The sequence below is a fragment of the Sarcophilus harrisii genome, chromosome 3 (assembly GCF_902635505.1).
Source record: "Sarcophilus harrisii chromosome 3, mSarHar1.11, whole genome shotgun sequence".
NCBI classification, from domain to species: Eukaryota; Metazoa; Chordata; class Mammalia; order Dasyuromorphia; family Dasyuridae; genus Sarcophilus; species Sarcophilus harrisii.
This window is the reverse complement of record NC_045428.1, coordinates 496,152,922-496,660,195: the sequence shown is the minus strand read 5'-3', so window position 1 is coordinate 496,660,195 and position 507,274 is coordinate 496,152,922. Positions and strand designations below refer to the sequence as shown.

The 507,274-nt window shown below is 38.3% G+C and overlaps 4 protein-coding genes and 2 long non-coding RNA genes across 17 annotated transcripts; 4 read left to right on the top strand and 2 right to left on the bottom strand.

Annotated features, from left to right (window-relative positions):
- The first annotated feature begins 48,039 nt into the window (after positions 1 to 48,039).
- CAPN5 (calpain 5) lies at positions 48,040 to 193,358 on the top strand. The gene is made up of 13 exons (XM_003764627.4): positions 48,040 to 48,301; positions 89,490 to 89,667; positions 128,323 to 128,454; positions 164,100 to 164,308; positions 165,216 to 165,408; positions 166,025 to 166,218; positions 170,425 to 170,502; positions 171,861 to 172,056; positions 174,261 to 174,383; positions 178,386 to 178,582; positions 181,586 to 181,704; positions 188,849 to 188,985; positions 191,677 to 193,358. Exons 2-13 carry the CDS (start codon positions 89,503 to 89,505, stop codon positions 191,857 to 191,859), a joined length of 1,926 nt encoding a protein of 641 aa, XP_003764675.1. The 5' UTR covers positions 48,040 to 48,301; positions 89,490 to 89,502; the 3' UTR covers positions 191,860 to 193,358.
- Positions 69,974 to 89,790, bottom strand: LOC105749904. Of its 2 annotated transcripts, XR_002769807.2 has the most exons (4): positions 89,634 to 89,790; positions 85,252 to 85,384; positions 83,448 to 83,537; positions 69,974 to 70,337 (listed from the first exon to the last, which is right to left on the bottom strand). It is a non-coding gene; the product is annotated as an uncharacterized LOC105749904 (long non-coding RNA). The 2 variants fall into 2 exon arrangements; XR_002769806.2 differs by lacking the exon at positions 85,252 to 85,384.
- OMP (olfactory marker protein) lies at positions 149,456 to 154,944 on the top strand. Its single transcript, XM_031961344.1, has one exon. It carries the CDS (start codon positions 150,493 to 150,495, stop codon positions 150,982 to 150,984), a length of 492 nt encoding a protein of 163 aa, XP_031817204.1. The 5' UTR covers positions 149,456 to 150,492; the 3' UTR covers positions 150,985 to 154,944.
- Positions 193,359 to 233,424: 40,066 nt separating the features above from the next.
- Positions 233,425 to 387,661, top strand: MYO7A (myosin VIIA). The gene is made up of 49 exons (XM_031961342.1): positions 233,425 to 233,864; positions 241,849 to 241,962; positions 249,084 to 249,236; positions 264,646 to 264,830; positions 267,381 to 267,502; positions 268,323 to 268,465; positions 270,158 to 270,271; positions 271,533 to 271,686; positions 274,765 to 274,841; positions 276,266 to 276,385; positions 280,432 to 280,574; positions 281,477 to 281,687; positions 283,067 to 283,202; positions 284,928 to 285,034; positions 288,371 to 288,427; positions 294,431 to 294,568; positions 300,204 to 300,362; positions 302,861 to 302,953; positions 308,564 to 308,658; positions 309,613 to 309,697; positions 310,423 to 310,641; positions 310,809 to 310,916; positions 315,124 to 315,333; positions 317,270 to 317,473; positions 320,502 to 320,678; positions 321,656 to 321,745; positions 323,423 to 323,550; positions 326,045 to 326,171; positions 328,822 to 328,941; positions 330,831 to 331,004; positions 332,866 to 333,093; positions 336,065 to 336,235; positions 346,150 to 346,267; positions 352,608 to 352,734; positions 354,433 to 354,602; positions 355,705 to 355,895; positions 358,707 to 358,831; positions 359,412 to 359,569; positions 361,636 to 361,789; positions 362,736 to 362,891; positions 364,024 to 364,129; positions 365,953 to 366,066; positions 368,724 to 368,811; positions 370,366 to 370,472; positions 373,735 to 373,920; positions 375,035 to 375,151; positions 381,540 to 381,623; positions 384,056 to 384,175; positions 385,946 to 387,661. The coding sequence occupies exons 1-49, from the start codon at positions 233,730 to 233,732 to the stop codon at positions 386,033 to 386,035; spliced, it is 6,708 nt and encodes a 2,235-aa protein (XP_031817202.1). The 5' UTR covers positions 233,425 to 233,729; the 3' UTR covers positions 386,036 to 387,661.
- Positions 387,662 to 389,322: 1,661 nt separating this feature from the next.
- On the bottom strand, positions 389,323 to 473,778 carry GDPD4 (glycerophosphodiester phosphodiesterase domain containing 4). Of its 11 annotated transcripts, XM_031961341.1 has the most exons (22): positions 464,825 to 464,894; positions 463,396 to 463,604; positions 458,876 to 458,979; positions 455,209 to 455,302; positions 453,084 to 453,143; positions 448,364 to 448,462; positions 448,192 to 448,285; positions 446,960 to 447,037; positions 438,148 to 438,293; positions 429,170 to 429,252; positions 427,241 to 427,391; positions 420,949 to 421,173; positions 419,109 to 419,266; positions 415,414 to 415,561; positions 414,150 to 414,232; positions 406,129 to 406,178; positions 402,153 to 402,245; positions 401,554 to 401,619; positions 400,135 to 400,203; positions 397,773 to 397,838; positions 394,056 to 394,106; positions 389,323 to 390,219 (listed from the first exon to the last, which is right to left on the bottom strand). In XM_031961341.1, exons 1-21 carry the CDS (start codon positions 464,868 to 464,870, stop codon positions 394,099 to 394,101), a joined length of 2,130 nt encoding a protein of 709 aa, XP_031817201.1. In that variant the 5' UTR covers positions 464,871 to 464,894; the 3' UTR covers positions 389,323 to 390,219; positions 394,056 to 394,098. The 11 variants fall into 11 exon arrangements, 3 of the variants coding, with proteins under 3 accessions (XP_031817201.1, XP_031817199.1, XP_031817200.1); XM_031961339.1 differs by lacking the exons at positions 389,323 to 390,219; positions 394,056 to 394,106; positions 397,773 to 397,838; ... (2 more) ...; positions 402,153 to 402,245; positions 406,129 to 406,178 and adding exons at positions 465,755 to 465,846; positions 473,726 to 473,768 and having other exon boundaries at positions 414,129 to 414,232; XM_031961340.1 differs by lacking the exons at positions 389,323 to 390,219; positions 394,056 to 394,106; positions 397,773 to 397,838; ... (2 more) ...; positions 402,153 to 402,245; positions 406,129 to 406,178 and adding an exon at positions 473,726 to 473,778 and having other exon boundaries at positions 414,129 to 414,232.
- Positions 473,779 to 473,785: 7 nt separating this feature from the next.
- LOC116422576 lies at positions 473,786 to 475,563 on the top strand. The gene is made up of 2 exons (XR_004233237.1): positions 473,786 to 474,071; positions 475,283 to 475,563. It is a non-coding gene; the product is annotated as an uncharacterized LOC116422576 (long non-coding RNA).
- The last annotated feature ends 31,711 nt before the right edge of the window (positions 475,564 to 507,274 follow it).

Sequence of the window (507,274 nt, the reverse complement as noted above, 5' to 3'; positions counted from 1 at the left end):
AATCATAGATTTAGAACTGAAAGGGACTTTAGGGATTGGGGATCTAATCCAGTGGTTGTCAAAAAAAAATTTTTTTTGTTCATAGCACGGCATTTTATTCTTTGAAGAACATAGCACCCTAGAGTCAGGAAAATTTATATTACTGATTTAGAACTGAAAGGGACCTTAGGGATTGGGGATCTAATCCAGTAGCTGTCAAAAAAAAAGTTTTTGTTCACAGCATGGCATTTTATTCTTTAAAAAACCATAGCACCCCAGAGTCAGGAAAATTCATATTATTGTAAATGTGAGTTTCCTACAATTTGAGAGAATCTAGCTGAACACACTCCCATGCTGTGCTGTGGTGCACTTTCTGAGTATCATTGGCTGACTTTGTTCCACTTCCTTGGTTTATGGAGGAGGAAATTGAGGCCCTGAGAAATGATTTACCCAAGATCCTATGGTGAGAATGAGCAGAACTGGCATCCAAGCCCGTTTTTTAAATTCCAAATCCAGGCTTTTTCCACAGCATCCAAAGGCTGTGTAGTGAACAGGGATGGGATGTGAATAGAACTGGGACAGGGACTGGTCCTGGGGTTTCCATTTAGGAAATGGCCCTCTACTAGGGCAGTCCTGTCCCTTCTCTGCAACTAATCTTGGAGAGTTGCCTAAGAGTACTGAGAAGTTATGTCATTTAACCCAGAGTCACCAGCCAATATGTGACACAAACGGATCTTGGTTTTGAAGCCTCTCCAATAAATCAGGCTTATGCCAAACACTAAGCAGCCCTGGAAAACTGGTGCAACAAATCACTCTGGGCTTAGGGTTTCAAACATTCTCTTTAATAAAAACATATTCAAATGTCCTCTGATTGTGGAAAAAAGCAGTTCATAGGAAAATAAAAGCAAGAGCTTTAAGGGAGGTTTAAAGCAACAAGCCAGGAATTCTCTGAGGTCTTGAGAGATCTCTGACAGTCTGACAGTGAAAAAATATTCCTTTTGTCCATAACTGGATCCCAAATCAATAGGGAAAGTGGAGAAGAGGAGACAGCAGAGTTAACTCAGAATATCCTGGTTCGATTTCATAACTTGTTCACAACAGTCTCAGCTCATGTTGTGGGAGTCTGGGGGTTAACTCAAGCCTTCCCAGTTCTACCCACACCTTGGCCCTCTCTACAGGCTCCTCTTGGTGTTCTGATCTAAGATATTAATCCACATGGAAGCGATAAGAGAAGGCTCCAGTTCCATTAGCAGTTAGGAGGTGACATGGTACCTCCCTTTTTTTCCAACTTCCTTCCGAAGCACATGCAATTCATACAAAGTTTGCAGTAACGGGGAACAAACAGATCATTCCTGTAAAGACAGAATATATCTACCAATTTGAATAAGAAGTTTTCATTTTATAAACTCGGGAGGCCTTTGTTTACCTTTAAAGGGAGAGGTGGGGATAAAGAGCACATGCACAAATACAAGGTACACAGATGCAATGGAGTAGTGGAAAGAATATTGGACTTGGAATCTGGAGTAATGTGATGTACAAGCTGTGTGAACATGGTCAAATCACAACCCCTCTGTTACTGTTTTCCCATCTGTTAAATAATGATGAAGATATCTCGTTAGGGGACTTAAGGAAAGAAAGAAACAGGTGGTTATAAAGTGCCTTCTGTATGCTAGGTACTGTGCTCAGGGCTTATTTGATCTATACCATGCCCCTGGGAAGTAGGTGCTATTATTTCTTTTGTCTGTTTTTTCATTCTCATAAGAGATGGTTTGGTGAGAAGGATTGAGAAGGGAAGTGTTGGTTTTTGTCCATGTGCTTAGTGTCAATAAAATCCCAGTTCCTTCAAAGGTCTCAAGGTCAGTTCTCCTTCCAGCTGCCCTCCTCTGGACAGTTCCCATCTGGCATGCCTTCCCTCTGTGCCTCTCTGACCAACCAAAGCTGGCATCAGATTTAGGCCAAGTCTCATCTCCTGCTAGAAGTCTTTCAGCCTCCTTCTCCTCCATAAAGACTACTCTCCAAACCCACACAAGTCAGCATTTCATTGCTATGTGAAGTGTTTCAGGTTTTCCACCTTGGACACTGAGATCCCTGGGGACAGAAGCTCTTTATCTCTAGGCAGCTAATACTGTATAGGATATGGCATATAGGGATCAATTACTGTTTAGTCAGTTAGCAAAAAGAAAAATAAAGAAGTTTAGGCAAAGCCACAGAGATGGAATCCACGGTCCCTCAATGAACTGTGTAAATAGGACAGGGTAGAATATTGGCTAACAATTATATAGCACTCTAAGAAAGGAGTGGTCAAAACCATTTAAAAGTTTGATTCTCACAGCAACCTATGAATTAGGTGCTAATATTTCTCCCATTTTACAGATGAGGAAACTGAGACAAATATAGAGCAAGTTACATGACAGGGTAGGATAATGGCTAACATTTATATAGCACTCTAAGGAAGGACTGATCAAAACCATTTAAAAGTTTGATTTTTACAGCAACCAACAAATTAGGTGCTACTATTTCCCCCATTTTATAGATGAGGAAACTGAGACTAAGATAAACTAAGTTATGTGAAAAGGGTAGGATAATGGTTAACATTTATATAGTACTTTAAGAAAGGATTGATCAAATTCATTTAAAAGTTTGATCCTCTGGGGCAGCTAGGTGGCATAGTGGATAGAGTACCAGCCCTGAATTCAGGAGGATCTGAGTTCAAATCTGGTTTCAGACCCTTAACACTTCCTAGCTGTGAAACCCTGGGCAAGTCACTTAATCCCAACTGCCTCAGCAGCAACAACAACAACAACAAAAACCCACCACCAACAACAAAAAGTTTGATCCTCACAACAACCTATGAATTAGGTGCTAATATTTCCTCCATTTTACAGGTGAGAAAACTGAGATAGACTAAAATAAATTAAGTGACTTGCCCAGGCTCACCTAGCAAGTAAATATGTCTGAAGTAAGATTTGAAGTAAGGCTTTCCTGACTTCATGTCCATAGCCCCTAGTTTCTTCTAAAGAACGAGTTCTGCACTAATACATTGTTGGTGGAGTTGTGAACTAATACAACCAATCTGGAGAGCAATTTGGAACTATGTCCAAGGGCTATTAAACTGTGTATATGTTTTGATCCAGATGTGTTTCTACTGGATTTATATCCCAAAGAGATCTTAAAGGAGGAAAAGGGAACAACATGTACAGAAATTTTGTGTAGTGTGGCCCTTTGTGTAGTGGCCACAAACTGGAGACTGAATAGATGCCCATCAACAGGAGAATGGCCGAGAGATTGATGGTAATGAATATTATGGAATATTATTGTTCTACAAGAAATGACCAGCAGGATGATTTCAGAGAGACCTGGAGAGACTGACATGAACTAATACTGAATGAAATGATCAGAACCAGGATATTATTGTACATGGCAACAAAATTATACGATGATCAATCGTGACTCTTCTCAACAATGAGATAATTCAGCCAGTTCCAATGATCTTATATGAAGAGAGCCATCTACACCCAGGGAGAGGATGATGGGAAGTGAGTGTGGATCACAACATAGCATTTTTACTTTTTGTTGTTTCTTGCATTTTGTTTTTTTTTTTTTCTCCTTTTTTGATCTGATTTTTTTATGCTGCATGATAATTGTGGAAATGTTTAGAAGAATTGCATATGCTTAACATATATTAGATCACTTGCCATCTAAGAGAGGGGGTGGGGGAAGGGAAGGAAAAAATTTGGAACACAAGATTTTCCATGAGTGAAAGTTGAAAATTATCTATGCATATGTTTTGAAAATAAATAGTTTAAATAAGAAAGAAAAAGAGAGAGAAAAATAAAGAGAGAGAGAGAGAGAGAAAGATGAGAGTGAGAGAGAAAGACGAGAGGAAGAGAGAGAGAAAGAGAGAGAGACGAGAGGGAGAGAGAGACAGAGACAGAGACAGAGAGAGAGAGACGAGAGAGAGAGAGAGAATAATCCTGGCTAAGAGGACGAAAACCTTGGTTTTTATGCCATGAATTCATTGTGCACTTTCAGTTAGTTAGGTCATGTCATCTTTCTGAACCTCAATTTCTTCTTCTGTAAAATTACATGGTTGAAGTGGCTGATCTTTAAAGTCCTTTAGAGCTTTAATATTCCTATGACATCACAGTCCCCCCAAACCGCAACACGCCGGCACGCCGGCATAGCACCTGCAAAGGGAAAGAGACTTTCCGCCCTCCCGCCGCCTGCCTCCCTGCACTGTGCGGTGGATGCCCCGGGCTTTGCGAACGAAAAGCCATGTTAGAGCGTTGCTGCCACCTCCAGACAAATCTGGGAAGTGCGCCTGGGGCCCCGGAGAAAGGGGGACTCCAGCATTCGCTGAACGTTGCTCATGATTTCATTCAGCTCAACACGCGTGATTGTCGCGGCCCAGGGGTCGCGGACACGGCGCTAGTTGCCGGGGAACTCATGGGTCAGTGGGGTGTCCTTCGTTCTCCCAGAGGAGCAAAACGTCATCTCTCTGTTAGAGTCCAGTTACAATGTATCCACTTGTGGCAGATCAGACCAACAGGCGCTGGGAGCGCCCGGGCCCAAAGAGTCCCTGGGAGCATCTGGGATAAATCAGTCCTCTAACTACATCTCACGCTTCTTCTGAGCTACGTCGCTGCTGCTGCTCACAGAGCCCAGCCCTTCTCGGATGAGGGCGCGCCACGCTGCCCGTCCGGGGCCAGCGCCCCGTGTCATACAGTTAATTCTAAAGTTCTTAAGAGAGACCTTGAGGGTGTCCTTGTAGCGCCGTTTCTGGCCCCCTCGTGAGCGAGCACTTGCCCTGTGTGAGTTCTCCATAAAATATATTTTTCTTGGCAAGTCCACATTTGGCATTCAGACACCATGGCCAGCCCAATGGAGTTGTGCTCTGTGCAGTAGTTTAGTTCCAGAAAGGACCTCAGTGTCCAGTATTTTATCGCGCCAGGTGGTGGTGGCTCGGTGGGTAGAGGGCTGGACTCGGAATGCAGAAGACTCAAGTTCAAATGGTACCCCCAGACACTGTGTGCCCCTGGTAAGTCGTTTCACCTTTGTCTACCTGAGTTTCCTCATCTGTAAAATGGGGGTAATAGTAGTACCTACTTTCCAGAGTTTTTGTGAGGATTAAATGAGATCATATTTGAAAAACTTAGAACACTAAGCTAATTTCTGTTATTGTTTTTGAGTTCCTGAACCTCCCTAGGCTATCAAGACTGGCAAATACACATGGGCAGTTTTCTCCTCCCGTTCCTCTTGTTAGTTTGTTTAAAGCCTTCTTTATCTGATATAGAAGAGAGGTAAGTGAATAATCCAAGGTCACGTGGCTATTATATGACAATTCAGAACTGTATTAGAATATTACCATACCATAAAAAAAGGAGAAATGTGATATCTGCAGAGAAACCCAGAAAAATCTACCTAAAGTGTTACAGAATGGAGTAAAGCTAAGGAAACAACAAGTACAAAAAAGAATAATCATATGGACCCCTCCCCCCAAAAAAACTTGTGAAATTATAAAGAAAAAATATGATTCAAAAAAGAGATATGAGCAAACTCTCACTCACCCTATCCTTTTTCAGATATGGGAAGTTCAAAAATATCATACATGTTTTCAGATCTTTAAAAGATAATAATATTCTATTTTCTCCAAATAGCATATAAAACCAATTTTTTATAATTTTTTAAAGTTTTCAGTTCCAAATTTTATCCTACTCTCCTTTTTCTTCTCTAAAATGGTAGACAGTATAATATGGGTTATACATGTGCAATCATTTAAAACGTTTTCATATTAGTCATTTTAAGGAAAACAACAAAGAAACAAGCAGAGAAGAAGAAAGGAAGGAGAGGGAGGGAAGGAGGGAATAAGAAAGGAAGAGAGGGAAAGAGGGAAGGAAAAAGGGAGGGAAGGAGGGAGAGAGGGAAAGAGGAAAGGAGGAAGCTGTATTTTGGTCTGAAATACCATCAGTTCTTCCTTTGGAGGCAGGTAGCATTTTTCATCATGAGTCCTTTGAGTTTCTCTGGGATCATAGTATTGCTAAGAATAGCTGTCATTCACAGTTGTTTATTAGATAATGTTGCTGTCACTGTGTGCAGTGTTCTCCTGGTTCTGCTCGCTTCACTCTATATCACTCCATGTAAGTCTTTCCATGTTTTTTCTGAAAACATCCTGTTCATCATTTCTTTCAGCACAATAATATTCCATTATAATCATGCACAACATCTGTCCACCCATTTCCCAATTGGTGTGCATCCTCTTGATTTCTAATTCTTGGTCACTACAAAAAGAACTGCCACAAGTATTTTTGTACATGTGCGTCATTTCCCACTTTTTCAATCTCTTTGGTATATAGACCTAGTGGTGATATTGCTGAATCAGTTTCATAACCCTTTGGGCATAGTTCCAAATTGCTTCTAGAAGGATTGGATCAGTTCAAACATGTTTTCAGATCTTTATGTTGTACCAATTAGTTACACTGATTTTTTCCACCCCATCCCCCCTTTTTTTGGTTTAAAAGTACTATTTGTTATATGGAATAGCTCTCTGGGAGGTGGACAGGAAGGGAAGAGATACTGGAGGAAAGTTTGATAATATAAAAAAAACAAAAGTTATCAGTAACTTGTTTAAAGTAAATTATCTAACACCTCTGAATGAGGCCAGTTAGTCTGAAAACAAGAGGTTCATTAGGACAGGATAAGGATTTTATAGCAGACTTGTGAGATTTTTCCTAACAATAATTTTTAGCATATTCCAGGTTATATTCCCAGATTTCTATAGAATGGAGTTCAGATACTATGAATCCACAAGCAAGGGAAAGTTTGGGAGTGATGAGAAAGGAAAATAATCTTAAGAGTTTTCAATGTCACAGAGTTAAGATGGAGGATTAGAGGCAGCAACCCAGCTGGACTCTTTTGATATTCCCCTCCAAACAACTTTAAAATACTGCCTCAAATCAAATTTGGGAGTGGCAGAGCCAATAAAAGGTTAAAGTGAGATATTCTTCTGAGCTAAGAAAATGCAAATGGTAGATCCAAAGAACTGTATCATTATTGTGACAATTAAAAGGAATTATATAGTCAGAGGGCATGGGTGTGATCTAAAATGTTGGGATGATCTAAAAAAAATGAAAGGGTGAGAAAGAGGGATGCCCTGGGAGAAAAGAGAAGGAAAAATGGAATGGGGAAAATTGTCTTACATAAAAGACATGCAAGGAAGAGTTTTTACAATGCAGGAGGAAATGGGGGGTATGTTTGAACCTCTCATCAGAATTGGAGAGAGAGAGAGCGGAAAGAGAAAGGAGAGAGAGAGAAGAAAGAGAGGGGGGGGGGGAAGAGAGGGGAGAGGGAGAGAGAGAGGAGAGAGTGAAGGAGGGAGAGAGAGAGGAAAGAGGAGAGGGAGAGAGAGAGAGAGAGAGAGAGAGAGAGAGAGAGAGAGAGAGAGAATAGGAGAGGTTTTTTTTCTCACTTTTATGAAAGAGGCCTCATTCTTAGTATTCCAGAACCATTCAGCAGTTAAGTCTTTCAAAATAGTTTGTGTTTGAGATTTTGTTATTATTGTATAAATCAGTGTCAGATTTTATATTTTTGGACAAGCAAGCAAGACCACTGCAGACAGCAACTGTAGCCATGAAATGAAAGGACACTTTCACCTGGGAAGACAGGTGGCCTGGCCACAGTGGGATGAGATAAAAGTTTGCAGCTCATTGGAGGGTGTGGGAAAGGAGGTGTGGTCAAAAGTTGGAGTAAGGTGTTACAAAAGGCCAAGGAAAGCCCTCAGGTGTGTGGTGGGATGGGAGGAACAGGCTAAATTATTTGGGGTAGAGGTTTTCATTCTATGTTCTAAGGCAACTTGAGGTAAAAAGAGATCAGGGAGGGAGAGTCCAGGTTAAACACCAAACTATCCTAAATCTGGAGCTATTTGAACTACTCTGAAGCCTTAGAGAGAGGGATGCAAGAGTTCCAGCCAGACTTAGTCTACCGGATGCACAAGAAGGACTATCACTTCTGGGGTGAGTCCTTGTCAAACCCTTTTCAGATCTGCTCATCTACCTTTGGTGTTCACTTTCACCTGTGGCTCCAAGAAATTGTAGCATGTGTAGCATCTAGACCTGGTAAAACAGGTTGAGGGTAACTGACAGACCTCAAATCCTTTGGTGAGTTAGGGGAATGTCTACTCCAAGCTCACGAAGACTTTCTCTAGTAGAATGGGTAGATGGGAACACTTTGTTCCAAGGGCCACGAAGGCAGCTGAAGCAGGCATTGTGGAGTGTGTAGAGCTCGGACAAACATTGGAGGTCATTCACTGCATCCCAAGCCATCACCAAGTGGGTACTCCTGGACTGGATAACTCAGGAAGACAGAGTGGGGTTGATGATTCCACCCGTAATGACACTGGTCCTCTGAAAATGAAGGATGAACAACAGTGTTATTATACAAGCATTCTAAGTCCAAAGAGCAATATCTCCCATAATCACCTTATATTTTTCCTACGATGGTTCAGCTCTTCCTCCATTGCAATATCATAGGAAGCTGGGATCAGTGTACATGCACAAGGGTATTTCCAACTCACCACGTACTACACACTGACTGTATACCACTCTTACAAGTGGCTGACTTGGCAAGGAGAAAATTCAAGCAAGCAAGCAAACATTTATAAACTGCCCACTATTAAGTGGGGGGGGGTGCAGTTTACATGATCAATCTATGTTTTAGGAGAATCACTTTAGTGACTAAATGGAGAATGGATTGGAATACAGAGAGACTTGAGGTAGACACATCCACCAACAGGCTATTGCAATAATCCATGCATGAGGTGGTGGCAGTATGAGAAAAGGGGCCCATTCAAGAGAGATGGCAAAGGTGAAATCAAAAGGACTTGACAAAAAATTATATTTGGGAGATGAGAGGAATCCAGGTTGACTCCTAGATTCTGAGCCCTGGGAAACTGGAAGGATTGCCTTCTAAAGTAATACCTTATCCTCTGGGGAGCATTTGAAACTTATTTTGTGACTGATGGCATAGCCTTTCCCTTTTCCTAAGGGAGAATAAAGAAGTCTCTGTGGATCTGAAGGCAAACTAAAGAGACAGAGATAGAGACAGAGACAGAGAAAGACACAGAGACAGAGAGAGAAAAATTAATTTTATAACTGCTGGGATTCTTCCTGGCATGGGGGATTCAAAGTTGAACAAAAAAAATTAATTGATAATTGAGACACATTTTATAACTTTCCAAAGCAGTGAAAAAGAAAAGATAGATCCTAGGCAACAAGAATAGCTGCCTTTGAGAGAGGCAAGATTATGAGTTAAGTGGTGGATATTGCATTATCTTGCTATTTTAAAGGGAAAACCATTCCCCACAAGGCCAAAGCTGAGGGACTTGATTACAAAGAGTCACACAATCCTAAGAGAGGGGCTGGGGAAAAGTATTAACACCCACATTTATGTAAGAGGCATAAGAAATCAGAACATAAGAAAACCCATCTACCACCTCTTAAGTCCATTACACTTTGGAACAATTAGGAAATTGTTAGGAAGTATTTTCTGTTGTCCAGCTTAAATTCACCCTTTTCTAACTTCTGTTACATTAGCACAATAGCACCTACCCAACATCAACTGCTGGTAAATGGTCATTTTATAAGTCTTAGCCATTTCAACACAAGGTGTTAATCCCTGAAGTAATGGTAGTTTCTCTAATGTGTTTAATAAACTGTCTGTGAAAGCATTTTTCAAAGAGAAAGTTCCAGAATTGTTTTAAACTCTGGTAACATAACTGGAATAGGAAGGCAAATAACTTCCCAGGATAAATACTGTGTACGTTATTCCTTTAAGTTCTGGCATTGGTTGCTTTTGTTTTAAACTCATTACTTTATGTTCATATTTTGTAGTACTAAAAAATAATAATAGAAGCAATATTTTTATGTACAAAAATCATCCTAGAACCCAGGAGTCCAACAAGTAGAAGGTTATAGAAGCTAGAATTGTAATCTAAATTTCACTGTACTTATAGTTTTAAGACAATTTTCTGTGATTATTTTTCTATATGTATGAGAAATGGAGAGGGAAAGAAACTAAGAGAGAGACAGCATGAAGATGGACAAACTATCGAGCATCTTGATACCCAAGATAACTTCAAGTTTTGAGATTCTCAAGTTGTAGAGCAGGAGCAGGGAAGAAAGGCTAAGACACAGCAAAAGGAACAGAGATACTTATGTCAGCAGACAGGAAAGTGGTGGGAAGACTGCTGGTAAGAAAACATATTCTATGGTCCCACGGAGTCAAGAATTTCTTTTTTTAGTTCCTTCCTTCTTAGAACCCATTTAATCCCTTCTCCCTAGACTCACCTAGATTTCTGATGACTGGATCTCTGCATCTGTGTGAGATTTGGAGGACGGCAGCGAAAGGAGGTGATGGACCTTAGAGCCTGGGCTAACATTCAGCTTCTAGAACCCCAGGTGGGGAGCTACTGGGAGATGGGGTGACAATGCAACACACACACACACATACACACACACACACACACACACACACACACACACTCTTTCCTAAATAAAAATTCCAGATGGAAAATGCAGGTGTAGTTACTATTATGGCCACAAGGTAGAGCTGCTTCTCTCATTCTCTCCAATCCAGACAGAGCCTGGCCCATCCATATTTGCTGAAATCCTAGCCCAGACAGGCTGGACGCCAAATGTTTGGGCTGAAATTAGGAATTAGGAGTATAAGAGGAGTGTTTGTACCTTTCTGAGTGTTTCTGTGAGGTTTCCCCGTGCAGGAATCCCAGTATATGCTCCTCTCTTAGGTTTGTGCTTAATTATAGTAGGTGCTTAATAAATGCTTATTAACTAACTAACTAAATAATGAATAAATGTTTATTAATTGTGCATGCTTGGGAGTTATGCCTTTGCTGTGTGTCCGTTCCTTCGAGTTATATATCCTTGTGAGTGTGTGTCTGCATGTCTGTGGAGTATGGGTGCCCTCCTAAGCCACTAGGTACATCTATACCATGTTACATGGAAAGGACCCAGTAATTAGAGTTGTCAAGTGTCCTGACTCCATCAAGTAGTACTTCTATGACCTTTAAGAACCTATGTAGGCTCTCTGAGCCTCAGTTCCCCCCCCTCTCCCTCATGTAAATGGCAATCATTTCTGCACTTCTATCCTGGTGAAATGTCTTTGTAAACCTCAAAGTTATAGAAATGTATGTTAGCTTTTTTTTTTCTTTTGCTGTGAAGATCTGTGTATCTCCATGTGTCTGTAAAGATGTGGTCAGTTTGTCCTTGGGACTTCAGTAGGGCAAGAGAAGAAAATAAAGGTCTTTCCCTTGGCTTCTCTGCCTGACCCTTCCTGTGTAGCCCAGGGAAAATCAGAAAAAGGCCCCTGTGTCTGTCTGCAGGCCCCAGCCAGGCCTCCACCACAGCTGTTGGTGCTACCCAAGGCAGAGTCCCTCAGGAAGCAGAGAAGTAGTCTGCTTAGCCCCCTAAGCTGCTAATAGAATCATGCTAAGGACAGCTGGCTATGTCCCTCCCTCCTCTCTTTCCCTTTAGACCTCCCAACAACCAATCCTGATGAGATCAACCCCCTAACTTGGGGCCTCCAGAAGCCACAGCCTTGGCCCATCACCTTCCTGTCACTGCCCTCCCCCACCTCCCTCCTAACAATACACACACAGCTGCCGAATCAGAAATCGGAGAGCAAGGGATGCTTGGCCACTTCAGAATGCGGCCTTCTCCCCTTCCCCCAAATCTTGTCCATCTACACTGGAACCTTGGTCAATTTCCTTTTTTTGACCCAACTTTTTGCTTGTATTCAATTTAGTTGAGCAGCCACATCAAGCTTTAACTATAGAAAAGGCTTGGGAGAGACACAAAGGTAGGTAGGATCCTTCCGTCGGGAAGCTTGCAGTCTAGAAGGGTAGGACTTGCTATAATACTAGGAATGAGCCCAAGGATTCTCAGAGGCCTTCTAGTACCATCTATCTGAAGAAAAATCCCCAGTGTAACAGTTATGTGCTAGTGCTTAGAGACTTCTAGTTAAGGGAACCCATCTACCACCTCTTAAGTCCATTCCACTTTGGAACAATTAGGAAATTGTTAGGAAGTATTTTCTGTTGTCCAGCTTAAATTCACCCTTTTCTAACTTCTGCCCACTGCTCCTAGATCTACAGCCCGAGCCAGCTCACCCACAGTCTAGCCAAACAAATCTAATCCCTCTTCCATGGGACAGACTTTCAAATACTCGACAGCTCTCATAATTGGCATTCCCAATTCCTTCAATGGATCGCCATATGGCATGGCATCTCTGCTCCAAATACTCATCTGGACTATTTGTACCTGACCTGTAGCAGAGTCTTTCAATATGATATTGGTCTGATCAGCCATACTCAGGGACACTGTACCTTGATCCCAACATAATGATGTCATTATAGTGATGTCATTTTTGTTCCTCTTGGAGCATGAGGAACAACAACCAATGAATATGGCATGAACTTGAGACCCTTTACCAGCTGGATTTCCCTCCTGATGTTCTTACCCACATTTATTGCAGGTAAACGGTGTTAGTAATAGTAGTAGCTAGAATTTTTATTGAGAAGCAACTAGCTGCAGTGGTTAGAACAATGGGCCTGGAGTCAGGAAGAACAGAGTTCACATCCAGCCTCAGTACTGAGACATTGGGTAAGTCATTGTGGTATGTATTAGTCTCAGTTTTATCATCTATGAAATACTAAAAGCTTTTGGTGAAGATCAAATGAAATAAAATTCGTAGAGCACTTAGTATATCTGGCACATACTAGGTACTATATAAATGCTAGCTATTATTATTTTAAAAATTTAAGATTTGCAAGACATTTTACAAATATCACATTTGATCGTATTATTTTTATCAACACTAGGCAAATGGATCTTAAGAAGTGTTGCATGACTTGCTAGGGTCACATAGCTAATAAATGTCAGAGGTGTGGTGTGAACCCAAATGTTCCTCACTTCAGGTCCAACACTCTAATTCAGAGGATTTTTCCCAATGGAAACCCAAATGAAGCAAGAACAAAGAGTAATTTTTGAGAAACCCCCATGATCCATATGATCTCAGAGGTTATGGTTCTGGGCCATAGTGTGAAAGTTCTTTCTAAAATGTGCTCAGATCCTCCTCCACTCCATAGTCCGGATGTGGTCTGACCAGGGCTGATTACAGTAGAACTGTTATCTCCCTCATTATGAACATTATGAACCATATGATTATATTAGCTTCCTAGAATGGCTGCCATATTCACTGTTAATAAAAAGAAAGGAAAAAAAAGTCAGTTTCTTCCCCCCAAAAATGCCTTTTTCAATAGAGAAAAAAATGGTGAACCACTCCAGTAACATACTAAGCAGGAATAATTAGTTAAAATAGGAAGCCACCTTTCCAATCTCCCCAACTTTATACTCATGATGTCTTGAGACTGTCCACAGGAGCTGGAGGTTTGGATTCTCTCTCTATGTAGTGATATATCAGTCATATTCATTCCTTTTTGATTCTCTGTGACCCCATTTGAGGTTTTCTTATCAAAGACACTGGAGTGGTTTATCATTTTCTTCTCCAGATCACTTTACAGATGAGGAAACTGAGGCAAACAGGGTGAAGTGATTTGCCCAAGGCCACACAGCTGGCAAGGTTCTGAGGCAAGATTTGAACTCAGGAAGGTGAACTGATGCTCTATACACTGTACCATCTAGTTGCCCCAGCAATAACTACAACAAAATAATTATTGTTGTTAATTAAGATCTCAATGCCAATTCTCCCTGCCTCGTCCCCCTGCCACTGGAAGCTCTCTAAGTTGCAGATGAAACCCTGATTTATTGGAGGAGTTTTGTCTTTGGGAGTTCCCTAGATCAGCTAAGTCCCAAGGCCATCTAAAAACAAGAATTAGCGGTAAGAAATGACCAGCAGGATGATTTCAGAAAGTCCTGGAGAGACTTACATGAACTGATGCTGAGTGAAATGAGCAGGACCAGGAGATCATTATATACTTCAACAACAATACTATATGAGGATAAATTCTTATGTGTTGGAATCTTTCCAAACTGTTAAGCCATTAGAGTTGATAGAGACAATAATTAACTAATTTGGCATGGTTCAATATGATTGATCTGATCTTGGAAGGAGATGTTTTGAGCCAGAACTTGAAACAAGGTACTAAGTACAATTGATAGACAATAATGCTTGTGTTCACACCTCCCTTGAAGTTCTTAGGGCCAGAGAGCACTCTGGGAGATAACCCAGAATCCCATTCTCTCCAGAAGGAGGAGTTAACCTTTGGGAGATCATATATATGGAGGAAGCTCTTAGAACTAAAAAGAATTTCTCTGGAACATTGACTGGGGTAGGAGAGGAGCATTCTGGGAGGAAGCCCACAAGCCCTCTCTCTTTGAGGCAAGAAAGATTCATTGCATCTTCCATCTTGGTGCTGGCTGGAGTCTGAAGGACAAACCTTTGGATTTGGAGACATTCGGAGGGAGCTCTTGGAACCAAGCAGAGAGATAGGCCTGAGTTAACGGGGCTATATTGAAGGACACTGAACTTTTATCAGCTGGCTGCGATTTTGAGTGATTGTAACTGAAACTAAAACTGCCTCCAGAAAACCTCCCCAAGAAATCTGCTTTCTCCCAGAGAGAACCATTATATTTTAAAGAAGAAAAACACCAACACTGATGGACCTGGCCATCCTCAACAATGAGATGAACCAAATCAGTTCCAATGGAGCAGTAATGAACTGAACCAGCTAGACCCAGGGAAAGAATTCTGGGAGATGACTAAGAGCCATTACATAGAATTCCCAATCCCTATATTTATGCACACCTGCATTTTTGATTTCCTTCACAGGCTAATAGTTTGAAATAAACTCCGATTCTTTTTGTACAGCAAAATAACTGTTAGGACATATATGCTTTAACATACTTAACATATATTGGTCAACCTGCCATTGTGAGGGAGGAAGGGAAAAATTGGAACAAAAGGTTTGGCAATTGTCAGTGCTGTAAAATTACCTATGCATATAACTTGTAAATAAAAAAGCTATAATTAATTTTTAAAAAATTTTAATAAAAAAATAAAAAAAAATAAAAACAAGAACTAGTCAGTTCTTGGGTTTCTGTAGAATTTAAGTACAGTCTGTCCCCTCTAAATGTCAGTGCCATTTGTTGACTCTTTTTTTCTTTGTATCCTATGGTTTAACACAGTGTCTTGCAAATAGATACTTTTTGCTCAATAAATGACTTATCAAAAGCTTATGTTTGCCTCCTAGCATGTTTCTTCCTTCTCCCTCTCTTTGATCTTCTCCTTCCCCTTGAACGCATTTGGAAAGGACTCCGGTCACTCTGGGAAGGCTCTCCCTCCACCTCTCCACCAGCTGAAATACTGTACCTCTCTTCCTTTAGGGCCCAGAGTAGTTTCCACTGAGTTCCATCCCTGATCAGTCTTTAATTTTTTTGTTTTTTTTTTTTTCAGTCCTTTCCAAATCCTTGTGAATCTGTATGGGGTTTTCTTGGCAAAGATACTGGAGTGATAGACCATTTCCCGCTCTTGCTCATTTTTCAGATGAAGAAACCAAGGCACACAAGTTTAAGTGACTTGTCCAGGGTCATACAGCTAGTAAGTGTCTGAGGCCAAATTTGAATTCATATCTTCCTAACTCCAGCCCTGGTGCTCTTTCCATTGTGCCAACTAGCTGTTCAAGATAACATTATATTCCTAAGTCAATACACAGGTGGCAATGGGTACTTATTTATGAATTAGTGGTCCTGCTTGAGACCATAGGTCTGTTACAACATTCACAAATAAGGAGTTATTCCACCTCTACTTGAAAGCCATCAATGAAAGAGGTAACATATTCTATTTGGGAATGTCCTTAATTATTAAAATTTGTTCATAATAATAATAACTAGGGTAATAAGCAATTAAAATATCTGCAGACTAGCAAGATAGTTATATAAATACGTATGACTATATTGGATTTACATATATTTTTTATCATATATTGGATTACTTGCCATGTAGGAAAGGAGATGGGGGAAGGGAAGGGAAATTGGAACACAAGGTTTTGTCAATGGTCAATGGTGAAAAATTATTCCTGCACATGTTTTGAAAATAAAGAGCTTCAATTAAATAAAATATATAATAAAATTTTAAAATATCTGAAGATTGTTATAAGAACCTCTTCTCATTGTCAAGAACAATGCCGCAGCCACGTTTGGTCTCTAACAACACAGGACCAAATGTACTTATGGAGAACATGGAAATGACTCTTGAGACAATGGGGAGGCAAAAAACAATGGGAATAGGCCAAATTGAAACAGAAGACAAGCATATCTGTGGCAGAGGCGCCAACACAATTGTGGCAGGATTGAGGAATGGATTCATAAGATGTTCAAAGGAAAAAAAAGATACTCAAAGTATGGACAAAATGCTAAACATTCTTATCAAAAAAACAAAAAACTAAGACTATCAATAAATAAAAATCCATACAGCGACTTTTCCTTCTACATAAAACTATTAGAAGAATCTACAAATACATACAAGGGCATCTTTGATGATGGTATTTGGAAGAAGCAAAGTTCTTTACCAATGATAATCTACAACAGAAAAGATCTCTATTCTCATAGCAGTGCCTTAAAATATGTAGAAAGTATATGATATTGCTGTACTTATTGTTTATTGGTTATGTTTAAAAGAATTTGATTCTGTAGAGTAAAATTCCACCTTAAAGGCTATGCTATAGAGGCAGCAAGCTGGTTTGTGTAGTGCCTAGTACCCTGGACTCAGGAAGACCTGAGTTCAAATCCAACATAATGAAAAAAGAATGCTAATCCTGTCCCTCTGTTGATTATCTCTGATTTGTCCTATCTTTAGCTTGTTTGTATATGGTTCTTTGCTTGTTGTCCCCCTTGTTAGACTGGGAGCTCCATGAGTGCAGGGATTATCTTTCACTTCTTTTTGTATCTTCAGCATTTAGCACAGTCTGGCACATAGTGGGAACTTAATAAATGGTTATTGAATGACTGACTAAAGGTCACATAGAGTGAGGAGAACAGATGGACTCTTGCAATGTCAAGAGAAATCAAGGAACACCCTTATTATTTTGATAGACTTCCCGTTGGGAACTCATGTGAAGATATGGATGTGAAGAATTCCATAGGAAAAAATAATTAGGATAGGATGCCTCTCCTGGAGGTAATAATGGGAACACAGAACTATTTTCCATTTCATTTATTTACTTATTTGTAATTATGTATCACTTTCCTTTATATCATTTATTATTAACATTATTATTTTATTATCTAGCATTGTTATTCTTTCAATATGATTATTTATTTGTCATTGTATTTGAGAATAAAAATAATAATAATAGATGATGTTTATCTAGTGCTTTAGAACCTGAAAAGCCCTTCACATTTTATCTCATTTGATTCTGTGATCAATCCTTTGAAACCGATGCTATTATTAGCCTCATTTTACACACACAAAAAAAACTGAGTAATGGTAAATGAATTGCCCAGAGTCAAATAACTACTAAGTTTCCGAGTCAGGATCTGAAACCCAAGTGTTCCTGATTTCAAGCCCAGAACTCTATCCTTATGTAAAAAAATAAAAAAAAATAATAGAAATCAGCCCTCCAGTGATATTCTCATTTGCTGAGTTCTATACTCTGTTGCCAAATGGAATGAATATAATCCCTTTCTTACATTATAGTCCTTCAAACACTTAAAGACACCCATCATGTCTCTTCTGAGTTTTTTACTTTCTAGAACAAACATTTCCATTTCCTTCAACATTCCTTATAGAATATAATTTCAAGTTCCCTCATTATCCTGGTTGCCTTCCTGGAGACACACTTGTGATTCTCTGTTCAGGTGTACATCCAAACCAGCTCTAGCAGGAGCCAGAGAGAAGCTTGTTAAACTTTCAGTGGGTGTACTTATTTACACCTTGGAAAGAGGTAAATACTTCAAAATGGGACTTGATATATTGTTTTGTTGATTATCTAACCTAAGAAAATGATGGGGAAAATAAGAATAATGTAGATAAAACTTAAAAGTGTGTTATGGGTACATTTTTCAAAAGCCGCTATTAAACACTTAATAGCACAGGACTGTGAATGTGCCTTCTCAAATGTGATTCTAGAATTGTTTACAGTATTCCCATGCAATCTGACCAGAGCAATGAATAACAGTTATGATAATCATGACTTGACATTTATAGAATACACAGACCTTCCTATTACCAAAAATGGTGGCCACAATAACATTAACAACTACTGACCTTATATGCTTTCTTTTATATGTAAAGATTTTATGTGGTTTATAAAGTATTTTACATACTGACTAGAGCCTTATAGTAACAATCTTACCATGAAGGTCTGCAAATACTATTGTCTCCATTTGTATAGATGAAGACAATGAAGTTCATTAGTGTGGCTTGCCCATAGTCACATAGCTCTTAATTGGCAGAGGCAGATTTTAAATTCAGAGCTTTGGGACTATGGGTTCAACGATTTATACTGTTACTTACTGCCTTTGTTTTGGCTACTTTGCTTATAAGCTAATCGCCCTAGATTGTCTTTTTAAAAAATTAGCTTCATTACGCTGTTAATTCCTGTTGAATTTCTAATCCATTAGAATTCTTAACTAGAACTAATCTAACCATAGCTTCTCCTCTTTTTGTTTGTATGATTGGCTTTTTAAAAATTCAAATATAGATTTTTACATTTTAAAAAATTTTTAATTTATGGAATAAAACAAAAATTTCCATAACAGTACAATAAAAAAGATGATTGCATATGAAACTGTAAATCAACAATCTATAATTATACAACAAAATTATGAGATAAATTTCATCCCATATAGACTAACCTTAGTTCCTTTTTGGGGGAAGATGATACCTAGTAAATGAGAAGAATTCTATATGCATTCCTAGGATTCAGGAGGCAACTGATAGTCTTTCAAGGTGTCCTTAAGGACAAGACTGAGGCTTAAGATCTAAATGACAAATTGATTCAGCTGGAGACGACTACTATTAAACATACTGACACACATATACACAGTTGTAAAATTGTTCCAAACATACTTTTTTAATCAGTTCTTTCTCTGGATGCAGATAGCATTTTTCTTCACATGTTCTTTATAGTTAATTTGGGCATTTATAATAGTCAAAATAACTTATTCCCTCAAAGTCCTTCTTAAAAAAATATTGCTGTGACTATATATAATGGTCTCTTGGTTCTGCTAATGTCACTCTTTGTTATTTTGGACAAGTCTTTCCATGTTTTTACATTTATTCATGTTAAATTCCATCTTGTTATATTTGTTCCCTCATCCTAACTCATCAAGAGTTTTTTGAATTCCAGATCACTTGCTTAATGTATTAGTTATTCCTTACATCTTTGAGTCATCTGCAAATTTATAAGTGTCTTCTATGCCTGCAACCAGGTCATTGATAAAAAATATTGAATCACACAAAAGCCAAAAACAGTTCCCTGAAGTGTTTCACTATCCAGTTTCACATTAATCTACTAGTCACTAATTCTCTACATCTCATTATTCAACCAGTTCTGAATCAATTTGTCATTTAGATCTTAAGCCTCAGTCTTGTCCCTAAGGACACCTTGAAAGACTTTATCAGTTGCCTACTGAATCCCAGGAATGCATATAAAATTCTTCTCATTTACCAGTCATCATCTTGCCCCAAAAAGGAACTAAGGTTAGTCTATCTGGTGTGATCTTTTCTTGATGAAATGGTGCTGGATCCTGGTTTCATTTTATAAACTAGCCTTTCAATAATCCTTTCTTTATCATTGTCAGAAATCAAAACCATGCTATCTGGCAAAGAGATTAAAAGAGTCTATATTCTTCCCTATTTTGGTAACCAAAGCATTTGCCTCTCTGTAGTCCTGCGGTTCATGGCTTTCCAAAGATCAATGACGGGATCTGACGGGACAATGGAAGAAGCAGAAAAATTGCTGAGCTTCTATGTTCCTTGCAGGAAGATTTTGTCTTTTCTTTCACATCAATAGTTTTTCTTGTACTCCATTCTTCTGGGTCGCAAATTAATAAAAGAAATGGGGAGAGGGCTGTGGGAAAGGGGACAGGCCAGCAATATTCTTACTCTGTCTCTTATACACACACATTCACACACGCACACACATATGCATGAACACGCTTCAGAAAAGTCCTTTTGAGGCAGCCAGGTGTAGAGAATTAGTCCTGGTGACCTAAAGCAGGAAGGAGGAAGACGCCCAATCTCAAAAACCATTTAGAGGGAGGTGGAGCTTCAAAGAAGTGGAAAGAAATGGAGGGAGGGGAAGCTTCTGTGTATGTTTGTGTATGGGAGTGTTGTCTGTGTATAGAGTCTCTCTATGTATGTGTCTGACCCTGTGTATACCTGTTAGTCTGTGTCTGTGTCTATGTCTTTATGTATGTCTGTGTGTATTCACAAATGTAACCCTACACAAGTAGCTCAAGGAGGGAATGGTCAGTTAAGCCAGAGTGGTCTGTGAGTGTGTCTTTGGGTGTATACCTCGTCTCTTTGGAGGGATGGATGGAATTGTAAGTCTGTCCACACATGTATGTGTCTGTATCTTTGTGTGTGTGTGTGTGTGTGTGTGTGTGTGTGTGTGTGTTCACCAACAGCATTTCATGGGCAATTCAGGGAATAGTCAGCCAAGCCAAGGTGGTCTGAGAAGAGGCCGTGTAGGGTGGGAAGAAACTAAAACGAGTCTCCGTTTATGAAAGGAAAGGTTTGTGAGGTGGCTGCCTCGGACTAACGCCAGGCCTTCCAGGTCAGCTCCTTAAGCATCCCCTGGTTGGGAAAAGAATGTGCAAATTGTTTGTAACTCAATCCTCTCTCTCCCTGCTCCCGCCCCAACCCCCTCTCACAAATGGTCCTTCTGTGGAAGAAAATCTCCTCCCCAGGGTTAATGACTACTTCAGGCCCCATGAAAAATTGTTCACGGGCAGCCCAAATAGGGAATGGGAACACCCAGGCAGCTCTCGCCTGTTGCCCAGCTATAATTCAACAAGCTAGTTGAAAAATTCTTTGCTTATCTTTAGTTTTTTCATCACTTTCACTTCCAAATGTATCTCTCCTCCTCTCCTACCCAGCTTTCAATTCTTTGTAACAAAAATTTTAAAAGGAAAGGGGAAAAATTTCAGTAAAAGCAACCAACATGTTCCACCTTTGACAGTAGAAGCAATATTCTACTTCCAAAGCTCTGCATCTGTGCAAAGAGGGAAAGGAGCTGCCTTCTCTGGGTACTTTTGGGGGCCAAGCTTAGTTATTACTGTTACAGTGACGCAGTTTTTGTTCTACTTGCATTCTTTTATCTGTAACAACAAGTACACTGACTTCTTCATCCCAAAGGCAAAGCATGTTACTGTTCATTCCTTCCCCAGGGCTCTCTGGTACCCTCAAGGAGGAGCTTGGGATATCTGGTCTCTCTGCCATTGACTCAAACACACACCAACTGTGTTCACTCAATATTAGGGTCTCTTGCCCCTCAGTTCCACTTAACCATTCAGCAGTCAGATAAGCATTTACGAAGGAAAATTAACTTCAAACTTATGTCCAACATACCACCATCCTCACTTTCTGAGAAGGTAGAGAATAAATCATTTGACTCTGTCTCAGTTTCCTCATCTGTAAAAATGATCTAGAGAAAGGGCAAACCACTCCAGTATAAATTCCAAGAAAATTCCAAATAGGATCATGAAAAGAGATGAACAAGACTGAAACTGAAGAAAATACAACACATCCCATAATCCCATCAAGTTCTGAATCCAAAGCCCCTCTGACTTGTTTCCTGATAAGCTGGTTTTTCAGAACTTCCTCAATGAGCTGAAAGCAACATCTGGTCTTGACTCCTCCTTCCAAGGTCACCATGATTTGCGCTCCCTGGTCCAAGGACTCTACTGTCTAATCCCGAAACCAAAAATGACAACAACAAAAAACTAACCAACAAACCAAAACAAAACCCCAGGGCCACAGAGCCTGAGAAGGAGAGAGGGAAGGTAGTTCTTCACATCACCTTCTTACCTCTTGCTTAATTCAAGGTATCCAAGCTGTGGAGGAAGCGTTCAAGCATTCCAGTTGGGTAGTTTTAAAGACACAGCTAATGAAGGGGAAGAGGCTGTTCCCACCCCCAGGTAGCACAGATTATTTTCTCCCAGAAGCAACTCCTAGCCATCTCCCACATGGATGCCCCCATTTTAGGTGACTTAGAAACGCACAACAGCTGGTTATATATGTATTATATATGTGTGTGTGTGTGTGTGTGTGTGTGTAATGTATCTATTGTTTCTTGGATGAGCTTTGCGTCATTCTATATTAGTTCAAATAAATTTTCCCATGTTTTTTTTTTAATTTCTTAAGGCAAAGAAACACTGTATTACATTCACATATCATAATTTCTTTATTACTATAGTCCTATTCTTTTTTCTTAATCTTCTTATTTTCAAAATACATGTACAGATAGTTTTAACACTCACCTTTACAAAATCTTGTGTTCTAAAATTTCCCCCCTTTCCTTCTTCACACATACTCCCCTAGATGGCAAGCAATCCAATATATGTTAAACATGTGCAATTCTTCTTTACATATTTCCACACTTATCTTGCTGCACAAGAAAAATCAGATCAAAAAGGAAAAAAAAAAATGAGAAAGAAAAAAAAAGCAAGCAAACAACAACAAAAAAGGTGAAAATACTATGTTGTGATCCACACCCAGTCCCCAAATCCTCTTTCTAGATGCAGGTTAGCCCTATTCTTTTCAAAAAGTTTTGAAAATCTACTTTTATGACTATGACAGGTTGGGAATATATTGACAAAAACCAAACCATTCATGCCGTCAAGAGAGAGAGAGAGATGACTTCCTGCCAAGATGATTCTAAGCAGGAGGCAGACTGGCCAACTCCCAGCACCTACTCCCTTTGAACCAGATAGAATGGTCAAGAAATCCAATAAGTAACTATAGTAAATAACCTCTTGCATCTCTAGTTTGCACAAAAAGTCATCCAGAAGCCTATGGGAAATAGAACAGGGGGCCCTCAAGCAAAAAGAGCATTAGTGTAACCAGAAAGAGGATATGTGTAACTTGTAAGTTTGTCCCATGGACAGAAATAGCAGAAAGCACCACAGAGAAAGCCCTGGTAGGGACCTCAGAAGTCATCCTAGGGGCTCAGCACATAAGCTCAGACTAGTACTGCTGGGACTCAGGACCTTTAAGGCTCTAATACTCTATCCTAAGGTCTCAGAGAAGGCCCTAAAGCTCCCTTTCTTTGATTATTAAAGAGTCATAGGGGTCCCAATCTCAGGAGATAGAGAATAGAGAAAGAACTCAGGAGATTCAAGGGTAACTAGGACAAATCTGGCCTGGACTCAAAGCCCCAATTTGTATACTAAAACTGGAGAGATAAGTGAATCAAAGAAAACACCAGCCAGTATCATCATTATTGCAAATCTAACTCCAAAGACTCAAAGAGAAAATGTATTTTCCACAAGGATTACATGAATACCTAGAAGAAATGAAGCAAGAGTTTGTTTGTTTTTGAAATGAAATAAAATCTCTTGAGGAAAGACCTAGAAGGAGAATAAGGATGTCAGAAGAGGAAGTGGTAAACTTTACCCAAGAAATGAAATCCCTGAAAACTAAAATAGACCAAATAGAAACCAATGACTTCATGAGACAACAAGAAATATTAGATCAAAATAAAAATATTTTACATTGAAAACAGGTGACTTGTAAAATAAGTCAAGGAGAAAAAAAAATGAAAACCTCTCTGTGTTTGAACAAATTATGTTTGAAACTGTCCTTGCCTCCTTCCCTGAACTCTTGGTTTTATTTTTGACTGCAAACAGCTCAGCAGTGGCTGGCTCTGGGCCTGATGAGCTGAAACTTGAAAACATCAGTTAAAATCCTAGTACCCACTTATGAGTCCAATTAATTTCCAAAAAGACCCAGAATGACATCCCCACTCCCTTCACCTCCAGAAAAGATGTGAGCTACCTTAACAAATGTGCCTCTGTTTTATTAGATGTTGTCTGATATCCAACCATTCTGGAGAATAATTTGAAACTATGCCCAAAGGGCTTTCAAACTGTGCATACCCTTTGATCAGTAGTGTCTCTACTGGGCCTGTATTCTGAAGACGTAAAAAAGGTAAAAGGACCTATGTGTGCAAAAATGTTTGTGGCAGCCCTGTTTGTAGTGGCTAGAAACTTGAAACTGAGTGGATGCCCATCAGTTGGAGAATGGCTGAATAAATTGTGGTATATGAATGTTATGGAACATTATTATTCTGTAAGAAACAACCAGCAGGATGAATACAGAGAGGCCTGGAGAGACTTACATGAACTGAGGTGAGATGAACAGAACTAGGAGATCATTGTACACGGCAACAAGATTATATGATGATCAATTCTGACGGATGTGGATCTCTTCAACAATGAGAAGATTGAGGCAGTTCCAATGATCTTGTGATGATAAGAGCCATCTGCACCCAGAGAGAGGACTGTGGAACTAAGTGTGGTTCACAACATAACATTGTCACTTTCTTTATTGTTGTTGTTTGCTTGCATTTTGTTTTCTTTCTCTTTTTGATCTGATTTTTCTTGTGCAGCAAGATAATTATGGAAATATGTATAGAAGAATAGCATGTTTACTATATATTGAACTACTTATTGTCTAGGGGAGGGGGTGAGGGGAAGAGAGGAAGAAAAAAATTGGAACAATTTTGCAAGGGTGAATGTGAAAACTATCTATGTATGTGTTTGAAAATAAAAAATTTTATTAAAAAAGATATTGGCTGATACATGTAAGCACTTAATAAATTATCTATCTATCTAGATATCCATCCATCCATTTACCTATTTACTTATCTAATTAATTGTCTATATACACAAGGACAAAAGAACTTAAATTACATATATGTATACTATATATGTGTGTATATACATACAAAGTATATATGTATACATATATAAACATACAAATTTACGTGTATATATACATATATATATGTATACCTATAAGCATGTGTATATACATATATACACATAAATATATTTATATATACAGGTGTATAAATATAATAATAGAGACATATACATATATGCACATAAATACACATAAGAACACACTATTAGGAGCAGTTAAGTGGAATGGATAGTCTTGGACTTGGAGTCAGGAAGACTTCTCTTCCTGAATTCAATTCTGGCCTTGGATACTTACTATCTGGGCAAGTCACTTATCTTGCTTGCTTTAGTTCCTCATCTGTAAAAATGAGCTGAAAAAGAAAATGACAAAACACTTCAATATCTTTGCCAAGAAAACCCCAAGAGGGGTACACAAAAAGTTGAATATGATTGAAAAATGACATAGCTACATTTGTATTTCCATTCCTCAACACTGTGCCTGGTGCTTACTAAGTGCTTAATAAATGCTTTGTTGACTTATGCTGCACTTCGGATGAATCTTATGAGTTGAAGAGTAAGTTCTGAGCTGCATTGGATTATACCAAGTGTGTGTCTACACTAAGTTCAGCATCAGTAAGGTAAGTCCTAGGGGATGTGGGACTTGGATACCTACTAAGGTAGGGTGAACTGGTCTAGATTAGAAATAGAGCAGCTCAAAGTTTCTGTGATGATCACTAGTGAGATTGGGCCATGAGAAGCTCCTCATCTACTCACATGGGTAAGAAAGGGAGATCTGGTCTGTAAAAAATTCTTCTATAAAATAAAAAAAAAATAAATCCATCAACATATTAAAGATAATATTAGGTTATTTAACTTGCGTGTCATGTTATTGAGTTTATAGCTATTTGTAAGGGGAATTCTCTGCTTATGTTCAGATTGCCTAATGTGGAGGCACCCAGTTTTACCAGCATATGTTAAGCCCCACTTTTTGAGTAGAGATAGTCTCCTTTGATTGGCTGAATGGCCAGAACAGACTGCATCTTTAAAAATGGTCAGATTGAGAAAGTCTTTGTCTTTCTTACTACCTCTAGAAAGTGAAGATCCACCACATCCTGGGTGCCATGAACTGAACTGGGAAGCCCAGGATGATATCTTCCCTCCCTTCTCTTCTACCCATGCTTGAAAATATGGGCCTGGGGATGTTTGTTTCTGTTCTGTTTGTCCTAGTTTTAGATGCTAGCTATTAAAAACAACAACAAAAAAAAAAACAAGGTCTCTTTTAAGGAGCTCACATTCTCTTGAAGGAAAATAATGCCTACCCAGAGAAAATTAAATACAAAATATATAAAAAGTAACTTCTGAGATTAGGACATTAGAAAATGGGTCAAAGGAGTCAGGAGAGATTTCCCAGAAGGTGGCACTTGAGATAAGCTTTGAAAAACAAACAAGAAATCAAGGACTTTTATGGGGTAACCATCAGGAAGAAATGTATCTTGGTCTGTACAAAGTCACAGAGCTAGAAGAGAGAATGTTGGAGATGGAGACAGCAAACAGGCCCAGTTTGAATCTGTGAAAATCTAGACCAAAGAACAGTAATGTGAAATAAATGTAGAAAAGCAAAGTGTAATTACTTTGTGACAGGATTTAAAAGCTAAAACTTGCATGTTATGTTAGAAGTAAAAGGCATTTGTTTATGAATTGGTGAAGACGGCCTAGATTAGGTCAGTGACTAGATGAATGGAGAGAAAGGGGTGAGTGCAAGTGGAGATGAAATCAAGGAGATTTAAAAACTGAAGATGAAGGAAAAGAAGAGTCAAATAACTGGAAAGATGATAGTGCCCTCAACAGAAAAAAGGAAAACAGAAAGAGGGAAGGATTTAGTAGGGGAAAGACATTGAGATCTGTTTAGGACACATTAAATTTTATATGGCTATGGCACATTCAATTAGAGATTACCAGTAAGCAATGACTTGACTAAGATCACACAGGTTGCAAATAATAGCTCCTCTGACTCTGTATTTAAATACTTGATTTCTTGAACCCAACCATAACACTTTACATTGAGTCCCATTATATTTTATCTTATTAGTTTTGGCACATCATTCTAGCTTTTCTGAACCCTTGTTCAGAGATTGTTTTCTGAGATAGTATCATTTCTATCAGTTTTGTAAAATTGACAAATTTGATTAGTATGCCTTCTATACCTTCATTCAGATCACTGACTGATAATTGTTTATATATGTGGGCATTGACTTTACAAAAGACGAATATAACATAACATTAATTTATGTATGCACTGTGTACCTATATACATTTGTGTGAATAAAGAAAGGGGAGAAAAAAGGGGAGAAAAGAGAAAAAGAATGAGAAAAAAAGTGGAAGAGAAAGAGAGAAAGAGGGAAATATTTTGATCTGACTCTTCTTGTGTAGCAAGATAATTGTATAAATACACATGCCTATATTGGATTTACATATATTTTTACCATGTTTAACATATATTGGATTACTTGCCATCTAGGAGAGGGCGTGAAGAGAAGGGGGAAAATTGGAACACAAGGTTTTGCAAGGGTCAGTGTGAAAAATGATCCTTGCATATGTTTTGAAAATAAAAAGCTTCAATTAAAAAAAAAAGAAAGAGGGAGAGAGAGAGAGAGACACACAGAGAGAGAAGGAGAGAGGGATTGGGGGAGAGAGAGCGAGAGAGACAGAGCGAGACAGAGAGAGAGGGTCACTTTTGCTTCCTCTTACCTAATCTCCACCCCCTCCACAGGGAAGCAGGCCTCTCTAATTTCTCTGGCTCTCTCAGTTCTTTTCTTCCCATTCCAACCTACTTTCAAAGTGACTAATGACTAATAGCTAAGCCCTTTGACTGTATGACCCAGCTCAAGGAACTGAAGCCAAGTAGAGTGGGTCTCATCTATCCTGTAACTTCAGGAGGTGATTAGATTCCTGCTTTTTTTGTTCAAGGGTCCAAGGCACAGTCTTATTTTCTAGAAACCTTCAAAGGACCCTTTGACAAATAATAAGTCTGGGATTTTAGTCCACTGTTCATTTAGCCCACTCTTTTTAAAAATTTTTAAATTTTTTTTATTTTTTGCAATCCAAGATCTCCCCACCCCCATCTCTTTGCCTGCTTTGTGTTTGTTTTTCTGTCCATCTCTCAACCATTGCTTCTTTTCAACCTTTCCTGTCATTTTCTCCACCCTCTGTGTCCTCTTCTTTCTTTTCTCCCTTCTTTCCAGAGAACTATTAGAACAGCATAACCTCAGAAAACCTGTGAAGGACCTAAGGATCAATGGAGAGAGCTTTGGTGGGTGGACATAAGCTGTGGCTATTAAATGTGACTTGAAAGTTAGGAATTCCTTCTTTCCCCCACCCTATCCCCCTCTGTCTCCTCTGTCTCTTGCTTTCTCCCTTCCTCCTACTCTCCCTTTTGATCTCTCCATATCTTCCTCAATCTATTTCTTTCTCCTCATTGGTTTTTCCCCTCACTCTCCCCTTCACTTTATCTATCCCTCATCTTTCCAATCTATTTTGTACAAACCACTAGTTTGATATGTATAAAAAAAATCACTGTAACTTCTCCAATAAAAATTCAGACACAAACAAATATGCCTATGTGTATATATAAATGCCACTCCTTGGGAAGTAGATGCCATAATTACATTATTGTCCCCATCTTATAGATGAGGAAACTGAGACTGAGAAAAGTTAAAGGACTTGTAAATGTCTGAGACAGGATTTAAAATGAGGTTTTCCTGACTCTAGGTCAGGAATCAGCCCTATCACCCTAGCCTCTGAACCACCTCACCTCATTGCCTAATAAAAATAAGCAATCAACCAAACAAATAAATCTCAGAATCTAGAATTTTCAAGTTGAAAGAGACCATACAGAACATCTAGTCTAATCTAATCTCTTCATTTTACCAAGGGGAGAAGATCAATACCTTTCCCAGTATCAGTTCCTAGGAAGCAGCTGGGACTCTAGTCCAGTTTTCCCAACCTTCAATGTCACTGGGTGCACTTTCCATTATATTACATTGCCTAGATAACATGACCAGTACTCCCTTACCTAGAAGATTATTTAAATTTCCCTTTAATCTCAATTTCTTCATCTTCTATGTGACCCCTCTTCCTCTTTGCTGAGGACACGGCCTATTATTTCTTCTTCTTCTTCTTCTTCTTCTTCTTCTTCTTCTTCTTCTTCTTCTTCTTCTTCTTCTTCTTCTTCTTCCTCTTCTTCTTCTTCTTCCTCTTCTTCTTCTTCTCCTTCCTCTTCTCCTTCTCCTTCTCCTCCTCCTCCTCTTCCTCCTCCTCCTTCTCCTCCTCCTCCTTCTCCTTCTTCTTCTTCTTCTTCTTCCTCTTCTTCTTCTCTCTCTGTCTCTCTCTGTCTCTCTCTCTGTTTCTCTCTCTCTCTCTCTCTCTCTCTCTCTCTCTCTCCCCATTCCTTTGCAGAGTGACTGACATTTTTTAATTTTATTTTTTTATGTTATATATGTGTACATTAATTTTTTTTAACATTTCCATGTGAGTCATTCTGGGAGAGGGGGAAAAAAACAGAACATAAGGAGAAAATCATGAAAAAGAAAAAAAGAAAAGGAAAAAAAGGTGAAAATAGTATACTTTGATCCACATTCAATTTCTATATTTCTCTCTCTGGATGTGGATGGCATTTTCCATCCAAAGTTTATTGGAATTGCCTTGGATTATTGAATTGCTGAGGACAGCTAAGTCTATCGTGGTTGATAATCACACAATCTTGCTGTTACTGTGTATGGTACTATGTACAGTGTTCTCCTGGTTCTACTCATTTTACTCAGCATCAGTCCTGGTAAGTCTTTCCAGGATTTTCTAAAATCAGCCTGCTCATCATTTCTTATAGAACAATAATATTTCATTACTTTCATATACCATAACTTATTCAGGCATTCCCCAGTTCCTTGCCTCTCTGCAAAAAGAGCTGCTTCAAACATTTTTGCACATGTGGGTCCTTTTCCCACTTTGGGATATAGACTCTGTAGTGAGGCTTCTAGATCATAATGAAATAAAATAAAACAAATCCTATAATCCCATAGTCCTCTGCATTTGTGACTCTCTGAAGTCTGTTTCTACCCTTTCTAGACAAACTAGATTCCTAAACATCCTGTGTATTTACCCTGATCTCTGATGAAAATGTCTTCACTGTCCCTGACATTCACTTTGCAGATTCCAGCTTTTGTTTATAGCGTTCCCCCTTCTCGGAATTCTCCTTTCTTTCCTTTACAACTCTCCAATTCTTTTAATGCCCAGCTCAAATTCCACCTCCACCAGGGAGGCCCCCTGAGTACTCTCACCTTCAATGACTTCTCTCTTCCCTGAACTTCTCTATGTCTAAAATGCACTGCAACTCATACTTATATTCTATCTTGTACTCTTCACTGAATTGCTTGAGTGATAATTAATCTAAGCCTGAATTATCTTTCTCTTTTTATTAGCAGATAATAGAAGAAGTGGGCTGCAAATGTTTGCTCTTGCTGAATGCTTTTATATGTGTCAAAACAACTGATGGAAACTATAAATGTGGTCAGGATAGGGGTGACAACAACCAAACAGCATGGCATGGTGGAGAGACTGCTAACCTGGTGTTTGGGAAATTTAGGTGCAAATCCTGTATCTAATATTGTTTATCTGCATAACCATAGGTAAATCACTCAACCTGTCTGTGCCTCAGACAGCTCTCTCAGATATATTTATTAAGTTAGTGTCACATTAATGGAAGGAATTCCCAATTAATGAAATCACTGATTCTTGACATATAATTATGATGTAGGATAATGCAGGGGGGGATAACCTGAGTTCTAATCCTAATTAGATCCTAATCTAAAATGCTATCTTTTGAGACTCATGTCCTCATTTATATAAAGGAATATCAGCATGGGGTTTTTTTAAGCATTAAAAGGAAAATACTTCTGGAAAATTTAAAAGCAAAACATAATTACTATAAAATGCTAATTACTACAAAATATAATAGCAATATTATCATAACTGAAATTTATATAGTAATTAAGAGTTTATATAATACTTTACATATGTAAAGGGGGAGAATGAAGGGACAGACAGATGAGGTGCCAGGCCTAAATTTATGCTCCAGAAAGGAAATCTTACCCTCTTCATCGTAACTTATCAGGAAAGTCCACAAGTATGCTCATCCTAGGTGTATGTTCCAAGGATTGGGTCCTCATCAGCCAGTTCCCTGTTTAACAAGTATCTTACTTGATCTACACAGTAGATCTATGAGACAGGTAGTCAACAAAAAAATTACTACTTTTTTTTTTAAGTTACTAACTTCTTAGAGATAACTTGTGGCACAATGGAGAGAACATAGGCTTGGGATCGGGAAGAGGAGTTTAATTTCAGCCTTCGTCACGCTACTATATGATCATAAGTCTCGTATGACTCTGTTTGCCTCAATTTCCTCAACTGCAAAATAGGTACAATAATAGTACCTACCTAGCAAAATTGTTGTAAAGATTAAATAAAATTATATTTAAAAAAGAAAAGAAAAAAAGAATTTTTTTTTTAGCATAATGCCTGACATAAATATAGCCCCTTCCCTTTTCCATAAAGACCTGGATTAGTATCAGTGATTCAAAGAAACACAAAGACAGTTACTGTCTTCAAGGAACTCCTAAGATAATACAAGTCTCTTCCCCCATTTTATGGAGACACTGACTCGGCAATGAATGTGTCAGTGACAGAAACAGGGTTAGAGTCTTCCCTTCCTGCTTCCCCCCTGTGTCTAGCTTGAGAGCTGGTATACAGGAGATGCCCAATCAATACTTAAGGAAATAGATGAAATTTCTTGTGTCACCTCTTCCTCTTGACTGGGAAACAAGTCTGTAGTTCCTGGAGTCTCTCTCCTACATGTCCAGGTGAATCATGGCAGGACGAATCCTTTCATGCTTCTCTCAGGCTTATAAAACAGCTCCAGCTCCAACTCTTGCCCAGGTGCCCACAACCCTTGGTTATTTAGCATTTTCCACGCACATCTACAATGGCTTCCCAGATCTTGCCCTGTCCAGAACTCCAGGACAGAATGCCCTTTACTCTCTTCTTCTTGTTCAAGATTTGGAACTTAAGGTATCTTGGTCTGGAAGTCAGGGTTCACCTATGATCTTGCTGGATGAACATGGGTGGGTCTCTTATCTTCACTGAATCTCAGATTCTTCCTCTGGCAAATAAAAAGGTTAAAAAGATTCTCCCGTTCTATGATTTTTTTTTATTGCAAAGCTGTTTTCTTCTGAAGAGCATTAGGCTGTGGGTGAACTAAGATGAAAATTTGAGTGGAAAAAAGCCCTAGACCTAAGATTTTTTTTATCCCACTCACTTGTACTCCATTGGGCATAACCACCATGCCCCCAGGAGCTTCATCATCCTGCAAGATCAAATCAGCTTTGATATTCCGAGGGCATCAATACTTTCTGTCCCTCTGATTGGAGAGCAGAGGCATGAACTCCAAGAATCTCCATTTCAGAAGGCCACTGAGAGTCATCTCTATGCTTTTAAGCTGGATAACGCCCTCCCCCCAACTTTTTGATTGCTTTTGTTTCTTCTCTCCCCCCATACCAATAGATTTTAAGCTCCTTGAGGGCAGGAATTGTCTTTTTAAAAATTCCCATCCTTAGTGCTTGACACATAGTAGCTGCTAATTAAATGTTTAAGAAATCTGGGTCCTAATCCTGACTCCACTCTTTACTGTGTCAAGATACTCTTAATCTGTGGATTGCCTCCACTGTAAAATTAGGGGATTTGGATTAATCAAAGAATCTCAGAGTTAGACCTCAGAGTCCATCAATTCTCACATGAGGCTGAAGAAGAATTCTCTCTAAATATACTCTTAAAGGGGTCTTATAGCCTAAGAACTTGGTGATCCTTAGTGGTGGGGCACCATAACAGTCTGAGGAAGCCCATTCTGCATTTGAGTCTCTCTTGTTGTTAAGTAAGCTCTTATTGCAGCTAAGAGGCAGAGTGGATAGAGTACAAAGCCTGGATTCAGGAAGACTCTGCTTCCTAAATTCAAATCCATCTTCAGACATTTACTAGCTGTGTGATCCTGTGTGATCACTTAACCCTATTTACCTCAATTCCTTCATCTGTAAAATGAGTTGGAGAAAACACTCCAGTATCTTGGCCAAGAAAAGCAGAAATAGGTCAAACATGACTAAAATGATTGAATGATAACAGCACTGTTAAAAATTTCTTTTTCATCTAGACTCCAATCATTTCTCTGCAATCTCTGGTTATTGACCCTATTCTGTCCTCTGGGGCCAAGGAGAATATGTCTAGCTCTTTTTTCTGTGTAACCCCTTCATGAATTTGACAATTGTTAACATGTCTCTTCCCACCATCATACTTATATATGACATGAAGTCAAAGCCCCTCATGTCTCTGGTTACCCTCATTACCCAGTTTATTAATGTTCTTCCTAAACTGTGATGCCCAGAACTGGAAATCTTATTTTAGATAATATCTGACCAAAAGAGAGCACAAGTAGATTATTACCAATTTGGTTTTGGATGCCAAACCTTATTTGTAAAAATTAACTTGTATTTATTTAATAAATTGATAATTTACTATTTTTTTACAATTTATTAAATTTTCTCTTGTATCCTTCTCTGTCCTCCTCCCAGAAAGCCAACCTCATAAGAAAAAGAAATATTTTAAAAAAGAAAGAAGAAAGAAAGAAGGAAAGAAAAAAATTCTGCAAAGCCATTTACAGGAAAAAAAAAAACAGTAGTCTCAGACCTGTAGACCCCTACATTCTACAAAGGATCAGGAGGATCAATTCATTCTTACTCTAACTTAAAATGTTGGTGTTTTATTACACTGTGAATTCATATTGAGTCAAATATACTTACTTCCCTTCCTACCTACTTCATATCTTTCTGAACTAGGTTTTAGGATGTCTCCCTTATCTTGTACTTGTAAAGTTGAAGTTTTGAACTAATGGCAAGGCTTTATATTATTTAAAGAGATTTCATCTTATTAGATTTATCACTATATTTTCATTCATCAAGTTCCCCTTTGGCTCCTGAACCACAACCCTGGGTTAGCCATCCCTCCTAATTTTGGATTATGTTCAAATTTGATAGGCATTTAATTTATGAGTTCTTGTATCATAGAAGGAATTTCATAGGACTCCTTTACCTTTATTTTCCAAATAATTTATATAGTATAGGGCATTAATTGTTCTTTAAGTATTTGTAAATACATCTGGTACCGAGAATTTTTTCTTAGGAAGCTCATTGGTGACTTATCTAATTTTTTCCTTCTTTTTCTCCCCCCAAATAGTGTCAAGTATTCTATTTCCTCTACTGCCAATTTAGGATACACATAGACACACAAAGACATACATTCACACACAATTTTATATATATATATATACATACATGTCTATATAAGATTATACTGTATGTTAGACATGGATATGGATATATTAGATATCTATCCACTTCACATAGATTGTCAGTTTTATTGGCATGTAATTGAGCAAAATAGCTCCTAATAATTATTCTAATTTCATCTTCATTGGTGGCTCATTCATTCTTTTCATTTTTGTTACTTGCAACTTTTATAACATAACTTTTTTTTTTAATCAAATTAATCTATGGTTTATCTATTTTACCATATAAAACCAGCTCCTAGTTTCATTTATTAGCTGAATGGTTTTCTACTAACTCCTTGGATTTTCAGAATATAATGTTTAATCGAGGATTTTTAATTTATTCATTTTCTAGTTTTTTAAATTGCATGCCCAATTCATTGATCTTCCTCCCTCCTTTCTTCCCTCCTTTCCTCTCTCTTTCTCTCAATATGAGAATTTAGAAATATAAAATTTCTTCTAAGTGCTGCCTTGGCTGCATATCATTCAATTTTCAGTATATTGTCTCATTGTTGTCATTATCTTTAATGGAATTATTGATTATTTCTATGATTTAGTCTTTGACCCACTCAATTTTTTTAGGATTAGATTACTGAGTTTCTCATTGTTTCTTTAAATATTCATTTGTTTATAATTTAAATACAAATTAGAAAAAGAAAAAATACATTGTCAGGTATACAGCAGAACATGAGAGAACTCAAAATTTAAAACAATAAATTTTCTTTTCAACAATGCTTATATGATAAATACTACACATTCATTTTCTTTTTGAAGATCATTACAACATAATCAACTCTTCCAAATCCTCTTTCTATATAGACTCTAACTATCCTAATAATAAGATAGTTCTTAAGAGTTACATGTCATCTCCCTATATAGAAATGTAACTAATTTAGCTTTATTAATTTCTTATTTATGTTTATATTTTTATACTTCTCTTTAATATTATTTTTGAACATTAAATATTCTATTCAGCTTTGCTCTTTTCATCAGAAATTCTTGAAAGAAATGTTGCCATATATTTTTACCAAGTTCAAAATAAATTAGATTACATGTCATCTAGGGGAGGAGGTGGAAGGAAGGGGAGGAAATTGGAACACAGAGCTTTTCAAGAATCAGTGTTAAAAAATTATCCTTGCATATGTTCTGAAAATTAAAAATAAAACTTCAATAAAATTTTAAAATGAACTTTCAACAAATTTTTTTTAAAAAATAAAACACTAAAAAGAAAAACATGTTTCCATTCCATTAAATATTAAATTTCTCCCCCCCCCTTAAAGAATTATATTTAGTTTTTCTGGATAGATGATTCTTTGCTGTAATCTTAGCTCCTTTGACTCCTGGAATATTTTATTCCAAGCTCTAACACTTTTATGTGGAAGCTGCTAAATCTTGTATGATCCTGACTATGGCTCCATGATATCTGACTTGTTTCTTTCTGGGTGCTTGCAATATTTTTCTCATTGACCTGGGGGTTCTGAAATTTGACTGTTAAATTACTGGCAGTTTTCATACTGAAATCTCTTTCAGGAGATGACTGATGTATTCTTTCAATTTCTATTTTATCTTCTGGTTCTAAGATATTGGGGCAGTTTTCCTTTATAATTTCTTGAAATATGATGTCTGGCACATAGTAGCTGCTTCATAATTGCTTAATGAATGACTGACCAAATCTTGCCCCTAAACCTAGTGTCTAGATTTTTGCTGACACAGTGCAAAAAAAAGTATGTTTGGAATTGGAAAGTCTAGGTTTGGCTTCTGGCTCTGAACTCTGCTAGCTCTATCACAATGGGTCAATCACTTTTCTTCTTAGAATGTTAGTTTCTTCTTTAGTAAAAGAGAAATCAAAATCCTTGCCCAGGGTTGCAAGGTGCAATTCTTTCTCCCAGGGATATTGGAAAAGCAAGTGTATTCTGTAAACCATAAGGTGCTTTACAAATGTCAAAGTTAGTGTGGGATTTTGTGATTGAGATTTGTGATTTCATCCCTGAAGGAAAATCTTGATGGAGGGAAAAAGTCTCTCTATGAATGTAAATCCAAATGTGCTTTATGGTTTAGAGTCTTATGGTGTTGTCAGACATGTCAGAGGCAGGACTTGAACCTTTGACTTCCTGACTTATAGTGACTTGTATTTCTCTATCCATGATGTCATGATGCCTTTTCAAACACATATAAATAAATAAATACAATTTTTAAAATTTTGGTTTCTTATATTCAGGCTAGAGATATATGTGCTACCATCCCCCAAGACATAAATTCTTTTAAAAAGTGTCTTAATGCAGACATATTGTAAGAGGCTTTATATTTTCTGTACTAGAAAGAGAACTCCCAGAGAGGAAATTCCTTCTACCAATGCTTGTCATCATCTTCTGATGTAATTTATAATCTTAGAGCATTGAGGGGGCCACTAAGACATTAAGCAACTTGCCCAGATTGGCAATAGTATATGTTAGGGCACAACTAGTCCCTGGTCTTCCTGATTTCAAGGCCATCTTCCTATCCACTCCCTACCCATGGTTGTCTTACTTAGAAATGTAACTTATTATTATTTGTTATCGTTATTACCATTGTAATAGCTTTATATGGAATAAGAGGTAGAGAGACAGTATGTCAGGATACAAAGAACACTGACGTTAGAGTGAGAGGGCCTCCCCTCCTTACTTGTGTAATCTTTACTCTTTCTAGTCTCAAGTTTATCATCTTTCAAAGAGGGGATTGGAACTAATGCATTATGGTCCTCTGACTGAGGCAGCTGGGTAACACAGTGAATAGGTAATGAACCTGGAATCAGGAAGAACTGAGTTCAAATCTGGACTTAGACTAGAAGTGTGACTTCTGTCTCAGTTTCCTCATCTGGAAATGAAAGTAATAATAGCACTTACCTTCCCAGATTGTTGTAAGTATAAAATGAGATCTTTCTAAAGCATTTTACAAACTTTCAAGTACATATAAATACTATTACTGTTCTTATCATTCCTATGATATGCTCTAAGGTCTCTTTTAGCTCTAAACCTGTAATTCTGATTCTATTCCAATCAAACTGGACCATTGACTGTTCCCTTCCTCCTCCTATCCCCACTTTGTCTCTGCTCCAACTCCCATCCTACAGGCCTGGGTCTGCATGCCCTGATCTTCCCTGAGATCCTTAAAATATTACAGGACCATTCTCCTATTAGATTAAGAGCTCCCAAATAAAAGAAATAGTTGTTTTGTCTATCTCTATGTGCTCAGCCTCAAGACCAGGGCCAAATATATAATCATTCCTTCAGAAAATGTTACTTTTTCTTAATGTGTATCCCCCTACATCAATCAAATAGAAAGAATCACAGAAGCTCTACTCCCACTCCCTCATTTCACACATAAGGAAACTTAAGCCTGGAGAGTATTATTTGCATGTGCATTCACAACCAAGTTTTAATGCAACTTCTGACTCTTAAATCCACATATCTAGCTAGTTGTCAAATCTCCTTAATTTTTTCTCTTCAAAGTCTCTCTCAAACAGTCAGCTGAAGACCTAAAATTCAAATTTTAGTCCTCAGATGCCAGGGCTTGGGCTCTCCCTATTAAACAGTTGGATGACCTAGCCTTTGGTTCGCCTGAGAAGGCTGAGATCATGAAGAGAAAGCTCTCCCACATTCTCTCATTTAGGGAGTGTGCTAGAGCCAACTCAGACCAGGTCCCAGAGGACCTGATTATTAAATGTCCCTATGAGCAGTTATTTATACTTTAGAAATTGATAAAAGAGTGATAGAGCAAATATTAATTAATTTAACTTAAAGGTACGCCATGTCAACATTTCTCCCCCCAAAAGTTAGTTGTTAACCATTTATCAGACCTATCTTATTTTCCACCTCTCCACAGGTCTTTACACATCATTCTCTCCACTCACTAATCTGACTAATGTCAGATCACTAGATTATAGTTTATGAACTGAAAGGATTTTGGAGGTGATGGAACCCATGTCTCTCATTATTTAACAACCCAGTAAGCTTAAATGACTAGCCTAAATCACATATATAGTAAGTGACAGAGATAAGGTTTGAATTCAAGCCCCCTGATACTATAATCAGTGCTATTTCCACTGTATCGTGGATATAAATCCCCCCTTTTCTTCAAAATTAACCTTTTCATCTGCTCCATTGGCTAATTTTAGATAGATATCTATTCTATCTTCCCCAGCAAGTTTCTTAAAGAAATGTAACTGTGTTCCACCTCACTCCAGTTCTTTACCTAGTTCAAATTTCAAACTCTGCTGTTGCTTAAGACATCATGTAAAAGGCTAGACTTTTCTAGATAATTTCTAGCATTTAACTTCCTAGGGGGGGCTCTGCAATCAACTCTGGGTTTGTTTTACCTTCATTAGCAAAAGGGAAAATAATTCCTGCAAAGTACATTTAAAAAGTGGCTTCAAAATCCTTCAGAGGCTGCAGAAGCTGGAGTAATCTGGGGAAGCTAGAGTAGTGGGGGAAGGGACCAGAGAGAAGAATCAAAGGATAATATGGCTTAGAACTGGAAAGGACTCAACATGTCCAGAACAGAACTCAATCTCTTCTCCCTGCACGCTTCCTCCAAATTTCCTTATTTCTATTGAAAGCAACCTCTAGATTCACAACCATGATGTCATCCAACTTCTTACTCTTCCTCAAATCCACATATTCAGCCAGTTGTCAAATCTTCCCAATTTTTTCTCCACAAAGTTTCTCACATTTGTCATCTTTTCTCCAACCTCACCTTTTACAAGCTCCCTGCCTTGTCTCTCCTTTCTCTGAAACATTCTCCAGACAGCTGCCAAAGTGATATTCCTTAAGTAAATGGGTCTGATCTATCACTCCTCTGCTCAATTAGCTATAGTGCTCCCTATCACCTCTGAGATCAAATATAAATTTCTCTGATGATATTTCAAGAGCTTCACAATCTGGCTCCCATCTACCTTTCTATATAAAAATAGTTTTCCCTTTCACACATTCTTTGAGCTTGCCACAGAACTTTGGCATTACTTATACCTGAAATTCCATCATTTCCCATCTCTATGTCTTTGCAAAGATTGTCCCATACTTGGATTATACTTCTGCCCATCTTAAAATTCTTCATTTTCTTCAAAGCTCAGCTCAAGCATCACAACCTACTTGAAGTTTTCCTGATCTTTCCAGTGCTAGATTATTAATAATTTCTAATTTATTTTATATTTTATAATCTATACAATAATTTTATATAGCATTTTAAGATTTTCAAAGTGTTTTACAAATATTATCTCTTTTGAACTCAGGTTTTCCTAAGTATATATTTGCATATATGTGCATTCCACACACATGTAAGCTCCCTGGGGACAGAGCCTTTAATTTATATCTTTACCCAGAACAATATCTAGCACACAGTAAATAAAGTCTTAACTTATGGATTGATTGATGAATTAGAGATAATCTAGTACAATTCCATTTGTTGTAATGATGGGGAAACTGATAGGTCAAATAAGCAAGTAACTTGCCCATGATCACATAGGAAATAAGAAGCTAAGGTAGGATTCAAAACTGAGATGAGATGACTTCAAATTCAATCAGGAGAAACATGCTCTATTCTGTTTCTGTCTCTGACTTTGCTAGGGATGCTTCTCATCTTTGGGTCTTAGTTTCTTCATCTAAAAAATGAAAGGATTAGACTAGGTAATTTCTAAGGTCTCTTCCTCCTTGGTGGTTCTGATTCGATGGCTCTTTGTCTTTTTTGGTTTCATTTTCCTCTTCTGTGAAATAAGATTATTGGTAACACTTAATGAATGAAGACTATGAGAGCTATTGCCTCGAATTACCCTAGTTTGGCCACAACTACACACACTTACAAAGCTGGTTCTGGGTGATCCAGGCAGCCCCAGGGTGCTTCATAAATGCTTTGCTTGTTGCTAGTCAAACACTGTGGGCAGAAATTTGGTGCTAATGAGGCTTCAGCACTTTTATTGGTACATATAAAAATGTAAATAACCAGGGGAAGAGGTGTGGCCGGAACGGTTTCTAACTACAGTGGACAGCCTAGTCCTGGAAGCCAAAGACTTTGCTTTACCAGTGGTGCATGACCTTTGCCACCTGTGTAATTCAACTTTGAGTTAGGTCTATTCCTTTGCTTGGACCTACAATTTCTTCTTCATGAAATGAAAGGATTGAATCAGAGATCACTAGCTATCTTTGATCTCACACAGTTTGTGATTTGCTAGCCTACCACTCAGAATTGAGAGGGACAGGAGTGGGGGCAGAGATAAGGAAAAGGATGAAAGAGAGAGAAGTGAGGGAAGGGTAAGAAGGAAAGGCCTGAGGAAGGACAGGGAGGGAGACAGGAATAGGAAGGGCAGAAGCAAAGGAAACAGGGTCAGGGCACAGAAAGAGAGAGGAGGGAAGAGAAAAGGGAAGAGACAAAGGAGAGGAGCTGAAAGAGAAGGAAAAGAAATAGAGCACAAGCTGAAGAGTTCAGGGGAGGAAAAAAATGAGGAGATGGGGTATATTGGGCCCTCTACAAATGGAATAGCTAGTTGGATTCTATTGTGTGAGAAAGACTGACAGAAAAAGAGGTCTACTCATCTTTTAGGTAGAGAGATAGGAGTATTGGTTGAGAGATTGTCAAGTCACAGTACCATGGGAAAGAATGGCATGTAGAAGGGAGAAGGGAGAGAAACAAGAGAGAGAAAAAGAGGGGAAGAGAGAGAGAGATGGAAAGAAAGGGCTAGAAGGGGAGGGGTGAGAGGAAAGGAGGAGAGAAGAGAGACAAATGGAGAGAAGAAAAAGGGAGAGAAAAGAAAGGAGGGAAGGAGAGAGAGAGAGAGCAAGAGAGGTGACAAAGAGAAAGAAGGAAAGACCTGACTTTTACTGTCACAGGCATATGGAGGAAGCAGGCTATTCAATGTATCCCTTGATTTCCAGCAGTATCTTCATCCCCCATAAATCTTTAAGACAGGACTTCTCAGATGAAATAATTTTCTTGTTGATTCAGCTAAGATTTCATCTTGTTCCCATGTTGCATAGTCCTTTAACTCTATATGACCTATTACTTAATCTAATTGGCATAATTTACTCATTACTTTTTATTACTCGATAAATATGTTTGCTCATTTATTCATGATTGTCTTTTGTGTAATATCTGTTTGGGCTGAGGCTAAGTAACCCTTCTGATTTGGGACAGGACTATTTCCTATCAGGAATGCCCAGGAGAATAGATATTATTTTGAACCATTTCCGCTGTTCAATAAAGCATCCTAGTTTGCAACTATCTGATCTATAGAAGAAGGATACAATTGTTATCTAATACTCCTTTTGGAAATTGGGAGTTTGAAAGAGTCTATGTCTAGCCATGGAATTCCTACTCCCCACAAAAATGGTAATCAGTCTTCTTGGCTTCAGGGTGGGCTAGATCACAGATATCTAAATAAATCCCTGAAGCATAGGCCACCCAGGGAGCCCGTGGCCTCTTACAAGTGAGCCTAGCAGGACTGTGTTACCCAGTCTGTTGCCAGGTCCATATGTCACACAGGTGCATGACATTAATATCCCATGACACTGCTCTAAATTAGGCATGTGAAGTGCTTTACCCAATAACTGCGTTTTAGCCGTTATTTGTTCTATTGCCGCTACCTCATCTCTATGCTTATTTTGTCTCCTTAAATTCCTAGAACATAGCCTGTCAGAACTGGTCAGGTGCGATGTCCTTATTTGTCAAAGCAGAAATAGACAGTGGATTGCAGAGCTGGCATTCGAGCAGAGACCTCTGAGCTTCTGGGAGAGGCTCTCCTCACTAAACAGTTCTACTGGCCTGTGTGTCTGATCTATTTTCCTCTGACTACACAGCTCCATACAGGGTTTTTTGAGGCTTTTCATTGCTAGCAAATACAGAGAAACAGACAGGAAGGGGAAACATCAACAGAGATGGGAAAGTTACAAATTTCAGGAAGTCTTTATATCTTGATGTCATCCTTGGTCTATATAGGAATATGTATGGAACTGGATCTGATCTTTCTTAGTACTTATCTCTATTCATTTCCACTTAATTTTGTTCAGTTCAGTTCAGCTTAGTATACACTGTGGGGGTAGGAAGGGGGAGCAGAGGAAAAAGATTCTTGATTTTAAGTCATGAGAAAACCTTTCAATCCTGTGGGAAATGAGCTCAGCGATTCCCCACGTGATGGTTATCTTCTTGGTCTCTAGTTCTTTGCTCTGATCAAAAAAAGAGCTATTATAAATATTTTGCATATTTATGGGTCATTCCCTCACTCTTTGATTTCTTTGGGAGGTATTGGCTTAGTAGTACTGCTGGGTCAAAGGCTACATATACACGGAGAGAGTTTAATAATTTTTTTTGCACATAGTTTCAAATTACTTTTTTTAATGGTTGAATCAGTTCCTTATTCCATCATTTTGTATGCCTATTATAGCCCTCCAATAATTAATTTCCTTTCTTGCCACTCTGAGGAGAGTCAGATCTTCACAGGATGATTTTAAAGAAAATGTTTTACAAACTTTAGAGCTTCATAGAAATGTTTGCTCTTTCTATAGGAAATCCAAATCTAAGTTCAGTGACTCCAAATTCATCTTGTTTTCTACTACCATTTGACAATGAAATGTACTGAATTGGTATCATGGGCCCCTTTAAGTTTCTTCCTCTTCAGGGTAAATATTGATAGCTCCTTCAATTAGATTTTGTAAGATATGGTTCCCTTTTCATTTGTATTCTCTCCCCCAGATAAGGCCCTTCCTCAACCAACAATAATAATTATTGTTACTATTATTGCTTGACCTAATATTTTAAAAACATTTTACACAAATTATATCTTCTTGTCCTCAAAATAACTCTCCAAAGGAGGAAGAGCAAATATGCTGATTTTATAGAGGAAGAAATCAATGGTCTGAGTGGGTAGCAACTTGGACGAGGTCACCCAGTGATAAGGAGCAGAGCCTTGCCCTGTCTACTACTTCCTGGCAGGCTTCTCTATCAAACACAATAGAATTAGCTAAAGGGAGAGCAACCTTGTCTCTGCTCTGGCCCAGGAGCTATAACCTAATAATGATTTATTGTTGTTTTCATCAATTAGTTGTGTCTGACTTTGTAACCCTATTTGGAGTTTTCTTTGTAGAGATACTGCAGTAGTTTGTAATTTTCTTCTCCAGCTCATTTTATAGGTGAAGAAACTGAGACAAGCAAGGCTAAATGACTTGCCCAGAGTCATATAACTAAGTGTTTAAAGTCAAATTTGAATTCAGATCCTCCTGCCTCCAGGTCTGGTGATCTATCCATGCTCCATCCTGCTGCCCCTGCAATAAGGATAGTTTACCTTTATGTCTTTTTTTTTTTTTTAATAATAATAACCTCAAAGGGAAGATATTATTAACTGTATTCTATGACTAAGGAAAGAGAAGGCCCAAGAAAGGGAAGTCATTTCCCTTTCATAAGGCTAGTTGGCAAGCATCAGAAGGAGGACTCCATATCCAGGTCAGCTGACTTCAACTGCAATCATGTCTTGAGGCTGAGGAAGAAAACCAGCAAGGACCTGATCTAGAGAAGTAAGGAACTTCTAGAGAAATGTCTGTCTTCTCAGTCAGACTGGCTGTCTCCTTCAAAAGCAGTGTGGGCCCTCAAAGGGAGACTTCTGGTCCCAGAGCCCAGAAGGCTGCTTCTGTTGCATATTGGGACCATTAGGTCTCTCTGAGATTCAATTTTCCTGTCAATAATAATAAGGATATTCTCAAAGGGAGAAGGATAAAGCTGAGATTTCTTAGTAAATCCCACAGGGTTCCTGGCCCAAAGAATAGAATATATGCGTAGGAAAACACTGAACTACCTTAATTGTCCAAGATAAAATTGTTTACTGGAGCTGGTGGGACTAAGACTGTGGTGATGCTTTGGACTTTGTCAAACAGACCTAGCCCTGTTCTCTCTGCTCTTCCCCATTTTCAGGGTAAGATATTTGAAGCCAAGGACATTTATGTTTATTTTTTGCTTTGGATCCCTAGTGCCTACAGAACTGTCCAGTAATAAAGGCAATATAGTATAGTGGAAAGAGCACTTTGGAGTCTGAGGAATGAGGTTCAAATCTTGCCTCTGAAGCTTACTACCTGTGGAATCCTAAGCAAGTCACTTAAGCTGTCTGAGGCTGTTTCCTCCTTTGTAAAAATGGACTTGGATTTGATGACTTCTGAGATCCCTTCCAGCTCTAGAACTATGATCCTATGAGATAATATATATAAAGTATTTGGCAAATATCAGGTTTATAAGTTACAACAGCATGGTGTAATGTCTAAGATAGACTTGGAACCTGTAGTTAATGGGTCAATAAGCCTGGCATAAAAGCCTATGCACCAAGCACTGTGCTAAGCACTGAGGACATAAAGAAAAGCAAGAAGCAGTCTGTGCCCTCAAGGAACTTACAATCTAATGGGGGACTATGTGGAAACAAGCTCTATACAGAATAAATTGGAGAGAATCGACAAAGGGAAGGCACTAGCATTAAAAGGGATCAAGAAAGTCTTTCTGCTAAAGGTGGGATTTTAGCTGGGACTTGAAGAAAGCCAGGAAGGAGGCAGAGACAAGGAGGAAGTCTTTTCCAAGTATTTGAGACAGTTAATGAAAATTCCCAGAGTTGGGAAATGGAGTGCCATGTGTAAAGAACATTATTGTATTATAGGGGAGATGGTCAAGAATAAGGAGTAATAAAAGTGGAAAGGTAGGAAAAAGCCATATAATGACTGGCTCTAGGCATCCAGCAAAGGATTTTATATTTGATCCAGTGAACCATTGGAGTTCATTGAATAGGGGGGTAATTTGGTCACATCAAGTCCAATGTTTTTACTTTATCACATGGCAGCCATCAGACAAGAACCCAGCAAGTATCCAAGCATGGGTCTGTCCTCAAAGTACCCTCCAATCCCTTCGTCCTTCAGTTCTTTTCTAAACTATAACCTCTATACTAGCTTACTTTCCATATTTTGACCCCTTAGTGAACTGCATTGTCCAAAACTGAACACACTATCTTTCTCCTAGGATCCTCCTCCTTTCCAAAGTTCTGTAGCACTACCATTCTCCCCAAGGCTCCCAACCAAGGGATCATCCTTGACTCCTCACTAGCTCTCACCCCTATGCCCAATCTGCTGCCATGTCCATTATTTTCACCTTTGCAACATCTCTCTACTGCCCCCACTAGTGGGGGCATTTCATGCCCTGACAATGACAATAGCCTCATGGTATGCTTATCTCAATATTTTCCTCACTCCGATCCATCTTTCAATCAGTTTCTAATGTAATTTTTCTAAAGCACAGGTCCTCCTCCTGCTCCTTTACTCTATAAGATCCTGTGGATTTCTGTTACCTTCAGGATCAAATATAAAATCCTGTTTGGAATTCAAAGCCTTTCATGACCTAAGCATTTATTATGTGTCAGGTATGTTATCTCATCTGATATTGACAATAATCCTAGGAGATAAGTATTATTGTTTTGTACACTTTATAGCTGAGGAAACTGAATCTAACATAGGTAAAGGGACTTTCCCAGGGTTACATAGCCAGAAAGGAAGTGTCTGGGGGCAGATTTAAACTCTGAGCTTTCTGTCTTTAGGCCTAGCACTCTATCCACTGAGGCACCTGTAAGGTGTCTAAAAAACATCTTGTCCAGCTTCCTTATTTTATTTCTGAAGAAGCTCCAGACCAAAAAGGTAAAAAGGACTGCCTAAAGTCACACAGGTAGAATGGGGACTCAAGTTTGAACCCAGATCCTCTGGTTCCCAGCCCAATACTTTTTGCAAAAGATGATGCTGTTCTGCCCACACTAGAGATCTTCAGGCAGACCAGATGACTATTTCTGAGGCATATTGCAGAATGGATTTTCTTTTTGTGGTAATGGTAGACTAAATCTCTCTGACAGGTCATCTTCTAAGTGTGAAACTATGGATCTATGACCCAAATGTTCCTTCCTGTGATCCTCCCTTTGCTTTTAAAGTAGTGTGTGGATAAAGCCATTCTCCAATTGATAAATGGTCAAAGGATATGAACATACAATTTTCAGATGATGAAATTGAAACTATTACCACTCATATGAAAGAGTGCTCCAAATCATTATTAATCAGAGAAATGCAAATTAAGACAACTCTGAGATACCACTACACACCTGTCAGATTGGCTAAGATGACAGGAGAAAATAGTGATGAATGTTGGAGGGGATGCAGGAAAACTGGGACCCTGATACATTGTTGGTGGAGCTGTGAACGAATCCAACCATTCTGGAGAGCAATCTGGAATTATGCCCCAAAAGTTATCAAACTGTGCATACCCTTTGACCCAGCAGTATTACTACTTGGCTTATACCCTAAGGAGATACTAAAGAAAGGAAAGGGACCTGTATGTGCCAGACTGTTTGTGGCAGCCCTGTTTGTAGTGGCCAGAAACTGGAAACTGAGTGGATGCCCATCAATTGGAGAATGGTTGAGTAAATTGTGGTATATGAATGTTATGGAATATTATTGTTCTGTAAGAAATGACCAGCAGGATGAATACAGAGAGGCTTGGAGAGACTTACATGAACTGATGCTAAGTGAAATGAGCAGAACCAGGAGATCATTATATATTTCAACAATGATACTGTATGAAAATGTATTCTGATGGAAGTGGATTTCTTTGACAAAGAGACCTAATTCAATTTTAATTAATCAATGATGGACAGAAGCAGCTACACCCAGAGAAGGAACACTGGGAAATGAATGTAAACTGTTTGCATTTTTGTTTTTCTTCCCGGGTTATTTCTACCTTCTGAATCCAATTCTCCCTGTGCAACAAGAGAACTGTTTGGTTCTGCACACATATATTGTATCTAGGATATACTGCGACATATTATAGGACTGCTTGCCATCTGGGGAAGGGGGTGGAGGGAGGGAAGGGAAAAATCGGAACAGAAGTGAGTGCAAGGGATAATTTTGTAAAAAATTACCCTGGCATGGGTTCTGTCAATAAAAAGTCATGATAATAAAAATAAATAAATAAATAAATAAATAAATAAAGTGGTGTGTGGATATTGGGAAGAAAGGCATGCTAGTGAGATAAGAAAGCCTGGGAAAATCAGAAATAGGGAGTGGTGGAAAGAGAAAGGTAAGGAGAGAAGGTGTTAGGGAATCAAGGAAGTGAGGTGAGGGAAAGGAAGGCGGAGATGGATTTGGGGAAGAAAGAAGAGCAAAGGTAAATGGAGGAGACAGGGAGAGGATCAGGAAGCCCCAGAAAGAAAGATAAAAAAGAGAGGGAGATGAGTGAAGCGGACTTGAAGAGGAGGGCCTGGGATGGAAGATGAGCTGAGAAGTGGAAGGGATATAGGAAGTGAGGATGAGAGAGCAAAAAGAGAATGGGGGTGAAGGTGGGAGAAGGGAGAGGGAAGACTGGGAGAGGGAGGATAGAGCCCCGCGTTAAGGAAAGGTTTAAGAGAGAAAGAATAAGACGGAAACTTGAGGGAAAAGGAAAACGTGAAAGTACGAAATGGGGAGAGAAAGGCGGGCAGAGAGGGAAGAAGAGCTTCGATCGCAAAGTTTCCCTTTCTAACTCACTCCCTGACCCTTCCCGCCCCTTTCCAACTTCTCTTGCTCCAACCCGGGAGGCCCCTTCAGTCCCCTAGAAGCCTCTCTTTTGGAACAGTCCGCATGCGCGGCTTCCCTCTTCTCCTCCCCTCTTTCGTCCCTCTGAGGCTCCTCCCCTTGTCCTGATTGGGCTTCAGGGCTGGGGCCCGGAGAGCCAGAACCCTGCGGGGCTCGTAAGCGGAGGAGTTGCCGCTGCAGCCTCCGAGCCTCTCTGCCTCCGCGGCGGGAGCACCTGGCTGGCGAGCCGCCTCCCCCTGCCCGCGCGCTGCCATCTCCAGCACTGCCGGCGCCCGGGCGCGAGCCCCGCGTCTGCGACAGCCGCCCCTTCGGCTCCTCCTGCCCGGGATCCTGCCGCCTCCGACTGCCGGGCTCGCGCGCCTCAGGTAGCAGGCTCCGCGTCGGGCGGTGGGCACTGGTGGGCGTCGCGGGGTCCGTGCGTGACCTGTGCACGTGCTTGTGTAGTTTTGTGGGGTTTGTGTGGTGTGGGGAGCGTACCTGTGTGCGTGGTGCCCCTGTGCGCGCTTTACAGAGGGGCTGAGTGGGGGGTTTGTAGCGGGAGGCTAGAGGGATGTATACATGTACCTGTAGGGGTGTGTCGCACGCAGGCGTCTGAGAGGGGCTGTGCGCTCTGTATGTAGTCTGTGGTCTCTAGCAGGAACATATATAGATTTGGGGGCGTGTCTGAGAAACAGTGGGGTGTCATTGTGAGCGTGCCCTGTAATGGGGGGGAGTGTCTCAGAGAGACCGAGATTGTGTGTGAGAGAGGCTGCGAGAGGAGCCCTGCGTGGTGTTTGTTAAGCACCTACTATATGCTTGGCAAAAGGGATACAAAGTTAAAAGGAAACAATTCTCTAAAGTGCACGGTGTGAGTCTGGTTGGTTGGTGTGTGGAGGAGGGCGAGAGCGGCGGGGAGAGTGCGGTGTGTGTATAATTGTGAAGTTGTGTGGGGTGAGAGTGTGTGCCGTCTGTGAGACTGAGGGATGCTAGGTGTGAGTGTGCGGTCTCGGTGTGAGACTCAGGATTATTTAGCGTGGGTGCGGTGTGAGATTGTGAAAGTGTAACTGAGCTCGTAGAGATGGAGCGACAGTGTATCATTCAGAGACGGAAACCAAAAATAAGGACTCCTTAGTCCGGGATGTGTCCCCCCATGTTAGGGGGCCTCCTCGCGTGGTGTGGGGGAGGGAGGCCGAAGGAAGGAATCTATTTGTTTGGTTATGAACTACGTGACCGTGACCGCAGTCCCCCTCCTCCCCCCTTCTCTGCCTCTGCAGAGACCCCAGGGAGCTCTGTGAGCTGAGCCTGGATGGTGGTATTCCTTTTCTTCCCTCCCCACTCCCTCTTGTTTTTTTTTTTTTTTTCCTTTCTCTGACCTCGTTTTGAGTTATGGAGGAAAAGTCCCACCTCCCTGCCCCCTCCTTCTTCCATGCACTGACGATTTGCAGCTGGAAGGAGCCTCAGAGATCCTGGAGCCCAGCCCCCTCATCTTATGGAGGCTGTCAGAAATCGAGTCCCACTGAACTAAAGTCACTTGTGGCGATTTAGTGGAAGGCCTGTTGCATTGTTCGCTGGAGTCCTGGGATAAGATCCCTGCCCTGAAGCTGCATAACCCTGGGAAAGTGAATTCCTGAGCTTCAGTTGCTTGCTCTGTAAAGTAGAGGTAAAAATAGTACTTTGCACTATCCCTGGATTGAGGTAAAGGGAAGCTTCACTAATGAAACACCTACTTACTATGTTCAGACACTTTGCTAAGCACTTTTTCCAAATATTTTCTCATTTGCTCCTCACAACAACCCTGTGAAATATTTTTTATCCTACTCCTCATTTCATAATCGTGTCCGAGAGAAGCTAAATCATTTGTCCAGGGTCTTGCAGCTAGTAAGTGTCTGAGTCTGCATTTGAACTCCAGTCTTCCTCACTCCAGGACCACTAGGAGAGCCACTTAGCAATCTCCAGAAGAAAAACTTGAATTATTCATCCATTATATTCATCCAAAATCACACAGTTAGTGGTGGATTATTGTTGGGGAGAAGAGGAGGAAGAAGGGGAGAGAATTTAAAATACATTGGCTTTTTCTAGGATTCCATGCTCACAACTTCTCCCTGAGCCAACCAGCCTTCTTTTTTTTCCTAATCTTAATACTTCCTCAAGTGTCCTGCAGTGTTGTTGCCTCCCCTTTCTAAAGACTTCACTTCCTGGTGACCTTTGGATGCGAAATAGGACTGACAGTTAAGCTTGGTCCATCAGTCACTTTTGTTTAGTTGGAGGATTTTTTAAAGGAGAATATTAAGACTATCTTGGCAAGAGGGAAGCCGTGAAGAAGTGATTTGTATGCTAAAGCAAATTGTAATAAACTTTTAAAAATACCCTTAAAAAGACTTAATTTCCTTTGCCCCACATGCTCCCTGGTTCCCCATCTTTAGAGATTTGATTCCCTAAGGAAGGGCAAAACTTCTTTCCCTTCTCTGGCTAGAAGCCAAGTCTCTATAAATCCCTAATACTAGAGGGAAAAGAATTAAGTCTCCAGCAAAAAGCCTATCCTTTCTATAGCCTTGTTTCTTCTTCATTTGTAAATGGGGATAAAGCCAGTACCTATAATAGCTACTTCAGAGGGTAGTTGTGAGCCTCCAGCTCACAAATAGCTAACATGAAGTCATTTGTAAAGTACTGGGTAATTACTGTACTCTATGATTATTTCCATCCAATGACTGATAAGGAGGAGAAGAGTTGAGGGGACTATTAGGAAAGAGAATCTCCAATAACTTAGGCTATGCTGGCAATCTGGGAACACTGGATTTGGAATCAGGGAGTCCAGTTTCAAATCCTACAACTTGTATGATATTGGTCAAATCATTGACTTTCTCTGTCCCCCCAGTAAAGGAAGGAGTTGAAGTAGAGTCTTTCAGGTTTCTTCCAGCTTCTAACATTTTTTGACCAAGATCATTTCTCTGTAATTCTGTGTTACTGCTATGACATTTTATGTTCTGAGATTCATTTCAGCTATGACCCTCTATGTTCTTATATTTTACTGCTATCATTCAGTTCTGTGATCCTTTCTAGCTTTGAAACTTATAATTCTAAAGCAATAAACTATTTCTGAACAACTCTGAGAAATCTTTTTTTTTAAAGGTGGGGGTAAACTTTGCTAAATTTGCCTCTCTTCACCTGTTCCACTGCATGCTCCTATGTTTGAATCACTTCTACTTCCAGCCAGGGACCCTCTTTAACATTTCTATCAACCATAAGTAAATATGAAATAGGGAAGAAAAAGAAGAATAAAATATGGTACTAGGATATATGTGGTCCTGACTTCAAAAAGTTCATACATCTGGTCCTACACGGTTTTGGACCTGTAGTTAGGAAGGTCTCAGTTCAAATTCTGAGGCAGACACTTAGTAGCTGTGTGCCTGTTTTCTCCTCCGTAAAATGAGTCCTGCCTTCTAGGACTGTTAATAAAGATTAAATAAAATAACACATAAAATATCTTGCAAACTTCAAACTGCTGCACAAACATTAATTATTATAATCATAATTAATTAATAATTTTCATGAACAGTGATTCGTTATTAATGTTAATTTTATTATTAAACAATAAATTATATTAAATAAATTATAATGATATTGTAATAAATTAACATTAATTATGACTAGAGGAAACTCAATTGGCTGCTTGATGTGTGCTAAAATGTGTCATATAGTCTCAAATGCTTTAGGAAATTGAGAGGGGAAAAAGATGTGGGAAGGCTTCATGGAGGAGGGAGTCCTTGAAGAATGATTGGGATTTTATCTTACTCCTACTCCATATTGTGCTTTGCATCTAGAAAGAGCCAGTGAGGATTATGAACATTCTCTATCTTTTAGCAAACATTTGTAAAGTACTTATTATGTACAAAGCCCTGTGTTCTGATCCTTGGGATGAGAGGGATGAGATTACAAGTACAGCTAATTAAATTCTCGTCTTTGTGTGGTTTATAATCTAATAGTGTATTTCAATATTTCTAGGAACTGTGATTTCATCAGTGTGGATAGAGATCTCAACTCCTTAGTGGATGATTTTATGGACTGCTTTAGGAAGAAAAATCCATTCCCTGGTGTCAGCCAATGTTCTTATGATAAACTTTCCCATGATATATCTCTCTCCATGTTTTGTTATCCTGGTTGTCAAATGAAAGAGATGCATAATCTCTACCTGAGATTATTTCCCATTATCATATATGAAATATTTGTAATTAATTATTTATATTATATATAGATATAGATATATCTGTATATATATACTTGTTTGCATGTTCTTTCCTTCATTGGAACATGACCTTTTTGAAGGCAGAGATTGTCTTTTTGTTTTTCTTGCTATCTGTGGAACCTAGGACAGTGCCTCCCATGTAAAGTGCTTAATAAATGCTTGTTGAGAGCCTGACTAAATTGCTAGACCTGTACTGGAAGATTTCCTAGCTTCATAGAACCTGCCAAAGCTTTTCATCTCTGGGGCAAAAAATTTGAAATCCTCAGGATCACCTCCATGGTACAGTGAGACATTGGACAAGCACTTTTAAGGAAAGGACAGAAAAATAAGACAGAAATTGATAAGGGCCTTACAGGAATATGGAATGCTATGGAAAAAATAATATTGAAGGGTACAGGGTAGAATACTGGGGAAGGCTTCACAGAAGAAAGAGCCTTTGATCTTGGGCCTTGAGGGATAAGGAGCAAGCTGACAAGCAGCAGAGTTTGGGACAATGGTGACATGAGCAGACATAGAAACTGGCTGTGGTTGGAGGAGAAGATGAGGAGAAGCAGCAGTGAGCTATCCAGATTGACTAAAATAAAGAGTCCATGGAATTGGAAGGGGAAAGTAGTGGAAGATATGCTTGCTGGAGGAGACTGGAACCCAATTTTAGAGGGAAAAGGATTAGGGCATTCCAAAGGAGGCATCCTCTATGCACCTGGGGAGAAAAAACAGCTGTCCCTAAGAGCTCATCTTGAATTGGATAGTTAATTTGGAGAAGTTCCTTTATGTCTGGGGTTCATGTCTACTTAATTTTTAAGAATTTTGGTAACTGTTTCAATATTAATTAGTTTCCTTTGTATTCTATGCAGTTAATAACATTATTCTGAGAAGGGGCTCCACCAGATTGCCAAATGAGTCTATGACTCACAGAAAATGTTAAGAATGGAGCTAATCTTTTTATTAGTAGTGAGTCCTACTAGTGTAGGATAGACTGGATTGTCCTCAGGAGGTTCACATTCCTGGTATAAACAGATATGCACACTCCTTAGTTCAAATTCTCCCTAGTAGAATTGTAATCTATGCTTCTTCCTCTTTCTTCCCATCCTTGCCTCATTGGAGCTGATCTGAAATGGGTGGAAAAACTTGGGAATATAACCGAGATTGGGTTCAAGTGCTAACTCCCTATGTGACTGAGGGCACCCTCCAAGTTGGAAGGATCCTTGGAGGCACTGCTCTGGCTTGGAGTCAGAAAGATCTGAATTTGAATCTAGCCTCTGATACTTGTTTGCTATATAATCTTAGGCAAGTCACTTAATCCTATTTGACTCAGTTTTGTAATCTATAAAATGAGTTGGAGAAGGAAATGGAAAACCACTCCAGTATCTCTGCAATACAATTTGGTGAAAATACCAAATGGGATTATGAAGAGTCAGACATGACTAAAATGACTAAACAGTAGTGATAACAAAGCCTGTTCTAACTAAGGTGTTCTTTGATGCTGATTCTTTCAAATACATTATTCTCGCTGTATGAAGAAAGACATCTCAATTGGAAGCAGAAGCCTAAGTCTTTTTTTAGTCTCTTTGTGGAAGTTGACCTGAAACAATAGAATATCATTTTCTCGAAAAAAGTTTGTTTTGCAGTTTGTTTCTACTTTGTATTTAGTAGGCACTGAATAATATTTATTAAATTCTATTGATTTAAAAGAGAAATTGAGATCTGTATGTATGTGTGTGTGTGTGTGTGGTGTGTATATATACATTCATTTATATATATATATATATATATATATATACACACACACACACACACATACACATATATGTATATATATATATATATATGTGAATGCATGGAGAGTCCTTTGTAAAACAAAGTCCTTCTGCTTAAATGAATGGCTAAGTTTTTTTTCTGACCTGGAAGTTTCAATGAATATAAGCATCCTTGAGGTCAAAGTGACCTTAGAACACAGAATGGTAGAACAAAAGATTCAGAATGTCTGAACTATAAGGGATTTTAGAGCATTGAATGTTAAAGGCTGTAAAACTCTATATAGAATCATAGTCTCAAAGGCTAGAGGCAGAGGCGCCTAACGAGCCACCTAAATCTAGGCCAACCCTCCCCAATTTATAGATGAGGAAACCGAGGCCCAAAGATACTTACCTAAAGTCACAAGCAGTATGCAGCAGAGATAGTATTTGAACCTGGGTCCTTTGATTCAGAGTCAGTACTTTTTCTGTTGTATCATACTGCTCATAATAACAAGAATTAAAAACCATATTTCTCATTTTATGGAAGAGGAAACTTAAGCTCAGAAAAGCAAAGTGGCTTGCCTAAGGTCACTAAACTAGTGAAAATTTCACCTTTCCCTCTACTTACCTTCAATCCCTTTCTAATAAACAACTGAGTTCTAATAAGCATTGACTTCCCCCTCTGATAGATACTCTGTGTGTGTGTGTATGTGTGTGTGTGTGTCTGTCTGGACTAGATGATCCCTGGGAGTCCCTTTCATCTCTCAAGCTCTAAAAGAATTCTATGACCCCTTGTCCCTTTCATATTGCCTATAGGATAAATGACAAGCTCAAATGGCCCAATGTGGAAAGCCCTTGTCCTTCTGGTTCCAATCTCTCTTCCTAGACTTATTTATTATCCCTTACATACTTTATACTCCAAACTATATTCCCTACTAGACCTGTTATTCTATTCCTCTCCTGTCTTTGAATATATTTCTTATGTCTGGGATATTCCTTTTTTCTCACCTCTTTATTCTTTTTTTTTCCAACTAAACAGTTATTTTTGGGTAATTTTTTTTATTATTATAGCTTTTTATTTACAAGATATATGCATGGGTAATTTTTCAGCATCGACAATTGCAAAACCTTTTGTTCCAATTTTCCCCCTCCTTCCCCCCCACCCCCCACCTCCCCTGGATGGCAGGTTGACCAATATATGTTAAATATGTTAAAGTATATGTTAAATACAATATATGTATATATGCCATACAGTTATTTTGCTGTACAAAAAGAATCAGACTTTGAAATACTGTACAATTAACCTGTAAAGGAAATCAAAAATGCAGGCAGACAAAAATAGAAGGACTAGGAATTCTATTCTCAACTCTCTTTTCTAGAATCCTTTCTTAGTTCAGAATTCAGCTCAGTCATGGCCTCCAACATAAATAAGGCTGTTACTGATAAGGCCTTCACTGACAAATCCTTTTACATTTACCTTGTATATATTTTGTATCCGCTTCTCTATGTCCATGTATTCCCACAGAAGGGAGTAAGCAGTTTGAGGTCAGAGACTGTTTCATTTTTTGATTTTGTATCTCCAGAACCAAGGACAGTTCCTGGCACACAGTAGGCACTTCATAAATTTTAGCTGAACTGAATTAAATTGAATAATGATTTCTCATCCCTTTGGCATTGACTGAATTCTTTCTGGCTATTCAGCTCTTCTCTCAGAAAGGTCTCTTTGTCCCGGGCCATAATTTAATTCACTTTAACTACTGAGTTCTCCTGCTAGGCTAGGAATACAAAGGAATACAAAGATTGATGCTTCACAGACACTGCCCTCCCAACTATAGTCATAGAATGTTAGACTGGCAACGTGGAAAGGAGCTGTTGTCACAGAGCTCAGCCAAGTCCCTGTCTCATCCTCCCCTCCAATTTTCATCACCTCTGCTTATTTGATAGGTGATGATCTCAGGGCCCAGGGAGGCTTCATAGTCAGTGAATGGTAGAGCAGGGACTCAAAACTTGATCCTCTGACTCCCAGGCCAGCTTTTTCCACTGGGTTGTACCATGTAAACTTCCTTTTTATTCTTTTCCAAAGGATTCTGTTGTTTCCTGTGCCATTCTGGGCCCAGGGCCTGATGCTGTGGTATGAACCATTTGCTGCCTAACATTCTTCCCATGGATACTTGTGTTTTTCTTTGGCCAAAAGAATTTATCTCTAATGGTAGAATTTCAGGCATCAATAATAGGCTGGGAGTAGATTCTAGGGGAATGAGGAGGGAATATGATAGAGATTACTGGTGCCTCTAGAATTGTATTATAAAAATAATTGTCTCATTCAAGCTGTTGGAATGTGGCCAAAGATGATGTAGATTCAGTGGAAGGGAAAAGGAGGATGTTGGAGAAATGACTTCTTTTCCGAATATTATAATGATAACACATTTATAAAAAGACAGTTCAGTCGAACATTTATTAAGCATCACACCTTGTGGTTTTAGATTGAAATCGAGGTAGGCCGTACAAGTGTAATAATCTCCATTTTACTGATGAGACAGTTGGCAAGTGATTTTGCCATAGCTTATGCTTATTCATTTGTTTCATTAGTATCTCATTTTTCATGACCCCATTGGGTTTTTTTGGCAGAGAGTAGAGTGGTTTGCCATTTCCTTCTCCAGCTCATTGTACAGATGAGGAAAGTGAGACAAACAGGGTTAAATGACTTGCCCAGGGTCACACAGCTAATACATGAAGCTAGATTCAATTTAAGGTCTTCCTGATTCCAGGCTTGGTGCTTTACCCACTGCACTATCTATCTCCTTTCCTATAGCTACACTGGAGAAGTATCTCAGAGAATCTTGGACTCTCAAAACTGGATGGCACCCCAGAGTTCATCTGCTCCAATTTGTACTTGAATAGGAAATCTCTCTGACATTTCTGCCAAGGAATGAACCTGTTTCTGTCAGAAGATCTTCAGTGGTGGGGACTTCAATTTGCATGCCTTGTGGAGGGCCTTGAATACTATTTGACAGCCGGTGATGAGAATGTAATTATATGATAACAGGAACTTTCTCTACTGTACTGCCTTACAGTACTAAAATTTACATAGAAACAGGGCCCACCAAACTACACATAAGGATCTCTGCTGGTGTCATATTGACATTAAAAAAAAATTGCATTTTTATATCTTTATTCTATTATAAATTTCATTAAATATGATCTTGGTGTAACTGATGATGATGATGGCGAAAATGAGATAATTGTAATAAATTGTTGTGAGGCAACCTGACAGATTGGATACCGTTTTAGCTTTTCAATCAGGAAGACCTATGTTCAAGTCTCACCTCTGAAGCATATTGGTTGTGAGACTATGGGCAATTTTGTCACTTAATTTCTCAATACCCTCAGCATCTCTTTAAGATTGCAAGTGATTCAGTTGTTCTTCTGCAATTATAGAGAGAATTCCACACTAATGAAATTAAATCATAGATCCAACCTGCTTCCCTAACCTCCCCCCACCCCCCCCCAAAACCACACAGGACTTTACATGCATCAGCCTTTGAAGCAGAGAGGGTGAGAATTATTGGCCCCATTTTATAGATATAGAAACAGATTCAGAGACTTAATGTCACATGGTTAGGAGTTGTTAGTACCCAGACTCAAGAGATGTTCAGAGAGCCCAGTGAGCCTCTAGGCTGAAAGCTGTGTTCCTTCCAATTTATGTCTTTGTTCAGGTTCTGGCACCAAGGCAGGAATAATGATGTTGGAAAATCCTTACATGTGTTTGGTCATCAAGGCTCTGTGAAGTAAGAAGAGCAAGGGGCAGATAGTTGGTGTAGTAGATAGAGCACCAGCCCTGAAGACCGGAGGACCTGAGTTCAAATCTGATCTCAGACACGTAATACTTCCTAGCTGTGTGACCCTGAGCAAGTCACTTAACCCCAATTGCCTCAGTTAAAAAAAAAAAAAAGAAGAGGAAAAAGAAAAAAAAGAAATAAGAAGAGCAGGATTAATATTAACATGAGAGCTCAACACTGTATAATGGAATGAATAATGATCAGCCTGGGAATCAGGAAATTTGTGTTCTACTTCTGCCTTTGCCACTAACTTGTCTTCTTTTGGGGGGGGGCATTGAGGCAATTGGGGTTAAGCGACTTGTCCAGGGTCACATAACTAGTAAGTGTCAAGTGTCTAAGGCTGGACTTGAACTCAAATCCTCCTGACTTCAGGGCCAATACCCTATTCACTGTGCCACCTAGCTGGCCCCCAGAATAATGTGCTTAAATATTTGAAAGAAATGTTGCAGTCAGAGGTCAATCAAGTTTATAGATATTTATTTTTTAATTTAATAATATTTTCCCCATTTACTATTAAATTAAAATAAAAATAATTTTCAACATTCATTTTTTGAAAAGATTTTTGAATTCTAAATTTTTCTTTCTCCCTCCTTTCTCCCCCACTCCCTCAAGACAGTAAGCAGTCTGATATAGATTATACATGTGCAATCATGTAAAACATTTCCACATTAGTCATGTTGTGAAAGAAAAACAAAAGCAAAGGAAAAAAAACATAAAAAAAATGAAAATAGTATGTTTTGATCTGCCTTCAGACTCCACTCTTCCTCTGAATGTGGAAAGCATTTTCCATTATGAGTCTTTTTGAATTGTCTTGAATCACTGTCTTGCTGAGAAGAGCTAAATACAGAGCTAAAAATAAAGAGCTAAATAAACTTTCTGTCATAGTTGATCTTCACACAATTTTTATGCTCATTTCACTAAGCATCAGTTCATGTAAGTCTTTCTAGGTTTTTCTGTAATCTATCTGCTCATCATTTCTTATAACCCGATAGCAGTAGATATATAGTAAGCATCTACTTTGTACCAGGAACAATGTTAAATGTTAGCAGTACAAAGAAAGCCAAAAGATAGTCCCTATTCTTGAAAAGCTCATAGTCTAATGGGAAAAACAGCAAGCAAATGACTTTTTGCAAATAAGCTGTGTATGCAAATATATTGTATCTATATATAGCTACATATATAACCCTATAATATTTTTATGTGTATATGCATACACACAAATATGTACATAAACACACACAGGTACTCAAGGTACATTGGAGATAAATAATAGAGGGAAGGCAGTAGCATTTTTTTAATAACTTTTTATTGACAGAACCCATGCCAGAGTAATTTTTTACAACATTATCCCTTGCACTCACTTCTGTTCCGATTTTTCCCCTCCCTTACTCCACCCCCTCCCCCAGATGGCAAGCAGTCCTATACATGTTAAATAGGTTACAGTAGATCTTAGATACACTATATGTGTGCAGAACCAAACAGTTCTCTTGTTGCACAGGGAGAATTGGATTCAGAAGGTATAAATAACCTGGGAAGAAAAACAAAAATGCAAGCAGTTTACATTCATTCCTAGTGTTCTTTCTTTGGGTGTAGCTGCTTCTGTCCATCTTTGATCAATTGAAACTGATTAGATCTTCTCTTTGTCGAAGAAATCCACTTCCATCAGAAAACATCCTCATACGCTATCGTTGTTGAGGTATATAATGATATCCTGGTTCTGCTCATTTCACTCAGCATCAGTTCATGTAAGTCTCTCCAAGCCTCTTTGTAGTCATCCTGCTGGTCATTTCTTACAGAATAATAATATTCCATAACATTCATACCACAATTTACTCAACCATTCTCCAATTGATGGGCATCCATTCATTTTCCAGTTTCTAGCCACTACAAACAGGGCTGCCACAAACATTTTGGCACATACAGGTCCTTTTCCCTTCTTTAGTATCTCCTTAGGGTATAAACCCAGCAGAAACACTGGTGGATCAAAGGGTATGCACAGTTTGATAACTTTTTGGGCATAATTCCAGATTGTTCTCCAGAATGGTTGGATTCATTCACAACTCCACCAACAATGTATCAGTGTCCCAGTTTTCCTGCATCCTCTCCAACATTCATCATTATTTTTTCCTGTCATCTTAGCCAATCTGACAGGTGTGTAGTGGTATCTCAGAGTTGTCTTAATTTGCATTTCTCTGATTAAAAATGATTTGGAGCATATTTTCATATGGCTAGAGATAGTTTTAATTTCTTCGTCTGAGAATTGTCTGTTCATATCCTTTGACCATTTATCAATTGGAGAATAGCTTGATTTCTTATAAATTAGAGTCAATTCTCTATATATTTTGGAAATGAGGCCTTTATCAGAATCTTTGACTGTAAAAATGTTTTCCTAGTTTATTGTTTCCCTTCTAATCTTGCCTGCATTAGTTTGTACAAAAACTTTTCAATTGGATATAATCAAAATTTTCTATTTTGTAGTTAATAGTGATCTCTAGTTCTTCTTTGGTCATAAATTCAAAAAGCAGCAGCATTAAGGAGGATGGGGAAAAACTTCCTGTAGGAAATGAGATTTGACTTGGCACCTAAAGCTAGCCAAGGGAGTTCAGAAGGTGGAGATGATGAGTGAGAGAATTCCAGGCATTGGGGACATGCAAGAAAATGAAGTTATGGTTTTTTTCAGTCCCTTCCTCCCTCCCCCCCAAAAAAAACTGATGGGCATCTGTGGACACTAGGTTAAGAACTCTTGGCTTAGGTATTCTGACTTGCATTTTTGTATTTTTTCCATTGAACTAAGAGTATGTATAGCCACCATCCATATCCTGAGATATACATATGAGCATACACAATTCTCATGATAAAACTATACAGACATATGCTCCTCCCTCCCTCCTCCCTCTTACATAGACACACACACAGACACACATACCTCTTCAAGTCTGGAGGTAACCTGTGATTCCATTTATCCTTATAAGATGGGATTAAGCTTGTTCTCATTTTCCTTTTTCTTCTGTATGAGCCTGTTCTTATTATCAGTTGGATGTTCTGTTTCATGAAATCTCACTCCAGCCTTTTACTGCTGTCACTTATATGACGGACATCTATATGATGAAAGCTTTTTTGGTCTTAAAAAAAAATCTTGTTGTCCTAATATACTGAGAAGCAATAAGATAAGACAAGAAAGTGATATACTTGGCGTGCAGTGTCACCCACTTAAACCTACACTCCAGTACCTTTCATGCCCTAAACTCTTCTATATTATTTGTCCATGCTCCCCATACATCTACATGCTCATACATCTGCTCATTGATGCACACCTGCTCACCCATATATATACTGCCTCCAGATATGTTCATAGTGGCAGTGGGGCACAGAAGAAGGAACACAGGATTTAGAGTGAGAGGGTCTGGTTTCTGATCTTTATTGTGCCACCTTTGTGATGTTGGGCAAGTCATTTAATTCATTTTGACCTTAGTTTCTTTAACTGTAAAATGATTTGATTGGATGACCTAGAATGATCCTTTCATGTATGAGTCTGTGACATTGGCCTTCTTCCAGATCTATACATATCTATAAGTGCTCCTATTCTTCCCTTCCTCCTTCCCTCCATAGACTCACTGAATATAGGAATATAAAATATTCCTGTGCACTTACTTAAGCCTCCTTACACTCATGGACAAATATCCCCACAAGACTCCAGTACCTAAACATATACATTTACTTGTACATACACACATGTATTCATGTATACATATGCACATATGTGTGAACATGTAAAGCATACATTTATAAAAACACATACAACCACAAAAAAGTCTGCACCATCTAAGATGGCTTCAGATCTTCACTCCCTCTCTAGAGCTAGACTTTGTCTTGGCCATAGGAGAGCAGTTAAGAATGGGCAAGTTATCTTGCTCAAGATAATAGTATCATCAGCTTGCAGCTTTTTGTGAGCAAAGGAGTTTCAGCAGTATCCTGTCCTTCCAGAAGAAGAAAGACAACCTATGACAACCATCTCTTCACAGGGCTTCATCTTGGCCCCAGTCTTCTTAGCCATTGCCGTCCAAAATGAAACTTCAGACTTCCCCACAATTCTTCCTTTTGTCTTGCCTTCTTCCTTCTGCAGTAGACGTCTCAGAGGCTAAGTAGAGTGACTTGCCCAGAGTCATGGGGCTAGAAATTGGAGCCTCATCCTGGAACTAAACCTGAATCTCCTATTCCCCAGAAACAGTTCTCTTTCCATTAGGCTGTGCAATCTCTGCCAAGAGTCACATTAAAAATAGGGAACATCAACAAGTCCTCAACAAATTGAGTACTAGAAGTATTGCCAGCCAAGGAATAGATGCTTTAGCTGGAGAGACAATCGTTCTCAAAAGGAACAATGAGTGAACAGTGCAAGATAATATATAATCCAGCTGGAGCACAGGCATATATTAGCATTTATTAGCTATGTGATCATGGGGAAGCTACTACCTCTAAACTTCATTTTTTTCCTTTTTTTTTACATAGACAGAACTCAGATATCCCTTGTGTTCAGATCTTGAAGATACAACTCCCATAGAGCTCTGCAATTCACAAATCACAAAAACAGCCCAGGGCACCAAGACCAGAGAGAGAAAAAAGGGAAGGCAGTTCCTAATTTTGTTAACTCAAATACTGAAATGGATTTGTTTTTGAGTTGGAAGTTTCCTGTAGCCAAACCTATTCATGCCAGCCTATCCCTACTAACTTTTATGCAGATCCTCCTATGAGATTGACATAGGCAAGTTCATTTACTATGCTGGATGTCTCCCTCAGTTTCTCCTGACATTGAGAGAATTCTGGCAGAGCCTTCTGGCAACTTTCCATCCCTTCCTTTTGCTATATGATCAGCCCAGCTTTTCATTCTGTCATTTAATTCTTCAACAAGTTCCATCAGATCAGATCTTTCTTATTTTATTTTTTGTACCCTTTTGGCAGTCAGTGGAGTGGATTACAAAGGAAACCAATTATTTATAGAGGAAATTGGTAATTCAATGGATAGAGCTCTGGGCCTGAAGTCAGAAAGACCAAGTTAAAATCCAGCTTCAGATACTTGCTAGCTATGTGATCATGGTAAAACATTTAATCTCTATCTGCCTCAGTTTCCTCAACTGTAAAATGGGGTTAATAATAGCACCTATCTCCCTGTGAGGATAGAATGAAATAATATTTATAAAAAGTGCTTAGCAAAGTGCCTGGCACACAGTAGGCATTATATTATCCCCTTCTCTCACTTCCTTAGAGTAATATAAAAATTTAACTGTTTTCCCATACAAGTTCAGGGACTCCCTGAAACAGATTTCAGCCTTGGGGTCTTTGGGAGTTGAGAACTGCAGATCTAAAACCTCTGCATTTAAGTTATAAGTCCATTGAGAGCAGGGATTTTATCACATCTACCTTCTCAGCCCAAGGTCTAACATAATAGATACCTAAATATATTCAGTTTCTCACAATTAGGGCCAGAGCTGGCACTTGAACCCACTTTTCCTGATTCTTATTCTAGTGATCTCTCATGATATCTTGTGACTTTTCAATGGGCTGCATTTGAAATTCTGAACCTTTAGTTCCTTGTTACCTTTCCTGAATAACAACCCAATCATGCTTACTTGCTCTGTATCTCTCTTTTTGTCTTGATCTCTTCCTTCTATGTATCTTTTCCCTTTCTCTCTCTACCTCTTTCCACCCTTCTCTTTCTTTCTTTATATCTCTCCTGTCTTTCCTATCTCTCTCCTCTTTTCTGTCTTTTTCATCCCTTCTGTTTCCTTTCCCTTTCCCCTTCTTTCTGTCCCTCTATGATTTTCTGTTTCTCTCTGTCCCTCTTTATCTTTCTGTCTCTATCTCTTTCCTTCATCTGATAGTACCATCAAGCTCATGAAGTTGTTGTGGGGCTATCATCATCATCATAGTTATCAATTACAGTATATGGTGCTTACTATATGACAGGCACTGTGCCAAATTCTCTATAACTATTATCTCATCATAAAATTCTTTGCAGCTCTTTAAGCATTATAAATTGCTTACTATGAAATGAAACAATATGTATAAAGTGCTTTGTAAACCTGAAAACCTTAAAAGCCATTATTGTTATTAGTGACCTAAGCAGAAGATGAATTTGGGGTCAATGGTTCACTTCTCTATTAAGGAGGAGGAAAAGACTACTCCTAGTCTGGGAAAAATCCCTAGGGACAAAGTTGGCCACTCTTCCTTTGGAGACAAGGGGTTGATGGAGTGGTACCAAATAACTTTACTCTGAATGACTTGAAAACAGAGATTTTGTTGAGGTGTATGGGTGTGTCTGTGTGTAAGTGTGGATATGGATGTGTATGTATATGTGTATGTGTGTGTGTATATATATAATGTATGTATAATATATATAAATATAGATATAACACATGGGGTATGTATATACAAATATACACACACACATATATATGTATAGTAGACAATGACAAACCACATAGTATACATACATTTGTATGTAAATATATATATGTGTGTGTGTATGTGTGTGTGTGTGTATATATATATATATATATATATATAAAATAGACAACTGCAAACCATATGTGGGTTTACATATGTGGTATACATACATACATAGACACACATATACACAAATGTGTATATTGTATGACATTATGGACTGATGCTGCCTATGTTAATATATGATCATACTCTTCAACTCTTATTCTCTGTAAGGACCCAAGGAAGAGATTCTAGGATCATATTTTGGGTGTTCTATATTTTCTACTCCACATCTTGGAATCCCTGACTCTCTAGAAACCTGAACTCATAGACTATTTTTTACAACAAGGATTCTTTGCCTTTTGGGATCTCAAGGACCCTGTCAGTTGTCTGGTGAAATCTTGGGACCCCTTCTCTCAATAATCTCCTTAAATACATAAAATAAAATAAACACATTTATAAAGTAAACTAAATAAATTTAGATAACAGGTTTTTCCCCCATCCAAGTTTCCTGCAGTATATTAATATTTCCACCCTCCTCAAAATGACCTTGTTTTTACTTTGTATATATATTTTTTGTATTTACTAAATATTGTGCATATTTTCTCCCAGTAGAATGTAAACTATTTGATCTGAAGGACTTTTTTTTTTTTTTTTTTGGTTTTGTGTCTTCAGTGCTTTTCATTGTGCTTTCCTGGCACATGATAATCACTTTAATAAATGCTGGGTGGATTGAATGGAACTGAAGTCAGAAGGGCTGGATAAGGACCTGACTCCAGCCCTTATTAAAGGGGAGAAGAGACTTTCCACTTCTTTCTTCATATGTAAAGAATATTTTCCCTCTTTGTCTCCCAGAGCTGTTCTGAGAAAAAATGCTTTGTAAGATTAAGAGAATTATAGTGTCATGGGCAGTTGTTACAAATATAAATTATCTGCCACATCATTAAGAAGCAGAGCTACTCTGAAAAGCTGATCAACTCTGGTCAGTTTTAAAGGAAATCCCCTTAAACCTGGAAACAGGAGAAAGAAAAATTTTTTTCCCAGGGGATGATGACTCATTAGGTCTAAAACAGGTTTGTCTGCTTTCCTGTCTCAGGTGATCTAACTGGTTTCTGAGCTAATATGTCCCATCTCCAATTCCCTATAGCTTTGCAGGGATAGTTATCCCCACTCACTAACCTTTTCTGGCTATCTAAGCTAGCAAATTTTGGCCTTTGTCTACTACTTGGGAAAGCCAGCTCATTTTAGTGAGTGATGCTGACTGATCCAAAAATTAAACTTTATTTATGAATCTTTAAGGAACTGTGCTGAGTGCCTGTGGCACATACTACATAGACAAATCACTCAGTGTCTTGTGGGAGCTAAATAACTGTATATATACAACATATCTATAGTAGATTGTAAATCCTCTGAAAGGAGAAAGCACTAGCAGCTTGGGTAAATGGGAAAGGCCACTTGCAAAAGATGAGATTTAAACTCTGCCTTAAAAGAATCCAGGGGAAGCCAGGAGGCAGAGGTTATGAGACAAAGCATTCATGGAATAAGGAGAGAACCCATGTAAAGGTAAAAAGGCATCATATTTGAGGAGCTACAAGTAGGCTAGTATAGCTAGTATGGAGGGGAGTAGAATGAAAGAAGATAGGAAAAGTAGAAATGGGCCATGTTATGAAGATTAAATTTTTTTTTTTGTTTTGTTTTAATCAGTAAGTACCTGGAAGTCAGGTATTTCATTGAAGATCCATTTTCTCCCTTGTAACATTATGCACAGTTTTTCTGGTTATGTTGTTCTTGGCTATATTCCCAAATTCTTTGCCTCATGGAATATTGTATCCAAATTCTCTACTCCTTTATGGGGGTGGCTGCTAAATCTTGTATGATCCTGTTTGTGGTTTCTCAGTAGTTGAATTCTTGCAGTATTTTTACTTTGATGTGGAAATTCTAGATTTTGGCTACGGTGTCCTCAGGAGTTTTCTTTTTAGGGTTTCTTTCAGGAAGAGACTGGTGAATTTTTTTCTGTTTCATTTTGTTCTCTTATTCTTTCCCTCTAAAATAATAGGTATAATTTATTAATCCAATAAAAAGTATAATAGAGGCAGCTAGGCAGCACAGTGAATAAAGGACCTGAATTCAAATCTAGCCTCAGACACTTACCACTTCCTAGCTGTGTGACCCTGGGCAAGTCACTTAACCCCAATTGTCTCAGAAAAAAAAAAGAAAGAAATGTACAATAAAGCTTCCCTAGCCTATCTTCAGAAGCATTGTAAAAGTACCTTCAAATTTCATTTCAAGAAGAAATGTATGTTGTTACATAGAATCAAATCTTCTTGCAAAGGATTCATGTTGAAAAATTCATATACATGTTAAAATTGCTTTTACATGTAATTGGTAGAAAATAAAATATTATTTTAAAGAAAGAAAAAGAAAAATTCATATAACCTTGTAGAAACAAAAATAGGTTTTCACCATCTCAGAACTCTTTAAACCATAAATTAAATAAATAGATGGGCTTGTATGAAAATTCCATCCCAGGCCCCACTAAACCTAAAAGGCACATTACAATTGCACAGTTGTTCAACAAACAAAAGCCCAAATGCATAGATGATTTCACAGGGAAAAAAAATTCCTGCCTGCAAGCAGATATGCCAAATTTTGTCTCTTCCGGCATTACTTAAGCCTACCATTGTCTTTCTTGAAAACACAATTTTCTTTCGAATCCATATAATTAATTATATCTAAAAGAAACCAAACATGTCCAATTGCTAATACACTTTGTATGAGTAATCAGTCATTATTTCATGGGGAGTTCAGATGAGGCTCAAAATGTTGTTGTTTGGTAAGAAGCAAGTTCTTTATCCTCACAATACAATTAGAAATCATTAGAATTTTTTGACGCATGCAGCATATCAAAGTATATTGCAACATACTGAATGGTCACAGAAAGCAGACATCCCACAAATCCTATTGCTTTGGAGCTGAGACATTGTTTACAAAGAAAGGAAAACTTGGTTTGCAAGTGTCCTGTAACATTCAAATTCACATTAATTGTCTACATTGAATCTTTGTGAGAAATGCTGAAATAGAGGGAAAAAAAACCCACCCAGGTTCAAAGCATCCTTGTGGCTTTTTTTTAAATTGAAAAATTGACAACAGATTTTGCTCTTATGATTTTCTGTATTTGAAAAGCAGGAAGTTTCTTACAGATCTCCAAAGCAAATGTTACACTGTTCTGTCCTCTTTAGTAACATTCACTGGAAATCTGCCCTTTTTGTCTTCTAAATTTCTTCTCACTTCCCTTCAATCCTTTTGCAGTTTCTTATTGATAAAATTTGTATATGCCACGGATCATCAGTGTTAAAACCATCCATGTTAAAATTACCTTTAGGTCATGTAAGAAAACGTTATGAACAGTAAATTGCAGGTAAACCGTTTAGAGTAACATCTTGTCTCCATTTTCTCATTTTGGAACAGCCAAAGCTGTAGTATCTTTATATTTTCTTGATTGAGATTCCTTTTTGGGAAAGGTTTGGTGTCTTTAGCCCAGATATCCTGATCAGGTGCAGTGTCGAGGGGGGCAGAGAACTAAGACAGAAAGGGGCAGAATAATGACAGCCACCTCACTGGAACCTTGCTCTGAAAGATGTCACTTTGAGATTTTTCAGCAGATTAAATATGTGGGTGAGAGTGAAGATAAGACGTAGGTTTCAAACCTGGGTGATTGGGAAGTTTGTAGAGCCCTTAACAGTCATAGGAAAGTTCAGAAAGAAGGAAGGTTTGGGGGGCAAAGATAATAAGTTATGTTTTAGGTGTGTGTACTTGTGGGGTACAGTTTGAGATGTCCAAGTGTCAGTTGGATGGGTGAAACTATAGCTCCAGAGAGACACTAATGCTAGATAGATCTAGGATGATCTGTATAGTAATGGTAAAGTCCTTAGAAGCTGATGAGATCATCAAGAGAAATACAGGAGAAAGAGATGATGGCCCAGGGCAGGATTCTAGGAGACATCCATAGTGAATGGACATGATATGGATGGAAAACCAGCAAAGGAGACTGGGAAGGAATGGTCAGACACAAAGGAATGAGAGTGACACTAGTCACAAAATCTCGAGAGGAGAGAATATCCAAGAGAAGAGGGTGGTCTATAGTGTCATAGGTTGCAGAGATTAAGGCAGATATTGAGTAAAGGCTAATAGTTAGATTTAGCAATTAAAAGATCATGGACATGTTTGGGAGAGAATTTTTTTCAGTTGACTGCTGAGGTCAGAAGTGGATTGCAGAAGGGTTTAGAAAGGAATGAGGGAAAGAAGGTGGAGTCACTAAGATCCCTTTCTGAAGGAGTTTAATCATGATGGAGAGGAAAGGTATAGGAAGATAGTCAATGGCGATGGTAAGAATGAGGGCCATATGGGCATGCTTGTAATATCAAGGAAGAAGCCACTAATTAGGGAGTGATTGAAGATAAAAGTTTAGGAATGAGAGAGAAGTCTGGAGGAGAGGAAATCAAGGTCCCATGTAGAGGAGTTTGCCTTGGTATTCAGAAGGATCACTTCTTCATCTAAGACTAGAATGAAAGCAGTAGTGGAGGAAAATGTCTGAATGATGTCAGAATAGGGAGGAGAATTGAAAGATGAATTTTTTCCCCAGTGGTTTCAGTCTTAGTTTGACTCTGAGCAGGCTTCAGCTCAGAGGATGAGTGGAGTGAGTTTTTCCTATGAGAGCCTTGATGAAAAAAGCGAAAGTTTGGAATAGCTGCTGAGAATAGGTTAGGAAACAAATTAGGGAGGCTTGTGATTTTTACCTTGCTTTAGCGAGGGCCTAGTTGAGATTAGATAATGTAAATTTGTAGTGAGCCCAGTTGAGATGATGTCATGATTTTCTCCAGCTCTGTTGGGCAACATGTGAATAGGAATACTTGGAAGTGGATGTGGAAGTAATCACAGACTCCAAGTTAAGAACTCCTGGTCTAGTGCTTTCAGGTTTAGAAAAGGCTTTTTTACAACAAAACTGTGTGGTTCCTAGGGCAAGGATTATCATTCCTGTTTCACAGATAATGAAATTGGGCCTCAGTAAGTTCAAGTGCCTTGTGCAAGGACATACAGCTAATAAGTAGGACTTGCAAGGATTCTTGACTCAAGTCTAGTGCTTTATCCAATAAAACAATTATTAAGTGCCTTTCAACAAGATAAGATATAAAGTTTAGCGAAGACAACCCTTGCCTTCATGGATCTTGGGATCTAGGGGAATAAGACATAAGTTGAGATAATCATGATAATAAAAATAGCTAGAATTTATATACTTAAATATTTTATATATAAAATTTAAAGTTTGCAGGATATCTTACAACCATTATTTCTTTTTACTTTTTTATTTTTTTCTGCTTTCTTTTTTTTATTATGGCTTTTTATTTTTTCAAATATATGCGAAGATAGTTTTCAACATTCATCTTTGCAAAACCTTGTGTATTGTTTCATTTTATCCTTATTACAACCCTGGGAGGTAAGTGTTACTATTTCCTCAGTTTACAGCTAAAAAAAATTGAGACAAGCAGAGACAAAATAACTTGTCTAGAATCACACAGGTAGTAAGTATCTGAGTCAGGATTTGAATTCATATCTTTCTTCAGGTTCACTATTCTACTGCACCACCTTTCTCAGATCATGTTTTTAAATATATAGAATAAATATATAGAGGGTTTAAAAGGAAAATAATTATATTGAAATAATTTACAAAATATCAATTTAAAAAATATTGATAGGTCCCAGTTTAAGAAACCCTATTTTAGATTTATTTCATTTTACAGAGAAGAAAAATGAATCTCAGAGAAGGAAATTGGCCTGTCTGTGGCCACACAGTGAGTTAACATCAGGATTGGGACTGCTATTGTAACCCCGGACTTTAGTTATCAAGCCCAAGCTGCATGAGTAAACATTATTCCAGTCCTGATTTCAACCTCCCACAGAGTGTACATCCCCTCCTCCTCCCCACAAGTGGTTTCTCTACATTGATGAGTTTTATCCTTTCCATTAGGCAGGAGGCAGGATGTCCCAGGAACTGATTTTCATGGGCTGGAAGGTGTAAATCCATATTAGGTCGCGCCTGGGAGAGGAGCTCCAGGGTTTGCTCCTAGATGAAGAATAAAAAGAAGGGGAAAAAAAGGAGTTATGATTGGTCTTTGAAGACCCTTCGTCAGATAAGTTTTTGAAGCACCTGTTCTGTGCAAGAACCTTTGAGGGATGCAAAAATGAGTCTGACACAGGCTATATCATCATGTCATCAATTCACACATCATTACTATAGAGCTTATATAAAGACAAAAAAGTTAGAGGAGAATAGTGGAAGTGGGGAAGAAATCAGGAAAGGTTTCCTGCAGAGGATGGGTTGTATCTTAAAGGGAGAGGGAGATACACTCTTTGAAGTTGAGGGAGGGATATCGAGACAACTGAGATCACTGGCATAAAGGTCTAGAGATAGCATGCTGTGTGTGAGGAAGCAGGGAGAAGGCCAGTTTGACTCAGTCCTAGAGCATGGGGAGGGATTAATGCCTAGTGGATCTGGAAAGATAGCATGGGTCTAGGTTAGAAAGAAGGAAGTTAAGTAGGAAGTGCCTACTATGTGCCAGACACTGTGCTAAGCCCTTCACCAATTTTACCATATGTGATCCTCACAACAACTTTGGGTTGTTGCTATTATCTGTAGTCTTATTATAACTCCCATTTTGTAATTGAAGAAACTGAGGCAAACCGATTAAGTAACTTGCCCAGAGTCACATAGCTAATAAGTGCCTGAGGCAGGATTTGAATTCAGGTCTTCCTGACTCTAGATCCAGTATTCTAATCACTTTTCCCCAGGAGCTTAAAAAGCTAAACAAAGCATTTTATGGAGCTTATTAAATAGAGGAATGATATAGTTGAATATTTGCTTAAAGGAAGTCACTTTGGAAACCCTGCTGTCATGGAGTTCTGGGTATGATATAGTGGAAAGGACACTGGTTTTAGAATCCTTGTGAGAAAAAGATGTGAAGGTTTTCTGGCATTATCAGTACCCCGAGTTGCCCTTTTCAACATAGTACCTTATGTTTAAAAAATATTAATAATTCATATTCCTTTAGCATTAGTCTCACATGGGAATATATCCCTCCTCTACCTATTAAACTATCTCTTTTAACAAAAAAAAAAAAAAAAATGTAAAAAGAATGGAAAGGAAAAAATAATAGTTCAGCCAAATCAAGAAGTACATCAACTAAGTCTGCAGGATAATCAGTGTTCCATAGTCTGAGCTCTCTTTAGTACAGGGAGGGAGGGTAGTGAACATTCTCACTTCCAGGATAAGCCTTTGCACCCTATTCCTGAGACCTCTTGCCTGCTCTTCAGCTCAGAATTTCTTTTCAGATGGGGCATTTGGGGCTCTCCTGATGTACAGGAGACATCGAACTTCTGTTTTCATATTTCGGAGCTTCATTTCTTTTCACTCTTTCAGAGGAGCATGCACTACCCCATGCTCTTTGTACTGATGTGGATAGGATGTTTAAGTAACCTGTCATGACGTAAGCTGCCGTAGAAGAGGTTACTGTAAGCTCTGAGTGAACAGAGGGGGCATTTTTCCTGTCTTACTCCTCTGGTCTCCATCTTCCCAACACTGTCTCCTTTGGGGCCAGCAGTTCTGGTTGTGATTATCAAGCACCAATCATTTACAGGAACTCCCAGTCCACGTGGGTCTAGCTTCACAATTTACTTGCACAAAATGTTTTTTTTTTTTTTAAAGTGAGCCTGGAGCTCTCCAAGTAATAAGAGAAGGATTGGGGGAGGGGTATTGTCTGAGTTCAGAAAGATAGTGAGATAGATGGATGAAATCTTTCCCAAGATTATTATAGTAGAGAGGGGAATAAACAGAAATCAAGTTCTGATCCTGATAGCCACTGACGGACTGGGTGGCCCTGGGCACCTAACTTCTCAGGGTCTCAGTTTTCTTCCCTGTAAAATAAAGGAATTGGGTGAGGTGATCTTTGGTTTTCATTCTAATTATGAAAGTTTATGATTCTGGCTTTGGGAATTAGGCAATCTAGGTTGCTGACCCATCCCTGCTGCTGTTTTGCTATGTGACCTGGAATAGTTGTCTTCATCCCTCTGTGTCATTTATCCTTGTGGAGACTTGGTCTAGTTTTGTAGTCTGCACTGCACTTAGTAGGCATTTAATAAGTATTTGATGAATAAACAGATGGTCAAAATTGCAGGCAGACACAGTACCAGGTTTGCAGCCCTGACTGTGTTCGTAACCATCTATGTAAACTGTAACTGGAAATGTCATCTCTCAGGAACTCTGAAAAGTTTCTTCTGGAAAATGAAGGTTTTGGACCACATGATTTCTTAAGTACCTTTCTAAATAATGTCATTCTTTTTACATGTTCTAAAGTCCTTTCCACAATTAACCTTATGGTCTGGGATTCCTCCCAGCTCTGACATTTGGTGTTTTCAGGTCCCTTCCAGGTCTGAAAACTTCTGTCCTATGGCCTCCTTGTTCTGTTCTCTATTCCAAGGTTCAGGAATTCAGCCTGAATTCCAATTCAGGCAATCAGTTCATCAGTAGATATTTATTAAGTACCTGGTATAGACATATACTGTGTTAAGTGCTGGGGACACAAAAAGAATGCAAAAGACAATCCCTGTCTTAGTGGCGCTCACAAGTCTAAGGTGGAGGTGATAAGCAGACAAATCTGTACAGACCAGCTGATGATGGGATAAAAAGGAAATAATTAGCTGAGGAAAGGAAGTAGAGTTAAAAGGCATTGATAAAGATTTCTGATAAAAGTTGGGATTTTAGTTTGGATGCAAAGAAAGCCAGGGAAGTCAATAGGTAATGAGGAGGAGGGAGTGCATCCGAGGTATAGAGGTCAGTCAGAGCAAATGCCTGAAGTTTTAGCATTTAAACTTAGCATTCTAAGGTTCCCCTCTAGCTCAAAGTTTCTTCTAGCACTGTCATCCTCTGTTCTGTGTTCCAAGGTTCTACTTTGTGCTTGCCTTCTTATGTCCCAGGAGATAACATTAGTATTCATAGTGCGTTTGGGGAGAATTTGATTCTGATTCTTTCTTGATTGGAAAAAGGATGAGGTAATAGGCTGCAGTGGATAGGAAATGAAATGGCTGAGGAGTATCAATGTCTGTGTTTGGAGAAACTAACAGCATCAGACCATGCAAACCAGGTGGGCACAGCCCACTCACTGAAGAAGGCAGAAGTGACTCATCAGTGTCCCAAGAATAAGTTGTGCTCTGTAAGGGACCTACCTGATGCTTTTAGCTAGCTTGTAACTAGCTGTTAGAGGAATATGGACACCAGGAGAGGGGCTGAAATCACCCTGGAGACCATACCAAGATACTCTTTTTTTTTTTTTTTTTTTTTAAAGCTTTTTATTTTCAAAACATATGCATGGATAATTTTTCAACATTGATCCTTGCATAGCCTCGTGTTCCAAATTTTCCCCTCCTTCTCCCAAACCCCTCCCCTAGGTGGCAAGCAATCCAATATATGTTATACATGTTAAAATATGTTAAATCCAATATATGTAAACATATTTATACAATTATTTTGCTGCACAAGAAAGATCAGATCAAAAAGGAAAGAAAAGGAATAAGAAAACAAAATGCAAATGAACAACAGCAAAAAGAGTGAGAATATTATATTGTGAGCTACACTCAGTTCCCACAGTCCTCTCTCTGGATGTAGATGGCTGTCTTTATCACAAGATCATTGGGACTGGCCTGAATTATCTCATTGTTGGAAAGAGCCACATCCATCAGAATTGATTGTTGTGTAAAATTGTTGTTGCCGTGTATAATCTCCTGGTTCTGCTCACTTCACTTAGCATCAATTCTTGTAGGTCTCTCCTTTGAAATCATCCTCCTAATTGTTTCTTACAGAACAATAATATTCCATAACATTCATACACCACAATTTATTCAGCCATTCTCCAACTGATGGGGATCCACTCAGTTTCCAGTTTCTGGCCACTACAAAAAGGGCTACCACAAACATTTTTGCCCATGTGAGTTCTTTTCCCTCCTTTAAGATCTCTTTGGGATATAGACCCAGTAGAAACACCAATACACTCTTCATAGGAATTGCCTAGAAATCACCTCACAAAGTACTGTATAGAATATTTTAATCCTTCCTTTTCTTGGCTGGTTTCTTGTTTCTGTTTCTAATTCTAATTTCTAGTTTTTTTGTATCTCCCTCAATTCTTTGTGCTCAATAGGTTCTATTTGTTGAATAAATGAATGAATTGTAGAATTTTAAAAGACATTTGAATAGAATTCGTCTATTCTAAGTCTATCCTTCCAGAAAGATTTCCTTTAAAGAAAGATTAAAAAAGAAAAAGAAAAAAGCTAAATAAAACCAGTTAATACATTGCCTTCATCTAGCACTAGATGCTATATTCTACACCGAAGGACCTTTATCTCTCCAGTAAGGGAAGGGGGTGGGGTTCATTTTCTCAGCTCTTCTCCTGGGGCCAGTTTGGAGATTAAAAAGAGGATTATCAGATCCATGCACTGAAGCTAGGAGGGACCTTTGAGGTCATCTAGTCCAGCCTTTCACTTTACAAATGAGGATACAGGCCTGGAGAAGGGTCATGATTCCCCAAGTCCACAACATGATTATCAGAGGTCTGTTGAGACCTCATGCTCCCTGACTATTTCAGTGTGTGCCTGTTATCTGCTGCTGCTCCATCTTGTATTATTCACCTTTCTCAGAATAGACAGACCCTCAGCTTTCAAACTTTGGAGACTTTGTTCACATTTTCCCCTGTACCTCCAATACTTTTGCCATTCCAGCTTGTCAAAACCCCACCTCTCTTTCAAGACCAGTTTAAACGCCACTTCCTCCATGAAGCTTTCCTTGATCCCTGCTCCTACTACTTCAGACAGAGGGAGCTCCTCTTGTCACCTCTGGTGTATCTCTCTCTATGCTTTCATATTCTTGAGTAAAAAGACAATAAAGTAGAGTGAAAAGAGGGCCAGAACTAAAGTTGGGAAGAACTAGGTTCAAATCCTAGTTCTGATGCTTTCATTCAACATTTCTTGAATGCCTACTATGTGCTAGCCACTAAGGATAGAAAGACAAAATAAACACAAGAATTACCAACATTTGAACTTGTAAAGCATCCAATTATCTTGGAGAGCAATTGGGAACTATACCCAAAGAGCAACCAAACTGTGCCGACCCTTTGATCCAGCATTACCATGACTAAGTGTATCCCAAAGAGATCCTAAACAAGGGGAAAGTACCTACATGTACAAAAATTTCATAGCAGCCCTTTCTGTGGTGGTAAAATGTCAGAGATTGAGGGGATGTCCATCAACTGGAGAATGGCTGAACAAGATGTGATATATGAATGTAATGGAGCAATAAGAAATAAACAGGCTGATCTCAGAAAAAAAAAAAAAAAAAAACCCTGCATTAACTGATACAAAATGAAATGAACAGAACCAAGAAAATATTGTACACAGTATGTGATGATCAACTACAAGTGATTGAGCTCTTCTCAGCAACAAGTGTTCCAAAACAAGTAGAAAGTACTAATGAGGGAAAATGCTATCCACATCCAGATCAAGAAGCGATGCACTCTGAGTGCGAATTTAAGCAATCCTTTTTCACTTTATTCTTTTTCTTCTTGATCCACTTTTTCTTTCACAGATGTGACTAATGTGGAAACATCGTTTTATGTGATAGCACATGTATAACATATCAAATTGCCATATTAGGAAGAGAGGAGGGAAAGGAAAAAGGGAGAGAAAAAAGTTCATAATCTGGAAAAATAGAATGCTAAAAATTGTCTTGACATGTAACTGAGACAAAAATAAAATACTATTAAAAGAATAGGTATCAGGACAGGTAGGTGGTACAGTGGAGAGAACACCTGCCCTGAAGTCAGGAGGACCTGAGTTCAAATTTGCTCTCGAGAAGGGTTAAATAAGGATTCTGCAAGGTAGAGTGTGAGGAGGCAAGGAGAACCAGATCACCTGTTGCAAAAATAGTTTTTAAAAGGAGAAATGTTTAGTTCTGGATTTTCTACTTATATGATGTGTGACTTTGGGCAAACTTTTTCCTTTTATTGGAAACTGTAAAATGAGCAAGTTGGATTAGATTTCTAAGGTGCCTTCTTACTCTACATCTTGTGAACCATAGAAAGGAAGCCAAGCCTGTTTAGAACATTTCATCAAAAAAAATCTTAAACAAATAAGTACCAAAAAAAAAGTGTAGAAAAAGATGTTATTAGACTGTTTTTGTGGGTTTTTTATGCTCTTCTTCTTTTTTTTAATGGAGGGTGGGGAATGAGAAGATCAGCTCAGAGGCAGTTCATAGGAGAGTTTGGTATTAGTTATTAGGAGAGTTGAATTCTAGTCCTGGTTCTTTCTCTGCCTTACAGTGTTACTTTTGGCATGGCATTGAGACTCAGTTTCACTATCTGTAGAATGAATCAAAGACTCAGTAAAGGAAGCTGAAGCAGGGAGCGTGGGTGGGGCTCAGGAGCTTGTGGTGACTCAAGTTGGATTTAAAAATGTAGCGAGATAAAGGCTGGTCATGTTGATTTTGGAGGCTGGCACTAAAGCTAGGAAATCCTGTATTTCTTCTCTCTTGCTTCTGTCATATAACAACACCCACACAATTTCCCAGTTTATTGTTCTGGGAAAGGACCACTCTGGGATATATGGAAATTTTTCCCCTTCTCCTGGAGCTCAGAATGGGAAAAAGTAAGAAGGGCAGTACGAGGAAGGGGCTCAGTGCCCAACTTTCTTAGGTACCTCTTCCTTTGCCTCAAGGCCACATTCGCTTTCCCAACTCAATTGCCCTCACCTCTTCCCTCAGATTTCTCTAATCTGGCCAAGCAGGACTGTCTCTCCACTTTTCTGTTCTCTCCTTTCTCTTTCCTGTTCCTGTCCCCCTGTCCCAAGACAACTTTCTCCCTTCCTTGAATCATGTTACCTCATCTTATTCTATCCAAATTTGAATTATCCTTCAAGGACCAGCTCTAACTATAGTCTCCTACTTCATCATTAACTATGTGTGTAACACTGAACAACTCAATTCCTTGTCTCTAGACTTTAATTTCTTCCTTTGTAATTGTAGGAAATTGTACTAGAACATCACTAAGGTTCTTTCCAGCCCTTTGCAGGCTAGATTCTGTGCTAGGAGGATGAGGAAGAATCTGAACATGGTATTTCATTGAAATAAAATGTGAAATTCTTCATGCGGGTAAAAAAAGTACTTTTAAAGTAAGAAGACATCTTAGAAATCTAGTTCAACTTCCTCATTTTACAGAGTTTCCAGTGAAAAGAAAGGGCTTGCCCAAAGTCCTATATCATCTTTCCAAGTAAAAGATGGGAGAATGTAGGCTGGGCAGATATTATGTGAGAAAATCCAGGGAAGTTTCATGAACTACAAGCTTGATATGAATCACAGGAACTTGAATTAGAAGGACCACAAAGGCTATTGTGACATCTGAACATAGTCATCTAGCTTTCATTTGTAGGTCTTTAGTGAGAGGAAATCCACTACTTTCTAAGGCAGGGCATTCATCTAGCTTTCATTTGTAGGTCTTTAGTGAGAGGAAATCCACTACTTTCTAAGGCAGGGCATTCTACTTTTGAATGGTTCTAATTGCTAGGAAGTTTTTCCTTATAAGGAGCCCAAAATAGCCCCTCAGCAACATGTCTCTTATGTATCCTATGGCTAAACAGAGCAGATCTTATATCAGGTAATGAACAGAATTCCAGATTTGGAGTCAGGAAGACCTGAGTTCAAATATGACTTCAGACACTTACTAGTTGTGTGAAGCTGGACAAGTCACAATCTCTAAAATCCATAGCTTCAATATCCTTTACTGAGATCTTGATTCATTCTACAGATAGTGAAACTGAGACCTAAAGACTCCCAATACCTTGTCTCAAGTAACACAGTGAGTTAAACAAAAAATAGGACTAAAACTCTAATTTCCTTAATTGTAAAATGGAGGTAATAATAATATAGGTAGACCTCCTAGGGTTGTAATTGTATAGTGCCTGGCACAGTGCGTAGGACATAGTAGGTGCTACATAAATGCTAGTTATTTATTTCAATCCTAATTTCACATATTAATCCTCCTTGGTATTTTTCTTTGCCCTGAAGTTTTTCTCTTCTCTTCTCTTTTCTTTCTCCATCTTCAGTTCTTTCAACTGAACATTTTAGGACAGTCTCCAATACACTTGACACTTTAGTCTCTTTATTTGAAGTTTTTCATTTTATTATCCTTAAAAGACGGTAGTCAGAATGGAGTACATTTTTCCTGATCTGGATTGACTAGAATTTAGTGTAGAGGGATTTTCGTCTCCCTAGTCCTGGATACTATGTCTCTTTTAATGCATTCTAAGATCTCAATGCTTTTTTGGCTTCCCCATCACATTGTTTACCCTTATTGAGATTCTACTTTTTGAAATTATCATATCTTTTTGGGACAAATTGCCTCCTGGCCACATCTACTCCATCTTGTATGTAAAGTTGATTTTTTAAAAACCCAAATGTAATACTTTACATTTATTTATTAAACTTATTTTATTTTTAATTATTATTAATTATTAAATTAGTCTTGTTTCTTTACCTTTCTGAGAACTTTCTGGATGCTAATTCTGCATGCCATTAGGTTAACTCTGCTTTCTAACCTTGTGTTATCAGCAAAACCGATCAGCATATAATTTATGCATTTATCCATTTCATTGATAAAAGTATAAAAGATTACAGGGCCAACCACAGATTATTTGGGTGGTACATTAGATCTCTTTTTGAGTTGACATGATACCATTAATGACTACTCTTTGGGCTGAGCTCTTTCGAATATTTCTTAATCTGTCTAACTGTACTAGCATCTAATTCATGTCTTCTCTACCATGAGTATAGTAATAAGTAAAATGACACAGCTAAGCTAATGTAATTTGTGTCTGTATGAAGAGAGGTATAGGGTTCAGTTCCAGGGAGATGCTGCTAAAGCTGACATGATTTTGCGTTGTATTCAGAGAAATATAGGACCCAGATCCAGGGAGGTGAAAGGCACACTGTGTGTTGTATTAAGAGAAATAAAGAATCCAGATCCTGTGGGATGAAAGTTCCACTGAATTGCTGCCCTGATAAGGCCATACTTGCTAAGGCCATTTAGTTTTCTGGTCCTACATTTTAGGAAGAATATCTTCAGGATAAATTCAGGTTCTAAAAAGATCTGGATACTAGCATATGAAAGTTCATTTAGGAAACTGAGGATCATTAGCTCCCAAAAGAGAAGAGATAGCTTATTTCAAGTATTTCAACAACTGATATCAGAAACAGAGATTAGACTTATTTGTTGCCCCCAAGATGGCAGAAGTAGGAAACAATAAGTTGTTGAGAAGGAAATTTTGAATCTATATAAGGAAAACATTCCTAATAGATCTGTCTAGAAGCAGAGTGGGCTATTTCAGGAAGAAGCAAGTTCTTTATCACTAGAAGTCATGTAGTGTGGGAAAGAAGGGGTTTGATATGTATGGGAGGAAAGGATAAATTTCTGATTAGATCCAGATTGGATTAGATGACCTCTAAAAAAAGTCTCTTCCATCTCTAAATATGAGATTCTGTGGTTTCTACTTTGCTTAATTTGTTATGTAAATTTGTAATTTAATTACAATAATTTGTAAATTAATTAACTGTTGGCATTTATAGCTACCAAAGTACATACTGAGGACTTGGGTAACTTTTTTTACAAGGGAGATAGGTGTTGTAATGTTTTTGTTTTTTTTTTAATTTGACTTGAAAAGATATTCAAAACTTTTTGGAGTCACAAGGGTGGGCAGGTTATTGAGATGAAATCTAGGCCTTGTAATTTTTCCATAGTTGGCAGCATGTAAGCTGAAGAGGATTGGTCCTAGTGTGCTCTTCAGGAAAAAGAATACCTGAGAACACGTGGTCCCTTTGTCCTATATCTGTTATCATATGATCTGTTCTAATTCTATGAAGCCTTCAATCAATCAATAAATGATTAAATGCTTAATATACTTGCCTGGCATTGTGGTAGACTTCAAGGCTCTGAAAAGAAAAAGGGAAAAAGTTCTGCCCTCAGGGAGCTTACCTCCTGTATAAGGAAAATCATGTATACATAGATACATATAGTTACAAAATCAATACAATGTAAAATCAAGGGAAAGGGAAGGTTTCCTCTAGGAAATGGCACTTGACCTGAGCTTTGAAGGAAGCTTGGGATTTGAAGAGGCAAACTTTCAGACTGATTTGTGACTTGTACTCATTAGGGAGTTTGCTGTCATTTGTGGTATTCACATATGTTTGATCCTCTTTCAGGATTTCTAGAAAGGGGATTCCTGCATTAGGTCAAATACTTGGAATCTTTAATTGTTCTAATTTTCAGTGCTCCAACATTCTGTGTTCTTCACTCAAACATTCTATATTTTGAGATTTTTTCAAGCACTGACATTCTAGGTTCCACATCTGTTGTGTTAAGCATACCAAAGTGTTAATGCTTTTACTTTTATTGTTGACTTTTTCTTCTGCTAGGAAATTTAGAAGGAGGAACTTTTGACTCTGTTTTTCCAGGTCCCTTATGATCTTTTCAAGTACACAGTGGACTTCTTGGGAACAAAGAATCTCCTTTCAAAGTTTCTTAAATTGTGTTGCAACCCCATGTAGGATCACATAGCTGAATGTGAGGGTCATAAAATTTTTATTATCAACAATGTTTGATATGTGTGACTGTTTTATATACCTATATCCAGGGAATCATGCAAAAATTTCTCAGGCAAAAAGAGGTGTCGAGTGGAAAAAGTTGATCTATCTGGAGGCCACAGAGTATCTCTAGACATTTGTGGTACAGGAAAGAGCACTGGCTTGGGAGTTAGGACTTGGATCTGCCCCAGATAACATATTCTGTGATTTGGGGCATATTCTTTCCATTTGATGAGCTAAGTTTTCCTCCTTTGTGAAAAGGGTGGATAGTATATTCTGCTTACTCATCTGGCAGTTAGCAGGGAGAACTGAAGGATTTGTAGATTCGAAACTACTATAGACATATCAACTGGTGTATAAATAGGAGCTGAAAGCTATGGAAATAAAGGTGCTCCCCATTCTCTTTCTAACCTGTCCTAGATCCCTTTATTTCTAAGAATGACTTGCCAACAGGAATCCAGTGACTTGTGGAATCTACTAGGGAAAGTTTCTTTATTCTTTATTCTTATTACCAACCTTTGTTCTCTTCCTACATATACTTTCAAGGTGTGGACTACTGTCCTCCTCTGCCTCCATCACAGGCAGATGTTTGCTCACCTTTTTTCCAATACTGAGATTTTTTGTACCTAAGAGGTAGAGAATAGTCACCTGTTATCAATCAAATGGGGCTGGGAGGAAGGCAAGGATTACAGTAGGTGTCCAATAAGGGTTTCAATGGGAAGGGTTTTCCCCCTTTTTCTTTAGTAAGCTTATTTATAGTCTTGGAAAGTGTCCCTGCCTGGGATATCTGCCTTATGGCCTGCCTGAGGATGTGAGGGAGGTGGAGGAAGGGAGGGAGGGACAAGGCTGATAGGATCCAGTTTCTGAGATCAATCCAGATGCCCTCAAGGGCAGGCAATGGCTCTGAGTTATCAGTTATTAAGCCCTAGCACCCACCCCTATTACTTAAATGCAATAGGACTATTCCCCTACTGGCCTTTCTTCTTCCTTCCTGGTCTTGTTTCTCTTCACTGAGTTTTCAGTCATGGGGTCAATATTTGTTCTTTCTGTCACCACCTTTTTTTTTTTCTTCCCAGACAAGCTTTGTTTTTCCTTCTTAGGAACAGCCCATCCTATCCTTGTCTGGGTATCTGTCATCTCTCATCTCTCTGGCTCAGTTTCCTTCTTAAGAGAAGTGTCCCATCTCCATTCCAGACTGTGAGCCCCCTAATAGGAAACACCATGTCTTGTTCAAATATTGAATTGTCCCCAGGGTTCATCATAATGCCCTATGTATAATAAGTACTAAATCAGTACTTATAGAACTATAGAATTCAAAGAAGTAACTACAAAATTAAATCAACAAGAAGTATTTATAAATCACCTATTATGTGCTTGGCACTGTGCTGCATGATTAAATCCAGGATTTTAGAACTTGGAGATGCATAGGGTCTTAGATATCATCTGGTCCCAAATTCTCATTTTACAGAGAAGGAAGCAGAGACCCAAGTTTCTTCCCAAGGTGATTCAGTTAGCTGGTACAGCTAGCATTTAACCCAATTCATTTGAAGCTAGATCCATTATTAATAGCTGACATGACCTGTTAGCCAAGAAAACTTGGGTGCAAATTCTGTATCTCCTATGTTCTGTGGCTCCAGGCAAGTCACTTAATATCTTAGTATTCTAGGCATCTCTTTAAGATTTAAGCTTCAAGGAAGGTTCTAATCTGCATTAGTGAAGGGAATAAGGGAGTTTCCTCTTCAAGGAGTTCCCTATAGCAGTGAAATCATGGGGCCAATTCTTACTCCCTCTTGATAAAATTCTTTTAAGATTGCACAAAGGTTTTCATATATTATTTGATCTGATTCCCCCAACAATCCTATGATACAGGTGCTCCTATTGTTTTCATTTTTTCAGATTTAGAAAATGAGTGTCTCTAAGTCATGTAGTTATTGGATTTCAGGGGGAGGATCTGAATCCAAGTCTGATTGATTCCAAGTTCCATGTAGTATCCATTTTTTTTTTTTTTTTTACCAAGATGCCTGTAGCTGCCTACCAGCAACTTGATGACAGCTTACCCTTAGTATAAGGGAAAAAACAACAACTTGGCATTTTGAGGTCTATGTAGGCATTGACTATCCATTAGCACTGAGCTGTTGTTTGAGAATTCTCTGCCAGTGAGGTTCAGTCAATGTTTGTCGAATCAATGATGAGAGGGATGACCAGATGCCTGCAGTACAGTGGCTGAAAAGCTGTGACTCTTACCTTAAGAACCTCCTGGATCCTCAATATTTATGACTCAGTGTTTGTTCTGTTGGAAGAGGGCCAGGGGAAGAGTAATGGGGCCCTGCCCAGGTAGATACCACTGAAAGGTCAGGCCTTACCTGGGGAGGCATTGAACTTTTCCCCGTATTGATTCTGAAGTTCAGAAAGGTTACTGATCAGGCTGAGGCTGGTACTTTCAGAATGGCTTGCCAAATTCCAGACCCCGGCCTCCCAAGCTGACTGACATCCATCATTGCTTACCTTTGTGCAGCCAAGGTATGGCCTGTTTACAGACATGATCCCAGCAGGTGCAGTGGTGCAAAAGACTTCCAAATGTGAGTCAGCATAAGTCTGCAATAGAAGAATTAATCACATTTCTGTAAGATATTTCTAGGTTGCCACAGAATATAGAGAGAGTTCTGTTTTCAAGGGCTTTTTCCATTTATGTAATTCCTTATTCTAAGGTCTCTTCCATGTGTCACATTCTATCTTCTAAGTGTTTTACCAGTCCTAATAGTCTGAGTTTTAAAGTTCTTCCCAGACGTCCTATTTAGTGTTCCAAACTTTCTGGACCTGTACTAGGCTTATAAGATATTTTTTTTCACTTGAATAGAAATATAATTATTATTATATAATTATATACATATAATTATTATCCCCAAAGAATGAAAAGTGAGGTTTGAATGAGTGAAGCAACTTATCAGAGGATCATAGGTTCAGAGCTAAAAGGGATTTTTTTTTTTAGGTTTAATACCCTCATTTTTATAGATGAGGACATATATCTATATGTAGATATATACAGATGAGGATATAAAATAACTTGTTGAAACTTAAACAGCCAGTAAGTGTTGGAGGCTAGATTTGAATCTAAGTCCATTGCCCCATCAGGAGTACATAATCTTTGTTGTGTTGTGTTGTGTTGTGGGCCCTTTGGTGGTCTGATGCAGCCTATAACCCCTTTCTTAGAATCTTGGTTTTAAATGCTTCAAATAAAATTCAGAGGATCACAAAGAAAATCAATGACACTGAAGCAGTTATCAAAATAATCTTTAAAAAACAAATTCACAGATTCCACCTTGAGAACCCCTATATTACATAGATAATAAACATCAGAATGGAGATTTGGACCTAGGTTTTCTCACTCCCTAGGCAAAAACTCTTCTATATATACATACATAACACATACATACACATAACATACATATACATGGATATATGTCTATACACACGTGTGTGTATATAGATGTAGATATAAAATATGTTGTTCAATCTTTTTCATTTGTTTCTGACTCTTCCTGACTCCATTTGGGTTTTTTATAGCAAAGTTACTGAAGTGCTTTGTCATTTCCTTCTCCAGCTCATTTTACAGATGAGGAAACTGAGGCAAACAGGATTAAGTGACTTGCCTAGGGTCACACAACTAGGAAGTATCTGAGGCCAGATTTGAACTTGGAAAGATAAGTATTCCTAATTCCAGGCCAGGCATTATCTACTGTATCACTTAGCTTCTACTTGTACATATATATATATACATATATATGTGTGTGTGTGGTGTGGGGGATTATATATGTACACACACACACACACACACACACGATGGAGAGCCAGGTTTAAGCTGACACTCCTCTGGCACTGGACAATTCAGTCCAATTCAAGAATATGTATTCCTGCTCTGTATCAAGCCAAGCATTGTTAGGGTTGGGGCTACAAAGACAAATGTGAAACAGTTTCTGCCTTTTAGGAGATTACAGATTGGTGGAAATAACACCAATAGTAAATACAGTCTGTGTACAAAGTAATTTCCCAGGGTGAGAGCGTTCTTACAGAAGGGCTAAGCTGCTTCCCTTCTGTAGGATTCATGTATAAGTGCAGGAAGTTGGGTTAGATGATCTACAGGAAAATATTGTGGTTGTAAGAAGCCATTGGGGGAAATGGATTCTGGAAAGTAGAGATTAAAGTGGGGCATTGGTGGGAAAACTCCTCAGAATATGAGTGACCAAAATAATGTAGCCAGAAAAAGGCTGGATAATAGTAACGTTTTGAGGATTTGGACTGACTTACTCACCAGAACCAAATTCCTGTAGTCAGGAAGACTTGAATTCACTTCAGAGACTTACTGGCTGTATGAACCTCAAATGTGTTCCATCGAATCAGAGGATCTCAGTCATTTTCTGTGTTCTGGACCCCTTTATCAGTCACTACATAGAATTACAAAAGATATCAATCATATAGAGAGGCAGTTGATGGTACAATGGATAGAGCTTGGCCAGGAGTCAGGAAGACCTGAGTTCAAATTCAGCCTCAGAGATTTACTTACTAGCTGTGTGACACTGGGCAAGTCAGTTAATTTCTGTTTGCCTCAGTTTCCTCTCCTGTAAAATGGGATAATAATAGCATTTACTTCCTTGGGTTGTTGTGAGAATCAAAGGAGATAATATTTGCAAAGCACAATATAAATGCTATCATTATTATTATCATTATACCATTAATGTTGATGAATGTCAATTTGGAAGGAGATCTCAAGGGACATAGAGGGTTTTGTTACTTTTTTCACCATGCTGCATGTAGTCATATATTATATACATCCATATAAACAGACACCATAATTGAGAGCTCTAAACTCACTGTTTGTCAAAGCTAGTGAGGATGGTGAGGAGCTGTCTCTTCTGCCATCACCTCCTCATGATGCTGCTACTCAGAGGTGTCTCTCACTCTCTCACCACCATGGACATGAAAGAGATCCTTGGATATGATAAAGGACTTTGCCTGGCTCCCACTTGACCCATTCAGGGGCATGATGGGGAAGTCAAGTTTGATATCATCCAAATTAAAAAATTCCTGGAAGAGATACCAGGACCACCCATTAATATTCCGAGATGAGCTCCAGTTTATCCTGTGTCTGCTCTGTTTGAATGACATGGTTGTTTACATATTCTTTCCCTGGATGTGAGCTGCTGGGGTCAAGAACTGTTTTCTATATTTCTAGCACTTTGCTAGTTCCCCAGCACATGATTTTTGTTGTTTGTCCTTCCTTCCAGAACCAAAGACATTAGGAGGGTGATGTTTTGAGTTGCAAATGAATTGGATTTAAGTGAGTGCAGAATCATCAGCCTCACCACTACATGACTTGTGTTTAACAAAGACTCATTGACTTGACTGTCACTAAGAAATTTTTCTTCTAATTATGTTATAAAGTACCTCTTAATACTGATATTCTCAGGATAGAAAATGTTAGAATGAGAGGTAATTTTAGTGACCACTTATGAAGGAAATGATTATTAACAATCCATGGCTTGGAGAGATATTCAGAGCTCTATAAATGTATTCGTTGGTCAGAAAAAAGAAAGGGAAAAAGAAAAGAATGTATTTTTTTGTTTTTTTTTTTGGAAGGACTTTACTGATAATGAAATTGAATTAACTCTCCTTACTTTGGTCAGACCCCACCCAAACTTTACCTAAGCTCACTGTGTTTCACTCAAGTTTGGGTGGAGACAGATTCTTTTGTTTTAAAAAGAATTCTTAAACTTTTCCAGTTGCAACCCCTTTTAATTCAGAAATAATTACCTCATTCCAGGTATATATATGTATACACACACACACACACACACACACATATATGGTGTGTGTATATATATATATATATATATATATGGTGTGTATATATATATATATATATATATATATATATAAATAAAATAGGTATACAAATCAAATATTTACTGATAATTAATTTTAACTTTGCAACCCCCACATTCAGTTACAGAACTCCATATGAGATCATGTCCCATAGTTTAAAAAGGTGGGATCTAGATAGCCTAAGACTATAGGTGTCTGAGTAGAGCACCTATAGTATAGGTCTGACTAGAGATAATTTTTCTCTTCAAGGGTAACATGATGTCACTAGCATTCCTTCATTGTTTTGAAGAGTATATAAACTGTGAGCCCACTCCATAATTGTCTTTGGACTAAGAGAGACAGCCAAATGACCATTCTTTTATTAATAATCTTCTGGTTTAATTAATAAAATATTAAATTATGTAGAAACTATGTCTCTTGAACCTTTTTAATCATTACACTTGAAACACCATATTTTACCCATAAGATTTTTCTTCATTTGTGATAATGAGTAGATATTATAGGCATCCTTGGACTCTACATATCTTTTTATAAACTATGACTCCTTGAGAATAGGAAATCTTTTGCCTTATTGTTTTCTGTCTCTAACTTAACCCTGATACAGGACTTAGGTCTTAACTGTACCCTGGACTTAATGAATTCTGAAAGGAGAATTGGTTGAGCTCAAAACTCCTCCAAAAGAAAAATTTTCATGCTAACTTTATTATATTTAAAAGGAATAGCAAGTTGTATGTAATAGATTTTCAGGTTCATTGTGCAATTAAAAAAAATACTGTATTATAGAAATGCTTGTTTTATTTAATAAATTAACAGTAAATTAAATTTTTAAAAAATTAATAAAAGATCCCCTCCTCCCCAAAAAAAGACTGGGAAATATCAGTGCATTCCTGTCTCCCATAGTAGTGTTTATTTCATAAGAAGTCTCTCTACCTTTAGGTTGTTTAGGAAGGAAGTGTCGTACAATGCAGAGAACATCACTGACTGTAATATAATCAGAACTGACTTAACATCCCCTCTCCAACAGTTATTACCTGTGTGACTTAGGGTAAGTCCCTCAAACCTCATTTTCCTCATCTGAAAAATGAAGATGTTAGACTCATGCTTCCTAAGTTTTTGTCAAGATCTAGATACCAGGTTCCATTTATTGAAGAAGGTTTGGTTATGTCACTTGATTTAGAATGCACTCTTCATCAATTATCCAAACCATGTCTGACCTTACAGGGTTGGGTCAAGGTCTTCCTCCTTTATAAAATCTTTCCATATGCATTTGAATCCAAAGGTATCTCACCTTTCTCTGAGCTTATGATATAATAGAGTCTGTTCTGTGATTCATATACTGAGTATATGTTCTGAAGAGGTATCCTTCTGTTGTGCAGAGGAGGGGAAGAAGAGGGAGAAGGATAAATAAGATAGACTTCTTCCATTTTGGGAAGTCAAGGTCCAGCAAGGAAAAGCAAGGTCTATCTAAATAACTGGGATACTTAAGAGGATTTAATAAGAAAAGGACAGATACAATATTGTTGGGACATCTGAGGAGTGAGGCACATTTAAGATCCCTTCCAGCTGTAAAGTTTAATCATCCTATCACTGGGGCTCCAGTCCCAGTTCTATTAATTATGAGATCATAATTGTGATCGTGGGCAAATGACCTTAGCTTTATGAGTCTCAGTTTTCTCATCTGTATAATGGTGAACAGCATGATGAAAGACAAAGAGTTCTGGGTTTGGGCCAAAGACTGACTCTGATCTTAGAACTTGTGTAACCTCAGGCCAGAGTTCCTACTCTGCAGACCTCTTATTGTGCTTTCTCTGCTAATGGAAGGAGTTGGACCATTCAGCCTCTCTTCATCCCTCTTAACTTTTCCTATCTATAAAAGAAAGGGCTTGGAATACATGACTTCTAATGTCTCTTCCAGCTCTAAGCTATATGATCCTGTCTGCTAAGGGATGGAGGTATTGGAACCACTATTACTAGAAATATCTATACTCTTTAAGTCATGTATTAGTATTGTTATCATTTTTAATCACAACAATAACAGCTGTGTAAGAAAAGTTAAATTTAAATGCTGTGTGAACAGTATAATATAGCCAGTACTATGGGAGGGAGAGAGATCCTGGTGGGAGCCAAGACTGGATGTGGGAATGATTTGGGTACATCAGTGTAGTGGTCCAGGGAGTAGTCAGGCTTAATAGGAGTGGTGAGGAGTCTATGTTGGGGAGTCATGGGAAAAAAGATAAGAGAGGTAAAATCACAGAATATTAGAGTTGCAGGGCATCTTAGAAGTTATATAGTTCTACTATGTCATTTTATAGAGAAGGAAATTGAGGAACAGAGAAGCAAAACAACTTGCCCATGGTCCCACAAAGAAATGATAGATGATACTTGCACGTCAACATCTTTTGATTCTAGATTCTGGACTCTGTCTACTCTATCACGGTACCATTATGGTTTGAAAACTGGGCTCCAGAATCATATTCATAGCTTCAGAAATAACCCATAGATAGAGGCTAGTTCACGCAGTGGGAACTAGTGTTAGGCTAGAGAAGAAATGTTATAGGAGGATGGGTACTATGAGAGATCCTTTTTAATGGTACTTTTAAGAAATGCACCTGTTTTTCTTTTGGGTTCATCTCAAAGTCTTTTTTCCCTCTCTTATCTTTCCCTAAGGCTGATCTAAACGATGTTTTCTTCTGTGAGACCCTATGAGAACCAAAAATATTGGGCTCTGAAGAAGGATTGTCTGAAGAGGAAGGTGCTCTTTGAGGACCCTACATTCCCAGCCAATGATGAATCCCTGTATTACTCAGGTACCCAGCGGCAAGATGTCCAGTGGAGACGGCCTAAGGTTGGTTGAAGAACCAGAGTAGGGTGGAGTGGGAAACTTTGATGGGCGTACTAATACAGGGATGGTGCCCCTTGTTGAACTCCATTCTTGCTCTGCCTTGCTGGGATCAGAATTCTGCTTGGTTAGTCTCTGTGATTAAAAAAAAAAACCTTAAATTAATCTAATTAATAATTAGTAATTAAATGAATAATTTAAACAATCTAATTAATAATTTTTAAATGAGATACTTGTATCTCAGAGATAAGGCCTAGGAGTCATTCTAATGACTTTAAGAGAAGAATGGAAAGACAAGGAAAAAGGAATAGGTTAGGGGGAAAAAGGAAGGTTAGGGGAAATTATCTAATATAATTAGGATGTGTAAGTAGGTGTTATTCAAGTCATTTCAGTCATGTCTAACTCTTCATGACTCAGTTTGGAGTTTTCTTGGCAAAGATAATGGAGTGGTTTGCCATTCCTTCTCCAGCTCATTTTATAGATGGGGAAACTGAGGCAAACAAGATTATATAACTTGCCCAGACTCATCTAGCTAGTAAATGTCTGAGGCCAAATTTAAACTCAGGCCCAGCACTGTTTTACCACTTAGCCACTCTTTGAGTAGAAGCTGTTCAAACAAGGGGGAGAGAGAGACCATCTGAATTTATCAAAGAGAGGAAGAATACCCACACATAAGACACGCAGAGAGACATACATGCAGACAGACAGACACACACACACACACACAGATTTAGGTACAGAAATATATTTTATTCAACATAGAAATAAGAAGGAAAGAGGAAGGGGAATTAAAAGAAAAGTAGATTATGGAAGGGACTGATTCTAAGCATATAAGTTCTTTGTTGAGATGACAGAGAATTGAGGCTCTGGTGGGGTACCCATAAATTGGGAAGTTGATGAACAAGTTATTGTACATAAAGGTGATGGAATACTATGTAGTATAAGAAGTGAAACCCATAAAGATTTTTGTGAACTGAGCAGAATGAAGTGAACAGAACCAGGAAAATGTTACTTATGCCTTTGAATGAATTAAGAACTCTTCTGAGTATAATGACCAAGCATGATTCCAGAAGGCTAATGATGAAACTTTCCAACAACTCTAGATTGAAAGATGAAGGACTCAGATTGCAGAATGAGACATATTGTTTTTAGATATGTCTAATGTAGAAATTTGTTTTGATTCATCATATATGTTTGAGATGGATTTTGTTGTTGTTCTTAATTGGAGATGGGAACTGGGGTTTCAGGGTAGAAAAGTGGATTTTTGTTTATAGAAACCAAAAGTAATTAAATGAATTTTTTAAAAGTTTACATAGAAAAGGTTAGTGCTAAGTCTTACAGGTGATAGAATTATTAAAGGTATATAAGGATAGATTCTAAAGATTATCAAAAAGAGGGAGAGAGATACCGTAGGTATGAAATTGAAAAAATAAATTTTTTTTAATAAGACAACAAGAAGAACACTAATAACTATTGATTTATGTACTCCCTTCCCATCTACATAAAGTTTTTATGAGAATACTCTATACTCATCAACATCAACTTTGATGATGCTGTCATAAGGGAACATAGAGTCCTTCATGAGACATATTCCATAGAAGCTTATATCCTAATATTGAAAGGTGAAAACAATACAAGATTCTGTCTCATTCCCTACACCCTTAGCTGACTATTAAAAAAATTTTACTTCAGGAGAGCAAAACTGTGTCTTAAGGGTTCTTGCCTAACAAGATGTCTCCTATGCTTATGCCAAAAATTAAAATAGATTATTTGAAAGCAATAAGCAAAATAACTATTCAGTAATTCAACTTGAGTCAAGTATAAAACAGGAAGATTCTTGCTGATCATGGACATGGAAGAGCTAGAGTGAAGAATCCAGGTTGAAAAAAGATTTCATGTGAAGCAAGGGTTCCTGACTTTTTTGTATCTTGGATGCTTGTCTTTGGCATTCAGTCTAGTGAAGCCCATGGACCCCTTCTGAGAAGAATATTTTTAAATGCATGAAGTGAAATATATGGGATTATAAAGGAAACCAATTATATTGAAAAAAAATATATATATACATATATATATGTGTGTGTATATATATATATTTATTTAAAACCAATCAGGTTCATGGATTCTAAATCAAGAATTTCGGTTATAATTGATGATCTCTTCCAGATGACTCCTGTTTAATGGATCCTGACTTCTCCTTGAAACTAAAGTCCATTATATCGATGTTTTACTAGTGCTGTTTTATAACTGCATAATATAGAACACCCTTAGTTAAACAATAAATGAAAATTAATATTGCAATTAAGAAGGGCATGGCGACTATGAGTAGGCTGAAATCCATCATAAATGAGGCATTGTACAGAAGTAAAATGTTATATGGCAAGAGGGAATAAAGGTAAATGAATAGCTTTATGTACCCTATCTTATCATGATGATGTTAGGAGAATGTAAGGAAGGACACCAGAACTTTTGGCAGAATATAAAATAAGATATAATAAGTGGGCTTAAATATATTAGGATCTGCATCATTTGTGTGGGAAACATCCACACTGTTGAGATCATAACTCCATTTGAATATTTGAGAGTCTTCACAACACCCTTGGAAGATAGGTTGTGCAAGTATAATTCTTTTTGGTTTATGGGTGAGTCAACTGAGAAACAAAGATGAATGACTTTTCCTTTGAATGTTCATAGGGAATCTATATAGGTATCATCTCCTCATATTTGATTTTAAGTACTTTTATCTTTGTTTAGTCCTGTTAATGTTGTTTATTCATATTTTTTATTTTTTAATGATTTTCTTCACTCCTGTGTTTGGATTTCAGAATTTCCTGTTAATGTTGTTTATTCATATTTATTTATTTTTTTTAATGATTTTCTTCACTCCTGTGTTTGGATTTCAGAATTTTGATACAACTCTGGTCTTTTAATTAGGAATACTTGGAAGTCCTCTATTTCCTTTAATATTCATTCCTTATCCCTATGTCTTGTAGCATTATACTCAGTTTGGCTTGATAAATTGTTCTTGACTATGAGCCCATATCTTGCCATAAAAATATTATATTCCAACCTCTCCTTTCCTTTACCATTGTGGGTGCAAAATTATGTGTGATCCTTACTGTGGTTCCTTGGTACTTGAATTCTTTCTTTCTTTCTGATTGCTTATAGTATGTAAATTTTGATCTTGAAACTCTAGATTTTGATTATGCTTTTCATAGGAGTTTTCATTTTGGGGTTTGTTTTAGGAGGTAACAGGAAATGCAGGTAACAGGTAACAGGAATCTTGACAGTTTTAAGATTTCTTGAACTAGAATCTCCAAGCTTTTTTTTTTGGGGGGGGGTATGTCATTCCAATGTTTAATTATTCTTAGTTTTCTCTTTCTCAGTCTATTAATTTTATTTTATGATTTTTTTTCCTATTATTCTCATTTAATTTACAATTTTTTTTTTTTTTTTTTAGCTCTTGCATCATATATTCTAGGAATTCTAGTTGAGTTTGTGCCCAAGCTATGTTTCCCTCTGAAATTTTGCTTGTTGATGTTTTGGAGTAATTTTTCATTCTTGTGTATTGAATGTTCCTGTGCCACTTTTTAGTGGAATTCTTTTTCGGTATTTCTGATGACCGCGTATTTTAAAATCAGCCGGAGTCAGGAATTCAGGTTAGGGGAAAATCATCAATTTTTATTCTCAGTGAAGAAAGATCGGAGGTGGAAGAGAATGGGCGATAGCAATGTGTGCAGCTGAGTCAAGAAGCTAGCTAGACCAGCAGCCACACGACCAGCAGCTAGGAGTATGGAACCCAGGCCAATCTCTCCTAGCCTCTCTTCCTGTCTCTCTGCCTCCACCCACCAAAATCGTCATTTCCTATACAACACATCAGGACTTGCACAGAGAGTGGGCGGGGCCATTCTTTATCCAAGCATGTATATTAATAGAGTATAGTCCAATTACTATTTAGCCTCATGTGCTTGGGACCTCAGTGCATCAACTCAAGCCTCAGCCCATTACAGGTATTCTTATTTTTCCAGGCTACTTCTTGATTTGAGTTACGGTTAGATTGCTACAGTTCTGGAGGAAAGAATTGGACTGACCTTTTTGTATCTTTTTTGTGGTACTGAGTGTTGTGTTATTCCAGGATCTCAGGGGCAGACTAGGGCCCTGACAACTTTTATTACTCCCAAAGTGGTCTGATACAGGTAAAATCTGATTTTTGCTTCCATAGTCTGAGTTCTGCAAGTTGCTGACTTATATTTTGATCTGTGTAAAAATAAATTGCTACTGGACTCTTCACCCATTAACCAGCTGGAAAACTAAGTTGGTTCAGCATGTCAGTTATATACTTCACTTTATTTTAAGATTCTTGCCCTGGCTATTCCTATGAAATCTGGGCTAGAAGCTAGAACTGAGAACTCAATCTATGTGTGGGAAGTCTGAGCCATACTAATGTTTCTGCTTTCTTCTGAACTTCCTTCTTTCTTGGTATATGGCCTAGATCTCCTTACCTGTGAATGTCATTCTTCTGCATAGGTCCTTTTCTCAGTCTTCTCTGGACTTGTGACCCAGTTCTAGAGAAGTGGGCAATAAATCTGTCAGTAAACTGATGTTCCTGCTGTAGTGCCTTAGTATGGGTCTGGTGTTGTTTTAGTGTGGGTCTGGAACTTCCTGGGGTCTTGGAGTGCGTTCTTTAATGTGCTTCTGGTGTGACCCTATCCCCAGTATTCTTCTGAACTGAGATGAAGAAATGACTCACAGTAACTTTTTCTGGATTTCACCATCAAGATCTGGTCTGTGCAATTGCTAGATTTGTTTGGAGAAATTTTGTGGAGGGAAGCTTAGCAATATTACTCTGCCATTTTGACTTTTCTCTGTATAGTTGATCTATCTAGTCTTGCTATTTTTGCCCTATTTTTCTTCCTTCTGTATCATTTCTACCCCTTCTGTAAGCACAGTATTCTACAGTAAAGTTATATTCCAAGTATGGAGCCTCTAATATCCTCATAAGTGAAAAACAATTGTTTAAAAATCTTTTTGAACCTTTATTATCTTTCAAGCACTATTCCTTTTTCAGGTTCATTCTTTAGTGTCCTCATAAAAGCTGCTTTCTTGGGCTTCTTGCCAAGCTTTCTTTTAAGTGGTTTAAGCAAAACCTCTCTTATTTCTCTCTGTTTTGTGAAATGATACTGCTTATAATCTCCAACCTTCCTTCTTTCTAGGATGTAATAGATGAGTATTGTATTCCAAACCTGTGGTGGCCTTGTCTGTTTTAGCTTTCCAACTGGCAAGTAAAGAAAGTTTTTATTGACTAAAGAATTTTTTAGGCTCCTTTGATATTCTTGCTATGACACTTGATTTCAGGTGATTAAAATTCTATTTGAAGTGATTGAAATTGGTCTTGATATCCTATTCATATTTCATTTTCCAGCATCAATAATTCATTTAAACAGATAAAAGTTACAATTATTTCAATTTCTCCTTTTTATTCTTTTGGCTGTGTACTGATTTTTTATCTTTGTTCTAACAATATGGAAATATCACTGTAATAGCTGATTCAGGACTAATTCTCACATTAACAATGAGTCATTTTTGGTGAAGTAAAAACAATTTTCTTTTTATAATGTTATTATGTGTTTGTTATGTTCAATGTTTTTCAATTCGTAAAAGTAGTCAGGATGTTTGTTTTTGTTTGGAATAAGACATTCTAACTAACAAAAATTTTTTTTTATGATCCTCAACTACTTTTACATGAAGTTATTGAGTATTAAATAATATGTTGATTTGAGGATTTTATCATGTTTCGTAGAATTTTTCTATCTCTTCTACAACAGAAGTGGTACATAAGCTGCAGTTATTTTCATGGCAGTCCTTTTTATAGATGCTTCATAAGTACTGTAACACTAGATGATGGTCCATGATATGATGTCTCTTGCAGTCTTGGGACAGAAGACTAAACTGGCTACCAATTTCTTTTTTCACCTTTCCAAAGAGAATTTGTGAGTCATTTAGTTACAGCTGCTTCTATATTAAAGCAAGAATATCAAGACTGATCGGATTGAGTTTATCTAGCAATATGTTGGTCATCAATGATCTCCTATTTAGGGTACTAACTGTAGTTTAACAAGCCAGGTGGTTCTTGGCTCTTTCCTGCCACTTCTACTGGCACTATCACTACAAGTGCAGAATGGGACCTAACTACATAGGACTGAGAACTTTTCAATTTTCTTGGTTTCATGGGCTTCCAGGGTCAAAGAATTCATCACTAGATGGATAGCCTACTAGTGAGCAATCTCCCTAGACTTAACAAGGCATGAAAAATAAGCACAATCTTTTTCTGTGGGACCCTAATTGAATTTTTTTTTGGAAGTAGAAGTATCCCCAGCATGTGCTTCAATAGGATAGTCTTTTAAAATTCAATCTCCTTCATTAAAGTCAACAGGATAGGGTGTTGAGTTGTGAGGACAGAGCTTTGTAAATCAGAAGGGGCTCTAAAAATTTGTCCAGTTATTACTGTATTATTCCCAAATAAAACACTCCCAACATATTCTCTTGGGACAATAACTGCAACAACAACAACTTACAATTCTATACAACTTTAAGATTTATAAAACACTGTCTTTATCCCAACTAGGGAGGTTAAAAGAACAAGAATTCCCTCAGTTTTACACAGTAGAAAACTAATGCTCAGAGAAATTTAGGGTCTGGCATTTGGACCCAAGTTTTCTAATTACAATGCTAGTGTTCTTTTCATGTCATCACACTATATCTGTAAAAATTTATTCTGATTACAGCCCATGGGATTTATGGAACCTAATTTTGAAGAAACTATTCAGTATTTATTTTGACCAATGTGATAGTCAGGAGACAGTTGCTTTTTGGGGGACAGGTTTAAGGAGCTTAGGATAATTCATTAGGGAACGGGTTGTTTTTCCCAGAATTGAATTTTATACCTTCAATTAGTGCAGGAGTATAGATGGAATGTGCATTTGAAATTCCATTAAAGAAATTCTCATTTTCCCTCCCTCTAAAGTATTTCAGGTCTTTTGTCTGGCCTCACCATGGTAGTATAGTGGAAAGATCTGGAATCATTTAGTAAACCTGGGTTCAAGTCCTAGCTGAGCCACTTACTGACAAAGATTGCTTTGGGCAGATTTTTTTCTCTGGGTCTCAACTTTTTTCATCTGTAAAAGGTAAAATAATATTTTGCTATGGACTTCACAAGAGTTGTGTTTACCAGTGTCTTCACTCCAAATTTTCATATGGACTTTTAAGTTAGTATTGTTCTGATCATCCACAGTTGGACACACTTGCCTTGATCCCAACATAGTGATGTCATTTTGCTCTTCTTTGTATATTAAGGACAATATCCATCCACTAGTGTTGGAAGGAAAGATTTTTTTTTTGTGAGTGGGAGGCACAAGGAGGTCACTTTCAGATCAACATTTAGAAGAAATAAATATCTAAGAATTAGAGCTGACTAGGAATGGAATATGCCATCTACAAGTAAGTGGTGAGATCTCCATCACTGAAGGTCTTTAAGTGAAGGCTAATTGACCATTTATTGGGAACATGGTGGAGAGAGTCCTTCTTTAGGTTCAGGTTGGACTCGATTGGTTTTTTGAAATCTCTTCTAACTGAGACTCTACAGAATGTCCACCATTATTATTTTTCTGTCTCTCATTGCCCTCTCTCACATCTAGACGTGTTTTAAGAGGCTAGTAAGAATGAGTTACCATTATAATCCATTTTATCTTCCTGATACTTATTTGATTTTTAAAAATTTAACTTTGTAATATAATACTTCATTTCTTTACCATACTTAAATCAAACATCTTAACTTCTGTTGACTAATTAATAGTGTCATTATATCCAGAAACTGTGATCTTTGGTGGATGGAAGTGTGGAAATTTCCTCTTGATGCAGACATAACTATTTTTTAAAATTTAATGGCATTTTATTTCTTTCCAGTTATATGTAAAGATAGTTTTTTTTTTAAACATTCATCTTTGTAAGATTTTGAACTCCAAATTTTTCTCCCTTTCTTCCTTTCCTTCTCTCCCCAAGACAATCTGATACAGGCTATATATATATACAATCATGTTAAACATATTTCCACATTACACAAACACAGCTATCAATGGCTTTTATTGCTTGAGACTCAAATGGGTTCAGTGACTTAATATGGATTATTTTTAATCCATATCACTTATCATAATTAAGTATTGGAGAACTATTAGAACTCAGGTTTTCTTGACTCCAAGTCAAACATTGTATTGACTATTCCCCCTGTTTTTCATTGGTAATAGTTTCTATAAGTGTCTGTCATCTGAAAAATTTTGGCAGCAGTAGCTCTTTGTCCAAATCTCTGACTCTATGCCACATGATCCTGGGCCACAACTTCCCTCAGCACCATAGGCTGCTCCCTGTGTCCTCTCAAGTGAGTGGAAGCGCTGATGTAAAAGGGGGCTTTGTGAGAGCAGATGCTGGGAGGAGGGCTGCTGAGGACACAGACCTTCTTTCTGTTCTGAGAGAAGAATTATGGGGGAGGACTAGATGACCCATTTCCATGATGAAGATCTGTCTTCTAAGGATGATAGAGTTTCCTTTATTGTCTCTGCACAATGACCCTTTCTTGTTTTTGGCCTCAAAGCTAGTTGACATTTTAGAACCCCTAGAATCATAGGATATGAGATTTGGAAGGAACCCTAAGAACGGAATACTAGAACACAGAACACTGAACATTAGAGTAAGATGAGAACTTAGAACATAGAAATAGAATGACAGAATTGGGGGAATTCTCAGAACATACAAAATCAGAATTAGATATAATCTTAAAATTACATATCTTAAAATGCTAAGAGGTAGAAAAATTAGAAAGGATTTTAAAAATAATGTAGTCCAACCTTTTCATTTTACATGAGAGGAAACTGAGACTCAGTCAGGAACAAGACTAGAATCTAAGAGATCACCTGACTTTCACTGAACCACACACTGCTGTTAGCTTTTCACTTGGTTCTAAATTAGAGGAGACACTGTGTGTTCATCTAGTTCAACCATTTACCTTTAGCACACATGTCCACTTAACTCATGTCTCCTTCCTCAACTTTGGTGATAAATCAGTTTTTAACTCCTTACGTTCTCTTACTTTGTTAAATTATTTAAATTTTCAAAGACACTTTACATTCAATCTCTCATCAATATATTCACAATAAATCTATAAGGAATTAGATAAGAATAATTTGGAGAAGTTTATAGATAATTAGAATTGAAAGGGATCTTGTAACACAAACTGTAGCATGTTAGAAAGCCTTTAGGCTGAATATAGTGTGTCTGATCATGAGATGGGAAGTACTTGATATTTTTAGTTAAAAAAAAAAAAAAATAAGAGAAAAAGAGCACATTTTCTTTGGAAAAATGTTGGATTTCAAGTCATAAGATCTGGCTTCAAATCCCAGCTCCAGACTTATTAGTTATATGATCTTGGATGAGTCACTTGTCTCTCTAAGCCTGTTTCCTCTTCTATGGAAGAGGAATAGCAATTAATTAGACTGCTTCATGAAGAAGGGCATATGGCATTGTGAGAAAAGTGCCTTTTAGCCTTGAAGTTAATAAGAATTTGAACTTTTAGTTATCATATTTTAAGCAAGTAGACCCTAACCACTGGCTAATTACTAGCATTTAATTACTGACAAGTTTCATATTAGCAGGTTTGGTACTTTATTTTTTTTTCCTGTTCTTTATTTTTAACACTCATTAATTTTTTTTTTTAATTTCTAAATTCTTAGAACATTAGAACAGCAAAGGATAATTTATCTGTCAGATCTTTCAAGAAGAGAAGAATTTGTGGCCAAAGAAAAACTAGAAAACATTATGAAATGTAAAATGGGACAGCTTTGATTCCATTAAATTAAAAAGTTTTTGCACAGATAGAACCAACACAGCCAAGATTAGAAGGGAAGCACAAAGCTGGGAAAAGATTTTTATAGCCAGTGTTTCTGATAAAGATCTCATTTCTAAAATATATATTATATGTATATATAATATGTTATATATATAATACAAATATAGATTATATATAATATATAAAATTTCTAAATATATAAAGAACTATGCCGAATTTATAAAAGTACAAGTCACAAGATATTAAAGTCATCTAATAGTCATATAAAAAAATGCTCTAAATCACAGTTGATTAGAGAAATGCAAATTAAAACAACTCTGAAGTACCATCTCACACCTCTCAGATTGGCTAAGAAGACAGGAAAAGATCATTATCTTGATAAATGTTGGAGAGGATGTGGGAAAACTGGGACATTAATACATTGTTGGTAAAATTGTGAAATGATCCAACCATTCTGAAGAGCAATTTGAAACTATAGGCTATAGGGGCTACAAAATTGTGTATACCCTTTGAACCAGCAGTACTATGACTGGGTCTGTAAGGCCCAAAAAATCACAAAGATGGGAAAAGGATCCACATGTGCAAAATTGTTTGTTTCAGCTCTTCTTGTAGTAGCAAAGAAATGGAGAATGAGTAAGATGCCCATCCATTGAGCAAAGGCTGAGTAAATTATGGTATATGAAATAATAGAACATTGTTGATCTATAAAAAATGATGAACAAACTGATTTTAGAAAGTCCTGGAAAAATTTACATGAACTGATCATGAGCAAAACAAGCAGAACCAGGAATACATGGTACATAATAACAGCAAAATTGTGGATCAGCTGTGAAAGACTTGGTTATTCTCAGCAGTTCAGTAATCCAAAGCAATTCTATCTGCATTCAGAGGGAGAACTATGGAGATTGAATGTAAATCAACACATGCAATGTTCACTTTTTTTCCTTTTTCTTCTGTTTTCTTTTTCTCTTTTGTTCTCATTTTTCTCTTCCAATGTGATTAATAAGGAAATATGTTTTTAAAAAATGAATTTACTTGTATAACCAAAAAAAATTTAAAAAGAATAAATCTGGAAGTTCTCTCACTTGCTTATGTTTCCTCCCTCCTCTTCATTGAGAAGGCACACAACATGATAGCAATTACACATAGAAAGGCTTCCAAAACATATTTCTATATTAATTGTGTTGAAATAAAAAGAAAAAGAAAGTTAAAAAAAAAAAAAAGCTTTAATCTGCAGAGTCCATCAGTTTTCTTTCTGTAGGTAGAGTAGAATTTTTTATTATAAGTCCTTTGTAATTGTCTTTTATCATTGTATTGTCAAAGTAGCTATGTCTTACAAAGTGAATCATTGTTATGATATTGCTATTACAGTATACAATGTTCTCCTGGTTCTGCTCACTTTACTTTGCATCAGTTCATAGAGTCTTCTCAGGTTTTTCGACAACCATCCTAAGGCCTAAACTAAAAATCAACAACAGCCTTTTATTGATGTCTTTTTTTATCACTGTGGTCATTTCTGGAAAAAGGATCCCTTCACCTGCCCTCCAGACTGAACAGTTCCTTTTAACTAGGAAAAGAAGATGAAGCAAAAATGCTCAGTACAATGTTTGAATGTGAGAATCTATAGAGCATACTACCTGATTGTCTTCTTCCTCTTTGGGTGACCCATCCTTGAAAAACCTCAGATGTCCCTGATCTAGCAAATTTATAATTTTATAGATGGAGAAAGCAAAGTTCAGAGAAGGAAAGGGACTTACCCAAATTCACATAGATAATAGGGAGCAGAAACCAAATTAAAATGTGGTCTCCCACCCTGAAGCTTTTTGAATCATCCTGTATTATACTGCCTCCTAACATCTCCTTTTATATATCTTAGGGTATTAAGCAATTTATCATATAAAGCTCAGTCTTTTCATCTATAAAATGGGGAAGAGTTTGAACCAAATATAAGCCTTCAATATGAGAGATGTTTTTAATTTTTGAGCAATGCAAGAGAACCAAGAGGATGGAGGGTAGGTCTAGAAAAGTAATGCAATATGACCCAAGGAGTTATCCTGAAATAATTAATCACTAGTCAATAATGACTAGTGGGAGAGCTGTAGAGTAGAAGAGATGATCCCAGGAATCTTTCAGGATTGGTAATCTAACATTCTGTGTTCTAATCCAGCTCTTAGTTACATGTTTTATGATCATTTTCCATTTATGATCATTTTATTCCTTAAGTATTCTACACTTTTCTTATTGTTTTCATCTCTTACAGTCTACATTTGTTAACTTAGCTATCACACTTAAAGCTAGCTGCAAATGTTTACCAAGTACCATATTATTCAGGTTAGTATGATTATTAATTTTAAAATGTGTATACAAAAATAGTTCTGATCATGAAGCCAAGCTTAAAGAAAAGCAAAACCCTTTATTGATGCCTTTTTTAAAACACTGTAGTCATTCTAGAGAAAGAATATTTGTAAAGAGCTTAGCTATGCTAGTAAGCACTAACACTTATTTCCTCCACAGGAAAGCCCCTTTCAGCTCTGACATCTTGCATTCTAGACTATATGGTTCCGTCCCCTCCTATTTGATGCTGTTTGATTGTTTCTCCCAACATCTCTATGGTAGAATTGAAATCTAGCACTCTGGGAATTTAATGACGAGAACCTGATGATACCTGTTTTCATGGCCTACAGTCCGTCTTCCTACCAGATTAATGCCTTTTCTCTCTTTGCCTGGAGCAGTCAACCAGGCTGCTAGAATTGGGCCACTTCTATAACCTGGTGACTGTACTCTGTCCTCCCTTCGCTGGGGTCGTGAACGGGTAAACTGAATGCCTTCTATCTGCCACCTACTTCTAGACCTCTACACCCTTCTGCCACCCGATGTCATGTCCTGGATAAGTAGGAAATAAACTGTATCAATGCTGCATTATGACAAGCTGCTGCTAGTCCTCCCTTTGCCCTTCCTTGCAAGTGCTTCTTCTTCTCTTTTTAATTTTTAAATTTAGTTCACCTTCAACAATATTTTTGTCTGAAAGCCTGTTAGTAATTCATTTCAGCAATCACTTGGAAATTTGGTCCTTTGTGACATTGACTATGGGAGAAGTAAGAAAAACACATAGAATCTCAAAATATTAGACCCAAGAGATCTTTTCTAGATAGAAAAGTTTACTTCCCTTAGAGGACAAATGACTTATCTGAGGTCACAAAGTTCTAGTGGCAAAGCCAGGGATAAAAGCCAGGTATCTTGATCCTGACTATTATTTTTTCTTTCTTTTTAAAAAAATATTTTATTTCAATCAGCTGAAATCTGCCTTTACAACCTCTCTCTTCAACCTTGCCCCATCCTTCCATCCATGCATACAATTGGGAATATAGAAATAAAACCCATCACAAATATATATATATATATATATATATATATATATATATATATATATGTAATCAAAACAAATTTGCACATTGACCATGTCCAAAAAATTTTTTTTTTCTCATTCTGTATTCTGAGTCCCTTATGTTACATCATTACTCTTCTGGACTAGTGCTGATAAAAGTTTAATGCAATAGTCTTCATCATCACATTTATATACTATAACTTGTTCATTGGTTCTATAATTTGTGGGTACCTTTCTGAATTCTCGTTCTTTGCCACCTCAAAAAGAGCCAAAAACCATTTTTGTACATTCTTAGAGTTTGTTTTACAGAGGATCAATCTCTCCCTTAATCTGCCCTCCTTCTAATTGCCCCTCTCACCCCTCCTTCGTGCTCTTTCTCTTCTATTTCCTCATTGAGTAAATTGTATTTCTATATCCAGCTCTGTGTGTATGTATTCTTTTGCTAGTTCAGATTAGAATAAGGTTGAAGTGTCAGCTACACTCACTTCCTCCTCCTCGTTTGTATTGTTGTGTCCTAGCTTACCTGATTATGTGAAATTATCTTCCAAATGTTTTTCCTTTTATTTCTCCATATAATCCTCTTTCCCTCTCTTTTCAGTCTTTTTTCAGTCTTTTCTTATGAACATCAAGACATAAGAGAGTTACTCCCTGGATTTGTCTAATTGGATGCTCTCTGTGGCCCTTGGTGATTACAGAGCTCAAAGGGGTCATAGAGATCATCCTCCCATATTTGCATGTAAGTGCTGTATCCTTGGTTAGTCCTTTATTGTTGTTCGTTTGTGTTTCTCTTTTTATGTTTTTCTTCCACTCCTGTGTTTGAACTTTAAAGTTTTACCATAATGCTAGTCGTTTCATCAAGAATACTTCTTGTTCAGTCCTTTTTTACTTGTGTCCAATTCGTTGTGACCCCATTTGGGGTTTTCTCAGCAAAGATGCTAGTGCGATTTGCCATTTCTTTCTCCAGCTCATTTTATACATGAGGAAACTGAGGCAAATAGAGGTAAGTTACATGTTTAGGTAAGCGTCTGAGGTTGGATCTGAATTCAGAGCATGACTCTGGGCCTGATGCTCTATCTACTGTACCAGCTAGTTGTTCCCTATGAATGCTTGTAAATCCTCTGTTTCATTAAAGATCTATTTTTTTTTTTTTTTTTTTAATTTGTAGTATTGCACTTGGTTTTGCTGGGTAAGTTATTCTTGATTGTAAGTCCATGTCTTTTATCTCCTAGAATATTGTATTCCAAGTTTTTTGCCTCTTTATAATGGTAATTACTAAATCATGTGTGATCTGATTGTTGCTCTTTAGTATTATTTCTTGGAAATTCTTTCTTTTTGGCTCCTTAGTCTTTTTTCTTTGATGTGGAAAAGCTAGATTTGGTTCCTGGGAATTTTCAATTTAGTGTTTCTTTTAGAATGTAACAATGGACTCTTTCTTTTTCTAAGAGATCTTGGCAATTTTCTTTTAAGATTTCTTGAATGAAGACGCCTAGGTTCTTTTTTTGAAGGAGTAGGGAGGGATAGGAAGGACAGGAGTGAGGATAAGGAAGTAGTCATGATCTTTAAATAGTCTTAAAGATTCTTAATTTTTATTGCTCTGTTTTCCAGATCAATTGTTTTTGCTATGAGATACTTTACATCTTTTTTTTTTCCTGGCCATCTGATTTTGTTATATTATTTCTTGTTTCCTTAAGGATTTCTATTTAACTCAATCTAATTGTTGCTTGGGCACTGTGCTGTTTATTTAATTTTTAATCCTTTCTTCCATAGTTTCTCATTTCTTTTTCACTTTTTTCTTCAAATGCGCTCATTCTACTCACAAACTTTTAAAAACTTCTGCTTTATCTGTTCCAGGAATTCTAGTTGAGTTTGTATCCAAGCTGTGTTTTTCCCTGAAGCTTTGCTTGTAGATATTTTAAAGTTATCGCCTTTTGGATTTGTGTCTTGAACTTCCTTGCCACAATAGTTCTCTATATTGGGATTCTTTTTTCCTTGCACATTCTTTCATTTTCTTGACTTTGGACTTGATGTTAGGTCTAGGCTCTGCTATACTTCCACAGGGAAGGATTGGACTGATCGTGTTGCTACTTTCTTGGGAATATTGAGTGTTATATTATTCCAGGATCTCACTCGATTACTTACCTCCACCCACTATTTGAATTCTGCTAATTCCTGACTTGGGTTTGGATCAAGAAGACTGCTGCTAAATTTCTCTCCTATCAGCTATCTGCTCTGTTGTTTCGGAGTGATGGAATTGTAGACTTGCCTTGGGTCTGTGATTCCTACCATGGTAATCCTTCACTATTTGGGGCAGAAGCTAGAATTGAGATCCCATCTACTCTTTTCCTGGAAATCTGAACCACACAATTGTTGCTTCTTTCTTTTCAACTTTTTTCTTTAAAGCACTTAGCACAATGAGTGGCACATACTACATGCTGTGTAAATATTTATCTTCTTCTTCCCTCCCCTATCCCAGTCCTGCAATGGGACTTACTGAGTGGTTTCTTAATAGGTAGTGTATTTTAAAAAATCAATAAATGAATGAGTAATATGATCATATTGATGTACCATTAGTAGCTTTGTGTGCATTGAGTAGTGTATATGGTTGTTTTGGGGAGTTATAAACACTCACTCATCTCATTCTCCCCACCCTTATGACTAAGAAAAATTGGCTATCTAATATGGATAAGGAATGAGTTCAGGGCCGGAGTCAGAGCTCATTTTGCAGCTGAAGTTCACACTAATTTTGTGGTCAGAATTAAGATCGAGGTCTCAGTCTGTGGTCAGGGATTAGACTCAGCAGTCTATGGCTGCTGAACTGATCTACATTGACTGGTCAACCCAAGGAAACAATCAAATTTATCCTTGTTAGATCTGAGTTCTAGTCATTGTGCCAACAGATCAGTCAGTGAATATTAAGTACCTATTTCATGCCAAGCACTTGGGATATGAAGACAGGCAAAGGAGCTTATGGTCTAATGGTAGAGACAGCATGCAAGCAATTATTTACAAATAAGCTATGTACAGGATAAACTGGAAATAATCAGTAGAGGGAATGCACTAGAGTTATGAGAAATTGGGAAAGGCTTCCTATAGAAGGTGGAATTTTAGCTGGGACTTTAAGCCTAGGAAACCAGAAGGCAGAGATTTGAGGAAAAAGAGCATTCCAGTTATGGGGGATAGCCAGTGAAAATATCCAAAGTCAGGAGATGGAGTGTTTTGTAGGAAGAACAAAAAGAAGTCCAGTCCTTTGGTCTAAGAAATGAAAGGAGGGGAAATAAAGACTCTAGAATTTATTTTTACATTTTAGTAACTGTGGGCAGGATCTTCCCCAAGTCCTTCAGGGAAAAGTTAATATACACAGGCATATGGAAAAAAACAAAACAAAACCTTAAGTAACAGAAAAATCCAGCTTTTATAAGGACTTTGGAGATGCCCTTGTCCACTGGCAGCCAAAGGCAATGACCTGAGACCTTAACATTCTCAGTGTGGGAGGAGACCTGCCAATCACCAAGCTTGGCATCTGATCCCACTCATGGCTTCAGATACAAGGGCTAGATTTATAGGTCATAAAACTGACCACCTGTCAGGGACATTCCAAAAAAAAAAAAAAAAAAAAAACAACCCAAGCTTTTGGCTGCTTCCCAGTGAATTTCTCTAGATCTGATTAGAGGATTGGACTATGTAGATAATCGCTAAGGTTCCCAGTTCTAAATTTATGTTTTTATGGTCACCCAGAGACATTGCTGAACTGTTATTCCTGGTTTTTAGGCCTTTCCTCTGGGGATTGACTTAGACTTGTGACCCACTAGTGTAGTTCTAGAGAACTGAGTTCTAGAGTTGAATAGCAGAAGTTCCTGCTGGTAGGCCCACCAAGAATACAACTTTGTTTCTTTTCTGAATCTTCCTGCAGTGGTGGATAAAATCAGGGAGAGTCAAGTCTCTGGTGTGATAGTCAATAAACTGGCCCTTATGTTCTGATGAAGTCGTTTGAGGGAAGACCTTCTTGTGTGTAGCAGCAGGTGGAGAGAGGGATGTCAAAGGATGGTCCACTGTCTTGTACATAGCAGATACTTTATGTATTTGTGCACTTTGGGTGACTGGTTCCCTGCCAAGACACGGAGAGAGCTGCTTGAGGTGTAGCAAGAGGCTGGCGAGAAATGTTTGTTTTTCCAAGATCAGTTAGAATTATGTCCTTGAGAGGAGGTTTTGCATTCTTCCTGAATCTCCCAGATGGGCTTACATCAGAAGTTGTAGGACCTTGACACTCACATGCTTTCTTTTAGAAAAAAAAAAAATCAGTGGGTACTATGGAAAGAGTTCTGGGATTTGAGGCTGAGAAGTAGGATTTGAGTCCTTCCTCTTTACATAGATGATACAGAGCACCCTTAGGTAAGAGCACAGAGGGATACATACAACTGATTCCAGGTCAGCTGCTTTGGGTATTACAGCAGGAGAAGAAAGAGATGGCTACCATGTTCTTTAGAGATCCTCTTAGGAATCAGCACAAATAATTAGTAGTCTCTCATCAATATTCCTAATGTGGGATGACTTAGTTAAAATCCCTTTCATATCAGGACACCTCATTGAGGCGGCTGAAAGTCATGGAGATACTAGGTATTGGCAGATCAGACTAAGCCAGGATGAATCAATACTGGTTGTACCAGCATGGAATGTGGAAGAAATTTGAAGAAATGGACAGAAAGGAAGAGTTTTATGTAGAAAAAGGATTTTCTTAATTTTTTAAAAATTTTTTATTATAGCTTTTTATTTACAAGTTATATGCATGGGTAATTTTTCAGCATTGACAGTTGCAAATCCTTTTGTTCCAACTTTTTCCCTCCTTTCCCCCACCCCTTCCCCCAGATGGCAGGTTGACCAATACATGTTAAATTTGTTAAAGTATAAGTTAAATACAATATATGTATACATGTCCAAACCATTATTTTGCTGTACAAAAATAATCGGACTTTGAAATAGTGTACAATTAGCCTGTGAAGGAAATAAAAAATGCAGGTGGACAAAAATAGAGGGATTGAGAATTCTATGTAGTGGTTCTTAGTCATCTCCCAGAATTCTTTGGCTTGGTTCAGTTCATTACTGCTCCACTGGAACTGATTTGATTCATCTCATTGCTGAAGATGGCCAGGTCCATCAGAATTGATCCTCATACAGTATCATTGTTGAAGTATATAATGATCTCCTGGTCCTGCTCCTTTCACTCAGCATCAGTTCATGTAAGTCTCTCCAGGCCTTTCTGAAATCATCCTGCTGGTCATTTCTTACAGAACAATAATATTCCATAATATTCATATACCGCAATTTATTCAGCCATTCTCCAATTGATGGGCGTTTGCTCAGTTTCCAGTTTCTGGCCACTAAAAAGAAGCTGCCACAAACATCCTTGAACATACAGGTCCCTTTCCCTTCTTTAAAATCTCTTTGGGATATAAGCCCAATAGTAACACTGCTGGGTCAAAGAGTATGTAGTTTTATAACTTTTTAAGCATAGTTCCAAACTGCTCTCCAGAATGGTTGGATCCGTTCACAGTTCTACCAACAATGTATCAGTGTCCCAGTTTTTTCACATCCTCTCTAACATTCACTATTATCTTTCCCTATCATTCTAGCCAATCTGACAGGTGTGTAGTGGTATCTCAGAGTTGTCTTAATTTGCATTTCTCTGATCAATAGTGATTTAGAGCTCCTTTTCATATGACTACAAATAGTTTCAATTTCTTCATCTGAAAATTGTCTGTTCATGTCTTTGACCATTTATCAATTGGAGAATGGTTTGAACTATTAGAAATGAGGCCTTTATCAGAACCTTTGGATATAAAAATGTTTTCCCAGTTTATTGCTTCCCTTTTAATCTTGACTGCATTAGTTTTATTTGTATAAAAACTTTTTAACTTAATATAATCAAAATTATCTATTTTGTGATCAATAATGATCTCTAGATTTTCTTTGGTCAAAAATTTCTTCCTTCTCCAGAGATCTGGGAGGTAAACTATCCTATGTTCTTCTAATTTGTTTATAATACCATTCTTTATCTCTAGATCATGAACCCATTTCAACCTTATCTTGGTATATCGTGTTAAGTGTGGGTCAATGTCTAGTTTCTGCCATACTAGTTAACAATTTTCCCAGAAGTTTTGTCAAATAGTGAATTCTTATCCCAAAAGCTGGGGTCTTTGGGTTTGTCAAATACTAGATTGCTATAGTCACTGGATGTTTTGTTCTGTGAACCTAACCTATTCCACTGATCAACTTCTCTATTTCTTAGCCAATACCAAATGGTTTTGAGGGCTTCTGCTTTATAATAATAGTTTTAGATCTGATATAGTTAGGCCACCTTCATTTGCTTTTTCTTTCTTTTTTTTTTTTTTTATTAATTCCCTTGAAATTCTTGACCATTTGTTCTTCCAGATGAATTTTGTTGTTATTTTTTCTAGGTCCAACCCAGAAGTTTTTTTGTTTTTTTTTTTAAACAAGGGGCCCATGAAAATGATTTCTTTTTTTATTTTTATATGACCTTATCTCACCCAAGTTAGAAGTGTTGTAAGTCACTCCCAGCTAGTCCCACTACTCCTCTGCATGGAAGCTTTGACCAACTTTCTTTCCAGTCTAGAACCATTCAACCCTTCTTAGACAGTCTAGTAGCATTCTCCTTCCCTAGAGTTTTAAAGGAACAAGCATTTATTAAGTACCTGTCAGACACTGTGCTAAGCTTTTTAAAAATTTTGGTTTTTTTAAATAATTGCCTTTTATTTTCAAAACACGTGCAAAGATAGTTTTCACTATTCACCCTTGCAAAACCTTGTGTTCCAAATTTTTCTCCCTCTTTCTCCATCCTCTCCCTTAGTCAACAAGTAATCCAATATAAGTTAAACACATGCAGTTCTTCTACAAAATTTCCATATTTATCAGACCGCACAAGAATAATCAGATCAAAAAGAAAAAATTTGAAAGAAAAATAGCAAGCAAACAACAACAAAGTACTATGTTTTCGATTCACACTTAGTCCCCACAGTCCTCTCTCTGGGTGCAGACCTCTCTCTCCATCACAAGTCTATTGGAATTGGTCTGAATTACCTCATTGTTCAAAAGAGCAAGTCCATCACAGTTGATAATCACATAATTATGTGATAATCTTGTCACTGCTGTGTAAAATATTCTCTTGGTTACACTCACTTCACTTAGCATCAGTTCATGTAAGTCTCTCCAGGCCTTTCTGAAATCAGCCTGCTCATCATTTCTTATAGAACAAACATATTTCATGACATTCATATACCATAATTTATTCAGCCATTCCCCAACTGATGGGCATCCCCTCAGTTTCCAGTTCTTTGTGATTACAAAAAGTGCTGCTATAAACATTTTTGTGCAGCTCTTCATAAATATTTTATTTGATCTTCACCTCAACTCTGGGAGATAGGCCCATTTTGTAATTGAGGAAATTGAGGCAAATAGGTTAAGTTGTTTGTCGAGGATCATGCAATTGGTAAGTGTTTGAGGCTGGATTTGAGTTGGATTTTCCTGACTTCAGGACCACTAACCATTCCAGATTTCAGGACCACTATTGAAGCTTAGAATTCTTGAGCTCAAGCTGTCTGCCAGCCTCAGCCTCTCTAGAAGCAGGGATCACAGGTATGAACCACCATAACCAAATTTGTTAGTTATATTTCAATATAATTGATTTTTGTTATCATCCTAAATATCTTATTTGATGCATTTTTTAAAAATTCTAAGAACAGAATCTGTAAATTTTATCAAACTGCCAAAAGGGTTAAAAAAAAAAAAGTTAATATATACTATTACTAACCTCTTTTAAAAAATACTTTTATGTTTACTTCCATCCCTCCCAACAAAGAATTTTAGAGAGAGAGAGAGAGCACACAAACTCAAACTAAGAAACCAAAATCCTCTAATTATTGTCTCCCACCTGAAAATGTAGACATATATGCATACTATAAGAGAAAATATACCTAAAGAGTAAAAAAAGGATGTAGCCAAGGGAAATAGAAAAGGGAGTTGGAGAGCAGGAAAGACTTCTTAGAGGTAGTAGCATTTGACCTGGGCCTTAAAGGAAGAGAATTCTAGCTAGAAAGATTTTAGGAGTTATAAAGTCCAATTCATTCACTTTACAGTTGAATAAACTTTGATCTAAGGAAGTTAAATAACTTGCCTGACATAGTAAGGTTCAGAAGTGAGAGCTGATCAGCCTTGTCTTCTGATCTCAGATCCAGTGCTCTTGGGACCACATTACATCTCAGCACAGTCAAGGAAAGAGACATCTAGGTATAGGCGATGGCCCTTGATGGGGCCAAGAAATAGGAGAAGACCCTTCAAGGTCGAAGGAACAGCATGTAGACCATTTTGGGAATAGTGAATACTAGTTCAGTATGGCTGGAACTTAGATTATAGGAAAGGTAGTAAGTTCTCTGGAATAAGGCTCACTGCTGCTCCATATGTGTTTCATAAAATAGTATATAAGTTCCTTAGAGAGCTGTAAACCTGGTGCCGAGAGGGGGGTGGATCTGGAAGCTGGTCTGTTTGGGGAGTGGTGAGGACCAGGTGGCTGCTGGCAGATAAAGGCTTTCCACAGCCTTACGGGAAGTTGGGCCAGTAATATTGCAATATGCCTTTTTGCCTGATTCCATATATACAGGGCATTTCAACCACAGGCTCCCTGAGCTTCCTCTCCAGATGACTCTCCAATCACCCAGTGCTTTCAAAGACTCTTCACAGCTAATAAACATTCATTTCTCCATAGACCAGGCTGCTGTAGGAACCAGATATGAAAAGGGCAAGGGAATCCTAGGTGAAAATAGACCTTTTTTTTTTAAAGTTTCCTTTTCTTTTTGCCTTTCTCCTTCTATCAAGTGCTGTAGTATCTTAGCACAGAGAAAAAGGGAGTGTGTAAAACAGAATTCAAAGTGTCATTAAATGAAATACATTATGGTAGAAAGAAGACTGCACTGGGTCTCAGGAAACCTTAAAGTATTCACTTTATGATGCAAATACCTTCCCTTCTCCAAGTCTTAGAGATCCCTGTCTATAAAATGTAAGGGATTAATCTCTGGCCTCTCAGAGTCTTTTGCACCATGCCATTCTATGTGGTTTTTCTTTTGTTTTATTTTTGAACTAAAACACCTTGAGACTAACAGCAAGAGAGATTGTTGTTTGGGGTCTTTGAGTAAAATTCAAGAAATCCTTCAGCTTCTGAGGAAGACTCCATCATGAAAATGGTTGCCTATTCTCTATCTTGATACCAGTTCTGACATTCTGTGTTCTAAGGTCCCTTCCATTTCTAATATTCTTTTCCCTTCCAGTTAGGACATTCCACATTTTAAGGTCCCTTCCAGCTCAAAAATTCTTTGTTCTAAGTTCCTTTCCATTTCTGACATTTCTCTGTTTTCTGTTTCTTTCCAATTACAATATTCTGTCTTCTAAAATCTCTTCTAGCTCTCACATTCTGTGTTCTAAATTCCTTCTCACTTCCCATTTCATATTCTAAATTTCTTTCTAATTATAATATCCCACATTCTAAGGTCTCTTCCACCTTTTCCATTTCTTTCCAACTCTCTAACATTCTGATTCTCTTTTCTTAGAGAAGTAGCTCTGAAGTCATAATCACTTGTTGGACTGTTAGGAACATTGCTACACAACCTTGCCAAAGGTTTTAAGCAACTGAGAATTTGGGCTTCTCAGATACATTGCATTTTATCTTCTTATATAAGACTTAAGTTTATGAAGGGTGATAGAAGCCAGTGCCCTCAATTCCTTTCTAGATAAAGCTAGATCCAATGCTGGTTGGCAGGGGCCCAGCAACAGAGCAGAGATGGAACGAACTGGGGCTTTCCAGTAAACACTCAAATGCTGTAAAGATGACTTAAGCAGGTATTGGGTCCTATCAGGGCACAAGGATGATATGGAAAGAGCACTAGGTGCATTAGATGTGTAGAAGGGAATGGTCATGAGAACAATATTCTGTAAACACTAAAGCTGGAAAGAAATGTTAATTACCTTGTTCTGCAATACCAGTTTTTCCTCTAGTACCACATTATGGTAAAGCTGGCGTCCTGCCAAGTTGGAAGGGCTTCCTATTGTCTGCTTCCTTAATACCAGTCTACATATAAAAAGATTAGTTACTTAGCTACAACACTTCTTGGAACCGCCTTTATTATGCAGTGGATATGAAGGGGGAAAGGCTAGACTGTACAAATAAAATCACAGACCCTGAAAAGAATTAAAGGAATGAATTTGATCCAGTTCATTTCAGGTCCTCTAAAGTCTCTTCTATTTTTAAATTGATGATCCTATGAATAAATCTTTATTAAGCATCTGTTCTGTGCCAGGAACTCTGTTAGACACACAGAATAGTACAAAGATAAAAATGAAGCATCCCTGGGCTTCAGGGAGATTATTTTTTTACTGGGAGGGTAAGAGAGGGGGCAGGCACAAAGTGCAGCACACACAGTAATACTCTCCTAGTCCCTGACAAGCTGGTCTTCTTATGCTCCTCCAAATGCCTCTGGCTTTGACCAGGTGCATCCCTTGTCCAGTTTCGTTTACCTCTCTCATCCCTGTTGAGCGAAGGTGGGAAAAGCTACAGTGCTGTTCTCCAAGCTGACCAAAACTCCTTGCTCCACCATCCCCGTATCCTCCAGGCCACTGCCTTTTCCTGTGGGATCCCACCCTGGGATGTGGAGTATCTAATACTTTGGGGTCTTAAATGCTCACTCCCATACAAATAGAGGCACATGCCTATGTTGCATATACATACACACACATATAGATGCATTGTATAAACCATCCCTGGGGATGTCTTGTTGTCACAAAGCTATTATTTCTTGTTGCTGCCACTAGAAAGAGAACCATAGAACTGTCGTGTTATTGATGTGACCCAGATACTATGGTTGGATAAGCATTTAATACAGAAGTAATGAGCAGAAAGTCTACTCTAGACCTGATAAGGGGTGGGGGGTGAAGAAAGACCTCATAGCCTGAATGTTCTTTCTCCCTTTCTTGTTAGATCTGAGATAGCCACGAATGTGGAGAGGCAGCCCATCTTAGTGTGGATCTCCACTCTCTACCTCCACCCCCCTGATCTCCATAGCCTGCTGATTTCTGAAATTCCCATATGAGAACTAGAATATAGAAGAAATTTTTCAGTTCCATTCAGTAAACATTTATTTAGCACCTAAGTCCACTGAAAAGGAAAGTTTTAACAATACTTGTCCTTAGAAGGTTATTTTAATTGGAAAAAAATCCTTTTTGTTCCTGTTGTTACAGAATGTTATTGGCTAGTCAGTTTTCCTTTGTGATTCAGGCCAGTTTTTTTTTTTTTTTGAGTTGTTTTATTTGGTTAAATGATTAACTATTAATATCCTTAGCATCCTGGTCTGGTGCCTACCATTTTGCCTAGGGTGTATTATGGAAGCTCATTTATGTTCATTTCAAAACAAAACAAAACAAAAAAACTTCTAAATTGACCTAGACTGTTTTCCTTAAAATGACATGAGACCATTTGAGATCCTTATATTCTTTAGGTCCACAGGACTTATTTTACATATACTTATTTACTTATACTTTTCTCAAGTAACCAAATCCAAATGCTTAATGTGTTTTGAGAAGCCCACACTTCTTTGAGAGAATTTCTTAGTTTGTTTGATTTCTTTTAATGTTGTCTGTTTGTGCTGGTGAGATGTGAGTTTTAGAATTATCCATTGGGGAAATTTTAAGTGCTGTACCTTTTGTAGGGTCCTATAAGAAAATTTTGATTGGACCCTTCTCTTGGCTTGTCCTATGCCTGATCCTTGGAAAAATTTCTACTGTCTTATGTGTTGCAGAGAATTTGCTACTAGGACAGTTTGCTTTCTTATTTGGTGGTGAGGGAGTGACTTCTAGCCAACTCCTGGTCTGTGATCCTCTGGGGTGAGTCCTCTAGGTTGGGGAAGATCTGTAGGACTACGTTATTTTTCTGAAAAAGGGTACTTGATTTTCTTTTTTACTCATTTTCTTTATTGATTTTGAACACTATGTTAGAGCAGTTAAGGGACGGTTGTAGAAACTAGTATTTCAACCTAGAAGGCATGTGTCAAAGGACACTTCATCTAATTTTCATTCTATAGGTGAGAAAACCAAGGCCATAAGAGATCTAGCAACTGGTTCAAAGTCATAATAATAAGCAGTAAAGCCAGAAGCAGTAATCTCCTAATTTTCTAGATTTCATTTATGTATTGTCCAAACAATTGCTATTTATATGTCATTTGGGGCTGAAATAATGATCTATGGGGCTTGACCTGATCCAACCGAGACTTGTTGAAGACCTTAGCTTAAAAAGGCCAAAGTTTTTACTGCCTCCAGGGCAATCTCCAGTCATCCTGATCTATATCTGGCCACGGGACCCAGATGACTGTGGAGGAATAAGTGAGGCAAGTGACCTAGAACAGCCCTTCCTTCCTTAAATCCAATTCATTTACATGTCATAGCATCACCTCCCTAATGTCATGATAACTCTTCAAGGACAAACAGTAACAACAACAATGTATTGTTAAATATAGGGTCCTATATTTCAAAGTCTGATTCTTTTTGTACAGCAAAATAACGGTTTGGTCATGTATACTTATTGTGTATCTAATTTATATTTTAATATATTTAACATCTACTGGTCATCCTGCCATCTGGAGGAGGGTGTGGGGAGAAGGAGGGGAAAAATTGGAACAAGAGGTTTGGCAATTGTTAATGCTGTAAAGTTACCCATGCATATAACCTGTAAATAAAAGGCTATTAAATAAAAAAAAATAAATAAATATAGGGTCCTTCATACCAGGCATTCTTGTCTTTGTGATCTCAGTCCTTAGCATAGTGCTTGGTATGTTGTAAGTGCTTAATTCATTATCTTGTCTGTCTGTCTGTCTGTCTCATCCTACTGCTACTTGTTTGGGAGGTGCAGGATCAGGAGGTCAGGAAGGACAGAGGAATTGGTATTGAATTGGGTTTTAAAAGACCACATGAATATTCATTGGATAGACAGTAGAGGGGACACTCTGGACTTGGGGAGCAGTATCATCAAAGGCAGAGGGTTTATAGATGGGGAGAGGCAGAGCCATGTAGACTTTAGAGAAGGCTAAAGAAGGAACTTAAGAAGGGGAGCACATATATACTTATAAAAAGATGCAAAGTGTTCTCTTTGTGAAGAAAGAGAAGAATGAACCTTTTCAGGAAGCTAAGAGTCAGCCAGAGCCAAGTGACCAGGCAGAGAGAATGGCCAGGTAAATGACTCATGGCCATCTGGGGTGCTTAGGGAACAACTTCTTTTCATATTCTTGGAAGCCACTTCCTTCTGGCAGCAGAAACTAAACATTCAATTTGGATCAGATCCAGACCAGGTTCCCCCACCCCAAGGTCAAAAGTCTTATCTCTTGGCCTAAAGATGAACCTTTCAAAAGAATAGATTTGGAGGCTGCTCTAGTGTAGGGGGAAAGAATGTTCTGACTTGGGGATCAGGCTGCCTGACTGGAAGCCCTGACTCTGAGCATTATCAGCTGGGTGATCGCTCAAGTCCCTTCCTTTCTTTGGACCCCATTTTCCTTGTTTGTAACAGACTAATTCTCTCCTGCCAAATCATAGAATTGTCAGCATTAAATGAGGTAATGGATATGAAAGCACTTTGTAAAAATCTAGGCAGGCTATTTCCCAAAAGTGGATGGAAGTTGTAGAGGGCAGATTTTACCTTCACAACAGGGAAAACTTCTTAATAACCAGAGCTGTACAAAAGCAGACTGGATTGCCTCAGGGCTTATGGGTGCCCCATTATTGAAGATCTTAAAACAGAAGTCAACATTTGTTGAGGAAGTTGTAGAGAGAAATTCTCAATAGTTGACCTGGATCAAGGTTCTTTGACCCTTTTAAAAAAATCAAAGATTTTTATTTTCAAAATATATGCAAAGATAGTTTTTAGCATTCATCCTTGCAAAACCTTGTGTTCCAAATTTTTTCTCCCTTCTTTCTTCCCACCCCTCCCATACACAACAAATAAACAAAACAAATTATGTTAAATGTGTGCAGTTCTTCTATACATATTTCCACAATTATCATGTTGCACAAGAAAAATCAGATCAAAAAGGGGAAAAAAGCATGATAAAGAAAACAAAATGCAAGCAACCAACAAAAAGATGAAAATATTATGTTGTGATCCACTTTCACTCCTCATAGTCCTCTCTCTAGGTGCAGATGGCTCTCTCCATCACAAGTTTATTGGAATTGTCCTGAATCATATCATTGTTGAAAAGAGCCATGTCATAAACCCTTTGACAGATTGGTGATGCTGTGTACACCTTTCTTAGAAGAATGCTTTTAAAAGCTTAAAATAAGAGATAGAAAGACAAGGAAAACTAATTATAGTGAAGTAATTTTTAAAATATCCCCAAATAAATCCATGAACCACAAATTAAGAAGCCCTGGATTATCTCTAATCCCAAGAGTGTCTGATTCTATAAATTTCCATGTAAATATGAGTTATTAATTTTATTATACTTTTCTGAAAATATGGTTTGCGGGGAAGCAAAGACAAAGGAAGAGAAAATGCACAAATATCAGAAGGACATTAAGAACAGAGACTGAAGACCCCATAGCCTTTTTCACTTATGACTGGCCTTTGTATACTTTGTACATGGAACAAGTGTTCTAGGCATTCTAGTGAGATAAAGAAGGGAGTATTCCCAGTCCTGGTACAGTGATGGCATAGTAAGAAAGTAAGTAAATGAGAGCTGAGAAAAGGAGACGTGAATCAGAACAGAAATTGTGTAGGCATTTGTCATAGAAGGTATAGAGGAGATTTCTATTCAAAGGGGTTTAGGACTGAATAAAGTTTCTTCAAGCCCCAAATTTATAGGATTCTGAAATTATGCTCTATTTATTTGTGGTAGTTGGTATACATTTAGGGACCGGATCTGTGATTCCATGGATATTGGGAATTCCTAGATTGGGAGGCAGCTCCCTTTACCAATGCAGATGGATAATTTCTTTGCAACTAAAAATATTTGCCTAGAGTACCAAATCAAATCCCATAATCATTTGTAAAATATCTGCTGTGTGTCACGCTCTGTGATATAAAGATGAAAAACAATACAGTCCCTTCCCTCAAGGAATTTATAATTAAGCACTGTGTCTACCACATCCTAGCGTCTTTCCATTCCAGATGCAGATCTGAGGCTTATGGAAAGGGTAGAGGCTGAATATAGAGATTGAGAGTCATCTATATAGAGATTGCAGTTGTAGCCATGGAAACTGATGAGATGATCAAGGGAGAGATTATGGGGAAATAGAAGAAAATTGGACTCAATACAGAGTTTTGGGGAACATACCAAGGGAGAAGAGAGTATTCAGAAGGTTAGACTCTCTGATAGTGTTGAATACTGTAGAAAGGCCAAGGAGGATGACTGAGAGAAGGCTGCTGAATTTAGTAATGAAGAGGTCACTGGTGACCTAATAGAGGGATGGGATTAGAAGCTAGATTGCTAGAATTTGAATAGTGAGAGAGTGGTACAGACATGGTAAGAGCACATGACTTTCCTGAATTCCTTGAGTTCTAAATATATTTTGAATTGACCTTTAAAAGATTGGCAGGAATTCAACAGGTGGAGGATGATACTGCTCAGTGGGGAGGGGACTACTCATTCTAGGCATGAGCCAAAGCACTGTTAACTTTGGGATGGTTCACATGGTCACTCTCTGTTAGCCAGAATGCCTATTCCCCAGTTCTGTTGGATCAAAAGGGACTTACTTTCTTTCAGTCATATCTTTATCAGTCACCTACTATGTGCAAAGGTCTGGAGCAAAATAAAAAGAGTCTGGGATCAGAATATCAGCTCATTTGGAAAATCACTCACCCCTTCTGTGCACAGTTCCTTCATCTATAAAGTGAAAATGGGACCCAATGGCCTCCGAGGTACTTTATATATCCAGCTGGATACTCAGAGGCATTGAGGCTGGAGATGAACAAAATTCATGGGTTTTCCTTGAATTCATCTGTGGTTTAGGGGCAGATCATAGTGGGCTTCTTCTATATCTCTGGTTTCTTCCTAACCTCCACACTTTACCCTCACCCCATTCCTGCCCAATCTCAAGATTTGTCCAAGAACGACCAGCAAATCCTTTATTTAAGCTCTTTCACACATGTTCATGGCTATCCTGACCTGGGGCACACAGCGTGTCAGTGGCAAAGTTTCTCCTAGAACCCATGTCTTTTGGGCTTCCAGGACAGGGTTTTTACAGCCCCACTAGGTATTCCTTTCCTAGAAGCCGACTCAGCCCCCAAGTGTATCTGGGCAGACCCCAAGTGTGTCTGGGCAGTTGAAGGAGAGCCTTAGATTAGGTTACTCCATAACACTGTTCCCACGGCCACAGTGCGATTCAGGAAGGGTGAAATGGAAGCATTTGTCAGGGTTGGCTTGAGCTGACCTGGGTGTGGCCAGCTGGATGGAGGGAGAGGGAGACTTCCCTCCACTCTGGCTCAGATTCTTTTAGCAGAAAGAGTGACTCATTCAATTCGACATCCATCCAGCTGGCCCGGCCTCTCTGTGCGGCTCAGTTTCACTTATAAGGAGCCTACTGTAAATAGTCACCAGGCCAGAGAGTGTGCATGTGGAGCCTCACTCCCTGTTTTAGACCTTCCCCTCTCGGCCCCTTTCTCCTGAACTGCCATGAGCACCACAAGAGAGCCAGGCCTTTCCCCTCCTTTGTCCACTCTCAAGTTTTCTTAGTTTTGTGTTTCTTATCTTTGTTCCTCTCTCTCCTTTCAATTTGGAGAAGTTCAGATGCTGTTCCCTGTTACCACTTTCTCTTCCCCTTTCTTTTCATTCTTCCTTCTTTCCTCCTTTTCTTTCCTCATTCCCTCTCTTGACTTTTTTGCCTTTTGAAGAATGGAATGATCCTAATTCAGAGCCCTTTGTTTCTCTCTTCTTCCCTTTGTCTATTTCTTTCACGTCTCCAACTCTTACCCAGAAGGTGTAAATCAGAGTTGTGAAATTTCTGTCTATCTATCTTCCTATCTATCTATCCATCAATCTGCCTGTCTGTCTTTCTATCTAACAATCATGTATGTATGTATCTACTTATCTACTTGTATGTGTATTATGCATACACACATATATGTTTCTTGATAGGAGGTAGAGATGAAGGAACCTGGAGATATTCTGTTCTAGCCCTCTCACTGGGGGAATGAAGAGAACCCTAGGGATCTAGTGACATATCAAAGTCACATAGGCAATAGGTAGCATTGCAAAAAGTTACAACCTAGAACTTTTGACTCCAGGACAAATTTTTTTCACTATAACACACTCCTTTACATATTGTGCTGTTTACTTTCCATGATCGTGCAAAGAACACTAGAATGGAATAAAAAGAGGTGGGTTACCATCTCTGAGGCAGTTAGGATAGAGAGTGTGATCCTGGAGCCAGGGAGACTTGAGTTAATACTCAGCCTCAGACACTCCCTAGCTGTGTGATCCTGGGCAAGTCACTTAACCATTGTTTGCCTCAGCTTCCTCAACTGTCGAATTGAGATAACAATAGCACCTTTTTCCCTGGGTTGTTGTGAGGATTGAATTAGAAAATATTTGTAAAAAAAAAAAAAACAAAAACAAACACTTAGCACAGTACCTGGCACATAGTAAGTGTTATGTAAATGCTTATTCTTTTTTCCTTCCCTCTGTCCCAGCCCCCCAGTATGGTGTGTCTCTCTGGTTGGCATAGGGAGACGCATAGAACAAGGCCGAGTCTGGGACACCACAAATAGCTATGAAAGTTTAGCATTTACAAAATACTTAGCGAGACAGGCCCCAGTGACTAGAAATATACATCAGGAGCTGCTTGTGGTCTTTCATAACTAACAGATGACAAATCCCCATACCACAAATATAGATCCCCAAATATCTTTGAGATGTCAATAAATAAACTGGATTGTAACTGGATCATTCTATATCACATAACAACTAGTGGATAATTGTCCAGACATAACGTTGATCCTTAAATATTTTTTTTAATTTAACTTATTTTTTTCAACTAATAAGCATTTATATTCTTTCTCCCATTTGTCCCTTTAATGGAAAGGAAAACCCTTGTGGCACATATGTATAGATAACCAAAACAAACTTTTGCATTGGCCCAGGTCTAGTTAGTCAGTTAGTCACTAGCATCAATTCAGGGATTGCTTTATGCCAGGTAGTTAGGTAGCACAGTGACTAGAATTCTGGGCCTGGAGTCAGAAAACTCATTCCTGTGAGCTCAAATCTGGCCTCAGGCACTTACTTGACCCTGCCAAGTCACTTAACCTTGTTTGCCTCAGTTTCCTCATCTGTAAAATGAACTAGAGAAGGAAATGGCAAACCAGTATTTTTGCCAAGAAAACTCTAAATGAAGTCATGAAGAGTCAGACACGACTGAAAGGACTTAACAACAAATGTACCAGGTACTGTGCTAAGTTCTGAGAATATAACCAAAAGTAAAAGGCAGAACTTGGTCTCAAGGCACTCACAATCTTATGGGAAATCAACATGCAAAACCCCCTATATACAAATGAATTATATATAGGATGATGAACTGGAGATACTCTACTGAGGGAACACATTAGCTAGCATTAAGGGGGATTGTGAAAGGATTCTTGCACAAGATGGAACTTTATTTGGGGTTTGAAACAAGCCACAGAATCCAAGAGACGGAGTTGAGGTGGGGAGAGCATTCTGGGCCTGTATGGTAACAAGGGAAAATGTCTAGCATTTCTAGGGTCAGACTCCATGGGAGGATAAGGTGTAATAAGACTAGAAAATGTAAAGGTCCAGTTTGTGGAGAGTTTTAAAAACCAAACAGGATTTTCTGTTTGATTCTAGAGATTCTAGAAAATAGGGAAATTCTGGAATGTATTGAATAGAGCAGTGACCTAGTCAAACTTGCTAAGATCAGCAAGATCAGATTGACAGCTGAGTAGACGATAGATTGGAGTGGGGAGAGACTTGAGGCAGACCACCAGCAGGCTACTGCATTAATTTAGACATGAGGATCTGACTGACAGTGATAGCAGTACTAGAGAAGAGGAAGGGCATGTCAGGAAGATAGAATCAATAGGACTTGGTGAATGATTGGATATGAGGATTTCAACAGAGTAAGAAGTCAAGGTTGATACTTAAATTTTGAGGCCTGGTGACTGCTTGAATGGAAATACCCTCATTTCCTTTCTTTAGTATCTCCTTGGGATATAAGCCCAGTAGAAACACTGCTGGATCAAAGGGTATGCACAGTTTGATAACTTTTGGGCATAATTCCAGATTGTTCTCCAGAATGGTTGGATTTGTTCACAGCTCCACCAACAATGCATCAGTGTCCCAGTTTTCCCACATCCCCTCCAATACTCATCATTATTTTTTCCTGTCATCTTAGCCAATCTGACAGGTGTGTAGTGGTATCTCAGAGTTGTCTTAATTTGCATTTCTCTGATCAGTAGTGATTTGGAATACTCTTTCATATGAGTGGTAATAATTTCAATTTCATCATCTGAAAATTGTCTGTTCATATCCTTTGACCATTTATCAATTGGAGAATGGCTTGGTTTCTTATAAATTAGAGTCACTTCTCTATATATGAATGGCAATACCCTCAACAATTATAGGGAAATTTTAAAAAGAGAGAGTTTGGTAGGGAAAGATAATGAATTCAGTTTGGGGGATATTGAGTTTAAGATATCCAGTTTGATATATCTAGCAGGCAGTTGCAAATGCAAGACTGGAGGTCAGGAGAATAGTTAGGACTTTTGTTCTCTTCTTTGAGTCTGTTCTGTCACGATTGGAGTAGAAGGCTCCATTATATGATCTCTAGAATTGTGGCTATTCATTCTGTTGAAGAGAGTTTCTAAGTCTTCCAAAGCTACTTGACTTTACAGTTTTGTTAGTGAATAGATTATTTTCCAAGCTCTGCTCACTTCAATTTGCATCAGTTTATATAAGTCTGGCCAGATTTCTCTGAAACTACCTTTTATCTTAATTGGCATTTAATAAATGTTTATTGGGTTGCATATCTATTCAGTTGTTAACTTTTTGATTCAAACTCATATTTCTTTTTACATTCATTTCTTTTCCTCCTTTCACACAGTCATTCTTCAGGTCCTCACATTGCTGACCTGGGCAAACTCCTCCTCCTCCTCCTCTTCCTCCTTCTCCTTTCTAGCCACTACAAAAAGGGCTGTCACAAACATTTTTGCACATATGAGTCCCTTTCTTCTTAAATATCTCTTTGGGGTATAAGCTGGGCAACCTTCTCAAATGGACTTTCTGGAAGGAGCTATCTAGTCAGAGGGAGATGTCACAAGTTCAAATAGTATTTCCAGTGTATGAAATTCAGGGTTAAAGGAGAGACTATTATCTTCTCTTAAATCCTGATGGAGACAATCCGAGACCCTGAATCCAGGAGCCTTGGGAATACTGTACTTCCTAAAGTACCAGACCTGCCCTTTGTCCATTGATATAACCGTCAATGAGGGGAGAAATCATTGTGGAGAAGGGACCTATCTTCTTGATTATCTACAGATGCTGCTTCTAAGCAGATAAGCCCAAGGGCTCTGGGAGTGGTAGCCTACTTCCATATCACTGGTCCCCTTCCAGCCCAGTTCTCAGCCATCATCCAGAAAAGCAACTATTATCCAAAAGGGGTCAGTCATCCTCACCTGCTGCTACCCTAAGGGCAGGCAAGCTACTCTAGTTGAAAGATAGAAAACAGCATGTGTGAGGAAAGAAAGGTCAAACTATCATCACTACTTCAATTACTTTTCCCTATAAACCCTGATGGAAATAGCCTCATCAGGCTCTTGGAACCCAAAAATGAATAATGATACCTCAAGCCCACTACCTGATGCCGTTAGCCTGAATAGCAGCCCCTATGAGATGTAGCCTTGCAACTGCTCCTGTAGATACTGCAGTCTCAGGGAACTATATTCCCAGGGGGAAAAGTTCTTACCTTCTAAGTCCTTGGCACTGTCAAATGGCTCAACGTTAGAAACTGATATGATTTTATTAGTTGAAGTGGCACTTTACTGTTACACCCAAAGAATCATGGGACTTTTCCATTTGACTGGCAACTGAAACTTTCCATATATATTGTCTCTCTTATTAGAATTTAAGCCCCATGAGAATTTTTCTTATTTTTCTATTTACTTTACTTTTTTTTAAAACTTACATTTTACTTGGCACATAATAGGTGCTTAATAAAAACTTTAAAAATTTCATTCAAGAACAAGATAATAATTAATATTTCTGTTGTGCTTTGAGGTTCACGAGACTCTCTCACTATCATCTGGGTAGATAGACAGATATAATTATCCTTATTTTCCAGAGAAGGAAATTGAAGCTTACAGAGTTTGAGGTCCCATCTCAGGATCATAAATCAACACATAGAGAAGATGAAAATGGAAGAAACTCATGTCATGACCTTATCATTAAGTTTGTCATCATAGTTTACTTGGAGATTGAAGAGATGGTTTTGACCAGACCCTGATGCAGTTTGAGGTTCATGTAGACATCTTAAAGGACAGATTTCTTTTTTTCTTTTCTTTTCTTTCTTTTTCTTTTTCTTTTTCTTTTTTTTTTTCAGGACACAGATTTCTTTTTCTTTTTTTTTTTTTTTTTAATAGCCTTTTATTTACAGGATATATGCATGGGTAACTTTACAGCATTAACAATTGCCAAACCTCTTGTTCCAATTTTTCACCTCTTATCCCCCCCACCCCCTCCCCCAGATGGCAGGATGACCAGTATATGTTAAATATATTAAAATATAAATTAGATACACAATAAGTATACATGACCAAAACGTTATTTTGCTGTACAAAAAGAATCAGACTCTGAAATATTGTACAATTAGCTTGTGAAGGAAATCAAAAATGCAGGTGTGCATAAATATAGGGATTGGGAATTCAATGTAATGGTTTTTAGTCATCTCCCAGAGTTCTTTCTCTGGGCGTAGCTGGTTCAGTTCATTACTGCTCCATTGGAAATGATTTGGTTGATCTCGTTGCTGAGGATGGCCTGGTCCATCAGAACTGGTCATCATATAGTATTGTTGTTGAAGTATATAATGATCTCCTGGTCCTGCTCATTTCACTCCGCATCAGTTCGTGTAAGTCTCTCCAGGCCTTTCTGAAATTATCCTGTTGATCATTTCTTACAGAACAATAATATTCCATAATATTCATATACCACAATTTATTCAGCCATTCTCCAACTGATGGACATCCATTCAGTTTCCAGTTTTTAGCCACTACAAAAAGGGCTGCCACAAACATTCGTGCACATACAGAGGACACAGATTTCTAAGGGACATCAGCAGCCATACAGTCTAGATCTTATCAAGAATTTCCTCTATAATCTTACCTAATGAGTAGTTTTCCAGTCTTTGTTCAAAAAAAGACCCCAAATAAAAAGGGGCCACTGTCCTCCAAGGTCGCCCATTCTACTTTTGGCCGGCTCTAACTGTAAGGAAGTTTTCCCTGATATGAAGCCTAAATTTGTCTCCTTGGCATTTTTACCATCTGTTGCTTCTAATTCTAATCTTAGTTTAGAGCTAAATAAGACTGATCCTCTTTCTACATCATGGTCCAAATACTTGATGAAAAGTATCTGGACTTCTCTAAGTCTTTTCAATCCCAGACTAAACACAAATAGTTCCTTTAATCAATCAGCCACAATTTATTAAGCATTTGCTATGTGCTAAGCACTGTGTTAAACTCTGATAATAGAGGAAAAAAATAAACTTAGATTCTCATGGAGGACATAACCGCTATAAATCAGAACAGAAAAAATCAGTTAAAACAGTTGAAGACAACTTCCTTGACCTCTCTTAAGTTTTTCTTATCTCTAGGCTAAACATTTTCAGTTCCTTATATAGTCAACCAGAATTGATTAAGCACTTAGTGTACTCCAGACATTGCTCAGATCCAGGGATACAAGTTAAAAATCAGAGTTTACATCCTAATGAGGGAAACATCTTTGAATCAGAACAGATAAGATAAATATAGAGTACATGGAAAGTAACTTTGGAGAGGAAGGCCAGGAAAAGCCTCCTGTGAGGTAACACTTGAACTGAGACTTAAAGGCAGCCAGAGAGTGTTTTTTTTTTTCTTTTATAATTCATATTTTTCCAATTTTAAAACCATCTTTATTTAAAGTTTTGCTTTCCAGATCTTACCTCTTCCTCTGTCCTTCCCCGACCCTATCCCCAAGACAGCAAGCAATCAGATATTGATTAATAAAGTTTTGTAAAACACTTCCATATTAGTCATTTTGTTCAAGAAGATTCAAATAAAAGAAAAAAAAAAGAAAGTGAAAAATAACATGCTTCAGTCTGTATTCTTTTTCTGGAGATGGGTAGTATGTTCCCCCTTTAGTCTTTTGAGATTGTCTTAGATCATTACATTACTGAGAATAGCTAAGACATTCACAGTTCTTCATCCAACAATATTGCTATTATTGTGTATAGTATTCTCCTGATTCTGGTCACTTCACTTTGTATCAATTAATGGTAAGTATAAATTTTTCTGAAATCATCCTGCTTATTATTTTACAGTACAGTAATATTCTGTCACAATAATATACCACAGCTTATTTAGCCATTCCCCAATTGATGAACATCCCTTTGATTTCCACTTCTTAGCCACCACAAAAAGAGCTGGCATAAATATTTTTGTACAAATAGGTCCTTTTCCCTTTTGGGGGGTTATAGATGAAGTAGTGATATTTCTGGATCAAAGAGTGTGCCCAGTTTTATAGCCCTTTGGGCATAATTCCAAATTTCTCTCCAGAGTGAACTTTACCAACAATGCATTAATGTCCTAGTTTTCTCACATTTCCTTCAGCATCCAACATTTTGCTTTTTTTGTCATATTTACCACTCAGATGGATATGAAGTAATACCTCACAGTAGCTGAATCTTTCACAGTTGACCATTGTTATAATATTGCTGTTATGGTGTACAATGTTCTCTAAGTTCTGCTCATTTCACTTTGTATCAAATTGTATAAGTCTTCCTAGAAAAGGGAGGGAGATTCATTTTTACAACTGTAATTTGGGACAAAGCTCAGTAATTCTTATTATTCAGCATTGAGTTTCCAAGTTTGCTGTTGTTGTTATTTCCATTTGTATTATTTTAGTAATTGTGTACAATATTCTTAGTTTTGATTCTTTCTTTTTTGCACTTGCCATCATTTCCAGTGTTCTTCATGTTCATTATTTCTTATTTTTACATACGATATTCTATTTAGTCAGTCCACAACTAATAAATATATTTATCTTGTTTCCATTTCTTTTCTATCACAAGCTTTTAGAAGACAACAAAATAGTAGAATTAGAATCCTAATTTGCTGATTCTAGCTAGGTTATAAGTTAAATGAGGGTGAGAACTATATCTTATTTAAATTTTATTCTCCTCCTTAACGAACATACAACAGATACTTAATAAAGTTATGTTGTTGAAGTGAATTATTTTAGTGATTTCATCAATCCATTAGTATATAATTAATTGTAATTATTGTTAAATCACTTGTCAGTTTAGAGTATCTAAACTGTTTGGAGAGTGGTCAAAAAGAACCACATAGTGTGCATTAAGGAGAATGAAGGAAGATAAAGTCTAGAAAGCTATGTTGGATCCTGATTGTGGCTGACCTTTTAATTCCTGCCTATGAAGTTTGTATTTCATCCTGCAGCAGTATGGAGACGATAAAATTTCTTAAACAGAGAAGTGACAAGGTCATACCTATTTCTTCGGAAGATGATTCAGGCATATGTGAAGGATGGATTAAGAAAATGTAGAGACTGGAGGCAAGGACATACTTTAGGTATGGGATGATGAAGATCTGACATGGGGAAGTGGAAGCAGTAAACAGGAGGCTGGAATGACATTGTAGAAAAAGTCACAAGATTAGTGATTGACTGTGAGAGGAAAGGAAAGAGAAGAGCCAAAGATAATTGCAGGGTTTTAAGCCAGGGTGACTGGAAGAATGATGGTACCCATAATTCAAATGGCAATGTCAGGACAATGAATATATTTTGAGGGAAAGATGACTTCAATTTTGGACAGTTGTGGGATGGTGACAGAATATGCAGATGGAATTAAGCCAGAACTAATAGGAAATAAACAATTAAAACTTGGGAGAGACATCAAGACCTAAGATTTTGAGGAGTTAGCCTCAGTGCTGCTGAGGGTCACAGATTCTGTTTTCCATACTTCTATTTTTCACATGAGCATTCTGGAGATGGGACTTTGCAATTTTTTAATAGGTTGGTCACAGCAATTCTTTTTCTTTCTCTCACATTATTTACTTTTATCTTGTTTCTTATAGGACATCTGTGAGAACCCTCGCCTCTTTGTAGATGGCATCAGTTCTCATGACTTGCACCAGGGCCAAGTGGGAAACTGCTGGTTTGTGGCTGCCTGCTCAGCTTTGGCTTCACGGGAGTCCTTGTGGCAGAAGGTAAGGTGGTTTGCTGAGACTGACTGGACTTGGGCTTATTTCTTGAAGAAATCTTAGTGTATATCTAAGCTGTGAAGGAAGGCAGGAAGGAGGGAAGTAAGAAAGGAAGGAAGGAAGGAAGGAAGGAATGAAGGAAGAAAGGAAGGAAAGGAGAGAAGGGGGGAAAGGAAATTATCATTTATATAGCACAGAAGTAATTTAATAATCATCTGGATTACTTACATGGGGGCTATCTGTGGCAGTTGCCAGACTATTCAGTGCATCCTCCCAAAGACCCCCCATAAGTCCCATGGCAATTATAGAAATCACAGAGGGAGGAGGAATTAGAGAGTGTCATATGTACATTAATGTGGTTGAGCTAATGTTTTGATTTATTGCTTGGGAATTGGACTTGATTCCCAGGACTGCAAGGTCAATGCAGGTGGTTAGATGTTCAGATGCTCAAGGCTATGTGCTGGTCAGTTTGAGTTCCTAGACACAAGGTTATTTGCTGGAAATTATGTTCTTGTAATGGCTTGTACTCCTTTGTTATGACTTTCACCTTTTTTTGTTATGGTTTTCATCCTCCTTGCAATGGTTTCATCAATTGGGACCCCATATTCCATCCCTGAAGCGCTTGGTATGACTTTCACCAATCAGGGCCCTAGGCTTTCATCCTGTTGGTATGGCTAGATAGACAGATCATTCAATGAGCCATTACAATGGACCAAGCTTTGGGAGAGAGGTAGGGCTGATTCAAAAACAAGGAAATAAAACAATTCCTACTCTCAAAGAGCTCACACATTAACAAAGGAAGACAAAACAAAAAGGGGGAATTAGAAGGCACAGGAGTAGATGAATCATGAAATTCAGAAAGAAGGTATTCAGGAGGGGAAAAGGCAGCTGGTATGGAGGCTGAGCAGACAAATGAATGAGCAGAAACTAAAGTGAGCAACCCAATAAATCTTGCCTAGGCTTGACTTTCATTGCTTGTATGACCATACAGAATGAGTGGATGCAGAGATAAGATATTTGAGAGACAGCTTGATACATGGAAAAACTTATAATCCCATACTAGGAGAGCAAGGGATAGTTTACCTGTCAGATCTTTGGAGAAGTAAGGAATTTATGACCAAAAAAGACCTAGAAAACATTATGAAATGCAAAATGGATTATTTTGATTATGTTAAATTAAAAAGGTTTTGCATAGACAAAATCAATGCAGTCAAGATTAGAAGGGAAGCAGAAAGTTGGAGAAAAAATTTTACAGCTAGTGTTTCTGTTAAAGTCTTCATTTCTAAAATATATAGAGAACTAAGTCAAATATATGAGAATACAAGTCATTCCCAATTGATAATGGTTAAAGGATAGGAAGAGACAATTTTTAGATGAAGAAATAAAAGCCATTTCTAGGCATATGAAAAAAATGCTCTAACACGTTATTGATAGAGAAATACAAATTGAAGCAACTCTAAGGTACCACCTCACACATATCAGATTGACTGACAGGAAAAGATAACAATAAATGTTGGAGGAGATGTGGGAAATTCATTGTTGGTGGAGTTGTGAACTGATTTAGTCACTCTGGAGAGCAATTTGGAACTATGCCCAAAGGTCCCAAAGGAACTGTTCATACCCTTGGATCCAGTGGTGTCATTACTACATCTGTATCTCAAAGAGATCATAAAAAAGGGGAAAGGATGTACATGTACAAAAATGTTTGTAACAGCAATTTTTGTGGTGGCAAGAGATTAGAAATTGAATGGATGCCCATTAACTGGGGAATGGCTGAATAAGTTATGGTATATGAATGTAATAGGATATTATTCTTTTATAAGAAATGATGAGCAGGCTGATTTCAGAAAAGCCTGGATTTACCTGAACTGATGCTGAGTGAAATGAGCAGAACCAGGAGATCATTATACACAGTAACAGTAAAATTGTGTGATGATCAGCTCTGATAGACTTCATTCTTCTCACCAATGCAATCAAACAAGACAATTTCAATAGATTTGGGATAGAAAATACCATCCTCATCCAGAGAGAAAACTGTGGAAATTGAATATAGATCAAATATAATGTTTTCTTTTTTTTGGGGGGGGGGTGATGAGGAGTTTTGATATTTATTTCTCAGAATTTTTCCCTTTTGTTCTGATTTTTCTTTCCCAACATGACTAATAGGGAAATGCATTCAAAATGATTGTATATACATAATCCATATCAGATTGCTTGCTTGTCCTGGGAGTAGAAGGAAAAATAAAATTTGGAACTCAAAAATCTTACAAAAATAAATGTTGAAAATTTTCTTTACATGTAATTGGAAAAATATTATTATTGAATTGAATTGAATATTATTGAATTTAAAAAAAAAATTCTAATCCTGGCTTTTTTGTCAGGGCAAGTCTCTTAAACTCTTTGGTCCAGACTTGTAAGGATAAAATAAGTTCATGTTTCTAAAGCAAAATGAATCTGCCTGTTAAATAGTATGGAAATATTCTAAGGAAAAGCAGCTTGATAGAATGAACATTGGGATCAGTTGGTCAATAAACATTTATTAAATACCTGCCGTATGCCATGTGCTGTGCTGTGCTGGGTCATACCCAAAGAGACAAAAGACAGTCTTTCCTTGTTTTCAAGGAGCTTACCATCTAATGGGAATGATAATAAGCAAACAATTATATATAAATAAACTTTATTACAAGTTAATTAGGAAATAGCCTTAGGACTTGGCCATTGAGTTTCCTAGCTATGGAATCCAAAGTTTACTTTTTCTGAATCACAGTTTTATCTTCCATAAAATAAAGATTATAATACTTGCATGTGAGAGCTATCATGGAGTAGTTAATATGTGGGTTCAAGTTCTATCCCCAGCATATACTGACTCTGTCACCCTAAACAAATTATTTAACTTTCTTAACCTCAGTTCCCTCCCCTGGAATATAAAGATTGTAATAGTTACACTAACTGCCTTAGGGTTATTGTAAACAAAGAGCCTCGAGCTGCTATTATTATTCAAAATAGAGAAGAATTGGAATTTCACTTGTGTTGTGTGATGAAACTACAAGATAACATTAATCATTGTCACAGATTTTAGACTTTCAAGATCATGTAGTCCAAGCTTCTCATTTTATAGATGGAAAATCTGAGATGTTGAGAAGTGAAGTAATGAAGCTTCATAAATATAATAATTGTAATTTGGGGGGGGGGAAAGTTGAAATTCAGAATGACAGAGGGTTGATTATCTCCTAGTGTTAAGTGGATTTTAGGCTATTTCTGGAAAATGGCAAAGGCTCATGGGGTTCAAGGACTTGGAGGATATGAATTTTGGATAGAACTGTTCTGCCCACAAGTACCCATTTCAGGATTCCATGACCCTGATTTTATCTGGCGTCTCATTTACATAGGAGAAATATAGATTGAAGAAAAAATATAGATAAGAACTTAGGAACATATTGATCATTCTGTGAGGTGAAGAGTGAATATTCCAAACATTTGGAGCTTTTCCCTTTGTTTGGCAATGCAATGGACTATCATGATAAGAGCTACTTACTGGCTTGTGTGACTTTGTGCAAAGGACTTAAAATCTCTGATCTCAGTGTTCCTTTTTGCAATACTGGGATTAGGGGTAGACTAAATGATCTCTGAGATCACAATCTACCTACCATCCTAAGTTAACAAACATTTAAGTGTTTACTATGTGTAGAGCATTGTTTCCTTACTCTGGCTTCTAAGACTGAAAGATGGGGAAAAAAAGATAATCAAGAATTTCATGTTAGGAAATAGAGATAATTTAGGTGACTCCCTCCCCACCTTTTGTTTCTTATGTTCTCTCCTCTCTCTTTTTCTTCTTTTTTTTTTTTTTTCCTTGTGGCCTTTATTCCCAGAATGATTATGGGAAGAGACCTTCCCCCAGAGAAGAGAGCTGGAATCTTTAAGTACGTGCTTTGTTGTGAGCAGAGAATTCCATAAGAGAATGATACTAGAGCAAGAAACTGCCAAGATTGGAGAGCATTTTTACTCCTAGCAGACAGAGATTACCAGAAGTTCATTCACCATCTAGAAGCCATGTCTTCTCCCTAAGAAGGGATTGTTGGAATAAGTTAAAGGGAACATTCCACTTCAGATGTGTGAAAAACAAGGCGAAAGTAAATGGTGATCGATAAGAGTTATAGAATCGTGAGGAGGGTACCCATTTGTACCCAGGTTTTTATGTGTCCTTTAATTTTCCTCTACAATTATGCACTAATCCAGTAAATTATAGCAATTAGTTGTGCCGGTTAATATTTAGGCTCCGGCATTTTTAGTAAAAGATAAGCAAGTAGTCAAACATGTCCAGCTCCTCCTCTTACCCACCTGGCTTTTCACCTGGTAGTACCATTGTCCACTTGATGGCAGTAGAGTTTAATCAAAAGCAAAGTTCTTAATCAGAAATAATTAGAAAATGTAAAGCCACTTGAAATGTGGCTTTGCAAATGGAAATCCATTTCAGAAGTATTTATTAAGCACCTACTAAGTGCAGAATACTGTCCCTAGCACTTAGGACTTCATGATGTGTGTGTACATATATGTGTATGTTTGTACATATGTATGTATGCATATAGTGAGTATAGGCAGTACAGTGCCGATATGCAGGGGTCTTAGAGTTTCATGGGAGATTCTCACACATGTACACACACACACACACGTGACTATTATACACAGTAGTTCTCAAACTTTTGTTCTCAGTAACTTCACGTTGTTAAAAAAAAAACTATCGAGGATCTGTTCAAAGAGTTTTTGTTCACATGGATTATATTTATAGCTATTTACTATATTAGAAATAAAAAATTATTTTGAATTTGTAGACCCTCTGAAAGAGCTTCAGAGACCCCAACAATTCTTTGGACTACACTTTGAGGACCACTGAGTTAGAATGTAAGTCCTTGGGCAGAGAGGGATCACTTGTAAGTACGGAGAACAGATAGGACTTTGTGAAGGAGCTAATACCTGATTGGACCTGGAAGGAAAAGGAATTTAATGGGTAGACTTCAGTCTGTTGCAGGCATGGGATTGGAATGTGCAGAGGTACAGAGGAGAAAAGGGCAGGACAAGTAGCCATTCAGTGTGAGAAGTACCATAGTGAAAAGATACTAGGGCTTGGTCATGAAATCTGAGTTTTAATCCTGGCTGTAACCTGCATTAAATTATTTGAGTCCTGACAGTCTCAGTTTCCTCATCTGAAAATATTGTCATAATATTAGTGCAATCTATACCGAGAGGGACTTTGAAAAAAAGCACTTTGGAAGAAGATTTGATGAAAATGTTAGCATTGGTCATGAAAGGGAGTGATATGCAAAAAATTGTATGTCAGGGAGATTGATTTGGTGACAATTAGTAAGATGTATTACATTTTAGAATCTCAGAATAGAAAGACTTCAACTGTTAGTTGAATGGGAATTTACTTTATATGTCGGCATGGTCATCCATTCTCCCTCTGAAAACTTTCAGTAATGGGGAATTCACTATCCCCCATGGCTTTTTATTCCCCCTTTTAAAAAAATTTCCTTTAAAAAAAATTACAAGCTTGACAAACATAAAAATTTTCTTATACAAAAAAGAATATAAAAAGTATTTATATGAAATTATAAATCTCTTCTTTGCCACTTAAGCTTTAAATAAACACACACACACACACACACACACACACACACACACACATATATATATATTATATTTAAAACCCAATACTTCTCTGCTTGTCCATGCACCCTTTTGAAATTCCTTGTTTTCTTCTGTGTTTTTTTTTTTTTAAACATGTCCCAGTGGACCTTCTTTTTTCTCCTCTTTGTCTCTCAAATACTTTTCCCCTTCCCCTAATAAAAACCTTCTCTTGTAGGTTAACCCATTTTAAGGTACCTCTAATAATTAGGAACTTTTTCCTTCATTTTCCTTTAAAATCACTCTTCTGTAGTATCTACTCCATTGCTTCTAACTCTGGGGCCAAATTGAATTAAATCTAATTTCTCTTCCATAGAACGGCCTTTTAAATACTTGGAGAAAGAATTATAGTTAGAGCTGAAAGGAGCCTTTAAGATTATCTAGTTCAACCCTTTAATTTTATTATTGATGAAAAAGGCAAATGAGTGGTTTCCTGTCACATGTTTTACTACGTGGCAAAGCTGGGATTTGATCTCATGTCTTCCAACTCCAAGCGTAACATTCTTTCTGCCAATAGAATGAGACTGGATGGAGGTGGAATAGAGATCAGTTAGCTTACTCAGTTTTCACATAAAAATGCCTTTGGGTACACTATAGAATTGATTAATTCATCGCTTAATGGACAAGTAATTATGTCAGTTGCTGAGGGTGACACAAAGGAAAAACATAAGTCCTACCCTCAAGGAACTTACAATACTGTAAGAAAGAGAAGACATGGATACAAATAGTATGGTAGAATGTTTTATGGCACTTTAGAGAAGAACAAACAAAACCTTGTGAGGATTAATGGATGGCGAGATTGTTTATAGCCGAGGGGTTGGTGGGATCAGGGAGTGCTTGGTGGAGGAGGAATCATCTGAGCTGGGCCTTGATGGATGCTTTTGAAGTCCATCAGCCAAAGATTGGGGGAATAAGGCGATGTTAAACAGGGACAGTACATGTCAAAGGCCATGAGAAGAAATCACTGGGGTGAGGGAGATAGGATGTGGGATGGATATGGGCTAATGCAATTGAGTGTGAGTGTAAAATGAATGAAAGGAAGTAATGGGAGAAATGTTGGGTCCAAAGTTAGGCTTCGGATTCCAGTTTAGAGAATTTGAACTTTTCATTCGGGCAGCCAAGAGCCATTAAAGGAGCAGATGGGTGTATAATTGGAATAGGAATTCAGGAAGATCATTCTGCAGTATGGGCAGAAGGCATTGAGGAGTGTGACAACTATACTTTTTTGTGGCTGATTGGTGCCTTGTCTTGTGTTCTTGCAAAACTGCTGGTCTAGAAGAGGGATTTGGATTGTAGCCATCAGAATTGGGCAAAACTGATCAATGAACCAGGCATTTCCTGTGTATGTTTTTCTTCTGAAGTCTGACCAGAATGTATGGGGATTTGGAATATTTATAGGCTTCGTAACCAATAGGAGCTGTAATCAAGGGATAAGGACACAGGAGAAATTGTGTGTGGAGGAGAGTTAGGTGGACTTTCTTTAGAAGCATTGGCCATAAGCCCAGATTTCAGCTAGTTCAGTTTAGTGAAAGTTGTTTTGAACTAAGTAGTTTTCCCCCCTGGGCCTCAGTTTTAAACATCTTTTTCTATGTCCTTCTCTATTCTAAAATCCCTTCCAGTTTTAACATTCTGGTGTTTTGAGGTCCTTCCCTACTCTGATATTCTATGGTTTCTCAGCTCTTTTAGGACCCATATCTAATCAGGCCATCCCAGAGCAACAGTTTCTTCTTTCCTGAGCCCAATAATCTTAGAAAGATCTTCCTTCTTTTCTTTTTTTTTCTCTTTATTTCTTTCCCTCCCTCCTTTTTTCCTTTCTTTCTTTCCTTCCCTCCTCCCTCCCTCCCTTTTTCCTTCCCTCCCTTCCTTCCTTCCTTTCTTCCCTCCCTTTCCTCCCCTTCTTCCCTCCTTCCCTTCCTTCCCTCCTTTCCTCCCTTTTTTCTTTTCCTTCCTTCCCTCCTTTCCTCCCTCCCTTCCTTCCTCCTTTGCTCCCTTTTTCCCTTCCTTCTCTCCTTCCCTTCTTCCCTCCCTTCCTCTCTCCTTCCTTCCCTCCTCCCTCCCTCTCTCTTTCCTACCCTCCTTTCTTCCCTCCCTCTTTCCCTCCCTCTCTTCCTTTGTGTCCTGTCTAGAAACCTTCTACAACATACATATCTCTGGGGGTCCAGAGAAACTTGTCTGGCTCCTATGCAAGACAGCATGGTATAATAGAAAAAACCTTGAACTTGGACCTAGAAGAGAGTTATGTTCAAATCTCTCCATTAATGATAGTTGTGTGAGTTTGGGCAACTCACCTGACCTCACTCAGTCTAAATTTTCTAACCCAGAAATAGAAGAATAATAGTATCGATGGTAGCTCTTTTAGGATTGTTGTGAGTTGCCATAAGAAATCAGTCACATCAAGTACTTTGCCAGCCTTAAAGTGCTATATAAATATAATTATTTGGTGATCTAAACATTCTGGATATCCAGTTCTGTCTTTACTTTTTGCTCTATGACTGATTTTAGGCAAGTAGTTTTCCCTCTTTGTGCCTCACTTTACCTGTTGTGAGGCATTGTTCTTGATGTAATAGGACTCTGTGTCCCCCTGATCTTTTTGGGGGAGAAACGCTGAATCTCAACCCCTCCCAGCCTTTTGGAGCATCCCCACCCTCCTACTTGATTTACATGGGAAACTCCCACAATAATTCTCACCTACAATTCATTTGGAGGCATAATTACCATCCTGGTCATTATTGATCTGGAAATTAGTCCCTCATTTTATCTGGAGATGGCTCCCTAGTCCTGGACCATAGAAACCTAAATATAATCAAGACTCTGTATCCCAACCTTTGCTAATTTCCTAAGGAGGAACTAGCCCATTGAGACTTCTCAGTGAAAATAAACCCATTTTGCCAAAAACCTCACTTGGAGATTGGGACTGCGAATTCTTTCCCAAAACCTGCTGCAAAAACAGCACCTATTGCTGTTAGAATATCTCACTTCTCAATATTATGACTGTCCTAGTCAGGATGCTTGGGGATTTTTAGCTTTTTGGTAAGTGGTTTTAACACTTACCAAAACTCTAGGTCACCCGGGAGAGGAAGACCCACATTGACAGAACAAACATTGTAGCCTTCACACTAATCCTAGAGGATTAGGGCTATGCTGCAAAAAGGATCAGGGTCTTTAGAGAGAAACTGTAATTCCTAGACTGTCTTTTGAGAAGGTGGCGATGGATGGGACAAGGAAGACTTCATATGTGCTCATTGCTGTCTTTCCAGTGTCCAGAAGAGGGCATGATGATGTAAAGAAAGAGAACACTGACCTCTCAGTCAGAAGTATAATTTTGCCACTTACTTTCCCTGGTGATTTTGAACTAGTTTCTTCATCTAAAAATGAAGAAAGTACTACTTGCACAACCTTATAGGAATTTTCTCAGGAAAATGGACTTCTGTAAATTACCAAGTGCTGTAAAGATGGGAGTTATCACTGGTGCCCTATTGCCCACAGAAGAAAGCATAGGTTCCTCTGCTTGGCATCTAAGGACTATTACAAATTACTATTACACCCCAAACTATTATTACTCCATCTCACCTCACACAACTTTCATGTGTTTCATGATCCAATTAAACTGACTTATTCCTTGCTTCTGAATTGCCCCCATAGTTTTTGGTCCCAATATTCTCTCTGTTTGAAATACCCTACTTCTTCCTTTTTGTTTAATGACATCCTAGTTATGCTTTGATGTTATTATTGCTGTTTAGTCTTTCAAATGTATCTCTCTCTGACCCCATTTGGAGTTTTCTTAGCAAAAATACCAGAGCAATTTGCTATTTGCTTCTCCAGCTTGTAACTGAGGCAAACAGGCTGAAATGACTTGCCCAGGATCACACAGCTAGTAAATATCTGAGGCTGGATTTGATCTCCTATCTTCCTGATAGCAGGCCTGGCACTTCATCCACTGTGCCACCGAGCTATCCTCATGCTTTGATGCTCCCACTCCACTCCCACCTCCTTTAGGAAGCTTTTCCTGAGTTCCATTAGAAAAACTTTTTAATGGACGGATGCCTCACATTACACGTTGATTGTCCTTCTCTAAAGTACTTGAATAATGTGCATTATATAGTTTGTGTCATGTCCTATCCCTCTGCTGCAATGGACTGTTTTATCTGAGTTCAAATCTTGTCTCAAACACTTACTAACTGAATGCCTTTGGGCAAGCAAGCTATTTAAGTTCTGTGAGAGAGTTGCACTCAATGGCCTGTAAGCTTCCTTCTAACTAAAACTGCGATCCAGCTCAGTGCCCTGTAGACTATATAAACTGTTTGTCAAATTCAATGGAGCTGAATTTTCCAGCCATCATCTTCCTGTTTCTGGCCGGGTAATTTCCTCTGTCTTTTTGGCAGCCATCCAGGTTTTACTCTTCCATGAAGTCTTTCCCAATATCACTAATTATTCCTGTAAAAGACTGGGATGGATAAAGCATGGGGAGGGAGTGGGGGGGTTGGAGAAGAGGAGAAGGGGAGAAGGAATGTTTCTTTGTGAGTCAGAAGTTCTAGATATTCAATTTATCTTTTCCATAATTTGTTTGAATGTAACTATATATTCTCTCTCTCTCTCTCTCTCTCTCTCTCTCTCTCTCTCTCTCTCTCTCTCTCTTTCTTCCCCCCCACCCTGCTCCTGCTCCCACTCTTTGAACAAGGGACTCTCTATGAGCAAGGGGTATTATTTTCCCACCGGATGGAAAGTTTTGGGGACAGGAAGACTGTCCCAGAAGAAAGACTAGGGTCTGTGGTTTTTAATGCCTTTGTAAGTGGTGCCCTCCAGTGGTATATTATAGAAGCAAAACTTTTTATTTTGCTAACTACCAACTTATAGAAAGCCTGTTATCATGAACTTCTACAGCTGGAAAGAGACTAAGGGTCAATATAGCAGGCTGCCTCTAAGTAGGGATTTAATAAATGGTTGCTTATTGGTTTATTGCTTATCTTGGAGGAGCTCAATCTTCCTGGAGCAAAAACACAACTTTCTAGGGATCTATGCTTGGTGGGATCCAGGGATCCAGATCATTTCATACCAAGCCACTGTTAAATTTTTAACATGAACATTTTTTACTTCTTGGAAATTATAAAATGCTCCAAAACAGGGCAATTGATTTATTGTTTTGTTGAATGTCTGGGCTTAAGAAGGTGATGGAGAAAATGTTAATAGTGGAGATAAAGCTTAAAAGTGTATATCATATGTGTATTCCCTCCTTTCTCTCTTTCCCCCTCCCCTCCACAAGTTGTTAATTATTTACTACCACACTGATGAATCCATGGTATCATTCTTGTGGGAGCACCCTTCACTGAGGCAGATCATAGTTCTTCCAGACTGTAATAGGCAGTCTATGAGTTATTGTGACTTTCGCTCTAATATACTTATCCTCACTTTTCTTTCTGATTTTTAGCATCTTTGAAAATCACTAGATTAGCCTATGACAAAACACAGAATCCATTAGCAGGCTTCTCTCTGTATGAACAATACTTCAGGAAGCTGAAAAGGATTGGGACCAGCACCAAAGAGAACTTGCTGACATGATAATGATGGTGAAACTGAAGCCAAACCACAGCAGTTGATGTTAAATAAAGAGATAGTGGGATTTTGAGCTCTCCACAAAGGGAGACTATGAGAGGACTTTTTTCCCATTGTCCTCTAGCCCTCCAATCAGAGGAGCAGAAGCAACTGAGGGTACTGGTGAGGTTTGAGTACCAAAGCTGAAGCAGCTTCCTTGATGATGACCTTCTTAGTGATGAGCTGGTCCTGGGGGTGGGAGGATGGTGATGATGATAATGATGATGATGTCAATGTTGATGGTGACGTGGAGAGAAGGAGGAGACAAACTAAGCAGAGCTGCTGGGAGTAAATGAAGAGAGGAAAAAATTGGGGTGGGTGGAAGGAAGACAACACATAAAAGGAACTTGAAAAGGTGGGAAAGGGCTTCTGGAGAGCCAGGAGTATAACCTGAAGAGGAATGAAGACATGACTGGCCTGGACATCTTTGTTAAAGTAGAGGTTCTTGGAGGAAGCAGCCAATTAGAGAGAAGCCAAAGGAGTAAAGGTTATTTCCAATGGGTGAAGTCTAGGATTGTGTAGGGTATGTAGGGTGAAGAGGTTCTGATGACTCTAGAAAGGAATACAATCTAGAGATGAATAAAGACCTAGATTAATTAGGAATTGATGGACCTGTAATGTTGATATTAACTTCATGTGGGATCTTTGGCTCTTGGGTCTATACTGAGAATGGTGACAAGTCAGGTCTCAGTTGGAGACAACATCAGGATCTGGGGTCAAGGTCAGAACCTACTGTCAAGGTCATGCTTAATCGGTGGCCGATATCAGGATTCTTTCTGTTTGAGATAATTGTCAGAGTTCAATATACAGCTGTGATAGAGCCTTGTTTGAGACCAAAGTCCCAGAGCTCAGTGTGAGAATGAATTTGGAGTTGAAATTAAGTCTGAATTCAGAGCACATTCAGTGTAAGATTAGCATTACAGAGGCATATTTTCGAGAAAATAACAGAGAAAGGCAAAGATGCCCATTTTATAGATGAGATAACTAAAACCCAGAGGCATTAAGTGACCAAAAATGGAAATCAGTTCTTTGGCCTTGACCCTATTCTTTTGTGTGTGTGTGTGTGTGTGTGTGTGTGAGATAAATTTTTCTATTTATTTCCTTTTGATGATTCTTTTTTTTTTAATATTCATAGCTGTAATAAATATTTATTTTTAAATTTTTTTATTATAGCTTTTTATATACAAAGCATGCATGGGTAATTTTTTTTTCAACATTGACCCTTGCAAAAACTTCTGTTTCAACTTTTCCCCTCCTTCCCTCCATCCCCTCCCCTAGATGCCTTGGCCCTATTCTGAAGGGCTTCTAGTTCCAGTTCCAGAAAAACATACCCATAAGTCTATTGGTACCAGATACAGACAGCAGTGACCCTGGACTCTCATTAGCATGCACAGAGCAGAAGACAAAGTAGAGGGGCCGTAGGAATCTGTTCAAAGGCAGGCATGACAGTATCCCCTTGGTTCCCATCTGCATAATTTGATTGTTTCTCTTCTGCTAAGTGATTCTTGGCTCCCCCCTCCACAGCTGCTGATGTCATAGAGTGGGAGCTTTGGGGCTGGGGAGGGGGGCAGGCAGGGTGTCTGGTGGACCCAAAGCAGATGTGTATGACATCATCTTCAGGGCTCCTCAATTCTTTTTGGCTCCTGCAGCTACAGCTGGGAAGGCCCTGGGAAGGTCTCTCATTCTGCTCCTTCATTTTATAAAGTAACTGGGACCCAGGGAGATTGGGGTCTGTCCAAAGTTACACAGGTGACATTTGAACCCAAGTAGTCTGACTCCAGAGATATTAGATTTTCTTCCTTCCTAAGCTATATTCTTGATCCTCCCAAGTCATTATTCTTCCCCCTCCCCCAATTTTTCAACTTTCTTTTATCTGTTATGTTCCCCATTAGAAAGTAATATCCTGGGAAGGAGGGACTATCCTCTGCCTGTATTTGTATCCCCAACCCTTAATGCAGGCCCAGACTCATAGGAAGCCTTAACAATACTGGATGACTTGCCTGGACTTGACCAGACTCGTCCTGCTCGGCTTCAGAGACCCGGAAGCAAAAACTAGGAACAATGGGAGGAAGTTGCAAAGTGACAGATTTAGGTTCCATAGAAAGAAACAGTCCTGATAACTAGAGCTTGGTATCAGCACCATGGGACCAGCATCATGGTACCAGCGGTCCTGTTTGGCATTTTAAAAGCCTTTTACAATCTAGCTTTAAATGAACCTTTCCAACCTTATTTCACATCCCTCTCTTTCTCACAGTTTCAGGATCTGCCAGACTGACCTTTTTGCTATTCCTCATACACACAAGATGCTGCCATCTTTTCTCTCCATGACATTGCACAGTATTCTGCACCCAAAGTCCCTCTACTCCCTACCATCTTTTTCCATTCTTTTCATTAAGCTAATCAGCCTTGCTCTGCCTTTGGACTTGTTCTTTGGTTGTTTTAGCCATGTCTGATTCTTCATGACCCTGTTTGGGGTTTTCTTGGCAAAGACACAGAAATGATTTGCCATTTCTTTTCCAGGTCATTTTACAAATGAGGGAACTGAGGCAAACTGGATTAAGTGACTTGCTCAGAGTCACCCAGGTAGTGTCTAAGGCCAGATTTGAACTCGGGTTTTCCTGGTTCCAGGCTCTATCCATATCACTATCCAGCTGCCTACCTTTGGGCCACTCAGCTTAATCAAAAGAGTAAAGAGGTTGGGATTGGGAGTTGTAGGTTTTCCTCCTGCTCCTGCATGAACTTGAAGAAGAGGAACTGTTTCCTCATTGATAAGAAGACTGGATCGCTCTCTAAGGAGCCTCTAGCTCCGACATTCTCTGTCCTAGGGTCTGAGGCAGCCTCCAGCTCTGACATTCTCTGTCCTGGGTCCAAGGCGGCCTCCAGCTGCCTCTGGTCTCGTGTTTTCCTGCTTTGATGGCCTATGTCCTGTGTAGGCTGGGATGTCTTCCAGCTCTGACAGTCTGTATCCTATTGCCTTAAGATGTCTTCTGTTTCTGAGGCTTGGTGGTCTGGATCTGATGTTCTCTGCTCCCTGATCACACAGGGTTTTTAGGATTTTCTGTGTAGGGCCTTGAAGATATAAAGTTGACTAATTGCTCTGTTTCTCCCTAGACTCTATTACCACACCCACCCCAGCTGAGTGGGGGCCTGGCAGAACTTGGGAACCTTCAGGGAGCTCATTATCCCCAACTCCAACCTGCCCTGTTCATTCTCCTCTCCCCTGATGACTTGAGGGTGTTTGTTGCCACCCAACATTTTCCAATCTGTTTCCCCTCCTTAGGGAAAACCTTTTGAAATCCTTTATTATCCACAGAAGAGGGCGCGGGTTCCAAAGCACACATCTTCCCTGCCAGTTGGGGCCCCTGTCATCATCATCTACTCTAGCACATGTGTCTGTGTAGTTGATGTGATTCATCGAGTTCAGTGTGTTATCAAATCTGACACAACATAAAATACCAATTCTTCCAGGAAGCCTGCCCCGACAACTCTCTCCTATCAATCCTCTTTTTCCTTGACCTCTTACTGCCCTCACTGCTTCTCTCACTTGTTTAGCAAATTACCTGGCTCTGGTTTGTATATAGCTTTGTAGATACTATAGCCAGAGGTGAAAGGGACCCTTGTACATGAATGTTAGCTATGGGACAGACCTTAAAATAAGGAATGTCAGAATTCAGACTTTCAGCTAGAAGTGGATCATAGAACACAAAAGGTAGAACTAGGAAGGATTTAAAGCAGAATGTGGATCTTAGAATACTGTGTTAGAGCAGGAAGGAAAGCAATTTCAAGGACATCTCATTCCTTCACTTTATAAATGAAGAAATTGAAGGCAAGATAAGAGAAATTATTTATCTCTAACAGCTTCATAAATATCAGGATTCTTTCCCCTTATAGATCATAAGTTGATTGAAGAATAAGAAACTTGGTATATACAGTCCAAAGTCTGGTAAGTCTCTGACCCCCTTCTCAAGATAATGTTTTTAAATGAATATACTAACCAGCATAGGTTTACAAAGAAAAGCAATTATATTGTAATATAGTTGTCAGATGTTTTAAAAAAAAAATCTGGAAGATAAAGAAACTCTGCTATGTACATGTGATCTTCATGATTTTCCATGGCCAAAAACTTCAGCCTCCTGTGGACAACCTTGGGGTGAACCTCTCTCAACTTAGCCAGGCTGGTCTTCAGACAAGAGACATCCAGTTGATCACTGGATTTGCATTTGAAACCTTTCCAACTTGGTAAAATTTCATAGAGTGTTTCCCTGGCGTGGCTTCAGAGAACCCAAGGGTACAGCTCCATGATGAGGACCTCAGTGGAAACTATAAACATGAATATTATGAAGAGTTTGAGATGCTGTTCAGTTACAATCTTTCTATCTCTTCTCTTTCCACCTTCTAATTAGAGATTGAGAGTTGCCTACCCTCTCTGTTTTAGGTTCAGTCTTTCTATAAGTCTCTCTCCCTCTCCTATTCCTACCCATCATCTGTTCTCTCTGTCTCTATGTATATCCTTTCTTCTCTCTGTTTTTCTCTCTGTGTCTTTCTCTCTCCCTGACTCTTTCCCCTTTCCCACCTTTCTTTGTCTCTCTCTTTCTACCTCCTCATTCTTCTTCCTTTTTTCTACTTTCTTCTTTCCTCATCTCTCATTTTTCTCTCCTGTTTTTCTTATCTCTTCCTTCTCCCCTCTTCTCCATCTTCTTTCTCTTATTTCCTTTCTCTCTGCTTCTTCTTTCCTTCCTTCTTTTTTTCACTTTTCCCCCCTCCTTTTTTTTCACCTTCCTCCCTCTCTGTTCTTATCTTTGCTCCCTCCTTCTTTCCTTCCTTTCTCTTTCCCTCAATCCTGCTATTCTCTTCCTCTCCTTTCTCTCTTTCCTCTTATCTTTCTCCATCCTTCTCTTTCCCTTTATTGCTTCCTCTTCCATTCTTTCCCTCTCCCTTTCTTGCTTTGGCCTAACTCCCTACACTATTCATCTATTTACTATTTCCTCTTCTCTGGGGATACCTTGAAAGGATGTTGTTTGGGAAGTTGTTTCCGCTCAGAAGTGACCTACCTGCTGTTCTGTCTGTCAGTGTACAACACAGATACACACATACACACTCCTCTCCCTCCCTGGGGTGTAGGACAAAGCTCATATCTCTAGGTGACAGTCTTTGCTGACACTTTCCTCTTAGTGTTGAGATTTTCTCTGAGGATTTAATCAAACACAGAAGACAGTAACAATCTACCATTTGGAACACTGTGGAGGAAATTAAGGCTCTGAGTTTTAGGCATTTTCCCCAATGTCTTACAACAGGTTATAGCAGAACTAGGTCTAAAACTCATGGTCTCTGACCTTCTTCCTATCATTTCCTCTATTCCATCCCTTCTTAGAGTCCTCATACTTTACTATAATTTTCTCATGCTTGCTAAATCATCTGTGTATCACAGTGGCCATAGAAGAAAGGGAGATGTATCCATCCAGATAAGGAGAAGAGAATTAAGGACAAGTTAGGACCCTGGGAAATCAATTTTTCCTTTCTATCTCCATTGGGTATGGATAGGAAAGATGGCTTCTAAGCTTTCTCAGGTGTAATACTCCAGGGGCCAGGGAAGTCAGGAACTTTGGTTTTGCCAGTAATTTGTATATGAGCACAACCAAAGATGATTTCTAAAATATTTGCAAATAGTTCTTATTTTATGGTTCTATATTCTATTCAGGAACAGATCTATAACCTGACTTGCTTCACCACAGTACCCAGGCCATTAGAAAAAGAGGCCTGAGTCTCACAAAGCCTGGGATAAAGAACTGGATTGTCTGTTTCCTGAAAAAATTTCTATTCAGGTCTTCAGTAACATCCTTTGCAGGGGTCCTCAAACTTTTTAAATAGGGAGCCAGTTCACTGTCCCTCAGACTGTTGGAGGGCCAGACTATAGTAAAAACAAAAACTTTGTTTTGTGGGCCTTTAAATAAAGAAACTTCATAGCCCTGGATGAGGGGGATAAACATCCTCAGCTGCCACTCTGGCCCACAGGCTGTAGTTTGAGGACCCCTACTTTAGAAATTAGTGTTAATACCTCTTATATTATCTGCCTTCCAGGAGAGGAATTTGTAAAGTTAAAGGGCTATAGAAATGGACATCATTTATATTTTCATCATCATTATTATAAAATTATAAAATTTCATCAACATTATTAAATGTTTCCCAGGATCAAGTCCATGTCCCTAACAGCTCAGGATGCAATCACTGATGAGAGATATTCTATAGCAGAGCCTGAGGTAAAGTGATGGCTTTACTCCACATGACTTCACTCTAAAAAAATCCAGAAGGGGATTTGAAGAGTTTTGCACAAAATTATTAATGGAGCAACCATCTCTGAACCTGCTAAGAATGGCATGGTGGTGCGACATTTGGATTTGGAGTAATCTGGATTCACAATTCTGATTCTACTCCTTATTGCTTTTGATTAAATTTAACAAATATTCCTTCAATGCCTACTACGTGCAAGGTAATGTGCCAAAAGTTGAAGGCAAAGAGACAGAAATGAAATAGTTCTTACCTTCAAGAACCTTATAATCTACTAAGGGGCTACAGTACAAATAAGTATTTTGTTGTTGTTCAATCCTTTCAGTTGCATCGACGCTTTGTGACCTCATTTGGTTTTTCTTGGCAGAAATACAGTAATGCTTTGCCATTTTTTTCCTCTAGGTCATTTTACATGTGAAGAAATTGAGACAAACAGGGTGATGTGATTTTCCCAGGGTCATGCAGCTAATAAGTAGCTGCGGCCACATTTAAATTCAGGAAGTTGATTCTTCCTGATTGCAAGTCTGGTGCTCTATCCACTGTACCATCTGTCCCCACAAATAAATATAGTCCAAAGTAAATTATGGAAGGAGAAGGCATTAACAGCTAAAAAAAAGTCAGTGAAAGCTTCAGAAATGGAGTGCTGTCAGAACTGAGCTTTGAAGGAAGACAAGAATTCTGAAAGGTGGTGATGAAGAGGGAGTAATTTCTGGGCACTGGAAATGGAATAGTAAGGTCAAGAAACAACAGGAACACAAGAGTTTTGCTGAAGAATGGAGCACAATAAAGGAAATAATATGAAATAAGTTTCTGGAAGTGAGTCTTGTACACCAAACTTACATGCTAAGCTGAGGAATCTATATTCTATTTCATATACAGTAAAAAAATTTTAGGGGCAGCTAGGTGGTACAGTGGACAGAGCACAAGCTCAGGTCAGGAGGACCTGAGTTCAAATCTGACCTCAGACATTTAACACTTCCTAGCTGTGTGACCCCTGGGCAAGTCACTTAACTTCAATTGCTTCAGCGGAAGGAAGGAAGGATTAGAGTAGATGACTAGAGTAGAGTAGATGACTTTTTGTTAAAAATCCTGAATCTTCAAAATTTTTATTCCCTGGGGCAGAGGCCTAGCTGATCCATTATGACTTTGGTTAGCAAAGCTTGTGTACCTCCTGTGATGGGAAGCTTCCTACTGCTTGAGATGAATAACACAGGTAAGTTCTTTATACCAATTCAAAATTGTCTTTCAGTGACATCCCCAATTGCTTCTAGTTCTTTCCACTTAATCTGACTTGATAGCATTTCAGGTACTTGAAAACAACTGCCTAAACATCCTCAGTTCTTTTAGTGGATACTCACATGACTTATATGATCTTGAGGACTCTCTCTATCCTTAGATACTTGTCTTCAGATATGTTCCAACTTGTCAGTGGCTTTTCTAAAACATGTGCTAGACATGATTTATAGGACTCTACAGCTGGTTTGATCACAGCAGGGAGACAAAGGTCACCCATGTCTCTGTTGCCAAAGCTAACATCGTGTTCATTCTTCTGGCTACTTCATCACATTAGGATGTCACACAAATTCATATTGAACTTGTGGTTGACTTAAACTCCCATACCTTTTTCATGTGCATGAGGTATGTATGCTTCCTTAAATGGGTATGTCTTCAGATGGGTACCATGGCATACTAGAAGAATATAAGTGGGATGTAATTCCAGCACTGCAACCCTTATAGTCTTAGACAAGCTGAAGCAAAGGAGTACAGTGGAAAGAGATCGGGCTTTGTAGTCAGAGGTCAGAGGTTCAAATCCTTCCTCTGTGATTTACTACATGTGTGGCTTTGGACAAGTCCATTTACCTCCCTGGGACTTAGCTTGCTTATCTTCAAAATGAGAAGATTTGATTAAACCTGAAGTTCTTAGTCTTGGCTTCATGGAGTTCCAAGGAGGCCATGGATAGATTTCAGAGAACTGGGGAAAAAGACATCTTTGTTTTTATTAATCATAATTAAAATGTCTCTACTGGGTCTGTATGTCAAAGAGATTATAAAAAAGGGAAAAAGACCCATGTGTACAAAAATGTTTGTAGCAGCCCTTTTTGTAGTGGCAAGGAACTAGAAATTGAGTGGAACCCTATCAGCAGGAAATGGCTGAATAAGTTACAGTAGATGAATGTCATGGAATATTATTGTTCTATAAGAAATGATGAGCAGGGTGATTTCAGAAACCCCTGGAAAGATTTATATCACCTGATGTAAAGTGAAGTGAATTGAACCAAGAGAACATTGTACAATAACAAGATTATGTGATGATCAACTGTGATAACCTTGACTCTTTTCACCAGTGAGGTAATTCAGGTCAGTTCCAATAGGCTTGTGATGGAGAGAACCATCTGCATCCAGAAAGAGAACTATGAGGATCATAAAATAGTATTTTTACCTTTTTTGCTATTATTTCTTTTCTTCCTCATTTTCTCCTCTTTTGATCAGATCTTTCTTGTGCAGCCTGATAAATGTGGAAATATGTTTAACCTATACTAAATGGCTTGCTGTCTAAGGGATAAGGGAGGTGGGGAGGGAAGGAGAAAAATTTGGGACACAAAGTTTTACAAGAGTAGATGTATTTTTTATTAAAGCTTTTTAATTTTTAAAAAATATACATGGATAATTTTTCAATATTAATCCTTGCAAAATCCCATGTTCCAATTCCCCCCTCCCTCCCTAGATAGCAAGCAATCCAGTATATGTTAAACATGGTAAAAATGCATGTTAAGTCCAATATATGCATACATATTTATACAATTATCTTGCTGCACAAGAAAAATCAAATCAAAAAGGTAAAAAATGAGAAAGAAAATAAAATTCAAGCAAACAACAACAAAAAGAGTTAGAATGCTATGATGGTTCATACTCAGTTCCCATAGTCCTCTCTCTGGGCGCAGATGATTTTCTTCATCACAAACCATTGGAACTGGCCTGAACGATCTCATTATTGGAAAGAGCCACACCCATCAGAATTCATCATTGTGTGGGTGTATGGATGTATGTATATTTTTGCTGAGACAATTGGGGTTAAGTGACTTGTCCAGAGTCACACAGCTAGGAAGTGTTAAGTGTCTGAGGCCACATTTGAACTCGGGTCCTTCTGACTTCAGGGCTGGTGTTCTAACCACTATCACTTAGCTGCCCCAAATCATCGTATGATATTGATGTTGCTATGTACAATGATCTCTTGGTTCTACTCACTTCAGTTAGCATAAGTTCATGTAGGTCTGTTCAGACCTCTGAAGTCATCCTGCTGATCATTTCTTATAGAACAATAATATTCCATAACATTCAAATACCATAACTTATTCAGCCATTCTCTAATTGTTGGGATCTACTCAGTTTTCAGTTCCTTGCCACTACAAAAAAGGCAGCCACAAAGATTTTTGCACATGTGGTTTCCTTTCCCTCCCTTAAGATCTCTTTGGGATATAAATCCAGTAGAAATACTTCTGGATCAGAGAGTATTTGCATGTATTTTGGGGAAAAACAACTATTATCATAAAAATTATGATTCTAGAAGGAATCTATAGATTTCATCAAACTACCAGAAGTATCTATGATGCCCCAAATTCTTAGAATCTCCAGACTAGGTAATCTCTGTGGTCCCTTGCAACTCTAAATCTATGACCCTAAGTCATTGGCCCTAAAATTATAAGTTGAATTTAAGCTTCACAATTTGTGAGTCTGTGAAAACATTTCATATGATGTTTTCCCCACTAGAATGTTCTCCCCCCATCCCATTTCCCAGCTGTTATGAAGGGCCTTAGGACACTTGTCTCAATAATTATGATGATGATAACAATATCTTTTACACAAATGATTTTAAATATATAATTTTACTTGATTCTCCCAATGACCTTGTGAGGGAGATAGTTTATTCAACATTTAGATCAAGTATCATTATTATTATTCCTATTTTATAAACGAGAAAACAGATTCAGATAGATTATGTGATTTGCCCAAGATTGCCTTCTTGGTAAATGTCATGAATAGGATTAAAACTCAGGTCTCCAGACTGCAAGTTCAGGACTCTGCTAGTTTACGTTGCCTTGTTTTAAACATAAACAAGCCCCATATCTTGATTGTCTCTATGTTGGTTGTCAGAACAGTTTCCTGGCAACTGACATCAGCATCTTCTTCCCTGTGGGTTACCCTGCCTGCTCGTCCTGCAAATAAGAACCAAGAAAGCTTTTCTTTGGCCTCTGGGGAGGCTCTGCATCAGGCCCTGGGAGTCCCTGACTTGTACTGGTAGGGAAAGTTGGAAGGAGGAGCTAGAGCTGGGGAAAGGGGCGGGAACAAGTAGGTTGGATGAAAACAGGTGAGGGAGGGAGGAGGTGGAATCGGCAGAAGTATAGGTTGGATGCCTCCTTCTTGCAGCCCCAGTAACTCCAAGACACTCATCAGGGTAGCAGGTCTTGTGTGAGGAGCTGAGCAGGGGCCATGGCTGCTGAGGAGGCCGACAAGCCACAGCTGGAAATGCCACTGGTCCTTGATGAGAACTTGACCAAGCAGATGAGGATACGTGTGGACACTCTGAAGAAGAATAACGAGAAGCGCCAGGATGGGGAGAAGCTGCTGCGACCAGCAGAGTATGTGTACCGCCTGGATTTCATCCAGCAGCAGAAACTACAGTTTGAGCGCTGGAACATTATGCTGGACAAGGCCGGCAAGGTGACCATCACGGGCACATCCCAGCATTGGACACCCGATCTCACCAACCTCATGACCCGGCAGCTTCTGGACCCAGCGGCCATCTTCTGGAGAAAGGAAGACTCTGATGCTATGGATTGGAACGAGGCAGATGCCCAGGAGTTTGGGGAGAGGCTGTCCGAGCTGGCCAAGATCCGAAAAGTGATGTACTTCCTGATCACTTTTGGCGAGGGCCTTGAGCCTGCCAACCTTAAGTCTTCAGTGATTTTTAATCAGCTTTGATATTGAACCTGGTTGCCCACTTCAACCTTTGCCCCCATCCTTATCAAGGATCAGGGTGTCTTTTCTCCATTCACCCCTCTATTATTTTCTTCTGGGACTTGCTTTTTCTCTCCTCTTCCCTCTCCCCCTCTTTAAAAAAATCTAAACACTCCACAAATTTTCCTGGATGAAAACATCTTCCCTTCCCCTCCTCTAGGCTTTCATTTTTCTTTCCTAATATTTGCTTGTCTCACCTTTGTACCTCCTAAGTTTTAAAACTGTATCTTTCTTTCCATTTTATTGTCTTAATCTTGATCAGGAAAACTATTCCATTTCCAGCTGTAGCATTGATTTCTCTTACCATCCGTTCCTTTTTTTACCCAACTCCCTGGACTTTTAGACCTGAGTGTTCCTAGCAATCCCCCAGCCTTTTTGATCTGATCAAGCCTCTTTCCTTCAGTCCTACTTCCCTGAATTTTGGGGAAAAGATTATTTATCCTCACATACACTGTCATATTCTTTTGCCTAGTGTTTGTTTCCATCATACCCTCCCCACTATCATCCTTTTCCTTCCCTACACGGCCCTTTTCATGCAGCATCAGTGTATCTCACCCCTGCCTTCTGTTTTTTGGTGTCTGCCCTCTTTCTCCACTATTTCCCTCCCAGTAATATTGCTGGTTACTGAATACCCTGTTTCTGGGGGGCAATGACAACATAGTTGCTGTGTCTGGTCTGAGCTTGTGGGTGTGTCCAGCAGCTTTGGAGAAACAATTCACTTTTCTTTCTGACTTCTTCTCTACTCTGGAACAGAAACCATAACTGACATTTTTGGCTATGCAAGGTGGGGACAACTTTCTGCTAGCCTAGGGTATAGTATTGCACACACACTATTTGCAGGATCAATGAATTAGGGATGGATGCAGTTAAATGTTGGGCCAGCAAGAACTTTGAAAGGTTGGCTGGGGGTGGGGGGGGGAGACAATGAGAGAGATCAACTTATGCTGAGCATATTGTGATGGCTGAAGACCTGCCATTCCTTCTTCATGTAGGATAAGAGAGAGCTATCCCGAAGAAGGAGACATTTAAATCTCTTATTTTTTATCTAGCGTTTTTACATAAAATTATAAGTGAATCTGAAGACAGATTTCTTTTAGTGAATATCCAACTTTTTGCATTGCTAAGGGATCTTAATTCCTCTCTTTGGGCTGTCCTAAGGTCCCTAGCCTCACAGTACATGAGCTGACATATGGGCTGTCCCTGACAGCAAGGCATGAAAGGAAAATATTCACTTGAGACATGTCCCTTTCATCTAAAAATTTCCCTTAGAGAGAACCTAGCTCTTTCAGGCTAAATACAGTAGCTTAGGGGAAGAAGGCATGGAGCATTTAATGTTGGAGCTGAACCCAAGAGTAGAGATTACAAGGGAAAGCAATCTAGTTCCGTTAGGTTCTTTTAAAAAAAGAAAGAAAGAAATGAACATATATATTCAAAAAAAGAAAGAAAGAAATGAACATATATATTCATATAGATATAATTCTCTATATACTACAAAACATTGAATCTGCATATATATATATATAAAATGTATATTTTGCATAGCAAAAATGTATACATAGCTTGAGTGATCTTTTAAGAGACAAGGTACTTCTATAGACAACTTTAGGAATTTGCTTCTCAGATGCAAGATATGATGATTCTCAGTAGATTTCTGATTCTGCAAAGTTCATATAAAAAGACTTGCTCATCATTTCCAGCAGAAGGAGAGGACAAGGTGTTTGATGAAGATTTCTATCCTCAAGAAAGCTCAAAGATGGGAATGGGGAGGGCTGAAGGGTCCAGTTGTTTGGGGGCAAGAGGAGTAGCACTAGCAGAATTCCAGCAGAGGACAATGTGGATTCTTTGGACTTTCCCTATAAGTGACATTTATTGTAGAGATAGCCTTTTCCAGGACTCTAGTCCTTGAGGATGGCTGTTTTGGACTGATCACTCTGGAGTGCTCACCACCCATATCCATTTGGCTATTTAACACTTAAAGAAGTTTTATTGATATCTTTTGTCTTTACCTCATATTCATTTCCTACCTGCTCCCCTTTTCCCCTCAGATTGAACCCTTCCTTTCAGCAAAGAGAACAATATCTGATACAATGACTGTATCTGTATCTGATCATGTATTCAATGTTTTCTTCTAGTTGTGTCTCTTTGTCTTTGCTGGAATGGGAGAGCTGTAGTTAATTATCTGTTCTCTGGGACTTTGGTTTTTTGGTTACTCAGAGTTTAACTTTCTTTTTGTGATGTCTTCATTACATATATTGTTTTTTGGGTTCTGGTTATTTTACTTTGCCTTTGTGGCAAAAAGTTTTTCTATATTTCTCCAAATTCTGTCCTGGAATTAGAAGGAGACAAATGTTGTCTGGTTAATAGGATATGTGTTACACAACTGCAAGTATATATATGAGGCAGCAACATGGTTTAGTGTGGAAAATGTCCTGAACTGAGGGAATCGGGATATTGAAATGATAGTGTCATTTTTGCCATCAGCTCACTGTATGACTTTGGGAAGAGTCATTTTCCCTTTCATGATTTTGATTTCCACTTTTGAAAAATGAGGGTGTTAGAGTAGATGTCTCTGTGAATTTTTCTAATTTAACATCACTTTATGATTCCATTATTTGATTGTATGATTATATGTCTGCGGGCTAGTACTGATCACAGTTTAACAGAACTAAATATTTAGTATTTTCTACATAAATCTTGGCCTTAGCTCTGGACAGACAAAAATGAAAAATTGACATGTTCACTGACCCTAAGGAACTTACTAAGGAGTTTAGTAGACAAATGTTAGAATCGAATGGTTCTCCTAGTTCAGCCTCCTCATTTTACAGGATTAGGAAACTGGGCTTCAGAGAGGTAGATTTATTTTCTCTAACTCACACAGCAAATGCATGGTAGAGCTATGATTATAATCCCACATTCCCTGACTTCTAGTCTAATGCTCTTTTTTACTATACCATGTCATTAGGCAGCAAATAAACTAAAATCTATATACATCTATCTACCTGGAGTACATTTAATTTCATGCTTCCTTTTCTGAGTCATCATGGAAAGTAAACTGTTATTGTTACCTGGATCTCAAAGCTAACTATAAAAATCTCCCTTTCATTAGAGGGAAGGTATTTTATTTCTTAGATATATTTTTAAAAATAAAAGCAACAATAGAAGCAACAAACCAAATCAGAGGTCTAATTGTGACTTCCAGGGTTCAATAACAGACAAATAAGAGTTTCTCTATGCTGTAGTTTACTTTGACCTAAGTAATGTCAACCATTAGCTCTATCATTGTTAAGACTGATATTATTTTCCAAATTGTGTCTTATTATCACAGTGCTTGCCATGCAGCAGGAATTTATAATCAATACTTTATTTATCTTTTGATCCTCACTACAAACCTGTAAGATAGGGAAAGGCAATGATTTTTTTTCCCCTACTCATTATAAATGAGGAAAAACAGATGGGAACCCTAGATAGAAAGTGATTTGCTCCAACTCCTACAACGTTAGTGGCACAATTGGGACCATAACCCCCATCTCCCAATCCCTCTATTAAATTGCCTTAGGGCTAATTAGTTCTCTCAAAATGGGCAAGTCACTCAACCCTTGAACCTCACTGTTGGCATCTATATAATGCATTACCTTCCTTCAAGAAGTGTTGTACAATGGGATAAGTAATGTTTTTTAAATAGAAATCACCCCCAAAATATGAATTGTTATCATTATTATGAGCTTCGTGTGAATAATTTAAGTAAGACTCTTTGGTTTTGGAACCTCCACTAAGATTAGCAAGGTGTAGATGTGGTGTGGGGTGTCACTGTGGCTGACAACTACTTCATCTTTATACTTCTGCCTATCTAACCTCTCTCAGTTTGAAGTCCCTCTGAACTTGTATTCAGTATATGTATTCAATAAAAATCTATATTCTCTTGTACTCTAAGGTGTGCATTTTCTTCCTGTCTGGTATTTACTTCAGGGCCATTTTCTTACTCCCTTCTGCATTTGCAGTCAATGGATCAGTCTGCATTTATGTAAATACCAGGCATTTGTCCTGGAGATACAAAGATAAAAATTATATAGTTCCTGATTTCAAGGAGCTTATATTTTATTAGGGAAACATAAACATGTAAAACAAGACATAGACAAAGTACAAATGTAATTGGGGGAAGGATCAGGGAAGCTCAGTGTAAATGACATTTTCCATTGTTTGGAAGAGTATCAGGGATTCTGAGATCTTTCTGAGGTCATGGGGTTCCACAATTCTCACCCATATCATATAAGCATTTGGGATATACTGGAATAGAATATTGATATTGAAAGCATGGGCTTTGGGGGAGAAGTGTTGAGACTCTGAAAAGCTCTGAACGATTTCCCAGGGGAGTCCTATCCCATCGCTTCCAGTTGATGATTCCTTCAAGCTCTTCTTCCTAACAAGATTATTCAGATTGGGCATTCGCTATTACTAGGGACTGAATGACATTATGTAGGGTTGAAGAGGGGTTTCCTGTTCGTGTGTGCATTAGAATCAATGGTTCATGGATATATTCTGTGAGTCTGCAAGGGATAATCAATATATGCTATTAACAATAATATTTACCATTTATGTCACTCTTTCAGATTTGCAAAGAGTTTTACATATTATCTCATTTAATCCTCACAAAACAACTTAGTGAAATTGTTATTGTTACCATTTTATAGATACTGAGGGCATTTGAGGCATACTGGGGGAAACTGAGGTAACTGTCCGAAACAAGATTTAAATTCAAGTCTACTTGACTCTAAGTCTAACACTATACACTGTGAAATCTAATTTATTTATTTATAGACACTATAAACCTCCCACCACAATCCTTACAACAATGCATGTTATAGGACAACTAGATGGCATAGTAGATAAAGCACTGGTTCTGAAGTCAAGAGAACTGGTGTTCAAATCTGGCCCCAGACACTCAACATTTTAAACATTTACCAGCTGTGTGACCCTGGGTAAATTACTTAACCCCAAATGCTTTGCCAAAAAAAAAATGCATATTATATTATTGTGTACTGTAAAAAGAGCCTACATAGCAGGTAAAAGATCCCTGAAGACCTGTCCAACCACTATTAATGGAAATTGAAACAGAAAGCAGAGTTGTGAAGAAGTGATCTTTATCTTTGGAGATAACTTACCTATAGTTTCCTTCTGAGCATTTGTATACCTTTTCCCATCTGTTTGTAGGCCAGATGTTATATCTGAGCCTGATTGAATTGCTAACCCTATGACTAATTTCTAAATATTTTCCACCATTACCCCTCATTTTACAGCTGAGAAAATTGAAGCCAGAAACAAAGTGATTTACTCCAGATCTCACAGATAGTGCTAAATTAGTTGCAGAAGTTAAGCTTTGGACCCAGACCCCCCCTCTGACTCCAAATTAAATTCTTTTTTCACTCCATATTTATAGGGCACAGTAGGGTTTATATTATCCTTTCCTTACAATATTCCTGTGGGATGTGTAGAATAAATCTTGACTTCATTTTACAAATGAAGAGTAAATGAATTTAAGATCCCTTCTAGTCAGACCAGGGGTATGCTGATAAAGGTTTAAAAATTGACTCTTGGAGGGGATTCACACATGACACACTCAGGTTTAATCTGTATTATTAACATTTTTTCCATCACTTTCTTAAGTCTAGACAATCAAAAAAAAACCAAACAAACAATAAATCAGCCCCTGATTTGTAGCTTTTGTCAATTTCCTGAGGTGTAAATGCTCATACTGAAAATTTAATAGTTAGCTCTCTAGAACTGGTTCTGATTCATTCCAACATTGCTTCTATCTCTAAATACGGTGACCTCTTAAGGAAATTAGTTGTGAGTTTTCAAAATGGACCGTGTAGAAGGGATTCTAGTAGTCATTTGGTCCTTCCTTCTAATTTTATGGCAGATGAAACTGAGAGTCAGTTAAGGCAATAGATTGGCTCAAGGTCTCATGGCAAGTACAAGGAAATAGTATTAGAATTTGCCTTTGCTGTGCAAAGTTCAGAACCCTTTTCCCATGGAATTATAGACTCTAGAAATGAAAGGATCCTGGCTGGTGGAGGGACCACTATCTAGTTTGCCCTTATTGCCCTTATTTTTCAGACATAGAAACTGAGGCCTAGATAGATTAAGTGATTTTCTTAAACTCTCATAGATAGAAAACAGCAGAGGTAGGAATTTGAATACAACTACTATCCTCCAGTGATCTACCCCCCCCCCATATTGTATGGCTTCCTCTAAGAGAACTGACCCATATTTCTTTTTCTTGCTCCCACCCTCCAACATGGTAACAGGCAAAGGTGGGCACCCCAACCTGAAAACTCTCTTGTTTTTTGCCTGGGAAGGCTCTGGAATCTGGCCATGTCTGGGTTCTGAGGCCAGAGTAAACAGAAATCCCCAAAGCTTCTTCCTGTGGATTGCATCAGCCTTAGTTGTGCTTCTGGGTCCTTCTCACTCCCTCTTGCCCAGAATTAAAGAACATTCAAGATTTTAAGGGCATATCCATTTCACTAAGATGCTGAATAGAGAAAGCTAGATCCCCAAACACATGCCACTAAGGACATAAGATGCTGGAGAGAACCTGAGAATCTTATACTCAAACTATCCTACTGCTAGAATCTTAGAATTTTAGGATCCCAATAAAGGAAAAAGTTCTTTTCTAAAAGCCCAGTATCTTAAGGACAAAGTCTACGGCCCTTTTGGAAGGGGGATGAGCACAGTGTCTGAAATGTAGGAAGTGCCTCCTCACATGGATGCATAGATGCTATACCACTCATTTTTTAACATTTAATTTTTATTTTACTAAAAATTAGGGGCATCTAGATGATGCAGTAGACAGAGCTCTGTTCCTGGAGTCAGGAGGACCTGAGTTCAGATCCAGCCTCAGACACTTAACATTTACTAATTGTGTGATCCTGAGCAAGTCACACAGTCTCAATTGCCTCATATAAAGATTAGCTAATTTTTTTTCTAATTTTTCTCCCTCACCCAAAGAAAAAGGAAAAGGAGAAAAACAAAATATTTGGAACAAAAACTCATAAGTCAGACAAAACAAATCTCATGTTGTTCTTGTCCACATTTTGAATCCTTCTTCTCCCTATCAGGAGATGAACAGGCTGTTTCATTATTGATACTCTTTGGAATTTTGATGGGTCATTACTGAACTGCTCATTGTCAAAGACTTCCACACTCACTGTGTTTCCTCATCATTTCTATGGATTCAGTCCTGTTATATACAGTGTACAATGTTTAGCTCTCATTTGAAAGTTCTTTCCCTTTACAGTGTTACAATCATTGTGTAAATAATTCTGCTTCTGCTTGCATCAGTTTATACAAATCTTCCCAGTTTTCTCTGAATAAGTCATATTTGCCATTTCTTACATGATCCAGTACATAATTTGTTCAACCCTTCTCCCAAACAATATATATCCCATCATTTTGCCAGTTTTTTATGTTCATCTTTGAATATTTTGGTGTAATGAGACATTTTTCTCAGATTTCTTCAAAGTATAAGCTTTGCAATGGAGTTTCTGGGTCAAAAGGGAAACAGTTCTAAGTTGTTGTTGCTATTTTTTTTAATAAGGGAAAGATGATCCAGACCTTTAATATAATTGGTGTAAAGGAAGTAGATTTCTTCTTTTTCTTTTAAGTAACTGCCAGATGGACCAATTGGTCAGATATGTTATAAAGGGGATTTTTATTAAGGTACAAGTTGAACTAAAGACCACTGGGGTCTCTCCCAATTCTGAGAAACCTGTGATTCAGTAACTAATTAGAAAAAAAAAATTCTTAATAGTACTTGAGATGACTGATCTTATGATTCTAGTTAATGTTTTTGTGATTTGTACACATGCTTATCAACATAGACATCCACACAAAGAAATATATATGACATACTCTATTATTAATCTTTTGCTCATAAAATCAACCATAGCTTATTGCCTCCTAAACAAAGGGTAGTCTACTTAATCTGTCATTTACTGCTCTATCCAGTCTGTCCTTTCAGCTCTAGCTAGCTCTGCTTGTAGTCTGTATCCAAATTAGATTATCATAGCCTTCCTAATTTCATCCTTCCCTTAGCTCCTTAAAAATAGAGATTGTTTTATTCTTTATGCCAATGCTGGGCAAATAGTAGGCACCTAATAAATCTGTTGGTTGATTGATTTAGATAGGCTTAAAATGCATTCCATTCACATCTCCACCTATCAAAAGTCCCCCAGAGTTAGATCATATGTCACTTCATTCATGAAGTCTTTCCTGATTTCCCCAGTTAAAAATGAGCTCTTTCTCAGATTATTTTATAAAACTATCTCTCTTCTTATACACTGATTTTATTCACATTTATAGCATGATTCTATGTTCGTGTGCTTTTCCTACTAAACTGTGAAGGTGGGAAGTATTGTGTCAAACTTCAGATCTTTACCCACTCATTGCATGAGACTCTGCACAGTTGGTGCTAAATAAATGTTTGTTATATGAACACATAGACTCATACCTATCTAAAAGGCAGCTTGATATGGTAGATAGCACTGTGGATTTATTTAGAAGATCTGTATTTAGATATTCTAGATATTTCCCAATTGAAATCACAAATTAGGGCTGAAAAGGGATTTTCAAGGCTATTTAATCCATTTTTTGTTTTGTTTTACAAAGGAGGAAACTAAAGTTCAAAGAGGTTAAGGAACATTCCCCAAAGTCATGCAGGGAATAAAATCAGAGGCAGGATTTGAATCTAGATCTTGTGACTTCAGAGTCAATGTCCTTCCACTACATCAGGCTGTGTCTTAACAAGTCAGTGGCTCTCAGAATCCCAATTTCTAAACCTGCAAAATGGGGGGAAATGTTTATTCTTTATATCTCACAGTTGTTTAGTAAGGGAAACACTTTGTAAGTCTAAAGTACAGTATTGCTATAGAATATGGAGAAACAGCATGACTTAGTAGGAGGACTAGATTTAGAGTCTGCATCCAACCTTGGATACTAGGTATGGGACTCTGGGCTAGTCACTTTGTCCTTTCTGCAATGACTGAATTACAGATGGGTCTCTATTTGAATTGGGGATGGTAGTTCCCACACTAATCAAAAACAGTTCCTGGATATATTTGATGTATTATTATTACATACATTCTATACGTGCATATCTAGTATGTTGTCTTTTAACACATACACAAACAAGTTTATAACCACAGACCCATAAATATACAGGAATGAATAAACAGACATGCATATAACCACACATAGACACATACAAGTACAAAAACAGATACACACACACATACACATACATATTCACCAATCAGTACTCCTAAAAAAAAGGTTTATCAATGCCTTTTGGGATTTTTTTTGTTTTTTGTTTTTATATCCCAATCATTTTCAAATATGACACTCTCCTTTGAGCTTTACCCTATAACAAAGATGAAAAAATGTTTAAACAAAAACCTGTAGTTCACAAGTCTGATAGTGTCTGCAGCGTTCCACATCATTGTCTCCCACCAATACTACCTCTTGTGATTGCATTTCCTTCCTTCTAAGTGCATATTCCTGGTTATATCTTGATTAAAGGGAAGGTACATGAAGCTCAAAGGAACCTGAAGATACCTCCATGTAGTTTTGAGAAGTCTAATAGTAATAATAAAATCACTAAGATTTATGTAGTGTCTATTATATGCCAGGCAGCTAGTTGGTACAGTGGATAGAGTGTCAAACTGGAGTCAGGAAAAATTTAAATTTGGCCTCAGACATTTACCCTGGACAAATCACATAACCTCGGCTGCCTCAGTTTCCTCAACTGTCAAATGAGCTAGAGAAGGAAATGGCAAACCATGCCAGTTATCTTGACAAGAAAACTCCAAATGGAGACAGAGTTGGACACGACTGAAATGATTGAACAACGATTATTACAATGTTTCAGACACTGTGCTAAGGCCTTTACAAATATTATTTTCTTTGATCCTCACAACCACCCTGGGAATTAGGTATTAGTATTATCATCCTGATTTCACAGTTGAGGAAACTGAATTAAACAGAGGTAAAATGACTTCCTAGAAAATATCTGAGGTCAGATTTGAACTCAGGTCCTCTGAATCTGGACCCACTATACCATTTAGCTCCCTGGGAAACAATAAGCTGGTGAGGAGAACTTGGCCAGGATTCTCTTCTCTTCTGCCTCCCCACAGCTCCAGTCCTCTTCCCTTAGGATCTTCTCTGTACTGATTTGGTGAGTCTTGGTAGATTCATGAGCCCAAGTGAGAATTGGGACAAGCAGAATTCCCCTGGCTCTCTCTTCACCCCTCTCATCACGATGCCCTGGGGACTCATTAATCGGCTTCTCTGCTACTCACCAGGCTTTGTGCAGAACCTTGTTAGCCACTAATGACCCTCACCTGGTCCTGAAGGAAGTCTCAGAACTAGAGAATGACAGTAACTCTGAGGCTGTCTGGCAATTGGGAAAAGCCCTGGATTTGGAGTCAGGGCCTGCATCCACAGCATTGCTCTACTCCTGCCTAGTGATGGGCCCATGGCACAGTCTTAAAGCCATAGTCAGAGGACTTGGGTTTATCCCCCAATTCTGCTACTTCACTACCTGTGTGACTTAGAGTAAGTTATCTGCCTTCCCAGGGACTGAATGGCTTCATCTCTAAAATGTCTAAGAAGACATTTCTCTATCTACCACAACATTGTACTGCCTTTCATACCCATTCTACAGAGGAAAAGACTGAGGTCTGAGGAGATGAAGGCATTTTCCATTGTTTACATAACCAGTAATGAGTCGAAGCAGGATTCAGCTCACATGTCCTTCCTCAACTCTCTACAATTACAGTTACTTTTTTTTAGATAAGTAATATTTTATTTTTTAAAGTAATCAATATTCATTTTTAAAATAAGATTTTGAGTTCCAAATTTTTCTTCTTCTTTCCCTCTCTTACCTTTCCCAAGACAGTAAACAATATGATATAACTTATACATGTACAATCATAGTAATTTTTCTTAAATTAACTGGTTTTGATTTGTTTATTGACATCACTAACATTTCTCCCAATATCGTTCATATCTCATATAACCAAAAAATATTTCTAAAGAGGAAAAAAAATCAGCAAAATTCATTAATACAGTGAAAAAGTATGAAAATAAAAATAGAAGTCCATATTTGTGGACTCCATCCCAGCAGAGAAATGAGGTGAGTGGGTCTTCTTGCATCTTTTTGGCCACATTTATTTCTTGTAATTTCATGACATTTCTTTTTGACTGTTTTGTATTTGGTGTTCTTTTGCTTTGTGTGATTATAATATGTCGGTGTGTGTGTGTGTGTGTGTGTGTGTGTGTGTGTGAGCTTTTATATAGTACTTAATCTGTGTCCGACACTATTCTAAGTACTTTACAAATATTATTTTATTTGATCCTCACAAAAACCCTGGGAAATAGGTATTATTATTATCCTTATTTTACAGATAAGGAAATTGAGGCAAACAGGGTAAGTGACTTGCCCAGAATCACACAGATAGTAAAAGAATGGGGTCAAGTTTAAAATCAAGTCTCCTGATTCTAAGTGCAGCGCCCTGTGCACTCTGGAGCCACCTAGCAACCTGTTGCATGTATTGTTTTCTTGTCTGCTTCACTTTGTATCAGCTCATGTAAATCTTTCCATGAGTCTCTGTTTCATTGTGTCCATTATTTCTTTCCGCACAGCAGTACTTAATCACATACAAGAGTTTGCTTAGCTACTTAATTTATAGACACTGACTTTGCAATTTTTTGCTACTCCTAGATTGTTATTATCATAATTAAAGAAATTTCTCTCTTTGTCTTGAGAGATTGTCTGGAGGGTCATCGGATCATAGATTTAATATTTAAAGATGGGGAAATGGAGGCAAACAGGGTTAAATGACTTGCCCAGGATCATATAGCTAATGAGGGTCTAAAGCCAGGTTTGAACTTGGATCTTCCTGATTCCAGGTGAGGCACCTAGCCACCTAGCTGGCTAACATATAGTAAGTCTAACCATCTGGTTTTAGAGTTGAAGATCCTGAGACCTAGAGAAGTTGGGTTATTAGCCCAGTGTCACACAGTAAGTTCTGGAACCAGGATTCAAACCAAGTTCTTTGACCTCAAATTTCACACTCTTTCTACTGTATCATGGATTGCTGTGCACATAGACTGGTAGACAAGATTACTATTGGCTTTTTAATGGGTTCCTTCCCTTCTGGCATAGTCATATCCCAGATTCCCATTGCTATCCTCCCAGTCATTCCAGCTCCTCCCTGAAACCATAGGTACCAGGCTTGAGGAAAGGAAGCAGAGTCTTCTGTTGTACCAATGGTTTCAAACCGAAATAAAAATGGATCCTTCCACGCTGCATATTGACTTAGAAAATCTCAACTTAACATTATATTATATTGTATTTTTATTTATTTTGTTAAATAGTTCCCAATTACATTTAATCTGATTTACTTTACATGAGGAGTTTTGGGGGTCAAATATGGCAGCTCTAATATACAAACTTCTGACATACAAGGTATGTCCCATTCATAGAATCTGAGAGGTGGAAGGTGAATCATCTGGTCTAATTCCTACCTTAACAGCCAGTCTTGTCCACTCTGTCATCTGCAGTCAGAGGTCATCCAGGATCTACCTGAAGACTTCTGCCAGTAGAATGTAAACTCCTTGAGAGAAGTGATTTTTTTTCTGTTGTCTTTGTATTCTCAGCACTTAGCACAATGTCTTGGACATGATGAACACTTAAGAAATGCGTGTTAGATTGGATTGGACTAACAATTATGGGAGATTCACTGCCTGATTATGCAATTCATTCCCTTCTTTGTTAAGGGCTGAAATCTGCTGAAATCTGCCTCCTTATAACCTTCCTCTCATGGAGTTAAAGGACCTGAATTTGGACCCTACCTTTGTCATTAACTTACTTCATGACTTTGAACAAGTTATTTATATGGGTAATCAATCTTGCTCCTTTTAGGACTGTGTTGAAGAAAGTTCTTTGTAAACTTCCAACTTCTGTAGACATTTTTATTTTATAATGATTATTTCTAAGAGGATTGTCTCTTGTCTGTCCCTAGGTCATCCCCAACTGGAAGGAGCAGGAATGGAACCCTGAAGACCCTTCGAGCTATACGGGCATGTTCCATTTCCATTTTTGGCGCTTTGGAGAATGGGTTGATGTGGTCATTGATGACCGACTGCCTACGATCTATAACCAGCTCATCTACTGCCATTCAAATGTTAAGAATGAATTTTGGTGTGCTCTGATTGAAAAGGCTTATGCCAAGTATGTTCCCTTGTGCTGGGGCAGCTGTAGGGAATGGGGGTGGGCAAGGGATCATTGTAGCAGGGAAGAGGGATTTGGGTCCCAATACATTAGTGCATTGTCACATAGTTAAGATAAGTCACATAGTTAAGAAGTCAGAAATTTAAAATCCAATCCAAATTTTCACTCAGAATCCAGTATTCTTTTCATTACATTCCGTTTCCTCCATTGAAATGAAAATCTACTCCCCTAACCTCGGCTTCTGAGAGCAGACATTAGAGATGCGCACCATCACCCCTGGATCAGAGACTTTTCTGAGAGAACCTAGTGCTTTCATCCCACTGATGGTGGATGTGGTCTCCCCTCCCTATCCCCTAGACATCTTCCTCTAGACATGTCCCACTTTGTCCATTTGTCCAATGTTTCTCTCTCCCTCCTTCTTTCCTTCCTCCCTTCCCTCCTTCACACCCTTTTTCCCTTCCTTCTTCCCTCCCTTCTTCCCTTCCTTTCTTCTTTCCTTCTTCCCTTCCTTCCTCCCTCTCTCACTCCTTCCCCCTCATTTTCTTTCCTTCCTCCTTTCTCCTTCATTCCCTACCTCCCTTTTTCCCTTCCTCTCCACTTCCTTCTTTCCATTCTTCCTTCCTCCTTCTCTCCCTCCGAGAGGCAGATCAATAACTCATCTACAGCTTAATAGTCTTAAAGAGTCACCTGGAATCCTGGAGAGGTTAAATGACTTTCCTGTCTCTCTGCCTTGGTGAGATTTCAGTGGATTCTCACAACAAATCTGCAAGAAAGAGAAGCTGGGATTAACATCCCTATTTTATAGATGAGGAGAGTAAAACATGATAAAACTAAGGATCCACACTTTATAGACCTTGTAAATAATGACCATAGCTCTTTCTCTCCTTATTTCCTGTCTCCCTATTAGGTTGGTAGGATGTTATGAAGCTTTAGATGGAGGCAATACTGCAGATGCCCTAGTAGATTTCACAGGGGGTATCACAGAGCCCATTGATCTGACAATTGAGGATTATGCCAATGATGAAACGTTGCGGAACCAGCTATTTGAGCGAGTATTGAAGGTCCACTCACGTGGGGGGCTCATCAGTGCATCTATTAAGGTGAGAGGACTTGGGCCAAAACAGACTCCAGGCCTGAATTCTGAACCTACCACTAACCCCTTAAGGCCTGAGTCAGTGTCTGCCAGGGATAGCTTCCACATAGTTTTTCATGAGGAGTTTATGATGTATGATCTCAACTCTTTCATTTACTAGTTGTGTGAACTTGGGGAAGAAATTTCTTCCTCTCTTTGATCCTCAGTATTTTTATCTGTAAAATGAGAATAATATCTGTAGTACTATTTCATAAAACTTGTATGAGGATCATATAAGATAATGAAAAGCCTTTGAAAGCCTTAAAGAGGGATCCAAGTATCAATTGTTATTTTTTGCTCAAGACATTACTGAGGGATATTATAGGCATCAGAGCTAAAAGTAAGTAGGGGTCATCTAGTCCAACCTTCTAATATTACAAATGGGTAAACTGAGGTTCAGAGAGAAAATGACTTGCCCAAAATAACAGTCCATAGTAAGTAATGGAACCTAGATTCAATTCCAGGAGACTTGACTCCAAATTTAGGACTTCCTCCACCCCCTCATCTTTGGTGGTTGAAGGGAGAGAATGGTTTGCCCTCCTGATGATTTCTCCCTTCCTTCTGATACTTTCCATGTCATTTAGGCAATGACAGAATCTGACATGGAGACCCGGCTGGATTGTGGACTGGTGAAGGGTCATGCCTACGCCATTACGGATGTGAGAAAGATTCGTCTGGGCCATGGCCTGATGGCCTATTTCAAGTCAGAGAAGCTAGATATGATCCGGTTGCGAAATCCTTGGGGGGAGAAGGAATGGAATGGTCCCTGGAGTGACACGTGAGTCCTTGACATTGGTTAAGGGCAGTGATTAACCCCAGAAATGGAAGAGCACTTTTCTGAGGTCAGGCACTGTTGTTTTTGTTGGAAGAAAGAAATTGGAGGATTTCTCTAAATACTTTTAAGCCATGTACACAGTCTAGATTGGGGCCAGTTTGACCATGATCCTAAGTTGGTGTTTATTAGGCTAAAGGACAGACCAGCATCAGCTCCTTGATCCTAACCCTAGAATTGAGTCCTAATCCTAGAATAAGCTTTGAATTTACAATGAGTCTTGACTCTGATTGATCTCAAGAGCCATGACCTTCATCTTGGCCCTAACTTGATCCCTTTCTACAAAACAGTTAAGTTTTTAAAATTTTAGACTTTTAAAAAAAGGGTTATTTTAAGGTGATTGTCATTTAATAAAATGCAAGTGTTAGATTATACTATAGCTGTAGGGGAAAATCTTTTAATGAGATTTGATAAATATTTGATAAATAACATAGACAATTATGTTGTATAAATTACCCTTCTGCTTTGATTTTGTTTTGGAAATTAGTTATTTGTGTAAGATGTATATCAATGTCAGTCTGACCTGAGGTTTTGGAATGGGGCTGTTCAAATAAATAGATATTTTTGTTCTATCTTCTTTTTGAAGATGGCAGTATATTCATTAAATACTCAGGAAATATTTATTGGTTGATTGAATGAATGAATGATGATGTTAAATAATGTCTAAAGATATACATTTCACTTTTTCACATTGTCCTTGTGAGGTGGAGAAGAACAATGATTATTCCAATATTACCAGTGAGGCTCAGAGACCAACTCCACATGCCTAGTAACTTGCGGAGCTTAGACTTGAGCCTAGATAGCTTTCTTTAGATACAAGTGTTCTTTCCAGTACATTTACTTGGATGAGTAAATGAATAAACTATGTGATGTTCAACCACATAGCAAGCCTATATACTGTTGGACCCACAGACCAGGGAGAGAGAGATCACAGCACTCAGAATGTTAGAAGCTGAAGGGTGTGAACCACATCAACCATGGAATGTCAGAGCTGGAAAGGATCTTAGAATATGAATGTTAGAAAAAAGAAGTGACTTTGGAACATAGGGTTGAAACATGGAACATGGGAAAACTGAGAAGGACCTTGTTTTTATTTAGTTGTTTTTCAGTCATGACTGATTCACCATGATCCCGTCTGGGATTTTCTTGGCAAAGACCCTGGAATGGCTTGCCATTCCTTCTCCAGCTCGCTTTATAGATGAGGAAACTGAGGCAAACAGAATTAAGGGACTTACTCAGTGTCATATAGCTAGGAAGTTTCTGAGGCCAGATTTGAATGGAGCTTCTCCTGAGTATAGGTAGGTTCAGTATTCTATCCAGTATGTTACCTAGCTACCTCAGAAAGGACCTTCTAATCCAACTTTCTTATTTTATGAAGAAGAAACTGAGGCTTACTTTTTCAAACTTTTTAGCAGCTTAAGATTTAAAGAAAACTGCAAATATTAATACATAGAACTATACATGTGCAAAATAAAACTAAGTTTACACAGAGGATTAGGATTACACATGAGACCACATAGTGAATGTTTGATGGCTTCAGAAGTAATTACTCTGGAAGGAGTAGATCAGGAAAAACTTCATGGAAAAGGTAGAACTTGAGAAAGAGATTAGATCTGGCTGAGTGAAGGGGAAGATTTAAACAAGACTGCCCTAAAAGGTTAAGCAGGGACTGTCTTTTCCCTTTTTTGGTATCTCCAGGGCTTAACACAATACCTGGCACATAGTTGGTTCTTAATAAATGTTGACTGATTGTTTGAATTTAGGTAAGAGAGAAGGTAAGAGAGAATTTAGGTAAGAGAGAAGAGAGAAGGAAGGTAAGAGAGAAAAGTACAGAACATTCCAGTGTGGCAAAATTAAATGAACAAAAACATGAAGGTAGGAAAGAGCCAGTTCTACAGTGGGACAGTAAGAAGAATGGCTTAATGAATGAATGCTTCAGTCATTCATACACCTGTAGCAAATATGAATTTATACATACATATAAATACATACATGTATACATTTGGTTACATATATGTTATATCATATACACATATGTATCTATCAATGAGTCATTGATTGACCACCAATAGGTCCCCAGCCAAGCTCCACTTGGTCATTGTTTGAGTCCTGATTGACTCATATTGAATGTAAATAGCAGTCATTTCTGCTTTGGCTAGAAACCCTCAGAGTCTTCCCTTCCCAGATTTATTTATTTAGGTTTGTTGTTTTTTTTTTTTTTTTGACCAGGTGAAATAAGAGATTTATTGCCTCAATTGCCATTTAGCTTTAACTGAATGGATATGGTCTCAGTCAAATTGATTCTTTAAAAGACCAAAGTCTCTCATTGCATCCAGGACCATCTCCACTCACCTAATATATATCTTGCCACTGGACCCAGATGACTCTGGAAGGGAGAATAAAGCACTTAACCTTGCACAATGCTTCCTCATTTAAATCTAATTCACCTCTCTGATGTCATGATCCTCTTCGAGAATGAAGGACCAACAACAAAAAAATGCGCGTGTGTGTGTGTGTGTCTGTCTGTCTGTCTATTTGTGTGAGAGATAATAAAGAAATCAAAAACGATCTTGCCTTCAAAGTTCTTAAAATTTCTACACCTAAAATGGCCTCCCTTTTAATTCAGCCTTGCAGATGTGTTTTTATATCTACCAGCTCATATCAGCTTACCACATGGTTCAAGTGAATTCATGTTAAAGGTAGAATTTAGATCAAATGATCTCTGAAGTTTCTTCTAGTATTGAAATTCTATGATTCTAAAGTTCTACAGTTCTATGATTCTAGGTTCTGTGATGCCAAAATTCTATCAAATTTAGAATTTTTAAGATGCTGTGATTCTAAAACTATATACTGATGTTCTAGAATTGCAGAATGATATAGATTTATAATATTCTATCATTAAATATGCTCTTTTAAGATCTTATAATTTAAAAATATCTTATCGATTTTTTTTTGTTTGTTTTTTAATAGTTCTTTCCAATAAAAACACCAAATATACATAGAATCCTCTCTGGTAATAAAGGAAAAAGTCAAGCCAAATTTAATGAAATTAAATTTAAATGTAATTCTAAGTCTAAAATTCTGAGGTTCTACACTCCTAAAATTTATGGTTTTAGATTATTAAGTCTATCTTCTTTGCAACAGTGGTCATGGTAATAGATAAAATAATTAGGCTAATGTTTTCCTTGGCTTGCATAGAATAAATGATTACTCATCTTACCTCAGGAGACAGGTGGTATTATGCAAGACTGATTTGTACCAGATACTGCTTTTACTACTGTATACACTGTTGCCTTGACACCCCATCTATGTAATTGATCTTTACTGTTCCTGTTATGAGAGGCTCTGTACAGGGAAGTGCTGGGAAATGTTTGCAACTAGCTCTTGGGGGGAGAATTTACACACATTCTTTTAAGTCTAATCTGCATTATCAATGTTTTCTCCATCACTCTTTAAAATCTCAACAATAATTTTAACAAAACAGCAAAAATAAATCAGGCCTTGATAGCAAATTTCAGAGGTGTAAATATTATGCTGAAAATTTAACAATCAGCTTTCTCAGCTGGGTTTAAGTTGATTACAGCACACTCCTGTGTGTATATGGTTATTTACCTGTTGTCTCCACTATCAGACTATGAATTTCTCAAGAGCAGTGATTTTTTTTAACCCATCTTTGTTGCCTCTGCACTTAACACAATGCTGGCACATAGTAAGTGCTTAATAAAAGCTTATTGACTTTAACAGATGCTTATTGACTTGACTGTCAGTTGAAGAGTATATAATATACTCTTCTACACTGGTAGAATTTCCTCTCTGGAGCACTCTCTATCAATGAAATCTTAGGTCCAGTTAAAACAACAAAGCCAAAGAACTCATCATCTTTTGTCGTATATAATTCATTCACTCATGCATCCATTATCTATAAGTGCCAGCAGTATGCAGAGCCTGTGCTAAGAGCTAGAGTGTATCTAAATTGAGGTAGGGCATCAGCGTTTCCCCCTGGTAGAGCTGATAATCTAGCAAAGGGAGAGGACACACACAGGTGAGGGCAATACCCAACAATGTCTGATCAGGTAATTTGAGGGGTGTGAAATCTATTGTCTCTCTAATTGATTTTCTCCATCCCATCCCTATTTCCTCCATATCCCACAGTTCAGAGGAATGGCAGAAAGTAAGCAAAAGCGAGCGGGAGAAGCTGGGTGTGACCGTGAAGGATGATGGAGAATTCTGGTAAGTCTCATGCATAGGGAGACATGGCTGGAGAAGGGGTGAGGGAGTGGAGTCCAGGAGAGTCTTTGATGTTGAGATCTGAGCACAGGGAGAGACTTATCTAAGGCCATGTGAGTCATAGAAAGTCAAGATGACCCTGGATACTGGAAACACCATGGAATGGGAGGGGGGAGATCAGAAAAGACCTCACTTGTAGATCTGTGTCTTCCATAAGCTCATTGTATGAACTTCCAGGAGTCCCTTCCCTTCTCTATGACGGAGTTTCTCTATCGAGGTATTCATGTATTTCAAGTGCTAGATAAATGGGAGGCCTCCCTCAAGAGGATAATTATCTTTCTACTCATAAAACTTTTCTTGGATGTTTCCACATCCATTAAGTTATAATTACAACAGCATCTCCATTTCTGAAGCACTTTGAAATTTATATAAAGCACTTTGCATATATTACCTTTCTTTGTATCCCTAGGACTGCTTAGCACAATGCCTGCCTGGCGACAGCTTATTCATGGTTAGGTTGATTGATTCCCTCAGGGAAGGTACTGTCCTCATTTGAGCAAGGCCTTCCTTATTCAAGGTCACCCAACTTATAAGTGGCAAAGCTACATCGAAATCTGTTTCCTGACTCCAAGGCCATATACCACATAATTAGTCAATAAACAGTCAATCAATCAATAAATTAGTCAATAAACATTAAGTACATGCTCTATGTCTGGCACTGTGCTAGGCAACCTGCTAGATAGATTCTGGGAATATAGAGATAAAAACAAAACATGTCTTGACCTCAAAGAATTTCCATTCTATTAGACCAGAAATATAAATATATATAGATATTATAATATAAATAGATATGTAAATATATAGCTAGATATCAATAGATAGAGAATGTATATAAAGAAAATACAGAGTCATTCGATGATGGGAATGGTGGGAGAGATCCTAATGTCTGCAGAGATCAGAAGAGGTCTCAGGGAGGAGATGGTTCTTCAATTGGGTTTTGAAGGAAAATCTGGGATTCCCAAGAGATGTGAGCAAGAAGTATGCTTTAGGAAGGCATGAGTGACAACCTGGGCAATGACTGAGGTTTTCTTTTCTCTCAGTTTTTTCTCTCCTTATAAGTAACTCAAAAAACTGAGACCCAGGCAAGGAAAGTGATTTATCCTAAGTTCCACCCTGATAGCACTAGGATTACCAGAACTGGTATCCTCATGAATCTCAGACTGGAGTTCCTTCTCCCATATTCCATTAAATCCCTGGTTTTAATGCCAATGGGACTAAAAGAATCTTTCCAGATTGGGTGTTTCACTTTCCTTCTTGGGCATGCTGGCAGCCACATCTCTCACTCTAAACTCATTGCCCAGGATGACATTTGAAGACCTCTGCAGAAATTTCACGGACCTGATCAAGTGTCTCATCATCAACACATCCTACCTGAGCATCCACAAAACCTGGGAGGAGGCGAAGATCAAAGGAGAGTGGAAGTATCATGAGAATCCTTTGAAGAACCGCACTGGGGGCTGTACCAACCACAAGGAGACTTTCTTCCAGAATCCCCAGGTGAGATAAGAGTGAGGATCCACTATCTCTCTATTCTCTCTCTTCCCTTTCCAAGCACTCTTTATTTCCTGTCCCAAATATATGGGATGTCCCAGACTTAGTGCACTTAGAACCTAGTGCAGTTCTAAGCTCATATTTTTGGGATACCCTATATATATAAATCATACCCCCCAAACTATACCTTGAGAGAGGGGGTGGGAAGGGCAAGAAAAAGGGTAAAGAGGCAACATGGTATAAGCAATAAAGCAATACTCAATGAAGAATGAAGAGATCTGAGTTTAGATTCCATGATTATCATCTAAATTGCTGTATGATCTTAGGCAAACTGTCTATTTGTTTCCTTTGTGAAATGTAGGAAGCATGACCAAGTGCAAAGAATTCAGAATATTTGAGTCAGAAGTCCCAGCATTAGTGTTTATTGACTATGTGATTTCTCATCTCAGGCCTGCTTCTTCATCTCTAAAATGGGGATTCTAGTAGTTATCACTATCCATCTCATAGGATTCTAGTGAAGAAAATACTCAGCATTCCAAAAGACTCTTACTTTCCTTTAGGACTTGAGGAATCTAATTTCATAAATTGAAACACTCCACAAACAATAATGTCTTTTTATAATTTTATAGATTATTGTTGATAATTACTATAGTCCCCAAATATGTCCTTCTGCAGATCAATTTGGCGAAATGCTACTTTAAACTAATGTAGGCTCTTTCCTGGACAATAACCATCCATCATACTAATACTTAAAACCTTTTCAGCTTTGTAGATAGATAGGTCTACTTCCTGGTTCCATGGTGAGGGCTGAACGAGATTTAAATGTAATTAGGAAATGTTCAACAAAATAAATAAATTAAAATATCTGTGTTGTGCTATATTTTTGTGGTTTTCTAGGTCAATTTGTAGTATGACATCCCTTCTTTATGACACCAGGATTATCTTCTTTTCCTGATGGGGGGTATAAGATGACAAAATCCCTGGAGGGTATTCATTATTGTCTATAAAATGAGGGTGGAGCTAGTAGATATCATTCTGATTATAATTTAACACCTACAGCTCAGTTCTTGCTACACAAGCCACTTCTCTCCACCAACTTTGAATTTCCTAACTCTATCATACTGAAACCCTTCTGTATACTCTTCCCTACTACTCTGGAACTCACATACTCTTATGTTCTCATATTTTTCTCTCTCTCCTTCTTCCTCCATTTCTATCTTTCTGCATCTCTCTCCCCTTCATTCTGTTTCTCTGTCTCTCCCCTATCTCTTTTGTCTCTATATCTTTTTTCTCTTCATCTTTCTCACTTCTCTCCTTCCCTCCCTCTCTCCTCCCCCTCTCTCTTTCTCCCGCCCTCTCTCCTTCTCCCTTCTCTTCCCTCTCTTCCTCCAAACCTCCTCCCCCATCTCAAGAGATATATCTCCTTTATGGAATCACAGACTGAACTCTAAACAGGAACTGCTACTATAAGGTACCTGATAAATGGTCATCTACTTTCTGCCTGAGTACTGGAACAAGGAGATTGGAGTTTTGTAGTTTTTAAGGTGCTTTACAGCTCCCATATTTTAAGAATCTATGAACTACTGTATCAGGACATTTCTCACTTTACCTTTCCAACTGTCTGACTATGGACAAACTCCTTGTGGTCCCTCAGTCTCAACTTCCTCATAATTGCACCTACCTTACAAGGTTGTTATGAGACTCAAATGAAATGATGTTTGGAAATTGCTTGCAAACTTCTTAAGGGCTGTTAAATATCAGTTACTGTCATTGTTGCCATCATCATCATCATCATTTCTGCATGATTCTAATCAGATGTTCTGGCCAGTTCTCTAAGAGTGTAAGTTACAGACAAGGTAATAACTGATATTAGTGGATGGGGTTTTCTAATCTGGGATTTTGGTACATTAATGAAATCACAGATCTGGTGCTGAGCTATTATTATTACTATTATCATTACCTATTTACTATTTGTCCTTCTAGAAATACCATTTTGGGTCCTCAGATAATATGATTTTGACACTAAAATGGTGGGAAAAAACTTGAATTCAGAATGTGATGGCCCATTGAACCCTGGCTCTGTTAATACCCCAGTGAAGTCACTTCCCTTCTTAAAGTTGGACTAGATGATCTCTGTGGTGCTAGCTATTAAGTGCTCTGCTACTTTCCCCATGATCCTGAAGTCCTGTTTGTCTTCCCTTTATCCCCAGTATGTATTCAACGTGAAGAAACCAGGGGATGAAGTGCTTATTTGTCTGCAGCAGAAAACAAAGCGGACCACACGCAGACAGGGCAAAGCTGAGAACCTGGCCATTGGCTTTGACATCTACAAGGTAATCAGGGGCTCCAGAGGCAGACCCTGTTCTCCTAGTGGGATGGCTCCCCTTTCACCTATGAATAAAGATTTTTAGTGAAGGTGAAATGGTGACCAGGGGCAGTCTGAAGTTCAGGCTGTTGAGCTGTGCTTAAATCCCATAGAATGGGATGCCAGCTCACTCCTGGCTATTGGGGTGCCCACCATGGCTTATTTCTAGGTTTGCATTGAGCTGGCTTGAATGGTAAGAGCACAGAATTTGGGTTCTGAGGATCCAGGTTTAAGTCCATGCCATGGAACTGACTGACTGTGTGATCTTGGGCGATATTAACTTCACTTCTCTGGTCTTCAGTTTCTTCCTTTGTAAAATGAGCAGGCTGAACTATATAAGCTCTAATGTCTTCCTTCTCTGAATCTTGTGATCATAAGAATGAGGCCCTATTTCTCTGTAGCAGAGGTTTGTCAGCTGGCAGCTATCTCCTTTGTGAAATGCTTTGACAGCAACTTCCATGATAATTTCCTGGTCTTCCCCAAGGAAATTGGTGAGATGCAAGTTTCTGAGCCCTGAGCATCAGGATGCTCCTGGGACTGAGCTCTACCCTGGAGGCTGGGGGAGAAAATCTCATGCAAGCACAAGGTCTTGCTGTTCCCATGTTTCCCAGAACTCATAGCCAAGTGTGGGTCTGTCTTTAGGGATTTCTACCTCTTGTCTTTTGATCTAACAAGTCAAGCTGCTTTTGATGACTTCTCATCTGATTGTCTCAGGGTGGTGAAATGGAAACCTGGCTTAGAACAAGAAGATCCATGTTTCCCAGAACTCATAGCCAAGTGTGGGTCTGTCTTTAGGGATTTCTACCTCTTGTCTTTTGGTCTAACAAGTCAAGCTGCTTTTGATGACTTCTCATCTGATTGTCTCAGGGTGGTGAAATGGAAACCTGGCTTAGAACAAGAAGATCTGGCAAGACATATTTTATCTCTCAGTGCCTCAATTTTTCTTATCTATAAAATGAGAGAGAATGCTTTTACTACCTCCTTCTCAGGGTTGTTGTAAAGATCAAATGAGATGTCAGTAAGACCTTTAAAGATCTTAAAGTGCTATATAGATGTCATCATCATCATTATTAGTACATATTAGGCAGTATATACATCACTGCCCATGGACTCAATAAAGACCTGTGTTCAAATTCTGCAAGCAACTAAGTAAAATTATTATTTTTATCTTATATTAATAACCATTTACTATAAGGGAGAACCAAGATTTTTTCCCTTCCTCATTCTCTACTAGGTCAAATAGCCCCTGAAGAAATGGTAAGATTGAATTAACTTTCTCCTCAATCTTGTTCAGTCCCCACCCAACTGGGAAAGTTTAGATCTGATAAAAAGGTAAAGAGATTTTAGTCTAGGTAGGTGAATTGGAGAAAGGGAGCCCACTGAACATCCATTTTTTGAAGGGCATGCAAGTGTCAATAGACTGCCATGATCCATTTTTGGTACAAGAGAGATAGCCAAATGATCAGTCTTTTTATTAAATATTCGCTAGCCATAATTAATAAAATGATTACCCAGAAACCAAGTCTCCTGTATTTTTTATACAGCCTTTCTTAGCTATGCAATCCAACCTTTATTGTCTTCATTTGTAAAAGGAATATAACATAAGGTTGTTCCCAAATTCTTAGTGTGATTTTCATTCCAATCTGCACTAAGACTTTTGGGACAGCCTGTACAATCTGTATCATGCCTTCCCAGTATCATTGTGAGGATCAGTGAGATAATGAACATTAAACACTTTGCTTAGCTTGACCATATTATCACTCCAAGGATGATTTTTTTCCTACTGTTGCTCCTATCTCCTCACCTTCCCACTCCCCCCAAACTTGCATCTTTTCCAAGTCTCCTTATTTATATTGAGGGCACCACAAACCTCTCAGTCACTCAGAACCGTAGCCATCTGATAGCATGACCACAGGTTAGATATCCAGAGACTCTTTCCCTTTCTTGTGTAATTGCCTACTTTGATAGTCAGTCTGGTGAAATACATGTAACCCTTCTCAAATACACGGCTTTAAATGCATAGACTACATAGCCAGGAAGTGCATTGAATAGAACATGGGGGCCTAAAGTCAGGAAGCCTTGGGTGCAAATGTGGCTTTAGACACTAGGTATATGACTCTGCGCAAGTCACTTAGCTTTGTACCTCAGTTTCCTCCTCTGTAAAATGGGGATGATAATAATAGCACTTACTTCTCAGGATTGTTGTGAGGACAAAGGAACTAATAATAAAATGCTTAGTATAGTGCTTGGTACATTGTGGGTGCTTAATAAATTGTGATAATGACAAGTATCATTTATATAGCACTTACTATTATTTAGCATTTAGTACAGTTATTTAGTATCTTATGGGTACTTAATAATTTCTAATATATAAAAATAATAACATTTAAATAACCCTTATTATAGCATTTAGTGTACTGCCAGTTGCCTTGTAGGTGCTTAATAAATTTGAATAATCACAACAATAATAACTAGCATATATGTAGCACTTCTTAGGTGCCAAACACTGTGCTAAGTGATGAGTAGACAAAGAAAGACCCTTCAAAAAAACAAACAATAATTACTAAAATGTTTTTTAAGAAACAAAGCTCAAACACCCTAAGTTAAGAACCTCTGGCCTAATTACTTAGCCTTCAGCAAGTGCAATTTCCTCATCTGTAAGAGAGCAGTCACTGCCCTACCTGCCTTCCTTACAGATTTGTTGTGGGGAAAACATATTGCTAAACATAAATAGCTTTATATAAATGTGATTTGTTATATTTTTCTCACCTTCAAATATTTCCTATCTCTTACTCCTTCCATCCAGTCAATTACCAAATCCTATTGGTTTTCCTTGAGTTGTATCTCTTATAGCCATCCCTTCTGATCTTTATCATCCAACAAAAAAACCCTTGAGTCATGGTGTAGGTAAATTAATGTATCAGAACAGGATCCCTGAACTAGGAATCAGGAAGCATAGCATAAACTTGTGTCATGTTCTATCCATCTGGCCTTTTTTTCCCTCATCTGTCAGATGCCTTCTGAAGCCCCTTCCAGCTTGGATCTTTGGAGGGTTAAATTCCCTTTTACATCAAATGTTCTATTTCTAAAATCCTTTCCATCTCTGACATATTGTATTCTGTGTTCAAATAGTCCTTCCCAGTCCTCATCCTTGATATTGTAAACAGGGGTGTACTGGGGCTAGTTCATAGTGACTCTATTGAGTTAGGAAATTTAAGGGGAGTATTTACACCTCAAAAATCAGCAAACTGCAAATCAGGGCTTGACTATTTTGTTGATTGTCTAGACTTAAGAAAATAATAGAGAAAAATCTTAATAATGCAGATTAAACAATTAAATTAAACTTAAAAGTGGGTTATTCATATACTTTCTTTCTCTTTACTCACCTTCCCCCAGAGAAATGGTTGTTAAAATATTTACCAGCATTCCTTTGGTTGTAAGGAATTTCATATTCCATGTTTAAAAGGCCTATCTTAGTTTAGATATTCTATTTTTGCAGTTGCTTTCAGCTCGTACATTCTAAAAAAATTGTTACTTTTGATATTAGAACAAGTTGAGTGGATGTGGAAAAGGCTACGATTTTTTTGATATCATTTTGTGTGATAGCACAGATAGCGGTGAATAAGGTTTTGATACTCTCTAAGCAGAGTATGATGGTTAAGGCTGTTTGGTTGTTTTGAATAACAGGGTTGAATCGGATCAGAAGGAAGATACCTGCAACAACTATGGTGCTAGAGTGGAGTAATGCTGAGATATAGGGGTGGGGCGTTCTATGGCTGAAGGTAGTCATGGGTACTACCAGTTAGAAAGTTGTAGGATCCTAAGATCTCCAAATAAATAAAAATCCAAATTCTATTCTATTAGGCCACCTCAGGGAGGAATGTAGGAGCAGAAGTTGATGATGTGGACAAATTAGCATGTGGGGAGATCTGGGAGTTGGAAAGAGTTTCACACACAATTGTCTCTACAGGTCGAGTCGAACCGAAAGTACCGCATGCATACTATACAGGAAAGGGCAGCTGGTTCCATCTATATCAATTCACGCAGTGTCTTCCTGAGGACTGAACAGAAAGAAGGTCGATACGTCATCATCCCCACCACCTTTGAACCAGGCCAGACAAGTGAATTCCTCCTCAGGATTTTCACAGATGTGCGTGCCTCCTGCCAGTAAGTTCTTGGAGTTGGGGGAAAAGGGAAGTGGATAAGGGGAGAATTAGGAAGAATAGAACTTGATTTATTCCCTGCCCAGTAACTCCCGGTTATCCAATTATCATAGATTGAGTACAATGTATAAGTTTTAACTTTGTCCAAAATGTCTTATTTAGTAAATGCAATAGGAAAGGTAATAATTCCCGTTTTATGGATCAGGAAGTCAAGTCCCAGAGAAAAGAAAAGTATTTTCCCTGGGTCACAAAATGAGATAATGGTAGACCTGGGGCTGTAATCTTATTTATATTGTTTTCTTGGTTCAGCTTACTTTGCTCTGCTTTAGTTCATGGAGAACTTGTTATGCTTTTCTATTCATCATACACATTTTCTTGCAGCACAGTAATATTCATTACATGCAAAGCCCTTCATAATTCAGCCCCCTCCTACCTTTCCATTATATTATATGTTCCCCTGTACATAATCTTCTGTGTAGTCACATTGGCTTCCTGGCTTATCCACAAAATATTCCATTTCTTAGCCCACAGCATTTTTTCTGTCTCCCATACCTGGAATGTTCTACTTCTTCCACTTCAACTACTGATTTCCTTTGTTTCCTTTAAGTTCAAATAAAATCCCACTATTTACAGGAAACCAACTCTTCTTAATTCTAGTTTTTTCCTTCTTTTCATTATTTTTTCTTATACCTAGATTATTTTGTTTGTTTGCATGTTGCATTTCCTATTAGATTGTAAGTTCCTTGCGAGTAGGGACTGTCTTTTGCCTCTTTTTGTAACCTCAGCACTCTGCACAGTGCCTGGCACGTAGTAGGCACTTAATGTTTCTTGAATAAATGAACATCCACATAGCACGATTTATTTAACTATTCCTTAACAATATATATCTAATGTCTCCAACTTTTTACTAACACAAAAAGTAGTTATCAATATCTAATATTTATGGTGACTTTCTTCTTGTCATTGGCTTCGCTAGGGTTCAAGTACAGTAATAGAGTTTACAATTCAAAGATTATGAACATTTTTGTCACTTTATATCAAATTTCTTTACAAAACATTTGTGTCATTTCACAGCTCCACCAATGATGTATTAGTATGCCTATCATTCTACAACTTCCCCCAAAATGGACTTAAATTTTTTTCAAATAAGTTTTTTATTTTCAAAATATATGCAAAACCTTGTGTTCCAAATTTTTTCTTCCCCCTACTCCCACCCCTAGACAACAAGTGATACAATATATATTAAATATATGTAATTATTCTATACATATTTACACATTTATCAGGCCTCATGAGAAAAATCAGATCAAAAAGAGAAAAAAATGAGAAGGAAAACAAAAAGCAAGCAAACAACAACAAAAAAATTGAAAATATTATGTTGTAATCCACATTCAGTCCCATAGTCCTGCTTCTGGATGCAGAGGGATCTCTCCAATGCACTATTTTTTAAAATAAATTTTTGTTTATATTTTCAGTTTCTTACATCACCATAGTTATTTCAAGTGTCCCTCCCTCATTCTCTCTCTCCTAGAAAGCCATTGCACTGACAAATATTTTTTTGAAAGAGAAAAAAATCACGATAGATTATTGAAAAGGTTCAAAAGCAAAGTATTAGCATTGTAATTTTTTGACATTTATGCCAACTTGCCCAAGGTGTGAGGTAAATCTCACATTATTTAAAATTTGAATTTCTTATTACTATTTATAGAAGCTTTTCATGTGGTTGTGAATAAAGTTCTTTTGAGAAATGTGCTCATATCCTTTGATTACTTATCTACTGAAATATATGGCTATGTATATGTATACAAAATTATTATTATTGTCTTTATATTTTGGATACCAAAACCATATCAAAGAAATTTGATGCAAAGATTTTTCACTCATTCTACTGCTTTCTTTTTTATCTTTGATATTTTAATGTTGTCTGTGCGGAATTTTTTCAATTTCATATAATCAGAGTTATCTATTTTACCTTTGGGGGTTGATTCGTCTCTTTTTGATTAACAATATATCTCCTACCCATAGCTATATGAGGTATATGAAAAAAATAATTTAAAAAATGATTTTAATTTTAATAATGATTTTAAATAATTTTAATTATAGTCTGCTTTTTAATATTAAGGTTGCATTTCCATTTAGAATGTATTATGGGATCTAAGACATTTGTCTAAACCTAATTTCTGCCAAATTGCTTTCTGTTATAATGAGCAGGCCTTTTTTTCCTGTGTAATTTATTTTCTACTTTATCAAACACTCCATAGACTGTATAATAGAATTTAGAATTGGAAGGAACCAATGAAATTATCTAGCCTAAATCCCTCATTTTACAGATATCACATGGGAAGTAGGGATGACTGATCAAGAAAATGAAGCTTACATTTGGGTAGTACAGTTAGGTCAAATGCTAACCCTGGAATCAGGAAGACCTAAACACTAATCTGGCATCAGACATGTACTAGCTCCATGATCTTGGGCAAGTCATTTAACCTGTTTGCCTCAGTTTATACAACTGTCAAACGAGGATATATAGCATCTACCTTTCTAGTTTGTTTTGTGCCTTATATGTGATACTGTTTATAAAGTATTTTGCAGAATGTACAGAGTACAAAGGTTTTTTTTTTCTATAAATGCTACTATTATTTCCCATGATGTCACAAAAATCTTAGTGCAGTTTTATGATATTAAATCTTAAAACTACATTAAGAATTTTAGAGTACTCTGTATATATCTGCCAAAACTACAATTGATATAAAATACCTATTTCTGGAAGACTAGCAGTAGGTAAGTACAGTAATTCACAAAAGGTGATATAAGAATGGAGCTATCCAATGAAGAATTCTTCATGGAAGGATTTAAATTCTCTTTTTATCCCCCCTTTACTCTCCTGGTTTATGTTTGCCTTCCTTCCCTTAAGCCTCCAAATTGATTCCTTTCTCCTTCATCTTTTCCCTCTCCTTTTCACCTCCTATTCCCTCTTCTCATTTTCTGTTTTTTCTCCTCCTTTCAGAGAATTGTGCTTGGATCAGCCCCGACACTGGTGGTGGAATAGAATATTCGGTTACCCTCAGGTTGTATCCCAGGTCCATATCATCAAAGCTGAGGGGCTAAGAGAGCCCCCTTCAGAAGGTAGGTAGTTTTTTTTTTTCCCTTTTTGTCTTCCATCCTCTCCACCTCTTCCTTGAGTTATCGTAATTTATGCCATTCCCATTGAGTTCAAGGCCTCTAGTTTGGTCTAAGTTAGAATAGTATGGGCAGGCTGAGTGTTGGAGGTTGAGGCTGTTGGATCACTTGAATTTAGGATTTCTGAGCTGCCATAGCATCAAATTCTGACATTAGCCTTTGGGATCCTAGGCTGCCTAAAAAGGAGCAATTCCCCATCCCCACCACAGCGTAAACTCTCCAAGTCAGGGCAAGATGAGGAGTTTCAAAATTAAAAACAAAAAATGCTAGGTAGACACTAGGGATGATATACCTAAGAATAAGACCCCTAAACCAATCCTCCAGGTTCCCCAGAGGAGACATAGGAGAGAAGGATATCACTAGAAGAATGTGAAACATCATTGATGCCCTCCTTGGCTGGCCCAGCCAGCCTGGAATGATTTAAGATAGGGCTGAGGATAGACAATGTATTTCCGTCCCAGAGGAGTTTAGAGAATTTCCTCACTGGCAGGCTGGACACCAGGAGATGAAATTTTAGGTCAAAGCAGCACTTGGAGACAGTCTTCTATGTCCAGTAGGGAGGGATTTGTGATCTCAGTCAGGGAAGAGTCTCAGAATACAGGAAGCCATGGAGCTTTGGAAGAACTGGCACGTGCATGATCTCTGCTCTGGAGGAGGGGTACCAAATAATGCAGAAGGGAGATTCGGCTTATACATAAATAACTATATACAAATTAGGAGGAGGAACACAACAGAGAACAGTCACTAGGAAGAATCCCTTTTAGCTGAGGAGACCAGAGGATGCTTCCTGGAGCTTGACAGAAGAAGAGAAGATATTTACATGAGGCAGCGGGCAAGCGCTGAACCTGACGTCAGGAAGACATGAGTTCAAACAGAGTTTTAGGCACACGCTTGCCATGCATCTGGGCAAGTCACAATGTCTGCCTGCCTCAGTTTGCTCAGCAGCACTTACCTTCCAGGGTGGTTGTGAGGATCCCATTAGATAATAATTGTAAAGTGCTTAGCACAGCGCCTGACCCACAGTGAGCGTTATATAAATGTTAGGTCTCAGAATCATTCCTGTTATGTAGCCTCAGACACATACCGGCTGTGTGACTCTGGGCAAATCACTTAATGGCTGCCTGCCTCAGTTTCCTTATCTGTAAAATGGATGTGATAATAATAATAGCGCCTATCCCCAAGGCTGTGAGGATCAAATGAGGTCATAATTATAAAGTGCCATGTAAATTTGAGCTGTTACTATTGTGGGTCTAGGCATGGAAACCCTGCTCTGCCTAGAAAACCAAAGAGGGACAGGGAGATGATGGGGTGGGGAGCAGTGTGTTTGGGCTGGTTTATTTATTGGAAGATTGGCCTGGGGATGTGTGTGCAGAAGTGGTTGGATCCTCCTTAAGGGGCTTTGAAGCCCTCCTCATTTTCCAGATGACAAAAGGAGAAAAGCTGGGTCAGGGAGACCTGCTGGAAAGTGGTTCCCGAGCCCTGAGCGTCCGCCCCTCTCCCTCAGACTGAGACCGCACTAATGTTCCCCCACCATGGCCAGCTGGAATGGGAGGGGCGTTGTGAGGTGGGGTCACCTGGGGCCTCACTGGCAGCACCAAGTCTCTCTGCTTTATGCAACTGGAGAGAGGTATCAAGAAAGGAGAAAGTGAAGGTGGTATCATGGCAATCCGTCCTGTCATGTGACCTCCCACTTTTGCCTTGTTGCTTCTGGTCACATGCCCTGGCCATATTCCCAGCAGGCCCTGGAAGGAGATGATGGCGCTAGGAGCTCGCACCGCTGCCCCTCCGAGCCCTGGTCAGGCACCTTACGCAAAGCTGGCCAGCAGGGTAACTTACTCAGAAGTTTGACTGATTGTAAAGAAGGTGCAACCTAAGAAGCAGAATGGAGGCCCTGTATCTCGTGGCAGAAAGGATAGCTTGGGCATCCGATGGCAGAGACGGGTTTACAATCAGCCGTGTGTATGTGGCAGTTAAATGCCAGAAAATCACTCTGGAAGGAAAAGCTAAAATCCAGCCTAAGCTGGTCCTTCGTGTGGGAGACACAAGCAGCATCTTATTTTCCCAGTAAAAGCGCAGCTGTCAAGGAGCCAGAAGCAGTGAAAAACCATCTTCAGAAATGTCTACCCAAATTCAAGGGGAAAGCCAATAAAGAACTGGGAGCAAAGCTGCAAGAAGAGCCTGTTTTGTTTCAGCTTATAAAGGCCTGGTTGTGAGACAGATGATTGGGCTGAGGAATTCTGGCCAATCCTTTAAGTCTGAATGCCGGGGCTTGTCCTGCAGCATCCAGTCACTTGGTGGATGTGGGCATTTCTGCAGCCAAACAGATGGTTGTAATGGCCCAACCTGTGGCTTAACTTCTGATATCATGGAGTCCATATTTGGAGCATCTACCAGTAAAAATGAACTATGCAGAAAAAGTTCCATGTGACAGAGAAAAGGTTCTGGAAACTTTTTTCAATCCCAGAGGGATCGGCTTAACACAAGGTCAAAAGATCTCTTTGCCCACATATGTGAAAATGTAGTGGCCCTTTTTGTAGTTTGCCAGAAACTGGAAACTGAGTGGATGTCCATCAGTTGGGGAATGGCTGAATAAAATGTGGCATATGAATGTTATGGAATATTATTGTTCAGTAAGAAACAATCAGCAGGATGATTTCAGAAAGGCCTGGAGAGACTTACATGAACTGGTGCTGAGTGAAATGAGCAGGACCAGGAGAACACTGTACACTTCAACAATAATACTGTATGATGATCAATTCTGATAGCAGTGACTCTTTCTGACAATGAGATGATTAAGGCCAGTTTCAGTGATCTTGTAATGAAGAGTCAGCTATATCCAGAGAGGGGACTGTGGGAACTGAGTGTGGATCACATTCTCACCCTTTTTATTGTTCACTTGCATTTAGTTTTCTTACTCATTTTCTTTCCTTTTTGATTTGATTTTTCTTATACAGCAACATAATTATATAAATATGTTTACATATATTGAATTTAACATATATTTTAACATGTATAACATATTGGATTGCTTTCCATCTAGGGAAAGGGGTGGGGAGAAGGAGAGGAAAATTTGCAACACAAGGCTCTGCAAGGGTCAATGTTGAAAAATTATCTATCCATATGTTTCAAAAATAAAAAGCTTTAATTAAAATAAAAAAAGATCTCTTTGCAGAATATGCCCAAGTGGAAAAAAAAGGGTTTAAAAACATTGAAGTGAAAAACCCTTTACTAGATTGAAAGCACTGGAGGATAATGAGGGTTATGGAGTTTCCCTTGTGACATGTACTGATCCTGGCAGTGGGTCTCAAGAAATAAAGCACAAAATGATCACAACAGTGAAGACAACAGCACAGATGAGAATTCTCAGGATTCAGACTAATTTCAGCCACCAGTCAAAAGGGTGAAGTGACAGGAATCCGTTGCATATGAAGACTTCAGAGGAAATAGTAGCACAAAAACAATTGCATTAAGTTTGAAGAAATCAGATAGGTATAAATCTTGGTTCAACTCCAGTTCAGTCTCTTGAATATGCAACAAGTGAAGATGTTATCAATTCTTTTCAGAGTTTTAAGCAAGAGGTGGAACTTATACACCCAAACTAACTCAAGCTCTTTCATGTGGTGCTGCAAGTATCATTACAACCCTCTACTCTGGAGGAGCATTTAATCAGGGAGGACTAACTCATAAACCAATAGTGCCACATGATACTCAGTCAGAAATTAAACACTAGCTATGGGGGAGCTGCTGAGGCATTTCTGGTCCTGTTTTCCAGTTGACATCCATTCCTGGAAGAAAAAAATAGTGAGGATGAAGAGTGATTTAGAGCAGTTCCAAACTACTAAGACTTACCCATTCCAAGAAAAAATTTAGAGACAGTATTTAAGCACAAATTTGATAAGTTACATAGAAGAAATGCTGCAGACAATCTCCAATCAATTCCACACATGGCAGACTGCATCTGCTGAAGAAGACTAAGGAGTCCTAGGTGTTGGCTTTGGTCTGTGGGATGCTCTCTGCTGTAGTGGTAAGAATACCCCCTGAGCAGTTCATGTAGCATCCAGATAATGCTTTGGGGACATCTGCAGCCACTGGACTTGGAAGCTGACATCATTGCACTTGCACATACTGAAGGTAAAGGAGATGTGATTAAACTTCAAAACTGGGAGGTAATAGAGAGACTTACATGAACTGATGCTGAATGAAATGAGTAGAACCAGGATATCATTATACACTTCAACAACAATACTATATGATGATCAACTCTGATGTACGAGGCTCTCTTCAACAATGAGGTGAACCAAATCAGTTCCAATTGTTCAATAATGAAGAGAACCAGCTACACCCAGCGAAAAAACTCTGGGAAATGAGTATGAATGAGAATGAATCAACTCCTTCTGTTTTAGTCCGCTTGCATTTTTGACTTCCTTCTCAGGTTATTTTTATCTTATTTCTAAGTCTGATTTTTCTTGTGCAGCAAAATAACTGTATGGATATGTATACATATATTGTGTTTAACATGTACTTTAACATATTTAACATGTATTGGTCTACCTGCCATCTGGGGGAGAGGGGAAGGGTAAGGAGGGGAAAAGTTGGAACAGAAGGTTTTGCAAGGGTCAATGCTGAAAAATTGCCCATGTGTGTATCTTGTAAATAAAAAGCTATAATAAAAAATTAAAAAAAAAGAAAACTGGGAGGTAAATTAAAGAAGCTAAATTCCAAAAAATAAATATATTTTTAAAAGACACTGTTTACTGAAGTTACCCAGGAACTACTTTTGATATGCATTGAACTGTTTTTAGAAATAAAAAGTAACTTTTAAAAGGATGAATTGATAAAATCTGAATTTTTTTTTTTTACTTTTTATTTAAGTATATAGCATAGCATAGAAATTAAATGTTGGTTTAGTTTTTTTTTTTTCTCCACTGGATTCTCACATTTTACCGTATTCTGTTTTTACTGAAACAAGTTGAAAAAAGAGTATTTTATTTTTTCCAACTTTTGAATATATTTAATATTTTTTCTATTATATTTTAAATTATTCTCTTACATTTGTTTTTAAAATTTTTGAATTGCAGATTTCTCCCTTTTCTACATCTTTAAAAAACACATGTAAAATTATGTAAAACATTTCCATAAAAGTCATATTGTGAAAGAAAACATTGATCTCCCACCCTAAGAAAGAAAAAAACCCTCAAGAAAAATAGAGATTAAGAGACACAGAGACATACACACAGAGAAAGAGAGAGTATACTTCAGTCTATATCCAGACACAATCAGTTCCTTCTCTGAGTATGATTAGGATTTTTCAGCATAAGTCCTTCAAAATAATCATGGATCATTCTGCTTATAAGAATAGCAAATTGATTTTACAGCTGATCATCCCAGAACATTTATTTCTTTCTATACAGTACATTTCACTTTGCTTGAGTTTATGAGTTTTTTTCTGAGAGCATCCTACTCATCATTTCCTATAGAACAGTAATATTCCATCATAATCACATACTATGATTTAGTCAGCCATTCTTCAATTGCTATTTCCTGAACATCTCCTGAATTTCCAATTTTTTACTCTGAAAATAGAGCTGCTATACATATTTTTTGTACATATAAGTCTTTTTCCCTTTTTTTTTTTAAAGCTCTTTTGGGATTCATGCTTAGTAGTGGTATTGTTAGGTCAAAGGATATTCATAAATTTAAATTTATAGCAAAAGCAAAGAGAAGCTATCACAGTAATCATTAGGAAACATTTGTGGTCAGAGCCTACTCTGTATTTCCTACAGAAATGAGAAGCAATAGAGTTGCCCTGAATGCTTATTTGTGGTTTAGAGTCCTGGAATAACACAAGGGGAACAGTTTTACAGAGAGTTGAATTTTTATGCAAAGTTTTCTGGAGACAATGGACCTTCATGCTTTACTTTAAGTGTACATATGTACTGCTGAGATTTTTTTTCTTCCTAAGGCAATTGGGATATATTAGGAAGTGTTAAGTATCTGAGACCAGATTTGAACTCATGCCCTCCTGATTTCAGGGCTGGTGCTCTATCCACTGTGCCACCTAGGTGCCCCTGAGATTTTTTTTAAAAAGATAGTATGTGCTTTGAGGAAACTGCTTTTGAAGAGCTTATAAATGAAAAGAACTGTAAGAATTATTTACTTATTTTCACCTCTTTTAAGAGAAGTAAAGCATTTTTCAAGTCTGTTTTTCACTATTTTCTACCTAACAAACTGTTTTTGGTGAATCAGTAATCATTGCATTGAGTGGAAAGTGTGTGAATACAAAAAAAAAAAAAAAAAAAAGGTATGATATTATGTCTGGAATCTGCCATATTTTGTTCCTAATATGTTCAGCTCACTGTTTATATAAGACTTAGCTATCTTGTATTAAAAATTTTACAAAAAAGTAGAGATTGCACTAGTTAAGGCAAGAGGTACTTTACAGAGGTGGTTATGTGAGTGAAGAGAAAGGGATGGATATGAGACATGTGAAGGTGGGATTGACAAGGTTTTGTAAATGATCACAGAGTCATAGTTCTTAGTCAGAGTTCAGAGTCAGAGTTCTTAGGATCATGGCTTTAGAGCTAGAAAGGGACCTTGAGGGCCATCAAATCCAACCCCCAGTTTTACAGATGAGAAATTGGGTCTAGAGAGGTTAAGTGTTCTGCCTATCTAGGAAGCATCTTACTAGGCAAAAAGTCATATCTTGGAATTAGATCTGATTCTAAATCCGGTGTTCTAGCCACAATACTATGATGCTTGAGTAAGGACCTGAATAAACTCCACTATGAGTTTCCAGACCTAAATGACTGGGAGAATAAAGGTTCCATCAATAGAATCAAATCAGTTTGGGACATTGTGGACTTTGGATATCCATGAACTGCTAATGGAACTACCTTATTTTTAGGAAGCATTGGAAATAACAGTTCTAGACCTCAGGGAGAGAGGGGGGTGATTCTGAGACTAGGTGTGTCTCTTCAATAATCCTAAATTATTTTCTCAGGGTGGCCTTGTTCATTAAACATACAATAACCTTTCTTCCCTACCTCTTTCCCTTCCAAATTCTCTCCATGTTCCATTTCTCTTCCTACAGGAACTAACTCCTATGTGATCATCAAATGTGAAGGGGAGACAGTCCGATCGGATGTTCACAAGCATACTGGCATCCCAGAGTATGATGTGAAAGGCATTTTCTATCGTAAGAAGCCGGAGCAGCCCATCATAGTCCAGGTGAGTCTGTCTGGACCTTTGAGTCACAGGCTAGAACTACCTAATCCCTAGACATTACCTTCCAAGAGAAGAAGCCTGATAAGTTAAAACGAACACAGAGAATAGAATAAAATTCTATCCTAGTCCTGTCCTAGTCTCATCATATCTTAGCAAAACAATGAAAACTCACCTTTCATATACAGGATGTCCAAAAGTCTTGTACTGCATTCCTCATATGAAAACCATGAGTAGCTGCTGCGAATAGAATTAGCCCATTTTACAAATGAGAGAACAGTTTTGAATGATATAGCTTTGACCAGTGTTTTTAAAAAGTTAATAAGCCTGAAAGCTTGAACTTAACATCCTCTAGCTCCAAACCTGAGCATTCCTTTATTTGTATAAAGCATACCATGATATTGCAGGCACCTCTTTATTTCACCACACCTTAGTTTCCCATTTGATCACAGAAGGTCAGAGTTGGAAGAGACTGCAGTGGTCCTTTAGTTCCAACCCCTATTTAAACACAATTCCTCTCTAAAACATAGACTTCCACTAAAAGAGAAAACCCACCACTTCCCAAAGTAGCTCTTTCCACTTTGGATGGCTCTAATTATTAGGGGAATTTTTCTTGACATCAAGCCTAAACTGGCCTTTTTGCACCTTTCACTCATTCCTCCTAATTCATTCTCTAGGGCCAAATAGAAAAAAAAATCTAACCCAATTTACACAGGGCAGTCCTTGAAATATTTGGACCTATCTATACTGGTGCCCCTTAGTCTTCTCTTCTCCAGACTAAATCTTCCCAATGCCTTTAACTGTTCTTCAATCTTTTTTCACTGACCTCATTTCCTTCCTTGGCATACTTTCCAGTTTATTAATTCATTTCCTAAAATGTGATACCACAATTAAACGCAAAATTCTTCAGTTACTCCCGTGTTAGAGGTGGAGTGGAGAGAGTCCCACATGAAGGACTTGACCTAAATAAATTAGAAGGCCCCTTTCAGTTAATTGATATAAAACCCCAGCTCATAGAGAATAGTATTAGAGCTTTGACATTTATCTTGATCTTCAAAAAAATTTAACTGCTGTTCTAGACTAGGAATTCTTAATGGTTTTATATGACATTCAGGCAGTCTGACCATTGTGGCAGTTTGGTAAAACCAATGGACCACTTCTTAGAGTAATATATTTTCTTTAATTCATAATGTAAGGAAATGCTGAATTTCAATTAGAGATTAGTGAAAATAAAGATATAATTTGTTTTCCTATTTAAGTCATAGACTTCCTAAAATCTATCCATAGACCCCCTTGAAGGCCCATGAAGCTTCTAATTAACCCTTGCTTTAGATTCAGAACTTTTGAGATATATAGCCTAGGCTCAAATCTCCCTCCTCTCTCCTCCAATTTTCTGTTAGGAACCATAGAATCTTAGATTGGGAGGGGTATCAGAGTCAACTAGTTCAGCTCTTCCATAAATAAGAATCTACTCTGTAACATTTCTAGGCAGTCCCTTCCATTTTTGCATAGATTTAATTGGTTGAAAGTTTTTCCTTATATTGAATTATTTAGTTTCCAGTTATTTTTAATCTTTGCTTTTTTGAATATATTTTTATTTTATTGTTTTTGATAAAAGATGCACTTAATATTTGTTTGTGAGATTTTTATGTCCTAAAATGTGGTCAGTTTTAATGATGACATGCCTTAGAAATAAGTGTACTCCTTTCTATTCCCATTTAGTATTCTTCATAGGTCTTATCATTTCTAAATTTTAAAAAATTTTCTTCAGGTCCTCACTTTCTATTATATTTTTTGTTTAGGTTTATTGAGGTTTGAGAAGAGTCATTTGAGGTTTCCCACATTTATATTTTTACGATTTCCTCCTGTTACTCATTTTCCTTTTTAAGAATTTAGATGCTATGTCATTTGTGCATATATATTTAGTATTGATATTGATTATTTATGGTACCTTTTAACAAAAAGCAACTTCATCTTCTGTTTTTTTTGCCATACCTTTGTTTGAGATCTATTGCTTTCCCAGTTCTTTCTGCTTTATCTGAAACATAAATTTCTGCTCTAGTCTTTTCTTTTAACTTTGTATATTTAAAATTCCTTACACTAAGCAAAAATCTTTGAAGATCTCAGTTTCCCCGAAGCTGACCTCACAGATGCCACCTTCTTCACAGTTCTTTTCCTGATTCTCCAAGTTATTAGTCTTGAAATTATTTGGTATTACTTTGTATTTTCAATACACACACACACACACACACACACACACACACACGCATGTCATATTGCCTGGTAGAATATAAGGTCCTTGAGGAAGTATTATCTCTGTGTCTCTGATATCTTAAAATAGAATAGGTACTTAATAATATTCATATTATTTGCTTTAATTGAACTGGCCTTAGTAATGATAATCATAATAGTTGGTATTTATAAAGAACTTCCAGGTTTGCAAAGTGCTTTACTATGTTTTCTCATTTGAACTGGGAAAAGATACTTTGATCATCCCTATTTTACAGATGACAAAACCAAGGCAGTCAGAGGTTACATGATTTGTCTAGGGTCTCACGGCTTGTAAGTGTTTGAGACTAGATTTGAATTCAGGTCTTCCTAAGTCTTCCTGTGCCCATATGACTGCTCTAGAGCCACACAGAACAAATTTGTTACCTCCATCCTATGACATCTACTATGTGTGTCCTTTTTTCCTAGATTTGGAACCACAAATTCTTTTTGGATCAGTTCCTGGGGCAGGTGGCCCTGAAGGGGGATCCAGATGACCTTCAGACATCCCACGCCCTGCACCTACAAGACAGGGGCAACGGGAATACCAACGACCTTCCTGGCACCATATCCCTCCAGGTCTTCAGCAGCAGCAACCTCACACACATCTAGGGCATCCCCCAGCCCTGGAGAACCCATGGTCTGTGGGAGGCATGGCTGGACCTGCTCCTGGGTGGCTCCAGCTTTCTCCTGGAGCCCTTTACACAATGAGATTTCTTTATTTCCCAAGGACAGATTCACTACGTAGAAGAATGATGCATGTATCTTCTGGAATATGGTGTCTGAGGGTACCAGAGGCCTTCTGGACCCTCGGCACCTTTTAGCCAGTGGAGGGGTGTGAGACCAAGAGCACTCCAGGACAGGGCACCATTCAGAGTCACCTGTTTATAAGCTAGTGGCCCTGTAGATTTTGCTCTTGCCCCTAACCCATTCTCTGTTAGCCAGTATCCCCACGTTCCTTTCCTCCCCCTCCCCTCACTGCCCTTCCCCTCCTCCTGTGTTCTCAGTTACCCACCACCCACTGTAATGATAGTTTGCCCTCCCTAGGGTCCCTTTTGTTCAGAGAGAGTAGCAACACCTTTGTGTACTGGAGAGAGCACTGAACCAGGAGTCAGAAAGGCTCAGCTTTCATTGGCTGGCCGACCAGTTATACCAGGGGACGATTCCATCAGTGTAAAGGTATCCAGTGGCTGGGTGGGACATAGAGAAAATCTGGTGGGTTTTTGGCCAGGCCAGAAGCTCTCCCCAAACTGCCCATCCCAAAGTCAGACTCCTTGTTAGTGGGAAGACTTGCCAGGATTGTTTATCCTGACAAGGATGGACATCTTCACATCAGAATGGTTTCTTTTGTCAGTTCTGTTAGCATTTCCTCTAAGAGAGCCAAAGCCAGGTTGCTTTGAAAGCGTTCCATTAGATCATTAGGGCCCATTTTAGATGTGAAAGGACTTCACGTGGGCACGTGCATGCAGCCAGGCTCTCTACCGGCCATCAGTGCCGTAGCTTTTCTCACAAGTTGAACTAACTGCTATATGTTGAATGATCCCAATTCCATGGACCATCTCATCCAGGTCAGACCAACTGTTATCACTGGTTCTCCTCCCAGAGAGGGTCAGTTCCTGTCTAGCTGGACATCTGCACATCAGTCTGGATGACAGCTGGCACTTGTGGGCAATGGGATGATGTGTCAGAGAGCAGTGCCAAGGCAGCCCCTGCACTAATGAGAGACAGAACTCTTAGCCATGCCAAAGCCGGGGTCCGGGGGAAAGGGTGCACCAAAAGGCCACCCTTCCTCCTCCAAACAGAATGGATTTTCTTCAGCAAAACAGGCCCAAGAAGCCAAAGACTGTTCCTGTCATCTCAGTATTAAGACTAAAGTGTCTTAATGGGTTTCTTCCTCGCTTCCTTGTGGTTTTTCTTATTTCACATTTTAGAGGCTAGGCGTTTTCAGTTGATTAAGAGAAACAGAGGAACAGAACCTACCCCTTTTTTTAACCCTAATTTTATGGGATCTTTTGAACACATAATTCCAGGTGGAAGGAATTAGTGATAGGATAAGTGGGACTCTGCATACCTTTGCAACTTCCCCCCCCATAACTGGGATTTGGCATTGGATAAAGATCAGGGCATTTTATGTAATTATTGACGGATTTTATTGGGTTTCCCTGGCACATTCACGAAATATGGACAGTTTAATATTTCCTGCCAAACATCTGTCATTCCAAGAGGTCCTTTCAGTTGTTAGAAACACCTAAGTCTTCCCAGAGATCCTAATGACTCAGTTGTTTCTGAGCCCTTTCATTCTCCACATCAACATCAGGAAAAAAGATCCCATAATTTCTTGAGGGTTGAAAGCCATCCCCCTTGTAGTTAGAAAGCCAGAATTTTCATTGAAGCTTACAAATCTAGGTCTAGTTAAGGAGTAATTGCTCTGTAAGGGAGAGCCCTTTTCTTTGCTCTCCTGTGGATCAAGTGAGGAAGGAAATGCTGTTTCGCTGTCACTCTTCTTTTTAAGACACCTGGGAACTTTTCATCCCTAGGACTTTTGCCACTAGGACCAAGGTTTACTGAACTGGACATAGTTCCAGTTCTTGACTTTTCACCATGACTTTTCACATCCTTTTTCCCTATCTCTGCCATATGCCAATGGGACACCTCTCTCCCTAGGTTGTCTTCATTCAGATAATCTGAGGAGTTTATACTCCTATTTAGGTTCATGAGGTATGAAGAGTAGAAGTAAACGATCAGGAAGGGGTAGAATGTAAAAGAAAAAGGAAAGAGGGAAGAAGGAAAGAAGGAAGAAAGGAGGGAGGGAAGTAAGAAGAGGAAGAAAGAGCAAAGAAGAAAGATTAAAAAGAAGGAAGGAAGGAAGGAAGAAAGAAAAAGAAAGAAAGGAAAGGAGGGAAGGAAGGAAAGTCAGTTTTTTTTCTCATTCTAAAATTTATCTGTGAGACCCAAGGTGATTGATCCACATGGGTCTAGAATTGAAACTATGTGTGACAATGAGCAAAGTCACTTAAACCTCTCTGTGCCTCGATTTTCCCCATTTTTGAGATGGGGCCAAAGATACTTGTTTGTCAAGCTTTTCATGATGAGTTCAATTCTAAAGACAAGAATATAGGCATACGTGCACACACATACTTTGTGTGTTTGTATATACACAAATATACATATATGTAAATACATAGTATACCATATTTACATATATAGTACTTATATGTGTAAATGTCTCAGTTACAGAATGTTAGACCAGAGACCTTAGAGGTCATCTCCAGTCTTATAGCATCCTACAGTAATAATCAATCTACCTTCTGTTGGGGGTAGTTCATTCCACCCCTTTGTTTGGGAGTTTTCCCTTCCGTGAAGCAGAAATTGCCCTCTTCATAACTCACACCCATTTTTCCTGGTTCTTACAGCAAAGTCTAAGCAAAGCAATCCTTATCCCCCTTCCACATGAATATCCTTCAGATATTTGAATATGGAAGCCTGTTTTTAGTCTCCACCCCTCTTTCCTTAAAGCTAAAGATTTTTTGTTCTTTTCACATGATTTCCAGACCCCGTCTTAGCCTAGTTGCCTTTCTCTGGGTGTGCTCCAGTTTGTGAACTTCTTCCTAAAATGTGGTGCCTAGAACTGGACACGATATCTCAGAAGGGCCTGACCAAGGCAAAGGACTGTGGGGCTTTTGCCTTTCTCCCTAGGGATCGTACACCTCTTTTTATGTAGCTCAGATTCGTATTTGCTTTTGGGGTTGTTGTCTCACATCAATGACTTAAATTGATTCTTAACCTTCTAATTTCTGAGGCCCAGAATTCCAGATGAGATTTATATTCATTATAGGGACAGGAGCTGGGCCAGTCAGAAATAATAGCTTCTCTTCTTTGGAGCTGGGGTCCTGCCTGGGTACCTACAGTCCCGTGGGGGACGGCCTCCTTCCCCTCACTCACTGTTTCTCAGGCAGACCTTCACTGTGCTCCCCACTTGCTCCCCTCTGCGTGGCCCTCTTTTCTCTTACTAGCCTTGCCAGCAAGCTTGCCACCAGGGCTTCCCTACACCCCTTCTAATTCTGGAACCACAATCAAATCGACTCTGCCAGTGTTCTTGGAAGGGGTATGTTGCTCCCCCACCATCTGTTACATTCTGGACCAAAGTGCCCCCCAACCCTACTCCCTCTCATCCTTGTGTGTGTTGTTTTTCCCTCTTAGAATATAAGCTCCTGAGGGTAGTGATTGCCTTTGCTTTTGTATTTGTATTCTCACAGCTTAGCACAGTGTTTGGCACCTCGTAAGTACTTAATAAATTCTTTTTCTTCCTTTTGTTCATTTATTTATTATTTTTCTCATCTGGATTGTGGGGGAAGTAATGTCTATGACATAATAGAACAGTAAACCCATACTGGAAAAAAGCATCAGTTTTGGCTTGGAATGGTGGAGAATGCCTTCTCTTTGGATCCAGAGGCTCTGCTTCACAGCCCTAATCTTCCACCTTTCTTAACTTTTCTGGCTGGGAGGATTGAACTAGAGCACCCAAGAAGTTATGTAACCCCAAATTCTGCAATTCTGTGATTTCTGGACCATTGCCATTTGAGTTGGCCCAGTTGGCTTGGATCCTGTGTAGAAGAGCTAAGTTGGCACTCCTCCCTTCCAAGGGCTTATGACCCAACTTCCCAAAGATTCTCCCACCCTCAGTGGGAGTTTTCAAACTTTATGCATTGTTGTGAATCTTTGTTCCTGCCGAGTCGTGCCCTACATGACTGTATTTTGAGATTTTCTTGGCAAAGATACTGCAATGATTTGCCATTTCCTTCTCTAATTTATTTTACAGATGAGAAAACTGAGGCAGAGTGAATCCAGGGTCACACAGCTACTAAGTATCTGAGGCTGGATTTGAACTCAGGTCTTCTTGACTGTAAAACTCGCGCTGTCCACCACATCCCCTATCCATCTCTGTAGAATCATTAGCTCCATTCAAAGCTCAGCCCTAGTACCATAGGCCTTTTCTGATGTTCTCTCTTATTGGCTCTCCTCATTCCTTTACTTTATATTTACTTTTTATGGACTTCATTTTTTCCCATTTTTTGTACATGTGTTCTTCTTCCCAGTAAAATGGAAGCTTGCTGAGGGCAGGAACTCTCTTACCTCTGTTATCTCCATAATCTAGCATGTAGTAGACATTTAATAAATATATATTGAAAGATAGCAGAGTGCAGGGCCTGAAGATAGAGGACACAACTTCAAATCTGACCTCAGACACGTGCTAGCTGTATGACCCTGGACAAATCACTTAACCCTTTTGCCCTAGTTTCCTCATTTGTAAAATGAGCTGAAGAGAGAAATGGCAAACCTTGTCAGGATCCTTAACATGAAAACCCCAATGGGGTCACAGATTCAGACACAACTGAAAAAGGACTAAACTAAGATTGAGTAAACCCATTTCCAACAAGACGGAACTATCACAGTTCACTTGGTTTTTTGATGTTTATGTGGAAGAGGAAGAAATGAAGGAAAGGGAGAAGTTAGCAATAGTGATGCTTTCCAAAAGGGCCAATAGACTTTTAAAAAATGCTTGAGGTGAGGGTGGTGAAGGGGTAATCTCTGCTGCTCAGGAGGCTGAGGCTGGTATATCACTTGAGCTCAGGAGTTTTGAGCTACATTTCCTATGCTATTGGGTTATTCACTAAGTTCTGCACCAAGTTAGTCTCTGAGAGTAATGGGTTACTAGGTTGGCTAAGTTGGCGGGGATGAACCAGTCCACTCAGAAATGGATTGGGTCAAATCGCCCCTGAAAATCAGCAGGAAGATTTGGCTCCTCAGTTACTGGAGGGAGACATAGCCTCAAAACAAACAGAAAACATGGAAGAATATAGAAAAGTTCAGAGGAAATTTTGAAATATTATCTCTCTTCCTCCTTCCCTTCCCCCCTCCCTTTCTCCTCTGCCTATTTTAAAAAGCAAAATGTATGAAATGAAGAATCACAATTTTCTATATAGAAATGGCCCTTCTACCAGTGATTTTCTATATAGAAATGGCCCTTTTATCAGTGATAAAAATAAATGGTGCAGTTCCATATGAGAAAAATTAATCTACTCCAACAATGGGTAGACTTCATTTTCATGTAAGAATCAATCCAATTCCATAGAGGGAAGAGTCAATCTTATTTCATCCAGGGAAGAATTCATCCAGTTTAATGCAATGCAAATCCATCCTGGACCCTTTCCATCAGGTTCTTTTGAGCCTTATAATCAGGGAGTTAATACAATCCCTCTCCTGTTCTGGCTTCCTCTTCCCAGCCTTCCCTTGTGGAGAGCTATTGGCTAGGGGGCTGAGTGAAAGAACAAGAGACAGGGCAGAGAAATTTTTGCAGTGACTATAGGATCCCAAGCACAAGACCACCACTACATGTAACACTGGGCTAAACTGGAGGAGATGCTGAGTTTCCCCAATATACTGTCTCTGCCCATGTGTAGCTCAGCATATGAATGCACATGCAAATAACCATAATAGTATGAGACAAGTGCTTGGTTTTGTTTTGAAGAAATTCATTTATTAAGTGCCTACTGAATTTAGCCCTCTAGACTAGTCCCAGGAGAAGAAATCTCACCTGCCATTTATGAGCAATGATGATCAGGGACTTTGTTCAGCCTCTCAGGACTTCCTGGGAAGGCAAACAGCCTCCTGTGGAAAAAACTGTTAAACCCATTTAAATCTCAGATTTCTCAGTCCGAATTCCATTCCTACTTATTAGGGAGAAGTGTTTCCAGACTAGAAACATAATACACTAACCTTCCATTAGAGGTGTCTCCTAGTCTTCCCACATGTTAAAGGGGCTACCTCCAGAAGCAGTAGACTCCCTCAGTCACTGGAAGTGTCCAAAGAAAGGATCCAAAGAGATGACTGCTCGTAGAAGGAATTTCCATTCAGTTGGATGATTTGACATCTTCTGAAGTCTCTTCCCACTTTCAGCTTTGGGATTCTAGGTTTAATACAGAGGATGATGAAGAACATCCCCAAATCTTCAAAATATATTTGCATCAGAATCCTAATCTGTGTCTATTGGGTTATGGGTGGGAGAGGGTTAGAATTGAGGGGGAGGGGACACAGATGTACTTGACTAATATGACTTACCCTGATGTATGACTAGAACTAGAGGATGAAGATAAGATGCAGTCAGTCAACAAGCATTTATTAAGCACTTACTGTGTCCCAGGATCTGTATTAAGCTCGGGGATATCTAGGCAAAAATGCAATGCCTGTCCTTAAGGAGCTCCTATTCCAAACAACTATGAATATACAAAATCTGGACAGTATAAAATGGGGATAATTTCAGAGGGAGGGTCCTAGGGTGGGTGGAACGGGGTAGAGACCAAGGTCTTCTGCCAAAAGTGGGATTTAAATTCAAATCTTAAAGTAGGCCAGGAAAGACAGGAGGTGGAGGTGAAGGGACAGGGCGTTATGTGGAGGGGGTGAGTGGGAAGAACATCAAATAGGCTAGCGAGCTAGACTGATGAAAAATATTTAGAGGGAAGTACAAGAAGACAGAGAAGGAGGGACCAGCTGGAGGCAGTGGTCCTTGAGGGGAGGGGTGAATTTATTGAGCTGAGTAGGTCCTCTCAGCACTTTAGGGTAGAGATTGTTAGAGACCATTAGAACCAAAGGGGAAACCACGGTGGGCAAGAAATAGGGAGGGGCATCTGCGTGGTACCATATGCATAGAGTGCTTTACATGGAATTGGGAATGACCTCAAATCTGGCTTCAAACACTAAGTGTGTGATCTTGGGCAAGTCACTTCATCCTGATTGCCTCAAAGAAAGGAAGGAAGGAAGGAAAGACTTTGCAATTCAGTTTAGCCAACTGAAAAAGACAGTATGGCTCAATGCCCTGGATGTAAACTGGCCTGCTACTGACATCTGGAGTCAAACAGCCTGGGTTCAAATCCTACCTGTCTTTTAATATTTATGTCATGTGGAGTAAAGTCACAACTTCAGGAAGGTTCAGTCTCCTCATATGTAAAATGGGCAAAATGCACCAGATGATTTCTGAGGGACTAATGACTCCCAGCCAGGCCTCTCATGGGTTGTAAGTCTCAAAGGAGATGTAGTGTACAAAGGTAAATGGGATGTCCAGAGGCCTCGAGAAACTTGTAGAGGTTATGATTGAACTAAAGGCCCTTTGCAAGTCAGCCCTACCCAACTTTACAGGTCTCTTGGAATGTAGAGCTTGTAAGGACCTCGTGGTCCAACTCACCTGGAGTCCAAGAGAATCGGACTCCCTCCCTTGAACAGAAGAGGAAATGACTTACCTCTGAGTTCTGCCATTCACTACGTTCTAGCCAGACTTTATCAGAACTCGTCAGAAATTAAAACTATAATGTAGAAAAAAACATTCATTGGCCCATCCTCAAGGTGGCCCTCATCTCAAATTCTAAAAATTTTTAAAATGAGAACTGGGATACAAAAGAACCTTCTCCCATAGGACAGTTGCCCTGTGTTAAAGTACAGAAACCTATTGTGGTCTGCAGAACCCAGAGGGGTAAGGAATGATAGAAGCTCAGAGAGCCCCTCTTCAAAGTTTGTCCAGGATAAATGCATCAATAAAGACAATAGGAATTTTGTGTTTACCAAATATATGATCATAACAAACAAGATGAATATTTTATATGTGTGTGTGTGTGTATATATATATATGTACATATATATATATATATATATATAGTGAGTGAAGAGACAGAAAGAGAGAGGAGGAGAAAAAAGGATAGAAAGAAAGATGGAGGGATGGAGGGAAAGAGAAAAAGGAAAGAGACAGAAACAGAGTGAAGCATCCAAAGAGAAAGCTACTCTTTCTCTCTTTTAACTTTGTTAAACTCTAAAAATGGGGGCTATTAAATCCTACATAACAATGCCCATGAGTAGCATATTGCTTTAGAAAATTACATATTAACATTATCTACATCCTACTGTAATTTTATTTATTTTGTTAACTATTTCCCAATTTCATTTTAATCTGGTTCAGGCTCTATTTGGGAAGGGCTGTGTATTTGATCCCTTTGGCTAAACAAACAGAGAATTAGCCTGTGAATCAAGGAGAGATGAGTAATAGGCCTGCTTCTGACATATATGATTATAGATATTGAATTAGAAGGGACCTCACAAGCAACTAACTAGCACAGTGGCTAGACCACCGGCCCTTCACTCAGGAGGACCTGAGTTTGGATCCAGTCTCAAACACTCAATACTAGCTGTGTAACCCTGGGCAAGTCACTTAATCCAACTGCTTTGCAAAAAGAAAGGAAGAAAGGAGGAAGGAAGAGAAGGAACCTCAGAGATCACCTGATACACTCTCTTCATTTTACATATGCGGAAACTGAACCTTCCTGAGGTTAAGTGACTTACCCCACATGACACAGATATTAAATGACAGGTTGGATTTGAATCTAGGCTGTTTGATTCCAAATGTCATTTTCTAATGTATCGATCATATATTTTCTGTTACAATCCCACATACATCTCAGCCCTCAATTCTTACTACTACTACCCTAAGACCTTTACCATCTCTTTCATGCTAGGCAGCTAAGTAATTCAGCGGATAGAATGTCAGACCTGAAGTCAGATAGACTCATCTTCCTGAGTTCAAATCTAACCTCAGACACATACTAGCTGTGTGACTCTGGGAAAGTTACTTAGCCCTGTTTACTTCAGCTCTTCTATAAAATGGGTTAGAGAGGGAAATGGCAAACCACTCCAGCATCTTTGCCTAGAAATAGCATATCATTCCAGCATCTTATCAAATGAAATCCCAGAGAGTCAGAAATGACTGAACAATAAAAATTACGAATAATATGTCATTTGATTTTCACAATATTGGGAGGTAGCTGCTATTATTGTACCCATTATACAAATGAGGAAACTGAGGTGAAGTGATTTGCTCCATCACATGATTAGCATCTAAGGAAGGATTTGAATTCAAAGTCTTCCCAACGCCAGATTCATTACTCTATTCACTGTGCCATCAAGTATCCAGACTGTTATTCATGTCCCTTCCTCTTCTGCCCTTAGCTGGCTCCCATCCTCACACACCCCAGCCTACCTCTGAACTCAGAGGAGTTGCCCATTTCTTGCCAAAAAGAACAACTCCCGGGTTATACTGCAGTTGGCACTTTGTCAGGACCCACGAGGAGGCACTGTTGAGCTATTGTTATTGAAGGCAGGTTGTCTCCCCTGGGGATTAAATCAGAGCCAAGGAAGAATGTTCTGAACCTTGATCTTGTTAGAGCATGATGGAGATGGCCACAAGAGAGTTTTAGGGTGCTTCTCTCAGAGGTCTTTGAGAAGATCACATGGGCTTTTGTGAGCGTGTGATGGCCTTTGATGGTCTTCCAGAAAAGTAGAGGATGGATTAGTTACCTCATGGAAATCCCTTCAGCCTAGTCATTTTGTGATCCTCTCTTACTGTGTGGCCTTGGACAAGGCACTTTCCATTTCTGTCAAATGAGGGAGTTCATTGAGATTGCCTTTAAAATCCCAGTTCTATGTGAGGTGATTCAGACCACTTCCAATGATCTTGTGATCTGCACCCAGAGAGAAGACTGTGGGAACTAAATGGGGATCACAACATAGCATTCTCACTTTTAAAATTGTTGTTTGCTTGCATTTTTTTCTCATTTTTTCCCTTTTTGATCTGATTTTTCTTGTGCAGTATGATAATTGTAGAAATACATATAGAAGAATTGTTTAACATATATTGGATTACTTGCTATCTATAGAGGAGTAGCAAATTGGAAGGAAGGGGAAAATTTTTGGAACACAAGGTTTTGCAAGGGTGAATATTGAAAAATTATCTACACATATGTTTTAAAAAGAAAAAAAGAAAAAAATTCATTAAAAAAATAAAATCCTAGTTCTAGAATTTGAGTTATACCCTAAGGCCTTTTCCCATTCTAACATTCTATGTTCCAAGACTTCTTAATTCTGACATTCTATGTTCTAAGGCACCCACTAGTTCTAACCTTCTGTGTTCTAAGGTACCTTCCAGCTCTGACACTCACAAATCACCCTAAGCATAGCAGCAAGGTACCCTGAGGGAGAGACAGGAGACAGCCATCAAACTGTTAAACAACCAGCATCATCTTGACCATGATCTCCCCTCTGATCCCTATGGAGACAGCCCAGGATCTTCAATGCAGGAGCCTTGGAAATAATCGTGGCCCCCCAGCCACCAAACCTGCTCCTAACCCAGCCCATGTAGCTATCGTTGAGGGAAGAAATCATTGTGAAGAAAAGAGTCTGACTTCTTGATTACCAACAGATGGCACCAGTAGGCAGATAAGTCCAAGAATCCTGAGAGTGGCAGCACCTTCCAGATGACTGGTCTTGTTTCTAGCTCAGTCCTCACAGCTATCACCCAGAGAAGCGGACCTACTGTGAGAAAGGGCCTACCATCCCCACTAGCTGCCAGCCTCTGTTACCCACAGGGCAGACAAATCAGCTTAGCTGAAGCAGGGAAATGGTCCGAAGGAGAGACAAAAGGAAGCATGGACCAGGTCAGTCAAACCATCATCACCACCTTGACCACGATCTTGCCTCAAACTGTATTGGAGATAGCCCAAGACTCTCATCCCAAGGGCCATCCTTCTGAGGAGCAATGCCTATGAGTTACTGCCAGGCAACTGGCTCTGTGGGTATTACAGACATATCTATTGGCTACCGAGGAAACAACTGGGGTGGGGGGCTAGTTTGGAACATATTTCCAATGTCAGAGCTGGAAGGGACCTTAGATCACAGAACTTCAGAAATGGAAGAGACTTTACAACCTAGGGCATAAAAAATCAGAAATAGAAATGACTTTAGCTTATCTTCTCCCCTCTGCTTTGGAGGGAGCTTAACTCATTTACCATTTTCCCCTCTGGATCTCCTCAATATCTCACCTTCTGCAGCCTCCTTCCTCCTTCTTCCAAACATGCTCACGTCTCTCTACTTTAGAAAGAATAAGATTTCACTTGGTCCCGCCATGTTTATCCCAGAGATATGTTCTCTTTGCCTTTTCTCCCTTTCACTCCCAACTCCTATGCAGAATTATCTCCACCGGCTATCCTTTTCTAGTTATACTTCTTGGAATTTTAAGTGATTCCCTTTCATGAGCTCTACCTTACAGCCAAACCAAGCTATCAGCTCTTCCCAGAACTTGACCTGTCATCTCTTGCCTCTGCACATTTGCCTTTCAGATGACCTTCCTTCAAAGTGCTACATAACTGCCCATATCATATCAAAGAATATGATCCACCTTCTTCTTAAGGGAAGAAATTTATGTTATTAACAAATATTTGAAAAAATGCTCCAGAACATTAACTGTTAGAGAAATGCAAAAAGCCTAACTTACATTTTCCATTTCATCTTTCCCTACTGTCCTTCCCAAAGAGCCAACTTTGGTAAGAAAAAATAAATTAGGACAGTGGGAGGAATAGTTCAACAAAACTAACCAACATATCCAAAAGAAAAAAAAAAATAAACCAAAACCCAAGTTAGTGGTCTTGGCTCCCAGCTCTGCAAAAAAGAGTGGAAAGCTTTACAGATGGGAAAACTGAGGGCAAGAGATATGTGGATTGCCTAAAGCAAGTCAGGGGTAGAGTTGATTACAACAAACATTTATTAAGTGCCTACAATAGGACATAGTATAAGCTGCTGAACCTACCAAGACAAAAACAAATTCCAATTTCTGCTCTTGAGGAGTTTACATTGTACTGTAGGGAATCATTGCATATACAGATAAATATACATAGTTTGTCCCAAAAGCCTTAGTGCAGTTTTAAATCCCCTCACTAAGGTTTTTGGAATACCACATGTAAGATAATTTGAGGAGGAGAGAAAGGGAGAGCACCATCAACTGAGGAAATCAGGAAGGACTTGGCATTTTAAATGATTCCCTTTCATGAACTCTACCTTGTTACAGCCAAATCAAGCTATCAGCTCTTTCAGAACTTGACTTATCATCTCCTGCCTTTGAGCATTTTCCTTTCAGATTATTTTCCTTCAAAGTGACAGCATCTTTGTCTTTCTTGAAGACACAGTACAGTAGGTGCCTAATAAATGTTTGACAATTTCAATAGAATTGGAAAATGTTAGAATTTGAAGAGATCTTAAAACATACAATGACCCAGAGCTAGAAGGGATCATAGAAATTATCTGGTTCAGATTCATCGTTTTATAGTTAGAGAAACTAGCAAAAATGGGAGAAGAATAATTTGTCCAAGATCAAACAGCAAGTCAAGGGAAACCAAGAAGAACTGGAACAAGAACTTTTCTTTGCAAAGGTGTGGAGTTATAAGTGTGTAACACTATAAACATTGTTGGACTTGGGTCATATTTTGGTTAATTTTTGCTGGCTTATTCTCCTCCCCTTCTCCCCCCCCCCCACTTTTTTTTTTTTTTTTTTTTACAAGAGATGATTGAATGGGGTAGTGGGAGAGAGAGGAATACATTTGAAATGAAGATGATTAACAATAGACGAGATCAATAAACATCATTTTTTAAACCAGTGGTAGAAAGCTAGACTAGAAGCTGTCTCCTGACTCTCAGTGAGTGGCTTAGTCTACACCACTACATGAAAGTCCTTCATTTGGTGTTCTGGTGATGTTCCAAAGTCACAAAGCCCTCTTACCATGGAGAGCTCTAGAGGGCAGAGATCAAGTGTTCATTTCCTTGGGAAAGCCATGACTCTTGTCTGGTTCCAAATAGGTAACAAATGAAAGGATTAGAGTAGCATAGTTCTTGGCACATAATAAATAATATTTTATTCAAATAAAAGAATATAATAATTTAATAAATAGCAAATTAGTAAAGGTTTGTTGACTATTTTAATAGGTTGGAAAGGGCACTGGATTTGGAGTCAGAAGCTTAGTCACTTACTAACTGTGTGTCCCTGGACTTTTTTTAAAATTTAATTTATTTTATTCTAAACAAGAAATAAAAAAAAAATATTTCTATAACAGAATAGAAAAAAAAGATTGGACAAATTACTAAAGGCTTGTTAACTGACTGACTATTGTAGTGGATTGGAAAGGGCCCTGGATTTGGGGTCAGAAGTTGATTCTTGGTCACTTGCTAACTGTCTCCTTAGATTTTTTAAAAATTTAAATTTATTTTATTCTAAACAGGAAATTTAAAAAAATTTCCATAACAGTAGAATAGAAAAAAAAGATTGCACATGAAATTGCAAAACTATTATGTACAACTTGATATTCCTTTTAAATACTCAATAAAGTTACTATGTGACCTTCTTTTTTTCTTTTTCTCCCCCCCATTACTACCATTAAGCATAAATATATGTATATGTCTCTATCTATTTATCTATCTATCTATCTATCTCTATCTACAGATATGTGTGTGAAATCATTCTATACATACATTTATTTATCAGTACTTTCTCTGGATGCAGACAGCATCTTCCTTCATAAGTCCTTTGTAGTTGATTTGGATATTTATAATAATAAAAATCACTTAGTCACTCAAAGTTGTTCTAAGAATAATATTGCTGTCACTGTATATGGTGTACTCTTGGTTCTGATCATTCCGCTCTTCATTATTTCATGCAAGTCTATCCATGTTTTTCTAAGATCAAATTCATCATTTCTTATAGGACAGTAAGTATTCTATCCCAATTTTCTACCACAACTTGTTCAGCCATTGATCAGTTGATGGGCATCCCCACAATTTCCTTCTGGCTTTTTTATGGGCCTCAGTTTCCACGTCTATAAAATGAGAGGACTAGAAGAACTAAGTAGTCATTAAGTTCCCTGAAAGCTCCAATGCTCTCGCTGAGTCTCTAACATCCAGATGATTTCTCCTCGACTTTGCTCTGGGGGCTGCATCTACTGAGAAGTAGGGGGCCGAAGCCGGGACTGAGCACCCGCCTAGCAATCTCCCCAGAGCACGTGCTGCCTTCAGCCCTGCCCACGTGTCTCTGCCGGCCACTGTGCAGGTCCCCCTCGCCCCTCCCTCCTTCCCTGCCGCTGATGTCAGGTGGCCAAAGACCTGGAGTGGGTCCCCCTCCCCCAACTGCGGGCTCCTCCCCCTCCTTTAAGAAGCTCAGGGAATGGGACCAGAAGACACAGCCCATGGAAGGGGAAGCTAGGATCCCTGGGTACAGCCTGACAGAAAGACATATAGACACAGGGAAGAACTTAGGGAGACGGGAGACAGACTGTCACAGGAAGACAGGGAAACAGACCGATAGGTAGACAGCGGGGTTGGGGAGTGAGCAGGAAGAAAAGGGAAAGAGAGACAGAAGGACCGCCCGGGAGAGGGACTGACAAAGTGACAGGGGGCGTTAGGGAGTGAGAGAGAGAAAGGGGGGCAGAAGGCCAGGCAGACACCCACAGAGAGGGGTGGACAAGAAAGAAACGCAAACATTCTGACAAACAGATGATCAGATGATCAGAGAATTCAAATCTGGAGAGACTTTAGGATCATCTCGTCAAACCCTATTCATTTGAAAGATGAAGATATAGAGGTCAAGAAGAGGGACCGTGACTTATCCACGGTCACAAAACTAGTAAGGAATCGAGCTGGGATAGAGACGGAGAGCAAAATCAGGGACAGAAAGAAACAGAAAGGGCTGCGGGCGCGAGGGTGGGGAAGGCAGAGAGAAACTAAGGGGGACTGCGAAAAGCCGAGAGGCAGAGCCCTCAGGTTGATACTCAGAGAAAGCGGACAGAGACCGAGATAAAACTGGAGGCTCCTTAGCTCCACGCAGCGTCCGCTCCCGTCCTCCTTTGAGCCAGAAACTAGAGTTTCCAGGAAAACTAGAAGGCATCTGAGCCCCAGCCCCCACCGAGGTAAGGCCCCCTCCCCACCGAGGCAGCGCAGTTCCTTTTGGATCTGCTTGTTGGAACAGCCACCCGGGGGTGGGGAGTCATGATTGTAATCACAATGTCCTACTGAAGTGAGTGAGCCACAGTCCTGCCCTCCCCTCCTCTTCCTTTCCCTTCTTCTCCTTTCCTTCTCTTCGCTTCTTTTTTCTTCTCTCTTTTCTTCTTCTCTTCTCCTTCTCTTCTTTTCCTTCTCTTCTCTTCTTTTTTCTTCTTCTCCTCTCTTCTCTTTTTCTTCTCTTCTCCTCCTCTTCTCCTTTTTCTTCTTTTCTCTTTTCTCCTCTTCTCTCCTCCTGCTCCTTTTTCCTTCTTTTCTTTTCTCTTATCTTCTGCTCCTCCTCCTCTTCTCTTCTCCCTTTCCTTCTCTTCTTCTCCTTTTTTTCTTTTCTTTTTCTCTCCTTTTCCTTTTCTTCTTTTCTCTTTTTCTCTCTTCACTCCTCCTCCTTTGCTCCCTTCTTCTCTCATTTCCTTTAGTTTTTCTCTGTCTCCATCTCCTTTTCCCTCTCCTCTCCTCTTCTCTCTTCTCTTCTCCTTTCCTCTCTTTTCTTCTTTTCACATTTCCTCTCTGCCCCTACCTTTCCCTCTGTCCTGCTTTCTTTTTAACTTCTTTTCTCCTTTTCTTTTTTCCCTCTCCTCTTCCTCTCCTCCTTCTCTTTTTCTTCCTCTTTCCCCCTTCTCTCCTTTCTTTTTGTCTTTCTCTGTCTCCATCTCCTTCCTTTCCTTTCCTCTCCTCTCCTCTCTTCTTTCATTCTCCTGTTCCTTTTTAATTTTGATCCTCATCCACAACCTTGGAATCAAGTCCTCTACCCACCCCTCATTTGTTGAGGACACAGTAACTTCAGGGCTAAGGAGCTGGGCCCCTGGTTCCATCCCAGCTCCTATTCTCCAAATTCTTTCCTTCCTGGAAGTCTTGTCTTGCTCCCTGGGATTTACTCCCTGGGTGCTCCTGAAGGCCAGGTCCATTCCTTTGCTCTCTTCTCCTCAGGGTAATGGGTGCCCAGGATGTGCTATTTATGGAAAGGAATCATGGAACTGATAGAACCATAACTAGATTTGAGTTAGAAGACTTGAGTCTTTACATGCTAGCCCCTCTCTATGTATTTTTGCTCCTGACCTCAGTTGTTTCAATCCAAAAATGGAGGTAATAATGCTTATTCTATTTACGTCTCCAATTTATTGTGAAAACCACATTTTGTAAATTTTTCAGAAATGTGTTATTTTCCTTGTTCTTGTTCTTTTCTTTCTTTCTTTCTTTTTTCTTTTTGCTGAGACAATTGGGTTAAGCGACTTGCCCAGGCTCACACATCTAGGAAATATTAAGTGTCTGAGTCCAGATTTGAACTCAGATCCTCTTGACTTCAGGGCTGGTGCTCTATCGACTGCACCACCTAGATGCTCCCCTTGTTCTTTTTCTATAGTTTCTTTGAAAAGAGATGTGATTCATTCAATAAGTTTTTGTTCAGTATTTACTATTTATAGATCCATCCTTGCTCTAAGCAGCAATGGGGAGGTAGAGATAAACAAGGGCTGGATGTCTGTCTCACCCATTTAGGTTTGGGGGTGTATACCATTGTTGGGGCTGCCTATAACACCAGGCAAAGGGTAGAGGTCATGGAAGAAGAGACATGAATAGAGAATTCAATAGCACACTATTATTCAAATGCAGACATCTTATTGTTTGGGGAGGATCAAGGCAAGCTTCCTGGTCCCCCATAATGCTAACACTGTCCCTCTGACATTATCTCCAATTTAGCCCGTATTAATCTTGCTTGTATTTAGTTGTTTACATGTAGGTTGCCTCCCATTTATACTGTGAGCTCTTGAGAGTAGGGACTGTTGGCCTTTTTTGTAAAGTGCCTGGCACGTAGTAGGCTTTTAAGAAATGCTTCTTGAGAGGAGAGAACACTTGATTTGGGCTTTGGAAGATGAGCTGGATTTTCATTAAGATGTGTGTTTGGTGGGGATGACAATATGGTTCAACCTCCAAGTAAAGACAAAAAGGCACTTGGGGATAGAGGGTGGAATGGAAGAAAAGGAAAAGAGTATAGATGAGGTTCTGGTCTGGCTGGTGCACAGAGTAGGTGAGGGCAAAGATGCCCAAGGAAGGCTGGAGAGGTAAGACTGTAAGAGATCTTCAATACCAGTCCTGTTGTTGACTCACCCAGGCAGGATGGGTTGGAGAGTCTAACCCTAGCAGATCAAGTGCTCAGTTTACTCATGCTCCTGGAGACCTGGACTTGCATTGAAGGTTCTCAGATCACAAATAACTTTTCCCTCAGTTTGAGGATCTGTCCATAGGCTCTGGGGAAGAGGAGAGACAGAAGAAAGTAAGGAGGATTTGCCAACTCTGCTTGTATTTGTTCTGGGAGTTTCTTACCTGGGGAATTCTGGCAGTGTAGATAGATATAGATAACTGGAAAGATCAGGAGACATGCAGTTAGATGTCTGGGGTTCACTGTTACTGACTGGATCTGTGTGACCTTAAACAAGTCACTTTTTTCCCCTGTGTTTCCTCTTCTGAATTGAAAGGATTGGACTAGATTATTTCTAAGGCCCTTTCAGTTCTCTAAGTATCTAAGAATACCAACACCATTTGGACTAGTGGGAGAGGAAAAGGGAAATTATCCCTGTCCTTTTGACAGCTGACCCTGGGCCAAGACTGGAAAGGAGCTAGGAATCACGTTACACAGGTTCTACCTTGTCTCTAGCTCATAGTATAAGCTGAGGCAAATCAATTGTCCAGTTTGGGTCTCTTTCTCTCCTGTAAAATGGGTTTATCAGTACTGCCCCACCATTTTCTGAGGTCCAAAGGATATTATAGAGCTGTACCAGGGAGCCGCTCATTTCTCAGAGAAGTTTCTCTGGCAGTCACTTAATCAGAAATAACTTCTCCTTCTGATCACAGAATATTTTTATTCTCACAAAAGTCTCTACTCTGAGTATCTTTCATTCCTACCACTAGACTAAGCTTTCTGAAGGAATCATGCCTTATCTAAACTCCCCTGGTATTAGTACTGAGGTCACCAAATAGCAAGTATTTAATAAACAGTTTTTATTGTTCAATCATTTCTCAGTGGTGTCCAACTCTTCATGACCCCATTTGGGATTTTCTTGGCAGAGATATTGGAAAGGTTTGTCATTTCCTTCTCAGCTCATTTTACAGATGAGGAAACTGAGGTAAATGGGATTAAGTGACTTGCCCAGGGTCACACAGCTAGTAAGTGTCTGAGGTCAGACTTGAACTCAGGAAGACTCCAGGTCTGGCATTCTAATAATTGCACCACCCAGCTGCCCCAATAAGTGTTTAGTGGATTGAATTGAACTCCAGAGGATGTTCTCAACGGGACTGGCAAGCAGTCCAAGCAAGAATCAGTTGAAAGGACTGGAAAAGTTGAGAAGCAGAGAAGACTTGGGATGGGGGCACAGGATAGAAGGATAATGGCTTCCTTCAAGTATTGGAAGACCTGTCATGTGAAAGAGGGACATCAAGAAGGCCAGGCTTACAACTAGTAACGCAATCAATCGAGCCAGTTCCCAAGGGATAAATGCTCTCACTGAAAATTTAACGATCAGCACACAACTTACCTGTAACACGATATTTCATGAGTACATTAACTGCCAATCATTCCAATAGGCAGAGTTCCCATTTCATGATCTCTATCAGTCATTTAGATCCATAGAATATTAAAGCTGGAAAGGATCTGCCCCTACCTGTTATCTGGGAGATAAATACTGGCTAAATCTTTTCTCCTTTCTGTTCTCCAGTTTCTTCATCTATAACTTGAAGAATTGGGGAAGATGATTCCAAATCTGACATTCTATATTCTAAGATTTTTCTTCTCATCAAACTCAGATGTCCTAAGTTCTATTTATTATATACTCTTAATTCCTTCAATTCACAGTTGAGGAAACTGAAATAATTGGTTTTGCCTAATATTTTTGCCTACTATTATTTCCACTACTCCATACAGGGTGCTCTAGACATCTTGCTGCAGTTTTAAAATATGAAAACAGATTAAACATACTAAGACTTTTAGGACATATTATACTTTGTCTTTGCTCCTTTCCTGAATGGTTTCAGGTTGCTATACTTTGTGACTTTATGTATCTGCTTTTAATTATTCACCTATCTCCTTCCTACTGTTATTGTCCAAGCTTCTAGCAGTCTTTTCTAGTACTTAGCTGCTTATGAGAGTTAGAAATCACTTAAGAGTTATAGGTAGAGATAAAGAGTAAATAGTCACTGGGCAAACCTTTGAGGGATGATCCCATAGTAAGTGTAATGGGGTTTGGTGCATATATAACCAAATTTCACAGATGTGCCAGTAGGGAAGGAGAGTTAATTGGATTATGAGCTAGTATGTGCTGGTATACCCTCTGCTATATCATATAGGCAATTAGGTGGCTCGGTGAATAAAGTTCTGGAGTCAGGAGGACTTGAGTTCAAATACAACCTCAGACACTTAGCTGTGCAACTCTGGCAAGTCATTTCACCCTATTTGCCTCAGTATTCTCATCTGTAAGATGAGTTGGAGAAAGAAATGGAAAACCACTACACTATTTGCACCAAGAAAACCCTAAATAGAGTCATGAAAAATTGGGCACAACTGAAAACAAATACCATATTTATCTATATTAAGGTTGGCATAGGGGGAGGGGATTGATGTTCAGGTACAGGTTGGGCTGGATCCCCTCTGAAGTCCCTATCTATTCTTAGATACTTTTGGGTTGGTGGTAGGAAAAAAAACTGAAAATGTGGACAATCTTCAAATGTAGCCATTGAGTCTGAAGCAATTTGAGGAGGTCCTGCTGGATAAGTGGCAAGAGGTGGCCGCCTTTCCCTACCCTCTTCCAAACAAATCACATTCTAGTGAATGTACCGGATGGATCTGAATAAGGAGAAGGAGGGTACTGAGGATACACATCTCATTTCCCATGCCCCTGCTCCAGGAACCTGACACACCATCCCGTTTCAATTCCTTTTTTTGTGTTTTCTTCTCCATTGACTATGAGCTCCTTGAGGGTAGGGACTATCTAATGCCCTTTCTTTACATTCTCAGCACTTAGGGCAGTGACTGGCATATAGTACGTGCTTAATAAATGTTTATTGATTCTGGTTCTGATTCTCTGAAAGGATCTTGACCTGGGTATCAGGAAACCCAAGGTCAGATCCTAGCTACACCAGTGTCAGATCTTGAGTCTGTCACTTCTGCAGGATTTAGTTTCCTTATCTGTAAAATGAGACAGTTGAATTATATAGTCTCTAATATCCCTTCCATCTCTGATATTTTTTGTTCTACAGCCTCTTCCAGCACTAATATTCTATATTCTAAAGATCTTCTAATTCCAGCACTCTGTATGGTCCATTGTTCAAATTTATTGTTCAAATAACCCTTCTAGCTCTAACAGTTTAATCATTGTATGTCTGTACACATGTGTTTCCACGTATACATGTGTTTGTATGTGTATTTGTGTAACTGAGGGACAGTCCTAATCCTTTGCTTTGTTTAGGTACAAATGGGGGTACCTTGCATGTTTTCAGAATGAAAATAGGCATATTGATCAAGCAATCAATTAACCAATGATCTCAGGGCTTTTAAATCATCATTTGGGACACATATTGTATTTAACATATACTTTAACATATTTAACATGTATTGGACTACCTGCCATCTAGGGGAGGAGTGGAGGAAGGAGGGGAAAAGTTGGAACAGAAGGTTTTGCAAGGGTCAATGTTGAATAATTACCCATGTATATGTTTTGTAAAACAGAAAAGCTATAATAAAAAAATCATCATTTGGGGAACCATCTCCTCCCCTATCTACTTTTTTCCTGTATCTCTACCTAATTGCCACAAATATGGAGCCTCTCAATTCACTATATCCTGGCTCATTTTGGAGTCTCTGTCACTGGAGACTTTGAAGAAATTAGTCCTAGAAGGTTCAGGCCAGGACACCCACCCTGGGATGTAGGGAATATATGATAAATAACTGTATCATTCTATTGAAAGTAATCAATTGAAATGACCCTCTCCAAAATTGCCAATGATCCTTTAAATGCCAAATTTTACGACATCATCTCAGTCCTCATCCTTTGTAACCTTTTTTCAGCATTTGACATGATCAATCTCTCTCTTCTCTTGGATACTCTTCTCCTTTTGAGATTATATTGCTCTTTCCTGGTTCTACTACCTATATGACAGTTATTCTCAATGTCCTCAGCTGGATTTTCATTCAAGTCATGTCTACTTAACAAAAGTGCTCCTCAACATAATTGACCCTCTTCTCTTTGCCCTTTATACTATTTTGACTGGTGATTTTATCAATTTTCATGAATTCAGTTATTGTGTTCACTGTACAGTTAAGCAAACTGAGGCAGACAGGTTAAATGACTAGCCTAGGTTATCCAACTAGTAAGGGTCTGAAGCTAGGTTTGAACTCAGTTATTTTTGACTCTAGAAGAAACACAAAGAGGAAATGAAAGAACTGGAGGAACTTTCTCAGGGGAAATGAAGTCATTCTTTAAAAAAAAAACATTGAAGGAACTGAAAAAAACAAAAGAAATTCCAAATTTTGAAGAGATGGAGTGAAACTTGGATCTGTATCTGGAGGATGGAGGACTATGACATAACAAAGATAAGGGAAGAAGGACCATTGGAACAGTTCCTTTTGTGCAATAGACAGGAGGCTTTTTTCATAGAGGGTAGAGTTTTTCTATAAGCAAGACTTCTTATACATCAAGGAGTCACAAATGCCACCAGCTCATGCAATGATGGTCAGAGAATTAACTAAAAGACCAGTAATATCGACTGATAATTACTGAGGGCTACTGAGGCAACCAAATAATTAATCTGAAACAACAATGGAAAGACCTGTAGTCTTCCTGGGGCATGCAGCAAAAACATTAAGGATTACGGATCCTGGACAAGAAACTAAAGATTCCAGGGGCCCAAGTGCTTCATCATGGCTTCCAGTTGAAGGGAGGGACTTTGGCAGATAAACATAAATTTTGGAAGTGAACACCTGGTGAAGAAAATGGTATCTAACCAGATCTACTCCATCTAACCTGGATTTCTGAACCATAACTTAAAATCAAAGAATGATGGCTTTTTCTAAATGCTTACTTTTAAAACCCAGTATTATTATAAATCAGATCTCAGTGATTTAAGATGAAAATGGAGTAGGTGATAGGATTTTTTCTTTCCTCTCTCTATGTCTCCCTATCTCTCTGTCTCTGTCTTTCTTCTCTGTTTCTCTGTCTTTGTGAAAAGCACAAAAGCAGATAAACGCTCACCTTGCACATACTATAATTTCATTCTTAGGACAATTGAGAGGAGAACTATTCTAGATTTGAATCAGATCAACACAGAGGAACTGGTTGATAAAATAACAAACTTTGTTAATGATCTAAATAAAAATGTGGATCCCTAGACTGAGAGTTAAAAGGAGACTTAGATATTGAGTTCAATTGCCTCATTTTACATGTGAAGAAGCTAAGGCCCAGAAAAATGAAGCAACTTGTCTAAATCCACCCAGATAGTATATGTCAAAATCAGAACTTTAATTCAGATCCTATTTTTCCAGAGCTAGTGTTTTATCCTTTCTGTCATGTTTCTTGATTTTGTGGTGACTATTCTCAGTAAAGCCAGAATCCTTGACTTGGGAGAGGGGGAGATCATAAGGCTGTCCCCAGGGTCTCAAAGTCCATGAGAAGTCTTTGGACACAACAGGATGCAGCCTAGTCAGGGAGAGGGCCCAAAGTCCCTGCAACAGGGAGCCTTGGGGCCCTCACAGGGCTTTCAGGGACAGTCCTAAGCCTGTATTCCATCTCCATGGGAACCCATGGGGTTTTCAGGGTCACATGTCACAGAGCATAGTAGACAGAGGGAGGAGGGGAGAAAGATTAAGACCGGACAGGGAAAAAGATTGACCCGATGGGTAGCATAGGGAGATAAGAGAAAATCAGGGACTGAGAAAAGGAGGTAGAAAGTGACAAAAAAGGAAGCAAAGACAGTGAGAACAAGTAGAAAAAAGAGGAAGAAAGAGAGAGACAGACAGTTGGAAAAACAGACAGAAATAGACAGAGATAGAGAGACAGAGACAGAAAAAGACATACACACACACACACACAGAGAAAGAGAGAGACAGAGAGAGAGAGAGAGAGACAGAGACAGAGACAGATACAGAGACAGACAAGCTAAAATTGATGTATAGCACTTTAATAATTTGCAAAGCATTCTATATACATGATCAAAGGAATGGGAATGGGAACCATTGAGGATAGATTGAATCTTGAAAATAGGTTTCTTCCTCCTGTCATCTTCTCTCTCTTTTTCTTTCTCTCTTTCACTCTGTTTCTTTCTCTGTGTCTTTGTCTCTATATCTCTATCTCTCTGTTTCTCTGCCTCTGTTTTTGTCTCTCTCTCTCTCTCTCTCTCTCTCTCTGTTTCTGTTTCTCTCCCTCCCCCTCCCTCTCTCTCTCTCTCTGTCTCTGTTTCTCTCCCCTCCACCCCTCTCTCTCTTAACCTGGATACTAGAGATCTCAGTTCAAATCCTGGCTCCCATATTTATTTCATAACCCTGATTGATTCATCTCTAATACCCTGCCCTACTCTGCTCATCTTTAATATAGCCTATTCCCTCCCAGAGCTGTTGTGCAGAAAACATTGTGTTCACCCTAACCCACTACAGAAACAATAGTTAATGTCTGTTATTCTCATCCTACTCCCCATCCCAGGTCAGGGTTTTTTCATCAGCCCCAGCCCTCAGCTGCCATTCTCATCGCTTTTGCACAAAGACAGCCAGGGCTCCTCATGTTGCATGTCTTCCCCTCACCATCCACCTGGATCTGATGCCTCCACTGACCCAGGGTTGGATTCCTGGGTGGCTGAAGTAAATTAAAGGAAAGGAAGGTCAGGGCTCCCGTTACAGTCCAGTGGGTGGGGGATTAAATAGCCTTTCTGAATGAGAGAGTATAAGAAATTGATGCTACTTCCCTGATGGGCCTCAAGGAAAAGCATGTGAGGGAGATTGGAGAGAAGGGGTATCTATTTCAAGGGCAGGCTCTGAGTATGTTAGGGACCAAGTGTTTTGGAAATTTTCTTCCAAAGACCAAAGAGTGATACCTTCCTCTGATGTCCACAGTCCAGACAGGGTGGGATGGTATTAAACTTGCCTTTTAAAGGATGTGTAGAAATTTATGCCTTCCCAGGAAGCTTCCCTGATTCCCTTTGCAGTTGTATTCAGAGGATCATTGAGGCAGAAGGGATGTTAGAGATCAGTAAGCCCATTTCTCATTTTACAAATGGCAAAATTGAAGCCCAAGGAAGTAGAGTGATTTACCCAGAGCCCCATAGCTTGTGTCAAACCCATTTCTCTTTCTTTGCACTATCTAATACATAATCTAATGGTTTTCTCTCTCACTTTTTTTTTGGGGGGGCAGGAATCTCATGTATGCTGTGTATTTTTGTTGTCTATGAAAGTGTCAATCATCTAGTTGACTGCAAACTTCATAACGTCAGAACTGTTTTTTCTAAAATGTTTCTCTTCCTCAGAACTTACACACAGATGGGGCTTAGAGAATGTTGAATTATATGAAAATTGCATAGGATCATGGGGCAGCGATGTGGTCCAGGGGATAGAATGCTACACCTGGAGTCAGAAAGACCCAAGTTCATATGTGATCTCACACACTTACTAGTTGGGTGACCTTGGGCAAATCACTTAACCCTGTCTGCCTCAGTTTCCTCAACTGTAAAATGAGTTGGAGAAGGAAATGGCAAACCAGTCCAGTATCTGTGACCCCACACAAAATCAGATATGACTGAAATGGTTGAACAATAGCAACATAGAATCACAGAGCGGAAAGAGATCTTTGAAGACCATCTAGTCTATCCTGTTCATTTTACAGATGAGGAAACCGAGACTGGGAGAGATCCAGTAATTTGTCCAAGGTCAAATGGGTACTGAATTTGATCCAAGGTCCTCTGACTCCAGCATCCAGCTGTTTCCCCTGAATAGTGCTTCCATGAAAACACAGGGTTCAGAAACATAAAAATGTTGCTAATATCAGTATGTGGGTCTAATATTAAGTATGGAGAAGTTGGGTCAGGCTTTTATGGGCTCAAAAGGAATAGGGATCTGGGAGGAGCTGTAGCTTTGAAGAAGTGAATTTTTGAATTCTTGAAGGAGTGAATTTTTGAATTCTTGAAGGACTTGGGAGGAAGCAATAAAACCAGGCAAAGACAGCCTCATTTAGTCAAAAGATAAATGGACTTGAGACTCAGGTAGAGCCCTGGGTTCTAATCCTATCTCAGAGACTTCCTGGTTCTTTGATCCTGGACAAATCATTGTGCCTTTCTCTCTGTACCCTTGATTTCTTAATCTGTAAAATGAGGAGGAATTGATGATCTTTAAGATCTCTTCTGGCTCTTAATCGATGACAATAGCTAGAATAATAGTAATAATAATTGCTGACATTTTAAATAGTGCCTACTGTGTGCCCAGCACTGTGCTAAGTGCTTTACAATTATATTCTCATTTGATATTCACAATAACCCAAGGAGGTGGGTGTGGTTCCCATTTTACAGATGAAGAAACTGAGGCAAGTAGTGGTTAAGTGACTTGCCCAAAATCATATAACTAATAAATGTCTCAGGTTACATTTGAATTCAGGTCTTCCTGACTCTAGGCTCAGTCAATTCACTTAGTCTATTCACTATGTGACATAAAGCCTCCGAGTCCCCCTTGCTTGGTGGGAGTAAAGGTTCTGACCTGGAGACTTGAGTCAATGGCTAAACCTCTGTTTCTTTCTCCCCTCTTGTAGATCTGTTTTGACCCCTGCAGATGTGTTTGAACAAGAACAATGGTGATTCTACAACAGGTAAGGTCTTTGGAATGGGGGTGGAAATGTTGGAGAAAGGAGTATATGATTTTTTGGAATCCATAAAGGCCAAAAAGTAATGATAAGTACTGGAAGAAGTCCTGGTCTAAGAGCAGGAAGCCCTGAGTCCTGCATCCGACACTTAGTTAGGTATCCTTGACATATGACTATGAGTTCCTTCTCTGGGTCTAACTTTTTTTCTCTGTAAAATCAGAATGATAATACTTGCATTTCTGACTTCATAGAGTTCTTGTAAGGAACCTGGTTAGTTAATAATCAAGTGTTTCAGGAATGTGGCCTATTCTTTAATCCTTCAAAGAAGAGTGATGATATCTCAGCCTCTTTATAACTTATAATATCCAAGACAATCCCAATAAACTTTCAATAGAAAACACCATCTGCATTTAGAAAAAGAACCATGGAGAGTGAATGTAAATCAATACATGCTATGTTCACTTCTTTCTTTTTTCTATTCTGTGGTTTTTCCCTTTTGTTCTGATTTTTCTCTCCCAACATGATTTATAAAGACCTGTATTTAAAAAGTTAATATACATGGATAACTAGAAAAAATAAAACAATTAATAAAGGAGAAAAAATTCCCATAATTGAAGTTTTCTTACAAGTGTGATATTGGACAAAAGTGAACTAGTTCCCAAATGGAGTGGTCACAAAATGGAGTGGTGTGGTTCATTTAATTTTCATTACCACTTATTGTTCTAATCCCCTCAGTTCCCTCAATTATTTTTCCCTGTTATTTTACATTCTTGACATATTAGTTTTTCATTCAAATAAAAATCCTAGCTCTTTTCATATGAAAAATAACATAATAATTTTTATATAGGGCCTTGATATTTGCAAAATGCTTTATATATGTGTGTATCTATATCTGTTTATGTCTATATCTACATAATTTGATCCTAACCACAATACTATGAAGTGGGCACTATTGTTAACCCTGTTTTGCATATGAGGAAACTGAGGCTTAAGTGATTTGCTTAGAATCACTTAGCTAGTCAGTGTCTAAGGCAGAATTTGAAATTCATTCTCTCTCACTTCCAGGACTATATATCATTGATTATACTACTTCCCTGTTGGTCTTCGAGAGTTTCTGTGGTTGAAAAATTCCTCCCAGGACCACAGAATTCTGAAGTGTGAAGAGTTCTCTTCTCTGTCCTTAGTTCCCCAGGACCAAATCTTTCTAATGTGTCTGGTAATTCCAGTCTTAGTCCGAAAAGACCTCATCAGGGAGGAGGAACTCATTACCTCTTTATTTTTTTTAATATTAAGTTTTTGCAAGGTAGTTGGGGTTATATGACTTGTCTAGCGGCACATAGCAAATAAGTGTTAAGTGCTGAAGCCAGGTGTGAATTCAGGTCCTCCAGACTTCAGAATCAGTGCTCTATCTACTGCACCATCTAATTGCTCCCCCACTACCTATTTAGGAGGGCTGTTTCCATTTTGAGAAAACTCTTTTTCCTTTCTTTGAGTTCCAATCAAAACTTCATTTTTTTTAAAACAGGAAGCTTTCCCAACCTCTTAATGCCCATTCTCTTTTAATGATTTCCTATTTATTCTGAATATAGCTTCTTTGTACATATTTGTTTGCTTATTGTCTCTTCCATTATCTTGTAAATTTTTTAAAGGGAAGGACTATTTTTTTTTTTTTTGCCTCTTTTTGTGCTTAGCACAGTGCCTGATATGTAAGTAGACAATATATAAATGTTTGTTAATTGACTGTTAGAAAATTTTTGCCTGACATTAAGCTTGGATCTGTTCCTCTGCCTAACGAAGATTCTTTCTGATCCTCTCGGGGATGTTCCTCCCTCAAATGATGCTCAATGTATCCCTGAGCCCAGCCTGGAAGAGCTTCAAGCTTGGTAGGACCTACCAGAAATTGTTCTGTGCTAGTATAGCCTCTAAGAATCCAACAAATTTTCTATGGCTAGCAATTCTCAGTCTGGGGTCCTGAAGTTGTTCACAATTTTGATAAATAAATTTCAATAAAATGGTTATTTGTAATCCTATCTATATTATTTTATATATCTAAAAACATGATTATGAGAAAGAATCCCTTGGACTTCATCAGACTACTGAAGAAGCCTATGGTACCAGAAAGTTAAGAACCCAGCTCTAGAATCAAATATTATTTCATCTTTAGCATATCCTTTTTAAAAAAAAGCTTCTTATTTTCAAAATATATGCATAGATAGTTTTCAATCTCTACCCTTGCAAAACCTTGGGTTCTTCATTTTTTTTCTTCTTCACTTCCTCTCCCCTTCCCCAAAATAACATGTTTAGCATATCCTTTAAATTTTTTACTTTGGTACTGTTTTATAATATATGAAATTATTAATAAAGTAATATATATATATATAATTTTAAATAAATATGTACATACTGGAACTGCAAGTTTAATTTTTTTTTTGGCTAATGGGATCCATGATTGAAAAAGTTTGGAAACCATTAGAAACCAATAAAGTGAAGGTCATGGGATTGGTCTCTATAGGAGCCATTTTATTAGCAGTGGTAATCAAATTAAAAATATAATGGTCTAGCCCTTTCTTTCGGTATGTATGTGAAAGCTCCATGCTGTAGTTTACAGGGACAGAAAAGGATTATGAAGACACCTACACAGCTTTCAGGTGGTTTCCCAGGGATGTCTTCTTCATTCCTTCATTCCCCATTCTGGAGCTTTTGGAAACTGCTCAGGCAAGTAGCAACTGATTGCCTGAACTGATCCACCAGAGTATTTCTGGAAACTAGATGATGGGAAAGCAGCTGGTAGTCTGGAAGGAATCACACTGGTTCTTATGTGGAAATGACAGATGTTAACATTTGTAGAGAGATAGAAGGAGATAACTGTATGGGGATGTGTGAGGCAGCAGCAAGCTAACAGTTAACCTGGATCTCCTCTTTTTGGGTCATCACTGTGATGTAGGTACCCTAAGTGCCAGGGAATTGGGGAAGAAGGAAGTTGTGACTAGATCAGACCTGTCTCAGATGTGGCAGCTGTGTTTATTTTCGGTTTCTTGTCTTGAGAGAGAAGAGCCTGATGGAGGGCACCAGGCAGGCAACCTTCGCTCTTTTCCTATATAATCTTCACAGCATCCTTAGGAATTAAGAAGTGTAGAGATGGGAGAATAGAGGAAAAGGTTTCTTTTCTTCCTTATAGGGAAGGAGACAAGGAACTTGACCCATTGGGCAGATCAAAGTCCCTCTTCTGTCTATAAGCTGCCTGCAGTCTAAAGTGGTCCCCTCATTTGTGGCTGTCGCACTTCAGTCTCTTAAAAATGATGATGGTCATAGAGCCATATAGACTCTCAAGTCTAAAGGATCTGAATTCACATCCTACCTCTGACAATAATTATCTGTGTAACCCAGGGCAAGTGATTTCTATTCCCTGGCCCTCAGTTGGGGCATGTGTAACAATGAGGAAGGTGGGCTAGATGATCTTGGAAGTCTTTTCTGGCTGGAGGGGGATGATCTGATGATTTAAGGAGAGGTAGCATGTCCTTAATAAAAAGAAGGGATTAGCAGGCTGTAGAGAACTGGGGATCAGCAGACATAGATTGTCATTTCAGCTCATTCATTGATATGCACTTTTGAATAAATAAGTTCCCTCCTCTGTCTGGTCTCAATTTCTCAGTTTGTAAAATGAAGCTGTTAAGTAAATAATTTCTAAGGTGTTTTCTAGATCTGATGTTCTGTGTTCTAAGGTTCTTTCCAATACTAACATCTATGCTCTAAGATCCTTTCTAGCATCAACAATCTTAGACGTTCTTAGATTCCTCCAACTCTGAGGGACAATATTTTGTGAACCTCATCTTTACTTGAATGGTTCTGGGAGATATGGAATGAAGGGCACAGGGCTCAGGTTATTCAGAATTTCGGGATGTGACACTGACTGTTAGAAACCTCTTATTTAAGAAAAGACAACAAACCAGTGCTATTTCATGATGGGGGAACCTCCTACCTTCCCAAGAACCCAGCCCTTCTGCTGCCAGTTGGCCAATTGACTATGGCAACCCCCTGGGGCTGTAGGGAAAAAAGCTATCAGGCCAAAGCTGCTTGGGGAACTAATGAGCTCATTTGTCACCAGGATTCAAGCCAAAGAATGTGTCAGTCTGTGCCAGGTCTGAGCTAGCCCTGCTCCCCTGCCCCCACCCCCTTCCAGCCCTAGAATCAAGAAAGGAGAGAGGAGGCATTCTCTCTGGAGCTGATTGGAAAGCACCCTCTTACTATTCTGTTCTGGGTTCCAGTCCCATAGGCTTTCACTCTCTTCAGAATTGATAGAATCCCAGAAAATTAGTTCTAGAAGGAATGTTAGAGATCAGTTTGCTGAAAGAAACACCTGTTAAATGCCTGCTATGGACAAGATTCTGTGTACAGCATATTAGGGATACAAAAAGGGGAATGTCCTTATTCAGTATTCCCCCTCCCTCCTACACACATACACACACACACACACACACACACACACACACACACACACACACAACTTTTTTTTCCCGACTTATTACTCCTTTATTTTTGTATCCAGTAAGTTAGAAAAAAAAATCTCTGCAGAAAGTCTTTTCTGTCATGTTTTTGGTCTCTCTTGGCACCTAGTAGTAAAAACAACTAGACCAAGTCTAAAAAGGAAAAACAACAGGAGCAATAGATATGCTTGAGAAATAACCTCACATTTGGGGGTGGAGAGGAATGTATATTTTCTTTCTTTTTTTTTAATGACTGGAATTTTATTTTATTATTTTTTATTATTTTTTAAAATTATAACTTTTTATTGACAGAATCCATGCCTGGGTAATTTTTTACAACATTATCCCTTGCACTCACTTCTGTTCCGACTTTTCCCCTCCCTCCCTCCATACCCTCCCCCAAATGGCAAGCAGTCCTATACATGTTAAATCACATACAACTTTTTATTTGAGGTTCAAGGAAATTCAGTTAACAACTCAGAAGCATGCATTGAGCTGGTAGCTAGCTAGAGTCAGGTGCCCCAAATGCTACTTTCTTTCATGCTTGACACTTCCTGGACATTTCCAAATGATGTAGTAAGGGTATTCTTTTTGATGATATGGACCCTTACTTGTAGAACCATAAACTCCTAGGGCTAGGAGGAACCTCAGGAGATCTACCTCTTCCACCCACATGCCCCAGTTTTGGGTCCTTATTCAGACAAAAAAGAACTTCCAGGCAGATGGAGGAGAATCAGGTTTTAAGAGATTTGTACAGCCTTGATACTGAAGGCATGCAGGGACCCATACGACCATTCCCAGCAGCAGCTGGGGCCTATCCCATAATGAATTGTCCCCAATTACCACTGCTGAATAATTCGAAACCCTTCTGATGTGTGCCTGAGCAGGGAGGGCTGTCGGTTACATAGAACTGCTCCCAGGGGACCTATGAGGCTGTAAGGAAGAGTCCAGCCTGAGCTGAACAGAGGGCACATTTGCATATAGATTGAAACACATCACCACCTGCCACGCCACCGGACCATTCCTTATCTTTGGCTTAAGGTTGTTTGACAGGACCTCCCTCCAGCTCCACATAGAATCATCTTTCCATTAGGTTATTGTTATATAACCCGAGGAAGAATTCTGTACGGGGAGTCAGCAAGTCTGGCCCCTGGTCCTAGGTCTTCCGTGAAAAACTTGAGGGAGTTTCAAAGCCTCGGTTCCCTGAATATCACATGAGGGAGAAGTGTCTCACTTTGAAACCATGTGATATATATGTATGCACACATGTAAATATGTGCAGGTATAGATACACATATTGTATAGATGCATGTGCATGTGTGTTGTGTACATATGTATGTATGTGTATATCTGGTTGTATTCTCTCTTTTCAAAGAGACTGAATGGGACAGTAGAATAAAATCTAGCTCTACAGGTTCAAATCCTGCCTCGGATTCCTACTCCCCATGTGACTCCAGGCAAGACATTTTACCTTTTCTAAGGCTTCTTCATCTGTAAAATGAAGATCTTTTCATTTGTTCTTACGGTATTGAAGTCACTTCTAATTCAGACTTGTGTTTCTTCCTCCCCAACCAAGGAGATAGGGAATTTCAAGGAGAATACATGAAACCCCCCTCTTTCTACAGAGATCCTGCATAGCAGGAATTTCACTGGTTTGGACCAAAAACTGGATTCTAAACCTGGCTTAGGCGCTCATTTTCTATCTCAGGGGCAATGCCAAGGGGAGGAAGGCAAGGCGCTGACAAGCACTGCCCACTTGGAAAGACTTCAAGGATGGTCTTGGTGATGCTCCTTGGACCAGTTGTCTGAACTGCAATGGATTTAGTGCAGAAAGGATCATCTGCAGGGGGGTGATCCCCAGGGGATGGATTATCTGGCCACAGCAACTCAAGAGCACCATCTAGGTGCTAGAACACTGGGCTTGGAGTTGAGAGATGGGAGAGGGGAACCCTGCCTCGGAAATTTGTGTGCCCTTGGATACTCTTGGCTTCAGTTTTGGAGTCTGTAAAATGGGGATGATAACAATAGTACTAACTTCATTAAGCTGTTGTGAGGATCAAATGAAATAACATGTAAAGTGCTTTTTAAACAGAGCAATAAATGTTAGTTACTATTACTATTATTATAACAATAATACTTTTACGGAATACGTACGTTATAGTCTGGCCAAAGTGGCCCACTAGCTACTCTTAAACACATGAACTTCTAGGTCCCATCTCTGGATACAGCTGGTGGTGTGTTGGATAGAGCAAGAAACCTGAGTTCAAATCTAGCCTCAGACATTTCTAGCTGTGTGACCCTGAAATAGTTACTTGGTTCTTATTTTCTGCAACTGTAACATACATTGATAGCAACTATGTGTCAGGATTGTTAGTGAGGATCAGAAGAGATAATCTTTGTGAAACACTTGGCACAGTGCCCGGCAACTGTAAGTACTTCAGTGCTTCCTCCCTTTTCTTCCTATTTTGTAGATGATGTAGCCCGAAGTTTGAAATATATTCAGGGACCAGACCAAGATGTGATATATAACAAATTAGGGTAAGAAATATTAGAGACAATCTCCTGACTCCTAAATGTAGCTTTCAGACTTAACTCACTCCTTCCTCATCTATAAAAATCAGGGGCTGGAGTAGATGTCTCTAAAGTCCCTTCAAGCTCTGATATCTTGTCGGTCTCTGACATTCTGTGACTCATAAAGGGTGAATTCAGGGAGTGCCCCAATCAGCTATGACCTTTGTAGCAGCTGTGCTGCAGCTCTCTGGCGAACAGATTGTGCCGGGTGGGGAAGATGCATAATTACTCTCCAGGCCTCGGGGCTGGCCTGTGCCTCATCAAACACCCATTGCACTATCATGTGTTAGATTTATAATGTCTCCTTAGCATTTACAACGCTTTTGCCAGCAATTACAGCATAATCCTCTAAAGCTGGCCCAGTGAATGCCCTTTGAACAGATTCCTCTGGGAGGACACAAAGAATTCTTAGATTGTTCAAGCTGGAAGAGACTTCAGAACACCTGATATTGAAGTGGGAAGGGGCTGGAATGTCAGAACTGGGAGGGGCCTTAAAATACAGAATATCAAACCTGGGAGGGACTTTACTACAGAGAAGGTCAAACTAGAAAGGACCTAAGAATAGGAATGCCATAACAGGAGGAGCCTTGGAACAAGGAATGGCAGAGTGGGAGGGAAGCTTTGAACATAAGAGAATTACGACTGGAAAGCACCTTAGAGGTCCCCTGGTCAAATTTCTAGTATCATTTAAACAAGTGAGTCAGTAGCAGTAAGTTGGAGCTTAAAAGGCCTAGCTCCGGGTTAGGAAGAGAAGGCTCTGTTCTGATGTAAAGTATTCACTATTACAATGTTTCCTTCTTCAATGCTCCTTCCCCCAAATCCCACCCCATAAAAGCCAATGCTTTGGTGATTAGCCTTAAGCCAGTCCTCACACACCAGGTACCAGCTCCATCTATGGGCCTAGAGCTGAAATTCCATCAATGGGCCTATTTTTCCATTCTCTTGGAGTAGAGTTTGGATCCTGCTGACCTAGCCTGCTAGGTGGTACAGATAGAACACTGGGCTTGGAATCAGAAAGTCTCATCCTCTAGGGTTCAAATCTTGCCTCATGCAAGTAACTTCATCCTCTTATGCTTCAGTTTGCTCATCTGTAAAATGAACTGGAGGAGGAAATGGCAAACCATTCTAGTAAATTTGCCAAGAAAACTCCAACTGAAATGACTTAACTATTTTGAACAATCTAGCCTGCGAGCCCCCAGGTAACGTCCTCACCAGGAGAAGGCATCAATTTGCTGAGATCAGAACAGAAGTCTAAATGAAAACACATTCAACATTTGTCAGGAGTAGCATAGATGGCCTCCATGCAGGGGGTGGGACCTTAAGCTTCTCTCCACTTCTGAAACTCTTTGAATCTTGTCTAAAGCCAAGCTCCTTGCTGCTATGGACACCAGAGGGCGCGCTGAGGGAAGGTTCCATTCTACATCCTTTTAATGGCCAGTTTAGATCCAATCTAGGGTGAGCCTCACAGTCCGAAGTTCTGGTCACAGCTCACATTTCTGTAGTAGTTTATGCTACACAAATAGCTTCTAAAGTCCTCGTTCCAACTACCTTTCCAGCTTTGCTTCATACTAAATATTCCCTCCTTTCACATGCCCATGTGTTCAAGCAAGCTGACATCAGCTCAGCTAAAGACTTTTATTTCCTGCCTTCTACATTTTTGCTCAAGCTATTCCTCCTGCCTGGAATGTTTTCTCTCATCTTTGTCTCTCAGAATCTTTGCTTTTTTTCTTCAGCCGGTTAATCCACAAGCATTTATTAAGCTCCTACTACATGCCTGTCATTACAATGGGCACCGGAGCTACAAAGGCAAACATAAAGCAATCATTTTTCTCAAAGTCCTTACATTCTATGTGGGAAAAGAAGGGTGACAACATGTGCACATTATATAGAAATAAATTATATATAATTATATAAATATTATATAAATTATAATTATTAATATAAATTAATACACAGTCATTGTCAGATCAGTAGTATAAGGTATGAAAAGGCTTCACAAAGATGTCAGTGGCTGAGCTCCTTGAAGGAGAAGAGGGATTTCAAAAGGTGAAGACAAAGAGAGTATTCCATGTAGAGAGAAGGACTATCCCAGACATGGAGATAGGAGAGTGAATACCATGTGTGAGGAAAGGAAAGAAGGTCTTTATTAGACAGTAGAATGTAGGCAGGGGATTCATGCATGTCTAATAAGCATGGAAAGGTAGGTTAGGGCTAGGTTATAAAGGGCTTTAAAAATCAAATACAGAAGTTTTTATTTGAACCTAGAGGCAAAAAGGGGGTTGCTGCCATTTACTGAATAAGGAAAATCCCATCAAAATGATCCAGTGAGAACTGATGAGGGTCTGCACTAAACTGGACTCAGCTCAAGTGTAGCTTTTCTTGATCCAGTTACTGGCATTTTCTCTTCATATGGGATGCATCTCCAATTTTTCTTTTCTTCATTTCTCCTTCCCTCCTTCCTTTTCTCTTTCTTTCCCTCACTCCTTTTCTTTTTCCCTCCCTCTCTCCCTTTTTTCCTCCCTCCCTTCCTTCCTTCCTTCCTTCCTTCCTTCCTTCCTTCCTTCCTTCCTTCCTTCCTTCCTTCCTTCCTTTCTTCCTTCCTTCCTTCCTTTCTCCCTCCCTCCCTCCCCTCCTCCCTCCCCTCCTCACTCCCCTTTTTCCTCCCCTCCTTCCTCCCCTCCTTCTCTTTCTTTCTTCTCTCTCTTTCTCTCTTTGACTAAAAAGGTTTGATTAAAGGTTCTCTATATAGGGATTAGTGGCCCCAGTTTCTATTTGAGTTGACACCTTTGGATTCCCCAATTCAATTGATTTGATTCAATTGATTGAATTCTATTTGAAGTCAGAAAATCCTAAATTCAAATCCTGACTTAGATAATTATTAGTCAAATGACTCTAGGCCAACCCCTTAACTTCTCTGCCTCTGTTTCTTTATATATAAAATGAGGGGATTTGATTGAAGACCTCTAGGGCAGAGGTTCTTAATTTGGATTTTATGAATTTATTTTGATAAGTATATTTCAGTGTAATTGGTTTCTTTTGAATCCTATGATTTTGCTTTATACATTTAAAAAGATTCTTCTGAGAAGGAGAATCTAGGTTTTACCTGACTTCCAAAGGGGTATGGGAAACACAAAAGGTGAAGAACTTCTGCTTTCAGGACCACCTTGATCAAGCTCTGTGATCTGGCCTTCTTTTCCCCTCCACAAAGATCAGCTTCTTTTGGGAGAGTGCTGACAGCTAATCTTTTCTGTCCCAGGAGCCTGAATCTGACTTGGCACAAAGGCTTCCTTCCCACGTGCCCCCAGTTTTGCTCTCTTGAGCCAAGCAAAAATCTTCTATTTTTTCTTATACTTTTTCTACTTGTGACCCCTTTTGGCCTGAGAAAATTTTATATGCCCCTGAGTATATATGTATAAAATTGTTATACAAATCAAACATTTACTGATAGTTAATCATAATTTTACAACCCCTACATTTAGTTATAAAACCTCATAAGGGGTCTTGAATCACAGTTCAAGAAGTTAGGTTCTATTTGAATGGACCTTCCAACATTTGAAGATCCTAATTATCATAGCTCTTCTAAGTCTAACTTCCTTGCTGAACACTCTTCAGGCAAGTCCTTTCTGCCATTATGCTATAGAAGGATGCTCTCCCTCCTAGGCTATTGATAACTGGGCTTCCATCACCCTGGCCTGCTCTTCTTGGCTGAAGGTTCTGTCCTTATTTAAAGGGCAGGTACCCCGAGATGGGAGATGGGACTCTTTAAGCTGTTTCTCGGGCCCAGGTCTAAGGAAGCTGGCAGCTTTATTTCCTGGGAGCAGGTTTACATGGGGGAAGGAGAAAGTGTGGGAGCCCAGCAGAGGGATCATTGGATTTGGAGTCAGGGTTAAAGCCTTGTTTTACCCCATGATGTTATTTATGCAACTTTAGAGGAAGTCACCTTTTCCAACCTTGCTTTCTCCATCTTAGGGTAGAACTACATAATTTCTGAGGTCCTTTCCAGCTCTAGATTCTATAATCCTGGAAGCATCACAAGGCACCGTGGCATAGGAGTTAGGCACTGGACTGGAAACTAGAAAAACTTGGGCTCTAAATCCTGCTTCTGTCCCTTAATGGATTAATGGGCAAATCTCTTAAGCACTCTGAGCCTTGGTTCTTTCATTAGTAAAGTGGGAGCAATGTTATCTATAACAAAGTCTCAAACAAGATGTCTAGAAAGAGCTTTGAACTCTAAAGCAGTGTATAAATGCTAATTATTAAACTGGGGAACATGCAGCAAGGAAGGATAAGATTAATTAATACAATCATAAATTTATAGGTTGGAAGGACCTTAGGAGCCAACTAGTCCCACTCTTTCATTTTATAGAAAAAGAAACAAAGGGGTAAGGTCAAGTGATTTATCTAAGTCACTCAGGAAATAAGAATCAAAGGTAGAATTTGAATCCAGATCCTCTGATTTCAGTCAGTGATCTTTCTACTGTGTCAGAAGGGCAGAAAGGGGGAAGAGGAGGTCATACTTTTCTGCTTTCCAATTATCTCTCTAAAATAAATTGAGGAGCAAAAAGGTGGGAAGGCTGATGCAAAGGTGCAAAGTGCTCTATGTTAGTGCTGGAGGTATCTGAGCACCACATCTTGAAAGTGGTGTTAGTCAGGGCAGGCTTCTAGGAGGAGATGGGTTTAAGCAGACTTTAGAGGGATATGGGAAGGCATTCTGAACATGGGAAAAAAGGAGCCCTGGGGATCCTTCTGACAAGCAAAGGCAGGATTTCTTCTCTCTGCCCGGGATTGGGGGATCCACTTTATTTGATGAGCCTGGGTTTTGCTACTCACTAAATTATTCAGATCCCCTTGGCCATTCCTTATTGTGGGAGGCAGGGCTCTGAGGGGAATAGGAGCTCAGCTCTCAGCAAGGGCCAAGTTTGAATGTAGAGACTAAGTGACTGACTGCTTTTAACATGGAGGGAAACTGGGAAAGGAAGAAGGGAGAAAGGGAAGCCAAAGGATGTCAGCAGCAGGAGAGAAGCTTGGATCTGAAATCCAGCAGATCTGGGGCCCAATGCTGGCTCTGCCAACTACTACTGGTATGAATTTGGCAAGTCCCTTCACCTCCAAGCCTGTTTTCTCATCTATAAAATGAGAGTGTTGGATGGATGTACTCTAGTCTTTACCTCTTCAATGATTCCCCTCTAATCATAAAAAAAAAGGGAAAAGGACCTATGAATGCAAAAAATGTTTGTAGCAGACCTTTTTGTAGTGGCAAAAGAGTGGAAAGTGAGTGGAGACCCATCAATTGGAGAATGGCTGAATAAATTATGGTATGTGAATATTATGGAATATTATTGTTCTATAAGAAACAGTCAGCAGGATGATTTCAGAGAAGCCTGGAGTGACTTACATGAACTGATGCTGAGTGAAACAAGCAGAACCAGGAGATCACTGTTCATAGAAACAACAACTTCTGATGGACATCTGACTTTCAACAATGAAGTGATTCAGGCTAGTACCAATAGACATGATGGAGAGAACCATCTGCACCCATAGAAAGGACTGTGGGTCCTGAGTGTGGATCACAGCATAGTATTTTTATTCTTTTTATTGTTGTTTCTTGCATTTTGTTTTTTTCTCATTTTTTTCCTTTTTGATATGATTTTTCTTGTGCAGCATGATAACTGTGGAAATATGTATAGAAGAATTCCACATATTTGACATTGGATTACTTGCTGTCTATGGGGGGGGGGAGGAGGGAAAAAATTGAAACATAAGGTTTTGCAAGGGTGAATGTTGAAAATTATCTATGCATATGTTTTGAAAATAAAAAGCTTTAAAAATAAAAAAAAACCCTTTATAATATCCCTGATAAATAGCCACCCAGCTTCCTCTTGAAGACATCCAGAAATGGGGAGTTCATTATCTCCCTAAGCAGATAATCCTACTTTTGGATAATTCTGTTGAAATTCTTCTTTAATTTTCTTCCCAAGTTACCTTGCTATTAACTCTCATTATCCAAGATCCCAGTAATTATTCCTAGTTCTGCCTTCAAGAATCAAGCCACAAATTTAAAGTCTCTGCCTTGTGACAGCCCTTTAAATTCCTGAAGTCTTTCTCCTGTCTCCTCACCATCCTATAGGAAGGAGGGAGGGAAACCTGCAGCAGAAGTAAGGGAAAGGAGAGCGATTTGTTGACTTAATACCAAGAATTGCAACAGGCTTCAAAAATCATCTACTTCAATCCCCCTCATTTTACAGATAAGGAAATTGAGGTCCAGGGAATTAAGTAATTCTTCCAATGTCACCAGAGGAAATTAAAGTATCAGAAGCAGGAATTGAACTTAGGTCTTCTGAGCTAATACAAAAACTTTTCCTTTTGTATTTTACTTTTATGATTACTCTATAATTATCAATCAGTCAACTGACCTCTTTTTACAATGCACAGGAGACATGTAGGATCCTTTGTGGGGCACTGGAATAGTTTCAAGCCTCAGAGAGCTCCCAGAATGAGTCTGAATAAGGCAGTCTGTTTCTGGGTTGTGTGGCACAGATTAGGACCTTGAGCCTCTTAGCAGATTCATAGCACTTACTCTCTGAGGTACACAATATATAGCACCTGCCCTCCTCCTCCTATCCCTGGGGGATAGCCAGGGTATAGAGCAGCTCAGCTGCCATGGGGGTGGTCTGTGATCTGGGTCATAAATTTTGCAGACTCAGCTCCTCTTTCCTCTTGAGCCCAGCCATGGGCTGGCGGAACACACCTCATTACTGGAACTTAATGCTGCATGCTCCCTGTCTCTCCCCTCCCCCAGATCCTTTCCCACCCCCACCCCCAACCTTTCTGAAGTCAGGTATGGTACCTTCAATGGTACAGATAATGTAATTGGAACAGTTAATGTCAGAACCTGAAGGGACCTTGGACTGTATAATGTTAGAACACAAAAAACAGAATATTAATATTGAAGTGGTCTTAGAACATGGGAAATTAGACACTAGTTGCTCTAAAGGAATCTTGGAACACATAATGTCCAGAGAATTTTGTTGAAGGAGGATTCTATACTTCAGTGTTTTTGAGGCATTGGTTAATCCAACACTAAGCTTTTGTAAACACTGAGATCTATTTCTCTGTTCCTTTTCTAGCACTAATGTTTGTTTGTTTGTTTGTTTTAACTATGATTATTCTTTTTTAAATGCTAAATCTATTTAGTGTAGTAGTAAGATAAAAGATGAACCTAACAAAGTAGGCAGGCAGCATGGTACAATGGACAGAGTACTGAGTCCAGAGTTAAAGAGGTGAGTTCATATTCCCCACCTGATGATTATTACCATTGTAAATTTGGGGAAATTACTTAATTTTTCCAGATGCTCAGTTTCTCCATCTATAATGAAGAGGTTGTACTTGCTGGCCTCTGGAATTGTTTCCAACTCTGTATATGTACACACAAGTCCAGAAGTCAGAAAATTGGGGATTTGAATCTGTGCTTCTGGCCTAGTTATTTAACTTTTTGGGGGGCCTCAGTTTTCTTAATCTGTCAAATTCTCACGTTTGCATGAAGATAAAGAGCCAGGTTTGGAGTGCATGAAGACCTGAATTCCAATCTAGCCCTAGGCACTTACTAGTTGAACAAGTTACTTCACCCTGTTTGCCTTAGTTTCCTTACCTGTAAAATGAACTGGAGAAAGAAATAGTAAACCACACCAGTATCTCTGCCAAGAAAACAGCCAAGGAGGTCAAGGAGATTAGGACATAAATGAAAAACAAAACTAAAACTAAAACTAAAAAATGACCAGGTCCAGACAGGGGTGAGTTTGCTCAAGTCCACACAGAGAATGAATTAGTGACAGATCTGGCTCTAGAGTTCAGCTCTCTTTCTGCTCATTAACTCACAGCTCCCAAGAGTCTTCTCTTTCTACTACAGAGATAATACCTTTTAAAGTTTAACAAAGTGAAGTTGGATGGTAAGGCCCTCAGACAGCAGACTCAGGACACTGTGGTCCTGAGGCCTCAGACTTTTGTGTGAGTGAATGTTTGGGGTGAAGAGAATTGTTGCTGTTTTCAGTCTGCATCCCTTAAAACCTAACCAGGACCTAACTGGTGGGGAGTTAGGGGTGGGGTGGGGGGAACCTTGTTCCGCATTATTTAAAATTCAGTTGCCATGGAAGTGGGTGATCACAGTGAAGAAGAAGCAGATGGCTCCGGGTTTAGGGTTCCCATTGCCCTTTGACTAATTCCGTAGGTGAAGGTATTAGGTTAATTAAAAGCCATGTGCTTTGTGGGGGAATACTTGGCTCCTGGAGGTTTAATAAGTATCCAGGCTTGTTCTGTGTCTTCCCAGAAGAGTTTCCGGACTGGGGATCTACCTTTTGATGGGTCCTGGGGGAAAAGGAAGCTTTCTCTCCCATTTTGTAAAGAAGCTGTGTCTTCTCCAAGGCTCTCTGGAGGATTGTAAGGGAGAGTTCTTCCGCCACCCATTGACAAGCTGAGAAAAGGAAACTTGGAAGCTACAGGACTCTGAGCAGAGGCTCTTGTCTGTGACTAGTGTAGAGTCTGTCCTCAGAAGGATGCCTTACCCTTTGGGGCTCTGTGAGCAGCAGTAGCAGAGCCCTCTTACCGGTTCCTGGATCTGTGGCAGCATATCCACATGCCTTAAAAAGGTCCCAGGCTCAGGTCCTTCCTCACTGACAGAGCATGAAGGATAGAGATCTCCAAGATGTCCTGGAAAGCTGAAAGCATGGCTGCCGCTGCTGGAGACCCAGAAGAGATGGAGAGCTTGGAAAAGGAGCAGGGCAAGTGGGCTCTCCTTCGAAACATCAACCAAGTGTTCAAGGCCCATGCCTTCTTGCCGGTGAGCAGGCTCCTGCTAAGGGCTACAATGGCCCCCTGGATGGGGAGGGAGGAGGAAGGACTGTTTGAGAAAGCTGTGAGCCAAGTGAAGGCTGTCTAGTCCTGCTTCCATCTCTCTGAGGGCAGTGACTTTGTTTTTGCCTTTCTTTGAATCTCCATTCCTTAGCAAGATGCGTGGCCGTATAATAGGCAGAATAATAGGTATCATCAGACCCATTTTACAGAGGAGGAAACTGAGGTTCAGCACAGAAAGGAATCTTGCCCATGCTTACACTGATTGTGAGAATCCTTCCTCTAAGCTCTCCAAGAAAAGAGAAAATAGATTCCAAATGTAAGAGTTTTGTGGATTATCAGAACTCTGAATTAAGTTGTAGCAGAAAGGAATAAAGGAAGATGTAAAGAAGGTCTCTCTCTCAGCACCAACATTTGAGGAGGAAAAGATTAGAAGAAGGATTCAGGGGATGTGGGGGGAGAAGGGTGAAGTGTCTGGCAATACCTTATAGTGGATCTAATGACCTCTGATTCTAGGCAAGTATTTATAAAGTGAAAATAATAATAACCTCTACTTCTCATGCTTTTTGTGAGGATCAAATTAGATTTTATATTATATATATATATATATATGTGTGTGTGTATTTATATGTATGTGCATATGTACATATATGTGTGTTCTAAATGTTTTACCTGTGGATATATGTATGTGCATGTGTGTCTATATACACACACACACACATAATTTTGCTCTATTAAAAATATGGCCAGTAAAAGCAGCACTAGAGTTGGGGGGCGGGGACAATGAGTGGGTTATTGAAGGGACGCAAGTGACAGATCCAGGAGGCTGTCCTATAGTAACTGTGTATTTTTGGGTCAGTCATTTCATCTTCTCTGGACCTCAGTTTCACACTCTGTAAACCAGGATGATGATGTTAGTACCCACCTTCTAGAACTGTTAGGGAAAAAGTACTTTGTAACAAGGGATTGTATAGAAACAAATGCTGTTATTTTGTAATTGACACCTGGATTTAGGGCAGGACTTGGAGTATTTGCTGGATTGATGGTGGTTTTAGACTGAGGATCTCAAGGCTTTCAAATGAATTTTGTTCCCTCTGCTCACTGGTCCCACCCCTGCCCAGATGAGAGATTTCTCTTTTTGATCATATTTTCTGCGTCTCTCCTCTTTTCTTACTGTTGTTTACTTTGTATTGGACTTCCTTTGTATAAATAGGATGTACTACAGAAGATGGAAAACACACTGAGGACAGGGATTGTTTCTCTCTTTATATCTCTGGCTAGGAGTTCAACACGGCTGAATTTAATTTCTAAATCCTTTCTTTGGAAGGGGAAGGAAGGAGAGAATGATTACTGCTCTTTTTCTTAATCTGAGCCTACAAACAAAATAGGAGCTGCAATGGTCATTTGACCAACTAATACATATATCTTCTCTCTCTTTTCTTAAGAGTTAAGTGATTTGTCTTTATATCCAACAAGAGACTGACTTTTGACTCTGTATTTCCAGAAGGTAGCACACATTTATTCAATAACTCTTACATGCCAGACACTGTGCTGAGCACTGGGAATACAAAGAAAGACAAAACCATGATCCTTCCCCTCAAGTAGTTCACATTCTAATGGAGGGGATAGCAGGCAAACAGTTGTACATATAAGACAAGTCCAGTATAAGTGGAAGTAGTCTCAGGATAGGCACTAACAGTAAGTGTCAAGACTCCTGTAGAAGATAGATCTATTCAGTTAATAACTATTATATAACTATATTCCTGTAGTGTACTTGGAGAGATGGAGAACTTATTTATTTATTTATACATTAATTGGTTTATTTGTTTATTTTTGTTGAGGCAATTGGGATTAAGTGACTTGTTCAGGGTCACACAGCGAGGAAGTGTTAAGTGTCTGAGGCCAGATTTGAACTTAGGTCCTCTTAACTTCAGGACTGGTGCTCGATTCACTGTACCACCTAGCTGTCCTGAGATGGAGCACTTTTAAAAATTATTGATATATTTTGTTTTTACATCACCCTCATTTTCCTATACAAATCATCTCTCCTTTCTATGTAAATTACCATTTAGCAAATACTATTTTTAAAAGAGGTGGTTAAAAGGTAGCTTAATAAAACCAGTTAGTACATCAGTCATATCTGGCATTAAATGCAATGTGCCACACCCATAGTTCCACATCACAATTCCACTTCTGAAAAGATGGGAGACAGACTAAGAAGTCAGACACTGAACTAGACTTTAGGAAACAGACAATTGCCTTAAGAAATCAGTATTCTACTGGAGGTCACCACACATGTTCATAGATCAGCAAATATTTGATGTTTAAAAAACAAATACAAAGGAATTTTGAGAAGGATGAGTTCACTAACCATTGGGGAAAGTAGTAAATGTCTTTTGAAGGAGACAGCATTTGACTTTATCCTTAAAGGGAAATAGGAGTTCTAATAGGTAGAGAGGGTGTTTTGCCTGTTCCAGGCAAAAAAGCATGTTCAAAGACAAGGAGTTGAGATGAAATGTTATGTTTGAGTAACAGCTGGAGAATTGAGTGAGTGAAGAATATTGGGTAATCAGATCTGGAAAGTTAGAATAGAGTCAGCTTTGTAAAGGACTTTAAATATCAAACAGAACAGTTTACTATTTCTATTATTATTTCTATTCTAAAGGCATTAGGGAACAATGGAAGCTTCTTTATGAGGGGAATGACATGGTCAGACTAAGACAATAATCTCATCTTTTTATTATTAATGGTAATAGCTCCTATTTTTATTGCTCCTTAAGATTTTCAAAGCACTTTCCTTACAAATACCTACTGAGTTACATTGTATAGGCTTTATTTCCCTCATATCTGGAATCTGAAGCCAAATATTGTCAAAGTTATCATGTGGATAAAATATTAGACTTGGAATAAAAAAACTGAGTTCAAATGTTGCCTTCAGTTATGTGATTCTGGGTAAGTCATTTTACTCTGTCTTGGTTTCCTTGACTGTAAAATGGGGATAATGATAATGTCTACTCCCAGAGTTGTTGTGAGGATTAAATGCAATATTTTAAAGTGTTTAACACAGTGTCTGATAAAATATTAACTATGATAATAATAATAATTATTATTATTTTCACTAATATACCCAGTGAAAAATTTTAATTATGTATAATATTTGAGTCTAATAATACCTGAAATTTGCAAAGCCTTTATAATTTTTAAGTCTTTCTGTCTGGTCTTGCTTTCTGGTCCCATACCTTTGCTTTGGAGGACTTCCTATCATATTATGGGGCAGGTCTGGAGTGTGCTGGAAGCTGTCATTGAGACTCTTGGCAATTATGAATACTAAAAGAGTTTCTAATTCCTCCACCATTACAGAGAAGGTAATAGTCACCTTGCAGTGGCTTCTCTGCCCCTCATGGAGAAAACTTCTATCTTTGTTTTGGAGATTTGAGTAGGGAGACGGGATGGTATGTGTAAATACTTATCAGGTTACTGGTGAACCTCCTCTACCCTACTAGCAGAAAGTTCTTTATAGCAGGGGTTTCCACTTGGTTTTGTGCTTTAGAGCATTTTGTTGATCCACTGATGTCTCAGGGACCTTCTTAGATCAATGTCATTGTCTATGTACATAACTGAAGACAAGGTTCAATTTCAGTGAGAGCTTGGTGAAAATAAAGTTGCTGTTTTTTCCATCTGAGTTCATAGACTCCCTTAAAATTTATCTATGGCGTCCAAGCTAAGAGCCCCTGGTTTATAAGATCTTAGATCTGGCAGTGGAAGATGCCTTAGAAGTTAAGTCCAGTGTTCTCATCACACAGGTGCTCTATGCACCAAGTAGTATAGCATCTAAATTCCTAAAGGAGAAGTTAAGAGAGTTGCAAGAAGAAATAGATAGCAAAACTATAATAGTGGAAGATCTCAACTTTGCTCTCTCAGAATTGGATGAATCAAATCACAAAATAAATAAGAAAGAAGTTAAAGAGGTAAATAGAATACCAGAAAAGCTAGATACAATAGATCTTTGGAGAAAATTGAATGGAGATATTTAGTACATTTTCTTCTTGGCAGTTCATGGAACCTATACAAAAATTGACCGTATATTAGGACATAGGGACCTCAAAATCAAATGCAGAAAGGCAGAAATAGTAAATACTTTTTTTTTCAGATCACAATTCAATAAACATTACATTCAATAAAAGGCCAGGGGAAAATAGACCAAAAAGTAATTGGAAACTAAATAATTGCATCCTAAAGAATGAATGGGTGAAACAGCAAATCATAGACACAATCAGTAATTTCATCCAAGAGAATGACAATAATGAGACATCATACCAACATTTGTGGGATGCAGCCAAAGCAGTAATAAGGGGGATTTTTATATCTTTAGATGCTTACTTGCATAAAACAGAGAAAGAAAAAATTGATGAATTGGCCTTACAACTAAAAAAGCTAGAAAAAGAACAAATTAAAAATCCCCAATCAAATACCAAACTTGAAATTCTAAAAATAAAAGGAGAGATTAATAAAATTGAAACTAAAAAATATTAAACTAAGAGGTGGTTTTATGAAAAAACAAAAAAAAAAAAAGATAAAACCTTTAGTTAATTTGATTAGAAAAAGGAAAGAGGAAAATCAAATTGTTAGACTCAAAAATGAAAAGGAAAAACTATCCACCAATGAAGAGGAAATTAGAGCAATTATGAGAGTTACTTTGGCTAACTTTATGCCAATACATTTGACAACCTAAGTGAAATAGAGGAATACCTACAAAAATATAAATTTCTCAGATTAACAGAAGAGGAAATATATACTTAAATAGTCCCATTTTAGAAAAAGAAATAAAACAAGCTATTAATCAACTCTCTAAAAAAAAATCCCCAGGACTAGATAGAATTACATGTGAATTCTAGCAAACATTTAAAGAACAATTAACTCCAATACTATATAAACTATTCAAAAAAATAGGGAATGAGTGACATGGATTCAGGCTAGATTTAAGGAAAAAGATCAACACTGCTGTCCAAAGTGGAATGGGCCACTTCAGGGACTTCATTCTAGTTGCTTTCTCTCTCCCTAGCCTTGGCTATTAGATTCTCTGACCAGGTACTTTATACCTTTCTCCCAAAGTCCTAAAACCATGGATCCTTTTGGCTAGGTCCTACCTTCTCTTTTTGTCTCTGAAGGTATAGAGGTTGTATTCACCATCAACCATTCACCATTGCTACTTCTCTCCTCAAAACTGGTTTATCCTAAGTGAAAGTATAATTGATGGTCATTATTCTTGTGAATTTGACTACTTGCTAAATTTTATTTGGAACTCTAAATCAACAAGTTATGTGATTTTGTGTGCAAAACAGAAAAAAATTCACATCCCCCAAAATAAACATTCCCACCTGGAATCCATCAAAGAGAAGCTCTGCTTTCTTGTTTCAGCTTTCACACTATAAACAAATTTCCCCCCCCCCCATGATCTATGTAGTGCCACACTAAAAAAAAAATAAAAAAAATTAAGGACTTTCTGTTGCTGATTTTGATGTTTAAAATAATCCCTAAGCACAGTGCTGAAGTACTATTCAGTGTTTCTAAGTACAAGAATGCTGTGATGTGCATTAGATAAGCTTCATTCAGGCATGAGTTTTTAGTGCTGTTGGCCATGAGTTCAATGTGAATGATCAACAATATAGTACATCCACAAAAAAAAAAAAAAAAAAAAAAAAAAAAAAAAAAAAAAAAAAGGAAGAGGAAATTTGCTGCTCCATATGTAAGGCCACCCTGGAAAGTGCTAAAGGAAATGTTGTGACTAGAGGCTGTCAGAGGCTTAATCCTATATTTCTCTTAGGAGCAATGGTTCAGTATTTCCTAATTCGATGTTTGTAACAACTTTATAGAACATAACTATCACAAATGATAAGAATATACTTTATTCGTAATTATAGTTCTGCTCAGGAAGATGGTGAGATCCTCATCACTAGAGATATTCAAGTGGAGGTCTGTATACACCTTCTGAGGATGTCTTAAAGGGAATTCCTACATAGATACAAGTTGGACTAGATTGGATGTTCCTAATCTGGGTCTCTGAGAGGTTTGACACACTAGCCTATGGTCACTAAATTTCAGGAGGTCCACGAACCTAATTTTTTTTTCCCTACCAATCTTTGGTTTCCTTTGTAATTTTATTTCATGTATTTAAAACTGCTATTCTGAGAAGAAATCCATGGGCCACATTATATTGCCAAGGAATCCAGGACCAAAAAAGGATGCTAATAATTTCTGGACTAGATGGACAGGATTTGGTACAGAGTGTCCATCAAGCACAGACAAGAAAATAACATGCCCAGCCATACTTTCTTTGATTCATCTGGTTGTTAATGTTTTCTCCCTCTTCAAATGTACTTTTTGAATCTTCTCCCGTTCTCCAAATATGAGCTTCTTGAATCAGGGAGGGACCAGGAGATCCTGGACCATGGGAGTAAGGTAGCCCACCAGGTTCATGAAGGATTCCTGGATGTCCCAGCATCTAGAATCCACAGTACTGAGCATGCCTGTGAAATTTGTCTGGTAATAATGAAAGATTATAGTACCCTATACTCAAGTTGCCCCATCTGGAATGCTCTAGTCCTCTAGAAGAGGTAGTTAGAGAGGCATTGTAGGGTAGAGGGAAGAATGTTAGATTTAGAAAAGGAAAGTCAGGATTCAAATTTCAACTCTGACACTAAACTATTCCTGCCCTCAAGGAGCTTATGTTTTATTAGAGGAAACTATACACACATACACACATGTATATATGTATATTATATATGTGTGTGCATGTGTATATATTATATACATACATGCATATATACATTCATGTGAGTAGATAGAAAATGTATACATAATAAAGAAAGGATAATGGAGGCTTGGGAGTCAGGTATTTATAGGCTGTGTTACTTTTAGCAAAACCTATCCTCTCTCATTCCCTCCCCTTTCCATATGTATATAAGGGAAATAAGGAGCATATAGTGAAGAAAGGGCTAATTTCAGAGTCAAGAATCTTGGGTTTAAGTGATTTCTCTGACATAGAGTGAATGAACTTATGACCCTGGACAAGTAACCTCTTGGTCCTCCCCAAAGAACTATTGAAACTGGAAATGACAGACCAATTATTGATTTGCATTGGTGGAAAGAATTTTCACCTTAAAAGTTTCCAAGGCCAGTGAAATCATGGATCTGGACAAGGCAGGAAATGAAGATTGTTGCACTGATCTACCTCATAGGGTGGTTTTGAGTAAAGTGATCCATGAGACCTAAAGTGCTAAGGAAATATTGGGACTGGATGTGATGGTCCGATTTTTACTTCATCCCCATGATCAATTAAACTGTGAAGATGAGTTGTCAATGAGCAGATGAAAGAGTTATGTTTGTTCATTCAAGGAAAGCTTCCTGAAACTGGTGTAACAGTTTAAGTTTAGATTATATTCTCCCCCATTAGGCCCAACTCGAGTACCATTTTCTTCATGACAACTTCCCTGATTCCTGCCCTCCTCCTCCTTCCAGTCCTTCAAGGGAAAGTGCTTTCTTGAACCTCAAATTTCCCTAGATCATTTTTCCCCCTGAATCTCTCCTTTGTCCCATATCACACCCTACCTTGTATCATATTTATATATGTCTGTGTTGTATTTCCACACACGAACATTGGATTACAAGTTCTTAGAAAGCAATGACATTGTCACCTTTCACTTTTAAGTAGAACACTAGACCATGTGCATAATAGGTGTTTAAATTGTTTGTTGATATCTAATATGGAAATATGTTTGTGTATATATACATATATATAAAATCCATATCAAATTGTTTATCATTTTAGGGAGGGAGAGGAATATTTGCAACTCAAATTTTAAAAAAATCTATGTTAAAAATTGTCTTTATATGAAATTAGAAAAATAAAATACTATTTATTAAAAAAAAATGTTTGTTGGATTGAGTACTGACAGGATATTTTTCTCTTGCAGGGTGACTATGTCTGGATGGACCTTAAAACAGGGCAGGAGTTTGATGTTCCCATTGGAGCAGTGGTGAAGCTCTGTGATTCCGGGCAAATACAGGTGGTGGATGATGAAGGCAATGTACGTCTTTCTTCTGCTCACATTTGGGGGAGATGGGGATTGTCTCAGTCTGTCTGAGGTGCCTAGTGAGTACAAGAGCTAATCAGAATGACCCACAGCATAGGCAGAATAGCTGGTTGCCTGCCTGATATATGAAAAGTCTTTCTCTAATCCAAAATCTTTAATCCAAATGACCTATCATGGTGCCTAGAATTCCACCCCTATTTCCTGTTTTGAGTCAAAACATTTAAGGTCACATTAATCTATCATCAGCCATTAAAATCTTAGTGTGAATTTTAAAATCACAAAAACAATTCAATAAACATTTAAATGTCTCCAAGATGGGCTGGTCATATGTCAAGGGCAGGGATGACAAGCACATAGCCAGTGTTCCATTATTACTCTTGAAATATAAGGAGAAATAGAAGAAGGCTTCTAGCCCATTGGGTTAATTAATTTGATTTCCTGTGGTGTGTTTACGGGAAATCATAGGCAAAAGTCATTATGAGATATGGATAATTATAATCTTTATCATTGGAAGGAACCTCTGAATAATGAGATCAGCAAACCACTTGGGTGTTTAGCAAGTGTTCCCCATGTTCCAGATCCTGATCCACACCCTGGGATATAGTCCCTGACTTCTAAAAGTTAATGACCTAATGGGAAAAATATACAGCACACCAATAAGTATGGGTAACCAATTATTTTGAGATGTTCAAACTGATCTCTTATACGTAGAGAAAAAAGTTCAAAACTTCATCATGAATTTTGGGATTTGAAGTCTGGAAAAAGGCTGTCTCAAGTTTAGAACTAGCCAAAAACTCTCAAAGCAACTAAAGTCCTCCTCTTGGTTCATGATTGTTCCAAGTTTCTGTTCAGATGGAGAAAGAATACTATCTCTCTGGACTTGAAATCCCACAATTCACAGCTCATTGTCTCACCTTTTCCCTATTCATGAAGAGATACATATGAATATTCCCGAATCCCAGGTTACATGTATATGTTTCAAGAAGTAGGAACTGGGACTGAATATAAAGATGCTTATTAAAGCTTGCTTATTTTAGAAGGTGCTATTTTAGAGTACAAAGAAGAAATGGAGACAGTCACAGAATATTGTAAAGGTCCTTAGAATCCAAACCTCCCATTTTACAAATGAATTGATTTAACCAATGTCACATAGCTACTACATGTCAGAGGGAGGGTGGACAGGCTCAGTGTACCTTCCCCTAGACCACACCACACTACCTTCAAAGAAGGTGCTATATTCTCTTTGGGACATTTACCCAAATGAGCACTTGTATTCACAGGTTGGGGTCCTTAGAAGATAATGATCATGAGCCCCCACTAGTGTAACCCTTTCTCAGGTAGCGTTCTGTATCCATCTATACCCACATTTGCATTTGATTATCCTCTGAACGCATTATCTGCTAATGGGTCCCATCTTTCCAATAGGACATGATTGTACGAAGCAGAGAGAAAAGCAAACGTGGCAGGGGAGGAAATTCTCTCCTCTCAAAGAAATTCCCTTTCAAGGTCTCAAGCAAAGTTTGAAATTCTCCAAAATGAAGCTCTTCTACCATTAAAATGGTCTATCACTTGACTAACTACTGAATTTCTTCTTGCTATTTAAAGCATCTAGAGGCATGGTTAGCTTGTTTGGTTAGCCAATCAACTGCCTCTTCCTTGAATCAATCAAAGAGATTCAGACCTCATAAAGAGATCACAAGGTATAAAATGTCCAGTTTATACATTTGAAACCTCAAATGTCTTTGCAATGATGTCATTGTATTACTTGAGATGAGGGAGGGCTATAGAAGCTCTCCTCCTCCTATAGAAGCTCTCCTCCTCCTTACAAAGTAAAGATGGATCAATCAGGGAGGAATGAAATAAGTGAGGTATTCCTGGAGAAGTTCCCAGAGGATGTGGCCTGAACTGATAAGCAATCAAATGGGCAACAGAACATGGTGATGCTAGGACACTTTGGGTTGGACCAATGACATAATAGCAAAGTCTATCTCATGCCTTGAAATCTCTCTTCCTGCTTAGAACACTCACTGTACATAGTGATAGAGCAAAGGGATTCCCACTGATCTGTCCCCTTGGAGTTTCTAAATCATCACTAGTCAGAGGGACCCCTCCCAGAAGTCAAATTTGAAGATAGCTTACAATGTAAAAAACACCAGCACATCTTGTCTTGAATCTGCCACTGGCATGATCTTGGCAAGATTGTAACTTGTCAAGTTTTAATGCAAAGAAGAAAACAATAGTCAAATAGCCAACATGGAGCATATGTCTTAGACTGTGTTATGTGCTGATTGATGATGCAAAGAAAGAGTTGTTTTTTTTTAAATTTCTATCCTCAAGGAACTTGCATTCCATATTCTAATAGGAAAGATAGCACGTAAATAGATAGGTACATTGAAGACTCAAATAGAGTAGAGGGATGGCACTTTCCAAAAGTAGCACCTGAAGGGACTGGAAAACATCTCTTATAGAAGGAAAGCCAGAAGGGTCCACAGAAAAGAAGGACAACTTTGAAAGTTATGTATTAAATTCATTATGTGCTTAAAGAAAAAAGCAAGCTATACAGAACAAATATCCAGTTTCATATGCAGTCCTCTTTTTCTGTTCCATTATGTTTATCAAAATGCTCATTTTGTGTCATATTAATTTCAAAATTTTTAGTAAATTACAGCTCCTTCTTCCACCTTCAGTTTCTTTGTCTATAAGGAAGCTAAGGGGTACAGTATATAGGGTACTGGGTCTGCAATCAGGAAAACCTGAGTTCAAATGTGATGTCAGATATTACTAGCTGTGTGGCCCTAGGCAAGTCACTTAACCCTGTTTATCAATTGTATAATGAGCATAGTAATAGCACTGCCTATCTCACAGGGTTATAGTAAGATCAAATGAATAATATTTGTAAAGCATCTAGCACAGTCTGGCACATGGTAAGTGCCTAATAAATACTTAATTCATTCCTTCATTCTTAAAAAATGAAATAGGAGAGAGCTCTGCACTCAGGAAAACCTGGGTTCAAGTCCTACCTCAGACACTTCCTAGTTGTATGGCCTTGGGTAAGTCACTTAACTCTGTTTGCCTCAGTTTCCTCATCTCTAAAATGGACTGGAGAAGAAAATGCCAAACCACTCCAGTATCTTTGCCAAGAAAACCCCAAATGGAATCACCACAAAGAGTCAGACATGGTTTAAATGACTGAACAAGAGTAATGCTTGTTTATTTCCTTCTCTCATTCATTCCTATAAAATGAAAGAGATGAAAGGAAGCAGCAGAGAATAATGGAGAGAATTCTGGAGTTAGAGTCAGGGAAACTGGGTTAAGTGCTATCTTAGACATTTTAATAGTTTTGTGACTCTGAGCAAGTCATTTAACCCCAACGACCTCACAAAAAAAAAAAAAAAAAGAAAGAAAGAAAGAAAAGAGAAAAAAAAAAGGGGGGGGGGGGGAGAGTGATTTGCCCAGAGTCACAGAGCTAGAAAATATTAAATGTCTGTGGCTGGATTTAAGCTTAGTCCTCTTGATTTAGGGACAGAGCTCTAGCTATTGTACCATCTAGTTGTCCCTGCAAGCCACTCTTTATACCTCAATTTCCTCATCTATTAAATGAAGATTGGACACAATGTCCCCCTTCTAGCTCTAAATCTATGTTCTTAGTGATCCCTACCAGCAGTAGGTCTATTCACTAATTCAACAAACATTTATTACTCTATGCAGAACACTGGACTGAGTTGGGAACGGGGGAAGGAGCACAAAGAAAAAGCCATTGTTTATGAGAATCAGGGAAAGCTGCTTGGAGTAGCTGAGCTTTAAAGAATAGGTATTGGGGGGCAGTTAAGTGGCACAGTAGATAAAGCACCAGCCCTGAAGTCAAGAGGACCTGATTTCGAATCTGGCCTCAGACTCTTAAACACTTCCTGGCTGTGTGACCCTGGGCAAGTCACTTAACCCCAATTGCCTCAGCCAAACAAAAACAAAAACAAACAAACAGGTAGGAATTCCATAGGTGAAAAGGGAAGAAAGACATATTTCTGGGGCTATGAAACAGGAAGTAGGAGCCTGGATATTGGAATGTGCTCATGTGGGCAGAGAATCATCCTGTTTGGCTGGAAGCTATAGTACATAGAAAGAAAAAATTGGAGAAATGACTGGACCATCTTGTAGAGGATCTTGGATACTTGGGAAGCCAGGCAATGGGCTTTTGGGGTAGCAGGTATTCTGAAAGGAGAACTATGGAGACACACTGACCACAATCAGAATTCTTGGGGGTAAATGTGTTTTTTTCTTTATAGGCCAGTGCTTAGTACAATGGTCAGAGTTTATGTTTATGTTAGTGCTTAATAAATGCTTATTGGATCAGACTGAATTGAATTCCTTTGTCCTAACTCCTCTGGTCTTAGTTCTGGGAAGCACCTCTTTCCCACTGTCTCAGAGAATTCCAAGTCAGATTTCCTACGACTTCCCTCAGTCCCATGCCTGCCCAGGTATGCCAGAACCCTGGCAGGGCCCCACCTTCTGAGCTTCCCTGGGACAAAGAAGGAGCGTGAGTGGCGAGGGCTCAGGATGTGGGTTCCACCTGGTGATGATCTAGGATCAGATTTCTCCTGGTTTGTTTGCATGTCGGGTGGTATCCGGTAACTCCATGTGATCCCATCTGTCTTTAAGTACACGCTGACACTCATTCCTCTGTCAGCCATCTTCCATCCTCCAATGAAGGTAGGACAGGGAGGAGATAGTGATCTTAAAAAACTCCCCTCTTTGGGACTCAGTTTCATTTCCTGCTAAATAAAGTTACAGAAGATAATTCCAGAAAGTCAGAGACTTTTGAAATCATCTGGTTTACCCATCCATTTTACAGATGATGAAACTGAGATCCAGAAAGGAAAAGTGACTTGAGTCACATAATTTTAGAATTAGATGGGATGTCAGAGACCATCTATCCCAAATTCTACTCAAACAAGAATCCTTTCTTATAAGATACTGGAAGATCATAGAGAAAACCACTATGGTCCAAAGCAACCTTGTGGAAAGAGCATTATTCAGGCATTCAGGAGAAACATAGGTATGAGCATCTCTTCTGGCACTCTTATAATGTGACCTTGGACATCACTTATGCCCTCTGAGTTCCACCCAGTTTCTACATCTGGAAAATGGAAACAATACCTGCAGCATCCTTTTTTGGTTTGTTTTTGTTTTTGTAAGGCAATCAGGATTAAATGACTTGCCCAAGATCATATAGCTAGTAAGCACTTGAACTCAGGTTCTCCTGACATCAGGGCTGGTACTCTATTCACTAGGTCTCCTAGCTGCTCCTGGTATCCATCTTGAAGCTTGTTGTGAGACTCAAGCAAAATAATATATATATATATATAAAATGCTTCACAAATTTTATAGCACTAAATATACATTTGTTGAAATTGCCGTTAACTATGCAACACTTCTTTGCAGGCTGGGAACATTTTGTATGTGCCAAATACCTAGGGAGACATAACCTGGTAGCTAGGATTATACATCAGAAGCTTTTATGGATCTTTTATGGATGGACAGATGTTAAATCCCCTAGCTACAAATACTGTCCTCAAACCAATAAACTGTTGGATCTACACCAGCATCTCAAACCAATCTTCCAGGCATTGTATTGATTCATAAAACTTTAAGAATGATGGTTTTTAAAATAGGTTTTTATTGACATCACCTTTGTCTTGTATGATGTGGATTTCCTCTCATATGCTTCCGTTTCCTTTCAGAAAGCTACATATTATAAACAAAGACTTTTTTTTTTTAAAGGAGATAAAAACAGCTGGCAAAACTTATCGGCACATTAAAAAAAATGAACATATGTACAATATTTCAGAGTTACAACACCTCTGAAAGAAGTCTTTCCTGACTAATAACTAGTATATTAAAGGTCTAGAGTTCATGACTAAAAACATCAATTGGAGAAACTAATAATGTGAAGGGAGGTATTTTTTAATTTTTCTTCTTTGGGGCCAAATTCGTTCTTTATAATTTTGCAGCATTCGTTTTCAGTTGTCTTGTGGATATAAGAAAAATATTTTTAGTAGCTATTTTGACATGCTGGAAACTCAAAATTTCCAAGCTACATGGAATACATAAACAATCAAAATTAGAGATCTAGCAGAAGTGGTCAATATCATATGTGAAGAGGATAAGATGCCATCATACCTGTAGTCTTGTATGTTACTGAGGTTGTACTGAGGATGTTTTCAGAAATCCTACAGGGGATGAATTGAGATCCTATTACTGTACTAGCTATGTGACCCTGGACAAGTCACTTAACCACAACTACACTGACCAAAAAAACCCACTTTTTGTTGTTGTGTAAAAGTACAGTGTCTGAGGTTTATTTGAATTCAGGTTTTCCTGACTTCAGGGTCAGTGCTCTGTCCACAGCCATCTAGCTGCCCCCACCAAAATTTTTTTTTTAAAAATCTGCCTGTGCAAAAGTCCACAGGGTAGCACCTTGTCTCAGAATCATTATCTGAATTCCATCAAACAAGATGAGAAGAATGAGATGGTAAAAATATTGATGGTATTTAGTGACCATCATTGATGAAACCCCATACCCTGACTCAGGCTTGACTCCCCTTACCCTGCAAAGACTCTCTGAAAAAAATTATAATCTCTGTTTGAATGACTCAATTCCAACGCTCATCACCTCAAAGAAGCCTTTCGTGACTAATAACTAGCATATTGAAGGTTTAAAGTTCATGACATAAAGACATCAGTTAGAGGAACTAGTAATGTTTAGCCTGGAGAAAAGAATACTTGGGGAAGAACAGGCAGGGTCAGCATATGATTGCTGTCTTGATGTATTTGATGAGTTGTTGAGAGAGATGAGCTTTGTTCTCCTTGACTTCAGTGCCTGGAACGATGTTGGGAAGTTTTAGGAAAGCAGATTTTAACTTGATGAAGAGCTTTCAAAAGATGTTTCATGATGAAACAGTCTACTTTGGAAGGTAGTTCCATTGGAAATATTCAAACAAAGACTGGATGGATTGGAATCTGATAATAATTGGTTCAAGTTGAAAAAGAGTTTGAGGAAGAATGAAAAGGAGTGGGGCATGAGAAGGATTCATGTATTTACTTCCCTCTATCCATAGGAGCACTGGATTTCTCCGCAGAATGCCACCAACATCAAACCCATGCATCCCACTTCTGTCCATGGAGTGGAGGATATGATTCGCCTAGGGGACCTGAATGAGGCTGGCATCCTGAGAAACCTGCTTATCCGCTACCGGGACCATGTCATTTATGTGAGTTGTTTACTCTTTGAAAACTCCCTCCCTTTACCTCCTCTCTCTCCTTATCCCAATCTACTACCACTAATAGACTCTTTCTTGAGATGTTTTCACAGGTCTCTTTCCTTGTGCCTTTGGGTGCAAAGGAGATTGGAAGGAACAGCATCCTTCACCAAAATGCTTGGATAAACACATTGAAATTACTTTATCACAGTCATAAGACTTTAGAAATATAAAGGACTTTGAGACTGAGCATATCATATCAGAGATGGAAGAGATAGATCATAGTATATAGAATGTTAAAGCTGGAAGGGCTTTTAGAACATAAGAAGATAAAACATGGACAGATCTGAAAGGGAGCTTAGAACAGAACGCTAGAGCAGAAAGAGATCTTAGAAAGGAAAGAAACAAGAATTAATATGTGCCAGGCAGGGCATCTAGATGGACAGAGTGCTGGGCTGGAGTCAGAACAATTCATCTTTCGGAGTTCAAATCTCACTTAGCTGTTTGATCCTGGACAAGTCACTAAATCCTGTTTTCTTCGGTTTCCTAATTTGTAAAATGAGCTGCAGAAGGAAATAGCAAACCACTCTAATATCTTTGCCAAGAAAGCTACAAAGGGGTGCAACTCAACTGAAAACAACTCAACAACAACAAAATGTGCTAGGCACACTTAGTGCCTTACAAATAATATCTCATTTGATCCTTACAACAACCCTGGGAGGTAGATGCTATTATTATCCCTACTTTATAGTTGAGGAAACTGAGGCAGTTCTGGATGAAATGATTTTCCCAGAGTTACACAGTTAGGAAATGTTTGATTTAAAGTTTAACCTCAGTGCTTTATCTACTCTCTTAGGCAACCTTAGAACATAAAATGTTCTAAAACAGAGAGACCTGGAAGAGATCATAGAATACAAAATATTAGAATGTAGGATGTAGAATGTCAGAGCTATGATTGAACTCTCATATTTGGGGAAATTAAAGCCTCCATCAGGAAACTTATTTTCTTGAGGTCACACAGGAAGTTAGTGGAAGTGCCAGGATTTAAGACAAGGTCTTCTAGTGTTCCAAGCTATTTCCTGACCTTTGCCTCACTTTCTCCAAGGAGAGAACTTTGGAAAAGAGTGTGAATTTGGAAATAAAGATAATGAGTTCTGTTTTGGACAATTTGAGTTTGAGATGCCTGTAGGATGTCCAGTTCAAAATGTCCAATAGCAGGTAGTGATATGGGACTGGAAGTCAGGATTGGGAATAGAGCTGGCTATGTAGATCTGGGAATCATTTGCATAAAAATGATAATCGAAGCCATGGAACTGATGAGGTTCTCAAGAGTGAGAGAAAAGATCCAGAACATATATCCTTGTACCTTGTTATCTCCCAGTTCTAGGCTTGGGCCATAATGCAGTCATTGATTCCCTGCCTTCTTGGTTATGAATACAGTCTCTATGGCTGCCTAGTCTGTACCATCTTCTGTTTGGACTAAATGCATGGCATGTTTAGTTGGATGATCTCTATAATTGATTGACCCACACACTCATGTGGTTGAAATAGTTGTGTAATATTTACAATCATAAAGTCTATACATTAAGATGTTTTAGACAGGTGCTGGCTCTGAAAGCTCTGTGGACTGTGAACATTGTTCATTGGACTGTTGCATTTGTTCAAGTAGTGTGGATCAGTGTCTTTATATATATATATATATATATATATATATATATATATATATATATATTTCCCCCCTCTGGTTACATTTAAAAACAACATTTTTTGTTTGTACATATATATTCATTTAAAAAATATTTTTCATTAAAAATCATGTAGGGAGAGAAAAATCAGAACAAAAGGGAAAAAACCATGAGAGGTAAAAAAAAACAAGAAAAAGGAAAACAGTGAACATAGCATGTGTTGATTTACAGTCTCCATAGTTCTCTCTCTGGATGTGAATGGAACTTTTCATCCAAAGTGTATTGGATTGCCTTGGTTCATTGAACCACTGAGAAGAACCAAGTCTGTCATAGTTGACCATTGCATAAATTTGCTGTTTCTCTATACAGTGTTTTCCTGGGTCTTGTTTTGTTCAGTATCAGTTCATGTAAATCTTTTCAGTTCTTTCTAATATCAGCCTGTTCATCATTTTTCATAGAACAATAATATTCCATTACTTTCATAAACTATAGCTTATTCAAGCATTCCCCAAATGGTTACTGTTTTGATATGGTTAATGTAGCTAACATGACTCTTCAAGAATAGAGGGATGAAATGGTCTGATGCAATCCATGGTGGTGGGGGAACTAAGGTGGGGTTGGATGGAGTCTCTAAGGCTTCTTTCCTTCAAATGGTTTGGATTTGGGTTCTTAAAATCTGATGTCTATGAGCTTATTTTTTAAATTCTGAGAAGTATTTTAATGGAATTAGTTTCATTTATAATCCTATGGATTTTATTTTATGCATTTAAAAGCATCATTTGGATCAGGGGTCCATAGACTTTACCAAGTTGAGGTTAAGAATCCCTGGACCAGATGATCTCTACAGTCCCCTTTCAGCTCTAAAATTATAATTATTACATCATTCTAAGGTCTCTTCTAACTCAAACATTCTATGCTTCAAACTCCTTTCTAAGCTCTTATATTTTCTGTTTCAATGACTTTTCCAGTCCTGACATTTAAAAATTCTCAGGTCCTTTCCTGCTGCAATTTTTTTTCAGTTCTATGATATCTTGAAATACTTGAACTTTGGGTATTTTCAAGGGGTCAGAGGTGTCTGAGATAGACAAAAGTGCTGAAGTCTCTCCAACCTGGACACAGTTTGAGAAATAGTATATATCATTCTAGAAATAAATACATGTCTCTTTTCTCTTTCCATCCTTGTGTTGGACTGAGTCAGAGTCCTCTTCACTTCACTGGTTTATATGAAACACTCATTTCAAGAGAGTGTGTAGCCTTATTTGTGAGGAGAAGTGAAATGGTTATATCTGGAAAGGGCTTTTGGGACCATTCAATGCCCTTCATTTATGGAAGAGGAAATTGGTAACTTGTTCAATTTTACACAGCAGAGTAGAATTAGTAAATATCAGCACTGGAAGGAATCTTTATACATAGAATATCTGCCTTGGAAAAACTTATAGGGTGTAGAACATGGAAGGTTAGCACTGGAAGCAACCTTGGAATGCAAAATATCAGAGTGAGAAATAAAAATAACAACAATAAGAAGAATGATAATGGTCAGCATTTCTGTACATTAAATTAAGATTTGAAAACATTTATAAGAATTTTTTCATTTAGCTTTACAGCAATCCGATTGTTCCAATATCCAGTATCCAGCAATACTATTATCCTTGTTTGACAGATGAGGAAAATGAGGCAGACAGAGGTTAAATGATTTGCTCAAGTTGCACAACTATGAAGTGACCGAGGTAGGATTTGGATGACTTCAGACCTGGCACTCTATCCAATGCACCACTTAGCTGTCCATGATTCTAAGGAACAAAGATACTGTCAGAACCAAAACTTGCATCCAATCTATGATCTTATGAAATTTTTAGTTATTTAAACATAAATATCAAGTCCTCCAGTCTTTTCTCTTCCTGGCTAAATATCCCTAGCTCATTCAAATTATTCTTATAAGACATAATGCTTATAGAGGGAAAAGCCTCAGATTTAGGTTAAGAGAACCCAGGTTCAAATTCCAAAAACTGTGTGACATTGAATCCGAGTGGTAGGTGCTTGAAGTATAAATAGTTTTTGAAAGTTTAGAGGAATTTGGGGGCAAATAAATAGGTCCCTATATAGGTCCTGTCTTTAGAGAAGTGAAACACGGTCCCACACAATAGAAGCTATCCTTCCTTCCTCTCCTATACTTTATACTTCCAGAGGGCAGGAACATTCTTAGGTAAACTCTATATGTCCTATAGACTGAGCACAGCTTTACACATAGTAGATATTTAATAAATATTTCTTGAAGAAGAATCAAGAACCAACCTAAAAGTATAGCAAGAATCAAGTTCTGGTTCCAATACTCACCAACTATACCTGTGGCAAATTACTTCTCACGCTGATCCTCAATTTCTTTCTCCATGAAATAAGACCTGTAGTTGTACTGATTGCTTCTCAAAGTTAATAAGGAGGGGGGAAAGTTCCTTAAAATCTTTTAGTCCTATAGAAAAGAAAAATTTGGGATTTAGGGTTGGAAAAGACTTCAGAGGTGACCTAATTCAACCCTTTTATTTTATACAGGAGGAAACTGAGATCCAAAAAGGTTCAGTTATTGGCCCAATGTTACACAGTTCTTGGGATTTGAACCTGGGTTCTCTTAATCGAAATCTGAGGCTTTTCCCAAAATAACCATTATGTCTCATAAGAATAATTTGAAGGGGCAGCTAGTTGGTGCAGTGGATAAAGTACCAGTCCTGAAGTCAGGAGGACCCAAGTTCAAATCTGACCTCAGACACTTAACACTTCCTAGCTGTGTGACTCTGGGCAAGTTACTTAACCCCAATTGCCTGAGCAGAAAAAAAATAAAGAATAATTTGAATGAGCTAGGAATGTTTAGCCAGGAAAGGAAAAGATTTTGGAGTATTTATGTTTAAATAACTAAAAGTTTCATAAGATCATAGAATTAGAGCTAAAAGAGTCCTTTGGAATTTCACAACAATGTACCTTGGGGTTTTCCTTGTGGGATCTCTTTCCAAAGGTGATTGATGGATTCTTTCAATCAGTATTTTCCCCTCTGTTTCTAGAATTTTGGCACAATTTTCCTTAATGATCTCTTGTAGAATGCCAGCCAGCCTAATTTCTTGGTCATGGCTTTTAGGTAGGCCAGTAATTTTTAAATTGTTTTTTCTGAATCTATTTTCTAGATTGGCTAGTTATCCAATGAGATATTTCACATTTTCTTCCATTTTTTTTCATTTTTTTTGTTTGTTTGACTGATTCTTGCTATCTCATAAAGTCATTAGCTTCCATTTGCCCTGTTCCCCTGTTCTAGTTTTTAGTGTGTGATTTTCTTCAGTTAGCTTTTGTATATCTTTTTTCCATTTGTTTAATTCTACTGTTTAAGGAATTTTCTTCTGATAATTTTTTTCTTTCCTTTTCCAAGATGTTGACTCTCTTATGTATACTTCTCATTTCCTTTTTCATTTTTTCTTCTACCTCTGTTATTTGTTTTTTAAAGTCTTTTATGAACACTTCCAAGAAGCCTCTTTGGGCTTGAGACCAATTTATATCACTCTTTGAGATTTCCTCTGTGGACATTTTGTCCTTATCTGAGTTTGTGTTTTGGTCTGCCCTATCATCATAGTAGTTTTTGATGGTCAAGATTCTTTTTTGTTTCTTACTCTTTTTCTTTCCTTTTCTTTTAGTATTTCCTCTCTCTCTCTTTTTTTTTTTTACTTTTATGGTTGAGCTCTCTTCCTGGAGTAAAGGAGGTGCTGTTCTAAGTTTCCTGTGTACCTTTGAGCTTGATTTTGAGCATGGGGGGTCCTTATGTTTGCAGGGGGTAGCTTTGCCTGCTCTTTTCAGGAAACAGCCTAGTTTCTCAGAGTTTATCTTCTGAGCTGGGACTGAAAGCTGCCCCATTGATTTGCTCCTCTAATGAGCCAGGACTGAGGGTCTTAGTTGCTGCTTTACTGTGATTAAGAACTTCTCATCAGCTTTCCCAGAGTCTGTCGAAACTGAGCTGACCATCCTTTTCACTCCAGTGAGACTGACCTTTCTTGAAGTTTTTTTCAGTCTATCTTGAGCTGGAGAGTGGTTTAATTCCATCAGACTTTATTTAGAGGTTTGGCTTCATGAGGTTTTCAAGGGAAACTGGGAGAGCTCGAGCAGCTTCCTGGCTTTATTCCTCCATCTTGCCTCCATTCTTGGAAGTAAAAGGATCCTTAAAGACTACTGAGTCCAACCCCTTCCTTTTACTGATGAGGAGATTGTGGTACAGAGGTTGAGTGGTTTGCCACAGTTTTTAACTAATAGTGGGATTTGGATTCATGTCTAACTTCAAATCCAAGGGCCTATGGGTCATATTTATTCAATGTTGTCCCAGTGGGAAGAATAAGTACTAATGTGGGAAAGTTACAGAGAGACTAATGTCAGACCAATATCAGCAAGAACTTTGTGATAATCTGAGCTGGTCCCTAGTGGAATGGGTTGCTTCTCTGGGGAATAAGTTCCTAACATTGGAATTATTCACCCATAGGCTGGAAGACCCCCAGTTAGGAATACTATAGAGAAACTCCCTGAATAGTTGGGAGTAGAGGGTGGGATGGAATGCTCCCTGTAATCCCCTCCATAAGGTCATCAATGTAGAGATAGAAAGCATCTTAAAAACTACCGAGTTCCAGCTCCTCATTTTACAGAGTAGAAACTGAAATATAAGAGAGGTGAAGTGTGACTTGGTCATAATAGGTAATAAACATTAAAGGTGAAATTTAAACAAAGATCTCTGGACCCCAGAACCAATGTTCTTTGCATTGCCATGGACACATAAGATTCAATGATGTCATACATGGGTGGAGCTTGAGATAAGTCTTTAAGGATGATAGAATGATTTGGGCAGAAAGAACACCAAGTCCCAAGAACCAATAAGAAACAAGAGAATGTGGCTTTTGACCCAGCACCCCCAGTGATGGTGCTGAGACACTGATCCCTAGTCATGGCATGTTTCACTGCTTGGATAGAATTACCCTTAGGGGACTCCTACCCAGCATCTTCTCAAGTTACCAGCCTGCATTCATCACCTGGCAGCTGGGCCACTGGGCCACTGGAGTACCAGATGTCACATCTGTTAGAATAAAGGTGCCAACCCAGTGGGTTGTGGGGATGTATTTTCCTGGAATAAGAATTCTCCAAGGAGATCTTTCATGAAGATGTATCCTAAAACTTTTTCCTCAGTTCTCTCTTCTTAATGTGAATATATTCTCTGATCTGGAGCCAGGGCATATAAGTTTAAATCTTGGACCTGATCCTAAATGTGAGATCTTGGACATGTCCCTTAATTGAGATGGAGACCCAGAAATATTAGAGAATATTCTCTTCCTTCCTGGAGTGGAGGGAGAGGGAGATGAGTTAGATCACTAAGGCTCTTTCTAGCTCTAAATCCTATGATCCCATTCTTTCCCTAGTAGAGAAAAAAGTGGATCTGTATTCTCTCTAATCATGTCATATCAAGATTTATGTTTATTTGGGAGTACCTCCTCTATAATGCTTTCCCTAACCTCTCAACTAGATATGACTTCTCTCTCATCATATCTCCTAATGTTTTATACTCAGTATAAGTTATACTCTGCCTTGTAAGTAGGTCTTCTTTCTCTGAATGTAAATTCCAGAGTGAAGATAATAATTCTTGCCCTATCCCTTCATGAAAGTCCAGCATAAAACTAAATACCAGCATAAAACTAAATAATAATAAGAGTAATAATTCATTTAATACTTACTGTGTGTCAGGAACTATACTCAGTACTTTACAAACATCTCATTTGATCCTCATAATAATCCTCTGAAATAAGTTCTATTTATTATCACCTCTATTTTACAAATGGGGAAACTGAGGCATTCAGAGATTAAGTGACTCAAGGTATCTCCATTGTAATTGGGGAGGAGATTTATAAATATCTGGGAACAGACAAGATAGGGACATCCTCTCAAAGGGAAAAAGCATTCAGCTGAGGGGACCAGGAAAACCTGCCTGCAGAAGACAGGATTCAAGCTTTCTTGAAGGAAGCCAAGGAAGAGAAGTGGCAGAAGTGAGAAGGGAGGGTATTCTAGGCATGGGGTATAGCCAGTGTAAAGGCCTAAAGATGGTGGATGAAGGTTGTGTGTGAAGAACAAATTAGTGAATGCTTCCTGAATGAAACTCTAGAAACTGCAGACTAAGACATTTGGTGGATGAGATTTCCCAAAGATACAAGGCTTTTCCATCCCTCCACCTGCACATCTTAGAGAGGCAGACATTTAAAAACCAACCAGTCAGGTAGTATTTACTCAACCCTTACTTTGCCCTCAATTCCATGCTGGAGGATTTGGAGGAAACACTCACTTATTGTATGACCTTGGGCATACATGTAACTTCACTTATCTGGACCTCAGCTTCCCTTTCGTAAAATGGATTGAATCATATTCCATTCAACTGATAAGGTAGTTAGAAGAAGAATACTTTGTAAATCTTACATTTATTATTACTATCATCATTATCTCTTTCTGGCAAACTGAAGGACTTTGCTCCCTCTGTTTCTCTACATCCACCCAGGCACAGTTTGTCCTTCAAATTAGGGGTCCTGAATTAGACTTCCTTAGAATAAGTAACCAGGACTCTTTTTCTCTCATCTTTTTTCACTGAGCCTCTGGCCTCCTTCCAGGGAAGGTTTTATTACCCTTGCTTGGTATAAGAGATCTCAAGGAGGCTGCCTCCTCATTAACCCTCTGATGACCACTGGGTACAGCCTATGTATGGGCTCATCTCCTGGGACATGGAAATTTAAAAGTCCAATAAATGAAACACTTTCCAGGATTCTGGAGCCCTGTGATCAGTGCAGACATGTAGACAAAAACTTGTAGGAAAGGCTTGGGAATCTGAGAGTCAGTGAGATAGTAAGGATTATTTCTTACAATCACTGGGCATATTATAGTTTTTAAAAAATCCTTTCACATCTGTTGTGGTTGTTGAGTCTTTTTGGCCATATCCAATTTTTTGTGACCCCAGTTGGGGTTTCTTGGCAGAGATTCGGAATGGTTTGTCATTTTCTTCTCCAGATCATTTTACAGATGAGGAAATTGAGGCAAACAGGGTTAAGTGACTAGCACAGGGTCACTTAACACATCTGTTACTTATTTGATGAAAAACAGAATAGAAGATCTAGAAAGGATCTTAAAAGAGAAAACAAAGGACTAAAAAAGATGTAGCATGTTGAACAAAGAACATGGAATGTCACAGGCAGAATGTACCTTAGAAATAAAATCCAAACTTATTGTTTTTATTTTTTAAAATAATCCTTATTGATACTATTTGTTTTTCTTTTTTCTTCACTTAATAGCATTTTTCCCAATTATACGTAAAGATAGTTTTCAGTATTCACTTCTGTTGTTCCTGCTTTCTAGAGCCTCCAAGTTGGGGTGACAAAATATATCATTGCTTTCTAGAGTCCCCACACTGGGGTGATTAAAATATACCTTTCTAGTGGAGAAGTGATGAGGTGGGACTCCAGAGCATGGTGGGAAAATGGAGTCTGTTTATTTCAAGAGCTTTTGCCTTTTTATAAAATAACAAAAACAACACTGAGCACTTGGGACCACATAAACAACTTGCTATTGTATGTAGTTTGCCACCTGGTATCACTCTGCTTTAATTACAACACAGGTTGTCACCACCCCCTGACTTCTCAGGAAGGCCGAGAGCCCTTAGGGGAGATGAGAGCCTAATCAGACATTGTCAGAAGGTTCCCTTGGGCTGAAGGATATTATATCTCACCCAGAGTTTCTCCACTGACTGTAACCCTCTACATCTCACCCTTTCTTTTGTTTTAATTGAAGCAGGTATATACCAGTGGTTAAATCTGTTACCATGGGAGGAATCACACAGGCAAGTTGTACTATCATACAAGCTAGTAGTAACATAGCAAAAATTATGAATAATCAAAATACCATAGAAGATTTTCATGAGTCCCAGAAGGAAGGTGTAAAAAAATATCAATTCACAACCACACATACACCTCCTTCAGCAGCCAAGAAATCGTCCAAAAGCAATTTATTGTCCATCATTTCATGTGTCAGGGAATCCAGTGATTCCTGCAGGTTTTGAAGTCCTACATCAGTCCTGTCTCAGGGAATCCAATGATGATGATAATAGCTAGCATTTATATAGAGCTTTAAGATTTGAAAAGTGCTTTATAATTTTTATTTCTTTTGATCCCCCCAAGACTGTGAGGTAAGTGTTTTTATTATGTCTATTTTATAGATAAAGAAACTGAGAATGAAAGGGGACTTGCCCAGAATCAGTGTCTGAGGCAGATTTTGAACTCAGGTCAACGCTAAATACAGCATTCTATCAGCCACCTTGTTGCTACAAAAACAGCCTCCAAGATGATCCTGTTCTATCTCTTAGCACAGGCCAGAACTGGCTCCTCCAAAGTGGGACAGGGAAAGGCAGGAGAGCAAACAATTAGCCCTTATTAGCATAGTCCATAGGAGAGACTTGATAATTGTTGATTATTTATTGGATCAAGGAGATAACCAGGCATTATGGTCTTTAGACTTTAGCAGTTACATAACAACAAGAGAGAAATCCAAGATGATCTTGGGAGAGGCTGCTCCCAAATTTGGAGCATTTTTACATCAAACTCTTCTTGGAGTCCCTGGATATATCTTCACTCCATATACAATGGCCACTTCCAAGGTTTTATTGCAGAGGGGCCCACAGTCTGTTTAGGCTTACCTGATTACTTTCAGGGAGGTACCAAGCAGATAGGAAACTGAGAATTTCTAATTTAGAAGGCTTTACAAGTTTCTAAATATGGGAAGCTATAGAGGAAGGTCAGGGCAAGTATAGCTGAGTCATAGATGGCCAATTGGATGGGAAATCAAAATGAAAACTATGTCCAGATCTCAGTCCCCAATCAGCATAAGACACTGTGTAACCCCTACAGAAAACAATAGGACAATTAGAGCTCATAAATCCAGATTCAGAAAGGTACCCAGTACTACGCAGACAGGTCCTTCAAGATAAAATTTTATATACTATAATAGTGCACAAGATCATAGGGAAGCAAATCCCACAATTCAACAGGTGTTAAATTTCTTTACTCTCCTCCTTAAAGCTTATATACTGCTTTGTCGGCCCCAACCTATACTTTTGTTGATGTAATCCAGGCAATGTTTCTGGAGTAATGGGTCCAAGGCTGTAGCCCACTTTTCTTCACTGGTAGCATGGGAAGGATGGCAAGAATCATTGTAAAAAGGAAAATTGGAAATTATTTTTGTGGCGAACAGTTCTCTCTTTCTCCCTTTCCTCTGCTCATCACATAACAGGAATCCACATTAGTAAAAAAGTCAGGACTAGTATCAAAGGGTCCTATGGCAGCTAGACATAATGATAGAGTACAGTTTCTAGGGAAAATATAGAAGTAATCTTGAGGCCTCCAGACATTAGGAGTGCTATTAGTCTAAAAATCTGTTTGAAAATGATCCTAAAGTCTCCTGGCCTTAGGAACACTATAGTATAGTCCTAGAAACATTGCTGACTGCCAGATAACAATCTATTAGTCAGTAATAACAGGGTTTCTGAGACAAATAGTGAGGTGCATACCGATTACTCCTAAACTCCAACTCTAAACCATAAAATTCAATATTGAGGTACATAACCAGACCACTACTCAGTTCTACCTCTAAGACATAAAAATTAGCATGTAAGTGACATGAAGAAATGGATCTCTGTCTTTTTCTATACATTTGTCTTCTTGCTTCTGGTTCTTTGTTAAATATCCTTTTGGAACTTAGTCTGCTTCAATTAACATTATAATTATAATAAACTTTGCATATTGACTTGAAGATGGGTTCAAGCCTGCAAACTCTTTTGAGACACCTCACAACAGTGGTTCACATTTGGGGTCTCTTTTGAACCTCAACAGATTGGTAGTGGAAAGAGCACTGAGACTATGTGAGTTTCCTCAGTTGTAAAATAAGATTGATAGTAATGGCAACTATTTCACAGGGTTGTTGTGAGGTTCAAGTAAGATATATGTAAACTACTTTGCAAACCTTAAAGTGTTATATAGATTCTATTTATTATTACTAATATTATTAGTCTCCTAGAGGTGAGTACCTCATCTCTGATATACCTCAGTATTTGACTGTTTCCTAGATGAGAGCACCATCTTAAATGTACTTGGGGCTGGATGGCAGTTTTCCTAGAACAAGAATTAAGACATTAAGTCCACAGAACCCTCCTTAATAAATGTTTGTTGATTAAATGGGACTAAAAATACTTCTCAGAATAATTATGCAAGCTAATCATTGTTCAAAGCAACTGATCTGCTCATTTAGCCTACTATGGATTAACTGGAGACACTCAAGTGGGTTCTGAGGAGAAGGAAGACAGAGAACCAGGGCAAATTCCATCTACATAGCCATAGAGGAGATAGGTTCTTAATCTGGGAGCCACTATTTTTTAAAATTTTATTTTCATAATTTCTCTATATAATTGGTTTACTTTGTAATCACGTGCATTTTATTTTAAATATTTTAAACATGACTTTGTGTATAACCATCAGTTGAAGAATGGCTGAAGAAGTTATGGTATGTGAAGGTAATGGAATATTATTATTCTATAAGAAATGATGAGCAGGCTGATTTCAGAAAAGCCTGGAAAGACTTACATGAACTGATGCTGAGTGATGTGAGCAGAACCAAGAGAACATTGTACATTGTAACAACAATATGATGTGATGATGGATGACTCTTCAGCAATGCACTGATTCAAGACAATTCCAATAGAATTGGCATGGAAAATGCCATCTGTATCCAGAGAAAGAACTATGGAGACTAAATGTGAATCAAAGCATACTATTTTAACCTTTTTGGGGGAAGGTTGTTTCCTTGTGGTTTGTTTTTTCTTTTTCATGGATTTTTTCCCTTTTTGTTATGATTTTTCTTGTACAAAATGACAAATATGGAAATAGGTTTAAAAGGAATGCACATGTTTAACTTATATCAGATTGTTTGCTGTATTGGGGAGGGGAAGACAAGGGAGGAAGGGAGAAAAATTTGTAACATAAAGTCTTACAAAAATGAATGTTGAAAAGTATATGTATTTGGAAAAATAAAATACTATTGAGAAAAAGACACATGACTCTGAGAAGGGGGTCCAAAGGTTGTACCAAACTGCTAAATTGGCCCACATTGTATAAAAAAGGATAAGAATCCCTGATGTAAAGGATAGCTTAGAAGCTTGGGCAAGATGGCTGCCAGTCTAAGGAGAAGGATTAAAAGAGGGAACCTGGGAAAGTCTTATAAGAGGTTGATGCCAGATCTTGGTGCAACACTGAGCAAACTATTGCTAGGACTCCTGGCTCCATCTTTACATCCTGCTAAAGAGCTGTTATTGGGGTAAGGAAGCTCAGATATTTGTAGGGAGGAGTGAGTTCTTGCCTAAGTACAGTTGCTTGGCTTCTTGATGTTATAAGTAGGGAGGCTGTCAATCAGCTAGAAAACTGGAACTTTTTAGTGTGGAAGGGAGGAAATACAAGACATTATCTTTACACTGAGGAGTTTGTAATTGAGTAGAAATGCAAAATATCAATGCAGACAACTAGAATACACAATATCATGTGACAAGTATAGGCAAAATGATGGAAATAAAAAACCTTTGTGGAGTCCCTTGGGAAAATAGGTGAACTTATTCTCTAATAATATCTCCTTGTTTCTTTGTTTTCTTTTCATATTTAAGACTAATTGTGGAGGGCGGGTGAGTATGTACCCAGTGGCCCTCTGCCTGAATCATTTTCAATTACCTTCTAACACATCCATTTCTCATCATTGCTTGACTCTGTTTACCTCATCATTTTTTTCATTCTGATTCTTTATGCTACTTGGCTTGGCTCTCTATTGTCTCCTTCACAACATTATCACACTTCTTCCCTACATCTCCATTGTCTAATCTTTTGAAGAACTTTACTAACCTTGGCTGAATGCATCTTCTTTATCTCTGCATGTGGGCAGCATGTGGAAGGAGAGAATATAGAAGTGATAATAACACCACTCAATCCTATATCATTTAAAGATGGACAAACATTTTCCACATGGCCACTTTGTGAGGAAAATTGGTTCAATTAAATTTGCTCTCCCATTTGACAAATGAGAAACTGAAGATTTGAATAGGGAATGACCTAGAAGTGCCAAGATTGAGATTCAAAAATCCAGGACTCCTTAGTAAGTGTATTGTGAATATACTACAAACTGCCTGTCCAGAAGGAAGAAACAGGTAATGAATTTAGGAAGTAAATCACAAAACAGATAAAGAAGTATTCTCTATTAAGGGCAGACTTGACAACAATATTAAGGACAACTCTTGACAACTATGGTTTGAAATCTAGCATTCCTGCCAATACAGTATTCTAAAAGTCAGGGTTTGAAGGAGTTCATAAAATATTGAATGCGAAAAGTAGAAAGGAATCTGGAGATTGAGTTTAACCCTCACATTTTACAGACAAAAAAAAGAGAAACTGAGATTCAGAAAAGGGACATAATTTACCCATAATCACATAGTGAATCAGGGGAAGAGTCAAGAATAGAACTTGCTCCTTTGGGGATTCCTATTTTAGACTTCTTCCTATTGAACCAGGATTGCCTTTCTTTAGCACTGGCTATTCAGCTCGGCCCAGAACTCTACCCCAACTTCCAAGGCTTGTTTGGCAAAAAAAAAAAAAAAAAAAAAAGGCAGAGACCTTTCATCCTAAAGAATGAAAGTATTTAGTACCGTGCCTGGAACAGAGTAGATGCTTAATAAATGCTTGTTGACTGATTGTTGGCTATGCCAGGGGCATGAGGCTATGCATGTTAAGTAGCTGAAGACACCATTACCTGGTTTGTGAGAAGACTTGGAGGGTCCTGGAATGCCTGAACCTTTACAGACTGAGATTAGCCACAGAGGTTTAGTGCCCAACTGTATAGGCAAGAGAACCATCTACAGGTCTTTCACTAATCCCCAGAGCTCTTTGCAATCCATTTACAAATGATGCTCTGAAAACAGCCTTTCCTGAGTTCCAGGCAAAGATGCTTAGGAGAGGATAACTCAGACAAACTGAAGAGGAAGAATATATCAAGACTGTTTAAAGTCAGGGCCCTATGGAACACTGGGATACTTGTTAGGAAAGGAGAGATGAGAGGATGGGGTGACCCTTTCCATTGTTGGACCCCTTTGACCATGATCATGTTCTTCTCTCATGCCCATCCAAAATCTGCCCTGCTGTTAGTACTGATTCTGCCTTTGAGAAACACAGATGACTGCTCTTTATTTGAAGAGAGATTATATAATCCCTTTCAGTCTTTTCTTCTCCAAGACAAATAATTCTTATACTTTCACATATTCCTCCTTGTACATTTATATATTCCTTATGTGAACTTACCTCTCAAGTCTCTCTCATCAGTATGGTTTCCTTCCTGTGCATGGGCCCTAGCTTGTATACCCCTTCTAAAATATAGTACTGAGAAACAGATAGTTATTCCAGTATAAACTGTCTGGTCAAGAGAAATGAGCCCAGAGGGTCAATATTAACTCCTTCATGCAGAGGATGAGGCAATGGGACAGTGTTCAGGATCAACAACTTTTCTTTTTGCCAAAAAAAAGGTAGTCCCACAGTTACCTCAGGTTTCCCTTCCCTTCCCTTTACCCCTAAAAGTTCAATGTACTACCCACAGGCACCATGTTTGTCTCTCCTCAGACATATACTGGATCCATCTTGGTGGCTGTGAACCCCTACCAGCTCCTCCCCATCTATTCCCCAGAGCAGATCCGCCAATACACCAACAAAAAGATTGGAGAGATGCCGCCACATATCTTCGCCATTGCTGATAATTGTTACTTCAACATGAAGCGGAACAGCCGAGATCAATGCTGCATTATCAGGTGGGTCTGAGACTCAGGAAAAGAAGGAAGTAAGGTGATAGACCTATCAAGTTAGAGCAATATGAAGCCTTTGGGGCATGGAATTTAGAATGGAAGAAGATAGAACTTTTGACCTGGACCAAGCCTTAGAACATAAATTGTAGAGTTGAAAGAGACCTTAGAGCTCAAGTAGTACAGTCCTTTCATTTTTACAAAGAAGAAAATCAGGGAAGAAAGAAGAGAGGGAAAGAATCTGACTAACACCCAGCAGTGTATTGGTAAATGTTTTAAAACCAGTTCTCCAAAAGAAAAATATACTCAACATAATTTTAAATTTAATATGCATTTTTTAACAATTTCTCCATTGTTTTCTAAATTCTAGAAATCAATAAAACAATAAATCAAGTCCTGATTTGTGTAGCATTTTCCATTTTCTGAGGCATAGATGATCACACCCAAAATTTAATAATCAGCTCTCTTGGACCCTTGTAAGTCGGCTCCAGGACACTACTGCCAACATCAACACAACAAATTAATGCTAGAGTTGAACTAGAACTCAGTTTAGTCAGGTAGGAACAAGGAATAGCCTTGGTTGTTCCTTCATACTATTTCTTGCAACTGAAAGAGGATTCATTCATTTATTCAACATTGTTTTTGTTTAGTCATTTTTCAGTTGCATCTGATTCTTTCTGACTCCATTTGCAACTTTCTTGGCAAACATACTAGAGAGATTCACCATTTCCTTCTCCAGCTTCTTTTATTGATGAGGAAACTGAGACAAATGGGACTAAGTGACATGCTCAGGGTCACATAGCTAGCAAGTAAGTGTCTGAGCCTGGATTTGAACTTACAAAGATGAATCTTCTTGACTCCAGACGCAGTACTTTATCCACTGTGCCATCTAACTGCCCGTTGATTAAATATCTACTATTTGCCAAGCCTTTTGCTTCAAACAGAGATAAGGTTGCTATTCTCCTGCAGTTTATAATCTAATAATGGTCACAAGATAGAGGAAGAAATAACTATATTAATAGAGGATATTAGAAAAATTAGAGGTATTTAAGAGTACTAGGAGATAAGGTAAGGGCAAATTATCTCCCAGATTGGGGTAGTCAAGAAATTTCCATCCCTGATCTCAGAAATGAGGCCTTTTACCTGAGGCTTTTAAAGAGAAGATATCAATAGGTGAGAAAGATGAGGGAAAGAAATAGAGAAATTCAGGATATAGGAGACAGCATAAGTAAAGAGTAGTCGATAGACTGCTATATTAAACTTTTTCATCAGGAGAGAAACTATAAGAAGATGGGCCCAAATAATAATGATAACAAAAAGATGAGAAGAATAAGATTAAAATGATGATCATCAACAAGAACTGCCTATCACATGTATTCAACTTTAAGGTACAAAGGTGTTTACATCCATCAAGACATTTGGTCTTTTCAGAATCCTTGTTAGGCAGGTAGTACAAATATTATCATGTCCTCCATTTTATAGATGAGGACACTGAGTGAAGAGGATTGAGTCAATGTTGGGCTAGCTAGGGAGAACTCTTTCCAATCAGTAGTGGAGGGATTAGACTTTGGCAGGAATTAGAGCTTTGGTTCTAAGATACCATGTAATTAGAATTCTAAAATTCTATGACTAATTCTAGAATTCTCTTATTTTGGGTTTCTCAAATTCTGTGATTCTCAAATCCCTTGATTCTATGTTTCGACGTCTATATTTCTAATATTCTTACAACGAGTAGTCTATGTTTTCATGATGATAATATTTTATAAATATTATTCTGTTACTGTATGATTTGAGAACTCCTGGAACCTATTATTCTGGGAGTTAAAACTATAAATCTATTCTTCTAAAATTGAATAATTTTGATTCTATAATTTTTTGACTATGATACTATCATTCTAGACATACATAACAATTTTTCTGTGATTCTAAGACTCAGATCTATAATTCTGTGATGTGAATATTCTATGACTGTGATATTAAGATTCTATGACTATAATTCTATAATTATGATTTCATGATCCAATGACTATGTATGAAATGTTTTTTATTTAAAATTCTAGAATTTTATTATTCTTTGTAAGATTCTATTATTATGATCCTATCATTTCAGGATTTTATGTCTGTGATGCGAAAATTCTAGTACTTCATGACACTACCATTCTAATAGTATGATGATCAATATCTATCACTATTATTTTGTATTCCTAAATTCTCTGACTAGCATTCCAGGATCCCACAATTTTATGTTCACTCTAACTCTGTAACTCTAAGAATCTGTAACTATAATTCTAAGTCTACAACTGATTTTAGAATCTTAGACTACAGCACTAGTATGACATGTTTGTATGAGTCTAAGATTTTAGAAGTTTATGAGTATGAATGTTTGCTTCTAAGATATGATAAATATGATCCAATATTTGTTGATTATTAATCTAAGTTTCTAGAAGGATGATCTTATCATTCAAAGATTTCATGATCCTGATCCTTTGACTCTGTGATACTGAGAGTCTGAGGTTGCATGAACACTAGCTCACATCTATTGCATTCCTTATTGACTAGTGGTGAGTCTGGGGCTGGGAAGACAGAGAGCACCAAGCTGATCCTTCAGTTCCTGGCAGCCATCAGTGGGCAGCATTCCTGGATTGAGCAGCAAGTGCTGGAAGCCAATCCCATCTTGGAAGGTATGCTGGGCTTCTGGGATCTTCCTGAGAGAGGATAGACTGCCGGGGAAGGATTTAAGGATAGTTTTAGAATTTGTGAGCCAAAGAAGGAAGATATGATCTAACAACATCATCTAGAGGAACTAGGGGAAATTCTGTGAGTTTCACATCAACACTAATTTTCACTACCCCTATTTCCTCCAATCACTAGAAATGGTCTGCTTTAGCAAGGGATAGGTAAAAAGAGGTCATTGCCAAGGGCTGAATGCTTATTTTTGCTTATTTTATTCTTTCATTCTGAAATATCCTCCTCAAACCTTTTCATTTCTAAATATCTGATTTCCTACTTGTCCTTGAAGACTCACTTACAGCACTGCCTCCTTTGGGAAGCCTTCTCTTATCCCCATTATTCAGAAATGATCATTCCCTCCTCAAAATTCTCATGTTCCTTTCTCTGTGTTTCTTTTATGACCCTAACCCTATTATTGGGAAGTGCATCAACATCTACTTTAATAAGAAAGGAGTCCTTAAAAATAGCAACACCTTTCTAGAGTGTTTTTTAGTGTGCAAAGCACCTTCTTCCCCAAACCCCTGGGAATATGAATAAGAAGGCCTGACATTGCTGGATTGTAGAGAAGATAAATGAGAAATATGGCCCCTGCTTAGGTATGAATCTGAAGGGTTTAGAAACATATGTTTACATATTCAGGTCTGGAAATATTTTAAAGTCTGTTTAGCTAAATCAGAGATAGAGGCTAAAATTTAGAGATGAAGACTTAGGGATGAAGGATTATTAAAAATGAGGTCTCATTGCCAAGGATGAGTGTTCTTCTCTCTGCAGCTTTTGGAAATGCAAAGACTATCCGCAATGATAACTCCAGCCGATTTGGGAAATACATTGACATCCACTTTAACAAGAGAGGAGCCATTGAGGGGGCCAAGATCGAACAGTACCTTTTGGAGAAGTCTCGTGTCTGCAGACAGGTGGGGCCAGGGTTAGGATTAGGATGTACTGTGGGGCCAAGTTGGGCATTTTGGGATCTCTGTCAGTAAGGTCAAGAACCCCTAAGGTGACTTGTTTGTTAATCAACCCTTCCTTCAAGTCTCAGCTGAAGTCCAACCTCATATAAGAAGTCTTTCTCAACCCTCTTTAATTTTATTATCTTTCTTAGGTTCATTTAAAATTTTTTTTCCTATATGTAGCTTATAAGTTCATAGTTATTTGCATGTTGTCTACCCTGTGATCTCTTTGAGAACAGTGATTTTTTATTTTTTGTTTTTGCTTCATATTCTCAATGCTTAGCACAGTGTTTTATGGCATATAGGTACTTAATAAATGTTAGTTGATTGAGTGTATGCCTGTTGGGCTTCAAAAAGGTAGAGCTTGGGGGCAAGTAGTTGGTGCAGTGGATAGAGCACAACCCTGAAGTCAGGAGGACCTGAGTTCAAATCTGACCTCAGACATGCAACACTTTCTAGCTGTGTTACCCTGGGCAAGTCACTTAATCCCAATTGCCTCAGAAAACAAAAGGTAGGGTTTGAAGACTTTTCCAAAGATATATCTTCTGATTAACCTGCTGCCCCCCATTAAGTATTTATTCTTAAATATAATCAATAAGTACCTACTGTGTGCCAGGTCAAGTGCTAAGCACTAAGGATACAGAGAAGGTAAAAGACAGCCTCTGCTTTCAAGGAATTCATAGGTAATACATACAGAAAAGCCATAAACAGGATAAATTGAGGATGGTCTCAGAGAGAAGATAGTAGAGGCATTAAGAAGGTCCAGGTAAGGCTTCCTACAGAAGGTAGGATTTTAGTCGAGCATAGAAGGAAGCCAGGGAAGCCAGCAGGCAGAGACAGAGTGAGTGTTCCAGGCATGAGGGAAAATCCTTGAAAATGCCCAGAGATAGGAGATAGCATGTTTCATGTGGTGCATGGGAAAATAGCCCCTGTCCAGGCTGCAGGTAACCTGGGCTTAAATTCTTACTGTGCTGCTCACTACAGGTTTGATTTTGGATGATTCTCTCTGAACCTTGATTTCTTCTCTAAAAAACCAGGGAATTGAAACTGAATGGCATTCAATATCCCTTCCAACTATAAATCCCATGCTCTGTCCTGGGGCTAGCCCTACACAGAGGGGCTGATAGTTTTTGGTTGGTGATTCAGGGAAAGGAACTGAAATTGGGAAGAGAACTGTTTTGTGGTCCCAGTCTCGCCTCTGACTCAATGTGTGAAGAAGCTTCCTTATCCCAGGACTTAGGCTGCTTTCCAGGCTTTGGTTATAGCAGCAAGCAATGAGGGAAGCATGGGGATGGCATTTCTCCAGGGACTGCTGTCTTGATCTCTTACTAGCCTAAGTAGCATAGTTTTCAATAATGATGCTATTTGACCATCTGGGGACTAGCTTCTCTTCTTTTGGGGTCTCTGGACCCCATAATTGTCACCCAATCAAGCTTTCTGTTGTCCCTTCCCAATCACTCTGGCCTTTGCTAGCAATAGGAATAGAAGGGAGGATTTGATCAGGGTTTAGCAGATTTCTTAAACCTGCCAATTTTTGTTTCACTCCCTAATTGTCTCCCATCTCCTTGTCTCCCACCTCATCACTCTTTCTATTTCTTCTTTCTCTTCCTTTCCTCTATTGTTTCTCCTTGTTTCTCCTCTCCTTACCAATTTCAGGCTCCAGATGAGCGGAACTACCATGTTTTTTACTGCATGCTTGAAGGTATGACTGCAGACCAGAAGAAGAAATTGAGCCTGGGTCAAGCCACTGACTACAACTATTTGGCCATGGTAAGAACTACAGATGGGTACTCGGGGTCTCCCATCAAGTTCCAGCATTATTTCTCACCTCTTGAGGACAGCTCCTTCAGAATGGAAATGGGTCAATTTGAGTCAGGACATTGATGATGATGATGATGATGATGATGATAGCAAATATTTATATAGCACTCTTAAATTTGTCAAGTTACCAATCTCAAGTATGAAGGTAAAGGACAGGGGAAATTGAGTGCAAGGTTGGATGCTCTGTTACTGATTTGCTGTGCAATCTTGAACAAGTTACTTTCACAGAGCCTCAGTCTCCTCATCTGTAAAATAAAGGATAGAGTAAAGTAATCTCTAAGGTCTCTCTTGGCTCTAAAATTCTGTTTTATTTTCTTTCTCTTTCCAGTTCTGGTAGTTTATGTTCATTAACATTATCTTATCTTCTTGTATTTACATCTATAATTATATATTGTATCTATATCTATATTATCTCATTAAGAAACTGAGGCATGGAGATATTAAATAAATTATGTAGGGTTACACAGCCACTAAGTGTGTGAGGCAGGATTTTAATTTAGATCTTTCTGTTACCAGGGCTATTTTATTTACTCTGCCATTTAAGTGTCTAGTTCTCTTCCCTTATTTTAGTGATGACTAAGCTGAGATCCTAGACAGCTAGAATCTAGGCCCATCTCTCTGTCCAGGTGGCACAGTGGATAGAGAGATAGGCCTAGAGTGAGGAAGATTTGAGTTCAAATCCACCCTCATACACTTACTAGCCATGTGGCCCTGGGAAAGTAATTTAATCTCTTTCTGTTCTGGTTTCCTCATATATAAAATATATGTAAGCAAAAAAATTAAAAATAAAATTTGTAAAGCACTTTGCAAACTTAAAAGCACAGTGTAAATGTTAGCTAATATTAAAAGTATTTCATTAACATAAAGCCCTTTGTCAACTGTCAGATGCTTTGTTCATAAGGGATTGTTATAGTACCTGAAGATCAATGGCTATTGCTCTATTTGTTTAATCTGTGAGAAGAAGAAATATGTTTGAAACAAGGTTATTAGACACAACATTAAAATTAAGATGCCGGAAAATAGACCAGAACAAAATAAGATGCTTTCATTGCCCTCAGTGGTTTAGAGATTAGATATGGAAGTAAGCGGGGCTAAGCTTATAGTAAAAAGCCTGATGGCTATGACATGAGTCATGATATAGAGAAATCCAACACTCCTTTTGCCAGTGACTGAGTCTTCCCAGCCCTCATCCTGATATATGTATCCTCAGGGCAACTGCACCACCTGTGATGGCCGAGATGACAGCAAAGAATATGCTAATATCCGCTCTGCTATGAAAGTGCTAATGTTCACTGACACAGAGAATTGGGAAATCTCTAAACTCCTGGCTTCCATTTTGCACATGGGCAATCTCAAGTATGAAGGTAAAAGACAGAGGAAGTTGAGCAAGGTTGAATGCTTTGCTACTGATTTGCTGTGTGATCTTGAACAAGTCACTTTCACTGGCCTCAGTCTCCTCATCTGTAAAATAAAGGGATAAAATGAAATAATCTCTAAGGTCTCTCTTGGCTCTAAAATTCTGTTTTATTTTCTTCCTCTCTCCAGCTCTGATAGCCTATGTTCATTAATAGTATCTTCTTGTATTTACATTCTGTGTTCTAAGATCCACCCTCCCTCCCAGAACTGACATTCTATGCTCAATGAGTCCTTCCATTTCTAGCATTTTATAATTATTATTCATTACCAAAATTGCCTTGAAAAGGAATGAAGCCTCATAGTGAGATAGAAATTCACCCAAGTCCCTTCCTCCCTTACTTCGCCCTATCCTGTTCTCCAATATTTTCTTTACCTTATGGCCACAGAAATGAAAATGTAACTCTTAGAGCTTCATATCTTTGAAGGAATCCTCTAAAATGCAAAATCTTATGGGAGATAGAATTCATTTAACCAATTCACAATAAAATAATGGTGACTCAGCTATCATTTTCCTCTAGACAGGAAGCCCTCAGAGCTTGTCAGAGGCCAGAAGCCTTTGCTGTGAGACCCTTTTTAAGGGGAGGTTTATGAAGGCTGCATAAGGCTTATATAGCATACACCCTTGATCCTAGGAAAACCTGCTTCATCACAGTATTTCTTCCAATTCAATTCAACAAACTTTGTATTTAGTATTTTATTTTTTCCAGTTACATGTAAGATACTTTTTTTTTAACATTTGTTTTTAAAACTTTGAGTTCCATATTCTTTTCCTTCAACCCTCCCTCCTCACCCAATTGAGAAGACATATGTGAAGTTATGCAAAACATTTCCATAAAAGTCATTCAACAAACATTTTTAAGAGACTGCTATTTGCAAGGTGTGGTTCTACTAGGTGCTACAAACACAAAGTCAGGTAATCAGGCACTTTCTAAGTACCTATAAAGTGCCAGGCATTGTGGAAGGCATTTGGAATAATGTGGCGGCCCTCAGAAGCTTACATTGTAACAGGGGAGATGCAATATGTACATACAAAAGCATATAAAAAGAAATCATATAAAGATACAAGATAACCTTGTTGCTGAAAAAGATGGGATTGGGCATGATGGGATGAAAAGGTGAAATTGGAGCTAATAATTGAAGGAAAATATGGATTCTAAGAGGCAGAGGTGATGGGGGACAGCATTTCAGGGATGGGGACCAGCCAGAACAAAGGCATAGAGATGGAAGATGAGAGCATCCTGTGTGGAGAATAGCAAGTAGGTTAGTATGACTGGACCATAGAGTGCAGAGAGGTATGAGAATCATGTGCTAGGAGGCTGTAAAGAAGGAAGGGGCAAGCACCACCCTCTTCCACTGAGAAGCCCCATCTGTGACCTCACAGGGACCAGATTTAGCCCTTGGGAAGCTAAGCCCCCCAAACTGTATGATCTCAAGAAACATATCTTCCTGGAGAGATACAGCATATATACAAGTAAGTACTTTATTACATATTAACATATATTACAGATATAATATATATTAGGCAAGCTAATTTAAAAGAGAGAAAACATGAATGACCGTGAAAGGCAGAAAAAGGCTTTGAGTAGAAGAGGGCAGCTGTTCTGCACATAGAAGGAGGCTAAGAGGTTAAGAGTTCATATGAAGTAGTGTACGGAGCACTGGAACTGGAAGAACAAAGATCTGAGTTCAAATCCTGTCTCAGACTAGCTGTATCTAGTCAAGTCACTTAGTCTCTCTAGTCCTAAAGTTTTCACATCTGTAAAATGGGTGGGCTGAATGTCCTCTAAGATCCCTTTCAACTTTAAATCGATAATCCTTTGATCTTAAGTTGAAGGCAAGGAGTCATGGCAAATAACTTGTGAAAAACCATTATTTATCAGTAGTAGGAGAAGAATCAAAGAGGGTGGATGCTGAGTATGACCCAGAGTTGGAACATTAGCAACACTAGGGACAAAGAAACAAAGGTCATAAGGGTGGAGGATAATGTAGAGATGAAATGACCAACTTTTGGGTCAAACTGTGAAGAGCAGAAGATGAGGCCAGAACAGGGACCAGAATAGGTGGGGATGGTAAGACTGAAGGTCCCAGTGACAACAAAGAATAGGCGACAGAAGGGGATATGAGAGAAGAGGAACTGATGATCAGAGAAGACCACTTTTGACTCCAGGATCCTGGATCACAGCTCTGGTGGATGGCAACAAAGCACTGTTCTCATAGCCCTACCCAGTCATATGCTTGAAGGGACCTCTCTTCCCAGTGGGTGCAAATACTAGGCACACCCTCATTCAATCAGTTTTCTCTGTCCCTACAAACACTCATGATGAGAAAATAGGAACCTAATCGCATATGAGAAGAAGAATGTTAGATTAAAAATCAAAGGATTTGGGGTTGAATGCCAAGCCTGCTACCTCTGTTACATTGGGTGGGTTACTTGACTTATTGAGGCCTTAATTGGCTCACTTGAAAATGAGAGGAGGGTGACTAGGTGACTTCTAAGGTCCATAGAGTATATTTGAGGGAGAATTCAAATTCAGGTCTGTCTGAGTCCAAGTTTAGTGTTCCATCCACAATGCCACCTCAATGCTTCAATGTGCTTAAAATCTCTTGGGGAAGAAGATGAGGAGAAAGAGATGACATCTTTACAAATAAGTAGAATTCAAGGTAAAAATTGGTTAGAGCAAAGAAGAGGTCAGGGAAATCACTCTTCAGAGAATTTGGAGAAGGAGAAATCTATGGAATACAATGGATGACCTGAGTTCAAACCTCATATTTGATACTTAGTAATGGTGTAACCTTAGACCAGTCACTTCATCAAATGAGAATTAAATCCAAAGATCTTTGAGAGCCCTTCTAAAATACATAACCTATGATCCTATGATAGTTTTAGGTTCTCCCTGAACTGGAACTTAAAGAAAGTCTCAATAGAGAGATGTGAAGGAAACCTATTTTGGATATGGGGGAGATCACCAGTAATGCCTTTCTCATCTCCCGGGACTATCTGACTACATGCCTTTGTTCCCCTGCAGCCAGAACATTTGAAAATTTGGATGCCTGTGAGGTTCTCTTCTCTCCTTCCTTAGCCACAACTGCATCTCTGCTTGAGGTAAGTCTAAAAGTTGATGGTCCTGGTGGGGTGGGGAGAGCGCAAATACTAAGCACTTTACAAATATCTCATTTGATCCTCAATGGCTTGATTTTAAAAGGAGAGATTATTGTTATTCAGCTATTGCAGTCATGTCTGTCTGTTTGTAACACTATTTGGAGTTTTCTCAACAAAGATACTAGAATGGTTTGCCATTTCCTTTTCCAGCTCATTTTTTGGATGAGGAAACTGAGGCAAACAGGGCTAAGTGGCTTGCCTTTCATTTTTTTTTTTATTTAATAGCCTTTTATTTACAGGATATATGCATGGGTAACTTTACAGCATTAACAATTGCCAAACCTCTTGTTCCAATTTTTCACCTCTTACCCCCCACCCCCTCCCCTAGATGGCAGGATGACCAGTAGATGTTAAGTACATTAAAATATAAATTAGATACACAGTAAGTATACATGACCAAAATGTTATTTTGCTGTACAAAAAGAATCAGACTCTGAAATATTGTGCAATTAGCTTGTGAAGGAAATAAAAAATGCAGGTGGGCATAAATATAGGGATTGGAAATTCAATGTAATGGTTTTTAGTCATCTCCCAGAGTTCTTTCTCTGGGCATAGCTGGTTCAGTTCATTACTGCTCCATTGGAAATGATTTGGTTGATCTCGTTGCTGAGGATGGCCAGGTCCATCAGAACTGGTCATCATATAGTATTGTTGTTGAAGTATATAATGATCTCCTGGTCCTGCTCATTTCACTCAGCATCAGTTCGTGTAAGTCTCTCCAGGCCTTTCTGAAATCATCCTGTTGGTCATTTCTTACAGAACAGTAATATTCCATAATATTCATATACCACAATTTATTCAGCCATTCTCCAACTGATGGACATCCATTCAGTTTCCAGTTTCTAGAGTGGCTTGCCTTTCAACAGCTACTAAGTATCTAAGATCAGATTTGAAGTCAGGAAGTTGAATCTTATTTCAGACTTAACACTCTACCTACTATATTACCTGGCTGCCTAGAAAGAGAGATAATATCCTCACTTTATAGATGAAAAAACTGAGGCAGACAGAGTGCAAATGATTTGCCCAAGATAACATAGCTAGTTAAGTATCTGAAGCTAAATATGAACTTCAGTCTTTCTGACTCTGGACCCAGTACTCAATCCACTGTGCCATTTTCGCCTCAAATAATAGTTCTGTGATCCTAGACTAATCACTTATCTCTCTGAATCTGTTTCCTCATGTGCAAAATAGGGATAATAAGCAAATATAATAATATGTGAAAATTACTTTGTAAATTTTAAATATGTGTTGTTTTGATGATGATGATTTTGTTGTTCCTTTTCAAATATGCATTAGGGTAGGTGACCAATGAAATCCCCTGCAGATCTAAGATTCTGTGATTGTGAGTTTTTTCATCATGTTTCCAGGTTCATCCTCCAGATCTGATGAATTGCCTTACTAGTCGGACCATCATCACGAGAGGGGAAACTGTCTCCACCCCACTCAGCAAGGAGCAAGCTCTAGATGTCAGAGATGCTTTTGTGAAGGTAAGGTTTCAAAAGGAAAGGGCAGAGAGATTGGCCCTCATGAACTTCACATATGTGGAGACTGGCCGGCACTGGTCTTGAATTTTTATTCATCAGAATATTGCTAGGAAAGGAATTTCTGTTGAGTTGTGAATTGAAATGACTTCTGAATCTCTTAAAATAATATTATAAGCTTAATCAACACCAGATAAAAAATTTCTACATATAACATAGACCAAGAAAAGATTACATATGTGATGCCATGAATCTTTATTGAATTTATCTTGTGTTTTCTTTCAACATGTAACTTTCAAAACTATCAAGCTTGTCAAGGTTCCCTTTCATCCTTCCTTCTGTTCTCTCTACACTTAAAAGAAATACTTCAATAATTCTCTTTTCTTCCTTTTCCTTTTAAGGTTTCTTTGTGATTCTGCAGAGGAGTCAGGGAGCAAAGTCTTACCTGAGTAATTGCTAATATAAGTGGCATAGGAGACAGAATATTGGGCTTGGAGTCAGGAAAGCCTGGAAACAAACTTTACCCCTGTAACTTACAAACTATATGACCCTCGACAAGTCACTTAGGGATTTTTCCAAAACATAAGTTTTGCCGTATTAACCTTCCTCCTTCACCACTCAACATTCAATAACTTTCATTAGTCCCAGGTAGCTTTCTGTATCCCATGATCTAGCATTAGACTACCATGGAGAAATAAATTCCTTTTGATCCCTTTTTAAGTAGGCTACTCATTATTCTGGAGGTTTAGTCAGCAGTGTGCTAGAATATGTTTAACCACTGGCTCTCTGAGAAAATAAAAATGTGCTCAGGATATACTTCTAGATTTAATCTTCATTATTAGCATTTTCTCCATCACTTTTTTTTACCTAGACTATTAATAAAACAAAAAATCAAGTCCTGATTTTTAGCATTTGCTGATTTCCAAAGTGAAAATGTTCACATTGAAAATCTAACAATTGTTTCTTGTTAGCTGAATTGAGCTGGCTCCAGCATGCACTGCTCTCAATCTTCTTCTACTTTCCACTGTCCACAAAGGAATACTTTGATGAACTTGGGGAAATCAAGATTGGCAAAGTGAATAAATAAATCAGAGAATCTTAGAGTGGGAATGAATGACAGAGGTCACCTTATCCATCCCCTGCTTGAACAGGAATTTCCCTTACAGCATCCTTCCAAAGTGGTCATGCAACATCTCCTTGAACATTACATATAATGTGGAATCCATGACTTGAAAGGCTGTGTCATTCCATCGTGGGATAGCTCAGATATTTAGGGAGTTTCTACCAAAATCAAAATCTACCTTCCTGTTACTTCTCTTTATTGCTCCTTGTTCTAGGACATTTTGTGCTTTATTCTAGTGGCTTTTGACTACCCGGAGTCATATTCATGCCACAGTGAGTCATTGGGTGGGGATGGAGAACTTAGGCCCATTTGTATCAATCCTCCTTCTAAAATGTATTTTCTACTTTTTTTGAGTAGCAAAAAAGTTGAAAGCATAATGGGTACCCATCAATTGAGGGATGGCAGGATAGTTGTGGTACATGAAAAAAAATATAATATTCCATAGTACCATAATAAATTATAGAGGAGAACTCATATGAGCTAACGCAGAGTTCAATGAGCAGAACCAGGGTAAGAGGGTATTCAATGAAAGTAAGTTAAAACAACACTATAGATAGCCCAGTTTAGATTAATTGCAATGACTAGTCTTGGTCCCAAAGAATAGATGATGAAATACACATCTCTCTTCTCAGTAGTTAGGGGAAGGACCATAAAAGTGGAATATGATGTGTTCTCAAAGGTAGTAAATTTGTTTTGCTTCTGAAGTTGAAGCTTAAATGCTTTGGTCACATAATGAGAAGACAAGACTCATTAGAAAAGACCCTGATGTTAGGAAAGATCGAAAGGAGAAGCTTTTGGCAGAGAATGAGATGGTTAGATAGTATCGTGGAAGTAATGAGCATGAGCTTGGACAGACTTTAGGAGATAGTGGAGATCAGAAGAGCCTAGTATGCTCTAGTCCATAGGGTCATGAAGGCTTGGACGTGACTGAATGACTGAACAACCACAACTATTGTGCTTAATTGTTTTTCTTTGTTACAGAGGAGAGTTTGATGTAATGAATGACTATGTTCTACAAAACAACAGGTATCAGTCAAAAGAAATTTTTTTTTAAAAAAAGTGATACCTGAAGTTGAATGCAAAATAGGACTAAACAGGCAATATGGCAAATGTTTGACTTGGAGTCATGGAGAATTAGTTTCAGATCCTACCACAGATACTTAGAAGCTGTGTGATTTTGGGCAAGTCAATTAACTGCTCTGTGTCTCAGTTTCTTCATTTGTAAGATTAAGATAATGATAGAGCTAACTTTCCAGGCTTATGGTAAGGTTCAAATGACGTGGTTTGTATAAAATGCTTTACAAAGCTTGAAGTATGATTTAAGTGTGAATTGTTATTTTAACCTAATTGCTTTTTGATCTTTGCTTTGGGTCTTTTTTCAGGGTATAGCAAAGAGGTGAGAGTGGGAAATGTTTTTATTACCCACCACCAGGAATAGCAATAGTGACTTTCAGCAGAAACACATGGCAGGAAGAGTCATGTGCTTATAAATGATCTGAAAGGGGAGTTCAAGGGCATCATTACCAAACCTTAAACCAGACAAAACGAATTAAAGCCCGTCTTCCTGAAATTAAGTGAGCTATTGTAGAACAGTTGACAGAACGAACTCGTCTGTGTAGCAAAACAGTGAGATGATTTTACAATAGAGGTGAAAAGCCTATCGAACTTTCTTAGGCAGAGTAAGAAATGAATATAGCATTCTATTAGAGATGAGATATTTCTGAGCTCATATGTAGCATGTATCATAACTTAGGAACTTGACCCTTAGAGGTTAAGTTCTTTCTTTGGCTCATTTGGCTCACCTGAATTGATCTGGCAAAATCTCCAAAATAAAACTTCATTATAACATGTTTTAGGAAAACTCTAACATGTACCAAATGTGGATGGTGAAGTCCTACATAGAAGCATACACCATGGCTATTAAACATGAAATAATTTTTATTTTACCTCTAAAGAAAAGCTATGAGATGCTAAGGTTTCACATAAGCCCAAGAACAAATATGGGGGGGAAGAAGCGCTCAAAATAACTCATTGGCATCTTGCTCCCCCCCATACACTCTCATCTTCTCCTTTGCAGTGGAAGGAAATTAAATTAAGAATGATTTTGGGATCACTCCCTGTCATTCTTGAGAGTATTTCTTTCCAATGGAGTCCTACACAGTCTCTCCAGGACACAATATCACCCAAAAGATACATAATACCCCAAAAGATACTTAGATACCCCAAAAAGGTAAACATACTTTGGAACTTGTTGCACAAAAGACCTCTTCATCAGATCTGAAGTAACTTCATGGTTTTCCTCTATAGGAACAAGAATGTATTAATAAATATTACTCAAATTCAGTAGCTCTTGAATTTGGAGACAGTCCTCAAAATCATGATTGCCAAGAAAATCTCTCTTCTCCACTTATCCTCCCGAGGGAATTAAAAATCCCACTTCCCCTACCTAAGATCTTGGGGTCCAGTAAGAATGCTCTTGAACTTCACTTTCAGATACATATAAGCACATATCTCCTCCTATCATGTAGCCACTGCTATTTCTAGTGATGAAAAGGTGTTCCCCTTTGTTGTACTCTGAAAGAAAACACAAAAAAAGATCAAAAAGCAAATCTTCCATAGCTAATAAGTACAAACAGCATCATCAGCTGACTTTTATAGGCTACTAGGAGAAGTGTCTAATTCAGCCAATTACTAAGAGTTCCTTTTTGTCCATTAACTTAATGGGGATTTTCTTCCATTTGATTAGGAATTAACAGAGGATCTTACCCTGTATTTTCATGACTTTGACTGGAGAGCTCCTTACTCAAGATTTACTCAAAGATTTCCCTCATCATACCCCTTTACATTATCATTACTCTTCTGTGATCTGACCAGGGAAGAAGATAAACGAGAATTCCTCTTTTCCAGACATGATCTTGATTTTTTTCAGGGAATTTATGGGAGGCTCTTTGTGTGGATTGTAGACAAGATCAATGCTGCAATTTATAGACCTCCGACGCAAGGCGTGAAAAACACACGAAGATCAATTGGTCTTTTGGACATCTTTGGCTTTGAAAACTTTACTGTGAACAGGTACAGCCTCAGGCACAATCCTTACCTTCAAAAGGGCTTAAAGTCTAGTTGGGTAAATGGGCAATCAAGGTTCACATGCTGTAAGAGTCTTAGGGATCAAGAGTGTATATCATCAAAATCTAAATTCTATAGTTGAACTGATCATTAGGGGTGTGCAAAGTTGCTCCTTTCATGCCCCTGTTCCTCCTGCTCTGTGACTGTCTCTCTCTAGGTTTCAGTTCATAAGGCTAGCCATCAAGACAAATACATTAAAAGAATACAAAATTTGATTCTAATAATTGCCTTGGAAAATAGGCATGGGAGGGATGGCATATTCAGTTTAAAAATTCAGGAAATATTTTTAAGTAACTACTCTGTGGAAAGCCTTATGTTTCTGCATAGAAACTGGGTAGAACTCTGCAAGTTCAAGAGTTCTATAGGCAAAATTTAGGTGAGGTATGGAGCACTGTACCAGGAGTCAGGAGCCCAGGATTCTAGCTCTAAAGTGTGATCTTGGGGAACTGCTCTTACCTACCTAGAGCTCAGTTTCTTTCTCTGTCAAATGAGAGGACTGAGTAAATTAATCTCTAAAACCCCATTCTAGCTCTAAACTGAAGAACCTAAAACTTGGAGGAAGGGATTTGTTGACATAGCGACAGAGTCAAGATAAATTACCAGGTCTTCTGAGCTCTAATCCTATGCTTTTTCTAATACAATCTAATACAATGATTCCCATACTTTTTTATGGGAAATGAAATTATAACAATGAAAAGCTAGAACTTTTCATCTTTAAGTACCTCCCATCCCTACCCAGTAGGAGTCTCCATTCTTGAGAAAAGAGTGGTTACAGTCTTATCCTGGCTTTCTTATCCTATTGTCTCCTTCTCCATAATTACCTTCTTCCTTTTTTCCTTGGCCTCCAGTTTTGAGCAGCTCTGTATCAACTTTGCCAATGAGAACCTGCAACAGTTTTTTGTGCGGCATGTCTTCAAACTGGAGCAGGAAGAATACAACCTGGAGAACATTGACTGGCTCCATATCGAGTTCACTGACAACCAGGAAGCCTTGGACATGATTGCCAATAAGCCCATGAACATCATCTCCCTTATTGATGAAGAGAGCAAATTCCCTAAGGTGTGTATGCATGAGTGTGAATGTATGTGTGTTTTTGTGTTAACAGGGGAGGGATTGGGAGCAGAGTTTAGAGTACCATTCCTTTCCCATTCATCATATCCCAGGAAAATTCAGAAATTTTTGTGTTAAAATTGGAAGAGCTCTTAGATCACAGATTTTTAGAACATCTAGGAGGACCTTAGGAGAGAGCGATGGTGTCAGGGCAGACGTAGACCTAGTTGTCCTCCATCTCACTGGAAAACAGTAGAGCTAACAACTCTCATGTTCACAAGCTCTATGAACTGTGTAGCAGTTAAGCAGCCTGGATGACTGGATGGGTTTTGACTATGGCCAAAAGAGGAAAAGCAAGAGGGGAAGGGTATCCACACTCCACTTCATGGTGGCTGGTATTCCCACCACCATGGGAGATGTGTGAAAGAGTAAAAGCAAAGTGCATATTATTATGTAAACATTCTAGAATAACAGTTTTCAAAAGTTTTTGGTCTTAGGACTCCTTTTATGTTTAAATTATTGAATATTATGCAGAGAGCTCTTATATTATTATATTATCTTATATGTGGTTTATAGCTATTGATATTTATAGCATTAGAAATGAAAACATCTAAATGTTATTATGAAGTCATCATATTTGCAGACTTCCTTGAATGGGTCTTATAGATCCTCAAGAATAATCAGACTATACTTTGAGAGTCACTGTTTTAAATTATGGAATATTAGTGCTAGAAGGGACCTTATGACATAAAATGTTTTACCAACAGATCAAGGTCGTCACCATAATCAATAAACAATTATTAAGCACCTACTATATGCCAGGCACAGTGCTAAATTCTGGGAATATAAATTTAAAAAAAAAAAAGAAAGGACAATTTCTGCCCTAAGGAGCTTATAATCTAATAGTGGAAATAATACAGAAAAACTGAAAGGAGGTACAGGTGAGTCACCAGAGGTCACCCTTCCCAGGCAATATGTTTATAAAATCAAAATGAAGTAGAGCAGCTGTGGAAAATGGTTGGAGCATTCTGAAACCTCTATAAAAGAAGGCTTTACATTTTCTGCTCTCCTTTAGTCCTCAAATTAGAGTAGAGAGGCAGCTGAGGGTACTGAGGAGGTATTGAGGCTATCTTAAAGACAAATCTACCAAGATGATGAAATTTCAGTTGGGGGAAGACATGATGTTGTTAAAGTCAGCCAAGCAGAGAAGCTGATGGGAGGGGACACAACTGAGTCATGAGAAATAACTTATCCCAGATTCTACTGGTCAAAAATGGATTGAGTCAGAACTGAAATCAGGGACCTGGTGGTGGTGTAGGAGAAGGTGGTGTAAACTGAAGGAGGAAAGGAATGGGACTGGTTCAACAGTGGAGACCTGATCTCTGCAGGGAACGGATACAACCATGTTGCATAAACTCAACTCTCAGCACAAGCTCAACAACAACTACATCCCACCAAAGAACAACCATGAGACTCAGTTTGGAATCAATCATTTTGCTGGAATTGTCTACTATGAGACACAAGGTACTTGCTCCTGAACGCCTGGGACTCAAGGAACCTTCAAACTGCTTTGAGGAGGTTCTGTTTGTAGTGGTTGCAAACCTAGTTGTAAACCATAGGTGGAGGGAGGGAGCAAGCAGTTTTTGTTAACCGCCCCCCCCCCCCCATCCTTGGAAGTCGGTTAATAAAAGAGGGAGGCAGGGAGGTCCCTGGGAACAAGAAATGTCCTGGAATCTTATGTTTACCCATAACTCCTTCTTCGTGTCTCTTGAGGGGGGAGCTGACCATAGAATCACAGAAGCTCAGAGGTAAGAGGGAATTCAGAGATATGGAATCCAACATTTGAAGACTTCCTATGTTGGGGAGCTGATTACATCTTGAAGTAGTTCATTCTGTCTTTGACTAGCTCTAATCATTAGGAAGTTTTTTGTTCCATCAAGACAATTTGCCTCTCTGCAATTTATGATTATAATATTTAGAGCTAAGAGTTTTGTGTTTTAAATATCTCATCTAACCCCATCATTTCAGCATTTGGTGATTTCTAAAAGGTCAGTGCTTTTAGAGAACATACAATCAGCTTTCCTAAAATGGTACAAGCTAGTTCCAGCTCAACTTTGGATGGGCTCTGTCCTCCTCCAGCAGAATTGGGAAAAATTACACACACACATATACACACACACACTCACACACATATACACATGTACAAATAATTTATACACATATATACACTCAAACACACATATAGGTACTTAATAAACATGTATTGGAATGTGCATGTGTGTGTATGTGTACAAACTGCACATACTTATACACATAGCTGTTATACATAGGCATATTATATAGATGTCTACACATATACACATGTACATGCACATACAAACATTATATAAATATCTAACACACATGCATACATGTTCTCTGTATGTATGTATGTGTGTATATATTACACATGCATATGTGATACACTCATAACACCATGTAATATATACAGGCACATAGATATTTATATTCATGTGTATATATACAAATACAAATATTAATTTATGATGTGTGCACACCAATACACATATATACATACATATAAGTACTCCATGTATATACATATATACATTTAGTTTTCATATAAAATATATACATATATGGAGTCCCTATATATGTATATGAGTATATATATATATATAGATGTGTGTGTGTTTATATGTGAATATATTTATATAATGTTTTTCTATATATTTATGTGGAATACCTCTATATGTATATATAGATATAGATACATGAATAAGAAACAGAAAAAGAGCGACAAAGTCAAAAAAGAGGACAAAGACATATGGTATAGTGGAAGGGATGCTAGGTTCAGAAAGAAGACCCGAGTTTAAATCCTACTGCCATTTATTATCCAGATGATTGCAGGCAAGTCACCTCTAATCTGTGAGCCTCAATTTTGTCATTTATAAAATTCCTCACCTCCTCCTTTTCCACTGCACCTGCCCCAAGCAATGCTGCCATGATGAAATTGCCAACAATTCCCTGTGTGACCTTGCCCAAGACAGCTTCTTCTCAAGCTCAGGGTCCACCTCTGAAGGTTGAGCGGGTTGGACTGGACAACCTCTAAGGTCCCTTGTAGTTCTGAAAATTCAAACCTCCCCCACCCTAGCCATACCAACCCTAGTGCATTTTATTTTGATAGGGGCAGGAGTAGTTCTTAGAGTAGGAGGTGACTTTTCCTGTGACTTTTCCCCACTTCTACAGGGTTCCTGGAGAAAAACCGGGACACTCTCCATGGTGACATCATACAGTTGGTCCATTCCTCAAGGAACAAGTTTGTCAAGCAGATCTTCCAGGCCGACGTTGCCATGGTAACAGGTGTCTGGGGATAGGGGCCCCTGGCTGGCCATCTGCAAATTCACCTCCTTCCCACCCTGGGCTTGGGAGAGGGTACTATTGGAAGGGGGAGGAAGTCTGGAGGAAGGGATAGATGGGAGCAGGTGTGCCAAATGTTAACAGGTCAACTCTGGTTAGATTCACAGAAGACAGAGGATTGAGGACGGAAGCAGGATTGAATCATAGAATACCAGAGCTGAAAGTAGCCTCAGAACGTAGAAAATGGATTGTTATAGTTGGAAGGAATCTTCAAAAGTATAAATCTTGAAAGTATAAGAACACAAAATGCTGGAGTTGGAAGAGACTTTGGAACACAGAATGTGATAATTGGAATGTCCATGAAATATATAGTATTTGAGCTGGAAGGAAGATGTTGGGAAGTTTTCCAAAACTGAGATCTCTTCCTTAGTGGTGTTCACTCTTTCCTTTATATATAAGTTGGTAAAGTTAAGGTGTGCAAAAAATATTCTTGGAATCTGCCCATGACTTTGGTCTTTATACTTTGTCTTTCACACAGTGGAGTCTTCCTCTCCTGTTTTTTTTTCTCCAGAAAAAATGTTTCTTAGTTCCCATGAGACTCAGAATAACTGGGGGAAGAGTGGGTTAGGGAGCAGTGAGGATAATGTTGATAAAATTGATGCCAGATTTCAACAGGCACAAATAGACTGGTAAGAATTTCCATTGGACTAGCCCTTCCTCCCATTATGTCATCTATATAGCAGGGTTGGATTTGTTTTGCTTTCTTTTTGGCCTTTCTCCCCCTCAACTGTGAGCCCTTTTTTCTGGGCTCTTCCTGAAGAATGAATGGATAGAAAGAAAGATGGATGCAGGGATGTGCTGATAAATGTTTAACAAATAGCTCATGAAAATGCATGACATCCTTTTAATTTAATCTGCATTAGTAACATTTTTTTTTCAACCCTTCCTTTAGTGCTAATTTCTGAAGTGTAAATACTAACACTGAAAATTTAATAATTTATTTTTGGGACCTGATAGGAGCTGGCAACAGCACACCCCTGGGCAGATAGATGGATGGATGGATGAATTATAGATGGACAGAGGGATGGGTAGATGGATGAATACACAAATGAGTGGAATAAAGTAAGGAAGAATGAATAGACATATTAAGGGAGTGATGCATAGATGGATGGCCACAGATATAAGGTAAAATTTCTGTCCCTGAAGCGGAGACACATGCATTTCCACCAGACAGCTGAGAAAGGTCTAAAAGTTGGATATAGCTGGGTGAATGGGGAGAACTGAAGGACAACTTGAATTGAAGGGGGAGCAGGGGACTAAAGAGGGTGAGAATTGGAGGAGAGGGAGCCGCAGTTCTATGTTTTTTTCTTGACAAGTTTAGTTCTGTTTTCCCACATCTGAGTTGGAACATTTGTTCCTGTACTAACTCCATGTCTTCTTCCTCCTTCCTCTACAGTCACAGTCCCCATTTCCCTCTCATCTATCCTCTTCATTTTTTGCTCTCCCTTTCTTTCCTTCTCCCTCCTATAACAATTTGATTAGGTTCAATAAGCATTTATCATGTGTGGGATATGTACTATACATTATGCTAGGAAGTGGGAATACAAAGATAAAATAATTTTGGATTTTACACTAGAAACAAGATAGAGCCATTGAAAATTTTGAATAGAGAGGATACAAGCAAATCTTTTTTTAAGCAATATCAGTTTGGCAGCTATGAGGAGGATGGGTTGGAAAAGGCAGACAATTGAAGCAGGGAGACGACAATGATAACAGCCACGTATAGTTAAGAAGTAACTGAGGGTATGGACCAGGGTAGAGACTGAGTGGAAAGGAAAGAGAGGGACAGAAGTTGTGGAAGAAGAAATGACAAGACCTGGGCACTAATTGAATATTGGGGGGGGGGTGGAGTGGAGTTAAGGACAAGGAAAGAATCAAAGATAACTCCAAAGTTGCTGACTTTGGTGGCTAGAAAGATGGCATTGCCATTAACAGAAACAGAGAAGTTTGGAGAATGTATGGATGATATACTGAGCCTACAAATAAATATGTCCAGGTGAAAATGGTCAGGGGACAGTTGATATTACGTGACTGGAATTCAAGAGAGAGAGAGATTAAGACTATAAAGATATAAGAATTAGTTCAGGTAGATAGAGTGCTGGACTCAGAATCAGGAAGATCTGACTTCAAATCTGGCCTCAGATACTTACTAGCTATGTGACTCTGGGCAAGTCCACTTAACCCTGTTTCCCTCAGTTTCCTCATCTGTAAAATGAGCTGGAGAAGGAAATGGCTATCCACTCCAGTATCTCTGCCAAGCCCCGCCCCTTCCCCCACAAAGGGAGTCACGAAGAGTCGGACATGATAGAAGATGATTAAATAATAACAAGGAGTTATTTACCTGCTTAGAGATAAAAGTACCCCATTGGACACGATGTGTTCACTAAGGTGAAGGAAAGATATTTTAGCAGTAGTGTAAAGGATGGATTAAAGATTGGAGAGAATGGAAGTAAGGAGAGTAATGTGGAGTCCAGATTAGTTCAGGGACGAGGTGCTAAGGACCTTAACTAAAGTAGTCGCTATAAAAGTGAAAAGGAGAATGGAAACAAGAATTACTTGGACTGGATTCTATTTCAGGGGAATTAGGAAGAGGAAAGAGTCAGAGCTGACATTCTGAGCCTTATTTACCCAGAAAATGGTGGGATCAGTAGTAGAAATAGGGAAGTTAGTAAAATGGCAGATTTAAAAGAAATGATAATGCATTCTGATTTAGGCATGTGGCATTTGAAATGAGAATAGGATATCCTCTTTCCTCTTTTTCCCCCTCCCTCCTCTTTCACTTTCTCTTCTTTATTTCCTCTTTTTCCCTTCTTCCTTCCCTCATTTTTTTTCTCTCTGCTGTTTTCTTCTTTTTTCCTCCTTTTCTTCATTTTCTCTTTTCCTCCCTCCCTCCCTCTCTCCTATCTCTTTTTTTCTCTTCTGTTTCCTCTTCCTTCATCTTTCTTCCTTTCTTCACTCAAGCATGGAGTCCTAATACTGGATATTTAGTGGGGTTTGTAAATTGAGTGCATGGGCTGTACCCCTTTCCCTCTTCTTGAACCCTGAAGAAAAGTGCCAACTATATTGCCTTCAAACTCTTATGCTCCCTCCCCTCTCCCCCATCATAATCAAACAGTATTCTCAGCACTGGGACAGAGCCAGAAACCCCATTTCAGGACTCTCTCTTAGGTCTAGGACTTCCTCTTTTCACTTTTGTTGTATTTTTTTTTCCTTTTCTATTTCCCACCCTTTCTGTCTTCTGTCCTGCCCTTCCCCTCCCCCTGCTCCCATAGTTTCTCTGTGGCTATGCATCCGGTTCTTTTGGCCAGTCAGCAGCCTCCTCAACAAAGGTAAAAATACTATAGTTAGCAGTGCTAAGAACATCCCCCAAAGCCCATGCTCTGGGCTCTGGGTTGGACTCCTGGGTTTGCTTGGGGAACTGGGGGAGGTGCTTTGAGTTGGGTAGGAGGGGTGTGCCTTTGAGTGCCATGAGCTTGCTGGTTGCTGTGTGGGTGACAATTAGGTAGAAGATATGGAAGAGGGAAAGTTTTGGGGGTTTTTTTTGTTTTGTATTTTGGTGAGGCAATTGGGGTTAAGTGACTTGCCCAGGGTCACACAGCTAGTAAGTATTTAACTATCTGAGATTGGATTTGAACTCAGGTCCTCCTGACTCCAGGGCTGATGCTCTATCCATTATGCCATCTAGCCACCCCCAAGTCTTATAGAAGTAATGAAGAATGGAGGGCTTTACAATAGTGTTCAGAAGGGCAACCTGAGCTAACTCAAAACTGTTAGTAATAATAAAGGAGCATTTATGTGGTGGATTAATGACACCTGACCTTAGAATCAGAAAGACCTAGGTTTAAATCTTAATTCCTGCCAACTGTGTGATGAGGGGTGAGTCATTTGACTTTTCAACACCCCAGGGAACACTCTAAGACTATATCTCATAGGTGAGTTGATAATTTGCATTCACAGAAAGTTTTCACACCAGGAATTCTTTCTACAAATCTGGAGCAAAATATTAATAAGAGTAACAACACATTTTTATAATACTTTTAAGGTGTAAAAAGTACTTTACTCATCCACAGAGTTTGCATTAAAGTACACCACAGTGCCACATTCTATCTTGGCTTTCCCTGCATGGATATACACTTTCTCAACTTCTGGGGTGAAGATTGGGATGGAGATGACAGTGCAGATGGGCTCCCCCCAGAAGTTGTAATGGTACTCTAAACCTGTTGTTAATCTAGAAACGAAAATCTCTACACTGGAAAAGAATACAGAATCCCTTCTTGGGTAACAAGGCAAATCACAGGGGAACAGTGGTTCCCCAATAGTGGTTGATAGGTTTACTCTGTTAACAAGTCCTCCTCCATTCAAGATAATAGTCAAAGGTTGAAGTCATCCATGCTGGAATTATAGAATGTCATAACTAAGAGGGGCCTTAGAACACACAACTCAAAATATCAGCTGGAAGAGGTCTTAGAACAAAGAACATCATACTGGACACTAAAGTATAAGCAATATGTAATCTATGGACAAGCCCTCATACTAAGAGATCAAAGGTTGGAGAAATTATACATGCTTAAATTCATAGAATGTCAGAGTTAGAAAAGGCTTTAGAACACAGAATGTCAGAGCAGACTTTAGAACACAAGACAGAAAATGTCAGAGCTAGAAGTCCTAGAATATAGAATGTCTGAAGAGGAAGGAACCTTAGGATAGAGTATGAGAGTTGGAAGGGACCTTAGAACAAAAAATATTAGAACATAGAACATCAGAATTGAAAGGGAATATATACCACATAGATGTTAAATGTCAGATTTGGAAAGGACCTTCAAATATATGGTTTCAGAGGTATAAGATCTATTGAAACATACCTTTTGGTGCCCAAGGTTTCGTATCTGCCTGTCACTTCACATCTTTCATTTTATCTGATTCTCATGACCATCCTGAGAAGTCAGATGGAAAGGCTTATTTTTATTAGAAAGTGGAGTTCAGGGAGGGGATCTTGGCTTGGTCAAGGTCATATGATAAGTTAATGGTTAGAATCAGAACCAGAATTTAACATTCCTTTGTCCTTAGAAAGGACTTGAGAACTTAGAACATCCAGTATAAGAACTTGAAGAGATTTTAGAATAATAGGATGTTAGATACTGAATTAATTATAGGTTAGATGTCCTTTGGACAATTCCCACATTTCACCAAGGAGATTATTTAGATAAGACAATGATTTACTTAAAACCCAGGTTTCCTGACTCGTACAGGGTTTATTCTATTACACTAGCTAGCTTATGGTACTATGAATGAGTGTCCAGCATTTTTTCTGAGGCTTTGTGTGAGGGAGATGGCTGTTTTTCAGCCATGGAATTGATTTTTTTTCCTTTCTATGTATTCATTTCTAAATTCTGAAGCTGAGAGTTTGGGCCCCTGGCCAGCAACTCTCTTTGGGAAATAGAAATGCTAGCAAACTGGGTTAGGCAACTGCTTGATTCTCTGCCAGGGAACTCCCAGCAGGTGCAAAGGGAATCCTTGGGCTTCCTAGGGTCATCTAGATTGGGTCAGATACCCAGATTGATAACTCTGAATCTTAACTTAGAGAAAATCCACTGAGACAGGGTTCCAAAGTGGGAATGCCTCTCTCTGACCCCAGCTCCATTCCCCATTCTCTTACCTGACTCAGGGCCAGGGAAGGGACTGAAGCCAAAGTGAGAGAGAGAAATCTCTTAAAATCCTGCAGCATTAGAACTGGAGGGGGGCTTGGAACATAAAACATAATAGCTGAAAAGGGACCTTGGAGATTAGATTATTATTTATTAAATATTATTAGATTATGATTTATTAGCAGTAAATGTTTGATTTGTATACCTATTTTACATACTTATATACCCAGGGTCATATAAAAATTTCTTATTGAAAAGGGGTCAAAAGTAGAAAAAATTTAAGATGCCCTACTCTAGAATAATGACCCATCATTAGTTTTTTTTCTTTTAAGACTGAAGCATACTTAAAAAAAAAAAAAAAAAAATATATATATATATATATATATATATATCTTTTGGGGGACAGCTAGGTGGTGCAGTGGATAGAGCACGAGCCTTGAAGTCAGGAGGACCTGAGTTCAAATCTAGTCTCAGACACTTAACCTATCTGTGTGACTCTGGGCAAGTCACTTATCCCCAATTGCCTTAGCAAAAAAAAAAAAATAAAAAATTATAGCTTTTTATTTTCAAAATATATATTGGAGAATTTTCGACATTCATCCCTACAAAACCCTGTGTTCTAATTTTTTCACTCCTTTCTCCCTATCCCCTCCTCCCGTCAGCAAGTGATGCAATATATATTACACACATCATTACATTCTGTATGATCTTTCTGCTCTGCCCAGTAAAGGGCTTATACATACATTTTTGCCTTTGGTTCATCACAAAAGGCCCCTGGGGGAGACATGTCAGGGATGAATAGCCTCATTTTACAAATGGAGACGCTAAAGACTAGAAAGGTTGTGACTTGCCCAACAAATCATTGGTAGACTTGGCATTCAAACCATTCTGAAAGGAGTGATAACAGCTCTCATTTCTCTACCACTTTTCTAATTCATACAGATCTTTCTTCACAGCAGCCCTCCAGGGAAGTGGTTGCAAGTAAGCCAGCATTTATAAAGCATTAGTATGCACCAGGCACTGTGCTAATTAAAACAAAGAAAGGCAAAAATATACCTCACCCTCAAGCAGCTCATATTCCTATGGGGGAGACAATAGGGATGTACAGGGCATCCCCAAAGTCTTAGTTAAGCTTTTAAAGACTTTTGGGTATAATCAAGTTATATACAGAGAAACTGGAAAGTAATCTGAGAGGAAGGCACTCGTATCTAAGAGGACTCTGAAAATCTGCTGTGGAAGATGAGCTTTGAGCTTTGAAAAAAAGGTAGATGGAGAGTCTTCCAGGTGTGGATGACTATCATTGAAAACTGGAGTTTGGTGTTTGAGGAATCAAACTAAGTTTATAGTAGGAAATGTAGTAACAAGTAGGGAGCAGTAACCAGTCCTCCAGAGAGAAACCCCAGAGGCAGCTGGAAGGCAGGTTCCCCCCTCCCCACCTCCCAGGAGGTACAGCTCAGTAAAGATTAGCCTACTTCTCTAATATCCCTTCCTCCACACCCCAGCTCCTTACATTCCTCCGCTAGAGGATTTGACTGAGCAAATCTCATTAACGGTCATGAGATCAGTTAAAATAAGGACTCAGGGCTGGCCAATAGGGGATCCTCAGGAAGGGGAGGAGATCTTGGCTTTACCTGGGACAGCCAGGTGGGTTGTCAGAACATTCTCATTTATTTTCTAGCATGTTTCTCTCCCTTTGTCCTGAGCCACCTAGTGAGACTTGAGGATCTTAGAATCCCTAGATTCTCAGAATCAGAAAAGGGATCTCAGCTGATCTAGCTCAGGACAGCCTTCCTTCAGGATATCTTTCAGTCACTCCTTGGATACCTCCAGGGATGAGGAGTTCATTTCTTACAGAAGCAGACTATTCTGCTTTGGATTGGCTTTGATTGTTAAGAGAGCCATCTTTATGTTGAAAACCTGAAAACTGCCTCCCTATGCCTCATCTCTGTTGCTTCTACTTCTGCCCTAGAGAGGCTAAAGCAGAACTAATCTACTGCTGAGACAATCCCTTTCAGAGGGTGTTGGCAATGTTTTATATTTTCTTTTCTAGGAGGAAATGTCTCCTGGCCCTTCCCTTGAATAGCTTTCCTCTACCTGCCTTCCAGCTCCTCACTTAACCCTCACTCCCTACACAGCTAGTTGTAAGATCACTAAGTGATAGAATTGAATGGTAGGGAAACTGAGGCTCAGAGAAAAATGAATCCAAAGGGTAGTGGGTAAAGGCCATATGGCCAAGATAAACTTGAAGTCATAGGATCATTAATAATAGAAATAATAACATAAATGTTAATGGCAAACATATCACATTAAATTATAATAGAAACATGAATTTGTTGTTAATCTTATGATTTCACTTGGGAAGCAGAGGGAATTAGATAGGGAATGATGAATAGATCCTTATATTTGGAATTGGGAAGAGCTGAATTTAGACATTTAGTAGCTATTTGGTATTAGGCAAATCACTTAATTTGTTTCAGGTTTACTTTCTTCATCTATAAAATGGGGATATCTACCTCATAGACTTGCTTCTAGTATCAAATAAAGTAGTATTTGCAAAGCACTTGAGAAACCTTAAAGTCCTATATAAATGTTTCCTTATTATTAAGACCCATATTTCTTTTTCATTAAATTTTTATTTTTTTAATGGAAGAAAATCTGTTTTCTCTCTTACCTTCTTGGGCAAAAAAAATAGAAAGCAAAATTCTTTGCAAAAAAATATGCATAGTCAAGCAAAACAAATTCCCGAACAGATCATGTTTAAAAATATATATATGGCTGGGGGCAGCTAGATGGTGCAGGGGATAGAGCACCAGCCCTGAAGTCAGGAGGACCTGAGTTCAAATCTGACCCCAGACACTTAACATTTCCTAACTGTGTGACCCTGGGCAAGTCACTTAACTCATATAATATATATATATATATATATATATATATATATATATATATATGTGTGTGTGTGTGTGTGTGTCAGCACTCAGAGAGGCTCGGTAGTAGGTATCTCATGATCCTTTGGGATCATGATTGGTCAGTGTACTTAAGGCATTTGTTGTTATTGTATCAAATGCTGTTTTACTCCTGTTCACTTCATTCTTTATCTGTCTATGCAAATTCTCAAAAATGTTTGTTTTCATACAGAACATACAGTTCTGCCCAGAGGACAGATGATTTGTCCAAGGTCACACAACTGTTGAGCCAAAAGAGAGCTTAAAGAGATTTTCTAGGGGAGAACACTGAAGGCTGGTGATTTGTGGTGATGCGTCACAAAAATTAACTCTGAGCTATTAAAGATTTAAACTGCACTAAGATCTTTGGGACACCCCATATAGGCAGTAAAATTTAAAGTCAGAATTCAAATTCAGATTCTCTTACTCTACAGCTTTGCCCTTCTGTGGGTTTCTAATTTAAAAAAAAAAAAAGCTCAAAAACAGAGAAATTGCCTCAAAGAGAGGGGAAATAAAAAGCTTGGCCCCAGCCCCTTCCATTTCCCATTCCCTCAGCTGGGCTCTCTCAGGCTGTGTCCCTGGCCTCTGCTGACCTCCTTCCTTTCCTTTCCCTTCCCTGAGTCCTGCCTGGGTTCAGGGTCTGTAGGGGATGGGGGAGGAAAAGCCTCCCCCGACTCCCACCCCCAACTGTCACTCCTCCCCTTCCTGAGTCTGACCAGTTCCCTCTGCTCCTGTCGTGTGCTAGGGAGCAGAGACCAGGAAGCGCTCCCCTACTCTCAGCAGTCAGTTCAAACGCTCCCTGGAGCTGCTGATGCGAACCCTCAGCGTCTGCCAGCCCTTCTTCGTTCGCTGCATCAAGCCCAATGAGTTCAAGAAGCCCATGGTGAGTAACAGGAAGGGAGGATTATGGGGGAGCTGGAGGGAGGAATGACAAGGGTAGGTCAAGTCGGCACCTGCTGGAGAACAACTTGAAGCTTTGAACACAGAATGTCAGAGCTTGAAGGGACCTTAGAATACAGACTTTCAGAGCTGGGAAGGTCCTTACTTAGAACAGAGACTATCACAGCTGGGAAGGACCTTAGAATACAGAATGTCAGAGCTGAGAAAGACCTTAGAATACATGGTATTAGAGTTGGGAAGGACCTTAGAATAAACAGTGTCAGAGTTGGGAAGGACCTTAGAATCTAGAATGTCAGAACTAGAATCTTAGAACACATAATACCAGAACTTGAAAGGGGCCTAGAATATAGGATCTCAGAACTGGGAAGGACCTTAGAATACAGAATGTCAGAGCTGGGAGAAAGCTTAGATCATATAATTTTCAAGCCCAGAGAACATTAGGAATAATTATATTGCTGTTGGTGTTGATAATAATTCAGATTTATGAAGTTTTTAATGTTTATAAAACACTTTGTCAATAATTTTTATGAGGGAAATAATGTAATTATTAAAATTAACATTTTACATCCCTTACCCATAGTTACACAGAACTAGGGCATTGATCTCTAGTGAAATTAAGCAGAGGGAGGCATCAATTGGCATCAATAAGCTAGGAAAAGCAGAAGAGGTCTTCTCCTCTGAGTTCATCGCAGTCAGTTTTGCTCCTAGAATTTTTTTTCTTTGGGAGATATTTCCTCATGTCTCTCTTCTTAGATGATGCTGTTGTCAACACTTATTTATTTCATCTTGGTCACTTGAGTGGGTTAAAATGAACTCAGTTACAACTAACAATTTTAGCAGAGGGCAAAAGTGTACCTCACCCAAGGCACATAAACTGTTCCAAACTGGCTTTCTAATTATTAATGAGAAAGTAATCGAAGAAGCAAATAAGCAGAAGGAATTTATTATTAAGACAGCTTCTGCCGCTGAGTGCATGTACAAATTTTATCACTCTAGGGCAAAGCCCAAATTGCCCCTCCCCCCAATTCAAATTAGGTTTGTGCTTGGTTCTTAGATAGCAAATTAGACTGGGGAGTGGGAAGTCATGGGGATGAGAAACTTCTCTGAAATATTTATTGACTAAGAAATGATGTCAGAGCCATTTCAAAGTAATTGAGGAACTAGGTGACAATGACTCATTGGGAACAATTATCAGTAATTAGATTTTGAAAGACAATGTCCTCTTCAGAAAGTGAATCAGAATAACAGAATATGGGATATCAGAGCAATAAGAAACCTTAGAACTTACTCCAGAAATAAAAGGGACCCTCTAGCATCTTTGCCAGAAAAACCCCAAATAGGGTTACAAAGAGTTGGACATAACTGAAATGACTGAGAACAACTTTGACTGTGATCTTCATGAACTTGGTTTTAAATATGTGTGTGTGTGTGTGTGTAAAGATGTATTTCAACATATTTGGCTTCCTTTATAATCCAATGTACTACTTTTTTATGCATCTAAAAACATTATTCTGAGGACTCCATAGGTTTCATTGGACTTCCAGGAAAAACCTTGACATAAGAAAAGATTGATCCCCAGAGTAGAAAATCACCTTGCTCCCTTCTCCCCACCTTAATTTTAAAAGGTAGATTTTGAGGTCTAAAGATATTAAGTGATTTAGGATTATGCTTTTAGAACTCACTTATCAATTAGTCCAACTCCTTCATTTTACAGATGATGAAACCGAGACCCAGAGAGTTAAATAGCTTGTCCAAGTCATATAGGTGGTGAGTGCCAGTTGGACCAAACTTAGGTCACCTTTGATATGCCAGCTGTTCCCTGATAGACATCTCTTGGCTAGGTCCAGAAGAATCACGAACATTGGATAGAAATTAAAAGGAGGCAAATTTGAGTTCGTTATAAGAAAAAGCTTGCTAACAATCAACCACAACTGTCCAAAAATAGGAGGCTTCCTTTAAGAGTTCTCATTGGATGTCTGCTAATTAAGGAGATTAAAGGAGATTCCTGTTCAAGCACAAGTTGGAAAAGAGAGAGAAGTTATGGGTTCCCCTCCAGCTCTGAGATTCTGTGACTTTAAACATACACAGTAGTTCCTTAAGGGGAGTTAAATCATTGTGAGATAAGCATATGCCTCTTAAAAATAAGCCTTAGTTTTTCTGCCATAGTTCTGCATTTAAGATAAGCTTTATGCTCCAATTGATAAATGGTCAAAGGTTACGAACAGACAATTTTCAGATGAAAAATTTGAAACTATTTCTAGTCATACGAAAAGGTGTTCCCAATCACTATTGATAAGAGAAATGCAAATTAAGACAATTCTGAGATATCACTCCACACCTGTCAGATTGGCTAAGATGACAGGAAGAGATAATGAGTAATGCTGGAGGGCATGTGGAAAAACCAGGACACTAATACATTGTTGGTGGAACTGTGAACGGATCCAACCATTCTGGAGAGCAACTTGGAACTATACTCAAAAAGTTATCAAACTGTGCATACCCTTTGATGCAGCAGTGTTACTACTGGGCTTATATCTCAAAGAGATTTTAAAGGAGGGAAAGGGACCCACATGTACAAAAGTGTTTGTAGCAGCCCTTTTTGTAGTGGCTAGAAATTGGAAACTGAATGGATGCCCATCAATTGGGGAATGGCTGAGTAAGTGATGGTATATGAATGTTATGGAATATTATTGTTCTATAAGAAATGATCAAGAAGATGATTTTAGAGAGGCTTGGAGAGATGCTAAGTGAGCAGAACAGAATTTCATTGTATATGGCAACGACAAGATTATATGATGATCAATTCTGATGGATGTGGCTCTTCTCAACAATGAGATGATTCAGACCAGTTCCAATAATCTTGTGATGATGAGAACCATCTACATCCAGAGAGAGGCCTGTGGGAACTGAGTGTGAACCACAACAGCATTTCCACTTCTTTTGTTGCTGTTTGCTCAAATTTTATTTTCTTTCTCTTTTTTTCCTTTTTGATCTGATTCTTTTTATGCAGCAAGATAATTGTATAAATATGTATGCTTATATTGGATTTACATATATTTTTACCATATTTAACATGTATTGGATTACTTGCTATCTAGGAGAAGGGGTGGGAGAAAGGGAGAAATTGGAACACAAGATTTTGCAAGGATCAGTGGTGAAAAATTATCCTTGCATATGTTTTGAAAATAAAAAGCTTCAATAAATAAACAAACAAAAAAGATAAACCTTGGTACATTGACTGGAAAGATGGAGAACTCATCCCTATGTCCTAAAGATCCCTGTGGTTTTCCTAGGCAGCATGCGTGGGGGATAAAGGAAGGGAATAATGATGATGCTGAAGATGAGAGAGGATGCTAATGATAAATGCCTCTGTTTCAATAATGCTTCATGAACTATTGTTTTTTCCCTTGTAATTTGTATTTTTCTTAAATGTTCTAATTTATATGCGCTATCTCCCTTGTTAGAATATAAGTTGCTCAAGGGCAAGAACTGTCTTGTGGCTCTTTCTGTAACCTGCACTTATCAAAGTGCCTCTAACACAAAGTAGGAAATTAATAAATGGTTATTGATTGATTGTAAGCTCTTTGAGGGCAGGAACTGTCTTTTGCCTCTTTTTGTATCTCATTAGCACAGTGTCTTAGCACATAGTTGGCACTTAATGAATGCTTATTGACTCAGTTTCCTATACCAGTGAAATTGATTATTGGGGGATGAAGAGTTGCTGGGGGTGCCTTGATGATAACAACAGAAAAAGATAAGAGTGGTGGTGGAGCATTGGAATGTTCCATCTGTCCATTGTTTCCAAAGAACCTTGGCTTCTCTTGATCCTGAGAAGGGAATACTTCCTTTCTGGATAGGACTAGGCAGGAACATGCAAAGGGATACTCTCTGCTAGCATGGGACTGCATGCTGGGTAAAGGAAAAACTCGTCTTTATTTTGATAATGAAGTGAAGAGAGGCTGCTGGTCTTAACTTCAGACTTCTACTGTTTAGAAACCATAAGTTCTTTTTTTGTTTTTAAATAATAATAGGTTTTTATTTTTCAAAATACATGCAAAGATAGTTTGCAACATTCATCCTTGCAAAACCTTGTTTCCAAATTTTTCTCCTTCCCTCCCTATTCCCCTAAGAATCAAGTAATCCAATATAGGTTAAGCATGTACAATTCATCATGCTGCACAAAAAAATCAAATCTAAAGGAAAAAATGAGGAAAAAAAGCAAGCTAACAACAACAGTAAGAAAGATGAAAATATTGTGTTGTGATCCACATTCAGTCCCCATAGTTCTCTTTCTGGATGCAGATGGCTCTCTCCATTGCAAGTCTATTGGAATTGACCTGAATTGAAAATTGTTGAAAAGAGCCACATCTTTTAGAATTGATCATCACATAATCTTGTTGCTGTGTACAACATTTTCTTGGTTCTCCTCATTTCCCTTAGCATCAGTTCATGTAAATCTCTCCAGGACTTCTGAAATCATCCTTCTGATTATTTCTTTTAGAACAATAACATTCCATAACATCCACAACTTATTCAGCCATTCTCCAACTCATGGGCATCCACTCATCTTCCAGTTTCTTGCCACTACAAAAAGGGCTGCCCAAATAATTTTTCACATTATGGGTCCCTTTCCCTTCTTTAAGATCTCTAAGATCCGATACAGACCCAGTAGAGATACTGCTGGACCAAAGAGTATGCACAGTTTGATAGCCTTTTGGGCAGGAACCATAAGTTCTAAAGTCCTTAAAGGTTACAAAATTTCTTATATACAGCTTTTCATTGGCAGCATCGGATGGTGCATGAATGCTTATTTAGAGTCTGAGGAGTTAGATGAAAATCTGGTTTCTCCAATTACTTACTACTTGAGCAACTTTGGATAAAACTGCTTAGTCACTCTAGACCTCGGTTTCTTTATTTGAAAAAATGAAAGGGTTAGGGACAGCTAAGAGGTGCAGTGGGTAGAGCACCAGCCCTGAAGTCAGGAGGACCTGAGTTCAAATGTGACCTCAGACACTTAACACTTCCTAGCTGTGTGACCCTAGGTATGTCACTTAACCCCAATTGCTTCAGCAGAAGAAAAGAAGGAAGAAAGGAAGGAAGGAAGGAAGGAAGGAAGGAAGGAAGGAAGGAAGGAAGGAAGGAAGAAAGGAAGGAAGGAAAGATTGGAGTAGATGGCTGGTAAAAGTTCTTTTTTGTTCTGGATTTATAATCCTATGAATACCAAATTTTGGATCAGAGTACTTGGGTTTCAATCTCAGCCTTGTCATTTATTATGTATGAGATCTTGGGTATATGACTCAATTTCTTTTGGCTTTCTTTTCAGCAAAATGATATGAGTTGCTCTCTAAAAAGCCAACTCAAAACCTTGATCTTACAAATAACTCCATAGTGTAGGATAGTCCAAAAATTATTATTCCCGGTTTGCCAAGGAAAAAAATAAAATCTAGTGAGAGTTAATAAAAGGCTGAGCTGAGATTACCCACCCAGGCCCTCTGGCCCCAAACCCAGGACTTATAATTATTATCATTTTACTATAGTGCTCTGTCTAATGTCAGGAGGAAGTCAGGCAGAGGACTGGAGGGAGGGCTGTTGCTCACTTATCCTTTTTTCCCACCCAGCTCTTTGACCGGCACCTTTGTGTGCGTCAGCTGAGATATTCTGGGATGATGGAAACCATAAGGATCCGCCGGGCTGGCTACCCTATCCGATACACCTTCGTGGAGTTTGTGGAGCGCTACCGTGTGCTTATGCCTGGAGTGAAGCCAGCTTACAAGCAGGTACAGCTGGACAAGCTGTGTAGTGGCCCCCAGACATCTGGGGCATCTTTGCCAAGGGCATAAAGACAGAACCAGGCCAGCCTCTGGAGTTTTTGGGTGGCTGTTAACAAAATGGGGCAGGAAGGAGATAAGGTTAAGGGATGGATATAGAAGCCCAAAGGCCGGTAGGAGACCATTCAATTGAATTCACCAAATATTTTGTCTTAGAGCTCTATACTCAGACCTGGGAATACAAAGGTAGAAAACAACAAAGCCCCTTTCCTTAAGGAGTTTATAATCTGGTATGGAGAAAGGATATGACAAATACACAGATGGGTAGAAAAGGAAGATTTTGACAAGGGCAAAGGAAAAATCCAGACAAAGTCTTCTATGGAAGTTTGTTGAAGTAATGAACCCTTTCAACTGAGAAATTCAGGGAAGATTTCATGGAATCCACATCATTCAGGTTAGACTTGGGGAGAAGAGAAACATTTCAACAGGTAGAGATGAGGAATGGGTATGTTCCAGGTCTGAGAGAAGGTCGGCACAAATATCTAGATATTCATAGTCAGAGAGGGCAGGGTGAGATTAAGGGCCCGTTTGTTGTCCGGTTCGACTGGAATATAGACTCTATGAGAGAAACCTGAAGAGATAGGTTGGAGACACATTGGGAAGAGCTTTAAATGACATGCTAAGAATCAATCAGCAAACATGTGCTTGTATATTAAGTATCTGTTATGTGCCAGATCATGTGCTAGGTGCAAGAGCTTCTTAAATACTACCCCTTTCAGGGAACTCATCACCTTTTCCCCTTCCAAAGCAGCCCATTCCATTGTGGGGCAGGTTTCATCTAGTTTTATATTTTGTAAATTGAATGATCTTTGTGATTGTTAGGAAATTCTACCTTACCTAAAGCACAGGATTGACCATGTTTCTCTCTGAACTCTGGTTACTCCAGGAGCAAATATAAAATGCTGTGTGGCACACAAAACCCTTTATAACCTAGCTCCCTCCCAATTTTCTAAAAGCCTTCTTACACTTTGCTCCCTAATTCTTCCATCCAGGGACTCTGCCTGTTCCACAAACAAGACATTCCTCTCAGCTTCAAGCATTTTCCAGCTGCTCCCCCTTGCCTAGAACCTCTTCCTTTTCTCTTCTAACCACTGACCTCTATTAAGTCCCAATAAAATATCATCTTTTACTGGAAGCTTCTTCTACCCCTTTTTAATTCTAGTCCTTCCCCTCTGTTAATTATCTCCTATTCATCCTGTATTTATCTTTCCTGTACATAGATGTTTGCATGTTGTCTCCCTCTTTAGACAGTAATTTCCTTGAGGGCAGGGACTGTGTTTGCCTCTTGATATATATATCCCCAGCTCTTAGCACAGTATCTAGCTTGTTGTAAGTAGGCACTTAAGAAATTTTTATGATTGATAGATATCATGTCACCTTCAAGAAGAAAATTGAAGAGAGGATTTTTGAGCTTTGAAATTGGGTCTAGGATCACAAATATAGAGTTGAGAGAGTTCTAACAGTTCTTCTAGGCCAACACTCTTATTTATAGATGAAAAGATGAGCTTGAATTTGAACTTGGGTCAGGGGAGAAGCTTACCATCATAAAAAGAGCCCCAGGAACAACAGTCAGCAGACCTGGCTTCTAGTCCTGGTTCTGTCATTAATTTCCTAAGTGACAACAAATAGATTGGTCATTCTCCTTTCTGGGCTCAGTTTTATTATCTTGCACATGAAGATTATAGTAAGATCTGGGTGGCCCCTTTCACAGGGCTGTTGGGAGGAGATGATAGCATCTAGTAGCTCTCTGAAGAGTTCTGAGGGCACCTAAAGTACAATGTGATATTTTTATTTTGCAATTATTGAACTAAGGTAGAAGATAATGTTGGACTCCTATGTATAGGCCATCTCTTTGGTGGTTTGTAAGAGAATTTGTGCTTTCAGGGGTTGGGTAGGATGTGGGAGGTCAAAAGGCACTAGAAATGCAAGCCCCTATGCTGAGCCTTGGAGAATGAGGATATTAATAGGTAGAATGTACTCTTTCCTCATTATATCTGTTGAAATCCCCCTGTTCCTTTAAGACCTGGCTTAGGAGCCATGTAGATTTTGAGTGGTAAAAAGGGCCCTTAGAACACAGAATATCAGATCTAGGAGGGGTGTTAGAACACAGAATATCAGAGTTGGAAAGGGACCTAGAACAGGGAATTTCAGAGTTAGAAAGGGACTTAGTACATAAAATTTAAGGGATGGAAGGAAAGAAAACTTATAACACAGAATGCTAGAGATGAAAGGAACCTTACACACAGAATATCAGAGCTGGAAGGACAGTGAAAACATAGAATGTCAGCTGCAAAGGAGCTTGGAATATAGAATGTCAGAGTTAGAAAGGGGATTTGGAACATAAAAGAGCAGAGTTGGGAGGGCCCTGAAAACACAGAATGCCTTCATCAAGAACAAGTCAAACCAGACTAACTTTATTTTCTCTTTCAACACTCTCCCCTCTCCAGGAAGATCTCCGGGGCACCTGCCAACGCATTGCTGAGGTTGTGCTAGGGAGACATGATGATTGGCAGATTGGCAAAACTAAGATCTTTCTGAAGGTAAAGTATGGGGTAATGTATGAGCATCCCTCTCCACTTAATGGTGATTAGGGGAGGATGAAGGGTCAAAATCTCTACTCATTCTGGAATAGGGGAAGGAATTCCAAAAACAGCACCAGATTATATCTCTAAGCTCATTCTATACTTTCTTTTTTAAAAAGATATTTAATTATTTTATTTTAAACATGCTTTACTTTGAAATTTTGAGTCCCAGATTTTCACCCAATCTTCTATTCCCACCATTGAAAAGGCAAACACTTTACATGTGAAATCATACAGAACATATTTCATATTATTAACAAATACAATGCTCAAAGTCTTGATCTGATACGAAGCAAAACAAAACAAAAAAATTTAGAAAATAATTATTTCAATTTTCAAAATTTCAATTTTAATTAATTCAATTTTTAGTCAGAGTTCATCAGTTCTCTCTCTGAAGATGGAGAGCATTTTTTCATCATGAATCCTTCAGAATTATGATAGATCACTGTATTGATCAGAGTAGTCTTGAATAGCTAGTGCTCCTTGTGGCCCTGAAACTGTAACAAAGCCCTCGCTCCCTTAGGATGACCAACCACAAATGCTCCTCTCCATCCTGGAAATGTAACTCAGGAGTGCTTATAGGCAATGGAAGTGTCAACCAGCACTAGCTGTACCCAGTAAAGGGTCTTGCTAATCTCTTTTTGACCAGTTCTCTGACTACCTTACTGTCCATGGACTGAAAGCTCCTGGGGGGCTGCAGCTGCTTCCCTTGCTGTTCTTATGCCTGCTTCCAAGGCCCACCACTGACTGGCACTCCTGCACTTGGGGCCTGCACCCACCCCAGGATTACAGACCTTTCCTGAAGACCTGCTAAGTTGTCTTAGGCTAGAAGAATGTCTCCCTCAGACCTTCTGTTGGTTGTGTCACTCCAAAAATTGATTATTTTAGTTACTTAGAGGGCAACATTGGAAGAGTTCAGCTGGATCTTGACCTGGATTTATTCACTTGGCTTTGTCTAAAGCCATAGGCTCTAAGAGATAGAGAGAGAAAGAGAGAGAAATGGAGAGAGATACACACACACACACACACACACACAGAGAGACAGAGATAGAGAGAGAAACAGAGAGGAAAGAGAGACAGAAATGGAGAGAGACAGAGAAAGAGAGAGAGAAATGGAGAGAGACAGAGACACACAGAGAGAAACAGAGACAGAGGGAGACATGGAGAGAGACAGAGAGAGAGGGAGACAGAGATAGAGACAGAGACAGAGAGAAACAGAGACAGAGAGAAAGAGAGAGAGAAACGGAGAGACAGAGAGACAGAGAAAGACAGAGAGAGAGACAGAGACAGAGAGAAACAGAGACAGAGAGAAAGAGAGAGAGAAACGGAGAGACAGAGAGACAGAGAAAGACAGAGACACAGAGGAAAGAGAGACAGAAATGGAGAGAGACAGAGACATACACATAGGGACACACACAGAGATATTGAGATTATTAAACAGTTGCTGTGTGCCAAGCACTGTGCTAAGTGCTTTTTAAGTATGTTTTACATACATAATAAAACATAGTGGATACCTCGTAGAACATTGAATTGGTCCAGTCTAGCCAGTATAGAGGGTGAGTATTAAATTGTTCGTGATACAAGTGAAATAGTCCATATCTTTTGGCAGGCAGCTCCCATGTAAGTGCATATTATTGTGGATAGAGCATCAGTCCTGGAGTCAGGTGGAGCTGAATTCAAAATTGAAATTTGAAATTTGGCAAAATTCAGATTATCTCACAAAAAACCCCTCCTCAAAATAAGTGCATATTATTACACAGCATAATATGATCCTTGATTTGAAAATTCATCAAAATTTTGCCCATTTTCTAAAACAATCATTCATATACACAGACCCATAGTTTACCATTTTTAAAAATCTCAGAACTTGTTTAGATTGTTGGGATCTCAAGACACCTCCAGCAAAGCTGTCTTCCTTGGTGGGTGCCCATGCCCAGCTCGGGCTTTCCCTGTTCCAAGGCCCTTCTCAGCTCTGGCACTGTGCTCTAGGGCCCTTCTAGTTCTCCTTCTGTGCTTTAAAGTCCTTGCCAGCTCTGACATTCCATGCTCTAAGGCTTCTTCTACCTCTGACTGTCTGTGCTCATTTTCTAAGTTCCCTTTTCTGACTTGAGAGGCTGTGTTGTAAGTCTCTGACCATTCACTCAGTCAATGAGTCCGTAACTAGGGTGCCAACTCTAACGTACTTTGAACAGAGTTCCCCTCCTTTTTGTTCTACAGAGAATGGGCAAGGTCTGCTTTCTTTGTGGCTCCCAGCTGGTCTGTGCCGTGCTTGGAGGGGCTCAGCTCAGCCTTTTCTCCATTCAGCTGCACCCAGGTGTCCCTCCATATTTGTTTCTGTGGTCCCTCTTACTGCCACTGGCCTGGCAGGTGTTATCTGGCTCGGCCAGCCGCCTGAGCAGGAAATGGGGAAGGGGAGAGGTTAAGAGGGGAAGACTGGGGCTGGTGTGTCAGGAAGCATGGAAGGTCGCTCTCAGGCACGCAGGAAAGCCTTCTTTCACAACAAGGCATCCTTGCATGATAAAGGCAGCTTGTGTGCTAGAAGGGCTAAGAGACATCTGGGTACGGTCCTGTTCTGAGGATCAGTCTGAGATATCAGTTTCCTTATCTGAGTCTTAGTTTTCCTTATGTAAAAATGGGACTAATGCTACTTGTACAGTAAGTGCTATCATAGAAATAATAATGATTGTTATTATTGTAAATGATCATAACAAACCTCAAATCACGATATAAATCTGTCATTATTGCTTATGAAGATGACAGATTTATGTAGTGTTTCAAGGCTTGTTATCATCTTTTGTAATAGAAATAATAATAGTCACCATGAAATAAAGCTTGTCTAGGGCACAAAGGAGTGGGAAAGAAGAATGGCCCCATCTCTGTAGGACCGGGACAATGACTTGGATGACAGTTTGGTCCTAGCCCAGCTATTGAAGTGATTTCTGGGCCCTAGGGGACCTTTGGAAGAAGTTTTGGCTTTATAAGGGGCTCAAAAATTGTGAAGTACCTGGTATCAGATCAAGACTTTGAGCAGACTCCATCTTTCATTGAATGGGGTTAATAATCCCTATTCTGTCTTTTTCTCTGGATTTTTGGAATGATCTAAGCTGTTGGATATAAAACATTCCAAAGAACATGCAAATATATTAATAATTTAGCCATAGACATGAATTTGCACATATGTAAATCTACATATAGTGGGATGGCAAATCCATTGCTCCCATATAGACTTGCAAGCATTTTTGTATTTAAAAATACTTTCACCTGTACAAGTTATACAGTAGCATAATCATATAACACTGAACGCATGTGTGTGTACTCTGTGCATATATATATTCATGTCAGAAACAGACTGCAATAAACATTTTCATCATACTATCTATTCATATAATATGTTTCCCACCCCATTGTCATTTTTGAAAAAAAAAAAAAAGAGTATTTTTCATCCACAAGAATAACAGGAAGATCCATTCGTTCTGCCCAGGACATGGGAAGAGGGAGCCCAGCATTTCTGCCCAAGCCAGCCAATGGAGGCAGGAGTTTTGGACTCTAGTCCCATGCTATGCTAATATTTAACTGTCCGTGTGAACTTTGCCAAGATTCTTCCATTCCTTGGGCCTCAATTTCTACTTCTCATCACTAGCAGGAGATTGGGATTGGAGAGGGGACACAGACTTCTGGAGGTTCATAAAGACATTGAGCTAGAAGGACCTTGGAACATAGAACATAGAATGTCAGAGTTGAAGGGCCTTAGAACATAGAATGTCAGACCTGGAAGAGACCTTAGAGCTTAGATACAGGGGTCCTCAAACTACGGCCCACAGGCCAGACGCAGCAGCTGAGGACGTTTATCCCCCTCACCCAGGGCTAAAGGTTTCTTTATTTAAAGGCCCACAAAACAAAGTTTTTGTTTTTACTATAGTCCGGTCCTCCAACAGTCTGAGGGACAGTGAATTGGCCCCTTATTTTAAAAATTTGAGGACCCCTGGTTAGAATGTCAGAGCTGTAAGAAATCTTAGAACACAGAAAGTTGGAACAGGAAGGGTCTGTAGGTCATAGACGATATAATATTAATATAGTAAGGTTTTTGGAATACAGACTGTTAGAGCTCTGGGAGGGACTTTGTGAAACAAAATGTTAAAAAAAATTGAAATGGAAAATGATGAATTTGAGGAGAACAACAAGGAGTCCAATTTGTTTGAAATGCAGTGTATGTGAAAAGGAATAATGGAAATTAAATTCAGGAAGGTAAGTTTTAGTCAAACTGTGAAAGTAGAGATTTAAAAAAAAAAAAAACTTTCATCCCATCTAGAAATATAAAGAAACTCACTCAACAACCCCAGACTATCTTAGTAACTCTCCTTGCAAGCACTTTGTTCATAAAAGTCAATGAAAAAAGTTATATTAACAGTTGGCTGAAACCAAAATTGAATGCTTAGCAAATCAAGACATTCTTCAATGAACAGCCTTCTCTGCTAAATGTTTTCAGTCTCAGTCACCTAGATCCATCCACAAGAGATGTCAGCTTAATGGATAGAGTGCTGGGTCAGGAGTCAGAAAGTGCTGAGTTCAAATCTGGTCTCAGACACTTAGTGGCTGTGTGACTCTGGGTATGTACTTAGCCTCTGTTTGCCTCAGTTTTGTCACCTGTAAAATGGGAATAATAATATCTGCTTCCCAGGGTTGTGGTGAGACTCAAATGAAATAATATTTGTAAAACTCTTAGTACAGGCCATAGCTATCCCTGTGGCTCCCTACAGCTCCCATCAGGGAATGTCATTGTTCTTACTGTCTCAGCTCCTCTAGCTTCCCTGTGTCCCAGGGACTAGATGCTCTATGCCAGGCAAAATCCTCCTCTGTTCCACATCTTGCTTTTTCTCTTCCTAGAGCATACTCTTGGCTAAATAGATAACACAGTTTTCTTGTCATCAAAACATCATACAAGGAAAACAACCTTCTGAATCTATTCTCCTGTATCTTCTTTCCTGCTGATCTCTGATCCCATAGAAGTTTGCCCAAGGATTGGGTATCCTACAATGCCCTTCCTTGTATACCCAATCATCAGTCTCAGTCTCCATCATCAATGTCAGACATGAAGACTCTGAAGTCTGACGTAGGAACTCAACAGCACTCTGATTTCCCTCCAATCAGACATTTTTAATAACTGTATTTTATTTGTAAATTACAAATATTTATTTCCTCTTCCTACCATTTACCTTCATTTAAAAGAAAGCAAATTCCTATAACAAACATTCATAGTTGAGCAAAGCAAATTGTGGTATATCAGTGCAATGAAATATCATTGAGTTGCAAGAAATCATGAAGGGGATGATTTCAGAAAAACCTGGAAACTAGTATGAATTGAAACAGTGAAGTGAACAGAACCAGCAGAACAATTGATAACATATTAATGACATTACCTCTAAGAAGAGATATGGCCTTGCCTTCAAAGCTTGGAATCTGTGATGTAGCTGAAAGGTGGTTAGGAAAAGGTTTCCTTGATGCTTACGGGTCCCCTACACCTCAGAACCCCTTTTCTACCGGATGATTGAGAATGGGTTTTCTCCCCAGGATCATCATGACATGATGCTTGAGATTGAGAGGGACAAGGCTATCACCGACCGAGTGATCCTCCTTCAAAAAGTCATCCGAGGATTTAAAGACAGGTATTTGAGAGCAGTTCACATGTAGATACAAACATACAACACATACTCCACATAAATATTCACATACAGATAAGTAGGCACATGCACTAATTCACTAACATGCATATTATCAGGTCCTATTTATGTGATAGACATGGCATTAGGCATTGAGTTTACATGTACACATCATGTTAGCATGCAAATATATTAATAATTTAGCCATGAACATGAATTTTCACATGTAAATCTACATATGGTGGGTTGACAAATCCATTTTTGTGGATTGACAAGCATTTTTGTACTTATAAATACTTTCACAAGCACAAATTATACATTCTCATAATCATATAATACTGAATGCATATGTGTGTGCTCTGGTGCATATATGTACTCATGTCAGAAACATAGAATGCAATAAACATCTTCATATGTTTACATATGTTTCCTACTGCACTGTCATCTTTGGGGAAAAAAGGAGATAGTGCTTTTCATCCACAAGAATAACAGGAATATCCATTCATTCTGCCAGGGGATGGGAAGAGGGAGCCCAGCATTTCTGCCCAAGCCAGCCACTGGAGGCAGGGGATTTGGACTCTGGCCCCAAGCTGGGCTAATATTTAACTGTCCACATGACCTTTGCCAAGATTCTTCCATTCCTTGGGCCTCAATTTCTACCTTTGTAAAAGGGATGAAATAATCCCTGGCTTGCCTCCCTTCCATCAGGAGACTGGAGGAGCCAGAGGTGCCAGGCATTGCAATGAAAGAGCTCCAGCTTACTCTATGTCAAGAGAAGTGAATCCTAATCCCTGTGTTCCTGGGATGTTTTGTGACCCTGGACACTTCTTCCTCTGTAAAACGAGGCCCATAATCCCTGAATTACTGAGTCCCCCAGTTATTGTGAGTAGGGCTCTTCTTAAACTGTACAGTTGATTGGTGTCAGTGGACAATGCTGATGCTGATGCTGATGGTTTTAAGGTCCAACTACCTGAGGCTGAAGAATGCTGCAACGCTCATTCAGAGGCACTGGCGGGGCCACAAGTGTAGGAGGAACTATGGGGCGGTAAGTGCATCTCACCGGCCTGCCCACATTTCAGATGAGACCTTGGAACTCCCATCAATCTTCACTCTGCCATTTTCCATGCTGAGTGCACAAAGCAGCCGTTTCCCTAAAAAAGCCAGCTTTATTAAGTGGTACAGTCACAAGAATGCTAATTCTAGAGCCAGGGAGACTTGGATTCAAATCCTACTTCTGACACTTATTTCCCATGTGATCTTGGGCATGTCACAGTTTTCCTGGTCCTTAGTTTCCTTTGTAGCAGGATCTATGATATTTTGATTTGTGTATAAGGAACCCAGAATGGGGGTGTTTGATTGGGGGGATATCCTTTTCTCTTAAAAAAAAAAGATGGCAAAATGGACTGATTGCCCAGCCTGGGAGTCAAAGGAAGCACCAATCTACTTTTCTCTTTTCTTGTACAACCCTCCCTCACTTAAATCCAATTCACTTTTATATCATGGAATCACCTCCCTGAAGTCACGGACCTCTTCAAGAACGAACAATAGCATGGCCCCTCTCATTAAGGTGGTTGAGACAGTCCCATCTTCAGGGAACCCTAAGTATGAAGGCATCATACAAAAGCATGCTACAGACAATTGAGATAAAGGATCTGAGTCTCCAGAGAATTGTGCCGAATTCTGGGGTTTCTGGGAGCACCTGGAAGGGTGGGTATGGCAAAGCTGCCTGGAGGAGGAAGTCCTGAGGCCCCACATCCCCTTTGATTGCAGATGAGGATTGGTTTCCTGCGGCTCCAGGCCTTGTACCGGTCCAGGAAGCTCCACAAACAGTACCGATTGGCCCGAAGGCGGATCATCGACTTCCAGGCCAGGTGTCGGGGTTATCTGGTACGCAGAGCCTTCCGGCACCGGCTCTGGGCCGTCCTGACCCTGCAGGCCTATGCCAGGGGCATGATAGCCCGGAGACTCCATAGGCGCCTGAAGGCAGAGGTGAGTTGGGAATAGGAGAACTTAGTATCAACCTTGCCCAGCCATTCCTGAGGGATACATTGGCCTGGTACTGTAGGATATTAGAGCTTGGACAGACCCCTTGGAGTTTAGAAACTCAGGGATGTTCCTCTTAACCTTTTGTGTGCTATCATTCTCCCCATCCCCAGTATCTTCGCCGTTTAGAAGCTGAGAAACTGCGACTGGCAGAGGAGGAGAAACTGAAAAAGGAGATGAGTGCGAAGAAAGCGAAGGAAGAAGCAGAGAAGAAGCATCAGGTAAAGGAAGGGGAAAGGCCCAGGTCCCGGGGGCAGGGGTACCCCAAATCGCTCTGCTTTTCTCTCCTCTGGAATTTCACTGAAGCTTTCCAGGAAGGGTGCTCCTGGTATTGGGGAATGGGAGGAGAAAGGGTCCAGCAGAGTGGGAGGGGCCTGGTAGGTGGGTGGGAGGCACCAGTGTGGATGGATCCCTCAGTAGAAAATAGACCAAAGTAAAATCAGGTGGCAACTAATGGTGCCATGGTGCACAAGAGTGCCAGGTCTGGAGTCAGGACTAGCTGTGTGATCCTGGACAAGTCACTTAAACCTGTTTGCCTCAGGTTCCTTCTCTGTAAACTGGACAAAGAAATGGCAATCCACTCTAGGATCTTGCTTAAAAACCCCAAATGGGGTCAGAGAGAACTGAACACAAGGGGTTCAAATGCAGCCTCAGATAGTGAACACTTACTAGCTTGTGACCTTAGACAAGTCACTTTAACCCCAATTGCCAAAATACATAAATACATAGAAGAACTGGGCACAACTAAAATGACTCAACAACAATAATAAATCAGGCAGATGGGCTTTGAATCAAGAGGGATCTGGCTGCAAATGGCAGGGACTCAGTCACAGGGGCTAGGTTTTAAATCCAGGGAAAGGCTCCACATCCTGAGAGGAGTGACAAAAGCAAAAAAAGGACCCAATAGGAAAGTCCCCAGTTCCTTTGGAGTTCAGAGTAGTTACAAGGCAGGGATTTGGCAGAGGGTTGAAAATAAGGACCCAGTTCTTAAAACTGGGACATAAATTAAGGGGTTGGTCATTGAGGGATGATCTTTCCCAGTGGAACCAAATACTGCCCTCTCGGAGCAAAAGTTGAATGCTAGGCCATCAATCTCTGGAGCCAAACACTCATATTGAGGATGGGTTGGCAAGAAAGTGGAATGGGAAAGGGTGGTTAAATGGTCCCAGCTAGGAACCTTTGGGAGATTTGGAGGGCAGAAAATTAAGCTAGTCATTATAGCTCTTCCTCTGCCTCTCTAGGGCACCTACACTGTGGCTTAGGAATATATTAGCATAAAACAGTAGAACATATAGAGGTCATATGTGGATGCCCCTGCTCCAGCCAAATAGGGATGGCCTTGAGGCAGGGGGCATAGCAGAAAACTGTCAGAAGACCTAGGTTTAAGTCCCAAGGTGAAGACTTTCTAGTTATGTGGTGGGCATATGACAGTGGACATATTTCACTTCTTTCTGACTTCACTTTCCTTATTTGCAAACTGGGGATAAAAATGCCTGCTGTGGGAGAGACAAGGTGTTAAGACAGAGTTGGCCAGGAGTTTTGGGCACCAAGGGGGTTACATACCAATTGTGTGACCCTGGGCAAGTCATTTAGTGTTCCTAAACAGCTCTCAGAGATTTAAAATTACAGAGCAACTATGGTCTGAATTGGTAAAAAGAAGCTTGATAGTTTCATTGCCCTAATACTTGAAGGGACTTAAGAAGTCATCTAGTCCAACCCCCTCATTTTACAGGAGGGGAAACTGAGTGACTTAGGGATCCATAGGTAGCTGAATACAGGAGCTCTACATTTCAGAGCTAAAGATTGGATTATTTGCTGTCTAGGGGAGGAGGGAGAAAAATATGAAACACAAGGTTTTGCAAGGGTGAATGTTGAAAATTATCTTTATATGTATTTTGAAAAATAAAAAGCCATTATAAAAATAACATTTCATTTTTCCTCCAATTACATCTAAAATAATTTTTAATATTCATGTTTTTTTTGAAGTTTTGACTTCTGTTCCTCCCTCACTACCATCTCCTCTCCCTGAAATAGTAAGCAATATCATATAGGTTATATACATGTACAACCATGTAAAACATTTCCATATTAGAAATTTTGTGCAAGAAACAAAAAGAGGAAGGAAGGAAAAAAAGAAGAAAGGAAGGCAGAAAGGAAGGAAGAAAGGAAAAAAGTATGATTCAATGTTGTGTTCAGACAACATTAGTTCTTTTTCTAGAGGTGGATAGCATTGTTTATCATGAGTCCATAGAGACTGTCTTGGATCATTATGTTGCTGAAAACAACTAAGTCATTCATAGCTCTCCATTGTACAATATTATTATTATTGTGTACAACGATCTCCTGATTCTGCTCACTTCACTTAGTATCAGTTCATGTAAATTTTTCCAGATTTTACTGAAATCATTCTGCTCATCATTTCTTATAGCCCAATAATATTCCATTACTATCATATACTATATAACAGCTTATTCAATCATTCCCCAATTGATGGACATTCTCATAATTTCTAATCCATAGTCACCACTAAAAAAGCTACGATAAATATTTTTGTGCAAATATAACTGTAGAATAATATAACCTAATATATTATTGGGATAAAAACCATTCCAAAGTGGGGAGGGAGGAGAAATCTACTACAAGGATCCTATACCTAGTAAATAACTTTGTGTGTTTCTGGGAACTTACTCAAACTGACCAGTACGTTTTGTGGAGTCCCTGTTGTTTTGAAAGCCATAACAAGAATATGGAACCAGGCACAAGCTATAGCAAACTATAACAAGGACACAGAATCAGAACATAATTTCCACCATGTCCACACATAACCTTTGGCACTCAGTCAAGCTACTGGCATGACAACCGAGACCTGTGACCCAGGCCCAAATTAGAACTGCATGCTAAGCAAAACCCAAATCCACAATGACATATATAATGACACTTTGCAATTCCTCCTCCTTTTGTTAGATTTCTGTAATTACCATGGGGCTTTCTGGGGGGTTTTGTGGCTATCCACTGAATAGTCTGGCTGCCACCCCAGATTGCATGGCTGCGATCTGATATCCAATGAATTGTCTGGCAGCTGCCTCCAGACAGTCTCTATGCAAATAACCCATTGTGATAATTAAACCACTCATATAATCATAATGGAGCTCCTTGCCTCTCTCTTTGGTACAATTAGCTTGCCCCTTGGTTGGAGGTGGGGAGGGGTGGTGGTGGAGGAGAAGAGGCTCAGAGTTCCTTTGGTTCGAGAATTTCAGACCCTATAAGAACCTTTTTTCTTTTATTTCTTCATCTTCCCCTATACTATTGACCCTAGTATCATGTGAGTTTAACATCTAATAATAACCATGAAAATAATAGGGAAGGACAGGGGAAAAGCATTTATGAAATCCCTACTCTGCATAGCCAGCCACTGTGCTAAACACTTTACATATATTATCTCATTTAACAGCTAACATTTCTGCACCGCTTTGTAGATTACAACATCTCTCTGAGGCACATAGTGAAAGATATTCTCCTTTTTCAAATGAGGACATAGAATTGGACACATTTAAATGACTTGTTGAGGACCACAGAGCTAGTCAGACCTATGACTTGAACATAGATGTTCTAAAGACCCATGGGGAATGGAATTTTCTGGCATTCAAAACATGAGTACTTAACAAAAGTCACAATCTAAGAAGTCTCCTGTATCTCAAAGCAGGATGCAGGACCCTTTTTTTGCCTGACCCTTCAGTTAAATTCAGTAAATATTTATTAGGCTCTTGCCATATGAGGGTACTATGTTGGGTACTAGGAAAGATACAGATCTTAGACAAATCAGCAAGCTTTTATTAAACTCCCATTGGAAGTAGGTGCTAAATAATTTGTTGATCAATTGATTGATTGTGACTCTCCTCTAGACCTGCTCCAGTTACTCATTATTCCTTCTCAAATGTGGCACCCAGAGGAGAAAATATTGTATATCAGATGGGATCTGGCCAGGGCAGTTGGGGCTAGATATGGTAGTCCTGGCTTTGCCCTCCCTTGCGTGACTTGTGATTGATAGTAGACTGACTTTGTCCCATGCCTAGAATGTTCTCTCTCCTTATGTCCACCCTCCGGCTTCCCTGGATTTTTTTCAAATCTCTGATCAAACCCCATCTTCTGCTGAAGACCCTTCTAGGACACTCTGCTCTTCAGCTCCATCATCCAGCTGCTGGCTGCCTCTCCTAGAGCTTGTCTCCCATTTACATTGTAGATACCATTTTATCTCTCTAATTAGAAAGTGAGCTCTTTGAAGGCAGGGCCTGTATTTCTACCTTTCTTTGTATCTCTTGAACTTACACAGTGCCTGGCACTGAGAAATACTTAATACATGCTGGTGTGCAGAGTTAACTAGCCATGACTACAGAGAATGATGTCCTTCCATCTCCGTTCTGCCCATAGGTGCGCCTGGCACAGCTGGCCCGTGAAGATGCTGAGAGGGAAGTAAAGGAGAAAGAAGAGGCCCGGAGGAAAAAGGAGCTTCTGGATAAGATGGAGAGAGCCCGCAATGAGCCTGTCAATGATTCTGATATGGTCGACAAAATGTTTGGCTTCCTGGGGACGACATCATCACTGCCAGGCCAGGAGGGTCAGGCACCCACTGGTTTTGAGGTACTTCCTTGGGGGAGGGGACAGCCCTAGAGGGACCCCCAGATATCTCCTTGGCTCTTCTATCTGGGGGGTAAAAAGGTAATATTGGGCTGGGGAGCAATAAGCTAAACTGAGTTCCAGACATTCAAGTGATCAGAGTCAGAGAGCTTTAGCAGCAAGAGGAGCAGAAAAAGCTTTTAATTTGGAGTAAGGGGACCTGAGTTCAGATCCTTCTTTGGCTCTCTCCTAGCTAGGTAATTTTGGGCAAGTCACTTCCCCTCTCTGGAAATCTCTTTCCTAATTAGCATGATGGGATTAGAGTAGATGATTACTGAGAACTATCCTTTCACTTCCAATATTCTGTGCCCTTCTGGTCTTAACATTCTGTTTTTAGGTGCTTCCAGCTTCAACAGTCTGTGTTCTAAGATCCCTTCTAGTTCTGACATTCTATGTTGTTGTGTTCTAATATTCTATATTCTAAAGTCCCTTTTAGCTCCTACATTTTAAGACCTCTTATGTAACTCTGACATTCTATATTCTGAGGTCCCTTACAGGTCTGGACATTCTGTCTTCTAAGATCCCTTCCAACTCTGACATACTATTTTCTTGTGTTCTAATGTTTTATATTCTAAGGTCCCTTCCAGCTCCTACATTTTTTTTTCTATTTAATAGTATTTTATTTTCCCCAATTACATGAAAACGTAGTTTTAAATATTGGCATTTATAAAATTTTGATTTCCAATTTTTCTCTCTCCCCCAAACAGCAAGAAATTTGATATACATTATATATGTACAATTATATTAAACATGTTTCTACATTCTTCATGTAAAAGAAGAATCAGAACAAAAGGGAAAATCATGAATAAGAAAAAAAAACTAATATGCTTTGGTTCTCATTCAATCTCCATAGTTCTTTCTCTGGATGTGGAGAATTTTTTTCCATCATGAATCTTTTGAAATTGTCTCAAGTCACCATATCACTGAGAAGAGCAAGTCCATCAAAGCTGATTTCCACAAAGTGATTCTGTAACTGTGTACAATGTTCTCCTGGTTCTGCTCATTTCACTCAGCATCACTTCATTTAAGTGAAAAAGAAAATGAATGAAACAATCAATAAGCAGCCAGTTTCAGAATCAATATATACTTTTAGATCATAAGGAATCAAAAGTAATGAATCAATTAATCATAACAATTTTAAGAAATATTTCATTAAAATGTATAATATATATAAAACAGTAGTTTTCATCTCAAGTTAAATGAAAAAGAAGAGGATTTGCAAACCTTTTTTTAGTATATATGATAAGTAGATTAATGTGCCCAAAGAGCTATAAATATGTACATACACTTTGATCTAGCAATATCACTACTGGGTTTGTGTCCCAAAGAGATCATAAAAGAGGGAAAATGACCCATATGCACAAAGATGCTTAATGCAGTTCTTTGTAATGTCAAGGAATTAAAACTTGCCAGTGCCTACATTTTAAGGCCTCTTATAATTCTGACATTTTGTGTTCTGAGGTCCCTTGCAGGTTCAGACATTCTGTATTCTAAGATCCCTTCCAACTCTGACATACTATGTTCTTGTATTCTAATATTTTATATTCTAAGGTCTCTTCCAGATCTTATATCTTAAAACCTCTTCTAGCTCTGACATTCTATGTTCTAACCATCTATATTCTACAATCCAACGCCTACATGCTGTATATGTAGTTCTGATATTCTGTGTTCTAAGACATCTTCCAAATCTGACATTCTTGTTCTAACATTACTTGTTCTAAAACCCTTTCCAGCTCTGATATTTCATATGCTAAAGTTCACCCCAGTCCCATCTATGATTCAAGCTTGATTTCTCAATGAATTCCAGGCTTGGAGGTTCTTGGATCCCCTACCCTCTACCACCTTCCCAACCCAACTAAACTCATAGACTCTGAAAACCAACCTGCCATTCCTTCCCTAGGACTTAGAACGATCCAAGAAGTTGATGGTGGAAGATGATCTGGATTCAGCCCTGCCCCTGCCCGATGAGGAAGAAGAGGACCTCTCAGAGTACAAGTTTGCCAAGTTTGCAGCTACTTACTTTCAGGGCACAACCACCCATACCTACACCCGAAGGCCCCTCAAACAGCCTTTGCTGTATCATGATGATGAAGGAGACCAGCTGGTGAGGCCACCAGGGAAGTCAGAGGGATCTAGAGCCAAGGATGCGGGGGAGAAATTATTATTATTATTTAACTACAGATAAAGCTAGTAGGATGATGTGATGAGTGTAGAGTCAAGAACCTGATCTTGAATTTTAGCTCTGCTAGATACATTCTGTGGGACAATTGACTAACTTCAATTCCCTTTTCCCTAGAATAAGGAGATTGCACTCAATGATTTCTAAAGTCGCTTTCATTTCTGATTCATCAAGCATGTAACTACTGGCTTTTCTACTTTCCTTAAGCTAGGCCAGTTACATTTAATAGCTCTGAGGCCTATCTTGTGCTCATAGGTGTAGACAAACAGCTGCCTGAAGATCAAGGTAAACATGTTCCCTGGATTCCCTAGTGGGCATCTTATAGCGAATTTATGGGGATGTAGGCACAGAGGTCAAAGAAAACAATGTCAATCAGTCAAAAAGTACATGAAGTGCTTACTATGTGCCCAGTACAACAGAGAACAAAGGACAACAACAGTAAAAACAAAACCTCAAATCCAGTGTCTGTCCTCAAAAAGCTCACATTCTAAAAGAGGAGAGAACATGTAAATGTCTTAGTACATTTAGGATGTAAATAGAATGTATGAAGGTCACACGAGGAGGAGAAATAGGAGTAGATGGAGGGAGAAGGAAGGGCCATCTAAGGAGAGGAGATTTGAGTCGTCTAGAAGGAAGTCAGGGAAGGAAGCTAAGAGAAAAGAGTGAACATTGCAGGCGCCGATGAGGAATATGAATGGGTGGTATATGTAAAATATTTTGAAAATCTTAAAACACAAATAAGGGTGATTTAATTGATATAAGGGGCTCCAGAGCTTGGCGAAATTAAGGATCTGTCCACTTGCACCCAGCAAATAACCTGTATGTATCATTATGGGCACATGAACTCAAGGCTTCTCAGATCTGAAGACAGTCTTTCATCAGACTGTATCAAATATCCATTCCATATTTAGTGATAAGAATTGTTAGCAGCAGAAGCATCAACAATAGTAGTAGCAATAGTAATGGTAGCAAGAGACGCAGCAGGAGCAGTAGCAATAATAGGAGCAGCAGCAGTAGTTATAGTAGTAATAGCAGCAAGAGCAGTAGGAGGAAGAGCAGCAGCAGTAATAGCAATAGTAACATCAACAGTAGCAGTAGTAATAGCAATAGTAATAGTTATAGCAGCAGCAGCAGCAATAATAATAGCAATAGTAATGGTAGCAAGAAGAGCAGCAGGAACAGGAATGATAATAGTAGCAGCAGCAGCAGCAATAATTGTAACAGTAGCAACAGTAGTAGTAGTAATAGCAGTAGGAGCAGTAGGAGGAAGAGCAGTAACAGCAACAGTAATAGTTGGAGCAGTTGGAGCAGTTGGAGCAATAGCAGCAGCAATAGTAGTAACAGCAGCAGGAGCCATAGGAGGAAGAGCAGCAGCAGCAGCAGCCTCAGCAGCAGCAGCAAGAAGACTAGCAGCAGCAATAGTAGCAGTAGCAGCAGTAGTTAGAAGTAGCAGCAGTAGTAATAGTTGAAGCAGTAGGAGCAGCAGCAGCAGTAGTACTAGCAGCAATAGTTGTAGTAGCAGCAGGAACAGTAGGAAGAAGCAGCAGTAGTAACAGTGATACTTATAGCAGTAGCAGCAGTAGTAATAATAGTTATAGCAGCAACAGTAATTAGTTATAGCAGCAGCAATAGTAATAACAGTTATAGCAGCAGCAGCAATAGCAATGTTATAGCAACAGCAATAGTAATAATAGTTATAGCAGCAGCAACAATCGTAGTAGCAGTAGCAGTAGCAGCAGAAGTAGTAATAATAGTAGGAGCAGCAGCAGCAATAGTAATAATAGTTATAGCAGCAGCAGTAATAGCAGAAGTAGTAATAACAGTAGCAGCAACAGCAGCAATAGTAGCAGTAGCAGTAGTAGTAATAGCAGTAGAAGCAGCATTAGGAGAAAGAGCAGCAGGAGCAGCAGTAATCATAGTTACAATAGTATAGGGTAGTAGGTTCTGGTAATTTTATAAAAGGTAATATCCCAAATCTAATGGGGCTGGTCATTATCCTCACCAGTAAGACAACTAGGTGGCTCAATGGAAGGAGCTCTAGGTTTAGACTCAGGAAGACCTGAGTTCAAATCCAGCCTCTGACTATTAGCTAGGTGATCCTGGGCAAATCATCTTTATTTTTGTTTGCATCATTTTCCTTAACTTTAAAATGGGAAGTTGTTAAAATATTTGAAAAGTGCTTAACACAGTATATGGCATATTTTTGTTATTGTTGAGTTGGTTCGGTCCTGTCAGTCTTTTCATGACCCTATTTGGGGTTTTCTTGGCAAAGATCTTGGTGTGGTTTGCCTTTTTCTTCTCCAGTCATTTTACATATGAGGAAACTGAGGCAAACAGGGTTAAGTGACTTATCCAGGATCACACAACTAGTAAGTATCTAAGCCTGGATTTTAATTCAGATCTTCCTGACTATAGTGGCACATCATAGGTGCCTTCCTTGCTTATCAAGACCAGCCACATTATTCTGTAGCGTTAGAGCATAATTCAATATCATCAAACACCTAAATTCAGATCACAACAATATTCTCTGTATGATGTTGCTAAAATTATATATTCATATGCAGCCCCAGTAGCCCTGTTCTTGAAGATAGGAATACTAATCATTCACTTACTAGCTGTTTGACCCTGGGAAGAACCCTGTGTGCCTCAGTTTTTGCACCTGCAAAATGAGATGGAGAATGGCACACCACTCCTATATCTCTGCCAAGGAAACCCCAAATGGGGACACAGAAAGTCAGACACTACTAAAAAACAACTAACCAGCATGGCTAGTAAGTGAGGTAGGATTTGAACACAGGTCTCCCTGTTTCTAAATCTAGCATCCTGTCTGTTGGGCCATGTTGCCTCAATCTTCCCATTAAGAACAAGTTGTAAATAGAAAGCATCCTATAAATCTGAGGCTAACATTGTTTTAAAGGAGTTGCCTTGATGTCTGGTTCACTTGCCTAAACAGGCAGCACTGGCAGTGTGGATCACCATCCTTCGGTTTATGGGCGACCTCCCTGAGCCCAAGTACCATACTGCAATGAGTGATGGCAGTGAGAAGATCCCCGTGATGACCAAGATCTATGAGACTCTTGGGAAGAAGACTTACAAGAGGGAGCTGCAGGCCCTTCAGGGCGAGGGCGAGGTGAGGTGGGCACCATCTGCCCACAGAGTGCATGGAACAGCCCGTACTATTGCCTATTCAACAAGCATGTCCTTTCCTCTATTGATCAATTGCCTCATCTATAAAATGGCATTAATTATTGCACTTGTCCTTTCTGACCCATGGGGTTGTTGTGAGTTCCCAATGAAATGTTTAAGAAAGGTTTTGTAGGTTGTTAATTGCTTTGCAAACAAATGTGATCTGTTCTTTATATTATTCAATACTTCAGTGATTCCTAATTTGTACATTTGTAGCAAAGGCCTATGTGTAATAGGGTATGTAGATTAATATGAAGATCCCCAACTAAAGAACCTGGATTTCTACCTTTGTTGGGAGGAGGAAAAGGCCAGATATGGTTTGGAACTCACTTCCTTGCTCTCCTGTCTTCTTGAGGGATCTTGGAACAGAATTATTTTACCTATTACAAATCAGAAACTTGAAGTAGGGGAGTGGTTCTTTTGGGGGTTCAGGATAAAAGCCACTTTCTCTTGTTACTCTAAATTGTTTTCTATCTTTTCCACTTCCACCAGTCTGGGTATGGTAGGATGGCATACAGGATGGGAGACATAGGTTTATTCCATCCCAAGAAGGTAACTGTTATGTTTAATTTTGGACAGTAACTCCCCATGAGGAACATCAGCTAGGCCAACTTTGGCTAAAACAGAAAATATACAAAAGAGTCACAAGCAGCCTGGCAAACTGCTTTAGAGTCAAATTGTTCAAAGCTTTAAGTGCCAAGTTGAGCAATTTCCATTTTCTTTTAGGGACAGTAGGGAATCTCTAAAATTTCTTGAGCAGTGACTTGACCAAGGCCCACAATGAGTCAGTGACAGAGCCAGGACCTTCAATGCTCCAGTTTCTCCTTCCCAAATCATGACTGTCTCCTTTTCATGTCTACCTTATGCCAGTAGCTTGTTTCAGGCCAGTCCTTTGCACTAAATTTTTCTTCCCTCTTTTAGGGCGGACATTCAGATGGCCTCAAGAAGAGCAGTGTGAGACATAAATTGGTCCATCTAACACTGAAGAAAAAATCAAAGTTGACTGAAGAGGTGAGGACAGCTTATGTTTTATTCGAATAAAAATGAGCATAGTATCAGGTAGAATGGGGACAAATCCAGGGAGAAAACTCAAGTGAAGGACTCCAGGAAATTTTAAAGATAGGAACAAGCATTTATTAAGCACCTACTTTGTACCAAGCATTGTGCTAAATGCTTTACAAATTTGATCATATTTAATCTTTGTAACAGTCCTGGGGAGTAGGTACTATTGACATTTTATATAGTGCAAGAAACTGAGACAGATTTTCCCAGGGTCACTCAACTATCTGAAACCAGATTTGAATTCAAGTCTTCCTGTCTTCCGACTCAGCTATCTATCTACTGCACTACATGGCTGCCTCTAGGCAGGGAAGAATACTAACTTTGTAGTTATTCTACTGTAGATCAGACTAAACTGATCACAGTGATGTGATTAGGAAATTATTATATTTTATACATATGTTCCTCTCTTCCTCCATTCATCTAATTCAACAAGTATATATTAATTGTCTACTACATATAAAGTGAGAGTTAGTTATTATTTTTTTTTTTGCAAAATAATTGGAGTTAAATGACTTGCCCAGAGTCACACAGCTAGTAAATGAACTACTCTCTGAGTTTGAGAGACCCAGGATCAGATTCCTCTCACCTCAGAAACATTCTGACTGTAAAACTCTGGGTAAGTCACTTACTTAACCCATCCTGCTCTAGGTCAGCAGGGTCAAAATCATATAAAAGAGGCCATTAACTATATACAAAGATCCCTGCAGGTTATACATCGACTTAGAAAACTACATATGAACATTATCTATGTTCTGTTGTATTTTCTTTATTTTGTTAAATATTTCCTAATTACATTTTAATCTAGTTTCTGTACTCGAGAGGGCTTGACACCTTTAAGATTATAAGTTGCAGAGAAGGGACACACTTGTATAGGCAGAAGGATTTCCTTCTTTGGGAACTTCCATACTATAGTTTGTTTTTTTTTCCTTTGTTTTAAATTGCACAAAGCCCTGTGTTAGCCATGGGGGATATAGACAAGTCAGAAAATAGCCCTTGTCCCCAGGAAACTACTGAAAGATACAAGATGGAAAGAAATAATGGTTGTGGGCAGGAAAAATCAGGACTTCAAGGAAGAAGAGAGACAAATCAGGAAAAGCTTCTCTAAAATGGCTGTATAGAAGTTTAGTCTTCAATGAAGTTATGAATGCTAAGAAGCATAAGTCACAGTCTGTGCAAAGGTATGGAGATGGGATGGAATGTGAAAAGCCAAGTTTGATGGTCAGCAAATAAATGAATTTATTTGGAATGTAAAAAAGGGGAAATGCACAAGAAAGTGGCTAGAGTTGGATTCTGAGGGACTTTAAATGACAAATTAAAGAGTCTGCCTCTTAGTCTATGCAAGTAGAGAGCCACTGAAAATTCTTGAGCAGGGAAGTGAGAATTATTGAGGAAAATTTTATGACATTTATAGGGAGGGGACATTGGAGAGGAAAAATGTTTAATTTGTGCTTTAAATAACACCAAAAGCATTTTTTCAAACCTGCCTCATCTCAGTGATCTGACTCAGTTCTACCAATTAAATTTGGAAGAAATAGCTCCCTATTTCTCATGGTCAAAGATAAAGTTGTCAGTTCACTTAATTGCTTCTGGATTGTTTTCCCCTCGTTTTGGCTTCTAACACTTTAGGTAACCAAGAGACTGCATGATGGGGAGTCCACAGTCCAGGGCAACAGTATGCTGGAGGACCGGCCCACTTCTAACTTGGAGAAACTTCACTTCATCATTGGAAATGGCATCCTACGGCCTGCCCTGAGGTATTCAGGAACAGGAGGCAGTATGGAAGAGAAAAGAATGAAGGGAGGTTTAGGAACCTTCAAACTTCAAAAGGGCTGGTCTAGAGAAAAAGTGAGAGCACTGGTTCAATTCAGCCCTAGAGGACAGAATTAGGACTGATGGGTGGGTATTGCAGTAATACCATCTTTAGCTCAATCTAAGAAATTGGAGCTTCTCTCAAAAGTGAGGTGGGCAGCCTTGTGATGTAGAAAGCTCCATATTTCCGAAGGTATTCAAAGAAGAGCAAGATGATCCCTGCCAGAGATGTCATAATGTTTCCTTCTGACTAAATACTCCTTCTAACTGAGAGCTTAAGATTCTGTGAATCAAAAATTCTGTCTTTCCTAATTCTAAGTTACTAATGTTTTTAGTGTAGTTGTAACCACTCTGGGCCCTCCTGCCTGAAGAGCAGATATTATATTTCCTTTCTTTCCACAGAGTTCTCCAGAATCCTTATGGGGATTGAGGGTGTCTAGTATTATATTTCCTTTCTTTCCGCAGAGTTCTCCAGAATCCTTATGGGGATTGAGGGTGTCTAGTATCTGATACTGACTGAAGTTCCCAACAATTGTGTTCCTGCAATTTTAGCAGTCTAAACAGATCAGCCTTTATAGAGGAATATTTACTTGTATTAAAAGAGTAAACATACAGATGTTCTCTCCAGATGGACAGGGAGTGGGCAGGAGGACACAATTCCCCCATATATTATCTCAGCCTTTGGGAAGGAAAGGAAGATTAGGTTTACAGCTTAAGTCAGTTTCTATATAGCATTAGTCCTACCATGTTCCAAGGCCAAGTCCAGCACTTTGGTTTCTCATCTTGGCTCCAAGGTCACCACGGCTCGAGCTCTGAGACCTGGGGATTCTACCACCCAAACCTAGAAACAAAAAGGATGAATGAAATAAACTAAAATCTCACCTTCAATTCTTGTATCCCTGTGGGCACAGGGTAAGGTATCCATGCCCCCTCCCTTAGCCTAGGGCAAGATCCTCATGGTTCTGAATGAATGGAACCTTCCTCCTTGAAGAACAGAGCAAGACTGTCTCAGTCTGATGGTGATAACACTCAAATATTTTTAGCTGTGCCCAGGATTATTCAGCTGATAAATTAGCAAGTTTTCCTAGTACTCTTCAATATATTACCTATCTGCCTGGCATGGAGTCCAGCCTCAAATTTGGGCCCCTTTTCTCTTTATTATTTAAGCCAATGATACCCATTGTCCCAAGGGAATGTAATTTGATTTGCTGAAGTCATATTCATGTATATTTCCAAAACAGTCTCATTGGGTAGATAGCTAGGTAGCATAGTGGTTAAAGCCAGGACTTAGAGCGAGGAAGACCTGAGTTAGTTAGAATCCCACCTTAGATGCTTACTGATTGTGTGACCCTGGACAAGTCATTTATCTCCCCTGGGCTACAGTCTTCTCAACTGTAACAATGAGTATAATAACAATAAACCTTATCTCCCAGGATTGTAAAGATAGAAAACAGATTCACATCCTAAGTAGGAGTCATCCTGAATTCCTCACTATTTCTTATCTCCCATATCTCTTTCCAAGATCTGTCAATTTTATATCTGGAATTTCTCTTGAATAAACCTCCTTCTCTCCTCTGATATTAACACTATCCTGGTGCAGGCCCTCATCACCTGGATTATTGCAATAGTTTGTTGGTAGGTCAGCCTGCCTCAAGCCTCCTTCCACTCCAATCCACCTTCCATTTAGCCACCAAAGTGATTTTCCTAAGATGTAGATCCAATCAGAATATCATGATCCCCAACTCACTATAACTCAGTGGTTTCCTGTTGTCTCCAGGATTAAATACAAAGTTTGCCCTTAAAAGCCTACCCCTACCATCTTTCCAGTCTTCTCAACATGTACCTCCCCAACAAGTACTCTTTGATCTAATGACATTGACCTCCTAGCCATTCCATGAACAAAACACTCCATCTCTTGACTTTGGGAATTTTCACTGTTTCCTATGTCTGGAACACTCTTCCTACTCTACTCTGACTAATGACCTTTCTGGTTTCCTTTCAGTCTCAACTAAATTCCCACCTTCTACAGAAAGCCTTTCTCAGTCCTTCATTTCAGTGCCTTCCCTCTGATAATTATTTGCTATTTATCTTGAACATACTTTGTACGTATTCATTTGCATATGGTAACCCCCACTACATTATAAGATCCTTGGGGACAGGGATTGGCTTTTGCCACTTCTTTGTGTCTCTAGCATTTAGCACTGTGATAGACACTTAATTTGTTGATTGATTGATAACTTAGGCAAAAAGCATTTATAAACCTTAAATACAATATGAATACTAGCTACTACTATTATTGTGATGATGATAATGTTGATGTCACACACTCTTTAGGGAATCTATGGCTTATTGAACATTTGAATCTCAGCCTCCTCAATCCTTCGTCCATATTATATTCTCTATTCACTAACTAACCCTGCATAACCTTGCACTTTCTAGAGATGAAATATATTGTCAGATCTGCAAACAGCTCACCCATAACCCTTCCAAGAGCAGCTATGCCCGAGGCTGGATCCTGGTATCCCTGTGTGTGGGATGTTTCTCACCTTCTGAAAAGTTTGTCAAGGTAATGTGGGGCAAAGAGGGAGTTCTTCTTTCTCAGGTGTTATAAGTGGAGACAAAGGGCACCTCAGCATTTCTCTCTTAGAGAAGAAATAACAAAGTCGAGATAAAGTTTCATTAGTTATGGCTGATCCCCATAACCTGATTGACTGACCCTACCTTTCCTGGTCCTTTCCTTCCATTATTTGCTGACTCACAAACCCACGAGTCTCCCTCTAAAGGGAATTCATTCTCCTAGGAATACACAGATGGAATTTCCATCTAGATTTAAATGGGTAGATTCTGAAAAAGATATACATATTCACAGGGCGGGGCAGAGGAAAGTGATTCTGTAACACCGTGAACAAGGAATCCCAGGGTTTCAAAATCCAATTCTGATTGGCACCAAAATTTATATTTGATTCAGTATTAACTGGCCTTGATGAAGCAGGCAGACAAGACAGATCACCAGTGTCAAGAATGTGAATTGCCTAAAGTTATCACGTATTAGTGTAATAGCTCACTTTGATTTGCTCCTTTGGGGTTTACAAAGTAACCCTAGATAGGGTAGAGATTGCTTTCTCTGTTTTACAAAAGAGACTGAGATCTAGAGAAGAAGTTAGAAACATTGTCTATTATGTAGTAGGCACCATACTAAACATTGGGATACAAAGAAAAGCATTCTGTCGATGAATATTTGCTAAGTACTTAATAATAATAATTATAATGATAGCTAAGTTTATATATACATAATAATAATATAATAATTACTATATATTTTGGACAGTATACCAATGCCATGCCAGGAAAAATCGCTTCTATTTGAATTGTCTTAAGAAGATTCTGAAGATCACCTGGCAGGAAAAAATACCAGACACTGATGTCCTTTTTTGAACTAAACTGCCAAGCATTCCACCTCTACTGCAGAGAGTACAACTCTGTTGGGCTGGCCACATTGTTTAAATGCCAAATGTACATTTGCCAAAAAAAAAAAAAAATATTCTATGGAGAAATCACACAGGTCAAGTACTCACAACGTGGTCAGAAAAAGTGATACAAGGGTACTCTCAAAGTATCTCTTAAGAACTTTAGAATTGATTGTATGACATGGGAGACACTGGCACAGGATGGCCCAGCATGTTTGCCCTCCTTAGAGAAGATGCTGTCCTCTAAGAGCAAAGCAGAAGTGAATTAGCCCAAAGGAAACATAAAATATCCAGAATTAGAGAAGCTACCCTAAATATTCATATGAACTATTTGTGTCTGACTTGTGGCAGAGCATTCTGAACTCATATTGGTCTGATCAGCCACAATCGGACACATTATAATTGAATTCTAACATGTTGATGTCATTTTGGTCCTCTTTGAAAATGAAGAACAACAATATATATGTATACACACACACATATATGTACCAAGCACTGTGTTAAGTACTTTATAATTATTTTTTCTGATCCTATTGTGTGCTAGGCACTATAGGCCCCTACTCTCAAGAAACTCCCAATCTAATAAAGGAGATCACATGCTATGTACCATGTACAAATAATGACTGTACAAACAAGCTCTCTGGGATAAATAGAGGGAAGATCCCAGCATTAAAAGGGGCTGGAAAGGCTTCCTGCTAGCACATTTCAGAGCTAGGACCAGCAGTCTGGGCCTTCTCAGCTTCGGTGCAGCATTGCCTTTTCCACACTGTGATTTCCATACTTCTAGTTCACTTATTCACATATGTTTTATCTCCCCCAAACTGGTTTAAAATCAGCTGATCTCCATGTCAGATGACCTCAGTGGAAAGTGTTGGCAGACCTCCTCATTCTCCAACATGGGAGGGAGCTTTGCTAGGGCTGGGAGCAGACTCCAGGAAATGTTTGTGGATTAACCAACTGGGTCAGGCACTAGAGCCGGAGCCACCACAAGGCAGTACATGCTTAATGGGATGTTTTCTGGGAAGGGTGATGTGGTAGAAGGAAAGGAAATAGCACTAATCTGAGCCATGGAAAAGGTGGGTTTGGATTCCAAGTTATGAGGAAATCCTTTGTAAACTACAAAGCTCTTTAGAAATTTAAGTTCCCATGCTTAGGAATTCTAGATAGTGTGCTATGGGTATTCAAAAGAAAGAAAGATTCTTTTTTTTTTTTTTTTTTTAACTAGGGTGGTTGGGAAAGATTCAGATCAGCTAGTCCTGTGGGACTGAGATACCTCTATTTACTGCTTCTGTCTTTAAGTGTGGAAGAGTCCCATTAGCTCAGTGGTATTAGGCATCCAGGGATTGTCCTCAGATGTCATAGAGTCCATCTTCTACCCTACTGCCTAGAAGCCCTTATCTTAAAGAATGCTAGAAATAGGTTTGTTCTTATGCTCCAGCATCCTGACCCTTTGTATGGGAAGCATCATGCCCTCATGTAAGGTGCCACAATTCAGTGGAAAGAAATCACTGCCTTTGGAGTGAGAGACTCTAGGTTGAAACCCTTTTCTGCTACTTACAACTTAGCATCATGGGCTAGTCACTACTTCTGGTCCCAGTTTCCCCATTTATAAATGGGAAGATGGGTGAATAAGATGAGTGCTAAGGCTATTCCAAGCTCTAAATCTATGATTCCCTTCCTTCCAATACTGAATACAATTTTATCCTTCACCATTCACTGCTCATTATGATGTCTTTTTATATCTGACAGTACCTGAGGAACTATATGAATGGAGGCCCACCTGGTTATGCCCCCTACTGTGAAGAGAGACTAAGGAGGACTTTTGTGAATGGGACCAGGACCCAGCCCCCTAGCTGGCTGGAGCTCCAGGTATGATCTGACCTGGCTTCATGAAAGTTGGAGCCTGTAACTGCCTACCATACTAATAAATCTGTCGAGAAAGGAAGCAAACAAATAAACATTTATCCAGTACCTATTATGTAGCCAGGAATTGTGCTAAGCTTTGGGAATGCAAAACAAAAGTAAATAGTTTCTATCCTCAAAAAGCTTACATTCAAAGGCCTGAGCACTGCCTTACCCTCCTACCTGCCGGAAAATCACAGAATCTCAGAGTTGGAAGGAATCTTAAAGGGAATCCAGTCTAGCCCATACTTGAGCAGAAATCCCCTGTACAGAATCTCTAACATATGTCTATTAAGTCTTTATTTGAAAACTTCTGGAAAAAGGGAGCCTAACTTGGTGTGATGGGAAGAATTGAACTTGGAAGCAGGCAACCTGAGTTCTAATCTCAGTTTTGCTACCTGTATGATCTTAGTCAAGTCCCTTCCTCTCCATTAGCCTTAATTTCCTCATCAGTAAAATGAAACTAATAATACTTACACTACTCACCTCATAGGGTTTTCTTGAGGGAAAAGTTTGGTAATCTTTAAAACATTAGAGAAATGTGTGATTAATGTCATTAACTTCTGAGGAAACCCATTCCACTTCTGAATAGGTCTACTTGTTATGAGATTTTTCTTGATATCAAGTCCAAATCTATCTGCTAGTAACTTCCACCTATCACTCTTTTTTTCAATGGTAAAAATTTATTAAGCTTTATTTTTCATAGTATCTTATTTCAGTTCTTAAATCAGCTTATAGATAATTTTATTACATTAACATCAGTGTCTGCTCATCACTATTAGTTTTGCTTTCTGGAACCAAGGAAAAAAGTATAATCTAGATTTTGGAAAAAGATACCCTCTGAATTCTCTTCAATTTTGAGATGCTGTGATTCTGTGACAGGGTCATTGACTTTATTTAAGTTACACAACAATTAATTCCCAAGTTTGGAGTTCTTTTCTTAGACTAGACAATAGTCCTGACTATATTATCTCCACAAAGCTACCTGTGAAAATACAATTACAGAAATGGGAAGATAAAAGGATCTTGAGAGGAGGAGCAGTTATACCCTCTAGCTCCTTTCCAGCAGTAGAGATGGTCAGATTAGCATGATAGCACCTCCAAAGGCCTATCTGCTTTCAGAGATGGCAGCCCAGGCTGCAGATCAAACTCAAAGTGTATCTTGGCTCATGGATTTCCACAGATATTTGATTTGATTTCCATAGATATAAGCCAAATACTAGATGGTTAAAACAGAAGAGACCATACTTTTATTAATTCAAAAAGCAAAGAGAGTATAATCTAATGGATTAAGTCCTGGTCTGGAAAGCAGAATACCCAGGAACTATTTGTGAGTCTGTACCAACTCTAGTAGGAATCATAGGCTAGTCATTTGTCTTTTTGGGATCTTATTTTACTCATTTATAAAATGAAGGTGAAATAGATAATTTATAAGATCTATTCTTGTTTTGACATTCTATGTTCTGTGGTCCCTTTTAGCTTTAACTTCCTAGGTTCTGATATTCTATGTTCTCTAGTCTCTTATACTTCTAATATTTTGTGTTTTAAGGACCCTTTAAAATCTCCTGTCTTACCCCTGTTCAGGTGTCATCTTTGAGCAGTGGGAATAACTGTTATGGATGCCATCTCCCAAAATGAGTGGCATACCAAGGAGCAAGCGGCACAGGAGCATAATGCCTATGGTGCCTCTTCTTTCACTGAGATCTTACCATCCAGTGTTCTGAGACTCTTCCAGCTCTGATCGTCTGTATTCTAAGAGCTGAAAGACAGCTGATATTTGATACCTGAAAAGTATCTCTTTCAAAATCTCTTTCAACACTAACTTTGTGATTTTGTTTTACCTTTAAAAATAATAGGCTACAAAATCCAAGAAGCCCATCATGTTGCCTGTGACGTTTATGGATGGGACCACCAAGACCCTCTTGGCTGATTCAGCGACAACAGCCCGAGAGCTCTGTAACTCTCTTGCAGACAAAATAACGCTCAGAGATCGTTTTGGATTTTCTCTCTACATTGCCCTGTTTGATAAGGTTTGTGCTTCTCAGATTCAGGATGTGTTTGATGCACACAGGATACCTCTGTTCAAGTCCCAGGATTCCACTCACCAGCTGTTTGACTGTGGGCAAAGCACTTCTGTCTGGATCACAGTTTCGTCCTTTGTAAAATGGGGATAATACTAAAAAACTCACATGTCCATAAGTTTTGCCAGTAACATGTTATTTTCGCAGCCTCCTTGTGAAGTAGATCATACCAGTGTAAGTCACTCTCTTTTATAAAAGAGGAGAAAACAGTCCTGAGGAGGGTCACATAGTTATTGTTGCTGTGGTTCAGTCAAATTGGCACATAGCTAATAAAGGTGTTTAATTAGATTAATTGGAACTCTGACTTGAACACACATCTCTTAATTTTATCAGTTCTTAGGCTAAAATGCACTGATACTGCCTTCCTCTTAGGGGTTTTGTGAAGTTTCCATAAGATGGTGCAGGAAAACCCTTTTGCAAGCTCTCAAATGAAAAAGAAATGTAGTCGGAGATTAGTGTCTTGTTTTTTGAGGCAAGTAGGGGATGTAGTGGATAGTGCATAAGACTTGGAGATAAGAGCAGTACAAATCCTACTTCAGACACTGGTTCTGGGCAAGTCCTTTAACTGTGTTCCACCTCAGTTTCTTCATCTGTAAAATGGGAACAGTAATAGCTCTTTTCACAGGGTTATTGTGAATATCAGTCAATCAATAAACATTTATTAAGTGCCTACTTTGCACCCATGTGCTAAGAGCTGGAGATAAAAAAATAAAAGGCAAAGATAGATCCTACCCCCAAAGAGCTTAAAATCTAATGAGAGAGACAATATGAAAACATATATGTGAGGCAAGCTATATATAAAATAAATAGGAAACAATGAACAGAAGAAAGGCACTAGAATTAAGAGGAGTTGATAAAGGATTTCTGTAGATGAGATTTTAGTTGGAACTTAAAGAAGGCTAGAGAGGTCAATAATCAGAGTGGAGGAGGGAGAAATTAGATTCAATGAGGCTAAAATATGAATAGAATACATTCCTGGTACATTTACAAATAGAACCGGATGTCCCAAAAGTCTTAGTGCATCTTTTAGTTTGAATAACATCAGAAATATAAATGCTACATGATTACAAAAATCCATCCTTTGGAAATTTATTTAAATTTCTTTTATATTTATATATTTCTAGGAATTTTCAATGAGAAATTTTAAATCTGCATTTGAATAAGTCAGGGTACTTTGCATTAAACATTCCACAAGTGCAAGTTTCTGGATGACAGAGCAGTGGAGTAGAGAAAAGGTCATCTCTATCATTAGATCTCTCCATTAGATTTTTTCTTGTAGGTAAGGACAGAATTGTTGTGTGGACACCAAGACTTAATTCTTTAGATGATGTAAATCTACAATTGCAACCAATGCATATGTTCACTGAAATAGCAGTTACTGAAATTTTTTGTAAAGTTCAAAAATTGAATAGAGTGGTGACTAACACATGATAATGGTTATGTGGAAATGTAACAAGAAACAGCAATGTTTTAAAATGTAAATTTTTAGACTTTCAAATGTTGTTTTTATACATTTGCAGCATTTGTACTTCTGAAATTATTAAAGCTTAAAACTGTCCTAGGATTTTTGGGATAACCTGTGTGAGTCAGAGGCTAAGGATAATTCAAGTTTTAGGAAAATCTGAAGGTATTTTTATTCAGCTGTGGGTGGAAATTAGAGGCTGCATACATATTAAAGGCACCTGCATCACTCCTATTATTATTATTATTATTGTTATCATTGTTGTTGTTAGCAAACCATGATATATTAAATATCCTACCTCATTTGGTCTTTTGTTTTCTCACTATTGATCTCATCTTGCATCTTCAGGTGTCATCTTTGGGCAGTGGAAATGATCATGTCATGGACGCCATCTCCCAGTGTGAACAGTATGCCAAGGAGCAGGGAGCCCAGGAGCGCAATGCTCCATGGCGGCTTTTCTTCCGCAAGGAGATCTTTACACCCTGGCACAACCCCCGTGATGACAGTGTGGCCACCAACCTCATTTACCAACAAGTTGTACGGGGGGTGAAGTTTGGGGAGTACCGGTGTGAGAAGGTAAGTCTGCTCACCTTTTCTTCCAAATTATTACAGCTTGGTGATGAGGAAGAAAAATGGGAAAGTTGGTGGGTCAATCAAACCTGAGAGAGTAAATCTTCTTACTTCTTCCCTGTGAATAGGAAATGTCTCCTTTCTTAGATTTTCCCCCATGAGATTAGATTTAGAATGGTGTCTAATTATTCTGGTCAGCAGCTGGTTCTTACTAGTGGTTATTACCCCCTGGTGACTTGACAAGACCAGATCAATCCTCTGACTTTCTACTATGTGTTTACATGGATAGTACGGGTAGATACTGGCATTCACTGCTCCAATAGTTCTAGGGATCCTTGCCCTCCCAGAAACATAGATAAACTAACATCTTTGTATCTATGTCAAATACTCAGACCCAAAGCACTTTATAAAACTTATGTCTAGAGCCAAATGAAGAAAGAATCCTAGAAACTATAAGAGTAGAGTATGGGAGGGTTTAAGTTTCACCCTGAGCATGCTTCTAGTTGCCCAGTAGTCTAGACTTCAGGATCATCCTTTGTTTTTCACTTGCACTCAACCCAGCTATTTAATCCATTGTGGACTTGTCATTTCTAGCTTCACATGTCTTCTACCATCTCTTTTTTTCCACTAACATAGCCACCAAACTAGTTCAGATCCTCTTGCTCAAATATTTGCAATAGCCTTCTAAATGATCTCCTTACTAATTGATCTCTCCTAATTTTAATCCATTCTCTATTCAGCTACCAAAATGATTTTTCTCAAGTCCAAGTCTAACCATGTTACTCTCCTGCTCATTGAGCCTCAGTGGCTCCCTAATACTTCCATGATCAAATATAAAGCTTTCTGCTTGCCATTTTAAACTGTTCATTCCCTGGCCCCTCTCTATCTTTCCTTTATGACTTCCTTTCACACATTCTGCAATTCAGGTACCATCCAGTTGTTCCTCATCAGGATGTTACTTCTCTTGCCGCTTTAACTAGTTAGCTACCATATCTAGATTACTCCCTTCCTCATGTCTATCTCTGGCTTTCTTAAAGATTAAACTCAAATCCTGACTTCTCTAGGAAGCCTTTTCCTGTCCCTCCTCAGCTGTTATTGCATTCCTCTCTGATATCACCATCCATTTACTCTAGACATAACTTGTATATCTTTTGTCACTTACATATTATGGTCTCCTTCTTCCATGCTCCCTGAAGACAAGAATTATTTTTGACTTTCTTTGTGTCCTCAGTGCTTAGCACACTACCTGGCACATAGTAGGTGCTTAATAAATGCTTGTTACTTGACAGACCATAGATCATAGAATATTAGAACTGGGAGGAATCTTTGAACATAGAATATATCTTCTGAATCAGACTGAAAGTTCCCTGATTACAGGAATAGCACCATCTCTTAGACTCCCCTCAGCATTTGACTAAGCATAGAATTTCAATTCTGAAAAGGGCTTTAGAACTAGAGGGAAACTTAGAAACCATCTCATCTAATTTTTCCATTTTACAGAAGAGGAAATGAATAGTCCAGATAGAACTACCCCATGGTGACACAATAAGTTAATATACAAATCAGAATTTGGTCTCAAATATTTATCCAATGAAATAGCTATTATTTTTAATTTAATTAATTTTAATTTAATTTAATTTTAAATTAATTTAGGTAACTTAATTTAATTAATTCACCTCATCAGGTGCTGTTCCTGTAATCAAGGAACTTTCAGTCTGATTCAGAAGATATGACTCACAAAAAATATTGTGAAAAACTTTTTTTTCCCACAATTAAGGAAATTAAGGCATCTAGGTGGCTTAGTTGATAGAGCACTAGCCCTAAAGTCAGGAGTACCAGCCCTAAAGTCAAGTATGGCCTCAGACACTTAACATTTCCTAGCTGTGTGACCTTGCACAAGTCACTTAATTCCAATACCCCGCAGAAGAAAAAAAAATGAAAAAATTGGAGAATAACACAAGAAAATGAAATATAGGGCACAGGGAAAAGATAAGACCTATGAGTCCAAAGACCTCATTCTAGTACTTGTTTCTTCCAGCTTGTGGAAACTTGGAAAAATCCCTGTGTCTATCTGGTACTTGTTTCTTCCAGCTTGTGGAAACTTGGACAAATCCCTGTGTCTATCTGACTCATCTTGTCAAATAAATAAATACAAAAATAATACTGGCATTTCCTATTTCATCAGATTGTTGTGAAGAAAGCACTTTGTGAGTCTTAAATCACCAAATAGCTATAAATTATTTCTGTGAGACCAGAGAGGCACTTCAGTCTTGCATGGGCATTTTCAATGTCTCTCTGATCCCTCTCTAGGATGATTCCTTCTCCCCAAACACAGTAGGTAAATCCTGAGCACAGTTGCTATGTAGCAATGAGGATGCTTTAGAGTAAATTATCCTGTAAAAAAGCACAAGGACAGGAGTGAGAATGTGATTCCAAGTATCTTATTTCCCATTTTTAAACCTCAGATTTTTTTTCTCTAAGATGGATGCGATAATCCTTATATTACCTACCTTTTATTGAGGACCAGATGAGATCATACATGGGAAAATGTTTCTCAACTATAAATGAGCACAATATTAATGTAAGTTACTGTGAGCCAGGTCTAACTTAATTCAGAGCAACTTCAAGGTTTGAAACACAATAAGGAGAAGGAAGGAGAGAAAGAAGGGCAAGGGGAAAGAGGGATAACCTCTACCACAGATACCACTCTAATGCCCAACAGCTCTGTTCCTCCCCCCCCCCAATATCAGCTGTCTAGCATTTTGCTTATTGTATCCCTAAAAGGTAAACAAACCTATTAAAGATCTTATTACATAAGAATAAGGGGAAAGGGTGGCTCAGTCTGGGTTGGAGAAGACAGGAGAGTCTTCTCAGAGGAGGAGGCTTCATTCTTTCTCCCTTTCTCCCTCTCTCCCCTTTTCCCTCTCTTTCTCTCTCCCTCTCTCTTTCTCTCCTTCTCTTCCTCCCTCCCTCCCAGGAAGATGACTTGGCAGAACTGGCTTCCCAGCAGTACTTTATTGACTATGGGTCAGAGATGATCTTGGAACGACTCTTGAATCTAGTCCCCACCTACATCCCAGACAGGGAGATCACACCACTAAAAAACCTGGAGAAGTGGGCCCAACTTGCCATTGCTGCTCATAAAAAGGTAAGGAGATGATCCTCTGGAAGATTCTTAGAGGCAAGGAATTTTTCTTGGAAAGAAACTTGGTCATGGTGTTTAAGAACTATACTCAAGTCCTGGCTCTGCTACTGATTTGCAGAATGACCAAAGGATATGTGATTCATTTGGGAGGGCAAAAGCAAAAAAATTGAGGGACATCTGCAAGACAGGTAAAGGCTCCAAGATAGTGAGAGGTGGGACACAGCTAGAAAAGATGATTGGAGTTTCCAGATGAAAGGACACCTGGAAGCTATGGAAGGATTAGTACAGATGTTAGCAGTCAAGAAGTGTGATTCTAGTCTCAGCTTTGTTGTTTACCAGTATGGGCAAATAACTCAGTAATCAGTTTATATTTTATGCACCTAATCTGTTCCACTGATCAATCACTATATTTCTTATTCAGTACCAAATAGTTTTGACCATTACAATTTCCTAATATAGTTTGAGATCTCATACTATAAGGCCCCCTTCCTTGTCATTTTTTCATTAATTCTATTGCTATTCTTAACCTTTTGTTAACCTGAAGATAAATTTTGTTATTTTTTTCTAGCTGTATATAGTAATTCTTGGTAGTTTCATTGGTATGGCATTGAACAAGTAAACTATTATAGATAGCATGTAGATCAAGCATAATGGCTTGAGCAATTAATAGTCCTCCAATTCTATCTTTATTTGTGTGACGAACATTTTGTTAACTGTGTTTATTTAGTTCCTGTATGTGTCTTGGCAGGTAGATTCCCAAGTATTTTATACTTTCTGTAGTTATTTCAAATGAATTTCTCTTTTTATTTCTTCCTGATGGGTTTTTTTGGTAATGTATAGAAATGCTGATGATTAGCATGAATTATTTTATATCCTGAATTTTTGCTAAAGATGTTATTTAGACTAGTTCTTTAATTGGTGCTTTTGGATTCTCTAAGTAAACTATCATATCATCTACAAAAAGTTGTAGTAATAAAAAGAAATACAACAAATTACCATAAGCAATGAAGAAACAAAACCAAAACTTTATAGTTTCTGGAAATTTGCTGTTCAAGCTTCTTTTTTAACTTATGACTTTCAGGTAGTACAATAATTCTTAAGTTATCACTCCTTAAACTATTTTTGAGAACAGTTGTTTTTCTTGTAAGATATTTCACATTTTCTTCTATTTTTTCCTTCTTTTGACTTTGTTTTATTTATTTCTTTTCTTTTTTTTTTTATTAATAGCTTTTTATTTACAAGTTATATGCATGGGTAATTTTACAGCATTGACAATTGCCAAACCTTTTGTTCCAATTTTTTCCCTCCTTGCCCCTCCCCTCTCCCCTAAATGGCAGGATGACTAATACATGTTAAATATGTTAAATTATAAATTAAATACAAAATAAGTATACATGTCCAAACCATTATTTTGCTGTACAAAAAGAATTGGATTCTGAAATAGTGTACAATTAGTCTGTGAAGGAAATAAAAAATGCAGACAGACAAAATATAGGGATTGGGAATTCTATGTAATGGTTTTTAGTTATCTCCCAGAGTTCTTTCACTGGATGTAGCTGGTTCAGTTCATTACTGCTCCATTGGGACTGATTTGGTTCATCTCATTGCTGAAGATGGCCAGGTCCATCAGAATTGATCATCATATAATATTGTTGTTGAAGTATATAATGATCTCCTGGTCCTGCTCATTTCACTCAGCATCAATTCATGTAAGTCTTTCTAGGCCTTTTTGAAATCATCCTGTTGGTCATTTCTTACTGAACAATAATATTCCATAATATTCATATACCACAATTTATTCAGCCATTTTCCAATTGATGGGTATCTACTCAGTTTCCAGTTTCTGGCTACTACAAAGAGGGCTGCCACAAACATTCTTGCACATACAGGTCCCTTTCCCTCCTTTAAGATCTCTTTGGAATATAAGCCCAGTAATAACACTGCTGGATCAAAGGGTATGCACAGTTCGACAACTTTTTGAGCAAAGTTCCAAATTGCTCTCCAGAATAGTTGGATGTATTCACAATTCCACCAACAATGTATTAGTGTCCTTGTTTTCCCACATCCCCTCCAACATTCCGCATTATCTTTCCCTGTCATTCTAGCCAATCTGACAGGTGTGTAGTGGTATCTCAGAGTTGTCTTAATTTGCATTTCTCTAATTAATAATGACTTGGAGCATCTTTTCATATGGCTAGAAATAGTTTCAATCTCTTTGTCTGAGAATTGTCTGTTCATATCCTTTGACCATTTGTCAATTGGAGAATAGCTTGATTTCTTATAAATTAGAGTCAATTCTCTCTATATTTTGGAAATGTGACCTTTATCAGAACCTTTGACTGTAAAAATGTTTTCCCAGTTTATTGCTTTCCTTCTAATCTTGTCTGCATTAGTTTTGTTTGTACAAAAACTTTTCAATTTGATATAATCAAAATTTTCTATTTTGTGATCAGTAATAATCTCTAGTTCTTCTTTGGTCATAAATTCCTTCCTCTTCCACAGGTCTAAGAGGTAAACTATCCTGTGTTCCTCTAATTTATTTATAATCTCATTCTTTATGCCTAGGTCATGAACCCATTTTGACCTTATCTTGGTTAAGTGTGGAAAATGGCCTTAACTAGGTTAAGAATGCCTAGTTTCTGCCGTACTAGTTTCCAATTTTCCCAGCAATTTTTGTCAAACAGTGAGTTCTTATCCCAAAAGCTAGAGTCTTTGGGTTTGTCAAACACTGGAGTATTAAAGTTATTGACTGTTTTGATCTTTGAACCTAACCTATTCCACTGATCAACTAATCTATTTCTTAGCCAGTACCAAATGGTTTTAGTAACTGCTGCTTTATAATATAATTTTAGATCTTGTACAGCTAGGCCACCTTCATTTGATTTTTTTCCATTAATTCCCTTGAAATTTTTGACCTTTTGCTTTTCTATATGAACTTTTTTGTTATTTTTTCTAGGTCATTAAAATAGTTTTTTGGGAATCTGATTGGTACAGTGCTAAATAAATAGATTAGTTTAGGTAGTATTGTCATCTTTATTATATTTGTTCGCCCTATCCAAGAGCATTTAATATTTTTCCAATTGGTTAGATCAGACTTAATTTGTGTGGAAAGTGTTTTGTAGTTTTGCTCATAAAGTTTCTGATTTTCCCTTGGCATATAGATTTCTAAGTATTTTATACTGTCAGTAGTTACTTTAAATGGAATTTCTCTTTGTAACACTAACTGTTGGATTTTGTTAGTGATATATAAGAATGCTGATGACTTATGTGGGTTTATTTTGTATCCTGCAACTTTGCTAAAGGTATGGATTATTTCTAATAACTTTTTAGTAGAATCTCTGGGGTTCTCTAAGTATACTATCATATCATCAACAAAAAATGATAATTTGGTTTCCTCATTGCCTACTCTAATTCCTTTAATCTCTTTCTCGACTCTTATTGCCAAAGCTATCATTTGTAATACAATATTGAATAGTATTGGTGATAGCGGGCAACCTTGTTTCATTCCTGATCTTATTGAGAGTGGTTACAGTTTGTCCCCATTACATATGATGCTTACTGATCATTTTAAATAGATGCTACTGATTATTTTAAGGAAAAGTCCATTTATTCCTATACTCTCAAGTGTTTTTAATAGAAATGGATGTTAGATTTTATCAAATGCTTTTTCTGCATCTATTGAGATGATCATATGGTTTTTGTTAATTTGGTTATTAATATGGCCAATTATACTGATAGTTTTCCTAATATTGAATCAGCCCTGCATTCCTTGTGTAAATCCTACTTGATCATGATGTATTATCCTGGGAATGATTTTCTGTAGTCTTTTTGCTAATATCTTATTTAGAATTTTAGCATCAATATTCATTAGGGAGATTGGTCTATAATTTTCTTTCTCTGTTTTCAGCCTACCTGGTTTAGGTATCAGTACCATGTCTGTGTCATAAAAGGAATTTGGTAGGACTCCTTCATGCTCTATTTTTCCAAATAGTTTATATAGCATTGGGGCTAATTGTTCTTTAAATGTTTGGTAGAATTCAAATGTAAATCCATCTGGTCCTGGTGATTTTTTCTTAGGGAGGTGATTAATAGCTTGTTCTATTTCTTTTTCTGAAATGATACTATTTAAGTAATTTACTTCCTCCTCTGTTAATCTGGGAAGCCTATATTTTTGAAGGTAGTCATCCATTTCACTTAGGTTATCAAATTTATTGGCATAAAGTTGGGCAAAGTAACTTATTATTTCTCTAATTTCCTCTTCATTGGTGGAAAGTTCTCCCTTTTCATTTTTAAGACTACTAATCTGATTTTTCTCTCTCCTTTTTCTAATCAGATTTACCAAAGGCTTATCTATTTTATTGGTTTTTTCATAAAACCAACTCTTAGTTTTATTTATTAGTTCAATAGTTTTTTTTTACTTTCAATATTATTAATTTCTCCTTTTAATTTTAGAATTTCAAGTTTAGTATTTGATTGGGGGTTTTTTATTTGGTCTTTTTCTAGCTTTTTAAGTTGCAAGCCCAATTCATTGATCTTCTCTTTCTCTATTTTATTCAAGTAAGCCTCTAAGGATATAAAATTTCCCCTTATTACCACTTTGGCTGCATCCCACAAATTTTGGTATGATGTCTCATCATTGTCATTATCTTGAGTGAAATTATTAATTGTGTCTATAATTTGCTGTTTCACCAATCATTCTTTAAGATGAGATTATTTAGTTTCCAATTACTTTTTGGTCTATTTACTCCTAACTTTTTTTTAATGTAGTTTTTATTGCATTGTGATCTGAAAAGAAAGCATTTACTATTTCTGCCTTCCTGCATTTAATTTTGAGGTCTTTATGTCCTAATACATGGTCAATTTTTGAATAAGTTCCATGGACTGCTGAGAAGAAAGTATATTCCTTTCTGTCTCCATTCAGTTTTCTCCAAAGATCTATCATACCTAATTTTTCTAATATTATATTTACTTCTTTAATTTCTTTCTTATTTGTTTTATGGTTTGATTTGTCTTATTCTGAGAGTGCAAGGTTGAGATCTCCCTCTATTACAGTTTTGCTGTCTATCTTAACTTCTCCTTTAGGAAGTTAAATGCTATATCACTTGGTTCATATATGTTTAGTATTGATATTGCTTCGTTGTCTATGCTACCCTTTAGGAAGATATAGTTTCCTTCCTGATCTCTTTTGATTAGATCAATTTTTGCATGTGCTTGATCTAAGATCTGAGATAGATGGCTACCCTTACTTTTTTGACTTCACCTGAAGCATAATAGACTCTGCTCCAGCCTTTTACCTTTACTCTGTATCTCCCTGCTTTAAATGTGTTTCCTGTAAACAACATATTGTAGGGTTCTGACTTTTGATCCAGTCTGCTATCTGCCTCCTCTTTATGGGAAAGTTCATCCCATTCACATTTACAGTTAAAATGACTAATTTTGTATTTCCTACCATCTTGTTATCCCCAGATTATGTTTTTCTTTTACTTGTCCCTCTTTCCCTCTTTCCCAGTTTTAAACTTATGCACCCCACTTGTTTCACGCCACTCACCCTCTTTAGAATCCCTCCCTCCCCCCTTTGAATCTCTTCCCCTTTCTTGTACACTTCCCTTATTACTCTTTTTCTTTTCCCTTTTCCTCTCCCCCTTTTTAATGAGGCAAGAGAGGATTTTCTGTACAATGAGTATGTCAATTATTTTGTCTTTAAGCCAACTCTGATGAGAGTAAGATTCACACAATGTTCCTCTGCCTCTCTAAATTCCCTCAGATATAATGTTTCCTTTTCCTCTTCATGGGATGTAGTTTCCCTCTTTTTATCCCCCCTTTCCTCCTTTTCTGACATTATCCCCTTTCCATTTCTCACTTCCCTTTTTTATGTTATACCAGTAAAATCAAATTATACATGTAGTCTTTTTGTATATCCACAACAGAAATACAGTTCTCAAGAGTTCCTTTTACCTTTTCTGCTTCTCTTGAGTCCTATGGTTGGAGATCAAATTTTTTGTTTAGTTCTGGTTTTTTTCTTAGAAACAAATGGAATTCATCTGTTTATTTAAATGTTCATCTTCCCTGGGAGAAAATGCTCAGCTTTGCTGGGTAGTTTATTCTTGACTGCATTCCAAGTTCTTTTGCCTTTCAGAATATCAGATTCCAGACCTTTCGATCCTTTAATGTGGAGGCAGCCAGATTTTGAATGACCCTTATTGTGGAACCTCAGCATTTGAATTATTTTTTCCTGGCTGCTTGTAATATTTTTTCTTTAGTCTGAAAATTCTGAAATTTGGCCACAATATTCCTTGGAGTTTTTATTTTAGTGTCTTTTTCAGAAGGTGTTCGATGAATTCTTTCAGTGCCTATTTTACCTTCTGGGTTCTCTTTGATGATTTCCTGTAAAATTGTATCTAGGCTCTTTTTTTCATCATAATTTTTGGAAAGTCCAATAATCCTCAGATTATCTCTCCTAGATCTATTTTCCAGGTCTGTCATTTTTCCAAGTAGATATTTGATGCTTTTCTCTAATTTTTCATTTTTTTGGTCTTGCTTGACTAATTCTTGATGTCTCAATAAATCATTGATTTCTATTTGTTCAGTTCTGATTTTTAATGAGTTATTTTCTTTATTAGCTTTTTTTTTACTTCTTTTTGTATATGTCCAATTGATTTTTTAAATGAGTTGTTTTGCTCTATGGAGTTTTTTTCCCATTTCACTATTTTTTTTCAATGAATTCTTTATCTTTTCCAATTCACAAATTCTGTTTCCCTGCACTTCCTGGGAATTTTTTACCTTTTCCAATTCATATTTCAGGAAGTTGTTACTTTCTTGCAAAGCTTCTCTTTCCTTTCCCCATTTTTCTTCTAACTCTCTTTTGAGACTTTTAATGGTCTCTTCTAGGAGAGCGTTATGTAAAGAGGGCCAGATAACATTCCCCTTTGGGGTATTGTCTGGAGGTTGTTTGCTATTAGTCTCCTTGGGGTTGCAAACCTGCTCTTTTTCTGTACAGAAGCTATTGATCATCCTTTTGATTTTTTTTACTCATTTTTTTAAAAGCCTTTAGGGTCTGCCTTCAGGGCAAGGGGGTTACCAGCTTCTTATGCAAAGCAGAGAAAGATATAAAGCAAGCTGCAAGCAGCTGCTCTGGGCAAAAGTTCCCCCCAATCAGAAGTGATTCAGCACTAGCTCAACTACAGAAGTGCCCAGTGGAGAACCCCACTGTGTGCTTTAGTAATTGCCCTAAGGCTAGAGATTAAGCAGTGAAAGTTTCACTACCCCAGCTCAAAGCCCCCAGTCGGGCTGTGGATATTAGCAGATGACCAGGGAATAGCCCCACTCAGATGGGAAGTGTCTCTGCCCCAAAGCAAGTTGCTCGGTGGCAGTTCTATTGCCCTAGGCTAAGCCCCTCAATGTGCAGATTAGAGGCTGCCCTGGGCTGTCCCCCCTGCTGTGTAGGTTTGTAACTGCCCCAAGGAAAAGCCCCATACTGCGGGTTGGGGCTGCACAGTTGTGCTGTGATCTATGCTGAGTCACTTCCGGTTTTGGGTGGGTAAAGCCAGAAGCTGTTAGGTTCTGGCGTTTTTTAGAGTGGCTTTGATTTCTCTGCTGATCTACTGTTTTGCAGAGCAATCAGTCTATGTCAGTGTCGTCTCTGTAATTTTCTAACCACAGAGATCACTCCCACCCAGTCTGTACAATATGTTAGCCTCTAATTCTCTCCCTGCTTGTGCTGATCTTCTCCCTGACCCCTCAGGACAAACCTTTTCTGATGAAATTCCAGATTATCATCGGCTGGTAAGTTGTTGTACTTCTAGTCTTCCTGGGTTTTACCAGTCAAGTGCTATTTTTGAGGCTGAATTTAATAATTGGTCGTGAAGGTATGAGAGAGCTTAGAAAGTCAGGTGTGCCTTCCCCACCGTCTTGTGTTTTATTTATTTCTTGATATCTCATGGAGTCATTACTTCTACTTAACCAATTCTAATATTTAGCAGGTTATTTTCTTTAATGAGCTTTTGTACTTTTTTCAATATGCTCAATTTTGATTTTTAGGTAGTTATTTTCTTTAGTATTTTTGTATCTTTTTTATTAAATTGTTCATTCTCTTTTCAAAAATTTCTTGCATAGCTCTCATTACTTTTTCTCAATTTATTCTTTACTATTCTTATTTGATTTTTAATGTGTTGTTTTTTTGCTCTCCAAGAAAATTTTTTTAAAGAAAAAATTCATCTAAGGACCTTTGGGACACATATCCAATCTATATTTTTCTTTAAGGCTTTCAAATCATTATTTTCTTCTGTGTTTGTGTCCTGATCTTCCTTGTCACTATAGTTTTTGGTCAAATTCTTTTGTTTTTGTTTATTCATTTTTCCAGTCTACTTCTTGACTCTGGACTCTATGTTGGGTTGAGCTCTGCTTACCTCTAGGGGGAGTGATTGGCTTGAATCTGTCATTTATGTCTTTCTCCTGCTTTCATAACTCATGAGGAGAGCCTATAAATTTTCAATGTTTCGAAAGTGGTATGATCTGGAGAGAAGAGTCAGTATGGCTTGCACATCCCACTCCATTTCTGCCTATTTTGACATCACTGCTGCTCTCTGCTTTCCTGGCCAATTTTTATTACAGTGTTGAGAGATCTGTCTGTCTTCCTAAGTTGCCCTGGGTTAGAAAAATGACTTTTTCTTGGCTTTCTTAGTCAGAATTTGGTTTGGTACACATTTTAGGTTGTTGTAGAGGGGATGTGTTGGGAGAGCTAGGCAAAAATACTGGATCTCATTGTATCATCTTGCCTCTGCCCCAGAAACCACTTGGAAATGCAAAACAAAGATGATACAGATTTAAGGTTGAGTGAAATTCAGAGAATGAAAATGAGGCATTGATGAAAAGCCTTTAAAAATAAAAAGCACGAAAATAATATAAGATATTGCATAACTGTTGTTATTGAGTGTTATTGATGATGATAGTTTAGTGATATTTATGGTAATGGTTCTGAATGATGCTTGTGGTAATCGTAGTTGGGTGATGGTGATAAGAAAGTTGAAGATGCTGCTGCTGCTTTTGGTCATGATGAGAATAAGTACCAGTTCAGTCATTTTTTCAGTCATGTCTGATTCTTATAACTCTATTTGGGTTTTTCTTGGCATAGATAGTGTAGATAGTTTGGCATTTCCTTCTCTAGCTGATTTTACAGGTGAGGAAACTGAGGCAAATAGGATGAGATTACTTGCCCAAGACCACACAGTTATTAAGTATCTGGAGCCATATTTGAATTCAGGAAGGTGAGTCTTCCTGACTTCAGGCTCAGTGCTCTATCCATTAAGCCATCTAGCTACCCTAAAAATAAATATGGTAGAAGTATGATGATAATGGTGATATAATGATGATAATAATGTTGATGGTGATAAAGGTAAGGAAGAAAAGAATGGTGATGGTGGTGATGGGAAAGACAATGATGTTGGTGATGGTGGAGTGATATTGAAGATGCTACTGTTGATGTTAGTTTCGATGAAGATACGTGTGGTAGTAGTAATGGTGAGAATAATAATGATGGTGGCAGTTAAGATTATGATAAGGAAAATGGTAGTGGTGGTAGTGGTGGTGATGATGATGATGATGATGGCAAAGACAATGATGTTGATTATGAAGAGCATGATGGGATGGTGTTGTTAAAGATGATGTTGCTGGTGATGGTGATGATAATAGGGATGATAATGGTGGTGGGGATGGTGGTGATGATAAATCTAATGACGAGAAATCTATGATAAATCTAAAGATGAAAAAGAGAATAAGCCATTACCTCATTATCACTCTAGGTTTTTCTGCAAATATTACTGAATTTTGAGCTTTTTCATCAAAAGAACCAATAAATGTCAGATGAGATCTCCAGTATAGCATATATGTATGTGTCTTATGGTCTTTCCTTTCTACCACAGGGAATTTATGCCCATAGAAGAACAGATCCTCAGAAAGTCAAAGAAGATGTAGTGAACTTTGCACGTTTCAAGTGGCCTTTGCTTTTCTCTAGATTCTATGAAGCCTTTAAATTCTCAGGTAACATTTCTAGATTCATCTCTCTCCATCCCTGGGTCTAGAGACAGAATTTCAGGGATGAAAGGAATTCTCTTTGTCTGATTTCTTTCTCTATTCAGTCAATCAATCAACAAACATTTATTAAATGCTTATTAAAAACCGGACATTGTGCTAAATGCTGAGGATAAAAACACTGAGGTGATAAACATTTAAGTACAAAAAAGTATACACAAATACATGCGAAACTAATATAAGGTGGTTATAGGAAGTCAATAGCAGCTAGAGAGACGAGGAAAGTGTTCACTTACAAGTACTTAGTGACAAACATCCTGGCACTTGAGCCAGGTCTAGACAAAAATCCATGATTCCTAGAGTCAGAAATGAGGAGACAATGCATTCCATGCATTAGGTACAGCTAATACAAAGGCATAGAGAAGATGAAGTTGGAGTATTATGTGTACAGAACAGTATGTAGTCCAGAATGGCTGAAACTCAGAATGTAAGGTAGATAATATTGTGTAAGAGAACTGGAAAGGAAGAAAGGGGCTAATTTTTGAAGAACTTTAAATTACTTCTATAGGCAATAGGGAACCATTGGAGTTTATCAAGTAACAGAGGTGTCATGATTAACCTTGTACTTTGGGGAAATTATTTTGAAGGATGGTTTAGATACCCATTCACTTGAGGCAGGGATGTAAATGTGGAGAGGTAATGAGGGCCTGAACTAAGATAATTTCTATGTGACTGGAGAGAAAGGGACTTGTATGAGAGATATGTAGAGATAAAAAGGCCAATGCTTGACAACTGAGTGTGGGATATGTGGGATAGGTGAGAATGAAGATGGCACTTGCTAACCCAAGTAACTAGGAGAATGGCAGTAATCTCAATAACAATTGTAGAGTTTAAAAGGGAGGGTTTGGTGGATGGGATAAAGAGTTCTATTTTAGATATGCTGAGATTGACATGAGATGATGACTGATGGAAATGTTTAGTGGGCAATTCACGATGCAGGATTAATTTGTTCAATAGAGACTTTTGGGATGGAGATAGAGATCCCTGCACCAACTGCACTGAGGTAATAATTGAGCCAATCAGAGAGGATGATACTAAAGAGAAGATAGAAAAGAACCTATACGACCCAGATGATGGATCATTGAAGGGAGATTGATAGAAAGATAGAAGAAGCAAGAGAGAGCAGTGCATTGACAGCATTGACAGAGAAGAAATAGTTTCCTGGAGGGAAGAGTGACCAATAGTATCAAATGTAGCAGAGGATTTGAGGAGCATGAGAACTGAGAACAGGCCCCTAGATTTGGCAATTCAGAGAATATTGGTAACTACAGGAGGTCAAATTCAGTTGATGATAGATTTGTAAGCCAGACTATAGGATTTCATGAGAGTGAGAACAGGAGGAATTAAAGCACTCAGTGTAAATAGCTTTTTCAAGGAAGAAGAGGAAAGATTTAGGATGGTATCTGCCAAATGCCTATGTATGCCCCTAGGTGCACCTTCTGTAAGGAGCCCCATCAAACTGTAAATTTTTAGAGGATCAGGACTATATTTTCTCTTTCCTTATTCTAACACATAGTTTATGTCAAGGACTTGGTCTGTAACATTGACCCAAACTAACTGAGATCCCTTCTAGCAAAAGATAATAGACTGAAACTTAGCAAGCCTCCATAGAGAAGGTGCATCTGTGGTGAATGAGAGCTGTCATGTGTCACTAATACTGCCTGTCCTTAGAGTGCCAAACTAGGATCAGCAAGTTGAAGTTGCCTCTAGGGGAGACAGAATGGCTCTTAGCCAAGGCAATCAATCAATCAATAACCATTTATTAAGCACATACAGTGTGTCAGGCACTATACTAATGACTGAGGATACAAAAAGATGTAAAAGATAGTCCCTGCCCTCAAAGACCTTACAGTCTAATGAAGAAGACAATATACAAGCAAATATATACTAAGCAAGCTATATATACAAGATAATTAGGAAATTATTAACAGAATAAAGGCACTGGAACTAAGAAGGAATAGGGAGCACTTCCTGTAGAAAATAGGATTTTAATTGCAATGTCCAGAAAGCCAGGCAGGTCACCAATCAGAGCAAAGGAGGGAGGAGCATTGCAGACATGGGGGACAGCCAGAGAGAATGCCCAGAAGCCAAGATGTGGAATGTCTTATTCGTGGGGCAGCTAGGAGGCCAGTATCACTAGATCAAAGAGTATGTGATAGAAATGGCATAAAAAGACTGGAAAGGTAGGTAGGAGCTAGATTATGAAGGGCTTTGAATGCCAAACAAGAACATTTTGTATTTGATCCTAGGGCAATAGGGAGCTACTGTAGTTTTTTTTAATAGTAGGGGTGGAGTGGTGACATGCTCAGACCTCTGTCTGTTTTAGGGAAAGGGAGCCCAGACATCTGTGTCAGAGAGTAGAGGGCCATTAGAGAAAGAGTATAGTTGCACCTTGATTTTTACAGCCTTCAAGGAATAAAGCATTCCAATAATAATAAAACAAATATTTATTAAGTGCTTACTGTATTCTAGGCACTGAGGATACAAAATGTATATGATGTAAACATATTGTCCCTGTTCTCAGGAAACTTACATTCTAATGGAGGAGATAACATGAAAAACAAAAAAGTTATACATACAATATAAATAGAAAGTAATCTCAGAGGGAAGAGTCTGCTGAGCTGAAGATTTATAGCTTTAAACACCAAAACCTTATTTTATTTCAGTCTTATTGTATGGAATGCACAACCTGTGAAAATGCCAGAAATCAGACCAGCTGTTCTGGCTCTCACAGAGACCATAAAAAGCAAGAGAAAGAAAGATAAACTGACAACAGTGTTCTTCCAAAGTGAAGTAGTAACAAAAATATTTTAGAGCCTTTATTATCATTAATTGTACCCTTAAATGCTTTCTAACCACGCTGTTGCTAAGGAAACACAAATGAAAACAAAAAGTAGATAAATCAGTCAGTGTATGAAAGGACTATGTGAAAGTTGGGTTCAAGGAGAAACTTTAGAAGTCTCAGAGAAAACTGTCTCTCCTCCTAGCTGGGCAGGTGACTTATCATTCCTGCAAATTCTGTTCTCATAACATCCCAATACTCCCAAACAGCCTCTGCCAGCCAATGAGCAGACTGAAGTGGGGGTTTATGCCAGGTCAGAATAATACGAATTACTGCAAACTGAGTGTAGAGTGAGCAGATCAAAATGCCTAGGAAAGTACAGCTTGGAAGCAAGCTATATACAGGCCAGGCAGATGTGATTGCATCACCAAGGTAGGTGTGATTACCCGGAAGGTCACACTATTGAAAGAAAAATTTTCTAACATGGATTCTATCTTTCTTTATGCTGTGACATAATGGAAAAAAAAAGTTGGATTTTTAGCTAAAGCACTGGCTCTGCTACATACTATCTATATGACCTTGGCTCACAGAGGTCAATGAAAATTTACTCTGTATGACTCTAGGCAACTCACTAAAACACACACACACACACACACACACACTCTGCCTCAGTTTCCTCAGATGTAAAATGGGCATAATAATAGCCCTCACCTCCCAGGTTGTTGTAAGAGTTGGATAATGGATTTCTGCCTGGATGACCTCCACAGAAAGTGGGACAAGCTAACCTGATCTGTATCAGAGCCTTTTCCCTGCCTGCCCTGGTGAACAACTCTGTCAGTGCTCTGGTTTCTCTTTGACAACCACACTCAGCCATCTAGGACCTCATCAGTAACAATAATATCTAACATTTACATAGCACCTGCTATGTACCAGGTAAGCACTTTACAAATATTGCCTTATTTGATTCTTACTACAACCCTAGGAAACTTCAGTTTCATATTTTTGATAAGGAACTGAGACACAGAAAGATTAAATAACTTGCCCAGATTTGCACAGTATCAGAATAGGTACCATTTGAACCCAGAGCTTTCTGATTCCAAGAGCTGCACTTTATCTAATGGAGGTGACCTTAAAAGTTGATGCCTGTAGACCAGAAGCTGGGTTAGGCCCGATCAAACTGGGAAGGCTTTGAATATGGTTCTATATGCCCATCATTTATTCAAGGATTAGGTTTGAAGCAAGTTGGCCACAAGATGATAAATATTTTTTGGATTTTTCAACCATAGTGACTCTTAATTACTAGAGGGACCTGTGTTATTAAAGAGAAGACCTACCCTGAATTCATAAATCCTTAAAATATCAATGATAACTAGAGTGATGAGGTCTTCAATGTTAGGTATGGTTAAGTAGAAGAATTAATAAAAATTAATCCGTAGGCAAGCAGGAAAATGGAAATCAGTTTAGTTCCTTGGTCCCATCAGCCAAAGATAATTCAGTCAGAAATCCAAGTTATGTCAAGATCCTGAGGCTAAATTTTCCCTATAAAACAACTCATAGCTTTGCTGCTACTTTCTTTGGGTCAACCCGCCGTGGCACTCTGCCTTGTGGTGTGTTTTTCCTTCCCCTTCTCCCATGCCACGTGGTGTCTCCCTTAACTCCACTATGCTTCTCAATCCCACTTCTCCTCCCTATAGCTAACTATCCCTTTTAGGATCCTAAATCCCTTTCAGGATTTAACCTGCCAACTAAGGATATGCCCCGACCTCATGAGATGCTTCCTTTCTATTGAGTAATTGTGAGTTCCCCCACTCTATTTCATAACTACCATTCCTGGTATCTATTGTATCCCTTCATTTTGTCTGTAACCTTTTCCCCCAATAAATCTACTTTTTGCCAAAGAGAATGGCCACTGTGAATTCTTCACATGACCAAACCCCAAACTATAGATCACATCAAGAGGATATTACCCACAATTTATCTTGTTCTTGAAGACCCCAGATTAACATACTTTAATCTAGTAAAGACCTCAGGGACCTCATGAGTCCTGTGTGTGCCAACACTGAATGGCTGTAGGCCATTGTTACTGAGTCCTCCTTGTATCTACTCATTTTTTTTTCCTGAAGCAACTGGGCTTAAGTGACTTGCCCAGGATCACACATCTAGGAAGCATTAAGTGTCTGAGACCAGATATGAACTCAGGTTCTCTTGACTTCAGGGCCGGTGCTCTATCCACTGTGCCACTTAGCTGCCCCCTTGTATCTGCTCTATAAAGTGTTCCAGAGCCTTCTAAGATGCTTAGGTCTCTGGCTGCTATAACCTGGGTCCAAACAAATGAGCTGATTCCTTATCCTAGGTGGGGCAGGTTTAGGTCCTGGGCATGGGATGGAAAAATCAATGTCAGGAGATCTCAATCCCAGTTCTATCATGAACACATTCTTTGTCCTTGGAGAAGAATATCCTTAATTTCTCAGACCCACAACTTTCCTTCTTTATCCTTCCTTACCCCTGAGTAAGGGTGAGGGTCAAGTAAGATAATGGGTATAAAGGGTTTTGTAAACTGTGGGAGCAGTTAGTAATGGAACTGTAGGATTTCAGAGTTGGGAATCACCTCAAATATCACTTAGTTTAATGTGTTGGAAGACCTCCAATGACAGGGAACTCAGTCATTGTTTATGAGGCAAATTGTTCCACATTTGGGCAGTGGTAATGATTGGGACATTTTTCTATCTATGAGATGATCCTATAGAATTTACTTTGGAAGGGACTTCAGAGGTTGTGTAGTCCAAACCATACCAGAACAGGAATTCCTTTTACAATACACCTGATAAATGGCCATCCAGCCTCTCCTTAAATAGCTCCAGGGGTGGAGAACTCAGTAGGGTAGTCTATTCCATTGCTGAATTGCTCTGAATCTTAGGAATGCATTTTCTCTTCACCTTTGCCTCTTGAAATTCCTGGCTTTTCTTGAGACTCAAAGGCCACCTTCTTTAAGAGAGTCTTTTCAACCCTTTCTCCTCCATCCCGCAGTTATTAGTGCCTCACTCCCTGTACTCTGTATACATCTTATATGTAACTGTCATAAACATGTTGTCTCCTCATTAGAATGTAAGTTCTTTGAAGGTAGGAATTGTTTTTGCTTTTTATTTCTATCCCAGTTTCTTAGCATAGTAAGTTCCTGGTACATAGTAGATACTTAATATTAACATCTGTTGATCAGATGAATAGTTAAGAATTTCCCTTCCATATTCAGCTAAAATCTATTCCCTCCCTATTACTTCTCCCCTTGTTCTTCTTTCTGCTATCCAGAACCAAGCAGAATAAGACTAATCCCTCTCTTACCTGTCGGATCTTCAAATATTTGAAGACAATATTCACACCTACCCAAAGTTTTCTCTTCTCTAGGCTAAACATTTCTAGTTCCTTCAGTTGATTTTTTTCTATTACTTGTACTGCCATCATCATCATCATCATCATCATTACTTATAATATATATTGTTTCCAATCAAGGGCCCAGCCTGCCTAAGAATGATGTCATTGTTGCTGTCAACTGGACAGGTGTCTATTTTGTGGATGAGCAGGAGCAAGTCCTGCTGGAACTTTCCTATCCTGAAATCATGGCTGTGTCCAGCAGCAGGTGAGGACATAGGAATCGGGGTAAGGAGACATAAGTAGAAGTAGCCCAATTAACAAGCCAGCTAAGAGCCCTGGGGAAGGAGAAGAGAAAGAGAAGGGGGAAGAGGAGAAGAAAGAGAGAAGGATGAAAGAGAGATGATAGAGACACAGACACAGAAAGAGAGGAGAGGAGAGACATCAAAAAGACAGACATAAAGATATAGAAAGAGAAAAGACAGAGATACAGAGAGAGATACATACATAAAGAGAGAGATATGCACAAAGAGAGAGACACACAAAGAAAGAAATACACACAGAAAGACATAACACACAAAGTGAAAGAGAGAAACATGACACACAGTGAGAGAGAGACACGGCACACACAAAGTGAGAGAGAGAAACATGATACACAGTGAGAGAGAGAAACATGACACACAAAATGAGAGAGAGAGACATAACATACAAAGTGAGAGAGACACGACACACCCAGAGAGAGACACGACATAGAGAGAGAGAGACATAACACACAAAGTGAGAGAGACACGACATAGAGAGAGAGAGATAACACACACAGAGAGATACGACACACATAGAGAGACTTGACACACAAAGTGAGAGAGAAGACACACAAAGTGAGAGAGAGAACACAAAGTGAGAGAGATACAACACAGGGAGAGACATGACACAGAGAGACGACATACAGAGAGAGACAACACACAAAGAGAGAAACAACACACAGAGAAAGATATGACACAGAGAGACATAACACACACACACAAAGATATGACACACAGACTTGACACACAAAGTGAGAGAACACAAAGCGACAGACACACACACACGAAGAGACAGAGAGACACAGAAAGACAGACAGACAGACAAACAAACAGAAACAGAGAAAGAGTCACACAGAGAGAAACAGAGATGAGAAAGACAGAGAAACAGAGACACACAGAATTATAGCTTTTATATTTCTACAGACAGACACTCAGAGCTGGGAGGGCCCTTACCTGGCTCCATGGGCCATGGGGCTTACCTCTTGTGAATGGAAGCTCACTGCTTTCTAAGATAACTGATTCCATTTTGGGACAATTTGAATTATTAATGAATTTTCCTTATATTAAGCCAAAAACTTCTCTCTGATGTGGCTCTAGTTCTGAATTGTGGATATATCCCACTTTAAATCTGATAATCTGAAAATCTGATAAGAAAAATTAATCTGAGGAAGATGGTTTAAATTATAAAAGTCTCCTTCTGATCATAGCAGCAGAATTAGTGCTGGCTTAGGGATTTGGGTTTTGGGTTCTAGTCCCAGTTCTGTTTCTGATTTCCTGTTTAACCTTGGTCTAGTCCTTTACCTCTTGGTGTCTCAAAGTATCCTAGAATCCCGGAATCAGAAAGGACCCCAGGGGACATCTGATATGTAGCTGAAGGGGCTCTTTTTTTTTAAATAAAATACCTGATTAGGGATCATCTAGTACTCATTTGACACTTTTAAGTGACACTCAGTTTACTGCCTCCTTACCTTCTGTAAAACAAGATGACTGAATCCAGAGTCCTTTGATATCCTTTCTGATTTTTAAATTTATGATTTGTATAGGACTTTCCTCAGCTAAAACCTAAAATGAACCCATGAAAGCCTTGAAGAATGGTGATTCCACTTTAGTGATGACAGACTTTTATTATGAGACTCAAGAACTCTCCCTGCTCTCTCTTGTAGTGGGGGGAAGATGCAGGCTCAGAGCTTCACACTAGCCACCATCAAGGGGGATGAGTATACATTCACCTCCAGTAATGCTGAGGACATCCGAGACCTCGTGGTTACCTTCCTGGAGGGACTTCGAAAGAGGTCCAAATTTGTGGTTGCCCTCCAAGACAACCCCAACCCTGGTGAGTAAGTCTTATTCCCCTTCCCCTTGCACAACAGGGACAAGAACAACGTGGGGTTGGGTGCCATTGATGTAGCTTTCCCTCCAACCAATCAACAAATCAAGAGTCTGGCATCATAAGCAATATTCTACACCTATAGCCCCACCCTTTCACATAGAAAGGAGTGAGCTATCTTCTCCTATGAATTTTCTTGTTTGAATATGAAATGTCTCCTATGAACATGTCTTGTTTGGGGCCAGTCTTAGTCATATATTTTCCAAATGTTAAGTTTCATTTATTTTGCGGTTGTTACTCTTCTCATTTATATTGCGATTGTCATTATGTATGTTGTTTTTCTTGGTTCTACTTATTCATTTTCCAAAAATTCTTTTATGTCTTTTCACAATTCTCTGTATTCATCATAAGTCATAGTTAATAATCCATTAGCTACTTCCCAGCTGCTGACCATCTGCTTTGTTTCTCTTTCTTTCCTGCTACCAAAAGTGCTGCTATAAATGTTTGGTATTTATGGAATTCTTAGCATAATTCCAAATTGCTTTCCAAAGCTGTTTTTTCTTCTTCAGAAGCTCACAACTGTATCAACAATACATTAGTGTTTGTCTTTCTACAACCCCTCCAGCATTGACTACCTTCATCTTTTGCTAAGCCAGTTTTTAAGGCACCAACAAATATACCTTGTTAGTCTTTGTCTTTATGTATTAGTTGTAGACAGCTCCAGGTTTGTAGAGTTTGATTCCATCCTTAAGGTTGTTACTGAAATACTGGCTTTTCCTTTTCACAACTCAGGTGACATACTATCACTGCTCTGCCTTCTTTAAATTGGAAACAGCATTTGTTCTTTTTAAAGGATAACAAGATAACTAGGCTTTGTACAACATCCTTGGGATACTTCCTCTTTCCCCTTCACTAGTGATTCTTTAGAATCACAGCCTCAAAATTAGAAGAGATCTAAGAAACCCTTAGAAATCACTCATTAAGAAAAGCTTGGTGCTTTCTTATGCTCTACTTATTTGTCTTGAGTATTAAAATTAAATATAGGTCTAGAAAATCCTCAGTAGATAAGAAGAGATCTACTATTTTTTTGTTCCTATTCTGCCTCCAGTGGGTGAAGAGTCTGGCTTCCTTAGCTTCTTGAAAGGGGACCTCATCATCCTGGACCATGATACTGGTGAGCATGTCATGAATTCTGGCTGGGCCAATGGAGTAAATGAGAGAACCAAGATACGAGGAGACTTCCCTACTGACTGTGTGTATGTAATGCCCACGGCTACAGCACCTTCTCGAGAAATTGTGGTAGGTTTTGGGACAGGTTGGCAAAGTATGGGGAACTCTGTGGTCCTAGGGGAAGTGGTCTGTCTTAAGCAGTTGGGAAGTCTAGGCCCCTTGTTTTTGTCCACATAGTTTCTAGAGTTGCAATGCCTTCCCCCACCCCCGATCTCATAGAATCATGAGATTTAACACTAGAGGGGATTTTACAAATCACCTTGGTTTCACAGGAGAAGAAATGAAGCCCTAAAGAGGTTAGGAGACTTTATGTTACAGAGTCAGGACTCCAATCCTGGCCTCCAAAAACAATGCTTTTTATGCTGAAAGAGTATAGTATGGTATTATTTAATTACATGGCTCTTCAAAGCTTGCCCAGATCCCTCCAGTCAATAATGCTGATCTCAGAGCTCAGGCAATTATTGTGTTGTTATTTTGTTTCAAATATGGAGTATCCTTTCCCCAAAAATCAGATTTCTATAAAATTCAAGGATACTGATTTAGTAATAAAATGATAGTAAAAGTGATGCTAAAATGAAATTTTTTTCATATTGAGAGAAAAAATTTTAAAAATGTACACTTTCACTAAAAATCCACACTTCATTATTCTAGGAGCCATAAAATCATTTATGTGGGTACTCTGCCCCTAAAGAATATCTGAAGATCCCTCAAACACTCATCTAACCCATCAAAAACCATTTATTTAGCACCTATTCTATACAACAAATGAAAAGATTCCTCCTCATAGTGAACTTAAATTCTAATTTGGGAGACAGCATGTAGTATATTTGTACAGAATATTTTAATATACATATATGTGTATACATATAACATTAACATAAATATGTAAAATATAACTATTGTAAATGATGGGAATCATATATATATTTATACCTGGAGAGATCTGTGGATAAAGATAGAGATATGTCTATTATTAACTCATTGACATTGAACTCATGACCAACAGAACAGTAACTCATGTCTGAATGAAACTTATCTAAAACACACATTTTCTCAGTAAGGCATATCATGGGGTTGGGGGATGGGAGAGAGAACATTTTAAATAGAGAAATCACTAACAAAAAGCACAAAAATTCTCCTCCTCATTTTTCTCCTTTTCCTCTTTCTCCATCTCCTTCTTCTCCTTTTCCTTCTTCTCCTTCTCCTCCCTCTCCTCCTTTTCTCTCCTTCCCCCCTTTTCCTCACCTCATTTACCTAGAATCATTTTTACACCATGAGTAGTCATTAAAGGAAGATTCTAGAGTAGGTCACAGAAGAAATATTTAGTAAGTAGTCATTTAGTATAATTCTTTTTCTTTCCAATAAAGTGGAAAGGGTCTTAAATCTGGACTCATAGGTTGGATTTAGAACTGGAAGAGACTTTGGAGGTACAATCCCCTCATTTTACAGATGAAGAGCTTGAGCTCAGAGAGATTAAGCAATTTAGCCAGGATCACACAGGTCATAAGGAGCAGCAGAATAGAGATTAAAACCAGTTCTTCTGCCTCCACTGCCTGTAGGTTCTCTGCTATTTCACAGTCTTTCTTTAGTAGCCATAAGCCTTTCCCCTCACTAAGAATATGATCCCAGATCTTAGTTTTCCAACACCTTCTGGGCCAGTAATAGGGGTACCTTTTTAAGACACTGGGTATTTATACAAGGATGGTGGGATAGGTTGGATGGACAATTTAGAAGCAAAAGATCTGGCTCTGTGATCATTAAGCACTCATTTTCAGTCTGTTTCCTCCTTTGTAAAGTGGAAAGAATACTCCTCATGCTGCCTCCATCAAGTTGAGAGGAAAGTATTGGTAAACTTTAAAACACTAGAATGTCACCATGGTCATTCCATGAAGCATACTCAGGGCTGCCATTCCTAATGCTTGAAAACTATGTGAAAACTTTGGAACGTTTACTTTCTTCAAATCTGGACATGTTTATCTTTATCTCCTTCTGAGATCAGGAAGATACAAGCACTAAAGACACAGCCCAAACCTAGATTCAGATTTTCCTTTTCAAGCCATGTACTTTGAGATGCTATGTGCCTATGGTGATAGGATGATCCAGGACCAAAAAAAGTGAATCAGAGTAAGCTGCTCCCTCCATCATTTGAATCTTGAGAAGTAGCTTCCAACAGTCTCATGTGACTTACAGCTGGAAAGGAAAAGAGAGGCAGAGGGGCATGTTGCTCCCTTTTGTAGATCTATTGAATCATGAGATCTTCTGCATCCAGAAAGGAGAGCTTTTGTCAACTCAAAGTACAAACCTCTGAGGGATGGACTCATGAGCAAAAGAACACTCCCTCCACCCTAAGCTTCCATGGGCTTATGCAGAACCAGGAACGGCCATCCTGACCTGGCTTCATGGGATGGCCTTCACCATAAAAGAAATGGAAGCTTTGTAATTTGTTTTTTTTCCTTTTTGAAGAAATTTCATCTTAAGAGGATAACCTAGATTTGAAGTATTACTATATTTTATATTAACGTGACTTATGTACTCTTTGTCAGTCAATTAACTTACAGGCATTTACTATATGCACTATTAGTGTACTAGGCACTCTGCTAGGCTCTAGTGATACATATATCAAAATGAGGGCAATTTCTGCTCTCAGAAAGCTTACATTCCACTTCTAGACTCCCCTATGAGACTAGGAGTTCTTTTGGAGGTAGAATGGCTCTTTTCCCCTTGGATTTTCCTTCTCTCCTCCTGTAGTACTTGGTCAGAGCCTTGTACCCTTGCCTCAGACTTGGCAGCCTCTAAGAAAGTATTTCTTCTGCCAGGGTAGATCACGGTCCTGGCATTTGTGTCCCAAATAGAATTAACATGAAGCTCTTGATTCCTTAGGCCTTAATCACGATGACCCCAGACCAGAGACAAGACATCATCCGCCTTTCCCAGCTGCATATGACAGAGCCTGAAGTCCGAGTGAAACCCTACACACTGGAAGAATTCTCTTATGATTATTTCAGGTACCGGTCCCTAACTTCATGCTTAGAGGCCATTAAGCCTTTCCCCTCACTGGGCATATGATCCCAGACCTTAGTTTTCCAACACCTTCTGGGCCAGCAATAGGAGTACCTTTTTAAGACACCAAGTATGTATACAAGGATGGTGGGATAAACTGAAGGGGCAATTTAGAGGAAGAAGATCTGGATTCAGGAAAAGATGGGTTTGAATTGTCTTATCTATAAAAAATGGGGATAGGCAAAAATAGTACCTGTTTCATAGGGTAGATGTAAGGATCAAAGGAAAGCTCTGGGACCCAGCAGAGAAATCCTAGTTCAGATGTGTTAGGCATTTTACCCATTGTCCAGCCTAGAACAATCTGAGAACCACTCAGCTTAATGGCTTTTGGAGGTACCAAATGGGGAGAGATGAGAAAGCCTTAAGAAACCTTTGTGGATTCCCCATCCCCCACCCCTTCCTTCCTCACTCTGCCCTCTCCGCCAGTTCTGTCAGCCTCTGAGGGATAAAGAATAGAGCTTTGGGTTGGCTTTCTTGGCCTTGATTATAACTTCCTCTTGTCCTCTGTGATTGACACCCTTCTAGGCCCCCACCTAAGCATACTCTAAGTCGGGTCATGATCTCCAAGGCCCGGGGCAAGGACAAGCTATGGAGTCATACGAGGGAGCCCCTGAAGCAGGCCCTGCTGAAGAAGATTCTGGGCAATGAGGAGCTGTCCCAGGAGGCCTGCATGGCCTTCATTGATATCCTACCCTGGAGGGAATGTGGCGGTGCTAGGGCATGGCAATCTGCTGTCACTGAGCCCTGAGGAGAAGGGAGTCCAGAGAGGAACTGGAGCACCACCAAGACATTCTGGGATGGGGAAGAAGGGAAACATGATCTGTGTAAACTTAGAACAAGGGGAAAGTTCCCTTTTTCATGACTTAAGTTCTGCAAAGTCCCTGATCTATATAGGCAAATTGGTGATTGAGAGGTCTGTAATAGACTGAGCTCCCCCAGCAGTGTATGAGAGTGGAAAGAACTCTGGATTGGGAGTTAGGAGACCAAGTTTCATGTTACAAGGCTGTCATTAAAATATTTCGTTTCCCCAGGCAAAATTTTTCCTGCTGTAGAGCTCAGTTTTCCTCACCTGTAAGGTAGAGCTTAGATGGAGTTAAGTGACTGATTGCCAAAGTAGTCCTACTTGCTCTGATGTTTTATAAATTTTTAAAGGAGGTTATATTTCTCCTTCTGCCCAAGAATCATATGAAGGCCTTCCTTCCCTGACACAGAGCTACCCAGGTCTGATATTCACTCAGTTCAGAGATTCAAACTCATCCTGTGTGGGTTGAAGTGAGAAGAGAGTGGAAAAGAGAAACAAGGAAAAGAGGAAGAAGAAAAGGGGGAAAGAGAGAAGAGTGAAAGAAAATCCAAGAGGATAGACATCCCAGACAAACAAGAGACTGAAAAATAGAAATACACAGGAAGAGAGGAGGGCAAAATGTAAGAGATGCAGTTTGGGTACTTATACAGAAGATTAAGTTAATAGATTTAACAAATATTTAAAACTCTATAAAGTCTCTGATGGCATTTCAGGCCTTGAGAGAGATTAGTCCTGCCCTCATGAAGGTGACAAACAAGTAATATTTGTTTCCTTGACCTGGGAAAAGGAGGGTATGAAGAAACATAAAAAAAATGTTCTTTACCCTCAGAGAACTTACAATCTTTGAATGACTTTCATTTTTAGTTAATTTAAGGTCATCTTCTCTTTTTAAAAATTTCCAATAGTATTTTATTTTTCAAATATATATATAAAATATTTTTCAACATTTATTTTTGTAAGACTTTGTGTCTAAATTTTTCTCCCTCTTTCCTTTACTTCGCTCTCCCCAAGACAGCAAGTAATCTGATACAGGTTGAATGTATACAAGTCTTTTAAATATATTTCCATATTTGTCATGTTGCACAAGAAAAATTAGATCTAAAGAGGAAGAACCATGAGAAATAAACAAATAAAAAAGAGAAAATATTATGCGGTGATCCATATTTAGTCTCCACGTTCTCTCTTTGAATACACATGGCATTTTCCATCCCAAATCTATTGGAATTGTAAGATCACCTTTCTTGAACAACAACAACAACAACAACAAATGAAACAATCAGTCTGTCCAAAGGAAAATACTAAAACCATGCAGAATCAAGAGAGAAATGATTTAGGAGAGATAGGAAAGGGGAAGAGAGAATAATGAGTCCCAATATAATAATGAAATAGGACTTTGCATTCCTTACCTCTATTTGATCAGGAAAGCAATGTGGTAGAGTGGAAAGAAAGTTGGAATTGGAAGTCAGGAAAATCTGTGATTCAAATAATATCTCTCATACTTAACTAGCTATATGATCATAAGAAATTCACTTTAAACTGAAACTTTGTTTCATATTGTTCAAAATGGAAATAATACTGCTTATAGTATCTATCTCACAAAGGTTTGTGGGAATCTAATGAGGTAATATTTGGAAATCATTTTTGCAAATCTCAAAGTCATATTAGTTGCAGCTTCCATTATTATTACTTCCAGTATAGCTCTGTCACTTTGATAGGGTAGGTATAAAGTTCTCCATTTTTAGGATGATGAAACTGAGACCCAGAAAGTTTCAATGACTTCTGACTCCAAGTCTAGCCCCTTTTATCAACTCCACACACCCTCCTGAGAACTTAATGGCCTCTAGTTGAACATCCAGTCTCTAAGCATCTATTAAAAACACCCTCCCCACAATTCCTAGTTAGTTCTCAGTTGGCTGTTGGTTAGTGTTTCCTTGACAGCTGGTTTACCCATGCTCAAGTATATGGGTGACTACCCCTCCAAGAGGACCCGCTCTGTCAATGAGCTCACAGACCAGATCTTTGAAGGAGCACTGAAGGCTGAACCTCTGAAGGACGAGATCTACGTACAGATACTTAAGCAGCTCACCGACAACCACATCAGGTCTGTAACTAGTAGAATGGGCCCAGTTGTTAGATTGGGAAGCTAGTAGATGATAGTAGCTAACCTAGGTATGTGTCTCTATGTACCATATTCCTACCCATCTCTCAAGGCTCAGATCAAAAATTACTTCTTCCATTTAAAAAAGAAAAGTCAGTTCCATGAACATTTATTCAGTGATTACTATGAGCAGAACCTAGGAAATTCTAAGTGTCTTGAAGGCATGCCCCATGAAAGCCTGTCTGCCAAGCTTGTTTGTGAAGTTGGCTGTGGTGTCGTCTGTGGATTACCACAATTTTCTTTGAATTGAAATATAACCTAAACATTCACAGAATATCAGACCTGATGTTATCAATCCTCTTATTTAAGATGAGACAGAGAAATAAAGCAGATTGCTTAAAGTCCCATAGTAAATGAGTGGCAGTGATCAAGTCAGGGTTAGAATCCAAGTATTCTGATGGCCAGATTAATGCTGTTCCCCTATTCAGGGGTGTGCTGCACTCATTTCTGACTGGTACTCTTTGGAGAGATGATTGTTTAATTTTCAATGTAAGCATTTATTTACATTTAAGAAATCAGAAAACACTGCACACCAAGGCTTGATTTATTGTTTTGTTGATTGTTCTAGACTTAAGAAGGTGATGGAGAAGATGTTGATAATACAGATTGAATTTTAAATAACGTGTCAGGCCTACTTTCCCCCCTAGAGATCCAGTTGTTAAACATTTACCAAAACACTCTTGCTCCTGTTTCATAGTTGGTTCAACTAGAAGAATATAGCTAACCATGATGACAGTTCCCTTTTTCCCCAAACATGTTGTCACCTTATCATGCTAGGTCTAGAGCTACAGGAAATCTCACTGATCCCACCCTCCTATTCCTGCTGTGATAGGAGGATAGCATGTACTGCTGTGACATCTCATTTGGCTGGTATCTCTCTGGTGTCCAGGTACAGTGAGGAGCGAGGCTGGGAGTTACTCTGGCTATGCACAGGCCTCTTCCCACCAAGCAACATCCTGCTCCCCCATGTGCAAAGGTTCCTTCAATCCCGGAAGCATTGCCAGCTGTCCACGGACTGCATGCAGAGGCTCCAGAAGGCTCTCAGGTATGGGCAGGCTAAGACAAAATGCAGTGTGAATTCCAGGGAGATGGTTCTCAGATAAACATAGAAATAGTAAATCATGGAAACTCAGATGTATGAGGAAACTTCCAAACGATCATGGAATAATAGAATTTAGAACTAGAAATAGAACTAAAAGCATCCTTAGATAACTAATCCACTCCCTTTAGTTTATTGTTTTTAAGTAGAAAAAATATATTTTCCATCCCTCACACCTTCTAGTCCCCAAGTCTACTCTGGCACTTGGGGTCCTAACAGGTGAAGTTTTGCCTTACTTTGCAAGATGCCAAGCCTCCTGACACATCTTGGCCAAATTTTCTAATTGAGGAAACTGAGGCAAACATGGTTAAGTGCCTTACTCAGGGTCACATAGTTAGTAAGACCAGATTCGAACTCGGGAAGATGAGTCTTCCCTATTCTAGGTCCAGCACCCTTTCTATTGTGCCACCTAGCTGCCTACACATATAATACCTAAATATTTCCATATTATCTTCCCCATGAGAGCTTCTTGAAGGCAGGGATCCCTTTTTTTTCTTTCTTTGTTTATCTAATATTTGGCGCAGTGCCTGGTTAATGCTTTGTGATAGAATTGCATGTTTAACCTATATTGGATTATTTGCTGTCTAGGAGGGGAGAAGGGAGAAAAATTTAGAACACAAGGTTCTGCAAGAATGAATGTTGAAAACTATATTTGCCTATATTTTGAAAAACAAAAAGTTATTATGAAAAAATTTGTTTAAAAAAATCTGACCAAGAAAAAACAAAAAAATAACTGAGAATGATCTCATGAATGTAAAAAAAAAAAGTAAATGCTTCTTCTTGTTGATATATTTCATATCTCTCCAACAAGACTGAAAACTTCATGAGGGAAGAAATTGTATTTATATTAATATAATGGTTGTGAGAAATGAAAGAAAAGGAAAGAACCAAGAGGCTTCAGGAGCATCTTGGGCATCTCTGTGTAGGTTTGATGGACTCTTGGATTGAATGGGTGTCTCTGCATCTTCATCAGCCACCCATGGGACTGTACCCATATTCCTGAGTAGGCTCTTACACCCTCACCTGCATCCCTGGTTTTCCTGGTCTCTGACAATGAGTGAGATCCTTTGCCTTTCAGGAATGGCTCTAGGAAATATCCTCCCCATTTGGTGGAAGTGGAGGCCATTCAGCACAAAACCACTCAGATTTTCCACAAAGTCTACTTTCCTGATGACACTGATGAGGTAAGCTAGAGGCTGATGTGGTTCATTAATTCTCTGTCTAACCCTTGTTAGACTGGGGGGACAATAGGAGAAAGGAGCTCCAGGATAGCTGTCATTGGACTTAGATCTAAAAGAGACCTTAAAGATCACCCAGTCCAGCCTTCTCATTTTACAAAGGAGGAAAACAAGGGGAAGTGACTTGCTTAAGATTATGGAGGTAGTGCTTGGCAGTTAGGATTCAAATCTAGTTCTTTTTACTCCAAATCCATTCTTCTTATCATTACTTAATTAGATTTTAAATCAACTTCCAATTGACCCAATGTTCTTAAACTTTGTGGGAATCATACTAGAAATTCTGCTAATTCTGTTTTTTTCAGGGACTATGTCCTTTACCCTGCTAACCTATAGCAGGATTTCCCTGCCTTTTTCTTAGCATTCTTTCTTTTGTGGCCATGGCCTTCAATGCCAGGAGGACTTCCTTATCAATAACTTTCTCAATGCTACTTTATTAAGATTATCCTTCTTATTCTAGTCACTTCCAAATCCCATGGCTGGCATCCCTTCTTACCACTCCCCTTCTTACTGTTAGTATATTGGCTAAGTCAACCACAAGTTAATTGCTTAGAAATCAGCTCCTCAGAAATCAGAATACAGGATTATAAAAAGAGTTGGAAGGGACTTCGGAAGGCATCTAGGTGAATTCCTACCTAAACAGGAACCTCTTCTTTAGCTTCTCTGACAAGTGGCTAGCCAGCCTCTGCTTAAATACCTCCAATAGTAGGCAACTTACTACTTTCTCAAGGCAGCCCATTCTACACTGGAATCATCTCTAATTATCCTTAGAGTCTTTTGCTTCATTCCAAAGCCATATGGAGCTTGTCAGGTAATTCTTGCATCATGAACTCATGCTGTGGCCTCTTAATGACTGGCAAGCATTGTGAAGTACAAGTATTTATTAAACGTTTCCTGCATTCAAGGCCTTTTGCTCAGCACTTGGGATCCCAACATGAGCAGCATGATCTCGATCTCTACTCTTGAGGAACTTCTGTTCTAGTTCAGGGAATTGCACAAATAAGTATTATACAGGGTAGAAGATAATGAAGTGCATAGGAAAAGCGAAACATGGAGCCTCCAGAGATTTGGAAAGGAAGGATTTAGATTTTTAGAGTTTAGAAGAAATTTAAAGTTTATCTAGTTCAGAATTATATAGTGAAAAGAGCTGGGACTCAAACTACTATGACAGAAGCTCTACCTCTATCGTTGTGACTTTGGATGAGTCCCTTAACCTCAGTTTCTTCATCTTCCAAATGAGGGAGTTAGACTCCTTCCAGCTCTAGAGCTCTTTACATGTGAGGAAACCAAGGCTGAGAAGTGAAGTCCAAGATCACATAGATGGTAGCAGGATTTTGGATTTCTAATTTCTGGCCAGTTCTCTTTACTCTATACTTCCCCAACTGCACTTCAACCTAGGGAAATCAGGGAAGACTCTGTAGAAAAGAGGGTACCTAATTTGGTTTCTGAAGATGGCATGGGGTGGAGTATGGGTCTTACAAAGGCATGGAGGAGCAGACAGAAAGACAACAATGACAGTTATGAGAAGAATAGTTGGACCAGAATCAGGAGAAAACTCCCCAGACCAAAGTAACTAAGGTAGAATTGTCTGAAGTTTAAAGAAAAAAAATTCCCCTATTTTCTTGCAGCAAATGTGAGAAAAATGAGTAGGAAGGTAAGAGATGACTCCTAGGAAACTTTTGTGGATACAGGTTTCCAGGGGAATAGGTTGGGATTCGAGGGAACACTGTTGAAAAAGAACTCTGAGTGTCTTCTGTCTTCCCTTCACATAGGCCTTCGAGGTGGAATCCAGCACCAAGGCCAAAGACTTCTGTCAAAGCATCTCTACTAGGCTGCTTCTGAAGGCATCAGATGGATTCAGCCTCTTCGTTAAAATTTCTGACAAGGTGAGTCAGTCAGTCATCAGGAAGGACAGTTTGGAATTGTGGAATGTATTAGTTTATGTATTGATGGAAAGGTGGAAGAGGTGGTGGTGAGACAGATTTTAAACTGGTAGAATAGCTGATAATTCAATTAGAGAGATAAAGTAGTGCAGTCACTGTTTCTTGTATATCCCTACTTTGGGAAGACAGACACATTAATACACTATGGATTTGGTCCCACTCATTCTGGAAAACAATTTGGAATCATGTCTGGATGATCACTAAAATACGTTTATCCTCTGCCAATAATGCCAGTACTGAGCAAATACATACTGCAAGAAGATTAGAGATAGATGAAAGAGTCCACATTTACAAAATCTTCATAGCAAGACCTGCTATATTGTTAACCCATGCCCTAAGTTTCCCATCTCTCTATCTTTACTTGTACATTCCCTATGCCTAAAGTGTTAATACCTCCCATTGTACCCTCCCATTCTAACTACAACATTCAAGGCTCTGCTTAAACTGTCACCTCCTCCAGAAAAGCAGAAAATCTAAACTAAGAATCATTTCATGGCTATAATGTATGGGACATTGACCTTGGTGAGAGGGATCTTAAGTTGATGTAGGGATGAGAAGACAAGGTAAAAATCAACAAAATAAAACTCAGGCAAGAAGTACATGAGTACCTATTGAAAGGATGTGAGAAACCTATAAAGGAATGGATCGCTTCTAGTTAGGGATGATCAGGGAACACTTCATTGAAGAGGAGCTACCTAAGCTTAAAGGAAGAAAGGAATTCCAATTCAATTCAACAGTTAATTGCCTACAATGTGCTAAGTATGTTACTTAGCATACTTATACTGTAAGTATAAGTTACATATAAGTATAAGTTACAGAGGCAAATGAAGCAATTCCTGCCTCAAGAGGTCTGCTTTCTACTATTCTAATGGGGGGAGAAGGTTAGGGGAGGGGGAAGGATTCATTCTAGGCATAGGAGATGCCATGAGGAAAGGGTAGAGGGAGACTGAGAGATGATGAATAGCCTTCCCTGACCCATTACCCCATCACCACCAATTTCTGCCTTAGGCCAGTAATCTTTCTATTTTAGGACTTTGCTTATATCTCTAAGCATAAGCTATATATAATATATATATAAGTATAATCCAAATATACATTGGATCTTATATGTACATAAGGATATACACGCACACACACACACACACACATACACACACGTTGAATAGGATCACATATTCAAGTAAAAAGACCCAGTGCTCAAAGGTTGAGGTACAAATTAGCAAAATATTTTATTGACATTATAAACTATGCTAAGAAGCAATATTTGACTAATGGAAACAATCCCTGTGGATCAAATGGTTTCTCCTTATAAACAGATTCCATCATATATATAATATATAGTACAGTCCATATATATATATATATATATATATATATATATATATATACACATACATACACACTCATATATTATATATGTGTGTATATATGTGCATATGTATACATACATATATAATATATTTGTGTTTGCATATATACACATACCTATACATACACACACAGACTTATATGGGCAGTGTGTATAGATGTAAGTGATGTGTATATGTATATGTATATATAAACATGTCTATAGTTCTCTGAGAACTATGTATTCTCGACAGAATATTGTTACTTTGTACTTAACATTGTAAAGTTAACTGTAACTTTATAAGTTAATATAACAACTTTCCATTTAATACATGCATTTATAGAAAGATAAGTATATATAGTAGAAGGAATAATGGAAATGTTAATCTAGGAATCTGGGACTTGTAGATAAGTAGGAATTAAATGAATAGACATTGGAAGAAAAAGGACTCTAGGCAATGGTATAAGAAAGGACATGGGAGCAAAAAAAGAAAGAATAGTTTTGGAGAATAGTAAGTATTAGAAGAAGGAATAATGAAAATCTTTTTTTTTAAGTGACTTGCCCAGGATCACACAGTTAGGAAGTGTTAAGTGTCCAAGACCAAATTTGAACTCAGGTCTTCCTGACTTTAGGGCTGGTGCTTTATCCACTGCACCACCTAGCTGCCCCTGAAAATCTTAATCTAGGAAGCTGGGACTTGTAGACAGGTAGGAATTAAATGAATAGTAATTGAAAGGGAAAGAATGCTAGGCAACGATGCAAAAAAAATTCATGGGGGCAAGAAAGGAAAGGATAGTTTTGGTGAATAATCAGTATGCTAAGGGAAGTGGGACCTAAAGCTAGAAAGAGTCATTGAAAACTGTATTCTGGGCTAAAGAGTTTGAACTTCTTCCTTTAAGCAGTGGGGAGCTGCTGGTGGGGGGGGGGGGGGGGTAGAGGGAGCAGAGGAATGATTTGATCAGAGCTGGTACCTAGGAGGGGTTATTTTGGTAGCCTTTTTAACATAGACTGGGAAGGAGGATTGATGAGACCGGAGGAGAAGACTATTATAACATCCTAGATAGAAGACTTACATGGTTTTCTTTTTTCTTTTTGTATTATGATGTGTTTAGTAACTTTAAAATTAAAATGTTTGGATTTGTCTGTAAAAAAAAAAAGAGGTAATTTGGGTTTGAACTTGGGTAGGAGTAAGAAATAGAAAACAGGGGTCCCCTGTCAATTATCTTGCCCCAACGGAGATGTTTCTCTCCAGGTCATCAGTGTCCCTGAGGGTGATTTCTTCTTTGACTTCGTCCGACACTTGACAGACTGGATTAAAAAAGCAAGACCCATGAAAGATGGTAAGAATCTGGGAATTTTTTAGAGCTGGAAGTGATCTTAAAGGGCCTCTGGTACAGTTTTGTCATCACCAGAGAAGGCAACTGAGGTCCAAGAAGGGACGTTGGCTTGTCACACATTCTAAGAAGTTGACTTTTGGTGGATTAAAAACATACAATTCAATCTAGGGAATCTGGGGCTTAATGTCTTATAAATACTTATACTGTAAACTTATATGCCTTCTTAAAACTAATCTATTTTATATACTTTTGTATACTTAATCATTTATATGCTTTATATACTTTTTACATACATATACATAATAGGAAAAATAATAGAAACCTTAATCTAGAAACCTAATCTAATAATAGAAACCTTAATCTAAACAAAAAGTGAGGGGGTTAGATTAGCTCCAAATCTTATGATTTCAGGATCTATCATTCATTTTTATTTTATCATATTCTCCCCCATATCACCAACACTACCAAATTTTACAGATGATACTACTCCAGAGTAGGAAAGTCACATGTGGCCACATATGAAACCTGGAGTACAGCCCAAGTCTAGTACTCCTAGGTTTTCTGCCAGATTACTTCCATCTCCTAACACATGCCTCTTTTGCTTAGATACTTGAGCTCTTCTCTAAGGTCTCTCTGACAGGGTACAGAACCATTTCAATAATTCCCTTTCATCTTTAATATTATAAATATAAATATAAGATCACATTTAAATATTAAGTCTGCAGAGCACCAGATGCTGGAGGAAATGCAGTTTAAACAAAATTTAGCTAAGGAATTGCTCCTACCTTCATGTAACTCAGAGTCTAGTAGAGGATAAAAAATAAACTGTTAAGTATAACATCCAATGTTAACTGATAAATGATTTAGAAAGATGAAAAAAATGTGCTACATGAAGTTCTAAAGGGGAGGATTGATTCTTAGCAATTGAGAAAGTCAGGGAAAGCTTCCTAGAAAAGGTGGCTTTTGAAAAGGATTTACAAGATAAATGTGGAAGAATTCACCAATTAGAGGAGGGGGGCAAGAGAAGTATTTCTCTTCATCAACTCCCCCCCCCAGATTATCACAATGACCTCTTAATTGGTCTCTTTGTCCCAAGTCTTCCTCCATTACACTCTGTCCATTCCTATCCCCTAGAATACATTTTCTCCTTACCTTTACCTCATATAGTCTCTCTTTTCCTGTAAGATGCATCTCAAGTACCATTTTCTGCATTGTCTTTCTTGACTCTCCCAAAAGCTGATGCTCTGCCTGCCAGTGTACTTCATATTTAATTATTTTCTGTATTATGTTAACTTACTTTATATGTATGTTATACATATTTATATAAGTCCTTGTTGTTTCTCCCATTGGAACACAAACCTCTTGAAGATAGGTATTGTTTCGTTGTATTTGTACCTTTAGTGTGGAGGTCCTTAGAAGGTCCTTAAAAAATGCTTATTGATTGACTGATGAATTGGTTGATGATTGATGTCAAGGTTGACAGTGCCCAGTGGCCCTCAAAGCCCATAAGTTTCATTTCCAGGCTTGCCCAAGATGATATCAGGCCTGTTTTTGCAGGAATTGTGCCTTCTCTTACCTACCAAGTGTTCTTCATGAAGAAGCTCTGGACCAATACAATTCCTGGGAAGGACCCAATGGCAGATTCTATTTTCCACTATTATCAGGTAAGCATGGGACATTCTCTTTGGATGGATCCATGCTGCTGGAGGGATAGAAGTAACTTTTCTTTCCTTCTAAACTTAGAGAAATTCTAAGATCTAAGGGCTATTCAGTGATGACACTTCTAGAGAGGCTTTTGCTCCTGGCAAAGGGATCCAGTGTTTAGCATATAGTAAGCACTATCAAGTAATAATTGATTATTTAATAATCAATTTATTGATTGATATGAAGACTAACTTATTTAAGGATCCCTCTTCTAACCCATTTACCTAATTCATCACACATACCCTCACCTCCTCCAATGACCTGTCCCTTATAGAGGAGTCTTTTAGAGACTGAACTCTGTTATTGGATAGGGATTGTTGTACCATTTTTTTTTGCTGAGGGAATTGGTGTTAAGTGACTTGCCCAAGGTAACACAGCTCGGAAGTTTAAGTGTCTGAGCCTAGATTTGAACTCAGGTTCTCCTGACTTCAGGGCTGGTGCTCTATCCACTGCACCACTTAGCTGCCCCTGTTGTACTCATTCTAAAGATGAAGAGACTGAAGCTATGAGAAGGAAAAAACACAAGAAATATTAAATTTAAGTATAAAATTCTCTTTACAGAAATAATAGGAGACAAATAATTTGAGAGATTCATTACTTAAAGTTATGCTGGGTTATCAATATAGTAAAAATAACAATAATATCAAAATTTATTTACAAATTTAGTGAATACTAATCAAATTGATTATTAATCAAATTACTCATTAAAACCAAGGGATTAATGTGTGGGACTAGATAAAATAATAACTAAGTTCATTTAAAAAAAGTAGAGTTTCAAGAGAAATAATGAAAAAAAAATACAACTGAAAGGAACATAGCATTACCAAACTTCAGATGATACAATAAAGCATTAGTTATCAAAATATAAATATAATTCATTAGATTAGATTGGATAAGTAAGAAGCAGAAGCAATTGAAATTTTAAAGTGTCTCATTGTTTAATAAATCTGGGAACATAAATTTCTGGATACTTACTTTTTTATAAGAATTTATGACTTTTTATAAGAAATGCTTGGCAGAAATTAGTTTTAGCTCCAAATATTTTTCATAATAATATCAGAATGGAAACATAACTGGAAGATAAAATATCCCACCACAAAAATACTTCTAGGAGATATAATTTTATTTTATTTTTAAATTCAATTTTATTTTGTTTTCAGTTTTGAAACCTCTCTTTCCCATCTTTTCCTCAACAATGCATTGAGAATGCAAGAAAAGTAAAGCCCATTATAAATATGTGTGTATACACCCCCCACACACACATATATGTTTGAGCAAAACAACTTTCCATATTAGGTATCATAAAATATCAAAAGAATCTCAGATCAAATGTATTTCACAATAATGACAAGGAGAATCTTAACTAAACAAAGGATGATAAAAGATAAACTAAACAATTCTGACTATCTAGAATTAAAATGCTTCTGCACAAATAAGATCAACGAAAATTGAAAAGAAGTTGTAGATTAATAAAAAAAAAAGTTTACCTCAAATAGCATTGATAAAAATCTGCTATTTTAAGATATATAGAAAATTTATATACATAAAATAACATCCAATGGATGAGTGTTTAAATTTTTTTAAAAAGATTATTTGTCCATTTCACAAAGCCTATTCAAAAGCCTCATGCCACTCTGATCTACATGGAAGCTATAACTTGTTCCATTTCCAATGTGGGCTAGATCATCTCTCTTTTTTTGGGGGGGGGGTTCCTTTGAGAGAGCTGGAATCCCCTGCAGCGACCCTGCCTCTTTAAACCAGGAATTCTCCTAGTTTGAGAGGCAGGGCAAAACATATGAGTACTAGGAAAGCAAGTTATGGTGGGAGGTGATATAATCAAGAATGAAGAGTGGAATGTAATTCCTGCTCCCAGGGACTCATTGTTCTAGTGTTAAATACACCTGGTCACGTTAACCTATTATATCTCAAAGTTCCCAAACCCAAGAGGTCTACTTAGTTGCGTCTTCCCCAAGATGGGATCGTATTTGCCACCAGATTTGACTAGTCAAAGAATATTAGCAGTTTGAACGAGTATACTTTTAAAACTGGATCTATGATTCCATTATGTAGGGAGCTCCCCATAAGGAATTCTACTCTCAATACATATTGGCAAATTTCCTGCAACTTTTGGTCTTAGAGAGTTCTCTTCCTAGGGCAGTGACAAGTTAAATTACTTTCCCAAGGCCACACAGTACGTATCAGAGTTAGGGACTTGGAACCAAGGTTTTCCTGATTCTAGATTCAGCTTTTTTTCACATCATGCTACCTCAGCAATTTGTAAAGGAAGAATTGCAAACTATGTAAATGATTTGATGAAAACATTATCTAGATCACTAATAATAAGAGAAGTGCCAATAAAAACAACATCTTACAAACTGTCAAACATTTACAAAAATGAGAAAATGTTCATGGATTGTTGAAAGACAGGCACAATAATTCCCTGTTGATGGAACTCTGAGCTGGTTCATTCATTCTAGAGTAATATGCAAACAAAGAGATTCGGTTGTCCAGAGATCCTATTGTTAACTTTCTATCCCATAAGAAGTCAAAATCATGAAGGAGCCCATATACATCAAATATTCATAGCAGATTTTTTTTGTGTGATTGCAAAGAATTGTAAAGAAAGCAGATTCCCATCAATAGGGAAATGGCTAAAAAACAAACAAACAAACTCTCCAGCATATGAAGGTAATGAAATATTATTGTGCAGGAAGAAATGATGATTCTGAGTTTAGAGAAACATGGGAAGATTTGTATCAACTGATGCAGAAGGAAATAAGTAGAATCAAGAGGAGGATATATGCATGACAACAACATGGCAAAGGAAGTCATTTCTAGAGGGAAGTTAATCTCTGAGTACTTGAAAATTCCAATGAGTGTCCTGAAGCCCATACTTAAGACTTTGTGTCAGGTGGGAAGTGAAAGGGAAGAATTACTAAAAAAGAATACTGTATGCATTGTCAGGTGTGGTTACTGTGTTGGACTTCTGTGATTGATTTTTATTATTAGTTACATGGCAGGGTTTAAGCAGCAGGGGAAGGGTTGAGATAATGATGACATAAAGACAAAAATCAATAAAGAAAAAAAGTTTTTAAGAAAAAAAGAAATTTAGCTTTGAGTGATTATTATGGAGGATCTTGAATGCCTGGCATTAGTGAACCATTAAAAGGTTTTGAAGGGAGGAGCCATTTTTCCCTGTCCTCATCCTGCAGTCTCTTGCAGGAATTGCCCAAGTACCTTCGTGGTTACCATAAATCCACCCGGGAAGAAGTCCTTCAGCTGGGAGCCCTGATCTACAGGGTCAAGTTTGAAGATGACAAATCCTATTTCCCAAGCATTCCCAAGATGCTGCGTGAGCTGGTGCCACAGGACCTTATTCGGCAAATCTCGCCAGATGACTGGAAAAGGGTGAGCAAAGCTATCCCTAGAGATGATGGATTCCCTCTGTTTTCTGGCACACTTCAGTGTCTTACCTGTACTAGGTAATTCATGCTTGTTGATTGGCTAAAGTTGGAAGTAGAGGTGGCTGAAGAGGGTTAAAAATTGTTGGCGTGGAGAAAAAACAAATAAGTCCTAACTTTCAAAAAGAAGGAGGAGTAGATTCTTCAAGCTATAAGCTTGTAAGCTTGATTCCAATTGGAACTCTAATTCTAGAATGTATTATTAAAGGGATAGTTTATGAACAATTAAGAAAATTATAATCGCTAAAAGATGATGCTTATTAAAAGTGCTTCAATAAGAACAGGTCCTCATCTTAACTCATTTTTTAAAATGTCACTAGCCTGTTCTTATCAATTCAATTTAATTCAGTATACATTTGTTAAAAGTGCATTGTATACACCATGATGGGTTCTTGGACAGAATTTTGGCCACCAGGTAATGCGTTTTTTAATATATAGCAACTCATGAAGACTGCCTATTAAGACTTTGGAGGATTATGACATATCAATAAAGAAAATAAATACCCATACCACTGAAATCATAGATCCAAAGTATTGATGTATACTATGCTGGAAGATTAAGAGAGTGCCATAGACATTCCCTCATTTGGAAGGGATTGTCTTCTATTATTTGGATTGGAATACAAACATTGCATATTTGTATTTGGATTTATAAAAGGCATTAATAAGATATATCATTATCTCTTTATGAAGATTCTATCTGAGATTTTGTGATTTTTAAAATGGAGAAATATGAATTAGATGATAGTACAAGTGAGTGGATTTTAAACTAATTGTCTTTAGGTCCAAAAAATATATTTATTTTTTGTTAAACCTAGTGAGAGGTCTTTACTGGCATATCCCAGGGATCTGTCCTTGGCCTTGTGCTAAGCAATATTTTTATCAATAACTTGGATTATGTCATAGGTAAAAAGGTTTATCCCACTGTAGGTAAAGCAGAAGGATAGCTAATCCATTGGATGATAGATGCTTAAGTGCCTTCCCCCTTTGAGATGTAACATTATAATATTAGTACCATTGTTTGCCCTACCCACTGAAATAATCTGTGTGTCCCCTCACAGTCCATTGTGGCCTATTTCAACAAGCATGCAGGAAAGAGCAAAGAAGAAGCAAAGCTGGCCTTTCTGAAGCTAATATTTAAGTGGCCAACGTTTGGGTCAGCTTTCTTCGAAGTGAAGGTATGAACTTTGTCTCTTAGCTGAGGGCTTGGAGGGAAGTGGGAGCAGATCTTATTAAGAAGGAATTAGGAGATGGGGACTGGGACCCAAGAGAAGGGGTTAAAGAGAACAATACACCTGACAATGATAATGTAAATAAAAAGAATATGAAAGGATAGATGAACTGAGATGAAACATAGTGAGAAGTTTCCATCCCAGAGATTAAGAGATGGAAAACCTTTCCTCATGGGAGAGAGAGATGAGAGCCTATAGGTGCAGAATGTTATACACTGTCAGATACAATTTCTGTGTTAGTTTTGTTTACCTTTTTTCTGTTATTAAGGAGGGTTTAGGAGTGTAGATGAGGAATACGTATGATGGAAAAATCACAGGTCATCAATAAAACTTTTTTTTAAAGTATAGAAATTCAGATTAGAAAACATTGAAATAAGCATTTATTAAGTGCCTACTGTGTGCTAGCACTGTGCTAAGTTCTTTACAAATGTTACCTCATTGATTCTCACAACAACCCTGGGAGGTAAGTGCTGTTATTATTCCCATTTTACAGTTGAAGAAACTGAGGTAGACACTAATTAAATGACTTGCTCAGATCACAGAGCTAGCAAGCCTCAGACCTCAGGTCTTCTTGACTCTAAGCCCAACATCCGAGACACAATTTTTCCTGGACACTTCATCCTCTGTTAATGGAGCAAAGGAGGAAAGGTTGAGAAAAAACAGAGAGGTTTTGAGGAATGAGGGAGAACAAAGGAATTCAGGATATATGATTTCAATCTTCTCAGTAATGTAGATTAGTGGGGTCATCTTATGAGACCCAAAGGAGGGTGAGTGGAGGGGAGATTTAAAGAGAGATATGTTTGAGAGAGTGTTGAGCCCTCGGGTCCTGTCTAAAATGCTCATTGTGTATAACCTCAGGCAGGTCATTCCTTCAGTCTAACTGAATTCTCAATTGTTTCACTATGAAATGAGGGGATTGTACCAGATAGCCTCCAAAGTCTCATTAATTGTAGAATCATGATGTTATGATCTAGGACTTGACTAGGATTTGGACTAGTCCGGGTCAGAAATGTGATGGGGAATCAATCAGAAGTAAATAAGAAGAGGTTTGTGGACAATGAAGACTCAGGCAACAGAAGAGTTTGAGGAGAGCCAGGTAGCCAGGTTTTATGACTCTCCTACTTGCACCTCCAAACACTGCTGGAAGGTTCCAGGTTGTGAATCCAATCCCAATCCAACCCAAGAATCATTTATTGTGGCCATTATGAGGAAGGTACTACCTGGTACTAGGAACTGGAAGAAAAGGTTCATAGCAGGCACTGCCCTCAAGGTGCTTACATTCTACCAAAAGACTGTACAATGTGTAAACAGATAAAAGTATATACCATACATGATAATTTGAGAAAGGAGAAAGACCTAACAACTAGGGAGGAGTCAAATGAGATAACACAGGCAAAGAGCTTTATAAATTTTAAAGCTCTATAAAATGCTAGCTATTATTGTTATGATCATTTTCATTATCATTATTATTATTCAGAAAGACTTCCCGAAGGAGGTAGCACTTCTGATGAGCCTTGGATGAAACTGGGGTATCTAAGAAGTGGAGATGAGGAGAGAATACAAGAGATGGAATGTGTAGTTGAAGGAACATCAGATAGATTTCTAATGTTCTTGTTGGAACATAGAGTCTGGGCAGTGAGATACAATCAGTCTGGAAAGGTAAGCTAGAGCTGCATTGTGATGGGCTTTCTCTATACTAAACAGAGAAATTTATATTTTATGTTAGAAACAATAGGAAGTAACTGAAGGATCTTAGCCAAGGGGGTAACATAGAAAGATACATTTTAGAAAGATTATTTTGGCATCTGTTTGTAGAAGAATTTGAGAAAGCAGAAATCCAAATCTGGGAGTCAAGTTAGAAGCCTCTAGAACTAGTTCAATGTCAGTCACACTCAGGGGTATGCTCTGGTTTTCTGAAAGACTCACTTTTATGCTTAATCTGCATCATTAACATATTCTGCGTCAATTTTTTCTTGTGTTTAGTCATTCAACAAAACAATAAATCAGGCCCTATTTTGTAGCATTTGCTGATTTCTGACTCCAAGCAAACCCCAGGCAGATTAATACATTGTTGATGAAGCTATGAATTGTTTAAAAATAAAAGATTCCGAAAAAAATTGGAATCATTCCAAGAAAGTGACAAAGATGCCCATACACACTAACCAGTGATTCCACTGTTGGACACATATTTCAGTTTATGGGGAAAAAGCCCCAAATAAACCAAAATATTTATAATAGCACTTTTAGTGGTAGCAACAACTGGGAACAAAGTAAAGGCCTGGTGATGTGGGAAATGGTTAACCAAATTGTAGTATAGGAATGCAATGGAATATTTCTGTACTGGAAAAACATGATAAATACAGTGAAACATGGAAAGCTGTGTATGAACAGATGCCAATAAAATAAGGACAACCGGGAAAATAGTATACTTAGTAACTATAATAATATAAATGGAAAACACAAACAAAAACTAAACAACAAAATAACAATATGAATATTTTGAGATTATAATTGACCAAATTTGTTTCCAAAGAATAGATAAAAGATACATTCTTTGCAGAAGTGGAGGCCATGGGTGTGAAAAACTGCATATAACCTAAGACTTGTTCAATATATTGGTTAGTTTTGAAGAACTTTTTTTCCTCGTCCTCTCTATTCTTTATTATAAGCTCTTGGGAAAATATAGGGAAAGAATCCAGTAAGAAATATAGGTGATGTAAGAACAAAAGATGTCACTAAAATTTATTTTTTTTAAATAGTCCTGCTGAGAAGTAAAGTGAAGCTAAATGAAGCTTGTGGCCATGTGAGCAGAAAAGGGAAGTGATTTAAGACAGATTATGGATAGTGAATAAGAATCCACAATCAATTAGATATAGGGAGTGGGAGTGTAGAAGTAGATATTAGTCAAAGATGTCTCGGAGGTTGTAAGCAGGGCAAGGAAAGGGGGAAAGGAGTAAGAATTTAGATAGTACCTACTACATGCTAGGTACTGTGCTGGGCTCTTCACAAATATGACCTCATTTGATAGTCACAACCTGGGAGGTAGGTGCTGTTATCACCATTTTACAGGTGAGGAAATTGAAGTATTTGTCTGTTAAATGAGAAGAATTAGTATAAATTACAACCCAAGAGACAACCTGAGCAGCTGAGCTTCTTCTGTCTGAACTTTCTCAACTACTACTGGTTGGAGCTTATTTAAATAAGGTTATGCTTTAATTACATGTCATATGCTCTTGGTTTTATTTTTATAATTGGGTTGTAATTGTTATCTTTGCTCTAACCAATCAGTGATCTGACTATATGTAGATGGAAGATTTGAAAATGACTCTCAGCTTAGATGATGCAGCTTAAAATGAGGGAGATCTGAGTTCACAAGTGATCTCAGGCTCTTTCTAGCTAAGCAAGTCACTTAATCCTGTTTGCCTCAGTTTATTCATCTGTAAAATGATCCAGGGAAGAAATGGCAAACCACTCTAGTATCTTTGCCAAGAAACCCCCAAATGGGATCACAAAATGGATACAACTGAACAGCAACAACAGTTACACAGGTAACCCTTTAATTCTGGCCTGTTAAGGTTAAAGTTAGTTTTCATTTTGGGGGGAAGCAACCCAAAATCTCCTGCTTCTCTATGTGAATAAAATATTTATTATATACGGGTATAAACTTTGTGAGCAGAAATGTTTTTGGTCACAGCTTACAGGTGGTCCAATTATTCTTATATTTTCTCTTCTTGACCTGTTTTCCAGATTTGTTTTTCTTAAAAAACATTTCACTTTTTTTTCATTCTTTGTCTTCTGTTTTGTTATTTCTTGGTCTTTTATAGCTTCACTGGCTTTCTCTTGCTCGATTCTAATTTTTAAGAAGTTATTTTCATCATTGAGACTCTATCTCCTTTTCTAGAGTGGCTAACTCCTTTTCATAATCTTGTTTTTCTTGGAGAGTTTTTATTTATTTTTATAAGTTTTTTCTCACTGTCTCTCACTTAATTTTTAATTTTTTTGAGTTTTTCTATAAATTCTCTGGAGAGGAAGCCATTTCACATTACTCTTTGGGGTAGAAGCTTTTTTTTTACTTCAGTGTTCCCCTCTGAAGATGAACCATGGTCTTTCCTATTCTGATAGTAGGTTTCTCTGGTTGGGTTCTTTCTTCTTTGCTGGTTCTTTTTTTTTTAATGAGAAGTATTAGTGTAAGCACCCCTAATTGTGGGGTGAGAGGATGGTGTCTCTAGCTTCACTTAAGCTCTTCCCTCTGACCTGGAATCCTAAACCAAAAGCTCCTTGCTCCTACAGGTGTCTGAAGCCAAATCCTATAGTGTGTTTTAAAATTTTTTTCACGGTTTTAAAAACATTTTCACGGTTTTAAAAACTATCTTTTATTTTCTTAGCAAAGGGAATTCTGGATAAGGAAACATCCTTTTCCAATGCATGGCAACACTTACTCTGTGACTTAGCATTGCCTAGGGTATTGTTAAGTAACTTACTCAATGTCACACAGGCAATTTTTTTTGTAAATATTATTTTATTTTTTCCAATTACATGTAAATATAGTTTCAAATTAATTTTTATAAGATTTTGACTTCTACATTTTTCTTCTGTTCTTCCTCCCCTTTTCCCTCCCCAAGATGGCAAGCAGTGTGATATAAATTATACATTTGCAATCATGTTAAACATATTTCCATGTTAGTCATGTTATGAAAGAAGAATCAGAACAAAAAGGAAAAAATAAGTCATACAAAAACCCCCAAGTGAAAATAGTATACTTCAATCTACATTCAGACTCCATAGTTCTTTCTTTGGATGTAGATAGCATTTTCTATCATAAGTCTTTTGGAATTGCCTTGGATCAGTTACTGCTGAGAAGAGCAAAGTCTTTCATAGTTCATATTTGCAGAATGTTACTGTGTACAATGCTCTCCTGGTTCTGTTCACTTCACCCAGCATCAGTTCATGTAAGTCTTTCCAGGTTTTTTTTTAATCTGCCTGCTCATCATTTCTTATAGAATAATAGTATTCCATTACTTTCATATACCACAATTTGTTCAGCCATTCCCCATTGATAGGCATCGCCTGGATTTCCAGTTCTTTAGCACTACAAAAAGAGCTGCTTGAAATATTTTTGTACATGTAGGTCCTTTCCTCTTTTTTTGTGTGTGTGTGATCTCTTTGGAAGATAGACCTAGTAGTGATATTGCTGTATCAAAGCGTATGCACAGTTGTACAAGCCCTTTTGACATAGTTCCAAATCATTCTCCACAATAGTTGGATCAGTTCACAACTTTACCAACGGTGTATTAGTGTTCCAATTTTCCCATATCTTCTCCAATATTTATCATTTCTCTTTTCTAACATATTAGTCAATCTGATAACTAAAAGAGTTGTTTTAATTTGCATTTCTCTAATTTTTATATGACTAACTTTAATTTCTAAAAACTGTCACACAGGCAGTCTTGTCAGAGGTAGCCCTCCCTGACTTAGAAGTTGCCTCTATCTATCCACTATGTCACACTTCCTCTAATTATGGCTCCTCTTGGCCACAAAATGGAGCTTGGTCTCTCAAGGGCCTTGCCAGTGAATTTTAAGCTTTGTCTGGATAAATCTACTAAGCTGGAAAGACTTTCAGTATTTGCCTAATGACCAAAATGTGTCTGTCATTAAAGAACCAGCTGAGCTAAGTTTAGAGACATATCACCAGAAGGCTGGCCAGAGGGTGATGACCTTTGGGGGTTATAATTGCTTATGAAAATAGTCTTCTAAGGCACAGAGGCAGTACTATTATTAGCCCTATTCACATAAGTGAAATCACAGGATTTTTTCTTCAATGTGTATATCTATATATCTATCTATATATGTGTGTGTGTGTGTGTATCTACCTATGTGTGTATATTTAGATAGATAGACACCCACATAGGTGTGTACATACATTTTTTTCCTTTCTAAAGATTTCATTGCCTATGTGGATGGGGAGTGGTGTGTGTGTGTATTTGGACTAATATGGTAATCAAGTAATCCAGTTGTATGATTCAAACAAGTAGCTGAGCACAGAGGGAAGAGAGATGAGCCTGCTGCTCCTGAGTAGGCAGTTTTCCTGAAGGCAGCATGAGCTAAGCTGATCTTTGAATGATTTTCCAGTTGAAGATAAGTTAGAGAAAAGGAAGAAATGTGTCTTGGGAATGAGACCAAGCCCCGGAGCTGGAAGAGAATAACTATCTTCTGGAGATAGTAACTTGGCTATTTTCTTGCCTCCCAAAACTTTCATTTTCCTTGGCTTCCATAGTGCTAGCTCCCTTCACAAAATGTTTTGGGAATCTAACTGCTTTTCCCCCTTCTTTGCCAGCAAACAACTGAGCCAAACTTCCCTGAGATTCTCCTAATCGCTATCAACAAATATGGAGTCAGCCTCATTGATCCCCGGACCAAGGTGAGAGGGGCATCAAGGAAACAGAAGTGAAGGCTGGAGGGAGGTTGGGTTTGGGGTGCTGCTCATTACCAATTTATCACAAAAGAGTGCTCCAGGGAGGCATTAGGCTGACCTAGAGACCATGTTGACTGCCTGAGGAGGTAAAGGACATGAGTGTTCTTCTTGACTTCCTCACTTGTTGGCAGTATGCTCCTGGGCAAGTCATTTCTCCACTTAGTACCTCCTTTCCCTCTTCTAATTGGGGTGGGATTATATGGCTTCTAAGGTCCCTTCCAATTCTAATATTACACAAGTCTAATGTTAGACTCTCTGGGAAAGTCTGCTTTCAGATAGTAGATGGGATATGAAGTGCCTGAAGACTGGCTTCATTCAATTCAACTCAACAAATATTCATTACCATCTTTTCTGCACAAAGATAGATGATGGGCAATGGGACTATAAAGATGAATAATCACATTATAGAACCTGCCCTCAAAGAGTTTATAATCAAATTAGGGCATAACATGGGAGTATAAGATTATTGGGTTTGTACAGAGAATCTGAGCTCTGTGAGTTGCAGGGTCCATAGAAATCATCTGATCCAATCCCCAATTCTATAGATAAGGACCCTGAGGTTTAGAGAAGTTATGACCTAACACTAGGTTACGCAGGCAGGTCATTCTCAATCACACCGGTGCCCTAGGCAGCTCAAGACTATAAAGTGCAAAGGAGTGCTGATTTGTATTTCTGGAGTGAACTTTCATACCAGGAGTCCATCATGACCACACACTTGAAAGACCCCCTTCCTGTGGGTGGGTGGTTAGGAAAGACTTCTTGGAGGACAGCAGGAATGCGAGTTAGAATACTTTCCCAGCCTAGGGAACAGCTGAACACAGCGGTTTCCTTGGTGGTCATTAGGAACCACTGAAGACTTTTTTTTAGCATTAAGGTGACATGGCCATGAAATTTTTTATTTTGTTTTGTTTTGCTGAAGCAATTGAGGTTAAGTGATTTGCCCAGAGTCACACAGCTAGGAAGTATTAAGTGTCTAAGGCTGGATTTGAACTCAGGTCCTCCTGACTCCAGAACTGGTGCTGTATCCACTGTGCCATCTAGCTGCCCAATGATCATGAATTTATGACAAAAGTATGGAGCAGAGAAGTGTAAAGGAGGAAGGAGGAAGGAAGGCTGCCCCAGGTTATTGCATTAGTTCAGGCAAATGTTAATGAGGATCTATATAAGGGTAATGGAAATGAGAATAGACTAGATGAACAAGTGAGCTGGTATTAGGGAAAGAATACTCACTGCTGCTTTGAAAAAGAGCCTAGATTCTATAGTTCTATCATTGTTCTTACATACTTAAAATGCATGGGACTGGAAAAATGAAATTAAAATGATTTGAGGAGAAATAGAGAAAAAAAAAAAAAAGGAATACTCAGTCTGACATCAGAGGACCAAGTGGCTCATCTTGTCTGCTATCAATCAAATGATAACTTGTATTAACTTGTATTAAACATATAGTGTGTGCCAGGTACTGTGCTAAGCTCTGGGGTACCCTAGGAATAGAGTGATAAAAGTGAAAAGTATTAAAATTATTAATGTGGTGTGTGTGTGTGTGTGTGTGTGTGTGTGTGTGTGTGTGCGTGTGCACATGCGTTGCCTCAGGGCAAAAAATAATGGACTTGGTGTCAGGTCCACCTGAAATTGAGTTCAAACTCAGTCTCAGAAACTAGCTGAATGACCCTGGGGTAGCTATTTAATCATTGTTACCCCAATGTCTTCAGTTGTAAAATGGGGATAATAGCATCTACCTCCCAGGGTTAAACAATATATCGGTAAAATGATTTGTAAACCTTAAAGCACTCTATAAATATTAGTTATCATTTACATTAATGACATGAACTTTATAGGTCATCAGAACCATCTCTATAGCTTCAGGAAAGAAGCTAAATTCATGTCAGGGTGTTTTTTGGGAGAAAGAAGATACAAATGTCCTTCCCTCTGGAATTATTCCAGATTTTAATTAACCTCATTGTCAGACATTCTCCCTTTAGAGTTCACCTGAATTATTCTGGTCTGAGAGGCCACATCCCAGAAGCTATTTCTCTTTAATCCTCAGTTTCATACGGTTGGAGATTTAGATGTGAAATGTCTTCCTAAAACATTGAGTCAGACTCCCTCATGTCACTGATGAGGAAACAGAGCCTTAGGTGGTTCAGGTGTCAGACCTGGGCTCGCAGTCCAGGACTTGTGACTGTAAAGGTAATGCTGACTTCCCCACAGCTGCTGCTTCTCCCTTTCTGTAAGTTGGGGACATTTAGCTAGCCCATCTCTGAGGTTTGTTCCTGATCCACATTTCTTGAGAAGTCAGGAGATGTTTAAGAGACAGGATCAGCAGCAAAGATAAGGGAGAGAGACTTGGTACCTCTCATAAAATTGCTCTTCTTTTTCAGGATATTCTCACCACTCACCCCTTCACCAAGATCTCCAACTGGAGCAGTGGGAACACTTACTTCCACATTACTATTGGGAACCTGGTACGAGGAAGCAAGCTACTTTGTGAAACTTCCCTGGTAAGAATACCTCACATTCACCTACGGACTGCTCGAGACTGAAGGCTCAGTCTTCAAATCCCATCTCTACCACTGTAATCTTGGGCAAGACAATTTTTCACTCAAGGAAGTCCTCAGTTTCCTAATCTGTAAAAAAGAGGGTACAAGATATAGCTCTTATTGTACCGATGGTTTGCTATTGAATCATCCATACTCTCTAGCCTCAGGGGACCCCTGAGTGACCAGCAGCCCCTATCAGTCAGTCAGCAAACATTAATGAAGCATCTGCTATGAACCCGGCTCTGGGCTAAACCCTGAGGACACAGTAAAAGGCAAAAGACAGTTTCATATTTGTGGGGAGCCTAAGCTTAGAGGTTCATTCTGTGGTCAGGGTAGGGTGGCCTGATGGAATGGAAAGAGAAGATTCAGTTTAAGTTTAAACGTAAAGCATTGGGCTGTGATGTTTCCTAGCTGTGTGATAAAAAGCAATTCACATCACCTCTTTGCAACAGTTTCCTCCTCTTTGAAATGGGAATCATATTATCTGAATCAATGTTCTGTGGAATGGTTGTTAGCTGTGAAATACAGTATGTGAATTATTAGGCTACAAAGAGCCCAGGGCAGGGCTGAAACTGGGGTTGATGTCCAGGCTAAAGGCTAAGCTCACCATCGGGTTAGGATAAGAAATCATTCCTGGATCAGGCAAAGTCATCCTCTGAGAATGGGTTCAAGACTCAGTGTGGATTCAGTGGTAGGATTCAGTCTGAGGCTAGAATTAGGGTTCAGCCTGGAAATGGGGTAAGGTTTAGGCTTTGAGGACTCAGACTGGGATCTTAAGACTACAATTGGTGTCCAGGCTGTCTAAGGACTTGGTTCAGTTTGAGGCCAGTGTTAGGGATCTGGTGATAAAAAATGCATTCTCTTATGTGAAAGCAGAGTCTGAAGCTTTGGCTCATTATTAGTTCCATTAAGTAAATCAAGGAAATCCAGATCAGGGATTCTTAACCTGAGGCCTATGAATTTTTTTTTAATTTCAATTGTTTCATTGATTCTTTGAATATTTCACAACAATTGGCATTTTTGGTATTTTAACTTTTTAAAAAATTTTATTACTATAATTTACATCCTTTGTAATGCTATTTTTTTATTTTTACATTTAAAAACATGATTCCAAGAAAAGGATTAATAGGCATTTTAGCCTGCTTGTCCAAAGAGGTCACGACACAAGAAGACCCTTCTCTACAGTCAGCAAGAAAAGTTGGGTCACTTTCTGGAGTCAATTTAAAAACCCATGAAGATTTTTGCTATCCAATTTCAGGAAATTACTCTGGACATGGAGGCACCAAGATTATTAAATGACAGAAAATAGTTTCATAGTGTAGGGTACCAGACCAACTATCAAGAGACTTAGAAACTGTTCCCACCTCTGACAGTAACACTCTCTCAAGGAGCTTACCTTCTAGAGTTGCTATTTGTGTGACTTAATCTCCTCCTCTGTCAAACGAAAGGGTTTGACGACTAGAGAACCTTTCACAGGCTCCAACCCTTCATGAATTAGTGACTTTTAAGCATTAGGCATTTGGAAAAACTAAGGGTGAATGTCCACTATGTGACCTGAAGGCCTGATTTAGCCTCTCTTGTGCTGCCAGTTAACATTTGGCTGCAAAAAAAAAAAAAAAAAAAAAAAAAAAAAAAAAAAAAAAAAGTGTTGGTAAGACTTGCCCAGAATAGTGCCTTTTGTTAAAGTGACAACTAATTTCATTATCTTTCTCTTCTCCCCTTCTTGTTTAGGGCTACAAAATGGATGACCTTCTAACCTCCTATATCAGCCAGATGCTCACTACCATGAGCAGACAGAGGGGCAGCAGGGCTGGCAGATGAATGGAGACACGCCACGGGCACTTGGCTCTGGCCCTGATGAGCCACCAGCTGAGGCCCGTGGGCTACCCCTGTAGCTGGGGAAGGACCTTTGTTCTACAGGCAGAGATGATGGGGGAAGGTTCAATGGATCAGGTCCCAGTCTCTGATGGGGACAACCTAGACTCAGACTTGGATTCTGCCTCCAGTGAAGATGATTATTTGTGACTAGGCTCAGAGCCACTCTTGCCTTATAGGGGACACCCTCCACCCTTGACATTTGAAGAGCACTGGGTTCTAGTGTTAGCTTGACCTCTGACTTGCTGTGTGACTGGGAAAATTACACTCCTCCTGAGCCACAGTCTCTTCTGTAAAATGAAGTCAGATTTGGAGGTCTCTGAGGCACCTTCCAGATCTGAGATTTTCTGATTTTCCACTTCTGGTCCTGTTCTGAACCACTCAGTGATGCTTAGAGCCACCGAGAAAGCCTCCCACATGTGATGTCTTAGAGCAGCTCAACACTCAGGCAGACACTTGTTGGCCTCTTATCCAGAAAATGTACCCATGAAATGTTACCCTGATCTTATCTCAGAGGTCCTCCAATCTTGCCCACACCCTTCCCCCCAAAAAAATTCTCCAGTAGGTAGCCATCCACTAGGTGGCTTAAAGACATGGTCTCATCCACTAGTGGATGACTCTTAATTGGAACTTTTCCTGTTTGCTGATCCAAATTGTACATCTGACACCACTCATAAATGAATAATTCATTCAGTGCTTATTATGTACAAACCAATTGCTTAACCCCGGGATAGAGAAACCCAAAGCAGTTTTTGCTCTCAAGATTATTTATGGGAGATACCACACAGAAAAGGTTTCAATAAAATCCCAAGATCCTTAGGGTACAATCAGCAAAGATGTTAAAGCTTACAATTTCTGGTTGGTATAAAAATAAAGCTCCATCTTTTTCATGAGACAGCCATCCATCCAGCCCTTCCAATTCTTGGAAATCACATGCTGCATTCCTTCCCCCAGCCCTCCCTTTACCTGGCTAAATCACTCCAGTCCCTTCAGATCTTCCAATCACAAAACTGGAGGACACAATCCTCGGTCATGGTTAAATTTTGTTCCTATTCTTATGACAGGGACCCTCGTACTGTAAGTAGCACTTCTAGCCAGGCCTAAACACAGCCAGGCTACTACCACCACCTTCCTTCTGGACAAAAGGCTCAATATAGGTTGAGATCTCTTGGAATTGAAGTTTTTTTTTTTTTTAAGCTGAGACCTAGTAAGCTGTAAAATAGGGACTGGGAAGGTGAAAAGGCGGCAGCAGCTTCTATGAGCTGGTTGTAGGGATCCTTTTGTGTAAATGTAAAAGGAGACTGGGCTTACCTCCGAGACTCAAGAATGGGGCTTGCAGAGTTCTAAGCTGCTTTTCCATTCCTGGCAGAGGATGGTTCTGTCAAAGCTACCTTTTGCTACCTTTTGCAACCCTTGCAAGAAAGTACAGAGATCTACAGAACTCATCATATATGGCTGGGAAAATCTGAATCCTAAAAAAATTGAGGCCCCATTCTCACTGATGAAGTCAGAAGGGAGCATGGGTTCTGGACTGTACTCTTCATAAATTAAACATGAAATGGTAGAAAAAGCTACCAGCCTGGGCCCTCGTATAGGGCTTGCTTGGAATTTGCTATCTTCCCTTTAGTCCCTCAGTATCTTGATATGTATGCCATTTGTTTCTGTGTGAATGCCCTTAGAATTCATTTAGTTCAACCTTCTCATTTTACTGATGGGGGAAACCAAAGTCCAAGTTCATCTAGATAAGTGACAGATCTCATTCTTAGGGCTTCTTATTGGCAACATGACTTTGGGCAAATTATACCTTCCATAAGTCTTGGTTTCCTTATTTGTAAATTGAATGAACTAGTTGGACCAGGCTTGGAAGTGAGGGAACATAAAAAAGGAGACCTCATTGGGTGTTTGCCATCTCCAAATTCTTTTAGGTATTCTCATCCTATGTAAGAAAAATTAGGCAGAATGGAGGAAGTACTGGTCTGGAAAGCCAATTCTGGCTCTAGCAGTAACTAGCTGTGTCACCTTGAGGACATCCCTTTCCTTCTCTGGACCTCTTCTGACAAATGACAGAGCTGCCAAACGTGGTGGTACACTCTACCGGGAAGGCTGAGGCTGGGGGAGTTCTAAATGATCTCAAGCCATTCAGGTGTTCACATGAAATCCAGCTTCGCTAGGATGAGCCTTCAGGAATGGAGAAGAGATGGGTGTACCAAATGGCCTAGGGAAGGTGGACCAGCTCAGGTTGTCAAAGGCACCCTGCTCCCTTGATGGAGTTTTGTGACATATGGAGGCCTAGTCTTTAAAAAGCAAAGTAAAAGTGATGTGATTAGACCTACTATACTATGATGCAGTGTTATCTGGCAAATAATGGGTTGCACTTGTGATGGGAGATGCCTTGTGACCATAGGTTAAGTGAATTAAATGAGCTTCTGGCTTTTCATCTGCTAAATGAGAAAAATAATCCTTGTACCATATACCCCACAGGGCATTGTTGTTAAGGAATATATACTAAATATATACATGCACATATATACATATTACATATTTATATATGTTATTAGGCTACACGTATAGCATATACAAATGTATATGTAAATAGAGAGCCTGTTGCATGTCTCACAAATGTCTATATTTATAAATATATCCATAAATATCAGGGTTTAATTTTTAAGGCTCTTTCCAATTCTCCAAGAATAAAACTCTCAGCACCTGCTATGTGCCAGACACTGTGAGAAGTGCTGGAGGATACAAAAAGATTCCAAAGATAGTCTCTATGTCAAGAAGCTGAGCACTATGGTCTTGGATTCAACTCCCAATTCCTTATACATCCAAGCCTATCCTGGCTGACAACACAGAGCACTCTATTTTTGCCCTGGCATAGAGAGCTCTAAGGGGCATCTCCATTTATCAATGAAAACAATCCCCTTCCCTACAACCATCTGTTGAGTTGCCCACAACACTGACAGGTCGAGTCCCATGCCCAGTCAGGTGTCCTAGGTCTTCCCAATACCAAAGCTAATTATCCATTACAGGCCCCACAACATGTCAGAAACCTTGGGACTGCCACGTTAGGTAGGGAGTACACAGATTATGCTTGTGAATGGAGGTAAAAACCGAGTTTAGCCTTCAGTCCCTGTAACTCCGGTGGCCGTCTTGTCCCCCAGAAATAATGTCAGAGCCCCCCTCCATGGAGGTGGCGGGTTAGAAAGCACAGTACAGACTCCAAAGATACCCCAGCCTTTGAAGGCTTCACAAGAGGTTCGTTGTCTCCTTTATTGAAGCGTTGATGTTAACCGAAGCCTGACCTCCAGAAGTTATTTGCTAGAGATGAGGAGGGGCAGGAGATAAGCCTATTCTATCCCTACAGTAAGAATACAAATTATGATGTCAAGAGTCCCCACTGATGGTGTCCACATGGGGCCTCATTGATCATCCTGGCAGATGGGTCTCAGTGGCCGATGTAAATTATCCTGAGCCTCTGTAGGACATGGTGAAGAAGTAGTACTTAGCCTTTTCTGTGAAGGTCTTATTTGTCTCAGCTTTCCTGGATATCTCCCACCCCAGAAGTGACCAGAAGGGAACTTCTAAGGTATCCATACCTCACCCCCAAAGCTGGTTTTGCCACCCTGGGATGTCAGGAGGTAGTAGGGATAGTAGGTCGGGTCAAACCTACCTTCCCCCCTCCCGTGCTTGGTTTGCATCAAACCAGGTCCCACAGTAGCTTGCTGCTCTGCTCAGGTGATAGGTGGAAGGGAAGTCCTTGCCTTTGTCCCTTTGGGGTTTTCTGGGGATGTAGTGCAAAAGAATGGGACTCCAGAGTTGAGGTCAGCCTAGTCCTTCTTACTCCAGGCCAAAGCAGATGTACTTTTAGGAAACCATCTTAGATTGGCCTTCAGTTTCCTCCCTCCCTCCTCTTATAAGTACCATCGGATTCAGAGAGATGGATGGAAGAGGAGGTGGAGAGAGGCTGATTAATGTCCACAGGCAGAAGGGGTGATAGAGTCTAGGCAATCTTCTCGGGCCATGATCCTGGACTCAGCAGATACAGCAGAACTTGGACAGGACAGAAGGCTTGGGAAACTTTTCACTGCATGTGTCAATGTTGGAGTCCCCTAACGTGAGGCTGGACAAGGCTGTAGAGATAATCATAATTAAAAATGAGAAAACTTTCAGCTTTACAAAATGATTTTCTCACCCCAAATCTAGTCAAAAGGAGCATGTGACACAGGAAACTTACTTCCCACTGGTTTGCAAACTTTTCACTCTCCCAATCCTTTCCATTCTTTAAGGGCTGATTTGTTAATGCCTGGGGTCAAAAGGCACTGAGATACCTTTGGGACTCCATCAAGTCCAGTAAACTGGCACCAAGCCCTTATTTTGTGTCCTCTTTGCCATAATCTTCAGATGCCAAAATACCACATGAGTATTAATTTTAAGTCATATCTATCATACATATGTACTCCCTGAAGCATAAATACATTTTAAGAAAACTTGAATGGACATGTACCATCTTAGATAGTGAAACATTTTTCTGAATTTAATCAACATGGCATCCCTTATGACCACAAAGCTCACAGTCTGGCCAGTTCTACCAAGCTGTAAAGGATTTTAATATGATCCTGGTGATGCATGTCTGGCTTTTAAGGACCATCCCAACTTCTGGAAAGAGTCACACGGAAATGTTCCTAACAAGCCATGCAGATCATCAGCTAAGACATGGAAAGGTTGGTCTCTACACATCAGTGGAGGAAGGAGCCCCATGGAAAAAGGAATTATAGTAGATCTTTTGAGATCCTATATAGCAATGCTCTCTCATAAAGGAGAATCCTATAGATTTAATAGAGGTCTATGGCAGGGCTTCTTAAATGTTTTTCATTCACAACCCCTTTTTGCCTAAGAAATTTTTACATGACCCTGGGTACATAGGTATACACAAAACAGCTGTACTAACTAAACATTTACCAATGACAACTCATCATTTTGTGACCCCCATCTTCAGTTATTTGACCCCAAATGGGGTTGTGACACACACTTTAAGAAGCTTTGGTCTAGGGGATAAGTGAGGCAGAAAGGGGCAGGACCACAGACTTGAATTTGAGTCCCATATCTGCCAACAACTAGCCATGTGACTATGGGAAAGTCATTTAACTTCTCTACCTCAGTCTCCTTAACTGTAAAATGGAGATAACATCAGTATCACCTCCTTGCAGGTCTGTAGTAAGAAAAGCAAAGGTAGTAAAGAGGAGGGAGAAAAGAAGTACCGTGTAAGGTCAAAGACATGCCAGATTTGGTGCTCAAAGTCACAGGTGAGAGGAAAATAAACTGACACCTGAAAGCCCAGGTCTTCTCCGTCTGGAAATACACTCAGGACAAGGTCCTAGTACACCCTCAAAGGTAAGGAAGGTGAGGCTGCCCGGTACCTCAGCCATGAATTGAGTGGGGCAGGAGGGGAGGAATATTCAGATGTGGAACAAGAGGATGCTACAAAAGGAGGAAGATTCTCAAAAGTAAGTGAATAGCAGAAATTTAAATGATAAGATGAAAAACCTAAAACATCAGGACAGAAAGAATGAGACAGTTATGACTTGCCAAACATAACTCACACAGTAAGCATGAATAAGTACAAAAAGTAGATTTGAACCCAAGTCCTCACACCATCACTTTTTCTAAGGAAAATCACCCAAAATTATGAGGAAAAAATATAATTATAAAAAATTGTAAGATGGAAAAAGATAAGAGGGAATCTTTTGGCCTATCAAGTCATGTGATGGCATTAAGAAACTATAGAATGATTCCAACAAGAAATGAAAACTTATAAAAGAAATTAATAATGAATTTAGGTAGAAACCAGAGCTCTAAATTTTAAAAAATGCACAAATAGAAAAAAATTGAACTAATGATTGAACAGTTTTTCAAAGAAGTTAAAAGAAGCCTTGAGAAAATAAAATAATTGGAACACAAGAATACTAAAGTGAAAGAAAACCTAGCACAAAACAAAAGGCAATCTTGTTGGAATATAACAATTCTACAGAAGCTAAAAGTACTGACCCCAGAAACAGGAGGGCAGAGATAACTTTAAGGATCATAGATCTCCAAGAAAAATATGATAAATCCAAAGACCTAAATTGCATAATAATGCAGGAAATGATTTAGAATTTCTAAATATAAAAGTATGACATGGATTGAAAGAATAACAGATTTCTGCCAATGACAAAAAAAGACCTTGTTTTAAACTCTTAAGTAATTCCAAATATGAATTAAATTGAACAATTTCGATGAAAAATGACAAATCTGACTATCAATAAAAAGACTTTCAACATACGATTAACCCACATACATGAGAAATAACCAGAAAAAAAATGGAATAGTAGACTCCAGAAAGCAATTGAGTTCAAACTATTACATTAATACAGAATAATATTAAGAGGTAGAATAGAATTTATTATGCATAAAATGAATTCCCATAATCCTGAGGTGCAATCATATTTTCAACAAAGCAAAAACAGAAATTATTAGTTTAATAAAAACAAATTCACAAATCAAGATAAACAATAAACTACATTATGCTTAAAGGAACTGTAGATCATGAACTAATGTTAAATATATTAGCATCAAATGGGATAACTTCTAAATTCAGAAAGACATTTTAACTGAATTGCAAAATGACATAAGTAATAACAATAATTGTAGAAGACTTTTAATTTTTCTTTCATGGAGCAAGACATATCTAACATAAACACAAAGGAAAATATAGACCTGAATAACTTATTGGATAATTTAAATCTTAGGAATGGAATTGTTAAAAGTATACACCAGTATATGCCATTGATTAAAAAAAAAAAAAAACCTCCCCATATATGCCAAAATATTTAGAGCAGCACTTCTGGTATTAAAGAATTGAAAAAAAGCAGTCACCCATTGACTGGGATATGTCTAACTAAAGTGTCATATGAATGCAAAGGAGTATCATTGTTCTTTAATATTGAATATAATGACTGACCAAGAAGTATGGAATGATTTGAACAATCTGATACAGCAGAGTGAATGAAGAAAGCAGAGCCAAGAAAACAATATTTTCAATGACTGCAATGCAAATGGGGGGGAGAGGGGATCTACAAAAATAAAAAGTAAATGTTTAAAAATTACAAAAAACAAGCATATCTTCAAAGAAAGGATATGAGAAGGTAGTCCCTACCCTCTTCCTTTGAAGAAATAGGAGCTCAGTAAGTGTGATATTTTGCATGTATGTTCAGATTTTTTTTTTTGATGTATTGATCCATTTTGCTGATTTTTTTCTCTTTTTTTTTCTTTGTTGTTATTCTGATGTTTCAGTCATGTGTAACTCTTTTTGACTCCATTACCATTTTCTTGGCAAAGGCAAAGATACTATTCCATTTCCTTCTCCAACTTATTTTACAGAAAAGGAAACTGAGGCAAACAGGGTTAAGTAACTTGTCCAGGGTCACACAGCTAATGAAGTGTCTGAGGCCAGATTTGAACTTAGGGAGATGAGTCTTCCTGACTCTAAGCTTGATGCTTTCTCCACTGCATCACCTACCTTTTTTGGATGCCGTTCTAACAGGAGGATAGGGAAGGGTACTAGGGAGAAATTCTGGTGACATAAAGAAAACAAAAGATATCAATAAAAATTAAAAAAAAAACATCCTTTTTAGCTTTACAAAATACTTTTACAAAAAAATGGCCCCTGTGGTAGAAATGATTAAAGGAATATAAAAAAGCAGGGCAACTAGGTGGTTACCAGCTGGGCCTGGAGTCAGGAAGACTCTTCCTCCTGAATTCAGATCTGGCCTCAGATACTTATTAGCTGATACAGGGAACACAAGCAAAAAAATACTAATTTAAAGGAAGACTTAATAATGACATCCTGAATGATAAATAAGTAAAAGAACAGATCACAAAAATACTTAATAACTATGTGAAGGAGAATGATAATGATGAAACTACATACCAAAATTTCTGAGATGCAGCTAAAGCAATCCTCAAAGGAAAAATTACATCTCTGAAAACATACATTAACAAAATAGAAAGAGAAGATTAATAAAATGAATATGCAATTAGAATATTAAAAAAATAAAAATTAACAAATATGCACAAAAAGGAAATCTTAAAAATTAGATGAGATAAAATGGAAAATAAAGAAAGTACAGAATGGATAAACAAAATTTAAAGCTGGTTCTTTGAAAGAACAAAAGGCTTTGAAAAGTTTAACAAACCTCACACTAACCTCAAACTACCAAAATTTTAAAAACAAGGCAAAATCACAACAAATAGAGAATAAAAATAATTTTCAGAACTTATTGTACACAAATATATGCTAATAAAGTTGAGAATCTAAAGGAAATAGAGGACTTTTTAAAAAAAAAAAATACCCAAATTAGCACTCATGGAATAACAATTTTAAACAATCCAATTTGGGGGAGGGAAGAGAATTGAACCAGTTCCGAGGTAATTGCCAAAAAGTTGGGGGAAAGCCTGGTTCAGATGGGTATATAGATGACTTCATCAAAATGTAAAAAATTATACTTTTGTTATTATTAGTCTAATTAGTCTCAAAAACTGATAAAAAGAAAATACTCTAAATATAGTTTTAGTGCCTAACCGGGTAAGAATGTAACAAAGAGAACTCTGGAGTGGTAGCACTAATGAAAGTTGATTAAAAATGTAAATGCAATCCTATCAAAAAGACCATAGCAATATATATTTTTAATAAATATTCACTATGATCAAGTTGGATTTATACCAGGAATGGTTCAATGATAGGGTAAAATTAATATAATTAATCATATTTAAATCATTATTTTTAAAAACTTCATATCATGATTAGATCAATACATGTAGAAAAAGTCCTTGACAAAAGTGCAACACTCTGTGCTCAAAACCCTCCAAAGCATAAGTACAAAAGGGCCATTTTTAATATTACATAATGTATGTAGCAAAAACCAAAAGCTAATATTTTATTTTACTTTTTTTTTAACAGTGGAAAAACAATTGAAGCTTTCCCGATGAATACAGAAGGAAAGCCAGAAGTTCCTATTCTCTACTGTTATTTGACATAGTTCTGGAAATGCTAATAACAGTAAAATGGAGGGAAGGGGGATTTTAACCATAGAGACAAAGAGCATTCAAAATTATCCCTGTTTACTGATGATTTGATGATTTAGAAAACTTCAAAGAATCAATAACTGAAGTTAACTGAATCGAACTGAAATGTTAACTGAAGTTAACTGAAACAGTTAATAGCTTTGGTAAAATAGGAAGTCACAAAATAAAGCCACAAAACTCTACAGCATTTCTATCCATGGAGAAATCATAGATAGGAAGCAGTTTCAATTAAATTAACCACAAAAAGCAAAAAAAAAAAAATCTGTGTGTGGGGTAGTGGTGGGAAGAGTGTCAGTCTACCAAGGCACATTTAAGAGTTATGGAAATACAGTTATAAAACATTTTAAGAAAATTTTATTGATATCTTTTTTTTTCTAAATCACCTTCATCCAAAGGTACCCCCTTTCTCTTCTACACAATGAGACATGCCTTATAATAAAAATTAAAGAAGAAAAAAGAGAATCGATTCAGCAAAACTAAACACATGAATATGTTCTGACAGCACATACAATGTTTCACATTTATATTCATCTACCTCTTCAGGAAAGGGAGGATGACATGATATATTTTTTTTATCATCTCTTCTTCAAGGATAAGTTTGGTCACTATAATTACACAGCATTCAGTTTCATTTACAAAACACTTAAAGAAAAACTACATAAATTAGGAGGCATATTCATTGTTTGCAGTTGTGCCCCTCGATAGAAAAAATGACAACACTATCTAAAATAATTTGTAGATGCATTATTTGCTAGTGATACTTTATAGAACTAGGAAATAATAAAATTCACTGGAGAAATATCAAGAGAAATACTTTTTCAAAGAAAGAGTAAAGGATATATAGCAACTTTAAACCTCAAAATATACCACATAAAGTGACAATCATATCAAAATATTTTATACTGAATTAAAAACCTAAATGTAGATCATAGGAATAGGCTAGCAAAGGAAGACTCAGAAAACAATAAATTCCATTACCCAGTATATTATAAATTTGAAACAAAAATTACTTGGGGAAAACTTTAAATGTCTGGGTATTAGTGGAAAGAAATTTGGACAAAACCTAGCAGAAATCTGGATAAACTTCTTATATACTATACCACAGGATATGCTTAAAATGGATCCATATCCTGCATATTAAAATATCACACAGTTTTGAAAATGAGAGAAGAACTGTATCTGATACCTTGAATAGCTATGATTAGGGAGAGAATTCTCAACTTTAACAAAAGATGTAAGTAATCATAAAAGATAAAATAGAGCAATTCAATTCCATTCAATTGAAAAGATTTTGCTCTAATAAAATAACTAGAATAATAAAGGAAGTTGTCAACTGGGGGAAAATATTTGAATCCAAGATTTCTATTAAGGATCTAACATCCAAGATGTGTGGGAAACTAACACAAATATCCCTTTTCCCAATGAATAAAGGGTCATTTGATATAAACAAACCAACCCTCAAAAGAATCACAAAAAATAGCATTAACAAAATATTGACAGCTATATGGCTTTTAAAGATTATGTGAAATAACTAATTGAAAGATAAAAGCAACTCAAAACAATCTTGAGTTTTCATCTGATACCTTGGAAATTAGCAAAGAAGGGCAAAAAACGGACAAATCAGCATTGGGAGGAATTAGGGGAGGGCAAGTACACTAAAATTACAATTAGTGGAGCTGTAAATTTGTCCCACCATCCTGGCAATTAATATATAATTCTGCTAAGAGAGTGACTAAAATGTCCACAGCCCATTTGATCCAAAGATCCCACTAAGGCATTTTCCTTGAGACCAAAGAGAATGAGTGAAACAAAGTACCATATCCACCAACAGTCCTAGTAGTACTTTTCAAGATAGCAAAAAAAACTGGAAACCAAAATATCTGGCCTTGGACTGGGGTTTGGTTAAACAAATTATGAAAGCTTTCATGTAATGGAATATGATGGTCCTGTGAGAAATGATGGATATGAAGCATTTAGAGAAGTATAGAAATACATATGAATGGAAAAAAGCAGAACCAGGAAATTAGTATATACAATTCAAATCCTCTAAAAGACAAACATGTGAAACCAAATGCTATGCAATTATGACTAAGAATTTAGCCTTCCAGAAGAAATGATAAAGTGCATCTCCTTCCTTTGCAAAGGTGAAAAACTCCAGGGATGGAACACTTCATACGCTGTCAGACTTAGATGATGCATTGGTTAGTTTTGTTGAAGCATCCTTTCCCTTTGATTGGTATTCTTTTTTATAAGGGAGAATACCACAGGGAGGGGAGCATAAGAGATATTTTTGGAGATGAAGATGGTGTAAAAATAAAAGATAGCAACATAAATTTAAAACTGGAAAAGATTTCATTGGGTTGAAGAAAATGGAAAAATTTAACCTGGAGAACAGTGGAGATTGGGTGGAGGTCTGATTCCTCTCTTCGGATAGCTGAAGGGCTATCTTGGAGATTAGTTTTGCTCTGAGCTATGCCCCTGAGTTCACAAGAGGGAAAAGAAAACTAGAGACTGTGGTGCCCCTTTGTAGCCCTGCCGTTCTGGGATTTTCCCATCTGCATACCTAGTACTTCTTCTTCATCTGATCCTTTCCCAGTATCTTTGCTTATGTTTGTAGGAAACGTATTTCCTGAAGAGAGGGGGGAAAAGAAGTTAAAAGAGGGCAGGCTGTCAGAATTGAAGAAGGGAGGCTACAGTGCCCCTTCTGGCTCTGGGATTTTTCTCTCTACCTAGTCTTCCAGGTTCTGCTTGGATTTTTTACCCTTCATCTCTTTCAACATTTCAATTCAATACCCATTGTTGAATCAGAAACTAAGTCAGAGTTCTAGGATGGTTGAATGATGGCTACATTTTTTTTTTAACAGACTGGCAAAGAATATGTACCATCCACATTCTTTATATATAAAGTTCTCAAGCATCAGCTCTGCATATAGCATTAGAATACCTAATTTCCAAATGAAGGAAGTGATAGTTTTATCTGGCATTTGTCTGTTTAGATGATATCTAAAGTATGGAATTCCATTTTGGGCAGCATTTTTTAGAGGGATTCTTGACAAGTTGGAGGTTACCCACAAGAGGGCAACCAGAATGATGGAGAGGCCTGGAAACTGATGCTGCCAACCCTTCCTCCAAATTCTCTGTAGATCTACACACCACACTATTAACACAATTCTCCACCAGTATGTGAGATTCTAGTTAGAGAAAGGGAAGTCTCTGTAGGTACCTTACTGCCGCTGCCCCTAGTCTATTTAGCTCAAGTGTAATTTCGTCTTCCTCTTATTGCTCTCTCAACTCACCTTGCTTCTCAGCTTTTCCTAAAGGATTAAGGCAAAAATCACACCTTCTACATTTTAAACTCTGGGAACTTCTTTTCAATAGGGAGGTCAGTTTTGAAACAAGGAGACCTGGCTTTGTTAGCCACACAAAGCCTTCTTTTCTTCTATTCCTATGGCTTACCATAGGAACTATGGACCGTTTTCAAAAACCTAGTCTATGTAGAGCTGGCCGAGGAGTAATTATCTTTTCCCAAACCCCTTCTGAATAGCTAGGAGGTAATAAGGCATTATTTTATATACTGGTTGAGAGGTAATAAAGTAGTATTTTATATATTGGTGGGGATTGATTCTTCTTATCTATAGCTCAGCTAATGAAAATAAGGTATTAATGAGGGTTTTAATTTTGCTACCACTTTCTTCTTTGATGGAATTGCCATTGGATAGCCAAAGACCAGATACAATCTTAGAAGCCTTATAAAACAAAACAAAACAAACTAGGACAGACTCCCTAGAGAGAGAGGCATGGCAGAGAGCAGCTCCAACAAGTGTGATCTCTGTTGGGTCAGAGGACAGCAAATTATGGAAGAAGAGCCCATCTCTTGAGAGGGGATTTTTCCCCTTCTGTGTATCCCAGAGGGCAGTGGAGAGAAGACAATTTTTCTCTCTTCCCTTCTCCCTCTCGGTAGTTATCATATTGAAGAGTTGCTTGGTGGGAGAGACATTATCCAGCAGGGAGTAAAGACAGAGAGAGAACCAGTGGAGATGATTACAAAGATGGTGAATCTGGCAGCCATCTAAGGAGAAAGAATAGTTTTGTCTGGTAGGTGAAAGCTGCAAAGACCCAGGAAGCCTGGTTGAGAAACCTGCCCAGCAGAGATTCTGCACTCAGGAGGAAGCTATGGAGCCCCACTGTGTTGGAGGTATAAGCTGTCCCAGCCACACTTAGGCCTCAATGCCACTGGACTCAATGGATATGCCCTCTGCTGCCACAGATGATGTATTTGTGGGGAACATGTCTCAAAGAGGAATGTTACAGCTAGGAACCCAAGTATTTCACTTCACTCTGAGGTATCCGTATCTATTCACTGACTACTGAATGTGAGCTCACTTGTTGGGATGTTTTAGAGTTCAAACTCACAAAGGCCACATAAATTCCTCCCCTCTGGGGCTTCAACTTGTCACTGCAAAATTCAATTTGAGGGATAGCCTGGTATTAGGGTGGGGATTACATATAATTAAAACATTGGACACTTCTTATTATGATGTCACAAAATTGAAAAGATCACCAAAGTTTAAAAAGTAAAAACTTGGGAGAAGCCCACCCGACAAGACACCCATGCAGAAAGGAACTCTGCCTGCCCCAGGTAGAAAGCACTAATACCAGCGGATAGAAGTTATAGGAAGGTGGTCTTCAAGCTCCCTCTAGGAGGAGGGAAGACTTTGCTTTCTTGAATGTTTAAAAATTAGCTCACAAAGATTTGTTGAATAAATGAAAAGGCATTTTTGATCCTGGTTTAAGGAGAGAAAGAGTTTGCCATCTCTCTTTGAGAAGGGTTTAGATGTTCTCAACAGTCAAACCAGGAGAAGGAAGCAATGAAGGAGATAGGTTCCTTCTAGATGTGAGGTTCTAGGACCTCCAGATCAGGTTACCTTGCAAGTCATCATCATTTGATCCTATAACGCTCTCTGTGCTCAAACTCCTTGTCATTTTCACGTTTTCTAAAAAGAAGAGAAAATTGAAACCAGCAAGTGAGGCAAATTAAGTGGCAAATCTAAGACTTTTCCTCTATCCTCCTCCCAGTAGCCTTCTACCATTTTCTTCTTGGCCAGATTCTCTCAGGGTCATTCCTTCTATACTTCTTAGTCTAAAACATCGCAGGATTTTTCAATTTCTCTTTATTTGTTGGAGAGGAAGAGGAGACATTTTAAAGAACACAGATCCTGGACTTGAATAATGCTCTAGACATAGAAGCTAACAGTGCTTCCTTGATCACCTCCAAAAATTTCATTGTCATATTAAATCTATTGCTCTTAAAACAAAGTGGCCCTGAGGTATGGTCACATTCTCTCTGTAGTCATAGCCTCACAATAAATGCTGATTAACAAGCTAATTTTACAAGGAACATAGGCAGCTTGGCACAGTCAAATGAACACTGGACTTAAAATGAGTCAGAAGGCCTAGTTATTTTCCTTCTCTGAGCCTCAACTTCCCCATACAAATGGGGGTTTTAATACTTGTATCCCTACTTCTGAAAGCTGTCATAAAAAGTGTTTTGTAAGCTCTAGAGGGCTGATGTAATGAGGGTTATTACACTAAAACATTTCACTGTAGAGAGGTAAGGGATGGGGATAGTTAAGAGGGATGCCCTCTGAGATCCCATCCAACCTAGAGTTTCCATGATGCTCACATTACTACCATAGGAGAGGAAGAACATAGCCACCTGCTGACACTAAGGAAAATGAGAGGAATAGAGAGGTTTAGTGGAGGCAATAATGGCATGGTACAAAGTACACTGTATGGAGGCAAGAACCTGCCAACTCAAAGACATAATCAGGCCAATATGTGCCTGTTGAGGGACCAGGAACAGGAACCTTGGGGTTACAACTATATGCATGCTGACAGCCCTGCTACTGCCTGTGCTTCCTCAGATTAAATATTTTGTAAAGTGTGGAGGCTCTCTGAAGGCAAAACTTGTGTCTTGTACACCTCTGTATCTCACTCTCAGTAATTCAACAGGGAAGCATGCTACCTCCAAACAATAAAATCAAGGGGGAGGAGATCTGACAAGTGATAAATAAGATCCTGGATCCTGGAGCAATAGTCCTACTTCCTCCTATTTAGCTCACCAGGGCTCTCAAATCAAAATGCCAAGAAATCTGCTTGAGAGGACTTTTAAACTGAAGGGTTTTGAGAATAATGGGATCTCAGAAGTCACCTAATCCAGCCCCCTCATTCTACAAGTGAGGAAAATGAGTCCCAGGGAGGTAACATGATTGCCTGAAGTCACCCAGGTAGCAAGGGATAGAGAAGAGATCTTAACATTTCTTTCAACTCCATCATCTACTTACGAGATTTCATTTCTAAGAAGGAATCCCAATAATCTCCTGTGTTTTTATCAGAGGGACTCGGTGATACTGAGGAGAAAGGAAAGAGATTATAAAAACCAATAGTGGAGCAAACCATTATGTTCCTACAGAGGAGGGCACAGCCCCTGGCATATTTCAGTTCCTTAGTAAGTCACACATTCTCTACTGATTCATATATTTTCTTTTTTAAAATAATATTTTCTTCAATTACATGTAAAAACAATTTTTCACATTCTTTTTTTAAATTTTGAGTTCTAGATTTTTACTTTCTCTCACTCTCTCCAAGATAAGTAATTTGAGATAGGTTATATGCATACAATAATAAAACACTTATTTCCATATTAGTTACATTATGAAAGTATACAGTGTCCAAAGGTGAAAAATAAGAAAAAAATGAAGTGAAAAATAGTATGTACATCTCATATATTTTCAATACCTTTTACATAAATATATATACATATACATATATAGAATCTGAAAGATTGACAGAGCTATCTCCATTTTACAGATGAGAAAACAGACTACAATGTGGATGGTCAACATAGCAATGTTCCTGCTCATTATTTTTATTGTCTCCTTACCTTGAATTTCTTCCTGACTTTCATTATCTTTATTTTGTTTTTGGACCTCCTCTATATTTTCTTCGATGTTTGTGACCCCGGACATTGGAAATACTAAGGAAAGAGAGAAGTCAGCAAAGAATGAAGCCAAATAAATAGATGATCTAAAGGAGACTGAAAGGACAGACCCCAGACACATGAGAGTTCTGGGAAATACACTCATAGCTCCCCATGCCTGGGTTTCTTGGGCTCAACATATTCCATCTCTCCTCAAATCACAGAAACAAATCTATAACTCACTGAAGAAACCCTAGAGGCCATTTAATTTAATCCCTTCAGTGCCTGTTCAAGGTTAAGTAGGTATCTTGGTTTTAAAGTAATAAGAGCTTTGAATACAAATCTCTGGATTCTAAATCCAACAGTCAGTTAATCAGTGTACCCACAAACACCCTACTAATTCCTCAATTTCTCCAGCAAAGATGAGCTATCCTCTACCAGACACAAAGATGAACATAGTCTTGATCTTGCCTTCACCCACAAATGCATCATCTCCATGCTCAAGAATTCCAAAATCCCCTTATCTGACCATAATCTATTGACTTTCCATCTCTCCTGTCTTCCCTTACCAGACCTTACTCTGTCCCTACTGTCACATCCAATCAGTTCTCTCCCAAGTTTCTCTTCCTCATGACCCCTTGGTGAACCAATTCAACCCCATACTGCCCTCTCTTCTTAAGGTTCTGGTTCTGTTACCGTTTTGCTGATTGCTTCCCCTGACCAAATCTCAGCAAGAGATAACTCTCTCCATCTGCTGCTTTATTCCTGTCTATGTGCTGCTGAACAAAGATGGAGAAAATCACAAAACTGTTCTGACTGGGTCCAGGACAAATTTATATTAGATATCATTAGATATTCTCAACTGTGTCTTCATTGCTGCTAGTCAACCTCCCTATTGACTCATTGTCCCACTCTCCACAGCAAAATTCCCATGTTTCCTCCTCCTAGTCTTTCTGTTGAGAACATTGTGTCAAATAGAGAAAAAATTGAAATCATTGACCATGACCCTCTTCTCTACTCTTTCTCACCTCCATTCTTTCCTTTTTTACTCCTATTTCACATGAAGAGGTAGACTTAACTCTTTACCAAGACTAAACCCTTCCACCTAGATCAAGTAACCCCATTTCATGTCTCCTAAAACAAATTGTTCCCTTTTGTCATCCCTGATTTCACTTTTCTTTTTTTTTTAATTTAATTTTAATGGTATATTATTTTTCTAATTACAAGTGAGGGGGTTTTCAACATTCATTTTTTTAAGATTTTTAGTTCCAAATTTTTTTCTTACTCCCTCCCTTACCTTCTCCTTCCCCCCCCCCAAGAGGACAAGCAATCTGATATAGGTTACACATGTACACTCAATTTTTAACATATTTCCACATGTGTAATGTCTGGGCTAGCTTTCTGGAGGTCCTTTGGACAGGCCTTGGTCTCAACAGGATAGTCACTGTGAGAATAGACATGTAGAGTCTTAAGTCTTGTCTCCTTCACAAACTGTCTCCTTAACAGTTTGTGTCTGTCATAGTCTGACCCAGTCTTGATTTTAGTGGAGGAGTGCAGGAGGCAGGAGAACCATCAGGAGGGATGGTCAAAGATAGAATGTCTAATTTCCTGTCCTCCTCAGCCCTTAAATACTTTGGTATGATTATATCATTATAGCACACTAAGTATATGTGAACTAGAGAACCATTACATCACCATGCTAGTACTAAGTATATGTGAACTAGAGAACCATCATCTCATCAATTCCACTGAGTTAACACCTTGTTATAAGTATCCTTGTTTCAAGTATACTTCTCCATAGTTCTGGCCCTCTACACACATGAATCATGTTGGGAAAGAAAAATCAGAACCAAAGGAAAAAAACAGAAGAAACAAAACAAAAAGGTGAAAATAGTATGTTTCAATCCACATTTAGCATCCTTAGTTCTTTCTCTGGATGCAGTTTCCAAGCAGTCTATTTGAATTATCTTTTATCACTCAATTGTGGAGAAAAGAACTAAGTCCATCATAACTGATTATCACAATCTGGTCGTTGCTGTGTACAATGTTCTCTTGATTCTATTCACTTCACTCAGTATCAGTTCATGTTAAGTCTTTCCAGGCTTTTCTGAAATCAGCCTGCTTATCGTTTCTTGTAGAACAGTAAAAGTCCATTACAAACACTATAACTTATTCAGCCATTCCCAAATTGATGAGCATCCATTCAATTCTGAATTCCTTGGCAACATAAAAAGAACTGATATAAAATATTTGCACATACCACTTTTATTTTTATCTCTCCTTGTCTATAGGGTTCTTTCATGACCTATGTCTCCCTCATTTTCAAACAAACAAACACACTCCTTGATACATCCAACTCCACTTGACTGTAGTCCTCTATATTCTTCAGCCATTTGTGGCACCAAGGATCTATTCTCAAATCCAAAGGCCTTTTCTCAATCATTTTCCTCCACTCTCCTCAAATCCTCTGTAGCCTTTGAGACTATTGATCCTCTCTTATCCTTCATCCCCTCTTCTCTCTAGGTTTTTGGTATATCACTCTTCTCGTTTTCCTTCTAGCTATTTGAGCAATCCTCTGTCCGCTAATCTTAAAACAACCTCTCTAATCTTGGTATCTCACAGAGTTCTGTCCTGGTCTGCTTTCCCCTCTATGCTCCTTCATTTGGAAATCTTATTAGTCCCATGGATTTATCATTTCTGCACTGATGGTTTTTAAAGCTCCCTATCCTGTTCTAATCTATATATATACAATTTGCAAATATAAGTTACAGTTATTTCTCATTTATGCCTGACTCTGTGATCCCATTTGGGATTTTCTACAAAGATACTGGAAGACTTTGTCTTTTCTTTCTTCAACTCATTTTACATATGAGGTAGCTGAGGCAGACAGAATTATAGCTAGAAAGTGTCTGAAGGTGAATTTTTTTTTAACATTAGCTTTTTATTTTCAAAATACATGCAAAGATAGTTTTCAACATTTACCCTTATGAGACCAGATTTGAACTTGGGAAGGTGAGTAAGTCTTCCTGACTCCAGTCCCCACACTCTGTGCACTATGGCACCCCCTCGCTGTCCCTGGTAGTACAGTACGTTACATTACATTATATTATGTTGTATTATTGTAGAGAGCTGAAACAATTGGGATGCATTGAGGTCGGGACTGCCCAGCGCTTGAGGCTAACTACTGATTAGACAATACTCTATGGGCATATGCTTGGAAAATGCTCCTTCCCACTGTCCTGTGCTGGCTCAATGATTGGTGTATAGAGGATTGTAGGAGGGACCCAGAAGTGGAGTAAAGCTAGCCAGAGACACACTCTGGGTGGTAGCAGAGGAGGAGGAGGAGGAAGGCGGTGGTGGAGATTCTGCTTCCATCCTGTTTAATCCTGTGTCTAAGACCAAGAACATAGATTGAGGAGTTTTGCGTATCCTGACTGCGGCTGATTCTGGGGCGTTCTGGGTGCTAGTGCGATCATCACGTATTATAATATATATGATACATATATTTTTAAAAATTTCATTTGATGCTCACAGCAGCCTATGAGGGAGCTATTATCCTTATTTTACAGATGAGGAGACGGAGGCTGAAAGAGGCTAAGCAATTTGCCCATAGACACACAAATAAGGGATTTGAAGTCCTGTCTTCCAAGTCTAGCACACTGTCCACCTCAGCATAGCTGCCTCCAAAGACCATAGTGTTTAGAGAGAAGCAAAGTATGAGGGCTGATGCTACAGAGAATTAAAGAAAAAGGAAAGAAAATCGCATTTTACAGAGATTCCTAACAGGACAGTCTGTTGCTGTGGCCCATGTCTTGGAGGGGCTGGGGATGGAGGGCCTGCTCATGAGCTCATGAGCACATCCCAGAATCTCAGGGACCCCAAACCCCTGGTCTGGGGCTGCGCTACTGACTCACCTCACAAATTTCCTACCTCTACCCACCTGGGCTTTTCTTTTTCTTAATCAATTCACACCATCCTTTCTCTCTCCACCTGGAATAAAACAGACCAGTCACAGAATGAAGCACTTTACCTGTGGAAGTGAAGTCACTCCAAAATCACCTTATCTCAGGATCAGGAGGGATTTTAGAGTCCAGAAAATCCCAAGCACACACACACCCTGAAAGTGGTTTCTTTCCTCTAGGAATTCCCCATTTCTCAAAGAAGGCTGGTCTACTCTGGGGCAGCTGTTAGAAAGCTCCTCCTGTCATAGGCATAGGAAAGCCTAAGTTTTCCTAAGGCTGTTATTTTCACCCAAGGCCTCAGTTCTTCCCTTTGGGGACAATTTAAAAAAAAGCCTTAATCACTCATGGCAGCCCTTCAAATATTTGAAAACAACTACCATCTGTTAATTATAAATTAGGTTATACAGCAAAGTGCTTTATATCTTGCTATATAAATGCTAGCAATTCTAACTTGTAAACAATTTTAAATGAGATCAAACAAGATGATAGGCAGCATGGGAAAGAATGCTTGATTTGAGTTTGGACTTGGGTTTGAATTCCAGCTCTGATATCACCAAATAGATAAATCTGAACCCTATATAGACCTTCCTCTATATCTCTATGAATCTAAAGGGGGAAAAAGGCAATTGCAAATGGTTAGATATGAAGGCTTCATATGGAGGGATGCCTGAATTTGACTAAAGTCAAATCTTCCAACGTGGGCAAGGCAGAGCCAGCCACTTTGAGCCCCTCAGCAAGGAGTCCCTGCCATGGAGGCTTTAAACTGAGGCTGGGGGGTAGTCTTCTGTAAATGTTTGCACCTAGTAATACAATAGAAAGAAGAGGAGTCCTCAAGGGGCAACACAGTATGATGGAAGGAACGTTTTTTTTGCAATTATGTGAATTGAGGTCTAGTTCTAATTTGGATAATTTCTCCTCTCCAACTTTCTCAGCAATAAAATGCAGTGAAAGGGTTGGATAATCTCTAATACCTCATAGCAGGGCAACCACTGGAAAGGAAAAGTCCATGGGAATAAAGAAAGATCTTGGCATAGGATGGTACAGACAAGATAGCAGTACTGGAGAAACAGCTTGCTGGGCAAAAGGCATCAAAATTTCAATGGTTTTTGCTGCCTTGGCTCTCATGGATATGTCACAATGAGGCTTTCTTTGGCTCTTTTCTCTCCCTCATCCTTCATATTCAATCAGTTACCAGGTCCTGTTCATTCAATTTCTGCAACACCATTCACATCTGTCCCTTCCTCTCTAATCTTACTGTCACCATGCCAGTATAGGTCCTTATTATCTCTTATTGTAGTAGCCTTCCCAAAGTACACCTGTCTCCATTCCATGCCCCACATTTCAAACCATACTACTTCCAAAACAATCTTTCTTAAGCATAAATTTGGTCATGTCTTTACTCTTCTACTCAACTTCCTTTAATGCTTGTTATTATCTTCTGAATAACGTTCAAATTGCTTTGCCAGGATTTCAAGGTCCCACACATCTACTCTCCTAGACATTTCATAGCGCTCCTTTCCAAACATACATGTTTTAAGCTTAACTGAAATACTATACTCTGCTACTGTCTGAATTACTACACATTTACTGATCTCTGTGCCTTTGCTCAAGCTTACCCTAATTCAAGAAATATTTATTATCTATCATTTGCAAAACACTGTGTGCTGGAGAGACAAACATAAAGGCAAAAATGGGTCAGCCCCTACCTCCAAGACATGACTGGATTGACTAGGTGAAATAAAAATGTGTTATGCATAAGAAAGTATTTATTAAATATTCTCTATGTACAAAGCACTGTACTAAGCCCTGGAATATATATAGAAAAAACAATTCCTACCCTCAAGCAGCTCACAGTCTATTAGGGTATAGAATATGTTTAGGTTTCATCTAGCAACAATGAAGTCAGCCAGTTACTCAGTAAACATTTATTAAGTATTTGCTTGTCAGGAACTGAACTATGTGTTGGGGACACAAAGAAAGGTGGGAAAGCATTTTTCACCTTCAAATAACCTCTTTTAATAGGAGAGACCACTTGTAGATAGCTAGGCACATAGTACGTGGAATAAATGATAAGTATTTTCAGAGAAGAGAAACTAGGAGGGGAGGAAAGGAAGGCCTTGTTAAGAAGACGTAGGAGATAGTCATCTTCCATGACATCATTCCCATTAATAAAGGCAGATTAGTTTTAGGCCATTTGACTGTGTCAATGGTTTTGGTATCCAGAATGGTATTTTCTGGGTCTTCAGTATTTATGGTCACTGAGGAAGGAAGAGCTGTAGCATAGCAGGAGCAGTTGCCAGATTGTATCTCCACAAGGATTGCCTCCCTGGATGATGATGGTTTGGGGACAATCTACACACAGGGAACATGGGTAAGGAGAAGCTGCAGTTCTCAAGAGTTCTTAAGCTTACCTGCTTATACATGGTAGTTATTCATCAGTTAATTTATGAAAAGTAGGAATGGTGGGCTCCTTTATCCTCAGGGATTGCTCCCTTGGATGATGGCTGGGAGCCGGGCTGGGAGCCGGGCTGGAAGCCAGGCAGATAACGCTGTGGGGAGCTGTGGTGTTCCGTTGTTCTTGGGCTTACCTGACTGTCAGTGGCAGTTGGTTGGCAGTTGGTGGTGGTAGGAATGGTGGAGCCTCTTATCCATAGGGGATTCTTCAACCTAGACAATGGTCAGTTGGCTGGTAGCAGATCTAATGGGCTAGGGGATCCTGCTATATCAGGGCTCTTGGGTGTATCTGACCATCAGTGGCAGAGCTGGAGCAGATCAGTAAAAGGTGGAGTTGGTGGTGGCAAGAAGGCATGTCCCTTCACCATAGGGGTTGATCCCTTTGATAATGGCCATAGTGGTCATTCAATATTTATGGGGCCCTCACTGCTACATGAGGATATTTGAACTTTTCTGTGATTGAATTCCTGTCATAGACCCTATAGCAACTATTTCAAATCTCCTCTCAAGTCAACCATTTCCCCTCTATCCCATATCTCTTTCAAGAGGGCAAGCTTTATATAATTTTATTTATTTTGTGAGGCAATTGGAGTTAAGTGACTTGCCTAGGGTTATATACTGTTAGTAAGTATTAAGTATCTGAGGGTGGATTTGAATTTAGGTCCTCTAACTTCAGGGCTGGTGCTCTATTCACTGTGTAATCTAGTTGCCTCACTTTGTATAATTTTAAGAGAAAATTCCTTCTCCTCCCCTCTTCAAATAACTTCAAATAACTTCACTGTTACTCCCATTTTTCTCCTTTGGTCCCATTTCAGGAAAATGATTCTTTCCCCTGCCAAGGTCGACCCCATCTACCTGTTATCATGATCCCATCTCCTCCAGCTTTTCCCTTTGATCATCTAAATTTTTTTTGGTAATCTTAAATTTTATTTATCTGCCCTTTCTTAAAAAAAATACCTTCTACCTGATGACATCATCTCTTCAAGCTATCATGCTGTGTGTCTGCCTTTCCTCCAGGAGCCAGACTTCTAGAAGTTAATATACATTTATTTCTTCCCTTCTCCTCCTACTCAACCTTTTGCAATCCCATCACTCCAAAGTGCTCTCTCCAAGGTTATTAAAGATCTCATTTCTATATCTCTCTTTTTTGATACTGTGATCACTCTCTTTGAGATATTGTCTCCTCCCTGGTGTTTTTTATTGTTATTGTCAACCTTACACTACTCCTGCTTGTAAAGATTTTATAAAGTACACGCCTACTTTATTGGATGATTTTTCAGGGCTCTGCTCAAGCCCTCTTCTTTCTCTACACTATTTTGGGGATCTCATCAAATGATCCCATTTATATAGCACATTACTCCCAAATTTACATACAGTCCTCATTTCTCTTCTGAATCCCAATACTGTATCATCAATTAATTGTACATCTGCCTAAGCATCCCCATACATCTCAAATTCAACATGCCCCAAATAAGATTCTTCTCTTTCTCTCTAAACCAGCAACTTTCTATATTCCCTATTTCTATAAAGGACAATCTTTCTGAACATCTTAGCTTTATAGCCAGAGTCATACTCAATCCTTTGTTCTCCTTTATCCCTAAACCAACCAAATCTCATTTTGACCTTCACAACATTTCTTGTACACATCACTCATGCATTCTGTGAGCAATCATCAAAAACCTATGTGTTAGACATTGGGCATACAAACACAAAAATCATGCACAAGGTAAATTCAAGATAGATAACAAGCGATTTCTACATTGGCTTAGCATGTATCTGGGGGTAAAGGGTCAGAAAAGGTTTCCTATAGAATGTGGCATTTAAACGAGAGTACATTCACACTTAAGGGCAGAGTATAGATGATGAGTCAGTCAAAGTTGAGGAGAGTTCAGAGAAATAGCAGGAAAGCCAGGAAAAAGTAATAATATAAAAATTTGAGAAGACAGAGTATTCAGGATGAAAATAAGATAGCTTTAAGAACTGCTGAGAAGAAAGTAGGATGAAAACTGATAAAAACTGCATTATATTTTCTAGCAGCTGACAAAGAGCAGTTTTGGTCCAGAGATAGGATTTAAAATCACATGACCAGAAAAGGACATAGGCCTGGAATTGCTCAAAATCCTTTTGTTTGTTCCAACAGTCAAAACTAAAATCAGCTGCTCTCCAAAGGATACAGGCTGAAACTGTCAAGCAGATGCTAGAAATTAAACATGGCGGTTAATGCTTGACAGATTGAAACTCTTAGATACTTAAATAAATTGGGGAGTGGGGAGCAAGGACATCTGACACATCTGCTATATTTGGGAGTGGGAAAAACAAGAAGGTCATAAATTAAGGCCTATTTCCTTGGTTTTCTTTGGCAAATTTTTATGTATCATCCCTTGTTTTTGTCATTTTTAGTATGTATCAATAGAAATGAGAGTTGGGGGTGGGGTGTCTTAAGGAGTCCTTCCCCTTTCCCATGTCTCCTGCATTTAAAGATGATCAGGGGAAAGAATTAAGGAAATGAATTACATATGGTAGTAGATATTTTATTTGGACATTTTCTTAAATGCTACCTCTGAAATTTTAACTAAACTGGGATATTTAAGATGAGTAGAATTATGTAATTAGAAGCTCCACAACCACATGCCATAATTTAGATTTCTATGCCCTCTTGCCTGGATTATTGCAGTAGTTTCCTAATTTGATTTTCTGCTTCCATCTCTCTTCTCCCAATCCATTGCCAACCAGGGGCCAAATTCACATTTTTTAAAAGTTCATCTCTGAGGGTGTCATTCTTTTGCTCAGAAAGCTTCTGTAGTTCCCCATTGCCTCCAGGATAAAGTACAAACTCTTTTGTCTAGAATTTAAAGCCCTTCACAATATGGCTCCAGCCCATTTTTTAGGTTAAATATATGCAATTCTTTTAAACATATTTGTCATTCCGTGCAAGAAAAATCAGACTAAAAAGGAAATAAACCATGAGAAAGAAAAAAAATCCAACCTATTTTTACAGCACATTGCTGACCCTCCATATCCTATATTGTAACTAAAACCTACTTGCCAATTTGCTGTATACAACATTCCATCTTTCACTTTGCATAGCTTGTCCCCTATGCCTGGAATCCTCCAACTAACATTTATTAAATATCTATTATGGGCTGAGTGTGAAGGGTACAAAGAAAAGCAAGACAGCCTCTGATTTCAAAGAGCTCCTATCATAGTGTGATGGGAGAGACAGCATAGGAACTATGATGCAAATACAATAAAAGATAGAGGGAAAGCACTAAAACATTAAAGAGGGGTGGTTGGAGGTGGGAATCAAGAAATGCTTCTTGCAAAAGGTGAGATTTTACCTGAGATCTGAGGAAACCAGGGAAGTTGGGAAGAGCTGAGGAGGAGGAGAGCTGGACTATGGGAGTGGATTAGGGAAAAGATAGGGCAGTACAGATAAGAAGACTGGGTAGGGAGGAGCCAGAATTCAGAAGTTTAGGAGTAGGAAGAGACTTGAGGCAGGACAACCCACCAGCAAGCTATTGGTATAACATGATAAGGGCCTATACTTAGTGTAGTTACTTTGAGAAGATAGAAAGTTGTAACTGGCAACAGATTGGACATGGAGGTGCAGAGAGAGAAGTCAAGGATGATACTTGGGTTGGAATAAGTCTGGTGACTAGGAGAAGGGTGTCCTCTATAATAATCGTAAAATTTGGAAGAATATAGGGTTTGGAGGAAAAATAAGTTCAGTTTTGAACATGTTGAGTTTAAGATGTCTATGAGCCATATGGTGTGGGATGTCTAAACGGCATTTGAAATGACAAATGTTGGAGAAGATGTGGGGAAATTGGGACATTATCCATTGTTGATGAAGTCATGAATCTTTCTGGAGAATAATTTGGAATTATACCCAAAGAGCTATAAAAAACTGCATACCCTTTGATCCAATAAATACCACTGCTAGATCTGTATCCCCAAAGATGAAAAATAGAAAAGGACCCAAATATATATAAGTATGATGGCTCTTTTTGTGATGGCAAGAATTGGAAACTAAAGGATGTCCATCACTTTAGGAAATGGATAAAGAAGATATGGTTTATGAATATAATGGCATACTATTGTACTATAAGAAATAATGAGCAGATTCCCCAAAACCTTGGAAAGGCTTTAACATAAACTAATGCTGAGTGAAGGGAGAACTAGGAGAACATTGTACAAAGTAATGCAAGATTATGCGGATGATCAACTTTGATAGATTTCTCAGCAATGCAATGACAAAAGACAATTCCAAAGGATTCATTATGGAAAATGCTACCCATATCCAGAGAACTATGGAGTCTGAATGCAGATGGAAGGATATTATTTTTAATTATTTTTCTTTCTCATGATTTTTCCCTTTTATTCTGATTCTTCTTTCACAACATGATTAACATGGAAATATGTGATTGTACATGTATAACCTAAATTGAGTACTGTTTTGGGGAGGGAGGAAGAGGACAAAGGGAGGGAAAAAATATGGAACTCAAAAAGATACCTTTGTGTCTGAGACTGGATTTGAACTCATTTCCTCCTGACTCAAGATCTGGTGCTCTATCCACTGCACCGCCTCTTCGCCTCTAAGTCTAATTGTATTTTAAATTCTTTTCCTTACTTTCTACACTACAATTAGGAAGTTGCTTGTGACTTTTTACAATTCCAAGATGAGAAATAAAAATCAAATTTTTTAAAGTAAAAAAAAGCTACCTTTATGTGTAATTGGGAAAAATGAAATGCTATACAAATGGGGGAAAAATTAAAAAATTAAAATCATGTGGAAATAGGAGACTGGAAGTCAGCAAAGTCTGGGACTGAACATACAAATGTGAGAAATCATCTACACTAAAATGCAGTGAATAGATGTGAGATGATGAGATCATCTGTAATACCTCAGTTTTAGTTTCTCCCTTGTTGAGTTTAGTTTCTTCCTTCTCTCCTTGTTTCAGTTGTTAGCAACTCTTTGTGATTCCTTTTGAGGTTTTCTTGGCCAGGATAACCAGAGTGGTTTGCCATTTCCTTCTTGAGCCCATTTTCCAGATAAAAAAACTAAGGCAAAATTGGTGAAGTGACTGGCTAGGATCCCATAGTTAATAAGTATGTGTTTATGATCCAGTACCCAATTCATTATACTCTGATGTCTCTCTCTATTCCCAGTGAAGAAAGCTGTAAACTGGGCCCTGGATGCAATGTTTCACACAGGGTCCTATGTTGGTGAAAACAGTTTGGTCTACTTGGGAAAGGATGTATATACCTCCCACACCCATTCCCTACTGGCCTTCCACCCATGTCTTTAAAGCTGCACCATTCTCCTTGAATATGGTAAGGAAGGCAGCAATCCCAAGGCATCCACACAGAAAAAATGGGGTGCATTTGGCAGAGGGATGAACTCTGGCCTCTAGCAATGGCTCTGCTGTTAGGGTCACCTGGAAGTCTGAGTTCAAATCCAAGTCTCCAGCTTCTGCTGGAATAGGCAGGGGACAGATATCCAGAAATTCTTGTCAGAGAATTGGGAATCTTAAGAAATAATTACCAGTGGAAAAAAAATACAATTGTAATGATGAAGGCAGAAAGGAAGTCCAGCAGTATCCACATCTTCATGTACTCATTCGGTGTCTAGAAAGCAAGACAGGTAGGTACAATTTGTAAAGGTAGAAGGATGGAGAAAAGAGTTTCTAGATTCCCCCATTGGGACACAATCTTAGATCCTGTACCGGATGGTATACCAAGCCTCTAATGAGCCAAGATGCGCACAGGGCCCTGTGGTGGGAGTGGAGGAATTTTAAGGGTTCCATATTGGATCAGTAAGAAGGGATAGTGGTCAGAGAAGCTAATTGAGTCTCAGGCTGTAAGAATAAACATATGGGATGGGGGGCAGCTAGATGGCACAGTGGATAGAGCACTAGCCCTGGAGGTAGGAGTACCAGAGTCAGGAGGCCTCTGACACTTATGATCTGCATGACCCTTGGCAAGTCACTTAATCCTGATTGCAAAAAAAATCAGAACAAAATATTTTGCCTTCTGAATCCAATTCTTCTTGTACAACAAGAGAACTGTTTGGGATATTTAGTCCAGAGAAGAAAATTGTTAAGTTTGACTACTGACTTTAAATGTCTAAAGAGGTCACAGAATCATTGTATTTAGATTAGAAGGGAGCTTAATGGTCATCAAGTCTAATCCATTTGATTTGAGGAAACTATGGTGATGAATAGTTAAATAACTTGTCCAAAGTCACATGAGAAGTATGGAGCAGACCCAGGATTCTGACTTCAAATCCAAGATGCTTTCCCACCACACTACACTGACTCACAGAGAAGAGACTTATTCTGTTGGGTCCAAAAAACAGAATGAGATAGAAGCCATAATGGTAGATTTCAGCTCAATATTAAAAAAAAAAAATTCTTAATTGGAAATGCCCAAAATGCATTCAGTAGACAGTGAACTTCCTATCATTGGAGCTATTCAAATAGAAGGACTTAATGTGTTTTAGACAGGGTTTAGACTTAATCTGTTGTCTCTTCTAGCTTGGAGAGTCTATGATGCTATGATGGGAGTGTCTGCTAGACCAGACCTGTGGGGAACATCAATTTTCTTCAATTGTGTCCAACTCTGTGGCCCCGCTCGGGTTGGCAAAGATTGTAGAGTGGTTTGCCATTTCCTTCTCCAAGTCCTTTTTACACGTGAGGAAACTGATGTAAATAATGCTAAAGGATCTGCCCAGGTCACAGGACTAATGAGTATTGAAGACTGGCCATCTAACTGCTCCCATGAAAGATCAATATAGACAGCTAACTTACCATTAAGAAGTATGGGCGTTTAATCTTCTTCAGTATTTGGATGGTATTAGTAGTGACTGAATGAACCCCAGCACACCAAGCCAGGGAGTACAGCCAGGGCTCATTGACGACGTAGATATTGGTGAAGATGCCATATTTCTCATATTCTCTGGAGGGAAAACAAAACCTCTAATGACTGGCTGTCCCTTCTTCCTTCTATCAATGAGGTCAAAAAGAACTTTGGTGTTACCAAAAATCCACCAAGTAAAAGAAAAAGATGAAGTGAAGACTCAGTAGGAACAAAGGGGCTGGAAATATAATGGATGGGATTTTAGCCAATAAAATATTCCCACTAGCTACACACACACACACACACACACACACACACACACACACACACACACTTTAGCTAGCAAGTTAATGTCTGCTAACTTTAGAGCACTAAGCAAAAAAAGTGCATTTGGGAACAGGGAAGGAATTAAAAAGGAGAGAAAAGCAGAAAAGCATCTTCCTTGCCATTCATGATCTTTTTATAATATAGAAGGATTCTTAAACTTTTTCTACTTGCAATTCCTTCTCACACAAGAAATTTTTGTGGTGCTTGCTTTTTGTTTTCTTTCTCATTTTCTTTCCTTTTTGATCTTTCTTGTGCAGCATGATAATTGTGGAAATATGTAGAGAAGAATTGCATATGTTTGACATATTAAGTGTCAGCAATAAAAATCAATTCAATTAATTTCAACAATTGCTAGGTAAATATTACAAGGAAATTAATAATAAGTAAAAAGGTCCCAAATACTCCACTTTTTTTTTTGGTAGGAACAAAGAACTAAAAGCATAACAGATGTCCAACAATTAGAGAATGGCTATAGAGATTGGGGTGGCTGGCGGGCTAATTACTTGGTTCTGGCATGATCATACTCTTTTGAGATTTCTTCCTGAAACAGTACCTTCTGGACCCACTTGAACTCATTAGTTTATATTATTCTCTGTCAGGAATTATTTGTGGAGGTTTTTTGGTACAGATTTTAATAACATTTTGGTTCAATTTTTTGGAACTTACTGCTGTGGATAGAATTCCTCTCTCAAAGACTGCCAAAAGAATCATGGACTAGGGAATGGTGAGGGATCTTTTAAATTTTTCCTTTTGTACATTTATAAAAGCTACCACCTAATTTGTATAGAGGCTCACTTGCACACTTTGATTATATGAGATTAATTATTCCCAACCTTCTTTTTTCTTCTCTATCCTCCCCACCCCCAGTGTATTCATCATCTTTTCTCTTCCTGATCTTCTTTTAAGGTCATCAGGACATGACAAAAGTACTTTCAGGCCTTGTCCAATTGGATTCTCTCTTTGAGGACTGATGATGAGGTTCAGAGGGGATACATGTATTCTCTCATCTCCTCCTAACTGAATGTAAGTTACTTGTCTTTGTTTGTACTTTATGACTATTTATTCTTATTTACCATTTTATGTTTCCCTCAATGCCTATGTTTGAACTTCCAAGTTTCTCTGCACCTCTGGTCTTTATCAGGAATGCCCGAAAGTCCTCATTCCATTAAATGTATATTTCTCTCCTGGTAACATTTACTCCCTTTTGTTGGGTAATTTATTCTTGCATGTAAAGCCTGCATATGCTTTGCCTCCTGAAAAAGTGAATGCTAAGCACTTTGTCAGTGGTTGTTAATTGTGTATGATCCTGAATGTGGTTTCTCCATACTGGAATTCTTACTTTCTCGCTGCTTTTGATATATTTTTTTTCACTTGGAATCTAGATTTGGTTATGATGTCCCTGAAAGTTTATCTTTTGGGGTTTCTTTCAGAAGATGACCAATGAATTCTTTCTATTTCTAATTTGCCCCTTGGTTCTAAGAGATCTGGGCAATTTTAAGATTTCTTGATGTATGTTTTTCAGGTCAGTTGTTTTTCTTATGAAGATACCTTACATTTTTTTCAGTCTTTTGACTTTGCTTCAATATTTCTTGTCTCATGGAGTTATTGGCTTCTATTTATTCCATTCAAATCTTCAAGGAGTTTGTTGGCTGGATGAGGTTTTATAACAATCTGTTAGTTCCATTTCCAATTTTTTTTCATAGCTCTCATTTCTTTTCCAATTATTTCCTCTTGTACTCTCATTTCACTCAAGTTATTTTTTCTACATCTTTTCCCAGAATTTCAGTTGTTTTTTCCTCCCTGAGCTATGTTTTCCTTAGCTTTTCCTTTAAGATTTGATGTTTGGCTGTTTTGGAGTTATTCCTTTCCTTGGATTGGGCCTTGAGGAGTCCTGTCATACTAATTTTTTAGGGTAAGATTCTTTTGTTGTTGTTTTTTAATTCTTTGCTCATTCTTCAGGACTGCTTTCTGACTTTTAATTTGATTTCAGGGCCAAATTCTAAACTTAGGTCTTGAAATGAGACTAAAAGAAAAAGGGAGAAATCTGAATCTTCCCAAGTCAATGGTTATTAATAATCATTTCTCTCAAAAAAGTTCATGAAAGTAATTAACAGATACATGAAGAGTGATGCCTCAGATTTTCAGAGGATTGATTGGATTTAATCAATGAAGGCTTTCTGAAGGAAATTGAGGAATGGATCAATAGAAATGCAATGGAAGAAAGGTGTATTAAAAGAAATAAATCCTTGCATAGATAGAGAAATGGAAGTGAGAACACAATAACTTGACTGCAACAAAGGGTCTGTTTAAAGGTCTTGTGCCATTGACCCCTTTAGCAATCTAGTTGAAGCTTAGGGATTTGTCAGAATAAAATATATACAAAATATGAATAAAATAAAATACATATGAATATAAAGGAAACAAAATATAGTGAAATTCAATTATCATTATGATGTGAACTGCCAAATCATGATGGTGTAGAATAATGTGAAGTCAGAGTCTATAGTTAATAAACATTCCCCACAACCTTTGAGACAACCTTGAAGGGAATGTACCTTTCCCAGACTATGAAGGAACTCTTTATTAACTCTTATTGCTAACTTCTGGGTATCTTCAAACAACCTTTTGAGATATTGATTAGCATATCTTTAGGCAGGGTTTAGACCTGGTTTTCCAAGTGTCAGCACTAGCTCTCTGACCCTCCCTTTTGAGTTCTAGCTTTTGCAACTGAGAAACCCCTGAGGTTATATTTTCCCTATAAAAGATCTACTTATGATGAACATTTTTGTTAAATTCTCTTTGGGACTAAGACTACCACTATGAGGTACTCTCTTTCTCTCCCTCATAGTGTCTTCTTTCTAATGGCACCATTCTCTTACTTAAGCTACTGTTAAGTCTAACTTGCCAGACAATGGCTTTCTCCCCACCTCATGGAGTATTTCCTTTCTCCTGATTGTGAGTTCCCCAGGGGAATCTGCCTTTTTTTCCCCTGTTAACTATATGCTCTCCCAACTCTATTTCAATATTTGCCACTCCTGGTGTCTACTGTATCCCTTCATTCTGTCTATAACCCTTTTCCCTAAATAAATTAACCTTTTGGAAAAGAAAATGGCCATTGTGAATTCGTCACATGTTTATTTTGAACTAGGTATTGCCATCCTCAACTTCATCAACTATGCTAATAATGAGAAAAAAAAAACACCCAAGGTTATGGATCTCCAAATTAAACCCTCTGGTGTAGAGAAATGCTAAGATATAAGAAAAGTTTAGTGTAGAAGGGGATAGTGGTATCCCCATCCCTTTGTGGAGAATCACCTACTTGACATCATTCCTGTTCATATCCTTGTAAGCAAGGTTCAATCCTTTAATTCCCATTCTCAAAAGGTCAGGAAGAGGCAGCTTCTTTCCCAGCACTTGTATGTAATCCGGAGCTATCATTTGAACATCTGCCCTGAACTGCCCTGGTAACCAAAGAACCTATAAAAAGCAGAGACCACCAGCTTTTAGATCACTGGCAAGATATGCTTATGGGCATATTAGAAGGCATTTTAATTCAGATTCAGAAGGCCAGTACTAGCACATGCTAGCACATTTGATCCTCATGCCAAATAAATCAAGTATTTAGCATTCTCATTTGACAGATGAGAAATTCCAAGGAGTCATAGGCTCTAGAAGAAGGTCTTAAAAGGATCTAATTCAAAACTTCCTTTTCCTTGATAAGGGAATTACAGCCCAGACAAAAGAGAAAAGGCACTGCACACCAGTAACTGGCAAAGCTAGGGATCAAAGGCAGTTTTCTCTACTACACCAAATGGAGGGGATGGGGAGGAGAGGAAATAGAGTCCCTAAAACGGTCTCAAAGAGTCAGAATGGACTTCAGAGAGCATCCAATTTAACCGATGTCTAAAGAAGAATCCCCTCTGTAATGTCAATCACATACTTAGAGAACTTCAGTTATGGTGAGTTCACTACCTCATAAGGCATCCAGTAAATTCTATTTTCAGCCATTTTTGTTAGGAAATTTTCTCCTTACATCAAGTCTAAATCTGCCACCTCTCCAGCTTTTATCAGATGCTTCTAGTTTTGCCTTCAGAGGCTAAGAAATACAAATTTAATTTCTCTTCTATGCACTCACTGTCCCCAAGTGTTCCTTTTTCTTGATTGAATCAAACCTCACCTCCCCCAAGTTCTATTTGGAACTGGCTCCATCCTTATAAAGCTAACAGCATTAAAGAAAGAAAATGACATCCCAACAAACATTCATCAGGTAAGTTCTTCCAGAAACCTTCCTTGAAGTTTTTTCAGAACAGAGTACTCCAAGAATATTATTTTTTCTGTTGTCCAATACCATGAACCTAGTCTCAAATGAGGAGGGCCCTATGCTGATCACTGAAGCTGGAGATTAGTATCTTCATGAGAGATCAGTCTTGGGCTACTTAAGTTACCCCGTGACCTTGGACAGAGCATTCCCCACTATGGCACTGTTTTCTCCATTTATAAAATAGTGTCAGAAGAAATGGTGTCTAAGGTCCCTTTTAGCTATAAATCTTAAAAGTTTGGTGTGAGTAGTGGAATTCACGAGCATAAAGGCAAATGGCAAAGAAACAGCTACATCTAGAATAGTTATGCTTCTCTTAAAAGAAGATTGGTGTTTCAGTCAGTTCCAAGTAAAACTTGGTTAATATTATCATTTCAAGGCTAGAACATTTGCAAATGAATATTCTTATTAGGAAGAACCTACTCAAAAAACAAACATGCACAGAATAGTTAACATTTCTATCACACTCTATAATTCACAAATCCCCACAAAGTATTATTATCCCCTTTTTCCAGATGACAAAAATCAAGATCTAATTAATCTCTATTAAATGATTGCCCAAGTTATAAGGCAGTAAGTGGTAGAACTAGAATTGAATCTAGGTCTTCCAATACCAACCTTTCCCACACCACATTAGGAATTCCTCAGCTGCCCCACATTCATGTATGTTCAAGTCTTCAGAAAGTGAAAGAAATGAATGGACATTAGAATTACCTGCTAAATTTCCCATTCTTCTTTCTCCCTTATCCCTCCTTTTAACTCACAGTGTGTGGCTCTGTATGTTAATCCACTGTGTATGGCACAGTGTGGTGCTTTAAAAAATGTTGATTAATTGACCTACCAGATGGCTTTTAATCCCAACTTCATTCATCATCACGTCTAACACTTTCATTATCCATGTATCTCTGTAAGGATGTTTCCTTGGGGGCCGGTACAGATCAAATATCACCAATTTATTTTCTTTGTTTGCAAGCCTCAAGAAATTGCTTAGCTTCATAATTGACTGATTTTTTGCCATCTTTTCTTCTTCTTTTGTCAGTGGCGCCGTGTTTCTATATGGTTTAGCCTAAAATAAAGTGATGACAGTAATAAATAAATTGGTGTAGACAAACAATAGTAAGGATGAACGTTTCCTATCTTCCCATGCTATGTGTCACTCACATACTAAGCAGGATAAACCTCCTAAAATAACCTTTCTGCTCTTCTGTTCCTTACAAAATCACACAATCGGGATTGGAAAAGAACTCAGGGGCTATCTAGTCCAATTCATGTCTAAGTAATAATCCTTAATACTACAAATTATCTGAGAAGTGTTCCTCCAAACTCCACTCCAAGACTTCTAGTTATTGTTCTAGATTTAGATTACTTCTAATCAAAAGTAAACCCATTTAACATTTGGACAATGCATTGTTAGAAAGTTTTAAACTATACTGAGCCTAACTCTGCCTCTGAAACTTTTGCCCATTGGTTCAAGATTGAAGAACTAAGCATGAAACTTCAGTAACTAGAAAACAAATTGTCAAAAGCTAAACAAGTACAGAAGAAGAAATTGAAAATTACGTAAGATGGAAAAAAAGATTGAAATGATAAATAATTTAAGAGCTGTTTTTAAGAGACCAATAAAATCAATAAACCATTAAATAAAAAAGAAAAATGAATTACCAAAAATAAGTTGAATTTACATTGAACAAAAAGGAAACAAAAAATAACTAAATCCCAAAGCTATCTCTAATTAAATACCAGAAAACTTGTAGAAAATGGATAATTATCAGCAAAAATATAAAACAATCTAACAAAATTAGAATTAGATAATAAAAAATAAAATATTAGAATGGGAAAGCAAGTAAATTCATCATCAAAGGGAAAAGTTCTATTCCAAATTAATTTACAAGTAAATTCTATCAAATACTCAAATAATAATATCTTTGCTGCAAAAATTTCAACAATTAAAATGTACACTGTGCAAAATTCTCTTTATGAGATAATTATAGTCTTGAATTCAAACTAATGCAATATAAAGGAGGGAAAAGATTATTACATAGTAATTTCATTAATAAATAGCAATGCAAAAAAATAAATTAGACTAAGAAAAAGAATGCATTAATCTATTCACAATATTATTTATAATGATCAAGATGGATTTTTATACCAAGGATACAGTGATGTCTGAAAGTGGGAAAATAACTATAATAACACAAGAAAAAAAGATTACATCAATACAGAAAAAGTCTTAACAAAATATGGTACTAATTTATAGGTTTTTAAGAATCACTCTAAAAAACACAACCATGGAAGGTCCCATTTTTAATAGGTTCAAAATTATGTAGTCAAAATCATAAGATAGCATTGTTTTCAATGGAAAATCAATGAAAAATTTCCTCAAAAATATAGGGGTAAAGCAAAGAGGTTATAAAAGAGCTCAGCCAAAGAACTTAGAAACACAATGACATGTATGTGACTAGGTGGCACCCTATTTAGTCTGAAGGAAGAGTTCAGCATTCAGCTAGAGTCAAATCTATCCTCCCAGAAGTTCCTTGGGGAAGAAATTGAGGCTATGAAATCATAAACCTCCTAGTAAAGGAGGGGGCCTAAATGGATTCAAGGTTCAGTCCCCAGGAAAACCATAATCAAAGGTTAGTGAGCAATGGAGAACTATTAAGAAGAAAAAACTAATATTGCCAATTTTTTTTAAAAAGAAAACTCAGTTAAAAACCTTAGGCATAAACAGATTAACCAACAGGAATATATCAATTACAAAAGAGAATATGGCCTCCTGATCAAGTAAAAATATACAGATGTCTCTGAAGAAATATTGCAAAACTACAGCAATTAATCACCAGGATAATACATTATGACCACGTTGGATTTATATCAGGAATGTAGGGCTAGCTCAAAATCAGAAAAATTATTAGTGTAATTGACTATATCAATAACCAAACTAACAAAATCATATATCAGTTGCTTCAAAAAAAGCATTTGCCAAAGTACAATACTTATTATTAAAACACTAGAGAGCATAGGAATGAATGGAGTTTTCCTTAAAATTATAAGAAGTATCAACAAGCATCATATGTAATGGGGATAAACTAAAAGCATTCCTAATAATATTAGAGATGAAATAAGGTTACTTACTATCACTATTACTATTCAATATTGTATTAGAAATGTTTGCTTCAGCAATAAGAGAAGAAAAAGAAATTGAAGGAATTAGTGGGTAATGAGGAAACAAAATTCTTCTTTGCAGATGATATGATGGCATACTTAGATAATCCTAGAGGATCAACTACAAAACTACTAGAAACAATAACTTAAGCAAAATTATAGAATATTAAAGAAATCCAAAGAAATCAATGGCATTTCTATATGTTATCAACAAAGTCCAGCAGCAACACATAGAAAGAGAAATTCCATTTAAAATAACTGTTGATAAAATAAAATATTTGGGAGTTTACCTGGCAAGACAAAACTAGGAATAACAAAACATTTTTTATGTAAATACAGTTAAATCTAAACAACTGGAAGACTATCAAGTGCTCATGGGTAAGCCAAGCTAATATAATAATAAAAATGACAATTCTACCTAAATTAATCTATTTATTCAATCAAACTGCCAAAATTCATCTGGAAGAACAAAAGGCTAAGAATGTCAAGGGAATTAATGAAAAATATGCAAATGAAGGTGGTCTAGTACCAGACCTGTAATTATAAAGCCGGGGTGATCAAAACCATTTGGTACTGGCTAAGAAACAAAGGAGTGGACCAGTGAAATGGGTTAAGTTCATAAGACACAATAGTCAATGAGTTACAGTAATCTAAGGTTTGATAAACTCAAAGACTCCAGCTTCTGAGATTAGAAGATAATATGTCAGAAACTAGGAATTAACTAACACCTAACACCCTAGACCAAGATAAAGTTGAAATGGATTCATGATTTAGACATAAAGGGTGATATTAAAAACAAATTAGGAGAACAAATGACTATTTTACCTCTCATATGTGGAGAAGGAAGGAACTTATGGCCAAATGCAAAATGGATAATTTAGATTATGCTAAAAAATTTTTATACAAACAAAACTAATACAGGCTAAGATTAGAAGAGAAGTAGAAAACTGGGGAAAAAATTTTACATCCAAGATTTCTGATAAAGGTAACTCTGAGGTACTACTTCACACTTCTCAGATTGACTAAGATGACAGGAAAAGATAATGATAAATGTTGGAGAGAATGTAGGAAACCTGGGACACTAATACACTGTTGGTGCAGTTGTGAACTCACCCAACCATTCTGGAAAACAATTTAGAACTATGACCAAAGGCTATCAAACTGTCCATAGCCTTTAATCTAGCCTTTATTGGGTCTGTATCCCAAAGAGATCATAATAAAAGAAAAAAAAATTTTTTTGTTTTGTTTTGCTGAGGTAATTGGGATTAAGTGACTTGCCTAGGGTCACACAGCTAGGAAATATTAAGTGCCTGAGGCCAAAAAACCCCATATGTGCAAAAATGAAGATAGCAGCTCTTTTTATAATAAAAGTGGCAAGGAACTGGAAAATGAATGGATGCCTGTGTTGTTCTTCTCTTCTTTAAAATAATAATGGTTCTCTCTGGGAGCAGGTTTCTTGGGGAGGTTTTCTGGAGGCAGCCTTAGTTTCAGTTAAAAATTATAATCACTCCAAATGCAGCCAGGTGTTAAAAGCTCACACGTTTGTTTATTTCTTATCTCTTTCCAAGACAGGTTAGCTTTCTTAAAGGCCTCTCTCTCTCCTTGGTTCTAAAAGCTCTTACTGCTAGCCTTTTGCCTCTGCTCCCTTCAGCCTCCAGCCAGCACAAAGGTGGAAAATGGAATGGATCTGACTCCTCTCGCTCAACTCCAGCCAGCACCAAGGTGAAAGTTGGAATGAATATGTCTTGCCTCCGAGAGAAGGTTTCTGGCTCTCCCAGAGTGCTCCATGTTTGTCCCAGAGTGCTCTTTGGCCCTAAGAGCTTCTTGCTTATATGAGCTCTCTAAAGGTGTGAACACAAGCATTGTTTCTATCGTTCCACTTAGTATCTTGTTTCAAGTCCTGGCCCATAACGTCTCTTTGTAAGATCAGATCAATTATACTGAACCACGCTAAATTAGATAATTATTGTCTCTATCAACTCTAAGGAGTTAACACTTTGTAAGGATTCCAACAGATGCCCATAATTTGGGGAATGACTCATTAATGTAATCAAATGTTATTGTTCTATAAGAAATTATCAGCAAGTTGATTTCAGAAGGGCCTGGAGAGAATTATATGAACTGAAGATTAATCTGCGAAATGAGTAGATAAGTGAAATCACATAACAACGATTACGTGATGATCAACTTTGCTAGACTTGGCTCTTTTCACCAATGAGATGTGATTCAGGCCAATTCCAGTAGACTTGTGATGGAGTCATCTGCATCCAGAGAGAGACTATGGGGATTGAATGTGTATCACAAGGTAGTATTTTCACCTTTTTGTTATTGTTTGTTTGCTTATTTTTTCTTTTTCATTTTTTTCTCCTTTTGATCTGATTTTTCTTGTACAACATGATAAATGAGGAAATTTTAGAAGAATTGCACACATTTAACCTCTGTTGGATTATTTGCTGTCTATGGAAGGGAGGAGGGAAGGAGGGAAGGAGAAAAAATTGGAACATAAGGTTTTGCAAAGGTGAATGTTGAAAACTATCTTTGCATGTACTTTGAAAAATAAAAAGCTATTACTATTTTTAAAAAAATATTGCACAGCAAAGAAACATGAATTAACACTTTATGAATCTTAAGACCTGTGGATTCTGAAGAGTATGCAACAACAAAATGTTCCTGACTAATTTAGAAAAGAAATAAAAACTATGAATGTATAATTTAAGGTGTGCACAGCAGAAATAATCAGAATAGAAAAACATTAATTCAGGATAGCAAGTCTCCCCAAAAAAACAAATGAAAAACTTACTGGGAGTACAAATACACATAAGAGAAAGACAATCTGGAAAAAAAAGAGAAGCAAGAAGTAATTTTGAAATAAAACATCTCAATACAAGCAAAACATAGAGACAACCCAGGATTACACATTTACCAAAGGAACACAAGTAAAAAAATCAACAAACAAAATGTTCCAGCCCATACTGTAACAACTTCTCCAAATTTCTGATCAAAGAAATCAATCCCTTGTAACTTCTTTAAAATATAGTCTTGTAGTTTTATAAGCATATAGTTATACAAACTGAGTATTTAAATCCATATCTTAGGTCTATTAATTTGTTCTAACTTGAGAAGCATGGACTAATGAATCTGTTTACTAGGCCTCTGTGTTAGGCCCTAAGAGCATGAGTTATCCAAGATTTACCTATTTTGTTTCCCACTAAAAATGTTGCATCTTTGGGAGAGTGCACTTTTGCATTTATAATAGAGGGGAAAGGAAAGAGGCAGGGTGGAGAAGAGCACAAACATTAAATACCTACTATGTGTTAAGCATTGGGCTACAAATATTAAATACCTACTATGTGTCAAGCATTGGGCTAAGTGCTTTACAAATACTATGTCATTTGAAGGGGTTAGAGAGGAGTTTCCTTGTTATCTACCTTAATATTGTGTTCAATTAGATGCCTTTCCTTTGAGATTGTGTGTAAAAGAAGCATCAGCTGGGGTCTCATGGATTGTGGTTTGAAATAGAAGTTGACCTAAAGTATTCCTTTGACCTGGATGAAGATTTTAGGAGTACTGGGTTGAGGAAGGAATCTCTGTTTACTCCCCAAAATCTTTCCATATCTGAGTAACTAGTTTTATTCCTGCTTGATCTGTTTCCTCATAAAATAAGGAGTTAGGACAAAATCAATTAATTTTTGTTCCCTTTCCAAGCTATGATTTTATTTTTTCTCTTCTCCTGCCAACAGTCACATTAATGGTGACTTACCTAAATGAGCATGAACTTTAAGGGCAGAAGCAGAACACTCACTTGTTGGGTAGGTTGTAGTAGGCATCCCTTTTTGGAAATGGGTCAAAGTTAAATAGTTACTAAGGTCCCTTAGAACTCTAAAATACTGTAATTCTGACAATATGAGGACCCAGTTAGTGTGGTTTATGTGTCATTCCAGCTTGGCCAGCTCTGACCTGGGCCCTGTTACCTTGAAGAACCATTGGCCTGAGTTCAGGGTTTCCAGGGTTTGCCAAGTGAACATAGCGGCAGGCATGTCAGTGAAATCCGGCAAGATCTCATGGATATTGGTTGTTCTCCTCAGGGTGGGGTCATGCATGAGGAAAGGAACACCATCATAACTGTGGACAGACAGAGGGCAAGGAAGGGGCATTTACTCGACTGGCATTTTCCAAAGGAGAACAATTGGAAGGGTCAGCTAATTTCATCTTCTGGCTACTACATTCTAATGAAGGAAGTTCTCTCCATCCCACCCCACCCCCAACTCATGCTTAACCAACAATCTGAGACCACATAGCATCAAAGTTCAGGACCATAATTCATTTCAACAAACATATACTCATAACCCAACAGCTACAAAACCCCTATATACCGTTTTGAAATATAACAAAATTAATTCCCTGGTCCACATAAATAAACTACAACATACAGCATACATATTTTAAAATATTTTGGTGTAATGATCAATTATACTGATTTTTAAAAACTTTCTTTTTAGCTTAAAAATATCATTTGTTATATAAGGTGACTCTGAGAAACAGAAGGGGAAGGATAGTGAGAGGAAATTATGGTGATGTAAAAAAAGCAAATGATACCAATAAAATTTATTTTTAAAAATCAAAAGAACCCACACAGATTCACACAAGCCAGAGTTACCCTGAATTCTCATTCACCCTGAGAAGTGCTACCATATTCTCTGGCTCCCCTACAATAATGTGGCCCATTTTAGACAACCATCAGCACCCGAAAAGCTCTGATATTTATATTCTAGTTATCCTGAGGTTGTATTTAATGTAATATGCCCAGCTAGTCTGAAGTCTTCTCTCTGCTCAAATACTTACTGCCTGGGCTGACAGATCTCTGCTATTATGAAGAGCTTGACTATATTTTGTTATATTTCAAAATAGTGGCGGACCCTAGAAATATATAGGGGTCTCGATATAGCTGTTGGCTTATGAGTATATGTTTATTGGAATGAATTATGGTCCCCAACATTGATGCTATGTGGTTAAGCATGAGTTGGGGGTGGAGTGGCGTGGGATGGAGAAAGCTTTCATCATTAGAATGTAGTAGACAGAAGATGAAACTAGCTGACCCTTCCAATATTTATATATATATATATATATATATATATATATATATATATATTTGTTCAAGTTATTAAAAGGGCCAGCATGGGTCTGCTGATAGTTGCTATTGTCATACTTGGCAAGACAAGCAAAATTATGAAATAAATTGACCTTGAATTTATGGTTCTAGTCTCTAACTCTCTGTGTCCTCCTCTCCCTTCAGCAGGTTCCATCCCACTACCACCATCCATATACAACCCAATTTTCTCCACCTTCCTCTTGCTCTTATCAAAGACTCTGACATTAGTTCCTGTCTTTCTATATGTGCCTGAAGATGTGTGTTCTCTCTGGACATGTGCCAAGCCATGATCTAAGCTGACTACAGACCTAGAAAAAGGTGATGCTGAAGGGATGGCTCCATTATCAATCTGGGCCATCACAGCTACACATAGAGAAGTTGTATTATGTTGTTGTGCTGTGTGTATGTGTGGGAATGTAATGTGCTGGGGGCGTTTATTTGGTGTGGAGGCAGGATGCTGGAAAATGTATGGAAAGAGTGGCTCTATTATGAATATTTTTGTACATGGTTTATTTGTACATGGTTTTGTACATGTACATGTATATTTAGGGAATAAAGTAACTTGCCTACATTGAAGGGATAGAGTTGTCTGGTTTGTGGAGTGGGGGGAGATTCTTTGTGGAATGGAAGGTAGTTGCTCTTGTGAAAGGTGTAATTAGTTGGTACCTGCATAGTGGGGAGAAGAGGTGGCATGTCTATATTGGTAAGGTGGAGTCTCTGTGACACAAAATGCCCTGCCTTCCATTCTTACCTGAGGGTGACATCAGTCTCCAGCCCTGTGGCACCATGTTCAATAGCTTTCTCAAAGGCCATCTGAGTATTCTCTGGTGCCAGCTAATGAAAAGGAACAGGAAATCAAAATGAGTTGCAAATCTTTTTCTACCTTCCATAACAGTAGAGGAAGGATGATTTTTTCTTGCAAGAGGAAAGGAGACAGTGAGAGAAAGAGATCAGTTAGCCTCCTGAAAGCCCCCATTTGCCTAGGTCAGTTCCTTGTTGATGTGGCACTGCCCAATAAAATAGCCTTAGTCCAACCTTTCTAACACTTACCAGATTTTAAGAACAGTGGTCATTTGGGGCAGTGGTGGCCAAGAGACCTCTCTCTAGTCCTGGATTTGCCATAAATTATATGATTTTGAACAAATGACTTGTCCTTTCTGATCCCCAATTTTTTTCCTCTTTGAGGCAATTGGACTAGATTATAATTTCCTAGAATAATCTGGTCATAAGACACTATTATTAGGCTTGAAATGTACTAATAGAATACCAAAATTCTAGTTATTACTTGTATGTGGAGGGGGAGGAATTTGATTCCATGGCTGAGATGACTATTCATCTATTTGGCATGAATAACAGAAGTCTGTTGGTATATTCAGAGAACATAATGGAGAGTCTCCCAATCCCAAAACTTGCCACTACAATGGCTACCAAACTCTTCCAGTTTGTCACAGGACAATCAATAAGAATTCAGAAAATAGTAGTGAGGATTATATATGTTGGACCAAGAAAGTGAAAGGTGTTATGGGAAAAGAGTGTTTTTCTCACTGCTGTCAATCAAAAGCAAGGTTGCAGGATTCTGGAAAGAAAGTGGAGTAGACCCATAAATTTCAAACTCTCCAGATTTCCCCCATAAACAGAACAAATTTTCACCTCAGTGCGAACATAGATGGGTGAAAGATCAAGAAGATTTTAATCAGGACATTGGTCTTCCTGGTACAACTCAAGAAGATTCAAAGAAAGACCCCAAGCAGGGAATTAATCAGTGTGAATGGCAGACACATCCGAGCTATCTCTGCAGAAACACCAAATAGGGACCCCTGGAGCAAGTTGGGTTTTGCTGGAGCCTCAGCAGGAACCACAGATACTTTCACATCCCATACATTCTGCAGACTTGGAGGAAGACTGAGAGAATCACTGCTGATCAGGAAAGCCAGACCTAATTTGCTGCAGAGACACAGCTCTGGACAAGAAGGAACCAGCACACCCATGAGTGCAGAAGCGGTAGGGCAGGGATGCTGCTGGCTGCAGGCACTTGAGGAAGAGGGAGCTTTTGGTTTGGGGTTCCAAGTCAGAGGGGAGAGCTGAAGTGAAGCTAGAGGCACTAGACCTCACTTCATGATTAGAAATGCTTACACTAATACTTCTTATTAAAGAAGAAAATGAACTGGCAAAGAAGAAAGAAGTGAACCATAGAAATTCACTATGGGAATAGGGAAGGCCAAGGTTAATCTTCAGAGTAAGACATTAAAGTTAAAAAAAAAAGCTGCTTTTACTCCAAAGAGTAACAATAAATGGCTCCCTGCCCAGAGAGAATTTATTAAAAAAAAACTCACAAAAGAATTTAAAAATCAAATAAGAGACATTGAGGAAAAATTAAAACTAAAATTAAAAATCATCCAAGAAAAAAACCAAGAAGATTAGGGGAAAAAGTTATCCAAGTAGAAAAGGAGATACAGATCTCCAAAGATAACTTTTTGAAAATTAGAATTGGGCAAGGGGAAGCCAGTGAAGCGATGAAAGACCAAGAAATAACAAAACAAAATATGAAGAATAAAAAAATAGAACAGAATGTGAAACATAAGAAAAACAACAGATATGTAGAAGAGATCAAGAAGAGAAAATATAAGAATAATTGGACTATCTGAAAGCTGTGACCAAAAAAAAAAAAAAAAAAAGAACTTCGAAACAATAATGCAAGAAATAATCCAAGAAAATTGTCCTGGTGTGATAGAACATGAGGGGAAAGTAGAAATTAAAAAAAATCCATCTATCATCACCTCAAAGAGATCCTTTGTGGAAAACATAGGAATATTATTGCCAAAATTTGAAACTCCCAGATCAAAGAGAAAATTTTGGAAGAAACAAGAAAAAAGTATTCAAATATACTAGAGCTACTGTTCCAATTGCATAGGACTGATCAACAGTCACAAAAGACTGCAGGTCCTGGAATCATATATACCAGCAATCAAAAGAACTAGGCTTGTGTTCAAAAGTATCATATCCAATAAAATTGTCCATAGTATTGAATGCAAAAAAGAAAATTCAATGAACTTGCAGATTTTCAGGATTTTCTTTCAACCAAACCTGAACTCAATAGAAAATTTGACATGTAAAAGCCAGTATCTAAGACCAATTTCAAGGAATTTAACATGGACAAACTATTTATGTTTTTTACATGGAAACGTATGCCATATGTTTAAAATTGACAATAACAATTGGGTAGTTCAAAAGAAAAATTATAAGAGTAAAGGTAAAAATAGTAATTATGTTATACAAATGAAGTACAGAAGAAGAATGGACACGGAGAGGTGGGAAAGACTTATAGTTCTGAAAACCTATTCACATCAGGAATGGGTTAAATAGGCAACACTACATATATACCAAGGGTATATAAAGAAAAAAGGGGGGAGCTATGGATGAAAGGGGGAGCAAAAGGTGGGGGAAGAAGACAAGGAAAGTTAAATAATACCAAGGCAGGTTAAATAGTAAAATTAAAACAAAGCATTAATAGGAATAGGAAAGGGGTGTATGTTGGGGGTGAGGATGGGGATGGGCAGGGTTAAGTATGTGTGTGTATGTATATATCTATATATTTATACATAAATTATAGCCTGCTTAAGGGGGATGGAAGGGGAAAATTTTTTTAAAGTAAAAAAGCAAGTGCACAGCAGAGAACAAAAGAACAATCTACAAGGAAATAAAGAAAAGATGAATATAATTTTTTCTACTATTATTTATCCTTTCTTGTACTAGTAATTTATGTTATATATTTTAATCCTCCCTGATGTTCTGTGGTATATATGACTGTATTCTGTTTTGTTTTGCTTTCCTTTTCTGTTTTTTCCTTTTTTTATTCTGTTTTTAAAAATAAATAAAAATTAAAAATAAAAAAAGCAAAAGCAAAGATCTTTAGAAAAGGAAAGAAGGTTTGGGAGGGTCATTAAGAAAACAGTGTGGGTTTTCAATTTATGGATAATGTTATAAAACATAAGGATAGACTTCTGAGCAGAAATAAAATGTACCTACAAGTAAAAAGTTACTTACCTAGAAGATTATGAGTCTAATCAAAAGGGCTTTAAAATGAAATGAAACAGAAAGCGAGAACAAACACCATATCTATCTACCAAGATACATCCCTTTCAAAGAATCTGCATTGACTTCAGATTAGTGTAGTAGCTAGTCAAGATCCCATAAGACTCATGATAATGTGTGCAATCCATCCTCTGGCAAGAGTGAAAGGTTTAAGATGCCAAGTAAGACATATATGTTTGGGCATGGGCAATGTGGGTATTTGTTTTGCCTGGTTGGTTTCATATATTGGTTATTAGGGTTTTTTTTCTTTTAAATTGGAAGGATAGAGAGGAAAAGAAAACAAAAGCTTAATAGAAAGACAAATGGCCATTTTAAAAAAGCAAGTAGTTGAAATGCATAAAGAATAATAGCAATCAATATCTCATCTTCCCCATCCCCAATAATCCATACAAGGCAAAAATCAAGAATAGTGTCCATAGCCTTAAATATATAAAAGAAAAAAAAACTATACATATATATTTACAAAAAATACACAAAAGAAAAAAGGATAAGAAGGAAGGAAAAGTAGAGATCTCAATGTAGCTAACAATTATTTATAGCACTTACTACATACTAGGTAATTCTCACTATTGAGAGATAGATGGTCTTATTATTATCATTTTATAGCTGAGGTGAACTGAAGTGACCTGCCCAACAAATAAGTATCTGAGGTGGAATTTGAATTCAGATCTTCCTGACTCCACAGGCAGGAAACTGACTCAAGAGGCAGAAATAGAAGCAATTTTATCACTAGGTTAATGCTATTGACCACCTGGACAGAAGAATTAAATAGAAAATATCTGAAATCATAAATGTGATATGACAATGGTGAAGATTCATTTTTCTCCACATATGCTATGATTCTCTTTCTGATAAAAGTGGAGCTGCAGCTAAAAATTTCCTGAATTGCCTTGATGACAAACTCATCCTTCAAAAAATGGACAAATAAATGAAGGAAAATATTATTTTTGATCTGATGCTTAGAAACAAGGAGGAATTGATTGAAAAATAATGAAACCTTGGGGAAAAGTGACCACTCCACCTTAGAATCTGCAGCAGAAGAGAAAGCCAAACAGAGTCTGGATTTAGAGAAAAGAGATTTTTAGGGGTTCAAAGAAAGGATACCTAAGATCACACAGACTTCTGAATAATCGTTGTTTTGAACAATCACTAGATCTAGGGGGATAGTGATTTCTCCATCCCTGAACTTCTATAAAGGAAAACTGGTTAGCTACTTGCTATCTTCATTATATCAGGAACAGGTTGGATGAACTCTTGAGTTTCTTCCAAACCTTAAGGCTCAATCATTCGAGTATATCATAGCATGGTGGGTGCACTTACTTAGAATTAAGAGATTTGCCCAAACACTCAAACCTACGTCCTCTGCCTCCAAGTCCTGGGCTATTTCCACTACATTGCACTTCTTGAGATTTCCTTCTCCCCCAGACCATTGAATTGGCTATAAATACTGAATTCTCTCTTTACAACTTCCCATCTCAAAGACATTACTTCATATTGTCTGTGGCTTCAGTGACCAATGGGCTCTAAAAGATAAGTTTTTTTTTCTCACTTAATCACTTCTATATCTTGGGGAAGAAGAATTCCAGATTCTAGCCTGGGAAATGCTGGACTTGTTGACCTCTAAAATATCTCTCCATTGCTACAACTACCATTAGATTATAAACTCTAGGGCGGTGATTATTTTTTGCTTATTTTTGTATCCCCAGAGATTAATAGAGTGCATGTAACATAGAAGCTACTTAAATTTTTATTGACTGCTATGGCCTATTATATAAAGACCTTATGCATAGGCTTTAGAAGTAGAAATACCTTTCAACTCTTGAATTTTATAGAAGAGCAAACTGAGGCCCAAAATAAGATAAGTGACTAGTACATAGTTATAAAAATAGTAAGTAGCAGAATTAGAATTCAAACAGGACTCAAATATGATGCTTATTTTGCCACATCGTCTCTTCTTCTAGTTAATAAGTAGAGAATATGAAGGAAACATTTTCTTCAAGGTTCCAAAACAGGCCCTGATGATTACTGAGGAGGCCAAAATCCAGCAGGTCAATAAAGCCATTTAAATAGCTTTGTTATTCTTCAAAATTAAAATTGAAAGGCCTGGGCTCATGGATTTGATTTATTTAGGGTACCACTCTCTGCCATTTAGAGTTGACTACAATCAACCAATAAATTTTCATTCCACATAAGAAAGACTATTGTATCAATTAGAACCTACAAAGATTGGGAAAGAGGAAGAAGAAAGGTAACGAGCACTTATATATCATCTATTGTGTGCCATACCTCAACTTAAGTACCTTACAAATATTATCTCATTTGATCTGCACAATCACCCTGAGAGGTGGCTGCTGTTATTATCTCCATTTTACAGATGAGGAAATTGAGGCAGACAGTGGTTAAGTGACTTGCTCAGAATCATACAGCTAATAAGTATCTGAATCAGGCAGCATTTGAACTCAAGTTTATCCCAATTCCAATCCTGGCACTCTATCTACTGAACCACCTAGATCACCTAGATGCCCCAATGAATTGGTTCACGACATTGTAAGCTCCTATCTGAAGGCATTCAAGCTGCTAGTATGAGGAAATAAAAAGGGATTCAGATACTTGCCATTTAGGGGAGGGGATGAGGGGAAGGAAGGGAAAATTTTGGAACACAAGGTTTTGCAAGGGTCATTGTTGAAAAATTATCCATGCACATATTTCGAAAATAAAAATCTGTAATTAAAAAAAAGGAAAGGGAATCAGGAGATATGAGTTAAAGTACCAGCTCTGCTACTTAATGGTCATGATGCTGCAGGAGTGAGCAAATGACTTTTGTTTAACTATTTTATCTATGCTTAAATATTTGACCTAATCAAAGGAAAGTTTCTTATTTTTCTTCTAATTTTGGTTTTATTGGTTTTGTTTGTAGAAAAATTTATTAATTTCACATAATCAAAACTCTATTTAACCATTTGTAAACCTCTGTATCTCATTTGGCTGGCCACGAACTCTCCCCTTATCCACAGAGCTGATGGATGATTTCTTCCATGATCCTCTAATGTGCTTATGGTGTAACCTTTTATATCTTTTATATCTCAATCATATATCCATTTGGAATTTATCTTTTTTTTTTTTTTTTTGCTGAGGCAATTGACATTAAGTGACTTGCCCAGGGTCACACAGCTAGGAAGTATTAACTGTCTGAGGTCAAATTTGAACTCAGATCCTCCTGACTTCAGGACTGGTGCTCTAGCTGCCCCCTGGAATTTATCCTAGTACGTACAATGTGAGATGTTGGTCTATACAAAATTTTTCAGTTTTCCCAATAATTTTTTATCAAATAATGAGTTGCTGGGAAAAACTAAGTTACAGTGTTCATTTGCTTCTACACATTGTATATCTGATTTGTTTCATTCATCAACCCCTATTTCTTGCTCAATACCAAATTGTTTTTATAATTACAGCTTTGCAGAATAATCTGAGATCAGGTATTGCTAGGTCAATTACCCCCTTTTTTCATCAATTCCCTTGATATTCTTGATCTTTTGTTTCTCCATATAAATTAACAAATATTTCAACAACACATTCATCCTACTATATATATATATATATATATATATATATATGTCGCTAAGATAAACTAATAGTCGTTCCTAATGATAGCCACTAAATAATTTTAGAGTTGGGAAGGTCCTTAGAGATCCTCTATCACCACCCTATCATTTTACAAGACTGAAGCTCCTACCTAGGGGTAAAGGTACTTTTATCAAAAGAGTATCATGAAATTATTTTTAAAATCCTTGAAACCAAGTTCATTCTCAATCATAGTCACAAAAATCTCAAAGAAAAGTCTTTAGTAGTCAGGTCATCTTGTCCAATCCTCATCTAGTGCTATATCTTCCTCTATAGAATCTTCTGTGGGCACTTTCAGCATCAGGGGTCTAAAATCTATGGCATTTCCTTGAGCTACTAATTTAGTAACTCTGGAAATAAGGCAATACCACACAAGCATGTTGTTTTTTAGGAACCTTTGCTGGCTCCTAGGGATTACCACTTTCCTTTCTGTGGGCTTATAAACTGCTTAATAACCTGCAATTTTGCCAGAGATGAACCAGCCCAGAGTGAAAAGAATTCAACTGAAAAAAATCGGAATGATCTTTAGACAAAATCATTCTTGTAGCTTCTCTCTGGTTTACCAGGATTTCTCAAAGACCATGGACTGTATTTCAGCCATCACATACATAAGCTTCTTGTGAGATGTGGTTCATCCAGATAAGATGACTTGAACCAAGAAAATATTTTTGGAGGTATGGGTTGGGCCATAAAATCATGTGGTCCTTTCTGAATTCTATGAATTCAATGAGGAAAGCACTTACTCTGATCTCATTTTAATTTCAGGTTCAATTCCCTTTTACTTTTTTTTCTTTCCTATCCTTTTCAGTCTTAGGAGGAGTCTCTTTAATAGAGAAAAAAAAGCAAAATAGGAATTGGGTAGTTTTGCTTTCTATTTTCTTTTAATATCCTACTCACCCCAAGTTTATCCATTCTTTGTTCTTCTTATTTCTCAAAAAACCCAGCAAAATTTGTTTTATTGTTATTATGATTTTTCACACATAGGAGTTAGCCATTCTTACAGAATGCTTTTATATTCTTCCAAGATTACATGCTCTCGATCCTATTTTAATATGTCCCTTTAAAATCTGGATTCAACAGAGAAGTCCCTATGCAGCCATATCTATGAAGAAAACTATATCCTCCTCCTCCTTCAGAACAATTAGGAAAGCTTTTGATTTAATGCTTTTAATTATCCATCTGAGCTAAACCTGCCCTCTTTCACTGATGTTTTCCTCTAATTATTCATCATAGTGTGGAGAGGATGCTGTTTCTTGAGGCACAAGCTCCATCAGATCCTACCAAGGTGAAAAGACCCCAAATGGGAAATCAATAATGGACCATATTTGTTATTCAAGACAACATGCTGGCTAAGTTCAAGAGAGATGACCACTATCTTAGTTATGACTTTTTCTCCAGGCATATCAACTCATGAAGACAGTCTCCAAAAGCAAAAAGTGTCAGAATCAGTCTGGAAGGAGTATACATTTGGCAAAAGAATTGGTCCTTGAATTAACTGAATTATTTAAACTTGCTTTATTAATACTGCTCAAAAAAATGCCTTCTAGGAAGACTGGAAATTGGGCAGAGATTTTATGTATCTCTCATCTGCTCTCAAGTAAATCTAAACTAAGTTAAAGGTTCTGCCCTTTGCTTGAGTCAAGCTTTTGGAGGGAGGAACCTATGACACCCTTAATACTGCTTTATTCACATGACCTCCATATCCCACTTGATTTTCACAGTAACCCTATGAGATTTTACAGATGACAAAAGTAAAGCCCTTAAATAGGAGGTCACTATGCCAGTGACATATGGCTAATAAAGAGAAAGGGCAGGAAGAATCCCAGGTTTTCTAGCTTTGAGCCCACAACTCTTCTATACTGTGTACTAACTCACTCATCTAGGGGTTGGATTCAGTGAACCCTAAGGTCCGTTCCAGCTCAAAGTCCTGTGAAAACTATGAGTCAAAGATCTGGCCCCAGTCATAGCAGTCCCTGACTGTACTCTTACTATCCTACCCCACACATTCAGACCTACCATTGGTGCGCCTCTGTGCCCAATGAAAGTTGGTTTGGGTCCCAGGGTCTTGTTTTCTCGGAGACAGGGAGATTGCATCCCTAGGGGTATGGTGTATATAATGAGAAGAACGACCAGGAAGGAAATAACACTGACGAACTGATTGGCTGCAAGAATTTGAAGCAGAAAAGAGAGAGGTTCATTCACTGAGGGCCAAGCCAAAGGGATTCACATCATGAAGTGCTCGTCTCAACATACACCCCAAAATTTTACTTTCTCCAATGGCTGGTTGATGCTCCACCACTCCTCCCTCATCTTTTTTGTTTTTGTTTGTTTGTTTGTTTGTTTTTGTTGTTGTTGTTGTTGTTGTTGTTGTTTTGGTTTTTTTTTTTTTTTTTTTTTTTTTTTTTTTTTTTGCTGCTGAAAACCGTCCTCTACTCTCTTAATACCAGAGCTCTAAGAAGATCCAGCCACCCCTTAAGTACTACAGATCAGGAGGGGATACATTTTTAGGGCCCAAGCTTATTCCCACTCTCTCTCCTGGGAAGTCAATAGTCAGGCAGAGATGCTGAAAGGGGAGAATTTGTCCATATGACTACAAATGTCCTACAATGTTCCCTGCTATTGCCAAGCAGAACGGGTGTGTCACCTTATCCTTCCCAGCAAGATTATACATTATGCTTTCTTCTGCTTGTCATAGTTGCCTTAGATATACTTTAACTTACTGTTACCTAGATACAAATGTACATATGGAAAGGGCAGAGGGAAAAATATGATTGAGTCCCTTAAAATTTGATTTGAGCCATGGACGTAGAAACAGATTAGACTCCAAACCCCAGCTCTGCCCATCTTTACATCTATGATCTTGGGTGAACTGTTTAACTATTAGACAAAGATCCTACATTCAGAATGACAGCATTTTAATTAATATTTTAACTGATCTAAAACCTGTTGTGATTCCTACTTCTTCTTTTACTGTCTTTTTACTACCATTATGGTAGAAACATAGAAATGAAGGCAGTTTTATATACCTTATATTAAGTTGCCATGGGCCAGCTAAAATCCCATTTTCTATTAGCAAGTCTTCTCCATTCTCTCTTAATTCTGATGCCTTTCTTCTGTTAATTTCTTATTTGTACTGTATGTATAAACAGGATCTTTGTCTAATGACTACTAAGTTGATATACTACTAGAGGAAATGGACGACATCCATCCATATTAACATTCTCATCAAAAAAATGAAAGCTGGAGACCTTAAAAAGTTGCAGCTACATGCAAACTCATAGGTTCTCCCTAGAAATGTAGACAAGGAAGCTGGTTTCATCAAGTGCCCAAAAGCAACAAGAAATATGTCATGGAATACTTGGTCACCTTGCTTTGTGCTCTCGGTCAAGCAGGACATTGTGATAACAGTAACTTAGGAGCTGACATCTGTTGCTGAAGATGACTAAACAGAGAAACTGAAGGAAATACTTAACAAGATTTGCCAAAGTGAGCATAGAGGACAAGAACCAGTCAATGTAATTGGAAATTAAGAAACGAAGATCAAAGACTGGTAGATTAAGAAAGGCGTGTAAAGGTACTAGACATGAAAAATGCTTAACTTTTCACACACACACGGAACTATTTATACATTAACATGCAGGAAGCTAATTGCAAGTATAAAAATAATTTACAAATTAACTGTACAAGTAATCAAAGGATTGAGTAGGAAAAACAAAAGTAAAAATCAATAATAAGCATTACAAAAGACATTGGCAGAAGATTATAATGAACCTGGAAAGAGCTCTAAAGAACCTTCTATTCATCCCTGAAGAAAACAGAACCACCACACTTAGACTTGACATCTCAAAAATAGGAACAGTATTTAGGAAGATGAAATCAGGAAAGGTAATTGGGCTAGACCAACAACACTATGACAAGATCCACACTGAAGATAAAAGAGTTTCTGAGAACACTTAGGGACCAATTGTCAAGATATTTTACTTGGTAAAAAATATGTTTCTTTGAGGGAAACAATCGAAATGAGTAGGAAAAAAGTCATGGATCTTATTACCACCAAAAAAAGATAAAAGTCAACAATTAAAGGTTCATATTCCTATTTTCTCATCTCTATAAAGTATAATATATATACATATGGAAAACAAAATACTCTGGTAAATCAGAGAAGCTATGAGAGAGAGAGAGAGAGAGAGAGAGAGAGAGAGAGAGAGAGAGAGAAATAAGCAATAGAAAAATGCACATTCCCGGATTATTTCTACCTTCTGAATCCAATTCTCCCTGTGCAACAAGAAAACTGTTCAGTTCTGCACACATATACTGTATCTAGGATATACTATAACCTACTTAACATGTATAGGACTGTTTGCCATCCGGGGGAGGGGGTGAAAGGAGGGAGGGGGAAAATCGGAACAGAAGTGAGTGCAAGGGATAATGTTGTAAAAAATTAACCAGGCATGGGTTCTGTCAGTAAAAAGTTATGAAGAAGAAGAAGAAGAAGAAAGAAGAAGAAGAAGAAGAAAGAAGAAGAAAGAAGAAGAAAGAAGAAGAAAGAAGAAGAAAGAAGAAGAAACAAGAAGAAACAAGAAGAAGAAGAAGAAGAAGAAAAGAGAAATAATGCACATTCCTGCTTTCTCATTTCTATAAAGTCACTATAAGAAATGATCTACATATTAGGACAGAATATCCCTGGTAAGAAAAAAAGAGAAAGGAAAAATGCAGGCTTCTGCATATGATTTGGCCTTTTCACAATCACACAACTGCCTGAAAGGTATTAAAATATATACACATCTATTTATCTATATACACACATATCATTGTAAAATTCCTTCTTCCTCTGCCAAAAAAGGTTAGATAGTTATAATGATTCTCCTAAAAAACAAAGAGCTTCTCATTCATGTTATGATCATTCAAGATTCTTCTGACAGATGAAATTTGTTCCCAAATTCTCATGTTGTCAATATCAGTTAAGGCATCAAACATGGGGCATGTTCTCAATAAATGTATTCCTGTGTGTCCGAAGACACCCGCATCAAGTCAAAATTAAAGAAGGATTTTCTAAAGATGGTAAAGTCCTCTGTATGCTCCTCTTTTAACATGGGATTGACAGCATCCAGCCACAGGATATTATAGGACCTCAATGAGGTTCATAGCTAACTCAAAAGGAATCATTCTCTCAACACACATAATAAAAAATAAATAAGTCCAGAAAGAATTCCCTATTGCCTAGATTATAACATGTGATTAGATGAGCAACTGATTGGATTGGTCTCTAGCTATATACATACATATTTACAGGGGTGTATTGGTAAATGCTTAACATCCAGCTTTAAAAAAAAAAAAGGATATTGACATACTCAAGGGTAATCTGCATTACTTAAATTTTTTCATCACTTTCTTAAGTTTAGACAAATAATAAAGTAAGCCATGATTTGTGGTATTTACCTATTTCAAAGATGTAAATGCTCAGACTCTAAATTTAACAATTTAACTTTAAATTAGCTCTGAGGAGTTGATTTGAGCTGGTTCCAGCACATGTTTAGATGTGTCTATAAAGGTAAATGTCTTGAATATTATCCATAGATAATAAAAATAATACTAGGCCATATTTCTACACTACTTTAAGGTCTGCATAACACCAGACATATATTACCTCATTTGATAGAAAAGTGATAAATAATAAACCAGTCCCAGAATTTAATAGGAAGAAAATAAGCTAGATTGTACTAGGGGAAAATGACTCTGTGCTTTAAAAAAATCTCATTTAGCATTTAGGTGCCTCAGTAGATAGAGTTTCAGGCCTGGAATCAGGACAACAAAGTTCAAATTAAGTCTCAAAGACTTATTAGCTGTGTAATTCTGGGTCACTTAATCTGATTGCCTCAGTTTCCACAACTATAAAATAGGAACAATGATATCATCTATTTTCTAGAGTTTTTGTGAGTATCAAATGAGATAATATTTATAAAGTGCTTAGCACAGTCCTAACACACAGTAGGTACTTAATAAATTCTTGATTTCTTTCATCTTTTTTTTTCTTCCTTCCCTCCTTCCCTTCATCAACAGCAATGACCCTTCAGTGATTCTATATGGATGCCAATTAGAGGGTGCTAGAATTTCAAGAGACTCAAAATGCAGGTGACTCAAAGAATAATGGAGAGACACGTGGTAGATAATATACAAGTATCATTAAAAGATATTTCCCCCACTCTCAAGAAAACACATCATTAGAAAAGGAAATGAATTGGGGCACATAGCAAGGACAAGGGTCATCCTATGGACAAACTGAGGGCAGGCTACCTCAACTATCTCCAGCAGAAGGTTGTTTTAAGAATCAAATGAGATGATGTATATGAAATATTTTGTGACCATAGAGCCTTACAACAGATCATCCCATTCTATGCGTCTTCATGGGGATGTCCCTTGCCTGCGAAACTGAAGACAATGCAATTCAACACTGGGATTTTCCCACTTGTGACCCCCAAATCATTCTAGATCTTCAAGTATCAGAGTCTTAAAGTAGAGAGTAACCTCAGGGGCCTCTAGTTTCCACAGGAAGACCCTTGACAATTTACCTGGCAAGTGGTCTCCAGTATCTCCCACAGCTGTCCATTTATTGCCCGTTATCCATTTCTAGATAACCATGAAGCCCTTCCTGACACCAACCTAAAATTACAATCCCCTGACAACTTCCACCAAGGGTCTCTAGTTCTGGCTATTCAAATGAGATGGAATTTGTAAAGCACTTAGCACAATGCCTGGCACACAATGGGAACTTACTAAGTGCTTACATCCTCGCTTGCTTCTTTCCAGAGCCACACATAACAAGACTAATCGCTCTTTTCCATATCAGCCAGCACTCAAATACTTGCAGATGGTTACCAAGCTTTCCCACAAGTCTCTTTTATGAGCTAATTGTTCCCTATTTCTCTAAGCAACCTTCTTATGGCATGATCCATACTTATCAGTATAGTCACATTCCTCTGTTTCTCAGCTTATTGACATCTTTCCTAAATCATGGTCTGACCACAGGACTTAACACAATACAGCAAATGTGATGAGCCAGAGAAAAGGATAATGGGATTATCACCTTTTAATATAGCTTAGAATCACATAAACTTTGGGGCTGATATTGCTAAGTGAAGGGCAGTTAGATGGCACACTAGATAGAGGGCTGGGCTTTAAGTCAAGAAGAGTCATTTTTCTGAGTTCAAATCAGAAAATTCCTAGCTTCCTGGGCAAGTCTCTTACCCTGTCTGCCTCAGTTTCCTCATCTGTAACATGAGCTGCAGAAGGAAATGACAAACCACTTTAGTATCTTTGCCACAAAAACCTCGTATGGGGTCAGACAAGATTGGAAAATGACTTAGCAATAACTAATGTGACCATCAATTCCCCTAAGACCTCTCAATGTTTTTTCTCAATGTTTAAATTTATCCTGTTAAAATTCATCTTATTGGTTAAGTCTATCTGAGACACTTAGTTTCTAAGATTCCCTTTTGGTCTGAATTCATGATGCTAAAATCAAAGATTCTATCATGAATATGAGCTTTCTCTGTCTCTTAGTGTTCTGTCATCCAACAATCTGATAAGCCTATTATTACTATGTCTTCATCCAAGTCATGATTCCAAACCTTAGATAACACAAGAGAGAGATCTTTGAGGTACTATGGGAGATATGTCCTTCTGAACCAATATCAAACTATCAATAACTTACTACTCTTTAGATTCATTATCCATCAAATTAGTTCTAAATCTATTTTACCATACTAACTAGAGTCCACTTCTCTTTGTCTTTTCCACAATTATAGCACAACATCATCAAATGCTTCACTAAAATTTAAGACAACAATCTCTACAACAGTGTCCAAATTTACCAGAGCAGAAATTGGGCAAAGGAAAAAATTTAAGCAAATAAGCTTAATCTGGGATGACTCAGTTTTCCTTTATACAACCATGCATTCTTTGTAATCATTCATGTTCTTGCCAAACAATTCCTCCTTATTGGTTGAGAATTATAGCCACAAGAGCAGTTTCCTTTGTTGGAAAGGAAATTAATCCATCAAAAGATTATTAGCTACTATGTATTTGGTAGAAAAAGTGTCCCAATGGATGTCCAGAGAGTGGAATGTCTTTGTGCCTAGATTGTGTCTCCCAAATTCCTCATCTATTTCCTCTTTCTGGACAGATACGTGACAATAAATTCTGATGGTCTTTTTTGTTATTACCTCTGTTAAACTTTACCCAAATGATCACCACTATGTTTCTCCTTTTTTCCCCTTAATTTCTTTACACAAGTATGTCTCCTTAATATCCAGCGCTCCTTTTCTCCTGCCTTTCACATCAATCATCAACAAGCATGCCCTACTATGCAACAGCCAGTATGTATGTTAAGTGCTGGAGACAAAAAGAAATGTTAATATATGGTCCCTCCCTTGAGGAACTTACAATCTAATAGAGGCTGAGGGCAGGAAAAACAACATGCAAAAAACTATGTAGAAATTCATATGTATATATACATGTATATGTGTGTGTATATATGTATACATACTTGCAAGATAATATAAATTGGAAATCATCTCAGAGGAAGGGTGCTAATACAAGAGAGGATCTGGGAAGGTTTTTTGCAAAAGGGAAGTTAAGATTTGAAAGAAGACAGGAGATAAATCGGAGGCAGGAGGGAATTCTTCATATGGGGAAAGCCAGTGAAAATGAATGTAGTCAGAAGATAGAAGATGTTCTGTGAGGAACAGTGAAGAGATCATTGTCACTGAATCACAGAGAACATGGAAGGGAGGAAGATATAAAAAGACCTGAAAGATAGAAAGGGATCAGGTTACCAATGGTAACAGATGATTTTATATTTGATTCTGGAAGCAATATAGAGCCAATGGAGTTCAATAAACAGGGTAGTGACAATCAGACCTATGCTGTAAGAAGATCATATGGAGACTTAATGGGAGATATAAAGTATACTCTTTCAGAGCCATGTTCTAATTATAAGGTCAAATTTCTCAGTACATTAGAATCTTTACTTTTCTGAACCCTCCCCCCATTTTTTGCATTTGTGATTAGTCATCTGAGATAACGAGTTTTATTGGTCCATTCTCATCTGTGTTTATCTATGGGCTTCTAGGTATCTTTTATGTAGCAAAGTGAGCACTGAATTGGGACTGTAGTTTTCCCCAGTTACATGTAAAAAAATTTTAACATAAATTTTTTAACATTTTAACATAAAAGCTTTGAGATACAGATTCTCACCCCACACACACATTGAGAAGGTGAACAATTCAATATGGGTTTTACATGTGCAGTCATGCAAAACATTTACATAAGAGTCATGTTGTAAAAGAAAACATAGATACCCCACCAAAAAACCAAAACAAAACAAAAAAAAATAAAGTTAAAAAAAAAGAAGTATGCTTCAATCTGTATTCAAACACCATTGGTTCTTTCTCTGGGGATGGATATCATTTGTCATCACAAACACTTCAGAGTTGTTCGAGTCTCATTTTCTTATCCAGCAGCTATTTACTTCCCAGATCTGCAGCTTCTATTCTGAAGCCTTTGCCTTGTTTGGAAGCAATTATGAGACACCCTGTGTACCCCCAAGAGGCTTCTTATTTTCCAAAAGACTTTCTAGTTTAATCTACATCCCATGATTCACCAGAAGTGGGTACATGTGATCTGGTACATTTTAGGGGGTTTCCCAGGACATCATGGATCCATGCTCCAGGGAAAACAGCAATCATCTCCATTGGAGTAATCTGGTCAATAGACAACTTCCAGCATGTAGTCATGACTACTATGAATACTCATCTTCCCTTCACCCTTACTGGAAGGTCTTATTAGACAGTACCCTGCTTAGTTAGTAACCAGTTAAGGTCACCGGGCTCTATTCTGAAGATTCCATCTTTCTGGCCATGTTCCTGCTCTGGTCTAGAGCTTCCAAAGGAAAGTTTCTTCCCTCCATGGGGCTGCTGCCAGATCTCTGGGTTCCAAGGCAGGACTGAGATTCCACCCTCCATCCACAGATCAACAGCTCTCCCTGGTCATCTGGAGCTCCCCCATCTCGATGTCAATGGTCACCCCCTTCTGTGCCAGAGGCAGGCTGCTTAACATTGACATCCATTTCCTTTAATATTCCCCCAGATCCTCTCTGGATCCACTCCAGTTTGTCAAAAGACCCTCTTAAAAGAGACCTAGAACCAGACACAAAATTCTACACGGAGTCTGGACAGTACAATACATGGAGTACAATAGAGACACGGTTCTCAGTCTTTATCTCCACAGTTTGTTATTCAGTTTAAAGTGTCTCTGACTGACTTATCACCCTCACATTGAATTTGCAGTCACTTTTTTTTTGACTTGCAAAAGTCAGATACGGCAAGCTCCTAGAAAACAGGAACTGCCTTTTGCCTTTTTTATATCCCCCAAACATAGCACATAAGTGCCTGGCATATAGTAAGCACTTAGTAAATGGTTTTTGACAACCTTAATGTTGTCTAGCCATGACTCCCCTATTGGATATTTATAAAGCTAATTTCTTTAACTCTTGTATAAAACTTGCACTAATTCCTATAGATCTCATCTTAACAGATTCATTTCATTGTTCTTTATAACAATGGAAAATCTTAATCTTTGGGCATTCTCTCATCTAGGGCATTAATTTTTCCCTCACAGCTTTGCATCATTTAAAAATCTAATTAGTAGGTCTTAGGCATGCTGTTGTCCTCTGCCTCAGTGGTAGGAGTTTATCCCATTTGCCTCATTATTGCTCCCATTATCTCCTAAAACACTCCAGTATGGTGCAATATATTGCACCAATTCTTACCTCTAATCTTCATTATTTTCCTAGACTCAACAGGGACTTCTTGCTGATCGTTGTACTCCTCCTTCATGAGAACCAACGCTTAACAAAAGGGAAAACAGAACCACATAGTTTATTAGCTTCTCTTCTGTGGCCACCCTACCCCAACAGGACCTTCCTTCTACACAAGCATTACTCTTCTCCCCACACTACAAGTATAATTAGGAGTTAGTACTAGATGATCTCCAGGATCCTTGTCGAGTCCAAATACATGTTCCTACGATTGCAGCTATGGTTTACCAGTCAGCCAGCCTTTCTCTTTGGCCCTGGCAGAATTTTTAATATCAGATGGGGCCTCTCAGGATTTCCACTTGGTTCAGATTACAGAGTTAACTCAGAAAGCCCTACCAATGAGGTTGCCTCTACTCAGGAAGACCACGAAATTCATATTTTAGTCTGGAGAAGATTACAGGTGTTAGTTGATATATTACCCTATCTGGGGCAAAGGAAACTGAGAGAATACAATCATGCTTCCACTCAATCATGCTTATCCTTGAGGGACTCAAAGAGAGCTGCACTGTGGCAAAGCTAGACACAGGCTGAGAATAAATCAAATACAAAGCCATGTCAGAGGGACAGGGAGGGGAGTGTGGCAACGACTAGGGTACTAGAGTGTAGTAATGCTCATACAGGAGTAGGGCCTTCTATAGCTGAAGGAAGCCATGGGTGTAGGCCGAATTGGGCTGATTTCCCAGTTGCAGCAAGGATTAACCCAAGAAGGGCTAGTCCAGAGCTTTGTCCTAATTTAGAAGCAGCTGATACTGGAATCTGCAGTCCTTCAACAACAAACAGCACAGTTTAATACTTAGTTAGCAGGGCCCATGAGTTAGGTTCTGGATAAGGGAATGCATTGATAGAACTCTTGGGGTGAGAAAAGCACCTCCCTCTATGCACATTGGCCCTTCCCTGAAAATCTTAAAGAGATGCCAAGAGCTAAGAATGAGAGGTTAAGTTTGCATCAAGTGTATGTCAAGAGACTGGACTTGGAAAACAGTTCTTCCTGCTCCAAACACATTTTGTGGTATTTGGCAAGAATATCAGTATCTCCAATGACGGCTCTGATCAAGAATCCTCCCAAGCCTTCTTCCTTTGGCAAAATCTCTAAGGGTCCCCATTTCCTATATGTATTCTTTCCTACAACCCAACCTTTAGTTACTCCAACCCAATAAACCTCAAATTTATTCAACTTGACCTACCTGTTTTATTCAGCTTAGCAAAATAGATGGCTATGGGCCATGAGAATAACACCATCACACATATTCCAAAGAAATGTATGTAGGGAACAGTTACCTGTCAAGAAAGTTAGAATATTAGGCTGAGATCAGTTTCAAATGGACACACCATTGGGACTCTTTTGTGTATGCTTACCTGTAGTGACACCTCAGCAGCTCTCCATTTTTCTTCATAAACTGGATTTATGGACAGAAAACCAAAGATGCCTATGCTCAAGACCAGCAGGACCCCAATCTGCAGAGACAAATATCTCTTGTGTTGGAAGCATGCTTGGGGTGACCACTCCCCAAGGTTCACAGAACCCCATGCAACTATGGGGTCAAAGAGAGTGGAAAATTCAGTAACTCAGGATGACACTGGATGTTAGGAGCTGAGAAAAAAGGTGGCAAGGTGAGATGCAATCAAAAGACTAAAAGTTCATCATTATATTATCAGTGTATAAAACTACATATACTCACAAAGCCCACCAAGGCTATCCCCAATTGCGTAGTGATAATCATTATCATCAACAAGAATTTAAAAAGCAACTACTTTTTGTACTATGTTCCGGGCAATGTATTAAGTGCCGGGCAAACAAAGAAAGGCAAAAAGAAAAACAATAACAAAGCTCCCTGCTCTCAAAGAGCTTATAGTCTAATTTCTCATAGCAGAGATAATATACAAATCAGTATAAACAAACAAGGAATGGATGGATGTATGGACAGATTAATGGATGGATGGATGGATGGATAGATGGATGAAGGGATAGGTGGATGGATAGATAGATGGATGGATGGGTGGGTGAACCAAAAGATGGATGGACAGACAGGCAAATGGATGACAAACTAGACATAATCTCAGAGAGAAGGCACTAACAAGAAGAACTAGAAAGGTATTGGTTTTTTTTTCAGAAGTGAAGGAAGTCAGGAAAGCCAGGGGATAGAGATTAGGCAGGAGATAGTTCCAATAATGGGGGAACAACCAATGAAAATGCATTGAGTTGGGAAATGGAGTGACTTGTTAAAGAATGCCAGTGCCACTGGATCAGATTATGTAGGATAAAGTATGAGAAAACTGGAAAGGTAGGAAGGATACAGGTTATAAAGGGCTTTGAAAGTCAAACAAAGCACTTTATATTTGACTCTGGAGGGATTTTATTGAATAGAGGATGACACAGTCAGACAAAGCTTAAGGTAAGTCATTTTAGTATTGTGGGCTGTCACACATCTCTGTAACCTTCCTTCACCTTCTTCTTCAAAAGGTTGTCCTAGATGTTTGCTTGAAACAAATTTCATTCTTCTGTAATGCTATGGAAGGACAGCTAAACGGCACAGTAGATAGATCACAAGATCTAGAATCAGAAAGACTCATCTATGTGCGAGACTAGGCTGTGGGGACACAGACAAATATGAGAATATTTCTTGTTCTCAAGTAACTAATGTTCCATTAGAACAATACATACACAGAAAAATAAAAAGTAATTTGGAGGGAATTAATAATAATTTGGCCCTGAGATAAGCCCTCTTTGAAGGGAATTAGGGATCCTAAGAGCCAAAAGTGAGGCAGGAAAAACATTTCTACTTTACAAAGCAACCTGCGCAAAAACTGGTATTATATAGAATGGTAAGTCCAAGAAAATAGCAATAACACCAACCTGACTAGAACAAAGGTGAGTCAAGGAGAGCTATGAGAAGAAAGAACCAAGTTAGATCAAAATATACAAGTTCAGCTAAAAACACAGGAAAACCAAGAAATTTATATTTTAGTCTGGAGAAGATAAGCAAGTGTTAGTTAATATATTGCTCTATCTGGGCCAAAGGAATATGCTACAGTTATACAACTTTGGGGGCACAATTCCCCATGGCTAAATGCATTCACATCCCCATCCCTGGTCCAGTAGTGTCATCTTTTCCAGTCTGATGAGTTAAAGGTACAATCTCAAAGTTGTTTTAGTTTCCCATTGCTCTTACTTAGTGACTTAGAATATTTTTTTCATATGGTTTCTGATGACTTGGATTTCTTTCTTTGGAAACTGTCTATTCATATCCTTTGATCATTGATCTCCTGGGAAAATTCTGTTTTTCAAATAAATTAATCTTTTCCAGAGTGATATTCCAATCACAAATTCAAACCCAGAAAATCTTGGTTATATTTTTAAGACCAAATTTACTTCCTCACATAAAGATCTATAGTTTATATTGCTTGTCATTTTATATTTGTACATCTGTTCATAAACACTTCAGCCTGTGGGTTTTGATTATGTCTCTTGTGAATTTTTGGTGTTCTTTTTGCAATAGCTATTGCTATCTCTGCTATCTTGAATGATTTAAAATATACATATGTATATATGTGTAAACACTATGTATGGGAACACTATTTTTTGTTTTTTGTTTTTGCTTTTTCTTTGAAGATTCAATCTCAAGTGGTTTAGGAAAGGATAAGTAGGAGCCAATGGACTAAAATTCTGTAGGTTAATAAATCAATCCAAGTAGGATGGGAAGTGCTCAGAAATAGCATTCTGAAGATACAAGCAGAAATAATCCTATTAAGAAAAATACTGATGGAAGTATCTTTAGAGAAGAACATGGTATGGTGACAAATTTCTGGACTTAGAATTGGAAGTTTGAATCCCAAATGACTGTTATTGTGTGATCCTTTAGACTAGTCACTGTATCTCTTGAAACTTCAATTTTTTCCATCTGTAAAATGGGGAATAATAATATACCTAGTTCACAGGATTTTTATGAGGATCAAGTAAGATAATGTACTGCTGAAGCCCTGCAGCGTTAATGTAAGTGCTAGACATTATTTATCACCATGTGAATGGGTGAACAACTTGCTGATCAATTTATATTTTTAAAAGATAGATCAAGGATAAAAGACAAGGATCACTGAGGGTAGACAAAAAGGTCACATAATCCTGAAGTATATTACTGAAGTTCAAAATGGATTGAGGTTGGCAAGGAACACTGAGGACAACAAAAAGTAAGGGGCAAGTCAAAAGGAAGCCAGAACTCCTGCTTGAGGGTGTATGGGATGATGATCATGGATCACCTCAGTTTGCTTTGGTTTTTACTGACAAAAAAATTGGTCCTTAGACTGGAAAGGATTGGGGAGGGGGATGATTAATGTGGAAGGTGAGGGAATAATAAGAGGATACCCAGATGGCCTCAGATTTCAAGTTATCAGGTCTGGATGAGTCATATCTCAGGGCACTGGGAGAATTATCAGATATGATTGTGAAGCCATTAATCATCCCTAGAAAAAATAGTACAGAACAGGAGGGTCTCATGAAGCTGAAGGGAAACCATGAGCCAGTCAATATTTATTAAGTACCTACCATGTACCAGGCACTGTGCTAAGTGATGGGAACACAGGAGGAGGCAAGAGAAAGTCCCTGCCCTCAAGGAACATAAAAGCAAAACTCAGAATCAAAGAACTTCATGGTGGTCATTTATTAAACTCATCTTAGAAAGAGAAAAAGTCCAACAAGTGATCACCTCAATGAGAAGGAATCCACTGCTTAAGGTGGCTTAAATGACTTTAGGATAATTCTTAATTTTTGAGAAACTTTTCCTTCAATCATCATCATCATCACTATCATCATGTTATTTATTAGACTCTTGCTACATATCAGGAATGATGTTAAATGCTAAGGATCTTAAAAAAAACAAAAAAGATCAAAACAGAGGTAGATAACACGCAACAATGCAACTACATTCATAAAAAGAGACAGATACAGTGTAGTCTTAGAGGGTTGGTGCTAGCATTTGGGAGAACTGGAAAAAAATCTTGTGTAGAAAGGCAATGTTCCAAGATAGGCCTGGAAGGAAGCCAAGGAGCAAGAGGTAAGGATGGAGAATATTCCAGGTATGGGGGGAAGCCAAGGATGCCAAAATTGACCTATCTGCAAATTCTATCCATTGTCTCCTGGGGACAGAGAGTTATAATAAGTCAAATTCTCTTCTGCATGACAATTAATTTTTGGACACAGTTCATATTCCTAGTCTTCACTTACCTTATTTAAATATCCCCTATTCCTTCAATTCAAGGAGGGTATCTAATTTAAATGACTTCAGAAATTTGGGGCTAGATGAAATAGAAACTATGAAAGATTTTGCAGATGTGACAAAAGGATCTCTATTGAGAAGCTTTGAGAAAAACACAAGAGAGGAACCAAAAGGAAAGGAAAGATATATCCCAGGAACTACAGATATTTAAATTTGCCATAGATCTCTAGCAAAATGGTAGTATTGTTATTAATATGATTTGTGGACACTTAGAAAAAATAATCATTAATAATCAACACATTCACAAATAAGAGGTCTTGTCCTTTTTTGATAGTTATTAAATTGGCCAGTCAATCAAGGAATATCATAAGCACAAATTATCTCGATTGCATTAATGCACCTAAGCTGTCTTATGACATTTTTATGGATAAGACAGAGATGTGGGCTAGGTGAATGTTAAGGAGATATAATGATCCAGGACACTTCATTATCAGGACCACTAATGAAAGTTTTGATGCCTATTATATGATAAAACTGAAGTGGCCCCAGAGGACACCATACTGCCATGGGAAATAGGAAGTTTAGACTTGCCAGTCAATCTGGGTAGCAAAACAAGGAATTAAGATCATTTTTAAAAAACGCAAATATTAATATCATATTAAATCCAACTAACCTCCCCTCACTCCTACCTCCCTGCTCCCCCATCCATTAATCTCTTCAGACAAATATTCCTCTTCTTCCTTTTGCAGGTACAGTTTTTATATATTTTTTCCTCAGGCTTTGTAGAAAAGTTTGGGGAAAGTATACACCATGACCTCTCCCAGATCTTAGGGAAAGTCAAAGTGGAAAGCTTCCTTATATCTTACCTTATTGCACCAATGCAGGTGTAGCTGCTGCCCATATGTCAGCAAACATATCCCTATGATCTGCAAAGAAAAATGGAAAAGATGATCCCTGAATTCTGAAAGTCATTAAAACCAGCACTGGATCCCTGCCATTTTTTTTTGTCTTAGTCATCTCATAACAGTCCACTTAACAGGACTTCTAACAGGATTTCTTAATATGGGGTTTGTAAACATTTAAAAAAATATTTTGATAATTGTATTTCAGCATAATTGGTTTCCTGACCCAGCAAATAGTATGAAATCTGACTCCCTATATACATACTCCTTTTTTCCCATTTTGTGAATACATTGAATTCTATCCCTTCCTCCCTTTATTCAATCTCTAAGACAATTCATATGATCTTTCATTGGTTTTGCCCACAAATATCCTCTCTTAGTTCTTTAAATGATCCTCAGACAAAGTGAGATTTCCAATGGGAAATCAGTCTCCTTTGCTTATTTTCCCCACATGAGTATACTTGTGCATTCCTTCTACTTCTTCCCTATCCCTCCATGTCTCCTTCTGCTCCAACTACATCACACACTGGTTTCCTTTAAGTCAAAATAAAATCTCATCTTCTACAAGAAACCTTCCCCAACCCTTTTTTTATTCTAGTGCCTTCCTTTTTTTCGTTATTTCCTCTATATGGCTTGTCTGTACATATTTGTTCCTTGTCTCCTCTATTATAGATTGTGAGCTCCTTTGAGGGTAAGAATTGTCTTTTGCTTTTTTTTTTTTTTTTTGTATTTGCGAATCTTAATACAATGCCTAACATATAGGAGGTAGGCACTTAGTAAATGTTTATTGACTGAATGACTGCTCTTCCCATTACACTATCACCAAGTACTTAGTGGCAATGATCTTGGGTGGAAACAGAGTGGTAATGTCATGAAATTCTCTCAAAGTTCTTGATGATTTTTTGAAAAAGAATAGTATTCCATTTGGATTGAAAATGGGGTCTAGGATAAACTCTTCAACTGAAAGATTAAATTTGTTCATCTCTAGTACCTATTTTATGAATTTGCATAACTTGAACTAGGTTAGGTTCAAAATCTGTATGATTGTTTCATGTCACAAAATTCACAGGTCATTTTTGTAGCAAGATAGGAAAATGACAGACTCCTGTAAAGGACTAAGGTCAACCTTATTTATAGGTGTAGATGGCTGCCTACAGTCTGATGTGGGAATACCAAAAATCTCATCTGATTCAAGACATCTTCACTATCTCCCTTAATGAATCCATTTCACTTCCTTAAAACTTTAATTATTTTGACAGTAAAACTATTAGTTAAAAACTACGGAAAACTACTAGTTAAATGTACATATCATCTAGAAAGGGAACCTGTGGAAGAAGACAGTCCCTTTCAGCCTTTATTCAATTAACTGTCACCACAGATGGCAGAAAGAATCTGATCCCTAAGGAATAAAAGAAAGAACTAAGTAATTTCAGACTATTCAAATTAGAGAAGAGGAGAAAAGCAACAATCATAGGTGGCTAAGAGGCAGTATTAGGTACCAATCAGAGAGGGCAGGTCCTCCTAAGGAAGGAAATAGGATTAGAAGAATGTTGAAAATGCTATGTAATCGGGGCTTCAATTTCTCTCTCAATAAGGAGCTAAAATTAAATATTTCTAAAATCCTTACCAGCTCTAAATGATTTCATTCTATGTTTTCTGCAACTATAAAATCAAGGTTGAATTCGGTAAAATTTGAAAGCGCTGATTATTTTCTTAGGGAATCATATATCTACAAGCACATCTTACCATTTCTGGGGTATCGACGATAAAAATTCCAGAGACTTATAAGAAAAACAAAAAATATCTTTAGTGGATAAAAGACAAATTCATCTGAGTCACAATTTGCCCTCTAAGTGGTCCATCATATGATAAGGTGCGAAGGATATAGGATCCCAAGAGAATTTCAATTAAAATGGGATCTATTAGGAAAGCTACAGGGGGCTCCACAAGGGTGTCTGTCTATGAATAGCTGGTGGTATTGGTAGCCATCATCCCCAAAGAGACAACTGGGACTGGGGCTCCTCCTCTTTTGGGTTCCCAGCCCCAAACACTACAATGGTGAAGTTGGAGGGAACTTACCAATACTCACCATAAGCAGAATGATGTAACTGAACATGATTGAGGCTGTAATCACCAGAAAGAAGGACCAGAAAAACCAACTATTTGTGAACTGGTAAACAAACCTGAAACACAGCAAGGGATTGTACTATCTTAATCATGCTAAGAATGAGTATTGCTTTATAAGGGGAACAGTCTGGCTGTAGTAGATCGAAGATTTGTGAAGAGATTAGATAGAATGTTTGAAAATGAACATGGAAACCTGATCATGAATGGTCTTGAGAAAACACTTGACTTCCCCAGATTTTTAAACTCAGCCCTCTTTTCTTCCTCTCCTGTTTCCTTCAGGCCAAGGTTAAACCCTCTACTTGTATCCTTGATGCTATAAATTCTGATCTTCTCTAAGATCTTGTTCTTTCAATCATTTCCCACATTTCTCCAATATTCCTTCATTGTCAGTGGGTTTTTCCTAGCCCCTTCCATTTCCCATATCTTAAGGTGTCTCTTAATCTAAGGAAATACATTCTTCAAATTCTCTAGTCATTATCCTCTCTTCTCTAATAAACTTCTAGAAAAATTATCATGTGGTAAGGGAGGAGGTTTCAAGAGGGATGGAATTTGGAATTAATTTTTTTAAAATTTGAATGCTAATAAATAGAACATTGTGAGGGGGGAGAGATAACAAGAGAAAGAGGAACAGAGGAGGACAGGAGGGAGGGGGAAGGAAGGAAGGAAGGAAGGAAGGAAGGAAGGAAGGAAGGAAGGAAGGAAGGAAGGAAGGAAGGAAGGAAGGAAGGAAGGAAGGGAAAAAAATGAACACTTAATTGGAGGGAGGAGGAAATATGGAACAGTTCAACAGAAGCAAAGGTAGGTTCTAGGGAAGCATACAGAAACTAAATTCTTAAGAATTAGTGTTATGGAACTTTCAGATCCTGTCCAGATAAGGGATTGAAAGTGACTATACTCTCTTTTGTCCCTCACATCTTTGGAACGTGAGTATTGCCAGGAAGATTTAGCCATAACTTTTCTCTTCTTATAGAGTAATTTCTACTTCTTAGTCATTATCCTTAAATCCTTCCTTATATTGAAGTGGGGAGAAAGAATAAGTGAGGTCCCAGCCAACAAAATATGTTATATGTTTGTTTTGGATTAGGGAAAGGGAAAACTCTACCTTTAGTTTAGTTCTGACTTTGGGAACATCTATCAAAAATCAATAAATCTAATTATTTTCTCTACTTATTGAGGGATAACCTAATTCTTTTCTCAATTGGCTTAAAATCACAGCTAAGATGGACACACACATATGGGAGGAGGCTGCAATACACACATGTACATATATACATATATGTGTATACACACACACATCTAAGAATTTTAAATAAAGGGATTTGATTTCTGTTTTCATCTCTGTACCAATCCTAGATACTTATCAGCTACCTCCTACACAGTCTCCCAATCACAATTAAAAATATACAAAATCAAAAGCAATTAAGATCAATCGTATTTTTATTTATAGAAGTCCAATTGTAGAGTACTATTTAAAATAGTTAAAGAAAAACAGTTTAAAAGAACATAAAACTAGAATTAAACATTTGTATTGATATTTATATTCTTCCTTCACCAGGGGAAAAGCTACATTTAGTTCAACACTTTGATCCAGCTCTCCCCTCTGCCCTAGGTGGACATGGACCTATTGCCCTGGTGGGATCCAAAGTTTATTCCTCATCACTTCCTACCCAGTCTGAATGACAGCAGATGTTACCATATGCTCATAATTCAGTTCTACCTTAGACTGTGAAAAGGGTCTGAGTCCAAGGAAAGTTCCTGGCAGTCAGGTAACAAGCATTTATTAAGTCATTTTTACCCACTTTGTGGGTCCTACACTTTGTGTAGCAGAGAGCCTGGGACACAGTAGGTATTTAATAAATAAATAGCAATGATAGAGACATAACCCAAAGACACTCACACACATGTTGTATAGTGTAAACATCACCGTCTTTTAAAGTCTCAAGTCCTGAATTCAAATCCTGTCTCTCACACTTGAACTCAACCTGTAAGAGCCTATCAGGCCTGCTTCCTTGTCTATAAAATGAGATTGGTCTGAAATATCCCTTCTAGACCTCAATCAACAATCAGAGTATTTTGCAAAGAGAGATCAGTTTGACCAAAGACATGGAGGTAAGAAGGTACAAGGCATGGACAAGGAAAAATAAATGATCCAAGCTGGTGAATCCATAGTACATATGCAAGGTCCTAGAGAAAGAGGCCTGGTCTTGCTTCAGTATGCAGCCCGGGTCAGAGAGAGAAGAGAGCTAACTCTGGAGTCAGGAAGACGCACCTTGATCTGCCTCGGTTTCCTCATGTTTAAAATGAAGGCAATAATCGTAGCTACCTTCCAGCATTGTTGGGAGTACAAAATGAATTAATACTTGTAAAAACACTTAACACAGTGCCTGGCACACAGTAGGCACTACATAAATGCTGAGCAACAAGGTGGTGCAGTGGATAGAGCATCGGGCCTGGAGTCAGGAGAACCCAAGTTCAAACCCGGCCTCAGACACTCACTAGCTGTGTGACTCTGGGCAAGTCATTTAATCCCATTCCCCTCAGTTCTTCACCTGTAAAATGAGTCAGAGAGGGAAATGACAAAGCACCCTGCTGCTTTTATTTAGTACACCCCAAAGTTGTCACAAAAAGTCAGAAGCAAATGGGATGATTCACAACATATAAATATTGTTCCCCTAAGTGATAAGGAGCTGCCGAAGCTCTTGAGCAGGGGAGTGAGGTAAAGAGATCAACACATGGGAAACACAGATTAGTCACACCGATGACAATAAAGGGAATAACCTTGTTATTGAGAGAGCAGGTTTGCTCTACAACATGATCTCATTTCACCTTCACCCAGTCCTAGGAGGCAGGGGCTGTCATTATCCCTGTTTTGGTTGAGGACAAGAGGCAGAGAGAAGCTAAGGGGTTACCCAGAGTCACACAGCCGGAGGAGGAGTAAGGAGACATGGAGAGGGGAGAAGGGAGCAAGGGGAGGATGCCCTACAAGGGCTCTGGCCACAGGCCTGGAAGGGGTTAATCTGTGCCTCCTTTGCTGGGGCAGCGGCAGGAGGCAGGGAGCAAGAGGGAAAGCAGGACCATGAGGCAGACACAGCATCTTCAGAGAACAAATTATCAGACAGAAGAGAGAAGAGGGATCCAGGCCAAAGACTCCAGGAGATTCGAGAATAGCAACCACTTTAACCACCATTCAGTGAGGACTTACTGGGGGGGAGGGGAGGAGTAATGGCCCTATGCTTTACAAAATTCTGCTAACCAGACACAACCTAAGCATCACTCATCACCTGAGACAATGCCCTTGAAACTGGAGGCAAAAAAACTGCACCACTCTATTTGGAGATGGAAGGGACAGGAAGTCAGCCCCCCACAGAGACCAGTGTAAGATGCCCACCAGGCCCAGTTTGCCTGTCCTGCGCCTGAACCACACTGCCCACAGGAAGGACTTCAGGAAACCTCAGGGACCAAGGAAACTGAGACCCATAAAGAAAAACTGACTTGTTTAAAAAAAAAAAACAGAGTGAGTGGCAGAGCCTGGAGAGCTCAGAGCCAGGCTCTCAGGCCCAGAACGCCCTGGAGAGGGGGGCTGCAACAAGACTGGGTAGCACAGACAACATCCAAGGGGGGAAACTCACTCGTCAAAGCTGGCATAGTCGTTCCTCGCTTCCAGCCACATGTACAGAAATATGAGTGACATGCACAAGGCCGCCACCAAGAAGGGGAAAAAGATCTGATCTCCCTGGGAAAGAAAAGAAAATTAGCGGCTTATTCCTGATTCAAACAATTTTGAGGGAGTCTCAGGATATCGGACGCAAATGGATTTTCTGCACAGAAGCAATGGTATGAATGCCATTGTGTGTGTGTGTGTGTGTGTGTGTGTGTGTGTGTGTGTTGGGGGAGGGGGCAGTTACAGATTGCCTGTCTTACTGTTTGGCTCAGACTAGTCTTAAATTGGGTTTATTCGGATGACGTCAATTGGAGCTGCAAGAGTCCTCAAAAGAGAGAATTAGTGAAGAGACCATGAAATTTAGCTCTAGAAATGCTCTTAAACATGGAGCCAAAGCACAATCACTTAGTACAAATCTCTTGTTTTATAAATAATAAAATCACAGATTGAGAGCTAGAAGGGACTTCAGAAGTCATCAAGTCCAACCACTCATTTTACAAGTAAACTGAGGCCCAGAGACTTATAAGGTCCAAGGGTTGCATAATAATAAGTGATAGTTCTTGTACTTGAACTCAGGTCCTTGGATTCCAAATCCAGCTTTCTCTCACCTTAACCTCCTTTGTATACCACCAGCCCCCTGAACCCTAAAGGAACCAACAGAAGCTCAAGAATGTTAGGTGCCTTTGGAAACCACAAAGCTTCTAAATCAACAGCAGGCTTAGGGTTAGAATTCAGGTCCTCTGACTCCCCAGGCCTAGGGCTTTTCCCATTGTATCTCAAAACATTTCCTAACACTATCCCAATCCTAGAAAGGAAGGCAACAAGCGTTAAGTGCCTACTATGTGCCTGGCACTGAGCTAAACACTGACCTTCACAACAATCCTGTGTTATTATTTATTCCCATTTTCCAGCTGAAGAAAATGAGGGAAACAGAACTAATCACGTTGCCACACAGCTAGTGAGTATCTGAAGATGGATTTGAAACCTGATTTTCCTGGTTCTTGATACGGAAACAAACAGCTGCCTCTGGGATTTCTGATTGGAAGAGAGGGAGAGAGTGTAAAGCAGCATTTTGGGCAAAGGGGCCTGATCTTCTTAAAAGGAAAAGAGTCAACCTATAAATCCTCAAAGAGCACATCCAAATGGCTCAAGCACGCCTGGGTGATGAAAGGAACATGTTAATGGGACTCTTTCATAAAAATGCTGATTGGGAGGCAAAATTATAGCATGCTACATCTCCCCAGACATGCTGATGGGGAAAAGCACTGGAGCAGGAAATGTATAATCAGCTAATTCAAGGGAGGTGAAAGGAGTCTCAAAATTTTCTAGCCTTCTCATCATTATCCCAGGGGTCTTTCTCCAGACACAGTCTTGACCAGAGTTTTTTAACCTAGAGCTGGTGAACTTCATAAGTAAGATTATACATATATATATATATATATATATATATATATATGTACAGCTATATAAATATATGTGTATACACACACATATATATTTTAATAATTCTTTTGTGTATAATTGGTTTTCTTTGTAATCCGTTGTCTCTCATTTTGTACATTTAAAAACATGATGTTAAAAAGGGATCCATAGGCTTCATCAAATTAGCAATCAGAGGGGTCCATAGAACAAAAATACGTGAGACTCCTGGCTTTAAAGGTCAATGTTCTTCCTAAATGTGACACCCAAAACAAAGCACAATGCCCCTCCATGGATCTGACCAGGATTTAGGGCAACCTGGGGTCATTAAAAACAGTTTCTGCCAGTGACTCTGGTTGAGAGAAGGGCGTCCAACTTCCTATGGCCTCAGTTTCCTAAGTTGTAAAGTGGAAATGGGAGAAATAATTTATTTGGACCCTTACTCTGAGGCTTGGTATGTAGAGCTTATAATCACTTTAATTCCATAGAATTAATGATTATGGATTCAGTATATTAGGACTTGGTGCCATGAGCTGCAGCTTCTATGTTTACTTGTATAATTGTAGGAAGTTAACTAAAGGCCCTCCACCCTTGTCTTTCCTTGTCGTGGTGATCAAATACAGTGTGGGAGAGGTGACTCAATTACTTGGAAAATTTTCCAATTTGGTTTTGTACTTTCAGACCATTCTCTCTTACCCAACACAAGTAGGTGATCATCTTATAACCACTTCACCCAACCTGTGATAGCATGTACCATTTCTTCCTGTCCAACCTAGAGAAAAGTCCATCTTATGACCATTTACTCAAATGCAGCTTGCTTCATGCAACCCATGATTCTGCTGATATATTATTTTGCTTATTTTAGTTTATGTGTCAATATACTAATCAATGGAATCATTCTGTATTTGGTGCAATTGCTCTTGAATGATGATGTGTAATAACTCTATAAAAATAGCTTCCTGGAAATAAGGGGTATCTCAGATTATGAGAAAGATTTAAAGTCTATTTTATTAGAGGGAACCACCAACTTTTTAATAAAATTCCACTGGTGCAGAGCTCTGCCTTAATCTTTTTTATTATAGGTGAAACAATGTTAACCTCCACAGAAAATATGAACACCAACCCTATCCACCTCATAAAAATGTTGTGAAGACAAAAATTAGATGATGGAAAGAAATTTTGGAGGAAAAAATTTGATTGCTATGAAAATGATAATCATTTTTCTTGCATAGCACAATAATTGTATAAATATGTATGCATATATTGGATTTAACACATATTTTTACCATGTTTAACATATATTAAACTACTTGCCATCTAGGGGAAGGCATGGGGGAAGGAAGGGAAAATTGAAACACAAGGTTTTGCAAGGGCTAATGTTAAAGAATTGTCCACATATATGTTTTGAAAAATAAAAAGCTCTAATAAAAAATGATAATCACATAAACTCTGTGCTCTACTTTATGAAGTTGTTAGGTTTCCTCATTGTGTTCCCTTGGTTAAGCCTTAAGTTTTCCCATCTATAAAATGCACTATTATCCTGTAATGAAGATCCAATAAGATGATGTTGTATGTAATATGTTTTGATAGCTATAAATATAAATATATATCACAATATAAATGTGAACTAGTCCTCTAAATAAATAGTCCATACCACTCATTTTTTCACAAAATATTGAAGTTTAAAAGGTGCAAATTAAGGTTTGATCTTTTTTTTTTTAATCCCTAATCATTCAGTCCAACTTTTACCAACTTTTTGAATGTGAGTCTGGGGATCTGAGATTTTAGCCAAACAATTTTTCATGAAGTTGCCAGCAATGTGCCTCCTCCTCAAGAGTTGTATCTTTCAAGGACTATTATTTTTTGTCCTTCCTTTAGGTTTCCTTAAAATACTCCTTGCTCAGAAGAAAGATTAAGCAACCTTCCTTGGTTGGAGAAAATAATAAGACAGATGTTAGAGAGAAATTAGAAGCTCTGTCTCTAGTGTAATTAGAACTGAAGAGTGTTGAAAAGGGGAGCACTTTGGAAAGGAATGTAGGATGTAATCTAAAGCATATTGCTTGTGAGAAAGCCTCCCTTTCTACTACATTCCCCATATTTTGTTAAAGAGATATTTTCAGGCAGCAAAGAGGATTAGAGACCATATCCTTTGGGTATCATTTGAATGATCTAGGAATATTTAGCCAGAAATATCCAAGAATTTTTCCCCCAAGTTTAAATCTAAACCCAATCATTTCCTAGATATGTGACCCTAAACAAATCACTCAACCTGTTTTCTCATTTGTAAAATGAGGATGAGCATCCATCTCCCAAGGTTATGGTGAGGATCAAATGAAAGTAAGAATTAAAAAGCATTTAATATAATAACTGGTATGGAGCAGATAATTCATAAATACTTTCTTCCAAGAAGAAAGAAGGGACTGAAAGGAGGAAAGAAAACCAAACATTAAGAGGTCAAGAAAAGAGGTCCTTTAAGAAGGACGTTAATAAATTACAGAACCAGAATGCTGAAAATTCCTAAATTCATTTCTATGAGAATTAGTTGGAGGGACTAGGATGTTTATTCTGGAGAAGCAAGAGGACACAAATGAAGTCTTGAAGGACCTGAAATGCTGTCATAGAGAAAAATTTCATTTATTCTGGCTGGGCTTAGGAAGAAAATCAAGAGCTAGGGGATGAAACTATATGCATGCAAATTAAGGTTTGATCTTTAAAAAAAAAATCCCTAACAATTAGGCCTAACCAGAAAGATACCTTGAGATTTGGAATCCTCCTTAGAGAGCTTCAGGCTTTAGCTGAATGCCCATTTCTAGGGGACACAGTAGTGGAGTCTTTCTTTGGGTAAGGGATAGAGGGTGGTTGAGGTCCCTGAATTCTGAAGTCCTGTGACTCCATGATAAGACAGATGATCTCAGTCTGTCCTTGCTCAAAGGTAGCAAGTGGGGATTTAGGTCTGCAAATGCCCCATTCTTTCCCTGTGATCAACACCCCTCTTCAAGCTGTCTCTAGAGAAATAGGGAATGGGAGGCCCTTGCAGTGAGGGGGCGTATTTCCCTCATCATCCCTTACCGTTACACAGCAAGGCTGGGTACCATCCTCCAGGTGCACCCACTGGTGGCGTTTCCAGTGACAGCTGTATATTCCCTGCAGGAAAGCAATGAAGCGGTGCCGTCCATAGCGCTGAGTCATCCTCCGCCTCACTTTCTTAATTTTTTTCATCTCCAGTACGTTAGGATCAAAAAAATTGCCCTTACTTGGCAGTGAAAGTAACCGTGTCTCTGGAAGGATGTTAAGGATCAAGGTGAGAGGGTCAAGATCTGGGACTCTGGCCAGGTCAGTTTCTAACCTGGTTCTAGCTCCCATGGCCCAACAATAAGCTGCCCTCCCACAAGACAGGGTACTGGATTAGGAACCCCAAGATGCAATGCCACTACCATACAGATTTGCTACGTGGCCTTGGTGAAATGTACTCTATGGCCAACCCCCAGTTGGGCTCAAATGTCTTTTACAAAATCGAGCTGATATGGTGATGATACACATTTACTATCTGTTAATAGGGAGGCTGACAGATCACCCGAGTCCCAGCTGGGCTAAGTCAATTATTTAGCCATATTAGGATATGCACCCACAAGAGGGAATCACTATGCTGTGTGCGGAAGAGAAAAGACCCATCTAAAGGGAGACTGGGTCTGTGAATGGTCACTGTATTTCTGAGCTTAAAAGAGACACAGTCTCAAAAAAAATATTTTAACTAAAATGATGATGGATGGGAAAATGCTTTGAAAAGTTAAAACTGGCATCCAACAACAGAAATAGGGAGAAGATTTGTAGTTTAATTAGTATTGGGAAATCATCTAGAAATGGAGATCAGCATCTTCCCTGGCCCTTCTAGCTACAGAAGGGTCCCTGAGACATTAAGAGGTAAACAGCTTTCCCCACCAAGCTTACATAGCCAGTGTGGATCAGAAAATGTCTGCTTGACTCCCAGGTGAGCAGCTCTCTAAGCCACTGTACTATCAGCAATAGCAAAAGTAGTGGTGGTGATAATAATCTACACTACAATAATCTCTCATATGACAATGTCCCTCTACCTTTTAAGATAGGCCATTTTAAAAAAAATCAAGACTATTGAGGGCTCTTTGCTCTCCCCCAAAAATCATCCATTGAGTGCCCTAAGTCACCTTATGTTTTGCAGGAGTACTAGACCATAGCTCGATTATAAGCTGGCAATGGTGTCATCTGTAGTTATCTGTCTGTATGTAAGTGATGTGTCTACACATCCATCTTTCTCATACACACGTATCTGCCAAGGCCTTTAAAGTTAGGCAGAGATTTTTGTAAAGTCATTCTTCTGAGAATGTTCCAGTCCTGAAGAGAGGACATTTATTGCACATCATAAATAACAGACTGGGACATGTTTGTTTATTGACTAAATGGATGGCAGGTAGGCTAGGTGATCTCTAAATGGGGATACTTTCTTTCATTCAGCCCCATTTACCTGGGTAAACTATAATCTTGCTCTTCTTGCTACCAGAGAAACTCATTATTCCAAATTCCAGTAGAGTAGCCTGATTTTTTAAAACAAGAGGAAAGGGTAATCAGAAAATAATGATGATGACTATGATGATAACATCATGATGATTTGATGACAGCATATCACATCATTTAATAATAGTATAAGAGGATGATAATAGCATTTACATAGTACTTTATAACTTATCATTCTCATTCTACAAATGAGGAAAACAATGTCCAAGCAGTGCCAACCTCAAGTTTTTCAAACTCCATGCCCAGAATTCCATGTAAACCGAAGGAATTCCTGCCCTAAAAGAAGCCATTTGATGAAGGAGAAGTATGCCGATAACTTTGTTAATCATTTTAATTAATGTTATTTCATAATGATGGCTATAAAGATGAAGAGATACATGTTAGATCACACAAGTAGTAAATAGCAGGTCCAGGATTTGTACCAACTCCTCTGACTATCAATTCACCGATCCTTCCATTGATCCTTTAAAAGAGCATGTATTTCTTTTTCTTAAAGAACCATTATGAAAATATTTGTAGCCAATATGCAACAAACATGCTGCAGAGCTTAAGGAGACAGAGAGAAATTCAATGAAGTGAGAGATATGCATTTGAAAATAAAACCTATATATTTCAATACTCTGTGACTTCGATGATAGAAAAGCAAAGAGAAAAACAGGAAATGGTTCAGGAATAAGAAATAAGAGTGGTCAAAAGCTGATAAATCACCAATAAATTTCAAGCCTATAAATTACAAATACTTTCTTTAAACAAATTTTTAATCAACAAGTATTTATTTTCTCTTTGAAGAGAAAAATAAAAGCAAAATTATACCTTATTACAAGAAATATACAGGATCAGGCAAAACAAAATATTTCATTCTGCACCTTGAATTCATTACCTCATATGAACACTTTCTTCAAAAAGAGAGTCAGTTATAGGTGCTGGAACAAGGAAAGCATCAAATAAGGTCACAATGAAATGGATTATGGCCTAAACAACAACAATAACAACAACAACAAAAAAAAAACAAATGTTAGGTTACCAATATAAAAAACATTTCTGAATCAATTTTTGATATATGGAGGAATGACCATCAAATTGTCAAGACAAAATTCAAAATCAAATTGCTGTTAGATGTAAAGAGATGTCACACATTTGAGGAAAGAACAAATGAACTTAAAAATGCTGACACCAAAATAAGTAAATAAAGGAAGTGCATGAAAGAACAGATATCCACACCATCACTATTAACTAAGGAAGGACAACATATTTTAATTAATCTTCACAAAGTCTTCTAAAGATCTTAGAAGTCATCTAAATCAGAAAATCTTAATCTCTTTACTATGTAGTTATGGCAGCCAAAGGCAATGTGGATGTTTAATATAAATCTATCTATACAATCTGACTGAAAATATTAAAAGTATTTTCATTTCACAAAATAGCAAGGAGTGGTGGAGGGAAGGATAGGTTTTTTAAAAAAGCTTGACAAGAGCCAATTAAGCCAAATCATCTCAAGAACATTTAGGATCAAACTGGTAAACCAAAAAATAAACATTAAAGATCTATCTCATTTTTTTCAGAATAAAATTTTGATAGCATTTTTTCAATTTTATATAAAGACATTTTTATCATTCATTTTTACAAGATTTTGAGTTCTAAATATTTCTCCTTTCTCTTCCATTTCTTCCTAAAATGGTCACAATTTCTTTTAACAAACTTTTTTTCAACACTAATAACAATTAGAACCACCACATTTGGAGTACATCATAGAGTATTATTAGAATATATATTAGAGCATAATATCCGAAATATAAAGGATACTAAAAATGGAAACGCTAGAACAGATAAGCATATACAAAGAGGCAATCAGTGTTAGAGGCAACACAATGTTAAGGGCAATGAGAGATCAGATTTACCTTGTATATATCTTATTTCTATTGTTATTTACATGTTGTTCTCCCACTCCACCAATATACATTAGACTATGAGTTCCTTGAGGGTCTTTTGCTTTTCTTTGTATACCCAGTTTTTAGCACAGTATCTGGCATTTAATATGTACTTATTAAATTCCCAGTGATTGACTGAAATGGAGAATACCCAATTCTCAGAGGAAAAAATCATAGACCACTTCCTAAAAAAAAGGTATTTCAATAATTATTGATCCTTATGCCTACTTTCCTACCTCTAGAAAATCTTTATGAAAATAAGATAAAATACCTGTAGTTAGGTATCTATAAGTGGATATGCATAGATAATAGGTATCTATAGATATAGAGATATACTGATATAAATATCTATGTAGTTAGATATCTATAGAGACAGGTAGGTAGGTAGATAGACAGACAGACAATTGTCAGGGAAATCCTTGATACAATGGGGAAGTGAATAAGCAAGCTTCCCTATTCAACATTACACAGCAGACATCATTTCTGACTAAAAAGAATAGTGAATGTTTAGAATATAAATTTCTTCATGGAAATTTTTTTTTCATGTCCTTTGCATTTCTAGCTGCTAATATAGTGCCTAACATATAGTAAGTCTTAATAAATATTTGATAAATGGAAGGCAATATTAGTTTTTATTGACAAATAGGATAAGCAAAATGCCACCTTAAAAGATTTTTTCCTCCAACAGGGTATTTCCCCTATATATGTTAAAAACAAAAGATTTCTTTTTTAAAAGTTTAATATTTTATTTTTAGTCAACTACATGTAAAAACAATTTTTAACAATCTTTTAAAAAAATTTTTTGACTTGCAAACTCTCCCTTCCTTTTATTACTGGGTCAAAGGATATATATATATATATATATATATATATATATATATATATATATTTCGATAGTTCTTTGGACATACTTTCAAATTGCTTTTTTCAATCCATTTACAATTCCACCAACAGTACATTAGTGTCTCAATTTTTCCATATTGCATGCAACATTGTCATTTTTCTTTTCTGTCACATTAGTCAATCTGATAGGTGTGGAGTAGTACCTCAGGGTTGTTTTAATTTTCATTTATCCAATCAATAGTGCACACTTTTATATGACTAGATAGTTTTGATTACTTCATATGAAAACAATTCATTCTTTTAATCATTTATCACTTAGGAAATGTCTCTTATTGTCATAAACTTGACTGTTTTTTTATATATTGTCAGAAAAACTTGCTGTAAATTTTTTTCAGTTATGATTATTGTGTATTTCCCACAATCTTGTTTCCTGTTCATCCTACTCATTCTCTCCTTTCTACATATCTACCCTCAAATGTGTTTTACTTCTGACTATGCCTTTCCTATCTGCTCTCTCTTCTATCACTGTTGCTCCCCTTTTATTCCCTTTTGCTTTCACTTTTTTATATGGTAAACTTCTATACCCAATTGAGTGTGTATGTTCTTCTCTCTTTGAGACATTTGTAATGAGATTAAGGTTCAAGCACTCTCCTATCTTCTCCTTCACCATAAAAACTCTTTTTATGTGGGATAATTTACACTATTCTACCTCTCCCCTTCCTCTTCTCCCAGTGTATTCTACTTTCTTACCCTCTGATTTTATTTATTTAGGTATCATTCCATCATATTCAACTCACATCCACTACCTCTTTGTATATTCCTTCTAACTGCCCTGGTAATGAGAAAGGTCTAAAGGATTAAAAGTATCTTTTCATGTAGAAATGTAGAGTTTAACCTTATTGAATCCCTTTTGATTTCTCTTTCTTGTTTACCTTCTTATGCTTCTCTCTCTTGAGTCTTACATATGAATGTCAAATTTCCTATTCAGCTATGGTCTTTCTATCAGAAATGCCTGAAAGTCCCCTATTCCATTAAATATCCATTTCTCCCCTAAAGGATTATACTCAGTTTTTCTGGATTATTCTTTTTGTGTAGTTCCTTTGTCCTCTGTCTAAGCCCTCCAATCCTTCAATATAGAAGTTGCCAAAGATTGTGTTATCCTGATGGTTGTTCCATAAAAGATTTGAATTCTTTCTGGCTGCTTGCAATATATTTTCCTTTACTTGAGAGTTCTGAATTTGGCTAAAATAGTCCTGAGAGTTTTCCTTTGGAGATGCTTTTTAGGAAGTAATTAGTGGATTCTTTCCATTTCTATCATGCCTTCTGGTTCTAGAATATTAGAGCCATTTTCCTTGATACATTCTTGAATGCTGATATCTAGACTCTTTTCTTTGATCTTGGTTTTAAGATAGTTCAATAATTCTTAAATTATCTCTCCTTGATTTATATTCTAGGTCAGTTGTTTTTCCAATGAGATATTTTGTATTTTCTTCTAGCTTTTCATGGATTTGATTTTGTTTTATAGTTGCTGGATATTTCATGGAATTATCAGCTTCTATTTTTCCAATTCTAATTTTTAATGTATTTCCTTTAGTGAGCTTTTGTATCCTTTTCCTTTTAGCCAATTCTATTTTTTAAGGAGTCATTTTCTTCTTTATGTTTTTGTACGTCTTTTTTTCATTTGACCAATTCTGCTTTTTAAGGCTTTCATCTCTTCAATGAATTTTTGTATATTTTTTCCATTTGGCCTAATCTGCTTTTAAAATTATTTTCTTAATTTTCTGCTTCCTTTACCAAGCTATTGACTCTTTTCTCATTTTCTCCTATTACTCTCATTTCTTTTTCTAATTTTTCTTCTACCTTTTCATTGATATTTTAAAATCGTTTTTAACCTCTTTCGGGAATTCTTTTGGGCCTTAGACCCAAGTCTTTGACTTTGACCCATTTTGACTTTTTTGTCTTCCTTTGACTTAGTATTTTTATCTTCCCTTTCATCACAGTTACTTTCTATATCAGGTTCTTTTTTGTTGTTATTTGCTCATTTTTTGAATCTATTTCTTGACTTTTAACTTGATGTTAAAGTTGGGTTCTGTTCCCAGGGTGAAAAAGGCACTGTCCCAAGTTTCAAGCTTTTCTTGTTGATGCTTTCATAGTTAGTTCTGAAAATCTTTTAGTTTTCAATTCTTCCAGTGTGGTATGATGGAAGATGTGGTCACTGCTCTCCTGGCCTGGGCTTTGGTCTGTGAGCAATCACAGTATTCTTTTCAGCCTTGGAACTGTGACTAGGGCCCATACTTACCTGTGGCTGCAAGCTTTGGTATGCCTGGGCCTGTGACCCAGATCCATATATGGGCAATGCAACAGTGTCTTGCACCCAGTGCTAGCAAAAGGATCCCATAATCTCCTTCTGACCAGTTGCTCAATCCTTTTTCCATGTGTGGACTTAGAGATATAGAAGCTGCCACTACTGATAGAGTTGTCCCCAACTTCTGCTGCTGGTTTTGGAGGTATAGCCTCTGCTCTACTCTCACCTTGGTATAACAGAACTTTCCTGTTGACATTCTAAGTTATCCTGAGTTGGAAAATTATTTTTACCCTGTCCTTTTTTAGGTCCTGCCACTGCAGAATTCATTTTAGAGCCATTATTTGGGGAATTTGGGAGAACTCTTTTCTCTGCCATCTTAGTTCCACCCTAAAACCCAAGGATTTTGACAAATGTAACAACAAAGACAGCATTGTCTGATGACCTTTTGATTACAAATGGCAAAACATTTAAAAAATGAAGTATTCCTCATGAAAGGTTCTTACACAGAGTGGCCAAAGTCACTTACAACCTGATAAAGCCAAATCATAAGCTGTATGTCTGGAAGCCATATTTCTTTCCAGCTCAGACCTGTGGATATGAGCTGAAAGGCAGAAATTTCCCCCTATACTGGGAGTTTTAAGGACTTATAATCATAATGCTAACATTTACATAGTACTTTAAGATTTGCAAAGTGCTTTGCAAATATCTCATTTGATTCTCACAACAACCTTGGTAGGACAGGTGCTTCTATTATTTCCATTTTATACAAGGAAACAGAGCCAAATAGAGTTAAGTGACACACAATTAGTAAGGGTTTAAGACAAATGCTTCTACGTCCAGTGTTCTACCTACTGTGTCAACTATCTGCCTCAGGAGGGAGAAAAAAGAACACAGAGAAGTGAGAAGAGGCTATTGCCCCTCCCTCCCCTTCAAATGCAGGTAAAAAATCTGAAGGGACAAGTAACAAGAACAAGGGAATTGGCTCAGAAGGCTGAAGCACTAAGGAAAAATCCCCAAAATACCAACACGGAGAAACTGGTATTTTTTTACTCCAAGCCTGTCTTTTTATTCAATTAAAAGCATTAATATAATCTTATTTCTAATAAGCTCATGTAGCTGACCTTATCCTTTGCATTTCCTTGTACCCTCTGTTGGAAGCACAGTAGCATAATAGGACATATACAGGAGAGAGAGTGACCTTTCCAAGAACAGAGATAGATACTAATCCCTTGCCCATTGTTCTCTTTTCTCTCTTCAACTGGGAGGACCCTCACAAATCATTCATATATTCCATATCTACCCTACCAAAGACAGAATTACTATATACTTGGATCCTTTTAAATCTGCTTCATCAGACTATAAAACTCATGTAACCATTTCTAGAGTCACACAGGTATGGATGTTACTACAGTGCTTCTATATCTCACAACCTTTGTGATGCTCCAACCATTTTGGAAAGACAGATGGAATTACTAAACATGTTACAAAAAGGTGCAGATCCATTCACCCAAGTGGTACAAGCCACCCCAAAGAGCTCACATCCAGAAAGGGTGTGAATGGGGGAAGGAGAGACCTCTTTACAAAAATGGTTTTAGGAGAACTATTTGTATCAAAAAAAAAAAAACCTGCCAACAACCAAACATTTGAGAAACCTGGAGGTAGCAGAACCATAAAATACATAAACATGGGCAATTTACTCTACTTTTTCAAGCTTCTGTCTATTCATCTGTAAAAAAAAAATAATACTTGCACTATGGAACTTGAAGGGATTTTGTGAACAAATAACCCATATTTCTGAGTTCAACTCTGGCCTCAGACACTTAGTAGTTATATGATCCTAGGCAAGTCACTTAACTCTATTTGCCTCAGTTTCCTCATCTGGAAAATGAGCTGGAGAATGAAATGACAAACTACTCTAGCATCTTTGTAGAGAAAATCTCACATGGGGTCATGAAGAGTCAGCCATGACTAAAACAAAAAATCCATAGAACTCTAAAAATGTTGAAGAATTATGATTATTAATTACACAAGTGAGTTGGGGAAAAGTAAGCAAGGTCTGCCAAGATTTCCTCTTTCTACTTAGGGCTGAAAGGTGAATATTCCTTTCTTCATGGGGATAGTTTTCATAGAGATTCTTTAAAATCTATAGTCTTTTGGATTTTGTGAATTGGGCAATTCTTTCAGAGGCTCCCTCTGTCTGAAAATATGCCCCTTCCTCCCTAAACTATTATTTGAATGTGTGCCACTAGAATAATTTCCTTTTGGATCTTTGGGCAACACATGTTTTTTAACTTGCTTAAGGCAATGGTTCTTAATCATTTTTGTGTTATGGATCTCTCTGGAAATCTGGTGAAGCCTATAGATTCTTCACTATAATTTTTTTTATGTACAAAACAAAACATATAGGACTACACATAAAATAGATTATATTGAAATACGGTTAAAACTTTTTTTTCACAGATCTAGGTCAAGAACTGCTGGCTCTTGTATGCTTTTATATCCCTAAAATTACAAAACTTAAGAGCCAGAAGTAACCTTAAAATTGTCCAATGCCAAAATTTCATTTTATAGGAACAAATGAGGTCCAGAAAGGAAAAGCTGAATTGGACAAATTCAAAAATCAAATAAGATAGCAAAGCTAGGACTCTAACTCAGGTCACATATCTCTCAAATCAAGAATTGTTAGGAGAGAAAATGGAAGAGAAGAGGAAGAGGGAAAAGAAAAGGATGAAGAGAAGAAGAAAGAGGATGGCTTATGTTTTTCTTGCTCAGGAAGGTGTGAACTAATTTGCTCTGCCTGGAAAACCTGAATTCGAATCACACTTCTAAGTTCTAAGCTTCCAAATTAGGAGCAAGCCATTCAATCATTCTGAGCCTCAGTTTCTTCATCTATAAAATGAAGATATTAATACCTATTTTCCAAGCTTGTTGTGAGGCTCCAATATGTATAGAGCCCTTTGCAAGTTTCAAAATCCTGTTAATGAATTGTCATTCAAGAAAGAGGAGAGAAAAGAACAAAAGTAGAGGAATAGATAGAATAAGAGAGAAAAGAGAAAGAAAAGATGGAGAGGAGAAAAGCAAGAAGAGGAAAAAGTGGCTATTTACTATTCTCAGGGTTTCTCCTGCAGCTCAGGAAGAGATGCTGAGCTGAGGAGGAGCCCTTTCTCTCACTATTAGCATAAATTTTATTGGCAAGAACAGGGCACAGGTGAGTTAGTAAGGAGAGGGGTGATTTCCAGCCCTACCCAGCCTCCTCTCCCCTGATTTCCAGACAATAATAACCTGTGGTTCATGGTTCAAAACAGGCCTCTCCTAGATCAGTGCCCAGAGTCTCAGCCTTTTGGCACCCTACCCTACGCCTTATTAATAGCTAAAACCAGGTCCTGTTGCAATTTGAAAACCAGATCTACATCAGAGTATTAATTAATCCCTTCCAGGTAATATAGTGTGATTCAGGAAAGGCTTGGGCCTTTCTTGCACCTCCTACCCTAATCCTCATCTTGATGGCAGCAGCCTGATAGGCTGATGTCTTTCCCTCAGATTGGATGCCAGAGTCCTGGTAGCATTAAATCTGTGGACATATTCTATATAAAGGGATTTGGGGACAACAAGGGAGGGTGGTAAAGAGGAGTACTTCCTGAGGGAAATACATATACACAAGGTGGAAATGAAGGGCCACCCTGGCTCATTTCTCAGACCAGAGATGGCTCCCATCCCCTATTATGTCTAGTTTCCCCCCTCCTAGTCCCACATCCTCTCTGGGCCAACTGCTCACCTGACCAGACTTTCTTTCCAAGTGTTGGCAACTAGAGTCGCAGTTGCTAAGCAACGCCAACCTTTCCTCCTCCTACCAGTGGTCCTTGATTCTACTCCCCTTCCCTTAGCTCTTGATGACTTTCCCATTATGATACTGGATGTGGGAAGGAGCCCCCTTCCTGGGGAGAGACATGAAGTCACCTTTCTTCTTCACAAGCCTAAGAATGAGGGAGCCTTTCCTGTCTGGCAACAAAGCAGAGCAGATATCTCTCATGGGCCCCATATGATCATGGGCTCCCTGCGCTCCAAACTTATGCCTCACCCATCGGCTACAGTGTGTGAAGTCCTGCCATCAGAGTCAGCCGGTGAGTATAGTGGGGAAATGTTGGTCTTATCAATCCCAAGAGATGTGTTTTAGTCCCAACTTTTTAATACATCAGTTATGGGGCCTCTGACAAATTCTAAACCCATGTGAACCATAATTTTCTCAACTTTAAAAGAGGGGAGGTCGATATAAGATCTACCTTCTTCACAAGACGCATTGAGGAGAACAGAATTTTGTAAATTATAAAATGACTTGAGGCTGTGAAACTATAAAGCTGAACTAGGAAGAGGCATGAGAAGGTACTTTCCTTCCTCCTTGGCAGTAGTCGAGAGCAGTACCAAAAATATCAGAATTTTCCATGTACTGGCTGTTTCTTTGACTGTTTTTTTTCACCTTTTTTTTCCCCCTCTGTTTAATCTCTACCTTCCAAGATCACCGTAACACAGCATCTATCCCATAGGTACATGGCTGTTTACATATTGTCCTCCCTGCTAGCCAGTAAGCTCCCTGAGGCCAAATGTCTTTTGCCTTTGTATCTCTGGCATTTAGTCCAGTGCCTTGAACTTAGTAGTACTTAATAAATGCTTATTGACTGGCTTTTAATTTTTTATTATAAAGGATGGCTATGAGAAGAAGGAGGATATCAGAAAATATAAATGGGATAAGAACTAAATATAATAAAATTTAATTTTAAAGATAGAGGGGAAAGGAAAATAAGCATTTATATAGCTACTATTATATGATAGAGCTCCAGCTAAGAAATTTACAAATATTATATCTTTTAATCCTGACAAGAAGATAGGTTGCTATTATTACCTGCATTTTACAGTTAAGGAAACTGAGGCAGAGGTTTAAGTGATTTTCTGGTATTACACATTTTGTGTCTAAGGCCAAATCTAAACCCAGGTCTTCCTGATTCTAAGCTGATCACTCTATCCATTATCTACCAGTTGCCTCTAGAAACTTAAAAGAAATTTCAAAATTATTCAATGTAAGAAATATTAAATTATAAAATAAATACAATAACTAAATAAAAATAATTTATGATTTATATAATTAATATTATGGTTTATAATTATTAAAATTATTAATTGAATATGACATTAAATTGATTAGTATTATAGTTAATAATTAATTGAATATGTCATTAAGTTGAAGAGTATGGTAATAACTCAGCATTTTCGAGTTTATAAAATAATTGCCTCATAACTATGAAGGAGGTAGTGCAAATGTTATTATTTTCATTTATAGAGGAAAAAACTGAGGATCGGAGAGGCGAAATTATTTGTCCAAGGTCACCAATCCACGAAATGAAGAGGGGTAGAGAAGTAGAATCAGAATCCAATTGATCCAGCGTTCTTTCCACTACTGCACGAGTCTCTCTAACCTCAACTTCCTATAATTCTCAAGAAATAAGTCTTTCTAACAACAAAAAAACATGCTTCTCACCTCCTGATGGAACAATGATGGACTCAGGATGCAGATTGAGACGTATTTTTGGACAACGCCAATAAAGAATTTGTTCTGCCTGACTCTGTTTTGTTATATTCTTTTTTCCCCAGTAGAGAAAAATGGGATGGAAAATATATTTTTAGTTAAATTCTTTTCTTTAATGAGTCTTTCTAGATCACCAAGAAAACTTAATGTCCTCAAATGTTTGGAGTTCTTTAATTCATGAAGTATATATTGGATGGAATTTTTTTTCTAAATTATATCATACCCCTCCTTTCCTGCCTTCTTAACCATTTCTAGGTGTCTCAGGGTGGCTAAATTATTGATTCCATAGGAACAAGCACCATGTTATAATTATCTTTCTATTTCCTTCAGTTAGTAACACAGTGGTCTATACCTCATTATTGGCATTCAAGAATTCTCAAATGAATAAATGAATGAACATTGATTACCACATATGGTGATGTCCTCAGAATCAATAGAGGTGGGGAAGGAGATGGTGTTTGCTTATACCATATAATTGTGTCTGCTTTTTTATTTTATCTATCTCATCCCTTCTGCCAGGGTGTCAGATGTCATTTTTAACATCCTTCCCATTCTCCCAAGTCATCATCTTTGGATTCACTTTAGTTACCAATTTAACTTCAAACTGTCATAAATGATTCCTTTCTAAAACTCAATCCAGGATAATTGTCATCATTTGCCTTTTCTAGTCCTGATCAAATGCTACAGAAGGAGTCAGACAACTGGAACTATCACACAACCTGGAGAAAATCACACATGCTGACAAGGTCTTCTACAAATTTATGCTGTCCAAATTTCAACTGCTGGCTGGATATACTATAAATTTACGATATTTAATCTCAACTGTATCCCAATTGCTCTTTACTATTAATCCATTTATTGTTCTCTGACTAGCTTCTCCCACCTGGGATAGTCCAAACCTTCTTCTCATTCCAACTTATAGTACTACAGCTTCATCCATCTCTCTCAATACTTTATCTCAATATTTCACTGAAATTAATTTCAAGCCACTACTTCTCCTCAGTTCCAAATTTCAAATTAATTTTAGTGTCATTCTATCCCCCCTCCCCATTCTTTCTCCTTTGCTCCAATCTTGGAAGGTATACTCTCATGGGAGACACTGGCACAGGCTTGCCCAGTGTGGCATGCGCTCATCAGAGAAGATGCTACGCTCCATGAGCAAAACAGAATTGAATTAGGTCAGAAGAAACCAGATGCATAAAGTTAGCGAATCCACCCCAAATGTTCACAGGGACAATTTGAGTCTGACCTGTAGCAGAGCACTCTGAGATCACGGTCAGCCAGTCAGACACGCTGTACCTCAACTTTAACATAATAATGTCATTTTGGTCCTCTTCGAGAACAAAAGACAACAACCAACCGACAGGTAAAATTCAGCCAAGGGGTTTGAATTAGCTCAGAGTGCAACATCCAACTTAACCCCCAAGTAGAACTCTTCTTAAGAGACAGAAGTCAGACACTGTATATGAAAAAAGCTTGTCCACATTTTTTCTTTAAACCAGATTGCAATATCACCATTGGCTACTAGAGGGCTCTCAACACTGTAAACATTTAGCCTATTTCCCCCATTTATGACAACACTGCTTAAGATTTCTGCTTAAAATCAGATTTTAACCTCTATTATCCCAAGTCTAGTTAAAGGGATGAAAATGTGACAAAATATGAAAACAAAGAATTTATCATATTGCTATGTTAGGCTCCCACTCATTCTGCAAGATGGTTCCCTACTCCCAGTTCTTCCTCAGCACTCACATATTCAGAAACCCAGTATATGAACAAAGTATTCTAACAGAATTAAAATGTAAAAGAAAATATTATTTGTAAACTATTTAGTGCAGTGTCTGGCACATGGTAAACATTTAACAAATGTATGTTCCCTTTCCCTCTTTTTATCCTATCACTCCTGGTTCCCCACTGGAAAATAGGAAAGGTTCCCAATGTATGTCAGTACTTGTGGTTCATGTGAGATGTTCTCCAAAGTCAAAGAAGCCAAAGGAGCAACGATTCAAAAGGCTCAAGGATTCTGATTCTATCCCATCTCTGGACAGGTTTGGAGGGAATATGGCTGATCCTCATATCTTCTCCCTTGAAAGCTAGTCTCTGCTTTTAGCTGCTTTAATGTCACTGAACTGGAAATCTACACCTATATCTCTCAAGCACTGAAATATACAGTAAATACTTTAAAACAATTTTTCCCACATCCCAGGTAATCATCATGTAAGGCAACCTATATATATAATATGTAATATGGCATTCTATATATAACAGACACAGTTCAATGTAAAGTAACTCCTGACAAGCTGTTTGAGCAGTTTATTTCAATTATATGCAGAACATTTTACATGTTCATATCATATTCGTACCTACATATCCATGACTCAGACTTAACCCCATACTTATTGATGATTAGGACTTGTTCTTTGGAGTCCTGAAAGGTGAACATAATAGAAAGGCAGTAATAAAATATTAACAATGTAATTGTTGGGTTGTTTCAGTCATGTCCAATTCTTTGTGGCCCCATTTGAGACTTTCTTGGAATGGTTTGCCATTTCTTTTTCTAGTTCATTTTTAGAAAAAACTGAAGCAAACAGGGTTAAGTGACTTGTCCAAGATCACACAACTAATAAGTATCAGAGGCTAGATTTGAATTCAGGTCTAGCTCAATATGGCTCTGGGCCCAGTACTCTATATACCACACCACCTTATTCTCCCTAAACTATCAATAGGCTAAAAGATATTCAGCAACAGGAGTAGCATTAGCAAATAAACTCCTATCAAACAATGCACAACTATAAAATGGCCCTAATGAATAAATATAAGTAGCAAAATAATAAAACAAATGTGATTCAGAACATAGAGCAATAAACACAAGTCTTAATACATGAAATTACATTCAAGGTACACCATTACATCATACAAACAAATATTGGTATTATTACCCGATTTTAGATAGATAGATAGATAGAAAAATATATATTTTATATTTATATATATATCTTTTATATATATATAAAACTACTTCACTCTGTTGATCTTAACTCAGGCATCATAATATTACTTATTTATTAAATCTCTTCTGAGTTGAAATCATAGCTAGTCAGTAGCTTTTGCAAGTATTTATATTATCTCCAATTTTCAAGACTCCAAAGTACAAGTGTTAATCATCAGTTACTAGGGTGTAATGTCTAAGGGCATGATTTCTGATAGAATTCTATGTATGTTCAAGAAATGCCACATGTTGACTCCGCTGAGGATTTTCTTCTTGATCTAGACTTCTTAATGTGCTCACCAAACAGTACCACCAAAGTTGCATTGATACTCTCATTCTCCAGGAATACCTCCAGCTTTTTTCATCAATATGATATGGCTGTGAAGTAGAATTTCAGAGTTGTTTTATTTTGCTTTTTATTATTAGTCATTTGGTACATTTTTTTTAGAGAGAAGTTAATAGTGTTTTCCTTTGAGAACTGCCTATTCACTTTGCCACTATATTTTCACTAGCCTCCATGCTTCAATACTATCTTCCCCACATCCCACCTTTTTTCCAGTTCTAAAACCATAACTGAAGCAATATCATCATCATTCCAGGAAACAAAGCATCCATCTACCCTCTTATGGATTCACATAACAAGTCCTATAGTTTTTACAAACCAAAATACCATCCCTGGTTACCACTTCATTCTGTACAATCTCTTTCTTGTTCCTTAGAATATAAGTTTAAGGATATAGTATTTGGCACAGAATGTTTTTTCATTCATTCATACACATTTACTTCCAAGCTATGTCTCCCCTACTTGCCTGAAAGCCAGAACTATTTCATTTGTGATTTCTTTTTAATTCTCATATTCTTAAACTTGACACATAGCCTTTCATATAAGTCACTTAATAAAAGTTTATTGAAGAAAATCTGGGATCCCTGAGGAGCAAGCAATGCCATCCAAACCAGGCAGGGAGCCAGCAGTGGAAGAAGAACTAAGTCCCTGAGTACTCAGGGAACGTCCATTTGGGGGACAACAGCATTTCTTTTCCCCCTACACCAAATCAACCATGGCATCTAGTAGTAGAAATTCTTGCTAGAAAAAAAGCAGGTGGTGAGTCAACTCACAGACAGTGAAGAAAATGAGATACTATGGAATGAGACAGAGAGACTGCCAAGTATGGAATCAGTTCCATGAAGTGTGACTGCTAGCTCCAGAAAATATAGTCACTTGTGAATTCATGGATTCGGAGGAAGTTGGCCATGGCTATCCAGAATGAAGTAACAGAGAGAAATCCCAGAGGAGAAGAAGTACTTCTGGGTTCTAGGGTACTAGGACTGGGATTTTTTTTGTTGTTGTTGTTACATGGGTTTCTTACATGTATGTTCCATTCCTATTGCATACTTAAGTTTTTGCCTACTCTTCTGATGGAAGGTGTGTCTTTTTTGTGGAAGTGTGTCCTAGATGAACAGATGGTTTCTAGTGACTCTTCCTAGTTGACCATATTTTAAAATGCTATTACTAAGAGTTAATTATGTCTGCTGTTGGACTTCTGGGGGAGGTATACCTTCCAAGGTCCAAGGTTGTAGAAGGGAATGAAAATAGTAGTCATCTTCTTAGGACCCAACCCAATTTGGGAAAGAAAACCATAGGAGATGCTACAGATATCAAACATGTGGGAAGCTTCAAAATACCACTTCCAATTCTTCATCAAAATGTCACCCCTCACTCAGCTTGTGGAAAAAGAATGCCTTCCATACTGAAGAAGGCTAGACTACAACAATGTCAAGGTAAAGCTCTGTCGCCTTACTAAAAAGTAGCTAGAATTTCTTCATTCACTTATATACTTTTCATGCAACAGGAAAATATTCTTTCCAAAAAAACACGGCTCCCTGTGATTGGGGTTATTATGAAACACAGGAATGAGATCTTGGTAATGGTGAACTTAGAAATTTTCCACAGACAAAATGTTTTGGTTACCAAAACGATTATCTTTCTGTCTGTTCCAGGATCTTACATCTTTATCATTTTCATGTGATCCATTGATCCTAGCAGATGATAAACTCCTTGAGACTTGGGTGTTCAGGGACTTCTTTGGCAGGGGAAAGGAGAAGATAAAGAATTCTTACATTCAAAACGAAACATATTTCCTTGTATGTGATAATTAATAAATGTTTTGGGAAGTGAATCCCATATCTTAATATATTAGGAAGGAAATCAGATTTTAAGAGTTCAAAGCCATAAAGGCCATTTTAAGGAGATTACTACTTTCTCCCACTGAGGAGGAACTAACCAGGGTAGATTCATTCTCAAGTTTCTCCAGGACAAAGATATGCTTGTCACGGGCATTTCCCCATTTCTTTTTACCTCACTTCTACAAGAAAGAGTGCAGCACTTATCAAGTAGGTCCTCTGATTAAACATCTAGAACGATTAGGGAAATACAGGGCAGACATGATAAATCCAGCTGTTCCTAATCTGTTCTGATCTGTCTTTTTTGTCATAGGAACAAAAATGCCCATTTGTCCATGGATATACCCTGAAAAAAGTAAAAAGCCCAACAGGTTAAAAGCTATATAGCATTATTCCCAAACTCCTGATTCCCAAACTCCCAAACTCCTGAAGTGAGAGAATTCATTCATGTATTTGATTTTATTCTGCATTTATTTGATTTTTTTACTCTGTAAGTGATTTCATTCTGTAACCATATTCTATATTCTAAATAAGAAACCTAAGATCTCTGAGTGAAGACCATATATTCAAAAGTTCAATTTCCTTTCTCTTTTGAAAATAGATACCAAAAAATAGACTTTCCGCAATCACAGTTAAAGAAAAATCTGTTCTCGACACTCTCCAAAAACATTATCTCATGGACGTGGCCCTCTTCAACAATGACATGAACCAAATCAGTTCCAATAGAGCACTAATGAATTGAACCAGCTACACCCAGGGAAAGAACACTGGGAAATGAGTATGAACCACTACATAGAATTCCCAATTCCTCTATTTTTGTCTGCTTGTATTTTTTATTTTCTTCACAGGTTAATTGTACACTATTTCAAAGTCTGATTCTTTTTGTACAGCAAAATAACTATATGGACATGTATACATATATTGTATTTAACATATACTTTAACATATTTAACATGTATTGGTCAACTTGCCATCTGGAGGAGGGGGTGGGAGGAAGTAGGGGAAAAATTGAAACAAAAGGTTTTGCAATTGTCAATGCTGAAAAATTACCCATGCATATATCTTGTAAATAAAAAGCTATAATAAAGAAAAACATTATCTCAGCATTTCCTATAAGGTGTATGTGTTATACTTCAGTAGTTGAATTAGTTGACCTTGTTCCATCTTTTAAAAAAAGAAAATCTTGTCTAATCTGTTAAATCTATATATCTGGACAGGAAAAGATAATGATGAATATTGGAGGCGATGTTGGAAAACTAATGCATTGTTGGTGGAATTGTAATTCTGATCCAATTGATCCAACCATTCTGGAGATCAATTTGAAACTATGCTCAATGGACTGTGCATACCCTTTGATATATCAGTATTCCTACTAGGTTTATATCCTAAAGAAATCTTAAAGGAGGGAAAGGGACTCACATGTGCAAAAACATTTGTGGTAGCCATTTTTGTAGTGGCAAGAAACTGGAAACTGAATGGATGCCCATCAATTGGAGAATGGCTAAGTTATGATATATGAATGTTATGGAATATTATTGTTTTATAAGAAACAATCAGCAGAATGGTTTCAGAAAGGCCTGAAGAGATTTATAGGAACTGATGCTAAGTGAAATGAGCACAACCAGGAGATCATTATACACAGCAACAACAAGATTATATGATAATCAATTCTGATGGACTTGGCTCTTCTCAACAATGAGATGATTCAGGCCAATTCCAATGATGTTGTGATGATGAGCACCATCTATAACCAGAGAGAAGACTGTGGGAACTGAGTGTGGATCACAACATAGCATTTTCACTTCTTTTGTTGTTGTTTGCTTGAATTTTATTTTCTTTCTCATTTTTCTTCCTTTTTGATCAGATTTTTCTTGTGCAGCAAGATAATTATAAGAATATGTATGCCTATATTCAATTTACATATACTTTTACCATGTTTAACACATATTGGATTACTTGCTATTTAAGGGAGGGGGAAAGGAAGGGGGAAATTGGAATACAAGATTTTACAGGGTCAATGTTGAAAAATTATCCTTGCATATATTTTGAAAAATAAAATCCTTCAATAAAAAAATCTACATATCTGTAACTTCAGATGCAGCTAAGACCCATAGAATTCACAAAAGCACTCCTTACAGAATAGAGAGAGGTGGTCTTCATGCCACAGTGAGGATAGACCCACATACTTCGATGTAACCAATCTCTGTGATGCTAGCCAACAATATGACTTCTGTTCTATTCTTTGTGTTCTAATTTTTTTAATTGGAAGCCAAACTAATCACTTTTTTTTTAATGGAACACCATTTTTACTTCAGAGTGATGGACAAACTCTCCAGACTTGTATATGTGGCAGATGTTTTCTCACATACAAATAAAATGAGTCTGTCACTTCATTGGAAAACAACTGAAAATATTTGTTGACAATGATAAAATTCAAGCTTTCCAGCAAAAATGAGAATTTTGGAAAGCTTGTATCTGTTGCTGTAAGTCTGACAACTTCCCAACACAAAGACTTTTCTGATAGAATTGGTTTTGATATTAACAAATGTGATTTTCAGATATTACATCACGAAATGTGTCTACATAGGAAAGATCTGCACAACATTATTTTTCAAATGATCAGTGCCTGATATTAGAAAATCTTTAAAAGTATAAGACAGGTGAATGGATTATCACTTAATAGAGAAAGAAAAGTTCTTTGATATTGTCTCACTCCACACTACAACTAACCTTTAACAAATTATCACTTGTTATATTTGGATGTAGTGTCTAAAAATATCAATAATTACCTGTAAAGGCCATTAACAAATACCTCCTTTTCCCAACTACCTATTTCTGTGAAATCACATTTTCTGACTATAATTCAACCAGATCAACATATCACAACAGATTGAATACAGAAGCAGATAGGAGAATGCAGCTGTCTTCTATTAATCTAAACATGAAAGATTGGCAAAAAGGCAAAATAATGCCAATCTTCTTGCTAAAATTTTGTTTTGGAAAAGTTATTTTTCATAAAACATTTTATTTACATTATCATATAATGGGTTTATTATTATTATTTAAATGAATTAAGAAATATTTTTAATCTAAACAAAAATTCTTTTGGGGTTCTGAAAACTTTTAACAACATGAAGGGGACCAGAGGTCAAAAAGTTTGAGAAGCACTGTGCTAGAATATAATAAATGATCTTTCAACAGGGCCCTATGTCAGCCCATATTCATCACACTCTAGAGAAGGAAAACAGGGTCACTGGTACCTGGAATGGTCCAGGCTGAAGCCCTAGATTCTAGGAGATGCCTCCAATCAGTGCCATCCCTTCCTTGCCTGCCTCCAAAGTAAAGGACCATAACTTTGAGCCCAGACTTTTCTAGAATCAAGTTTAAATATAGGGGGTTTCCCATCTAAAACCCACTATTAATCTTCTGTTTTTCTTACCATCCCTATAATTAATGTGTCTACTTGGAAGAAAGCTGTTACTTATCTCTTCTCAGGTTTTTCATCTCCATTTTCCCCTAACCCAAACCCGACCGTTCTATATGTTTTCATCCTGAATCTCTCCCTCTCATTCTTTCCAACGTTTAGTCTTCAAAGACACCTAGCTGTCCTCAGATGAGACTTGTTTCTAAAGACTGTCTTTCCAGCATTGGTTGTACCTTCTCTCATGTAACTCAATCATTGGTGATTAGAGGGGAGGGAAAAGAAAGCTTTTTCGCTGTTGTCACTTCCAGACTCTTTTTTTTGCTTCCTTCTTTTGGCATATTTTCCTCTTTGGAAGTTCACCCAGCAAGTTTTATATCAAAATTATGCTTAGTACACTGATCCCGAAGTCATTCTCCCTCCTTCCTCAAGTATTCTGTACCTCCTCTTTCCCAGCTCCTGCCTTCCTATGAAAAGGGCTTTGATGCTCCCTCAGACTTCCTTTCCTCCCATTTTCTCAGCTTTCTAGAGTCCTTCACCATACCTCAGCCACACATAAGGATCTTGGGCAAACATTATTAGATCTTCTCTTTACCCACAATTATTTTACTTTCCTAATTAGAAATTCTGACATTCCTTTATCAGGCCACAATTTCCTATCACCTCAACTTGTCCCTGTGCCTCACCTTTCTTTTTCTTCTTTGCCTTCACCGAAACCTCCAATTTAATAGAAACATTCTATTCTTCTACCCCCAAAATACTTTCTCAAGCTCTGACTTCTCCTTCTTACCTCTCCAACACAGACAGCCATTTCAACTCTACAATGTTTTCCATTCTTGAGTCCCTTAGTCCCCTGGTCCTATAATCACTTACTCTAGACAAACCTTAACTCTGAATTAATCCCACCAACAGCCTCTTCTAGTCTTACTCATGAGAGATTGAATCAAGCTAAAGGAAATCCCACAACAAAGCTGACTTTGAAAAATTACTAATGCATATTTTCCAAACCTAAGCAGTCTCTAATTAAATCCCAGAGAAGCTATTTCAAACTTTTTCTCCTTTCCACCCCCCAATCTCTTCTTCCTCCTTTTCTCTGACCTGAAGGCCTTCTTACTTTACTGTGAAAAAAAGCAAACAAAACTGAGGACATCCAAGATGAATTCCTGTTCCCTCCCCTTTGTCTCAACACCCCAAATACTATTTCCTACTCTCTCCTTTGCCCCAGTCACTGACAAAGATGATTCTTCTCCTGGCCAAAGAAAATCATTTATATTAGTATCTATAACATCATACTCTCCCATCTTCTCCAACAGATTGCATTCCTCAATTATCCTTTACTCTTAAATCTTCAATTTTTTCCTCTCTACTGTTTCCTGGCCTACGTCTCCATCCATCCTTAAAAAAAACTTTCTAGAGTCCCTACCTATCCACTTTAGTTACTGTCCTAAAGAGTGATAACCAAACTCCTTGTGGTCTCCACTATGTTTCTATGGATACAATTTCAGAGAAATGAGATGTTTAACAGAGTAAAAGGTATATCACCACCTTCATCTCCTTACCACAAAAAGGCACTTCTCACTCAGATAGAGAGATAAGAATGTCTCTTCTCCACAAAAGGATTCCAGACTAGTAATGACAAGATCATGCTCTGTTGTTACGATTAAAAACAGCTGACATTTCCTTCACTAATTGGCTTAAAGGTGGGCATTTCTTTATGCACATGGCACAGAAATATCTTTTCCCCAAAAGACCACTTACTGGCAACTGGTATACCCAGGAAATATCAAATGAACTCTTGGTAACAGTGAATTTAGTAATCTTCCATAGATAAGAATGTTCAACTCTCCAATCTGATTTCCTCCCCCAACCCTAATCAATAGAATTCTTTGGTTTTTCAGTGTTTATATCCCCAAGCTAAACACTGCTTTGTACATGACAGCCAACTAAAAAACTGTTTATGGAAGCCAATCCCGGCGTCTCACCTCCTTTTACTAAAAAGGAAACAAAATTCTCAATTATCCACAGGTACCTCTTCCAGGAATTTCCTACTTCCTGCTCCATGAGGAAGAGCCAATAGGGACAGTTTTCCCACTGTTTTCCCAAGACAACGAATTTTACCCTCTTGCCATTTCTGGTCTACCTCTTCTACATATAGATGACTCAAGTAGCCAGAATCAGGTCAGTCTTTTTGGAAAATTGTTATACCACTAAAGTGAATACCTCATTGTCCAGGACAGAGATGATGTGAAATCCTCTCACCTCTGAGATGGACTATCTTTTCCACCTTAGTAATAACTATTTCTTTTTGCTCATAAGTATAGCCTGAGAAGGCTGAGATGTAACTGCAGAGATGTAGAATATCACCCAATCCCTGCCCCAGAAGGCACCTGTCACTTATCTTGGGGAATAAATCACCTCTACCAGAGAACTAACCTATCAATAGCAATCAGACTTCATCCCCACCACGGAAGCATAGACCTCTCTGAAGATGTCCACCCACCTATTTACACAAATGCCAAAGGAAAATCCTATTCCAAAAAAGTCTAGTTACTAGGGATAGGAGTATACCACACAGTCCGGAAAGAATTCTTGGTAACAGTAAATTTAGAAATTTGTGCAGGCAAGAGTTTTTAGTCCTCCCCTAATAGTTTTCTTTCCCTTTGACAAAATCCCAGAAATTCATTGCCTGGAACCACCAGTACATGTTATTTCCCCCATGCCACGTTATTCATTGATCCAAATAGACATTAGACTCCTAGAGGCCTTTGTTTACTTTATTTGGATTAATAATATTTGTCTAAAAACTCAGGGAACCAGGATCACCAGTCCTAAATCACCACAACACATCTACCAATACTCAACCATGTAAACCATACACACATATATAACAAGTATCTGTGTTAAATAGGAACCACCATGACTAATCAAGGTAGTCATTATCATAAAAACCAAAATAAAAGGAGATATCAGACATAAAAACTTCACTGCTAGGGACAGAAATTGCATTCTGCACATCATCAAATGTGTAGTTAGAATACTATAAAAGAATACTTGATAGAATGTAATCAACAAGTAACTTGTTACTATTTCATTACTACTATGGGATTTTCATACCCTATCTTAGGGCTTAAGTGCTGTTAATCAGGTGTATCTTATCATCAGCTGCAGTGGGTTTATGTGCAGTCATAACTAGATCATGGAAATGTGATCTGGATTTTAAGAAGAGTGAAACAAATGCAATGAAGAGTTGTATAATAAGACCTGAGATCCTAAATCTAATAAACATGTTTGGATTTAGGAAGTGAGTGATAAAGTCAGTTTTACTCATCAAAGAAACTTTTAAAATATTTCATTAGGAAGCTTATCTATGGATTTTAGCCAGCCTCTGGTACTTTTGAGACCAGAAAATGCATAATGTCTGATGTCATATAACCATTTTTTAGCTTTTGCTGATACTGTTGTCTCAAGTGAACTTACTATAATATCAAGCTACATCAGTGATTTTATATCATGAAGTACCTCTCCTACTTATCTGATGATATTGCAATTCCTAAACTGGACCAATGATGGCTGTCGTGATTGCAGGGACAGACACTTATTTTGAAGAAGCAGAATCCATAGTTCAATTTTATCAAGGGCATGTCATTTATAATCCTATCAGTCTAGATTTACCTTTAGAATTTAAACATGTTACAGAAGCTGCTTTCAACTATGTATCACCTCTGCTCAGAGATAGTTTCTATACAATACACAGTATTGTATTAGGATATAAGCCCAGTAGAAACACTGCTGGATCAAAGGATGTTTGATAGAAATACTATTGTATAGAAACTGTGTATTTGATAGAAACTATTATATCTACTACTCCTACAATTGCTTTGGAAATTTGCTCAGTTAATTTATTTATTATTTCTATTTTTCTATATTTCTATTTCTAACTAGAAATCAATTTGGAAGATGATGGTAGCAATTTCATAACATGAGATTAAAGAAAAGATGTTTCTTTGATTTGGTTGCTTATGGCAAAAAGATTAGAAATGATTGCTGAGTATAACAAGGGTTTTATTTAGAAACATGGAACTTGGCCAAATAGTTTATTATCTTTTCCAAGAATGGCTCCTTATAATACAAATATGACTTGGCCGCAAGATGCATCCTATGATGAATTTGAAGATGTCCAACTTTTAGAAACATAGAAACCATTGGATTTAAATGCCACCATCAATGATTTTGATTCTGATAAATCTGTTATTGACACAAGAGAACATTGGACCAAGAATATAATATAGCAGTCTACAGGGAAAAGTTTAAAAATATCTCTAAGATATCCTCTTAATCATGGAGTCAAAAGGTTAGTCAAAGCCTTAATTGGTGATCTTTTGGATGATACACTCATTATCTTAGAGCTGTATTGCTTTGGACAAATAGATATGAACCACTACTTAACTGTTTTAGTACCAAAAGAAATGTAATTGAAAAGGAAAGACAAGTATTTTAGTGTTCAGTCATTGTCCAATCAGGTATATCAAATTGTTTCAGAGATGAATATCAAGAATTGGATCATGTCATATATACAAACCCACTTTAACAAAGATGTCAGTAAGACTAAACAATGCCTTGGCTAAATTGGCTAATGTCTCAACTGATCACACTAAATTTGTAATTAATTTAGGTTATTCATCTTAGTGCAGTTACTTCAGACCAGAAGTCCAAAAAAGCTTTATGTAAAAAGTTAAACACATTACAAGAGAGAGAGCAATTTTTCCAATTAGGAAGTATAAGAGCCAGATGAAAAACATTTATAATTCAAGACAAGTTCAATGTTCTTAAACAATCTCCTGACAGAATACCATTAGAGGATCAATGAACCCCTATTCATGGTGCAAAGCCAGCAGGAGAAAGAATGATTAAAAAATTATGGACTATTATGTCATTATACTCAGAATTACTTGTTCTTGAGGATATAAATGTGAAAGGCTTCATTCTAGAGTAAGGAGACAATCCAAATATATCAATAACATATTAGAATTAATTATGAAGCATGCAGAAGCTATGAACCATGAACTAAAAAAGGATGAATGTTGGACTAGTTACTTTCTCTACGAACATGGGAACAGGCAGTATTTTAAAAGCACAGTTGTGTACCAAATCTCTTCACAATAACATCTAGAGTATCAAACAGTATTAGATATTTCTTAATTTATATTCCAAATTAGCCAGTACTGTATCATCACATGAAGCTGCTCCACAATCAGATCACACACCATGGCCTATGCTAATCATAGGATGAGTGTTATATCAGATGCCTCAAGAGTTATGGCACAGTGTGATAAAATAATTGCAACATCAATAATCAAGCCTACTTTAGGTGGGTTATCTACTGGGAAGTTGCTCCATCCATTGTGTTTAGAGGTGTTGCTGACTCTTTGCTCTTTTAATTGGCTGTAATTAAAGCTTCAATTGAAGAAGGAATACAATTAATATAATTGATCAGTTATGAAGATCAAGTTTCCATTTTCTAAAGACTATACTGCTCTAATCTCTGACCCTATCTATCTTAACATCAATTAGTCCGTATGGCCAAAAAGTGTTTTAAAAGAATAGGAAGAAGATGTCATGCTTGCTGATGCTAAATCAGTTATCTCAGCTGTTCTTTATGTTGTTAACAAATATGGCAAAAATCTTAGCATCAGATCTAGCCACACTGGAGCATCTTTATCCAAGAGTGATGAGTATAATATTTGAAATGAGTAATGTGGCTTACAGATGATCTTTATTAGATACATTCCAAAAATCTACTATAATTGTAGCTGTTAATCAGAGATTATGCTTTGGAGAGCTTGTATCTGAAAGCAAAAGATACAGATCAGATGTAATGAACAAAACTACTAGGGAAGACTGAATTTGGACATGTCAATATTGAATATTCTTACAAATTGTACTGCTAGGACTGCAGACTTATTAAAAATTAATGATCTAGATTACATAGAATGGGGACAAAAACTGGAAAAAGTAACAATGCCTTTTATTGCTGAGTAATTTCTATAGCTGTGATGTATCAGAAAACAATAGATGGTACACAATTTTTGTCAGAAACCTGCTATATGTGTACTCTTGAAATAGGTGCAAACGAATTTAGCTGACAGTTTAGGCCTAGTTATCAGAGGTTACCATATTTAATGTAGAAATTACCACAATTAGGAGATAAAGAAGTAATTGAAATACAGTATCCATATACTACAGCTGCACAGCTAATTGATGATGAAATAGATCAGAAACTCTGGATTGAGTCAAGATGACCTGTAGTAGATATAACTCCAAAATCAACCCTAACATTATTAGAACTAAGTTGTGATAAAGAATCTGCAGTATCTGAAACTTGATATACAATTTGGAAATTTCTTAAAATTAGGCAAAAAGTAACAACTAGTTCCACATTAACTTGAATGTTAGGAACAATGTCTGATATTGTATTTCAAGAGCAGAACTTAGTTAAGATTTATTTAAAGTTTTCCAGTATATACTAAGCAACAGACTGTCATCATTAAGTTCATTATGGCTCCTTACAGTGGATTTATTGTGAAGGAGCATTGAATTGTCTTAAGCAAATTGGAAAACTGGATAATCAAGAAAGCCTAACAGCAGAGACAGCCATCTATAATATATATAATATAATCTATTATACATATCTATAGTCAAATCCAACAAGTACCAACAAGTAAATCCAGTACTTGCTCCTTCAAAAGTCTATACTCTCACTTTTCTCTCCCAAGAGGCTTCTACTTTCTGCTCCATAAAAAAGAACCAAAGGGGATAGGCCTTGCCATAAGTTTCCCCAGAACAAAGTACTGATCCCTCTAAGATTCCATCCCCTTACACCTTCTACTCTGTCTGTTCTGCATTTGAAGGACAGGATTGGTCTGAACCAAGCCAGTCCTTATAGAAAACTTACATCAATGAAGTTAGTGCACCTTTGAATGCAGGACAGATATTTCTAAACCACTCTGTTCCTCTTCTGCTATAGGAAGAACTGTATGTTTTAGGAAGAACTAAAGTTTGTTATGGATGGATTATGTCTTAAGGAGAAGAGCTGGAACAGCAATCTATCCTCTTAACTAGAAAGACAACTTTCATTTAGCTCTCTTGTTCCCACACTAATCATGGCAAGGTAATGCATCAACATCACTACCAGAAATAGAGAAATTTCCTTCACTAATTTGACTCAAAATGCACTCTTCTTTACAAAGAAAATCCTCTTCCTCCTCTGACTAGAGCATTCAAGAAGCACAGGAATTAGTTTGTGGCCCAAATGAACATAGAGACTTCCTCAGAAATAGTTTTTGATCTTCAAGATTATTTGCTTTTTCCAAATACCAAGAATTTCTTGCCAGTTTGTATCTCTACATTTTGTATCTCTTCATATCTTTATTTCAATGCCATGTTACCCACTTTTCCAAGTAGAAAAGTTAAGTTTTGGGGGAGCCAGGACTTAAAAAAATAACCCTAAGGTTAACACAGTGCCTTGCACAAATAGGCAATTAAAACACTTTTGTTTCATTGAATCTGATAACTGTCAGGCCTCTCTTTCCACTCTATTTCCTCTACTAAAAAGCACACAATTCATATGAACTGTGGCAGTCATTTTGCAAAACTGCTCAACCAATTAATTGAGTGCCTTTGCTTCTAGGACAGAGAGTTTCAAAGCTGTTGTATCCTCTGCATAGACTATCCAATCCAATAAATACAAACTATAATAAATAAATAAAAACTATATGGTCTTGTCCACAGGTGTGGCCTGAGAAGACTAAGAGATGTAAATGATGTTAGAAGATGCAGCCTCTTAACCCAGAAGACCCTTCTCAAGGAGAGCCCTCAGGCTAGACATCTCTCCATGTCCACCCAGCTATGCTCCTTTAGATCTCTCCACTATGACTCCCATGCTACCTACTTCTCCCTCCCCTTAACTTTTCAGCTTCTTTTGAACTATTGGTTTTACCCATTAAACTATAAACTTTTTGAGGGCAGGAATTGTTTATTTTTTTTTTTACATTTGTATCCTAAATGCTTAGCACAATGCCAGGCACATGGTAGTTACTTAATGTTTATTGACTTATTTATTCCCTGAACTCTCACTGAGCTTAGAAGGAAAAGCTATGTCTTCCATCTACCAAGAGAGCTCAACAATTAAGACCTACTCCAGGTCCTATTGTTCCTAAATGACTTCCTCCTTTTTCACTGTAGTATTGAGGAAAATCATCTTCCCTAAGAATATGTCCACAAGGATTTAGGGCATCTGGGAGGACCTGGATGGCTTCCAACTTGGAAACATTCTATAAAAACTTCTGGTTAAGATGGCAATAAGAAATGTACTGAAGCCCCTAACCCTCCCACACATACTCAGACAGAAGAAAACCAGGGTGACCAGAGTACTTTATCCATTTACGATCTAGTCAACACAAAGATGGTGAGAATGCAATGTAAGAAGATTCATGCCAGGAATGTGGTAACTAAGAATAATAAAGCATAATATGGTTAGAGAAACTGAAGAAGTTATCCTTGATTAAAGGTAAAATGCCAGAATAAACAGAAACAGAAACACAGAGTAAGAAATGGCTTGGCCATGAGATCAACAAGCAATGGGGGGGGGAGAAATAAAGCAAAAAAAAAAAAAAAATGAAACTAGAATCCAAATAAAAGTCCCAAAGGTCTCAATGCTTTGAAGAATCAGGAAATCCATGGCAGTGGAACATTATCTATTTTCAGATTTTTTTTCACTACAATTATAGTTTGCTGATTTTGTCCCTTCTTTCTTTATTTTCATATATATATATATATATATATATATATATATATATTCTTTGTTAAGTAGGATGGCTTTCTGATAGGGACCTGGAGTTGGGATTCAGAAAGAAAAACAAAAGATAGATATAAATAAAATATAGATATACATATAAATGTATATTTGTTTCTTAAAAGAAGTACCTCTTGACCCTTGACCAGCTTGAATTCTCCAGTGTATGACATTCCTACTGTTCTGCTGAAGTCACTTAAAACCTCTATCTAAACTTTGTACCTTATTTAATCTTTCTGTAGCATTTTGTCTTGTCTATTAGACAATATAAATTATTAGTAGAAATGACTTGTATCAGATTTGCTAAGCAGGGGAAACTCTCCTTGGTGGATTTCTTGTTGGAAGGGCTTTGGGAGGACAGGCACACTAAAAGACTGTTGATAGAATTGACAAAATTGAAAACAATTTGGAATTATATTAAACTATGCATGCCTTTTGATCCCAGTGGGCATATTCCCAAAAGAGATCAAAGGAAAAGGGATAAGATCTATATACACAAAACTATTCATAGAAATACTTTATGTATTTCTAGGCAAACAAGTGGTGCCTTCCTTCTGTTATTTTTGGAAAGGAGGAATTAGATATTAGATTGATTTCCACAATCATTTGCAAATTATCTGTTCTATACAAGGTACTGTATTAACTAAGGTTTTATAAATCCTGAAAAAACAAATCCAAACAAACCTGACTCTCAAGTTATAGTACTTCTAATGGTGCCAGTATATAACCTGGCAGGGAAGGAACAAGGACTAGTGATTGCAAGCAAGGAATACTTGTGATTGGGACAAAAAGGAAAAAAAAAACAATAATTTTGGAGAAGTTAAAAGCTTTTCCTATGGAAGGATTCTAAATTCATTGTTAGCAAACACTCATTCTTATTCTTCCTGCATGCCCTAATCCCCAGGAATATGCTTTTTTCTAAGAGGATTTTCCAGTAGTCTATAGTCTAAACAAGTGTATGCTTTCAGAAAGATACCTAAAGCAACTTCACTGTTTCTACTAGTGATAGCAAGGCCTCTCCTTGCTATTCCTTGCCTAGAGGGGAGACATGCTTCTCTACCAAATGTAATGACAAGTACCTTCCTGGCCAAGAGATTGGAATGATGCTTGGCATCTTCTACCCTTTCCTAACTCTTAGTCTTATCTTGTTATATTCACTTGCAAAAAGGTATAATTTTTACTGAGGTGAAGAAAAATGATTTGGCATTCTCCCTGGCCTTGAGGCAGTGACACTCACTTTATTTGGGAGCCACTCACTTTAATCTTAATAATTTCTTAATAACGATAAGACATTTCTTATTTCTTTGAGGTTTTATCTATAGAGAGGAATAAGTGTAAAAATATGCAATTTTTAGAAAATATTGGCTGAGAAAAGGAGTAAAGATAAAGGACACTAGTTAGGGCACATAGTAGGTGCTTAATAAATACTTGCTTGACTACCTTCACTCTGCCTCCCATATACTCACTCACTCCACATTCTACTAAAAAAAAAAAAAACCGACCAAGCAAAATGAATTCTAATCTAGCAAAACAAATTGAAACATTGGCTGTATCTAAAAATGTAATGGACATTCTCTATATCTCTAGTCTACCAAGAGATGGAGGAACATGATTTTGGCTCACATGACAATAGGCATAATACTGAATCCCAGACAAATGTTTCTTTCTCCACTCCCTAATGAGGAAGAGGGATCTCTTGGTCCTGCTCATTTCACTCAGCATCAGTTCGTGTAAGTCTCTCCAGGCCTTTCTGAAATCATCTTGTTGGTCATTTCTTACAGAACAGTAATATTCCATAATATTCATATACCACAATTTATTCAGCCATTCTCCAACTGATGGACATCCATTCAGTTTCCAGTTTCTAGCCACTACAAAAAGGGCTGCCACAAACATTCGTGCACATACAGGTCCCTTTCCCTTCTCTATAATCTCTTTGGGATATAAGCCCAATAGTAACACTGCTGGATCAAAGGGTATGCACAGTTTGATAACTTTTTGAGCATAGTTCCAAACTACTCTCCAAAATGGTTGGATTCATTCACAACTCCACCAACAATGCATCAATGTCCCAGTTTTCCCGCATCCCCTCCAACAATCATCATTATTTTTTCCTGTCATCTTAGCCAATCTGACAGGTGTGTAGTGGTATCTTAGAGTTGTCTTAATTTGCATTTCTCTGATTAATAATGACTTGGAGCATCTTTTCATATGACTAGAAATAGTTTCATATAATTATCTTTTAAAGTAAATATTTATTTGCAAAAATGAATTGAACTGTTAGTGCCTAAATCAAAGTTTTCTTTAAAGGACCATCCTTACACTTAAGGAACAGTAATAAGAGGGGAAGGGAAGGGCTGGTGTTATTTACATAGAGTTTAGGAATCCCTAATATCCTTAGAGGTACTGGAAAACTCTGGAGGAGGGAGACAATGTAATTGGCCTTCAGACAGTGGGGGCCAGGATAAATTAAGGTTACACTTATATAATGCAGTAAAGTCAACTGGATAACAAGTAATGCTGTTTGAATCACAAATAGCATTAATCTACTTTATATATTCCCTGTTTTGTTACAAGTTAACTAACATCTCCACACAATTTTCAGTGGACATTATTTTCTGAGTTCAAACTACAGTTCCAACTGTTTCCTAGACCTCAAATGCAAGTACTAACGAAATACCCATATTTTAAAATTTATCAATTGTGAAATTAAGGAGCTTCTATCAAACCTTTACTTGGAAGAGATTAATCTGCAATTTTAATGACATACTAAAAGGCAAATATCAAGAGAATATAATAGAATTCTAAAAATGCCCTCCAAGCAATGAATGTTGCCCTTTTTTAGTCATCTGACAGTTAGATGATACCATTTGGGGTTTTATTCACAGAGATACTAGAATGATTTGGCACTTACTTCTTCAGCTCATTTTTGAGGAGGAAATTGAGATAAACAGGATTAAGATTAAGATTTTCCTGGTGTCACATAGTTAGCATTTGAAGTCACATTTGAACTCACCAAGATGAGTCTTCCTGTCTCTAGGCCCAGCACTCTATCTACTGCCCCACCTAGTTTCCCTAAGCAATAAATATATGCAATTAAAATCATAAACATATGGACTGATATCAGTATTTGGCAATATCTATATGTGTGACGTTTTTTAAAGTTGACATGCATGCATTAACAGATGAACATTCTCAATATTTTGATGATAGCGAACACTAACTTTAAAAAGCAGTTAAGCAAACATCCTCCAAAAAAGAATTCTATTCTTATTAGCTGACAGCATTTAATAAATGTTTGTGGAAGTAAATCCAATAGCCTCTCTTTCATGAAGGGGGAAAAAGGGCTCAAGGGTTAACATTCAGTTCTCTTTCATAAAGGAATAGGGGGAAGAGAACACAATGCTTTCTCCTAGACAGCTGCTTCTTTCTGTCTAGTATGGAAGATAGAAGAGAGCCATTTATCACACCGACTATTCTGAGAAAGCACTCGCATTCTGGGGACTTAGCTCTCTAGTCTTTCCCAAACTACTGTAATGCTGGAGAAACTGAGCAAGATAGAGATTAGAGAGTATTTAATAGTTTATTAAATGGAGAGATATAGTGGGATCAAATGAATCCATGGTTTGGTCCCAGGGCTAAATGAGACTATCATCTCCAAGAATCCAGCCAACAATTAGAGTTCTCAATGACATATTTGGCTTAGACACAGGCAGTAGACTGAGGCAGAGGCAGAGTCACGGTGCTGAGAGCAGGAACGGGATTCTGACAGAGTGGGGTGAGTCTCCGGAGAGGGGGATGACATAATCAGGAGGAGGCACCACAAATATGGGAAGAGGCATCTTGATAAGATACTATTTGATATTCTAGTAGCTTGGGATGGTGAGAGGCATTCTGATATTCTAAAACAAGATCTTTTATGCTTATCAAATATTCTGATAAAGAGGGAGGGGAGGTTTTGCAAGACTGAGAAGCAGGAAAACTGAGTCAGGACTGGGTCAGGATAATTATGGAAATTGAGAACTGTGGCATAACATTATGGAAGAAATTTAGAAGCTTCAAAAAATCACTCTCCTGATCAGAAGACAGTCATCTGCTACTCAGTTTGTCAATCAATTAATGGTCATACCCACTGGAGTATTAGGCTAGATTAATGGCCAGATTAGGCCCAGTTGATCCTACTGTAAACAGAACAATTTTGAAACTGTCTTTGAAATTGTCTTTTTCCACACTCATCCATGAGAAAACCTATGGCAAGTATAAAGCAATAAGATCTGACTGATTCAGAGAAGAGTAGGATGAGCTCCTGCCATTATTAAACTCTTCATTGACAAATTTCTGACTCCCCAGATTATTTCCTATCCTATTTCTTCAGTTGCTTAAGTTCCAAATAAGTCCCTACCTTCAGTTCCTTGCAATATCACCTGTTTTGCTGGATAAAACATAGTGCCTTTATGTTGAATATTTCATTGCCAGAGGAGTGTTCTTGTGTTTCTTGAGCCTTGCATATACATAATATACTAATAAATGTGTACTGAATAGCCATTTTCCAGAATAGGCAAAACTAAGAAGACCTAAATTCCCTATGACACATAATATACTCCTAGGTTGTTGTGGGAAAAACCCAACAGAGCAGATTCTCCACTTCCAAGGAAGAGAGGTCACTATTTTCGTGGAATATTATCTCTCCTCTTTTCCCTGCCATCTCCTCATTTATTCAGTGCTTTCTGAAACTTGTTCCTCAAATAAATGAGAGAACCTACTCTCTTCTAGATTAGAAGCCTCAGAAAACTACCAACCTCCTGATTAGGAAGTTACCCTTCATGAAGCTTGAAATACATATCTCTTTTTAAATTAAAAAAAAAAAACTTCAGTATCACATAAATTGCTTGATGTTTGAATTTAATTTAATCTTTGTTCCCTATTAATAGTAGAACATAAGTTCTTTCATTTTCAGGGGAAAAAAATTCCCATCAACCTAGCTCTCATTCTCATCTCTTCTCCCACCTCCCCTCTATCTCTTTTCTTTCCATACAGGTACAGAATTTCCATATTTCTCCTTGGGACTTTAATATTGCATCTTGGTCTATCCTGCTTTGGAAAGAGGACCTCTTGGGTAACCATCTCCGCCCCCATTCCTATGCTATATTCTTCAATAGTTAGGAGTGGCTGCAAAGTATATAGCAGTTGTAGAAGAAATTGGACCAGTTTTCTGCAGCATCTTGAAGGGCGTCTGGGCGTTTGTTTAAGGTTGGCAGCAAGGTGCCCCAGTAGCAATGGAGGAAGGAAGAGCATCGAGAAAGGACCAGCTCTCTGCAGCAAGCATGTTCAGTCTGTAGCAAGTAGCCTAGCAGCCGTGAAGGGAGGATGCTTCGGCTGGTCATCCTTTTATTGCTATGTGTTCTCTGTGTAAACGGGGCTCAAATGTAGGAAACAGAGTCGTAAGGTTCCCAGTTGTCCGGGAAACCCTGCTGCTCCTCCCCACTTTTTTGGGGGGAGGAGGGTGATTGGAGGTTGGAGAAATGAGGCAGGCAGGACCTGCTGAGTAGGAAGGATTCCCTCGCACTTCCTAGGGTCTCAGGATCTCACAGAGGAAGGCAGAAAGGTGATGCACCTAGTGATGTATCAGCCAGCCTGGGGCTCAGGGGGAAAGCAGCTCCCTGCCCAGACTTAGGTCATGAAGAGACCACAAGCTTGGCTAGAACCCTCTTTCTTCCCTCTCTTCTCTCTCAGGTCCAGCCTCTATGTCTCCCTCAGGCATTCCTGGGCTCTCAGCGCCTGCAGACAATGGAAGACAAGGTGGGCTTCCTCCTTCACCCAAGTCCCTTGAACTTCAGGGGCCGGCTGAGCACGAGCCGAAGTTCAGAGCGAGCAGACACCCGGCCTAAAGCTTCCCTAATTTAAATTCCAACTAAAATCCTATGTTCTACCGAAAGACTGGAGTTAGGCGGGACGGGCTAGCGCCAAAAGAAGGGCGGAAGAATCCAAACACTCGTCGCCCTGACGGGGCAAGATCTGCGCGCCTACCTGGGCACAGGGTACTTAAAGTCTATAGGCTTGGACCGAGCAGCCTCGCTCCAGAGCCCAGAGCAGCCTCGTTCGCACAGCAGGGCCAAACAACCGCCAGTGAGCAGCGGACTTATCAGATCAATGCGCAGCCTCCTTCCAGAGCAGCCCCGTTTCAAGAATTAGTTCCTAAGTCAGGTAAGAAGGCAGGGTCCAGAGGAAAGGCTGTTCCCTCCCCCAGGTTCTATTTGTAAATGGTAATTTTTTTTTAACCTAAATGTAAGGTTTTACATTTGTTCAAATGTATGAAAGATGTTTAATTGCATTTGTAAGTTCCTTCAATTACTCAAGCATTTATTAAATAGTTACCATATGCCAAGCATTGCGCTAGGGTTTTGAGGATTGCTTCAAAGATGTAATGAAATGCTTAAAGGAATTTGCATTTTATACATAAGGGGATCCTAACCAGGGGTCTATGATGGTGAGGTGTGGTTAGCAGCGGGGAAGTGATTCCTGAGGCAGGCAAAGAGAAGGCTCTGATGGAGATCACTTTAGCTTCGTAGTCCCACCCTTTGGGATATCCAGTCTGAAATCCAAGTTTTGTCAAACCCCTAAGACCCACCCTCTGTTGGAATCTCTAACAGTCTCACTTTGCCATGCCTTGTCAGAAATCACGTCCCTGAAGTTAAATTTTCCCTCTAAAATCTACTTATGGGTTATCCCATGGCAACCGTCTACCTTTAGGTCAGTCCGCTACAGCACTCTGCCTCCTGGTGTCTTTCTCCTTCCCCCCTTTTCCCAGACTGTGTAGTAAGTATCTCTCCTAACTCCACTATGCTTCCCAACTCCACTTCTCCTTATAGCTAGCTAATTCCTTTGAGCTGTTGTCCTTTTCAGGACTAAAGGCATGCCCCTACCTCATGGAGTGTTTCCTTTTTCCTGGTTGATGGCAAGTTCCACTAGGGAACTTGTCCTTTCTATTAAAACCCCTTTCTATGCTCTCCCAACTCTATTTCATATTTACCAGACCCAGCATCTATTGTATCCCTTCATTTTGTCTGTAAGCTATACCCCCAAAATAAATCTATCTTTTGCCAAAGATAATGGCCATTGTGAATTCTTCACATGACTGAACCCCAGCTTTTGGTTCCTACCATCATCTGTGGTCTACATCACCCACCTGGAACCCCATATCATAGACCACATCAAAGTCCATAAACTTTTTTCAATATTTAATAATCTTTTTAGGTTTTAAAATGTATTTACATATTTTGAAGATTGTATTTTCCAGTGTTTAAAATAATTTGAACAACAACAAAAGGAAGCACTCTGATTAATTGCATTTTACAACTTCCCAGGACCTTGCTATATATTCCCTGGCTATTAGCCCATCCTATAATTTGATCTCGTTTCTCTCTCTCTCTCTCTTTCATCTCTGCCTCCTAGCTTCTTTGAAGTCCAAACTAAAATCTCTCCTTTTACAGGAATCCTGTCCCAAACCTTAATTCTAGTGACTCCCCTCTTATTTTCCGTTTATCCTATATATTGCTGCTTGTCTCACCCAATAGATTATGAGCATCTGGAGAGTAGGGACTGTTTGTTGCTTTTTGTATTCCCAGCATTTAATAGTGTCTGGAACATTGTTGGTGCTTAACAAATATTTAGTGAGTGTTTAAAAAGACCAAAACTAATCAGCCAAGCAGCACTGCAAAGTCTTCATTCAATCTCAGTAGTTCTTTCTTTTGATGTTGAAATGTTCAGCACAGCTATTTAAAAATTATCCAACCTATTTGCATTTTATAAACTTAAACAATAAAAGAAGTAACAAAAGAAGGCAACACTTTTGTAGCATTCAGTGTATATTGGCAGAACATATTTCATTACAATTCACCCCAAATGCACTTACTTCTGTTGAGTTCTTTCTTTTTGAAGGTGGTGGGTTTTTCTCTTGTGTTTCTGTCTTCAATTTAAAATTATCAGATTTCTGAATCCCAACCATATCTGGTTTGTCATTTTTGCAAATAGGCAGTGACAGGAAGGACACACCAATAAGTCATATCCCCAACGTGGAAGCTCTTGACCATACTGATAATTGCATTTCAATATGTAATGCTTTGTATTTTACCTTATTTATGTATTTTATTTTAATTGCATTTTGTGCATTGGAAATATTATTCTGAGAAGGGCTATAAATTACTAGACTGTCAGTGCAGTCCATGACACAAAAATGTTAATAACTGTAAGGGACATATAAAAATATATGCAAAATGGATTAAAGGTCATTTGCAGGGAAGTCCTAAAAGCATTGGGGGGGTCAGGAAGGGCCTTGTGTTGTTAGTGAACTTTGAAATTGTTGTTGTTTATCCTTTTTTCTCAAAGATAACTATTATGTCAGGGAAATGATGTCATGACATGCAAGTGAATTGGATTTAAGAAAGAAAAAGCTGTACAAAATCACCAGCCTCATTTTCTCCTCTGGAACTATCAAGCTCTGGAACCAAGTGGCCAGATATAGATCAGGATGATTAGAGATGACCAAAGGATTATGAGACAAGCTTGAAAGCAAAGCAGAAGGAGTGTATTCCAGGCTTGTGTAATCAATCAGACCCAGTATCCTAATCTGTGAAGGTCTGTTTTGGATTCAGTGAACGTGAAGGTGTGAGCTGTCTCCCTCAACTTTGTGTCAACTGAAGATTTATTAAAGCATAGTCCCCAAACTTATTTTCTGGAAACTTTCAACATTTCTAAGTTCACTGATGCCAGGAGCCCAGAATTCTGGGGCCACTCTCTGAATTGATATGGAACCATTAATGACTATTCCTTAGATCTCTGTCTCAACTAGTTCTAAATCCTCTTAAGTGGTACTATCAATTAACTTGTACATCTCCATTTTTTTTCTGTTAGAATAGCATCACAGATTGTCAAATGCTTTGCTAAAATTATGTAAACCATAATCATTCCCTGATCTACCAGCTTAGTAACATTGTCAAAAAATAAAATGAGATTTCCTTTGGTAAGACCTGTCCCCAATGAAGGCATCTTGGCTATTTGTACTTACCCCACTTTTCTAGATCAGGGATTTCTAACTTTTTTGTGTCACAGTTCCCTTTGATAGGCTGATGAAGTTTATATATCCCCCTTTCAGAAAAAAGTTACATAATTTTTAAAAAATAAATTCATGATTTTGAGAGAGCTAGATAACACAGTGGATAACACATGGGACTTAGAATCAGGGAAACCTGAGTTAAAAATAATGACCTCATATTACTTCACACTTCTTAGATTACTCAAGATGACAAAAAGATACTGATGAATGTTGAAGGAATGTGGGGGGAAATGAAACACTTATGCAGTGTTGGTGGAGTTGTGAAATGATCCAGTCATTCTGAAGAGCAATTTGTTACTATGCCCCAAGGACTTTAAAACCCTTTGATTCAGCATTATCTCTACTGGATCAGGATCCCAAAGAGATCAAAAGGAAGGAAAAGGACCCACATGGACAAAAATGTTTGTAGTAACCCTTTTTGTAATGGCAAGGAATTGGAAACTGAGTGGAAGTCCATCTGCTGGGGAATGGCTGAATAAGTTATAGCATATAAATGTAATGGAATATTATTGTTTTATAAGAAATAATAAGCAGATTACAGAAATACTTGGACCTACATGAACTGATGCTAAGTGAGCAAAACCAAGAGAACATTGTACCCAGCAACAACAAAATTATATGATGATCAACTGTGATGGACTTGGCTCTTTTCAACAATGAGGTGATTCAAGGCAATTCCAATAGAGTTGAGATGGAAAAAGCCATCTGCATCCAGAGGGAAGACTATGTAAATCATAGCATAGTATTTTGACCTTTTTTGTTGGTTGTTTGGTTTTTTTCTTTTTTATTTTTTCTCCCTTTGATCCGATTTTTTTTGTGTGTGTGCAGCATGTAAATGGGGAAATATGTTAAGAAGAACTGCATATATTGGATTATTTGGATTATCTGAAAGAGGGATTTAGGAGAGGACTTAAGGGGAAAGGGGAGTCAGTACCTGTCTTCTCTGACCCTTAACAAAAGTTGGCCATCTTATCAAAGACCTTTATCCATTGATGAGTTCCCAGCAATTCCATTTTGAAGAAAGAGCCCCTACAAGCCATGTCCACTTCTCCAAACTTAGCTACCAAGCCCCTCCCATGAAGAAATCTCCTACCCAACACCATCCCTCAGTTTTTCAGCTTCCTTTTTATTCTTTCTTCTGTTAGAATGTAAGCTCTTTAAAGGCAGGAACTAAGCTTCTTTTTGCTTGTATTATATTCCCAGCATATAGTACAGTTCCTACCACATAGTAAGCTCTTAATAAATGCTTGTGGTCTTGATGCTACTATGCCAACTCCTCCATTTAACTCTCAGTAAAAGACCTTGCTTCATATTGTCCTGAAAAAAATAAATATCACCCATCGTGATTCCCCTACTAGGCCCCTCAATACCCCGTATCACTCTCTTCCCTTTCCTTTATTTTAATCTCTAATGAAGAAATGACTGTTTGTTAAGGCCAAAATCTTTGGTGCCATCCTCTTCCATTCCCACCAAGAACCAGTCATTCCCATCATCCCTTCTCTCTCATGTTCAATTTCTCCCTATCTATTGGTTCCTACCTCACTATCCCCAAACTTTCAAAGGCATTTTAAAAAGACTCTCTTGATCCTGCCAGCCTATCAAGCTATTGTCTCATTTATCTCTTCTTTTTACAGTCAAATTCCTAAAAGAATCTATCCACTTTCATCTCTTCCCTGTCTCAGTTCCCTCTTAATTTCCTATTCCTTGAAATGCTGCTTTGGTCCCCACTATTTGACCAATACAGCTCTCTTTAAGGTGATCAGAGATTTTTTAATTGCTAAATCCAATGGCTTTTCCTCTCTCTTCATTCTTGTTGACTTCTCTATTGCTATTAAACATCCCATAATGGTGCATGGTCTTTCTTCTCTTGATCTTTATATTGCTTCTCTCTTTTCTTCCATGTTTCTTTCTTTATTTCTTTGACTGGATAATCAGTCAGAGGGACTACAATGGAAAAAATGATGGTGAAGAACTAGAATTAATTAATCTTTTCGGGCCTCCCTTTTCTTGTAAGCAAAATGAGTTAAGACTAGATTATTTGAGACCTTCTAGCTATTAATCTGTGATTTTATGTCCTGTCTTTCATGTGTATGTACTGGAATCTACTCTAGGCTCTCTATTTTCAGTGATCTTTCCCCAATAATTTAATTTTCATCTCTATGCAATTAATTCCCAACTCTATATATCCAGCTAAAGTCTCTTCTGAGTTCTAGTTCTTCCACAAGCTGCCTGTTGGATATTTCCACCTGGATGCTCCTTGGTCATTGAACATTGTTTGTCCAAAATTGAACTTATCTTTCCTTGTAAATTTATTCCTTATATTAAGTTGTACAGGGCAAGTAGGTATACAGTGGATACAGCTTTGGACCTAAAGTCAAAAAAGACCTGTGCTCCATTTTTTCTTCATATACTAGCTATATTGCCCTGGGCAAATCACTTAACTCTATTTGCCTCCATTTCCTCAGCTGTAAAATGAGCTGCAGAAGGAAATGGAAGACCTCTTTTATCTCCACCAAGAAAACCACAAATGGGGTCAAGAAGTATTGGACATGATTGCAAAAGTGACTGTACAAATCAAATAATTCAATACCATTCTTTTAGTTACCCAGGTTTGCTGCCTCAGAATCATCTTTGACACTTCACTCTTCCTCATCTCCTTTTCAGACATGAGGTGTCCAATTTTAATAATTTTACCTCAACAAAATTCACATCCATTACTTCTCTCCATTCAAGGTTCAGGTTCTCATCATCTCTTGCCTAAACTTTTGTGATAACTTCTTTTTTATAATAACTTTTTATTTTTCAAAATATACTACAAAGATAGTTTTCAACATTCATCCTTGCAAAATTTGTGTTCTATAATTTTCTTCCTCCCTCCCCATGTCTCCCCTTTCCCTAGATAGCAAGTAATTCAGTGTGGGTTAAACATGTCCAATTCCTTTAAACATATTTCCATATTTATCATACTGCATAAGAAAAATCAGATCAAAAAGGAAAAAAATGGGAGAAAAAAAACAAGCAAGCAAATAACAATAACAACAAAAAAGGTGAGAATATGATATTGTGACCCACATTCAGTATCCATAGTCCTCTCTCTGGATGTAGATGGCTCTCTCCATCATAGGTCTCTTGGAATTGGTCTGAATCACCTCACTGTTGAAAAAGCCAAGAGCATCTCAGTTGGTGATAATCTCTTAATTGGTTTCCCTCATTCTTCTCTCATTCTCCAATCCATTCTTTGAACAGCTACAGAAATAATCTTCCTAGAGCACGTCTGTTACTTTTCTCTTCCAGAATTTCCAACAGCTCCATCACCTCTATGATAAGACGCAGACTCCTCGGTTTGTCACTTAAAGATCTCCCTTTTCTGAATCAAGCCAACTCATTAAGATTTACTTCACTGCATTCTCCATCATACGCTCTGTTTCAGCCACATGGGACCAGTAATTGTTTACCAGACTCATGGTTCCATTTCCTCTTTCTGCACAGGCTCTCCTATATGTCTGGAATGCAGTGCCTATTTACTCTTAGACCCCCTAGGGTCCTTTGAGGCTCATTTCAGAAACTACTTCCTGCAGGAGGCTGGCTCCCTCCTCAAATCATATTTAATAACCTGTGTACATTTGCAGACTCCAGTAAGAATCAGGACCAGTGAGGACATAGGCTAGTGTTTTTTAAAATTATAAATTCTGAAATTAATACCAAATAAAGTATACATTTTCAAATACAGAGTAGACCCAAAGATTGTAAATGAAACTACAATCTCTATAATTTTGAGCTTGTTTTTGTTTTAAGTATATAATAAATTCAGCATGCAACTTTCAAAGCCGTCCTGCTTCTCTGATTCCTTCTGGCTTTCCTTGTGTGTGTTTTTTAATACTTCAATGGCCCTCATAACCCCCTTTTCTCCAGTGCCCTCCCACAGAATCTTCCACGTAGAAAAGAGGGCCTTGAAATGTTTGTGAAATTGAAAGTGAGAAAGCCAAGATTGAAAATGTTGGAGTTGTCGAAAAACCACACACTACCAGCAGAGGGCACCTTGATTCCATTAATTATTACTATTCCCTTGGACCCCATGGAATAATGTTGGAAATCGGGAAATTTGTGGTCAAAGTCAATTCTTGGCTCTGATCCTGTGACCTTAGGTATTCCCCACCGACCCATGCCCCAGCCCCTCTGGGTGTCAGTTTTCCTTCTCTAAAAATGGGGACAATATCTGCTTTGCCTTCTAGAGGGACCTAGGTGGCTCAGAGGGTAGAAAAGTGGGCCTGGAATCAGTACTATATAAATATTAACTATTAGTATATAAAGCTAGGAAATAACAGAATGAGAATTCAGACCTAGGGTTTTAAATTCTATAATCTAAACTTCTTTCTACTAATCTCAAATCCACTAGTCTAGTCCAAGGATTGGCAAACTGTGACCAATTGTTCCAAATCAGCCCGAGTTAATAATGAACTTCATATCTTAAAATAATTGTATTTATGAAGTTGATTTCTGAACTCGGGTATAAGACCTTTCAATTCACCCTGTTAAAATTTTCTCAGTCTAATGTAGTTAAAACTTCCTTTTGTCCTTGTCTAAATCCTTTCTAATTTTGACTCCACCATCCAGTGTGTTGGCTACCCCTTTCAGCTTTGTGTCACCTCCACATTGTTAAGTATGCAATCGATGACTTTTTCCATGATCCTGATGAAACTATCCAAACAGCACAAAGGCTAGATATAGGTTCTTAGGGATCTCCACTGTAGGCATCTTCCCAACATAACTACTCTTAAGCCCACTACTCTACTAGTTCCAAATTTACCTCATTGCATTATTTGTCTAGCCCATATTGCTTCTACTTTTCCAAAAGAAAATCATAAGAATTTATTAAATGCTTTTTCTTAAATCTAGGTCACCTATTATCTACAGTATCCCCTTATCTACCAGTCCATTAACCCTATCCAAAAGAAAATAGGGTTGATAAAAACCATGTAAGCTCTTTTCTAGATGCTCATTAACCATTTCTTTAATAATACATTCTAGAATTCTTCTAGGGAACCAAAGTCCAGTTCACTGGTCTATCATTTACAGACTACATTCCTTTCCTTGTTTTGAAAAGTATAATATTTCCCATCCAATCCTGAATTACCTCTACCTGTGTCAATGATCAAATCCTTAGGGGATCATAACATTTTCCTCAAAAACAA

Bases quoted from the DNA above. Each gene is read 5' to 3' on its own strand.
- MYO7A (XM_031961342.1), top strand. From the start codon at position 233,730: ATGTCCTGGAAAGCTGAAAGCATGGCTGCCGCTGCTGGAGACCCAGAA. The intron at 274,842-276,265 runs GTAAGTCTAAAA...TCATGTTTCCAG, and splicing joins CAACTGCATCTCTGCTTGAG to GTTCATCCTCCAGATCTGAT. The intron at 331,005-332,865 runs GTTTGTGCTTCT...TTGCATCTTCAG, and splicing joins ACATTGCCCTGTTTGATAAG to GTGTCATCTTTGGGCAGTGG.
- CAPN5 (XM_003764627.4), top strand. From the start codon at position 89,503: ATGTTTTCTTCTGTGAGACCCTATGAGAACCAAAAATATTGGGCTCTG. The intron at 89,668-128,322 runs GTTGGTTGAAGA...TGTTTCTTATAG, and splicing joins TCCAGTGGAGACGGCCTAAG to GACATCTGTGAGAACCCTCG. The intron at 128,455-164,099 runs GTAAGGTGGTTT...GTCTGTCCCTAG, and splicing joins GGGAGTCCTTGTGGCAGAAG to GTCATCCCCAACTGGAAGGA.
- OMP (XM_031961344.1), top strand. From the start codon at position 150,493: ATGGCTGCTGAGGAGGCCGACAAGCCACAGCTGGAAATGCCACTGGTC.
- GDPD4 (XM_031961341.1), bottom strand. From the start codon at position 464,870: ATGAGTTTCTCTGGTAGCAAGAAGAGCAAGATTATAGTTTACCCAG. The intron at 421,174-427,240 runs GTAACAGGGCCC...ACTTTATTTTAG, and splicing joins CAGGCCAATGGTTCTTCAAG to GCTAAACCATATAGAAACAC. The intron at 402,246-406,128 runs GTGGGTAGAGGT...CTCTTTCCTTAG, and splicing joins TAAGAAAAAGAAAAGCCCAG to TATTTCCAATGTCCGGGGTC.